This window comes from Mugil cephalus, chromosome 7 (assembly GCF_022458985.1).
Source record: "Mugil cephalus isolate CIBA_MC_2020 chromosome 7, CIBA_Mcephalus_1.1, whole genome shotgun sequence".
Taxonomy (NCBI): domain Eukaryota; kingdom Metazoa; phylum Chordata; class Actinopteri; order Mugiliformes; family Mugilidae; genus Mugil; species Mugil cephalus.
In genome coordinates, this window is record NC_061776.1 from 4,256,417 (window position 1) to 4,833,132 (window position 576,716).

General features: G+C 41.0%; 24 protein-coding genes, 5 non-coding genes and 3 pseudogenes across 41 annotated transcripts in view; 21 read left to right on the top strand and 11 right to left on the bottom strand.

Moving 5' to 3' along the window:
- Positions 1 to 375: 375 nt before the first annotated feature.
- LOC125010633 lies at positions 376 to 13,382 on the bottom strand (annotated as a pseudogene).
- Positions 13,383 to 21,101: 7,719 nt separating this feature from the next.
- Positions 21,102 to 26,855, bottom strand: LOC125011039 (immunoglobulin lambda-1 light chain-like; the record flags this gene model as incomplete). Its single annotated transcript, XM_047590030.1, has 5 exons — positions 26,813 to 26,855; positions 26,419 to 26,735; positions 23,710 to 23,761; positions 21,311 to 21,655; positions 21,102 to 21,178 (listed from the first exon to the last, which is right to left on the bottom strand). Coding segments are annotated over exons 1-5 (834 nt in total), but the record flags the coding sequence as incomplete, so codon positions are not given.
- Positions 26,856 to 48,720: 21,865 nt separating this feature from the next.
- Positions 48,721 to 59,956, bottom strand: LOC125010634 (immunoglobulin lambda-1 light chain-like). The gene is made up of 6 exons (XM_047589396.1): positions 59,914 to 59,956; positions 59,513 to 59,836; positions 52,288 to 52,329; positions 49,928 to 50,272; positions 49,496 to 49,795; positions 48,721 to 48,746 (listed from the first exon to the last, which is right to left on the bottom strand). Exons 1-6 carry the CDS (start codon positions 59,954 to 59,956, stop codon positions 48,721 to 48,723), a joined length of 1,080 nt encoding a protein of 359 aa, XP_047445352.1.
- Positions 59,957 to 65,146: 5,190 nt separating this feature from the next.
- On the top strand, positions 65,147 to 66,564 carry LOC125011024 (zinc finger protein ZFP2-like). The gene is made up of 2 exons (XM_047590015.1): positions 65,147 to 65,425; positions 65,552 to 66,564. Exons 1-2 carry the CDS (start codon positions 65,254 to 65,256, stop codon positions 66,268 to 66,270), a joined length of 891 nt encoding a protein of 296 aa, XP_047445971.1. The 5' UTR covers positions 65,147 to 65,253; the 3' UTR covers positions 66,271 to 66,564.
- A 2,677-nt stretch (positions 66,565 to 69,241) lies between these two features.
- LOC125011004 (zinc finger protein 239-like) lies at positions 69,242 to 71,534 on the top strand. Its single transcript, XM_047589993.1, has 2 exons — positions 69,242 to 69,310; positions 69,635 to 71,534. The coding sequence occupies exons 1-2, from the start codon at positions 69,292 to 69,294 to the stop codon at positions 70,651 to 70,653; spliced, it is 1,038 nt and encodes a 345-aa protein (XP_047445949.1). The 5' UTR covers positions 69,242 to 69,291; the 3' UTR covers positions 70,654 to 71,534.
- Positions 71,535 to 73,130: 1,596 nt separating this feature from the next.
- On the bottom strand, positions 73,131 to 74,651 carry LOC125010982 (zinc finger protein OZF-like). The gene has a single exon (XM_047589960.1). The coding sequence runs from the start codon at positions 74,637 to 74,639 to the stop codon at positions 73,314 to 73,316; it is 1,326 nt and encodes a 441-aa protein (XP_047445916.1). The 5' UTR covers positions 74,640 to 74,651; the 3' UTR covers positions 73,131 to 73,313.
- Positions 74,652 to 77,815: 3,164 nt separating this feature from the next.
- On the top strand, positions 77,816 to 81,142 carry LOC125010971 (zinc finger protein 501-like). Its single transcript, XM_047589946.1, has 2 exons — positions 77,816 to 78,230; positions 79,124 to 81,142. Exons 1-2 carry the CDS (start codon positions 78,059 to 78,061, stop codon positions 80,362 to 80,364), a joined length of 1,413 nt encoding a protein of 470 aa, XP_047445902.1. The 5' UTR covers positions 77,816 to 78,058; the 3' UTR covers positions 80,365 to 81,142.
- Positions 81,143 to 81,777: 635 nt separating this feature from the next.
- Positions 81,778 to 86,583, top strand: LOC125010922 (zinc finger protein ZFP2-like). The gene is made up of 3 exons (XM_047589870.1): positions 81,778 to 82,052; positions 83,433 to 83,531; positions 84,063 to 86,583. Exons 1-3 carry the CDS (start codon positions 81,950 to 81,952, stop codon positions 85,658 to 85,660), a joined length of 1,800 nt encoding a protein of 599 aa, XP_047445826.1. The 5' UTR covers positions 81,778 to 81,949; the 3' UTR covers positions 85,661 to 86,583.
- Positions 86,584 to 87,231: 648 nt separating this feature from the next.
- Positions 87,232 to 92,567, top strand: LOC125010965 (zinc finger protein OZF-like). 2 transcript variants are annotated; one of them, XM_047589936.1, is made up of 3 exons: positions 87,232 to 87,363; positions 89,373 to 89,491; positions 90,125 to 92,567. In XM_047589936.1, the coding sequence occupies exons 2-3, from the start codon at positions 89,434 to 89,436 to the stop codon at positions 91,534 to 91,536; spliced, it is 1,470 nt and encodes a 489-aa protein (XP_047445892.1). In that variant the 5' UTR covers positions 87,232 to 87,363; positions 89,373 to 89,433; the 3' UTR covers positions 91,537 to 92,567. The 2 variants fall into 2 exon arrangements, with proteins under 2 accessions (XP_047445892.1, XP_047445893.1); XM_047589937.1 differs by having other exon boundaries at positions 87,240 to 87,363; positions 89,376 to 89,491.
- Positions 92,568 to 92,858: 291 nt separating this feature from the next.
- Positions 92,859 to 98,332, top strand: LOC125010969 (zinc finger protein OZF-like). Its single transcript, XM_047589943.1, has 3 exons — positions 92,859 to 93,310; positions 95,124 to 95,258; positions 96,693 to 98,332. The coding sequence occupies exons 2-3, from the start codon at positions 95,240 to 95,242 to the stop codon at positions 98,120 to 98,122; spliced, it is 1,449 nt and encodes a 482-aa protein (XP_047445899.1). The 5' UTR covers positions 92,859 to 93,310; positions 95,124 to 95,239; the 3' UTR covers positions 98,123 to 98,332.
- Positions 98,333 to 99,690: 1,358 nt separating this feature from the next.
- On the bottom strand, positions 99,691 to 103,103 carry LOC125010986 (zinc finger protein 391-like). Its single transcript, XM_047589966.1, has 2 exons — positions 103,007 to 103,103; positions 99,691 to 102,093 (listed from the first exon to the last, which is right to left on the bottom strand). The coding sequence occupies exon 2, from the start codon at positions 102,008 to 102,010 to the stop codon at positions 100,712 to 100,714; it is 1,299 nt and encodes a 432-aa protein (XP_047445922.1). The 5' UTR covers positions 102,011 to 102,093; positions 103,007 to 103,103; the 3' UTR covers positions 99,691 to 100,711.
- Positions 103,104 to 105,570: 2,467 nt separating this feature from the next.
- LOC125010980 lies at positions 105,571 to 107,381 on the top strand (annotated as a pseudogene).
- Positions 107,382 to 110,499: 3,118 nt separating this feature from the next.
- On the top strand, positions 110,500 to 120,744 carry LOC125010635. Its single transcript, XM_047589397.1, has 3 exons — positions 110,500 to 112,169; positions 113,431 to 113,452; positions 117,725 to 120,744. Exons 1-3 carry the CDS (start codon positions 110,512 to 110,514, stop codon positions 119,432 to 119,434), a joined length of 3,390 nt encoding a protein of 1,129 aa, XP_047445353.1. The 5' UTR covers positions 110,500 to 110,511; the 3' UTR covers positions 119,435 to 120,744.
- A 3,760-nt stretch (positions 120,745 to 124,504) lies between these two features.
- LOC125010636 lies at positions 124,505 to 132,555 on the top strand. The gene is made up of 4 exons (XM_047589398.1): positions 124,505 to 126,185; positions 127,780 to 127,812; positions 127,913 to 128,354; positions 130,715 to 132,555. The coding sequence occupies exons 1-4, from the start codon at positions 124,525 to 124,527 to the stop codon at positions 132,485 to 132,487; spliced, it is 3,909 nt and encodes a 1,302-aa protein (XP_047445354.1). The 5' UTR covers positions 124,505 to 124,524; the 3' UTR covers positions 132,488 to 132,555.
- Positions 132,556 to 139,585: 7,030 nt separating this feature from the next.
- Positions 139,586 to 149,241, top strand: LOC125010638. The gene is given in 7 exon segments (XM_047589399.1): positions 139,586 to 141,255; positions 141,910 to 142,001; positions 145,102 to 145,277; positions 146,038 to 146,210; positions 147,851 to 147,923; positions 148,007 to 149,174; positions 149,177 to 149,241. Coding segments are annotated over 7 exon segments (3,417 nt in total).
- An 8,271-nt stretch (positions 149,242 to 157,512) lies between these two features.
- Positions 157,513 to 184,891, top strand: zmynd11 (zinc finger, MYND-type containing 11). Of its 5 annotated transcripts, none has more exons than XM_047589885.1 (14): positions 157,513 to 157,648; positions 164,226 to 164,362; positions 167,939 to 168,098; positions 170,529 to 170,552; positions 176,213 to 176,374; positions 177,790 to 177,867; positions 178,386 to 178,478; positions 178,672 to 178,759; positions 180,208 to 180,263; positions 180,375 to 180,452; positions 181,120 to 181,238; positions 181,323 to 181,677; positions 183,267 to 183,341; positions 184,002 to 184,889. In XM_047589885.1, the coding sequence occupies exons 2-14, from the start codon at positions 164,229 to 164,231 to the stop codon at positions 184,293 to 184,295; spliced, it is 1,716 nt and encodes a 571-aa protein (XP_047445841.1). In that variant the 5' UTR covers positions 157,513 to 157,648; positions 164,226 to 164,228; the 3' UTR covers positions 184,296 to 184,889. The 5 variants fall into 5 exon arrangements, with proteins under 5 accessions (XP_047445841.1, XP_047445840.1, XP_047445844.1 ...); XM_047589884.1 differs by having other exon boundaries at positions 181,323 to 181,686; positions 184,002 to 184,886; XM_047589888.1 differs by lacking the exon at positions 170,529 to 170,552 and having other exon boundaries at positions 184,002 to 184,891.
- Positions 184,892 to 192,729: 7,838 nt separating this feature from the next.
- LOC125010882 (disco-interacting protein 2 homolog C) lies at positions 192,730 to 382,004 on the bottom strand. 6 transcript variants are annotated; one of them, XM_047589781.1, is made up of 38 exons: positions 381,750 to 382,004; positions 277,012 to 277,083; positions 266,397 to 266,507; positions 264,840 to 264,965; positions 257,198 to 257,542; positions 244,986 to 245,147; positions 241,147 to 241,266; positions 238,276 to 238,473; positions 231,722 to 231,813; positions 229,761 to 229,871; positions 226,653 to 226,776; positions 223,169 to 223,278; positions 221,387 to 221,489; positions 221,237 to 221,301; positions 221,017 to 221,110; positions 220,729 to 220,848; positions 220,119 to 220,233; positions 218,293 to 218,432; positions 217,785 to 217,921; positions 217,325 to 217,533; positions 215,318 to 215,432; positions 214,491 to 214,692; positions 213,266 to 213,375; positions 206,747 to 206,827; positions 205,585 to 205,708; positions 205,215 to 205,336; positions 204,598 to 204,709; positions 204,337 to 204,446; positions 203,674 to 203,804; positions 202,146 to 202,314; positions 201,855 to 202,025; positions 200,376 to 200,405; positions 198,377 to 198,438; positions 196,009 to 196,066; positions 195,849 to 195,923; positions 194,619 to 194,793; positions 194,404 to 194,527; positions 192,730 to 193,119 (listed from the first exon to the last, which is right to left on the bottom strand). In XM_047589781.1, exons 1-38 carry the CDS (start codon positions 381,826 to 381,828, stop codon positions 192,867 to 192,869), a joined length of 4,857 nt encoding a protein of 1,618 aa, XP_047445737.1. In that variant the 5' UTR covers positions 381,829 to 382,004; the 3' UTR covers positions 192,730 to 192,866. The 6 variants fall into 6 exon arrangements, with proteins under 6 accessions (XP_047445737.1, XP_047445734.1, XP_047445733.1 ...); XM_047589778.1 differs by lacking the exon at positions 381,750 to 382,004 and adding an exon at positions 320,878 to 321,461 and having other exon boundaries at positions 244,986 to 245,126; XM_047589777.1 differs by lacking the exon at positions 381,750 to 382,004 and adding an exon at positions 320,878 to 321,461 and having other exon boundaries at positions 213,275 to 213,375.
- Positions 271,243 to 274,131, bottom strand: LOC125010928 (tripartite motif-containing protein 16-like). Its single transcript, XM_047589880.1, has one exon. It carries the CDS (start codon positions 273,685 to 273,687, stop codon positions 271,936 to 271,938), a length of 1,752 nt encoding a protein of 583 aa, XP_047445836.1. The 5' UTR covers positions 273,688 to 274,131; the 3' UTR covers positions 271,243 to 271,935.
- A 2,934-nt stretch (positions 382,005 to 384,938) lies between the features above and the next one.
- On the bottom strand, positions 384,939 to 440,627 carry larp4b (La ribonucleoprotein 4B). Of its 2 annotated transcripts, none has more exons than XM_047589833.1 (17): positions 439,474 to 440,627; positions 431,952 to 432,085; positions 415,758 to 415,926; positions 410,505 to 410,678; positions 408,858 to 408,936; positions 404,473 to 404,609; positions 402,853 to 402,956; positions 401,000 to 401,110; positions 400,436 to 400,489; positions 398,436 to 398,642; positions 397,287 to 397,393; positions 395,992 to 396,255; positions 395,323 to 395,368; positions 395,000 to 395,176; positions 393,610 to 393,845; positions 392,590 to 392,701; positions 384,939 to 392,228 (listed from the first exon to the last, which is right to left on the bottom strand). In XM_047589833.1, the coding sequence occupies exons 2-17, from the start codon at positions 432,030 to 432,032 to the stop codon at positions 391,875 to 391,877; spliced, it is 2,412 nt and encodes an 803-aa protein (XP_047445789.1). In that variant the 5' UTR covers positions 432,033 to 432,085; positions 439,474 to 440,627; the 3' UTR covers positions 384,939 to 391,874. The 2 variants fall into 2 exon arrangements, with proteins under 2 accessions (XP_047445789.1, XP_047445790.1); XM_047589834.1 differs by having other exon boundaries at positions 395,323 to 395,347; positions 439,474 to 440,626.
- A 1,801-nt stretch (positions 440,628 to 442,428) lies between these two features.
- gtpbp4 (GTP binding protein 4) lies at positions 442,429 to 453,461 on the top strand. The gene is made up of 18 exons (XM_047589400.1): positions 442,429 to 442,491; positions 443,384 to 443,554; positions 443,651 to 443,754; positions 445,058 to 445,194; positions 445,288 to 445,388; positions 445,765 to 445,767; positions 445,799 to 445,840; positions 447,291 to 447,482; positions 447,580 to 447,645; positions 447,753 to 447,842; positions 448,809 to 448,919; positions 449,008 to 449,085; positions 450,024 to 450,075; positions 450,165 to 450,265; positions 450,361 to 450,558; positions 452,345 to 452,410; positions 452,697 to 452,840; positions 452,935 to 453,461. The coding sequence occupies exons 1-18, from the start codon at positions 442,444 to 442,446 to the stop codon at positions 453,085 to 453,087; spliced, it is 1,857 nt and encodes a 618-aa protein (XP_047445356.1). The 5' UTR covers positions 442,429 to 442,443; the 3' UTR covers positions 453,088 to 453,461.
- A 742-nt stretch (positions 453,462 to 454,203) lies between these two features.
- LOC125010962 (WD repeat-containing protein 37) lies at positions 454,204 to 473,076 on the top strand. 2 transcript variants are annotated; one of them, XM_047589932.1, is made up of 14 exons: positions 454,204 to 454,368; positions 456,227 to 456,388; positions 459,437 to 459,533; positions 460,801 to 460,896; positions 460,987 to 461,051; positions 465,855 to 465,990; positions 466,229 to 466,300; positions 466,751 to 466,795; positions 466,917 to 466,993; positions 467,076 to 467,316; positions 467,638 to 467,779; positions 467,930 to 468,064; positions 468,174 to 468,288; positions 470,110 to 473,076. In XM_047589932.1, the coding sequence occupies exons 2-14, from the start codon at positions 456,251 to 456,253 to the stop codon at positions 470,239 to 470,241; spliced, it is 1,491 nt and encodes a 496-aa protein (XP_047445888.1). In that variant the 5' UTR covers positions 454,204 to 454,368; positions 456,227 to 456,250; the 3' UTR covers positions 470,242 to 473,076. The 2 variants fall into 2 exon arrangements, with proteins under 2 accessions (XP_047445888.1, XP_047445889.1); XM_047589933.1 differs by having other exon boundaries at positions 467,079 to 467,316.
- A 1,478-nt stretch (positions 473,077 to 474,554) lies between these two features.
- LOC125010909 (double-stranded RNA-specific editase B2-like) lies at positions 474,555 to 500,492 on the bottom strand. Its single transcript, XM_047589851.1, has 10 exons — positions 500,305 to 500,492; positions 487,271 to 487,357; positions 485,077 to 485,987; positions 480,743 to 480,848; positions 479,855 to 480,023; positions 479,192 to 479,355; positions 478,236 to 478,389; positions 477,969 to 478,150; positions 476,447 to 476,658; positions 474,555 to 475,019 (listed from the first exon to the last, which is right to left on the bottom strand). Exons 1-10 carry the CDS (start codon positions 500,366 to 500,368, stop codon positions 474,870 to 474,872), a joined length of 2,199 nt encoding a protein of 732 aa, XP_047445807.1. The 5' UTR covers positions 500,369 to 500,492; the 3' UTR covers positions 474,555 to 474,869.
- Positions 478,967 to 479,058, bottom strand: trnar-ucu. The gene is given in 2 exon segments: positions 478,967 to 479,002; positions 479,022 to 479,058. It is a non-coding gene; the product is annotated as a tRNA-Arg (tRNA).
- Positions 490,460 to 490,541, top strand: trnas-uga. The gene has a single exon. It is a non-coding gene; the product is annotated as a tRNA-Ser (tRNA).
- On the top strand, positions 492,707 to 492,788 carry trnas-uga. The gene has a single exon. It is a non-coding gene; the product is annotated as a tRNA-Ser (tRNA).
- trnas-uga lies at positions 494,065 to 494,146 on the top strand. The gene has a single exon. It is a non-coding gene; the product is annotated as a tRNA-Ser (tRNA).
- trnas-uga lies at positions 496,134 to 496,215 on the top strand. The gene has a single exon. It is a non-coding gene; the product is annotated as a tRNA-Ser (tRNA).
- Positions 500,493 to 508,661: 8,169 nt separating the features above from the next.
- LOC125010640 (E3 ubiquitin/ISG15 ligase TRIM25-like) lies at positions 508,662 to 517,922 on the top strand. Its single transcript, XM_047589401.1, has 4 exons — positions 508,662 to 510,759; positions 512,470 to 512,608; positions 512,843 to 512,982; positions 515,323 to 517,922. The coding sequence occupies exons 1-4, from the start codon at positions 509,668 to 509,670 to the stop codon at positions 517,066 to 517,068; spliced, it is 3,117 nt and encodes a 1,038-aa protein (XP_047445357.1). The 5' UTR covers positions 508,662 to 509,667; the 3' UTR covers positions 517,069 to 517,922.
- Positions 517,923 to 521,220: 3,298 nt separating this feature from the next.
- On the top strand, positions 521,221 to 523,868 carry LOC125010940 (tripartite motif-containing protein 16-like). Its single transcript, XM_047589899.1, has one exon. It carries the CDS (start codon positions 521,301 to 521,303, stop codon positions 522,966 to 522,968), a length of 1,668 nt encoding a protein of 555 aa, XP_047445855.1. The 5' UTR covers positions 521,221 to 521,300; the 3' UTR covers positions 522,969 to 523,868.
- A 1,761-nt stretch (positions 523,869 to 525,629) lies between these two features.
- Positions 525,630 to 534,933, top strand: LOC125010641 (annotated as a pseudogene).
- Positions 534,179 to 566,205, top strand: LOC125010900 (solute carrier organic anion transporter family member 5A1-like). The gene is made up of 9 exons (XM_047589829.1): positions 534,179 to 535,937; positions 549,404 to 549,536; positions 550,632 to 550,852; positions 551,150 to 551,314; positions 555,156 to 555,354; positions 556,620 to 556,779; positions 557,621 to 557,865; positions 558,753 to 558,817; positions 560,592 to 566,205. The coding sequence occupies exons 1-9, from the start codon at positions 534,977 to 534,979 to the stop codon at positions 561,116 to 561,118; spliced, it is 2,676 nt and encodes an 891-aa protein (XP_047445785.1). The 5' UTR covers positions 534,179 to 534,976; the 3' UTR covers positions 561,119 to 566,205.
- Positions 566,206 to 568,567: 2,362 nt separating this feature from the next.
- Positions 568,568 to 576,716, bottom strand: part of stard3nl (STARD3 N-terminal like) — a 13,118-nt gene continuing 4,969 nt past the window's right edge. The window contains exons 2-9 of the mRNA XM_047590034.1: positions 576,018 to 576,401; positions 574,281 to 574,358; positions 574,111 to 574,188; positions 573,594 to 573,647; positions 572,594 to 572,711; positions 571,630 to 571,728; positions 571,373 to 571,440; positions 568,568 to 569,526 (exon numbers count right to left, since the gene is read on the bottom strand). Coding sequence (XP_047445990.1) covers positions 571,376 to 571,440; positions 571,630 to 571,728; positions 572,594 to 572,711; positions 573,594 to 573,647; positions 574,111 to 574,188; positions 574,281 to 574,358; positions 576,018 to 576,218 — 693 coding nt within the window. The 5' untranslated portion in view covers positions 576,219 to 576,401 and the 3' untranslated portion in view covers positions 568,568 to 569,526; positions 571,373 to 571,375. The remainder of the gene's footprint in view (positions 569,527 to 571,372; positions 571,441 to 571,629; positions 571,729 to 572,593; positions 572,712 to 573,593; positions 573,648 to 574,110; positions 574,189 to 574,280; positions 574,359 to 576,017; positions 576,402 to 576,716) is intronic.

The following is a 576,716-nucleotide window of genomic DNA, read 5'->3' on the forward strand; positions in this document are numbered from 1 at the left end:
CCTCAGGTGGTTCTTCTACCAGCTCTGTTTACCTTCTTCTTCTGCGTCCGTCTTTCTTGGATGTTTTTGTTCCGGGGTCATATACCAGCGTCGTGGTTGTGGCACATGTTCACACACGTTATCCACTTAAAATGAAATGCAAATGGATTTCCAATCATATTATCTTGTGTGTTAATCAGATAGGGAGAACATGTTTCTTAGGCTAATTGGTGACTCTAAAAGTGTGTGAGTGCAAATGGTTGTTTTTTTTGTGTGTTCCTTTCTTGACATGTACAGACTTTACAAGGCTTCCTGGGTGTAGCTTAGGAGTCTTGACACGTGTCTTAGCGTCGCTGCATGTTTTCATGTGTACCTGTTTCTTTTTGACTCTGCCTCTCAATTCATGGTCTCAAGCAGAGTTTGGTTCCCATCTTTCTGCAATACTTGAGTTGGAAGGGTGATATTCCCATGGTTGCATGTGGTGAAGCTATATAGACTTGCAGGAACTCGGTGATACTCGGTGATCTCTTTCAGGACAGAGGACAGTTCTGAGGAAGTAACCCCTATTCCCCTTTTGGCAAACAATGTTCACACCGAGCTTGTGCCAAGGTAAAGGCAAGGGGGACAGGTGTCATCGCTGCACACCTTCTTGGTTTGTCATTGAAACCCTCTCAATGTCCAAGCTCTCACAAGGAGAGGGAACTTCAGCACTGGACAGCTCCCCTGAACCCTTCTCTACTGCCAAGCTCTCACCGGGAGAATCAAATCAAATCAAACTTTATTTATATAGCACCTTTCATGCAATAACAGAAAATGCAACACAAAGTGCTTCACAAATAAAAACCATAAAACATTACAAGAAACAAATCAAGACCATACTCACTCCTTCCCAACCCACTCACACCTCACACCTAAGTGTGGGGTGTCCAACCACCCAGGCTGAAGGGGCCGAAGGGACCCACAGGACGGCGCCCCAGGCGTGGCAGGCCCCCACGAGGAAACACTGGAGAATTAAACTAAGACAGTAAGATGTGGTATGTAAATAAATAAGATGTAAATAAACAAATAAAATAAGTAAATAAAATAAAATAAGCAAGTAAGTACATATATGTAATGTAATGTAATACAAATACAATAAAAGTAAGTAAATAAGTAAGCAAAAAAGAAGAGTGGAATAAAAGTATTAAAATGCATGAAAAACACTAGTAAATAAATAAATAAATAAAATAAAATCATGTAAAAGCCTGATTAAAGAGATGAGTCTTGAGTGCCTTTTTAAAAGTATCAACAGTCTCTGCGGCCCTGAGTCCATCGGGGGCCATAATAACTGAATGCCGCCTCCCTGTGTGTCCTAGATCTAACTTGTGGTCAGTTAAAAGGCCAGTGTCACAGGACCTCAGTGTTGACGAGGGTTGATACCGTAAAAGCAAGTCAGACAGTTAAGAAGGCCCAAGACCATTAAGACATTTACAAACTACTGAAAAACTTCTTCAGCACTGGACAGCTCCTCTGAACCCCTCCGTATGCCAGACATATACACACAAGCAAGCAGCCCCTCCCAGAATAAGCTTTTGTCAAAGATTGAAACCATCTGCTTCAAGTAAACAAGTTAAACTACCATCACCTATTTGTCCAGTTCACAAGATAAAGCAGTTACTCAAAGCAAGAAACTGTCTTTGAACTTGTGACATCCTCTGCAACTTGTGAAGAACAGAGTGACACTAGGAAATAAAAGGAACTGCTGCAAACTTCCATGCAAGCTCATTTGCAGGCTGTCTAATGGGAATCAGTGTCACTTCAGGCGTAGCCAAAACCTTTCCGCCGGGTAAAGTCAAAGTCAATCCATTTGATGGGAAAACAAGGGCAAACTCCCACAGCCACTTCACCCAAAACCAAATCTAATACAGCTAAGACTTACTGCAACAATGCACCAACATCTGTAATGCCAAAGCAGAGAGTGATCTGTTATCAAAGGGTAAAAATCCCTCCAAAATGAAAGGCCTTCAATGGTATTTGAAACTACTTCTGAGCATCAATTTTGTAAATGGAGAGGCTTGGAAACGTCTTGGCAACAATTTTGAATACTTGAATGAGGTAAAAACATTCTGGGAGATAGTATTAAATGTTTTTCACCATTTTCCTTAAGATTGAAAGCTATAATATATCAAAACAAATGATATTATTCACGATATACTTGTCTGTGAAGATACTCTTTAAGTCCATAGAGGAAGTGCATTTTATTCTGTCACATCTCATTATTGACTGTATATCTACTTCATGCTCTATGGTAACCTAAGTGTTGCAGTTCCTCCCTTTGGTAAGTAGAAGGCAGTAAATGTTTAAAATGCTACGTTAAACGTCAACAAAACATGTTTTATATTTATTTTTAATAATGACGGTAATACCAATTTATTCATATTTATTTGGACAGTTTATATATAAAGGAAGAATGGGACATGTGAGCTAGGCTCTGAGAAGCGTTATGTTTTTTGTTTTTATCAGGGTGAGAGGCAACAGAAGCCACTGCTGTTTGTTTGCTCTTTGTCAATTAAAATAAACCACACCAAATTTATATTAGCATTAGCATTAGCATTAGCAGCAGGTCAGAGCATCACTGGAAATTGAACTGTTTGAGAGCTGAACACTGAAAGTTCATGGTCCTCTAACTGACCTGTTAGTGGATAGATCCTAATCACTCATTAATCACAGAGGTGTCTGATCAATAAAATCACATTTAATTAAAGTTGTTATTGTTTATTTCAAACTGTAAAGAGCATCTTTAATCATCAGAACCTCCCTGAATATGTTACCAGGTCATGAGCTTGGACTCACTTCAACTCTGTGTGGGTGGAGGCTCAGAGGAAAAAAGGTTTAGAGTAAACAAGAGAAAGGGAGGGGAGGCAGTGAGTGTGTACAGAAGCAGATATGAATCCGTTCTCAGTGGTTATTAGGACAGAAAACAAACTGCTGACAGCCAATCAGACTTCCTTCCTGCAGCAGACGGGCTGTGTGGGTTTGTGCTCTGCAGCCTCCACACCGTTAGCTGTGGCTTTTCACTTTAATGACAGTTTCAACCACCAGCTCTGGTTAAAGAATCTTTCCAGGAAGCACCTGTGTTCTTCAACTGAGAGACAAGAAACACATTTATTTTCATCATTAAAAATTAGAACCAGTTCTTTTTATGTTAAATTGTTTTTCCAATTAAATGAAACTAATTATTTTATTGTATTGTGTTTAAAATCTTTCATTCTCTCATATTTTTTTCTCTCTGATGAAAGTAAATTTAAAGAAGTTGAACTCTGCCTGCAAAGAGTTTAAATTGATCCAATGAGAAGATTTTCAACTTCTATATGAAACAATGATGCTTCCTGTTCTTTATCATTAATCAGAACCCAACACAAACGTCACTGAACAGAGACACAAACCCACGATATGAACAAGTCATGCTGTTTGTTGTGAAGCAGGCGTCCATGTTGGTTCACCTCAAGTCTCATTATTTCCATGAGTTATAGTTGACAAAAGAGTCTGAATGTCCCAATCAGTTGTAATTCACCATGAGTTCACCTTATTAACCACACTGACCCACATTTCTCATGGAAATTAAATTCAAGCTTCATTTTTTATCAGTGCAGTCTGTGCTTCATTCACAGGGTTCATAGAAATCACATCCAACAGTCACTAATATACGAGCTAAAGTATTTGACTTGCTTTATTAAGACACATGAAAAGAATAAAAATGTGTTTATTGAGTGTGATCCAGTGAAACAAAAGAGCAGCCTGGTGGAGATTGCATTTATTAGAAAGAAGAAACACAAGAGCAGAAGAAACAGCTGGAAACTGATGATGATTCTCATTATTATACAAGTCACAGTTAAAAGTGGAAATAAACTAGACGACTAGAGAATGAACACGTTCTAGGAGCAGATTTCTATGTGAATATATGTGTTTCTATTTACAGGACGACAATCAACACGTGAATGAACAGATACAGATTACAAAGAAGAACATTTCAACAACATTTACTGAAAACTGATGAAAGTGATGAATGAGATGAAGTGATGAGATGTGATGGAGAGAAAAGAGGAGCAGAAAACAGTCAGTCAGCATGTGTGGAGCTGGTGGACGGTCCCTTGTTTGTGAGGCTCGTCAGCAGAGAGAGTCCACAGCAGTACACCAGACTCTTCACTATCAGCACTGTGTACAGCAGACAGAGCAGCTTCACCCTGCACTGAGACTGGAAGGACACTGACAGACACACACACACACACACACACATATGAATTAGTGCAAGTGTCAGATTGATCCTGTAAAGTTGTTCTAGTGTCCTCATTGGACATTAGAGCTGTCCATGCAGAGAGGCAGCAGGTGATCTTACAGTGATGTTGCTGCAGAGCTGCCAGGTCTGCTGGCTCTCTCTCTGGAGGACAGGAGGCTGCTGGAGCTGGAACCCCTGAAACAGAAAAGGAGTCAAATGTTTGGAGCTGCAGTGACAAATGTCAGTCCTCTGCCCCTCTGATCTCTTCGACAGTGTCTCCACATGAAGCTGAACCACTGCTGGACACAGTCACCAAGCCTTCATTACCTTGTAGTGCTTGGGCCTCCACTCTGTCCTCCACTCTTTCTTCCAATGTGTCCTCCACTATGCCTCCCTCGTGCTTGACGGAGCAGATGTATTTATATGTGTACAGATCATCTCTATCCACCAGTCTGATGGAGGCTCTGCGTCCTGACTCTCTGAGCTCCAGCTGATCTCCCTGAGCAGAGGTCAGATCCTCCAGAGAGCCGCCCTTCTTCTGTCTTTTCCAGGAGAACTGACCACAGGAGGAAACATGGATGAGGCCAGACACAGCAGGAGCTCTTCCCCTCCTGGTTGGGTCTGGATGCTGCTGGTAATCACGCTCACCACGGGCTTCACTACCTGCTCATCTGAAGTTTGACAGCACACACACATTGACACAGTCAACAGCAGCTTACAGCACTGGTCTGGATTCAGCCTGATCCTGGAAACTACATGGACTCTGATCACTAAACTACTCATCAATACACAACAAACATCAACCAGCATTAATGTTTCCAGCAGTCTGAGCTACAGTAGCTCGTCTGTTGGATCAGACCACAAGGGTCAATGATCCTCTGCTGCCCATGACCACCCTGTCTCTGGTTCTTGTCCTTCCTTAGACCACTTTTGATAGATACTAATCACTTTAGACCAGGAAAACCCCACAAGAGCTGCAGTTCTGGAGATGCTCTGAACCCAGTCGTCTAACCACTTCAACGGTCATAATGTTATGGCTGATCAGTGTACATATTCAGTATATATTATAACTTTCTTCATGTAAATTTCTGTTTCTAAAATAACTGATGTTACATAAAATAAATAAATGAATCAGAACAGAATACAGTAGTTGATCAATCATCAGTTGTATAATCAAACCTGCTCCCAGTAGAACAAACACACACTGGACAATCACAACACAAACTGGAATATCCTTAATACATTTGGAATAACTTGTGTTTGTATATCCTTGATTCTTTCATATACAATATACATGCATGCATACGTAAATAGGATTTCTATTGGATTAAAATTCTATTATTTGTATTTAATTAACATTTTTTTACTTCTTTATATTTCCTCTGTGCTCTGTCCTCAAACTGTCTACTGCTGCAACGCTGCAAATTTCCCCACGGTGGAATAAATAAAGGATTATTTTATTTTATTTTAATCAAATGACATTATTTGCTCATTTTCAATTTGTTTCAAAGAAGTTAGGAAACATGTCGACTGTTTTTCACTAAGTCGTCTTTTATTAATTAGAATTATTGTAGTTTACAACGTGAAATATTTTCCTATTTAATTCATTTTATTTTATTTTACTTAATTTTATTTTATTTTATTTTATTTTATTTTATTTTATTTTATTTTATTTTATTTTATTTTATTTTATTTTATTTTATTTTATTAATTAGAAAGGCTTTTCAGAATAAGACGTCATCTGTATAGCCACATTTGTTTCTCCAAAACCTCTACATAAGGTTCAGCGTTAATGGTTCGTTCACAAATGTGTAAGTTAATGAAGATCACCAACATTCAACACTGCTTTTTATTTTATGATATTATGAACTGTAGACCATGAAATACACGAATATTATTTGGTCCAAAAGTCTCTCACAGAGTCATGAAGCCTCTCTCCTCCAACACCATTTATTTCTAATTAACCTAATTAGCTGTGAAATTAAATGAAATTAAAGCAACTTCTCCTAAATAGTTTTTATGTCTTTGTAATATTTTCAATAAAATAAAATTAAATAATTTTCAAACCCCTGAATTCTGTTTTCATTTGTACGTTTGTCATTTCAGTGGTTACAACATGTATTGAATATTACACATTTAAGAGCACAGACTTTAATCACTAATAAAACTCATCAATATACAAGTTTGTGTCAGTCATGTTCAAATGTTTAAATACTTTATGCTGATGATAGTAATAAAACATTGTTTGAGTTTATTCTATTTATTCTAACATCACATTCACTGAATGTTTTTATTCTTTTTCTATAAAAACATCATCAATTAAAGACACATTTACATCATATAATATTAACTGACAGAGATTAGATCTGACAAGGTTCTAACTTTCAGAAATGATCCAGTTCAATCGATAGACACTTCAAAACAATCTGAAATAGTTGAACATCAAATATCATCTTGTTTACACAGAATTACTGAGACGATCAAATCCTAAATGTTTGTAACGTCACTAATATTTACAGAAATAAAGAATAACTTTAGTTGTTGAGTGAAATTTCAACATTTTTTCAGAAGTGATTGAGCTTTTCTTATGTAACAATGGCTGCAGGATGAATTCTCTAATAATGAGGAAAAAACTAACATGTAAAGCCTGAAGCAGCACAAACTGACTCTAAACACGTTTCAGCTTCTACAATAAAACAAGTGAAGGAAAAGAAATGTTTGTTCTTACCTGTTACAATGAGTTTAGTTCCAGAGACAAACATACGGTAGTTGTTGGCCCACAGTGAAAAAGACTAATACAAAAACCTGTGTGCCGTTGAGAGAGTCAGCTGAGGTGAAGGAGTCAAAAGAGGAAGTGGGATCATATTTCAGCTCCTTCATGTGTTTCTCTATTGTTCAGATCTACATGACTGTCTCTTCTTCTCTTTTCTTTTCTCCACACTAGCAGCATGGCTCTGATGTTAATGTCAGTGGTTGGTCAGTCCACTACTTTAGTGATGTGTCATCAGCGCCTTAGAGACAGCTCATCCTGATGACGTTATTATCACTAAGGGGGACTTCAGTCAGGGCAGGCTACAGACTCTATTCCCCAAATACTACCAACATGTGGACATGTTGCAAAAATAACACCTTAGATCATGTCCACAGTAACATACGGCTGCATACAGGGCTGCACACTCCCCCCACTTCAGACACTTGGACCACATGTCTTTGTTACTGTACCAGCCTACAGACCAATAAGTTTAATCTCTGGAGCACCCTGCAGGACTGTTTTTCTAGGACAGACTGGGATGTGTTTAAAGCTGCAGCCACAGTGGGAGACTCTTCTGTTAGCACACAGGACTACGCTGAGTATGTGACTGGGTACATCAGCACTTGTGTTTGTTCAATATTGTACACCCACGACCAACCCACAACACAGACAAGACTGAGGAGATGATAATTTCCATGAGGAAGGAGTGGAGCCCTGATCAGCTACTGTTTACACAGGAACTTTGCGTACCTAGGGGTCCACATCATTGAAGACCTCACCTGGACACTGAATACCACACAGCTGGTCAAGAAGGCTCAACAGTTACTCTTATTCTTGAGGACACTGAGGAAGTTCATCATGATGCCTTAGATCCTCAGCAACTTCTACAGCTGCATCGTTCAGAGCATCTTAACAAGCTGCATCACCGTGTTCTACAGCAGCACTAAGGACTGCACACGCCTGCAGTGATGAAGACTGCTGAGAAGATCACCAAGACTCCACAGGAGACTCCACAGGACCACCAAGGACCCCACCCACCCCCCAAACAGACTGTTCACACTCCTACCCTCAGGCCTGATGTGCTGGAGTATGAAATGTAGTGACCTGATGAAGAAGTCCCTTTTCCTCCCTGACATTAAACTAAGTATATATTATAGACAGGAGTCTATAATCATGGACTAAAATCATGGACGAGATCATCTCACACAATGTTTCTGTTTCTGTTCACATTTCAGTTAATTGTGTACACTCATGTCCATTTAGATATTTGCACTAGTCTTTTTCTTTAATCTTTTTATATTCTGTTACTAAGATTTTTATATTGTTAGGTATTTGGGTGGACGACAAAAGAAGAATTTTGTTATAAAGGGAAACATTTATATACTACGGTGGCAACAAGGGCCAAACGGAGGGCAACGACCTAATACGTCTCAGTTCAAGAAAAACAGCTTCAAGTAAAGAAACGATGCAAAATCACAAACTCAAACACACAAACTCAAACGAGGTACAAAAAGCGGAACGTGGTGCAAGCGAAAAAAGTCGTTTACTTATTTGCTCAACTAACTACTATTACTGATTTCATTTCCCATTGTTGTTGTTTTGTTGACTTTGTTATATTTATATTTTTGGTAACACTTTCTATGAAGGTTGTATTTATAATGCCCTATGAATGCACTCATAATGTTTTATAAGGTGTCTATAAAGCATTATAATGGTCATTATTACCATCTATACATATTCACAAGTCGTCATAACCAAATTCATGATGCATTATGACAACTGGTTATGAATGATTATAATTTTAATCTGAATAGTGCATTATAAATATGTCAATATCTGCCTAGTCACTTGTTAATGTTATGATGCATCATAAGTACTTTGCTTTGCTAAATGTGCAGTGATGCATAATGAGTTTTGACTTCGCCTATAGTGCTTTATATCTGTAGCTATAAGTATATGTAATAAAGTTATAATAATGTATACATCTCCCTACAGCACACAGTCATAAACAGCTATGCAATTTCATAAGTGCTATTTGTCAGCGCTAAGTAAAGTGACAAGAATATGACACTATTATTAACAGATATAAGTTACTATGAGTAATTAAAAGGTGCAATGAACTAAGCCCTGAGTCTGGCATCTTTACCCCATATGCACAATGTTAATATCATAGGTGTTATTTGTCAGCTTTAGGTAAATTAGTGCAAATGAGGTGTTGTGGATATAAGACTATTATAAACAAATATGAGGCACAATGAAATGAGAGCCTGGACAGTAAAGACAAAAGGAATGCATTTAGTTCACTTTATTTTCATTTAAACCAACACACAAAATCAGAATGATCATCAATGCTCTGACATTACACAAACACATGAAACACATGAAACAGGCCACAAAAGTGGCACGGCGTGGTCCTAGAGATGTGGCTCTTAAAAGTGCCTTTGGGTTGGTGAGGTGATTCAGGGTCAGAGGTCAGGAGATGGTTTGACAGCAACTACAAGAAGAACAGAGGCAAATCTTTAGTGCTCTAGCTGGGTTTGTTTTTTTATGCAGAAAGGTTTGAATGAAAACACATAAACAGATCACGTTTTTTTGTTTAAAGCAGCCTTATTGAGACATTATGTTACCGCATATCGTGCAGGCAGCGCAGATTATCCGTAGATGGCTTAAGCTAGCTAGACGAAAGTTACCAGACACGGCTAGTTTTAATTCACAAATTAGATCGTTTTCATATTCTTGCGTTTAATGATTGAAACCATTCGAAATCATTGCTTTAATATGTAAACGATGTGCTTCATGTAAGCAAAGTAAGGCATTAGCTCACAAAACACTAGCAGGACAGAGAGACAACCTACCTGTCCTGGAGAGGACTCAGCGGAGAAAGGAAAGAAAAGCCGCTTTACGACTAGTACATACAGTCAATGCTTTACGACAGTGGGAGGAGCTTTTATTAAACTAGCTTTTCATTAAACGGAAGAATATGAAAACGATCTAATTTGTGAATTAAAACTAGCCGTGTCTGGTAACTTTCGTGTAGCTAGCTTAAGCCACCTACGGGTAATCTGCGCTGCCTGCACGATATGCGGTAACATAATGTCTCATTACGCTGCTTTAAACAAAAAAACGTGATCTGCTTGTGTGTTTTCAATCAAACCTTTCTGCATAAAAACAAACCCAGCTAGAGCACTAAAGATTTGCCTCTGTTCTTCTTGTAGTTGCTGTCAAACCATCTCCTGACCTCTGACCCTGAATCACCTCACCAACCCAAAGGCACTTTTAAGAGCCACATCTCTAGGACCACGCCGTGCCACTTTTGTGGCCTGTTTCATGTGTTTCATGTGTTTGTGTAATGTGCTCAGAGCGTTGATAATCATTCTGATTATGTGTGTTGGTTTAAATGGAAATAAAGTGAACTAAATGCATTCCTTTTGTCTTTACTGTCCAGGCTCTCATTTCATTGTGCCTCATATTTGTTTATAATAGTCTTATATCCACAACACCTCATTTGCACTAATTTACCTAAAGCTGACAAATAACACCTATGATATTAACATTGTGCATATGGGGTAAAGATGCCAGACTCAGGACTTAGTTCATTGCACCTTCTAATTACTCATAGTAACTTATATCTGTTAATAATAGTGACATATTCTTGTCACTTTACTTAGCGCTGACAAATAGCACTTATGATATTGCATAGCTGTTTATAACTGTGTGCTGTAGGGAGATGCATACATTATTATAACTTTATTACATATACTTATAACTACAGATATAAAGCACTATAGGTGAAGTCAAAACTCATTATGCATCACTGCACATTTAGCAAAGCAAAGTAGTTATGATGCATCATAACATTAACAAGTGACTAGGCAGATATTGACATATTTATAATGCACTATTCAGATTAAAATTATAATCATTCATAACCAGTTGTCATAGTGCATCATGAAGTTGGTTTATGACGACTTGTGAATATGTATAGATGGTTTATAGACACCTTATAAAACATTATGAGTGCATTCATAGGGCATTATAAATACAACCTTCATAGAAAGTGTTACCATATTTTTGTTACATCATATGCAATTTTGTCAATAATGCAAACCATTGTGAGTTACGGTAATTCAACAACTGCGTAGTTTAACAGATCACTGAAAATCCCCTCGGTTCTGAAGGAATTAAAACAGGTTAAAAAAGGTGCTCATGAATACTGGTAAATTCAGGTAATTCAGACACACACACTCTGTCAGCTGACAGTTAAAACAATTGTAGGGGAGAGTGGGGTAAAGTGAGACATTTTTTACATTTGCTGCCCTCTCAGCGAGCTAAAATGATATGACATGATATATGATATCAGTAAAATGTACACATTTTCCATTAATTCAGGATGTTTCCTATCAATGAAAATGGTCAGAATGTATTCAGGATGAAGGGCAGTGAAAATGTAATTGTTTTTTAAAAAGTGGTCTTGTGTCTCAGTTTACCCCAGCTTCAGGGTAAAGTGAGACACACCAGAGAAATCAAGGGGGTAAAGTGAACCAGCTCGGGTTAAAGTGATCCACTTACTTTTTCCACTCTGAAACCAGCATAACAACACATGTTGTAACATTTAGAAGTGGGGATTGGTCAATTAAGCACTTTTTTCCTAAACACTTGAAAGTAACTCTAAACAAAATCAAATACAAAATAATATAATTCAAAATGTTTTAATTAACATTTAAATGACAGATACAAGTTAGATTAGAACCCAGTCAGAACACAGGACCCTTAGAACCAGCTTGAAAAGCCTGGGACCCACAAAACAGGAAGAACATCCGCTCTCATTCTCTCCAACTAGGCCTACTCTACATTCCAGCCCTGAAGGTTACAGGGAAAGATGAGGAGTTGCTCTCTCTGTGTGGTTCCTCCAGGCCTTTTAGGTTGAGGCAGCTTCTTCACCACATCACTTTTGTAGATGTTCCACATCATTTTCCTTTATAGCAAACATGGGTCTCTCCCACTCTTTCAGGAGGCTTCAGTGCTAACCACAGAGCTGCTGTACAGCAACCTGTAAAAAAAAAATGTAAAAAATAAAAAAAAAATAAAATAATGAATGTGCTCAGAATATTGATAATCATTCTGATTATGTGTGTTGTTTTAAATGAAAATAAAGTGAACTAAATGCATTCATGGGATGTTGTGGCATCAGCCACTCTTTGAATTTTGTCAATCACTGGTTACAGTAATAAAACTGCTGCAAGCTTTTATTTTATTTATGCGCAGGCTGATGTTTAAGTTATAAAAGGTTAAACTAGAGACCAGAAATAACCCGAGATACATATGGAAGTTTATTTTACTACACTTTGTATATGGGAAATATGAGACATAAATAGATTACATGTAAGCAGAGAAGATGAGAGAGAAAGTGATTTACTGAGTATGTGATGATTGTATTTGATGAAGATTAATGTGATGCTGATGACTACAAAATAAATATGATGCATGATGGAAAATTCTCTTTCAGGGCCTGTGTCTGGAGCTAAAGAAGGATGAATGAAAGGAGTGTAAACATACACAATACTAGGAAGGTGGTCATGATGTTATGGCTGATCGATATGGAGCTTTATCTTCATCTGGAACATTTGTCTGAAATCATTCATTATCATGAACTAAATCCTAAAATATCTTTGTGTTCTTTTGCTCTTTGGTTTTGATTGACTTTGTGTTTTTGGTGTTTGTTCTGTTTTTTCATGTTTTTTTTTTTATCAATAATAACATCAATAAATCTGATGACCAATAAATAGTGAGAGCAGGAAAGAAGAATCTCCCTCAGCTCAGTAGTTTGTGACTCTGTCTGAGATGGAGGTGAAATATGTGAACCTGGGCTCTGGTTTACTGCTCTCTTCCTGTCACAAACACTGTTTGACATCTGTTCATCTGTTGGTTTTTGTTCAGGCTGCTCACATCATTTCTCACTGTGGGTAACATAGCAGAAGCAGTAGTAGGAGGCTGAATGATCGACTTTAACTTTCTCTGTTTTCAACTCACAAACGTTCTGATTACACACAGCTGAGAAATTATCTCTCTGAGGATGATTATAATCTTTATCAATTTCACCATCACGTTTATCAATATCAAGAATCACTCTGAAAGTTTCTGTTTCTTTCTTCTGGTACCAGTATATATAGCTACCACACTGGCCAGTTCCTTCACATCTAAAGGAGACTGTTTGACCAACTCTCCTGGTCCATGTTAACTGGTCCTGGGTCAGATCTGCTGCCATGGCAACCAGGGCTGTAGAGACACAGACAGATAGATGAAGGTTAGTGAGACAGTGTTTGTGAAAGGTGGAGTTTGTTGGAAACACTCACCTGAACACAGACAGCACAGAGCAGCAGCTGGGAGGAAAAGCATTTTGTGTGGTGGTGTATCCTCTGGTGAACCTGGGGAGAAGTGGAGCTCTGATGCAGCTGAGGCCCAACAAGGACGAGCTGTGACATGAGACGAGGCCACGTGGTTTCTAGCAGGTCCTCAAAGCTCCCTGCAGCCCCTGCAGCCCACAGATGAGACGGCTGCTGATGATTGACAGCTCAGATCAAGCTGCTGTGTCCTTTTATGGTCTTGATTTGAATCTGACAGCAGATGAAAAACATCTGGGTCACATGATGCAGAAAGACTAAAAAACATTCATGTTCCCACAAACACATTCAGGTTGGTGGTGAATTTAGTAACACAGACTGTTCTCTGTTGTTGAAGAACATTTTAAGAGATGAAACCATCAACAATCCTCCACAGAGCAGGTTTACTGTGTAATATGTAACATCAATGTGCAGCTTTAATATCTCTCAGGACATACAGGAGGAATTTGACAAGTGAAAGCAGAAGATCAAATGTTTGACTTCAACTCCTAAAAGTAGAATCAAAGCTCAGTGACTCTGAGAGATTCTGGTCAGTTAGAAGAGATTTCCTGCTCTGACATGTTTGATAAATACAGACCTGATCCGCTCTGATCATTTTGTTGGTGCCTGAGGCTGAAATGAAGAAGCAAAGAGAAGCAGCGCCACCCTGTGGTGAGTCACTGGAAGTACAAAGGCATCCAGACACAAATGACTCACAGTGGTTCAGTGAAACAGCTCTGAGCTCTGGATGCAGAACATCCACCATGTTCTGGACAAACAGAGTCATTATGGAGCCAGCTGCTTGTTCATTACCACTGTAGCTGTTCACATCTGCAGCTTCACCATTCAAAGAAAAACTCCAATGATGAGTTTGATCAATGAAAGGATGAAAGAAAATGAAAATCTCATCCTCCACAAATCATATCATTCCTCCTTCTTTTCATACTGGATCTCTACTTTCATGATATTCAGCAGATATGTCTGCTGTAATACATGTTCTATGGAGAGAAGAAGGTTCTGTTCCATGTGAAGGTTTTTCAGGGCAGCAGTTAATGACTGAATCCGCAGGAAATAAGTGGTTTAAAACTGGATTAAATTTGGATTTACTACAGTAGACACTCAGGTGTTGGACTTATACCATAGACTGTAAATATACAATCAGTGGTTAGAGGTGATAGCATGAAATGTACTGTCAGTATGTACTTTAAAGATAAAAAGTAACCGCACAGAGAAGTATATCATGAAAATAATACAACAAGGACATTTCAGAGCATCACTGCCACAACAAGAAACAAGAAAAAGGTGTCATATAACATATATAATATTATAATGTGAAAACTGACCCATTTTAGTTTTTCTGATGTTTCATCTCTTCTCTGTTTATATATTTTACCATGAGATAGAGTTACTTGCATGCTTTTGTGAATAAAATAACATAATATATAATCAAATATATCAATGTCATTTTTTTCAATTCCAACAATTTCATCATTGATGATATTTAAAGCATTGAAATGAATTCAAATGTTTAAAAGTCATATTTCTCTTCCTGCCTGATTCTAAACATCTAAAGGACCAGATGTGTTGAGTTCTTCTTAATTATTTTCAACTCCCAGTCCAACCACATTGGCACATAGGCATTCACACATTATACATATATTGACTTACGTCCCTACATACATACATACTAAGCACACATATGGAGAAACAAGTATTTTATACAAACATTGTTACAACACTCCCTAGTTCCAAAAGCATTTCACTTCTCATCTCATCTCATACTACCCCTTAATCCTCACTAGGGTCACGGGGGTTGCTGGAGTTTATCCCAGCTGGCATTGGGTGAGAGGCGGGGTACACCCTGGACAGGTCTCCAGCCTATCGCAGGACTAACACAGAGACAAACAACCATTCACCCCCGACTGTGGAACAGCTGGGGTGCCATCCTTGGGGTTGTCCTTGTCTGCCCAGGGGGGCGCCGTCCCTTGGGTCCCTTCAGCCTGGGTGGTTAGACACTCTGCACCTTGGTGTGGGGGCCTCTCTGCTCGGGTCAGGGTGATCCTTACCGCAACGTCCCTATGGTTAAGGGGCTGGGACCCCTAGACGTGGACGCCCCTGCTTATGTAAAGCACTTTGGGATGCTTTTCACTATGAAAAGTGCTATATAAATAAATAAAGTTTAAAGTTTGAAACAGTGCCTCACTGTTTTACGACCCTTTGCGCTCACATAGTATGCTATGTATACTTTTATCCAGCAGATGTCGCTATATTTAATTGTATCAAATGCTTCGAAACACTGAACCATTTTAACACAATTGCTTCAGATTGATTCAGTGTTTCAGAAAGCTTCAGTTTCTCCATCACTACTTCCACCTGGTGTCCCACTGTGAAGGTCTGGATGAAACAGGGAGTAAATCTTTGGTTCCTTGTCGATATGTTCGTTATTCTGGTGCAGACTTTAAACCGTCGACTGTATAGAGAAGACAACGACACTAATTCGTAGAAAAAAATCTTTCAATAACCACAATGATTTAAATATTGTGTCAGAGTGAATACATTTAGTCTTCACTTCAAAAAAAAAATCCAATATTACATACAGTATATGTATTCTAAGGTAACTGAAACAATCCCATCAAGCTTTGGTACAATGTTGTGGCCTGTTGGGAGATGAGGAGGATGAAAAGGATGGAGCCTGCTGCCCCCAGACGGCTGCCATCTTGGTTCCTTATGAGGTGGATGAGCATCCAGTTGCAGCCAATCACAAGTTAGATGTGGCCCGTTCTCCCAATCACCTCTGGCACAGTCCTATTATTAGATAGGGATTAGAGATAAAGAAAAAACACATCACACATGCAGCACACACGACAGCCCTGTAAAATGACCACAGTCATAACACTATGATTACACTTGGTGGTGAGCGCTCAGTACGTTTACATGCACGGCTTGATTGAGCTTTGCTCAATAATCGACTTTCTGATTGTGGCCCTTGTCCCAGTTTACATGTAACGGAGAATAAACAGGATCATACAATAAATAAGAGTCGTTTATGTGTCAGGCCGGGATTTCAAACAACAACCAGATGGATAATAGTTCAGCTTTTTTAATGTCGTACGTAATGTGTGAATTTCTTATGGTGCAGATAAGATGGCGCTATCCCTCAGGTGGTTCTTCTACCACCTCTGTTTACCTTCTTCTTCTGCGTCCGTCTTTTTCTTGGATGTTTTTGTTCCAGGGTCATATGCCAGCGTTGTGGTTGTGGCACATGTTCACACACATTATCCACTTAAAAGTCTGACTAAGGCGTATACATGCCGGAGAAAATGGATTTCCAATCACATTATCTTGTGTGTTAATCAGATAGGGAGAACATGTTTCTTAGGCTAATTGGTGACTCTAAAAGTGTGTGAGTGCAAATGGTTGTGTTTTTATGTTTGTGTTCCTTTCTTGACATGTACAGAGTTTATAAGGCTTCCTGGGTGTAGCTAAGGATTCTTGGCGTTGGTATATATTGTCATGTGTACCTGTTTCTTTTTGACTCTGCCTCTCAATTCATGTTCTCAAGCAGAGTTTGGTTCCCATCTTTCTGCCATACGTGAGCTGGAAGGGTGATATCCCCATAGTTTCATGTGGTGAAGCTCTATAGACTTGCAGGAACTCAGTGATATGAGCTTGACATGGAGATTTCTCTCTTTGAGCAGTAAGGATACCACACTATTCAGCCTCTATACTTTCCTTATGGATGGTAGATCATGGTCTTGATGTGTTGTACACATTGCTCTTTCAGGAAAGAGGACAGTTCTGAGGAAGTAATGTTTGGGCCAGGCCATTATCTGTTAATGTCATGATGCTCTCAGTTCCCCTTTTGGCCAACAATGTCTACACCACGCTTGTGCCAAGGTAAAGGCAAGGGGGACAGGTGTCATTGGTTCAGTCCTTCTTGTTTTGTCATTGAAACCCTCTTTTTGTCCAAGCTCTCAGAGGGAGAGGTAACTTCAGAACTGGACAGCTCCTCTAAACCCCTCCGTATGCCAGACATATACACACAAGCAAGCAGCCCCTCCCAGAATAATCTTTTGCCAAAGATTGAAACCATCTGCTTCAAGTGAATGAGCTAAACTACCATCACCTGTTTGTCCAGTTCACAAGATTAAGGCAGTTGCTTAAAGCAAGATACTGCCTTTGAACTTGTGACATCCTCTGCAACTTGTGAAGAACAGAGTGGCACTAGGAAATAAAAGGAACTGCTGCAAACTTCCATGCAAGCTCATTTGCTGTCAAGGTTCCATGTCTGTCTGTGTCATGTTCCATGTCTGTCCATGCCATGTTTTGATGTCTTGTTCCATGTTTCTATGTCATGATTGTTTTGTCAAGGTTCCATGTCTGTCCATGTCATGTTGTTTCCTGTTTTATTTTGTTAAGTAGCTGGGTTTCCTGTTTTGTTTCTCCTTGTCTGTTGATTGTTAATTTGTGTCACCTGCATTGATTGTCATCAAGTGTTTCACCTGTGTCTTGTCATCCCTCAGTCCTCATGTGTATATATAGTCCTACCTTTCCCTTTGTTCCTTGTCGCGTCGTTGATGTTACCTTTACGTCTCCATGCCATGATCCATGTTTCCTCGTCCTTGGTCCATGTCACCTTGCCATGTTTGATGATTCTTTTCTATTTTTGGATTTTGGTTTTCCTGCCGTGAGCAGCGCTTTTTGTTAATTATTAAAGACCTTGTTGTTTGAGATCCTGCTTCATCAATAGTCCTGCATCTCGGTCCTCACGTACAAACTCCAACCTCAACTCCCCAACGTGACATTTGCAGGCTGTCTAATGGGAATCAGTGCCACTTCAGGCGTAGCCAAAACCTTTCCACCAGGTAAAGTCAAAGTCAATCCTGTTAATGGGATACAATACAATAACAAGGGCAAACTCCCACAGCCACTTCACCTGAAACCAAATCTAATACAGCAAAGACTTACTGCAACAATACACCAACATCTGTAATGCCAAAACAGAGAGTGATCTGTTATCAAAGGGTAAAACTCCCTCCAAAATGAAAGTCCTTCAATAGTATTTGAAACTACATCTGAGCATCAATTTTGTAAGTGGAGAGGCTTGGAAACGGCTTGGCAACACTTTTGAATACTTGCATGAAGTAAAGCATTCTGGGAAATAGTATTAAATGTTTTTCACCATTTTCCATAAGTTTGAAAGTTATAATTCATCAAAATAAATTATATTATTCATGGTATACTTGTCTGTGCAGATACTCTTTAAGTCCATAGAGGAAGTGCTTTTTATTCTATCACATCTCACTATTGACTGTATATCTACTTTATGCTCTAAGGCAGGGGTGTCAAACTCTTGTTAGTTCAGGGGCCACTTACAGAACATTATGATCTCAAGGGGGCCAGACCTTCAAATAATGACAACTTCAAATGTTTCCCTTTGTTTTAGCACAAAGAAGTACATTATGAAAGCGTTTACATTTAATGAACTGCACTATTACAAAATCTTTTATGAACAACCAGATGTTTCTTAAGAAAAAGAAGTGCAATTTCTGTATGTCTCAATGACAGTGTTGTGTCCACAGCTCTTACTAAAATTGTGTGAAACGTAGGAAAAGCAGTTACTTTAATTGGAAAATTTGCAGTTAATGCACTTTGCAAATTCATCCCGCGGGCCAGATTGGACCCTCTGACGGGCCGCTTTTGGCCCGCGGGCCGCATGTTTGACACCTGTGCCCTAAGGTAACCTAAGTGTTGCAATTCCTGGCGTTGGCCAGTAGAAGGCAGTAAACGTTTAAAATGCTACGTTAAACGTCAACAAAACATGTTTAATGTTAATTTTTTAATAATGACGATAATACCAATTTATTCATATTTATTTGGACAGTTTATATATAAAGGAAGAATAGGACATGTGAGCTAGGCTCTGAGAAAGGTTATGTTTTTTGTTTTTATCAGGGTGAGAGGCAACAGAAGCCACTGTTGTTTGTTTGCTCTTTCTCAATTAAAATAAACCACACCAAATTTATATTAGCATTAGCATTAGCAGCAGGTCAGAGCATCACTGGAAATTGAACTGTTTGAGAGCTGAACACTGAAAGTTCATGATCCTCTAACTGGACCTGTTAGTGGATAAATCCTAATCACTCATTAATCACAGAGATGTCTCATCAATAAAATCACATTTAAGTAACATTGTTATTGTTTATTTCAAACTGTGAAAAGCATCTTTAATCATCAGAACCTCCCTGAACATGTTACCAGGACATGAGCTTGGACTCACTTCAACTCTGTGTGGGTGGAGGCTCAGAGGAAAAAAGGTTTACAGTAAACAAGAGAAAGGGAGGGGAGGCAGTGAGTGTGTACAGAAGCAGATATGAATCTGTTCTCAGTGGTTATTAGGACAGAAAACAAAACTGCTGACAGCCAATCAGACTTCCTTCCTGCAGCAGACGGGCTGTGTGGGTTTGTGCTCTGCAGCCTCCACACCGTTAGCTGTGGCTTTTCACTTTAATGACAGTTTCAACCACCAGCTCTGGTTAAAGAATCTTTCCAGGAAGCACCTGTGTTCTTCAACTGAGAGACAAGAAACACATTTATGTTCATCATTACAAATTAGAACCAGTTCTTTTTTATGTTAAATTGTTTTTCCAATTAAATGAAACTAATTATTTTATTGTTGTGTTTAAAATCTTTCGTCATCTCATGAATTTTTCTCTCTGATGAGTATAACTTTAAAGAAGTTGAACTCTGCCTGCAAAGAGTTTAAATTGAACCAATGAGAAGATTTTCAACTTCTATATGAAACAATGATGCTTCCTGTTCTTTATCATTAATCTGAACCGAACACAAACGTCACTGAGACAGAGACACAAATGTCCCAATCATTTGTAATTCACCATGAGTTCACCTTATTAATCACACTGACCCACATTTCTCATGGAAATTAAATTCAAGCTTCATCTTTTATCAGTGCAGTCTGTGCTTCATTCACAGGGTTCATAGACATCACATCCAACAGTCACTAATATGCGAGCTAAAGTATTTGACTTGCTTTATTAAGACACATGAAAAGAATAAAAATGTGTTTATTGAGTGTGATCCAGTGAAACAAAAGAGCAGCCTGGTGGAGTTTGCATTTATTAGAAAGAAGAAACACAAGAGCAGAAGAAAAAGCTGGAAACTGATGATGATTCAGCTTCATTTTCACTATTATACAAGTCACAGTTAAAAGTGGAAATAAACTAGACGACTAGAGAATGAACATGTCGTAAGAGCAGATTTCTATGTGGATATATGTGTTTCTATTTACAGGACGACAATCAACACGTGAATGAACAGATACAGATTACAAAGAAGAACATTTCAACAACATTTACTGAAGACTGATGAAAGTGATGAAGTGATGAGATGTGATGGAGAGAAAAGAGGAGCAGGAAACAGTCAGTCAGCATGTGTGGAGCTGGTGGACGGTCCCTTGTTTGTGAGGCTCGTCAGCAGAGAGAGTCCACAGCAGTACACCAGACTCTTCACTATCAGCACTGTGTACAGCAGACAGAGCAGCTTCACCCTGCACTGAGACTGGAAGGACACTGACAGACACACACACACACACACACACACACACACACACACACAGATATGAATTAGTGCAAGTGTCAGATTGATCCTGTAAAGTTGTTCTAGTGTCCTCATTGGACATTGGAGCTGTCCATGCAGAGAGGCAGCAGGTGATCTTACAGTGATGTTGCTGCAGAGCTGCCAGGTCTGCTGGCTCTCTCTCTGGAGGACAGGAGGCTGCTGGAGCTGGAACCCCTGAAACAGAAAAGGAGTCAAATGTTTGGAGCTGCAGTGACAAATGTCAGTCCTCTGCTCCTCTGATCTCTTTGACAGCGTCTCCACATGAAGCTGAACCACTGCTGGACACAGTCACCAAGCCTTCATTACCTTGTAGTGCTTGGGCCTCCACTCTGTCCTCCACTCTTTCTTCCAGTGTGTCCTCCACTGTGCCTCCCTCGTGCTTGACGGAGCAGGTGTATTTATACATGTACAGATCATTTCTATCCACCAGTCTGATGGAGGCTCTGTGTCCTGACTCTCTGAGCTCCAGCTGATCTCCCTGGGCAGAGGTCAGATCCTCCAGAGAGCCGCCCTTCTTCTGTCTTTTCCAGGAGAACTGGACCACAGGAGGAAACATGGATGAGGCCAGACACAGCAGGGAGCTCTTCCCCTCCTGGTTGGGTCTGGATGCTGCTGGGTATACGCTCACCACGGGCTTCACTACCTGCTCATCTGAAGTTTGACAGTACACACACATTGACACAGTCAACAGCAGCTTACAGCACTGGTCTGGATTCAGCCTGATCCTGGAAACTACATGGACTCTGATCACTAAAGTACTCCTCAATACACAACAAACATCAACCAGCATTAATGTTTCCAGCAGTCTGAGCTACAGTAGCTCGTCTGTTGGATCGGACCACAAGGGTCAATGATCCTCTGCTGCCCATGACCACCCTGTCTCTGGTTCTTGTCCTTCCTTAGACCACTTTTGATAGATACTGATCACTTTAGACCAGGAAAACCCCACAAGAGCTGCAGTTCTGGAGATGCTCTGAACCCAGTCGTCTAACCACTTCAACGGTCATAATGTTATGGCTGATCAGTGTACATATTCAGTATATATTATACCTTGTCTTCATGTAAATTTCTGTTTCTAAAATAACTGATGTTACATAAAATAAATAAATAAATCAGAACCGAATACAGTAGTTGATCAATCATCAGTTGTATAATCAAACCTGCTCCCTGTAGAACAAACACACACTGGACAATCACAACACAAACTGGAACATCCTTAATACATTTGGAACAACTTGTGTTTGTATATCCTTTATTCTTTCATATATAATATACATACGTAAATAGGATTTCTATTGCATTTAAGTTAATAATTATTTGTATTTATTTAACATTTTTTTACTTCTTTATATTTCCTCTGTGCTCTGTCCTCAAACTGTCTACTGCTGCAACGCTGAAAATTTCCCCACGGTAGAACAAATATTATTTTATTTTATCTTAATCAAATTAAATTATTTCCTCATTTTCAATTTGTTTCAAAGAAGTTAGGAAACATGTCGACTTTGTTTCAGTACGTCGTCTTTTATCAATTAGAGTTATTGTAGTTTACAACGTGAAATATTTTCCTATTTTATTCATTTTATTTTATTTTACTTAATTTTATTTTATTTTATTTTATTTTATTTTATTTTATTTTATTTTATTTTGTTTTATTTTATTAATTAGAAAGGCTTTTCAGAATAAGACGTCATCTCTATAGCCACATTTGTTTCTCCAAAACCTCTACATAAGGTTCAGCATTAATGGTTCGTTCACAAATGTGTAAGTTAATGAAGATCACCAACATTCAACACTGCTTTTTATTTTATGATATTATGAACTGTAGACCATGAAATACACAAATTACTTTCAGCTTCACGTTGAGAAATATTATTTGGTCCAAGAGTCGTTCACAGAGTCATGAAGCCTCTCTCCTCCACCACCATTTATTTCTAATTAACCTAATTAGCTGTGACATTAAATTTAAAGCAACTTATTCTAAATATGTTTCATGTCTTTGTAATATTTTAAATAAAATAAAATTGAATAATTTACAAATTCCTGAATTCTGTTTCCAGTTGTACGTTTGTCATTTCAGTGATTACAACATGTATTGAATATTACACATTTAAGAGCACAGACTTTAATCACTAATAAAACTCATCAATATACAAGTTTGTGTCAGTCATGTTCAAATGTTTAAATACTTTATGCTGATGATAGTAATAAAACATTGTTTGAGTTAATTCTATTTATTCTAACATCACATGCACTTAATGTTTTTATTCTTTTTCTATTAAAACATCATCAATTAAAGACACATTTACATCATATAAATATTAACTGACAGAGATTAGATCTGACAAGGTTCTAACTTTCAGAAATGATCCAGTTCAATCGATAGACTCTTCAGAACAATCTGAAATAGTTGAACATCAAATATCATCTTGTTTACACAGAATTACTGAGACGATCAAATCCTAAATGTTCGTAACGTCACTAATATTTACAGAAATAAAGAATAACTTTAGTTGTTGAGTGAGATTTCAACATGTTTTCAGAAGTGATTGAGCTTTTCTTATGTAACAATGGCCTGGCTGCAGGATGAATTCTCTAATAATGAGGAAAAAACTAACATGTAAAGCCTGAAGCAGCACAAACTGACTTTAAACACGTTTCAGCTTCTACAATAAAACAAGTGAAGGAAAAGAAATGTTTGTTCTTACCTGTTACATACAGTTTAGTTCCAGAGCCAAAGATGAGGTATTCGTTGCCGCTGCTACACAGTGAAAAAGACTAATACAAAAACCTGTGTGCCGTTGAGAGAGTCAGCTGAGGGGAAGGAGTCAAAAGAGGAAGTGGGATCATATTTCAGCTCCTTGATGTGTTTCTCTATTGTTCAGATCTACATGACTGTCTCTACTTCTCTTTTCTTTTCTCCACACTAGCAGCATGGCTCTGATGTTAATGTCAGTGGTTGGTCAGTCCACTACTTTAGTCCTCATGGACTGGATCTGGACTCAAGGACGGATGAGAGGGAACTAGTCAGGAACATGTCTGACCTCAATGAGAAACTGATCATCTGTTGTAATGTTGTAGCTTAATGTTACTGAACGTTGCTAAAGTGTGTTGATACTGTGAAGTTGTGCTAAAGCTAATGATTTATTCCCACTAACTAGCATCAATTTGTCCTGGAGCTGATATCCGTTGGGTTTGTCCTCATCTTTCTGTCACCTGTTCCCTCATCATTTCCTCTCAGTTCCCACGTTCAGCATGTTAAACTGAATGGACAGAGAGAGAGTGAGAACTAAACAGCTGCATCATTTTATTGTGCTGTTTGATGTGTGAAGCACTATAAATACACACAGGGGCAGAGGGAAGAAGAGACACAAGTGAAACTAATGACAACAATCACAGCAGGAGAAACAATAAGAAATCAAGGAAAACACAGGGAGAGAAACACCAAACAGGAATCTCAACAAAATAAAACAGGAAACTCAAACCATGGGACAGACATAATCATGACATTCCTTTTACTTTTTGTTTAGTGTAGAGTGAATGTGGATTTAAGTTAAAATATTTAGTTTTCATATTTCAAAAGCAGCATATAAGGTGTATATCTTTTATTTTAACTGTTGCAGTATTTTAAATATTGCATTTAAAGTTCAGTGTTTGAGTCACTTGAATTTATAGTTTGATGAGAGGAGAGTATTTAAAACATATGCATTTACAGACACCAACCAATTCATTTATTTGTATTTTTTCAGTAAAGATAAAAACTAAATAAGTTGTTGTTAATATGATGAAGCACAACATTTAAAGAGCCCAGGGCTCCACCCATAGTAGTATAACACCAAAACTATATTTAACTGCATGTATTTCTAGCTACATGGGACAGGTGCTACACTGGTGATTGTTTGACTAACTCCATCATCAGATCAACATTTAATTTGTCTCATATTTTGATTTATGACCAAATATCTGTAAAACTAACAACACTCTGACTTTCTGTCTGTTTGGTTTCTCCTGCAAGTTGTTCAGGTTCCTAATAATTTGTTTCTCTGTATGAAGTAAAACTGCTCCGTATTTATTTTTACATCTCTGACATAACAACAGACTCTGGTTCATTAAACAGTCAAAGCTACAAATCAGTCACATTTAGTTTTGAGTAGATTTGTTTGGATCATGAGGTTCTGGTTTTGTTCATTTCTCTGATAATATCAGGGTTCTTCTTGGTTTTACTGAGTTCCTGTTTAGTAACAATTGTTAAACTGATCATTCACAAAAACATTCAACTACCTCAGTAAATGGTGAGTCTATTGATAATGACATCATGACCTTCAAGGGTTTGAGGATTGGGTTCACTGTGATGAAGAAAGAGATTAAATGAAACTAAAATGTGTTTGTTGGTAAAATGGCCGCTGAACTCTGACATTTTGATTGACACCTCAATGAACCAATTCAGAGCTACTATGTCCAGTCAACAGCCTTCAGAAGCCAATGAGAGTCAGCGCTGGAAAGAAGCCCCTCCCCCTTCTTTCATCCACAGACTGAACCAGTTGCAGTCAGTTTAGTGGATGATTGATGTTTCATGAAGCCAATGAGCTGCTCTAAACAACGATATGCTACTTGCTCTCTAATAGAGAATCTGATTATAAAATATAATTCCTCTGAGTGTCACCTTTCAGTGGAGCTCAAGTTATGGCTTTTTTATTCAAAATGTGTCTGAATGGTACAGTTTGGAAACACCTGGTTATACACATAAACTCAGTTTTGTTCATTTTTATATTTTATAGGAAAGACTTTATTCTCTGATAATTTTGTGTTATCCAGATGAGATCTGTCCTCAGTTTCCTCTGAAGGCATCAGATAGCAAAAATAAATATATAAATTCAGGTGAAAAAAGCCGCTTCTTATTTTTGATTGTGTGCCAACTTTGATTCTTCAACAACAAAACCATTTAGAGTGATTCAGACTTTTCTGATAGAAATTTCCGAGTTCAGCTTTCAAAAGAGACCAAGACCATGAATGAGCTCCAAACTATTCATGAACAGCATTCAATTTACTTTTGGTTTGTCCTAAATAGTTGTTTTTCTATGTGATTTAAGTAGCAAGTGATTTACTGAGTATGTGATGATTGTATTTGATGAAGATTAATGTGATGCTGATGGCTACAAAATAAATATGATGCATTGTGATTATTCTGTTAAAATATCAACAACATCAATAAATCTGATGTCAAATAAATAGTGAGAGCAGGAAAGAAGAATCTCCCTCAGCTCAGTAGTTTGTGACTCTGTCTGAGATGGAGGTGAAATATGTGAACCTGGCTCTGGTTTACTGCTCTCTTCCTGTCACAAACACTGTTTTGACATCTGTTCATCTGTTGGTTTTTGTTCAGGCTGCTCACATCATTTCTCACTGTGGGTATCACGTTTATAACAGGAGCAGTAGTAGGAGGCTGAATGATCGACTTTAACTTTCTTTATCTCCAACTCCCAACTGATCTGTTTATACACAGCTGAGAAATCATTTTCCTGAGGATGATTGTATCCTTTATTGATTCCACCATTACTTTTATCTATACGAATAATTAGTTTGAAAGTTTCTGTTTCTTTCTTCTGGTACCAGTATATATAATTATTTACATCACACTGGCCAGTTCCTTCACATCTGAAGGAAACTGTTTGACCAACTCTCCTGGTCAATGTTAACTGGTCCTGGGTCAGATCTGCTGCCATGGCAACCAGGGCTGTAGAGACACAGACAGATAGATGAAGGTTAGTGAGACAGTGTTTGTTAAAGGTGGAGTTTGTTGGAAACACTCACCTGAACACAGACAGCACAGAGCAGCAGCTGGGAGGAAAAGCATTTTGTGTGGTGGTGTATCCTCTGGTGAACCTGGGGAGAAGTGAGCTCTGATGCAGCTGAGGTCCAACAAGGACGAGCTGTGACATGAGACGAGGCCACGTGGTTTCTAGCAGGTCCTCAAAGCTCCCATCAGCCCCTGCAGCCCACAGATGAGACGGCTGCTGATGATTGACAGCTCAGATCAAGCTGCTGTGTCCTTTCATGGTCTTGATTTGAATCTGACAGCAGATGAAAAACATCTGGGTCACATGATGCAGAAAGACTAAGAAACATTCATGTTCCCACAAACACATTCAGGTTGGTGGTGAATTTAGTAACACAGACTGTTCTCTGATGTTGAAGAGATGAGATGAAAATACAAAACTACAAATCCACACAGCTCCTCAACTCTGACTGAACTCTTCAATGTGTTTCACCTCATTCAATAATGGAAGTGAATTTCCAGTGACTTGAATTCTTTTTCCACTCTGTCTTTCTGTCCATTTTCAGCTGAGGTGAAAGTTAATACTCTTCTATTAAAGGACTGTTCTCCTGAAGCACATTCACACTTTGCACATAATCAGTTCAATGACTCTTAAAGGTGACAGTAGGATTATTTCAAATGAGAGGAAAAGATCTTTAAAAGACTTTAAATCATGAAACAATCACTGAAAACTCATGAAACTATACTAATTCATGAATTAGATCAGGGCTGGGCAATTATTTTCTACAGGGGCCACATGAAAAATCTGAGCTGTGTTGGAGGCCGAACCAAACGGAAACTTGAACTCAATTCTCAATATTAAATTTCTCCCGTTGTAAAAAGCAGTAAATTATATATGTTGATAAGCTGCTGCTGGAAATTGGGAGCATAAGAATATTCTGTAAATATTTATTTAAATTTATGAATTTTGGTGTAGGTCGAAGAGGAAAATAAAACACAACGGATCTGTTGTTTTGGATATAACACATCGTAATGTTTGAAACTGTGTCGTCTTTGGAAAGCTTCGGTGCACCATGGAGGGACCGTGTAGATACATGAATTATTTTCTGTATCGCAATAAATCTCAATAAATGTTTAATCGATGGAACGAAGCTGTTTCAATCATCCTTTTCATATAACTAACAATCACAGTTTATAACAGTGCCGTGACGTAAATAATCCATCATGGCTTTTCAAAATAAAAGCAACACAGTCGTATTACACAGCATAAATACTTGTTCATTTGCTTGTGACTGACAGACCGCGGGCCAGACAGGGATGTCCAAAGGGCCGTATGTGGCCCGCGGGCCATAAAATGCCCACGTCTGAATTAGATGATTCGTTTAACGTCTGCTTTAATTTAAAACAAGATGAACTTCTGGTCTTATTTTATTTATTTGACATTTTAAGAGATGAAACCAGTCTATCTCAAGTTTAACACAGAGAGACAAACAACCATTCTCACTCATAACTATGACCAATGTAGAATCACCAATGAACCTTCATGTCTTTGGAGGGTGGGAGGAACCTGGAGAACCTGGAGAGAACCCTCACAGACACAAGGAGAACATGTAAAATCCAAACAGAAAGGTCCCAGTCGGCCGATGGATTCAAACCCTTCTTTCTGTGAGACATCAGTGCTAACCACCACTCCACTGTGCCGTCCCTTTCATGTGTTGTTTTCATGTTTTTTTTTTTCTGTAAAAAACTGTTGAAATATCTGCTAACAACATCAATAGATATGATGTTAAATATGTTCAAACTAGTCTACTCTGTATTTGGACTCTGCTTCATGACCTTCACTACCCTCCCCGTCCGCTCTTTTTGTTGTTGGTTCATGCTTGTTTTGTTTCATGTTTTTTCATTTAGTTTTGTCTATTTTTTATTCTGTTAGGCGACTTTGGGTGACCTGTAAGGTGCCATATAAATAAAATGTATTAATATTATTACAGTTTTTCTCAGTCGCTTTGGTACATTTCTCAAATCATCCTCGACATTTGCAAAACAGTAAGTGCATTTCTCAAAACAATTTGTACAAAAAACAAAACACCATGGATTACCTGCAAAAGCCACTCTCTTGCTCAAAATCCTTAGTTCATCTCTCAAAAGTAAATATTGGTGTCACTGAACATGTCAGTGCCATCAGAATAATAAGTCCTTTCGTCATTGTGTACGGATAAGACAGTCAAATTGCTCAGTCATGTTGTCAGTATAACAGTGTACTCTGGAGGGATGTTCTGATGTAAACTAAGCCTAAAGTTTTGTTGACAATTATTGTAAATTGTAGGTTACACCTTAGTGTATGTGGGAGTTTGATTGCAAGAGACTGGACAAGATTCACATTTATGCTTTTATTGTCTGTACTGTAATTTGTTAAAAGACCATGTCATTGTGATACAGAAAGAAAAGATAGCAATGAATAGCACAAAGGAAAAAAATTACTGTGCAGTCTTCCTACATCTCCTGACGTTCCTGTCTGTTGGGCCACAAATTCTCATCCACATCACAACGAACATCTTCTCTTGCGATGCAGCGTGGAAAGAATCTTTTAGAGTGTCTTATGCAGCCTCTGCAGGAATCTGCTGTGATGTCATCACACGCTGCATCCATGGCAGCCACAAGGGTCATCTGTGTATGTGGCTGGTGATCATATACTTTCCATCTCCACGCTGAGAAAAATTCCTCAATGAAATTAAGGAATGGGGAGGAGGGTGAGAGGAACTCCATCAGCATCCTGTTGTGTGCGCAAACCATTGCCTGATGATGTTGGAGCGATGGAAACTGACAATGTCCTAAACTATCACATACTTTGGCAGGTCATCTCCAATCTGGCCCCTCTCTTCTTCAGGGATGAGATCCCTGTAGAGAGTGTCTAAAAAGGTGACAAGACGCTCTGTATTGTATGGCCCAATAATGGGAACATGTGTTAACACACCATTCTCAGAGATAGCAGCAGCCATGGTTACGTTCCCGCCCTGATGACCTGGTGCATCAACTGTAGCTCTGTGGCCAATGATATTTCAACCACTCCTTCTGCGTTTAGTTCGGTTGAAGCCAGCCTCATCCATGTAGATGAAGCTGTGTGGTCGTTCACTTGCTTCCAGTTCCTTTATACGCTATATCCAGAAGACACAAAACGAGGTTGATGAATTACGTGCATTTTCATTTTGGGCAAGATACAGTTACAACAAATGTATACAGTGCACATGGCATCTTCTTTTCTACAGCCATAGCAAATGTGTAAATGTCACACTTACTGTTCTGTATATCACTATACAACGTTGTACTGTTTACTGTGAGGTACAGTTGCTGCATGCTCATACATGTTTTACCTGGACATACTGGTAGCAGCTCCTTCACTCTTTCACCATTTCTTTCAAATGAAACGGTGTACAGCTGCTTCATATTCATTTGGTGTCTTTTCAGCACCCTGTTGTTGGGACTCAGTCCATTTAAAATGGAGGACAAGCCTGCATGGTTCTCTTTGTTCCCCAGACAAAGAAGGCCTTTGGACTCAACCTCCCAGCAGCCTTCACCTTTTCACACTTAGGTGTGAAACCTGTGTGTGACCCCATTGGTCACTGTATGGCCCAGCCAATCAGCACATTAACCACCATCTTTCCTTCTTGGATGTGACTGGGTAACGTGACTGGGCCTAGTTAGCTTACCTGGTACCTACCTTGACTAAGCATAGAAGACTTTAACCATGCCAGTGTATGGGGTGATTGGCATTTATGAAATACTTGAGCTTTGTTGATTTCATCTATAGTCTACAGTCATTTAACCTGTAACTTTAATTTGTGACCTCGGTGGTGAACAAAGGACACACCTTTGTCCTCCTCCCTCCACATCACATGTGTTTGGCCTTAGAGAACATCTTGGAGACCAGCTGGTTGTAACCCTCTGTCTCAGGACAAAGCAGCCACCCACCATCTTGTCCATTGTCTGAGGTCACACTTCACACCTCACACAGTCACACACACACACACACAATCACACACACACACACACACACACACACACACACACACACACACACACACACACACATAATCATACACTCGCACTAACGTACACACAACCACACGTGTACATAGTGTATGTAGCTCACCTTAGTTTAATGTTTTGTTTTTTCATTTTCTATGTCCAATACACTTCCTTTGAAACTTTGCTAGTCTGTTAATGTTGTGCGAGAGTGAATATGCCAACATCTACGCTGTAGAACTCCTTCAGGTTTGCTACTATTAATAGGCTTCCATTGTTTGTGATTATTAAGTTAATTATTTAACGAGGTTCTGTGTTAATAGTTAGCATACCCACCTTCATGGGACTGATTTTTGGTAAATTGGCTGTCTGGTGCCCCGAGGTCGATTTAAGGTTTATTAAATCCTATTAATATTTTTATAGTAATTATCAATATTTTGATATAGATATTTTACTAATTTGATAGCCAATAACCAGAGTGCACCGTAAATAGCGCCCTCTATGTCAAATAGAGCTCGACATTTATAGTGCATAACCTCGATCAGCACTGTCTGTAGGAGGCAGAGTTCAATCCCCAACATAAATGCTGCTTCCATGAGACGCATCATATTCTCCACATTCTTACGAATATATTTACACCACAGTTGGAGATGGAGATGATAACACTTGTGGACTTTTATGACTGTGCTGGAAAAAACTTCCTTTGACCTTAAAACCTCAGGTAGGTAGGTTACTTTATTCATCCCCAAAGGGAAATTCGGTATATAAATTAGGTTTAGTAACTAGGAGAACCTGGAGAGAACCCACACAGACACAAGGAGAACATGTAAAATCCAAACAGAAAGGTCCAAGTCGGCCGATGGATTCAAACCCTTCTTGCTGTGAGACATCAGTGCTAACCACCACTCCACTGTGCCGTCCCTATTATGTGTTGTTTTTGTTTTTTTCCCCCTTTATTTCTAACTGTTGAAATATCAACAACATCAATAAATATGATGTTAAATATGTAAAAATTGATCTGTTCAAACTGGTCTACTCTGTGTTTGGACTCTGCTTCATGACCTTCACTACCCTCCCTGTCCACTCTTGTTGTTGTTTGTTTCTGATTGTTTTTTTTTTATACATATATTTTATTTTGTTTTGTCAATTTTTTATTTTCTGTTAGGTGACCTTGGGTGACATGAAAGGTGCTAAAAAATAAAATGTATTATTATTATTATTAATATTATTGTTAAATAAATAGTGAGAGCAGGAAAGAAGAATCTCCCTCAGCTCAGTAGTTTGTGACTCTGTCTGAGATGGAGGTGAAATATGTGAACCTGGGCTCTGGTTTACTGCTCTCTTCCTGTCACAAACACTGTTTGACATCTGTTCATCTGTTGGTTTTTGTTCAGGCTGCTCACATCATTTCTCACTGTGGGTATCTCTCTTCACACAGGAGCAGTAGTAGGAGGCTGAATGATCGACTTTAACTTTCTTTATCTCTAACTCCCAACTGTTCTGTTTATTCACAGATGAGAAATCATCTCATCTGCAGCTTTACCATTCAAAGAAAAACTCCAATGATGAGTTTGATCAATGAAAGGAAGAAAGAAAATGAAAATCTCATCCTCCACAAATCATTTCATTCCTCCTTCTTTTCATACTGGATCTCTACTTTCATGATATTTAGCAGATATGTCTGCTGTAATACATGATCTATGGAGAGAAGAAGGTTATGTTCCATGTGAAGGTTTTACAGGGCAGCTGTTAATGGCTGAATCAGCAGAAAAAAGTGGTTTAAAACTGGTTTCAGGATTAAATTTGGATTTACTACAGTAGACAAACAGGTGTTGGACTTATACCATAGACTGTAAATATACAATCAGTGGTTAGAGGTGATAGCATGAAATGTACTGTCAGCATCTACTTTAAAGATAAAAAGTAACCACACAGAGAAGTATATCATGAAAACAACATAACAGGGACATTTCAGAGCATCACTGCCACAACAAGAAACAAGAAAAGGTGTCACTGAAAATGAGTCATGTTTTAATGTGATTTTTATGTTTTAACCTCATGTAACACGTTATAATGTGAAAACTGACCCATTTTAGTTTTTCTGGTGTTTCAGCTCTTCTTTATTTATATATTTTACTATGAGATAGAATGACTTGCATGCTTTTGTAAATAAAATAATATGATATATAATCGAATATATCAATTTCATTGTTTTCAATTCCAACAATTTCATTGTTGATGATATTTAAAGCATTGAAATGAATTCATATGTTTAAAAGTCATATTTCTCTTCCTGCCTGATTCTAAACATCTAAAGGACCAGATGTGTTGAGTTCATCTTAATTATTTTCAACCCCCAGTCCAACCACATTGGCACATAGGCATTCACACATTATACACATATTGACTTACATCCCTACATACATACATACTAAGCACACATATGGAGAAACAAGTATTTTATACAAACATTGTTACAACACTCCCTAGTTCCAAAAGCATTTCACTTCTCATCTCATCTCATACTACCCCTTAATCCTCACTAGGGTCACGGGGGTTGCTGGAGTCTATCCCAGCTGGCATTGGGTGAGAGGCGGGGTACACCCTGGACAGGTCTCCAGTCTATTGCAGGCCTAACATAGAGAGAAACTACCATTCGTCCCCAACTGTGGAACAGCTGGGGTGCCATCCTTGGCGTTGTCCTTGTCCTTGTCTGTCCATGGGGGGCACCGTCCCTTGGGTCCCTTCAGCCTGGGTGGTTAGACACTCTACACCTTGGTGTGGGGGCCTCTCTGCTCGGGTCAGGGTGATCCTTACCGCAACGTCCCTATGGTTAAGGGGCTGGGACCCCTAGGCGTGGACGTCACTGCTTATGTAACGCACTTTGGGATGCTTTTCACTGTGAAAAGTGCTATATAAATAAATGAAGTTTGAAGTTTGAAACAGTGCCTCACTGTTTTACGACCCTTTGCGCTCACATAGTATGCTATGTATACTTTTATCCAGCAGATGTCGCTATATTTAATTGTATCAAATGCTTCGAACCACTGAACCATTTTAACACAATTGCTTCAGATTGATTCAGTGTTTCAGAAAGCTTCGGTTTCTCCATCACTACTTCCGCCTGGTGTCCCACTGTGAAGGTCTGGACTAAACAGGGAGTAAATCTTTGGTTCCTTGTCGATATGTTCGTTATTCTGGTGCAGACTTTAAACCGTCGACTGTATAGAGAAGACAACGACACTAATTTATAGAAAAAAATCTTTCAATAACCACAATGATTTAAATATTGTGTCAGAGTGAATACATTTAGTCTTCAGTTAAAAAAAAATCCAATATTACATACAGTATATGTATTCAAAGGTAACTGAAACAATCCCATCACGCTTTGGTAAAATGTTGTGGCCTGTTGGGAGATAAGGAGGATGAAAAGGATGGAGCCTGCTGCCCCCAGACGGCTGCCATCTTGGTTCCTTATGAGGCGGGTGAGCATCCAGTTGCAGCCAATCACAAGTTAGGTGTGGCCCGTTCTCCCAATCACCTCTGGTACAGTCCTATTATTAGATAGGGATTAGAAATAAAGAAAAAACACAGCACACATGCAGCACACACGACAGCCTGTAAAATGACCACAGTCATAACACTATGAGACTGAGAATAAGCAGGATCATATGATAAACAAGAGTCGTTCATGTGTCAGGCCGGCATTTCAAACAACAACCAGTTGGATAATAGTTCTTCTTTTTTAATGTCGTACACAATGTGTGCATTTCTTATGGTGCAGATAAGATGGCGCTATCCCTCAGGTGGTTCTTCTACCAGCTCTGTTTACCTTCTTCTTCTGTGTCCGTCTTTCTTGGATGGTAAATGCAAGTGGGACAGGTGTCATCGGTGCAGTCCTTCTTGTTTTGTCACTGAAACCCTCTCTATGTCCAAGCTCTCACAGGGAGAGGTAACTTCAGCACTGGACAGCTCCCCTGAATCCCATCTATTGCCAAGCTCTGACTTCAGCACTGGACAGCTCCTCTGAACCCTTCTCTACTGCCAAGCTCTCACAGGGAGAATCAAATCAAATCAAACTTTATTTATATAGCACCTTTCATGCAATAACAGAAAATGCAACACAAAGTGCTTCACGAATAAAAAAACATAAAACATTACAAGAAACAAATCAAGAACATACCCGCTCCTTCCCCACCCACACACACACACACACACTCACACCCATATACAATGTAAGAGCTGTTGAGACATGGCACTGAGGCTTAAGACAAGGAGGACGCTACCTTTAAGGGGCCCGTCCATGCAACCAAAGGAATGCCGCCGCGAGGCTCACCCCGACCTGGGCAGAGAGGTGGGCCCCAGGCTCAGAGGAAAAAAGGTTTACAGAAAACAAGAGAAAGGGAGGGGAGGCAGTGAGTGTGTACAGAAGCAGATATGAATCCGTTCTCAGTGGTTATTAGGACAGAAAACAAACTGCTGACAGCCAATCAGACTTCCTTCCTGCAGCAGACGGGCTGTGTGGGTTTGTGCTCTGCAGCCTCCACACCGTTAGCTGTGGCTTTTCACTTTAATGACAGTTTCAACCACCAGCTCTGGTTAAAGAATCGTTCCAGGAAGCACCTGTGTTCTTCAACTGAGAGACAAGAAACACATTTATGTTCATCATTAAAACTTAGAACCAACTCTTTTTATGTTCAATTGTTTTTCCAATTAAATAAAACTAATTATTTTAATGTTGTGTTTAAAATCTTTCATCCTCTCATGAATTTCTCTCTCTGATGAATATAACTTTAAAGAAGTTGAACTCTGCCTGCAAAGAGTTTAAATTGATCCAATGAGAAGATTTTCAACTTCTATATGAAACAATGATGCTTCCTGTTCTTTATCATTAATCAGAACCCAACACAAACGTCACTGAGACAGAGACACAAACCCACGGTATAAACAAGTCATGCTGTTGTTGTGAAGCAGGCGTCCATGTTGGTTCACCTCAAATCTCATTATTTCCATGAGTTATAGTTGACAAAAGAGTCTGAATGTCCCAATAAGTTGTAATTCACCATGAGTTCACCTTATTAACCACACTGACCCACATTTCTCATGGAAATTAAATCCAAGCTTCATTTTTTATCAGTGCGGTCTGTGCTTCATTCACAGGGTTCATAGACATCACATCCAACAGTCACTAATATACGAGCTAAAGTATTTGACTTGCTTTATTAAGACACATGAAAAGAATAAAAATGTGTTAATTGAGTGTGGTCCAGTGAAACAAAAGAGCAGCCTGGTGGAGTTTGATTTATTAGAAAGAAGAAACACAAGAGCAGAAGAAACAGCTGGAAACTGATGATGATTCAGCTTCATTTTCATTATTATACAAGTCATTGTCACAAGCGAATTGAAAAGAGCTGAATTCTTGGTGTTAAACTAGACATACACTAGTAGAGTTAATTCTACTCTGGGTAGAGTTAATCCATTATAATTAACTCTCAGTTGATAAATATAGGGAAGTTTATTTTTCTACACTTTGTATCTAGAAACTGTGTCAGATACATAAATAGATTGCAAGTTACCCGCACATTTCAAATATCTGGCTTTAGAAAACGAAAAACCATCAAATGGGATTGAAGTGACTCCATACTCTGGGTGTTCTGGAGGAGATTTCATTCAACATTATTAGGGGCACGTGGCAACACACTCTTGGCCAACAGCCCGCAAGAGAGCTACTTTACTTCACTGCCTTGGTGCTGAGGGGCAGAGGATTTTTTTACTTGCTGCCTGATATCCTACAGGTACGAGTTTTGAGGATGCTGTGAGACACTTCTTGCCTAAAGTTAACATCATAGTGGAGCGGCATACTTTCCGATAACACTGGAGAATATTGTTGATCTCCGTGCACTTCCTGTTAAATGTGCATTTGATACAAATACAGACCAAATGGTTCAGGATCAGTTGTTGGAACACCTGCAATGTGACAGAATGGGAGAGAGACTGTTATTAGACCCTGATTTACAGAAAGAAAAGAACTATTGCAGCTACAGCTGCTAATGTACCTGTGGCTCGGACAAGCATTTAGCAAATTCCTTTCAGTGTCCTCCAGCAAAAGTACAGTGTAAATCCTGCAGTAAAAAAGGACATTATGTTAGAGTTTGTCGTTCTGCCCCATCTAATGATGTATATGAAGTACAGTTACCTGACGTCACCATACTGTGCCAACCAGTTCTCATTCCCAAGGCCTAATATGCCGACGATTTGTCACGCCCTAGACGTCTGATACTGCCGCAAAAGGTACCCTTCCACGTCTGTATAAGACGCTCTGGTTTCTCAATTGACTTCAATGTAAACCCGCTCTCAGCGTTAAGAGACGCTTAGAGCAGAGGCTGCAGTCCTCCATTCACTACAATAATAACCCATTCGCGGTTATTGACGGTATGTCATTGAGCACACCCTTTTCGACATGATAAAGCTGCCACGTAAAAACAGTGAAAACACGCCAAAAATAGCATTAATGATTCTATTAATAGCGTATCTCTACTCAAGATATCAACATATAGGTTGGGAATATACCTTTCTGTTTGAAAATGAGTGGATATATGTTTTCTGAACCCTAATATCATCATCCTAACCCTTAAGAAGAATTCAGGAATTACATTTTTTTCCAAGTCACAATACACAACAGCTTGCCGCGCCATATATTTTGTAGTTCTGATGTATTCTCTCTATTATGTAAAATTGTGACTGTGATCTTAGCAAACTTTGCATGGGCTTTAGGGCCTGGGGAGCACAACTGTTTGATCAGATTTCATCTTTGTCATTGGTAAGAGGGTGAAATCAGGTTTTTTCAAGGTTTCAACACTAGTCAATAGCGCCACTTATTAGTTTGCCCTTAGGTATCACAGTAGAGGTCAATAATTTTCCAAAACCGTTGACCCTGTGTCGGTAGCATGTTTTATTGTTGAACAGTAAGCCTTCAAATGTGTCTCAGGTACAAGGTTCAAAGGGCACACCTGAGGAGCAGGACCCGCCCACAACTCTCATACTGACATATGTTACTCCCCAGGTCAAGACCTTTCAAACGATGTCATCACTGTTGTCCTACGACAAAGTTTAATTTTCATCTGGCTCTCAGCCATGGCTGTCTCAGGTGTACATCCAAAGACCTCTTTCTGGGCCAAGCTGGAAATCAGTCAAACATATTTTAGGGGATATTTAGTGATCAAATTTATCCCAAATATTAATTTTTGTCAATATAGTCATACTTATAAATTAGGACCATTTCACAGCTATTTTGCCCCATAAACCAATTCATGTTTCACAGGTCATATTTTCCTATTTACATAATATGGCCATTAAAAAACTCTTTAACCCCTTCCCTTGTCTTAAAGGATTATCTTTGATGATCAAGAATATAAGGGATAAATGTATCAGGATTACGCCCTTCCAAAGGCATGACAACAGTCAAATCAGGTGGCATTTTGTCTTGATTGAGACCACAGCAGAAAGACAAAATGTCTCTTAGCCACTGGCTCAGGGTCATGAAGGCAATGAAGGTCACACGCTTTCCTTGTTCACAACTATTTTATTTGATCAAACAGATGCACAACCAAAATATGCAGCCATACAAACAATGGTAGATAACTAGAAACTGGAGCATCAGAAATGACAATTTTTGAATATATTCAAAATACAGACAAAACTTTGGGGTTCTATGACTGAACAGCCTGTGCATGCTGCCCATACCTTTATAGTTGGTTATAAAATATAGTTACAGTATACATTTTATGTTATAGTAGTATGAATGCAATCCATTTGTTGAATGAACTTCACACTGTTGTAGTGAGGTTGGCATTTTCATTATGCACACAGAAATATATGAGGATCACTTTGCTTTTTCATGTGTACCACAGAACCTTCAAATATTTCCAGTTTACCAGTTTAATGTCATATAGAAATCTGTACAAACCATGATAATGGCTTCATCCCTGATGGATGAAGCCATTTAAGTTGGTCCAGTAATGACTGCAAACACTACAATCAAGACTCACTTATTGTTATTAATCAAATGTATGTTTTGGAAAGCATTTGATGTAGTGACATGTACATAAGTGGCTCATTCCAAAGATTAGTCACACTATCAAAATAGTGTGACTCCTGTTACTGCCTCTCTGCTGTGCAGGACAAAGTGTGTGTGAACTGTAATATCACAGACTCTGTGGATCCAGAGTAGCCAACATATTGTCAATAAGAGAAGGCCTGGCCTCTTTCCACTTCAGCAGGACTCTGTGTTTCTGATCTCCCAGTCAGTAGCAGCCAACTCAGATGACGTCTCACAAGTCACTGCTGCATCCTCTTCTCCATCCTCCAACAACTGAAGGAGCTCCAGGCGAAGCACTAACAGAAAAAAAAAAAAAAAACGCTGCCACAAAGTGAACTAAATACTGTAGGCTTAGGACTGCACAACAGCCTATACACTTCTGCTTAGCTCAACTATAACAACAACTATAAATGTCAACTTAACTTAAATGAAATCACAACATATCAATGTAGGTAAAGTACCTTTTGTCGGGTCGACACTGTCAACATCACAACTAGGTCCTTCACCTGGACATTGATACTGATCAGTTGACACTGAAAAAAAGAGATTGCATATTTACTTACTGAAAATCTTTGGCGAACAAAAGTTGTGAGCATGAATACTGACCATGTGCCAAACCCCTAGTACTTCGAGTGGATGACAGCCTTTGAGGAATAACATCTCCCATCTGTTGCGTTTTTTCCAGTGCACTGGTCTTGTCTGAGGTTCACCCTGTGCCTCATTCTACACAATTAACAAGAAAAAATGCAACACTTAAAATACAGTCCATGATTAAAGCAAAGATTATCAAACATCTTAAGTTAATTTCACAGAAATTGTATGTACACACACACACACACACACACACACACACACACACACACACACACACACACATATATATAAAATCTAAATAATACAGCATTGACTCCCCACAGCAAATTAGACAAGAGTGTTCCCTCTGTAACAACTTCTCCTACATCACTTTTAAAATGAATAATGTTACCTCCAGATCCTGAAGAAGTTTGGCAGCGCCATGAAGCTCTTCCTCCAACTCAAGATCCTCTGAATCACTCACAATTTAAAGAGGAAAGACATTTTGAACTCAGTGACACAAACAAACACATAACGAAAGCAAGGCACATGACATTACAACACTGATAATAACAATGGTGGGGCTATTTGGCTATTTTGCAACTTTCAACTCCTTTAATGTTTGTAATAGATTTAATCCATTATTGGTGCCAAAATAGCACTGCAAGGGAGTTGGCTCAGTCCGCATACAGCACAGTCGGTGTCCGAGACGAAAATCCCATAATACTCTTCTGCATTACATCTTTTATACTCCTAATTTTGGGACACATCCTTTCTCCAACACATCACCATGACTAACCATCACACAATCACTTTTCTCCAATAAGGCTGTTACACTCATGACTTATTAATTAATACTAGATCATTCATTTATTTTCCGTATTTTTCCACTAACTGTGTGTTTGGACATGTCCTGACTTGTCCCCAGGCTTGCTGGCCTTTCGGTTCCCTTTTTTGCCCTGATGCCTGACAGCTGTACCCTGTTTTTCTCATTCTGCTCCTGATTTCACAATCATTAGTTACATCTCTTCAACCATTATTCATTTTACATTCTGTGTATAATATGTATTCACTGAGAATCAACACATTCAATCAAAATTACTTAAAATCATAAAAACAGTGCCTCAGGCGGTAGAGCGGGTCGTCCAATGATCAGACGGTTGGCGGTTCGAATCCCGCTCTGTCCTGGTTACTGTCGTAGTGTCTTTGGGCAAGACACCTTATCCACCTTGCCCCGTATGAATGTGTATGAATGTGGTGGTGGTCGGAGGGGCTGTTCGGCGCACATTGGCAGCCACGCTTCTGTCAGTCTGCCCCAGGGCAGCTGTGGCTACAAAAGTAGCTTACCACCACCACCCGCATTTTGAGATTTTAATATCGGTGGTGTCATCTACATTTACATTTGTATTGCGTGTGTGTGTCCTTTTTTAAAGCATGTCAAGGAAAAGAAAACTCAACATAAGAGTTCTTCAAGGGTATTTAACTGTATAGGCTCAACAATACAGACATTGAATAAAAGGCAATATTTAATGCCAAAGACTTATACACTTTTTTAAAAAGTTATTTTTACTTATTGTTTTCATGTAGCCTATTTGCATGGAAGATGTTTAAATGAGCATCTAGAATCTCAGGTTTTATTGTATTTTCCCCACAGTATTTGGGGGAATAAATAATATGTAATAATTGTGTGAAAGTAAAAGCCTTTTTTTCCTCAATAAAAATGTATCCCTCTGTTCATATGTCATGCATCAACATATTCTTTTCAGGAGACACACAGTAGAGAGGCTGGAGGTTATGGAGGAGGAGGAGAAACTGAGAGAGGCTTGAAATTCACAGGTAAGGTCAATAATAATGGATATGTTAGTCTTGAGATTCATCACTGTAACAAATATTAGTGTAATGATGATCTGAATAACAACCAGTGGACACTAATCTGCTTTTCCAAAGGTTTAAATGTTGCCTTATTTATATCCCCCAGGTATTCTTTGTAGCTTCCTTCTTGTCTTTCATTAGTTACTTTAACCTATAACATTGCAGAATGCATTCAGTTCTTGTACTCTCCTTATGTACTCAGATCTGAGTGAAACATGTAGATTAATGACTTTGTTTTTCTGACTATGATCAGACTATAATCTGACTATGATCATTTGCTTGATCTGCTCTACATAATGTGAAATAATGTATACAAATGTGAGTGTCAATTCAATTCATTTCAATTTTTATTTATATAGCGCCAATAACAATACAAATTGTCTCAAGATGCTTTACAAAAGCCAGCCTGCAACCTCCACAGCAAGCCTGGAGGACGATGGTGGTGAGCAGAACCCATCACCGAAGGCCAGCCGAATAGAAACAGAGAATATAGAGAAAAGAAGAGCAGGAGGAACAAGATAAACAAACTTCTGTCATAGATACATACATCAAGCTGAAGGAAACACGTAGGATCTAATAATATAACAAATAGCTGATGATCTATGAGACAGATTGTGAGTAAAACAGGAATCTTGGGCAGGTTGGTGAATTGTTCATCTAGGTAGGAGTGGATAACTGGAGGAGGACATGAAGACTGGGACAGATGTAGTTTATTGAGCTCCACCTGAGGCACACTGTGTCTCAGGAGAGTGAGACACAGTGGTTAGTAAGATATTAGAGGACGGGCGACAAAGTGGCTCGGTGGTTAGCACTGATGCCTCACAGCTAAATTGACTCTACGTGTGCATGCGAATGGTTGTATGTCTCAGCGTTAGCCCTACGATAGGCTGGCGACTTGTCCAGGTTGTACCCCGCCTCTCGCCCGATGCAAGCTGCGATAGACTCCAGCAACCTCCGAGATCCTAGTGCAGGATTAAGCGGTACGGAACATGAGATGAGATATTAGAGGACAGGAGCCAGAGAAGAAAGAGGAGAGGACATGTCCTAAGTGCATCATCCCCCTGCAGCCTAGGCCTATAGCAGCATAACTAAGGGATGGTTAAGTCCAGCTCTAACTATAAGCTTTGTCAAAAAGTCTTAGTCCTGACCTTAAACGTAAAGACTGTGTCTGCCTCCTGAACCCAAACTGGGAGCTGGTTCCATATGAGAGGAGCCTGATAGCTGAAGGCTCTACCTCCCATTCTACTTTTAGAAACTCTAGGAACCACAAGCAGACCTGCACTTAGAGATCGTAGTGATCTGTTGGGACAGTATGGTACTATGAGGTCTTTCATATATGATGGAGCTAGGCCTTTCAGGGCCTTGTATGTAAGGAGGAGGATTTTAAATTCAATTCTAGATTTTAAAGGGAGCCAATGAAGAGAAGCTAAAACTGAAGTAATATGATCTCTCTTGTTAATTCCTGTCAGTGCCTTGCTGCAGCGTTTTGAATCAATTGGAGGCTTTTTAAAGAGCTACTTGGAGCCAGACAGTAGTGAGTTACAATAATCCAGCATGGAAGACACAAATGCATGAACTAGTTTTTCTGCATCACTCTGAGAAAGCATGTTCCTAATTTTGATGATATTACGAAGGTGAAAGAAAGCAGTCCTGGTCACCTCCTTTATGTGAGAATTAATGGACATATCCTGGTCAAATATAACACCAAGGTTTTTCACAGTAGTACTGGAGGCCAAGGTAATGCCATCCAATGCAACCAGGTGATTAGATAATGAATCTCTGACATGTTTAGAGCCAAATACAATGACTTCTGTTTTGTCTGAGTTTAAAAGTAGAAAATTACAGGTCATACAAGCCTTCATGTCTTTAAGGCATGTTTGGAGTTTAACCAGCTGATTAGTTTCATCTGGTTTCATGGATAAATATGGCTGGGTATCATCTGCGTAGCAATGGAAGTTTACACCATGCTTTCTAATAATATAAGGGAAGCATGTATAATGTTAATAATATTGGTCCTAGCACAGAACCCTGAGGAACTCCATAGCTTACTTTGGTACATATAGAAGAATTGTTGTTTACATGAACAAACTGGAATCTGTCTGACTGATATGATTCAAACCAGTCTGATGCAGTTCCTGTAATCTTTATCACACTTTCAAGTCTCTGTAGTAGAATATAGTAATCAATAGTGTCAAATGCAGCACTGAGATCTAGCAGGACAAGTATAGAGACAAGTCCATGGTCTGAAGCCATGAGGAGATCATTGGTAACTTTAACCAGAGCCGTTTCTGTTCTATGAGCTCTAAGACCTGACTGAAACTCTTTAAACAAACCATTCCCGTTTAAATGATCAACCAACTGATTGACAACAACCCTTACTAAAACTTTACAGATAAAAGGGAGGTTGGAAATTGGCCTTTTTTTTTTGCTAAAACATTTGGGTCAAGAGTGGGTTTTTTAAGTAATGGTTTAATTACAGCAGTTTTAAAAGACTGGGGCACATATCCTGTTAATAAAGATAAGTTTATCTGATTTAATATGGAGGTATTAATTAATGGAAAAACCTCCTTGAGCAACTTAGGTGGGATGGGGTCTAGAAGACAAGTTGATGTTTTAGATGCTGTAATAACTGAAGTGAGCTCAGGAAGATCAATTAGAGAGAAAGAATCCAAATATTGACTCGGTCCTACAGAAGTTTCTAATGCCACTGTACTTACATCTTTGACAGATGGAAGGGTGCTAATTTTATCTCTAATTCCAACAATTTTATCAGAGAAGAAGCTCATGGCCCCTCCACTCAACCATTAGGACCCATAGGCCTCCACTAACAAAAACCTATTACAAGGCCCATGTCCATTCAACTGTTTTGTGACTCTGTCTGAGATGGAGGTGAAATATGTGAACCTGGGCTCTGGTTTACTGCTCTCTTCCTGTCACAAACACTGTTTGACATCTGTTCATCTGTTGGTTTTTGTTCAGGCTGCTCACATCATTTCTCACTGTGGGTATAGTACCCACAGGCGCAGTAGAAGGAGGCTGAATGATCGACTTTAACTTTCTTTATCTCCAGCCCACAAATGTTCTGATTACATGCAGCTGAGAAATCATCTCTCTGGGGATGATGGTAACCTTTATAAATTCTACTGTTGCTTTTATCAAAACGAAGAATCAGTTTGAATGTTTCTGTTTTTTTCTTCTGGTACCAGTATATATAGCCACTACTACACTGGTCAGTTCGTCCACATCTGAAGGAGACTGTTTGACCAACTCTCCTGGTCAATGTTAACTGGTCCTGGGTCAGATCTGCTGCCATGGCAACCAGGGCTGTAGAGACACAGACAGATAGATGAAGGTTAGTGAGACAGTGTTTGTTAAAGGTGGAGTTTGTTGGAAACACTCACCTGAACACAGACAGCACAGAGCAGCAGCTGGGAGGTAAAGCATTTTGTGTGGTGGTGTATCCTCTGGTGAACCTGGGGAGAAGTGGAGCTCTGATGCAGCTGAGGCCCAACAAGGACGAGCTGTGACATGAGACGAGGCCACGTGGTTTCTAGCAGGTCCTCAAAGCTCCCATCAGCCCCTGCAGCCCACAGATGAGACGGCTGCTGATGATTGACAGCTCAGATCAAGCTGCAGTGTCCTTTCATGGTCTTGATTTGAATCTGACAGCAGATGAAAAACATCTGGGTCACATGATGCAGAAAGACTAAGAAACATTCATGTTCCCACAAACACATTCAGGTTGGTTGTGAATTTAGTAACACAGACTGTTCTCTGTTGTTGAAGAGCTGAGATGAAAATACAAAACTACAAATCAACACAGCTCCTCAACTCTGACTGAACTCTTCAATGTGTTTCACTTCATTCAATAATGGAAGTGTTGCAAAGACTTACTGCAACAATACACCAACATCTGTAATGCCAAAGCAGAGAGTGATCTCTTATCAAAGGGTAAAACTCCCTCCAAAATGAAATGCCTTCAATGGTATTTGAAACTACATCTGAGCATCAATTTTGTCAGTGGAGAGGCTTGGAAACGACTTGGCAACCATTTTGAATACTTGAATAAAGTAAAGCATTCTGGGAAATAGTATTAAATGTTTTTCACCATTTTCCATAAGTTTGAAAAACACCGCAATTTCCAAACAAACTTCCTCGAAGGATCACAGGAAAGGGCTCCTAAAGTACAAAGTTTAGTCGCTTCTTATAACCGGAGCTGTATTACAATGGTGAAGTCATGCACAGCCCAAGAGAGCGCTACAACAACAGCATCCCTCCGTGTGTCCTGGATCCTGGCGAAGAAAAAGGGCATTCACAGACTCCCAAACAGTGAAAGAATGCGTGTTGACAGTCGTGGATGAGGTAATAAATGACGAGAAAATAAAAACAAGTGTGACATCTGCAACCAGAAACGTACCCCTGTCAGACACATCAAATATATATAAATTCTTGCTACAGATGTGTTTGAAACACTGCTGGAAGAACTAGAGAAAGCTGATGTCATGTGTGTGGCAGTTGACGCATCCACAGACAGGACCGACACTGCTCGGCTGTGCATATATGTCCGTTTTTTTGACGGCAAATGCTCCGGGAGGGACACACAACAGGCGAGATTGGCTTTGAGAAAATTTCAGCATTTTTTAAAGGCAATGGTCTAGATATGAGGCGTGTGTGTATGCTTGTTATGGATGGGGCTCCATCCATGGGTGGAAAAGTGAATGGCTTGGGAGCACGTTGGTCCGCTGTTGCATCTCAGATGATGTCTTTGCACTGCATTGTGCATCAAACTGTCCTGTGCGCAAAACTGAGCGGTGACCTTAAAACGACAATGGACAGTCTGATGGCTACAATTAACTTCAGCCGCTTGACATCAAGCCTCCAACATCGTTTATTCTGCAAGCTACTGTTAAACATGTCTGCTGAGCACCGCGACCTTCTTTTGCACAATGATGTCAGCTGGTTGTCCAAAGGCAAAGCACTGGAGCGTTTCTGTGATCTAAATGAGGTGATCACAACTTTCCTCCGCAGCACAAAGCTAAAGAAGGCAGAAACACACCTGAATCGCCTTCTGGACTGCGACTTTATGGCTGATGTCTGCTTCCTGAGCGACATATTCAGACATCTGAATGACCCGAATGAGGGACTACAAGGCAGAGACAAAACTGTCATTAATCTTCTGGCGCAGATGCACGCGTTCCAAGTCAAATTGAACCTGTTTGTAACTGACTTGAGCACAGGCAGGATGCAGCACTTTCCAACGCTCTGCAAATGCATCTCATCCCCAGCGCAAATCACAGTTATGATGACAGACTTTATTGCGAAGTTGAAAGAGAACTTTGCCGGCCGATTAGACGGACTTAATCTTCCCACAGAGGTGATGGGATTTGTCGTAGACCCGTTCACTGTTGCTACAGAAGGTGGCTTGTCCACCAGAGCCAAGGAAGTGGTCCCTTCCATCGACGAGGGAAAATTCATACTCGAAGTTGTCGACATGCAGCCAAAGCACAGGAGCTTCGCACTAACGGGCCTGCAAAGTTTTGGAGTGATGTCTACGTTCATCAGTTCCCTAACGCGAAAAAAGTTGCAATCATCGTTCTGAGCCAATTGGCTGAACATACACATGTGAATCAAGCTTTTTGCACATGAATGCAATTAAAAGCAGCTCTCGCAGCGCCCTGACTGACAAAACACTCCAGCAATGCCTTTGGATTGCATTGACATCCTATGTGTGCGTTAATTACTGTTAGCACTTTTGATTGACACTGATATATAGCTATATAAAACAAAATCTTATGGCTAGGCTAATATAATAGGTCCGTGCAATAATAGCAATTTTTTTGTTGTTGTTGTTTTTATATGCACTTTGAGATAGGCCTGGGTCAGACATGACCGAATTGTTTTTGTCTTTTTTTTTTCTTTTTTTTTCAAAAATCTCTTGTTTTTGCACTTTTTGATATGGTATGCTTGTGCCAGATGTGACCAGTGTGTTCGGCCCAGCTTTACTTTGAGGTTTTAAAATGTAGCCCAACTGATTTTTTAATTGAATAGCCCTGCCCTATGGTAACCTAAGTGTTGCAGTTCCTCCCTTTGGTCAGTAGACGGCAGTAAATGTTTAAAATGCTACGTTAAACTTCAACAAAACATGTTTATTTTTAATAATGACGATAATACCAATTTATTCATGTTTATTTGGACAGTTTATATATAAAGGAAGAATGGGACATGTGAGCTAGGCTCTGAGAAGGGTTATGTTTTTTTTTGTTATTAGGGTGAGAGGCAACAGAGGCCACTGCTGTTTGTTTGCTCTTTGTCAATTAAAATAAACCACACCAAATTTATATTAGCATTAGCATTAGCATTAGCAGCAGGTCAGAGCATCACTGGAAATTGATCTTTTTGAGAGCTGAACACTGAAGTTTCATGGTCCTCTAACTGGACCTGTTAGTGGATAAATCCTAATCACTCATTAATCACAGAGGTGTCTGATCAATAAAATCACATTTAATTAACCCTTGTATGCTCTTCACTTTTAGGACCCTCTGGTGTCCCTCAGGTCAAATTGACCCGGGACATATTTCGGGGGTTAAAAATAATTCTAATGTTAAATTTTACTTCATAAACCATTAACATATATTGTCTTCATTTCAATTTCAAATATTTGAGATAACATACATGTTTAATGATTGCAATCAGTCTCTACTAGAGCACAATTAACAATAGAAGCGTGACTGCTCTTTTTGTCATAAGGTAAGCATTGTAGTCAAGTATGTCTTCTGACTTACGGTCCACCCTACTACTTATTGCTCCATCCCTGTGTAGAGTGCTCATGAGCACCACATTTTGTCCTTTTTTTGGTATGTAACATTCAACACTTCAACTCTGTGTGGGTGGAGGCTCAGAGGAAAAAAGGTTTACAGTAAACAAGAGAAAGGGAGGGGAGGCAGTGAGTGTGTACAGAAGCAGATATGAATCTGTTCTCAGTGGTTATTAGGACAGAAAACAAACTGCTGACAGCCAATCAGACTTCCTTCCTGCAGCAGACGGGCTGTGTGGGTTTGTGCTCTGCAGCCTCCACACCGTTAGCTGTGGCTTTTCACTTTAATGACAGTTTCAACCACCAGCTCTGGTTAAAGAATCTTTCCAGGAAGCACCTGTGTTCTTCAACTGAGAGACAAGAAACACATTTAAATTCATCATTAAAACTTAGAACCAGCTCTTTTCATGTTAAATTGTTTTTCCAATTAAATGAATGAATTTCTCCTTTTTGATGAATATAACTTTAAAGAAGTTGAACTCTGCCTGCAAAGTGTTTAAATTGATCCAATGAGAAGATTTTCAACTTCTACATGAAACAATGATGCTTCCTGTTCTTTATCATTAATCAGAACCCAACACAAACGTCACTGAGACAGAGGCACAAACCCACGATATAAACAAGTCATGCTGTTGTTGTGAAGCAGGCGTCCATGTTGGTTCACCTCAAGTCTCATTATTTCCATGGGTTATAGTTGACAAAAGAGTCTGAATGTCCCAATCAGTTGTAATTCACCATGAGTTCACCTTATTAACCACACTGACCCACATTTGTCATGGAAATTAAATTCAAGCTTCATCTTTTATCAGTGCAGTCTGTGCTTCATTCACAGGGTTCATAGACATCACATCCAACAATCACTAATATACGAGCTAAAGTATTTGACTTGCTTTATTAAGACACATAAAAAGAATAAAAATGTGTTAATTGAGTGTGATCCAGTGAAAGAAAAGAGCAGCCTGGTGGAGTTTGCATTTATTAGAAAGAAGAAACACAAGAGCAGAAGAAACAGCTGGAAACTGATGATGATTCAGCTTCATTTTCATTATTATACAAGTCACAGTTAAAAGTGAAAATAAACTAGACGACTAGAGAATGAACATGTCATAAGAGCAGATTTCTATGTGAATATATGTGTTTCTATTTACAGGACGACAATCAACACGTGAATGAACAGATACAGATTACAAAGAAGAACATTTCAACGACATTTACTGAAAACTGATGAAAGTGATGAATGAGATGAAGTGATGAGATGTGATGGAGAGAAAAGAGGAGCAGAAAACAGTCAGTCAGCATGTGTGGAGCTGGTGGACGGTCCCTTGTTTGTGAGGCTCGTCAGCAGAGAGAGTCCACAGCAGTACACCAGACTCTTCACTATCAGCACTGTGTACAGCAGACAGAGCAGCTTCACCCTGCACTGAGACTGGAAGGACACTGACAGACACACACACACACACAGATATGAATTAGTGCAAGTGTCAGATTGATCCTGTAAAGTTGTTCTAGTGTCCTCATTGGACATTGGAGCTGTCCATGCAGAGAAGCAGCAGGTGATCTTACAGTGATGTTGCTGCAGAGCTGCCAGGTCTGCTGGCTCTCTCTCTGGAGGACAGGAGGCTGCTGGAGCTGGAACCCCTGAAACAGAAAAGGAGTCAAATGTTTGGAGCTGCAGTGACAAATGTCAGTCCTCTGCTCCTCTGATCTCTTTGACAGCGTCTCCACATGAAGCTGAACCACTGCTGGACACAGTCACCAAGCCTTCATTACCTTGTAGTGCTTGGGCCTCCACTCTGTCCTCCACTCTTTCTTCCAGTGTGTCATCCACTACGCCTCCCTCATGCTTGACGGAGCAGATGTATTTATATGTGTACAGATCATCTCTATCCACCAGTCTGATGGAGGCTCTGTGTCCTGACTCTCTGAGCTCCAGCTGATCTCCCTGAGCAGAGGTCAGATCCTCCAGAGAGCCGCCCTTCTTCTGTCTTTTCCAGGAGAACTGGACCACAGGAGGAAACATGGATGAGGCCAGACACAGCAGGGAGCTCTTCCCCTCCTGGTTGGGTCTGGATGCTGCTGGGTACACGCTCACCACGGGCTTCACTACCTGCTCATCTGAAGTTTGACAGCACACACACATTGACACAGTCAACAGCAGCTTACAGCACTGGTCTGGATTCAGCCTGATCCTGGAAACTACATGGACTCTGATCACTAAACTACTCATCAATACACAACAAACATCAACCAGCATTAATGTTTCCAGCAGTCTGAGCTACAGTAGCTCGTCTGTTGGATCGGACCACAAGGGTCAATGATCCTCTGCTGCCCATGACCACCCTGTCTCTGGTTCTTGTCCTTCCTTAGACCACTTTTGATAGATACTGATCACTTTAGACCAGGAAAACCCCACAAGAGCTGCAGTTCTGGAGATGCTCTGAACCCAGTCGTCTAACCACTTCAGCGGTCATAATGTTATGGCTGATCAGTGTACATATTCACTATATATTATAACATGTCTTCATGTAAATTTCTGTTTCTAAAATAACTGATGTTACATAAAATAAATGAGAACAAAATACAGTAGTTGATCAATCATCAGTTGTATAATCAAACCTGCTCCCAGTAGAACAAACACACACTGAACAATCACAACACAAACTGGAATATCCTTAATACATTTGGAATAACTTGTGTTTGTATATCTATATCTATATCTATATCTATATATGTATTTATTCTTTCATATATAATATACATACATGCATATGTAAATACGATTTCTATTGCATTTAAGTTAATAATTATTTGTATGTATTTAATGTTTTATTACTTCTTTATATTTTCTCTGTGCTCTGTCCTCAAACTGTCTACTGCTGCAACGCTGCAAATTTCCTCACGGTCGAATAAATAAATGATTATCTTATTTTATCTTAATCAAATGACATTATTTGCTCATTTTCCATTTGTTTCAAAGAAGTTAGGAAACATGTTGACTGTGTTTCAGTACGTTGTCTTTTATCAATTAGAGTTATTGTAGTTTACAAAGTGAAATTTTATTTTATTTATTTTATTTTATTTTATTTTAATTTATTTCATTAATTAGAAAGGCCTTTCAGAATAAGACGTCATCTGTATAGCCACATTTGTTTCTCCAAAACCTCTACATAAGGTTCAGTGTTAATGGTTCATTAACAAATGTGTAAGTTAATGAAGATCACCAACATTCAACACTGCTTTTTATTTTATGATATTATGAACTGTAGACCATGAAATACACAAATTATTATCGAGAAACATTATTTGGTCCAAAAGTCGTTCACAGAGTCATGAAGCCTCTCTCCTCCACCACCATTTATTTCTAATTAACCTAATTAGCTGTGACATGAAATTTAAAACAACTTCTCCTTAATATGTTTCATGTCTTTGTAATATTTTCAATGAAATAAAATTAATTAATTAACAAATCCCTGAGTTCTGTTTCCAGTTGTACGTTTGTCATTTCAGTGATTACAACATGTATTGAATGTTACACATTTAAGAGCACAGACTTTAAACACTAATAAAACTCATCAATATACAAGTTTGTGTCAGTCATGATCAAATGTTTAAATACTTTATGCTGATGATAGTAATAAAACATTGTTTGAGTTAATTCTATTTATTCTAACATCACATTCACTTAATGTTTTTATTCTTTTTCTGTTAAAACATCATCAATTAAAGACACATTTACATCATATAAATATTAACTGACAGAGATTAGATCTGACAAGGTTCTAACTTTCAGAAATGATCCAATACAATCGATAGACACTTCAAAACAATCTGAAATAGTTGAACATCAAATATCATCTTGTTTACACAGAATTACTGAGACGATCAAATCCTAAATGTTTGTAACGTCACTAATATTTACAGAAATAAAGAATAACTTTAGTTGTTGAGTGAGATTTCAACATGTTTTCAGAAGTGATTGAGCTTTTCTTATGTAACAATGGCTGCAGGATGAATTCTCTAATAATGAGGAAAAAAATAACATGTAAAGCCTGAAGCAGCACAAACTGACTTTAAACACGTTTCAGCTTCTACAATAAAACAAGTGAAGGAAAAGAAATGTTTGTTCTTACCTGTTACAATGAGTTTAGTTCCAGAGACAAAGATGAAGTAGCCCCCGCCGCTGCTACACAGTGAAAAAGACTAATACAAAAACCTGTGTGCCGTTGAGAGAGTCAGCTGAGGGGAAGGAGTCAAAAGAGGAAGTGGGATCATATTTCAGCTCCTTGATGTGTTTCTCTATTGTTCAGATCTACATGACTGTCTCTACTTCTCTTTTCTTTTCTCCACACTAGCAGCATGGCTCTGATGTTAATGTCAGTGGTTGGTCAGTCCACTACTTTAGTCCTCATGGACTGGATCTGGACTCAAGGATGGATGATGGATTGACATCAACCTTTCTACACATTCTTGGTCCCCAGAAGATCAAGAACTGATGGATGGATTGTCTTTGAAACTGGTTCAGACGTTCATGTTGAGGATTCACAACACACACACACACACACACACAGTTTCATTGATCAGGAACTCTTGAAACCCATCAAAACCAACTTGTCTGAAACTCAGTGAGTCAGGAAGGTCTGAATGTACTGACCATGCTTTCTATGGAGAGGGAACTAGTCAGGAACATGTCTGACCTCAATGAGAAACTGATCATCTGTTGTAATGTTGTAGCTTAATGTTACTGAACGTTGCTAAAGTGTGTTGATGCTGTGAAGTTGTGCTAAAGCTAATGATTTATTCCCACTAACTAGCATCAATTTATCCTGGAGCTGACATCCGTTGGGTTTCTCCTCATCTTTCTGTCACCTGTTCCCTCATCATTTCCTCTCAGTTCCCACGTTCAGCATGTTAAACTGAATGGACAGAGAGAGAGTGAGAACTAAACAGCTGCATCATTTTATTTTGTTGTTTGATGTTTGAAGCACTATAAATACACACAGGGACAGAGGGATGATGAGACATATGATGACAATCACACCAGAGGCCTGTATCACGAAGTGAGCTCAACTTACCCGGTTTTACTCCAACTTATCCAGCTGAACCTTTCCAGAACAATGACAATCTGGATAAGCGCTATCACGACGCTGGTTATCAACTCACTAAATCAGTCCAGGTTTGTTTTGTTGTGAATCGGTGAACGTGCACGTATAAGGGCGTGTTCCAAGGCAGCAGATCAATCACAATCATGAGGCTGATCCGCCAGCAAAAAGGAGCCAAGACTGATTCTCCTCAAATATGAAGAAGAAAAAGTAAATATCACTCGAAATCTCGAAAGTCAAACACCGTGGCTGAATCGAAGAGACGTCACATGGCATGGCAGAGGATTGCAGATTGTATAAATGAGCACTTTACACGTCAGTGGCTCAATTAGTTTACATTTAACACAGTCAGGAATTCCAACCACTGTGCTGCATAGATGAATCGCGTGTATGACAATTATGTATGCCAAGTTTCTTAGTTTCCTGTCTGTTGTATCTTCTTGTGGTTTTGTCATGTCTGTCCATGTCATGTTGTGTTTCCTGTTTTATTTTGTTAAGTTGTGGATTTCCTGTCTTGTCACCTGTGTTGATTGTCCTCATGCGTCTCACCTGTGTCTTGTCATCCCTGAGCTCTCTTGTGTATATATAGCCCTGCCTTTCCCTTTGTTCCTCGTTGTTTTGTTAATGTCTCCACGCCATGTTTGATGTGTCCACGCTAGGTTTCATGTTTCATGTTTTTCCATGCCATGTCCATGGTTCCTCTTTGATTTTTGTATTTTAGTTTTATTGCCGTAGGCAGCGCCTTTGGTTAATTATTAAATACTTTTAGTTTGAATTCCCTGCCTACCTCATCTATAGTCCTGTATCTGGGTCCTCACCTCCTACACAACCTTGAGAGAGATTTATCATTTACACCACCTCAGAGTTCCTTTTTAAGTCTCCAAACTGGGTTAAATTAACACTACACGGTATGAAAAATTTGTACCTTTTTTTTATTTATAAAGTTTTAATCCCTAAATTTCATATGTAATAATTTAATACAACTTTATAATACGATAACAATTAAAATTATTACATTTTCAAAAACATTTATTGTTATGTTTTTTCGCAAGCAGTCAATTAGAACATAAAAAATAAATGTAGATATAATGAAATAAATTCACAAGCACATCATCATAAGACACATTAAACACAAAATGAACTCTAAAAAGCTCATCAAATGCCCCAAGAGAGCGGTTGGCCTGGCAGGGATCAGACGCTCGTACATGGTGATATAGAAGCTGTCGGTCTTCCTCTTCTGGCGCCCAACGTCTAAGAGGTACGGCTGCTGGCTCTGCTGATTCTGAAGATGCTCTTCCAAACTGCTACAAACTGGGTTTAACACAAAGACTCTGAGAATTAGACACAGGAGAGTCAGAGAAAACAGCGTTAAAGAAGTGACTATTCAAACATCCTAAATTCGACAGTAATTTGTTGCATCCACATTTTACTCACTTTCATATGAGGCAAAGACAGTGACATGACAAATTATTATAAAAATTCTAAATATTAAATTACCTTATGAAAGACTACAAGTCTCTCAACTGAATCAGAGGGGCTGATTTTTGGCTGCTTCATCCTCCTGCGGTGGCAGAAGGAGATAGAACAGTAACAACAGGGAGGTCATCTCTTGGTCAAAGGCTATGGACAAAGAGTCACAAGAATGAAATTAACTGCAAATACAAATACAGATTTTATGGCTTTGCCAAAGCACAACAAGTTTCAATGAAAACTAGAAAGAAAAAGCAAAATTTCAGCGACCAAACATTCCATTGGTGTGTCAAGGAAACACTTCACTGCACCAGTGAAATGAACTTAATAACATAAAAGAGGAAATTTAAAACATAGAACAGACAGACACGATCATGACATTGAGTTTATAGTTTAATAAGAGGAGAGTATTTAAAACAGATGCATTTACAGACACAAACCAATTCATTTATTTGTATTTTCTCAGTAAAGATAAAAACTAAATAAGTTCTTGTTAATATGATGAAGCACAACATTAAAAGAGCCCAGGGCTCCACCCATAGTAGTATAACACCAAAACTATATTTAACTCCATGTATTTCTAGCTACATGGGACAGGTGCTACACTGGTGATTGTTTGACTAACTCCATCATCAGATCAACATTTAATTTGTCTCATATTTTGTTTTATGACCAAATATCTGTAAAACTAACAACACTCTGACTTTCTGTCTGTTTGATTTCTCCTGCAAGTTGTTTAGGTTCCTAATAATTTGTTTCTCTGTATGAAGTAGAACTGCTCCGTATTTACTTTTACATCTCTGACATAACAACAGACTCTGGTTCATTAAACAGTCAAAGCTACAAATCAGTCACATTTAGTTTTGAGTAGATTTGTTTGGATCATGAGGTTCTGGTTTTGTTCATTTCTCTGATAATATCAGGGTTCTTCTTGGTTTTACTGAATTCCTGTTTAGTAACAATTGTTAAACTGATCATTCACAAAAAGATTCAACTACCTCAGTAAATGGTGAGTCTATTGATGATGACATCATGACCTTCAAGGGTTTGAGGATTGGGTTCACTGTGAAAGCTTGAAAGGATGATTAATTCATCAGTTAGGAGATGGCTTGGTTTCCCACGCTGCTTAAGCAGCACAGCCTTGTATGGGAAAGACATACTGGAGCTCCTAGTAAGTAGCCTAACAGAGGAGTTTGAGTGTGTGTAAGACTAGACTGGAGATGACTGGCACAACTGTTCAGGATAGGAACCGCCAACATAACATTATCAAGGTGTCTTCTAAGCGTATTGGACTTCCTGCTCACCACCTGAACACTGTGTACGAGCAGCAGGCTTGTGGCCTGGCTTGTCGAATTCTCAAGGACTAACTCATGCTCCGTTCCCGGCATCTGAGCTGCTGACATCTGGTCGCAGGTTCCGCTGTCCGGCCTGTAAGACCCAGAGGAGGAGAGTAACCTTTGTTCCCAATGTTATTCTCCTCTTGAACTCTACGACGGTTACAGTAACTTAAGTCTTGTGCTACACTCAAGTGCAATATCACATGTCCTCATGTGCAACATTATAATGTCACTTTTCATTTTATCCACCCCTCACTTTATTTATGTGTCATACTTTATCTGCTGTTTTACAGTTTTTTACATATTGGCCTTGATATTATTTCCACAATTCATCTCTCTCTACTGTTACTGGCAGCAGGCCTGCCATTGTACATAATATGCTGCCTTTCCCCACTTTTATGATTTTATTCTTTTTGTTATTTTATTCTCCTGCTCTTATTTTTATGTACCACTCTTCGCCCTCCTAATTGCCCTTCGGAGATAAAGTTTTTTTCTGATCTGATCTGATCTGATAAAACAATGAGGAAGTGGAATCCAAGAGACGCAGTTCAGGAGGCACAGGCTGCCCTCAGGCTTAGGGATATCATGGGGCATATGCAGCAAGGGCAGGGAGGCCTGTGACTGTGTGCAGGGAAACCTCTGTGGAGGAAGGCGTCCACAGCGAAAAAGAGGAAGATGGTAGTGGAAGAAATCCATAGGCAAGAGGAAGCAATGAGATGCACTAAGGCAGTGTCGCAGGCTAAACAAGGACAGTGGGTGAACTGGGAGAGTGTAGAGAAAAGGGAGGTGTCGTGGAGAGAGCTGTGGAGCATGGAGGCTAGTAGGATTAGATTTATGATAGGGGCAGTTAATGATGTGCTGCCATCTTCCCAAAACCTAAACCAGTAGTTAGGGGAGGATGCTGCCTGCCCACTTTGTTCTTGTGTATGTACACTTAGCGTCACAACCAGGTTGTGAAATGCTTAGCAGCTACAATTGAGGAAAAACGGATTGAAGCAAATTCCTCATCTGCTAGAAAGAAGAATAAGCATATTATGTTTGTTCGGGAGGGAGATAGGGCCAGACCAGTGAGAATCAGGCACAGTGTGGGGCAGCTAAGCATGGGCGGAGCCTGGGAGCTGAGGTCTGATTTAAACGGCCGGCTCACCATTCCACAACAGATAGCCATGACCCTCAAAAGACCGGACTTGCTGTTGTGGTCCGAAGTAGAAAAGAAAGTGTACTTTGTTCAACGTACTGTCCCATGGGAAGACAAAGTTGAGGAGGAGAACGAGAGAGATAGATATGCGGAGATAGCATCAGAAGCTGAGCAGCGAGGCTGGAGCGCCCGTGTGCAGCCAGTGGAGGTCAGCTGTTCACAAATGATTATGATTTATCTTCCACCAGTCCTCTTGACTGTGGATAACATGTTGTGATTTAGTTAGCATGGATGCTAGAAAGAGGAACAAAGAGCAGGTATTTCTACAATTGTAGGTTCAACCATCTGCAGTCTATGAAGGACAAACACAGCAGGGACCTCTGGACTGGGTGTGGAGGGAGAGGATGAGAAAGAGGAGGAAGAGCTGGTTGTTTAGTTTGTGTCAGTAATCAAATCAAATCAAACTTTTTTTATACAGCACATTTCATGCAATAACAGAAAATGCAACACAAAGTGCTTCACAAATAAAAAACATAAAACATTACAAGAAACAAATCAAGAACATACCTGCTCCCTCCCCACCCACTCACACACACACACACACACACACACACACACACACACACACACACACACACACACTCACACCCATATACAATGTAAGAGCTGTTGAGACATGGCAGGACACTGAGGCTTAAGACAAGGAGGATGCTAACTTTAGGGGGGGGCCCGTCCATGCGACCAAAGGAATGCCGCCGCGAGGCTCACTGCGACCCGGGCAGAGAGGTGGGCCCCACACCTAAGTGTGGGGTGTCCACCCACCCAGGCCGAAAGGGCCAAAGATACCCACAGGACGGCGCCCCAAGTGTGGCAGGCCCCCACGAGGAAAAACTGGAGAATAAAACTAAGACAGTAAGATGTGGTATGTAAATAAATAAGATGTAAATAAATAAATAAAATAAGTAAATAAAATGAAATAAGCAAGTAAGTAATACAAATATATTATAAAAGTTAGTAAATAAGCAAAAAGAAGAGTGGAATAAAAGTATTAAAATGCATGAAAAACACAAGTAAGTAAATAAATAAATAAATAAATGAAATAAAACCATGTAAATGCCTGATTAAAGAGATGAGTCTTGAGACTCTTTTTAAAAGTATCAACAGTCTCTGCGGCCCTGAGTCCGTCGGGGGCCATAATAACTGAATGCTGCCTCCCCATGTGTCCTAGATCTAACTTGTGGTTGGTTAAAAGGCCGGTGCCAGAGGACCTCAGGGTTCACAAGGGTTGATACCGTAAAAGCAAGTCAGATAGATAAGAAGGCCCAAGACCATTAAGACATTTAAAAACTACTGAAAGAACCTTAAAATCGATCCTGAAACGCACGGGGAACCAATGCAGCGATTTTAAAACTGGTGTAATGTGCTCTCGCCCTCTGGTCCTTGTCAGGACATTAGCAGCTGAATTCTGTAGCAATTGTAAATTGTAAATAGTCTTTTTAGGAAGACCAGAGAACAGAGATTTACAATAATCCAGACAACAGGAGATGAATCAGCATTGAGTTAGAGACTGTCCAAGAGTCTAGAATAACCAGGGTGGACAGAAGACAGCAGAGGACTGATGGTGAACGAGGCTGAGGACAGATCTGGATCAGAGAGACTCTGTGGACAGTAAGAAGACAACCTCAGGACATACAGAGAGTTTGAGAAAGATGATAGAAGATGAGAGTGAAAGTGATTCACTGAGTATGTGATGATTGTATTTGATGAAGATTAATGTGATGCTGATGGCTACAAAATAAATATGATGCATGATGGAAAATTCTCTTTCAGGGCCTGTGTCTGGAGCTAAAGAAGGATGAATGAAAGGAGTGGAAACATACACAATACAAGGAAGGTGGTCATAATGTTATGGCTGATCGATATGGAGCTTCATCTTCATCTGGAACATTTCTCAGAAATCATTCGTTATCATGACTTTTTAAAATATCTTTGTGTTTTCTTGGTCTTTTGTTGAATTTTTATGTTTTGATTGACTTTGTGTTTTTGGTGATTGTTCTTCTCTGTGTTGTTTTCATGTTTTTTTTCTGTTAAAATATCTGTCAACAACATCAATCAATCTGATGTCAAATAAATAGTGAGACCAGAAAAGAAGAATCTCCCTCAGCTCAGTAGTTTGTGACTCTGTCTGAGATGGAGGTGAAATATGTGAACCTGGGCTCTGGTTTACTGCTCTCTTCCTGTCACAAACACTGTTTGACATCTGTTCATCTGTTGGTTTTTTGTTCAGGCTGCTCGCATCATTTCTCACTGTGGGTAACTCTCTTTCCACAGGAGCAATAGTAGGAGGCTGAATGATTGACTTTAACTTTCTTTATCTCCAACTTACAAACGTTCTGAATACACACAGCTGAGAAATCATTTTCCTGAGGATGATTGAAAATTCTACCAATTCGACCATCACTTTTATCAATAATAAGAATCAGTTTGAATGTTTCTGTTTCTTTCTTCTGTAACCACAATACATTATCATCATCACACTGGCCAGTTCCTTCAAATCTGAAGGAGACTGTTTGACCAACTCTCCTGGTCCATGTTAACTGGTCCTGGGTCAGATCTGCTGCCATGGCAACCAGGGCTGTAGAGACACAGACAGATAGATGAAGGTTAGTGAGACAGTGTTTGTTAAAGGTGGAGTTTGTTGGAAACACTCACCTGAACACAGACAGCACAGAGCAGCAGCTGGGAGGAAAAGCATTTTGTGTGGTGGTGTATCCTCTGGTGAACCTGGGGAGAAGTGGAGCTCTGATGCAGCTGAGGCCCAACAAGGACGAGCTGTGACATGAGACGAGGCCACGTGGTTTCTAGCAGGTCCTCAAAGCTCCCATCAGCCCCTGCAGCCCACAGATGAGACGGCTGATGATGATTGACAGCTCAGATCAAGCTGCTGTGTCCTTTCATGGTCTTGATTTGAATCTGACAGCAGATGAAAAACATCTGGGTCACATGATACAGAAAGACTAAAAAAACATTCAGGTTTGTGGTGAATTTAGTAACACAGACTGTTCTCTGTTGTTGAAGAGCATTTTAAGAGATGAAACCATTAAAAATCCTCCACAGAGCAGGTTTACTGTGTAATATGTAACATCAATGTGCAGCTTTAATATCTCTCAGGACATACAGGAGGAATTTGACAAGTGAAAGCAGAAGATCAAATGTTTGACTTCAACTCCTAAAAGTAGAATCAAAGCTCAGTGACTCTGAGAGATTCTGGTCAGTTAGAAGAGATTTCCTGCTCTGACATGTTTGATAAATACAGACCTGATCAGCTCTGATCATTTTGTTGCTGCCTGAGGCTGAAATGAAGAAGGAAAGAGAAGCAGCGCCACCCTGTGGTGAGTCACTGGAAGTACAAAGGCATCCAGACACAAATGACTCACAGTGGTTCAGTTGCAGCTCAACTGCTCTCTCCCGTATAAAAACATAAAACATAACCCTTCTCAGAGCCTAGCTCACATGTCCCATTCTTCCTTTATATATAAACTGTCCAAGTAAACACGAATAATTTAAAAAATAAAAATAAACATGTTTATGTTTTGTTGACGTTTCACGTAGCATTTTAAACATTTACTGCCTTCTACTGCCAAAGGGAGGAACTGCAACACTGCATAAAGTAGATACACAGTCAATAGTTTGATGTGATAGCGTAAAATTCACTTCCTCTATGGACTTAAATAAAGACTAACTGCACAGACAACTATATCATAAATACAATACAACGTGGAAATGTGAATTGAATTGAGAAGATTTCCCGAATTCCAATTCACTTCCAAGAATTTGAATAAAAGTTGAAATCAGTTTGCAAGCAGGAAGTAGAATTCAAATTCAACTTTGAATTCAAGGAAGTAGAATTTAACTTACAACTGGAATTCCATGAAATTCCAGTTGATAATTTTGGCGTATTCCAGAATCATGCTTTACTGTATATTCCATACATGACTGTTTACATATTTCATCCAAATAATTACTTCTATAAATGTCACGTACACATTCTATTTTAATTACAGCAAATGTTTTTCATTGGCAATTAAGAATAAAACTACCATCTATAAATAATAATATAATAATTTCATTTGATGTATTATAACTTTCAAACTTATGGAAAACGGTGAAAAAATATTTAATATTTCCCAGAATGCTTTACTTCATCCAAGTATTCAAAATGGTTGCCAAGCTGTTTCCAAGCCTCTCCATTGATTCATTCATTGAAATTAATTTTATTCTACTTCCTGTAATTCCAATTCAACGTCCTGTTGGAGGTGGAGTAGAGTTCAATTCAAATACAAATTCTTCAAATGAATTATACTGAAATTCCAAGTTTGCAATTTTGCACAAGCCTGAAGTGAGTTATTGTGTGTCATTGTCTGGTAACGGCCATAAAATCTTAGTGAACCTTTCATTTCATTTTGGAGGGACCTTAGATAACAGATCTAGCTGTTTTGGCATTACAGATATTGGTGTATTATTGCAGCAAGTCTTTGTGGAATTAGACTTGTTTTCAGGTGAACTGGCTGTGGGAGTTTGTCCCCGTTTTCCCATTAGGAGAATTGACATTGATTGATTTACCCGGTGGAAAGGTTTTGGCTGCAACTGAAGTGACACTGATTCCCAGACAGTCTGCATATGAGCTTGCATGGAAGTTTTCAGCAGTTCCTTTTACTTCCAGATTCTGGTGTCACTCTGTTCTTCCGAAGTTGCAGAGGATGTCACAAGTTCAAATATAGTTTCTTGCTTTGAGCAACGGCCTTTGGCTTGCAAAAAAAAAAGATGGTGGTGGTTTAGCTCTTTTACTTGAAGCAGATGGTTTCAGTCTTTGACAAAAGACTATTTGGGGAGGAACTGTTTGCTTGTGTGTATATGTCTGGCATACAGAGCTGTCCAGTGCTGAAGTTACCTCCCCTTGGGAGAGCTTGGCAGTAGAGAAGGGTACAGAGGAGCTGTCCAGTGCTGAAGTCAGAGCTTGGACATAGAGAGGGGTACAGAGGAGTTGTCCAGTGCTGAAGTTGCCTCTCCCTGTGAGAGCTTGGACATACATTCAATGACAAAACAAGGACTGCGCCGATGACACCTTTCCTTTTGCTTCTAGCTTGGCACAAGCTCAGTCTGGACATTGTTGGCGATTTGCTTCACGAGCGCTGTGTTTAGCCAAAAGGGCAACCAAATTCAAAGATTCAACTTTATTCTTCATCACTTCCACAATGTTTTAATAAAACAGTACGAAGTGAGGAATACCTCATTGTCCTCTAGTTCCACTCTGTTAAATATATGCAGATATGACACAGTCAATAACTACTTCCAATACAATAGCAGAACACACAAAGAGATATGAACAGGAGATGCACAGGTCACATTGAACTGGATAATTAATGTACACTATTACTGATACGTGTAACTGTACAGGATACCTGCACTACCAGACAACATTTGGACATACTGTACCTTCTCATTGAACTGAATGATAAGGTGTGTCCAAACTTTTGACTGGTAGTGTACAAGTACAGACATTTTATTTTTGTTTGAGTTGTAGTCACATAGAGCCTAGTATAAATATATTATAGGCTGAGAAATTCTCTCTTTTTCTACTTTTAATCTTTAGAGGTGACACTAACAAATTGTAAAAGAAGGATGACATGGTGTTATATGAATCAACTTTCTGTTGTCAGAGACGGATGGATTCAGTGATTAATAGAACTACAAGAGTCTTGAGTCTTGGTGGTAGTGATGCAGACAGTGATCAGCACCAACTGGTATTTTCATCTCATATACAGATTCTAACAATAAGACTATGTCAAGTGGTTGTGTAATAAATATGAGTGTGACGATCCCTCCCCCACTCTGCCCACCTGTTTACCTGTTTAAAATAAATTAATTAATTAAAAAAAATAATAATAATTATACGTTATACAACAGCAACACTTCAACACAGCCATTTTAATGACAGTTGAGTTGGCAACATATAACAGGACATTTTGTACATTTACTACTCTCTACTGGTCACAAGGAGGAACTCCACCATGTAACAATCGTCAAGGTAAAGGTGATACATAAATAAAAATAAATAAATTACGATATGTCTGTGAAGGCTCTCATTCATGCAGGTCATGGTAATCCAAAAGAAGAAAGGCAACTGGACTCGTAGAATTTCTTGAAGACGTTTCGCCACTCATCCAAGTAGGTTCCTCAGTTCTCAGAGACTGGTGGGAAGTTGAGGTTTGAATAGGAAAACTCTGTGGATACAACCCTGAGGGGAGTTCAAGTTCAAGTGGAGACAGACCACTGAGGTGTTCCCTGTTGAGCGGGCTCTTATGTTTTGGGCCATACGTTTGTGGATGGGTTATTTTGTTTCACCAATGTACAATTCTGCATATTCCTCACTGCACTGAGCAACATACATTACATTACTCTGTGTCTATCTGGGTGTTTTGTCTTTGGGGTGGACCAGTTTCTGTCTAAGTGTGTTGCCAGGTTTGAAATAAACTGGAATGTGGTGTTTTCTGAAAATTCTCGTCAGTTTCTTTGATACACCAGCCATGTAGGGGATGACGATGTTCTTCCTCTTGCTGCGCTCCTCTTCCCTGTCCTTTTGGGGATATCTTCTTAAGCCTTTATCAAAGGCGCAGTTGGGGTATCCACTTGTATTGAGGGTTTGTTTGATGTGTTTCCCCTCCTTCTCCCAACCATCCATGGTGCTGGAGGGTTCTGATAACTCCTAGTTTGCGTTCCAGGGGGTGGTGGGAATCAAATAACAAGTGCTGGTCAGTGCGAGTGGGTTTCCTATATACTTCTATGTTGAGGCTTCGGTCTTCTTCACTGTGCACCAGACAGTCCAAGAAGGCCAAACTATCCCTGCTGATGTCACTTGGGTGAACTTGATGTTGTTGTCCACTGCATTGATGTGTTGTGGGAAAGATTCCACCTCCTCTGTCTTGATCTTAACCCAGGTGTCGTCCACATACCTGAACCAGTGGGTGGGGGTGGAACCTGCAAAGGTGTTCAGGGCTCTGGTCTCTACCTCACAGACATAATGAAGCAACATCTAAAGACATAGCTTGGTTTATAAATGGACGTTGACCCAAACATACTTCTTGAGAACAACAACAAAGCTCTCAACTCAACTGAGAAGAAAAGGTCTACAAACCTGACTCAGTTCCTCCAGTTCTGTCAGGAGGAATGAGTTAAAATCACTGCAACTTATTGTTGCTACCTTAAGCATTTGACCCAAGGTAAACTATATAAATGCAGCATTGCCAAATACTAAAAAAGTGTATGTAAACGTCCTCACAGAAACACAGCTGACTCACTCTGAGTGTCAGACACTAATCAGATGGTTGAATAAATTCTTCTTGTGCAATAACTCATATTTTTACTAAGATTGTGCAATAAATCATATAAATCATGTTGACTTTCCTGTTATAAACTTGTACATTTCTTTATACATTTATTGGACTCTGAACTCACCATGTGCAATAATTTCCCACTGTGCAAAGAACACGTGTTAACTTGTACTTGCACATATGTATTGATATTGATATTTTTTACATTGATGCATATTCTTATTCAAATTTCTACTTAATTTACATATTCGTTCTACATAAATTGCTCTTTCTTCTAAACACATTGAGTAGGAGCTGCTGTAATTCTGATTTTTTACACCATTGGCTGTCGTGTATCTGTCAGTGTTAGTAACATCACCATATAGCCTGCATCCGTGTCGCTAAACAAGCACTCAAGTTATTTGAAAACATTTTTAACATGACAGTTTTTTCTTTGATGAACTTTACATCGGGTTATTTTACCCACAAGACCAAACGTTCTTAATACAGATTTCAAAAACGAGACTTTAAAAATATAGCGGAACCAAAAGTTAACCCTCCACCTCTGTCGGAACTTGTATAACGGGACACCAGGCGGAAGTGCTTTGTTTCTTAAAGCCATGCCAGGAGCGTTTTGCGTGTTTGTGTCCCAGATAAATATTTTTACGGTGTCGAAGTAACAATGTCTGGAGCTGAGAGTTTCAGAGAGTTGATCATCGAGCGACTAACTGCTGCTGCTGAAGAAATATTCGGACTTTTTCAAAGAACTGTCGTCCAGTACGAGAAAGAGATCGATCGTCAGCGCAGACTGCTGGATATCACCTGGAAACCCGAGATAGAGTTACACAGAACAGGTGAGTAGAACAAGAATGACCCTTACAATCACTCTGGTTTTTCAAAGAAATTAGCCAAAATTAGAAAGTTACGTTTTCCCATCATCACATTGGTAACCTTTATGTTGTGTCTCTTTGTCCCTGCAGACCTTCCACATAAACATGTCTGCACAGAGGAGGAGGTTCCCACTGAGCAGCAGCTCTGTAACCAGGAGAGGAACTCCAGCCTGGACCAGGAGGAACCAGAACCTCCGCAGGTTAAAGTGGAACACGTTGAACACCGCAGCATTCAGCAGGGAGAATATGCTGCACTGAAGCAGGAGACTGATTACTACATGGTGACTCCTATTGATGAGGAAACGGAGCCCAGTAAACCAGAACCAAACAGTGACCAGCTCCTCTCTCACAACAAACCTGTAGCCGAGAGACCGAATCAGGAAGGAACGAAACATGTGAACTCAGGATCGACTAGAAACGCGGAGCTGAAGCCAAAGAGGAGACGAAACAGAGGCACAAGTCACAGTAACAATGTAGACACCGCTCCCACGTTAGAGAGTTGGCGTGGAGCCGACAGGGGTAAAAAGTATTTAACGTGTGACATTTGCGGAAAAGCCTTTCAATTTGAGTCTGTGTTGAAGATACATTACAGAACCCACACGGGAGAGAAGCCGTATTGCTGTAAAACATGTGGTAAAAGTTTCACGCGATATCACAGTTTGACGTTACACGACAGGATTCACACAGGCGAGAGGCCGTACCATTGCAAAATATGTGGGAGAACTTTCATTCAGTTTGGGAATCTTAATTTGCACATGCGGACTCACGCAAATGGTAGAATGAGATGTCGGCGTCGACAGGATTTGTAGAGGACGGCTTTACGAGCGCCTTTATTTCTAAACTTAAATGTTGTGTAGGAGCCCCAGGGCCGGAGAAGATGAGACATAACCACTCTGTGTTTTAGTGGTGAGAGTTAAAAAGAAAAAGAAAATGTGTGGCTAATAAAACAACTCTTTCACAAAATGTACCAACATGTTTAGAAACTGACAATGTATCAGTGACTTTATTGCATGTCAACATTGTCAAATTGTGTGAGGTTGGTAAACCACCACAAACTGGACTGGAGTATGGAACAAAAGATTAAACTGAAACTCTAAATTTTACTCTTGTTCTGTCTTTTGTCTTGTTTTAGATGAAATAATGGAAAATCACAATGTCCTCCTGAATGACTGACATAGATGATCTTTCTGTGTACTGTGCTTGGTGCATTGAAACATGACCAACGGTTTGACCGATTCTCGGACGAGTGATGACGTTTTCTTCTTTCCAGTCAACTTTCATCTGCTCCCCAACTTGTTTTTGTATATTTTTGGAGTTTGTTGCCTTTTAGGCCAATTAGTGTTTATTGAATATGCTCAGAAGAATTCATGAAAGAGGTAAGAAGAAAAAACAGACCAAGCTGTGATGCATAAATATGTGGCTGCAGCTTTTTGCCTCTTCCACCTGCAGCCTCCTGCTCTCATCCACTTTCCAGCTGAAGTGACTCACCACCGGATGGCGCTGCTTTTTAATGATTTTTCATTTCAGCCTCATCATAAGCATCCTGATGACAAACGGTGTCCATCAGTTTAAGCGCACATCATCGCCTAAAGTGAGACCCACAGAGATTGTTCAGACTGAGTTCAAATATTCAAATAGTCTCAAATTGTTTTAAAGACCCTGCTTTAGGGGAAATAAAAATCAGATCAGAGCAGAAACATTTTCCTCCGGTCACAGGTTTAATAATAAAATCGAGGATGGCTGAGTTCCTTTTAGCTGCTTTAGTTTTAGGTTCCATGTTTCTCTGATATTTGCAGCTCACAGTGAAGTTTTCTTCTTCTCTGTGAATTGATGTAATCAGTGCGTGATGTGTCTCAGCTCTGAGATTTAAACTCAATGAAACTGGACTGAGTCTGACTTCTGTCTCTGGATTCAGCAGCAGCATCAAAGGCTTCAGTCCACAAAGTACAAAAGCTTCACATGCAGAGTTGAAGATTTTACACCAAGAAGACTCTTTAACTTATGACGTGATACAGTTGATAGTTTGTTCAATGACCGGACACACAGGGGTGGAAGACTTCTTACCCAACAGTTTGTGCAACTCTGTTATTCAAGTTAAAGCACATCATTGCACCTTATTAATCCTTTATGAACATTATACATTTCTACTCATGCCTCTGTTCCTTTCCTTCCATTCCTACATTTGTGCTAGTTTTGAAACATTTTTGTACGATTTTTTGCTTCTATTATTTCATTTCATCTTTTATGTGTAACTAAGCTAGTGTTTTTCCTTGTAGATGATTAAAATCTAAGGCAACTGAGTAACTAAATAACACTCATATGAACACTTTAAGTAACGTAACTCAAACTCTTGCATCAAAGAGTGGACGAACAAAAAAAATGGATTCAAGCTTTGTCAAAAAGCATCTGATTCATGAAGCCTACCATTTTTTATTTATTTATTTATTTATTTATTTATTTATTTATCTATTTTGGAGCATTGCTCCTCCTTCCCTTGTAAATCCCGTGTTTAAATCAGTGTTAGAAAGGTTTTTATTATAAATGTTTGCGGTTATTTTCTGTGTACAGCAAAATAAGAAACATATCAAAAGATTTCACTGAGAATATAAGAAGATCCACACCGCCAATAAGAAGAAAAAGAAAGAAGAAGAAGAAGAAGAAAAAAAGTTTACTCCCTGCTTCGCCCGGACCTTCACAGTGTGACACCATGCGGAAGTGATTTTATTTTTATTATGATTTTTTTTTTTTTATTTATTTAAAAAAAAAACGGCCTCGGAGATCGATCGTCAGCGCAGACTGCTGGATATCACCTGGAAACCTGAGATATAGGTGAGTAGAACCAGAATGATCTGAATGAACTAACTAATGAATAGAAACACAGTATAAAGGAGAAACAGAGGAAAGAGACTCAACTTGAAGGTTGATAACATGCTAAGAGGCTAACTAGCACAAATTCTGACAGCTATTTTATTTATCGTCTTTAGACAAAACAAATCGGAGTTATTCTCACTTCAGATCAATGTACTGAAGCTTATATATGAAACAGAATATTCAATCTGAGCTCTAAGCATCTCTCTCCAGAGCTGGATATCAGCCTGCTGTGCTGCCCTTGCTAAGTTATAAAGTTGGATCATATGACAGATAAATAAAAGAGGAAGCACAGCTCGGGTTAAAAAAAAACAAAACAAAACAAAAAAAACATTACACTTTTTCTTTGGTTGGAAGCCGGTGCAGCTGATTTACTGTGTTATTTTGAATTTGGACTCATACACAAGAATGAGTAATTCCAGGAAGTACAATTGTGAACAATTTTTGTTTGCTAAATGCTATGCTATTATAAACAGTACACTATTAAACTTGGAAAGTATTTAGATGAGACTTGTTAAACTTCCTAATCCCTTACTGACTGTGATGGAGGCTGCATAAATATCAGGATGATGTTTATTCTGACTTCACAGGGCTTGTGGTAGGTTTGATATCTACTGAGATCAGACAGCAACGCACATTTTGGAAGACAGTAAGAGATGATGCATTTTAAATGTCCAATACTCATATAACATTTTATCAAATAATATTCTAGTAGATCATTAAAAGGAAAACGTTACACATTCCATCATAGTTTTTATCATCAGATATTAATTTTACCTTGTTGACAAATATTTTTCGTCATTGTCTTCATGAATGAAATTCACACTGCTGCGCACATTTTCCTTTTTGTTGTGTCTCTTTGTTCCTCCAGACGTCCCACAGCAGCAGCAGCAGCACAGGAACCAGGGGATGAACTCCAGTCTGGACGAGGAGGAACCAGAACCATAACTCTCCTCACCGAGATGAGGAAGAAAAAACACGGTTTGAGTTCCTGAGATGAGAAAGAATGATATAAGATTGTACTTTCTACCCCGCTGCTCAAATATAAAATTTAAGAAGAGAACAAACAAACAATTCTATTTGACTAATAAAGCACATGTTCATCTAGTCTGTCTCATATTAGATTGAGCAGGTACGTTTCTGGTTAACATCAGATCACCTGCATGTTTCAAATGATGAGTGTGTGTGAAGTGGGCAAATGATAGTGATCACATAGACACTGATGAACAGGACTCAAGAGTGTTTCGCTCATGTTTCCAGTCATCACATTGGTAACCTTTGTGTTGTGTCTCTTTATCTCTTCAGACCCACAACACATCCAGAAGGAGGAGGTTCTGACTGATCATCATCTCTGTAACCAGGAGAGGAACTCCAGTCTGGACCAGGAGGAACCAGCACCTCCACAGATTAAAGAGGAAGAGGAGGAACCCTGCAGCAGTCAGCATGGAGAGCAGTTTGTTGCTGCTACACCTGAGACCCCAGATCAGGAAGGAAACAAACATCAAGACTCAGGATCAACTACAAATGCAGAGATGAATCCAAAGAAGAGACGCCACAGAAGAAGAGACCCAAATCACAGTAACAATGTTAACAACTCTCCCATTTCAGAGAGTCAGTGGGATTCTGACACAGGTAAAAAGTCTGTAACATGTGACGTCTGTGGAAAAGCCTTCAAGAACAACTCAGAATTGAAGAAGCATCACAGATTTCACACAGGTGAGAAGCCGTACTCTTGTGGAACATGTGGAAAAACCTTCAGTCAAAGTTGTAGTTTAACGGTCCACATGAGAACGCACACAGGTGAGAAGCCGTACCTCTGTAATATCTGTGGGAAGCGCTTTTCAGATTTGTCTGCATTAACAAAGCACATGACAATCCACTCGGGTGAGAAGCCGTATTGTTGCAACTTCTGTGAGAAAACTTTCAGCAACAGTAGTAACTTAAATGTCCACACGAGAACGCACACAGGTGAAAAGTCGTATTCCTGCAAAATGTGTGGGAAAAGTTTCAGTCAAAGTAGTAATTTAAACCTGCACTTAAGGACTCACACGGGCGAGAGACCATATGTTTGCAAAACATGTGGGAAACGATTCATTTCCAGTAAGTATCTGACTTCACACATGAGGACTCACACAGGTGAGAGGCCATTTTGTTGCGAGACGTGTGGTAAGAGTTTCAGGCAAAATAGTGCTTTGATTGTCCACATTAGAACTCACAAAAGTGAGAAGCCGTATTCTTGTGAAATATGTGGAAAATCCTTCAGTCAAAGGGGTAATTTGAACAATCACACGAAAAGGCACACAAGTGAGAAATCATCCTCCTGAAACGTGTGTTGCAAAAACAATCTCTTGGAAGCCGAGCTTTAAAAAAAATGTTGGGTCTTTACTTTTAGTAGCTTTTCTTTTTTCTGGACATTCATATGAAATGATGTTCAATGGGTGCATTGAAAACGATTACACTGAATGATCCATGAGGTGTCCCTGTGTCCTTCTATTAGGTTAGAAATGCTGCTGCTGATGTTTGGTAGCAAGTAAAAAATACCTTTTATTCATATTACAGCCGAGTTATTTATGTGAACATTAAAAGACATTTCAACACCAACAATAATTGATGTCTTAATTAGTGAGTCACCTCACACAAACCGCAGTTGTGTAGTGTTATGTCCGCAAGACTGTGTGACTGGTTTCCTTGGGGAAAAAAAAAATAATCGCACTGTGTACATGATAACAGTCAGGATTCTTGTGAAACATGTGTCACTGAAAAGACAGTCCATTCACGTGAGAAACCATACTATTGAAATACACTGGAAAATTTTCAGTCCTGATTTACATGAGAATTCAGGTGAGGGGCAAAACACTACATACATAAACCCATTTAGAATATCACATATGAAGCCATACCCTTGCTGCAGCTGTAGGAAAAGCCTAAAAAAATAAATAAATAACTGAGAGACCATACCTCTGTGCCACCTGTGAAAAGATTTACAACCTTCTTAGTGCTGGAAAAAAACAAAAACAGCTCAGAAGCTGTGTATACATTCACACAATCATTTGTGAGAGGTGAGTGTCTGGGTCTTTGTAGAATATGAAGAATTTCCATGGAAAGGTTCCCATGAAACTCCAAATGAGAATAACTTTACACTTGAGGCATATCACATGAGTACTCGTGAATCCTTGTGGCAAGAATAAAACATTTAAAGATTCAAGTTGTGTTATTTTCACTTTCATAATATTTTTGTAAAAACGTTCAGAGGTGAACATTGTTGTTCCTTTTCTAGTTCCACTCTTGTACATATATGAAGTGTGACACTATTTCAAAGATGCTTATGTATTGTTTTTTGCAGAGATATCTGTTGTTATAGGGGAGTATTGATTTGCTGGCTTGATGAAGAAAAAAGAAATCTCGAAAAAAAAAAAAACACTCCACTGACCAACATAACAAACCATCAAAGAAGAATTGTCAAAGATTTTATTTATTTATTTATTCTCTGTCCTGTCAAAATGTTGCAGCCATACTGTGAGAGTGAAAGCCTCAAGCCCTGAAACATCAAGTTGATGTGTCCCCTGTGACGCTGTCCGGTGCTGAAGTGACCTCTCCTTGTGTGAGCTCCAGGTGGGGGGTCTTACAGACTCTGGTTTTCCTCCTCTGCTGGTCAAGAGAGGTGAAGAACGGTTAAACTTGGTGTCATGAGGTCTCTCCCTCATGTGAAGCTGATCTAAGGTAATCGGAAGGATCCAATAAATACAGGGAGGAGACATGACTCTGTCTCTCTCTCCAGCAGGAGTCATTGTTTATGTATTTTTTTATTATTTTTTTTTTTTTTGCAGTTCATTAAGTTTGATGGGTTCAGACTTTCTTTTGTTTTTGTTTTTTTTTTTCTGATTAGAGATTAGTTTGTCATGTGTAGGGTTAGAGTGGAGACAACAGATCCTGTGGCCCTTTGTGGGCTTATTTTGACTTGTACTATTGTGGTTAATCTAAAGTTTAAAAGCAACTTTTGCATGTTTGATGACTACGCTATGAACCATCTAAGGTAGCTGTAACACGGTCACATTATTTTTTCTCTGCATATGGACTTACTTTATCAAAATAAATAAAGTGTCATCAGCAATAATAATATAAGAGACAGGACTGTTAAAAATGCATTTGCCAATATTCTGAAAGTGTACATTATATAATTCATTCTTATCAATTGTGAATTGATGCATTATTTCACTTATAATTCACTTAAGAGGCTGGTGACTTGCTAACTGGCATAATAAACATCAACTTGAGTGCAGAGCCGAGGTTGGATCTACAAATGGACACTTAGCCAAGTATACTTCTCAAGAACAAAGCTGAAGCATAGGAACAACCAACACAAAGACCTAATCTGAAAGAAAATGTGTGGACAGAACTGACAGAAGTTTACAAACCTGACTCGATTCCCCCAGTTTTGTCTGCAACTTATTGTTAGAAACTTGTGAAAAATCTGACGCAAGTTAAACTTTTTAAAGGAAGCGTTGCCAAATAAGCTATTAAAATGTATGTAAACTTCTTCATCGTTAGCAGAACATCAGAAACAGAAACACAGCTGACTCCTCCACTGGCTGGTGTGTATCAGTCAGTGTTAGTAAAACCACCATGTAGCCTGCATCTGAATGACTTCACAAAAAAAACAGACAAGTTCTTTGAAAAGAAAACCATGTTTTTCTTCAGGGAAAATGAGAAACTTGAAAATGTGAAAGCAGGTTACCGCTGGTAAGAACGGCTTCTAAAGGATCTTTAATGTTTGCATGAAAGTGAAATAAGCAAACAAAAAGGTCATCAAAATTTTAATCAACAGAAACAGGACGTACATATGAAGCAACAGAGAGGAAGGTTTGTGAATTTTTTTCAAATGTGGGAATACAGGGATTTCATCATAGTGATACATTCTTCTGAACCAATTCTGACATGTATTTTCAAGCTTTGTTTCCCGGATTTTTTTCCCCCCACAGATGTCTCAGGGGGATGACTCCTCGCCCGTGTGAGTCCTCATATGCCTTGTTAAAGTAGTACTTTGACTGAAGGTTTTACCACATGCGGTACAAAAGTGCGGTTTCTCACCCGTGTGAGTCCTCATGTGGAGAGTCAGATACATTCTTCGGCTGAAACTTTTATCACATGTTGTGCAAGGGTACGGCTTCTCACCTGTGTGAGTCCTCATGTGAAATGTTAAAGTGGTACTAAGGCTGAAGGCTTTACCGCACATGTCACAAGAGTGTGGTTTCTCACCTGTGTGAGTCCTCATATGCCTAGTTAAAGCACTACTCTGACTGAAGGTTTTCCCACATGTGTCACAACAATGTGGTTTCTCACCAGTGTGCGTCCTCATGTGGATATCTAAATTTGGTCTTTGACTAAAGGTTTTACCACATATTGTACAAGGATAGGGTTTCTCACCTGTGTGACTCTTCATGTGAATAACTAAATTAGGTCTTTGACTGAAGGCTTTCCCGCACGTTTTGCAAGGATATGGCTTCTCACCTGTGTGACGTCTCATGTGGATATTTAAATTATGGCCTAGACTGAAAGTTTTCCCACATGTTGTGCAAGTATACGGCTTCTCACCTGTGTGAGTCCTCATGTGCTTAGTCAAAATACTACTTTGACTGAAACGTTTTCCACATGTCTTGCAAGAGAACGGCTTTTCACCTGAGTGGATTGTTATATGCTTTCCAAATGATGACGAAGTAGTAAATCGTTTACCGCATATTTCACAAAGGAACGGCCTCTCACCTGTGTGAGACCTGATGTGTGAAATTAAATTACGATGCACCGTGAAACTTTTCCCACATGTTATGCAAGGATACGGCCTCTCACCTGTGTGACTCCTCATGTGGACAGTCAAATTACTGCTACGACCGAAGACTTTGTCGCATATTTTGCAACAATAATTTTCACCTGTGTGGATTCTGTAATGTCTCTTCATATTGGACTTATTCTTAAAGGTTTTTCCACAGACGTCACACATTACAGACTTTTTACCGTCATTAGTATCACACTGACTTTCTGAAATGGGAGAGTTGCCTACATTGATACTGTGGCTTATGTCTCTATGACGTCCCTTCTTTGGATACCGTTTTGCATATCTAGTAGAGTTGTGAGAGATGTCCTGGTCACTGTTTGGTTCTGGTTCACTGTGCTCACTTTCCTCATCAGTAGGAGTCTCCATCAAGGAATCAGTCTCCTGGTTCAATACAAGATGTTCTTCCCACTGAATGCTGCAGAGTTCCTCCTGTTCCTCTTTAATCCGTGGAGATTCTGGTTCCTCCTGTTCCTCTTTCATCTGTGGAGGCTCTGGTTCTTCTGGTTCCTCTGGCTCCTCTTTAATCTGTAGAGGTTCTAGCTCCTCCATTTCCTCTTTTATCAATGGTTCCTCCTCATCCAGACTGGAGTTCCTCTCCTGGTTACAGAGCTGCTGCTCAGTGAGAACCTCCTCCTCTGTGCAGACACAACATGACACATCTGAGCAAACATATACTAATCTGAACCAATAGCGGGGCTCTACAGCAAATGTGACAAATTATCTGCGAGCAATGCAAGCGACTCTTGGGTTCTGACACTCTCGTTAGAAAGGTTCAGTGAACAAAACATTCAAGAAGCATCTTCACTCTTTTAGTTCATCTTCATCTTCACTGTTCATCAGTGTCTATGTGATCACTATCATTTGCCCACTTCACACACACTCATCATTTAAAACATGCAGGTGATCTAATGTTAACCAGATACACACCTGCTCAATCTAATATTAGACAGACTTGATAAACATGTGCTGTATTAGACAATTAGAAGTGTTTGTTGGACTTGTGGAAGCTAAACCACCTCCTTACTGCATGTTTATCTTTATGCATTTCCCTCTAAGAGCATACACTACACTGCAGAGATGAAGAGTCAGCCTCTACTTCACCTTCACAACTCACATATATTCAGAAAACACCAAGTATGAGCCCAAAACCAGAATCATTGTCAGTGTTGCTGCAGCATTTCTCCTGTGTTTGATGTTCAATTTTATAATTAATGATTAAGTTTTCCTTTTCTTTGTAATGCAGCAGGGTAGTAACTACAATCTTATATCATTCTTTCTCATCTCGGGAACACAGACCGTTTTTTTTCTTCCTCATCTCGGAGAGGAGAGTTGGGAGAGAGGAGCTGGTCACTGTTTGGTTCTGGTTCCTCCTGGTCCAGACTGAAGTTCCTCCCCTGGTTCCTGAGCTGCTGGTCAATGACAACCTGCTGCTGTGGGATGTCTGGAGGGATAAAGAAAAAACAAAACAAAACGTAAAACACGTGTATTAGTTTTAATTTCATTAAGGTTTTTAAAAAGGCAACTGGATTTGTAGAGATTTGAGAAGCAGTTTCACGTGAGTAGCTTCTTCAGAAATAAACCATACGAAACTTGCTTGACCAGAAACTGGTGCAACCAATGTCCATTCGTCCCTGTACTCTTTCCCTATATTAAGGGTGCTCTAATGACCTATGACTTATTGAAACCTCTTGAGTATACACTCACTTGCCACATTATTAGGCACACCTGTTCCATTGCTTGTTAACACAAATAGCTAATCAGCCAATCACATGGCTGCAGTTCAGTGCATTCAGGCATGTAGAGGTAATCAAGACAACTTGCTGAAGTTCAAACCGAGTATCAGATTATATTAGGGTTGTACCCATATCGATGCAGCCTGTAACCTGGGTTTAAATTCCTGCTGCATATATTACCTTCATTAAATTAGTCCGAAGTGAGAAAAGTCTGCTAATTTGTCTACAGACGATAAAATAGCTTCCAAAATGTAAGTTGTTAGTTGCAATTTGACTGATAATTGAAAGTTGACAAAAATGCAATGGCTTTTCGCTGACTAAAACTATGACAGATAAAAATACTGAATGCAGTCGAGAGAGAATTACCAATTAGCATTTTAACTTAAAATCAATTATAACAGTGACGACAAGAAGCAAGTCAATTCTTGCAGAAAATCCAAATATAGCAAACGACAGTCCATGCAGCATTAGCCTCTTAGCATGCTGTCAACCTTCTAGCTGAGTCTCTTTCCTCTGTCTTCTCCATACTGTGTGTTTCCATTCATTAATTAGTTCATTCAGACTATTCTAGTTCTACTCACCTATTCTTTGTAACTTTATCACGGGTTTCCAGGTGATATCCTGCAGTCTGCGCTGACGATCGATCTCTTCCTCGGACTGGACGACAGTTCTTTCCAAGAGTCCGAATATTTCTCCTGCAGCAGCAGTTAGCTGTCCATGCCTGTACACAGAAAAAAAAAATCACTTCCGCCTGGTGTCCCACTGTGAAGGTCCGGGCGAAGCAGGGAGTAAACTTATCGTTCCTCCTTCGATATGTTTGTTGTTGTGCTGCGGACTGGGGCAAGGAACCACATATGGTGACTTCTCTACAATTTTTAGATTTAGTTTGCGTCCTTGTTCCTCTCAGTGAAGTTTAGAAGCATGTGGTTTGCATTCAGCCAAGGAATCATTCTCGAGTGAAATCGGCGTCAAACATTGTCCACTGCAGGTAATGGTTATTTAATGTTGTCTGATGTGATAATGTGTATGTTAACAAGTGCCTGAATTATGTTCTAATGGGCGACCTCACCACTTAAGGGCAAGGAACTATAAAAATAAAATCACAAAAGTAAACAGTTTTCTCACAGTTTTCCTACAATAACACTCTACCCAGCTGGCATTCGACTGACATCAACGTTTAAATGAATTCAACATCAAAACAATGTTAAACACCAAATAGTTGAAGTGACTCTCAAAAATACTGAACCATTCTCGAGACCTGCAAATATTTCATGATAATATTTGGGATTGTGTAAAATTGTAAGGCCCAACCCAAATAATTGTAAACACGGGATTTACAAGTTGGTTCTAATGTTAAAAGAAAAATCATCGTAGGGTCCTCTACACAAATCCAAAACATTAATCTATTCAGTCCTTTTTTTGTTGTTTTGGTTTTGTTTGTTTTATGCATCCACTTCTTGTCCACTCTGTGAACCAAGAGTCAAACTGGTCAAGACGGTCAAATCAGACTTTATACACAGGCTGGAGTTACTACTTGAAGTGTTGATATTTAACCCAGTTGCCTTAGACGTAGACTTTGTTCATTCACAATTGAAATTCTGTGTCAGTTAAATCAATTTGTTTTTGCTGAAAACAAACTACAGAGATCCATCTGTGAAAAAAAGTAAAGTTGGAATTGGATTTTGGAACACCAGAATACTAAAATAAACCAGACATCAAAGGAAATGCGCCAGTAGTCACAGGATAAGGGAAGCAAAGGTGGCATATTTTGTAATACACAAAAAGCAAAGGGAAAAAACCTTGAGTGGAAAGCCTGAGAATGTGATTTTTGCAATGTAAAAGATACACATAATCTCAAATAGAAAACTTTTCAGAGGTGTGGGAGTGGCTGGAGAGACAGTTTAACGTGTGCACACTGGTGAATGTGAAAGACTGGAGCAAAATGAAGAAGCTGCTGCAATATCTGCACAACGGAGTATGATTAAATACTAACAGAAATCGTATGGAAACAGCAGAGGGCAGTGATACGCATTGGATGCATCTAGGCTGCCGCAACCAAAACAAGAGGAAGAAGAAGAAGAAGAAGTGGTTTGTGGACTGAGCTGGAAGACGATTGTGTCTTGTCGCCGTGTCCCAGATAAATATTTTTAAGCTGTTGAAGTAACAATGTCTTCATCTGAGAGTTTGAGAGAGTTGATCATCGAGCGACTAACTGCTGCTGCTGAAGAAATATTCGGACTCTTTGAAAGAACTGTCGTCCAGTACGAGCAAGAGATCGATCGTCAGCGCAGACTGCTGGATATCACCTGGAAACCTGAGATAAAGTTGCACAGAATAGGTGAGTAGAACTAGAACAGCCAACGCTACATTGACTGTTGTTTCTAACGATGGGAAAGTCAACAAGCTAATGAGGCAACAAACCGTGTTTTTGCTGTGTTTGGATTTTCTGGGTGAAGTGTCTTGGTTCTCCACTCAGCTGGTGCTAACATAGCCAGTCTGTCTAGCCAATAAGAGAGTCAGAGCTCTTGATATCAAATATCAAACGCCATGTGAAGCCCTGTTTTTTGTACGGGTGTGTGATACATGCAAATTGAAGCTGTGTTGGGATCACTGTTGGTGTAAAGAACGTGCACATGCAGAGTTAGAGAATATTGAGGACAGCAGATTTATTCCAACAGATCTGACTCAATAAAGAGTAGATTCGTCTGTCTAATGTCTAGAAAAGTCCACAGTTCCTGCAGACTATGGTGGTGGTGACGCAGGGCTTCTCTAAGAAACTTATCATCGACTAACGTTTGGTCGACTGTCAGAGTGAGAAGCCCTTGGAGATACTGTAAGTTAACAACAGCTAATTTGACCTCATGTTTATCGTTTGAAGCAACAACGGTCACGATCAACACCAACTTAAAGTCAGAAGCTGCCACCTGAATGTTTCGTTCACTGAACAGTGTCAGAACCCAAGAGTTGCTCACATTGGTGCTCTTAAATATTTAGTCTAAGCACTGACCCTGGACCCTAAACTTAACCACTGACTCTAGACTCTAAACCTCATTGATGTCTCTACACTTTCAACCTAACCACTTACCCAGTGCCCTAAACCTAACCACTGATTCTGGACTTTAAACCTAACCCCTGACCTTTGGCCCTAAACCTAACCACTGACTCAATTGTACTTGGGTTTTCCTGTCCTCACATTAGTAACCTTTATGTTGTGTCTCTTTGTCCCTCCAGACGTCCCACAGCAACATGTCTGCACAGAGGAGGAGGTTCTCACTGAGGACCAGCTCTGTGACCAGGAGAGGAACTCCAGTCTAGAACAGGAGGAACCAGAAACTCCCCAGATTAAAGAGGAATATGAGGAACCAGAACCTCCACAAATTAAAGAGGAACAGGAGGAACTCTCATGCAACATTCAGCAGGAAGAACATCTTGTGCTGAAGCAGGAGACTGATTCCTTTATGGAGACTACTACTGATGAGGAAAGTGAGCACAGTGAACCAGAACCAAACAATGACCAGCTCCTCTGTCACAACTCTGCTATACCTGATAGCCCAGATCAGGTAGCAGGCCAGCATGAAGACTCAGGATCAACTACAAATGCAGGGATGAATCCAAAGAAGAGATGTCACAGAGACACAAGTCACAGTAACGATGTAGACAATTCTCCCATATCAGAGAGTCAGTGTGATACTGACACAGGTAAAAAGTCTAGAACATGTGACATTTGTGGAAAAGTCTTTCAGTATGAGTCTGTATTGAAGATGCATTACAGAACCCACACTGGCGAGAAGCCGCATTGTGGTAAAAGTTTCACACTGCATCATGGTTTGATTTTACACACCAAGACTCACACAGGCGAGAGACCGTATCTTTGTACCTCATCATCTATTAGAAACCATGTAACAATCCAGTCAGGTGATAAGCCGTTCTCTTGCAAGACGTGTGGTAAAACCTTTAGTCAATGTAGTCATTTAACTTGGCACACGAGGACTCATGCAGCTAAGAAGCCGTATTGTTGTGACACATGTGGCAAAATCTTTAGTCGAAGTACTGCTTTAACTAGGCACATGAGGACTCACACAGGTGAGAAGCCATATTCCTGTGACACATGTGGTAAAACCTTCAATCAAAGACCATATTTAATTGTGCACATGAGGAGTCACACAGATGAGAAACCCTATTGTTGCAAAACATGTGGTAAAAACTTCAGGCAAAGGAATCATTTAACTAGGCACATGAGGACTCACACAGGTGAGAGGCCATATTCTTGTGACACATGTGGTAAAACCTTCAATCAAAGACCTCATTTAATTACCCATATGTGGACTCACACAGGTGAGAAGCCGTATTGTTGCAAAATATGCGGGAAACAATTCAATTCAAGTCAGTATTTGACTGTCCACATGAGGACACACACAGGTGAGAATTCGTCATCCTCAGACATCTGTGGGGAAAAATCTCTGGGGAGCTGAGCATGAAAACATCATATCAAACATCTGATCTGAATTAAATGCAAAGTTTTTCTTTCAGACACAATATTCTGCAAAAACAAGCCACTTTGGTGCCGGCGACATGGTGCTTTTACTAACACTGACTGATACACACCAGCTGATGGAGGGAAAAGTCAGCTGTGTTTCAGTTCCTGGTGTTCTGGTATAGACAAAAAGTTGGCATACATTTTGTTAGTTTATTTGGTAACATTTCCTTTAAAAGGTTTAACCTGGGATCAAACATTTTAGGTAGCCTTCCACAAGTCCCTAACAACAAGCTGCAAAAACTTGGAATTTGTGTCATTTTTTTTTTTTTTTTTTTGTCAGAAGGCATCATTAAAATGGAAAGAAATAGTCAATAGATGAATAAACAATGTTTGTAATATAGCAATTACATCTCTTTTGTTTTATTCATGGACCCTACCATTATTTTTCCTTGTAACATTCGAACCAGTTGCTGCTTCTTCCCTTGTAAACCCTGTGTTTAAATCATTGATGTTGTAGAAAGATTTTTACTGTAAATTATTGTCATTCTCTGTACAGTCTGCAACACAATAACAAACATATTTATTGCCGCACTGAATCTGCTATTTTACATTTTTTATATTCATCATATTCACTACTATACAGCAGCAACCGCTCATATTGTTATTTATTGGCAGCAGGCCTGACATTGCTTTTGCCCACTCAAATTTGTGTATTTCTTCTCTATCCCTCCTAATTGTCCCTCAGGGGAAAAATAAAGTCATTCTGATTCTGACATACTGAAGAAGGAATGAAACGTTTACTCACAGTGGGACACCAGGTTTTTGTTTGTTTGTTTTTAAAGGCATGAACTCAGAGTCTTTGAAAGAACTGCTGTCAAGTGATGGGAAGTTCAGCTCTTTTCTGAGAGGCAGCTCTTTCGCACAACACAAAGTGGTCTGTGTGTTGGTAAGACCTTTTGCTTTCGATGTTTAATGAGAAACCTAACAATTGTCTCTTTTTGTGCAGTTACACTGCTACAAAAGCATTACTTATTTTGTATATTATATTTTAAAAAACTCAAGTAGCATCAGTTGCAATAAAACTTTAATTGTGCAAACAAATGAACAAAATCATGCAAATCCACACAAGCAAAATCAGAACCAAAACACCTAATACACAAATGGTATAAATCCGATGCCTCAGTGAGCTTTGAGGGTTTGCATTTACCCAGTACCATAAATGAGCTTTTAGGGTCTGCGTATGGTCTGGTTAAGTTGACGCAGAAGCCTAAATCGCCTTTGAGCGTTATGAAAGATGGTATTAGATACTGTATTATGTGATTTAATTTGTTACTCAGTAAATCACAGCGTCTGCCCCCCTCTGCTTTCACATAATGGTATGATCCTAAGTCCTAAGTCCTGTGTGATTTGGCCACATGACGTGCTCATCAAAACAGAGATCAGCCCCCGTCTTCTCGCGTACCATTGATTAACAAGCAAAAAGGGGGGAAACAATAGTAGGGATGTAGGATTCACTCGATGGGAATTGGTTCTTCTGATTCTCAACCAAGCATCGGCTCTTCGGACCGACACTTTCGCGCATGACACATCACGACTGGGATCCAGTACCGGGGCAGAGATCGATCCTTCAGCGCAGACTGCAGGATATCACCTGGAAACCTGAGATAAAGTTACGCAGAATAGGTGAGTAGAACCAGAATGATCTGAATGAACTGATTAATGAATGGAAACACACAGTATGGAGAAGACACAGAGGAAAGAGGCTCAGCTGGAAGATTGATAACATGCTAAGATGCTAACTAGCACAAATTCTGGCTGCTGTTTTATTTGTCGCCCTTAGACAAAACAGTAATCGGAGTCTCTCTCGCTTTAGACCAATGTAGTGAAGCTTATTACACTTACACATCACTCTCCAGAGTTGGTTATCAGCCTGCTGTGATGTCCTTGCTAAGGTACAAGAGGAAGCCCCGCTCATGATAAAAAAAAGTACAAAACCTCTTTTCTTTGCTTGTTGTGAAGAACAGCATTTATTTTTTATGAAAACACAAATTAAATTATAATGGTTCAGCACATATTCCTGAGATAACTCGCCACTGCCAGTTCATTCCAGAGGACTCATAACCAGACTTAGACAGACTTTAATTACCCACAAGGGAAATTAATTGGGTCACAGTAGCTTAATTGTTACAAAAGGATGAGCAGTTACACAGCTTCACTGTGGGAGCGAAGCCGAATCAGTAACAATTACTCTCTCTCTCTGTTATATTGAATTTGGACTTATATGAAGTAAGGATTTCTCTACTGTACACTATTTTTAACCCTTTGTTTCCACGCTAAGAAATATGATTAATCACGACTAAATAACTTTCATTTTTAATCTATATTGATAGCGTGCACTGCAAACTGAGTATTTTGACATATCATTATAAAAATGTGCACACAATTGTACAGATTCATACAATATAAATACTGAAGCTGATGTATGATGTATATTTTCGAGCTATGGTAATCTGTGTAAAATCTCTGCTATATCTCAAAAAGTACAAAAGCCACAGCCTTAGATATTTGTATATAACTGATGTGTTCACACATGGGCAAATTTGTGTATCTTACAAACCGAATGACGACCAATGGTTAGAAAACAGGTACAAGCATTTTATTGTCTACTACTACTACCACAAAAAAGATCAACAGTGCGGTTCCAGTGCCAGTCAAAGGGTTAATATGTGTCAGTGTGAAGTTGTTAAACTTCATAATCTTTTACTGACAGTGATGGAGGCTGCATAAATATCAGGATGGTGATTCTTTCCACCTAACCTGTAGCCACAAGGCTTCTGGCAGGATGCTAGTTTTGGTCGGCTACTATTAAATGCCTGACATTAGATAAGGTAACACCTCTTATCCAATCACATGACACGGACATGCATTTTGAAGGACAGTCGCCTCGTCAACATCTCATCTTAGTCACCTTCTTTGTCTTTGTTAATGAAATTAACTCAAATGAAACTAATACATGTGTTTTCCTTTTTGTGGTGTCTCTTTGTCCCTGTAAACCATTGACAGCAACTCAGGAACCAGGGATAGGAACTCCAGTCTCGAACAGGAGGAACCAGAACCAAAGAGTGACCAGCTCCTCTCTCACAACTCTCCTCTCCAAGATGAGTAAGAAAAAAAATGGTTTGAGTTCCTGAGATGAGAAAGAATGACATAAAACTGTAGTTACTACCCTGCTGCATCATAAAGAAAGAAAAAGAAAACATAATTGTGAGTTAACATCAAACACAGGACCAACACTGACAATGATTCTGGTTTTGGGCTCATACTTGGTGTTTTCTGAATCAATGTGAGTTGTGAAGGTGAAGTAGAGGCCGACTTTTCATCTCTGTAGTGTAGTGTATGCTTTTAAAGGGAAATGCATGAAGTTAAACATGCAGTAAGGAGGTGGTTTAAATTCCACAGGTCCAACAAACTCTTCTATTGACTGATATAGCACATGTGAGCAGGTATGTATCTGGTTAACATCAGATTACCTGCATGTTTCAGATGATGAGTGCGTGTGAAGTGCGCAAGTGATGTTAAAAGTTTGACCTGTCACCATTGATAACATAGATATTATGTCTATTAGTTTGTGGTCAGTGAGCAGGCCACTTTCTCTATTAGTAACCTTTGTGTTGAATCTCTTTGTCTTTCCAGACCTCCCACAGCAACATATCTACAAGGAGGAGAACGTTTTCACTGAGCAGCAGCTCTGTAACAAGGAGAGGAACTCCAGCCTGGACCAGGAGGAACAACTGCCAGATATGAGAGAGGAACAGGAGGAATCAGAACCTCCACAGATTAAAGTCGAATGGGAGGGTTCAGAACCTGTGCAGATTAAAGAGGAACCAGAAGAACCAGAACTTTCACAGATTAAAGAGGAATATGAGGAACCAGAACCTTCACAGATTAAAGAGGAAGAAGAAGAACTCTGCAGCAGTCAGTGGCCAGAACATCTTATAGTGAAGCAGGAGATTGATTTCTTTATGGAGACTCCTGCTGACGAAGAAAGTGAGCACAGTGAACCAGAACCACACAGTGACCAGCTCGTCTGTCACAACTCTGCTGTAGCTGAGAGTCCAGATCAGGGAGGAAGCAACCATGTAGACTCAGATTCAACTAGAATTTCAGAGCTGAAACCAAAGAAGAGACGTCACAGAGACACAAGCCACAGCAACAATGTAGACAACTCTCCCATATCAGAGAGTCAGTGTGATACTGACACAGGTAAAAAGTACATAACATGTGACGTCTGTGGAAAAGTCTTCAACAAAAAGTCCAATATGAAAAGGCATTACAGAATCCACACTGGTGAGAAGCCATATTGTTGTACAATGTGTGATAAAACCTTCAGACATAGCAGTAATTTGACTGTGCACATGAGGATTCATACAGATGAGAAACCATACCTTTGTAAAACATGTGGTAAAACCTTTAGTGAAAGTGCTGCTTTAGTTATCCACAGGAGCACTCACACAGCTGAGAAGCTGCATTGTTGTAACATATGTGGGAAAAACTTCAGACAAAGTAGTGCTTTAACTAGGCATATGAGAACTCATACAGGTGAGAAGCCACATTGTTGTGACACTTGTGGTAAAGCGTTCAGTCGAAGTTGTGCCTTAACAATCCACATGAGGACGCACGCAGGTGAGAAACCATACCTTTGCAAAATATGTAGTAAAACCTTCACTCAAAGACCTAATTTAATTATCCACATGAGGACTCACACAGATGAGAAGCCGCTTTTTTGTGACACATGTGGTAAAATCTTCAGTCAAAGAGCAAATTTAATTATCCACATGAGAACTCACACAAATGAACAGGCACTTTTTTGTGACACATGTGGTAAAACCTTCATTCAAAGTACTCATTTAAACAAACACATGAGGACTCACACAGGTGAGAAGCCGCATTGTTGTGACACGTGTGGTAAAGCCTTTAGTCAACGTTGTGATTTAACAATTCACATGAGGACTCACACTGGTGAGAAACCGTACCTTTGCAAAACATGCGGCAAAACCTTCAGTCAAAGACAGAATTTAATGGTCCACATGAGGACTCACACAGGTGAGAAGCCGCATTTTTGTGACATTTGTGGTAAAACCTTCAATCAAAGTACTCATTTAACTAAGCACATGAGGACTCACACAGGCGAGAAGCCATATTCTTGTGACACATGTGGTAAAACCTTCATTCAAAGTACTCATTTAAGGAAGCACATGAAGACTCACGCAGGTGACGAGTCGTCATCCTGAAACATCTGTGGGAAACAAATCTCTGAAAAATAACGTGTATGATCAGGTTAATCTTTGTAGCAGATATCTGATTGGATTGTTTTCTGAGATGAGTTGAAACAAAGTTTTTCTTTCAGACACAACATTCAACAAAAATGACCCACTCACATTAAGCATAAAAATATTGAACCTGGACTTTGAAATGATCGAAGGAGACATCTCCCTTGTTTGGGACTACCATCTAACTGACACTTGAGTTTTCAAAAGTATTCATAGAGGGCCACTTTATAACCAGGAACCACAGGACAAGGAGAAGATAAGACAACCAGACTGTGTTTTAATGGCAATAACTGAAAGAACAAAATGATTCTTTAAGAGACTGTTCTACCATGTATAGAAATTGATGTAAATTAATATATCACTGTGATTAAATCCTCTTATTCCCAAATTTGACCAAAAAATCATAATTTGTATCATTTACTCTTGTTTGTCTCTCTGTCTCAAACGCAAACCTTCCTCTCTGTCCCCTCAACTTGAGATAAACCACTCTGGTGCCAGTTATCAACTGAGAACACATCCCTGCAGGGACACTAGTTTCGTTCTCAAGAAATTCTACAAGTCTAGTTGCCTTTATTCGACACCTTTTGGATTCCCATGACCTGGAATTTCAACTCACATCTTAAAATGCATATTTGAATTGTTTAAATGTTTTTTTGTTTGTTTGTTTGTTTGTTTTTTAACCCCAAGTTATAGTCTGCATCGGTTGTTTTGGTGAATTTTGGTGGAAATCCTGTCTTTATTTGTCACAGTCAGTAAGTTCTAGCAACTAAAGTAGTTATGACCCTTTTACTCGCTTTCACCAGCAGCAATTATTCAATTATCAGGGCAACAAGAAAAATGTTTACACTCTGAATATATGACATTTAAAAACTTCACTAAAGAAATAAAATGAAAAGAATGAATTTCTTTCAAATCACTTGTGTGCTTGTTTTTTATGAGGCCACTCAGATGCAGATAAGTAGTAGTTTTACTGACACTGACTGATACCCACCAGCCAATGGAGGAAAAAGTCAGCTGAGTTTCAGTTTCTGGTGTTCTGATAAAGGGGAAGAAATTCACATACACTTAACATTATTAGTTTATTTGGCAGTGTTGCCTTAAAAAAAACTTAGGTCAAATGTTTCACAAGCTTCTAACTATAAGCCTTGACTATATAAGACTATAAGACTTAACAGAATTTTTATGCATGTGTGTGTGTGTGTGTGTGTGTGTGTGCGTTTGTGTGTGCCAAAAAGCATCACCAACTTGGAAAGATTAGATGTAATACTGTATTTACATCTTTCGCATTTCATTCATGGACCCATTCATGGAACATTATTTTCTCTTGTATCATTACAGCCAGATGCTCCCGGCCTTATAATCCCTGTGTCATTGAATTTTTTTTTTATTATTTATTTATTTATTTATTTTACTGTAAACTGTTGTCGTGTAAGTAACAATAACAAACACATCGAAGACGGAACGAAATGTTGACTCCCTGCTTCGTCCGGACCTTCACGGTGGGACACCAGGCGGAAGTGATTTCTTTTTTGTTTTTTGTTTTTTTTAAAAAAAGGCCTCGGACCCTTTGAAAGAACAGTCGTCCAGTACCGAGGTAGAGATTGATCATCATCTCAGACTGCAGGATATCACCTGGAAACCTGAGATAAAGTTACACAGAATACGTGAGTAGAACCAGAATGATCTGAATGAACGAACTAATGAATGGAAACACGGAGTATCGAGGAGACACAGAGGAAAGAGACTCCGCTAAAAAAGGTTGCTAACATGCTAAGAGGCTAACTAGCACAAATTCTGGCTGCTATTTTATTTATCGTCTTCAGACAAAACAGAAATCGGAATCGTTCTCGCTTTAGAACAATGTAGCGAAACTTAAATGAAACACAAATTTGAATCTCAGTCCTTCACGTCTCTCTCCAGAGTTGGATATCCGCCTGCTCTGCTGTGCTGTGCTGTTGCTAAATCTGGGAAGGGTCTCATTCTTCCGGGTCATGCTTTATCCAAAAAGCGTTTAAAAGGTCAACTGGAGTTTTGAGAGGACGTCCTGAAGTAACTTCTTCATTTCTGGGCTGGTGGGAAGTTCTAATAGGAAACTCTATAGGTTTAACACATCAGAAAGTTGATTGTCCCTGTCCTCTTTCCTATGAATGGGTCTCTAACCACCCATTATCAGTCTGAGGCTTCAGTCTCACGGTGTGAATGGTACTGAAACTTCTTAGTGACAGAAGTTAGGACTGCGTTATAAATAGATGGCAGGTGATATCTCAGTCCACCTCCTCTACTTAGAGAAGGTTTTTCCAATCTGACATAGATGACTCCCCGTACTCCTATTTCTGTCCATCTGTCTTCTCTGGGTTGACCCGGGATTTTCAGACCCAGGTCCACCCGCCTTTGTTGCGCTTTCACATCGCCATTAGCAACGAGTCTGACCTTCCGCTGTGAGAACTGCCTGCCTTTCATACGTCATCGCGTCCACAACGTCGTCATTGCACATTTAAGTACAGTACACTGCAGGTAAGCAATGGACAGCATATTGGACAGCATATTTTTTGACGCTTTCAGTTTATTGACGACCCGAAGAATGGACCGATCGAACCCCCGCTCTTTCAAAAGGCTGCTGATACTGGAATAAATCACTGTGTCCTGCACAGAGCCCGATATCTGCCATCGAATCTTATCTTCACTGCTATGATCGTTAAAAAAACTGTGCGATATCTCTATACAAGCTGTATATAAACACAGTCGTGCATGCATTCCCTGATCGGTGCAATTTCACCAACTGGAACTTTATGGGAGTAGACCAAAACTTTGTTTTTGAGCTGGAGCTTCTACCTTGACACAGTCTGACAGACAGATACATCAACGTCTGAGCGAAAAACATTGCTGTTCACATCGAAGCAGAGCCGATAAAATCCCAGGTCGGTTGCGTTTTTTCGCTCGATGTGAAAAGCACTTAAGATTTGTTATCTGCAAAGGAGTGTTCCTTGTCCTTCAGGTGTAGGTGGACCTCTGAATCGTTTAGAATTATAAAACCATTATTTGTCCTGCAATGGGGAAATTTCAGTTTGCAACAGCATACGGGGCAGAAAAGATATCAGATATATCAAATAAGGAGAATTTTAGTCAGAGTAACGTGTTTACATGCACTTAAGTTGTCCAATTAAAATCATATTAAGGCAATAATTTGTTGTTGTTGTTTTTTTTTATTTCAACTTATATAAAATAATGATTTCTTCCAGGATCTACATTTATGAACAACTTTCATTTTCTAAATGCCAATCTATTATACACTCTCCTGTACACTGTTTAAATGTGTCAGGGAAAAGTAAAACGTCGGCAGAGAATAATAACTTCAAGACTTGTTTAACTTCATAATTTGCTTGCGTGATGGAGGCTGCATAATTATGAGGATAATGATTCTTCCCACCTAACTTGTAGCCACAGGGCTTGTGGTAGTTTCTAGTTTTGGTCGGCTAATGTTAAATGCCTGAGATCAGATACGCTAACGTCCCTTATCCAATCACATGACAGGGACGTGCTTCTTGAAAGACATGCATGTCAGCATCTCATCTTAGTCACAGAAAAAATTGTCATTGTCATTGTCTTCGTTAGTGAAATTAAAACCAATACATGTGTTTTTCCTTTTTGTTGTGTCTCTTTTGACATCCCACAGCAGCAGGTTCTCACTGACCAACAGCTCGGGAACCAGGAGAGGAACTCTAGTCTGGACCAGGATGAACCAGAACCAAAGAGTGACCAGCTCCACTCACACAACTCTCCTCTCTGAGATGAGTAAGGAAAAAAATGGTTTGAGTTCCTGAGATGAGAAAGAATGATATAAGATTGTAGTTACTACCCTGCTGCATTACAAGGAAATGGAAAACCTAATAAAATATAAATTTTAATATCAAACACAGGAGACGTGCTACAGCAACGCTGACAATGATTCTGGTTTTGGGCTCATACTTGGTGTTTTCTGAATCAGTGTAGTGTAGTGTTTGCTCTTAGAGGAAAATGCATCAAGTTAAACATGCAGTAAGGAGGTGGTTTAAATTCCACAAGTCCAACAAACACTTCTAATTGTCTAATACAGCACATGTTTATCTAGTCTGTCTAATATTAGATTGAGCAGGTATGTATCTGGTTTACATTAGATTGCCTGCATGTTTCAAATAATAAGTATGTGTGAACTGGGCAAATTATATTATAAATAGATATTATGTCTGTTAGTGTGGGCAGTGAGCAGCCCCGGGAGTTACTGTTAGTTAACAACAGTTGATTTAACCTCATGTTTGCCATTTGAATAAAAAACGGTGACGATCAGCACCAACTAAAATAGGGAAGATGCTACTTCTACTCGAATTTTTACTGATTTTCCTTTCATCACATTAGTAACCTTCATGTTGTGTCTCTTTGTCCCTCCAGACCTCCCACAACAACATGTCTGCACAGAGGAGGAGGTTCCCACTGAGCAGCAGCTCTGTAACCAGGAGAGGAAGTCCAGTCTGGACCAGGAGGAACCAGAACCTCCATTGATAAAAGAGGAATGTGAGGAACAAGAACCTCCACAGATTCAAGAGGACTGGGAGGAACCTGAACTTTCACAGATTAAAGAGGAATATGAGGAACCGGAGTATCCACAGATTAAAGAGGAACAGGAGGAACTCTGCTGCAGTCAGTGGGAAGAACATATTGTACTGAAGCAGGAAAGTGATTCCTCAATGGAGTCTCCTACTGATGAGGAAACTGAGCACAGTGAACCAGAACCAAACAGTGACCAGCTCCTCTCTCACAACGCTTGTGTAGCTGAGACCCCAGATCAGGGAGAAGGCAACCACGTAGACTCTGGATCAACTAAAAAAAATACTGAACTGAAACCAAAGAAGAGACGTTACAGAGTCACAAGTCACAGAAACAATGTAAACAACTCTCCCATGTCAAGGAGTCGGTGTGATACTGACACAGGTAAAAAGTCTTTAACATGTGACGTCTGTGGAAAAGTCTTTAAGCATGAGTCCGTAATGAAGAGGCATTACAGAATCCACACTGGTGAGAAGCCATATTGTTGTACTATGTGCGATAAAACGTTCAGTCATAGTGGTAATTTGACTGTCCACATGAGGAGTCACACAGGTGAAAAACCGTTTCTTTGCTTAACATGTGGCAAAGGTTTCTCGGTACATCGCGCTTTGACTTTACACACTAGAACTCACGCAGGTGAGAAACCGTACCTTTGTAAAATATGCGGTAAAAAATTTACTTCATCTGCATCAGTTACAAAGCATTTGATTATCCACTCGGGTACTAAGCCATTCTCTTGCAAGACATGTGGAAAATGTTTCAATCAAAGTAGTGCTTTGACTATACACATGAGACGTCACACTGGTGAGAAACCGTATTGTTGCCCAACGTGTGGGAAAACCTTCACTCAAAGACCTAATTTAGTTATCCACATGAGGAGTCACACCGGTGAGAAACCGTACCGTTGCAAAACATGTAGTAAAACCTTCAGTCAAAGACCTAATTTACTTATCCACATGAGGACTCACACCGGTGAGAAGCCGCATTGCTGTCCCATGTGCGGTAAAGGCTTCAGTCAAAGTTGTGCTTTAACTAGGCATATGAGGATTCACACAGGTGAGAAACCACATTGCTGTCCCATGTGCGGTAAAGCCTTCAGTCTAAGTAATACTTTAACAATCCACATGAGGACTCACACAGGTGAGAAACCGTACCTTTGCAAAATATGTGGTAAATCCTTCACTCAAAGTCCCAATTTAATTATCCACATGAGGACTCACACGGACGAGGAGCCGCTTTTTTATGACGTGTGGTAAAACCTTCATTCGAAGTACTCAGTAAAGGAAGCACATGAGGACTCACACAGGTGAGGAGTCATCATCCTGAAACATCTGTGGGGAAAAAACGTCTGGGAAGCTGAGCTTGAAAAAAAAAAATAATGTCAGAATTTGTTCAGGTTAATCTTTGTAGCGGACATCCACTCACATTAAGCATAGAACTGTCAAACTTGGACATCAAACCGATGGGTGGAGACATCCACCTAACTGACACTTGAGTTTTCAACAGAATTTGGGGAGGACCACTTTAAGACCAGGAACAACACGAGAAGGAGAAGATAAAACAACCTGACTGTGTTTTAATGGCAAGAACGGAAAGAACAAAATGACTCTTTCAGAGTCTGTAGTACCATGTATAGAAACTGACAATGTATCACTGTGATGAAATCCTCTTATTCCCAAATTTGACATGGATATCATAATTTGTATTATTTACTCTTGTCTGTCTCTCTGTTTCAAACACAACTTGAGATAAACCAGCCAGATGCTAGTTATCAATTATGAACACACTATTGCAGTGACTTAACACTAGTTTCCTTTAAGTCTCATCTCATCTACTACTACCGCTTATCCTCACTAGGGTCGCGGGGGCTGCTGGAGTCTATCCCAGCTGTCATAGGGCGAGAGGTGGGGTCCACCCTGGACAGGTCGCCAGTCTATCGCTGGGCTAACACAGAGACAAACAACCATTCACACACTCACACCTAGGGTCAATTTAGAGTTTGCTTTAAGTTCAACTCATATCTTAATCTGTATGTTTTAATTGTTTAAATGTTTGTTTGTTTGTTACCCCCTGAAAAATAGTCTGGGTCGGCTGTTTTCATGATTTTTGGTGGAGGTCATGTCTTTATGAGTTATAGCAACTAAAGTAGTTATGACCCTTTTACTCGCTTTCACCAGCAGTAATCATTCGATTATCAGGGCAACAAGGAAAATGTTTTCACCCTGAATATATGACATTTAAAAACTTCACTAAAGAAATAAAATGAAAAGAATGAATTTCTTTCAAATCACTTGTGTGCTTGTTTTTTATGAGGCCACTCAGATTTAAGCTACATGGTAATTCAACTAACACTGACTGACACACACCAGTCAGTGGAGGAAAAAGTCAGCTGTGTTTTAGTTTCTGGTGTTCTGATAAAGGTGAAGAAATTTACATACATTTTAATCGTAGCTTCTAACAATAAGACTGAAATAGTTAATAGATAAATAAACAAGGCTCGATGTAATTCATGGACGCTAGCACTATTTTTTTTTATCAGAATCAGAAAAGACTTTATTGCCAATTATATTTAAGGAATTTGCCTCGGTGTTTGTTGCATACAAACATGTAAAAGAAGATAAAATAAATCGTAAACATACACACACTGAAATACACAAAAAATACATACACGTGTCTAGCACAATAACAAAAATATTGAAGAAGGAACAAAAGTTTACTCTGTGCTTCGTCCGGACCTTTATAGTGGGACACAAGGAGGAAGTGTTTTTTTTTAAAGGCCTCGGACTCTTTGAAATAACTCGTAAAATTTAGGAGGATTTTTTTCAACGTAACTGATGTAAAGTTGGATGTAAAGTTCAGGTTACACACTCCGATACAGTAGGTGGCGGCCTGCTCCTGTAAAGACATGGTTGCAACCCGCTAAGAAACGAAGAAGAAGAAGAAGCAGGAACTGTCTTCAGTACGATGCAGAGATCGATCGCAGACTGCTGGATATCACCTGGAAACCTGAGATAAAGTTACACAGAATAGGTGAGTAGAACTACAATGATCTGAATTAACTAACTAATGAATGGAAACACGGAATATGGAGAAGACACAGAGAAAGGAGGCTCAACTAAGAAGATTGCTAACATGCTAAGAGGCTAACTAACACAAATTCTGGCTGCTATTTTATTTATCGTCTTAAGACAAAACAGTAATCGGAATCGTTCTCACTTTAGAACAATGTAGTGAGACGTATATATGAAACGGACATTTGAATCTCAGTTCTTTACATCTCTCTCCAGAGTTGGATATCAGCCTGCTGTGCTCACCTTGCTAAATCTGGGAAGGGTCTCACACTTCCGGGTCATGGTCTAGTCAAAAAAAAAGTTTAAAATGCAACTACACTTTTAGATTTTTGTGGAGGCGTTTCAACCTCATAGCTTCTTCACTTCTAAGTGACTGCTGGGAAATTTGAGGTTTAAATAGGTACCCTGACCTTCCTGGGATAACTTTTTGAGCCTTTAACAAATACCCTGTTAGGATATCACACATGAGTGTTTGTTTGATGTGTTTTTCCTCCTTCTCCATAACATCCAATCTTGTGGGTACAGTCTCGGTTCACTGAAGGGTTCTTATGACCCTTAGTTTGTGTTACAAGGTGGTGGTGGGAATCTCAATTCCTTCTTCCACATGCTCCAGACCTGTTGTGAGGTTTGGGACCTTTCCACAAATTTGGAAACATCCTCCAGAAGGTCCTCAGACAGCTGTGGTGTCATTTTATGGAGACTTTTTTTTCTCATTCTGATTGAAGGTTTCAGGTCAGCTGTTTACATGTGAGGTGATCTATTCTGATCTGATGTTTACACGTACCTCTACTTTTAATCAGAACGGCCGTTTTACGACGGGTGAAAACATCACATGACTGATCTCTCGTCTAATCAACATAGTAGTTGCTATTGTTCTTACACTTTTGTTCACTTTTGCGTGGCCTTTTGTGTTAGCCTGTCTCCAAGGTTTCCAGCGGTTCCGAGATTGCTCCACGCTTCGGTCTATCTCGGCTTCAAATAAGTTTTGATGAACCTTTTTAAACAGTTCAGTATTTCTATTTTTTCTGCCGTCTAAGCGTGCGATGATGTCTTGTTCTTTCAGAGTTGTTATTAAAAACAAGTTGAGGAAATGTCACTCGAACGTCACTGCTCATTAACGTCAAGACAAAGCATATGCAGACAGAATTGAGCCTGACTTCATTCAGATTGAGATTCAGATTCACCGTTTACATGATTTTAGATCGGTAAGAAATATTCTACCCCTGTGAAAAATTTCATTCAGTTTGGGCTTGTTTATTCCGAATAAGGTGTTTTCATGGAGCATTTTCATTGTAAATCAATTGGAATCGGAATATGTGGCTCCATGTAAACCCAGCTACTGTTCGATATCAGATTTGAGAACGTCGATGGTGAAGTGGACCTGCTTCCACTCTTTCATTGAGCAGCTGGGTTTGAGCTTTTTGGAGAATCTGTTCCGCTTAGTGGCCCTTCACTGCGGAGCACAGGTGAAGGCTGGTGAGAATAATCTTGTGTTGCCTGCTTCTCAGGTTGAAACAAAGGTGGTTCCTGTTGTCTGTGAAGGCTCTTTGAAGGTTGGACTGTCATTGCTAAGTTATAAGGTTGATTCATTCATGACAGATAAATGAAAGAGGAAGCATAGCTCAAGTAAAAAAATGCAAAACCCCTTTGCTTGATGTGGAGAAACAGAAATTAATTTTTTAATTTTGATTTACATAAAATAATGATTTCTTCCACTATTTAAACTAATACATATGTCTTTCTTTTTGTTGTGTCTCTTTGACCCCCCACAGCAGTAGATTCTCACTGACCAGCAGCTCAGGAACTCAGGGGAGGAACTCCAGTCTGGACCAGGAGGAACCAGAACCAAAGAGTGACCAGCTCCTCTCTCACAACTCTCCTCTTTGAGATGAGGAAGAAAAAAAATGGTTCGTCTTCCTGACATGAGAAAGAATGATATAAGATTGTAGTCACTACCCTGCTGCATTACAAAGAAGTAGAACATCTAATTATTAAATATAAATTTTAACATCAAACACAGGTGACATGCTGCAGCAACACTGACAATGATTCTGGTTTTGGGCTCATACTTGGTGTTTTCTGAATCAATTTGAAGGTGAAGTAGAGGCCGACTCTTCATCTCTGCAGTGTAGTGTATGCTCTTAGGGGGAAATGCAAAAAGTTAAACATGCAGTAAGGAGGTGGTTTAAGTTCCACAGGTCCAACAAACACTTCTATTTGACCAATATAGCACATGCAGGTATGTAACTGGCTAACGTTAGATTACCTGCATGTTTCAAATAATGAGCTACAGTGGTGGGAAAAACCTTTGGCCACTTCCTGATTTCTCAGTTTTTGCATGTCACCTAAATGTTTTGGATCATCAAACAGATTTAAGTAGTTGTCACAGATAACACAAGTAAACATAAAATGCAATTTATTTATGTGAAGGATTTAATATTAAGGGAAAACAAAGTCCAAACCTACATGATCCTTCGTGAAAAAGTGATTGCCCCCCTAAATTTAATAACTGGTTGAGCCACCATTAGTAGCAACAACTGCAACCCGATGTATGTGATAGCTTGCAAACTTTCTTATGGTGGAGAACACTGACCTTAACTGAGGTAATTGAGGCCTGCAATTCTTTGGATGTTGTTATGGGGTCTTTCGTGGCCTCTTGGATCAGTCGTCGCTGAGCTCTTGGGGTAATTTGGTCCCACTCCTAGGAAAGTTCACTACTGTCCCATGTTTTCACCATTTGTGGACAGTGTCTCTCACTGTGGTTCAATGGAGTCCCAAAACTTTAGAAACGACTTTCTAATCCTTTCCAGATGTATCTTAATTACTTTTGTTCCTCAATTTCTTTGAATCTTGACATGATGACTGGTTTTGGGGATCTTTTGGTCTGCTTCACTTTGCCAGGCAGATCCTATTTAAGTGATTATTTTTTATTATTGAGAACAGGTGTGGCTATTGATCTCAGGTCTGATAGACCACAGTTATATTTTATCAGGGTGTGAAAACACATTTTCACACAGGGCCATGTAGGTTTGGATTTTTTTCCCTTAATAATAAAAACCTTGATTTAAAAATTGCATTTTATGTTCACTTGTGTCACTTTTTGACTTTTATTTAAATTTGTTTGATCTGTATATGTGTAGTGGGCAAATGATAGTTGGAGGTTTGACCTGTCACCTTTGATTACATAGATATTATGTCCATTAGTGTGAACAGTGCTCTTTGAGTCACTTTTACTTAACGACAGCTCCCAAATAGTTATTCAAGATTGTACACTTTAATTTTCATTGGTTTTCCTGTCATCACATTAGTCACTTTTATTATGTGTCTCTTTGTCCCTCCAGACCTCCCACAGCAACATATCTGCACAGAGGGGGAGGTTCTCACTGAGCAGCAGCTCTGTAACCAGGAGAGGAACTCCAGACTGGACCAGGAGGAACCAGAACCTCCACAAATTAAAGAGGAGCCAGAGGAACCAGAACTTTCACAGATTAAAGAGGAATATGAGGAACCAGAGTATCCACAGATTAAAGAGGAACAGGAGGAACTCTGCTGCAGTCAGCATGGAGAGCAGCTTGTAGTGAAGCAAGAGACTGATTCCTTTATGGAAACTCCTAATGATGAGGAAACTGAGCACAGTGAATCAGAACCAAACCATGACCAGCTCCTCTCTCACAACTCTCCTATTTCTGAGAGCCCAGATCAGGAAGGAAGCAACCACATAAACTCAAGATCAACCAGAAATGCAGAGCTGAAACCAAGAGACACAAGCCACAGTAACAATGTAGACAACTCTCCCATGTCAGAGAGTCAGTGTGATACTGACACAGGTAAAAAATCTGTAACATGTCACGACTGTGGAAAAGCCTTTAAGCATGAGTCCCTGATGAAAAGGCATTACAGAATCCACACTGGTGAGAAGCCTTATTGTTGTACTATGTGTGATAAAATGTTCAGTCATAGCGGTAATTTGACTGTCCACATGAGAAGTCACACGGGTGAAAAACCCTATCTTTGCATAACATGTGGCAAAAGTTTCTCGGTTCACCGTGCTTTGATTTTACACACTAGGACTCACGCAGGTGAGAAACCTTACCTTTGTAAAATATGCGGTAAAAAATTTACTTCATCGTCTTCAATTAGAAAGCATTTGATAATCCACTCAGATAATAAGCCATTCTCTTGCGAGACATGTGGAAAATGTTTCAATCAAAGTAGTGCTTTGACTATACACATGAGACGTCACACTGGTGAGAAACCATATTGCTGCCCAACGTGTGGGAAAACCTTCACTCAAAGACCTAATTTAGTTATTCACATGAGGAGTCACACCGGTGAGAAACCATATGCTTGCAAAACATGTGATAAAACCTTCAGTCAAAGACCTAATTTACTTATCCACATGAGGACTCACACAGGTGAGAAACCACATTGTTGTGACACATGTGGGAAAACCTTCAGTCAAAGTTGTGCTTTAACTAGGCATATGAGGACTCACACAGGTGAGAAACCACATTGTTGTGACATGTGCGGTAAAGCCTTCAGCCTAAGTACCACATTAACCATCCACATGAGGACTCACACAGGTGAGAAGCCATACCCTTGCACAACATGTGATAAAAGTTTTAGCCGAAGAATGTATCTGACTCTCCACATGAGGACTCACACAGGCGAGAAGCCACATTTTTGTGACATATGTAGGAAAGGTTTTAGTCAAAGTACTACTTTAACAAGGCATATGAGGATTCACACGGGTGAGGATTCGATGTCCTGAAACATCTGGGACAAAAATCTCTGGGAAGCCGAGCTTTTAGACTGAGTTTTAATGCAAAGAACTGAAAAAACATGACTAATACCCTTTCAGAGCACATTTTTCCAAGCAAAAATCATACAAGCAACAAAGAAAAGTGTTTTCACCTTGAATGTATGACAATAAGAATCTTTGCTAAAAATAAAAAAATAAAACGTTGACTTTTGATTCAAATGCCGTGTGGTTATTGCAGACTACCAGATGGTTTCACTAACACTGACCAACACACATCAGCCAATGCAAGAAAACATCAGCTGTGCTTCGTTTTCTGGTTTTTACATACACTTTATTATGTATCTTTTGACTTGGATCAAATGATTCAGATAGTCCTCCACCACTTCCAACAAGCAGTTTTAGCCCATTTCTCCTCAACTGGAGGAGCTGAGGTTTGCATAGTCCCCTTAGCTGTCATATACTTTTTCAGTTCTGCCCACAAATTTTCTTTTGTGTTCAGGGCAGAGCTTTGTGTAGGTCATTCCTTATACATTATCTTTGTTGTCCTTTACAATTACGGGTGGATTAATGTTCATTTGAAAGGTCCAAACCAAGTTCTCTTCTGCTTAATGTCATCTATTGTCTGAAAACAACTGATGGAAAAACGACTCTTGTCAAAAGGAGAGCTATGCTACTTATAAGAATGAAATACACTCCCTGCCCAAAAAAAAAAAAAAAAAGAAGGTCGCCACCTGGATTTGACTAAGCAAATAGGTCTGAGCCTCATATTGGATAATTGCTGCAAGGGAGATTATCTTTCAGCTGGCAAAAAGTTATTTAATCCCAACTGATGCAATGAGTAGTTTCTCACTTCTTAAGGAACCATGTTGAAAGACGCATCCTGTTGTTGTGGAAATGATGTTTGTCTGAGAAGGATCAAATCATTGACACGCATCAGAGAGAACATCAAGAAGATAGAGGCAGAAACTACTGCAATTAGGTTATCTCTCCGATGCATTATTAAAAATTGGAAGGTAGTGGAGAACCATCATCTGCAAGAAATAAATGTGGTTGGAAAAAAACCCTGACTGATCGTGATTGGCGATCACTCCAACGTTCGAACTCAAAATGAAGAAAAACAACAGTATAACTCAGGGCTTTGTTTAATAGTGGAAGTAAGAGCATTTCCACATGTATAATGCGAAGGGAACTCAAGGGAATGGGACTGAACAGCTGTGTAGCTTTAAGAAAACCTCCAATCAATGAGGCCTTAACAGTCCTTTGTCTTGAACATTTGGTAAGAGACTGAATGTCACTGAATTGTACTGTAATTTGATTGTTTAAGTATTTCATTAATAAATTAAGAGTAACAACGACGGGTGCAAACAGAAACGGTCCCTTTATGACATACGATTTGGTTATTCTTTTTTGTTTTGAAAGTGCAATTTATATTATCCCCTCTAGCCTGATGATTGTTGATGATGCGTTGCTTGTGAGTCCTGTTAAATGTCAACTCAGTATGAATAAAACTCATTTAAACACCACTGAGAGTTGCAGTTACTTCAGCAATGACGTAACTTTAAATGATGACAATAACAATGACTTATTTATGTTTATTTGGACAGTTATTAAATTAATATAAACACTGTTCGTTTCAAACTACAGAAAATCCAGTACTAAAGTTGCACACATTCAATGCCACATTTCAAATGCCTTCTGTCAACCTGCAGGACGGGATTAAAATAATCAAAATAATATCCACATATTGTTCATGGATGCTTAGAGACAGGCATGAGAATACAAACAGGGGCATTAGTGGCAGCGGACGCAGGTGTAACAATGAAACATCCAGTTTAACAAGAAAATATTAACACAAACATATAAACATGATTTATGTCAACCCCCATCCTCTTCTCTGAGAACTCCAACCACGTCTCTTCTTCATATTTCCTGCATAAAATCAGGACACGTCTCACTCTCTGTCTCCTTTTCTCTGCATGATTACAAAAGCGGATGTTTTTTTTTTTGTTTTTTTTCTTTGCAAGAATACGGTTTCTCTTGTGTTTACAGTTGTGGCATCCTTGTGTCTTTGAAACAACTATAAAATCGACTCATGAAATAAATCTGTGAGTAACTCTTCCTGGTTTGTGCCACGGACATCCAACAATACACCAAAGAGTATTTCATAAATCATCCAGAGTACTGCACGCAGGGCAACCCATTTGAAGCCCACTTCAAATTGAATGTGCAGCCCGACACTGGTCAAAACCAGATTCCAGAAACCAACCTTACACAGTTTGACAAGCAGTAAAGTCACTGATACATTGCCAGTTTTTATACATGATAACTACAGTCTCTGGAAGAGTTGTTTTGTTAGCCAAGTTCTTTCAGTTCCCTTCTCCTTGTCCTTGTCCTGCGGCTCCTGTACAACTTTTAGCTTCACAAACTAAAGTGGTCTTAAAGTGGTCCTCTCCAAATCCTGCTGTAAACTCAAGAGTCAGTTAGATGGTCATCCAAGGCAGAAGGAGATGTCTCCTTCCATCTGTTTAACAACCTGAGCTGTTCTGACATTTCTTTCCAAGCTCAGTCTCCAAGAGTATTTTTTTTCCCACGGATTTTTCAGGACGTGGACGTCTCACTTTTGTGAGTCCTCAGGTGCCGGGTCAGATGATTTAGTTGAGTGAAAGTTTTACCACATGTTTCACAAGTAAATGGCTTCTCGCCGGTGTGCGTCCTCATGTGCGGAGTTAAATTATTACTCCGACTGAATCGTTTTCCACACGTTTCACAGCAATATGGCTTCTCGCCTGTGTGGATCCGCATATGTGAAATAAAATTAATACTTTGACCAAAACCTTTGCCACATATTTTGCAAGAATACGGCTTCTCGCCGGTGTGAGTTATCATGTGACGTTTTAACATTGATAAACAAAGGAATCTTTTCCCGCAAGTGCTACAGGTGTGAGGCTTCTCAGTTGTGTGAATAGCAGTATGCCTATTAAGTGTTAATAAGTCTTGAAATCTTTTCCCACAAGATTTACAAGCATACGGCCTCACGTCCGTGTGAGTCCTCATGTGAGAAGTCAGGTTCTCGCTCAGATTGAATTGCTTCCCACATGTTGTGCAACAGTACAGTTTCTCACCTGTGTGGACTGCTGTGTGCTTTGTCAGTGATGAGAAGGCACTAAATCGTTTCCCACACACGTTACAGAGGTATGGCTTCTCCCCCGTGTGAGTTCTTATGTGGATTGTTAAATTGCTACTTTGATTGAAGGTTTTACCGCAGAATTCGCAAAAGTACGGTTTCTCCCCTGTGTGAGTTCTGTAATGTCTATTCACTAGAAACTTGCTTTTAAAGGTTTTTCCACAGACGTCACATGTCAAAGACTTTTTACCTGTGTCAGTATCACACCGACTCCCTGACATGGGAGAGTTGTCAACAATATTACTGTGACTTGTGTCTCCGTGACGTCTCTTCTTTAGATTCAGTTCTGCATCTCTGTTTGGTTCTGGTTCACTTTCCTCATCAGTAGGAGTCTCCATGAAGGAATCAGTCTCCTGCTTCAGTACAAGATGTTCTTCCCACTGAGTGCTGCAGAGTTCCTCCTCTTCCTCTTTAACCTGTGGAAGTTCTGGTTCCCCTTTAATCTGTGGAGATTCTGGCTCCTCCTGTTCCTCTTCCATTTTTTGAGGTCCTGGTTCCTTCTGTTCCTCTTTAATCTGTGCAGGTTCTGGTTCCTCTTTAATCTGTGGAGTTTCTGATTCATCTTGTTCCTCTTTAATGTGTGGAGGCTCTGGTTCCTCCTGTTCCTCTTTAATCTGTGGGGGTTCTGGTTCCTCATATTCCTCTTTCATCATTGAAAGTTCAGTTTCCTCTGGGTCCTCTTTAATTTCTGGAGGTTCTGGTTCCTCCTTCATTTGGGAAGGTTCTGGTTCCTCCTGGTCCAGACTACAGTTCCTCTCCTGATTCCTGAGCTGCTGGTCAGTGAGAACCAGCTGATCTGGAGGGACAAAGAGACACAACAAAAAGCAAAACACATTAATTAGTTTTAATTTCGTTAAATATTCGTCAACCATGTGTAATTAAAACAAAACATTGATGAGCTAAAACTAATATCTGACGATAAAAACTAGGATGAAATGTGAGACAAGACCATTTAAATATTGACATTTAAAATACCTGGTCTCTTCATAAGGACTAACCGTCGTACAAAATGCATATCACTGTCATGTGGTTGGATAAGAGGCGTTAGCCTATCTGATCTCAGACATTTGACAGTGGCCGACCAAAACTATTAATCCTGCCTAAAGGCCTGTGGCTACAAGTTAGGTGGGAAGAATCATCCATCCATCATCCAGATTTTTATGCAGCCTCCACCACAGCCAGTAAGAAGTTATGAAGTTAAGCAAAGTCTTGTTGTGTGTTTTGTGCTACATGAAGTAGTTGCAACATAAGTTGTACAACTTGCAACGCGTATATGTATTTTTCTACGTTTGTTGCCTTTGGCCCAGGTCGTCATTTCAAATGAGAATCTTCTTTGTTTGAGCCATTGTTCTGATTCTGAACATTTGTGTTTATTATAAATTAATCTGGGGATTCAGAAAAAAAAAAAACAAAAAAAAAACAAGCTGATCCAATCTTATAACTTAGCAAGGCGAGCACAGCAGACTGATATCCAACTGTGGAGAGAGATGTAAAGGAGTGAGATTAAAATGTCTGTTTCATACACAAGCTTCGCTACATTGGTCTAAATAGAAAAAAATAGAAAAAAAAAATAGCTGTCAGAATTTGTGCTAGTTAGCTTCTTAGCATGTTATCAACCTTCTTAGCTGAGTCTCTTTCCTCTGTGTCTTCTACAACTGTGTGTTTCCATTCATTGGTTAGTTCATTCAGACCATTGTATTTCTACTCACCTATTCTGTGTGACTTCCAGGTGATATCCAGCAGTCTGAGATGACGGATCGATCTCTTCCTCGTACTGTGCTACAGATCTTTCAAAGAGTCCGAGGCCTTTGAAAAAAAAAATCGCTTCCGCCTGGTGTCCCACTATGAAGGTCCGGAGGAAGTAGGGAGTAGACTTTTCGTTCCTTTTTCGATACGTTTGTTATTGTGCTGACTTTAAACCATCGACAATATACAGAACACAACAACAATTATTTACAGTAAAATAAATAAATAAATAAAAAATCTTTCGGTAGCATCAATAATTTAAACACAGGGTTTACAAGCGAAGAAGGAGCAACCCGTTCTAATGTTACAAGAAAAAATAATGGTAGGGCCCATGAATGAAACCAGAGAGATGTAAATACTAAATTACAAGCCTTTTTTATTTATCTATTAACTATTTCTTTCCATATTAGTGATGCTTTGTGGGCGTCAGACTTTAAACCATAGGTGTCAAACATATGCTATTATGCTAATAGCACCCTGAGTTATTAGAAAAAAGCACATTGTTATTTTTTTTATATTATTATTATTATTATTGGTACTGTGAATTATGATATTAAGGTTAAATGTAAGGTTACTTTATTGTCATTTGCATGTTTACATACGAAAATGATATTTGAACTCTATCAGCAGCATAAATACATTTTTCGTAACTTTGTGTGTTAATACAATTAATACAGTGATAAAAGACATTTACACAATTTTAAAGCAATACCTTCAATAAATACCACATACTCAAAAAAAGAAAATACTGTAGTGCTATATCTATACTATATCTTTATTTTTATTATAACGACAGACAAAATGACAGATGAACCTGAATCTGCAGCTTAATTACAACCGCAAGAGACAAAAAGAATGAAATTTTGTGATGTGACACAAAACTTCAAATGAATGATTCCCTAACGATATTCTTTAAATGCGGATGTGTAAATAAGCAAAACACATCACCTGAAGACAAAGCTATCCTTCATATGTCTGCAGTGAATACATTAGTAGATTAGTTGTGTAATTATTAGAAATCTCGTCGAGCCCTTGATGAGTCTCTGGGTGGAGTTCTGGAAAAGATCCAGTCTGGAGACGTCTTGGATCTTCTGGGAGATAAAGTGAGAGAAACTGATTGGGAAGAATGGCCTGCCTGACCTGGATCAGTGTGATGGTTTGTTGCTGGATGTTTGTGCTTGATCTGGATTGTCCATAACAAACACCTTGTTGGAGCATCAGGCAGCTCATACTGCACCTTAAGTAAAGGTTGGATGTTTGACTTCAGGGTTCATCCAATCATCAAATCTGCACCCATGTCTTGGACACTCTGGTGAAGAGAGGAGCAGAACTGTCAGAGTCTGTCTGGCATCTTACTGTGAGAAACACCTTGAACCTCACTATAAGTCACCTACATTTAAACAACACAAGCTGGTGGATCCCTCCAAGAAGCTCCAGGAGAACATCTGCTCTCATCATGATGAGGTGATGAAGATGTTCTGTCGTACTGATCAGCAGAGTATCTGTTATCTCTGCTCTGTGGATGAACATAAAGGCCACGAAACAGTCTCAGCTGCAGCAGAAAGGACTGAGAGGCAGAGGGAGGTGAAGGTGAGACGACAAAAGATCCAACAGATGATCCAGGACAAGGAGAAAGATGTGAAGCTGCTTCAACAGGAGCTGAAGGCCATCGCTCACTCTGCTGATAAAACAGTGAAGGACAGTAAGGAGATGTTCACTGAGATGATCCGTCTCCTCCAGGAAAGAAGCTCTGATGTGGAGCAGCAGGTCAGATCCCAGCAGGAAACTGAAGAGAGTCGAGTCAAAGAGGTTCAGGAGAAGCTGGAGCAGGAGATCACTGGGCTGAAGAGGGAAGATGCTGAGCTGAAGCAGCTCTCAGACACAGAGGATCACAACCAGTTTCTACACAACTACCCCTCACTGTCACCACTCAGTCAATCTACACATTCATCCACTACAATATCCATCCTTTGAGGAACTTTGAGGATGGGAAAGCAGCTATGACAGAGCTCAGAAAGAAACTAGAGGACATTCAGAGAGAGACAAGGACAAACATCTCACTGACAGTGACTGAAGTGGATGTTTTACTGCCACAATCAGAGCTAATCCAGAGCCTGCTGACACAGTTTTATCACAGATCACAGTTTGTGTCATGGTTTATAAAACATAATAAAACTTGAATGGTGTGTTTGTCTGTTTCTACTTTGAAATAAAAGAAAAAAATGTGGTCTCTTTTTGCTATGTTAGATTTTTGGACAACAGGAAGCTGGAAACACAATCTCTGAACACAGGTTACAGAAGAATTCCACATCAGAGTCTGAACGCCCTCATTCTACTTCCTGCTCTCAGACACAGCTGCTCCACTCTGTCCACGTACTTCCTGGTTCCCTCCCCTTTAGATCTGTATAACTTGTGGAGAAGTGTAAGAGCTGACTGGCCCCATTCACTGTAGAAACACATGACGTTTAGATCAGAGCTAGAATAGCTTAACTTCTAAAAAAAAAGAAACGCACTGAGTCAGTGACACTGAGAGCAGAGATGGCGCAGAAAGGAGTTGAATTGGATCAAGAAAACTTTTCTTGTTCCATCTGTCTGGATCTACTGAAGGATCCGGTGACTATTCCCTGTGGACACAGCTACTGCATGAACTGTATTAAAAGCCACTTTATTGAAGAGGACAAGAAGAAAATCCACAACTGTCCTGATTGCAGACAACTCTTCACATCGAGGCCTGTCCTGGTGAAAAACACCATGTTAGCAGAGTTAGTGGAGCAGCTGAAGAAGACTGGGCTCCAAGCTGCAGCAGAAAGGACTGAGAGGCAGAGAGAGGTGGAGGTGAGACGACAAAACATCCAGCAGATGATCCAGGACAAAGAGAAAGATGTGAAGCTGCTTCAACAGGAGCTGAAGGCCATCGCTCACTCTGCTGATAAAACAGTGAAGGACAGTCAGGAGATCTTCACTGAAATGATCTGTCTCCTCCAGAAAAGCAGCTCTGATATGGAGCAGCAGGTCAGATCCCAGCAGGAAACTGAAGAGAGTCGAGTCAAAGAGGTTCAGGAGAAGCTGGAGCAGGAGATCACTGAGCTGAAGAGGGAAGACGCTGAGCTGAAGCAGCTCTCAGACACAGAGGATCACAACCAGTTTCTACACAACTACCCCTCACTGTCACCACTCAGTCAATCTACACACTCATCCAGCATCAATATCTGTCCTCTGAGGAACTTTGAGGACGTGAAAGCAGCTGTGACAGAGCTCAGAGAAATATTACAGGACCTTCTGAGAGAGACAAGGACAAGCATCTGAGTGACAGTAACTGAAGTGGATGTTTTACTGTCACAACCAGAGCCAAAGACCAGAGATGAATTCTTAAAGTATTCATGTGAAATCACACTGGATCCAAACACAGTACACAGGCATCTGGTACTGACTGAGAAGAACAGAAAAGTAACATTTAAGCATCAACAACAGTCTTATCCTGATCATCCAGACAGATTCATTGATTGTCATCAGGTCCTAAGTAGAGAGAGTCTGACTGGAAGTTGTTACTGGGAGGTGGAGAGGAGAGGATTAGTTGATGTTGCAGTCACATACAAGAATATAAGCAGAGCAAGGGATGAAAGTAGATTTGGACGTAATAATAAATCTTGGACTTTAGACCGTTCCAATTATAGTTCTACATTTGTGTACAACAACATCAAAACTCGTGTCTCAGGTCGTCCTTCCTCCAGAGTAGGAGTGTACCTGGATCACAGAGCAGGTATTCTGTCCTTCTACAGCGTCTCTGAAACCATGACTCTCCTCCACAGAGTCCAGACCACATTCACTCAGCCGCTCTATGCTGGACTTTATGTTTGGGGATCAACTGCTAAGTTGTTTAAAGTGAAGTAGACAGAGGTAACTTCAGGACCAGAGAGTTAAATCCTGTGATTCTCTCCATCAACTTGTTATCTCTCCATGTTTGTTGCTGAGAGTTCATTGTTGTGGTGTTTCTGCTCAGAGATCAGCTGTCAGTCAAACATTATGGCTGCTACCTTGACATGTTTAATAGTTGTTCTCTGGATGTTTCATCACTTTCTTTAGGTGGAGCTCTTTCCTGTGTCTGTTTAGCTGTGGAGGATATCACTGCTCATGATGACTTTTATTTCCATGACAATCTAAACTTGTCTGAGCTCTAAATGTCTGATGAATATTTGTATTGATGTATTTGTGTTGTTGTTGCCTCTTCCACTTCATATCAGAGGAATCAGCAGACCTTCCTCTATCACTGATATGTTGTTGATCATTTTGTACAGAAAGAAATCTATGATAACATTTATATATTATTAACATACATGAGGTACTATGAGGTTTATTCAAACTGTAATTATTATAAAGACTGTTCATAAATTTCCTGGATAAAAGAAGTTGAATCAGTAAATGAATAATTTGATGCGTGAACAACGTGTTGTTTTAAATATTAAATAAAATGTTTTTTTCGTTAAATAGTAATTATTCCCTTTGGTCTTCATTTCAGGATTTCTCTTACAGCTGATCTTGACAATGTCAAATATGAGAGTGAACTTGACACAGTTTTCCTCCTCAAATACCTCAAAGAACACAGTTCATGTTTGTTTGTTTGTTTATTTATTAATTTTTTTTTTACAACTAAATGGTAAAAAGCTAGAAAACTAAACAGAAAGAAGTGATTAGTTTAAGTGACTGTATGTCTGTATACTCTGACCAATATGAAGGCTGCAAACTCTCAGAGAGACTAGAAAAGTTTCCACCTAATGAGAAAAGCCTGCTGTAGGATCACTGTCACATCATTCCAGCAGAATTTCTATAGCTCTGCCTCTGGAGACCCTACAACAGTCTTTGGGACACTTTAACCTCTGACATCCATCTGTAGATGAAGAATGGAGATATCACATTTATGAACGTCCTTCTTCAAGCAGAGACGCCTTTAAGAAGCATAAATAAAGTCAGAAAGCGTTAGTATCTTAAATGGGGTTAAACATTTACTCAAGCCTCTGTGTCTTCACGTTAGATCACTGTAATTCTGCCGTTTCTGAGCCTAGGATCCACTCAGGAGTTTTCAGTGTGTCTTAACTCTGCAGAGCGAGCCTCATTTTGTCAGGTTGCAGGGTTAGTCTCTCCCAAGGGAGATACACCCGGTGCCACAACCAGGTTCTGAAATGCTTAGCAGCTGCAATTGAGGAAAACGGAATCGATCAAATTCCTCAGCTGCTAGAAAGGAGAATAAGCATATTATGTTTGCTCAGGAGGGAGATAAGGCCAGACCAGCGAGACTCAGGCATAATGCAGGGCAGCTAAGTGTAGGCAGAGCCTGGGAGCTGAGGACCGATCTAGATGGGGGCCTGACCGTCCCTCAACAGATAGCCATGACCCTCAAAAGACAGGAGCTCACTGTTAAGCCTTCTTGAGGTGTCGTGGGCCTAACTTAACGAAACATCGGTGAAGGGAGATGCCCACTTGAAAACCCCAATGGTGTGCGGCACACTGCACACTGCCTACTGTTGCTAGTTAGGCTCGTTTGCTGGTGTTTTCTTGTGTGTAACTTCTGATCTTGGCAGAGGGGAGGAAGCATAGTTGCATGTAGTTGCATGTCCCATAATTATTTTTTTTACTTACTGCTGGCGGTTAGGCCAACTAGCTGGTGTGTGATAGAGCTATTGAGACACACTGTGGATAGGCAAAACTTTTTGACATAGGCAGAAGGAAGAGTTGCCTGGTCGAGTGTGGTCACATTCCCATCTCTATTACCTACTGCTGGTGGCTAGGCTAAGTAGCTGGTGTTTTCTAGAGTTTTATTTCTGTAGCTAGGCTAACTGTATCTCGTTTCCGACATAGGCAGAAGGAAGAGATGTCTGGTGGAATGTGGTCACATTCCCATCATCTCTATCACCTACTGCTGCTGGCTAGATTAGTTTGTAGCTGACCACTGGTCTGCTGGTTGGTTGTCCAGTTGGACCTGGCTTCTAAAGGAGTTTTGCCTTAGATCATGGCACAAGGGATTGTAATATCTCACCCTGTGTATTAATGAATAACCTCTGACATCCATCTGTAGATTAAAAATGGAGATGTCACATTTATGGACGCCCTTCTTCAAGCAGAGATGCCTTTAAGAAGCATAAATAAAGTCAGAAAGCTTTAGTCTCTTAAAGGTGGTGAAACATCAATTCAAGCCTCTGTGTCTTCACATTAGATTACTGTAATTCTGCCATGTCTGAGCCTAGGATCCACTCAGGAGTTTTCTGTGTGTCTTAACTCTGCAGGTTGAGCTCTCTCTGAAGAACAGCTGCTTGTTTCGACCAATCAGAGCCCAGTGTTGTTTTGAAGAAAGAATTGTGATGAATAACTTGAAAACTGAAGCTGAATGTGAAGTAAACCTAAGAATAGAATTATGAAAACTCATTAATGCAGCTGATTTACAACTGCACTCTAAAAAATCAACTAACCATGTTCATTTAACACAGAGAGCAAAGACATCAATAAAGTTTCAGTGGAGCTCTTTCTCCACCTGGTGGTTGTATAGATCCTAACAATTTGTTTTGACATAACGGTCTGAAATAAAGTATTAGGCCTTTCAACTTCATTATAGTGAGTTACTAACAATCTATGTTCTAACAAGTTCTAACAATTTTTTTTTTTTTTTTTTTTTTGCAATTTCTTCAATTTTAATGACTTGATGAATTGCTGATTAATCTCTAATTGTTTTCATCATATGTAGTTTGTTTAGTTAGTAAACCTGCAGAGAGTAGGATGTCCTCACAAACTGAGAAACAGGGTAAGAAAGAGACAACATTAGGAGGACACCTAGACACTTGGGACTACTATGAAGGAGACCAGTGAAGGAGGACACCTGTCAAGTTGAATGTTCTGGAGTGGACGAGTCAAAGTCTGGACCTCAATCCAATAGAGGATATGTGGCTGGACTTTTAATGGACTATTCACTCCAGATCCCTCTATTATTGGACAGTATTGAAAAGAAGAATGGAGTGAAATTGGACTGGGACTAACCAACAGAGCTATGATCTCAACCAAAGGTGAAACAACTAAATACCTAAAAAGTCACTTATTTTACCTTCTATATTTTAAGTCAATTGACATTACTTTAAAGATGTCTGTTTCCAAGTTAAAAATAAACAGTTTAGGTTGTTTGTTTTGTTTGTTTTTTTTTTTTGTTTTTTTTTGTTTTTTTGTTACTGATCAATTAGAGAGGAAAACATCACTTCACGACTGTATTCATCATCAGGGTTTGAACGCTCTCATTTTACTTTCTGTTCAGAAACAGCAACTCCACTCTGTGAATATACTTCCTGTTTCCCTCCACTGTATATCTGAACAATATGTGATGAAGAAAGAGGTGACTGGCCCCAGTCGCTGCGGAAACGTGACGTTTACATCAGAGCTCAGTGACTTCCTCCTTCTTAGAAGTGAAAGTATTCTGACACTCAGAGCAGAGATGGCGCAGAAAGGTGTTGAATTGGATCGAGAAACCTTTTCTTGTTCCATCTGTCTAGATTTACTGAAGGATCCGGTGACTATTCCCTGTGGACACAGCTACTGCATGAACTGTATTAAAAGACACTTTGATGAAGAGGACAAGAAGAAAACCCACAGCTGTCCTGAGTGCAGACAACTCTTCCCATCGAGGCCTGTCCTGGTGATAAACGCCATGTTAGCAGCTTTAGTAGAGCAGCTGAAGAAGATTGGACTCCAAGCTGCTCCTGATGATCACTGCTATGCTGGACCTGGAGATGTGGCCTGTGATGTCTGCACTGGAAGAAAACTTAAAGCCTTCAAGTCCTGTTTAGTCTGTCTGGCATCTTACTGTAAGAAACACCTTGAACCTCACTATAAGTCACCTACATTTAAACAACACAAGCTGGTGACTCCCTCCAAGAAGCTCCAGGAGAACATCTGCTCTCGTCATGATGAGGTGATGAAGATGTTCTGTCGTACTGATCAGCAGAGTATCTGTTATCTCTGCTCTGTGGATGAACATAAAGGCCACGACACAGTCTCAGCTGCAGCAGAAAGGACTGAGAGGCAGAGAGAGGTGGAGGTGAGACGACAAAACATCCAGCAGATGATCCAGGACAAAGAGAAAGATGTGAAGTTGCTTCAACAGGAGCTGAAGGCCATCGCTCACTCTGCAGATAAAACAGTGAAGGACAGTCGGGAGATGTTCACTGAGTTGATCCATCTCCTCCAGAAAAGAAGCTCTGATGTGGAGCAGCAGGTCAGATCCCAGCAGGAAACTGAAGAGAGTCGAGTCAAAGAGGTTCAGGAGAAGCTGGAGCAGGAGATCACTGAGCTGAAGAGGGAAGACACTGAGCTGAAGCAGCTCTCAGACACAGAGGATCACAACCAGTTTCTACACAACTACCCCTCACCATCATCACTCAGTCAATCTACACACTCATCCAGCATCAATATCTGTCCTCTGAGGAACTTTGATGACGTGAAAACAGCTGTGACAGAGCTCAGAAAGAAACTAGAGGACATTCTGAGAGAGAAGAGGCCAAACATCTCAGTGTCAGTGACTGAAGTGGATGTTTTACTGCCACAACCAGAGCCAAAGACCAGAGATGAATTCTTAAAGTACTCATGTGAAATCACACTGGATCCAAACACAGCAAACAGACGTCTGGTACTGACTGAGGGAAACAGAAAAGCAACATTTGTTTTTGAACAACAATCTTACTCTGACCATCCAGACAGATTCACTGACCGTCTTCAGGTCCTGAGTAGAGAGAGTCTGACTGGACGTTGTTACTGGGAGGTGGAGTGGAGTGGAAGAGTTGGTGTAGCAGTCACATACAAGAATATCAGCAGAGCAGGGAATGAAAGTGGATTTGGACGTAATGACAAATCTTGGACATTAGATGGTTCCACAGACAGTTCTATATTTTGGTACAACAAGATCCAAACTCCCGTCTGTGCTCGTCCTTCCTCCAGAGTAGGAGTGTACCTGGATCACAGAGCAGGTATTCTGTCTTTCTACAATGTCTCTGAAACCATGACTCTCCTCCACAGAGTCAAGACCACATTTACTCAGCCGCTCTATGCTGGAATCTGGATTTATTGGGGATCAAGTGCTGAGTTCATTAAAGTGAAGTAGACTGACTTCCACTTCATATCAGAGGAATCCACAGATCTTCCTCTATCACTGATATGTTCTTGATCATTTTGTACAGAAATAAATCTATGATTACATTTACATCTATTAGTCTTACAGACTATATATTAACATCTACATATACATGAGGTACTATGAGGTTTATTCAAACTGTAATTATAAGTAAAATTGTTCATTTTTTTCCTGGATTAAAGAAGTTGAGTCTGTAGATGAAATATTTTGATGCATGAGCAATGTGTTGATATGAATTATTCCCTTTGGTCTTCATTTTAGGATTTCTCTTACAGCTGATGGAGAAAATGTAAAATATGAGACTGTACCTCAGACAGTTTTCCTCCTCAAACATCTCAAGCAACATGCAGCATGTTAGTTTATTTATTTATTTTACAACTAAATGCTAAAAAACTGGAAACTAAACACAAAAAATGGGACTAGTTGAAGAGTCAGGGGGTTTTCTTTTCCACAGCATCTTGGTACCAAGGTTCAGTGACTGTATGTGTGTAAACTCTGACCAATTTGAAGGCTTCAAACTCTCAGAGGGACTAGAAAAACAGCACCCTGTTGTAGAATCACTGTCACATCATTCCAGCAGCATTTCTATAGCTCTGCCTCTGGAGACCCTACAGCAGTCTTTGGGACACTTTAACCTCTGATATTAAGCTGTAGTTTAAAAATGGAGATGTCACATATATGGATGTCCTTCGTCAAGCAGAGAAAGAAAAATACATGAGGTCAGCAAGCTTTAGTCTCTTAAAGGTGGTGAAACATTAACTCAAGCCTCTGTGTCTTCATACTAGATTACTGATCTCTGCGTGTGTGTGTGTGTGTGTGTGTGTGTGTGTGTGTGTGGATCTTAGGGTTTTCATGTGAAATCACACTGGATCCAAACACAGCAGACAGATATCTGGTACTGTCTAAGGGAAACCAAAAAGAAAGTAGATTTGGACGTAATGATAAATCTTGGACATTCGATTGTTCCATAGACTGTAAGCTGTTGAAGGCTCAGTGAAGTTTTTACAGGTCAGGTTAATGACTGAAACCTGAAAACTAATCCTCAACACAAGAGGGCGCCTTCATACTGCTGACAGGGACCTAATGGAGAGAATGCACAACACGGTTGGAGCAAAGATCAAATCAAATGTCTAGGAGGACTTGCTGTGGCTTTTACTGGTGTATGTCTCATCCAGCAGCTTTAACCCTTATTTAAAATGTTTAAATTTAAATTGCTCTGATTGTTAGCAATGAGTTCATGTTGATGATAGTGAGTTTAATTTTATTTCAATGTGAACACTTTTCTTTACATCCGTTAATAAATCAATAGTACCTTGGTGCTGTGATGAAAATGAAACACTATAAATATTCATAAATTTTAAAGAATCAACAACTGAACTGCAACAGCAGCTGATCTGGTTCATTCTGGGGATTCTGATTTTCACCAGTGTTGTCACAAATACTTTAGACTACTTAATTAAATATTTTAGAAACAAATCCAACATTAGTGAACTCATTTGATACCTCAGCAGGGGTGCCACTAGGAATTTGGGGCCCCATGAAAAAAATCACATTGACCCCCACCTGCTCATTGTAAAGGCTGAAGGGTCTGTTTGTGTACCATTCATTGATTTGAATTTAAATTCAGACTGGAAAATCAATAAAATGAACATATCAAGACTTTTTTACTGTTGTGAAAATTTTCAAAAAATGACATGTAGAAAATTTAAGGCAACAAAGTGACCTTTTATGGTCACTTGCCCTTATTTGGTAAAGTACAAGAGGTTTATGTTTAAGAAATACAAGAAATAACATAGAAGGTGAAAGTAACATACAACATTAAAACATAACTTTTTGAACATTAGAACATGTGCTAATACAGATACTTGTAAAACTACACAACATAACATTGTTTGAGGTACCGAATGAAGCAGTTACGCTCAGTGTTCATGTCAAGTGGACCCTGCAGACACTGTAGATTACATTTGATGTGATGATGTTGCCTTAACAACTTGGACCCTGGTCTCCATGGCCCAGTGTCTTTGACAGCTCAGCTATTCCCATATAAATGAGGATGACCATTTCTGTCCTTCTGCATGGTGTACAAATAGGTTTGATACACCATATGTCTAATTACTTCAGGGCCAGAGTAACTCATGAAGTACAGAGAAGAGATTTCATGGTAGTCATTTCAATATTAGAAATAAAGATCAAAGTTTTGTTTTAAAACAAATAATGACCTGTTTTTCCATTTCATTGATTGGCCCGTCTGAGATAAAATTCAAATTAATGAATGGTACTCGAACCCTAACTAGTTGTAACCCAGATGCAAATGCAAAATACAGTTTGCTGAACTTTTAGGAGCTGTTTAACGCGGCCTTCATCTTGAGTGTGTCCGAAGTTGTAGCTTGGAGCGAACTGGTGAGTGTTTGTTGTTAGTGTGCGGCGTTAGCATAGCCATCCTCTTGTATTTGCAGTTAGCTTTGCGGCTTAATAGTGGCTAACATTACTTGAAAGTTCAACTTTGATATGAATTTATTAGGCACTTGTCTGTATGCAGTGCAGTAGAGAATGATCATGTGTACACAAAGACTAAACTAATGGTCAGTCCTGTTATACTGACAGACCAGGCGAGTTGTTGGCGAGCTACCAGGGATGTTGAACTACTTGAACTTGAACTACAACCAAGCCTCTACCTCACTGCCGGTCTGGGTAGAAGGCTCCTTGCAGCCTAGAGACTCCTTTTAACCCCACAAGGAACTTTGGTTGTCATTTTGCCCTCCACACCCAAAATCACCATATGGACTATTTCTCATAACCTGGAAGGGTTCTGTATGAGTTTGGGTTGTTTATATTGTGCTTGGGGCAAAATAAACTTATAAATTTAATTGTTAAACATTTCTAATACACTATCATTTATACCACTGTCATTTGTGTGATTTAAGACTTCACGTCCTCTCTGAGTCGGGCTTATATCTTCTGACAACTAGACTAAATCCCTAGATAAAACATTTGGCATATTTGTTATATTTTCCATCATATATGCTGCATTTCTTTATGGCGAGCTAGCCAGGAGGATCAGTTACAGTACTGAATTCACACACGTGGTCAGTAGGTGGACACGCGTGGTCAGTAATACATACATCCGTTGAAGCATCATGCTCGACCAATCTACCCCCATGACCTCAAACTCATCTGCAGGATTTGCTTGAGACTGGTGTAATTCCTAAATCAGAGTCGCCCTTTTTCATAATCCATTGTTGTTATTCATAAAAAGAACAACGATGTTCATCTTTGCATTGACTACAGGAAACTGAATATCCAGGATCCCAATGATTCAGTGTCTTCGATTTGAAATCTGGTTATTACCAGACTGAAATGAATGAAGCAGATTGAAATGAATAAAGCAGACAAGCCTAAGACCTCTCAGATTCTGTGAATTTAACAGAATGCCTCAAGACATTACAAATGCCCCAAGCACCTTTCAACGTGTCATGGAAATGTGCATGGGTGACCTAAACTTGAAATAAGTGCTTTTCTTTGCTGATGATCTGAATATCTTCTCTGACTCCTTAGAAAAGTACCAATGTCGCTTGTTGAGAGTGCTGCAAAAATGTAAGAGTTTGGTCTCAAACTGTTCCCTAATAAGTGTAAATTCTTCCAAACTTCAGTCCATTACTTAGGTCATGTGGGAGTGGAAACCGATCCAGAAAAGATCAATGCCCTAAAATCCTGGCCACATAGGGGTACACTGCTCATAGTTAACTAGCTTATTGTGCTATGAACAACAGGTTAATTCCTGACACTCAAAAATCATAGACGGTGCACACCTTTCTTGCAGAAGATGTCTCACATACTGGAACCATTTTTTGTTTCTCTTCTCTCGCTTTTCTCTCTTTCCAGCATTGTGACTGATGTAGCCATAATAGTAATTTATCATCTCTATTGATCCAGCAACTACGGACTGCTAAGGGTGCTATCGATACGCTAAGGCAGGACCAAACTATTTCATGCAGAATCACATTAATCATGTTCTTTCTTTTTTGAACAATCTTTTGGAATTGTTCTAACTTTTGCTCCAAACATGAGCCACTGGTTGGAGGTAAACTGCTTTGAAGTGAACCTCCTCCTCAGGTCCTTTGAAGACAGCAGCATCTATTCTGGATGGGTTGGACAGGCAGTTTGAAAGAGAAGTGGAGGAGGCCTTGTACGTTAAAGTAGAGAAACCATCAATGAACAGAGGAGGAGGTCTACAACAGAATTTATCTCCTTGTCCAATACTGTCCTATCGAAGTTCTGATGGAAAAAAGTGATATTAACATCCTTGAAGATGAGTGTCTGGAGGCATGTTGGTATTATTTATTATTTCACTAATAAAGACCATGCCTTAAATGATGCAAATAAGTTAATGGTTGACTGGTGTGGAGAGAAATAGGTGCAGGGATGAGAGTTCTTGAAATATAAGATGAAACGGTAAAAAGGGATGGGATGAGAATGGTTAAGGGGATGTGTTGAAAACAGAGCAGAGGATGAATGGGGTTGAAGGGAAGACGTGAAGGAAGAGGAATGTGTGGAGGGATGGTGGTAGAGGAACCCAGGGAGTGAGACTCTGTATGGGAGTCGAAAACTGGAGGTTGAAAACTGAGTTGAACAGAGAGAGAATTAGGACACATCTTTATAGTTAGGTGTGGAAAATAAAATATGGGCCAGAGTATATCCCAAAGTTAAGTTATATAATAATTTGATTTACAGCATGTCCTAAAAATCTAGCATCCCACCAGTTATATCTACAGTAATCTCATTTGATTTAGTGGAGGATTGGTCAATTATGTTGATGCTATTTTTATGAACAAATTGACGTTTGGATGATGTCACCTGGTTCATAAATCGTTAAAACAACACAAGAAATACAGAAAAGACCTTTTAAAATTTATTACATTTATTCACAATGAACATATTTGGACCCAAACTCTTTTCCTAAACCTAACGTATACCAATAGGTTTGCCTTTTCTTCACTTTGAAGGGACTCTACTGCCCCTTTTATAAGTCAACTCAGTTAAACAGTTACTTTGTTGTCTGTACAAGGGTTCACCTTACAAAACCATCACACAGATGATCTCATCTTATACTACAGTGTTTTAAATGACCAATGACTTCAATGCATTTTCAGATTCACATAACCAATACAAGACAAGGAGACGAATGTCAGACACTGATCTTTTTCAAAACAAAAACTCTGCTTCTTTCAGAAGTTACTGAAGTTGTCTTAAGAAAGCTCAATAAAGGCCTTTCAAAGAACTAACACATCACACTCACTCAAAGTCTATCAAGGAAATGAGTTTTTTAGTTTAATGATTTGTACTTTGGTCTGTTTTTATCTCTGTAAGATAAACAGAATATCTTTCCAAGTCATTATGTTGAATTGTTTTATAGTTTATCACCCAGATTCTTTCAGGTCACGCCTCTTCTGAGAAAAAGAGTGTGTTGACGCCTCTCACTTCTTCCTCAAACCCACATTGTTCAACTGTAAAATCTTCAAAGGACATGAGTTGCCAGTCACTGACACTGAGAGCAGAGATGGCACAGAAACGAGTTGAACTGGATCGAGAAAACTTTTGTTGTTCCGTCTGTCTGGATCTACTGAAGGATCCGGTGACTATTCCCTGTGGACACAACTACTGCATGAACTGTATTAAAAGCCACTTTGATGAGGAGGACAAGAAGAAAATCCACAGCTGTCCTGAATGCAGACAACTCTTCCCATCAAGGCCTGTCCTGGTGAAAAACACCATGTTAGCAGAGTTAGTGGAGCAGCTGAAGAAGACTGGACTCCAAGCTGCTCCTGCTGATCACTGCTATGCTGGACCTGAAGATGTGGCCTGTGATTTCTGCACTGGAAGAAAACTGAAAGCCTTCAAATCCTGTTTAATCTGTCTGGCATCTTACTGTGAGAAACACCTTCAGCCTCATTATGATGTAGCTCCTTTAAAGAAACACAAGCTGGTAGATCCCTCCAAGAAGCTCCAGGACAATATCTGCTCTCGTCATGATGAGGTGATGAAGATGTTCTGTCGTACTGATCAGCAGAGTATTTGTTATCTCTGCTCTGTGGATGAACATAAAGGCCACGACACAGTCTCAGCTGCAGCAGAAAGGACTGAGAGGCAGAGAGAGGTGGAGGTGAGACGACAAAACATCCAGCAGATGATCCAGGACAAAGAGAAAGATGTGAAGCTGCTTCAACAGGAGCTGAAGGCCATCGCTCACTCTGTTGATAAAACAGTGAAGGACAGTCAGGAGATGTTCACTGAAATGATCCGTCTCCTCCAGGAAAGAAGCTCTGATGTGGAGCAGCAGGTCAGATCCCAGCAGGAAACTGAAGAGAGTCGAGTCAAAGAGGTTCAGGAGAAGCTGGAGCAGGAGATCACTGAGCTGAAGAGGGAAGACGCTGAGATGAAGCAGCTCTCAGACACAGAGGATCACAACCAGTTTCTACACAACTTCCCCTCACCATCACCACTCAGTCAATCTACACACTCATCCAGCATCAATATCTGTCCTCTGAGGAACTTTGATGACGTGAAAACAGCTGTGACAGAGCTCAGAAAGAAACTAGAGGACATTCTGAGAGAGACAAGGAGAAACATCTCAGTGACACTGACTGAAGTGGATGTTTTACTGCCACAACCAGAGCCAAAGACCAGAGATGAATTCTTAAGTTATTCATGTGAAATCACACTGGATCCAAACACAATACACAAACGTCTGGTACTGACTGGGGGAAACAGAAAATTAACATTTAAGCGTCAACAACAGTCTTATCCTGATCATCCAAACAGATTCTCTGATTGTTATCAGGTCCTGAGTAGACAGAGTCTGACTGGACGTTGTTACTGGGAGGTGGAGTGGAGAGGATTAGGAGCTGGCGTAACAGTCACATACAAGAATATCAGAAGAGCAGGGAAAGAAAGTAGATTTGGACGCAATGACAAATCTTGGTCATTAGATTGTTCCACAGACCGTTCTATATTTTGGTACAACAACATCCAAACTTCTGTCTCAGCTCCTCCTTCCTCCAGAGTAGGAGTGTACCTGGATCACAGAGCAGGTATTCTGTCCTTCTACAGCGTCTCTGAAACCATGACTCTCCTCCACAGAGTCCAGACCACATTCACTCAGCCACTCTATGCTGGACTCAGGATTTATTATTGGTTTGATGGATGCAGTGCTGAGTTGATTAAAATGAAGTAGACAGAGGAGTGGAGCTCTTTCCTGAGTCTGTTTAGCCATGGAGGATATCACTGCTCATAATAACTTTTATTTCCATGACAATCTAAACTTGCCTGAGCTCTAAATGTCTGATGAATATTTGTATTGATGTATTTGTGTTGTTTTCATTGATCAGTTTGGACAGAAAGAAATCTATGATTATAATAATGTGTTTGGTTGTTGTTGCAGTAGAGATTTGTACAAATTCAGTTTCATAAAACTGAATCTGGATCATTATGGTCACTATTGATCAGATTAATAGTTTTTTATCTTTCCCATAACTGAGATTGTTGGTGAAGCAGATTGATTGCGCCGATTTTTAACCAGTTTAATGTGTGAACAAACTGAAGGTTTAAATAATGAACAAAGAGTTTTCACCAGGAGGAATTAAAATATTGACTTCATTGTCTTCATTTCAGGATCTCACTAGAATCTGATGGAGAAAATACAAATTAATGAGAGTATAATTGAGACACTGTCTTCTTCCTGAAACATGTATAGAGTGTATGTTGTATAAATATCAGATCAAACAGACATCCAAATGGTGCTTCTCAGCAAACAAGCTCGTATCATTATTCTATAAAGCACATTTGCTGCAAAGCTTTTTTCTTTTCTTGTCCCATTTAAAATGTGTCTGAAAGGTCTTTACTTCAGCTGAAATCATTCTCCTGGTGTTCTACGGGTGAAGGAATAAGTCCTTTCCTCCTCTGAGCTGATCGTTGTGATCAGATTGAAGTTCATCTGCAGCAACTTGTTTTGCTGACGTTCAAACTGCATAAGACAAAATCAGAGTTAAATGTTTAAATAAAAAGCAGGTTTCAAGTCAATCCTGAAGTTAAAGGTTGAAATCTGAAGAATACTTAAAAATATGCAGAACAGTTACCACATCTGAGATGCAGGCAAATACCTTTTACTATTAAATAATGAAATAAGTAAAAACAGCAGGATTTAACCTGGTCTTCACTGTCAGTGAAGAAATAAACTTTGATTGGCAGGGCACCTCCTCCTCCTGGAATGAATGTGATAATTCACATACTTCCTGGTTCCCTCCCCTTTAGATCTGCACAACATGTGATGAAGTGTAAGAGCTATCTCCCTCTATTTCTTCTGTCTGGCATCTTACTGTGAGAAACACTACACCTACATTTAAACAACACAAGCTGGTTGCTGTTGCTACACAAGTAGGTCACACCAGATAATGAAGAAAAGAGTTCACTTACTTTTGCAACTAGCAGATATGAACAAATTATTTTTCTTGAAAAAATAAATGTTGATATTTGTGTTTCATTTGCTTTACTGGGTTCTTGTTGTCTATTTGGAGAACTTGTGTAAAAAATCTGATGTTTTTTTGTGTAATTTCTGTGCATCATAGGAAATTCTGAGGGGGGCAAACACGTCAGTATAGCATAATAAATTATTACTAATTACTACGTCAATGCTACACAGGCTACACTGCCCCGTATTGCCCCATTGGGGCACAGCCTCCAAAATAAACCAGTTGAATGAATGAGGATTAAACCGATCAGACATAACACTATGACCTCTGACAAATGTAGAGAATAGCACTGACCATTTTGTGACTGAATTCAATGTTCTGGTGGGAAACTTTTGGAATTGGCATTATTTGTTGGAATGATGCCTTGTGGCTTTTTCTACTTTTCTAGTCAAGAGGTTGAAGGTGTCAATGAGGAGATTGGAAGAAGCCCCGACTTGTAATTAAAGTCCCAAACAAAGTTACAGGCTGTGGAGGATTTAATCTATAGCTCCTAACCATTAATGACTGGTGTTTTTAATGTTATACATGTTCCACTTGACTCACATCTTTTCTTGTCTTAACTACAAAATCTTCATTTGTAACACGAGTTTAAGAAAGTAAAGCTGATGTTTGCATTCATTTTTTTTTATTATTATTATTTCATTTACAGCTAAATCTACCAAGAAGCTTTAATTGATGCCATGGTTTTCTATATCCTGCTTTCTATATGCTTTTTTTCTCTCTCAGCCTCATTAACCATTCAGCACGTGTTCTCCATCTTGTCGGCCTCTTGCTCTGTGGCTCTGAGAAGTAATGAGGCCTTGTGAAGCTTTGAACCCTTTTGAACCATTGTATTGAACACTGGTTCAACCTGAAGATTCTTTCATTGAGCACATGGGTGACATCTGCTGGTTGTTTTATCTACTAGTTGGATTTATAGTTACAAATCCCTAATGACACACTGGGCTGAGCTAATATTTGCAGAGTTCAGTGAAGCAATACTGCATTCTCTTCCAGAAGCTTCTAAAGGTCAACACCTGAATAATGATACAAACTGAAATTTGGTTATTGGTATACCTGTGGAAGCCATCATGGGGTGTGTTTCAGATAAGCGCAGTGCAGTCAGACTTCAAGTGGCGCACAGCTGCATCAGCAACAATTTGCTGGATTGCAAAAGGCGAGTGTTTTGAACCTTGGATGCAGCAAATCTGAAAGAGAACTGATGCTTGTACTCCCAATCAATCAATCAAAAAACGTTTTATTGTCACTAGCACAAGTACCAGCGAAATTAGCCATCACCCCGTCCATACATATACAAAACATACATACATTTTGACAAAATGGGGGGTAGACAGGACAGGAAGAAAGGGATGGTAAATAGAGATGCAGAGTCATGTGAGGAGAGGGGAGGATGTGGGGGTACGGGGAGGTGATTGCATATCTGTCCATATATGTGTGTCTGTGTAGGCCTGGAGAGTCACCTGGAGGCCTGGAGAGTCCAGCTCCCCCGAACCCAGGCTTCTCGTCAAAAAAATTGTGTCAATAGCGTTGAGAGACCAGTTTATCAATTCCATGATTTTGTAGTTTGGAGAGCAGTGTGGAGAGATTTTTGAACCTGACACTCTTTGCTCTTGAGGGAGCTCAAATGTGGCAGTTTGAAATGGTGAAACCATTGTTACACACTAGAGTGTTGCTTCATATTTGGTGCAAGTCAATAGAAATTTGTGGTCGGAGCTGTTGTCACTGCATCCCTCTGCTCATACAAGCTCATACAGCATCTCATAAGTACTGTTCCAACCAGTCTCGAACCTCCATTTTGACACTGGGTCCCATTTGCACCTTCATCTGCTGCAATCTTTCCTTTGCTGTGGTACTGTGGTACTTGTTTAAACAAAGTGATCACCTTCCTTGCTCTTAACCTCATGTCATCATGGCCAGGAGTGCGTCAGTCACAAAGTATCTCACCTTATCTTTTATTGCCCATTTCTCCATTAGCTCCCGTTCAATTCCAGAAATATTCTCTGCTGTGTGAGACTTTGTGAAAGGTCGTAACCCCCGAAGGGTGGTGGAGAGTTTACTCTCACTGACATAATGGCATGTCACAGCAAGATATGCATCCATGTTCATGGAGGTCCACATATCGCCCGTGAGGCTTTTCTTCTACATGTAGCTTCTACACCATGGCCTTAACAGCCTGTCTAGAGGGGAGATCGTATGTAGGGTCAAGTTTAGCCACCAATGCACAGTATCCAGAATCAGACACCACAATGAAAGGAGAGTCTTTCACAATGAAGTCAACAAGTGCTTCATCAAGCTCTTGCTTCCTGGCCCCTAAAATAGAAATGAAGATAATATTTACATTAAGAGCTTTCCATGGAAACATATTAGGCTAACAGGGAAAAGATATGTTACCTGAAGGACACGTCATCCTGGTAGCATTACCAGGTTGACGGTATTCATGTTTGGCTCAGTAGTGCCTCAGCACTGATGATGTGTCGTTATTATACATCAGCTGCTGAGGACAGAGCAAACACTGAACACATGAAATCACAGATTTTGATTTATTTTTCTTGTGTTTATTTGTAAACGTTATTGTTTGTTAGACTAAAAAATATGCCTTGGCTGTTTAATGTACCTTATTTAGTCGCACCAATTCAAAATGTTCCCACACTTGAGAACATTTCCTCGATGACTCCATAGCGAGGAAGTCCAAAAGGCAATCAGACAACTCCGTCCAAAAAGACAATCCAACAAGTTTGGACTCTGGCAATGTTTTAAAGCCCATAGAATCAGTCAGCTGATTCAGTCTGAATGAAGCAGTGAAGTGGTTTGAACGTCATCAGTCACCTGTTTTTTCCTGATTTGAAGCAAGCTTTGGCACAGTGCTTCAGAGAAATATCCTGTCGAGTTTGATACGTGCTTCAGAGCCTCTGTGTCAGATGGAACATCACGAGCTCTAATCACCTCACGTCCTCCCTCTCACTGTCACCTGTGCAGGTAATGTGGCAGCCTTTTTTTGCTTCCATTAGAAGCACACATTATGTACGAGATTAAAAAAGCTGAACTGCTATCATCTGGTTGTTGTTTGAAATGCCAGTGTGACACATGAACGACTGTTGTTTATTATATGACGTAACACAACCATCACAAACACTTGCATATAAAGGGTTAAAAGTCAGAAATGAATCAAACCTTTGGCATTTGTGAATAGTATTAATATAAAAAGTATAACAAGTATTAATATATGCCATTTTTTGAGGGTGTTTTTGAAGAGGACAGTTTTGTACTTCAATGGTAACAATGTAACAATTTGGATTACATAGTGTACAAATTGAGTGTTATGGGATTTAAGTTTGAAATATTAAATTTACTATAAAAAAATACACATCTTATATTAATATGAGAGCAAAAAGCAGAATTACCATTAAGAGATCAAAAACAAATAATAAATGAAAAGAACACTTGTCCTTATCTTGACATCAGGGTTAAAGATTAGTTAAAGAAGGATTAAGTCACAGTTTATAAAATGTAATAATACTTGAGTGGCATGTTTGTCTGTTTCTGCTTTGAAACAAAAGCAGAAACAAAAGACTCATCGGAGTCTGAACACCCTCATTCTACTTCCTGCTCTCAGACACAGCAGCTCCACTCTGTCCGCGTACTTCCTGGTTCCCTCCCCTTTAGATCTGTATAACAAGTGGAGAAGTGTAAGAGCTGACTGGCCCCATTCACTGTACAAACACATGACTTTTAGATCAGAGCTCAGAATAGTTTCACTTCTAACAAAGAAACTCAGATTCACTAACACGGAGCAGAGATGGCGCAGAAAGGAGTTGAACTGGATCAAAAAACCTTTTCTTGTTCCGTCTGTCTGGATCTTCTGAAGGATCCGGTGGCTATTCCCTGTGGACACAGCTACTGCATGAACTGTATTGAAAACCACTTTGATGAGGAGGACAAGAAGAAAATTCACAGGTGTCCTGAATGCAGACAACTCTTCCCATCGAGGCCTGTCCTGGTGAAAAACACCATGTTGGCAGTTTTAGTGGAGCAGCTGAAGAAGACTGGACTCCAAGCTGCTCCTGATGATCACTGCTATGCTGGACCTGAAGATGTGGCCTGTGATTTCTGCACTGGAAGAAAACTGAAAGCCTTCAAGTCCTGTTTATTCTGTCTGGCATCTTACTGTGAGAAACACCTTGAACCGCACTATAAGTCACCTACATTTAAACAACACAAGCTGGTGGATCCCTCCAAGAAGCTCCAGGAGAACATCTGCTCTCGTCATGATGAGGTGATGAAGATGTTCTGTCGTACTGATCAGCAGAGTATCTGTTATCTCTGCTCTGTGGAGGAACATAAAGGCCACGACACAGTCTCAGCTGCAGCAGAAAGGACTGAGAGGCAGAGAGAGGTGGAGGTGAGACGACAAAACATCCAGCAGATGATCCAGGACAAAGAGAAAGATGTGAAGCTGCTTCAACAGGAGCTGAAGGCCATCGCTCACTCTGCTGATAAAACAGTGAAGGACAGTCAGGAGATTTCCAGACAGCTTATCCGTCTCCTCCAGGAAAGAAGTTCTGATGTGGAGCAGCAGGTCAGATCCCAGCAGGAAACTGAAGAGGGTCGAGTCAAAGAGTTTCAGAAGAAGCTAGAGCAGGAGATCACTGAGCTGAAGAGGGAAGACGCTGAGCTGAAGCAGCTCTCAGACATAGAGGATCACAACCAGTTTCTACACAACCACCCCTCACTGTCACCACTCAGTCAATCTACACACTCATCCAGCATCAATATCTGTCCTCTGAGGAATGTTGAGGATGTGACAGTAGCTGTGACAGAGCTCAGAAAGAAACTACAGGACATTCTGAGAGAGGCATGGACAAACATCTCACTGACAGTGGCTGAAGTGGACGTTTTACTGCCACAACCAGAGCCAAAGACCAGAGATAAATTCTTAAATTATTCATGTGAAATCACACTGGATCCAAACACAGTACACAGAAATCTGGTACTGTCTGAGGGAAAGAAAAAAGTAACATTTTTTAATCAAAAAAAGAGATATTCAGATCATCCAGAGAGATTTACTGATTGTCGTCAGGTCCTGAGTAGAGAGAGTCTGACTAGACGTTGTTACTGGGAGGTGGAGTGGAGTGTAGGTGGAGTTGGTGTAGCAGTCACATACAAGAATATCAGCAGAGCAGGAAATAAAAGTGGATTTGGATGTAGTGATAAATCTTGGACATTAGACTGTTCCCTGGACAGTTATACATTTTGGCACAACAATATCCAAACTCCCATCTCAGCTCGTCCTTCCTCCAGAGTAGGAGTGTACCTGGATCACAGAGCAGGTATTCTGTCCTTCTACAGCGTCTCTGAAACCATGACTCTCCTCCACAGAGTCCAGACCACATTCACTCAGCCGCTCTATGCTGGACTCTGGATTGGTTTTGGAACTTCTGCCGAGTTCATTAAACTCAAGTAGACAGAGGTAACTTCAGGACCAGAGAGTTAAATCCTGTGTTTCTCTTCATCAACTTGTTTTCTCTCCATGTTTGTTGCTGAATGATCATTGTTGTGGTGTTTCTGCTCAGAGATCAGTTGTCAGTCAAACATCATGGCTGCTACCTTGACATGTTTAATAGTTGTTCTCTGGATGTTTCATCACTTTCTTTAGGTGGAGCTCTTTCCTGTGTCTGTTTAGCCGTGGAGGATATCACTGCTCATGATGACTTTTATTTCTATGACAATCTAAAGTGTCATCGTTGTTGATCAGTTTGTACAGAAAGAAGTCTATGACTACATTTCCGTTCATTGGTTTGGTTGTTGTTGTTGTTAACTTGCAGTAGAGATTTGTAGAAATTCACTTTTATAAAACTGGATTCATCATGGTCACTACTGATCACATGGATTGTTTTTTTTTTTGTTTGTTCTTTCCCATAACTGTGATTCTTGGTGAAGCAAATTGATTTTTTATCCTGGTTAATGTTTGAACAAACTGAAGGTTTGAATATTGAATAAAGTGTTTTCCCTAAGAGGAAATAAATATTGACTTCTGTCTTCATTCCAGGATCTCCCTAGAATCTGAGAGAGAACTGACTGTGGCCTCTAATACTAAATGCTGTTTTCTAACCTCATCACTGAGTCAAGTGGTAAATGGTCCAGTTAAAGCTGCAGTAAACATTCATTGACCACCAGAGGGCAGAAATGTGCTAACCTTCAACTCACTGCATCTTGCACACAGTAAGATGAACACGTGGGCTCTTTCTGACTAACTGAAGAATATTAGAAGGAGTTCTTTTTGTTTTGGATTAGTCTGTTCAGGCTGCTTCGGCTTTCCACTTCAAATGTTTGGTAGATACATAACCTGCTATGACCTATATATGTAATCTGTCTCCAGGAAACCTTTCAAACCTTTTCAATTACAGCAAACAAATGGATGCAAACCCTGTCACCTTTGCTCAGATAAGAATGTGTTTTCTTCCACATAACTTGGTGAAAGAAGGTGAACATGTGAGATCTTCTACATGTCTTCAACATGAGCCTGCAGATGGCCCCTTTGATGTGGAAGACATCGTGCCTAGTTCCTGTGCCGAAAATGCCACGCCCCGATGGCTCAAAGGAAAACAGACCTGTGACACTGACCTCCCACATCATGAAGACCCTGGAGAGACCCATCTTGGAGCATTTCTGACCTGTAGTCAAACCAAATTTGTGCTTTAAACACCATCTGTCTGGCTCTACTGCGTGACAAGTTGGCAATGATGCAGGTGGACTCCCCACGTGGATTATTGACTACCTGACTGGCAGACCACAGTATGTGCGCCTGCAACGCTGTGTGTTGGTCCCTTAAAACCTCCAAATCTGACAAAACGATGTGTTCAGTATGGACCCAGCAGACATTGTTCCATTCGATGAGGCTGCAGACAAAAGGCGAGTCGTTTTATATTACAAATAATACAAAGTCTGTTACACAGATGGGGAGGTTTGACCCTCATGGGTGCCATGGAGGCAGGCCTGCTGACCGGCAGCTTCTGACAGTCTGGTCTTCTAATCATCTGTTCCAATTCCTCAGCATCCTGGTCACTGGTCAGCTAGCCCCAGGACTGTGAGGGTGACCACCACTCCAGTCCCTGCCTCTGCTCCTGTCTCTGCCGTGAGGGCGGCCCCCACTCCAGCTCCTTTGTCTAACTCGAGGGTGACTACAGCTCCAATAACCACCGCTCTGACTCTGGTCTCCATGACAAGGGTGATCCCAGCTACGACTCCTGTCTCCACCACGAGGATGAGCACCACTCCGGCTCCTGTCTCCGCTCCTGTTCCCACCATAAGGGTGGCCACTGGCTCTGCTCCAGTCCCCTCAGCGCAGGTGCCTGCCCCCCTGGTCGTCTCAGCACCATTGCCTGCTCACCGGGTCATCTTAGTGCCAGTCCCGGCTCACGTCTCTGTTCCCAATCCGGCTTCTCCTGCCCACATCTGAACTTCCAAGCTGGCTGCACCTGTTCCCGACTGTCTTACAGAGCAGCCCGCCATGCCTTCTCGGCCTCCCGGTCGTCCTCCAGAGCGGACCGCCACATCTTTTCGGCCTCCCAGTCACCCTCCGGAGCGGCCTGCTACATCTTTTCAGCTTCCCGGTCGCGCTTGAGAACTGTAGAGATTCCCTGGACTTCGTTCATTCGTTTGTTTGACCCCTGATTATTTTGTAACACAATTCTGGATACATAAGACAGCAAGTGAAGAGCGGTTCATTAGTAACTGTGTTTGATTTGAGCCAATAAAACACCAAAAATATCCAAAATAGAAAAGTTTGTGAAAAAGTATGATACAACAACCAATCTGTGATTTAATTACTATTCCAAATATACACAATCACAAACACAAAAGGCCACAAACGTCAGAATACTCTAATATTTTTCAAAACGTTTGACTCTTAAGAAGTCACTGAAGATGAATCAGTGCTGAGACTGAACTCAAGAAAGCTCAGTGAAAGTCTTAAATATTTAACACCACTGCACTCAATGTCTCTTAAACATTTGCAAAAAATTTTCCTTGTCAGCAAACACATTTGTCTGGCATCTTACTGTGAGAAACACTTTTGGCAATTATGTGGCAAAGTGTTTTGCCACATAATTAATGGAACACAAAGGATCTTCTTTAATGACAGCCTTTCACACACAGGACATTTATCAAGTGGAATCCCGCAAGGCTTATCACTTGGGCCTTTGCTCTTTTCCATATTTAAAAATGATCTCCCACTTGCCTGTAGTAAATCTTGAATGGTAATTTATGCAGACGATTTAACACTTTATATACCAGCATCCACAGTGGAGGAAATCACCCCTGTCCTCAATAAAGAGCTGCAAACTGTATTTGAATGGATCACCGACAACAAACTTGTTCTTAACATTTCTAAGACCAAGAGCAATCTTTTTGGGTCAAAACACTTTCTAAGCTCCAGCCCTTGGATGGAATCAATCCTCAAAGTTACTGCTGCTGAGCAAGTACAGGAAACTAAACTGCTGGGTGTAACCATAGATGGGAATTTGTCACGATCAAGGTGTATAGACCTACCGGTGCAAAAGATGGGACATTTCCATAATAAAGAGATGCTCTCCCTTTCTAATAATACTATTGACTCCAATAGTCCTGCAGATTTTTGGTACCATCACAATTAGATTATTGTGTAATGGTGTGGTCTATAACAACAAAAATCAATTTAGGGAAGCTACAGCGTTCTCAGAATATACCAAGTTGTGCTGCCTTTGGTTGTACAATAGAATCTAACATTAATGACATACATGGAAAGCTCAATTAGCTTAAAGTTGATAAAAGGTTAAAAGAATTTCTACTTTCATTTGGAAAACACTGTATAAGCAACTGACACTGAACGTTGATACTCACTCATATCCCACTACACATGCAATTAGTGGTAAATGTGCAATTCCAAGAGCCAAAACAAAGTTCAAACAAAAAGCAGTGCTCTACAAAGCTACAGTAGAATGGAACTCTCTCTCCCCAGTCACAGATCTAAGACCCACAGAAAGGAAGAATAGTTTATGTATAACACATCAGCTAATGGGGATCCCATTAATAAAACTAAGATAACCTTATCCACTGGGATCACACTGTTTTTCCTTGTTATGGACTAGAGTGTGTTGCCAGGAAGATGGATATCTGGAATACCGTACTTAGACTTGTTAACTAATAAAAGGAAACTGAAATGTATTTGAGAAAGACTTAGGAAAATACGGAACCACATCAGGAGCTAATTACTTCATGACTGAATGAATAAATATATGAAAATGGGGAGTAGCATTTAACACAGGCTTCATAGTTTTCAGTTTGTCTTCCTGTTTTATTTTGTAATGTGTTGTTCCTGTGTATATCACTCTGTTTCACTTCCTGCCCATCAGTCTTTGTGTATATAGTCTCGTCTCTTCCTCTGTCTTTGTCAGTTCGTTCACCACCTGTTTTCCATCTTGTTACTCGTCTGTGTTTCCAACATCACTGTAAATCATCTGGTGCCTCCTTACCTCAAGTGTAATTTTTTCATCTTTTAGTGTCTTGGATTCTTCTGGTGACTGTTTTCTTCAGATGGATTATCATTTATTGGACTAATTCTTGGATGAATCTGCGTAAACACAGCAGGGCCTTCTGTGTCTCACGTCTTGTAAGTTTTAATAATGTCTACTTTTTAGTTACACATCATGCAACAGTGTCTTTGTTTCTTACATATGGATCCTCTTTTGAACTACACTCTAACATTAGACTCCATTGTCAATAAGGAAACAAACATTAATTCACATTGTTGCTTGTTGTCTTGGAAAGAATCAAAGCCTGATAAACCACATTCCTCTACATCCACTGTGTCCACATATTTATATGTTGTCTCTCCTTCAGATCTGCAAGTTGACGATGGGTGTGATCAGCCTGTGGTGAAGTGGAAGAGCTGAAAGGCCCCATTCACTGTATAAACACTTGATTTTAAATCACAGCTTAAACTCTTTTAGAAAAGAAAAATCTTGTCTGAGTCACTGACACTGAGAGCAGAGATGGCGCAGAAAGGAGTTGAACTGGATCGAGAAACCTTTTCCTGTTCCATCTGTCTGGATCTACTGAAGGATCCGGTGACTATTCCCTGTGGACACAGCTACTGCATGAACTGTATTAAAAGGCACTTTGATGAAGAGGACAAGAAGAAAATCCACAGCTGTCCTGAGTGCAGAGAACTCTTCCCATTGAGGCCTGTCCTGGTGAAAAACACCATGTTAGCAGTTTTAGTGGAGCAGCTGAAGAAGACTGGACTCCAAGCTGCTCCTGCTGATCACTGCTATGCTGGACCTGAAGATGTGGCATGTGATGTCTGCACTGAAAGAAAACTGAAAGCCTTCAAGTCCTGTTTATTCTGTCTGGCATCTTACTGTGAGAAACACCTTGAACCTCACTATAAGTCACCTACATTTAAACAACACAAGCTGGTGGATCCCTCCAAGAAGCTCCAGGAGAACATCTGCTCTCGTCATGATGAGGTGATGAAGATGTTCTGTCGTACTGATCAGCAGAGTATCTGTTATCTCTGCTCTGTGGATGAACATAAAGGCCACCACACAGTCTCAGCTGCAGCAGAAAGGACTGAGAGGCAGAGAGAGGTGGAGGTGAGACGACAAAACATCCAGCAGATGATCCAGGACAAAGAGAATGATGTGAAGCTGCTTCAACAGGAGCTGAAGACCATCACTCACTCTGCTGATAAAACAGTGAAGGACAGTCAGGAGATGTTCACTGACATGATTCGTCTCCTCCAAAAAAGAAGCTCTGATGTGGAGCAGCAGGTCAGATCCCAGCAGGAAACTGAAGAGAGTCGAGTCAAAGAGGTTAAAGAGAAGCTGCAGCAGGAGATCACTGAGCTGAAGAGGGAAGACGCTGAGCTGAAGCAGCTCTCAAACACAGAGGATCACAACCAGTTTCTACACAACTACCCCTCACCGTCACCACTCAGTCAATCTACACACTCATCCAGCATCAATATCCATCCTCTAAGGAACTTTGATGACGTGAAGGCAGCTGTGACAGAGCTCAGAAAAAAACTAGAGGACATTCTGAGAGAGAAGAGGACAAACATCTCACTGACAGTGACTGAAGTAGATGTTTTACAGCCACAACCAGAGGCAAAAACCAGAGATGAAATCCCAGGTCTTTTATTATGGTCCAAAGGCTCCCAACCAGAGCCAAAGACCAGAGATGAATTCTTAAAGTATTCATGTGAAATCACACTGGATCCAAATACAGTAAACCCAAATCTTGTACTGTCTGAGAGAAACAGAAAAGTAACATTTGTGTTCCAACGACAGTCTTATTCTGATCATCCAGACAGATTCACTGATTGTTCTCAGGTCCTGAGTAGAGAGAGTCTGACTGGATGTTGTTACTGGGAGGTGGCGTGGAGTGGGAAACTTGATGTAGTAGTCACATACAAGAATATCAGCAGATCAGGGGATGAAAGTGGATTTGGACGTAATGACAAATCTTGGGCATTACGTTCTTACAATAACAGTTCTACATTTTGGCACAACAACATCAAAACTCCCATCTCAGCTCCTCCTTCCTCCAGAGTAGGAGTGTACCTGGATCACAGAGCAGGTATTCTGTCCTTCTACAGCGTCTCTGAAACCATGACTCTCCTCCACAGAGTCCAGACCACATTCACTCAGCCGCTCTATGCTGGACTCAGGATTTATTATTGGTTTAATGGATCCAGTGCTGAGTTGATTAAAGTGAAGTAGACAGAGGTAACTTCAGGACCAGACAGTTAAATCCTGTGTTTCTCTTCATCAACTTGTTTTCTCTCCATGTTTGTGGAATCAGCAGACCTTCCTCTATCATTGATATGTTGTTGATCACTTTGTGCAGAAAGAAATCTATGATCACATTTACATTAATGTGTTTGGTTGTTGTTGTTAAGTTGCAGTAGAGATTTGTACTAATTCATAAAACTGGAATCATCATGGTGACTATTGATTTTTTTTTTTTTTTTTTTTTTTTTTTGTCTTTCCAATAATTGAGAGTCTTGGTAAAGCAGATTGATTGTCTTGATTTTTAACCAGTTTAATGTGTGAACAAACTGAAGGTTTAAATAATGAATAAAGAGTTTTCACCAAGAGGAAATAAAATATTGACTTGTGTCTTCATTTCAGGATCTCACTAGAATCTGATGGAGAAAATACAGTGAAATTAATGAGAGTATAATTGAGACACTGTCTTTTTTCCTGAAACATGTATAGAGTTTATGTTGTATAAATATCAGATCAAGCATTCGTCCAAATGGTGCTTCTCAGCAAACAAGCTCATATCATTATTTTATAAAGCACTGACTGATTGCTGTAAACTATTTTCTTTTCCCATCTCGTATAAAATGTGTCTCTGAAAGGTCTTTACTTACTGAAATCAATTATGTGATGTTCTACAAGTGAAGGAATAAGTTCTTTCCTCCTCTTCCGTCCCTCTGCTGGGCTTCCTGTGGCAAGCTGTGTGGAACAAAAGCCCTGATCAAAGCCCTTTTTTATTCACGCAAGTGAAGGGCTTTTAATTTTTTGTCGCTCAAAATATACGTCACAACTGCCGATGCATGACACCCAATGGTCAATCAATCAATCAATCAATCAATCAATCAATCAATCTTTAATTATAGAGCACTTTTCATACATAAAGATGTAACATTAAAATTGCATTACGTTAAAAAAACAAAACCGCCCTACAATTTGATCATCGTACATAAAAGCATATATAAATATATTATTAAATAATATAATAATAAAAGCATAAATCAATAAAAAAGAAGAATAAAAGGTGACTCAATTAAAAGCTAAATTAAAAAGATGGGTCTTGAGCCTGCCCTTAAAAACATAAACATTCTGAGTGGCCCTGATATCTGTTCCACAGGCGTGGGCCGAATAAGAAAAGAGGCTTCACCGTGGGTTTTAGTTGTAACTTTGGGAACAGTTAAAAGGCCAGTACTGGAGGACCTCGGGGCTGATAGAGTAAAAGCAGCTCAGACAGATAACTTAAGTCACTTAAAACTAGTTAAAGAACCTTAAAACCAACCCTGAAATGCACAAGGAGCCAATGCAGTGATTCTAACACTGGTGTAATATGAACCCGAAAGCAGGGTATTACAATAATCTATATGACTAGAAATAAAAACATCCATTAGCACCTCTGTGCTGGCCAGAGAGAGAAACGGGCAAACTCTGGCTATATTCTTAAGATCATAAAGTTCTATTTTTGTCATGTTTCTAATATGTGGAATAAAATCAAGCTTGAAAAGTATGCCCAGATTTTTGACACATTATAATTTTTTTGAAATCTTTCAGTTTTGGTAAAATATTCTCTCTCTTGCCTCCAGGACTAATGATTAAAACCAGTTTTCAGGTTGAGCTGTAAAAAGTTGTCTACCATCCATGACTTTATATCTAAAATACAGTCATCAGGGGACATCAGCTGGCCCAGTGTCATCAGGAAACACGGTGATATAGAGCTGTGTCATCAGCGTAGCTGTGAAAATTGCTGCCTGCCTCTTGATGACGTCCCCAAGTGGAAACATACAAAGATTAAAAAGTAATGGGCCTAAAATTGAACCTTGGGGAACCCTACACTTGATTTTATGGTTCTTGAGGAACAGGTATCCAAACTTACAAAGAAACAATCTGAGAGATAGGAATAAAATCAATTAAGAACAGTAATAAATTGTGTTGATCTACTGCGTCAAAAGCAGCGTTTAGATCCAGTAGCACCAGGACTAAAAGTTCTGTGAGTCCATATTACACTTGAGATCATTCTTCAAAAGGGCCATCTCGGTACTGTGGTTCATCCTAAAACCAGATTGACATTGTTCTAAAATATTCTTTCTGTTTAAAAACTCGGTTAATTGGATATAAACCATTTTTCCTAAAAAAAAATTCTTAAAAATGGTAAGTTGGATACCGGTCTATAGTTATTCAGAATATCAGGATCCAAATTGCTCTTCTTCAGAGTTTTGAAGGCAGTGGAGAAGACACCTGTCTGGGGAGAGCAATTTCTAGTATTCACTTCAAACTCAAAGAACATTTTTAAAAGCGATATGGGAATAGGATCTTAAAGGCAGGTTGTTAGAGTGGTTGTTGGGAGAAAACTTGACCAAGCATTTTACCCTCAATCAGGACAAAATGCTCCAACATTTCCTCGGATAAAAGTAACGATTCTGGTGCCCGTCATGGGTGAAATGGACAACAATAACCCAATACATCACACACACATTGAGAAAAACAGCTTCAAGTACAGAAACTATGCAAAATCACAAACTGAAACATAGGTCTAAACGAAGTACAACGAGGTGCAAACGCAAAAAGGTGCTGCAAAAAACAAAGACGGATGCATCATCATAAAACAGTCTGCAAACCAAGAAACGATCTGCAAACTAGGACTGGGCGTATCAATCTAAATGTCTATAGTATTGATACCAAGTCCAGCATCACTAGATTACTTGTCACAGAATTCATGAAAGTGCAACTTCTCTCAAAGTCTGTGCACGATAGGAGCGTCTCCATCCTCACCTGTAGTAAAAGGTGGATATGGACAGAGTTTGATACTCAAATTCTAACATCGCAGCAGTATCACACAGCTGGAACTGATGCAGTTATTAAAATGCATCGTGTAGTTGACTTCCCAGCTACACAGGAAACTTAACAGGAAAATGAATGAGCCAACATTTCCCTCTCTGTGCAATTTTTAATATTTGTTATTATATTGTTGCTTTTGTTTACTTTTTTCCTCAACTAACTACTATTACTGACTTCATTTTCCATTGTTGTTGTGTTGTTGACATAGCTATATTTATATTTTTGTTACATTGTTCGTACCCTGTGCAATTTTGTCAATAATGCAAACCATTGTGAGTTACTGTATTTCAAAAAACGCGTACTTTAACAGATTGCAGAAGATCCGCTCAGTTCTGAAGGGTAAAAAAAAAAAAAAAAAAAAAAAAGAAGTTTAGAACAAGGCACTCATGGATACTGGTAGATTCAGGTAATTCAGACATAAAATATTAGCCTGTCTTCTATTTTGGCTCTATTTTGGGAATTATTTAAATTTTGTACTGTTGAGTTGTTTAATACTGTAATTAGTTAAAATTAAGTTATAATTACAAAATTACTCAATGATCATGACGTTTCAAGAAAAGTATTGATTTCGTTTCTTTTTGCACCTCGTTTAGACCTGTGTTTGAGTTTGTGATTTTTGCGTTTCTGTACTTGAAGCTGTTTTGTCGAACTGAGACTATTGGGTCGTTGCCATCTGTTTGGGCCTTGTCAGCCACCATAGTGTTGAAAGCAATGTTGTTCTATGATAAAAGAGTGGATCTAATGAAATCAATCTTATTACTGTAGTGGTGTGCAAAGTCCTCACAGAGAGCATTTGTTGGAATCATGGAGGACTTTTTAAAATCAGGGTTAGCTAAAAGATTGATTGTACAGAAGAGAAATTTATGATCATTTTGTCTATCTGAAATGAGTTTGGTGAAATGGGAGGTTCTTGCCTGTTTGATGGCATTATTGTAAGTTTCCTCCATTTCCACTCCGCACTCCTGCAATAACTTTTCATTTTTTTGATTTCTGCATTTCTGCATGGAGGTGTATGTTTGGGTTTTAATGCTTTGATTCCAGATGGAGCCACTGAGGTGAGAGCTGACTTCAATTTACTGTTACAATTGTCAAAAATAAAATCACAGGTTGCAGGTAAAATTGCCGCAGGAGTATTGTGTAAAATCTCAATAAAATTTGCAGCCATTTCGGAGGTAAGATAACGTTTCCTCACTGTTCTCCTGTTGAATAAAACTGGTGACATTAAAAAATACCCAATAGTGGTGTGACACAGCCAGGTCAACAACAGAGGACACACACCAGTGGATAGGCCATGGGTTATGACCAAGTCCATGGTGTGTCCTCTGTTGCGAGTAGGCTGTGTAATGTGTTGCTTAAAATATCCATACAGTTTAAAATATTTAAAAATTTAGTAGTGGTGGGATCTGAATCGTCATCAATGTGTAGATTACAATCACCAGTTATTATGACCTTGTCATATGTAGTATGTATTATTGATAAAAGTTTAGAGAATTCACTGATAACAGAGGTAGGGTGCTTGGGTGGTCTATAAACAGTCATACACAGTATTGGAGGACTGCTAAAAACAAAGGCATGGTGTTCAAATGATGAGTATTTTTTTATGGAAAGTTTCCTTTGTTAAAACAACATTTGAGATTATAGATGCAATTCCACCACTTTCTTTTGCCACTCCTGTTAGAGAATAAATAATAAAAAATTTGCAGGGAAGACTCTGTGAGAACGGCTGCTGGTGGTGTTGCCCACTATTTATTGAACTTTCCAACTATGGTTTGCTGATTCGCCGTTGGAACGGTGATGTCTTTGAAGGTGTGGACTGGAATGCAATCTACCAAGTGGTGGTCTCAAAGGCATATCGTTCTCACGTATTGTCTCTGGCTCATGTCAATACATGAGCTGGAAATCTGGGTATCACAAAGACTTATGACAAAGTCCTTAGACATTTCTTCTGGCCAGAACTCAAGTCTGATGTGGTGCACCATTGTCATTCATGTCATGTGTGTCAGGTAACTGGCAAACCAAACCACGTGGTATCTCCTGCCCCGCTCTGTCCCATACCCGTAATGGGTCAACCATCAAGTGATTGTTGACTGTGTGGGACCTTTACCAAAAACCAAATCCGGTAACCAGTTTCTTCTGACTATTATGTGTGTTCCCACTAGGTTCCCAGAGGCTGTTCTGCTACAGAAGACCACAGGTTCAGTTGTCAGTAAGGCACTCCTGAAATTCAGTTTTGAGTCCCAAAAGGACTGGGATGATGGAGTGCCATTTGTCTTGTTTGATGCTTGAGAGGCTGTGCAGGAGTCACTCGAGTCACTGCTAAACTACTGTTTGGTCATGAGGTTCATGGCCCTTTAAAACTTCTAAAAGAGCAGCTCTCCAGTCCTGAAGGAAAACGGGTGCATAGCATCCCTGTGTATGTCACCTAAACCCAAACCTCAGAGCTCGTCTTCATAGAGCCTGTTCTTTAGCCAAAGACTCTCTGTCCTCTATTCAGGTAAAGAGCAAGCAACACTATGGCCAAAAAACAACTGTCCACTCATTTCAGCCTGGTGACAAAGTTTTGATTCTTTCTCCTATCCCTGGTTGTGCGTTGTCTGCAAAATGTTCTGGTCTTTGTCAGTGACACTAACTTTGTCATTCAGACACCTGACCGTAGATGGCGAAACAGAAGGACATGATTTAAAAGCCCTCCAACTCCTTGGATGTTTCTCTTGCTGCTGCTCTCATGCTTGTTGGACCTTGCTATTTGATAAAGGTTTGTGGTGGGGAGGTGGCGCCTAGATAGGACTGGGGTACCCTATACACTTTGCACTCACATAGTTGACTCTTGTTTTGGCAGTAGTTAATGGGTTGATGCCACCAGTGTAAGTTTTGTTGAAGCACCAAGTGTAGAGAAGATAGGCACGAATTTTTGTTTCTTTTGTTTCACACTCAGAGAGTGGTAAGCCAGGCCTTTTTTTTTGTTATACTTTATTTCATTTGTGCGGCTCAACCCCTAATGGTTCTTCCTTGACCCCCACATTACGCAAAACCTTTACTTTCTCACTTGCCACACATACACCTTGGGTTTTTGCTTTACTGGTCTCTCTTGCGAGCATTAGAGAGGAAAATGACACAGCTGAAGGCTCAGTGAAGGTTTTACTTCTCATACATTATTCGATATTAGATGTACTGTCTTCTCTAGAGCATCAGCCCATTGTGTTACATTAGATAGAACATGCCCACAGTATCAGCAAAAATATAAAAATAAAGCCCGATTTAACATTAATACTATAAAAATTAGACTTGGACTCATCTATAGCTCCTCCAGCAGCTTTAACATTTTGTTTGAAGCGTTTTACTTGCTGTTAGCAGGACGTTCATGTAGAGGACACAGAGATGTGTGTATTCTCATTATAATTGCCTATTTATTGTTGCTCTTTGTGTTTTACTACTGTTTGTGTGAAAGTATCTGCTGTGATCTGTGACTTCTATCTCTGGTGTAGCTTTTGGTGAAACTCCTCCGATAAAGTTGTTATTTTTTTAGAAGGGATTTTTAACTGGCTGTGCCGCTCCTCGTCTTGGAATGTGGCAAAGCCTGACAACCTTCATTCTTCCCTCTGCTCTCTTTCTCTCTCTTTCTCTCTCGTCCCTGACAGAAATGCACAGATCAAATGTTCTGGTAATATTGTCAAAAGCTCAGTTATTTATTCACGTCTTCTTTCATGGAGCATTACATCATGTTTACATGTCTTTCTGTATTTTCTCATAATAATGAATCTAATGACTCACCCACTATGAGTGGAAGGACTCAGCTCAGATCAAACATCACGAGACAAGAGTAGAGTTTAATGATTATATAACTAGTTTCAAGGCAATGATGAAGTTACAAGTTGGAATACTTAAAAAAATGTTGAACAGTCACAAAATCCTTAGTTGCAGGCCATTATAAACTATTAAATAATGAAATAAATAAAAACAAGGAGCAGGATTATGAGGACATAAAAGGATATAAACTGGGCAGCTCCTACTCTTGGAATGAATGTGATAACCCTCATTCTTCTTCCTCCACCACGTCCACGTACTTACTGGTTCCCTCCCCTTCAGATTTAATCAACATGTGAAGAAGTGTAAGAGCTGACTGGCCCCATTTACTGCAGGCAGAAATACGTGATTTAGATCAGATCTCAGACTAGTTTCACTTCTAAGAAAGAGGAATTCACTGAGTCGCTGACACAGAGAGCAGAGATGGCGCAGAAAGGAGTTGAACTGGATCAAGAAACAATCAGCTGTTCCATCTGTCTGGATTTACTGAAGGATCCAGTGACTATTCCCTGTGGACACAGCTACTGCATCAACTGTATTAAAAGACACTTTGATGAAGAGGACAAGAAGAAAATCCACAGCTGTCCTGAATGCAGACAACTCTTCCCATCGAGGCCTGTCCTGGTGAAAAGCACCATGTTAGCAAATTTAGTGGAGCAGCTGAAGAAGACTGGACTCCAAGCTGCTCCTGCTGATCACTGCTATGCTGGACCTGAAGATGTGGCCTGTGATGTCTGCACTGGAAGAAAACTGAAAGCCTTCAAGTCCTGTTTAGTCTGTCTGGCATCTTACTGTGAGAAACACCTTCAATCTCATTATGATGTAGCTCCTTTAAAGAAACACAAGCTGGTAGATCCCTCCAAGAAGCTCCAGGAGAACATCTGCTCTCGTCATGATGAGGTGATGAAGATGTTCTGTCGTACTGATCAGCAGAGTATCTGTTATCTCTGCTCTGTGGAGGAACATAAAGGCCACAACACAGTCTCAGCTGCAGCAGAAAGGACTGAGAGGCAGAGAGAGGTGGAGGTGAGACGACAAAACATCCAGCAGATGATCCAGAACAAAGAGAAAGATGTGAAGCTGCTTCAACAGGAGCTGAAGGCCATCGCTCACTCTGCTGATAAAACAGTGAAGGACAGTCAGAAAATGTTCACTGAGATGATCCGTGTCCTCCAGGAAAGAAGCTCTGATGTGGAGCAGCAGGTCAGATCCCAGCAGGAAACTGAAGAGAGTCGAGTCAAAGATGTTGAGGAGAAGCTGGAGCAGGAGATCACTGAGCTAAAGAGGGAAGACGCTGAGCTGAAGCAACTCTCAGACATAGAGGATCACAACCAGTTTCTACACAACTACCCCTCACTGTCACCACTCAGTCAATCTACACACTCATCCAGCATCAATATCCGTCCTCTGAGGTACTTTGATGACGTGAAAGTAGCTGTGACAGAGCTCAGAAAGAAACTAGAGGACGTTCTGAAAGAGACAAGAACATACAACTCACTGACACTGACTGAAGTGGATGTTTTACTGTCACAACCAGAGCCAAAGACCAGAGATGAATTCTTAAGGTATTCATGTGAAATCACACTGGATCCCAACACAGTGCACAGAAATCTGGTACTGTCTGAGGGAAAGAAAAAAGTAACATTTTTTAATCAAAAAAAGAGATATTCAGATCATCCAGAGAGATTTACTGATTGTCGTCAGGTCCTGAGTAGAGAGAGTCTGACTGGACGTTGTTACTGGGAGGTGGAGTGGAGTGGAAGAGTTGGTGTAGCAGTAACATACAAGAATATCAGTAGAGCAGGTTACAAGAGTAGCTTTGGATACAATGAGAAATCTTGGGCATTAGATTGTTATAAAGACAGTTCTACATTTGAGTACAACAACATCCAAACTTCTGTCACAGGTCGTCCTTCCTCCAGAGTAGGAGTGTACCTGGATCACAGAGCAGGTATTCTGTCCTTCTACAGCGTCTCTGAAACCATGACTCTCCTCCACAAAGTCCAGACCACATTCACTCAGCCGCTCTATGCTGGACTCTGGATTGGTGATTGTTTTATTGTTAGATCAAGTGCTGAGTTGATTAAACTCAAGTAGACAGAGGTAACTTCAGGACCAGAGAGTTAAATCCTGTGTTTGTCTTCATCAACTTGTTTTCTCTTCATGTTTGTTGCTGAGTGTTCATTGTTGTGGTGTTTCTGCTCAGAGATCAGCTGTCAGTCAAACATCATGGCTGCTACCTTGACATGTTTAATAGTTGTTCTCTAGATGTTTCATCACTTTCTTTAGGTGGAGCTCTTTCCTCTGTCTATTTAGCCGTGGAGGATATCACTGCTCGTGATGACTTTTATTTCCATGACAATCTAAACTTGTCTGAGCTCTAAATGTCTGATGAATATTTGTATTGATGTATTTGTGTTGTTGTTGTTTCTCTTCCACTTCATATCAGAGGAATCAGCAGACCTTCCTCTGTCACTGATATGTTGTTGATCACTTTGTACAGAAAGAAATCTATGATCACATTTACATTTATTAGTTTTTCAGACTATATATTCACATACATGAGGTTCTATGAGGTTTATTCAAACTGTAATTATCATGATGAAGGTTGTTCTTTTTTTTCTTGGATTAAAGAAGTTGAATCTGTACATCAAATAATTTGATGCGTGGACAACGTGTTGTTTTAAATATTAAATAAAACATTATTTTCGTTAAATATGAATTATTCCCTTTGGTGTTAATTTCAGGATTTCTCTTACAGCTGATGGAGAAAATGTCAAATATGAGCGTGAACTTGAGACAGTTTTCCTCCTTAAAGACCTCAAAGAACACAGTTCATGTCAGTTTTTTGTTTGTTTGTTTGTTTTTACAAGTAAAGGCTAAAAAAACGTAAAACTAAACAGAAAAAATGTGAGTCAATGGGTTTTCTGCTCCACAGCATCTTGGTATCAAGTTTAAGTGACTGTATGTCTGTAAACTCTGACCAGTATGAAAGCTGTAAACTCTCAGAGGAACTAGAAAAGTTTCCACCTGATGAGAAAAGACAGCAGGCTGTTGTAGAATCACTGACACATCATTCCAGCATCATTTCTATAACTCTGTCTCTGGAGACCCTACTGCAGTCTTTGGGAAAATTTGACCCCTGACATCATCTGTAGATGAAGAATGGAGATGTCACATTTATGGACGTCCTTCTTCAAGCAGAGATGCCTTTAAGAAGCATAAATAAAGTCAGAAAGCTTTAGTCTCTTAAAGGTGGTGAAACATTAATTCGAGCATCTGTGTCTTCACATGAGATTACTGTAATTCTGCCAGGTCCAAGTCTAGGATCCACTCAGGAGTTTTCTGTGTGTCTTAACTCTGCAGGTCGAGCTCTCTCTGAAGAACAGCAACAGTTTCAACCAATCAGAGCCCAGTATTGGTTTGAAGAAAGAATTGTGATCAATAACTTCAAAACTGAAGCTGAATGTGAAGTAAACCGAAGAATAAAATCATGAAAACTCATTAAAGCAGCTCATTTACAGCTGCACTCTATAAAATCAACTAACTAAACAACTCATCGAGGCAACCCCAGGTAGGGCGCCCTTTCCTGCATGTCTCTGCCCCCTCTCTGCCTCCTCATTTCCTGTCCTTCTCCACTTGACTTTCAAATAAAGTCTAAATTGCCTACAAAATATACTTTAAAAAAAATATTTAGCTCATATGTAATAGAGTTGAAGTAGTTTCAAGCTTCACTAAACACATAAAAATGTTGAAGTTGTTCAAATTTCCCCTCATGTGTAACATGGTGCATCAAACATGAGGAAACCACTGAACCAGGTTCAAATGACATTGGAGGGTCAATAAAAAGATCAATAAAAAAGTTGTAACACTGTTTGTAGTTTAGTTTGTTTGAGCTCAGCATAATACGCTGGCAGAGAGTTGTGCTACAATACAACACTTTGACCAATCTATGATTTACTTACAATTCAAAACATACACAATCACAACTAAATAATGTCACAAACGTCAGAACAGTCTGATATTTTTCAAAATGTTTGACTCTTCAGAAGTTACTGAAGATAAATCAGTGCTGAGGCTGAACTCAAGAAAGCTCAGTAAAAGTCTGTAAATATTTAACACTTAATGTCTGTTATAATGTTACATAACATTTCTCCTTGTCAGCAAACACTTTACAGTTCACTTCTTATTTAGAAATTGATTTTGAGTCAAAGTGTCTTCATAAAACTGGTCCAAACTGCAATAAGGAAAATGTTTAGAACTTTATATGCGTACTGTTTTGTACTTTGTGCCGTTTTATGTCTTTAGGGTGAATAAAACTACATTGTTTCATATTTTAAAAGGCAGATTCTTTGAGGTCACTGCACTTCAAAGAAAAAGTGTCTGGAGATGCCTTCCGCTTTTTTTGTCAAAAAGTCTTCAGCGGAAACGAGCTGCCAGTCACTGACACTGAGAGCAGAGATGGCTCAGAAAGGAAGTGAAATGGGTTGACAAACCTTTTCTTGTCTTATCTCTCTGGATCTACTGAAGGATCCGGTGACTATTCCCTGTGGACACAGCTGCTGTGAAGAGGAAAAGAAGAACTTCCATAGCTGTCCTCAGTGCAGACAATTCTTCGCATCGAGGCCTGTCCTGGTGAAAAGCACCATGTTAGCAATTTAAGTGGAGCAGCTGAAGAAGACTGGACTCCAAGCTGCTCCTGCTGATCACTGCTATGCTGGACCTGAAGATGTGGCCTGTGATGCACTGGAAGAAAACTCAAAGCCTTCGAGTCCCGTTTATTCTGTCTGGCATCTTACTGTGAGAAACACCTTGAACCTCACTACAAGTCACCTACATTTAAACAACACAAGCTGGTGGATCCCTCCAAGAAGCTCCAGGAGAACATCTATGCTGGATGTTCGTGCTCTCGTTCGTGCTCTCGTCATGATGAGGTGATGAAGATGTTCTGTCGTACTGATCAGCAGAGTATCTGTTATCTCTGCTCTGTGGATGAACATAAAGGCCACCACACAGTCTCAGCTGCAGCAGAAAGGACTGAGAGGCAGAGAGAGATAGAGGTGAGACGACAAAACATCCAGCAGATGATCCAGGACAAAGAGAAAGATGTGAAGTTGCTTCAACAGGAGCTGAAGGCCATCGCTCACTCTGCTGATAAAACTGTGAACGACAGTCAGGAGATGTTCACTGAGATGATCCGTCTCCTCCAGGAAAGAAGCTCTGATGTGGAGCTGAAGGTCAGATCCCAGCAGGAAACTGAAGAGAGTCGAGTCAAAGAGGTTCAGGAGAAGCTGGAGCAGGAGATCACTGAGCTGAAGATGGAAGATACTGAGCTGAAGCAGCTCTCAGACACAGAGGATCACGACCAGGTTCTACACAACTACCCCTCACCGTCACCACTCAGTCAATCTACACACTCATCCAGCATCAATATCTGTCCTCTGAGGAACTTTGATGACGTGAAAGTAGCTGTGACAGAGCTCAGAAAGAAACTAGAGGACATTCTGAGAGAGACAAGGACAGACATCTCACTGACAGTGACTGAAGTGGATGTTTTATTGGTACAGACAGAGCCAAAGACCAGAGATGAATTCTTAAAGTATTCACGTAAAAACACAAATCCAAAAACAATGGATCCAAAAACAGTAAACCGACCAAGAAAAACAGAAAAGCAACATCAATGTTTCAACAACAGTCCTGTCCTGATCATCCAGACAGATTCATTAATTGTTCTCAGGTCCTGAGTAGAGAGAATCTGACTGGACGTTGATACTGGGAGGTGAAGAGGAGTGGAAGAGTTGGTGTAGCAGTCACATGCAAGAATATCAACAGATCAGGGAATGAAAGTAGATTTGGACGTAATGACAAAATGTGGACATTAGACTGTTCAATAGACAGTTCTAAATTTTGCTTCAACAACATCCAAAATCGTGTCTCAGGTCGTCCTTCCTCCCGAATAGGAGTGTACCTGGATCACAGAGCAGGTATTCTGTCCTTCTACAACGTCTCTAAAACCATGACTCTCCTCTACAGAGTCCAGACCACATTCACCCAGCCGCTCTATGCTGGACTGGCTTCTTGTTTGGGGATCAAGAGGCTTGCCTCATCTCCAGAGGTACCTGCCACATCTCCACATGGCCATATTTGATGGCTGCTACATCTCAGCCACAGTGTGTCATGCAGCCACCTTGGTTGGATATAAGACCTCAACCGCAACCATCCAAGTGTCCAGAGGGGCTAGAGTGGCCACCTGCACAACCATCCACACAAAGAAATCAGCTTGAGCAAACTCTGAAAGTAGAGCCATGTACTGTCCCCCAAAGGGAAGCTCCAGAAGTACATTTGACAGCTTCCAAACGATCTTCCCCAGCTTCTACCTTGGCCGCACAGAAGCCTGCAGAGGATAAAGTATATCAAATTCATCAAATGTTGCGTGCCAACACAGCCAAGAAACCACAGGCCACAATCCAGCTTAAATGTGCCACTGCTGGGAACCAGAATGACGGTCTACTTCAGATCTCTGAGCTGGAGGTTCACAACATTCTGGACAACAAGACAAAAAAGATTTCTTAAAACAAGACAACGCTGTTCTACTAAAAGAGGTAGAAGAGATGAAACTTCTTCTTGCAACTCTCGGCAAACAAGGCTAAAGAAGACATGGCTGTCCTTTTTCGGGAGCTCTGCAAAAAAGACACAATGGATAGAAATGCTTCCCTGCAGGTTCAACAGCTCGAAGAAGCAGTCAAGGCAGAGGAAGAAAAAAGGAAGGCAGCCGAGAGTTGTCTGATTCAAGAGATAGAGGAAACCAGCAGAGCTAAAGCATCACTGGCCATCCTGCAAAAACAGGTGGAAGATCAACATTTGATCAATGTCAGTGGGAGGAGGAAAGACTCAGTTACGTCACCAAGAACCTAGAGACAACATCCACTATGAAGGCGCAGGAGGACTTGGAAAACCAACAAAAACAGTGGAACCAGGAAAAGTTCAACCTCCAGCAGCGTTTGGAGTCTTTGGTGAAGGCCGTTGAGAAGAAGGCGGAGGAGGAAATGTGTTAATGGACACAGTCAAACATCTAGAGCAGCAGTTGGAGGAGGCACAGACGAAAAAAGAAATCTCTAAAGAAGTCATTCCTCGACCTCTTCAAGAGAACTTCAAGGACCTGACCTCTGACCTCTGACCTCTGCCACACACCTGCCACTCCAGCCTCTCCCACTGAAAATCCTTGTTTTTTGTTTTTGTCTTGTTTTGTTTAAAGGGCAGCACGGCAACATTGTGACCAAGGCCATACACGTCACTCTGAATACCCCTACCCCAAGCCCCAATTCTTGTCATTTTGTGTTTGTCTTCTGTTGCTGTGTGAATTTGAGTGTGCATGGTTGTCTGTCCAGAGAGAGTAAAATAGGTTTTTTTTCCAGTATCTTTCTATGTGGCCTGTGTTCATGAGTCCACCATTAGGAGAACACGAGACAACCATGGTGTTGATTGCAGAGTGACAAGGACAAAGCCACTACTCTCAAAAAAAGACCAATTCTGCTTATGTGGACTTTTCTAAATATCTCACCAAAGTAGAATTATTTGACTTAAATGAGAGGCTCATGTCTTGAGATGCAACAATATTCCACCCTGTAAAACATGGGGGTGGTAATGCCCTTGTTTGGGCCTGTTTAGCCGCATCTGGGACAGGACAGCTTGTCATCATTGATGGGTCAATGAATGAGTTGAATCCTAAGAGAATCTGGCTCATGTGGGAAGACATGAACAGACCTTCCTTTATCACTGGTATGTTGTTGGTCACTCTGTTAAAATATCTTCACATTTATTTGTTTGTCACGATCTCTGCAGTTTGACAGATCGTCTTCACGTTGTAATCGTTCACGATTTAATATCGTCATATTGCCCACCCCTAATGTGATGTTTTACTTGTAGCAGTTGAAACTACAATAAAACAAATGTTTTACAGCCGTTTAGTTTGAACTGTGCCCCAAAGAATCACCATCTTTCATGTGTCCCTGTGATCTTAGGAGACATAGTCCCTGTTCAGACCTTGGAATAGACTCTCTATCTCAGTATCAATCAACTCGTCCTTGTAACTTCACCCTGAATGCTCCCACATTCATGTCGCTGTTACAGATGGCTACAGATTAGTCCAATGAAATGTCCTCAAAGGGAGAATAACAACAACAAGCCTGAGTTCAAATGGAGAGAAATCTAGTAACCTGAATAAACAAAGCTAATAAGATTTAGCATTTTTGTATTCTTAATGTTAACGCTAACTGACTTAATTTTGAGGTCAGGGTTGGTGAAATTCTTTCAGTTTTCCAAGTCAGGGTGAAGTTTCAGGGTTACATTTATTACTGGCAACTCAGAAATTCCAACTTTCCAGCTGAAATGGAATGGATCATTAAAATTCTTCTATCCTTTATCCTATTTGACTTGAAAGCAGCGCCTGAACCAGATCAGTATGATTTATGCTCTCTTGCTGACAGTTTTAGCTCAGATCAAAGTTTAAAATTTTAGCAATTCAGTAATAACACTTGAGTGGTGAAATAAAATGAAAAGAATCATGGTCTCTTTTTCTTAAATTACATTTTTAGAGAACAGGAAGCTGAAAACACAATCTCTGAACACAGGTTAAAGAAGAATTCCTCATCAGAGTCTGAACACTCTCATTCTACTTCCTGCTCTCAGACAAAGCAGCTCCACTCTGTCCACGTACTTCCTGGGTTCCTCCCCTTTAGATCTGTATAACATGTGGAGAAGTGTAAGAGCTGACTGGCCCCATTTACTGCGGAAACACATGACTTTTAGATCAGAGCTCAGAATAGTTTCACTTCTAAGAAATAGAAACTCACTGAGTCACTGACACTGAGAGCAGAGATGGCGCAGAAAGGAGGTGAACTGGATCAAGAAACCTTTTCTTGTTCCATTTGTCTGGATTTACTGAAGGATCCGGTGACTATTCCCTGTGGACACAGCTACTGCATGAACTGTATTAAAAACCACTTTGATGAAGAGGACAAGAAGAAAACCCACAGCTGTCCTGAGTGCAGACAACTCTTCCCATCGAGGCCTGTCCTGGTGAAAAACACCATGTTAGCAGCTTTAGTGGAGCAGCTGAAGAAGACTGGACTCCAAGCTGCTCCTGCTGATCACTGCTATGCTGGACCTGAAGATGTGGCCTGTGATTTCTGCACTGGAAGAAAACTGAAAGCCTTCAAGTCCTGTTTAGTCTGTCTGGCATCTTACTGTGAGAAACACCTTGAACCTCACTATAAGTCAACTACATTTAAACAACACAAGCTGGTGGATCCCTCCAAGAAGCTCCAGGAGAACATCTGCTCTCGTCATGATGAGGTGATGAAGATGTTCTGTCGTACTGATCAGCAGAGTATCTGTTATCTCTGCTCTGTGGAGGAACATAAAGGCCACGACATGGTCTCAGCTGCAGCAGAAAGGACTGAGAGGCAGAGAGAGGTGGAGGTGAGACGACAAAACATCCAGCAGATCATCCAGGACAAAGAGAAAGATGTGAAGCTGCTTCAACAGGAGCTGAAGGCCATCGCTCACTCTGCTGATAAAACAGTGAAGGACAGTCGGGAGATGTTCACTGAGATGATCCGTCTCCTCCATGAAAGAAGCTCTGATGTGGAGCAACAGGTCAGATCCCAGCAGGAAACTGAAGAGAGTCGAGTTAAAGAGGTTGAGGAGAAGCTGGAGCAGGAGATCACTGAGCTAAAGAGGGAAGACGCTGAGCTGAAGCAGCTCTCAGACACAGAGGATCACAACCAGATTCTACACAACTACCCCTCACCGTCACCACTCAGTCAATCTACACACTCATCCAGCATCAATATCTGTCCTCTGAGGAACTTTGATGACGTGAAAGCAGCTGTGACAGAGCTTAGAAAAAAACTAAAGGACCTTCTGAGAGAGACGAGGACAAACATCTCACTGACAGTGACTGAAGTAGATGTTTTACTGTCGCAACCAGAGCCAAAGACCAGAGATGAATTCTTAAAGTATTCATGTGAAATCACACTGGATCCAAACACAGTACACAGATATCTGGTACTGTCTGAGGGAAACAGAAAAGTAACATCAGTGTATCAACAACAGTCTTATCCTGATCATCCAGACAGATTCATACATTGTTATCAGGTCCTGAGTAGAGAGAGTCTGACTGGATGTTGTTACTGGGAGGTGGAGAGGAGAGGAAGAGGTGGAATTGGTGTAGCAGTCACATACAAGAATATCAGCAGAGCAGGGAATGAAAGTAGATTTGGACGTAATGACAAATCTTGGACATTAGATTGTTCCAGTTCTACATTTGTGTGCAACAACACCGATACTCCCATCTCAGGTCGTCCTTCCTCCAGAGTAGGAGTGTACCTGGATCACAGAGCAGGTATTCTGTCCTTCTACAATGTCTCTGAAACCATGACTCTCCTCCACAGAGTCCAGACCACATTCACTCAGCCGCTCTATGCTGGACTCTGGACTTATGGTTCTCTTGGTGGTTGGTTAGCTGGATCCAGTGCTGAGTTGATTAAAGTGAAGTAGACAGAGGTAACTTCAGGAGTTAAATCCTGTGTTTCTCTTAATCAACTTGTTTTCTCTCCATGTTTGTTGCTGAGAGTTCATTGTTGTGGTGTTTCTGCTCAGAGATCAGCTGTCAGTCAAACATCATGGCTGCCACCTTGACATGTTTAATAGTTGTCATAAGGGCTGTTCATTCTTTTCCCGGATTAAAGAAGTTGAATCTGTACATGAAGTAATTTGACACGTGAGCAATGTGTTGATTTAAATATTAAATAAAATGCTTTTCCGTTAAATATGAATTATTCCCTTTGGTATTCATTTCTGGAATTTTCTTACAGTTGATGGAGAAAATGTCAAATATGAGAGTGAACCTGAGACAGTTTTCCTCCTCAAACACAGTACATATTTGTTTATTTATTTTTTACAACTAAATGCTAAAATACTGGAAACTAAACAGAAAAAAATTGACTCATTGAAGAGTCAGGGGTTAATCTTCTCCACAGCATCTTGGTATCAAGTTATCAAGTGACTGTATGTCTGTAAACTCTGACCAGTATGAAAGCTGTAAACTCTCAGAGGAACTAGAAAAGTTTCCACCTGATGAGAAAAGTCAGCAGGCTGTTGTAGAATCACTGACACATCATTCCAGCAGCATTTCTGTAGCTCTGCCTCAGGAGACCCTACTGTATCCATCCATCCATCCATCCATCTGTAGATTAAGAATTTAGATGTCACATTTATGGACGTCCTTCTTCAAGCAGAGAAAGAAACATAAATAAGGTCAGAAAGCTTCGGTCTCTTAAAGGTGGTGAAACATCAATTCAAGCCTCTGTGTCTTCACATTAGATTACTGTAATTCTGCCAGGTCCAAGTCTAGGATCCACTCAGGAGTTTTCTGTGTGTCTTAACTCTGCAGGTTGAGCTCTCTCTGAAGAACAGCTGCTTGTTTCGACCAATCAGAGCCCAGTATTGGTTTGAAGAAAGAATTGTTATCAACAACTTGAAAACTGAAGCTGAATGTGAAGTAAACCTAAGAATAGAATCATGAAAACTCATTCATGCAGCTCATTTACAGCTGCACTCAAAAAATCAACTAACCATGTTCATTTAACACAGAGATCCTAGACATCAATAAAGTTTCAGTGGAGCTCTTTCTCCACCTGGTGGTTGTGTAGATCCTAACAATTTGTTCTGAAATAAATGACATAGCAGTTAATTTATGTGCTGATTACAAATGACGATTACAGTGAAGATTTCACAAAAGTTTTTTTTTCTTTCATTTTATGACTTCATAAATGACTGATTAATCTCTAAATGTTTTCATTATCTGCAGTTTGTTTAGTTTCACCTCGTTTTCTTCCTCTAGTGAGACACTTTTTTTAATATGGTCTGTTTCAAAATGATGAATCCTGCCGTACAACACTGGATATAAGATAATAAAGATGAGCGTTTTTTTTTTTTCATGTAACCTTCACTGCAGCATTAAAAGGGCAGAAAAACTTGTACTGACCCTTTAAAATAAAAGAGTAATCTTGTCTGAATAAGCCAATAAATGCTTTTCTACTTCTTTCTTCCCCTCACTGATCATGTAATTGTGGACATGAGAGAAACCGACGTGTGATCGTACAAGAGCTTCGGCTTCACTGAAGATCAGCTGATGATCAGGAGCAGAAGGAGGACGACTAAATACAGGTCACTGGACATAGCCTGGAGTTCAGTTAAATTAGTCATTAAGAAATGGAAAGAACATGCATCCTAGAAAATCTGCAGAGAGTGGGATGTCCTCACAAACTGAGAGACAGGGTAAGAAAGAGACAACATTAGGAGGACACCAAGACACCTAGGATGACTATGAAGGAGACCAGTGAAGACAGACACCTAGACACTTGGGACTACTCTGAAGGAGACAAGCAAGGGAGGACATTGAGATGCCTAGGACTACAATGAAGGGAACAAGTGAAGGAGGACACATGACACCAAGGACTACTATGAAGGAATTAAAAGCTGCAATATCTGAGATGGAAGAGACTCTGGGTGCATCAACTGTTTCATGGGGTTTTCACCACTCAAATCTTTATGTCAGAGGCAAAGCTCATCTTAAACCTGAACTGGAGTTTGTCATGCGGTTTGTTGGAGACTCCAAGTTCAACTGGAGCAAGATTCTTTCTTCTGATGAGTCTAATGAGACTAGACGTTACGTATCTGGTGGGCACAGACCACTGCACATCACCACAAACACACTGTCTGCTCTGTCAAACATGGTGGTGACAGCATCATGCTGTGGAGAAACTTCGCTGTAGCAGGACTTGGGACAGCTCGTAAAGGTACAGGGTAAAATGGATGCATGGCAATGTAGAGAGATTCTAGAGGACACTCTGAATCAGTGTCAAAAAGAACTCAGACCGTGGAGAAGATGCAGTTTGACAATGACAGGAATACATCAACGTCTACACAGACATGATTCAAAGATGACCAGGTTATTGTTCTGGAGTGGATGAGTCAAAGTCTGGACCTCAATCCAATAGAGGATATGTGGCTGGACTTTTAATGGACTGTTCACTCCCGATCCCTCTAACTGGACAGTATTGAAAAGAAGAAGGGAGTGAAATTTGACTGGGACAAATCAACACAGACTTAGAGCTATGATCTCAACCAAAGTTGAAACTGCTAAATATTTATTTTACCTTCTTAATTAACATTACATTGGAGACATCTGTTTCCAAGTTAACAATAAAGAGATTATGATGATTTTTTTCTGTTACTGATCAATTAAAGAGGAAAAACTCCTATGGGGAGAATGTTTTTTATGAACACTGTATTCATCATCAGAGTCTGAATGCTCAATATTTTTTCTGTTCGTGGTTTCCTCCATTTTATATCTGTACAATATGTGGTGAAGTGTAAGAGCTGACTGACCCCATTCACTGCAGAAATACGTGATTTAGATCACGTTTTCTTCGGAGCTCAGACTAGTTTCACTTGTAAGAAAAAGGAAGTAACTGACAACGAGAGCAGAGATGGCGCAGAAAGGAGTTGAACTGGATCGAGAAACCTTTTCTTGTTCCATCTGTCTGGATTTACTGAAGGTTCCGGTGACTATTCCCTGTGGACACAGCTACTGCATGAACTGTATTAAAAGACACTTTGATGGAGAGGACAAGAAGAAAATCCACAGCTGTCCTGAGTGCAGACAACTCTTCACATCGAGGCCTGTCCTGGTGAAAAACACCATGTTAGCAAATTTAGTGGAGCAGCTGAAGAAGACTGGACTCCAACCTGCTCCTGCTGATCACTGCTATGCTGGACCTGAAGATGTGGCCTGTGATGTCTGCACTGGAAGAAAACTGAAAGCCTTCAAGTCCTGTTTAGTCTGTCTGGCATCTTACTGTGAGAAACACCTTCAGCCTCATTATGATGCAGCTCCTTTAAAGGAACACAAGCTGGTGGATCCCTCCAAGAAGCTCCAGGACAATATCTGCTCTCGTCATGATGAGGAGATTTTCTGTCATACTGATCATGATGAACATAAAGGCCATGACACAGTCTCAGCAGAAAGGACTGAGAGACAGAGAGAGGTGGAGGTGAGACGACAAAACATCCAGCAGATCATCCAGGACAAAGAGAAAGATGTGAAGCTGCTTCAACAGGAGCTGAGGGCCATCGCTCTCTCTGCTGATAAAACAGTGAAGGACAGTCAGGGGATCTTCACTGAGATGATCCGTCTCCTCCAGGAAAGAAGCTCTGATGTGGAGTGGCAGGTCAGATCCCAGCAGGAAACTGAAGAGAGTCGAGTCAAAAAGGTTCAGGAGAAGCTGCAGCAGGAGATCACTGCGCTGAAGGGGGAAGACGCTTATCTGAAGCAACTCTTAGACACAGAGGATCACAACCAGTTTCAACGCAACTACTGCTCACCGTCAATACTTAGTCAATCTACACAGTCATCCAGCATCAATATCTGTCCTCTGAGGAACTTTGAGGACATGAAAGCAGCTGTGGCAGAGCTCAGAAAGAAACTAGAGGACATTCTGAGAGAGGCAAGGACAGACATCTCACTGACAGTGACTGAAGTGGATGTTTTATTGTCGCAACCAGAGCCAAAGACCAGAGATGAATTCTTAAAGTATTCATGTAAAAACACACTGGATCCAAAAACAGCAAACAGACAATTGGTACTGTCCAAGAAAAACAGAAAAGCAACATCAGTGTTTCAACAACAGTCTTATTCAGATCATCCAGACAGATTCACTGATTGTTCTCAGGTCCTGAGTAGAGAGAGTCTGACTGGACGATGTTACTGGGAGGTAAAGTGGAGTGGAAGAGTTGGTGTAGCAGTCACATACGAGAACATCAGCAGAGCAGGGAATGAAAGTGGATTTGGATGTAATAACATATCTTGGTCATTAAATTGTTCCAAGGAGAAATATAAATTTGTGCGCAGCAACATCCAGACTCCCATCTCAGGTCCTCCTTCCTCCAGAGTAGGAGTGTACCTGGATCACAGAGCAGGTATTCTGTCCTTCTACAGCGTCTCTGAAACCATGACTCTCCTCCACAGAGTCCAGACCACATTCACTCAGCCGCTCCGTGCTGGACTCTGGATTAGTGGTTCTCTTGGGGGTTGGTTAGCTGGTTCAAGTGCTAAGTTGATTAAAATGAGGTAGACAAAGGTAACTTCAGGACCAGAGAGTTAAATCCTGTGTTTCTCTTCATCAACTTGTTTTCTCTCCATGTTTGTTGCTGAGAGTTCATTGTTGTGGTGTTTCTGCTCAGCGATCAGCTGTCAGTCAAACATTATGGCTGCTACCTTGACATGTTTAATAGTTGTTCTCTGGATGTTTCATCACTTTCTTTAGGTGGAGCTCTTTCCTCTGTCTATTTAGCCGTGGAGGATATCATTGCTCATGATGACTTTTATTTCCATGACAATCTAAACTTGTCTGAGCTCTAAATGTCTGGTGAATATTTGTGTTGATGTATTTGTGTTGTTGTTGTTTCTCTTCCACTTCATATCAGAGGAACCAGCAGACCTTCCTCTATCACTGACATGTTGTTGATCACTTTGTACAGAAAGAAATCTATGATTACATTCACATCGATTCATTTTTATAAACATATACATGAGATACTATGAATTTTATTAAAACTGAAATTATCCTGATGATTGTTTTTTGTTGTCGTTTTTTTCCTGGATATAACAATTTATTTGTTTGTGAGATCGAATGTTGTTTACATTCATGTAAAATAAGGTTTTATAAAACTAATCATCATGATCATTATATTCTTGGTTAAACGGAATGATTGTGTTGATTTTGTCAGATTGTTTTTCTATAATCAGTCAATAAAGATTTTTTGCTCAGATCTTGCGCAGGTTTGCATTTCATTCATGGAACCATCACAGGTAAACTTACTCAAGTTACTTAAGTGTTTTAGGACATTTTGGATGTTTGTTACATAGAAACTCTTCTCTCCCATCTTTGCCATGTTCCCTGAATGCAGCATCAGTGTTTGAGGCTGACGTTTTACACGTCAGGTCAACAACTCAAACATGAAAACTGATCCTCGACACAAGAGGGCGCCTTCATCCTGCTGACAGGAACATAGTGGAGTGAATGGAGTAAGTGCAATGCAAAGTGTCTGATGCAGTGGTGTAAAGCTCAACACCACTGAACTCTGGAGCAATGGAGATGTTCTCTGGAAGGACAAATCACGGGTAGATTTGGGTGATGGACCAATCTGGGTTTGGAGGTTGCCAGGAGAACGGTACTTGTGTGAGTGCATTGTGCCAAACGTGAAGTTTTAGTGGAGGAAGGATTACAGTGTGGGGTTGTTCTTCAGGAGCTGGGCTTGGTCCCTTAGTCACAGTGAAAGGACAACTCCATGCTCCTTTTGGACAACTCCATGCTCCCAACTTTGTGGGAACAGTTTGGCACAATTAAAACTTCACGTTAAGCCTACAATAGCACAATAGCACCTGCACCTGTATCACAATTAAAAACAGTTACCTGATATCTTTAATGGCGAAATATGCAAGCTTATTCTATATCACCTTCATTCTATTCACTTTCAAATTATGGTCAAAATTCAATTCAAAAGTCTGATCAATTCAAGTTAGCTTAATTACGTGAGGCCGCACTGCAGCTTCCCACCACTTGGTGGCAGTGAGGCATCAGCCAGTTGTTTAACACTCAAAAGAAACCAGCTGCAAACTTTAAGTTATGGAGGCATTTCTAAAACAAAGATGAAAATTATGCCAACCCCTTCTAAAAGCCTAAATTTGTGCGCAAGTGCAACCCTGACTTTAAGTTCCGTTTTGTGAATGGAGGTAACGAGGAATAGAGTTGAATGTTGAATGCTAACGCCGTCCAATGAAGCACCGAAGCCTTCAAAACTAAGGCGGCATCTAGAAACCAAACATCCAGTAAGTTTGAAAGCAGGTGGACTTTTTCAAAACAAAAGAAATTGGGTCCAGAGGTCAAAAAAAATGTAAGAACCGCTGGTCCACACCACACTCTTTACTGTATTAATTCTAATAATATTAACGAGCAATCCTACCTGTACACTGGAATTGTGATGGGCTCATGGGCTCCTGGTTGGTGCTGCTGCATCTTGGTTCTGAGGGGCTACAAGACAAAGTTTCCAAGTTTTGTGGTGTTGCATCATCAGATTATTTAAATTATGTAGCGTTAGGTTAATTGACACGTAACTTTACCTCAATTACTACTAAGTTATTATGGCAAGCATGCTCATGCTATAATGATAATACTAAATAACAGTAAGACTAGTTTAATGTTCACTATTTCTGAGTATTTATACATTTTCTGTGCACGGGAGACTGAGGAGAAGGTAAACACAGCTCCATGACTGATGAGGTGATTGGGCTACAAAGCATTTTACAGGCTCATTTAAGATATTTAAAGTAAGTAGATGCTGTGATATTTCAGTGAGGGTCTTTTACATATTGACAGACGTTTGTAATAACATTTATAGGCCCGTTGATGGTGAAAATAAGTGGTTTATTTTAACGTAGCACATCCACCACATAGGGTTACACTGTAGAATCTTCCCTCCTATGTATCTAACATGGCGCCCATGATTTGAGTTGCCAGACTCTCTCTAATATTCGGCTCTGCTACCAGGCGTACTTATTTTATCCGTGTATTTATTTTGTGGTAGGCTGCTAGCACCGTAGCACTTTCCAATTGTGTTTTTATGTATTGTTTGAGTGTATCGTTGTATGGCCTTGTTGTAAAGACCATTTGGTTACTGTAAAGGGGGAAAAAATACAAATAAAATTTGACTGATTTATTAATTGTGTTATTATAGAGCAAAATTTTTTGGGCCTCAAATTTATTTTTGCATTCAAAGACCCTTTTCTTTAGATTGGAAAATATTTTCTTTGTTTGAAGTGAAGTATTTTTTGATTGAACCATAAGAAACAAATCTACCTTCATAGTGGGGTGAGGTGGGCCGGGGAGTAATCTCGCCTAGGGCATCAATTTGGGTAGAGCTGACCCTGCTGGTCTATATTATTCTGTTTTTCTATGTTCTATCTACTTTTTAGTTAAGTACATTCAGCGCCTGTGCTTTCTTACTTTTACTCAGTGCTTTTACCAGAGTATTTTGATACTTAAATACAGTGATTTGACTAGTAATTTGACTGCTGCTTGAGTGTGGCCCTTCTTACATCCGACTTCAGGGGTGCAGTGATCCTTGTTTCACCGCTAGAGATCTCACCACCACCACCACCACCAGCACCTCCTCCTCCTCCTCCTCCTCCTCCTCCATCAGCCCCTCTTCTTGTCTGTGTTTACCTCCCAGCGTAGCAAGCTGGACACAAACCACCATCCACAGCCTCAACTAGCTCGGGAAATACTAATGTGAGCGGCCTCGCCTACAATCCTTCGTGGATTTTTATTTTTTCTGTGTGTTAGTGACACCGTGGCAGAGGTGAGTCTCGTGTTTTGTTTTTTTTTTTCTTTAAATTCTGTCTGAAAAGGGCTCAATGACAACAGCTAGACGGCTAGTTAGCCAGTTAGCCTAGCCGTAGCCTCGTCCCGTGATGGAGGCTTGTGAACATGGCGCCCTCCAAAACAAACCACTCAGTTGCTAGTTTGCTGGGGGTGATTTTTTCCCCCCTTTCTTCTGTGTGGTCGGACAGAGCTTCGTGTGTGCCCCAAAATGCGACTAAGTTGTCGCGGACATTGTGAATCCGTTAGTTTACTAGCCACTCGGCTAAGGGTTAGCTACGTATTAGTTTCCTGGCGTTGCTAACAGAAATTAGCTCGCCACGATAACACGTTTGTCAAACAAAATATGAACTTTACGAGTATTTTCCTGGGTTTATATAATCACACGGTTTATATTACCTTCAAATAAGCCGGTTAACTATATATTTATATTGACAACTAAGTGATTTCATCTTGAAGAGCTTTGATTTTGAACGTTAGCCATCATGCTAGTAACTAAAATTGCCCATGGCCTCCCACAGCTGTCTCTTTGTTGCCACGGCTACAAGTTAAGTCTGGCGTGTTAAATTAAATCATGATACATATTTTTTTAATATATCAATGTCTTAGTGGAGGTGTCTTTGTCATAGAGCGTCTGCTTGTCAGTGTCAAACTGGTTGCTAATTGCGGGCTAGGCTCATGGAAATGCTAACATGTCTAGGCAGCGCTGCCCTCTTTAACCCTTTATAGGACACTCAATGAAATGCTTGGAAATAACAAAATTTCAACCCTGGAGTGTTATTGTAGGACGTCATTTTCACGGAGATAATCAAGGTTAATGAATTTACCATGTAAATGGTTCCTTGCTCTTAAGTGGTAAACGAATTTAAACATGTGCTTAGACCATTAGAACATAAGAGCTGATTCAGGCACATGTCAACCTCCTCACATTGGACAACATTAGGACATTTCTTCACAGTACAGGGAGTCTTAAAAAAGTCAAAAATGTGATAATCCTAACCTAAAGCTTGACAAATCTTAAATACAAGCATATTTTGCATTGTAGGTGTTAAATTACATTTAGTCTTCATTTGAAAGTAATTCTGGGTCACTGATTTTCCTTATTTTTCTTACTGTGTAGGTCTTAAATTTAACCTTAAAAGCCCTTAAATTTCGCTATTTCAAACATGCAGAGACCCTGTTCATGCAGCGTAGGACCTTTAACCCCGATTTGACCTGAGAATGTTTCCTTGATCTTCTCCGATTGGCTGAATGAAAACTATATGCTTCTGAACCTCACTGACCGGACCAGGGACACTATTTAAAATATGTGCTGAATTTACCAGATATTTGTTCCTTACCCCCAAAAAAAGGTTGATCACGCCACAGTCAGGACGTGTCATTTATTAGTCATTTATTAGTAGCCGTGATGCTGAGGAGGAGCCGTCGGGGTTCACAACGAGGCGACGACTGCGATGTTTCTCTTTCTTTGTTTACCACGGGGAGCAAAGAAAACCCTCTCAACCTCTGCCGGCGGCCTTTTAATTAGGCTCTGGTGTCGCACGCCTCCCTAATTGCTTTTGCGCACGTTTCGAACAGTCCGCCTTGTGATAATCTTGTGAGATCGCAGGTGTCAAACGTGCGGCCCACCACAGGGTCTAATTTGACACAGGGAGACCTAAGACATTGTTTATTTACCTCACGTATGGGAAATTTCCTTGTCACAGTGGCGCAGAATTAGACAAGAACAGCACTCTGGAAAAATAGGAATATAGAGACATTCTGAATACAGCAGTGTGGAGTGGTAGTTGTCCCTTTAGCATCCTGCTGGGTCGTATATATGGGGCAGCAGTAGCTTTTTAACCCAGTCAGAACTCTATACACAGGTAAAGGCTGAATGCAACATGCCATTTTCTTCTGATTTCATTGATAAAAGTCTTTTTTTTTTTCAAAACAACAAAAAAAATCAGACGACCTGACAACTTGTTATTTTTTTACTGTGTGCTAACTTTGACCACTCATATGAACTTCTTTAGTCTTGGCTTTTAAAAGAGACTGGGCGGTTTACTTTGGGTATGTGCTAAATAGGTGGTTTTTTTTTTTTGCAAAAATGTCTAAAATTGGTAAAATTTGGCCTGTGTGAAACGTACATAGAAGACTGCAACTTTTCAATGAAAATAAGTGCTATCTCTAAATTTGTCTACTGTTTTAATAAGAGACACCGACAGGATACAACACTGACACCTTGAACTAAACAGCGGCAATGTTCCCAAATTGAACTTATCTTTTGTAAGAAATATTATGCGTATATATATATATATATATGTGGTGCCCGAACTTAAATTAGTTTGACACCCCCTGATCTAGAGTTTGCAGTTTGCAGAGGTGGCTGTGGTTCACACCCACTGCGCTGGACAGGCAACAACGGAGAGAGCTCAGTAGAGCTGCACCAAACATTATCATTTCACTTAGTTGATTCATTTGTTCATTGACTGTTTCTCAAAAGTTCAGCTTAGTTGTTAGTAATTAGTATTGTTTTGTAGAGTGTGATTGTAATTGAAGTTGCATTATCTTGTAGAGCAAGGGTGTCAATTTCATTTTTAGTTTGGTGGCCACATACAGCCCCGAGTTGATCTCAAGCATAAAGACCTATAAATAACGACAACTCTATTTTTTTTTTACATTTGTTTTAGTGCAAAGAAGAAAAAAAGTAAATTAGGAGAAGGTTTTAAAAAAAAAAACGATTTCTTAAAACAAATAAATGCAGTGTGCACATTGCTGTCTGCTGTTTGGTCCAGGGTCTCAGTGTCCTGTCTACGTCCACTAAAACAATGGACAAATTAGGACAAATAAAAATAAATTGCAGTTTTCTACGTGACTCTCATACTTTACAAATTCTGGTGCCGGGCAGATTAGGGCTAAATGTTTGTAACCTGCACACAGAAAGACCCCGTAGCAGGTCAGCACGTTAAACAATGCACAGTTTCTTTAATGTTACACAGTAGTTTGCATTTTCTATAGGTCTATATGTGCAAACAAACTGAATTGGGAAAACAGCACAGGACTTTTAGCAATTTGCATCCGAGTTATTTTCCCAAAAACAGCAGATGAGGACACAGTGACGACTCCCAGACTCCGACCACCAACCAACAATCAGACTGAATTCACTGTAATAGTCTAAATATTGTATAAACAGCTCGGATGCTTCTTGTTCTTTGACAGAATTACAGGTTTTGTGGATAAAATTACTAAGGTCTTTCTAGTTTCTAAAGTATTCCACTGTAACCCACGGATGTGCCCAGTGAAATACAGATCTCCCCATTGGTCACTTAGAACTAAAGTAGCCCCTTCAATTAAATATCTTCAAGAAAATTCAACCAAGTCCTGTTTATCTACCTTTTAGCTTCATTTTTAGATGAACCCTGACCTGGTTGAGTGGGAATTCGTGTTCTCGAGACCTAACTAGAGTTTTTTGTCATATTTAAAATGTGCTTTTCTGTGCGATTTCGTTTTGTTCGAAATGTTTGAATCTATAACATATAGAGGAATCAAGATGGTGATAATGAGCGAGTCTGACATACAACCTTAGCATCACGTGCATCAGGGTGATATTTATGTGCTTATTGCATTTATTCTTGGGTGATTTGATTATATGGACAAAGCAAGAAAAGTGTTTGAGCCTAAACGATGCCTTATACTCTCCACGAGAAAAACGTGGAGACGAACATCACTTCAACATCTGTCGCATCCTCTTCACACACAAAGTGCAGTAAAGCCTTCGTATTAAAATGCGCTGTGGTTAGCGCTTGGCTGGGGTGTATAAAAAGTGACATCTTAAGTTTCACGGAAGCTTAAGAGGAGGACCGCATAAAATTGGATTTGAATTTCTTAAGATATTTAGAATAGGCCAGGCCTCTGCACCACAGAACAGAGTCAACCCAGCATTATTCGCAGCCTTTTGAAGAGTTTTCCTCGTCAAATTCCCTCTGGTATTTTCTGAGCTTCCTTCTTGCACCGTATTTGTTTTGATGTCCACATGGTAAGAAACGAAATAGTCGAGAAGGTATTAAGAAGGTTCCCAACTAAGCATGATATAAAATGAGGTATAAGGCTTATGCGAATGTCAAATACAGGGTGCATAGAGAGGAAGATGTTTAAGAATTTGCTTTCTAGCTTTTGTTTCTGCAGTTATCAAACACGTAGCATGTGAAGGGCACAGCAAATGGAAATCATTTCATGTTGCACCAACAACTCCACTTGTAAAACATCAAGAACTTGTATTCAGGGCATTACTTGGAAGAAAAGTTCCTAAAAATAATTGTGATGTGTATTACGTGTAGTTTTTAAATAGATCACAGCGGGATAAATCTCTTCTGGTCCTTTTGTTAGACTAAGGATGTGATGTTACATTTCTGTTCATATTTGTGTTAAAATTTTAAAGTTTGATTGTTTGGTGTAGTAGTTTTATTCCAGTGTGTTTTGTTTCTTGGTTGTAATCAGAAAACAACAACGCGAGTACAGAATTAAAACCGTTTGAAGCCTTGAAACGGTTTACAGACCTGGGCTCAGCCAACATTTGTTTTGTCTTAGAGACCTTGAACTAAAGGGGAAGTTGCAAGTTTTCCCACTTAGAAAGAGTGGAGAGGTCTGTAGTTTTCATTGTACGTACACTTCAACTGTGAATCACATTGTATGATTTTTAAATAATTAAATCGCATGAAATAAGTATTTGATACAGTAGAAAAATAGAACGTAATATTTGCTACAGAGACCTTTCTCTACAGTTACAGAGGTCAGACGTTTCCTGTAGTTCTTGGCCAGGTTTGCACACACTGCAGCAAACAGTGGTTTTGTCCCGTTCCTCCACACACTTCTTCTCCAGATCTTTCAGGTTTTCAGGGCCGTCGCTGAGCAACACAGCTCCCTCCAAAGGTTTTTCTGTTGGGTTCAGGTCTGGAGACTGGCTAGGCCACTCCAGAACCTTGAAATGCTTCTCACGGAGCCATTCGTTAGTTGGCTCTGGCTGTTTGTTTTGGATCATTGTCCGCCACGAACCATCTCCAGTACCCTCGCTGCCCCAAATCTCTCTGTGTTCCTGGGATGTTGTGCTCATTCTTCTTCTTCTATTTTGGTCTCATCTGGCCACACAACCCGATCCAACCCAACTCCGTGCCTCCTCCTGGATCATCCAGATGGTCACAGGCAAACTTGAGACGGGCCTGGACATGTGTTGGCTTGAGCAGGGAGACGTTGCGCGCGCTGCAGGATTTTAACCCGTGACGCCATGTGCAGCGTTTCTGCAGAGTGTGATACCAGCTCTCCTCAGGTCATTGACCTGGTCCTGCTGTGAAGTTCTAGGCTGATCCCTCACCTTTTATCATGATTATTGAGGTGAAATCTTGCACGGAGCCCGAGTCTGAGGGAGATTGACAGTCATCTCGAGTTTCTTCCATTTTCCAGTTGTTGCCTTCTCACCAAGCTGCTTCCCTATTGTCCTGTTGCGCATCCCAGCCTTGTGCAGGTCTGCAGTTTTGTCCCCAGTGTCTTTGGACGCCTCTTTGGTCTTGTACATGGTGGAGGGGTTGGAGTCTGATTGATTGAGTGTGTGGACAGAAGTCTTTTATACATGTAAGGAGTTCAAATGGGTCCAATTAATACAGGTAAGGAGTGGAGGATAGCAGGGCTTTTTAAAGACAGACAATTCTTCTACTTACTTCATGCAGTAAAATGCAAATTAATCATTTAAAAATCATACAGTGTGATTTTCTGGATTTTTCTCTCGCGGTTGGAGAGAACCTACAAACCTCTCCACTCTCTGTAAGTGGGAAAACTTGGAGGATCTGCAGTGTATAAACTCTTGTTTTCCCAAACTGTAGCTCTGTAGCTGGTGTTGTAGTTGTAGCAGTGCAGCGTAGTCCTCAGGCAACACTTGTAGAAGTGAAATATCTTTAAAGGATGAACAGTTGTGTGCAGGGCTACTGTTGTGAAAGATCTCTCGTAATGAAAGACTCACATTCTTAATTACTAGCTGTTAACAGCTGAGTTTGTACCAACTTAAATTCATCATTCTCTTGCAAAGATCAGACTGTGGGGATGGACCGAGGAGTGTCAGCATCATGCACTTAAGGCTGCGGAGTTGAATTAGTTTGCAGTAAAGTTGGTCCAGTTGTGTGCAGGTCGTAGCAGTTGAAACGCTCAGATTCTGACGCGAGTTGTGTCTTCATACGCCGGCCTGCATACGGTCTGAATATTTGGACGACACAGGTCTTGCGAGGTCATTAGGTATCACATGACTGCGGCACCCATGTGCACAATGTAATGTCTTTAAAGAGGGTCACATGGGTCATCCTCCCTGCTGACCACGGTTTGCTGTGGGATCTGTGCAGTCGGTTGTAAGAAGAAGAACAGCCCGTTATCAGACAGGCTGCTCTGCACAACTCGTGTGTGCTTGTCGCCTTTTAACTTTGGCTGCATGGTTAAATCAGAGGATATGCCTGAATAAAAAAAGTTGAATAGGTTCTGCCTGATATTTAGCGGGTTAACCAGAGGATTAAGGATTCTTCCTTTGTCTCCCACAGTTTATGATGAATAAGGAAATCATGTCACGCGTGGTGAAGAAGAGGCAGGCCGACCCCAAGGTGGTCCAGTATGTGTGGGCGGCCATCGAGGTCATTCGCAACCAGAAACAAATCGCAAACATGGACCGAATCTCCAAGTAAGTTCACTGAAGATGAGACGGACACGGGGGTGGTATAAATCAGCACCAACGACAGCTGTGTCTACCTGTGCAGAGATTTGAATTTGTCTTTGTCTTTGTGCAGAATCTGTAAGCTTTAAAACCTTTATGTTGAAACGGCGATAGTCAGCCGAATGTTAGCCTGTTTATGTTTCCTCAGCCCTGTTCGTATGGGACTAGTTTTATTTTGGGGACCTCTGGTAATTTGTAATCATGTCAGAAGTCGTCTCTTATCTTAATCCAGTGCGAATCGTCCATGTCTGTAATTTGTAAAGTGATAATTACACCACAAATCGCTCACCATGATTCCCATAACACAGACGTCCTCTGATAAAACTAATCCGGTGCAAATCGACATCTCTGTGATTTAGGAGTGTGTTTTTACTCTTTTGAGACTTTTGTTGGCTTTTTGCTTCCTCTTGTCACTGAAGAATTATGAAGGATGTTGAATAAATCACAGTCTGGACAGATGTTAGGGAGCAAAGTGGAGATGTCTCTGACTCATTCACCCATTTAGACCAGGGATGAAATCATTACTCAACCATTAATGTGTTCATCTGTGAAGGTGGAGCTGATTTAAATACCATCAGGCCGTTGGTCACTTCTTCGTCAGGATAAATGGTATCAAATTATAATTTGCAAAGTAATTAAAACCGTGTCTGACGTGCAGTGGAGTGAAAAAGAAAGTAGCAGAGCCATGACACCAGACTGTAAATTAGAGTTAAACACAGAGTTTGTTTATCCCGTGTTGATGCGCCTCATGAAACACAGACGCTGGGCTTCATTTCTGAATCACAGGACGTCCTCAGGTGAAACATATCCCGTGCAAACAGGGCCTTTGAACCAGGCAGCTAAGCGTCTAACAGCTGTGTATCAGGTGATGACCTCAGAAAAATGGCTTCACACCCAAACGTGCCGTCACTGGAACTGGCTCCGTAGCAGACACGGTGGGCTGTTTGGACCTTTTCCTCTGGTTTGCTGTCATTTTGCAAAGTTTGCCGTCCCTTGATAAATACTTTTACAGCCCCGTTAACGGGTCACGCACAAATATCTATTTATTTAATTTGAAATTGTCTTTTTATTTATCCGTCTGCCGATGAACTGACTGTCGGCCGCTCAGCGATCGCGTCCCACCTGCTGCAGAAATCTGGAAGCGCTCTGGGTTCACGACCACCGCCAATTTTCATCGGTTAAGAGAATCTCACGTTGTTCTGGGACGATGCAAATTGGTGTCAGATTATCCACGGTCGTTCGTTTGAGGCCGGCGGACGGGGCGCACACTAAATGAAACACTTGGCACGTCTTTTTCAGCAAGTTGGCGAGCACCTTGGGAGCTGTCCGCCTGCCAAATGAGTGCCGGGTTTATTCATTTATTTATTTATTTTTTGGGGGGGGGGTTGGATGGACCTGTCGTCATGGCAACAGTACGCAGCAGCATGCAGTGGATGGCGACGTCTCTCCCACACACACACAACCTCCACCCTGTCTGGCCACGCTGCAGCTTCATTTCCCTCGTGCAGGCTCTGGCTTTGTGGCCAAACTAAAAAAAAAAAAGGTGATGGGTGGAAGGCAGCGGTGGAAATAATTAACCGCGGGGTCACAGCGGTCCGGCCGCTTCGTATCAATTAGTTAACGATTAACAAATCTCTGTGATAATTTACCGAAAACCTGGAGCATGTTTAACCAAAGAGCAGATCAATAAAATCACACACGTCTCGCTATAAAACGACGCCGTTCGTCAGAACAAAACGGGAGATGAATCAAAAGCACAAAAGATACGAAAGAATTGTCTCTTCCTTTTTTTTGGCTGAATCCTCTAATTGCCTTAGAATATATAATTATAAAGAAAAAGAGCGTCTGGTTGTTTTCTAGCTCTTTAATGTTTTTATTCCTGTGCAGATCTCACACTCAAGGACTCTGAAATGGTTTGGTAATTAGCTGTAATTAGAGCTGAAAGGATCCGTGGATTACACAGTGGACGTGCACGCATGAATTAGAGGCGAACAATTTCCCAAACCTTACACTGTTTATGCAAAAAATAAAACGCTTTCTTCATAGTCCTGTCTTTTCAGATGTGAACATGTGTTGATTTTAGCTCGTCTTCTGTGATAGTACAGACAAGAAGAATATGTATCGTGTTTTACTTTGTTTTTTTTTAATCATTTTGTCACATTTTATTGATAAACCACCCCTGTTTAACCAGTTTAAGCAGTTTAACCAATTCAGTTTCCATCTTTAAATTATAAAATTTACATCGTAACATTTAATATTAGTTGTCATTATTATTTTTACTATTTCAAAGTATTTTAAAGTCGTTTGTTTGGAGTTAGTACACGTTCTACTAGCTTCATAAATTTACTCTCCATCTTTCTGACAACAGTGACTTTAATGAAAAGGACGCTGGCCTGGATGATGCCTTCACAAAAACTCCGTACAGATTAACTCAGTGGAGAAAAAAATATATTCGTCACCGTTTGCTTAACATTAAAATATGTGCAGCAGCTATTTAGTTTTATTTACATCTCATTTTTCTCAAGTTGTCTTGAATGCAGCATCAGCTGCTGCTGGATCTCAACCAAGTTTACCAAGAAACACCCGACGTCTGAGCGGCCAGTGATGTTAGTTTAGAGAGGGAAAGCTGCGTTACTCTCCTTCCATAGTTAGATGAACACAATTAAGTGCTTGAACCTGAAAATTTTGCGCATTTTTTAACTTGTCTGCTGCACTTTGGAGGAGGATCGTGGCTGATGGTTAAAGCTGTGAATGGTTTCTCTTTTTATCCGTGGTCAGAGACCGGTCGGGCTTTAGAAGTCTAATTAATCCTGTTTGCCTTGTATTCACCTCACAGACACGGTGTAAGCGTCTCCTGTGTTGCTCAGGAGTAAACACAGACTCTCACCTGCTTCCCCACTGACACACAGTCTGTTTGTTGGCCGGCTGCCACAGCGGAGGAGGGTTCACTGTCACTCTGCAGGCGGCTGCACGAATCAACCTGGGATTTCATTTAGAGATGGTTTCACATGATGCACGTGTCTTTACTTCAGTCCATCTCTTCCTTCTGGGTTGTAAAAAGTCTGAAATTTGATAATCTCAATCTTAAATATTTTGCATTGTAGGTTTTAAATTGCATTTAGTCAAGTCTTCGTTTGCAGAATGAGCGCCTCTGGTGATAGTTGAATGATACATTTTGTTGTTTTGAAAGTAATTCTGGGTTTCTGGGTCTTAAATTTGACCCCTAATAGTCCTAAAAAGTCTCGTTCAAACCTGTCGTCATACTTTTTAAATCCAGTTAGCTTTCAGGCCTGTCGCTGCTCCCCGGGTTGAGGCTTTTGTCGTGTTTATGGACTAATCTCGTTGCACAATCTTAACAAGAGTCCAGTGAGGATTTCAAACGAGGATGCAGGAAATGGCACATGTTGACAGTAAAATAAATGTGTACAGATATTAAAGCCGCGTCCAGCCTTGATTTCTTTAAATTTTTTTACGCGTTCACCTTTGGCCGCTCTCAGCTGGACCGCCTTTCTCATTTAAACGTGTCCACTCCCACCTGCGCAGGTACCTGAGCCGTGTGTTTGGCATGCACCCGAAGGAGACGGCCAGACAGCTGAGCCTGGCAGTGAAGGACGGCCTGGTGGTAGAGACCCTGACGGTCGGCTGCAAGGGCTCCAAGGCCGGCATCGAGCAGGAGGGTTACTGGCTGCCCGGGGATGAGATGGTAAGTCCCGGAAAAACACTGTCAGGTCCACAATCAGCAACACTGAATACATTTCATGGTATTAGTTCTGTGTCAGTAGCTACAAAATGTTCTTTCGTTTCTGTTTATGTTCAGTATTTACATACTTTAATATTAGAGAATGCTGCTGGTGCCCGTGTACACATTGCGAGCAACGCATTTTAAGAATTTATAGGAAATACAGTGGTTTAAAAATGTATTTTATCTTATAGTATAAAAAAAAAACAGCTATCAAAGTGGTTGCTGATCGAATGCATTAACAGTAAATACAGAGAGAGACCAGGAAAAATGTGGATTATCAGATCAAATTAAAGACAATTGGACTCAACAATGATCCATATGAACTAGTGTGGGTTTAGAAAAGTGGATTAGTTTAGGTTAGTTTTAGATCATTTCAGTCATAATAAACGTAGCTAAATAAAAGATGCTAACACTAAGAGCTTTACTGAGAAGTAACGATACTGTAGCGTTAAAAGGATGAATGAGGAGTGATCACAAATAATCAGTTTATTGTTTTATTCTTATTTATTGAAATAGTTACTATTGTCCGTAACTACATCAAAACAACAACATCCACAAACTTATCTGACAGCCCTCCAGTAACTTAAAGAGTAACTTAAGGTTTGACTTCATCTAAAAATACTAAATGTGAACCACAACACCAGGTTTCTGAGTCTGGATTCCAGCTGTTTCTTCTAATGCAGTGATACATTTACTTCTCTTTTCTTTGGCAGATTATCTGTAAAAATATAAAATATATCTCTGACTGCTTTTCAAATCTGTTGGTTTAGCTTTTCCCCATTGTTTTAAATTAATTCTACAGTTAGATGCTATTAAAGCCTGTGATTCAAACTAATGCTGCTAATCTCCATCATCAACCGTCACTTTTTGCCGCTCGGTGGCCGTAACCATGGAGACCTCATCCAGCTGTGACGTCACGTACATGTCCTCTATATGAATAAATGTTTTCCTCCTGTCCTATTACTCACATTGATGTGTTTGAGGAAGTCAAGCTTAAAAAAACTAAATAGAGCAAAATAGCAACATTCATCATATTTGTCTCGACTGAAACACTTAAAAAAAAAAAGCCAATATTTAACTTAATCCTGATATTCCAATCGTAGAGATCTTCCTCTCAGCATTCATCTGGTCCCAGGGTCAGTGTGAAGACACTTCAGATACACTAACTTTGTTTCCTTTAAGGGATAATAAATAAATCATTTAATAATGTGTTTTTGTTATTATATGAAGGCAGAACAGATGTAACTCTGCTGTCCTGTGAAATGAAAGTTTTTTCACAATTAAAAAAAATGTAATAAAGTAAATAGAACACCAAATTAAATTAAAATAAATTAAAAGATGCCGATATGAAGAAATGAGTGATACACGATGCTGCCACTCATGAGTCAAGTTGCTCGCAGTGTGAACGCGGCGTCACAGCGTGAACACGTTACATGTAGCTATTATCATTAATTCTTATTATTTTTACCCTCAGGAATGAAACCTCTGCGCTCACATAAACGCACTGTTCAACAGTTTTTTCTTTTGTTGAGCCGCGCCCGTCGTCTCGTTAATATTCTTTTCCCGTGAAGTCCTTGTTTTTAAGTTAACGTATCAGTTTGAAAGGAACAGTTGAGTGTAGCGGTGCGTTGCCTCCGCGGCGGCTGTGTCGGCTGTAGCTGAGGAGAGTCCGTGGCGTTTAGTGGTTTACTCTGCAGGTGGAATTAACAGGTATCTGGCGGCGGCTGTAATCCCGCTGCTGTCTGCACCGTGACAGTGTTATTGTCACGCTCTGCTCGTATGTCAGACGACACCACGACAGCGATAGGGGAGGGAATCGAAAACCGGCCACGACTCCTTTGATTTCTCTCAAAAATGCGCGACGGAAACCGGGATTTAAGTCGACGGTATAATCTCATAACGGATTGGAAATTAGCCTGTTACCCTGCAGACGACAGTGTTTAATAGCAGTAATTTAACATTTTAAGGAGATGATGTGGCCTCTGTGGCTACAGAGAAATGTTTAGGTCCTTTTATTATCATTGGCCTCATTGTTTTTGATTGATTCCCGTCCCTGAACAGCATTAGTGACGAATGAGCAAGAAATATAATAATAATAACATTAAAAAACATAAATTACACAGTTAATATTTTAGTTTGAAAAACTTAAAACTGCGAATATGAACAAAAGTAAATATTTGCATTGCAGGTTATATGTTGTAACTACAGCTACAGGCCAGAGGAGGATTTTCATAATGTTGTGTGTCTGTATGAACTGTCACAGAATATTTTTATGACTGGGACAGAAAAGGGGGGGGGGGGGGGCACGGACCCTAGTGTTGAGTGGAGCCCGGACCCAATTTTAGTAACATAACATTTAAACACAACTCTCTGAATCACTTGCAATCACAGGAGCCGAAAGCGGAGGGAAGCAAGGTAAGGGCTGCATTTTATTTTAAAAAAATCCAAAGGTCTTAATTTGATCCTTTCATGCCCCCCCCCCCACTCCTCACTCCCCTCCTCTCCTTCTTCTCCCTCCTTCTCCTCCCTCCTCTCTCCACTAACATCATCATTCTGTGAGAAATCGGTTCTGCCACCTGCAGTGCAGTCAGGGATTTGAGTGAATCTTTTTAAGCAGACATCTAAACAGCATTCAGTGTCTTCTGGTTGGTGTAAATAAAAAAAAATAAATAAAAAAAAAAATGACAGACTGTATAAAAACGAGAGTGACAGCAGTGAGTAAATCCAGTCTGTGTAATATTTCACTTGCTGCACCTTTTTCATGAATTTGTCACACAAAGCGAAACCTGAAAACTGATCTGGGTTAAAAAACTCACAGCCAGAAGCTTCGTGCTGTCGTTCAGTCGAGCTGCAAAAAGCTTCATTAAAGTCCGTCTCAGCGCTGCCACGTTCCACGTGGGCCGAGATTTCTTGTGCTCTTGACGAAAGCTGTGCTCGCTACTCATCTACAGGTGTGCGGTTTGCTTGATCACAAACTCAAAAGTCTCGTCCTGTGCAGCTCAAAGCTGCGTCCAGGCCGGAGGCGGCTGTAAAATTTTTAGCTTGATGAGCAAAGAAGTGTTTTGCTGAATTTAAATCTGACGTTTTAACGCTTTAAAACAACAAGCAATGCTAGCATAGCCGCAGGTTGGTAGCAAGCATTTGTGAGTTTGTAGTTTTTTGGTTTTTTGCTAGCTGTAGTTTTTCCTTGAGGACAGTGTGTTCTGCTGTGGTCTTAACTTCTGTCTGGCATGCTTTTCTTTCCTTATTCCTCTTTTAATTGATGAACCGGTGGAGGTGGAGGTGGGCGGTGGGACGCCGGGTCACTGTGGTTTGTTTGTGCGGTCGTGCTCTTTAGTCTTTAGTCTTTCGCCTGCTGCTGGCAAAGGTTCGTTCAGGTTATCGGCCTCGGTCTGAACGTGGAGCAGCTACTAGATGGAGGCCAGCTTTCCCTCCACAGGTGCCTGGATTCAATCCCGCTGGCATGTCCCGTGTCCTTAGACTGACCTCGGGATTATTTGCTCCTCAAACATAAAAGCCGCCGCACTCAGTCGTGGCTTTTAAAGAGGACACAACCAAGTTCTTTAAAACACGTTTCACTAAAACCACTTCCAGCCACGTTGGATTAAATCCAGGTTTCCCCAGACTGATCACAACACCCTTCTATATTCAGTCTTTAACGTGAATATTTAAAAAAATATTGACTAATTTGCATCTCTGCAGTAAATGATGCATGATTTTATTTAATCTTATTAATACTTTGACAGTGTTCTGCCTCCTTTGTGATGACACTTTTGGTGCGTTGTATTTATCGTGGAGGGTAGAAGTTTCCTTCGGGAACGATGTCACATCCAAGTTAACGGCGTTGGAGTTACACAAGTCGGAAAATTAGATGTAAACGTCCATGAAAGCTCTCGCCTTGTCCCAATATAACTTAGGGGCAACTTGGCGTGTTCGGTATTGACACTTTTGAGATATTAACTAATATTATTGCTATAATGTTAAACTAAATTTAGGCGAATACAAATTACACAAATTGTAAATGAGCAGATCACTTGAACCAACTCGTGGGTTTTTTACTAGAATTGTTACCAGCGATGAAATGTACACGACCTCATGAGGCACCAAACGAAAATATTCAAATATCTTTAGAGTTTAATTTAAGTGTAGTGGTTTTCCATGTTTTGGTTTTACCAGGCTAATTGTTTTTAGCCGTCGTTAGCGCGACATGGGCTTGTAGTTCCCATATAACACATGAAAAACTTAAATTACACTGTAACAGCTTTTCAACATGTGTATGTGGAAAAATACTGTCTGTAAAACCAACTTAATGCAACAAAAACTAATCAGAAATGATGATAAATGAAATTCCAGTTTGGAAACTAACTGACCGACTGAGTAGAAATGAAACACACAATTTTTGTTGGTGCTTTGTTGAGGGCGCTGCAGGTTTGCAGTGATGCAATGATGCTGTTTCATGAGTTTGTGTAAACAGCTGTTAGTAGCTTTATTGATCACCAGATTTTCCATAGAGCTCAGATCACAAACAGTTCTTAAAGCATTTACCCCTGAGGGGACGAATAGGAAGGATTGTATTTTCTACAGTAAATATTTATCATATTTAATCATGTGGCTGTTTACCAGCTGAGTTAAACCTCTGAACAGGAACAAGTGGCGCGTTTAAAGAAGTTCCTTTGACATCGGATCCGGCCAGTGTTGGACTTTATAGTCGACCATGTGCATTAGTGTGATCAATAACTTTCAGCCACTGTAGCTGTGAGTTAAATTGCTTAAATTTCTGAAAACGTAAACCACGATACCCGACCTCACCCCGTGTCCTGACGTGACCCTGACAGGGCAGAGCTGTTAACCAAAGTAGGAAAGACGTCTCCAAGCTGCTGCCGTCCAAGCTCCTGCCTTTGTTGGCAGCTTTTAGTCAGGGCACATTTCTCCCCTCCAAAAAAAAAAAAAAAAAAAAAGAGAAAGAGAAAGAATTTGAACCCCAAAACGGTTTATCTCATTTTATTTGGAAACCTTTTCTCTTTTGGCTCGTGATACTTGCAGGTGAATTCGAGGTTCGGTACCTAATTCACTTTGGCTTAAACGCAGACGACATGTCCTCGGCTGGGACGGCTCCAGCTTTTTGAAGTCAGCCACTTGTCTTTCATCAGAGTGTCCCAACAATAGCGAAGAGACCCTTGACAGTCGGCAGAACGCGAGGACCATCTCTGGGTTTTTCAAGTGTTTGTGTGGGTGAAGAGTCTATTCCGCTGCACAAAAAAAAAAAAAAGTCCTCCGAGGAATCTGTAGATGGGTTTATCTGAGCACATTCACGAGTAGCTCGTCTTTTACTCTGAACCCTGAGGGAGTAAATCCACTTGAAGTTAAGCTTCTTTTTGGGCCCATTTTATTCCCAGATGAACTTTGCGAGTGTGATCCTGAATAAACGCTTCGTGTTTCAGGCATGTGATGCAAATACAACATGTAAATTGGTTGTTAGCGACTAGTTCTGTTGGCGTCATAGAAAGCAACTGCATTCAAATCCAAGGTCTCATGTTTATACTAAAACTTTTTTGTTCAGTTCTTGAACGTTGATCTGCTGCAGCCTCTTCAAACTCGTTTCTGTCTCTGCCCTTAGACACATGTGTCCCTATGACCAACAATGTATATCACAGTATTTTTCATGCATAATCACATGTTTACAGCATTTTCTACTGGTTGAGAGAGGAATTAATGCAGTAGATTGACTAAGGATGAACTATTTTTCTGTGATGATGAGTAAATATTGCAGAATAATCAAACACTAGTAGTAAGACAGGTTTGCATGTCCCCGTGTTGGCACTGATGTGGACATCTGGGGACATTTAGCACTCGGAGACGTTATCAAGCCGTCAAGATGAAATGAAGACGCATCTATTTTGACATATTTATTCCTGTTTAAACATATTTAAACTTTTATGGCTGTAATGTCAAGAGCAACGCGACCGGCTACCGTAATAATCGTAGTCCGTGCGCAGTATTTTTCTCCTCATTCATAAAAAGCTAATATTTGGGACATCTTCAGGGACAGATTTAGCTGGAGGACAGGTCGTCCAAAACAGGGACCATCCTCAAAAACTGGGGACATCTGGTCACCCTAAGAAAACCCAAACAACCTAAACGGACGGAAGTCGTCTCATGTTCTGCTGCTTCGTTCCAGTTTTGTGTGATTAAATACACTGTTACTCTAGTATATTAAAAATTCATATCATAATGTAAAAAAAAACCTGTATTCAGTATGAACCGATGCGCCGCCCTACGTCCCTCCATATGGTCTGGTTTCTACTCCAGGTTTCCTCCTGTTAAAGGGGAGTTGTCTGGTGCCTTCATGTTTGCTCGGAGGTTTCAGATTGGACTTTGTAAAGCGTCTTGTAACAATTTGTATAGTTGTTGACGATACAAATTGTTGTTCTTGGCCTTTCTTGGTGCGAAGTTTGGAGAATTGGTAATAAAAATGTCTGAATAAAAGGTTTAAACCAAATATCATTGTTAGTTTTGAGTTGATGATGATTCATGGGGGAAAATATCTGTAGCTACTCCATGAAAATAGAAAGTTGAGGGTTTTTATTGTGTTGTCGGGCTGTCGGATCGATATGTGATTGATTTTCTCAACATTTGAAGAAGCTGGAGTCAGATTTTCTGACCCTTTTGTAGATATTTCAGTTGGTCAAACAGTTTCTGAATTGATTTCATCAGCCAGTTCTAGTGTGAGGTTGATATGTTACATGTTATATTTAATGAGCCCTGGGTGAACCCTGGATTTCAGAGTGCGCCGTGGTTCCTGATCAGAGTCATTGCTGTTGCTGCAACGCTGCCAGCGTGAATGTCAGAGCTGTCCTCGCTGCGTTTGTCCTCATGGCTATTTATGGCTGTGTTTGGACTAGTTTCACCCCCTACACATCCGACTGAGCCACTCAAACCCAAGTCACTTTAAATCTGCTGATGACTGAGGTTATTTAGGAAGACGTGTCCCCAGGAGGACGACGAGCGTTCAGCGTCAGAAACCAAATTGTTGGGGAATCCTTTGTCAACCTTGATAGAAAGACGTATTTACAAGCTGAATCTGGTGTAACTCTACACCACATCCATCCACGCTCAAGGACACAATCCAGAAAGACTCTCAAGTGTTTTTTTTTTTTTCTGTTTTTGGTCCAAGCTTTTATTGAGCTGCACTCAGTCACGACTCTCCTGCTCTCCCCTACTGAGTCTGTCCAGACTGTGAGTGGGAGGAGTTGGATTCTTGAATAGGTGAATTTCTTCCCGTCTCGGCTTCCCTCACTTCAACGTCTTAATGGGAAAAAAAAAAAAGGAAACCGAGGAATATGTTTTCTTTAACTAGCTACCATCCACTGATGTGTAAAGGCTGCGTTACGGGCCGTTACTGGTGCTTGTTATTGCTTAATATTACACCATAATATTCACACGCATGTCAAATTATTAAGTCTGTAGCTCAGGGAATATGAATATATTATATAAAAGTAGGAAAACATGATGAAACCCTGCACAAAATTGAGGATTTATTGGAAGACGGCTCAAATTTCTGTGATAAACACGGTGCTACTAGAAGTGGACCGTGGGCGTCTCCTGGGATTTTTTTTCCTTGCTTTGTTTGCACTGAGGTTAATTCCTGGGAAATTGTGTATGTTTGAGGTTGTTGCTTTAATGCATGCAGGACAAAGTGTGTCTAGATACTAGATGCTGCATCGTATCCTCTCATTTAGGATTATTCTGACACTGTGTGCGCTCAAGCGTAATGCAGTGTGTTGGTATTTTCTGGATTTTTTGAAGAATTAAAGTGAAGTAATTTTAACCAGGGACTTGTTGTGTCTTCTGTTATTTGAAAGGAAAAAAAAAAATGTCAAATTCAGAACAAAAAAAAAAAAAATTGAGCCAAAGGAATCCGTGTTTCCAGCCCAGTAACGATAACGACAGGTGTGTTCAGAGCTGAGCGCCAGGGTTTAATCACGGATGGAGAGAACAGTTTCCTCCCCTGCTGTGGTCGGCAGGTTGGAGGGGGGGGTCATCCGAACTTGTTGTGTGCTGTGTGTTCGCTGCAGGACTGGGAGGCGGAGAGCCACGACTGGTACTGCTTCGAGTGTCACCTACCGGGCGACGTCCTCGCCTGCGACAACTGCTTCCGGGTCTACCATCTCAAATGTCTGTCGGAAGAGTTCAAGCCCAGAGACGGAGGGTCCCACTGGCAGTGTGTGGTCTGCAGGGTAGGTGGTCCAACCTGGGAGTGTGTGTCCTAAAAACAAATAAAATCAGAATAACAGAATAATCAAATAGAGGGTTTGCTGTTAGTTTGCATTAGGGACGTCCAAGTTTTCTGACTAAAGTAATGTTTAGTCATGTGATTATTCTTCTTCTCGCAGTATTTTTTATTAATTTAACTGATGTTTTTGAGCTTTTTAATGAAATGTTTACATCCACTAAACTTATTAATGGTGGAGGGAACAGGAAACAAAACAAAAGAATCTAAAAGGCGTTGAAAAAAGGCGACTGGACGCGGAGAATTTCATGAAAATTTGGGGATATTCAAGAAATTCTGCAAGTCCAGTTGCCTTCATTCAGTGTCCTTTGGATGACCAGACCTGGACGACTGAGAACGTTAACGGACTAAACAAGAGGCAAAATATTTTGTCATCATAGAAGGAAAAATGTCCCTTTACATCTCAAGAAAAAGGAGAATAATTGTTACACCCGGATGAAAGATTTGGTGCCATAAAAATATCCTGTGTGTTTCAAATGATGAGCTGTTTTTCTGACGTATTGAAAGATGAAGTGTCTCAATTTTTATTTTTTTATTTTATGTTTATGTATTTTACTTACAATGAAAACAACGTAAATAGGAAATATTGGCAGTAATGTACAAAAAAGTGTATTTTTTGAATTTATCCCCACAAAACAGAATAAAGAGTAGCTGTAAAAATCTAAATCATCTTCTTCTTCTTCTGGGATTCACCCGACTGACATTAAAACAAAAGGCTTAGACTTAGACTTAAATGATCCACGAGGGAAATTACTTTGTCGCCGTAGCTTCATTGCACATAAAAGTAACGCTCATAAAAACCATGAGAAAGATCGAATGAAATAAGACTTAGATCAGTATTAGATAAGTTTTATCTAGTGCAATAAAATAAACAGCGGAATCAAAAAAAATTACAGAATTAGCATCGTGAACAAACATAAAAAAAGTAGCTGTGAAAACGGTGTCCAAGGTGATGCGGTTGCTTAGCAACAGTGGCATCGCATCGTGTCGGGTGGAGTTTCCTTGTCCCTGTCGCTGAGGGAAGTAAACACTCGTTTTAAAGCTGCACGATGGCCTGAAGGAAAAACTTAAAATAAGTGACTGAAGATGAGGCTGAAGCTGAAGCTCAGTCAGACTCTTATTATTTCTGTATCAGCCTCCTGATACCGATCGCTACAGAACTTCCTTCACTCCTTCCTCCATCCAGCTGTAAAACAGCCACTTCCACCGAGCAGTTTCCCTCGTGGGTCATTAAAGTTTTTATTTGAACAGTAACACATGATGAATTTCCTTCTCTCTTCTCCCCACGTCATCCCTCCTTCCTTCCTTCCTTCCTTCCTTCATTCCTTCTTCCTTCCTTCCTTCCTTCCTTCCTTCCTTCAGGGAAGTAAAAAGAAGAACCTGAACAAACAGGAGATGTGTAAATACCTGCGCTTCATCGTCCAGCGTATGAAGGAGAGGGTGAGTATTTATTTTCCTCCAGCTGGATGAATGTGTTGTACTAAAATTAAAATGTTCATCCATTCTTTAGACTCTTTAATATCACTGTTAACCTATAATGCATTTTGTTTAACTTGTACCATGTTGACCTCACCCACTCTTCTTCTTCTTCTCATTTATTAATAAATCGATTCAACATAAAACTTTTATTTGTTTCAGTCGGTCTTGAATCCTTCTCCCCTCAGTCTGTGGCCGCTGCTTTGTTCTCTGCATACAACAATAATAATAATAATAACCTCCCTCCTCTTGTTATTGTGCGAAAATATCCCCTTCACTCGCCTCTAATTATACCACACCTCCTCTGTCTTTCCATCCATTACATCTCCATCTCCTCTGTCCTTTCCCTCGCATTAAAACTCAAATTAAATCTCCACCTCCCTCATCCCCTGCTCTGTTCCTCTTTTAGAGGCGTATTAAATTTCTTCCTCTCTCCTGTTTTGCTGTTAAATCACGATCCCTCCTCTCTCTCTGCGCTGCAGGCGGTGGACCTGAACAAAAAAGGCAAAGACACTAAACATCCCATGTACAAACGTCTGATCCACACGGCGCTGGACGTCTCCAACATCCAGGAGGTAAACGGACGTTTTCATCCACACACACATGTTGTTTCAGAGTAATGTGTCTGGTGATGGATTCATTTGGTCCAGAGAAGATGTTGTTCTTTTCTCCATCACCACATAAATCTCACCCAAACCATGTGATTGGCGGATCTTTGTGTTAATAACCAATACTTTTTTCTTTTTTTTTCCCATATTTTCCTCTCAGAACCTGACTGAAGGAAAGTATAAGAACTTCGAGGAGTTCAAAGCAGACGCTCAGCTGATTGTTCACAACACGGCCATCTTGTATGGAGGTGGGTCAGTGTTTCAAGAGCTTTGAAAATGCTTCCTGTGCGTTTGGCAACACGTTAACCTGTGGTTCATTTAACAAAAAGACAGAAAATGTTCAGTGGTGTTTAACACAAACTTAAAGTCGAGACACTTCAGGTGAATAGGATAAAACATTTTAATTAATGGATGTCACCATGAAACTTCTTCACTTCATTACTTACATAAATATAATGATTTTTAAGTTTTCTGTGAATTTATACTTAAATATGAAAATGAGAAGTTATCTACTTAAATATGCACTAATTTGCAAATATTTCATTTTGTTTACATATTAGATTTCCAGGTAGTTACAGGATCTCTTTTTATCGCTCCATAAATCACAAAATACTGTCAACATGTTTTTAGAAGTAAAATGTTCTATAAATCAGGCTCTGAATGATTTATGAAACATCTCCTCTGTAAATACCTGCAGGATGTAGTTATAGGAATAAATCTGTAAAGTCTGTTACTGAAGTGAAGATTTCTGCCTCGGAGTATAAAGAAAAACTCATTTTTATAGATTAACGTGGTAAAATCTTGTGTATTTTTATTGGAAACCACTATGAACCAAAACCAAATCTACTCAAATCCTTCAAAACACATCATATAATCATATCAACATATATAATATCAGAATATCAGATTAAATTTTCAGTAAGTTCATCCAAGTATGAAACATGAATGATGTTCTAATGCTGATTGTCACCGCCAACTTACGTCCGGATGAACTCAGACGAGTCTGACTTCTCTTCTCCTCTCCTTCATCTGTCTTTTCTTTGTTTTTTCTCGATAATTTGAGCTGTAATTTTCTTCTTAAAGAAGTAAACACAACATTTTTAAATGTCCCTCTCAGATAAACACAGACTAGAGGCAGAACATCTGGTCACATGACACGTTTGAACCAATCACGTTGTCAGAAATCGACATGAACCAATGAGAGTGAAAGTTTAGCTTCAGATCAGCCTTTCTGCTTTCATGATTGGTTGCCAATACAAAGGATGTGACCATATTTGGACCAGACAGACTTTTGTAGGAGATAACGAGCTTCACAACAGTAGCTCATATGTCGGGGAAGAGACTTAAAATTTAGAGGAGATTAGAGACGCAAGACAAACAAAGTAGTGTAGTGGAATAAACACATAAATGTGCGTTTTGACTGTTTTTTTTAAACTAGTTTGATAGAAAACATGTTAATGAAGCAAAATAGCAAAAAATCTCAAAACCTTTCCTTATGTTAGTGAGCATCCAAACCAAATCCACCACCTGAAATCACCAAAAACCACACAGGCTGTTACTGCTGCTGCTCTTCTCGCTCTCCAGCTCCCACTCTCTTCCACTGACTTCATACTGACTTTGATTAAACCAAAGTAAAAGCCTCTTTTTTTCTTTTAAATTAAGGCTTTAACACGGTTTTCCTTTCACTTTGTTGCAGTTCAAAGCGACCAGGCGGAGATCGCACAGCTGCTCTTCAGCGACACATGCCACGAGGTACCGAGGTTTAATGTTTCACTCTAACATGCAGAAAAGTTCAGGAGCTTATTAATAGTCGTCTCCTCAGCTCAGATTTGTTCCTCTAATCCGTTCACTTGGTTCTTCCAGCTGAACGAGCTGTTGTTATGTAAGAACTGTTTCTACCTGTCCAACGCTCGGCCCGACAACTGGTTCTGTTATCCCTGCGTGAGTATGAACACACACTTTTATCTCACAAATTCTTCTACACAAGTTTGGAAGATTATAGAATTCGGTTTTTATAAATTTCCAGGTCTGGAAAAGTATCGGGAAAAAAATTAACACTGTTCACAGTTCTAAAACATGAAATCATGAATGTCTAAGAAGAAAAAATAAGTGGATCAGGTTTAATCTTAATTTATTGGTCTTTATTTGTTGTATCTGGAGATGTCACAGCATTTATATTCAGAATAATGATAATGATTTACATGATACACAACTATTTACTCAAATGCCAGAACGAGAAGTCTGGAAAAAGTATAGAGTCCTGAAATTTCAAATTTGATTTGTTTTAGCAACAGAAGAACTTTTAATTTGTGAAAATATTTGTATTTATAGAAGTTGAAAAATGTGATTTTAATCCCATTCATTTAATTTAATGAAAGTAGTAATTAAAATACATAGTAGACTTAGACTTTATTTGTCGTTTAGATTTCAATCAAAATGAAATTTTGGTGCAATGACTCAGATCACAGTAGGAACACTAATGAATATGAATTTAAAAACTTTAAAAAAAGATTTTAAATATATTTCACAGTACAGAATAAACTGTGCTCGTATCTGGATGTTTGTTCGTCTCCTAATATGTTTTCTTCTTGGTGTGTTTCCTCGACAGAGCCCCAGCCACGACCTGGTCTGGGCCAAGATGAAGGGTTTTGGCTACTGGCCAGCGAAGGTCCTCCAGAGGGAGGACAACCAGGTGGACGTCCGCTTCTTTGGACACCAGCACCAGAGGTGAGCACGGCTGCAACAAAGGCAATGCAGCGTAGTTCACGTGGTTCAGGTTCTGAAGTGCCCCCTTTTCTTTGTGGCCCCCAGAGCGTGGATCCCGTCGGACAACATCCAGGACATCAAGGTGAGCGTCCAGCAGCTGCAGGTGAAGCGCAGCAACGGCTGGAAAAAGGCGTGCGAGGAGCTGGAGGTTTACCAGCGCTTCGTGAGGGAGGGACGCTTCTGGAAGACGAAGCAGGAGGAAGGCAGCCCGCCTCACCAACCCAGCCCGAACCAGAACCAGAGCCAGAACCAGACCCAGAGCCAGAACCAGACCCAGAGTCAGAGTCAGAATCAGAGTCAGAGCCAGAGCCAGCGGCAGGACGAGGGCAGCGGGAGGACGGACAGACTGGAGAGGACGGACGAGGCCGAGTCCAGCATCTCGTCCACCAGCAACGAGCAGGTTCGCCATGTAAGTGGAGCCACTTATTCTCTGGTTTCACTTCTTTCTTTCTTTCATTCTCTTTCCCCGTCTCTGCTCGTCTTATTTTCATACATTCATTATCGGCATCTGATAGTAAAACTGATTAACTCGACGTTTCTAGGTTTAATATAACTGTTCACGGCCACAGTTGATTTATAGTCACTTGTCAAATCCTCACGGTTCAAATCCAAATTAAATCCACTCAACTTACAGAAATACATGTAGCATTTTATATTAAGGCTGTTGGTCAGTTGTTTTACTGCTAGAGCTGCACAGTTAATCAAATATTAATCATCATCATGATTTTATCTGCCACGATTAAATGAACCTGATCGTCGGTGGTATTTGTTTTTAAAATGCTCTGCTCTATCAGTTTATCAGCCGTCCACCAGGGGGCGAACTCAATAACGAGCGAGTGCACCTTGCAGCTACTTCCTTCAGAAGGGTCTATGTCTGGATTGTGTCGCTCCACAGTGTAACACAACTAATCTGTTCAGTCACCTAAAAAAAACATCACAAACCAAAGTACGAGGATGAGCATGTAGGCTAAAGCTAACTCTGCTTCACTAAATCCACGTCCAACAACCCAGACAAACATCTGTGTAAATTTTATTTTTCATTAAGTATTTATTCTAATTTAAAGTTTCATTTTTTATTTTGAACTGTTTGAATATTGTTTGTTTAAAAGTTTTCTCTAACATGATGAATAATCATAATTATAAATTATAATATTGATCACAATAATCATAATTATCATTTTGCCTTAGTTACATTATAAAAACCACAGCATCAGTGGATACGAATGGTCTGGTTTTATCCAGTCACAGTTTCAGATTGACATAAATATCTCATCTGATTGGTTATTCTGAACCAGGGCAAGTTCAATTTAACAATTTAAAAAACTCACTATGTCTCAAAAAGTCCCATGATGCATCTGTTTGGCTGCAGCCTGGAGTGATGATGCTGCAGTTATTATGAATGAGTGAAACTAGTTATAGACACCAAACCTGTTTATTTGTGCTTTAAAATCAAGATATTTACTGACAGTAACTACCTTAAAAGATCAAGATGTCTGGTCTGCTCAGTGGAACATACATTTTTCCTTGTGCGTTAAAATCTGCTACAGAAAGAAAAAACAAATGTCTGAAAAGTGAAATGAAGAAAAGAATTCAACTTTCTCAGCTTCATTTTTTTAGTCTAAATACAAACTTGAATCCAAACTACTTCAAACTCGCTCCAGCAACGTTAAACCCACAGGTTAGAGCTGATTTATTACTTTAATACAGTGATTAGCGCCATCTGGTGCCTGAACTGCAGCATCGAGTATCATCTTCCAGGTTGTTGGGATTAAAACATAAATCATGACACTTGAAGTGAAAACCATATATTTTTTATTTATTCATTTAAATCTTAATTTCCTTCCATAGGTTGACAGCTGTTGGTTCTGAATGCTAATACTAACGTGATTTAAGATTCAACAAAGTCCAATTTATGATGTTATTTTAAAAGTACAGTTTTCATATTGTTTGACATTGTGCTGTTGTTTCTTTGTGTGTTTGTGTCTCCAGCTCAAAGGCAGCCAGGAGCCCAAGGCGAAGAAAAGCCGTCGGACTCAGATGGTCGACCTGAAAGAAGAAGCCAGTGTAAGTTCTGTTTTCAAATCAGCTGCTGAATGATGGTTAATCTAAACCAGTGTTTCCCAACTCTCCTTGAGCCGTGGCAAATATTTTACATTAGAAGAAAAAATAAAGGTTTATTATCTACCTTCTGCCATCTAGAAGAAGAAGATTTAATGGTTCTGCCTGTCACTGTACGTCTCTGGCATAGACGAACAAAGACTAATTATTCGCAGTAAATAAACGAGTAAGATTTCACACCTGATGATCTCTCACGACTCTTAAAATCTCAGAACTTAAGCGTCAGGTGTCTGTTTAATTCACCGCCCTCATGTAACCTTAGCAGACAAATACATTTATATCAAAAACCTTTTTCTGCATCAAGAAATCACACACACACACCTTAAAATAGCTGCTAAGCTCAATAACACAAAAACAAACATTTTATTCGTAGGCCCTGTAACCGGGGAAACGGCTGATTTTGACACTAAAAATGACAAATCTGACCATTTTCCTCCTAAATTAAAGCCTAATGTTACATGTTGGATGATTTTATTGTGCCTTGGCTGACAGATCAATAAACGTCGTTATAATGGAAGTCAATGGGACCCTAATGTTTCCTGATGTTAAAATGAAAAAGCGCTTTTCTGCTCCGCCCGCGTCCTGTAAACACCGTGTTCCCAGCAGGACCCAGAGCCGGAGATGGAGGCTGTGAGCTCCAGCCAGGAGATCCCCGTGTCGTCGGCGCCCCAGCAGCCGGAGAAGCAGTCGGTGTCCACGCAGACCAAGAAGGCGAACGGGGCTCCGCCGCGCACGCTGCACCGCGGCACCCAGACCACCACGGACGGCGCCTGCCAGAACATGTGCCACGAGAAGTACACCAAGGTCTTCAACGACGTCAAGGAGATGATGAAGGCCGACAACAAAAGGGAGACGGAGCGCGTCGTCAGAGAAGCTCTGGAGAAGGTGGGTTTCACGTGAATTCAGCTTAAGTATCATCACACATGTTCAGGTGTTTGATCGCGATTACAAAAGAAAAAACAACTTGTTGATGTGGGTAATTAACTGGGTTTACATGGAGATAAATATTCCAGTTAGTGGGAATAAACAGGCTCAAACAGAACGACGTCTCTTCAGTTTCTCAGGCCAGAAACTGAATGAATCTGAATGAAGTCAGGCTCAGTCTGGACCTTAATGCTCAGTGCAGAACCTGTTTTTAATACCAACTCTGAAAGAACTAGATGTTGTCGTGGAAAAAATAGAAACATCAAACTGCTTAAAAAGGTCGATCAGAAATTAACCGAAGCGCGAAACACGTTCAGAAGCTGAACACATTCAAGACTAAACAACACATCAGCTAAAGTCGACCCCACACACTTTCTGAATCAAGCTGTCGATTTAATAATTAAACTGTAAAAACAATAGTAACAAGAGTCAGTCTGTAAAACACGTTCACGTTAAAGTAGAGGTTCATGTAAACACCAGACTGGAGCCGATCAGCTGTGTTCACCTGTCTGATGACGTGGTTTTTGGTTTTGGTTTGGGTTTTAAAGACGCCGCGGTGTCTCCGTGTCTCCGTGTCTCCGTGTCTCTGTCCCTTCAGCTCCGTTAGGATGGAGGAAGAACTTCAGTGCCGTCAGCTAAAGCGTGCCCTTTCGATCAGGCCGAAGATGAATGAACTGAGAAGTCAGTCAGTCTGTGAGGAGAACTGTATACACTTGAAAGAGCTAGGTTGAGGTGAAAAGACTGAGACACATCAGACTGCCTTAAACGATAGAACAGTGGTTGAGTTCGCAACACTGTTTTGTCCGTGAACAACTTCCCGTGTTCTGACAACACACGATAGAAGAAGCTCGACCCACACTGACCACTGTTGAATGGTGTGATGTTATCATCTGTAAAAACATATTAACAGAGCTGGAGCTGGTAAAGTTATAAGTAGGTCCTGAAAAACAGACTACTACGTCACAACGTGATTAGCGTTTTGAGTTCGAGTTTACAACGTACTTCTGTTCTTCTTGTCCGTGATACATCACGGTTAAAAACGTACAGACCGATCACAACACTGCCGCACATAGATTAAATGTCGTGTGTGTGAGTATTACACTGTTACTAGTTTAAGCTGTACTGCTAACTATTAATTACATACTTTTCTTACTTATTACTCATTACTACTTATCATACTTACTTAGTATTACTATGTATTTATTTACATACTTTACTTAGCACTTATTTAATTTACATACGCTTAGTACTTACACTTACTTTTACTTACTTCTTACTATTACATTATCCATGATATACACTTACTTACTATTAATACTGACATACTTTGCTATTACTTACACTATTACTATTTCTTACGTATTTTCTTACTATATACATTATGTTACTTTTCGACACTTATTAATTACATACTTGCTTAGGTACTTACACATTTACATATTTACTTACTTACTTTATTTACTTACTTATTGATTTACTTATTACTTACTTTATTAACTTACATACTATGCACTTACATACTTACTTACAGTTTTATTTACATATTTACGCACTTATGTACTTACTTGCGCGCTTACTTAATTACATACTTGCTTAGGTACTTACACATTTACATATTTACTTACTTACCTATTAACTTACTGACATACTTTTGCTCTTACTTATGTACTTACTTTTCTATTTACTTACATACTTACTTACGTATTTTCTTATGTATTTATTTACATATTTACGCACTTACTTAATTACATACTTGCTTAGGTACTTACACATTTACATATTTACCTATTTACTTACTCACGTATTGATTTACACACTTACTTACCTATTAACTTACTGACATACTTATGGTCTTACTTATGTACTTACTTACATGCTTACCTACGTATTTATTTACATATTTACGCACTTATGAACTTGCTTGCACGCTTACTTAATTACATATTTGCTTAGGTACTTACACATTTACATATTTACCTATTTACTTACTCACATATTGACTTACGCACTTACTTACTGACATATTTATGCTCTTACTTATGTACTTACTTGCATATTTACTTACATGCTTAAATACTTACTTAAAAACAAGACCCCGTGAAATTTACTGGATTTAAAAACCTTTTCATTTTTTAAAGCCCAGAAACGTAGCGTCTTTGATAACCTGACAGAGCCACTGTTAAGATACTCCTGATACCATCATACTCTCAGTACTCTCAGTACTCTCAGTACTCACAGTACTCACAGTACTCCCAGTACTGGTCATGTTGTACTGACGGTGGTTTGTCTGGTTCCCAGTGTTATAACTGTGAGGAGGAGGCCATGTATCACTGCTGCTGGAACACCTCGTACTGCTCCATCAAGTGTCAGCAGGAGCACTGGCACGCCGACCACAAACGCACCTGCCGCAGGAAGAGATGAACAAGCCCCGCCCCCTCTGACTGCAACCTGCACGCCATTGGCTCCTCCTCCTCCTCCTCCTCCTCCTCCTCCTCCTCCCGTCAGTCTCTCTCTCTCCTCCCTCCTGCTTCTTCTTGCCTCCCTGAAAACTTTGTGGACCCGATGTTTTTTTTTGTTTTTTTTTTCTGCGTGACGAGCGATTTGTTCCAGTTTTTTTATTTCTCTATTATTTAATGTACGCGTTGCATTGATTTTCCTTTTTTTTTTTTTTTTTCTTCCTCTCTTCCCCCTGAATCGTGAACAGGTTGCTTCGAGAGCATGACTTTCTGTGGGGTTTTTTCCTTCTTTTCCTTTTACTGAAGTGCTAATTTTGTGTCGGAGAATGTGTTATTTAAGTGCGTAGGAACAGATGAGCATTAACTGAAAACCTTTTATTACCTGGATTTTTAAAACAAATAATTTTTCTTACTGTAAATGCGACACACACACACACGGACACACACACACACACCGTCGACCTTTCACACATAACGTAACTATCGCAGCAATGACCTGGCTCTGCTTTCATAGAGACAACCTATTTTAAAAAAAAGAACAAACGAAAAAAAAAAAAAGCGTAACATGTTGAACTGTGACGACGAGGCTTCGCGTATTTTTTATTATCATTATTTTTTTTCTCATGAGTCTATTGTGGTGTTTGGCACCTTTTTATCATTTCTACCTAGAATCTTAATTCTCCTAAAGTCACTTATTGGGAACAGGGTCAAAACGTCGGCCTTAAAAGACGCCGACAAAGGAAATCTTCCATTTATTATTATTATTATTGATATAATTAATATAATTATGCACATTTTGGGGATTTTTTTCTTTTTTCTTTTTTTTTTAAAAAAAAAAAACGTTTTTAAGAGTCATGAATAGGACATAAATTTTTAATTTGTACTAAATTGGGGGATTGTATAGAAAACTTTCCTGAGCTGGATCTTAGAGAGGTTCCATGATTTGATTTTTTTTTTTTATTTTGCAACGTTGCCAAATAATGTCTCACATTTTGTTGAACCTTCCTGAGAAAACGTCTCCTCCCTCCTCCTAAAAAAAAAAAAAAAAAATGATGTATATTTTTCAGAGCGTCGTCGGTGTCATTTTTCTAGTGATGCACATGAGATTCTTTCCTCTCGTTTTCTTTTTTTTTTTAAAGCTGTGAGACTCTTTCACTGCGTTCGCTGTCGTCCGTGGTCAGTGCCTGTTTATGTTCTCATCCTCTTTTCTCTGAGTGAGGCTGCATGCGCGTTCGTAGTTTTCATCCATCACCGTGAAATTATCCTGAAAAATGAAATAAATGAATAAATGGCAGAAGGTCGCTGGTGACACATGGCGGCACATGGACCAATATCCAACATTATGCAAATGTGAATGATCAGATCATAGTTTTTCTCTGCCCCGCTCTGGACGTCGATGCTCGATGAATATGGTGCTTGGAGTCGTTGTTTTTTGGCAATGAAATTGCCATTTTTTTGTTTTTTTGTTTGTTTTGGAGAAGTTTTCAGCATCTCTGTAAAGACGCCTTTTCTTGATACGAGGAGAATAAATTGCGGTGGATTCTCTGATAGTGGAACAGACCTCAGCTCAGCTAAACTCCACTTTTTTTTGATATTTTGGTAGATATGAGTAACAGTTTCTACTTTTATTACCAATTAATTTGCTCGGTTTAGGATTTCGTGCACCAGGAAGAGAAATTAAAACCAAATCTCACGGTTCAAAGGTCACAAATATTTTTTACACGGTTGAGAATAAGTGAGATGTGGAATAGCTTAAAAAAAAATCTTAACTTAATCTCAAATGGTTTTTATTGTGAAATGAGTTTCATGAACTTAAAAAAAAACTCGTCGTCCACTATGAGAGAATCTCACCTTCGTCCCAGATTTCATCTCTAACCTCAGTCTTCGTCTGAAAACCCATTTAAGTGTATCACTTTAAGATGTAACATGTTATTTGTACATGGCCTCCCTCCTCCCGCTCACTGTGCTGCAGATCATATTATTATTATCATCATCATTTCAAGTTCTCGTTGTGTTTTTATTTTTTCTTATCACACTTGTCCTCTTGCAGGCTCCTAAAGGTCATCATTGCACTACATGTAAATAAAACGTCCCCTTGTCAAATATCCCCTCGTCCATGGTGTATGTACAGATGACTGTTAGTTCTAGTTTTGTACAATGTACAACCGTTACCGTCGTGTCATTATCAGGTTTTTATTTTTTTTTATTTTTTATTACACACATGCACCGACCGTCACGACACCAGTGAACATTTCAGAAGTGTGTTGCTTTTAAACCGATCGAGGAAATGAAATGTTTTTTTTTTTTTTCCCAGAAATCTGCATTTTATGTTACACATGAGACCTGCAGCTTTTTTCTTCTATTTTTTTTATTTTTTTTTTAAATATCTGTATTTGTCCATCCAGCCTGTGAAGGTTTCAGTGTGATTTCTTTTTTTTTTCTCGTCCTGTAAAACTTGTTGATGTCATTCCAGTTTGTATTTTCTGGTTTTTTAAAGTGCATGAGTAAATGGTGTGAGTGTATCTGCAGCTCTTTTTTTTTCTTTTTCTCCCCCTCCCTCCTCCCTCCTCTCCACACCATGTAAACAGAAAAAGACGTAGTTGCACTCCCTCAGAGTTACGCAATATGACAATGACTATTTTCGTTTTTTTTCTCTCGAGCTGATTTCGGATTGAAAAGGTGAGTAAACGGATCAGACGTTCGGCCCCGTTGGCGTCACTGCTCTTATTCCATCATGATACTGTGTAAACATCCTCCTGTACTTACAGTACTTTGAACTGGAATAAAGTCAGTGTGAAGGTTGTTTTTGTTCTCGACTACTGTAGCTCATGTCATTCTCTTCTGTCCATATGTAAACTATTAATCGTGGCTTAACATTTTTCTATGCTCCTGACTTTTTCTTTTGTTTTTTTTTTTTGTTTTTGTTTTTTGACACTTTAGCTAGCAATATGTATATAAATATATTCTATGTGCTAACATGGAGGAAATAAATGTATCAACAAGTCCTTGCGGTTCCACGTCATCGGTTATTTCTGCTTTTATTTGTCCAGATTTTGAGATTTCTGCCTACGTTTAACAAGGTTTCTTTTCCGGAAAGCAGTATTTCACTGCGTTCCTACGTCACCTCCGATGACTGACGTATCGAAAGTATCGATATTTCAATTTGAGGATCGGTTTCTTTAACAGCGGCGAAGAAAAACCATCTGAAGACGAAACAAAAGTAATTTGAGAAAACTGTCGTCTGGTCTGTCACATATTCAGTTTTATGGTTGGTTTCTGGGGAAATAAACTAAATAAGACGTGTAAATGATGCCTCCACTCCTACTATATATATATATATTTAAATGTGTCCAACATAAACTACATTATTCTGACTAATTCACCTGAGATGAAAGATGACAAATCTGCACATTAACCAAGAAAACTACATTAACCAGCAACTTATATTAAGCAGTTTATTCTGCTGCTCATGGGACGAGGAATGGAGTCGTGAACTGTGTTATATGTTATAAAAATAACAATAAAAAGACAAACATTCGTTATTTTATTGTCAAAATTGTTGAAATATTTATTTAACTGAAAGACTTTGTCAACTCAAATAAGACATTTTTATTTTTAAAACCTTAAAAAAAACAAGGGACATACAATTTTGCTGATAAAATAAAGAGAAACAAACGGTGAAGAAAGAAAGTGCTTATTTTTCTTTTCAACAACAACAACAACAAAAAATAATAATAATAAAAAAAATCCTCACGTGAAACTTGAACATTCTCCTTCTCCAAAGAGTTAAAGGGTCTCTGGTTAAAAACGCCTTTTTTTTTTTTTATTCCTGTCGTGACATCAATGTATGAGCCCTGATTGATCGGTCCATGTAAAAATATGAAGGACTTCTCATTTTGATATTTACAGTTTACAGCGGCCGTTCGTCTTTTCTGCCGCTGGGGGGGACGCTCCGAAGGTTTTTATGGGTTTTCCCAGCTGAGACGACTTAAAACTAAACAGGCTGCAGCGCTGTTTGAAGAGAGGAGTTTTATTCCGGTAAACAGAGTCATTAAAGTTTAAATTTAAAACAAATGTGCTTGTGTGAAGAGCTGTGATCCAAACCCTGTAAAAACAAACCGGGCGTAATTCCGCTTATCGCCACTAGAGGCCAGCAAATGTCTATTAATGGGCCACAGGAGATACTTCATTAATTTATGCCTTAATTTAACATTAGTTTTAGCACAAATTGGGATCTGGACTTTATGGGAAATGCATTGAGATGTTAAGAGATTTAAAAATAGAATATAATTTGGTTTTGTAGTTAAAAATATGTTTCTTTTTTTTACTCTTGTCACAGCGAGAAAAGGTTTTCATTCTTAGCTGCAGTGGGAAAGTTCCAGTATATACAGTATTAAATGGTTAATTGAATTTGAACATTTACAACCTGAGACCCAACCATTTGTTTGGGATTCATCTTAATTTCTTTAAGGTAATTTTCTTTAAGATAAGATTTTTAGGTATTTGAAGTATAAAAACATCATCTTTGAACTGGAAGTGGATTTTTGAAAATAAAAAATATGTGGACACGAATTATTTCACTGTATATCACAATATTTAATCTGTAATTGTTTAGCTAGCTGTCAGTCTTCTTTATTGCCTTTGTTAGCAGTTTTTTTTTGTTGTTGTTGCAAAATGTCGCCTCCAACTGTTCATAAGTAGAACAGCAAGAATGAGACGATCTGGATTCAGACAAAAGTTATCTATAAGAAATATTGCTCCACAGCTACTAGAGGTTTGAACTTCACAGTGATGTTTTAGATAATATTTAAAATTACAATACAGTTTCTACATAAAATTATCGATTTACTGCTGATAATTTACTTAAGCCCCGCCCCCCAAACCATCTGATTGGCTCAGACCAAGTGTCTCGCATCCAGGCTAGAAATTAAAAAAATTAAAGATCACAAATGTCCAATTTTTGGAAGAGAAAAATCTCTGTTAATCTGGTGAAACTAAACCCCAAATCGGACCCTTGCATCAAAACTCTTCACACCAAAGTCTGGAATAAAACTCCTCAAGTCAAACGGCATCGAGCTGCTTCATGTCCAGGTTCAATCCTCGACTCATCTTCAATATAATCTATAATCATAAATCTCTGTCTTCCATAATATGCTTGATGAAAGTGTCTCGCTCCAGATATTACACCGCTTTTTTTAAAATTTTTTATATTAGCAAATATTCAAGAGCAAAACATTCTTGAACGTCATATACTCCCTAGAAGAGAAACAAAATAAATTAAGTCAGTTTCTTTTTGTACATACTTACATGATATGAACTTATTGTGTCGTGTTGCTTCGCTAACCGGAAGCCGGTTTAACTTCTACGGAAAGATAAACGGAGTTAAAGGCTGCAGCTGTTTGAAAGTTAGCAAACGGACTCCCCCCCCCCCCCGCTGAGACGGGGGGGCGGTGAGTTTGGAAATAAAAAAAGAAAAAAAAGAAAAAGAAAGAGGCTCCCACGAAACAAACGTACCTCATCGTAAAATGTTGCTTCCCTCAGACCCCGCCCTCGTATCAAAACATATCTCGCACTTTGTAATGGTTGATATCGTAAAAACGCAAAATATCATCACTATTATCATTATTATTATTTCTCAAAAAAATAGCCTAATCTTTTTTATTTTATGTTTTTTTTTTTTTTTCTGGAGGACATGTTAAAAAAAAAGAAGCAAAAACTTAACAGGATAAAATCGAGCTCACGCGTGGTTTTAAGAGAATCTTTGCTACGTTAGCGATTGTCCTTTTCTGCCTCCTGGGTAAATGATTGCCACTTTTCGGGGTAAACATTCAGCACAAATAAGGGAAAGTCTTTCACCCTGGAAGGAGGGAGAAGGTCGCGGAAACATCCTGAACACTAGGAACCAAAAACTCGAACAAGCGCCGCCTGAGAGACAAAATTCAGGGCAAAAAAAAAAAAAAACAAAAAAAGTGGACGATGTCCTCTCGTTGTCCCATAAACCCCGCCTCTTTCGTTCTCAGGACTCGAACGTCATTGCAGCTTTCTTCTTTCATCCACCTCTCTCTCCCTGTCCGTCCACCACCAGGGGGCGCTACATGTTGTAAGCCACGTAGATGGGGTCCAGCTGGTCGGCCAGGAAGCCGTCGCGCAGGTGCATCCGCTGCTTCTCGCCGCGGGAGTTGATGGGGATGACGCCGATGTCGACCACCACCACCACGCCCACGATCAGGTAGTGCTCCTCCAGCACCACGTTGGTGACCAGGGGCACCAGGTCCAGGGCCTCCTGCTCCGAGCCGTCCAGCTCCACCACCACCACCAGAAGGTTGGTCCACGTGAACACGGCGCTGGAAGCACAGGAGGAGGAGAAGAAGAAGAAGAAGGAGAAGAAGAAGAAGAAGAAGAAGAAGAAGAAGCGACGCATCAGTCTTGTTCTTGTCTATAATCTGCTGTGCTAATTGTGCGTTTAGAAGTTTTGAGAACACAAAGACACTGGGATCACGTCTGTAGCTGAAAACCAAGAACATCTTGGTCACTGATTCTCACACTGTGTGTATATTATAAAATAAACTTTAATTTCTTTAAGTTACGTACACTTGCAGATGATTGTTATTGGAGTACAGGTCTGGTAACATTCAGATTTACATTTATCAGGAAGTCTTTTACTGCTTCACGTCATCCACCTGTTCAACTCCTCACCTGTATGTGTCAGATTATACTTTATTTATGTATTTATCGTCATTTATTGTCACATTTGCACGTGGTAAGTAAACATCATTGAGATGTTAACTTATATTTTTTTTATTACTAGATATTTTATTTTTTACTGATATTTTACTCGATTTTAATTATATATATTTAATATATTTTTTTTACATATTATATTTTTTATTTCACTGGATTTTACTTATATTGGATTTTTATTTTGTTACTAGATTAAAATTTTATTTTATTTTACTCGATTTTAATTATATTGTGTTTTTATTTTATTTTACTCGGTTTTAAGTATTTTTTTTGTTTTATGTTACTAGATTAAAATTCTATTTTATTTTTATTTTATTTCACTCAATCTTAATTATATATATATTTGTATTTCTAGATTTTTAATTATATTGTATTTTTATTTTACTAGATTAAAGTTCTATTTTATTTTTATTTTACGTTACTAGATTTTAATTATATTTTATTTTTTATTTTATCTTAATAGATTTTTACTGATTTTATTTTATTAAATCTAAATCTAAAACTATCTTTCTCTGGGTTTCAATAAAGGGCATTTTTGTTCAGCACTATATTGAATTGTACATTTCTCCAACCAGTCAGAGACATTTAAACTAATCCAAGTCCACGTCTCCCAGATGACGTCTCCTGTCCGTCACTGATCTGATTGACCCGGGACATCTTTGTAGGAGCTCAATCAGTTTCCACCTTTACACTTTTTAGGCGGAGGACTGAAGCGTGAAGGGATCTGTCTATTAACATCCCAGCTACCAACTCTTCTAAGGCTGGATTTAAAAGAATAAATAAATAATTCAAACTGAGACCTGATCTCTATGTTTGATTGTCTGCCATTCATCACTGTAGATGATATTAGCGTTGACCTGTTAAATCTGGATGTTAGCGTTACTCACCACTCTGTGATGCTCTTGTGCGTCCTGATGACGGAGGTCTCGATGTCGATGGGGTGGTAACGCATCCCTCTGAGCTCCATGGCTTCCTCCAGCGCTCCGACCACGTACAGGGCGTCGTGACGCTCTGCGATCACACAAAAACACGTTTAAACGTCTGAACGTTTGAACCAACTAGAAGCCGTCCTCACTGTGACACCCAGACAGGACGCCCTCACCGCCGCTGGCGTCCGTCAGCTCGGTCCTCCGGAGGAAGCCCAGGTATCCGGTCCGGGCCCAGATGGTCTGCGTGTCTCCGAAGCTGAGTCTGGAGTTGAAATGGTCCGACTGCAGCGCCTCGTCCCCGTAGACGGTGAAGTAACCGCTGGCGTTGTGGCCACTGTGAACCCAGATCTACCAACACAGCGACAGCAGCGTTTTAAAGATCCACGTGGTTCAGTGTAAAAGGTCAAGACATGTGGTGGTTACATCACAGCTGCACAACAGTGTGCTTTTTTTTTTTTTATCTATATTCAGCTGTAAATATTTGAAACTGTAGTTCCTCATGTGGCCACTTGAGGCTCCAAAAACAAACCTTCACGTTAAAATGTTCAACTTTACAGCCTGGTTCTCATTATTGAAGACAACTGTATTTATGGTTGTTTTAAATAAATGTTAATCATATTATTGTAATTTATTAACGCTTCCTTTATTTATTATGTATATATATTTACTTCTACGTTTCTTGTAGATTTGTTCTTTATGCAAATTTTGCACATTTTTGCAATTTACTACTTTATTTTATCTTACTAGATTTTTAATTATATTTCATTTTTACTTTATTTGTATTTTATTTTACTAGATTTCTACTTATTTTATATCTTTATTTTATTTTACTAGGTTTTTACTTTTATTTTACTTTATTTTACTAAATTTTCATTTATATTTTATTTTTATTTTGTTAATAGATCTTTAAATAGTTTTAATTTTTTATCTTATTTGACAAGATTTTTACTTTTATTTTATTTTACTAGATCTTCACTTGTATATGTATTTATTTTTTTTACTGAATTTTTGCTTATGTTTTATTTTTATTTAATGTTACTAGATTTTTACTTTTTTATTTTACTAGATCTTCACTCATATTGTATTTGTTTTAGTTTTTTTTTTTTACAGAGTTTTTGCTTATGTTTTATTTTAATTTCATGTTACTATATTTATTTTTTTGTATATGCATCTACACTACTGTGACCAAGCAGTTTCCCTTGAGGATGAATAAAGTCTCAGTCTAATAAAGTCTATGAAGCACAGACATTAAAAGTTCCTCTAATGTATATTTGAACCAGACCCATTAGACCTCAATGTTAAAACTTTACAGCAGTAATAAAACTGTTCACAGACTTAAAGCTGATTAAGTTAAAATCCATCTTCCATGCGCCGTCAAAGGACTAAAGTGAGCTGAGACAAACCTCCCCCAGATGTGACTCTCCCATTGGTCCCTTGGTCTCTGGGTTGGCGATGATGATCCGGACCCCGGGCAGGATCTGAACTCACAGAGAAAGAAAAGACGAATAAGAAAAAAAAACATTCAATAAAAATATAATAAATTAAAAAAAAAAAAAAGCTCACCTTCCCCGACTCCATCAGAGGCAAACTGTGAGGCGACCCCCTCTCCACCAGCCTGACCCTGCAGGGTGAGGAGGTAATTAGTTTTACATCATAACTCACAATCAGGACCACAGGATCTTTATATTACAACCATCAACTATTAAAAGCTATTTTAGTGGACTTACTTTCCAAACTATCATAATTCATTTGAGGATTTAATTGCCATGAATTAAAGTTTGACCGAGGCCTCGGAAGAAGAACGACAGAAGCAGGTTTGAGCGACTACAAAACAGAAACATGGAGAGTGTGTGTCTGTTTAAATCAACAGTGGCTGTGTGTAATCATGCACGCTGACACGTCTATTTAAACACAGCGGGACCGAAGGACTCGTCTGGACGGAGATCAGCTCTTCACCATAATGATCGTCTGGATCTGGGAACAGGAAACGACGACGTCTGGGAAACTTTGGGGACGGTAACAACTCCTGACAAGTTTAAATTTCCATTTTACGGAGCGTGCCGTGGGGCCCAGGGGTTCTGGGTGTTGTGCGTTTGATCCCGCTGGACCACTTTGTCGGGATATATTTGAATAAATCTTGTTATCGTGGAGTTGTTGTCCATCCCCCGCCGCCTAGAAACTGACAGCGTTGAACCACCTTAAGACAGAAAACGTGACACCGATGCTGAGGCCCTGGGGCGGGGTTGGTTTGCAAACTGCTGGCTGGTTCATTAAGTCAGACTTACGTCCTCTGAAAGCAAAACTCTGGCAAAATAAATTGTGGAGTTGCTATTCGCGGTGTTACCCAGCGTGAAATGTGACTCAGCCTGGGTCTGATGGGTTTTAAAATGCGTGGTTCTCAGACTGGAAGCGGAGCAGCTGTCAGGGCGTCGAGCTGAATAAAAACATCACATTGTCTTTGAGAAACTTTCAGCTTCTCATTATATTCATACTTTTTTTTTTTTTTTACCGTCAGCCCGTAGCGAAAAACTCCCCATCGAGCACTTTATTTATTCTGTTTGCCGAGCTGCTCTCATTTGCAAACATCCTGCTGCTTCGCATTCACAAACTTCTCTGGAGCGGCCCAGCAGAGGGCTGCACCAGGACCGAGATCCCACGAGACCAAACGCTGGATTTATCCACGAAGAACAGATTTAGTGTCTGAACTAATAAAAGAAGGTTGATGTTAGGACATTCAAGCATTTACTGCTCATTTAAAGACATACGGTGGCCACATCGCAGCTGCAGAATAGCGTGATTTTCAGCAGTAAATATTTGAAACTGTAGTTCCTCATGTGGCCACTTGAGGCTCCAAAAACAAACCTTCACGTTAAAATGTCCAACTTTATGTTATTGAAGACAACTGTACCTTATTAATCCTTAATTCCTCTCTTTACAATACACATATATATTTACTTCTGTCTCTGTTTCTTGTACATTTTTTATATGAAAATTTTGCACATTTTTGTTATGATTTTACTGGATTTTTAACATAAATTAGCAAAAGAAGGTTGATATTAGTGAATCCAAGCAATCATATGCATTTACCGCTCATGTCTGGAGATTCCTAATTCATCATAAATTAACAACATTACTAAGAATCATCCTCTGGGACCATGAACATCTCTATCCAATAACGCTCAACATTTCAGCCGACCAATCAGAGACTTAATTTGAGGAATTATTCGATTAGCAATTTAACCTTTTAATTCAGTTTCAATTTATACAAAAACAATTGTAGATCAAATTCTAACTCTAAATTACAAAATTTTACTATTTTTAAATCCTTGGTTTGCAGTTAGGACACATTCTCCTAACTTCAGAAATGTACTCTCCGTCTTTCTGACAACAGTGAAATTTCAAAGTTCCGATCCTGAAGTTAAAGATGAGAAGCTGCATCACTCTCATTCCATTGGTACTGACTCAAAAGATTTATTTTTTAACTAAATGATCTTTTTGTTTAGTTTTGTTTTTAATTGCAATCAAATGTGGAACAGCTCGTCTAAAGTGGCGCAAAAGCAAGTAGAGCTCCCCCAAGTGGCTGGAGGCTGCAGTATAGGTCACAAGCTCCACCTCCTTCGTGTTAGTGGGCGGGACTGAGGCCAAATTAAAACACGAAAATACACGTAAACGGTAAGTGGTGAAGGTAGAGCAGAGCGCAGTATTAATTAAACGGAAATGCGAGTGAGTCTAGAGGAAGTGTGGGCGGGGCACTGATATTGTGGCTCCGCCCTCAGACTGTACTGGTCAGACTCTGGCTCCAAAGTGCAGTGATCCTGTGCACACTTTAGTAGTGTGATTTGTAGCATCACTGGAAAACAATAAATACTAGTTGTTCATCTTTTTGACGTTTTCCATTCGGGAAAAACACAAAATGAAAAAGTGAACTCACCGGTCGTGTCGCAGCGCCCTCATGTCGACAAACACAGTTGTGGGGTCGGGTCCCGAGGTGCCCTGAGGAATACCACAAGGAATGAGGAATACCACAAAAACTAAAAACTAACAACTACATCTACTACTACCAGGCTGCAGTGGATGCTACAGCAAGGAAGGGAAAAGCTTTAGGTTTGAGACTGAGCTGGGAACCCAAACTTCTACTAATGTGGTGAGTGGTGGGATGAATTTTTTTGATTAAGAAATAAATAAATTAATTAATAAATAAATAAAACAAAAAGTATAATTAAACAAAAATACCCAAAGATTTAGAGGGAGCAGACCAGATAAATAATATTGTCATGCAATCAAAAAGTCTAAATCAGAGGATTTGAAAGAGGAAAGAAGAGAGGGGGAAGTGATGGTGGTGATGAGTGATTACATCCTGAACGTTGTCTTTTATTAAAGTTCTGCGTCGGCTTCATAAACACAAGATGAAGAAAAATAATCAAGAAAGAGAAAAAGAAAGAGATGAAGGACCCCTGGCTCCGACCTCTCTCTTCCTCCACCATCCCTCCATCATCCCACAATTAAACATTTGCAGGGGGGAGGGGGGGACACACAGCGGCATGCTGGGAGTCGTAGGCCCACACACCTGAATGCAATCATCTCAACAACGCTGTGATTCCAGGCTGTGTCCGTGTCACGTTATAACTCATTTGGTTGAAACCAAAGGTGAAAAACATGCAAATTAATCTTTTTATGCAGAACTTTAAGCCTTAAATACGGAAGAGGATTAGGGCCACTGGAAAAAGATTTTAGAGCGAATGATTTTTTTTTTTCTGACTTCAAATTTGGAATTTGACTTTTTTCTCAGTGACTTTAATCTAGAATTCTGAGGGAAAAAAAGTCAGAATTCTGACTTTAATTTCAAAATTCTGAAAAATCTCAGAATTCTGATGTTAATTTCAAAATTCTGAAAAAAGTCAGAATTCTGACTTTAATCTCAGAATTCAGAGATAAAAGTCAGAATTCTGACTTTAATTTCAAAATTCTGAAAAATCTCAGAATTCTGACTTTAATTTCAAAATTCTAAAAAATCTCAGAATTCTGATGTTAATTTCAAAATTCTGAAAAAATGCAGAATTCCGACTTTAATCTCAGAATTCAGAGATAAAAGTCATAATCCTGACTTTAATTTCAAAATTCTGAAAAATCTCAGAATTCTGACTTTAATTTCAAAATTCTAAAAAATCACAGAATTCTGATGTTAATTTCAAAATTCTGGAAAAAAAGTCAGAATTCCGACTTTAATCTCAGAATTCAGAGATAAAAGTCAGAATTCTGACTTTAATTGCAAAATTCTAAAAAATCAGAATTTGATGTAATTCAATCTGAAAGTCAGAATTCGACTTCAGATAACAAACAATTTTCACTTAAACTATTTTATTTCTAATCCTCTTCCATACTAAAGAAAAGTGAGACAGGTTTTGATTCAGCCCCGTTCAGCTCCAAAACTGTTCATACCAGACTGTAAACCTGTTTAATTCTGCTGAACATTTAACACGGAGGTCTATGGTGATTGACTCACTGTCAGAGCCAGCCTCTACTGGTCGTTGGAGGAACTGCAGCTTCCTTTTTTACAAAAATAGTTTCTGAGAATTTCTGGTCTCATCATTTTTTTTTTGCCAAGGTGATAAACAGCAAATACTACAGTACCCATGAGCCTCAGTAATTCTTTCTATTGACGTAAAGCCAGTCTGGTTAGAGCGCTAGCGAATTGACCATTTTCATTCATTAATTCCAAAATGTCTGAATGGGTCAAAACACTTGTATATTTACAACTGTCCCAACAGTTCAGCGCCGTCTCCTTAAAGCTGCTCCCTTTCACCAAGAAGCAAGAATTTAAGTGGATTCGTCTTTAATGTAAAACCAACTGATTGATGAGTGGTGTGTTGACAAGCGGTGGGGTGGAGGTGGTTGTTGGGCGAGGGGGGAGGTCGATGGTGGTTCCCTACCTGGTCGGCAAGCTTTCCCAGCCTGTGAGGCTACAGCAGCAGAGAGGGGACGGACGAGGAGGAGGAGGAAGAGGAGGAGGAGTAAAGTAAAAGGGCAGAGGAGGAAGTAAAGAAGGAGGGAGGGTGGAGACAAAACCCGGTATGAGATATGTGGGTGGGGTTATGCATAAAACAAGGAGGGAAGAAAAATGTCAAAATGGAAAACTCAAAAAGACAAAACAAGCCATTCAGCCAAATGTTAGTCTGGTTATTTAAAGCTGCTACAAAGTGTTAAAGGGCTATTAACACACACAGTTAGAAATGTAACTGATATTTAAAAGACTAGATTTTCTTTATTTTATTAAAAACTGACTCTTTCATTCATCCTCAACAGTTCCTGAACATTGCGATATAAAACTGGGGAAATCGTAGGAGAAACGTAACAGCAATGATCTGCTTGAAATGGGAGGATGGAGCTGAACCTGAGGGACATTCAAAAGAAGAGACGAATGTCTCAGGAACTGATCTGGATGAGAAATGGTAGAGGTGAAGAAATGACCGCGGCTTTGATGTCTGTTCCTGGATCAGTGCCCCGTTAACGTTAAGCTGCAAATGAACAAACTCTCACGAGTCGTGCACATCAAACAATGCTGTGACCTGTATTTGCAGCCATGTGGTTCTAAACCATAGACTGTATAAAGACGGACGGTGGAAAAGCTCCTCTGGAGTGAAGCCAAAGCAAGTAGAGCTCCCCCTGGTGGCTGGAGGCTGCAGTATAGATCATATAAGCTCCACCTCCTCAATGTTAGTGGGCGGGAACAAACCATTGAAATACACGGCAACAATGGTTTCTGTCATTTTAGGTAGTTAATATAATGTTGACAAATGTGTAATTTTTTTCTGGAAAAGTTCAGTTTTAGTTATTTGATGCTATAGAAGCAGGATGTGACATAATGGCGACCACCAGTTGCCATGCCAACTGCTCCGTGAAGAGGTCCCATGGGACTGTGAGACTTGAAAAAAAATCATTATTCAAATGAGTACAGTGTATAATGCAACATTTCCTTGTAAGTGGTGGAGGTAGAGCAGAGTGGAGTATTAATTAAATGAAAAGAAGAGTGAGTCTGGAGGGCGTGTGGGCGGGGCATCATTGTCATGGCTCCACCCTCTGACCGTACCGATCAGATTCTGGCTCCAAAGTTTCAAGATGGCGCCACCCGTATCCCTGGGATAATAGCATCAATTTCACCAATGCAAGGAAGAGGGGATGCATCGTCCATATTTATATACAGTCTTAGCTCAGAACAGATCATTTTGCATCATTTCACGCTGGCATCCACACAGCAGAGGGCGCCACAGGAAAAGGCTTAGAAAGCTTTTTACTATAATTCACGACATTCCTTGTTCTTTGGAACAAAAGCTGCTAGTTTCCAAGATGTCGGTGCCACCAGCCGCCATGTCACACCAAGAAAGGACTGAAAGCGAGGAGCTGGGACTGACCTGCAGGCAGATGGCCAGGTTGACCCTGCAGCCGAAGGAGGTGCTGACGGCTCGAGGGTGGAGACCCAGATCCTTGAAGAGTTTGGAGAAAGACTGTGTGAGGGATATCCTGGGACGCTCCTCCGCTACGACCACACAGGTCCTCACCCGGGACAAGTCCACTCCTCGGGCCTGAGGGAACAAGACGGATGGAGACCGAAGCTCAGAATCATTGATTTTCGAGGGGCGTCCAGTTTGATGAATTGTTTGTTTGTTTTTACTAGATAGCACCACCCCTCCACCCCTGCTGACCTTCAGCGAGTCGGTCTGCAGCCCGAGGCCTTTGGTGCAGAGCTCCATGACGCTGTAGGAGCAGAAAGTGTCTCGGACTTTGTACTGACTGACGGCTGACAGCCAGAGGGACGGGTTCACTTCCAGCTCGGACGGAGGGATCAGGATGGACTGGTGACCTGAGTACACGCTGCAGAGGGACGAGCACGAAGCATAGGTCATGCATTATGCAGATGATGTATTATTTTCATTAATTGATTGATTGACAGTTTTATTAATCAGAATTCCTCCTGAAATTTGTCTTGCATCCAAGACACTTGCTTGTCAGTAACAAAAGAACACAACATGACATCAGACAAACATCATACAGATAATGGACATTTCACATGCTGTGTTCACTAGCTCCAACCTCATTTAAGAGCAATATAGGGCTGGGAAAACCAATATTCCATTGAGCTGTGTTGGTTGTTTTTATTTTAGACCCCAATTTCTGGGGACAGTCCCCATTTTGGATGACCTGTCCCCCAGTTAGAGCTGTCCCCAAAAATGTCCCCAATTTTATCTTCTTTAGCTTATGAATGAGTAAAAAAAAATGTTGCGCGCAGACTACAGTTATTACGGTAGCTGGTCACGCTGCTATTGACATTACAGACATAGCAGTTTAAATGTATTTAAATATGAATAAATATGTCAAAAGAAATTAAACTGTAATTGTCCTCATTTATTCATTTCATCTTGATAACATTTAATTCTTTTTTTTTTTTCATCTTTGAGCTGTAAACGTCCCCAGATTTCCACATCAGCAGTCAGTGCTAACACGGGGCCATGCAATCCTGTTTTACTGCTAGTGTGGGATTATTCTACAATATTTACTCATCATCACAGTAAAATAGTCCATCGTTAGTCAATCTACTGCATTAATTCCTCTCTCAACAAGTAGAAAATGTTGTGAACACGTGATTATGCATGAAAAAAAATACTGTAATACATCATTGTTTTAGCACATTCAAGCTCTTATATATTCTGGAATCCAGCTTGACTTCCATCGCCCACAGAATATTTATTGGTTTTGTTGCTCAGATATATTAGAAACAGCACAATTATTAAAATGCAAAAAACTAAAGAGAATTTGCACTTTGAGAAGCTGGAAAGGCGAAGAAGTTTAAATATAAAAGCAGGTCACCAATTAAGAATTAGTTTATCTATTTTCATCAACTGTAAAACTCTAACAAAGTAGCACATTTAAGAAATATCTTTGTAGTTTTAGTTTTTTTTTGGGGGGCAAAAATCTTAATTCTTAAAGCACAGTTCAACAGGAGGTCCGTGACCCCTTGGGGATCTGTGAAGGAACTGCAGGGGGGTTACAAAATCTTTGGTTGATTAGACATTTTTCACAAATATATAATGTATATATCTGTGTATGTATATATAATAATGTATACTTATAAATATGTATGGTTTTCCTACATGATCTCTACATCAGATCGGAGTCCTTGGCCCTTGAAGACCCCTGCACTTAAGTATTACACATTTTTGGTGTGTGTCTGACCTGCAAAGGCACCAGAGGACGAAGCCCAGGCCACAGTACGGGTCCAGGCAGATGGCGACCTCTCTGGACGGGTAAAGCTCACACTGCAGCTTGATGGAGCGGCAGAAGGCACTGGTGGCTGTGTGAGACATCTGCAGCAGTCGGAAAAGAAAACAGGATTTTCTTTTTTTTTTAGGTCACCAGTGTTAAGGATAAGCACGAGCCTCGCTCCCTGCTAGAGATTAAACGTGATTAATTCTACAAAATCTCGCTGATTTGCATAACGCAACCCTGGGTGTAGCTCTGACCGGCGCGTCGTCTGTTGTACATTCCTTTCACATTCCAGCGTTGACTAATGCGCTCATTAAGCTCACTGGTTAAACATAATGGACGGGAGATTTGGCAGAACATGAGAAAATGTGCTGGCCTCGTTTCCTGCTGCCCTGCACTTCCTGTTTGAGCACGCGTTCCCAAAAGTGTTCATTAACAAAGCTTTTTTTGTTTTGTTTTAATGGGAATCCTGATGCAACCTGACACATGGACGGTCGCAGGTGGCGTGATGACTGTCTGAATTAATATTTTGTGGCGTACAACACAACGGCCAACAGTGGAGACTCATTTCACAACCCTCTCGCTAGCTGCTGTAGCCTGGACCAAGCAACCAGAATGTGTTTGTGTGTTTACCTTGACTCCAGCGAGCATGCCCGTGGTGGAGACACTGAAGTCCAGGTAGGCCAGAGTGTCTGGGTTGGACGGCTTATAGAGCAGAGGAGGCTTCTTCTTTGGCAAATCGTCTAAAAAAAAAAGAAAAGAAAAAAAGCCGTCACATCAGTGTTGATTCAACACACAGAACACAGCTTTACCTCCATCATGTTTCTATCCGTCCTTATTCCAGCCGGAATAGAGAAACCAGCACATCAACAGTTTATCATATGATCTCTGTACCTGTGTCCATGACAGGAGGCCAGGTCCGGACGTCCACGGCCGCCGACGCCTCCTTGGACCTCAGCAGTTTAGAGATGAGCTGTGTGGTCATGACACACACCGACCGGCTCACCTGCACCCGAAGAAGAAGAAGAAGAAGAAGAAGCTTAATTTATGGAGTCCTCACATGTGACGTCTGGTCGCACAATATGAAAAAAAAAACAGCCACTTTTTTGTTTCTAACAGTTTTATTTTTTGTTTTTCGAGGCAGAAAATGAAAACAGACCCGTTTCTAAAGTTGTGTTTATCCATTCTCAGCCCTGATAAAGAAAAACGTCATGATTTTCCATTTTAGTATTTGAATTTTAAAATCAAATAACCGCTCATTTTTCTGAACGGAAAATCCAGGTCTCAGCAGAGCCAGTGAGGATCCAGTTAACGTGTTTACAAGCTCTTATCTCTTGTTTAGAAAGTCAATAAAATTTGAATAAAACCACGACGTTCGCGGCTCCAGACCGACTTCCCGGCCCTCGTCACAGAAATACGTACACTTCAATGCATCCGTTTCTTCTCTTTAACGGCTACGTGGCCGTTGATAAACTCTCGTATTCGCGCTGGTAAAGGACTTTGTTTCTTACCTCCACGATCATCTTGACGGTGGGCAGCGTGGTGGCGATGTTCTGGGGGTGGGGCGGCCGCACGGTGATGGGCACACAGCCGGCGTAAAGGCAGCCGTAAAACGCCACGATGAGGTCGACGCCTGGAGGACAGGGAGGAAAGGAGGGGTGAGATGGGGGAGGAAGACGCGAGGGAAACGAGGGACAAGGAGGTTTGAAGGCAAAGGGACAGTAACACCAGATACTTGATGAAAATAAACAATCATGACTTATATTTTTGAGATTTTGAGTGTTCAGTTTTTGCACACTAAGCTTTCATTCCACCCTGTTCACACGTCGTATAAACACATGGCACCACTTCAGATCTGAGTCCGGGTTCATCAGCTGTTACCTGGAGGGTAGACGAGTGCGACGTGGTCTCCGTCCTGCAGGTGGCCCCGTTCCCCCAGCATGCCGGCGATCTTCTCCGCCCTCTTATGCAGCTGGACGCAAGTCAGAGAGCTGGCTATCGTACCCTGGAGGGAGGACGTCACACACACACACACACACACACACACACACACACACACACACACAGATGATTGACACATTGTGGATCAGCTCATGTCATGTCATATTTTCCGATGCAGCATCTCGGGGCTGAACAGCTGTAAACAAACCGGCGGATCGTATTGGCATTATGCAAACTAGCGGCGCAATTTACTCTGCACTGCACAGGGGGAGTGAGTGTGTGTGTGTGTGTGTGTGTGTGTGTGTCTGTGTGTGTGTGTGTGTGTGTGTGTGTTTTTAAAATTTTACAATGTCTTTTTTTTTTGTCCTTTTTCATGACTTTTATTGAATCAAACTCAGTTCATCAAACAAACTTTCACGGCCCACACATGTCAGAACTTATACGATTATGTTATAAACTTTATCTCAGTTCATTTATTCATTTAACACAAGAGAAGGTGCCACAAAAACTAGCTTCATGTCGTATGAGCAGCATTTACCAGTTACAACCAGATCCTAGTTTGGGTTGAGGAGACCTCTCTACTGTTATTCTATTCTATTCTATTCTATTCTATTCTATTCTATTCTAATCTATATGCTATGCTATGCTATGCTAATCTAATCTAAATGATTCTATTCTATTCTATTCTATTCTATTCTATTCTATTCTATTCTATTCTATGAGTTTTGGTCTCAACACACAGAGTTTTGTATAAACATATAATAAATTATTCTATTCTATTCTATTCTATTCTAATCTAATCTAATCTATATGCTATGCTAATCTAATCTAATCTAATCTAAATTATTCTATTCCACTCTTTTCTGTTCTATTCTTATCTCTGTTATTCTATTCTATTCTATTCTATTCTATTCTATTCTATTCTATTCTATTCTATTCTATTCTATTCTATTCTATGAGTTTTGGTCTCAACACACAGAGTTTTGTATAAACGTAAAATAAAGTAAAATAAATTAAATAAAGGTCCTATTCTAACCAGGCAGTTGACTCAGACGGTGGATGGTGCGTTTAAGTGCCATCGGTGAGTTGTAAGCTCGGGTACCTTGGAGTTGAGGAGGGTGTAGAGGACGTGGTCTGGAGTGGTCTGGGCTCTCCACTGTAACACCTCAGACAGGAAGAGGAACTGGAGGACAAACCAGAGAGAATAACCATTAGATATTCACATTTATATTAACGACATCAACAACATCACATCGTCCACGTGTTGCAGTTTAAACGTCTACAATTACTTCACTGTGTTAAAGGAACCTCTCCCTCATAACTTATATAAGAAATTCTTGTGGCATTTTAACAGCGACTCTGACACTTTAAAATATTTCACATCATTTGACACTGAACACTGACGAAGAAGAAAACTCCAGTGAGATGCAACTTTCAGGAATTAACTTAATTTGTTAAGAAAGGAAAGGAATGACGAGGGTCACATTAATAAAAGCAGGACGTTTACACTTCACACCCAAACACACACAAAGAGGTGAGTTAGAGATGACAACAAATGTTTGTTTCTGCATCTGCTGCTGAGTGTGAGTCAACCCTGTTACACTCTGTTCAGTTTTATTTATTTTATTCCTGGTGTGTGAGTTTGAGCCTCTGGGCCGATGAGGATTCATCTCCAAACAAAGAGAAAAGTGTGGGAGGGTTCAGGGCCACAACTCAACAGTAATTATTTATAAAAGATATTTAGTTTATTTTCAGATAAAAGTGAAAGAGAATTTATTTCACTTTGCTTATTTATTAATTAATACGTGCTAGATCAGCTTTGAGTTTTTATTTTTAAATTTAAAGCAAGTAATTTTTGATCTAATCTCCATTTTTTATTTTACTCAAAGTGTATATATTTATGATTTAGAAATCTTTTTAAACTAAAACGTTCTTGTCATTTCGGTGTTAATTTAAATCATAATAAAAATTTATTATTTCCCTTCATTAGATATTTAATCTTCAGTATATCTTTGTCAATTTTGTGATATTTATGCATAAATCGGAGTACAATTAAGATTTTACTGAAAAAACATCAGTTGTTATTTGATCCAGTTATTAGCTGTGTCATAAGTTGATCTATTCTTCTTAGTTTTCTTTGGTAGAAGCAGTTGAAGTTTAATTTAACATTTTTTCGAGAAGCGCACTTCAACATCAACAATGTTCGTATTTACTTCCAATATAATGTCATGTATTCATGGAATTAAGCTTCTCAAAGCTTTCAAACTTTCATGACCAGTGTTCTTTATGAGCTTCAATCAATTATCAGATCTCAATTTAATTTATTTTAAAACATCTTTATACTGTATTAGTAAAGTATTCAAGTCCGTATTTTTAGATTTTTTACAGTCAAAGCATTATTTTTGAAATAGATTGTTGTTCTTTTTTTTATTTTCATATTATGTTCATATATTTTTTTAATTTTTTATTTGTTTTGAACTAATTTGATTATTAGTTCAATTTAAAATGATAAATTTTGTTAAAGTCTTTTAATAAGTAATGTTTGCTAAGTTTATTTTATAATTTAATTGATATTGTTTTAATTCTGTATTTGATCACTTCTTTGCAAATTGGATGTTATTCAGAACGTACAGAAAATGAAGATTTATATTAATAACTATTTTTTTGTTAAAGGTTGCATGCAATATTTTAATATTTAGTATTTCTTTATTTCCACTTAACAGTAATTAATTTTTCTTATTTTATAATTTAATTAAGATATTTATTTTTTAATTAAGTTTTATTAAAATATTTTTGTTTTGTTAGATACAACTTTTTAATCTAATAAATAAATATTTTTGTTCGATTTAATTTACTTCTTTCTTGTTTTTTATATTTGACAATATTAATTTCTGGCTATGTTTATTCTATTGTATTTTACAATCTCTTAATTTTTGGTTATAAATTTTAGTTCATTTTGTTATATTTTATGAAAATTTTTTTTTTAATTCAATTTATTTAAATTTTAAGTAGATTTATATTAATTTTTTCATCTGATCTTCTATTAATTTTTAATGTTTCTAAGGTTAATCACTTTAAAATTAATCTTACTCATTAATGATTATTTTAATTTTTAAATTTTGTCGTTACACTATACTTATGTATCGAATTTTAATTAATTTCATTTTATATTCATATATTCTATTCTATCTAATCTTCTACTAAATTATCTTAATCTTTTGTAACATCTTAGTCTATTTTACAGTGCAGTACTAATATTTAGTCTACGAGATACTATCACTTAGTATAAGGTAACTGTAATAAAGTCAAGTGAGTTTTTCGCTCATACAGACTCCATTAACTCTCCTTAAAGAATTAAGGCTTATGAGTTAAGACAATACTACACAGTAGATCAGTTGTTTCTGCATTGCTGCGAATCAGACTGTACTGTATTACTCTGATGAATCATTCACAAGGGGAGTTCGGCACAACTAACAGCAGTATTTCCCTGTTTCGCATACTCAAGACTGAGTACAAAGTTCGATATGTTTTGAGAAGATTTAAGCATCAGATGTCGGTCATTATGTTGACCACTCAACACGGAATCACAGAATTAACTATTCGAATGATTCGTCACTTAGCAATGTTACATTCTTTTCGTATGCTACGTGAAATCAACACATGTTTATGTGACTAGTTAGGTACTATTACCATGTTCACTTATAATTGATATATCAATGACACAGTGTGTTAGAAAAAACATAATTATAATTATAACTAGTCTGTATTATCTTGTCTATGAGCGTTAGAATCTGAAGACACGCTGATTATTGATCGCAGCGTACATACGTGTCCTTTTTGTATAATTAGCGATATCCGTAGCATCGGTAGGATAATCCGTTTCACACCGTCTCAAGTCATAGTATTCTGTACGGAATCGGGAACTGGGTCTCCCCATACTGAAGGAGACTACCTTGTGAAATTTCAGACTTTTATGAACTTCTGGTGGCTGTCATAATTTCACGGCTGCAATAACCCACAGTCCTAGGTTTCCTCTCTTAGTCTAAGATCTTTACGAGCTGTCTATGCATTGTGATTCCGGCTGACTTAATGCATATTTACGTTAGACGCACTGATCTCAGATTGTTACATAAGTTCAAGGTCAATTTGCAGTGTCTGAGTGATGGAAGCTACTTGATACAGTCTTCACCTTAATGTCTAAATAAACTATACTTCAGTCATGATATGTGTACTCATGTTTCTTCTTGTGTTAACTTTAAGTTGATTGTTGTTTGTATACTGGTTGATGACATCTATTACCAGATTAATAATAAATTCTAGTCTGTTCTTACGATTCCCTTAGGGTGTATTTAAGCATGACCATGTTCTATATCGATACGCGAGAGACGCAAACTACTCATTGCGAGGTTATGGCATGACACCAATGATCATCCTGTACTCACGTTGCAGCATTGTGATAAGATTTGTGTTGGACATACCGGCTCATAAAGGAAGTTCAATTTGAAAAGTTAACGTCTTCTGTTCATGAAGTTTTAGGTGATTAACGTCCTACGCATTCCTAATACCCAGCAGACTACTTGAAGAATCTCATGATTCAGGACCCTGCCCGAGGGAAAATTTCCTGACTTGGTACTTTGAATCGGTCAATATTTGAATGTAGAGTTTTAGATATGGAATAGTTGTATCCAGGTGACTGCGTTGAGATCTCAGGATCGCGACCGACTGATGAAGCTGCGCATGACTAAGTCTCCATTGAGCCAGGGCGAAATTGAAACTGCTGTTAATGCCCGAGTTATCAGCTGCAGATCTGTGCTCACAGCCAGAGGCCAGATAACACTCTGTCAGCACGGAGAGAGCTTCGAACAAGCCTGTTGCAGAGGAGCGTTTGATAGGTAAATTTTGTAGTCTCATCTGTGACACACTGAAGTCTGCAGGTCCGCTCTGTCTCCCCCGTCGCTATCAGACGAGACTATCGCTTCGCTGAAACCCAACACGGCAACAACAGCGCCTGGCAGGGGCCACATCGCTGACATTTAATTCAATTTGATTTTATTTAGATAGCGTCAGTAACTATTCAAGTCGTCTTAAGGGGCTTTGCAGAAACCGGAGCCTTAAAAACCCGACGGTGACAAAGACAAAAACTCCCACTTAACAGGAAGGAATGTTGAGGAGAACCCGGATCTTACGGGGACAGCGGTCCGGTCGAGGTCCACCGGGTAGAGACAGAAGAAGACAGAGGACAAGCAAAGACCAATGACCCTTCTATCAATGATCAGGTAGAGGCCTGAACTAGTCACTAAATGGGTGTATTTAGACCAGAGGAACTTATTCATCGTTCCAGTAACTGTGTTGTTGTGTCCACGCTGCAGAGAATGGAGATTAAATGATGGTTTAATGGTTTCTTTATACCTAGAATTAGCTAAGTGGTTCAGGTGATGCCAAATTACAACATTAATCTTTAAAAAAGCACCAAACCACCACCAAACAGGACAAAGACACTTTATACTCGGACTGGCTCGTGCTAGATAGATACCCTCAATAAAGAGATATAGATTCAGTATCTGTGCAGAACGTGTAGGTTGATTATGGAGAACAAAGCAGGATGTGTTTGTAATCGGGGGAAGCACTGATTAATCCTGTTTGAGCGAACTTTGGTTGCATGTTGGAGGTTTAATCAAGACATAATTCTTGAATGTTTAACATGTTACAGTTAAACTAGATAAATATAGAGAGTGCAAGTTTTTCCTTCACCCCGGGAGAGAAGCAGTGGATCCTGTGATCGGAGAGTTTGAGCACTGACCCCAGAGCTCAAACATCTCCGGCAAATAAATGTTATTAGAAGAGCAACCGGAGAAGACGCTCAAAGAAAATCACATTTCATCGTACGTGATTACACAGAAGACATTTCAATAAACAAGAGGGACCCAACAGTCTGAAGAGTAAGAGGAGCTCATTCACACGGAGGGCGTGGTTTTCCTCAGGTGATGGATAAATGAGCACGAACAGGAGACGAAGGCGTGAATCGATGAAGATGATGATGATGATCAGAGGCAGCAAAAGAAGCAAAAGGTAGAGATTTAGAGAGAGCAAATCCTACGTCACTAACCTTAACCTAACCCTAGTCTGACCCTAACTCTAGTTTAACCTAACCCTAGCTTAACCCTAACCCTGACCTAACCTAACCCTAGCTTAACCCTAACCCTACCATAACCCTAACCCTAGCATAACCCTAACCCTAGCCCTAGTCTGACCCTAACCCTAGCATAACCCTAATCCTGGGATAACCCTAACCCTGGTTTAATCTAAACCCTAGGTTTAGGTTAAACCCTACTTTAACCTAAACCCTAGTCTGAGAACTCTCCATCTGGGTTTCATTACATCTTTCAACCAATACAGAGGAACAACTACCTCTGCATGCTAGTTTCGATTTGCCTGGAACATCTTCGCAGGAGACAGAAGCCCGTCTATTGCAGTATATTCTAAGTCTGGCTCATTGGGTGAAACTAATAGAGACGACCAAACTGAACATTTGCTGAGAGTCTGTATCTAGGGTCATAGCTTTAAGGGAGCTTTAATGTCAAACCGCTCTGTCACAAAGCTTTCATTTGGTTTAAAAAAAAAATAAAATAAAGAAAATATGTTGCATTTAAATCAGAAGATGAGGTAGAAACAAGAAGTGCAAAAACAAAGATACAACATGAAGGTCAATGAAGATATGCAGCCACCATCTTTCTCCTTTTGGACTGAACGCTACACATGCCTATGGTCTGCGCCTATGACTGGTCGGCGTCTGCCTTTTGGACCCTGAAGTCCTTTTTTCAAACACCGTTCACCGTGCAAACAATCAGACGAGCAGCGAGTTGGTTGCTGTTATTTGTCTCCTCTCATCAGACCACGGTGGACGCTGCAGCTGATGACTATATCAGTGGGAGAGAAGATACTAAACCCAAACCTGGCAGTAACAAACACCACCTCCCGCTCGCTATCACTTTTCATCTCCCATTTCTTCTCAAACTATTCTTTGGTTTCCCTCCTCTCTGTGTTTTTTCTTATCAGGCTGAATAGAAAGCTTCACAAATCGATTAGATCCAGCTTTACGTTCCAGGAAAAGAGTGAAAACACGAAATCCTTCTGCCATCGCTGTTTTAGGACCAAGTCTCAATGATCTTTTTAGCATCAGAGAGTGGTGGTTAGCAGCTGGAACTGGTGAAGACGCCAATAAATGAATAATTTATCGCCATTTGAATTATAAAACCCTTCAATAAAATGTCACATTTACACGTTACCACATTTCTACTACAACACTTCTGTACAAATTCTGCTGATGTGCAAAATGATTTGATGCAATCGACTGTAACTATAATAAAAAGAGTAGCTGCAGAACTACACTTAACTTTGAAAAGGATTCTCAGAGGTAGTTTTATACGTAAAACACCAGGTCTTGACGTTTCAGCTGCATTCAATCAATAAGAAGCGATCCAAATGAATAATAGATGAGCGACGCGTGAAATGGCTCCAAATGAAATGTATGTGTGGTGTTTTTTCAGGATGATGATGACGATGATGATGATGGCGATGAAGGAGAAAACCAGCAGACCCCTCCCTCCCCCATCACACACACCTTCCTTGCCTGGTCATTGTCTTCGATCTGACCCAGATCTCTGCCGCTGGCCTGAGCGATCCTCTTCCCCGACACCAGGTTCCCGACCATCACAGACGCAGGACCGATCTCTGGAGGAAGAGGAAGAGGAAGAGAAGAGATGAGATGTCTTCTGTATGAAACTGAGTCAGGATTATGCTCCAAAGATCTGCCGGACCAATCAGATCATTTCTGTGGTGATGGACGTGGAAATACTGGAGACATCATCATCATTTTTAAGGTCCACCACCATGCTAGCTGTTGTTTAAGCCTGGAAGTCAGAAGAACTTCTCAGACAGTTTGTCTGGAGTCTTTTCGTTGGGAACTGATTGTGTAAAGTGACCAGATTTGAGTTTGTGAAAAAGACACGAGAGGACGTTTTGAGGCTCTAGTAGAACAAAATCCCAGACAAGCTCGAAATTGTTTTAAAGTTTGAGTCGGACACATTTTTAGGTCTCAAAGAGAAGTTGCCTAGATTATGTTCAGGCAAAGATCTGCCTGGCCAATCAGACCCTTGGGGGCGGGGCTTTATGTGATGATGGACAGAAGAGTAACAGTAGTTGTTCACGTCAGCTGAGGGCATTTTTTTATTTTATTTTTGTGAGAATAGAGAACACCAACGACCAAAGCAAAATGGATCGTTGGTTGTCCTGGAGCAGCGTTGCCAGACGTACGATAATTCGATAATTATCACATTTGTACAATAATATGGTCCCTTAAATATTAGCAAACACAAACTGTGCTGTTAGTTTATTTAAAGGTAAAACTGCATTATAAGCTCCACTGTATGACCCGTGGTGATGTTTTACAGTAGCAGATGGTCCTGAGCTTCGTCAGATCTGGTATGTACGATCATTTTCCTCAAAATATGTTAATTTTAAGCTTCTGATGTGATAATTTCTCATTTCCAATCTGGCATCACTGTTCTGGTGTCTCTCCATTGGAAACTGATTCAACTCCTGCAAAGATCTGAAGGGCCAATCAGATCGTTTGGGGGTGGAGCTTAATTTGGTGATGGACAGAAGAATAACGCTAGTCGTATACGTCATGTGAGGAGCTAAATTACTCTACAATGAAATTATTATAGGAAAACCAATTGTGTGCATTTTTTTTCAGGCTAGCATGGGGCACTAACTAGTAGCAGACAATGACTGTATAATATGTGAACTGAAGCTTTTCTTTACTGTAACTTTAGTGTCATCCGTACCTGGCTGTTTCTGTCGCGGTTTGGGCAGGTTGGTGACGCAGGTGTGTGGACACATGAGCACGTTGCAGGGGTGCAGCGCCCCCTCCAGGAAGAGCTGCTTGGTCTCTGACAGGTGGATGCCACCCAGGGGAGTCTTGGGCAGAGTGTTGGAGGGCACCAGAGCCAGGCAGTACACCCCCACCTGGTGGATACCGTCTATCGCCTGGGAAGTCGGAGGAGATGGGCGTTACTAACGAGCTGCAGTAGCCCCGTACTCGGATTATGTGCATTTATGTGTCTTTATTCTGAGTCAGTAAATCAGATGAGCTGAATGGAAAAGCAGTCGCAGTCGTTTCATGGACGTGGTTTTACTGCAGCCTTAAAAATCCAGACGGCTTTTATTGCTACACCACAGTCGCCACGACGGCTTAGAGAGACTTGGACGTCAAGTGTGAACTCAGTATGAATGTACAGACGAGAGTCACACGACGTATGTGTGTGTTTGTGTGTGTTTGTGTCACTTCATAAAGTGTTAAAACGTGTCTGTCTGGTTTTATTTAGAGCCTTCCTGATTGTCAGCAAAACCCATGAAAAGACCAAAACCAACAATGTGTTTGTCTGTGATTTCAATACTTTAACACTTCTCCAACCAGCCTGTCTCTCCTGGGGACTATTTTCAGCGGCGGATTAATCCACATCTGATGCAGAGGAAAAAAAAGGCAACAGTGCTTCAAGACGATTTGGATCCACAGGCAACTCTCGCCATCGAGATCTCATTCGTCACTGGAAGAACATCCACTTATATACGAGTGTCCTTAAGTATGTTATCCGCTGTGTGGGTGCACTACCTGCAGGACTCTGCTCATCCACTGGAAGCTGTCCTCCTCGGTCGAGTCCGGCCGCTGCTCGGCCACCACAACGATCCTCTCATCGTGAAGCACGGTGATAGAGAACACTGCTATCCTGCGAAGCACAATGAGCCAGAAGGCGACACGTGAAGCTGAATTTCATCTGAACCCTCACCAAACAAGAACAGTAGAGAAGATCACCGGCTGGCTACGTCAAGGAGGGAAAGAAACATCAGTAAAGAACCTCCTCAGCCTGTGTAGACGCTACAGTGCTGCCACATCACCAACCACCAGACTCAGGAACGGTTTCTTTTTCCTACAGCCATCATCAAACTGAATAAACTGTAAATTACTGGTTTACTACTGCAGAAGCTGCACCGTAAAGTCTATTTAAAGACGTCCTTGTGGAGGAAAGTTGGAGTCTGGAGTCTCTCCATAGGGAACTGATTCTGCTCCTGCAAAGATCAGCCACGTCCACTCAGATCATTTGGTTTGGTTTCATGTAGTGATGCACAGAAGAGGAGCAGCAGCATCTGAACTTGTTTGCTTTGACTAATGAGCTCATTAAGAACAATGGTTACAACGAAGGCTTTAGCAGCACGTGAGAAAAGATGCTGGCCTCGTTTGCTTCCTGTTTGTGTCCATCTGATTAGTGTTGTTCGTTAACAAGGCTTTTGTTTTACAGGAATCCCTATGCAACATGACACACATGGACAAAAGCAGGTGGCGCGATGATTGGAGAAGTAAGGAACAACAGCCAACAGAGGAGATTCGTTTTACATCCGTGTAGTGAAGGGACGTCAAACTCATTTTAGTTCGGGGGCCACATACGAATCAATTTCATCTGAAGTGGGCCATAACAGTAACATAATAACCTATAAACAAAGATAACTCCAGATTTTTTCCATCTGTTTTAGTGCAAAGAAGAACAAATAAATTAGCATCCTAGCCTTTTTGACACTGGTGATTTTGTATTTTAGTCTAAAATTTAGGAGCTGGAAGGCTCCACTCATGTCAATAATATGATCAACCAATCAGTCTTCATTAAGTACATATTAAAACATGAATGGCTCAAAAACATAACTATGCTAGCTGCTGAACTAGCCTGGATGCCAGAACTACCCCATTCGCCAAATTGTTCATGCTCTCGTGAAGACTGAACAGCAAAATGCCTTAATGTCTCATTCCTTGTTGCTGTGAGAGGTTGTAGGACCTAAATCTACATGATGCAGAGGTTTTTCTTTTCTGTGTTGGTTAAAACACGCTCCCTAATGACATCCAGATGTTGTGGCTACGATGGTCTATTGTTACCCACGTAGCTCTATTGTTTTGTGAGAATGTCCTTTTCTTTTTACGTTGAGCTGCATCTAATAACTTTGTTTGGATAAACATCTACAGTGGCAACAAATAAAGAGTCAGGTTTTAACTGGTTGTTTTTACTTCAGGACAGTTTTGAATGAGGGGCTTGAACATGGGGAGCGGGCAAGTGAGTGGTTGTGGCTAAGGAGGAAAGCTAGCTGGGGTGCATGCTAAAGTTAAGGCTAGCCGAGTAGTGTTAGTAGTTGTGACGTGTCTGAGCCACGGGTAGGAGGTTGTTGTTTTATATATAGATTGATTTTGTGTCATTATTGTGTGGGTCGTCCCTCTAACTGAACTGGGATCTCCTCATCCCGCCCCTTGAGGTGTTGTGGGTCTAACTTAATGAAACCTCGGTGAAGGGAGGTGCCCACTTGAAAACCGCAATGATGTGCTGCCTACTGTTGCTGGCTAGGCTAGTTAGCTGGTGTCTTCTTGTTGGTTGCTAGCTGCTAGGTGACTGGTAGTCGGTTTTCAGCTGGACTGGGCTTCTAAATGTGTTTTTCCTGGGATCTTGGCACAAGATCTCATCCCGAGTAATAATGAATTGGGACTTCTGCACCTACTGCATCACCGGAGAAATCAACCGTCTTATCAAAGCCGTTTCACTGACGTAGCACGGGGCAGGAACACGGCGACGGAAACACTCACCTGCCCCTGTAGACGAACTTCATGGGCTCCACAGCCAGAGCCGTGGCAACGATGTCGTCGGCGTTGTGCCGCCGTCCGCCGACCACCATCAGCCCGTCCATCTTCCCGGCAACGAAGATCAGACCGGCGGGACCGATGAATCCCAGCAGGCCGGTCCTGGTGAAGGGGAACTCGCTGATGGGCGTCCCGTTGTTGGACACGGGAAAGACCTGGGAAAATAAATACATACGTTTGAAAAAATACAGGAGGTGGTTGTAGTATATGGTCCACCTCCAGGGTTCGCCTAAAGGTGTTAGGCTAATGGTTATTGACTAGTTGTTAGTTGTTAAGTGCTAGCTGTAAAAATACCAGCATAAATAAACCTAAATGTAAGGGAAGACCTGTGACAGCGGTGATCACTTCTTGACATCAACACATCGATATAGAACAACATACAACAATGTTTTTTTTACAGTCTCACCTCAAAGGTGTTCTTGGTCATGCCGGTCAGGCCGTAATAGGAGGTTCCCGTGGCGACCGTGCATACGCAGAGCTCTCCGATCTCGTCGGTCTTACAGAGCTGAGGAACTCCTTCAGGCCTCACCGCACACATCAAAGCTGAAGAACGAGAGACGAACACAAGGAACCGCTTATAACGCACGACGCTCTAAAAACACGAGTCAGACTCAATCAGTCACAGCCTTTACAGCGGTCCAAACTTCTTTCCCGTTGGAAGAAAATTGACTTTGCTAATCTACTTATAGCAGATGATGAACAAACACCATCAATAAAGTCAAATGTTATTTATGACACTAATAGTCGTCTGGATGAACAGACAGTGACTGATCAGAGACGTAGGGGAATACTTTTTGGAGACAAATGCATCTTCTCATCCAACGCGCCAATAATAGCAAACAAATAAATACCAAACAAGTCCTTTGACTAATAGGCAAACGTAGGCATAATGGAAAGTTTCTCAGCTTTCTGACCTCCGGGCATCACGGAGCCGACGTCCTGCAGCGTGAGGACCGACAGCTTCTCCTCCGAGTCGACCCGGATCACGCCGTGGCTCAGGCCCTGCATGGAGAGAACGCCGCGACCCGGAGGGGTGGTGCCCTCCTCCAGCGGCCTGCAGGAAAGGAGAAGAAGAAGAAGAAGAAGAAGAAGAAGAAGAAGAAGAAGAAGAAGAAGAATCATCAGTCAGCGTTGATCTGCTTTAACCTGGTTTATTACAGGCAGGATGTCCTTGTAGGAGGCTCTCACTGAAAAAGTGGAAAAGAAATGTGCAGTGTCAGCGTTTTTACAAGCCCAGAAGATATTGGAGAAGGGGAACTTGTTCAACTTTTAGAAATATTTGCAGGAAGATCTCACTTTCACTTGCGGAAAGTGGAGGAGAATTTGCCTCCGTTTCCTCCGTTTCCTGGGGTGGCCCGGACACTGCCTTAAAACGAGATTATTGTTTTTTTTATTGTGTTTTTATTTATTTGTTTTTATTTCTCCCTCTTCGCTTTTGGCTTTTTGGGTCCTAAGATTTTAGGGCAACCTTTGTGGCAAGACATTTCTCTGAGGAAGAAGAAAGATTTTTGTGAAATGAGCACTTCTTAAAATGTTCATTTTCTAAGATTTTGTGGTTTTTCCAAAGATTTTCACAATTAATTTTAAGAAAACTAGGACAGTTTTTGGTTATTTTTCAAAAAAAAAAAAAAAAAAAAAAAACATTCAAAAAGCATTATTTTACGCTTGTGAATGTTATTTAAAAAAAGTTCACCTGAGAAACTGTAATGTCTTGTAGGACATTTACAGAACAATTTAGAAACAATAAAGGGCAGTGATTGGTTGAAAGAATCTCCAGGTGAGTGCAGACATGTTTATTTTTTCTCTGTATCAGCTGAAACACGCCCTTTAATAACATCTAAATGTAAAGCTACTACACTCATATTCTGTTAAAAGTGTAGCATGGCTGGAAAGTCACTGTATTTTTGGACAGTTAAGTGAAATTAGGGGGAAGAGGGAGAGTGTTGTTCCTCCCCCGGGTGTTACCAGGCAATTTAAGAGTTAATTAAGTTTATACTGAAGGTAAAGATTAGAGGCTGGAGCTGCCGAGTGTCAACCGGGTTATATCCATGTGTGCGAGCCAGTTTTAAAGCTGCTCTTCTAAAAATAAAGCGAGTTCATTACGGCCCCGCCCGATGAGGCGAAGTGCCTTTTATTAGCTCGCTGGCTTTTATAGTGTCATCACAGCTGGAGTGAACACGGTGAACTCCAGAGTGGATGATGAAAGAAGTGGAAGAGAGGTTGGAAGCTTGGTGTCTAAACACGCTCAAAACTGTAAAGTCAGCAACTTTAATCGATTTAAAAAATGGTTAAACTGTAAAAAAAATCACTGGGATGTGAAGGTGATGGAAGTTTTTACCTTGTAACTGGCGTCTACTGCCAATAACAAGTAAATAGAGCACCATCAATCGGGAAGGATTTTTTTAGGGTGAACACAGGGTCATGCAAACCTGTTTTACTACTAGTGTGGGATTATTCTACAATATTTACTCATCATCACAGTAAAATAGTCCATCCTTAGTCAGTCTACTACATTAACTCCTCTCTCAACCAGTATAAAATGTTGTGAACACGTACACATGCATGAAAATATATGAATTTTTGAACATCTTTGTGACTCCAGTCACGTGAGCTTCTGATAAACCGTGACCCAGATAACTGAGAAGGATGATTCTGCCTTTTGTGGTGAATATGTTTTGTCTCCATATGCCTGAAGGAACTGGACGATTAATGCGACATAAAGCCTGATTGTTGAGAGTACCTCCGTATGGCGACAGTCAGGGCCTCGGGGGAGCTGGCACACGGGCAGATGACCTCCGGCTTCAAGCCTTTCGTCTGGAAGACGTTGAGGAAGGCGTCGCAGGACGAGATCGACCCTGAGAGAGAAGACAGTCAGCGCCAAGCGGCTCATCGCGGCTTTGCTGGTCACAGCAGCTCAGGATATTCTCAACTTCACTACAGCACCATATTCAGGACAAAGTTTAGAGAGTCTCTGACTAACGATGGGATGTCAGAGTACGAATCGTTGGGGAAAACCGGATCGAGACAGATTCCTGCAACTACAGGTACATCTCTAGACAAAAAGGCGTTGAATAAAGGCACCTGGACTTGTAGAGTTCTTCAGAACTGAACTGAACTGAAGAAACGTCTTCAAGAAATTCTACAAGTCCAATTGCCTTTATTCAACGTCTTTTGGATTAACATGACCTGGATGACTGAGAACTTCACAGACATACGTCTCTAGACTCCCTACCACTCTCTACAATTAAAGACTTGTTTAAAAACGTCTTCAAGAAGTTTGAGGTTCTTGTTTCAGCTTCATTTCACAACCTGAGAATCTTCACAGACACAAGTTCAGAGAGTTTTCTTACAGGGATTCGAACCGTCGGCCACCACCAACATGCGTAGGGAGCTCAGGTTGACGTCCCGCTGGTCCCGATGGGCCACCAGAGCCCAGTGCATGTCCCTGGACTTCACACAGGCCACCTTAGCTGCACGCAAAGGAAACATCACACGCATTCTCCGTAAAAGACTAAAACTTAGTCACAGGATTTGAATTAAGTCTGGAGCTTTTGACTTCAGTCGCAATGTAAAACATCCGAGTACGTTTCTCACAGCGGGTTCTTATTTTAGATCCGATCTGGTTCGGTTAAAGTTACCTTTGTACTGGCAGACCTTCTGGATCCAGGACAGAGGGTTGACCTTCATGAGGGCGTAGGGGATACTGATGACGTGCATCATGTTCATCACACTCTGAAACACAGACCGAGGAATTAAAATAGAAACAAACTACTTTTTTTATTTAACTTTGCAGGTATAAACAGAGTCGGCCAGATGAACTAGTTTGGGATAATTGTTGCGTTTTGTATTTTTTCTTACCGTCAGGACGGCGTGCCACAGTCCTACGTCCTTCTTGAAGTCTAATACATTCACTATGGTCTCAGCTGGAGGACGAGAGACAAACAGAGAGACGGACTTTAACGTGGTTTCCGTCACCGTCGTCCAAGGCTAAAGGTGAAAGTCTGTTACCTTCCGTGTACGAGCAGGACTGCGTGAGGGCCTGGCAGTGCGTGAGCATCGCTATCCTCATCACGGTCACACCGAGGACGCTGCCGTCTTTACACGTCTTATACTGGACACACAGAGACGGAGAGGGTGAGGACGTGGACGCCGGTGCTCCATTAATAATCACAATTTAAAAAAAACTCAGTCAGAGCAGACGTCTCTGGTAGTGATTATCGATCCCAAAGATTTCCTTTCTAATCCGATACCGAGTAAAATTCAGGCTGGTATCGGCGTTACCGATCCGATATCGATACTTTGTGCAGATAGACTCTAATGTGTCTGGCAGTAGTGGATTTCAAATCATAGCTTCTTAAAAAATGAGTAATTTACAGTATATTGAGGTAGTAGCCTCATTCACTATATAGTCGATCTAATACAAAAACAGAAAAACCAAACAGAGACACAATCATACAAAATATGTGAAAATGGTGTTTCAGACACTACTCCCTGACTATTGGAATAAATCCGTGCTCTCTGAGCACGTTTGCTCCACATGGGGTAAAAACATCGAGTTTCCAGGAAGGACAGAAACATGGAGGTAGAAACTAAGATGAAGCTGTGGAAAAAAAATTAAAGCTGTTGCTTAGAAATGATTGCACGATACACGTAAATGAAAATTAGGGTGTAGATGTTCCAGTGTCCTGAGGAATGAGCTTCAGCTGTAACCTGCCTCTGCACCAACTTAATGCATAGTTCCTCACCGTGAGCAGAGGACGCACACTTGCTAACAGAACTTTGGAAAAAAGGTAGAAAAGATGCATAAATTAGGTCAATAACAATAAACTGACCCGCGGATTCTACACCTTCTTCACAAACCAACTGGACTCAAACAAGTTCAACTTCTTCTTCTTCTTGGATTTTCAGCAGATTTAAAGTGCCACAGTGTTCAAAGCCAATTTATAGAGTCCATGTCATTCAGAGACCTTTTTTTGCTGATTGTAACTATGATATTAGGAAACAAAGCATTTGGATTATTCATCTATCAATAAAGGGTAGATAAAGTAAGTCTGTACTAGAATATTCTGTTTATGTTTATTCTTACTTCTTAATTCGTTTATGATTATTTAGTTTGGTCTTTACATGTTCAAACTAAACTAAACTAAAACTATTTTATTATATCTCAGGTGATATTAGATGTCGGTCATCAACATGAATGTTTTCAAGGCTGGAAGTATCTGTAGAAATATTGACTGTGGATTCAACGTTAGTTAACGAGATATTTTTTTGAAAATGTCTGAAAAACTCAGGCCCTTAACCTGAGGAACTGACACTATGTGCTTCTATTATGAACAACGCTGAGACATCTCCTTTCAAAATACACCAGCGCTGAAAAAAATAAATTCTTTGAGCCAAAGAAAAAACAGCTCTGTGGTAATTTCGTCCGTCTGGACCGTCGGGATGAGGCTTTGGTTAAAAACAAAAGGTCGCTTTTCAATCATCCGCCTTCTTGATCATTTTCCTTTCAGCCTTTTTTCAATCCGCTGTGCAATCAAGGAGGACATTTCACCTTGCTGCCGGTGCAATTACCGCCCAGGGACGTCAGGTAAATTCAAATCAATCAGACGGGGCGATAGCATTGACCGGCAGAGACGCACAGCAGCAGCAGCAGCAGCATCCTCTCAGCTATTCTAATCCCAGAGACAACAAGCACCATCGATTTCATGACTGGATGGAAATGTTTCGGGGCCCCAGAGAAGATTCGTTGAGATGTTTGTGTTTGAGTGAGTGTGTGTGTGTGTTTTCTACCTCGATGTAGGCGGTGTCCTGGTTGGCATCCTTAATATGAGGGAACCAGTCTCGGGGCGGTTTGGAGAGGTGTTTGGACTCTGCGACGAACCACAGCAACTTGGGCCAGCCTGAGGGGCGCAGGCAAACAACACAACATCCAGTAAGAATCCTGGGTGAGAAACCTCAGAAGAAGTGTGCCCTTCCTGTTTTACATGCAGAACCTGATTCAGAAAACAGAGAAATCTTTGGGCATGGACGGACACCAGCGGTCGGTCTATAGAAAAATAATGATCTGTGCATGGATTCTTTAGGCATTTGCAGATAAAAGGTCTAAAACCAAATATTTTCTGGGCAAAATCGAAATTTCACACTGCCTGCATGAAAAAAATAAATGATTAAAAAAGTGATTAAAAACTTGCTTTTTGTCAATTGATTCAGATAAAGGCAGTGATTCATATTCTCCCTGGACTGCTGCTCTCATTAATATGGATGAAAAGTTTAGTCTGAATGAGGCTCATTTACACAGGAACACATTAAATCTCTACGGATCATGAAAAAAAAAGGTTTAAACACATAAATCGTTCACTCTCTTTGAGATGATGCTACTGTGCAAACGTATATTTACAAGAAACAGGAGGTGCAGTGTTGCTATGGATACCACAACGATCACCGAATAACTCATCCTCCTGCAGAACTCAACATCATCACATAATTATCAGATCCTTTCTCTTACATGTATTAGACTTAAATTTGTGACTTTAGTGACTTGTATCATTTTTTGGAATCATTCTCTTGCTCAGTGAGGTGTGGACACGGATATTAAACCAATAAAACATAAAATCAGGGACGGTAGGTACGAGTATGACAGGACTTGGGTGGAGAATTCAAAAAGGGAAACCAGTGTGTTTCAAATTCATAGAGTTGCACGTTTCTAATCTATAAAGGTGCATGTTTTCAATCTATAGAATTCGGGTCTATAGAGCTGCATGTTTCTGATCTATAGAGCTGCATGTTTTTAATCTATTGAGCTGCATATTTCTGATCTGTAGAGCTGCATGTTTCTAATTTATAGAGCTGCATGTTTCTGATCTATAGAGCTGCATGTTTTTAATATATAAAACTGCATGTTTCTGATCTATAGAGCTGCATGTTTCTGATCTAGAGCTGCATGTTTCTGATCTGTAGAGCTGCATGTTTCTGATCTGTAGAGCTGCATGTTTCTGATCTATAGAGCCACATGTTTCAGATCTTTAGAGCTGCGTGTTTCTGATCTACAGAGCTGCATGTTTCTAATTTACAGAGCTGCATGTTTCTGATCTGTAGAGCTGCATGTTTCTGATCTATAGGGCTGCATGTTTCTGATCTTTAGAGCTGCATGTTTTTAATATACAGAGCTGCATGTTTCTAATTTACAGAGCTGCATGTTTCTGATCTGTAGAGCTGCATGTTTCTGATCTATAGAGCTGCTTGTTTCTGATCTATAGAGCTGCATGTTTCTGATCTATAGGGCTGCATGTTTCTGATCTTTAGAGCTGCATGTTTCTAATCTATAGAGCTGCATGTTTCTGATCTATGGAGCTGCATGTTTTTAATATATAGAGCTGCATGTTTCTGATCTATGGAGCTGCATGTTTTTAATATATAGAGCTGCTGGTTTCTGATCTATAGAGCTGCATGTTTCTGATCTGCAGAGCTGCATGTTTCTAATTTACAGAGCTGCATGTTTCTGATCTATGGAGCTGCATGTTTTTAATATATAGAGCTGCTGGTTCCTGATCTATAGAGCTGCATGTTTCTGATCTGCAGAGCTGCATGTTTCTGATCTGTAGAGCTGCATGTTTCTGGTCTATAGAGCTGCATGTTTCTGATCTATAGAGCTGCATGTTTCTAATTTATAGAGCTGCATAGTTCTAATCTATAGAGTTGCATGTTTCTGATCTGTAGAGCTGCATGTTTCTGGTCTATAGAGCTGCATGTTTCTGATCTATAGAGCTGCATGTTTCTAATTTATAGAGCTGCATAGTTCTAATCTATAGAGCTGCATGTTTCTGATCTGTAGAGCTGAATGTTTCCAAACTACTCTGTGGTCCTGAATCCAGACTCCTCCGGCTGTTTATGATACCTCTTTTTTTCAGACATTATCGGAGCAAACTCAATTGAAACTAAACATTTCTCAAGTGAACATTTTAAATGTATCGATCACGTTTATATCATACATAGATGCTGCATGTTTCAGACTGTAAACTAGAACAACTTAGCTACTATTGACGCTATCTAAATAAAATTAAACTGAACTCAGCTCAGTGTTTTAATGTCATCCAATGAGACTACATGTGATGTTTGCGTGTTACTTGGTCAAGTGGAAACATGTTTAATCTATACCATACTGTATGTTTTCCTTCCACTGTTCTCACACAAGACACACGAGATCATGTTTTGTTCTGCTGGCTGAAACACAAGTGATAAAATCCTGCGGGCTGTTAATGTCTGAACTGAAGCTGCTGTTGCTGCCGGGCAGCGAGACAGAAGAAACAATCATCCACGTGAATGAGAGCAGCTTAAAACCTGCTGATCAATACGAGGAGCACTCTGCATTAATGAGCCGCACACACACACACACACAGACACACACACTCTCTCCTAAATCCACGCTGAGTGAGGAGCAATAAATCTGATGGCATCATGTTGCTATTTATACGTCCATTACTGCAGAGCAAACAGTGGTTATTCATCACTGGGAGATTCTCTCTTTCTGCTCAATGTCTCTATTCTCCGTCTATCACTCGTCTCCTCCCATCCCTTCCTTTTTCTCTCCTCCGTCTCGTCAGTTGTTTTTCTATCGATTTGCATTACCACTCCACCGACTCGTCTTTCTGTTTCCCACCCCCCTCCTCTCTCCATCATCTTGTCATGCATTACTCAGTCCAGCTGTCTGCTGCCATCAGTCTGTTCATTCATCCGACTACTGAAGAAAAAAAAAAAAAAACCTGTGAAACAAGAAGAAGACGGCCGGAGGCGCGACTTGTCAACGGGCGAGACAGGCAGGCAACCGCTTAGGGCCTGAGGACGGGAGCGAGAGGGGACGCTCCCCCCCGAGAGCTGACAGAGATGGAAATGTGCAAAGTTGTCAATGACTGTGGGTCTCCTCCCGAAGGAGCCCCCCCCCGCCCGTCTGACTCGACTCTGCAGACTCAATCCAGTTACATGTCATGTTCATGAACTGAGAAGTAAAAGGGAAGAAGTCGTCTCTGTGCAGTAGCTGCTGTAGGACTGTGTGTCACCAGGGGGAGCTGTATGTTTTCATTTCGCCGTACTCTGAATTATTCAGCGAGTATCAGTACAGCGAGTTCTCTCTGTCATGTTTTTTAAATCTGTGTGTGTGTTTTTTTGAGGAAATCTATAATGAGAATTCACATTTGTGATTGATTTGATACTCTTTTCTCTCTAATACTGGGATATATTTATGATAACTGCACAGATGACAGGACGCCACGTGTCTGACCTTTGAACTGTGGGATCTCTCCGGTGGGACCCTTGGGTAACCCTTTATGGCAGGCGTCGCTGGTCAGAGCCACCGTCACTCCGCAGCTCCCCAACAGAAACCCGATCTGCTGACTGCCGGCGTCCTGCAGAGAAAGAGAGAGGTCTAATGTGATCAGTGAACTCTAATCGATGGAGAAGAGCTTCCCGGTCCAGCTCAGCTCAGCTCAGTCTGTGCAGGTGGAGCGTCACGTGACCATACACTGTGAATAAAGATGGAGGGCGGAAGCTGTGAAGTGAAGCCAAAGCAAGTAGAGCTACCCCTGGTGGCCGGAGGCTGCAGTGTAGGTCTCCTCCGTGTTAGTGGGCGGGACTTGAGACAAACTAAAAACACTAAACTAATTTCAAAATTTCGTAATTATGTAGTTAATTGATTTGGTGATGTTAACGTCTTTTTGGGATACAATTCGTTTTAGTTCTGTTATTTGACGCTATAGAAACAGGATGTGACATAATGGTGACTTCCAGTTGCCATGACAACCGCAACATAAAATGGTCCCGTGGGACTGTGAGAGTTAAATAAATAAAAAATAAGTACAGTGAGTAATCCAAAGTGGCACCACTCATATCCTCCCCCTAAAAAATAGTGTCAGTTTGGCCAATGGAAGGAAGTGGAGATGTGGTGTCCATATTTATATACAGTCTATGGACAAAACTCTCCAACAACTGCTATGTCCAAACCTGATCAAATAACTACTACGTGACTCAGTCTAATCTCGTCAAACACGCCTCCACAAATCTGTTAAACACACACAACTCTGGCTCAGCGTCAACACCATTTGCTTTTGTCCAACGTCGACGGAATCGATCCATGATTTCTTGAATAAACATGTTAAACTCTGACGTGTAAAAACCTTCCCTGTGGATTCAGGTGAAATATATTTGCAGATTGAATATGTATAACCTGCATCCTCACAGCATTTAACTCCTAATTTTTTTATTTTTTATTAATTATTGACTCAAGTTATCCAGAGACACGTATTAGTTCTCATATTATGAAAGTTTCGAAAACCGTGGCGTAGAGACGCAGAGCGTGTGTAGACATATTAATTCCACCGTGGTTCAGCAGTTTTCATCTAAATGTAAATTCTGGCCAATAATCAAGTAAACATGAATATGAAAACGGTGTTTTCATTCATTCCTGTTGTGCTCGGTGAGAGAAATCTGACTCTGCAGCCAGGTGCCATTTAAAGGCAGCAGAGAAAGACGACAGCACCATGATGGGAAACCACATGGGAAAACATGACGGACATGTGACATTTCTGTTGGTTTGATTCTGAAGTCTCAACGCTCCACGCAGATATGATGCTTTTGTCTTTGCGTCACAGGCTTCACGAATTAATTACATCAACAATTATCTGTTCTGTCAGGATTTCAGTAGAGAGCTCAGGGAACAAGACACGAGTATTTCTCCATTAATTACAATAATAATGTAATCACATCCTCTTCTTTTAAAGGAACACCACCAACATCATGACCTACCTATTTGTTTTCTTACACAAATTCTTATCTTTTCATTAGAAACTCAATTAAATTTCTGTTGAACGCCTACTTTTTCTAAACCAAAAATTCTCAGGAGGAATTGATAAGCAGAACTGATAATGGCATCGGTAATAATAAAATCTAATCGATGCACATCCCTAGTCATCACTTTTCATCCCATCCTCCAGAGTCCGTAGCTCAGAATCAAACTTGTCAAATCAGAACAACGTGCTTGACCTTTATAAACGCCCCATTTTTCAGACTTTCAGGCTAATGGATCCATTTATTCTGAGCTCATGTCTCATATCAGGTGAACACATTTCCAAGAAACTTCTTTCCGGTCGTCTTATTCGACTGTAGACGTTCAGTGTTGCCAATAAAGCTGGGGTAAAATTCTAATCATTTAAAATGGAAACGCCCCATCCTTCATCATCCCAACGTTAGTTTTCTTATTTCCACACTTTCTAATGCACAAACTGATTATGTACGTTCATTTATTCATGCATGACCTCATGTCTTTTTTTATATCCTTGGTTATGCTAAGCTTTAGTTATGGAAATTATCAAAAGAAAACTGGTCTTAAAAATATTCCCAGGCCTGAAATTCACGACCGACTGTGAGTCTCACATCATCTCCCCCTGACAGTGAACAGCTTCGGTCCAAACTGTGACTCAAACAAACCTACAACCACAGCAGAAGTAGACAAGTTTCCTCAGAGACATGTGGTTCTGGTTAGAGCTCGGCAAAGCTCCGCGTCCCCTGACTCATGTCTTTACGAGAAGAGTTATCTCTGCTGACTGGTGTTAATTCAGGCTGTACTGTAACTCACTAATGCTGCAGAAACAAAGAACAAAAAAAAAAAACTAAACAAAATATTCAGCTGAGAAAAAAATCTGTCTCCTTCTGAGTTTAGAGAACTAAAAAACAAAATAAACGACCTTGTGTTTTATCGTTAACTTCTTTAAAGACACTTGTTTCCTTTTCAAATCACTGACCACTGCATCGCTAGAGATCTGCAGCTTCCGGAAACACATCTTCAGTTTTTGATGAGTGTACAACAAACTGAAAAAAACAAAAAAACATAAAAAAACACCTGATATTCAGCTCACTTTGTAGAATATAGACAGACAGACAAGTATGAACCCAAGCTACTTCCTCCAGGAATGCAGTTTGATCTGAAATGACCACTTGAGGCATTCTCCTCCATGTTAAAATACGGGAATGCTGAAAGTAGAGCTCCCCCTGGTGGCTGGTGGAGGCTGCAGTATAGGTCATAAGCTCCACCCCCTTTATGTTAGCGGATGAGGTACTACAGTGCACCTCAAAACGTTTTTTTTCAACATGGTTTCTGTCACTTTAGGTAGTTAATATAATTCTGATGAATATCTATGAGTTGGATGAGTTTTGCATTAGTTCATTATTAAATGCTATAGAAACACGATTAAACATAATGGACCTGGGACCTCTTGTATCATTTTTAATTGAACAAAACATTTCTCAACATATGACTGACGTCTGCGAGGCTTCGTCCTGTTTTTAAATGTTTTTAGCTCTAATCTACGGGAAGTTCTAGTTGGTGATCACTTACCTTCCTGGTTAGTGGTACTTCTATCGGCACAGGCACGATCTCGGCCAGCAGGCAGCCGTAAAACGCCGTTATGAAGGCAGCGGGGTCGTTGTTAGGGAAAACCAGTGCCACCTACAGGTGGGAGGATATATTACACTTGAGTTAAAGCAAAAAATAAAATAAAATAAAATAAAATAAAATAAAATAAAAAAGAAACAAGCATTTTCATGTAAATATTTGTAGTCAATATTTCACTATTTCAGCACAATTCAAGTTATTATTACATCGTATCTGTTTAAATATCGTATCTTCAAACCCAAAACATATCAACACAATAACATTTTACAGAACGAGTCAGAAAAAAAAAAACTTTTGCAACTAACACCCGCGGGGTGCTATGGTTCGTTCCATTTCTACTCAGAAGTCGGAATTTCCAATTTCCAAGTGTGAATTTCCAACGGGAACGTCGCCCCGAAGTCGTATGTTCTACTCAGAAAGTCGTAGAGACGTCACTACCCCTGAGTTGACTTTCCAAGATGGCCGCCCCGTGTGTAAACAGTAATTATAAGCTCCTGTAATATTCCGTTTATCAGCCCTTCTGATTAGGTTTTGTTACATTAAATTGGTCGTACAGAAAGTACGTTTTCCACATACATATGGTGAAATTTAAGTTTTTCATGTGTTATATGGGAACTACAAGCCCATGTCGCGCTAAAAACGGCTACAACCAAAACAGAGCCAGACTCCATAGTAGGAAATGCATGAGCAAAAACATCAGTTGATTCAAGTTAAATAGCCTACATTTAGCTTAACATTATAGCAATAATATAAGTTAATATCAAGATTTAAAAAAAATTAAAAAAAACTTTCACTCTGCACTCAAAAAATGTAAATACTGAACACGCCAAGTTTCCACCAAGTTAAATATTCATGGAGGCGGCCATCTTGTTTTTTGGACTAATTTGGAATGCTAATAACTTGCTAGGTGTGACGTCCGCCCTCAGATGTAAATGAAACACATCATTAGTGACCACAGCTGTGGAAAACGTGGCAAAGCATTGTTGCCAAAATTCACATTTTGAGCTTGAACAAATGATTCTAGTATTTATTTAGTATTCTAGTATGATTCTTCTTTATTTTGACGTTTGACCACAAAACAAATACTCTCGCCACTCTAAACAGATTCAAAGAGCTTTTACATCAGCACAGTCTTTGTGGGGCATCGTCTCAGGAACCCATAGACACCACAAACGCTCATCTGTGACATATTTTCTGTCAAGACGATTTCTCTCCACACTGCACATAAACCACAAATCGACATCTTGGATCCAGCTCAGCTCCAGATGCATGTTGTGATGATAACGGGGCTCGGCTCAGCGTTAATAGCTTCCAGATCCAGATAGTATGTAGGTGCACCTGAACGTGAATGTTTGTGGAATAATAACACTTCCTTCTGTCAGCAGCTCCTTCAAAACTGAAAAGAACTGGTTTGTATTGTCATCAAGAAGGGAAAAAAAAGAAGGAGAAGAAGTTGTGTTTTCATGTACTGAAGGAAGGAAAGAAGGAAGGAATAAGGAAGGAAGGAAAGAAGGAGGGAGGAAAGGAAGGAAGGAAAGAAGGAAGGAAGGACTATGCATGCGTCCTCTTTAAATCATTGAGTAATGGTGGGATGCAAAGGGATTTTATTTTTGTCCAGAACTCCAGAGAGGTGACGTCAGTGAACCTCTGCTCTGTTCTGTGACTTTTAAATAACAAATTAAAAATGGATGTTTGTGCCGTACAGAAGATCAAGAACAGAGTTCAGACTGGTAGAGGTTCAGTTAACTCTTTCAGGTCTGTCTCTGACATTTCTAATTCATTTAAGGCTCATGTCTCTTTCCGAGTACAGTACAACAAATGACCAATGTCACTGTTGCCCACACTTTGAAAAATGCAAGAAAACAAATGTAAACGTTGACCAGCTCACGGTTAAAGACACTCACCCGGTCTCCAGGCTTGACCAGCGGTTCTTGTTTGGTTCCCAGTTTGTGCAGCAGGTTGTAGGCCACCTTCACACTTCTGGACCACAGTTTACCTGCAAGCAGATCCAACGATTTGTCATGAAGAACTACTCACACAGAGACTTGAAGCAGATAAAAATGTTGGATGTGACCAGAAACTGGAAATAATTATCATTTTTTTTGGGAGAGTTTTATCTGACAAGAGAATCATGAATACCCACAGATACACCAGCTTCAAACCATGCAACAAACCAAACGCACCTCATGACTGTGGTGTAACTGGATCCATGTGCAGAGATACTTTACACTCAATAGACAAAACCACAGCACATGAGAGGAAGTCCACACTGGCAGAGAATTACACAGGCAGCTTCAAAAGCTTTTATTTTACAGAAGGTGTTAAAAAAAATCTCCCAGTTCATATAAAGTCATTAAATATTATCAACTCTATCCGATCGGTTTCATTTTCTCCACCCGGCCGGAGTCAGCTCTGTTCATTATTGCCGTAACGCACAACAATAGAATCAATTTCCTTCCCACTTCTTTTTTTTTTTCTTCTTCCTAATTCAGACTGACAGAGATAATATGCATGGGCATTCCAGCGTGAAATCCGTGTTGTGTTTTTTGGCTAAATTAGTTTTTTTTCTTTTTTCTTCCTGGCGTCTTTTTTCAGCATTAATGAATTGGAGTAAATGAGAGCTTTGGGATCCCTGGAGGAAAATAGACAATTAAAAAGTGAGTCAGCTGCAAACAACAGGTATGACAACAGTTCAGAAACATTATTAGAACCAGGTGTCTTTAAGGATCTTGTTTAGATCTCATAAGTGATGCCAAGAAAGGTCACGATACCTGCACCAACTCTGCCTAGCAGCTGCTTGCAGGCTTTTATTTGGTGTTCGTCCAGCCAGCTAACACTTCAGCTCTACTTGGATCTAGATCTAGATCTACTCTGGACCATAGACTGTATATAAATATGGACAACACGTCCCCACTTCCTTTCACTGGCAAAACTGACGCTATATTCACGGGATAACGGCACTTTACGGAGCAGTTTGCATGGCAACTGGTGGTCACCATTACAATTCTGACGTGTATTTTTGAGCTTTAACATGGAAGAGGCGGAGCTTATGACATACACTGCAGCCTTCAACCACCAGGGGGAGCTCTACTTGATTTGGCTTCACTTTTGGGGAGCAGCTCCACCGTCCATATTTATAGAGTCTATGATTTGGACACAAACAGTTTATATTTGGATGTGCAGCAGAAAGAAAAGTCGTATTTCTTTCCACTCAATAAATTAACTGATCGGGAGGAGTTGTCAGTCTTGTGATTGGGTAAACCTTTAATAAAACTGTTGATGTGTTGTTTTCTCTCTGGTCCGGGATGGACACAAACATGGAGTTAGAAAAACAAAAGATGAACCAAGCTGGAATCTATGCAACATTAGAGGCATCTTGGTCGTCGTCTTCTTTCATGTACACTCACCTGCCACTTTATTAGGTACACCTGTTCAACTGCTTGTTAGCACAAAAAGCTAATCAGCCAATCACACGGCTGTAATTCAATGGATTTAAGCATGTGGAGTTCAAACCGAGCATCAGAATGGGGAAGAAAGGGGATTTAAGAGACTTTGAACGTGGTATGGTTGTTGAAAACTGATGATCTACTGGGATTTTCACACACAACCATCTCTAGGGTTTACAGAGAATGTTCCCAAAAAGAGGAAACATCCAGTGAGCGGCGGTAGCGTCTACGAAACGGAACTGAATGTTGATTCTGTCTGGTGGCTGATATGGCGGCATACAGTGAGGCCAACGGACAAAAACAGTGAAGCTGAGGCTAATGAACTGAGAGTCACTATAAAGAGTCACTTGATCTGCCGACGACTCTCCGTGGTGTTTTTCACGTGAAAACATCTAGAAACAGGTTCTATCCTGGGCCGGACGGCCTCGTGACGCTGATTCATTAGAAGCAGCTGCCACATAGATGACTAATGCAAACACAACATAAATGTTTCCACAGCATCTGGTCCTGCTCACAGTCAGTCAGAGCTCGACAACACTTCATCCGTGTCACGTCCTAAAGACGCTTTATTAAAAAGAGAAAGAAGAAGAACTTCGGCTCCACGCTAACGTGACTGGACCCGCTCTGTTAAAAGTAGTTCAAACTGGGTCAGTCATTGATTTGGTAACTTTTAGTACTTCGGCTTTTCCTCTTCCGACCTTTGTGTCACTACCAGCAGATGAATTACCCTTGAGGGACTTGTGATTAAGCAAAAAAAAACATCCTAACTGCAGGAATGAAGCCCCTGAGAGCCGTGGACTGTGGGAGAAGGAACAATAGATCTTGGCCTGCGAGTTTCTGTCACAATCAGAGGAGAGGAGTCCTGCAGGCATGAGAGCATCTCCCCTGCTGAAGAACAGATGAGCCCAAATCAGAGATCTGCAGCTCCAGATGTAATCAGAGTTTCTGTGCAGAGGCATGCTTTGAGTTTTATTTATTTATTTATTTTTAGGATGAGGTAACCGAATGCACTGAAGAAAGAACCGAGCAGCAGCTTTTAGTCGCCTGCACCCAAGAGAAGGAGGACGAAACGATCCAATCGTGTAAAATACGAGTGATCAACACATGTTTAACGTTCAGGAAAATAAAAAGTATGTACAGAAGTAACGTACGACGATCAGGCATAACATTATGACACTTGGTCAGTTTGGGATCTAGTGAATTTGGAGGCCGGGGCAACACCTTGTGCTGTTCTTCATGTTTTTTGAGTTGTTCCTAAAGTGTTTCGCTGCTGCCATCAAGAGTGTCATTGCTATGGAGTGGGGGGAGGGGCTGGTCTGGTCCAGGTGGGTGCTACATGTCACACAAATGAGTCCCAGTGGAACACTGAATTATCATAAGATGGTTTAAATGTTCTTCATGTCTGTCAGTGGTCATAATGTTGTGGCTGATCTGTCTAGTAAATTGCTGGGGTGGAGGAATTGCAGTTTAGAGAAGACACTTCAAACAAGGACTCAAAGACAATCAAGAGAAATCAAAAGATGGATAACGTGATTATTTCCTGGTGAATAACATCAGCTGTTAGAGAAACTCTTCCCTTCTTTTATTGTTATGAAGTGAAATGTGTTTTTTCCCTCCTGCCTGTAATGTGGGGTTATCTGCAGTGCAGCGTGGTGAGGGTTGAGTTTAAGGACGGCGGGGGAATTGTGCATCGTGAATTCTCTCTGTTCTGGTGCAGTGTGTGTGTGTGGAGGGGAGGGGGGGGATACAAAACACGTTTGTCCTCGTTGGCGAACATCAAAGGGGGGAGACAGGAATGAAGGATAAAGGCAGGAGGAGACAGAGAGGGACGAAGGCTGAGATAGGACTGGGGGCTATGACCAAAAATGTATATCACAGTATTTTTCTGAATTCTGACAGTATCACGGTATATTTTTATTTCTTGCATAATCATGTGTTCACAGCCTTTTCTACTGGTTGAGAGAGGACTTAATGCAGTATATTGACTAAGGATGGACTATTCTACTGTAATGATGAGTAAATACTGTAGAATAATCCCACACTAGTAGTAAAACAGGTTTGCATGGCCCCGTGTTGGCACTGACTGCTGATGGGAACATTTACAGCTTGGAGACAATAAATAAAGAATTAAATGTTATCAAGATGAAGTGAAGAAACATTTATTTTGACAAATTTATTCATATTCAAACATGTTTAAACTGCTACGTCTGTAACGTGAACAGCAATGGGGCCAGCTACCGTAATAATTGTAGTCTGCGCGCAACATTTTTTTATCATTCATAAAAACACTAAACTTGGGGAAAGATTGGGCACATGTCTTCTTGTTCCGCCCATTGACTGTTTATATGGACAAACCCATTGTGACATCACCCATTGGATTCTGAGCCTCTTAAAGGAAGTCCGAAGTGGGCGGAGCCTGCGGTTGCCATGTTGGATCTATGGGGATTTGCGCCGTTTTGGAGCCTCAAGTGGCCACTCGATGAACTGCAGTTAGTTTTTTGGACTTCATCAGTCAGACCTGAAGGTTCTTGATTCTGTTGCTTCATTTTTCTGACCTTTACATCTTCACCACCTCTCACAGTGACACAGTCGCACCATGTGAGCTTAGACGTGCTACACTGAAAACAGTCTGGTCTGAAACAGTGTGTCATCAAATAATAATAATAACAAAAAGTGAGTATTCCCGTATGACCTGGTGTAGCATCCAGCCCTGGGCTGAGATTTAGATTCATCACGTCACACAAACACAGAGTCTCACCGTGTTCCCGTCTCTGGACTCCTGAGGGCTGGCTGAGGACGTTTCACAGTCTGATGAACGCTCACATCACATCATCATCATCATCATCATCATCATCATCATCATCATCATCATCAGCATCATCATCATCATCTCACTCCTCACTCACACACTCTTCACGTCTATTTGGAGGAGGCTGATGACGCTGCCTATTCATTCCCCTCAAATCAAACAAATCAAACCTCCCATATTTCACATGGAAGCGTCACTAAACGAACCTCAGCCCTGCAAAAATTCAGCTCATTAACATATTCAGTTTTTCTTTTTATTCTTATGCTTCTTTCTTTGAGTATTTTCCATCTTTCCTTTCTTCTCTGTTGTTGTTTATGTTTATATAGATATTAATGTAATGTATATTATATCTTGTATATTTAAATAGACGTTTATATAGAATAAATGATAAAGACTTTCATGTTTGAAATGTTCCACATAATTCACCTTATACATTTCTTTTAGATTTGACAGCTTTTAGATTTGACAATTCATTTATTTATGATGATGCTTTAGATTTGGACGTACAGGGTTAGAGGAGAGACGCCAGGTCCTGCAGAACAAAAGCTGGAATAAAAATCTGATTTGGATTTTTAAATCCAAAAACATCAAGTCTTTTGTCCCTACACAGGCAACGTAAAGAAATGTCAAAGTTAACCTGTGTTGCCCGTAGTTCGCTGATGTCGGTTTGTTGTGCCCTAGCTTTTAGCCGTTAGCCGTTAGCCGTTAGCCTTTAGCCTTTAGCCGTTAGCCGTTAGCCATTAGCCTTTAGGATCCGTTCTGTCCTGACTGACCTCATTTTGATCTACTCTCAGGTCTGTCTAGAGTGGACCGATCATTTACCCGACGACGATGACGTTCTAAATTACTTCACAGCGTTTAACTTAAACAGACTTTATTTGTCATTTAGATTTACATCAAAATGAGGTTTTGGTTGAATGGCTCAGAGCACAGCAGGAACACTGCCGCATTAAACTGGATAAATTACCAATATCTAGATTTAGCTTCATCAGATCCAACTACAAGAAGAGCGAGTGTTCACTCGAGCTCCTCATGACTTTAACTTTAGATAAAAATAAACTACTGAACTTGTTCTGTTTGTTCTGTCATTCCTCAAATGTCCAAAACTTTGGAATCCAACTTTAAGAAGTGAAACCTCAGCAGTGAATAGACACACATATGGAAGCGTAAATAAGAAAGTACGGAGTGAAAACTTCAAATGAACCTCAGGACCTTCAGAGACTGCAGCGACTGGAAGCCACTCAGGAAACGCTCAAAACGAAATCACTCATTTTTAAAAACAACACAAAGAAGAAACTTTCCCTCCCTCCGTCGCTTCTTTAAAGCATCTTTTTTTCGTCTTTCCACACTCGGCTAATGTGCTTAGCGTTCTGTCTGGCTGCCATTAAGGGAATTATGTTCACACAGCGGGCGCTAAACATTGTTTGGTGCTTCAGTTAATCAGCTTGGGAAAGCCACCATATGTGCTGGAAAAAAAGGGGGATGCAGCACAGAGGAAAACACTCTTTTATTCATATAACAGAGGAGACATTTAGAGGCGACAGTCAGCTCAGGACTGGATGGTTAAGATGCTGGAGCTGAGAGTCGTTTGGTGAATTCTGCGATGCATAAAAGTTAGTGTGAAATAACAAAAAATATCTTTCTGTTTAAAAATACTAATGTTTTCCTCTTTGCTACCTCCCGTTACCCGTTTATATTTGAAAATACATCAAAAACATGAAAGTTGACTGCACGGCTCAATATATAATTACAGGACTTTTTGAGTTTAACATATTTTATCACATTTTGTCCGTTTTCAGGCCTAAAACCAACATGGCCACCTGTAACCAATCACCACATGGCGTTTTTACAAAAAAAGATTCTTCTAAATATTATATATACAAATTGGGAAAATTAAGTTATTCATAAACATATTGTAGTAACACTGTTTGACACTGGATTCAACACACAATGAATGAGCTCATTTTACCATTGTTGAGCTAATTAGAAGCTGTTTTTTATTAAATATGGACGGTTATTTTGTGACCTTTTGGTCAGATCTAGTCATTTCTTATTAATAAGTGATTGTTTCCATAATAAATAATTATGGATTTTGTTTTTTTACTTTTAATACAAATGTGTGCAAGATATATCCCATGGACTGCAACTCAATGACATATTGACCTTTAGAATAAACCTTCGGTGTCTCCGTAGGGTGACTCACCGTAGGTGAGGACGTAGAGCGGCTTCCCGTTGGTGTCCATGGTGGTGAGGCAGGGGGCCTTGGGGGAGATGGTGCCCCACCTCTGCAGGGCCGCCTCCAGGGACGGGGGCCAGTTGGTCACCACGCCCAGCTGCTCGCCCCGCATGGCCGCCATCTGGGCCCCCTCAGCCTTGGGCTGGTTGGGATCTGGCTGCTGGACTGAAGGAGGACGAGAGGAAACAGAATTCAAACTTTCACGCAGATTCGTCTCGAAGGGAAAACTCTCGTGTGTCACATTAATCTGAACCATCTGTGGGAATTAATGAATTACAGGCCGCAAGAGCTGTGATTGGTCCATTTGGTAGTAGCACTTTTCCTATTTAGTGTTTACAGCTGCTTCTCCATCTCCACAATCTCTGAATCGATTGTTTGGGATTAATAAAGACAAGACACGTGGAGGAAACTGAGGAGGTTCGTAGATACAAACATTTGTACGAGTCGTCTTTGGTGAAATTCCGTGAAAGTTCCAGTCGCCACTGGTGAGGGTGATGCAGGAAGTAGAAACAAAAATGAACCCGACTGGCAAAAAAAGTTTTTGCACAGCGTACAAGACTGACGAGTGAACAACTATAGATGACTCTGACTGACGTAGGCTACATGCGTAGGCTACATGCGTAGGTTACATGCGTAGGCTACGGCGTCTACGTCCTGTAGTACCGTAAATGAGCCTTTATAAAGCTTTATCTTGAGCAACCAGCAGATGGTCTGAACCCACAGAGCTCTGATCTCCACATCAAGGAATAGCAGCATTCTTCTTCTTCCACTAATCTGATTTAAATGCAGAAGCTTCTGATTTACTGCACATTATTTTCGAGGTTAACTGAGGATTAAAAACTGTTTATTGATTTTTGAGAGCAGCCTTCACTTTCCCACCTCGTGCCGATGTGCCTTAATAAAAGAGTACATCATTTTTTTTTTTTTCAGACCAGCAGCCTTGGAGCTGAGAGACACAGAGAATGTACGGAGGTCAGGATGTGCTGAAAAAAAAAACAACAACAACGTTTTCCTTCACGTTTCACAAGGAGGATCTCAAAAAAGATGGCAAACAGTAGCAGTAGCCAGCTATGTCAGTAAATTACTGAACATATTTAAAAAAAAATTAACTATTTGTGAAGATTCATTCAGTGGAAACAGGTCGGTGTGGAGAAGAGAGCCTCAGATAGGCGACACAAACTTTGTTGGCTTTGGTATTTTAAGAAAAACATATATAACGTCAGGCCAAAAAACGTCTGTCTGATTCGTCTGCTGATTATTGACAAAAACATAAAAAGCGACACGTCTTTACTTCACGGAACAATTCTTAATGCGATGAAAACGAATTATATATGAAATAAAAAGAGCATTTCTGTCAGTGACTAACGATACTGTCCTCTAATTGTGAGCTAACGTTGTTCGACAGTCGTTTCAGAATGATGCGAGCGGAATAACACGGGAATCACTCAAAGAGCTTCTGATCGAGAAAAAACACAGTGGTGATGAATTTTAAAGACCGAGTCTTTCCAACATTTGCCATTCAGGCTTAAATTATGAATTAACTTCTGGCTCAGCAGCGTTTGATACTGAAAACAGAAGGAAATATTCATCAGTCAGACGCTGCTTTGTCGCCGCACACTTCAGGGAACGAGGGCTGGTGATGGTGATTTGCGTGCGTGGGTTTGTTTGACGGCTGCACATGCTGAGGAAAATAATTTAATATTCGCTGCCGCTCAAAGTAAAGTCCTCAGCATGAGAAGAAGAACAGCATTGAAATACAGTCGGGGAGGAGAAAATCGTCCGAGTGGAAACGAGCTTTCAGCAAATTCCTATTGGCTCTTTGGATCTTCAGAAGACTTGGACCAATCACAGGTCACTACAGAGAAAAGGTTATTGGCTGTTTTGCAAATGAGAGTTTGACAATTGGTGTCTTTTATTTCAACATCCGCCCCATATGGTCACACTGTACGATCTTCCCTACGATGCATCTAACATGGCGCCAATGATTTGAGTTGGTCAGACAGTGGATTTTACATGTTCTCCTTCGGTATTAGTAAAGTTCTTATCTTCTCAAATGTTTTTCATAGTAGCTACACGTGAATAACTGCTGCTGCAGTTTGCTGCTGGATGTTGCATTGTTTTTTTCATGACTGACCACACAGATCGGTCACATTAGTGGAGCCTAAGTACAAAACAAAACATTGATTTGGCTTTTTTTTTTTTTTTTTGCAACTGAAAACCATCAGCTGCAGCTGGCAGCACTGCTGGGTGTTCAGGTCAGGCCCAGAAGTGATGAGAACATCTGTGCTAGGCAACCGTTGCCGTCAAGAGGTTTACCAAGCTAACGACCAGGTAATGTGATGTAGGAGCAGAGGTAATTCTAGAGTCTGTCGAGGCCCGAGGCAAAAATCCCCACTAGACAACAGCGCTGAGTGTGCACAGTTCTTCCTACTGTCAGTGAAAAGCCCAAGCAGCCGTCTGCTTTCACCCATCGATGAGGGAATTCATTTACCATCCACCTCCATCACTGTGAACCCTGAGCTTTTTGAAAATGTCATTAATGGGGGCACTGTTTATATGGACTATTTTACTTAACATTTAAATATACGCTACCAGTCAAACGTTTGGAAACACCTTCTCATGGGATGGTGTGTCCATTACTTGATGCTGTAGTATTGTTGCTGCTGCTAACTCATGTTAATGTTTACAGAGGTAGTTAAAGCCTTGAATCAGTGGCCTTACAAGGCGGCGAGGCTACTAAGAAAACAGTGATGGTCAGCATGAAGAAAAACATTTCCAAAAAGATGCAAAGCAGATCAAATCTCTCAAACAGTTTTCAGACTCAAAAGAAGTCCTCACCCTCCAGAAGCTCCTCAAAGTCGTCGACGAAGAACTCTCTGAGCGGCGGGCGCTTGGGTCTCTTCAGAGTGTTGACGAGCTGCTGTATTTTGGCTGAAACTCTGCTGCTGACTGGAACACCTGCAGAGCACAAACACACATTTCAGTCCGAGCTGCGGGCGAGACTTTCTGACTGTGCTTTCTTTCACAGGTGCACAGGTGAAGTAGCTCCACACAGAAGTGTATCACGGCGTTTCGTCTGCGACGCAGAAAAAGACATCGCAGAGTTTTTAAATCCGACTTTAAAATGGCCTCAAGTGGAGCAATCAGCTCAGCCGCCGCTGAACATGACACTCGTGGGGGAGAAAAATGGCAGATACGAGGCGAAGGGTGTGTTCAGATTGCTCTCTCATTAAGTCTGATCTTAAACACAAGTGTCTCTGAGTGCGGAGCTTCAAGACGGAGGAGTAGAAGTCAGAGGCTTCTTTTTGTTCGTCACTTTTCTTCACAGTTTGTTTTTTTTTTATCTCTAACCTATGGAAGCCCTAAGCGGCCATGAATTCATACATATGATCTCTGTTTTCCCATGATAACGAGTTCATTTTCTTAAGATAACGAGTTAATTATCTCATTGTCTCAGAAAAACGAGCTCCATTTTCACGAGATAACAAGATTAATCGGGAGATGATAAATTTCTCCAGAAATGTGAAGCACAAAACAGAGCAAAACGTCAGACCTTTTACGTTATTATTTTACTATATTATCGTGTTAAGGGCATATATCAGTCAGTATGATGGAACTCTCTCGGATTAAATATATCAAACATATAACAAGATAAATATTTTTGTTATCTTGAGAAAACGGAGCTCGTTTTCCCAAGATAACAAGATGAATAACTCTTGAGAAAACAGAGGAAATTAACTCACTATTACGGGAAAACAGGAAAATAATATGTGAATGCATGGCCGCTCAGGGCTTCCGTACTATTCAGCCTTTTGTTTAGCAACTTGGAGGGAAACTTGTTATTTATCTGGTTATCTTGAGAAAACAGAGCGCGTTTACCTGAGATAACGAGATAAATAACTCACAGGAAATGAACTCACTATTACATGGACGCATGGCGGCTTTGGGCTTCCGTACCATTCAGTCTTGCATTAAAGAACTTGAAGCGAAACTTGGTGGGTGAATAAAAACAAAAGAAAAACCTGGACTGTTTTTTTTTTTTTTTTTTTTCCAATTTATTTTATTTTACCGGGAAGAATATTTGAATTCACATCATTTGCCATTTCTGTCGGCATCTAATCTGTACTGTAGCCGATATACAAATGATTTTCCTTTGCTTGTCCTTGTCTTGTCTCCATATGAATTTCATTGAGTAGCGGGTTTTGACGGATAGAAGAAAAGAAAGAAAACTCCTCTGCACACTGTTGTAGTTGTAACCAAATTCAAGTCTGTGGAGCTCAGATGACGTTTATGACTACGTCTTCTATCAGTCCCAACATAAACGCCACTTGAATGAATGGATTAGACCGAGAAGTTGTTGCAGAAGCATAATCAGTTCTCAATTGAGTGACTCCAGACAAAGGGTGTTACTCAAAATGCGTTCTCCTTTGTTCTTGTGAAACGTCATGAGTCGCTGTTTCAATTCACACCACCATCCATTTCACCAAGGGCATGTTGGGAGGTAATCTGTATGCATTTCGTTATCCATCACAATGAACATCCTCCATCCTCCCTTCCTTCAGAGTCCGTACTTCAGAATCGAACTTGTCAAATACAGACGTGAGCGGAGGAAGTTCAGGCTCGTCTTCCAGGCTAATGCCTCTGTACAGTTACACATCAATCTAAAAATTCTCCAGGACAGCTTCACAGAAAAACAGTGTACGCAAGTGGGAATACTCTGAGGTGGATGGAGATTTTTAAATGTGCATCCACTTACATATGCATCACAGCACCCTCTGACATGTGCTTTGCATTCGGTCTGAACACCATTTAATATAAAAAGAAGTCAAATCGAGCAGAAATGAGACGAATCTACTTGAATATTCTTCAGATGTGAAGCAGGAGACTGTGCTTCACCAGTCAGAGACAAGATCCCGAAACCAAGCAGCATTTACTAAAATACTGCTCTATTTCAAAATGATACGAGAAAAAATATATTTACAGCATTTTTCAATGTTGCTTCTGTATGTGATCAGAAATAATAAAAATGCACTTTTCATACATGCACATTAGCAAATTAGAAATGTCATGCTTCATGTCAACAGTTGTAGTAAAATGTAATGAGAATGTAAAATGTAAAATGAGAAAAGATCTCCACAGAAAGTAGTAGAAGGAGTAACCAAAGGGAAATCCTCCACAAATCAGTCACTGAATCCTCAAACATCCAAAGACAAACAGTTCTTGATAATACTTTGTTTGACTAAAGCTCATCTCAGAGAAAAAGTGGTACACTGCCTGCTGTAAGCGACACAATAAAAAGGCTTCTAATTCCTGGTGAATCCTCTCAGCTTTGCTGCATCGCTTTCAGCCAAACATCACAATGAGCTCCCATCTGTAAATCCTGGCATCTGGTCCATCAAGCTGCTTCAACGTCTCCATCCACGGCGGCATCGTTGTCTGATGAACAGCTCCGTCTGCTGCAGCCTCACGGGCCTCCAGAGAAGAAATTATCAAACTATGAACCAGCAAACTGGAGTCCTCTGACATCTGAGAGGATGCTGGATTCATCTTTTCCAAAAACCAAATCTAAATCTGACCCATAAATAATTACTTAGTTCATGACGTTTCATGACGTTTGTTGTTAAGCGTGAATGCGAAAACTTCCTAACCCTAATCCTAACCCTAGGACTAAAACTGCATACGATGCTGTAATGTGGAAACAACACCCAACCACAAACCACTGGAGCAGCTGAAGAAGAAGAGTTGCGTTTTAAGTCATCAAACTACATCTGTTGTCCTGGTCTCATCAACCTGCCCAGTCTTCATGGCCTGCAGTTATCCACTCCTACCTGGATCTCCTTTGATCCAGTCCGATGTAAGTATCTATGACAGAAGTTTGTTTATCCCGTTTCTCCTGCTGTTTTCTTCTCTCTCTGTTCTGTCTCTACGGCCTCAGGCAGTTTTCTCTTGCCGCCATCGCCTTCGTACTGCTCAGGAGGATTCAGGACGGTTTTTGTAAAGCGTCTTCAGACAAATGTGGACTGAAAGATCAGTGTTCACACCTGGATGATATCACGGTCTGAGCAGGACCATAGATGCTTTGAATACTGCTATCTGCTACTATGAAGAGTTATCTCCTGTCAGATGTAGACCGTATGTACCAGCTGGTTGTCAGTTTTAGTCTTTGTGGCACATTCAAGTGAAACGTTTTGGTCCTTTTTGGTATTACATCAGAGTCCTCTGTCTCTTTACGTTATCCAAACTGACTCCATGTTTGGCTTCATTGTTCACCTCTTCAGTATCAGATTCTATCTTCTCTGTTTCTACCCGGCTGGCCTTGAGCAGATGGGTTCCTCCATATGAGCTGGGTTCTGCTTAAGGTCTCTTTCTGTTAAAGGGAGTTTTTCCTTCCCATTGTCGCCTTCATGCTGCTCTGGAGGTTTCAGGCCAGATTTCGTAAAGCGTCTTGAGACACTTTGTATCGTTATTGACACTATATAAATAAACTGAATTGAATATAAATCTATCTACCTGAAACAGTCCGATGCCCTGCTTCGTATCGGTAGGTCAGTTATCTTTTATAACCTTAAAAAAAAACTCCTATAGTTCCAGTTTTAATAGGAAATGTTAGAGCCTAAAGAGGCATATTTCATGTTAAAATATAAACTTTCAAGTTCTAATTTTTTCCTCATACTCACCGTCTCCGGTCTCCATCAGCTCGGCGTTGCCGTACTTGGGCGTCTGTCTCTGGGTGGCGGTGCCGGCGCCTGGGGCCCTCTCCACCTGGATCCCGTCAGTGGACGTGGCGTTGGCGGTGCTGTTGGTGTAGCCGGTGACATCTGGAGGGGCAGAGTGGTTCTCTGGGATGTGAGAAAATGAGGGGGGAATCGAGGAATGAAGGAAGGCCTGGTTAGTACCCACCCTTACCTCCCACCCCCAAACCCTCACACACATCCTGCTGTTAAAACTTTATCAAATCACAACCAGTCAGATGTGGGTTGATCATGTAGTCAGTTCAAATTGACAGTTTGTTGAGGCACCATTGTATCTCAACTTTACATAAACGCTTACACTATCAGGTTGTGTAGAAAGCTGAAAACAGTTGATGTGTCGGCTGAATGGTTACGCAAATTCAAAAATTTACAACTTGAATCCACCAGCACCTGAACTCCCTCTAGAGTCCTGCAGCCGTTCCTCACTGATCGCCTCCACAAACGTCACATTTCAAAACCACCCTCCCACCTCCACCACCACCACTGCCACCACCGCCACCTTTCTCTGAAGAATTAAATACCTCCATTTCCCTCAACACCCACGCCTCAACGTTTAATTTTTCAGGCCGTTTCTCACCATATTTTGTGCCTCGTCCAGATACTGTTTCAACCTGCCTGCTGTGCCTGGCGTTTCAAAGCTGCCATCATGCTTCAAATTCTTCACATTTACCTCTTTCATGAGGCCTGGGCTGCGGTTTAACGACATCAAACAGTGTTTACTGGTTTGCCCGGAGGATTCTAAAACTCTGAGTGGTGGGAGCGTGAAATGATGCGAGGAGAAGGATGTGCGAAGAGTCTCAACAGGGACGCGTTTAGGTAAAGCCTCATGTGTCATTTACATTTCCTTTGCGTTCAGTCTGAATGCTTACTGCTGTTTAATCCAAAGGCTCCAAGTAAATACCTCCAGTCTTTAGCTGACGCCGACTTTGCATCATGTGTATCATTTGCATTGGGTTACTGCTGCATTAGCGTTTTTAGCATGTTAAGGTTGATCTTATATTTGCAGGTTACAGGGTTGCTAGAGATCTTTACGGTCCATAATGTCTGACATTTAGTGCTTTGGACATTTGAGAAACTCATTCCGGTCGCAGCTTAATCGATCCCTTGAGGTCAGAGGTCAGAGGTAGAACACATCTATAGAGTTCATGGGGATTAGAAATACTCTGGACATCAGCAAAGTGGGCATGTAAAATCAACCCCCATCTACAGACCCATCTTTCCCTTTATCAAGTCGTCTGATGTTGTAATGCATGCATGCATGCTGTAATTTCCAGATTATGTGTCCAATTATGCATGGAACCAAACGTAAGGAGGATCTTCCGTGCTGTGTTATATAAAGGATGTGGCTCCTTCCTCAACATATAAAATACCCTCAGAGAGAAATGGAGAATGAGTATGGCAGAAGGCTGAAGAAATGCACAGCGAGAGAAATAAAACAAGTGGAGCTGATTTATATCAAAGTGCTGAGCCAAAGCCAGCGAGAGACAAACACCGAGTTCTTTCTCCAGACATGGACTGCATATCAACACTGCAGCTCGCAGCTCAGGCATGCTAATTACTGTAGCACGCTGTACGTTCTGTCTCTGCAACATCTGGCCTGTCTGCTTGAGCCACCCTGAACTAGACGTGCAACCCTCCGAGGCCATGTGCTGTTTATCTGTCTGGGAATATGTCTGCCCTGCTGCTGGGCTAGCACACGCCTCCAGGGAGCTCTTCAGATCGTCTTGATGATCACGTGAGATGGGGACGGATGCATCAAGTCTGTTTGAGAACGTCTGCTAGATGAGGTGGGCTGAGGTCCCTGCACTCCCTGTCTAGGAGTGTCTCAAGCCTACTTCATGGTTAAAGCATGCTTAGGCTCCACGATTACATTAAAACCTCCATCGACACTGTCTTTTTAGATTTCATACAACTCTGATGATCAAATATTTCTGTGAAGGTTCTCAGTCATCCAGGGGTTTCCAAACAAACAAGCTTCTTGAAGACGTTTCATCCAAATCTTCAGTTCTAAAAGACTGGTGGAGAGTTGAGGTTTAAACAGGAACATCTGTCAGAAGCTAACATGACTAGCGTCTGTTAGCAATCAGATATTTACCTGTAGTTGGATCCCGTTTCCCTTCCCCAGTTCCCATTATCAGTCAGAGACTCCAGGCTCCAGGTGTGAACAGAGGTGAAACTTCTTGGGCAAACTCTTTTGGGTACTTCTTTTACTCCTCTTTCAACCCTTACTGCTTCTCATTCTAAAATGTGGAGCTCGTTTTCTTCGATAGAGTCTCCTTTGTCCTCCAGGTGTAGGTGCAACAACTGAATCTTGGGCTGAGGACTTGTCTTTTCCTTTGAGCCATGCATTTCTATATTGGTGGTTTTCTTTAACCCAGTGGACAATTCTGTATATTCTCCTCCAACCAAAAGGTAAGTATTTGCTTGCTAACAGACTCCTAATCACCCAACTCTCCACCAGTATTTTAGAACTGAAGAAGCTACTTGGATTAAATATCTTCAAGAAGCTCTACATGTCCGGATGTCTTTCTTTCAGCTTTGTTTTTTGGAAACCCTGATGATGAAGTCCCTATAATTGCCCAGGGAAATAGACTCAACACAACAGGAAGATGCCTCCGTAAGGAATCAGTGTCTTTTCCAAAATGAACGACACCCACAAAGTTATTGTTGCTCCCTGACGGTTTAACTGTTAGTCCTCAGAGACCGCTGACTTTCCCCCCCATCATATATACAGCACTGACAAAAAGACCGAGCTACTGTGAAATCCCAACGGGCCTCATCCACACGACAGCCGCCTTAATTACATTGAATATGGGAACAGATCCAAAGCAGCGTTAATGGATTCAGAGGTTTTTTTTTTCTGTCTTTCTGACAGTGACAAACGTTTGATTAAAGGTCTGTTCTTAAACATTTTGAACATTGAGCGAACTCAGGAACTGAGAGAGCCACTTAAATAAATGAGAGTATGTTCTCCAGGCATCACGTTGGTTGATGACTGTGGAACAGGCGCGCTGTACTTCTCAAAATGTGGAGTTTGATGAGTCCATCTTCTCGAAGCCTTCTTAACGAATGGCAGTCAGTAAGAACAAGTGGTTAATGTTCTTTGCTAGTGAAGCAGATTTTAAGAATACTGCATAAAATTACAAACAAAAAGGAGAAGAGGAAGCAGGCAGACAGCCTACGTTCCTCTACCATCTGCTTTCTGGCATGCTTTTAAAGCCAGTTTGAAAGCAGATCGCTTATGGCTGAGCAAACAACTAAAAACATGCTGCATAATTAGCAAAATCAATAAAACAACGCTACAGAGAAGAACCTTGAAAAGAGAGAAGCTGCTTTTCTAGCCTCTTTCAAAGCATTGTTGATTATCCTCATCAACAATTTGCACTTTAAAAAGCTGTGAGCGCCAGCTTTTTATTTATTATTTAGTTTGTTTTCTTTTCTTTTGTCATCCACACAAACACACGGCGTTCATGCATCTACAACAACAGCTCAATGCTATTCCCGTCAAGGTTAGCATTTGAAAATCTTCCTCTTCATACATTTATCTAGCGAGGGGACAACCGACGAAGGGCCACGACTTGAACAGCAAGCATATGACGGAGGGACACAGGAGGGAAAAATTATAAGGGAAAAATACGACATCCCCGCTTGAGCCAAGGGATGGCGGGAGGCCGACCCAGATTCTGGGCTCTCCGCCAGCCATGCTCCGATCTCCAACTTACCGGAGCGTCGAGGCCCAGAGTTTCCATTCTCTACCAGACCAGCTGGCACTGCCCCCCTCCTCCTCCTCCTCAAGGAGAGGTGGGTTAAAAGGCCTGCATGTGAGGAACAAGAAGGAAGGAGGAACTTGAAAAAGAGTCTCGCCTCTGGATTCCTGTATTGAGTCCTGTATGACTGGGTGATATGAAGATCCACCATAATGTGGAATGCCCTTCAACCGGGGGTCCACGGACCGGTGCTGCAGGGGGGTCACCAACTTTGGTTGATCAGATATTTTTTATGTATTTTTATTTTTTTTTTAATTTGTCTTTAAATACACTTTATTAACATGAATCCAACATATTTTATTAAATGGATAAATGGAGGCAGGGGAATAAATGCTTGAACCTGTGTATTATTGGAATAGCTTAGAATGCAAAATGATTATGTATACAGTGGGGGAAATAAGTATTTGATCCCCTGCTGAATTTGTAAGTTTGCCCACTTCCATAGAAATGATCAGACTCTGGTTTTTATGGTTGTTTACTGGTTATGGGTATAGACAGAATATCAGTCGAAAATGCATAAAAAACACACAATCTAAAAGTTATAAATTGTTATGTATTTTATTAAGGGAAATAAGTATTTGATCCCCAACAATTCACTTAGAATTCAGGCTCCTACAGATTGGCTGGTGCGCATGTGGCACACAGCTAATCTCAGTCAACTAATTACCAATACTCCTGATCTTAACTCGTCATGTATATAAAGCACACCTGCTCTAAGAATCAGTTTCTTACATTCCAACTTCTACAGCACCATGGGCAAGACCAAAGAGCTGTCAAAAGATGTCAGGGACAAGATTGTAGACCTGCACAAGGCTGGTATAGGTTACAAAACCATCAGCAAAAGGCTTGGTGAGAAGGTGACAACTATTGGTGCCATTATTCGCAAGTGGAAGACCCATAAAAGGACCATCAACTGTCCTCGGTCTGGAGCTCCCCGCAAAATCTCGCCTCATGGAGTGAGGATGATGATGAGAAAGGTGAGGGAGCAGCCTAAAACAACACGGCAGGAGCTTGTTAATGATCTGGAAGCAGTTGGGACCTCCGTCACCAAGAAAACAGTTGGCAACACACTGCGCCGTTATGGATTGAACTCTTGCAGTGCCCGCAAGGTCCCCCTGCTCAAGAAGGCACATGTACAGGCCCGCCTTAAGTTTGCCAGTGAACATCTAAATGACTCAGAAGGCTTGGGAGAAAGTGCTGTGGTCTGACGAAACCAAAGTTGAGCTATTTGGCATTAACTCGACCCGCCGTGTTTGGAGGATGAAAAAACGTGAGTATGACCCAAAGAACACCATACCCACGGTTAAGCATGGAGGTGGAAACATCATGTTTTGGGGCTGTTTTTCAGCAAAGGGTACAGGGCAACTTCACCGCATTATGGGGCCAATGAATGCAGCCATGTACTGTAACTTCTTGGACAAAAACCTTCTTTCCTCAGCAAGAACACTGAAGATGCCTCGTGGGTGGGTTTTCCAACATGACAATGACCCAAAACATACTGCCAGGACAACAAAGGAGTGGCTCAAGAAGAAGCATATTAAGGTCATGGAGTGGCCTAGTCAGTCTCCAGACCTTAACCCGATCGAAAACCTGTGGAGGGAGCTGAAGCTCCGAGTTTCCAAGAGGCAGCCAAGAAACTTGAAGGATTTAGAGACTGTCTGTAAAGATGAATGGGCCAAAATCCCTCCTGTGCTGTGTGCAAACCTGGTGACCAACTACAAGAAACGTCTCATCGCTGTGCTTGCCAACAAAGGTTTCTCTACAAAGTACTGACTTGTGTTGTGCTTGGGGATCAAATACTTATTTCCCTTAATAAAATACATAACAATTTATAACTTTTAGATTGTGTGTTTTTTATGCATTTTCGACTGATATTCTGTCTATACCCATAACCAGTAAACAACCATAAAAACCAGAGTCTGATCATTTCTATGGAAGTGGGCAAACTTACAAATTCAGCAGGGGATCAAATACTTATTTCCCCCACTGTATTTATAATTTGCACTCAGCCGAGGTAATATAGTTTAATATAGAACCCATATACAGTAGCAGGTGGGCAGTCCCTATTTAATCTCTCCATCACTTTGGGGGTTCTTGGCCTGGTGTGGATGCTGGAGTTTTAAAGGGTTTGGCAGCATGTCAGGACTCTCTCCTGGGTATCACCTTCAATGAGTGACCAAGGAAGACGACTTCCTCAATTGTTATTAAAGTGGTGCAACATGAAAGAAAAACTGGACGACCTTTCTAAGAGACAAAACATGTCCGTAAATGGACATTGGACTTCCAGACGTCAATAGCACAGCTAGGTGCACACAGGGTATCCCAGCCACCCCCTTAATCCATATATCGTACTGCTTCCTTCTGGTCACCGGTACAGGTCAATAAACTGGAAAAAAGTTAAATTTAGCAAAAGTTTCATTCCACATGCAACAACACAGCTGAACAAATCATGAAAAACAGGTGGAAAAAGAGGAATTGTTATGGGAAGGTAAGTCACACGTGTTTATTTTTGTTTTGTGAATGATGTGTTGTATTCTCATGGCTATCTTTCCACCTAAGAAACGAAGCTTAATGGATTTCCGGTTAAATTGAAAGGTGACAGAACTTGAAGAGTTTCTTGAAGACGCTTCATCCAAGTAGATTCTTCAGTTCTGACTGGCTGGTGGGGAGCTGGTCTTTAAATGGGAACATCTGTGGGTGTTGACCCATCACATCAGAAACTCTCATGACTGTGGTCTGACAATGACCAGATACCCTCCTGTACCTGGACATCACGAGAGATGAGCAACACCTACAGATGATTTCAGTTCAACCACAACTCCCCAACAGTATTTTGGCAACAAGAGAAACTACTTGGATGAAACATCTTCAGGAAACTCAAAAAAGTTGTTTCACAAAGTTTATTTGGCTATTTTGTCCAAATTAGCCTGAGAGCCCCTTTATTGGGAACTGATCATGCTCCAACAAGGACATGCTGGACCAATCAAATCCTGGGATGCTTCATGTGATAATAGAAAGGAGAGAAACATTAGTCGTCCATTCAACCATCGCCCTGATTGGCTGAAGGACCATCCAATTAAAATTTTCTCTGTATCGACTGAAACACAACTCACGATGAAATGTCAGTGGATTGGTATCAGATTCATGTTTAAGTTATCACAGCATCAACATTAAGACGGCGCTGTGCAGAAGTACAATGAGCCGAGAGCTTTATCTGTTTTAGTGCTTTTCATCACGCCTCTAAAGTAGTTTTAGTAATCACAGCAGCAGCAGCAGCAGCAGCAGCATAAACAAGCATTTAGAGCCGTTATCTGGAACAAAACAAGTACCCAGTGACACAAGCACAGTTTGCTCCACTGAACCGAATCCCTGCCCCGAGTCAGACATAACAACCAGATTGTCTACAATGATTCCGTGAAGACCCCGGAGGAAAATGTGGACGGATGAAAGAAGCGGCGACAAATTAGGGAGATACGAGGGAATAAAACAGGCAAGAAGAGCTGGGTCTGATAAGAGCTGAGCAAATAAAAACGAGGCTGGGATAGATCTGTACGCAAAACCATCTCCCTTAAGTGTTCACGTTCACACACACACACACACAAACACAACACCGAGGCATGGGCTGCTTTAGCCTCGAGCCAGGAAATGAGAAACAGAGCTGCATCCCACACGTGTGTGCTCTGCTGAGGATTTCCTCTGTGACAAACATGAACTCAGTAACACACACACAAAAAAAAAAAAGAAAAAGAAAGAAACATCAGCGGGCTCATTTAAACTTTATGCCAGCTGGAAAAGACAAAAAAAACGAAAAGAAAAACAGCATGATGTGATGTAATGGAAATTTGTAACCATCAGTTCAGTGTGAAACTGTCTGTCAACATCACAGAAACATGCGTAAACATTTCAGAGACAAGCTCATCAGAAGAACATCAGTGGAGCTTCACAGATGGAACCACCATCACCAACTGGTCCACCATCTTTGAGGGATGCCATAACCTACACACACAGCCTACGCCAACACGAGCCATTTATACTTGTGCGCTCATCATCAGCTGTAAACACTAGCTGTGTTTTTTTTTGCCTGTCAGGTATATTTTTGTTTCTACTTCCTGTTTCATTTTCAACGATGGCGACTGAACCTTTTGCCTAAATCTAGTTGTACAAATGTTTATCTCTGAACTTCCTCAGTTAACCTTTCCTCTATGTGTTTCATCTTTACTGATACAAAACAATCAGTGGTGGAGGTGGACGTGAGGCTGAGGCGTTAGGGTTGGTGTAGGATCGGGGCTGTTGCCGTAGCTATGGCATCAAATTGATGCAGAAGCCTAAAGTGGCTTTAAATGTTATGTTTTGGGTTCGGTGCTGCAGTTCACATTCAGTGACATAGACCTTTCAAAGGTATAATGACCTCACACACACTAACACAACCACCAAGGAGCGACTTAATAAGAATAAACGAATGGTAAAGAAATGTTTGGGGCAGAAGGGACTTTGCTGGAATAATGGTCAAAAATGTCTGCAAACCATCACTGATGGACTGTGGACTAAGACGGAAATTAAATTGCATGCCATTACTTCTCCTAGAGAGACAATAGCTGATTCTGATGTGAAGGGTGTGCTAACGTTTTCCTCAGAGGAGCATTTTTGGTGAATGAATGACCTTCGTCAAGTACAACACCTTCCTCTGTAGTCACGGTTTGAAATGTTGGCTCGTCCAAATATGTCAAAAACGTTTCCACAGAATGAACCAATTTTTCACATGACTTCATTCCACGTTTGGGAGGTGAGGCTGTTGTGTCAGATTGGCGCTAAGTTTCATCTACTGACGAGTTCCCCAGAGCTGAAGAACAAACCACGAGGTTCCGTCAGGTTTCTGTTTCTAATCGTTCGCTATATTTGCAAAACAACAACCAAACAAAAGAACTTGAGTGTTGTTTTAACCCTTTCACTGCCATAGTAACCACACGGTTGATCCTTTTTGTAGTAGTAGCAGTTGCAGACGATAAAATGCTTAATTTCTCATTTTGTACCTGTTTTCTAAACATTAATAGTCATTCAATTTGTAAGATATGCAAATTTGCATTACACATTATATATGCAAAGATATATGCTTTGATATTCATATTGTATGAATATGTACAATCGCTACTAAAACAGATTAAAAATGAACAATATTTAATCGTATTTCTTGGTGCTGAAGTCAAAGGATTAAGCAAGAACTAAAACTGTTGCTGTTTGCAAAAGTACTTTAATGCTAGTTATATGTAGATGCATGTGTGCATATTTTAAATGATTGACCTACATGTTAATCCTCCAGCCTCCACCTTGACACCTCCACACTAAGACCATTTTAACAATTTTCCTTTTTTGAACCAGACTTTAAAGAAAGGTCTCGTCTGTCGAGGCCTGCACGCTTTCAGCAGCTGCTCTCTTGGAAACATCCTTCTGACTTTGCTAATTTGAGGCAGCAGGGAACAGCGGCGCTGGGGAGTCGGTGGGAACGCGCCAAAACAAACAAGCCAGAAAAACCCAACACACAACCTCTGCTCTCCAATCTGAGGAGCTGGATGCCGGCTGGGCGGGAGCTCCCCGTGACTGTCCGAGCATTATCTTCAGAGCTGGAGACCAACAGAGCCAGCATGAAAACAAACCTGCCTCTGCCAGAGTGTTCAGTCACGACTGCGCCTCAGCAAACGGCTCTGTGGCGTCAGCAGGACACTTTCACCCTTCATGTGTTTGCCGTGTGTTTTGAACAGGTGTTGAAGGTAACGTCCACCCTGCTGTCGTGCAGGAAAATGATAAAACATCCAAGTCGGCCCATTTTGTTAATATATTTTTATGTTTTGTCTAAAAATCCGTGACGTAGAGTCACTGTCTTCCATAAACCGCATTTAAACCAGTATGAACCCTAGTGGACAAATAGCTGATACTTTTATTGAAAAGTTGCAGTTAATGTCTTCTATGTCATTTTCACGTCTTGAAAATTCATCACACAGGCCGGATCAGACCCTCCTCTGTTTGGCCCGGTTTTGGTCCCTGCACAGTACGTTTGAAATGAATGTTGGCTCCTATTTGACTAACTCATTGCCAAAATTTTATTGTTTCTCAATTTCTGATGTTAAAAGGTTTGTTGCTGTGACCAGACCACTTAAATCACTCCCAATAATGTGTGCTAGAATATCAATTACATTAAAGAAAAGCTATTTCTGAGTAAAAACTAAAGGATTAAATGTTCCTTAACCAGTTACGTAAACTGTCTCACTTAAATTAATTAATAATAGATTAATAACTTTCTTCGAAATTCATTGCTGTATCTGAATATGTGCATTGTAACAAAGCTAAAAGAAGAATTATTTTTCCTGTTTTTAAAAAAGGTTTCATGTTCAAAGGAAAGGACTGACCAAATACATCTTCAGTTTCTCTTGTTGCTTTGGCAAAAATAAACTGACAATAAACTTCAAACCGTAGATCGACAGATTGATTTGCAACTTGTGTAGACAGCAACTAAAAATAATTATAATAATAATAAAAGCCTGCCTCTAAACACAGACGCCTGGTCTTCAGAGTATCACAAAGAATAACTGTGAGAACACACTGTTATGTGTCATAAAAATCCAATGACATCCCAAAAGTACTAAGTGTCCTGGCGCAAGAAGAAACAAACTGCAGAAGAAATGAGAGGCAGCATCTGTGAGCAAGAACCTTTAGAAGCAAGACGGAAAAACAATATATCAGCAGAAGTTTTCATACAGGAAGCAGAGACTCTGTTAAATCTGCATTTAAACACCGTACACAAGGATACGACCCTCACAACTGAGCACACTTTACCATCCAGCATCACCACTTCACTAATAAACTTCAAAGACTCAACTGTAAGCCCACCCAGATACTTACTTACTGTACACACACACACACACTTGTTTTATGGGAAGCCTTCCAGCTGCCAACTAAGTTTACCTACGACTAAGAACAAACCGGAGGATAGTTGCTTTATTTGCAGACCAGTACAGACAAGCTTTGAAGTTCATCTGGAGCTCGTTCTTCTCAATCCAAGAACTCAGGAACCTTCAGCGAGATCTAGAGGTAAATCCATGTCTACCACAACACATGGGTTTCTTAAGGAAACTAGGAGCAGACTACTCTAGTGGGAGGTTTAACACCTTCTGATGACTCACCTCCTAAATATCATACATTGCTTCTGAGCATCAACCACCTCCTGATGATCTTTCACACCCGTTGGACCTTCTAACCATCTACTGACCTTTAATGCTCTGAATCTAAACTGATGCTTCAGGCTTAACCTAATATTTAGTCTTCAGGTACAATATGAACTATCCAACACTCTCAAGTTCAGAGAAGGCTTTAGGTTGTCTGGAACTAGACGTTTGGCTTTGGATCATGGTATCTGTGTTTTGTTAAAGGGTTTTGGACTTCGCTGTTTCTGGACATGGCAAAGGAACTTTCTAAAGTCTTAGCTTTCCTGGATTTTGCATCCACTATTGGCTACGGGCCCCATGAGTTATTTAAGTGTGTTTGGGCATTTTATTTATCTTTGTTGCCAATTTCCTGAATTGATTCAAGTCTGATTCAGTCCAATTTGATTCAATTTCAGTTTTGCTTTATTTTCCCACTCGTGGTTTTACCTCTACCTGGCACATCTTGCATATGGCTTGGCTTTTTTTTTTTTGTCCAGATGTTCTCGGTTTCTCACTCTTTTTAAATCCAAAATGCTGCCACACATCATTCATCAGACCTGACGGTGCTCTCAAGAGTTGTAGCTTCTGTCAGGTTTTTGGATCTCGATCATATTTTTGCGAGACCAGTGGCACAAAACCAGTCTCACAAGAACGCAGCGAGATTTCTAACAACAGGATGCAGGAAATGGTGGATATTTAAAAGAAAATAGATCCAAGATGGATCTGATTTGGTAAAAAACCCAGGCCTACTGCTGGTGTCTGCACTTGCGCTGGCTTCGCATGCTTAGGAGTGGGCCCACCTTTCTCATGGATGTGGGCTGTTTAGATTTCTATTTGAAGTTGGCTTGGGATGTCGGGAAGTTGCAAATGTCTAGATTTGGTCTTTGCAAAACGAGTAAATATTTTGTTAACAATGTTAGTATTTGGGTAAGGCTCTCCAGATTTTAAGGTGTTTAGATTGGGTTTAAGAGGAGCTGGCTCAGTGTGTCTACATCCAACTAAGGGTCTTCTGCAAGGTGGATGATTACAAGCTGCCTTTACTCTGATTCGTCCAAAACCATCAAGAATTTACTTGCTTAAGGCCTCTTTAGTTTACTAAAGGTGCCTTATTGGGTGTCAGGACGTTTTTAAAGGTATGTGATCTAGGATGCACGGATTGAGTGGAAGCCCTTACCTGTCTTGCGGTGGCGGTGATGATGGTGGTGGCGGAGGTGGTGCTGGGCGGAGATGTGGACGTGCTGGGCCAGTACGTCCGCCAACCTGCCCCCGGCTGCCCCGCTGCCCCCGCTGCGAGTGGAGGACGAAGAGGAGGACGCCGTGGAGGACGTGGTGGTGGTGGTGGTGGAGGAGGTGCCGTGGATCGCCCGGCTGATCCAGTGCTCCATGCTGATGCTCCCCTCGCGGCTGGACGAGGTGCCGCCGCCTCCACCGCCTCCGTCCTCCTCTTCGCCGTCTCCTCCTCCTTCTTCGTCGCCGTCGCCGTCCCCTTGACCCTCACCCTCCGAGCCCGAGGAGGTGTCTGAGGAGGAAAATACGGAAATGAATGACAAATATACAGTGTTACACCCCACAGATATGTGATGTAGGCTTATTTTACTCAATAAATGTTTCCGTTGATGTTTTGAGTGATTTTTATGCAGAAATGTACAAAATTCTGATGGGTGCAAAAATACTGGCACTCTATATCGTTCTACGGAAGCCCTAAGCGACCATGCATGCAGACATATTATTTCTTCCGTTTTCCCGTGATAACGAGCTTTTTCGAGATCTCGAGTTATTTATCTCGTTACCGTGGAAAAACGAGCTCCGTTTTCTGGAGATAACAAGTTATTTATCTCGTTATTTCAGGAAAACAAAGCTTTGTTTTCTTTAGATCTCCAGAAATGTAATCGTTATCTAGCAAACAGCACAAAACAAACAGCTCACCTTAGAATAGACATATTACATTAGGCTATTATTTTACTAAGTTATAGAGTGAAGGGCATCCATCAGTCACCATGACGGAATTCTCTCGAATAAAATAAAAATATATTAAAAAAAATATACCAGATATAATAATTTGAGATAAATAACTCGTTATCAACTCGTTGCTCCATTAACAAGATAAATAGTCTTGAGAAAACAGAGGAAGTTAACTCATTATCACGGGAAAATGCAAAAAAAAAAAATAAATCATATGTGAAAGCATTAGGGCTTCCATACAATTCAGTCTTCTGTCAGACTTGAAGGGAAACTTGTTATTTATCTCCAGAAAATGGAGGCAATTAACTCGTTATCACAGGAAAAAGGAGAAAAAATAAATAATTATACGTGAACGCATGGCCACTTAAGGCTTCCTTACGTTTCTGTATAAAGCTAAAGGATTTAAATCAAATCTAAACAAGAGATTTTTTTTAATTGAAACAATCCTGATAATTGCTGTATTTATACGGTAGGTATGTATGTCTCAGTTTATTATCTGTACACAGAAAGGATTCAGCTCCCATCAGTTTAAACTGGCTGGAGGGAAAGAACGGAGTAAAATTAGTTTTCGAAATCTAAAGTATGTCTGTGTGTGTGTTTGTGTGCATGAGTTTAGCATGTGATTTCCATAATGCCCACGGCATTAAGAGACCGATGGTGCTGATATGAATAACAACAGACGCTGACCCAGTTCTCACACACACACACACACACACACACACACACACACACACACACACACACACACACACACACACACACACACACACACACATGAACACACACACACACACACACATGAACACACAGGTGCTCAGTGTGAAAAATAATTGAGCGACTAATGAGGAAAGTCCAACATTCGCCAAACAAACATCCAGATATTTTTCTCAGAGTGAATCAGACCTGAACGGAGAGCGAGTGCTGGATTTAAATAAGGTCATATTTTTGGTATCAGGATATGACGCTCAGTTGTCAGAGTCGTGCTTGAATGAAGCTGCTTCGGACACGTTCAGATAAATAATATGACGCTGGTCTTAATTCTAAAGGTGACACTTGAAAAGTGGCACTTGAACGCAACACAAGGACTGCAGTCAGTGGCCAGCCAGCAAGAGAGGTAAAAACTCTTCCTACAAAGCAGGTGGCGCTAGTCAGGATTCAGAATAGTGATATTCCATTTGAAACAGAGAGCAGCAGCACCTTCTAAATGGGTCATTGAAATATGACTTTCCCAGCTCAGGTAGAAGCAAATAATATGGATGCCAAAAAAAAAAAAAGATTTGTTCATAAGTTTAACCCTCAGGTATCTGTTTAATTTACTAACCTCTTGAAACCTTAGCAGACAAAAACGTCCATGTCTAAAACTTTTTTCTGGTTTGTTTTCTGCATAAATCACTTCAGAACTTCACAAAACTCACATATGGCTTTGAATACACACACATATACACAGACACACACCTCATAATAGTTGCTAAGGTTAATAACACAAGCACAAAAATGAACGAAATACCAAACATTTTATCCATAGGCCCTATAACGGGGAAATTACTGGTCAGTTTTGTCCTAAATTAAACCCTAATATTCCAGAATGAATTATTTTGTTGCGTCATGGCTGAAAGATCAAAAATGTACTTATAATGGAAGTCAATGGGATATTTGTGTCCGCTAAGGTTACAAGAGGGGAGTAAAAAAAAAAAGTCATTGTTCTCTTGACTTATTAGATTTGATTTTTTTCAAAATTTGTGTAAACTTTGTTACAATATATTGTGCCATATGCTCTAACTCAGTCAAAATTAAGAGGAAATTTTTACCCAAATGGACAAAAATGTTTGTCTGAGGGTTAATTCACAAAAACATTCAACTATCAACGATCAGCAATTCAGTTTTCAATTCAAGCTTCTTGTTTGTCAGGTAGCACCGTTCAAAATGCCAAAGGGAATGGACGCGGTCCCAGCATGTCAACCCCCGTGGTTCTTTGCTGACGTGCTTGATTGGCAAATCTGTGTCTCGTTATCAGCGGGAGCCAGTGGAGACTCCCAGCGATGAAACACAAACATGTTGACACATCCGAGACGCCGCCAGGTGACCCGGGAACCTCACGAAGAAAGTGAAACACCGACGTTAACTGGGTCTTTAAAAAGATATTTTATGATGTGGAGAAAAAAAAAAGTCACATCATCCCGGCACGATACAACACGCGACTCTGCAACGTGTCCTTGAATGAACCTCGGTGGCACACAGGGGTACGTTCAAGTGTGTGTGTGTGTGTCACTACTTTCACAGCTCCCTCAGGACATGTGCTTTCTAAATCTGAAAGATGGACTGCATGCGTCTTTGTGGCGTGCGTGTGCGACTCCACGCTGTTTGTTTGCTTTGCTTTGAGCAAAATGCCAAAAACACTTAAAAATCATGTGAGCACGAGGACAAACACTGTTTCTTCACAGTGCACGTAGGACCATCTAGTGTTGTTTTGTGTTGCATGCGTAGTAAAAGGATTTCGTGAAAGCTTCACAGATTGGATTTCGTTGGCTGCGTGTGTGACTGTGAACGTCATACTTATAAAACACACATGGAGCTCGTAGTCTCGGCTGCATCGATCCCTCGGCGTCGCAAGGGTTGAACAAAGCAACAAAAACCCAGTTTAGAGTTCGAAAATAAAGCAGCTGCACGGTTGCACTGGGCGACGCGTTCCTTCATCACCGTGTCTCTGCTGCTCCAAACACTCGCTGCAGCTTTAAATGTGCATGAATCCACGTCTCAGATCTGCCCCCAGCAAGTTCACCGTTCCCTCCGCGGTGCGTGTGTGTGTGTAACATTTGATTAAAAACTACAATCCCCAGGAATTTACTTAAAACGAACTCGAGACACTTTGAAAGATCCATGTCTTCTGCAGGAAGCCGAGGGGAAAGGCAGAGCTAGGAAAAGCAGAAAGGAACCGAGAGCAGGACTTTAATTAGATTTGTTGACAGGAAAGAAACTATCGAGCAGAATGAGACCCAGACTTTCTTGACAAATCTTTTATCGGTTTTCCTTGTCTTCCTGCAAGACCTTTTCAGTTCTTGTTGCTTCACAAAATACTGATGAACACCAAAGTCAAGAGGTTATATGCACTAATCAGCCACAAGATTTTGACCACTGACAGGAACAGGTTCTGCTGGGAAACTTTTAGACCTGGCATTCATTTGTGTGGATGTTACTTAGATATGTAGCACCCACCTAGACCAGACCAGACACCCCCACCCCACAGCAATAACACTCCACTCACAACTTTTACTGTCCTTTGTGCACATGACTGGAAAGTAAAAATGAAGAATGAGTGAGAGAATACACCCGTTCACAGTTTGTAAACAGTGTGATGCTTTTTGAGGGGCGGGGCTTAGCTGGAGGCAAAATATCTCAAACACTAGCCTGTAAACGCCAGTTAGCATATTTCAGCCGTTCTGTTTTGGCAACACACTCACTCAGCAAGACTGTAAGTGTTATTTTAAAAAGTTGACTCTGACTGATGGGACTATATTCATCGACCCCTACACTCTCACTCACTGGATGGACGATTTGACCAAAGGACACAGAGGGGACGAAGTCTGGTCTGTCTTTATCAAGTGAAGCCTCTCCAACAAAGATATTACAAGAAGTAAGTGGAACCACTGTGGAGGGGAACGTAGTAAATGAAACTTCTGCTTGGACACTCCTGAAACACACAACTAATGTTGAGTTAGCTAGCGGTTAGCATTACCATGAACATGCAGCAAGAATCATCCAAATAATGACTAACTTAATGTGATTTCAATGACAGTTTAGTCTGAACCATAACGTTATCCAGGCTGAAACTGATGATGCATTGCATATTAATCTGGCCTGAAATGAAATGTGCATGTTGTTGTTGATTGTCTCACTCCAAACATTTCTCTTAATTGCCACAGCCAAAAGAAAGTTGTCTACGACTGGCGGTGGCTGGTATGTGATAAAACTTCAGGTTAATGCTTTTGATATTTCGATTTTGGCACCAAAAAACACAACAAGTTGAAAGTGACAGTGTTCACCCTCAAGCTTCCCTCTGTTTTGCCTCCAGCTAACGCCCTGACGTGATGTAGGCCATGAAGGGGTCTATAAGGGAAGATGGAAGAAGGAAATGAAGAAGAGAAGCTCGATGGAGAGGAGTGGATGGTGCTGTGGAGAACTGAATGAGCTACTTGGATGAAACTCCCACCTTTGCACCTTTTTGTTTGGCTGTAGCACGACCTAGAAAACTCAGAACCTTCACAGACATAGCGCAAGAAGAAAGAGCGGTGAAGCAGAGGAAACGTTGCAGTCCTCTGTGAATTTGTTGGGATGATCATGATGGAATAATGGATCACGGGGGAGCAGTGTTAATACATTCTGCTTTAATTGCTCCAATAGGACACTTCTCATTTCGTTCTTCGCTCTCTGCACAGTTCATCAATTTGTTGTTGGTCGAAATCCTGCTTAGTTCAGTGACACTGTGTGAAGCTCGACCCCGAGGCCACGCGGATAATGGCCTCATTAACGCCCTCATTAAACGACACCAGCGCCATAAAGACACGGATGACTGCCGCCGCCGCCGCCGCCGCCAACCACAGATCCTGCTTCACACGCAACAGGGATGAAAACAACGGATCGAAAGCATCTGGTCCACAGTCGATGTCCATCTTATGCATTTACTGGCTAATGTTGTTTAGAGAGGTCAGGAGGGGATGAAACTTGTTGAGTCACGATACAAAAGGGAATCCTGGGGTTTTCTTCAAAAAACTGTAAAATATAAAAGTAAAGTCCTTCACTGTGGAATCTCTCCTGCATCAAGGTTTGATCTGAGAGTGTTCTCATGTAAGTGTCCTATAAGTGATGATTAAAAAATGTGGATATGTGAATAAGATAAAACTTTAAGGTTATTATTGTAGTCGTGTGGAACCCACAGCAAGGCTTTATAAAGTCGCATGTGAGCCTCATGTCAGGCTCAGCTGTGTGCAGCTTTGTGGTTGCAGCATCCAGAACGAGGACAATCTGTTCGCAATGATGATGAAAAAAAGAGATAGAGGCAACGGTTAACGCTTCTTTCAAGTTGTTAGAAGTGTCATTAATTCGTAAATAATGAGATGAGACATGCTTAGGAGGGACGAACACCTCGAGGCCGACTCTCAGATGATCACAGGCGGATCATCATCATCATCATGCAGGAGAAGCGCAGCATAATGTTTGCTATGTTTTCAGCTTTTTTTTTTTTTCCAGACATTTCTGAGGGCAATTTTCGAACCCCAAATTAGTTCAAAATGTTTACATGACAGATTTGGAGAGGTCACCAACACATTCAGAAATGATGTTGATAGACTCATTAAATGATCAGAAATGTGAAACCATTTTACTCTCTTAGCCCTAAATGAATAAGGTCTATTTAAGCTCTGGTGTTGTAAAGCAGGCCTGGTTAATGATGGCATGAAATAATTCAAAACTTTCTCTGGTGGTCAGAAAATCTGTCAAGAACTGCAAAATAACTTCTCTCAAGTCTATTGTTGTGTTTGTTGTGTGAATTTGCAGACATCTATTTACCAAACAGCTGCTGTTTCATTCCCAAAACCTGCTTGCATCACCAAAGCAGCCAGTGCAGCAAGGTCGATAAAATAGTTCCACTTTTCTTGCAGCATCGATGGCCTAAAGTGACACCGGTCGTCATCCAGCATTTACAGAGGAGACTGACGTGTCACTCAGGGAAGGCTCATCCCAATCAATCACCGACCGCTGTCACTTACACACATCGATTCTGCAACTATTCGCCTGTTACAGCAGCTTTGATCAGTTTGAAGAGTTTTTCTCCTTTGTGATTAACAAAACAGGCTCTTAAAAACCAATATACACTTCAAAGGTTGAGCCTAAACAGGCTCTGTATTTCACAGATGAGCGTGGAAGCTGCCAGATGATGTGACAGAAATAATGTGAGTTAGCGTTAGCCTAACCCTCTGTGACTGGCTGATCAGAAGAACAAATGCACAACATGCACTTGTTCCTGAACAAAAGTCCAAAGATCACACAGATGGAACTTCTTAATTTACATCTACATCTCATCTGAAGATTCAAATGCAAAAATATTTCCACAACAGCTTGATGATTTGGAATGAATAAAGTGTAAACCAACTCACGACCAGCATGATTCATGATATGAAAGATCTGTATGACAGTTTGTAACTTTCCTAGCTTCATAGCCTCCCAGCTAGCAATAGCTCTCCCAAACCTCTTAGTCTCTTAGCAAATAGTAGCTCTTCTTAGTCTCCTAGCTAATACTAGCTCTTCTTAGCCTTTTAGCAAATAGTAGCTCTTCTTAGCTTCCCAGCTAATAGTAGCTCTTCATAGCTTCTCAGCAAATAGTAGCTCTTCTTAGCTTCCTAGCTACTACTAGCTCTTCTTAGCCTTTTAGCAAATAGTAGCTCTTCTTAGCTTCCTAGCCTTCCAGCTAAAAGTTGCTCTTCCTAACCTCCTAGCCTCTCAGCTAATAGTATCTCTTCCGAACAGCTAATATTAGCTGTTCCTAGCCTCCTAGCCTCCCATCTAATAGTAACTCTTCCTAACTTCCTAGCCTCCCAGCTAATAGTACCTCTTCCTAGCCTCCCAGCTAATAGTAGCCCTTCCTAAATTCCTAGCTTCTCAGCTAATAGTAGCTCCTCCTAGCTAACAGTAGCTCTGCCTAGCTTCTTAGCCAGCTAAAAGTAGTACTTGCCCTTTTCCCTTTTGAACGACACATACAGACTGCTGCCATCTGTTGGAATGAGGAGGTATTTTACTTCAGATGCAGAACGTTATGTACCAGCTGACCATTTCAAATGTGTATGTTTTTTTTTTTTCCTTACCTGGAGGCGTGTAGGCGTCCATGGAGGACTGGACCACCAGCGACCGTCGCTTCGAAGGCATCGGCACCGCCATCTTTCTTTCTTTGTGCTTTGCCAGGGCTGCCTGCACGGCCTCTGTGTGCACATCTGGGGACACACATGCACTCATTTATCAGTATCAACAATCTAATAGTGCGATAAAGTAATCACAAGTTCTTCTGATTTAGTTTATGTAGCCAATAATAGCACGATACTACTTGAGTGTGTCGTTGTGGTGATTTTACAGAGCGATCCTTCCACCTACATAGAGCCTGGGCGACCAAATAACTGAAGACAGGGGTTAATGTTTCAGGATATCCAGTGCAAACATTGGAGTAGAAGCAGCTATAATGGAATTAGACCCAGTCCATCCAGCCGAAGTACCAACGGCGAGTGGGCGAGGAGTAAAACAGCAGCGTGGCTATCAGCTGGCCTCTGTATTCATGCTGCACTGTTCTTTTAACAATGAGCGCTGTGTTCCCATTGACTCACATTCACTTTACGTACACAAACATTCCCAGCTTGACAGCGGCTCCCGGGAGGCCCCGCGGTTTCTGACTGCGTAAGGTTCAGGGAGTGTCGGCGAAGACGTTTTTGTAAACGAGTGTTTCCAAAAGCGAGATAAAGAGCTGGGACACAGACACAGCTGGGTTTGTTTGAACGGCGTCCATTGCCGGCAGAAGGCAAACACAACGGCCGACGATACCGAGGCGACCGGCCACTGACCCGATAATGACATAAGTAAGACATTAGTCTGAATGAATGGGGCTCTCAGACGCACGTTTGTTTGGGTTGTGTAGGAGAACGGAGGTAATTTAAATCTCAAGTGCACATTTATTGTGTCAAGGCTGACATCTCAAGTGTGAATGCAGTGTGTGAAAGTGAGGGTGTGGATTTTAAAGGTGCAATGGTTCAATTTTACTCGGTTAAAATGCACATACTGTTCACAATCTGTATATAACATATGATATATTCAAACTCTATATTGCACATGGTTAATTATGTATACTATGCTCCCACTGTCCCACTCTCAACCATGTGCACATTATCCACATAATGTATCCTGTATATTCCCTACAAAACACAATTGTACACACTTCTCCAACTGTGTAGATACTGTAGGTCTGAACACCCCTCAGCTCTCGAGCTATCACCTCTGTACATACCTGCACTTTCTGTAAATAACACCCTCTTTGCACCTCTGGTTTGATGCTATCAGTATTTAATTAGCTCTGCACCAATACTCTGCAAAATGACAATAGTCAGTCTAATCTAATCTAATCTAATCTAATCTAATCTAATCTAATCCTAAAAGGATTTTTTCCAGGATGTATTTTGAGTCTTATCAAACATATAACAAATTAAACTCTCCTGTACCTTGGGAGTATAATAATAATAATAATAAAAGCTGTGTTTTCGTTGCAGTGATCTTGTGTTGGAAAGGAAGTGATTCACTCTGGGCACCTTGGGTTCAAATATCACACTGGCCCTTTTCTAACAGGACTAATGCTGATTTTTATAAGTGAATATGCTTCTTACCTGATCGGTAACGTTCGTCTCTGGAGCCAGAAGACCGCCGGCGGTGGTAGCGGGACGACGAGGACGGGGTGACCGGTGTTCTCTTCTCCTGGCCCATGGCTGGATCCATTCCTTGGGGAAAAGGATTCAGATTTCATTTTCATGCTGACGTGTCGTAAATCAACCGACACGTTTCCTGTTCTGAAGGTTAAAATGTAGGCTCCTCATTAAAATAAAGACATCATCACTCCGGACATCTAAAAGATTTTGGAGTCTCTGCTCCAGCTGTGGCCTGACGTGATAAATTTTGGGTAAATCTCACCAACCAACCGGCTCCACAAAAGAACAAACTGGAAAGAGCGGGAGACTGGACTTTAAGGTTAGAATGAAGTTAATGTTAGAGACATAGTCGGTTAATTTCTGCAGTCTTACAAGTTTTATATTGTTATAGCTTTTTTTGTCAGAAGTAAAATGACCTTGGATTTAACGATAGCAACTGGCTTCAGCAGATTTTTTATGTTTTAAAGTTGTTTCAAAATACTTGATTCAAATTAATTTCAAGTTAATATCTGCAAATGACTGATGTAAAGTAAGCAGAGATGTGTTTTTTCCTCTACGTAACATTAGCTGGTATTGACGCTAACACTGGTTAGCCGTTAGCTAACACCGTTACCAAGGGGTTTTATCTGTACGTCGGCCATGCACTGCTAAAAACACTATGTTCCATCTACTTTACTCGTAAAAGTGAGTTGAAAAACCTACTTTTATGAGTAAAGTCAACTTGTAAAAGTAAGATGACATCATCTGCAAAAAGTAAATTGACTTTACTAACAGAATTAGTGTTGTACCAACAAAGACTGCTCTTGTTTGATGCAAAGAGTTGCCTTACTTTTTTTAAAGTATTTTGAACATCGTATTTTTATCAGTGTGTCTGTGTCAGGCTTCATCCTGCTGCCATCAAGGTGTCAGTGCTACTGCTGGCCCAGGTGGGTGCTACATGTCTAAGTAACATCCACATGAATGAATGAACCATGAATTGTCACAAGATGGCTTTAATGTTATTCTCCTGTCAGTGGTCATAATCTTGTGGCTGATTGGTGTACATGGCCACTATTCTGCTATTCAGCTATTTTAGAATGCAGTTGTCCAAAATACAGTTATACGTGGGTGTGGAGTTGGTCTCAATTTAACCACCAACTGATCTTGTGATAGAATCAAACCAAGCCAAAGAGCGTGACTCAGCGAGTCGTCGCAAACAAGTAACACAACGCACACGCTGCAGGAAATCACACTTCCGTTCAGGAAATTCAATTTTGTTTTGGAAACAGCAGCAATTAGTTCATCCCAATACAGTTTTCGGTCATTGCATTTCAAATGTAAACGCTGAATAAAGTTCAGATTACTCAAGTAAAACCTGTTAAATTGTCAAAAAACAATTAAATTAAACCCTAAAAAGTAAATGTGGCTTTGTGAAACTTTTAATTTTTTTATTTTTTTATCAGACCAGCCTTCAAATAGACACAGTCTCCTGTGAGGATGCAGAGAAAACGAGCTCCCTCCACAGCAATCGATAAGTCTGATGATAATAACTGCCCTGTTACCGACAGCGGCGGCCGCCGAGCTACGACCATCCGTCTCCGCTTCACACTTCCACCCTCGTCTGTCTTCATTAGGGCTCTCAGGGAGCCGCCGTGGCTCGGGAGAAAAGACAGCTAAAAGTTGATTAGTCGACCATTTAACGACCACCAGCCAGCGCAGGGATAGAAGACGGGTCTGGGAAATACCTCACTTTACGCTTTCCTCTGGGGAGTCTGGATGGATGGATTCCCCTTCTCCACACTCCGTCTGATTTCTCTTCTCTCAACTCAACTCACCTCCTTGAGCAAACACACTGCTCCAAACAGTTAGTTTCACTGACTATAGCACAATGCTGCCAAATCTCATTGTTTCTGAGGATTTAACTAATTTATTAAAACCTACAAAATATTTAATTGGAATAAAAGGTCAGTAAAAAGATAAAATAAAATTAAAACACCAGACACAGGACCAAGCAGTAAAACCAAACAAGTAAATTGATCAAGAAGTCATTGTGTTCCAGGCTCATTTAAGGCATATGTCTTCAACAGGGGGTGGTGACCCCTAGGGGTCTGAGGAGGTACTGCAGGGGGAGTCACAAAATCTTTGGTTGATTAGACATTTTTTATACTTTTTTTTTTTTTAATTTTCCATTTTTTCCCCAACTGAGACAACTTCCCAAAGTGAAACCGTTTCTTTCTCCACATCGCTTTGAGATTTTAATCCATACTTTTATCACAACATGTTTAGATTATTGCGATGTACTTCATGTCGGGCTTAGCCAGACATCACTTTCCTGACTTTCAACTGGAACCAAAAGACAAGAACACGTTACCCCAGTTTTGGCTGAACTTCACTGGCTTCACTTCTGGATTCATTTTAAAATTCTTTTATTTGTTTTTAAATGTGTTCATGGCATAAATACAAACTTTGGAACGACCTGCCTTTGCATATGAGGCAGGCCGACTCACTTCTTCTGTTTTTAACATTCATTATTACACAGGATGAGATGTTACAATGCCTTCCGCCAAGATCTGAGGCAAAACACGTTTAGAAGCCCAGTCCAACAGAAATACAACCAGCAGGCTAGCAGTCAGCTAGCAGCTAGCAACCAACAAGAAGACAGCAGCTGACTAGCCTAGCCACCAGCAGTAGGTAAGAAGTGATGGGATATGCGACTACCACTAGCTACCACTAGCAAATCCTCTCTTAATACTCATTTCTCTTTGGTTTTTAACTCAGTTTCAGATGTTGGCTCATATTGTTTTTATTGTTCGATGGCTTCTTACGTTTTTTTATTGTTTGTTTCATGAGTCTTTTTTTATCTGTCCTAATGTATGTGTACAGCACTTTGACCAACCACGTTGTTTTAAAAGTGTTTTATAAATAAAGATTCACTGATTATCGTTTTGTTTTCTCTGTTGTGTTCTTGCATCTGTTGTAGCTGCAGTTGTGAGTTAAAACTTCACTTTTATGTGCACTGCTTCCTAATTGCCCTTTGGGGATAAATAAAGTTTTTTTCTGATTCTGCTAGCTTGTTTAACTAAAATGCACCTTATAATGATGTAAAATAAATTTACAGATAAAGAGATTTCCAGTTTCAGTAAATGTATTAGTGTAGAAGATTACTACAATAACAATAACAACAACAACAACAACAACAACAACAAAATGGTTTCCCGTTCCATAAAATCTTTGCCAATATTATATGTTCTGGGAACTCTTGAATTTTCTCTCTAGTTTAACGTCTCAGCTGTTCTTGGAGCATGATGTCAGGTCTGTAGTGGTGTGTTCAATGATCAAAGGCATCGAGGGAAAAGTCAACAAAGGCCTAAATTAATCATTAAAAAAGTTGACATTACGCGGCTCACAGCTCGTTCTGAATAAGAGATGAACGAAGTGTGAACCACTGAACAGTGATGAGAGACGGCAATTAGAAAAGGCTTGATTCGAATGATGAATGAGTTCATTTTCAGTTTTCTTTTTTTTTTCTTTTTTTTCTTTTTTAACGAACACACCGTGAGTTGTAAACACGACAGATTGATGAGCAGCTCGTATGGGTTCAGGCACTCGGCGCTAGTCAGCGTCACGCTCACAGCGACTCAATATCTGGTTTTGAGGAACGTGTTGGCGTCTGATGTCGCCTTGACACAAGCAGACGTGCCAGAATTACACCAACTGGGAATAAAACTGTCAAAAAAAAAATAAAAAAAAATCTTATTTAACCTTCTGAGACCCCACGTCCTCATATGGGGACATTAAGTTTTAGGTTTGTTGCAGCTTATTCTGCTTCATTTAGACCTGTTGTCGTCATAAGGAGACACTTTTGTCTGACATGTACTGGTAGTGAAGGGTCAGTTTATTCTTATTAACTTTAACTGTTTGATATGACATGAAAAGAAAAATAGAGTTCGGTCATTCTGTTATTTTGTTCTGTATTTGAAGAGTCAATACCAATTATGCCAACAAAAATTAAGCAGCTCACATCCTTTTGAAACTATTTTATTGTTAATTTGACACCATGTGTTTATTTAAGTGTTACATATAACTATTTTCTTGGAGCATACACCAGGGTGTACAAAGCTGGTGCACAACAACTCTCCAATTAAACGCTGAAGGTTTAACAATGAAGCAGCTTCAGAGATTCAATTCTGACTCCATTCTACAAAACACTGTTTTGATAATTTGTGCACCATTTGTTTACGTCGGTGACATTTTTCTGTGCAACGAAACGTGACAACAAACTGCAGGTTGGATCGAAACTTCCCAAAAGCTGATACAACTAAAACGTGTGTGCAGATTTATGGGTTACACGAGACAAAAACTCTCATGTTTCCAAAGGAAAGTCGGAGTAAACACGTTCTCATCTGTCGGCCTGATTTATTTAGTTTAACTGTGAAACTGTGAGTGCATCAAAAACCCAGATAAATATTTACACATTAACCTCTGGTTTTACTCTGGGTAATACTCTTATTCCAACCATCGCACTAAAAAATAACTCAATAAGATCTTAATCTTAAAAAATAAAAGGTGAATTCATCAGCTGCTGGATGCAGTTTGTCCAAAAACAGCCAACCACAAAAACAATCAAGAGAGTGATAAATATATCTAGAGAGCCACATGGGTCGTGGGAAGTGAATAATCAGATGATCTTATTTTACTTTCCGCATATTTTGCAATTTTGGGATATTGGCAAAGGCAAAACATCAGTCCGACAAGCTTCGTCTGTGTTTACTGGCAAAATCCGAAATATGTGAGAAGGTCCACACGTCACACTTGTACAACACTCTTATCCTGTTAGATAAGAGTGACGAGTCAGTGTGAGTTAGTCACAGAGGAGCTGAGCCTTTGTTATCAACACTGTATGGTATGTGGTCGAATTCACAAAACACAAAACACAGTGCTGCAAAAAATCCAAATATATTTTCCAGGTAATTTAACACAATTTCACAATTATAAGTTAGTGACAAATAATAACTTCCACTTTACTGCTTTTTTTTTTTTTTTTTTTTTAAGCACAAAAAATGTTTGCACAAATAATTTAACAGATATGGAGAAATATTTCTCTAAATATACACATACATGGTTTTAAGAGGAGTCTATAATTTGAAATTATGAAATTATGAGTTTACAATAACAACTGAGACTTGTCTTGTCTTTGAGACCTGTTTTGTCCTTTTTACAGATTCGTTTGCACAATAATCTGTTTTGTATCAGTAATTTGTCTTGTATATTTTGTTCATTCTTCCAAATTTGATACTGTCTTTTTTTGTTTGTTGTATATATTTCTTACCTAAAGTCAACTTCCCATACGTCGGATGAATAAACGCTGTCTTATGTCTTATGGAGGTATTCGAAAATTTTATTCAGCAAATAATCTGGAAAAAAATATTTAATTAAATGTCCTTCACTATCAGAAGTGTCCTCTAGACGTCTAGTTACTTGACAGTATTCCACTTCCTGTTTATTAGGTCCAGTCCTTCGCCTACTTGAGTTTGCACACCTCTGCAACGGCGCCTTCTGAAAGCCAGAGTCCAACGTGGAGCGGCTGAGTGAATGTGGTCTGGACTCTGTGGAGGAGAGTCATGGTTTCAGAGACGCTGTAGAAGGACAGAGAACCTGCGCCGTGATCCAGGTAGACACCCACTTTAGAGGACCACGTCCCCGGGATGGTAGTTTTAGTGTTGTTGTGCAGGAACTCGCAACTATTTTGGAAACAATCCAAAGCCCAAGACTTGTCATTCTGTCCAAACATGCATTCGCTGAAGTTCCCAGATCTGCCGATGGCCTTGTATGCAACTGCTATCAAAACCCCTCTCCCGCTTCTTTCCACCTCCAGGTAGCAACGTCCCGTCATGCTCTCTGCGCTCAGGACCTGCCAGGAATACACAAACCTGTCTGGATGGACGGGATAATTCTGTTCTTCTTTCATGTAGGTTACTCTTCTGTTCTCCTTTGACACCAAAACGTGTGGGTTTGCGGTGTTCGGATCCAGGGTGATGCGAAAGGCGAAATGCAAGAAGTCAGCTCTTATCTCTGGTTCCGCTTTTGTGTTTGGTGGTAAAACATTAGCTTCAGTTGTCACTGAGATCTTTGCATATTCTTCACTAAGAACCTCCTGCAGCCTGTCTCCGGCGTTCGACGCGGCCAGCGACACCTTCTCAAAGTGCCGTTGGCGGTGGACTCTGGCACAGGGTTGGTCTTTAGAGTCGCTGAGACGTGACAGTGAGCGATAGTTTAACAGAAAATGTGCGTGATCCTCTGAGTGTGAAAGCTTTGCCAGATCTGCATCTTTCCTCTTAAGCTCGGCAATCTCCTGCTCCACCTTCTCCCGAGCACGTCTGAAGCGACCCGCTTCGCCCCTCTGCTGAGATTTAATCTTCTCCTTCATGTCCGAGAGTCTCTTCTCAATCACACAAATGAGCTGCGTGAAGATCTTTTCAGTGTTCTTTACAGCATTTTCAGCAGAGAAATTGACTGAGTGTTCCTCCTGTTGAAGCAGCTTCACATCTTTCTCCTTGTTCTGGATCATCTGCTGGATCGTCTGGCGAGTCGCCTCGAGTTCTTTCTGCTTCTTAGCCCTTTCTCCTACGGTTGAGACTTTGTCGTGGCCTTTATGTTCATCTTTGGAGCAGAGGTAGCAGATGCAGCACTGATCAGTGCGACAGAACATCTTCATCACCTCTTGATGACGAGAGCAGATGTTCTCCTGGAGCTTCGCAGATGGTTCCACCAGCCTGTGCTTCATTAAAGGAGCTACGTCATAGTGAGGCTGAATGTGTTCCTCACAGTATGAAGCAAAACACTGCAGACAGGACCTGAAGGCTTTCAGCTTTCTCCCTTTGCAGACGTCACAGGCCACATCTTCAGGTCCAGCATAGCGGTTTTTACCAGGAGCAGCTTGGAGTCCAGTCTTGTTCAGCTCCTCAACTACAACTGCTATCATGTAGTTTTTCGACAGGACAGGCCTCGATGCGAAGAGTCGTCTGCACTCGGGACAGCTGTAGACCTTTTTGCGCTCTTCTTTATCCAAGTGGCTGTTTATACAGTTCCTGCAGTAGCTGTGTCCACAGGGAATAGTCACCGGATCGTTCAGTAGATCCAGACAGATCGAGCAGCAGAATTTGGATCGTTCCAGTTGAACTCCTTGTGCCATGTTGCTTTCTGTTGAGAGCCGGCGACTGACAACAGAGAATAAACTTATATGAGAGGCAGAGCTTTTCAGGCTTTGCTTCATTCCAGGAAGAGGAGTGGCTCGGAAGTGGTATGCCGCTCAGGGTTCCTGTAAAGTCTGGATCTTCCAGGTAAGAGATGTGAAGATTCATTCCAGAGCACGACGGTGTTTTTTCATGACGCATTAAACGGTGGTTCCTGTAAAGTCTGGATCTTTCAGGTATGAGGTGTCACGATTCATTCCAGAGCATGACGGTGTTTTTTCATGACGCGTTAAAACTTTAGCCTGAAGGCTGAGCTGCCAGTTTACCAGTTAACCAAAATGATTGATTTTTCTAGGCACACACTTATAAGAGATCACGCAGATTTCAGGGAATAACAGTTTGTCCTTGAAATTTAAAAGTTTAGGATGGTTAGGATGGGCCCTGGATGCCTCACACTGTTTCAACCTACAGGACTGAAGTGGAGGGTTTTCCTGGGAGCAGGATGTCTTGGTTAAGAGACAAGGACCTGATCTTATTGGGTACATATCCAATTTTGTTAACCTTGACATTCCAACAGCGCTTCCTCACTTATTCCCAAATTTGGACTCAGTGAAGCCACTAATTCCCAAAACAAAGTCCTTGGTGGAAGGTTGGTCTGTCATCTTGTATAATTTTAAGACATAAATGTCAAAGTGTCCTTGGATTTTGTCTTTGCCCCCATCTAAATGGAGATCCACATTTACAAGGTGAGATCTTTTTTGATGATTCACGTTATCAAATCGATGAAGGTAACGCCAAAAATGAAGCTGCAAGATGGTGGCAAGAATTAAAATACCTAAACAAAACCAACGGCAGGAAATATGCTAGGCATTAACTGTGGATTATCTAGCTGACATTAAACAGATGCTGTGCTGCATCTCCTGATACCAAAGTCCTTTCTTAGTAAACTAATCCTTTTATTGCAGTGGGAAACTTCCAGGCAAAAATCCAGGTTACGGGGGTAAAACTGTACATGCTTTGGCCAAACTGTATCAGCCTGACTGTGCACCAGGCACGGTGGATTAGCAGAGCCTTAGCGCTGATATAAATCACAGGGGAGGAAAGTGTCTGACCGGTGTTTGTGTGTTGCATGTGTAGCAGAGAGTAATGTGTTGATACAAGAGAGAGAGGGTCTGAATTTGGGAGAAATGTGCATTTTATACGTCTACATATACTGTATATGTGTGTGTTACTAGTTCATGGTAATGCAAAAAAAAACAGTGCATTACGGGAATGAACAGGACTGTTTGTGTGTTCTTGCAGAATACTAAGGTTGTGGGGACACTTTTTGAGGGTTAAAACATGTCAAGACTGGGTTTTAGAGAAAAGGGTGCAATTACAATGGAAGGTCCTCACACATATAGAAGGTTTGTGAGTGTGTGTACAACTTGTGTTTTCGGGGCTTGGATGTCTGGAGACAAAAATTCTTCAAAGTCCTCAACATTTAAGAAAGGAAGTTTAAGGTCTTTGGTCTGTGGTTGGGCTGTTTAAGAAAGTTGAATTCGTAGTAAGTTTTCTGGAAACTTGCATCAGTGTAAGACCCCCGTAGTTTACTAGGAACGACCCCCTCTTCACTGAACCTGGATGTAGATACCAAACATTTTCTCCATCCCACACCCCTCATTCCTTCCCATAATGTACATCCTGACATTCTCCCCCCGCACACACCACACACACTAGTGTATTCCAGTAATAGCTCTGTCAGTGCCAGATCGTCTGCCGGTCTCCAGTGACGCTCCAGTCCCATCCTCAGCAGTCTGCCTCCAAAGGTCTTACAGCAAAATGGACTTTTAGACAGTTTGTGGTCTGACACTAACAACTTCACTGATGATGATTTATTGAATGTCGAAAGAGCGAAAGTCTCTGTTTCAGTTTCCTTCTTGGAAGAAAACCAAAACTCTAATAGTCCATGTTGGACTGAACAAAAACATCTAAATAAATAAACAGATACAACTGAAGCAAAGCAGCTCCAGACCCTGGCAGGGCCCTTCATTAAATCAGAGACCACCGACTGCTTCCCAAGAGTATCCCAACCGCCCCCTTCACTGAGGCCTTTTCACTGGTTCAACTTCCTTCACACGCAGCAGAGGCAAAGGAAAACAAATGCACTTAGCCAAAGTTGCTGTTTTTTCTATTGTCAATGGTACACTTAGGATCAGGACACACAAACAACAGTTGAAACTGAAAGAATAAAGTCAAGAATCCATATTTGAGACCATTTGTCCTAATCCACCCTGATCACTTGTCTATGTAACCCGGCTAGCTCAGTCGGTGTCAGCATGAGACTCTCAGGGTTGTGAGTGCGAGCCCTACCTTAGGTATAAAGCATTTTCATTATGACTGTGCTGCCCACAAAAAGTACTTAATCCCCAACCCACGTCGTCAACATGCATCTTGTAGGATCCAATCATAGATGATGCCCACTGGAAAGTTAAAGAAATAGAGGTAGACCTAGAAGTGGTAGTCAAAATTATTTTTTTTTCTTGACCCGAATCACTTCTCAATGCATGCTGACCTGAGCGATTAGATACCTGTGATCCAATCCTCCAAGATGCATGTTGATGTCAGGCTAGAGTCTCACATTAAAGTGGAACTACTTGGTGAAGACCTTTAAAATACCACTGATGTTTGATCACCTTGACGTATCCCAGCGTAATCATATTTTACAGTGTGACCCATGTGTATTCATTGAACAGTTTGGGCATTGGTAGACCTGCACTTGGGGAGCGGATTGGGGATTAGGTGCTTGTTGTGGGCAGCACAGCCATAATGAAAATGCTTAACGCCCAACGTGGGGCTCAAACCCACGACCCTGAGATTAAGCAACCGACTGAGCTCGCCGGGCTAAACAGAGAAGCAATCAGGGTGGATTAGGACAAACAGGACTTTCTTTAACTTTCCAGTGGGCATCACCTATGATTGGATCCTTCAAGATTGACGTCAGGCTGGAGTCTCACATTAAAATGGAACTAGTTGCTGGGGAAGACCTTTAAAATACCCAGATGATAATATTGTGACCCATGTGTGTTCATTGAACAGTTTGGGCAGTGGTAGACCTCCACTTGGGGAGCGGATTGGGGACTAGGTGCTGTGTTTCTGGCCTCTTGCTAAAACCACCAAAGCAGTTGGTCTTCACTAACAGGAATGATGCCGATGGTGTTTGCATTTTAAATGAGACCAGATCATTGGCGTTGTCCACATATGATCTGGTGACCCGGGATGCACGATAACACTGTGTCTGTTTGACTTGGTTCCAGTTTTGTCTCACAAAAATTAAACAAATCATCAGAAAACTGCAGAGGATGTTTTTAATCACCTCTTAATCTTAATATTTCATGGACAGAGAAAATGAATGAAAAGGTCACCTGGTGTTTGAGGGAAGAAGGCTCCAATCAGCTTGGACCGCTTCTTCTCATAGCCCTTCTGTGTGATATCACCTGCCAGAGAAAGAGAGAAAGAGAAACATTTACTTTCTTCATTCCTTCATAAACAGCTTTAGTGCGTGAGGAGTATTTTTTGTGTGTATGGATAGAAGTACAGTATTACGACGACCAAAAAAATTACAGAGAAACAACAAAGTTGCACAAAAATGCAAGCACTGAGAGAGACAAGCAGTTGGACTAATCCCATGTTGTTGAGTCATGTCCTTAACCGACACCAGATGGTGCAGTGTGGATGTATGTGCCAGACCATGTGCACAAATCCGGAGCCCAGAGCTCTGCAGGTGCACTTAATTCACCTTTCACGGTGCGACAAACCTTCTTAAAACCTGCTGACCGATCTCCCCGAGTGATAAATCAAGTCTAGCTGAGGTACCATCAGCAGATTTCCACACAGCACATCTGAATCCAATAGCTCTGTTAGAAATTATTCCTGGCATTGGTTGTTGTAATCTCTGGGGAATACCAGGCGGCGGCAGGAGGCGGGGATTTAGAACTGAGGGCCAGAGATTTTTTTTTTTTTTTTTTAAATCACTGAATGAAGAGACGCTGGGAAACCTACAACAAGCTGGACTCCAAGTAAAGTGACACAGGCCCCAAAGGCCTTTTCTTTGATGGCAAAACAAAGCAAGAACCAAAACTGTCCTGGTGTTTGTGAATGGTCAAGGCTACCAACCTGAGTCACCACGTAAAAAATGAATGGAAGCGTTGAGTGACCACAGGTTTTCTGGAGTCAGAAATGTTTATCAGGACTGAATCCAGTCATTCATTTAGTGTGCATAAGGTTTGACATTTCATGTTTTTCATTTTCATTTTAATTTGGATGTTGTCGCATGGCCAGGAAAATACAGGATGAAGCCTAAATGTGCATTTTTAATCAGTCAAATGATACGTGATGAGCTGTGGACTAACCTCGCACAATGACTGGAGGGACCGAGTCAAATAATCTGTTAATAAAATAAATGCCTGGCTGAGATACGCCCGAGGCGGACCACTTCTGAGTGACGCTAAACCCGCAGCGGATTAGTCGAACACGGTGAAAGCTGTCGACTGCGGCCGACTTGACAAATCCTTCTTAAACACATAAACATGTGTCCAACCGGCTCGGAGCAGGCGACCGACCGCGGGCGAGGAGGACGTCATCTGTGACGAGTGCATCCGGCAGAATGGAGGCGAGACACATGGTAACAATCAGAGTCTCTGGTAGGGGATCCGTCCACCCCCGTGGAGAGACGAGAGGAACTGGCAAGCGCTTTTGGTTTGAAGAGGGAAAAAGGAGACGTGGCCGGAGGGCAGACTGACCTTCTCTTTTTTAGACTCTGCCTCGTTGTAGTGACACACAAACACTCAGCTGCCCAGCTTTTGATTTAATTAGGATGTTTATGTGGAAAGAGGAGTCCAGGTGAAATGAACGTGTCACTCAGGGAGACGATTCTGTTAGACACTGAGTTAGCGACGACCATCCAATCAGACAGAGAGGCGAGGCGTCAGTCAAGCTGTCACTCACGGAGACATGCTGTCAATCAACCTGGCGAGAGGCTACTGTATGGACCACAACACAGATCAGATATACAGGCCACATCCATAAAGGCCCTCCATATGAAATGCATCCTGACAGGTGTCGTTAACAAAGACAAAGGTTATCCATCCTCCATCCTCTCCGGAGGATGGAGGATGATGAGGATCTTTTAATAAAGACGGAGGGAGGAGGCATGAATCAGGCTCTTCTGCTCACCGCCTCTTTCCCTCTGTCTGGCGGCTTGTCTCATTCATTACAAAATGTGTCCTGGCTGTGATGTTGCCACGGGCCACCGCCAGCGGGTCAGGATGTAACACTTCGCCTCCTCCAAACACACACACACACACACACTTGTGATCTGCGATGGTGCATCCGTTCACATAATGCATTCCTTAGCTCCTAACCACGGCCACATCCTACTTGTTTCCTCTAAAACCAAGGGACCATCAAAAAGTTTAAAGGACAAAGTGAATGAGGAAAAAAGACCCGACGACTTCCATAGAAGCCGACCACAAGTGTCCATCTTTAAGTAGAGGAGTGAAACATAGACTGTAAATAAATATGGACGGAGGAAAATATCCTCTCACATGAAGCCTAAGCTAGTGGAGCTCCCCCTGGTGGCTGGAGGCTGCAGTGCAGGTCGTACGCTCCACCCCCTCTATGTTAGCGGATGGGCGTTGGGTCAAACTGAAACACTTAAAACATAATTTTAAGTAGTAATTATAATGTTGATGCATGTTCATGTGTCCATTCTTTCATAATAATTTTCGTTTTAGTTCGTTACTTGATGCGACTACCAGTTGCCATGCCAACCGCCCCATAAAAACGTCACCGGTTATTTATTGAATTTTATCTATTCATTTTATGTTTTTTAGTCTGAATTTTAACTGAGTTTCACTTTTTTAAGTTTAGTCTCGTTATTAATTGAATTTTATTTTATCATGTTAGTGTGACTTTTAACTAATTTTAACTTATTTTATTATTTTCTACCTTTTTAGTGGCTTTTAATTGAGTTGTATTAATTTTTATCCCTTGGGTAATTACTGAACTATAATTTACACAGTTATTTTTATCTCTCTCTCTTAAATCTACATGTGTTTGTTTGTTTTGTTCTGTTTTTTTTTTTTTTTTTGTAAAGCACTGTAGGCTGCATCTTTGGTATGAAAATGCTCTGATTGTGACTGACTGATTGTTATAATAATCCACTGAGCCCCTAATGATGCTGTTTACTTGTATACAGAGCAGGAAACTGAGATCAGATCTCAAAGAGCTGCACGAGACACATTTTAATGCAGGAGGTGAATAAAAAGGAAAAAAAACACAATGCGGCAAGAAGCAGCGAGCTCGAGTTCACAAAGTTCTCCGCTCCATGTATGGTGCACATCCAGCTCAGTGCCTCTGACTGTAGTGTGAAATATGCATGCTGCAGCCAGATGACAGCCACACAGACTCTCTATAAGCTGCCTATGACTTATTGACTATAACACGTACACATATACTGCAGGCCACGCCCCCCGTGACTCTCAGCGTTGATGCCGTACAGATCCCTCCATTCATGCTCTCACACAGCAGAGAGTGTATGGGCGGGGCCAGACGTCGCTATGGCAACTGATAGGGTAATGACAACGCGTTATGCAACGGCTCGAACTTTACGTAAATGTCCACGATGCCACAGGGCTGACCTCTACAGCGGAGACAAGGCACACATAAACCAGTTACGGGACATGACCAAAAGTATGTGGACACACCTAATTTTGTTAAGTTTTATTAGGAGGAAACTTTTAAACACCCTTGTCTAGTTTTTGGCCCCAGTCCTGTTTCAAAACCACACAAAGGCAGCTCCTTGAAGAAATAGTTTACCTAGTCTGATGGGACTCTTGAAAACATCTCAGCTCACTGTGCGCAAAGTGGAGCAGATCCCTGCAGCCCGGGGTTCAACATCTGGCGACCAGACGCCCGAGGAGCAGCGCAGGCCCAAGGAATGAGATCTGTTACGGTGTCCAAATACTTTTGCTCTTACATTCTGTTTCAGGGGGCTGCAGAGAACGACTTTTCTCCGACGGTGAAAGGATGTGTGCGCAGAAACGGCGAGCCGAGCCTCCATGACCATATACAGTATGAGAAAGAGACAGAGAGGAGGCAAGAACAGAGAGAGAGTGAGAGGGAGGCCGAGGGGACGAAGACGGAGGGAGGGGATGGAGAGGACGCAGAGACACGAGGGACGGGAGGCAGCGGCGTGGAGAAAGAAAACGGGCAAATAACAGGAAAGAGGGAGCAGGGGAAGGAACGGCACTGACAAAAAAGAAACACAGGGAGGAAGAGGGGAGGAGGAGGTGGTGGGGGAGAGGGGGGAGAGGGGGGAGGGGAGGGGGAGGGCTGCATCTATCTAGCACCTAAAAAGGAAACAGTTGATTTTATTGTTTCCACGCTCATTCGCCGCAGACAAAGAGACGGGAGGAGATATGAAGGAGGGCGAGGAGGTGTCTCATGTAAGAACAAACTAGAATATTGGAAAAGATAATAAAGTTATATCAACAATAAATCTACTGGATGTAGTGAAGCAGCTTCACCTGCTCCATAAATTACATCCAAATTTACTGCTTCATGTTTTTTCCACTTCCCGTTTATGTTGCACCTTCCTCCTCGTGCCTTTAGTCAACTTATAACATCAACACATTTCAATCCCTCCCATATATTTATTTATAAATACATTCATTTTCACGACACAACACATCCTGTTCTTCTTCCTTTTTGCCGTTCCTCAGTTTTCTTTTACTTGCAGCGATTCACTACGTTGAAATTCATATTTTCATTTAGCAAAAGCATCTTAATTCATTTTAAGTCCAGATGTTAAGTCCTTTCTAATACACCAAGACTCACAATAGCCTCGTTTTACACGTATTCATTTTAAACTATATGAGGTACATTATTAAGGCAGTGACCGGGATCCGTGGACCCCTAGTGGTCCACGGTGTAACTGCAAGGAGCCCACGAAAATAAAATATCCTTTAAAATAAATGACATGACATTTATAGAAATGGGATCATTTTATTCAAATGTGACTGAGTCTGACTCTGAGAACTACAGAGCGTATTTTTTTCTCTAATTACATCTGGTTTTTATTAAGAGATCTTGTTCCTGGTTTCATTGTTCAAAGTTATGATGCGTGATGCTGTTAATAACTTAACACAATCTGCATCCAGTTTAAACGAAGAGGCCCCGACTGCTTCAGTGGACATACGCCATTTACTTCTTAATGATGCTCTTATTGTGAAACATCTGTAGGAAGGTGTCAACATGTTCAGGTTAGCGAGTTTAAAGGGGAAGCTGAATGTTGGTGTCAATCAAATTAATGAGTCAGAAAACACCAATGTTCTATGTCTGTGTTATTGTCTCTGTACTATGGTGCAAATGAATAAAAACACTTTGGGTGTCTATCGTTCTCGGCTTTACTCCCTGACCGAGCTCTGTTCCAGTTCATCGTCTGAAGTACAGTTCAAACACGGGCCGGATTAGAACACTTGGCGGGCCTCTTTTGGTCCACGGGCCTTATGTTTGATGATTTAGATGGTCGTAAACCACCTAGTGCGACGTATTTTGTCATGCTGGTGTCCAGACTTCAGTAAAAGTAGAAGTACTTGAGTAGACGTTGAAGTGTTCTTTAACCACCACTGTACTTGAGTGTTGCAATTAGTTCATTTAAAGATTTACTACTCAAGTACTGAAAGTAAAAGTACAAGTAGCTAGTGTCTGACCAAACCGCCTCAACCATACTAGGCTGTTGAAAAACCTCGTTTCCATGGTAACGGTTGCTAGGACCGTTACCATGACTGTGACTGGACAATGACTGTTTGGGGGCAGGGTTTTGCGAAAGGTCAATTGTAACAAATAACGATGCAGCTCATAAAAAATGTATCAGAGTAAAAGTATTAAACACATCAAACTCAATATGTAGAGAAGTCAAAGTGGAAGTAGGAGGAAAACTAATACTCCAGTAGTGAAGTACTTTGTTACAATACATCTCTGGTGGTGTAAGAGAAGATTTAAAATCCACCGTCCATGAACCAAATATCATAACCAGACGTCCAGTGACAGTGGAGACGTTTCTCCTCTAACTCAGGAGGCGGAGCTGAAGAAGCCACTGGGAGGAGTCGCTGAAACATCTTCAGGAAAACCAGACCAGACCAGACGCCTTCGCTTCCTTCAACTTTGTTTTTAGACGCAGCACGAGACGGACCCACAAACATCCATCAGCCCCTTTACATAAATACAGCCATAAACCACACGGTCGTGAAACGATATCGACCGAGAGGATGAAAGAAAGCACGCGCCTTTAAACGGTCGGCCGTAAAGTGGGACGACATCTTAAAAGACGTAAATCTACGTCAGACTCTCGGAGCTCAGGAAGTCGGGGTCAGTGCGAGTTGTTTTTGGCCGGTGGAGCCGCTCGCTCTTTAAAAACCAAGGCAGAGACAGTCACGACACAAACTTCAACATATTCTATGTTTAGAACATCTCCATGTGAAGCCTTGTTCTATTCTCCTTTTTTTTTTTTATTAGTTTTTTAATCTCTCTGCTTCCTGCACACATTATTTTATCTCATCTAAGAAGAGTCCAGAGACTTTAGTTTTGCTATGAAAGCTATGAAAGTGTCTTTTAGTGTATTCCTTCCCTCAGGGGAGTACCAGGGGTACGCCGATCAGGCATAACATTATGACCACCTCTCCAGAACAGTTGTGACTCATTAAAGAATCGACGTGGGCCTTCTGAGGGTCTCCTGTGGATCATCCCACAGATACTTGATCAGTTTGGGATCCAGTGGATTCAGAGGCCAGATCGACTCATTATACAAATAAGTAAAATAACTGGAGACTCTTGATGTTATTTGTGGCTTCAAAAAACTTTTTCTGTGAAACTAATGTTGGCAAGTTGTTTTAAAATAACTTTATTCCAAATTAAATTCAAGCTAATGTTTGCAAATGACAGCAATTTAAAGTAAACAGAGATGTGCTTTTTCCCCCTCTACGTAACATTAACTTACGGAGCTAGAACCGGTTAGCCGTTAGCTAACGCCCGGTTAGCCGTTAGCTAACGCCATCAGCAATGGGTTTTAGCTGTAAGTCGGTCATGCACTGATAAAAATATGGTGCTTCTTCCATCTACTTAAAAAACTTTTTGACTTACAAAAGAAAAGTGAGTTGAAAAACTTTTACTTTTGCGAGTAAAGTCAACCTGCAAAAATCAATTGACTCTAGTTAAATAATTAATGTTGTATCAACAAAGACTACTCTTCTTTGGTCCACGGGATGAAATGATGCAAAAAGCTGCCTTGCTTTTTTTTAAGTAGATGGAGCATCATATCTGTGCCAGGCTGCTGCCATCAAGGAGTGTCATTGCTACGGGGCTGGGGGTGTCTGGTCTGGTCTAGGTAGGTGCTAAGTATCTAAAATATCATCCACGTGAATGAATCCAGGTCCAAAAAGTTCCCCAGCAGAACAATTAATTATCACGTTGAGATGTTGTTCACATCTCCTCGTCAGTGGTCATAATGTTGTGGCTGGTCTGTGGATACGAAACAAGACTCAGCAGCTGAATCTGCAAAACGCACACATTCATTTCACGAAATGGTGCAAACACATGGTTACCGTTGGGTGACGAGTTCAGGTCAGATTGAAGTCAGAGCTCTGCACGTATGGAAACACACAGTTGACCCTAAAGGAAACGCCCAAGTACCCCCCCCTCCCCCCAGGGGGGTGAGGCCGACGACATGAACACACACACAGTTGGAGGGAGCAGGTGTTTACAGTGACAACACGCTGAGTCAGGCCCGACACTCTCCTCCATGCAGGTAGAAAACACACACAGAGGAAGAAGCTCCTGTTTGTCACCACACACTGAAGCTTTGCGTTACATGGTTTTGAATTTCAGCGCAGTCAGCTGATTCACCGCGCTGACACAACAAGCTCCTGCAGAAACGTTGAGAAGTGGCCGTTTGATTCCAGAGAGGAGGACGTGATGACGTAGCCCCGTCGGTTTTTCCTTCTCCTCACAAACAGACAAACATCTACAGTTTCCTCCTGCGTCTGACGTACGACCCCACAGAGGATCATGAAACCGTTTCCTATTAAACACATTTAAGTCAGATTTCGCTATAAAATGATTTATGGCCACGGTGTCGCACGGTGTCGGAAAAAACGGGTCTAACTGTGCTGGCTCCGGTTCCACTGAAACCTGGTTGTGGGTCTTTGTGGAAAGTCTCAGTTTACGGTTCGACCGCATGAAACGAGTGAGGAAATGAAGGCGCTTCATTAGAGCAGCCACTTCAGTGGAGCACAGATTGATTTGAGTTAATAAATGATAGTAAAGGAACCAGATGGACACGGGTTAATGGTTAAACGCCGACCGGTGCTTCTACTGTACTACTCTCCCTCGTGTTCTCCTGAAGCTACAGCTGCTTTTTCTTCTTAGGCCACGTACACACGTACGAAAACGTTGCAGAACTGCATCTAGTGGTAGAAAGGCTGTAGTAAATACCCCAGACCTATGTGTGGCGCTGTTTCTGCTGGAGACCTTATCCAAAAAACTGGAGAAAGAGAGGCGGCACGTCAACCCTGCACAATGTACACAATCTTACAGTCCAGATTACCGTCCGTAATCCTTTTAAACTCATGGTAGTGGTGGGTTTATATTGGACGTAGCCGACCAACAAGGGTCAATATCTGCTGCAGCACAACCTGTAATCCACCATTTATGTTGTTGTTGTATGAAACAATTATTTTTTTCGATTCTGACAAACTGTATTATCACATTGGACCTAAAACTACACTAAAACCATAAAATTTGAGTAGGAAAATTGCAATTTTTGACTGTGAAAACCACAAACATGTTTAAGCAACGATTTTTTACTTAGAATGCAAATCTATAAAGTGTAACTTTCAAAGGCTTATGTAGAAATTTCGCAAACAACAAAGCTATTCATAGCTATTACCATTAAAATGCAGGGAATGCATCACACATTTCTGTACAACTATTTACAACCATTTACAATACAATAAAAAACCAGGTGCAACAATAAGTAATAAAGTCTAAAAGTCTCAAATCTCTGTCTCTGTGCCTGCAGTCGCTCCATAGACTGAATGTAGCGTCACTCCCACAACTTTTCCGTCTTCCTTAGCAACCATTGACACATCATTTCCTGATTGGTTGATGAGATGCATTTGTGCAGAAACAGTTAAAAGTAAAATGCTAGCAGGTGGAGATCGCTAGCTAGTGTTTTGCTTTTCTCCCATGTACCAGACACGCACCAACATGATGGCAATATTCAGGAAAAAGTGTGGCGTAAGTTACGTATGATATGTCTAGTTTTACTTGGCCTATCAACACAATTTAAAAACTGGTGTTTAGGTTGAAGTCATCATTTTCTACAAATGTTGAGACGGAGACTCGGTGACGCTGCGTCTTGCTGCTACATCGTCTTAAATTGGTCGCGTGATTCGGTTTAAGTTCGCCATAAACCACAACCACGTCAATGTAGAGTCAGAACACCTTCGTCCTCTTTTGTTTCAACATCAAAACACACAAACAACAAAAAAACAATGAAGAAGACGACTACTACTTATTTTTTGGTTGGCTAGCGTCAATGCTGCCAAAAAGCTAAGACGAATAAATCATCACTCAATGCTACCAACAACAAAATGACTGAACAGAATCTGTGGAGTCCACTCAGACAAAAGCTGCACCAACGCTGCAACATTTAAAAGAAGAGAAAAGTGTCCTGGAGACAAATCTTCCAGAGCGGGTTAGTTTAGTTTATGACCAGAACATTTCTGGAGCAGAGAACACAAGGTACGAGCTCCTCTCTCCACACTACGTTAACTCTGACTGAAAGACAGATTCATTGGACTGAATCCAGTCGACTTTAGGAAGCGACGGGGGGAGGACGCTTAAGACATTTAAGATTAGATCAGGGCTGAATATTAAAAGATGGTAATCAGATCTGGGGCAGACAAAGCTTGTCCTCAGAGGAACCTCGATCACACTGATGCTTCTGCCGCCGACACAACATCAACTCAGACGTCTTCCTAATTCCTCGCTATGATTTAAGTTCAATGTTCATTTAAGCTCCAGCTCCAACACAGATAGTACCCATGATGCCCTGCTGCTGCTGCTACCACCACCACCGGTATGAACCAGGTTACATTACTGCTGCTGTCTGAAGATCAACTACACAAACAGGACAAACCAAGGTCCATTTAAAAAGTTTGCTTCAGGAGAAAAAAGACAAACAGTGAAGCGAAAAGAACCGTGAGGCATTTCTCCAATTAGGCTAATTACATTAAGAAAATCAGCTCCCACACACACACACACACAGACACACACAGACACACACTCGCCCCTAAAACCACTGCAGAGGAGGCTTGTTACTCACCGAGCATACCAGGCAGCAGGAATAAAACACTGACACAGCACTCAAACTCAGCTTCATGCTCCTCTCAGACGAGCCACCGTCCTCGCCTGTGATCCTTCTGTGTGTGAAAACACTGGTTGCTTATTCCCCTTTGGCAGGAAACACACACACACACACACACACACACACACACACACACACACACACAAACACGCACACACTCAATTAACGCGCACACTCAAAGACAAGCAGCTTATTAGTTTCAAAGAGGAGCAGGTCGACCTCCTCTGCACAGACAAAGGGCTGAAAGGTGTCTGCTGACATTAAGCTACTGATGCTAGCTTTGTTGTTAACACACACACACACACACACGCACACACACACACTCTGCAGAAGTGGATTGGCAGGAGATTGCTTCACTGTGTACCTTCCACTTACAGCCAAGGCAAAAAAAATAAAAATAAACAGCTTTACACCTGAGTTCAGTATCTGCATGTTTGTATAAAAAACACAACCCCCCTCCCCTCCTGTGAGTTGGTACGGTCCAACCTGCCTCAACACGCTGCCCGGCGACATCAGCAAAACCAAACAAATTGGTTTGTTTGTCGGCGGACTTCACAGTGAGGTGAGGAAGAGGACTCACAAACACAAACACACACATCCCTACGGGGTTGTCCTCATATCCCCGGCCTCCTTCCTCTTCTTCTTCTTCTTCTTCTTCTTCTTCTTCTTCTTCTCTCCTTCGAGATGCGTTATTCCCACCTCTAGTGGTTACCGTGACAATAACTGCCAACAAAACAGGACGCAATGTGGCAAGAAATTAATATTAATGTGTCACTGTGAATATATTCACAGATATTTACTGAAACATTTATGGTTACACTATAAAACGGCCAGATCTCCTTTTTTGTTTTGGTTTTCACTATAGGACACACCAGGTACTAATGGTGCGTGCCATTTACCTCGGAGCGTGGGATTCAGCACTGGGAATGACGTCACATCCAAGTTATCTGCGTTCCAGTTACAGAAGTCAGAAAAATTCCAACTCGGAAGCCGGAAATTCCAACTTCTGAGTATAAATGGAACGCACCAAAACTACACTGCTGGAGTGTTGAAGTCCAGTGAAGGCAACTGAACTTGTTGAGTTTCTTGAAGACATTTCATCCAAGTCTTCAGGTCTAAAAGACCTAGTAAAAACCACTATCTGCAGAGGACACGGATCATTCATTCATGCATTCATTCATTTTCTGTTACTGCTAGTCCTCTGGAGACTCATGGGGTGGTACTGGAGCCTATCCCAGTTTTCATTGTATCAATGAAGATAGGGTACATTCTGGACAGGTCTGTCATCTAGCAAAGAGAGGACCAGCGTAGAATCACCAATGAACCTAAAGAGCATGTGAGGCATCAGTGTCAACCACCACCAGACCTCCTCACGGATCTTGGACCTTGGATCTGTCTTGTAAAAAATAAAAATAGAAAAGGAAGGTTGTGGAAGAAATAGACAAAGATTTTCCCCAGAGAAGGATCCACTATGGATGAAAGGCTGCCACCAAGAGGAACTTCCTCATCAAAAGACGTCTCTAAGACATGTGTTTGACAGCTGATGTCTGAAGTGGAAAACAAAAAATTGCCAGGATCAAGAATCTAACTGCTCGTGAAAACTCGTATTTGGTGCAAACACAACCTCGTTCCTTCAAACATGTTCCTTGAATTTCTCTCAGCTCAGAGGAACATATCTACATATTCCCACGCTCAAAAAGACAAAGGCTCAGCCTGCATGTTTTCTAAAAGTGGACATTATCGCGGCTAATTATCCACGCGCCGCCATTCTCAACATGCCTCTAGACCACTAGAAAATCCAAACATTTCCCAGATTCAAAGCTCCGAAGCTCAGGGGAACTCGACCATACAAATGAGATCATTCTGGAGCAAAACAAAACCCTCCGGAGTGATTTCACTTCCTGCAGAAGAAGTGAAAACAGAGACAGAAAAAGATACATGGGTGGTCGAGATAGACAGTCGGAGGTTTATGTTTGTTCATCTCTCGTGACCCGAGAGGCCGGAGGTTTTTCTCACGATGGCGAGATTCAACAACAAACTGACCTACATGTCTGAGGGAAAGTCCCCGTCTTCTGGGTGGACGTCTTGTGACTGGAGCGGACCGAGTGGAGGATTCGGGTCACGGATCGTGAAGCCGATCAGCCGAAGCCGAGTGTCATGTGTCGGTTTGCAGCGGATTACAGCATCGCTTCGATTAAAAACACATTTCAGCGACTACTTTGACGAGGCTTTTGCCAGACTGGAGCATGACTTCAACAGAGGGTTACATCCTCTGCAATCATCATGGGAATTCTGTGAATGTCTTATCTGAACATGACTAGAGATGGGATTTAAGACTCTTGGATGTTGTGGATCTGTTACTGAAAAGAACTGTCTCATTTTCATATTTATGTGTATTTAAGATGTCAGCCTGGGGGCAACTTATATTATCCTCAAAATAAGCACGGTGGAAGGGAAGATTTGGATCAGACTCATAAAAACTCAGATATCCCACCAATACATGTTCTCTCTGAGTCTATCAGATGCTTTATTTGTCAGGTGAGAAATTCAGTAGACATCTTTGCTCTGACCAGGAATTAAACACTACACGTGTAGTTCGTTTTAAAGAGTCGGTCTTATGTTCAGTTCGTTTGTGAATGTCACAACTCCAATCAGACCCAAAGAATGCCTCGACACATGCAGAACAAACACTCTGAACAAACTTCAGTCCATCATGAGTGTACCTTAAAGAGGTGAGGTGCATCCTGGTCAAGTAAAGCCACATAAAACACTTCCACTTCAGGCTTGCTTAATCCGTCCGGAAGAGGAAGTTTTAAGGCACCGTGCAATTTGCCGGGAGGATTTTGTGTCCAGATTTGGTTTAAATTTGATTACAAAGTCCGACCACCTCCGTGCGCGGCGTCTGATCTGATCACAGGGGGTTTTTCTGCCTTGCATTAACATACACTCTTCCTTATCCAGATAACATACCGAAAGATACAGAACAAACAGACGACATCCTGCAGCCGGTAACATAAAATCCTGGCGACTGTGCAATCAGAGCTAATCATGTGTGCGCTGTATTTTCATATCTTAAGTCAGAGAAGCCGAGGGACACGAGGCGTTTCAGATGATATGTGAGAGCGTGCGTCTGTGTCTGTGTGTCGCCAGCAAACCAGGATCATGCACCCAGTAAAAAAAAAAAAAAAAAAAGAAAAGAAAAAAGTGCCTACAAAAGAGAGTCCCGAAATAGAACAGGATAACCTTTGATACTCAACACCGCTGAGGTCCTGCCGTATCGACACACCGAGGCTGCACCTGTGCTGCAAGTAGAGCTGGCTGTCAGTCAGATGATATTTACCTTGAGGGCTGAGACGGCGACAGTTAGACTTCTGACAAACACATAAATCACACAAACAAACTCTTCGCGACTGTATCTCACTTACATCTGCACTGGCGGTTTATCCAGAGGAAAATGACTCAATCGGCACGACAACATGCTAACCCGCCTTAACCGAACATGACCTTTGACCTCCGTTTGAAGAAAGTGGGTCAAGTGAAAATTACACGTAATAACGGTCTCATTTAAGGACCTAAAAATGTTCCTTTTAGTGCCTTTTTTTTAAAAAAAAAACCTGCGTCACTCGTCAGACTAGACTAAATACACCTTTTTATAAACAATACCTATAATATACATAATAACAACTGGAGTAATTTACAATGCAAGACAAAATGGAGCCAAAAAAACCATCCCGAGGAGGCTCCTGAGAGTCTAGTTCAGCCTCTGCATGAACCAGTCGCGCCTACTCAGCCTCAAATGGACCATAGATCCATGGAGCTGTGGTCCTGCTAAGAGACTTACAGGAAGCAGTTTGGAGAAACCAATGAGCAAAAACTGCAACATAAAAAAGTTGTAAGGATGGAAGAAGTGCTTAAATTCTGTTCCTCAAAAAAAAACTTCCCCCTTGACCTCCATTTGAAACAAGCAACACAATAACGGCCTCATTTCAGGACCTACAAATGTTCCTTTTGGGGGAGTGGGTTGAAATCCGGCGGCTCAAGATAAAAGATCATCTCTTCCTTCCTTTTCTTAAGCCTAAATGATGTCAATTAATCTCCAAATCCATCATCAACCACATCCAAGACGAAGCAAGGAACCACCGGAAAGCTTCCGAGGTAAAAGAAGGATCGGAGCTAGAACCCAATACAAGCTGGCACGTGAAAAAAAACAAACACATGATGCACCCCATCGCAGGGAAGATCTGACAGAGATCACTTCAATGCAGCGTCGATATCCTGCAAAGTGCAGCGTTATCAGGGGAGCTGGTGCATTTCACACGCCTTCGAACAAAAGCTGCTGGGGGAGAAAGAAAATGGGGATTTAATGCCCTGTTAGACTGTTAGGTTTAGGAGAGAGAGGGCGAGAGGCAGCCTTATCAAACCCAGCTAAAAGCTACTTAGAAGGAGCCCACAGAAGTGACCACCCAGACCTGAAATAGACGCACATTTCCCAAATTGCACCATGTGTGAACGGAGGCCAGGCCAGACTCACCTCTGGCTCATTTAGAAGAACACGACGCCGCTTCAGTCGCAGCAATTTTCTGCCAACGGACCAAAACGCTGGGTTTATTACGCCTTATAAAATGTCGACGTCTTGCCAAGTCTTTCTGATTGGACGTAGGAGGTTGCTGTTTTGGTCGACATTCTCTGGAAAGGTTTCTGCCTCGGGCCTGTTTGTTTTTATTCCTCTCTGTCAGGAGAATAACCGTTCTGTAAGACAAGAGTGTAACGGACTTCTCTTGGAGTTGTTTTGAGTGAACCTGGGACAGCATGGCTCTACTGACGAGGGTTTACTACAGGTGCTGCAATTTCTCCATTGTGAGACAAATAAAGGTTTTTCTATTCTATTCTAACAAGTCAAAAATAGAGGATGAAAAGAAAAACATATTGACCAAAATATCTAACAGCTTTTTGTCAGTTTAAGGGCTACAATGATGTATCTGTGACACTTTAGCTCCATTAAACTCAGTCAATGTTACTTGCAACTGTTAAGAAGTTCTGCACAAAACTGACATTTTGTTTTATAGTAAAAGGAAAGAAGTTTTCTCTTGATGTGGGATGCAGGGGCTACACCTAGACGACACAAACAGGGTATTTGATGGCTGAATGAAGAAAGAACGGCTCCACACCAACACATCTGTGAAGTTTCTCAGTCATCAAAGTCAAGGTTTGTCCAAAAAGGCAACTAGACTTAGAAATGAAGTAGCTACTCGGATGAAACGTCTTCTCAAAAAACTCTAAGGGCTGTTGGAAGTTGAGGTCTGAATAGGAAACTCTGTGAATAAAAAACAATCAGAAGGGTCCGGCTTCAAGCTGTGAATAAGGTTGAAGCTTCTTGCGGACAGAAGTTAAGACTGTATCGTCAATAGACGGCAGATTACATCTCAGTCCACCTCAGTTCCTTTACTCCTCTTTCAAACCATCTGACTTCTCTGGCTAAGATTTGGACGATCATATCTCCAAAGGAGCGTCCTTTGTCTTTCAGGTGGAAGTGGACCCTGAATCATCTCCTGATGTTGCGTTTCTGAATGAGTTGTTAGGTTTCCCCAACGTACGAGTCTGTATGTTCCTCACTGCACTGAACAACTCCTCTGTTTCTGCCTGGGTGTTTTGTCTTGAACAACGCGGTACGACCACTTAGCTTATCTTGTTTTAGCATTTGACACCCGGTGAAAAAAAGTTCCTGCCTACACTGACCACAGAAGAGGACGACACCCGGTGCACAACGCGGTGAATTGCGCGACCTCACAAACCAAGAAGCCGCCTTCCAGGCCAACAAAGTGGTGAGCAAACACACCCGGGGAGAGACCGCACAACAACAAAAAGAGCCAGAAATAAACTAGACTTTTACTCAAAGTGACTGTGAGTGAGCGTGATGTCTTTGGGTGTGACGTCAGTGCTGGCGGCTTGTTCCTGCTCGTGGATTCCTGAGTTTGGCTTTGAGGTAAAGCACTGAAAAGATTTGGACCGGAGTGAGAATGTGCACTCAACTACCTAAGAGAAAATCTTCTCTGGGCAAAACACTGGCTTGGTTTGGCAGACGTATTGACAGCTGTTGTTGTACTAGGCAGCTCCCATGCAGACACGCACAATGTGGAGGTGAGATATAAGGTTAGGGCTCCATGAAATGCTGCAGTATCCTAACAAACACTATGCAAAGCAATCAATAGCTGCCTGCTCCTGTGCACCTACTGTACATCCCATCAATAACAGTCCTGCACGCACAACAAAAAGAAAAGGCTTCCTCTTTAATTCAATTACATCCGCCAGCTGCAATCTGCAGAAAAGGAGGAGGAAGTGGTGACCCGACCTGGACTATGGCTCTTGGAGGAGCTGACTGTGATCTCGGGAGGGGGTGTGGGGGGGATTGAACGGCTGAGCAGCTGCGTTAGCCAGGAAACGTAGCACAGAGCTCCAGCCGTCATTCCCTCGTGGGTGTAAGAGTACGACGCTTTGTGAGTGTTGCTTTTATTCCAGTTGTGGCAGAATTACAAATTAACCTTTTGGTTTTAATTCCCTTTATGATTCTGGTCTCAAAGCGCCAAGTCACATCCTAAACATCTACCTACGTCCGTGAAAACCATTTGTAGCCACGCGCTCGTCAGTGTGGCTCACTGTAAAAACATCACGATGAGTCCGAGCCTCCTCCGTTAACCTTTCCTGGACGGGGTCCATCCAGATCCAAAACAATCGATTGGAAAAAAAATTGCAGTAGATGGAGAATCAGTCAAAAATACTCAAGCGGAAACACGTGACTACCAAGCGGACCAATCACAGCTCTCTAGTTTAATTTCTGGGGGAATGATCAATGTTGTCGATCATCACAAGGTTCCACACAAAGAAACAGGAACTTTTAGCCTCAGGAGCTGGTTTCAAGGAACGTTAATGTTCCTTTAAACTGTTGGTTTTCTGCATTTATATTATGGGAGGTTCGGAAAATTTGTCCACTATACATCAGCCAGGTGGCGCTGTTACCATTACAAATGGATGAACTTCCTAATATGGAATCATGGTGACTGTAAACAGAAATACAGTACAGCACGAGTTTTAATAGGGTTTGCCTCTGCAGAACTTTCCAAAATAACCAAGGTTAGCCAAGTTGTCCAAAGCGAGAAGACCTCACGGTTTTTCCATAAGCTCTTTGATGTTGCTTCTACCTTACATTTAATGGCTACTGACATCAGTAGACCAGCTAGAGAGCTGACTGCAGACCAGCAGCATGTGAACAACACAGGTGAAGATGTGGTTTCAACCTCTGATGAAAACATGTGGCAGTCAGGTGGATAACAGTTCAGGAACCAGGAGTTTCTGGGTCCTCGTGTCTGGAAGCGGTCAGAGAACCTGGGTGGGGTCGGAGACTATTGAGACTCTCTGCAGCCACCGTCCCTTAACGGATCCTTTGGACAATAAACAGAAAGCGTTGCGCTGCAGCAGACGGATGTAGAGGGCGTCGCTGGAAAAGAACACGTGTGCCCAGTTAGCTCTCACTGAATAAATAAAGCCACAGGTTAAAAGCGATCGTAAGCCCCTCCAGAGCCGGGCTTAGAAGTAGGAGCTCGCGTGGGGATTTTATTTTTTTTTTTTCCTCTCAGTTCTGGATTAAATCACTGGCCACAATCACAGCTGACCAGGATCTCGCATCCTGCAGATTATATTATCCACACACCGTCTCGGTCAAATCCTCGCACACTATTAGCTTTTCACACCCAGATCTTACTTATGAGCGGCTCCTCCTGAATGCTCATGGGAATTAAAGTATCTCCAGCCAGAAATCACAGGACCAGTGCCACGCTGTTCGGCTGCCAAATGGCATTCTGGGTAGTAACGTGAGCCATGAGGCTGCAGCCGCTGGTCAGCCTGAGACATCTGGGCTTTGCCTCTCGCTGCAGCGAGTTATTAAAGCTAGAAGTAGAATAGATTTGACAAGCTGCTGCTTAGGTTTCACCCTCAGCCTTTGTCTTTTACCTCTGCAGGAAACAAATGACATGAAGTAAAATGATCTGCAGAAGAAAAAAAAGGACCAAAAGCTTAGCTTAGCTTTACAAAAGCATTTTATACTGTATACTGAGCCAATTTTCAATCAGACTGAGCTGTAACAGATTCAGCTTTTGTAAAATGTTAATCCTCTTATATTACTCACTATATCTAGATTCATATTAGAGTTTAAAATTTGCTTTCAACAACAATAACAATGACGTGAGTTCTCTGTACAAGTAAAACATCTGAAGAGCTGCCTACACGTTAGTACGATGTGAACTATTGGAATGCAATATGCCTCGTGTATCCAGATCAATCAGAACTGATCCGACCAGAGGGAATTTTCAATCCTATTGAACAGGAAAATCTGACCAACATACAGTCTACGAGGCAAAACTAGTCGGCCAGAGGGTTGGATTTGCAAAAATGACACAAGACAAGCAATCCTCCAAAGAAAGAAACTGCTGTTCCTCATTTGTTTTAGCAAGAGAAGCAAGAAGACAGCAAAGTTCCCAAATTGCACATATATTTTTTTAAAGGATTAAATGTTAACATTCTCCTGATTTACGTCTTTGCCCTAAAACAAATGGAACAAATATGGCCCCCGAACTAAAACGAGTGGAAACTGTTGATGTGCTGGTTTCTCTCTGGTTGGAGTGAATCTGATCTCTTTGACCATGTCTGCTCCACGTGGGGTAAAAACATCATGAGACCAGTTTCCAGGAGGTAGAAAAACAAAAGATGAACCAAAGCTGGAACCAGTGTGGATTCGTCTAAACCTCACTGCAGCTCACAGGCTCTGTTCTGAGTGATGTTTTTAGAGCATGGATCATTTATGTCCCACGTCTTCATTTTCCAGCTGACTGAAAGCACTGACTCCGTATTATGTTTCCTTAACAAAATGCATCTGGTAAGATTTAATATTAATTTACAGGTTAATAACAGACAGACGATCAAACTTCTCCTCTAAAGTGAAGCCAAAGCAAGTAGAGCTCCCCCTGGTGTCTGGCTGCAGTACAGGTCATAAGCTCCGCCCCCTCCATGTTAGCGGATGGGACTTGGGGCGAAATAAAACCTTTTTCAAGGATGGTTTCAGTCATTTTAGGTAGTTAATATAATGTTGATGCATGTTCAAGTGTCATTTTTTTTTTTAGATAAATTTCTTTTTATCCAGACTCTGACTTAAAAGTCACAAGACGACATTGCCTATGTCACTGCCAATAGCGTCACTAGCATCACAAGGAAGTGGCAAGATGAATATCGGCTAAAAAGGGGCCATGTAAACCTATTTTTACTACTAGTGTGGGATTATTCTACAATATTTACTCATCATCACAGTAAAATAGTCCAATCTACTGCATTAATTCCTCTCTCAACCAGTAGAAAACGTTGTGAACACCTGTTTGTAGATGCAGGGCTTAAAGTATTCTGGCACCGCGCCATTAAAAATACAACAGATCAACGTGTTGATGTGGGATATTGTCAATGGAGCGAGAATAACCAGCTTTCCCTCTGTAAACTAGCATCACCCGCCAATCAGAAGTAGGAGGGTTTGGATAATCCAGCTGCGACTGATGCTGCGTTCAGGACAACTTGGGGAAAAAATGAGCTCTGAGTTGTCAAACTGAGAAATTACAGCTTCCAAAATAAAAATAAATAGCTGCTGCACATATTTTAATGTTAACGTGAAGACTATGATACTGGATGTTCTCCCCAGAAAAACGTTCAGGCTCAGGATTAGTTTTTTATGGAACATACGGTCAGAATTTTTTTTAAAAATACCGTGATCTACATTTCTAGCCCTACAGTCTATGGTTAATGATAATAAACTTTTCTCGCACTGACATTGATTTATAGTGCAGAATAAGAAGGACGTTTTATTGGCCTGATCTTAGGAGGTATGAGGGTTCACGTTCATAACCTCAAGCAGATGCCACAGACGTTGTCTCCTTATGAGCCTGAAGTTCCCACAACCTGCTGGTCATTCCAGCTGACAGACGCCTGTGCACCTTTCCTTCCTCTCTCCTCTTTCCCTCCAGGACCAAACTGCTCCTGAAGACCCATCTACCCACCTAGATTCCCATGTGCTGCCGTGGATGTAGCTGCAGCCCTGCTTCGTGAGGCGCGCGCGTTGCCTCGTCGCTCCACCCAGGAGGAAATACCAGCGTGTGCTGCTAAAACAATGTGGTTTTAATCTGAGCACAGAGAGAGAGAGAGCGGCCCTTTAAAAGCAGCTCTCGGTCTCTCAGGAGTTTTCCTGCACCAGGAGACGCTTTCAATCCTGACGATTAATCAACCTCCTGTTTCTGATCATCATCTCCCTGCCTACGCCTGCAGCTCTCACAACGGACAAATGTATGGACGCGTGTTTAAATGCTGGGACATTTAAATACTTTAAATTCTGGACTCAGTGTGAAGGACATTAAAGAGTAGAACTGATACCTTACCGTGTCCTTTCCTGCCGTTTTATTTTCGTCTCGTGTTGAATAACTGTCTGCCGGAGACGCCACGCTGACCTCCCCGAAGCCAGACAAGAGTCTTAGGGCTTTAGTTTAATAATCATAGTTTTATTTCCCTCCTTTCACCACAGGATGACAGCACCGGCGCTCCATCCATCACCATTTTACTTTCAAAAACGTTTCTATAAACACGAATCACAATACAACACCCATCAGCACGTCCACCTTCACGGCCCGGGCTGAGAGAGAAGAAAAACACCGTCATTTCCTACAGCGCTGACCAGATTTAAAGCCGTGCGGCAGCAGAAATGTGAAATCCAAGGGCGTAGCTGCTAAAAGAGCCTGATGCGACCACAGGAACTGGGCGTGAAACGCTGCAAAAGCTCTGATTTACTGAAAACGGGGGTCTGGCTGCAGGGTGGAGGAGATCTGAGGTGAAATAATGGGTTTCTTGTAGACTCTGCAGGGACGTAGCATTAGCATTAGCACCGGCTGTTAGCGTGATATATAAATATTGGATATTAAAAGTGCTGGAGACTGAAACATGTTGTGGAGTAGAAAGTTTCAGGGTCAAACTGCTGCAGTTCCACATATGAAAAGTGAAGCTGCACTAAAAAATAAAGTCAGTGAAGAAAGTATTAGGGGTTGTCGGGGCCGTGGCTGTGATCTAATCATCACCACGGCAGAAAAATCAACAGGGTCCAAGTGATTGTTAATGGAACATGTCGACGTGATGCTTCAGTCTGACACCCAGCGCTGGTGGCTGGTTGCGGTGTGTCGATAGGACTATAAATCAAAGTGGAGACGGGTTTTGTCGGCGCTCCTCTGATGCGGTGAAGCGTCAACGATCGTGTTTGGTTCAGCGGTTTATTTTCAGCAGATGACGACAAAACCTCAACGAGTGTTTGAGCAACGCGCCCGCGCTCGGCTCGGTTCAGAGTGTGATAAAGTAAAACCACTTTCTGAAGGCACCAGCGCCAACCGCCACGACGCAACCATGTCGCCTGTAAACACCTGAGACCCTGCGTCCTCATATGGGGATGTTGAGTTTTAGGTGTGTAGGTGTAAGAACATGATAGCGGACATTAAAGTGGATTCATTCTGCAGCCGATCATAAAACCTCATCACATTTTACAGTTTAAACTTCTTTTTTTTTTCTAGTTTCTAGTTTGATATTACAGGCAAATTCTATCAGAACTATCAGCAAGTTCTTGCTAATTAGTAAGAACTCGATTGAAGACATTATTCATTATTTGCAATTCTGCTTTTGCACAGAAATGTTCAGACATGAGAATTAACATATTTTGTTGCATATTGGTAACTTTATTATGATACTGAGTGAAATAATCCACACATGAGGACGTCATTTTCTTCCAAAATCTACTTCCTGTTCAAAGACGATGCTCTTTATAGTTCGTAGGTTCGACAATCCCTAAAAGTGATTAGCAAACAAAAGCTCATGTCTCAGGGGGTAAAGCACAAGAGGAAGAGTAACAGCAACATTCTGGCATAGAGTTGAATAATTTTAACAGCCCAACGAATAATTAGCAATGAGCACGTTGTGCAAAGACAAAAGAAGCTCGAGAGTTAATTGATTTGAAGGAAAAAACGAGATGTGAATAAGCAAAGATATTTCCAGCTTACATTTGTCTGTGCAAGATTAATATGAGAAGATGATGATGAATTTGCAATTCATTAATACACAGGACGAGATGTTACGATCCCTTGTGCTTGTGTGTTTTGAGACAAAACTCCTTTAGACGCCCAGTCCAACTGGAAAACCAACCAGCAGATCAGCGGTCAGCTACTAACTAGCCTAGAACTAGCCTAGCCTAGCCTAGCCTAGCCTAGCCAGCAGCAGTAGGTAATAGAGGTGATGGGACATTCAACTACACTTCAACCAACACCTCTCCCTTCTGCTAAGATCAGAAATGATGCAATTTAAGGTGAGACACTACAGGTGAACAGGGTCCAATGTTTAACTAATGGATATCACCATGAAACAGTTGGTTACTTATATAAATACAATCAAGGTTTCTGTGAATTTATATTTAAACATGCGCTAATTTGCAAAAATTTCCAGAACAGAAATCTGAATAATGGTTAAAGTGGGGTTCAAAATTAGTTTAGAAAGTCGACTTTTAGCAAATTTAGGAGAGAAACTAGAGGCACAACACAGACAAAGTGTAGTTAAAAGTAATTAGTTTGATAGGAGACACGTTAATGAAGCAAAATAGCAAAAAAAAATCTCTGACCAGTGGGTGAAAAAAGTGTGTTTTTGCTGCCATGTGGCGCCTTAAAAAGTTTAAATCTCTGCAGCTTTTTATCAGCTAAAATCAGATTTAGGTTCTAAATCCAGGTTCCAGGTTCTCTGGACAAAACTCCAAATCACCAGCTCCTAATTCAAGAGAAATCGTGGCAACGTTGTTCTAAAAACAAAAACAAATGGATGAACCGGTTAATGAAGACACAAACCAATCATAATCAGCTGTTGCAATGGCTGAGGACGTGGATGTGTACATGCTGCTCTGCTCTGAAAGCGGCTACAAGTCTGGAACTAATTAAGACAAATACTCCAGAAAGTCCAACATAGTTTGAATGTTTAAGGACTTACAGCATAATAAGTTGTACAAAATAAAGGCTCGTCCCATTCTTTCTTTTTTCCTGTAATTTCACCACATTAATAACAACAACGTCATCCTGCAAACATGCATTCCTGAGATTGGACCCTGGCGACGATGCCGGGGGCCCAGAAGCCTCAGGTATCTATGCCTTAGTAATACACACACACACACACACACACACACACACACACACAGCTGGTGCTTAACCACCTCTAGTGACCCCAATCGTTCCAGCTGTGCAGATTGAGTTTCCACAGCATCTGTGCCGGCCACATGTGTGTATCTAACATGGCTAATATGGCTAATCCCTGGACACACACACACACACACACACACACACACACACACACACACACACACACACACACTCTCAGTCGGACCACGGGTGGTTGCATCTGCAGTGGTGGGCGAATATCAACAAACCAAATCCCTGTTTGACCTGCTAACAGAGAAGCTGTTGACTCATCGGATGAAATGCTCAAATTTTAAGATATTTAAAAACATTCTGCAGTTACCGCTGAGACGTATTGATCTGAATCCTGTACACAACGCAGCTTAAAGATTTAACAAACCACTCAAGACTTTATTCACACTTTCAAGCCCTGAAAATAGACAGAGACGCCAATGAAAGATATGGAAATGAAATATTATACTTGTGTATTTGTTTAGTGAAGAAAATGAAACATTTGTACAGATCTGTTTCCAGTATCTGCTGTGAAATCCTGACTAAATATTTCCAGTAACTGCTGATCTGTGTTGAATTTTAGCTCTGTTCTGTTTTGGACAGACAGTTGTGTCTTCGTCCATCACTCCGTGGTTGTTGTGTTGATGATGCAGATCGATACTGAAATACCGATACCTCCGATACTAGCTCTTTATGCTCTGAAATCAATTCTCAAATCAAAATATCGATACTTGCGATACTTCAGTCATTGGAGGTAACTAAACTACTGAGTTGTGGCAACACAACAAACCTTGTGAAACACAAACTCAGGTTAAACCACAACACAGAATATGAGGCATTTATGATGAGGACAGAAGAGGAGAGAACAGAGTCACAATTAAGATGTTTTCATTTCATAGTAGCTCTTAATAGTTAAACAATAATATATTTTAATGGATTTCAAACTCTTTAGAGATGGTTTTGTAACTTTTTTATTTCCAGCCTGATGAGCGACAACAACTCTTCCAGAAACGTGTGTTGTGAAGAATCAGCCTGAGACAAATCCTGGTTTATTAACTTATTAATTAACTAAACCAGGAAGTGAACGACACCCGAGTCTGGAAATAAATTCTTAGGCCTCCACTTACTTTTGCAACTCACAGATACACAACATTGGCTCATTTTCACGAATAAGCAAATCCACAAGTATATTATTTCAGTTTCATTCATTCGATTGGTTTCAGTTGATCTACATTCATTAAAATCCGCTGATTTCTGGACTGATTTTTATGCTTTTAAGCTTGACTTTATCGGAGAAATTCTGTTTTCAGTCTATTCTGACTCATGAAACCCTTTCAAATAGACCCCAAGCTTTACTAGTCCATCTTATGACTTATATGAATTCATGTTATATTTTGCTACTTTCCAAAAAACAAAGATTTCGAATTTTATTTATTTTTATTTATTTTGCTGCTAATTACTGTTAAAAATCCCATAAAAAGAGGAAGATGACCACAGAGCACAGACAGAGAGCGTATCAGAGGAGTTAACGGCCAGTTTTCATCCAGTCCTGTGAGTAACTAATCAATTCTGGCCAGTGTGAACTAAATTTAGCTCCAGTCAGACTGTAACATTTTTTAAAACGAGCCTGTGCTTCCTCCAAACGTAAAACAGGAAATCAAAAATCTTTTAGTGCGATTTCAAACTGATGTTAAAACTATATGGTCACAGAGCTTCCGGGTGACGAAATCCTTCTCCCTGTGTTCCTCTGTGAACTGAACACAAATGTGCTTATTTCCACAGGTTTAGTTTTCCCTGGAGCAGACAGACAGACAGACAGACAGACAGACAGTGTGTCACCTTCTCAGCGCTCATTTACATTTAGATTAGCCCATTAAGACCCATAAACCACCACCAGCACCATCACAACCCGTCTCCTCACATTCTCATTTGCCTAAAAATAAGGTAAAACATAATAAAAGTCCAGGCGGATGATTTGGGTATTTGTTGAAGACCTAGGTCCTAAAATTAAATAATAATTCACCACAAAAAAAAACAGATGTTAGGATGAGAGGGAGGAGCTGGGGACAGGAAAAACCGTAACCGCTGGTTGAGGCCTCGTATCTGTTCGGTTACTCGAAAAGACTAGAAAATAATCACTCACACAGTATTTTAGAGGAAAAGTCGTTGGGTTTAGCTGTTTCCAAATTCTTCGTAGCCACATGAAGACATTTCTGCCTCAGCGTGGTTCAAGTATCTCAAGTATTTAAGTTCCCATTCACACAAACACTTCAGAAAGAAACCCCCCTTGGGGAATCTGCACTGATGAGGCATAACATTATGACCACCTTCCTAATGCTTGTTGGACAAATTCCTTCTTGTGCAACAACACATGTTCAGTCTCTTGTCATGTATTTGTACATATTTCTTTACATATTTGTTGGACTCTGGGCACGACAATCAGAACACATGTTCACTTGTACATATATTTCCTACTTGTTCTACATATTCTTATGGCCTACATTGCTCTGCAATAAATAAAAGCTGCAATGAAGTGATTCTGGTTGTGAATATTGTGTAGGTCTCCCTTGTCAGAGAATGGACATGGGTCTCCTGAGGACGTCCTGGGGGTTGAGGGGAGGGGCCTCCTCTGTGGATCATCCCACAGATACTGGATCAGTTTCGGATCTAGTGGTCTAGGAGGGTCCTGCCAGTGGTCATAATGTTGTGGCTGATCTAGTAAACTAGACAGGGCCGGTTAGTTTTTTTTGTGCACAGATCCAGTACTATGCTGTTAAAATAAGACACAGCCCCCCGGGGATCGATTGGCTCAGTCTGCACTGCTTGTCCACAAATAAAGATTGATTTGTTGTTTGTGCAAAACCAGTTTCCAGGTCATGAAACGGTCTCAGCAAGGCCCCACTGAAAGGTTGCGTTTTCGAGCACGCCGCCATTTCACAAATAAATCGCATGCAAAGATGCGATAAGTAAAACGAGTGTTTCCACGAGAGTCGTCCCGTCGAGAGGCTTTTTTTTTTTAATCCATATGTGTAATTGATTTCCTGCGAGTGGCCTAAAACGACTCCTGAGAGAAAAGGTTATTCTAGCGTTCATGAAATAAATATCAGATGTGCTCGCTGATAGGGGTTATGTAAGCACTCGCACTCAGGAGATGGTTTAAAGCCTCGGCCGTCAACCTGAGGGATCCGACTCGGTATCTAGCAAAGCAAACAGAGCTCCGTGTCTCCGGCTCCCTCGGGGTGAGACGGAGGAGGGACGGCGTGAAAACTGAAAACAGACCCCGGGCGGCTCCAGGAAAACGACCTAAAAAGCCTGAGGCAGGAATTAAAGCCAGAAAGAAGCGGGAGAAAAAGAGGCTTGAGGATGAGCTGTGAGGTCCGGTCAGTTTAACCCGCTGGGAGAAAGGCTGGTTGGCGACATTAGTCATTTCATGGAGGGAAACTTAAATCCACCGTTTTTCGTGAGGAGCCTCAATTCTACAAACTAAAATCACAAAGAAGGATTTAGGTAAAGGAGCCAATGTTTACACACAGTCTGATTCCAAACATGACTTCATAGAGCGTTTCACAACGCCATTCATTAGGAGTGCTTCCCACCGGGTCTCTGACAAATGAAGGAGATGCACGCTTGGTGAGGTATGACTTCTTGTGAAATGCTAACAAATCAAGCAAGATGAAATCTCAGCTAAGCTGCTTTCTGTGCTTCTAACGGCTTCGTTAGTTCTGATGTTTAAACTTCTCATCAAGAGTTGAGTTCTGGACGATTACTCCGTTGGGGTTTTGTTACATTTTTCTTGTTTTACATCAAGTTTCGTGCTTTCATTTACTTTCCTGTGTCACCTTGAAAGGCTCCATGTACCTGAGTGTAATATATATATATATATAGAGAGAGAGAGAGAGTATGCACTGACATCATTGTCACCCAAGGCCACGCCCCCTAAGTGGCAGAAACATGGTGAAATGTATCAGTAAATACAGAGAGACCAGGAAAAATGTGGATTATCAGATCAAACTAAGGACAATTAGACTCAACAATGATCCATAGGAACTAGTGTGGATTTAGAAAAGTGGATTAGCCTCAGTTTCAGTTAGTTTTGGTTAATTTCAGTTCTCAAAAATGTAGCTAAATAAAAGATGCTAATGCTAAGAGCTTTACTGAGAAGTAACGTTAGCCATATAATACTGTAGCATTAAATGATGACGAGGAGTCAGTTCAAATCAGTTGGTCAATAAACAACAGTTCTTCACATTTTTTTTATTAATTTTACAATTTAGACGCTATTAAAGCCTATGATTCAAACTAACGCTGCTAATCTCCATGTTCAACTTTAACGACTCAGTGACGTAACCATGGAGACTTCACTTCCTCTGATGTCACGTACAGTACATACCCTCTGTACTGTGAACGCTGCGTCCTCCAACCAATCAGAGGCTGTAAATTACTTCGACGCCACGTCTCTCAGATGACGTGTGTGACTCTTCTGTACATCACCACATGAAGCTTCACTTCAAATGATTTGATTGGAGACTCACGTGTATTTTAGTGTTTTAGTTCTGCTAAAGTCCCGCCCACCACCATGAAGGGGGTGGAGCCTATGACCTATACTGCCAGCCTCCAGCCACCAGGGGGAGCTCTACTTGTTGCTATGGTCTGAAGTAGCGTTAACGGGGAAAATGCTTCAGAACAGTAAAACGTAGCACTGGAGCTGAACATTTTTCCATCTTCAAGCCTCGAAAATTCAAATTAAATCTGTCAGTTCATTCATTTATTTATTTTATTTAATCGTTTACCTGCTACATGCACTTTAAACTCTTAACATACACAGAGAAAGTAAGAGTTTGCTTTAAAGTTTCCCAATGTGCACGAGTTTTGTTTTTTTTTTTTTTGTTTTTTACTCTATGTGCTGCCCCTCGGGGACAAATAAAGTTTTCTTGAGCTGAATTGAATTTACAGTAAAGCCTTTCTTTGTGCACGAGAGAAATGAAATCACTGTCCTTGTCTGCTCTGCCTCTAATGCCATATTTGTAGAGCAGCACAAGGAGGAGGAGGAGGAGGAGGAGGAGGAGGAGGGGGGAGACGAAGAGTGGCTCAGATTTCATTACATTCTCTACATGAGTAAAATGCCTGGGAGGCTCCTGCCTGCTTCCCTCCCTGCTCCCTGCTGAGTGTGTGTTTGTACGTGCACTCTTTCTTTTCTATTTTTTTTTTCTCCTGCTCTCTCATACATAAAAAAATAAATAAATAATAAATCCTGCTCTCTGCCTCTGAGATTTGGGGTTTCTAAAATGGATTCGTCCCACAGGGTCGCTGGCGGCTGCTCCTATGAGCCGGTGCTGCACCGACTGATAGAGAGACGGCGAGAAAATAATAATAAAGAAGAAGAAGCAGAAGAAGAAGAAGAAGAAGGGGAGGCAGAGAATGTTTGAGGCTCTGTAACACATTTGGGAAGATATTTACACTCATTTGTTTGCTTTGTTTTCTTTCCATGATGAACTGCTGCTATATTGAGCATCTTCTGGCGGAGAAGCTCATGTAACATTCATGCCAATAAACACTAATAGATTGAAGTCACTGGAGATGGAAGAGGGGTGATAGTAACACAAACACACCACTCTCCACCTTAACAACCAGCCCACGGTTCTGTCTCATGCTCGGACAAAGAATGGGAGCGAACGGATGGAGGTGAAAAGAAGTTGTGATGCGTTCACAACCACAACCACAACAACAACAACATGTTCCAGTATCATCAACCAAACCCAGACACGATGAGACACACGGCTGCAAACTGATTCCATCTGGGGCTGGGGGGGGTGATCTACTGCTCGCACACCAGAGGAGGAAAAAGAATTAGAAGAAGATTTAGAAGATAAATTACAAGAAGAACAAGAAGAAGGAGGAGGGGGAGAAGATTTTTTTCTCCGTTTAATTCAGTTTCAACTCATACAAAAACAACTTTAAATCATCTTCTAACTCTAAATTGTAAAATTTGCCTCATAACATTTAATATTAGTTATTTATTAGGACACATTCTGGCTTCATAGATTTACTCTCCATCTTTCCAACAACAGTGACTTCAGTAAATAAAATAATAATAATAATAAAAATATGCTGACTTATATGATGCCTTCATGGACACTCGGATATTCTATATTCCAACTCAGATATTTCAAACTTCCCATATCATAGCGTTCACGTTACAGGTTAATTAGAAGGAGAGAAAATAAGTTTGGTTTATTGTCACCGTTTGATGAACATCAGCTATTTATTTTTATTTTTGGAAGCAGTCATTTCTGAATTTGACAACTCAGAGCTTATTTTTCCCAAGTTGTTATGATTGCATCTGCATGAATGCGTCTGGATCTCAAACAAGTTTTCCAAGATCCACCTCCACCCAACCCGAGATGAAGTCGAACCTGACAATATCCAACATCAGCAATTTTTTATTTTTTTGTAAATGTTACTTTACTTTAAGCCCTGGATATTGTACATGTAGGGAGACACACGCAACACTGGTTAAAAAAATATATAAGTGAAAAGTGATGGTGAGCTCAGAGCAGACAGGTCTTGGTGCATCCCCTGTGATCAGGATGGGAACCTGCCAAGAACAACACAACCAGAAATAAATAAAAAACACAGCTTGTTCCAAAATATGGACCATCTCCTCAAGTCATGATGCACACAACAACCAGCTGTTCATGGCTCTGAAACAACAGTGGGCAGAGATCTGTTTAAGAGACAGCAGCTCTTATAATATTCTACTTTGGGGGTTTTAGTGCATATGAAGAAACTGAGATTGGACACTTTAGTGGTGGATGTATGTGATGTGTAAGATGTAAAGGCATAAAAAACAAACTATGTGCATGACAAGACTACACTAAATAAATAAAGTGTTTTTGTGTTGAGTATGATTTTTTTTTGTTTTTTTCTTCAGACAAAAACGAAGCCCATGCAAGGAAAGACACGTTTCTACAACTGTTACTTTATCTTCTTATCAAACGTAGCAGAACCAGTTCAAAGACAACAGGCGTCATGGTTTACGGTCGGACTTATACTTAGCCCCCAGTTACCTGAGCTCACAGCTCAGCTGTGCTTTCTGAATAACAACAACCGAATTAACGCAGCGCTACCGTTACGTGACAAGCCTCTGTAACGGGACACTGGGGTTTATTTGCTGAGCCTGCAGGGCGACACGCCCAGAACGGGCCCAGATTTACCTGGAAAACCGGTCGGCGCTTCAAACTCTGGATCAGCGAACGTGATGACAGACGCAATGAATCAGACCTGACACGACAAATATTAACACGGATTCAACAGCTTTTACAACATGTAAGTTCAGAACACTGCGCCGCGGGACACTGTTTCAGACCGGACCGTTTTTAATGTAGCGCTTCTAAAAACACATGGTGCGACTGCGTCACTGTGACGGGTAGTGAAGATGGAAAGGTCAGAAAAATGAACGAGAAGACGAAAAAGGTGCCGCTTTTTATGAATGAGAAGAAAAATATTGCACGCAAACTAGAGTTATTACGGTAGCCGGCCGCGCTGCTATTGATGTTACAGACATAGCAGTTTTAAATATGTTTAAAATTAATCTTGTTTCTTTATTTCATCTTGATTGGGATAATTTTCTGATATTTACTCATCAGTAAAATAGTCCATCCTTAGTGAATCTACTGCATTAATTCCTCTCTCAACCAGTAGGAAATCAAAGACCTGTAGAGTTTCTTGAAGGGTCTAAAAGGCCGGTGGTGGAGAAGAGTCCGTCTGGGGTTTACTGAAAACATCTGTGGGTGTTGCTTATCAGAAACTCACACGACTTGGGTCAATTAACAACCCGATACTCATCTTTAATTGGAGGAAATTAGTTTTGATCCAATCCTCTGTGCCCCCGTCACCGGACAGAGACTCCTGACTCAAGGTGTGATCGTGGAGAAACTTCTTGGGAACAGATGTTGAGAGCGAGTTGTAAACGGATGATAAATGATGTTTCAGTCCAGCTCCTCTGTTCAAAGAGGGGTTTTCCACTTCTACACAGATGGCCTTCCTTTACTCTGCCTTTCACGCCATCTGTCTTCTCTAAAATGTGGACGCTGTAGTCTTCAGAAGATTGTCCAGTTGCTTCTGTTTCTACTTATTTGTTTTTTTTTGATATACTGTGACCTGATGGACTGAGAACCTTGACGGACATCAAAACCATTGTTTGACTATAAAATATGGATGAATCATCCATGACGTTCACCGAGAAGCAGCGTCTGAGGCCGTCTCCACACTCTAAGAAAGGATTCATGGTTTATAGCTCATAGCTTTTTCTGCACAAAAACCCTTTGTTATGTGTATACATCTAAATGAGTTGATAATTTAACACTAAATGAAAATAAATAAAGTGGTCAATAATACATGACTTTTCATTCATTCAGTTAGCAGCACAGCTGACTTAAATTAGTTATAGCAATAACAAAAAGGTAACAATTTGCATGAACATTTTGAGTGGAATAAAAGGAAAAGAAATAAATTTAGTAAGTTTAGTAAAACTAGCAGGAGTTTTCTCTGATAAAAGGGGCGACAGCAGCTCAGGAGGTAGAGTAGACGTCCAGTGGATAAAGAGCTACTTATCCGGTAGAACACAGAGAATATTTTATAGTTGCAGTTTGTCCGACAAAAAAACATGTACAATCTGGAGTACCACAAGGAAGTTGTCTTGGGCCGTTATTGTTCACAATATTTACAAATGACTTGCTGTTGGTTTCTGGAAGGGGCCAGTATAGCCACGTACGCAGATGATTCAACATTATACATGTCGGTGTTGATTGTGAAAGATTTGTCTTTGGCTCTAAACAAAGAGTTACAACAAGTAGCAGAAAAAAAACCCCAAAAACAATAGACTAGGATTAAAGAGTGATGCATTCCCTGCATTTTAATGGAAATAGTTATAAATATCTTTGTTGTATGCTAAATTTATTCACAAGCTTTTGAAATTTACACTTAAGATTTACATTCTAAGTTATAAAAATGGTTTCTGGTTTTCACAGTGAAGAATCCTGGGATTTTATGGTTTTAGTGTGGCTTTTAGGTCTAATGTAGTTATACAGTTTGTCAAAATGAAAAAAACGACACGGATGAGGTTGTGCTATAAAGAGTGAAACCAAACAAGGTTATAAGGTTATAAAGGTAAAACCAACAGCAGTCAAAAACGGACTATTATACTGTGGACCTCAGATAAAATATAATTAAATCAAATTAATTAGCTATCAGAGTAATTAGCTATACAGGCTGTAAGCATGTTTATATGCATTGTTAAGTTAGTCTTTGTTAACATGACGTCTCTGCACATCTGGAGAACTGGGCTAAAGCTGAGGAAGTCTCATTGTTATCATCGCTGCCAGCGTCTCCATTTCTGTGTTTTCGGGTTTTTAGTTTGCAGACAGTTACAACTTTAACTACATATTCGGGCACTTCATTCATTTTCTTTGGCGAAAAGTCCTTTAGTCTGCTACTGAAAAATGTATTTTGAGCTCCACATGAATGACGACCCAGGTGTGTGAAAACAGGATGCTGGAAAAAAAAAAAAAAAAAAAAAAAAGGGGGCAGAGGGGAACTGAGAAGCCAGACCAGTCAGGACGCAGACATCCTGAGGAGATACAAACCAAACACACACACTTGTGCATCAAGGTGATGACATGTTAGCGTGGAGAAACACACACTAACACACACATCCTTGTACTTCTATCTTAGTGAGGACACTCATTGGCATAATGCACCTTAACCATAACCATAACCTAATTGTAACCCTTCCCCTAAAACTGAGATTTAACCTTCGAAACGGTGAAGACTGAGCAAAATGTCCTCACTTTCCACAAATGTCCTCAACCTGATGGTATAAAACTCAAACTGGTTCTCAGACAGATATCTGTACCAGCACACACACGAGCCTCAGACCTCTTCACTGTCACTTAACTCCGAGGGTAAATGCTACTCCAACAGCTCTAACAATAGGCCTACAGTTCCCATAATCCCACAGGGAGACAGACAGCTTCGGAGCGGCCTCTCATTTCACACGGAGGCATAAAAACTTTTATTTTGGCATCCTGTGGTTCAGACGGCAACAAACCGGCCCCCGAGCATCAAATTAAAAAGCAACCGCCGCCTGTTTTAGAGCGGGGCCGGAACATTTTCACAAACACGCTTTACGAGGATCATGAGCAGCCTGTGACTGGACACCTTATTATTACCGGTGGATTTATCACAACGTGCTCCTTCTCTCCTCGCTCTGCCTCTTATCAGATTTCTGCCGCTCTGGTGTCACAGCCTTCTCCATTGTCGGCTGATTAATGTCGGTGGCTTTAAACTGAAAACAGGAGATTGCGTTTGTAATTTTAAACTTTCTGCCGTACAATTAAATATAAAAATAAAAAGGTGAAAAAAGAAAGCGCTCGTGCATAAATAAGGATTGTGACGTGCTGTTAGACATCAACCAATAGACTGTTTAACACATCGAACATAGAAACTTTAATTAATCTCATGATATTACTAAAGTCAATATGAAATAATATGAGCACGTTCTGGATGATACAGACTCTTGAGTTTTTCAGGAAGCAGTAACCAGCAACTCCACGGCTGAAAGATGAAGCCAACAAAACTTTAGTTCCTGTAAAACTCAAAAAGCAGCAAAAAATTCCACCAAACAGCCACAACATTATGACCACTGACAGGAGAAGTCGATAACATTTAAACCATCTTGAGACAATTCACTGTTCTGCTGGGAAACTTTTAGACCTGGTATCATTCATGAGGATGTTACTAAGACATGTAGCACCCACCTAGACCAGGCCAGACTAGACCAGACCAGACCAGACACCCCATAGCAATGACACTCATTGATAACACCAGCTACAGCTTTAGGACCAACTCAAAAAAGAAAAAGACAAAAACATGAAGAACAGCACAAGGTGTTGACCTGGCCTCCAAATCCACAAGATCCCAAACTGATCAAGTATCTGTGGGATGATCCACTACAGAGGCCCCTCCCCTCAAAGTCCCCCCCCCCCACAACTAACAACATCCTGTTTCCAGACACCACAGGACACCCTCAGAAGATCCATGTGCGTTCTCTGATGAGTCACCACAAGGAAAACCTACACAATCGGTGTGAATTCCCGTAGAGCTCCTTAGTAAAATGTCAATTTCTGAAGCATAAATAATCATGTTTACAGTCTGGTACAAGAACAGCTTTGGTGTCTAGAGCCTATTTTTGTTCCATTGTTGTCGACTGCATAGAGGAGAATATTTATATATTCATCCGCCTGAATAAGAAGTCATCTGTTCTATTTAGTCTTTGGCCATTTTCTGGTTGGCTGGGGGTTGGTTGGTTAGTCAGGCTCCAGCTCTTTGAGACCTTACGGAGTGTTAACACCATCACTTCAAGCTGAATTCCTTCAAGAACAAAAGTGGAGATGGAGGATGGAAACAGTGAAACGTATTAGTGGAGATTCCCAAGATATTCTGTGTTAGATTTAGCTCTAGTGTTTAGTCCCACATTTGTTCAAGAAATGTTAAACATGCAGACAGAAACAGAGAATACAAGCAGCTGCATTACACTGTTTAATCTTCGCATTAAATATTAAAAGCTGAGGAACGTTGGAGTTAGAAGCAGCGAGAGCACGAGAGCTTTCTGAGCCCAGAGAAAGTTTCCAGTCCATAAAGACGAGTTTAGACTTCATTAAAACAGTGTGTGGTACACGAGAGGCGTTACGACTGCTGAGGAATGCAAACTCACACAAAGGCCTGTGGAGAAACTGTCACGACCTACGTGTAATTTGCGATTCTGCGCCCTCGCTAACACGGCTTTGTGAAGTAAACTGCAATAAAGATCATATGTTAGCGTTCGTCCGATCAGCTGGACATCCCGGTGTCCCTGCAGCCCTGAACTCACTTACAAATCACAGTTTTGTGACGAGACACAGTGTGACTTGGTTTGGGTTTGTGGTTTGTGTATCGCCCAGGTTAGTTTACATACATCGTCACGCTTACAATGACAACACAAAGTCAGGCCCGCTTTATCAAAACACTCAGCGGAGGCTGGAAACGGGGGAGAAAAAGACCGATGGGTGTTTTGTTGACCCATCAATCCACCTCAACCGGCTCCTTCCATAAACTGTTTAAAGAGGGACGGAGGAACGGCTCCTCAGAACTGAAGCTAAAGAGAGGAGAGCTCCCCCTGGTGGCCGGAGGCTACATTGTAGGTCATGAACTACTCCTCCTACTCTTTAATGGGCTGAAACCAGTGTGTCAAACGTCAAATTATTATTATTTTTTTTTGTTTCAAGGATGGTTTCTGTCTTTTAAGGCCGTTAATATAATGTTGAAAAATTGCCAATGTTTTGGAATAGTTTCATTTTCGTTTGTTATGTGATGCCACAGAACAGGGTGTGTCATAATCGCCATGACAACCACTCCATAAGTGTTTCCATGGGACTCTGACAGTTGTGAAAAATAATATATATATATATTGGAGGTAGAGCAGAGCGTGGTATTAATTAAGGGCATCAATATCACAGCTCTGGTACTGATCAGACTGTGACTATGATGGTGCCGCCCCATAACTCCGGGAAAATAGCTTCAGTTTGGCCTCCTCCAGGGCCTCGTGGTTACGAGGCCACTAGGGAGCTTATTGCCCCTATAACAAAATATATGGTGTTGTAAATTCACAAACACGACGTGCAAATTAAACAGCAATATAGTTAATGCTCTGTAGTAAGACACTGGAGGGTTTTTTTTTCCCCGATCAGCAACACATCTTCATTCGTTTCTGTTCATCTCTGTTAAACTGTTAAAAATCTGTTACATTTCATGGTATTAGGGACACAAAGTTAGCCTTTCTTTAACAAAACAATCACTGGAAATGTGGAAAAAGACAGAGTCCATCTGTGTTAGTCAGGTGTTTTGTTGACCCATCCATCCACCTCAGGCTCCTCCTCCAGAGACACGTGATTATATGGCCAACTAGGGAGCTTATTTCCCCCCTCGAACAAAAACATATTAAATCTTGGGCGGAGACGGACACCGCACACTGTTAACTCACGACTAAAACTAATGTTTGTACAGTCGCTGCTCTGGGAGCTACTGCACAAATTTCAAAACCAGTTCAAAATCGAGTTTCCGAAACGAACCTTTAAAAAATCGCTGCCAACAAAAACGCACACAGGACATTCGGTCTTGTAAAATATCGCGCGGATGAGTGGTTTTACATGCTAGACCCGGAAAGGCGTTAAGAGCCCCAGTCGAGCCTCAGCTCGAAGGAAGATCCATCACTCTGTGAAAAAACAAACAGCTTCACGCTGCTATCGCACCACTTCATCTGCAGCCTAGCAGATCCAGGGCTGCCACTCGGTGTGTAGTCGAACATGGGAGATCCTGTGTGAGCTGGTGTAGGGGTGCGGAACAGGCAGGCGTGGGAAAATCTGTTCTTACAGCTCAACCCAGTCACAAACCACCAGAGACAGAGACGATTTTACTTTCTGTTCAGAAACAGACAACGCTTTAGCTTCATTTATTTTGGATAAACAGGCTCATAAACTCTCCGTACTGCACAGGTGCAGAAACGATTTTTTTTATTTTTGTCTTCGTAATGAGCACGCTGCACTTGCAAGAGCTCGAAACCAAATCTAGCTGTGTTGATGACATTTCTTGTAATCTATTACTTCAATTTAAATTGAAAATCGTACTTTGCAGCTTCGTCGCAGTTATTTGTTCTCCTTTTATTGGAGGAGTTTCTCTGAACAGGAACATTATTTTGACTTGTAATGTAATTTACAGAGCTTCTAAGTCGTGACATTCTGTGCAAAGTTATCCCCCCTCCGCCCCCCTCCCGACCGGAAAGCAATATTTTGGAGTTTGATAAGCCTCGCTGCCGTTCTGCTCCAATAAAGACACTTTAAATCCAACTGTCGAAGTAGAAGAACAGCACAAACTGTTTTTATTAGTTCCCGAAAACCAAACTGTTCGGCATTACGACAGTGATGGTGGTATTCCCTGCCCTCTCAGCATATCTGAAACCAGACCTAAAGGGGTTTGACCCCCCCACCTCCCTCCCTCCACCCCTGTGAGACACAGCAAATCGGTGTTCGGCTCCGTCAGCAGATTTGTTGCAGGATTCGAAGGGAGGAAAACGATCCGTGGCAGAGGTAAACCAAGAGAAAACTCTGCATTGTTCTGCTCTAATTCCTGCATCGCGTTACATTGATCCATTACGCTTCTTCAACAAATCCCTTCAACTCTTAAACATGGGAACAGGTGTACTTGTTTGACTTGGAAGACACCACTGGAGACGATACCTCACACTCCAACGGTTCAAGAGTGATTACTATAAAAAAAAAATAAAAAAAGTCTATCTGCGCCTGTTCAAACAAATACCTAAAGAATGCAGCGCTCAGCAGCTGCTATCAGGAGTTGAGCTTCATCTAAGTGTGAATGCACAAAAAAACAATGTTGATAATGAATAAAAGACAATAACAGATGGCCTGGAGCATTATGGGAACGGAAAGGTACATTAATGAGCTCGTATCAAGGCTGCCTGACACAGAAAACTGAAGCTAGACTGCAATGATGAGCAGTACCATCAGGTAAGACAGCATCCAGGAGTGTTAGCTCCAATACAGCATTCATAGTCACAGATACAGATACAGATACAGATACGTCTAATTGATGTCAAAGCGCTACCAGCAACCAAGGCCGTCTGGGTCTGGACCAATAAGCTGCACTAGAACACACACAAATTGCTAAAGATGGCGACCAGTGGTCTCGTTTCATGGGCTCATGGGTCATGAAGGTGAGAAGCTGCACAAAGCAGCCTGACTAGGATCTCACGGCCCCTTAAATATCTGGAAACACAACATGGAGCCTATGCTGTTGGGAGCTATGCCTGGGGAAGCATTTATACCAGTGCACTGGTGAGTTCCAGTGCCTATAATAGAAACTCAACAACTCGTGTTGAAATTGTTGTAAATGAATGTGGGTAAAGATTTCCTGAGAACACAGAAAATCTTTGTACGGAAGCCCTAATACATCCATACATATTATTTCCTCCGTGATAACGAGTTCATTTCCTCTGTTTTCTCAAGATCTCGAGTTATTTATCTCATTATCTGGGGAAAACGAAGCTTTGTGTTCTCAAGATCTCAATTGTTACCTATCTAGGGAAGCCCTAAGCGGCCATGTGTTCACATATTTTCTTTTTTTTTCTCTGTTTTCCTGTGATAATGACTTAATTTCCTCTGTTTTCTTGTGATCTCAAGTTATTTATCTCACTATGTCGGGAAAACAAAGCTTTGTTTTGTTGAGATCTCCAGAAACATGATCATTGTCTATCTACGGAAGCCCTAAGCAGCCATGCTTACATCCATACATATAACGAGTTCATTTCCTATGTTTTCTCGAGATCTCGAAATTGTTATTATAATTATCTCGAGTTAGATAATGAGATAATTAACTTGAAGAAAACAGAGGAAATAATATGTATGAAATCATGGCGGCTTAGGGCTTCCGTAGGATAGATAGTTTGCAGAATGTCCAGATGATGAGACACGTGAACAAGGAAATAGATTTAGAACCAATCACAGCCATGTTACATTTCCACAATGATGATGATTGAAATTTGAAACATGAATTTGTGCCCTGACATTGATTCTGAAACAGCCTTGCTCTCGGTTTCTCGATCAGCAGAAGGACAAGAAAACCTTTTCACCTCAACTGCTCAGCTGCAGATTCTAAACCTTTCCGCTCACAGTTGTGAGGCAGTAGATACGTACGGTCACATCTGTCAACCTGAAATGGCATTTTTAACCTACGTTTACACATTTACATCCACGAAACAAGATCAACAAATGACTCAGTAAAAATGTCTCTGCCTGACACAATATTTACACTTCACCCATCAGCAAGCGGCGAGAGCGAGAGGTCCGGGCGTCGATGCGTTTCAGAACCAGAGGGAGGTTTTTATATGATCAGAGGGCGCTTTGATGCAGAAATACTGAAATCTAAAGTCTTTTGGAAAAGGGCACAGACGAGAAGTCAGACGGCGATTCTCTGGTGTCTGAAACTCGTCGGGAATGAAATGAGAATGCACTGTCTGGCTTTATCCCGTGTCCTCATCTGCCCTCACAGCTTAGCATCCCCTCTGCTCGTCCTCATCATCTCTAATTACACTCTCTCATTTAACCGTCACAGCATTAAGAGTTCACTCGGTAGGGACGCCGTCCCCGGCAGCTCCACTGCACCCAAATCCATGATGAGCCTTGACTCAGTCTGAGTCTAGAAGACGTGTGTGTGATATATATATATACTGAAAAATATCTCATTAAACTCAACGAAAATAAAAAAAAAAACCTTCAGCTATGCCTATTAGTCTCTATGAAAAGGCACTGGATGCATTAGGGTGTTAACTGCACACATCGGTCATTACACAGTGATGTGGAGATAAATCACAAGTTCTACTGCCAGGCATTATAAGAACAACACAAACAGTGAACTCTTCTCCTAAAAGCAGCATTATTAGAAGGTTAGTTTAAATGATACATGCACAGAAAGGACCTGTTTCCTTTAGAATATTAAGCAAAATGCAAATGAAAAGGTCAGTGAGCAGAGCTGAGGTGGATTTTTTCTGCAGAATCCATCCCTGGTTCCCACATCTCAACCTGTTTTCCTCCTTAGGCTGAGAGCAGTGTGATACAGCAAAAAGCTGCAGACAGATACTCCTGCTGCATTATGATGGGGGAGGTTAGCCTTGCTAGCTGTCATTAGCAAACTAAATCTGTCTAAATCTAAAGCCGTGCGCAATCAGGAGGGAATAAAGTGAGACATAAAAGATCAATTTAGGACGCCCCAGGCATGGTCAAATGCTAAAGGTCGCTCTGAAGAAAACGCCTGAAAGTTGAAATCCACATCAGAAGAATGTGCTCGGATCACTCCTTCAGGTGCAAAGTATTGTCCTCATGTGGGGGTGAGGTGTCAATTAAAATGCATTAGTAGTGTGGAATATTGTAGCTAAACCCTAGCTTGACGGTCTTTTTTATTCTCCATTAGCTATGCTAGCACACATTTGCTAGGCTCAAATAGCCATTTAGCGTGTAGCCCAGGGATGAACAGTATTATGAATGCAACATACACCCAAATGGTTTTGCCAAGAGGTAACAATATGATCTGCACAAGTACAAAGTACAGAAGACCACAACTCCCGTTGGTTGTACGTGTTTGAGTTACAAGCTAATAGCAAACTGCTTCCTAGCTTTCAAAAGTTAACAAACCTGGAAAGTTCCTAAAGCACTGGGCAACTTTGTTTTATAAAAATCAAATGGTTGCAGGCTGGTTTTTGTGAAGCATCTTGAGACGCTATATAAATAAAACTGAATTGAATTGGAATGAGGAAAACTAAATTGGACTTCAAAATTCCCATGAAAATGTCTAGTTAAGCCCGGTCCACTCTGATTGGTTGATGGCCTGAGCAGGCTCCGCCCACGCGAGGTGTAGGTGGTTGCGCTGCTGGTGAGGGGGTGGTAACACAAGGGGGTGGGATGGAGAGGAACATTCGAGGAACCGTGTCATTGGACGTGAGATTGGTATATGCCCTCTAGTGCAGAATGAGTCATCAACATAACAGCGTAGCTATTCTTGTTCCTGAAGACTTGAATCATGAATGCTGGTGTATAAACGGATATTTAATCTGGCCACCGGTTTATCAAGCAAGAGAGCTTCGAGACATGTCTGGTGACCACACGTGTGACGCTAATCCTGAAATCAGTGGCTCCACAAGCTACACTATTAGCCTAGCTTATCTGTTGTGAAGCTAAGCGGTGGCTGCCGTTCCCTCTCGGCCAGATAACGAACCCTGAGGAGGGGGAGGAGGAGGAGGAGGAGGCCAGGGGTGAAGGTGTTATCATGGGAGGAGGACGCCTCCTTTCAACAGGGAGCTGTACCCTTCTCTCCTCCAAACTGCTAGCACTCTGTCACACCAGAGAAGATTAGCGCTGCAGCGCTGAAGCCAATAGAGATAAGACAGAGTGCTTGAGATAGGGCACACAGTCAGGATTACAGCCATACGTCCACAAATAATAAGACTGCACTCATCTGAATGAACCTGGAGAGTTTAGGCAACACTACCCATCCCGTCCTTAGCTGTCCCGCCTCCCTGAACTCGTTGCCATGTTGAACTAATGTTGATCATAACAGCAGCAACAACCCCGGACCACCTCGCTGAAAGACAGATGGGGGTAAGAACCAGAGACGGTGGAGGGGGAGGTCGGTTGTGTTCCCCCGGCGTGGTTTCTCCCTCGGCAGGTGGTCCTCTGAAGGGAATGCGATGACAGACTGACAGAGGAACTTGTGCTATGCTGACAATGCAGCGCTCTGCTTACCACGGTAAAACACCGTCGCTCACCTCCAGGAACAGCTGTGCCTGTTTTCCTGACTACAGCTCTGGCCAAATGTGAAGGAAACAAACTAGAACAATCGTGTCACTGGTATCAGAAGGACAAGGCCAGTGGAAAAAGGAACTACTTTGTGTTTTCACAACGACTTCTTAGCAGAGTGAGGGTTCTGAATCCCCAAAGATGATTCAAAAAGGTCAAAGGAGAAGGAGATGAGTTTCTAATGAGTGGTTGATCTCAAGTCGTTGTGTGTTACGAGACACTTTCTATCTGCTTCGAAGTCCTCGTTTGCAACAAATATGCCGCATTTTATGGTTTTAATTCCCATTTTGGAGTAACTCACAGCAGTGGTATGGAGAGGAACATTTGAGAAGTCATTTCATTGGACGTATGATGAGTCACCAACATTATTAAATTCTTTACCAGGTCGTGAAAAATGCTAAAAAGCCGTTATCTTATCACATAAAAACATTACAGTGGGTTTAATGGAACTTTAATTATAATGTATAATATAATAACAACAGCTGAGCCATTCTTGTGCCTACAAGAAAATCCTGAAGAGTTGAGATATGAAATGTTTGCGTATATATGAATCTTAAATCTGGCCTGTGGTTTATTTGCTTCGGGAATGTCTGGTGACCTCAGGTGTGATAAATCAAAGAGGTCAAAAGAGCAGATAAGGCTCTAAGTGTTTTCTGGTTTATCTCAAATCTTTGACTTTCACTTCCTCAAGGCTCTTTGGAAACCTGTCTTGTTTACATTCCTGTTTGCAAGCGAACGTGCTGCCAGATTCGATGGCGCGTTACGAAAAAAAAAGGGGGGAGAAAAAGTAATTCCCTGCAGTTTTTATGCCTATTTTCAATTTGCAGTGGAAATGTTGACGTTTCTGTAAAAGCAAAATGCAAAACACTGCGTTGGAAAATCCCAACCTACGTGAATCTTCCGCTTCAATGGAGTTACGGGAAACATCAGGTATGTGTGCGCCAATGCAGAAACCAAGAGTTTTCCTCAAGGTAATGAATGAAACAAACAGAAACACTGCATTTCTAAATTCTCTGCTTCACTGGTTCCACAAGAAACCAACTCCGAACAGACACTGGAATGAATTCACGTTTTCTTTGGAAGATTATTTTTGCTGCTTTTTATGGGACAATTAACTAGGGGTAGACGGTTTGAAATTTAAATTGTGGACATGAGTGGACTACTTGCGTGTTTGGAAACATGGCTCAAGCAAACATAATCAGTGGTTAACATCAGCAGCTTAATGGAGCTATGCTCGAAAATTGAACATTCTGAAGAGAAAATCGGATAACGGACGTGAACATGTCCTCCTCCTCACACTAGGTGGCGATATACGTCATATACCTATACATCATAAGGTTCAGCTTTTTTAATCTCCTACGTAATGTGTGTGCTACTTATGGTGCAGGTAAGATGGCGCTATCCCTCAGACGGTTCTTCTACCAGCTCTGTTTACCTTCTTCTTCTTCTGCGACCGGCTTTCTTGGATGTTTTTGCTCCGCGGTCGTACGCCAGCCCAGGCTGGTGTTAGCAAGTTAACCTCCTGAGACCCAGCATTTATTTGGAATGCATCTTAATTTCTTCAAGATAAGATTAAGATCTGTAGGTATTTGGGATTAGTGGGACCTAAGGAGTATAAAGATAAGCATAACATTTGAACTGGATGTAGTTTTTGAAAGAAAATTATGTGGAAACAAGGATAATTTCACGGTTTATTACAATTTAAGTCACCAATGTGTAACCAAAATATAAAAGGAGTAAGAATTAGTTACAGTTGCATGGCATATCAAACTAGAAAAGTCAAGTCAGAGTAGCCAGAGTAACGTGTTTACATGCACTTTAACTGTCCAGTTAAAGTCGGATTAAGGCAATCATTTGCATGTAAACATACTGAATGAGATATTGGAAAAAAAGCTGCTCTTTAATCCAGTGGTCAAAAACTCTATAGACTACCTTTCAAATTTTACAATCCTCCTCCCACCACAGGTAGCAGTGATTCAGTCAGTTTACAGGAAGGTTTACCAGGTACAGACTGAACCGCTGCAAAACAGAAAACACAAAAGAGCAACAGATTCTACTCACTCTTTGAGGATTCCTTATATTCCTGCCGTAAATCTGTCAATCCATAGGATGTGGACCACTCCAGCTCCTCCCTGTCCCTTCCTGCCTCAACAACGTCCCCGTCAGAGTGTCCTACCAGACGACCAGCCAGCCTTTTCGTCTCCATGAATCTTTCATGCCGTCTGAAAGAGCACTAACACGCGCTGGAACAAATCCCGTCGACAGACCCTTCCCCTCCTCCTGCCGGGGAAACGGGTTCATCTCCACACCACGGGGACCTCTCACCACTCTCCCTCCCCGTCTCTCCGTCTCTCTGACAGTCTGACCTACTGCGACGCTTCCTCCTCTGTCTTCTGTGTCTCTACCTTTCTGTTGCTGCCTCTTTCATCCTTTATTTGATCTCCAGGGTATTCCCTTTTCTCTGCCTCTGTACGGCTGACCTCAATATGTGACAGGGAAGCTCCACGCCCATCCAGACCACACACAGGACACAATGCAGGGCTCACATGCACTTGTTTTTTTGTGTCTAACACAGCAAGGTACGTGTTAAAAATAAAAACACCGAAAGAAATTCAAATATGGGGCTTCATTTGGCTACGAGCATTCAGACCATAATATTTGTTTATTTTTCTAGTTATAGCTAAAATGGTTCATTCACACATTTTCCCAATTGGTAAGAAATCGTGACGTGCAAATAAACCAACGTGACTCTAAACATGACCCAAAAAGTCCGCACTACAGCCGAGGAAGTCCACACTTGTGAAATCAGGCGTCGGCTGAAAGAAGTCAGCCCAGACCACACGCAGCCTTTAAGAGCTCTTATCAGCGACTCTCAGTTCGCGAATGTGTGACAGGACGAGACAGCGGCTGAAAGTGTGCGAGGCTCGTGTGTTTGTCCCGTCCTGTCTTCCAGCCGCTACTTTAATAACTTTAATCACGTCTTCCGAAGTACGCACTGTTCTGTTACACCTTCTGCGTAGATAGCGCAGATAAAACACACGGGCTTCGCGGTTGTCAGAAACGTGAACAAATCACGAAAATAAAAGTGGAAAATACTTTGAAGAGAAGACTGCATTTCCCACAAACCCACATGTCAAACAGAGACTGAAAAATGTCACCCCTTTTTATGCAAAGGTTTATATATATTATAAAGGACTTATAATTAAAATATTATCTTATTACTTTATATCATTACCAGTATTTAGAACACCTGCTAAAATAACTCCGTACAATATTTTTATTAATCGTTTATAAGTTATACAGATACGATGAATGATTCATTATCAACTATTTAACTCTTTTATGATTAGAAAGTGGCACCACATAAACTTTCTATTCCGCTAACAGGTTTGTTAGTTAATCCAGGAGTCAGAGCTCCCTCTTTCTCACAAACAAAGATTGTTCAAATGTTAATAACTGGTGCTTTTCAAGAAGCTAATCGATGAATTAACTAATTACATTAGCTTCATTCGTACACTAAAAGTCAAAAGTTTGGACACACCTTCTCACTGAATTGAATGAGATCATGTGTCCAAACTTTTGACTAGTATAGACCTCTTAACACTTTGTAAACAGTGTGATGTTTCGTGAGGGGCGGAGCTTAGCTGGAGGCAAAACATCTCCAACACTGTAGCCTGTAAACGACTGTTTTTGGCTGGAATGGACGAGGAAAACACATGACTCCCCGAATGTTATTTTAAAAAGTTGACTCCGACCCCTACACTCCCACTCACTGGATGGACGATTTGACCAAATGAGGACACAGAGGGGACGAAGTCTGGTCTGTCTTTATCAAGTGAAGCCTCTCCAACAAAGATATTACAAGAAGTAAGTGGAACCACTGTGGGAGGGGAACGCAGTAAATGCAACTTCTGCTTCGACACCAATGAAACACACAACTAACATTGAGTTAGCTAGTGGTTAGCATTAGCATTAACATGTAACAAGAATCCCCCAAATAATGACTAACTTAACATAATTTATTCTAACCCATAACGTTATCCAGGCTGAAACTGATGATGCATATTACATATTAATGTTATCTGATATCTGAAGTGTGTGTTTGCCTCCAGCTTCCCTCTGTTTTGCCTCCAGCTAACGTTGTGATGTCACAGTGACGTAGGCCATGAAGCGCTCTACATATGTTCCACTTACAAAACTCCACCCTCTCATTGGTTCTAATAAATCAAGTGGCAGCGTTTTATCATTAGCTGCTAATATATTTTAGCTAACGTGCATGTCTTTTCCAACATTAGCCAGAAACCAGCGCGTTGTTTGTTAAAGGTTTTCTCCGTCTCTCGCTGACTGACCTCCAGACTGTCTGCAGGGCTGCTGTCTCTGTAGGATGTCTGGTCTGACGTCCTGAGACACGAGAAAAAAAAAAAAACGCTCCCAAGAAACAGGCGGCGCGCTCCGTCTCCATAATTCAGGTGTATGAATTAGAGCTGCTGCATTATTTAACCGTGGCACAGTTGCCGTGGCCACTCTCCCCCGCTGATCCAAATCTGTCACTTCACCTCGCTCTGCGCTCGGGGTGACAGGGCCCTTCTGGCCGGACACACACACACACACACACACACACACACACACACACACACACACACACACACCAACCTAGTGCTTGAAATGTCCCCGAGCAGAAATATGTTTCACTCTGCAGAAAAACTCACCGAGACGCATTTTTGGCCACACACCTCCTGGCAGGGTCCTTCTATTGAATTTATTTTACTTCAAAACATTAAAACCAGCTCTGTTTCCAAGTTATTATTTTGAACCGTATCACACCGGCTCATACACCGATCAACCATAACATTATAACCCCTGACAGTAGAAGTAAATAACATTTAAACCATCTGGTGACAATTCAGTGTTCTGCTGGGAAACTTTTGGACCTGGTGTTCATTCATGTGGATGTTACTTAGACATGTAGCCCCCACTTAGACCAGACCAGACCAGACACCCCTACCCCATAGCAATGATACGTCTTGATGGGAGCAGCCATCCAAAGCAGGATCAACTCCATAAACATGAAGAAGGTGTTGACCTGGCCTCCAAATTCACCAGATCCCAAACTGATCAAGTATCTGTGGGTCACCTAAAGGGAGACCTACACCATATTAGGAAGGTGGTCATAATGTTACGCCTGGTCGGTGTATTGTACCGTTCCGTATCCCACCTTCTCGTATCACATCTCGTCTCCTCCTCAAAATAATCCCGACGTCTTCTGAGGGAAACAGAGCCTCCCTTCAGTTCACCCGAGGTTAGGGCTCGCCGGTGAATTAGTGGATCCCAGTTGCTCTTAAACAATGTTTCTCTGGCGTTTCCTGTGTTTAGGTTGGCCAACGGATCACTTTCCCTCCCCCCCTCACTCGCTCTCTTTCATTTCCTTTGGCATTCCCTCCTCTCCTATTTTCGTCTTATTTAAACTCCCTATGATACCACTCCCTTTGATTTATTTTCCTCTCTCTAAGGTTCTCACTTATTCTTCACCTTGTTCTCCATGCTGCTCCCCCCTCTCTCCTCACACTTACTCACTTTGCGCTATCCCCTCTCTTCAGTGTGTATTGTGGCCATTTATGGGCAGCATGCTCGGAGCTGAATCTCCTTCAAGCAGACCAACACTGAGGCAACATTTCCCTGGATTATTTAAGGTGGATGGGAGTTCCTGCTGGTTCGGTCACTGAAGAGCAGCAGAGCCTGATCTGACCCTCAAACCCTTAAAACTAAACAGAAGACAAACAAGTGACAGCCCTTAACATGCAGAATTCAAAGAATGATCATTTCCAGGCCTAGAATATTTAGATAAAATGTTTCACATGCTAATCTAACTTTAGCCGTCTCCATAAACGTGGTATGCTGCTCCTTTCTTTGGCCAAAGTTTATAAAAGTCCTTGCAGTATCCTTGTGGTTTTGTGGTTCCAAGATGAATTCTGCATAATCACAAAGTCCTGTTCTGCCGTTTTACCATATTTCTGTATCCAATTTTCCTTTCTGCCTTCTGCCGTCAAGTGAAGTCCAAACCAAAATAAGTACTCGGACCGTGATTTTCTTTATGGGTCAAAGGTTGTCGTGGGCGTAGAGACCGTTTTTAAAACTCTCTGACCTGAGGAAGATTGACTCACTGTGTGCAGACGTCGGCCTTGCACCTGCCACGTGCATTTATTTAAACTTTATCTTAAATATTAATGATATGTTAATGACATTTTGTCGTTTGACTAGCGGTGGCACACACACCGCTAAGATAACGCTGGTAGGAGTTGTTTAACACCTCATTTACAGTCTATCAGGCCACAGTTAGGAGGCATGTGTTGTTGACAGCATGCAATAAATAATGCAAAGATTTTGCCACAAGCATATGTTTCTAGTGTGCATGAGTGAAAGGAAGGATACAGTATATTCTGATAGGTAGCCAAACATGTGCTGTACACTATCTATGTGCAGAATAGCCCCTGGCATTGTAACTGGAGCGTTTCTGCAGGAAGGGAGACTTTCAGAAATGAGTTCTGCATCAACAATCAGCCACTATTTTAGGGTGACTCTCAATCTTCATGTTCAGGCTATCGAGAATCCGCACAGGCTCCTTATTTTTCTTTTCCAAACCTGGGAAATGGATTCAAAAAGGTGCGGTTCCAATCACCGAAAAATCCGGATCCTGTCGTCCTAAACATGCAAGACTTATGCAGTTGCAAATACAAGTCAAGATGACACAAAGTGTTTCCGCTTTAATATTTCTGGCTGCTTCTTGATTTTCACAATTTTCAGTTGGTTGTTTTGAATCAATAAAGACGGAACACGTGGAGAAAAGGTTTACTGAGGAGGTTTGGAAATTTAGAAACTTTGCATTGCAGTTTAGTTTTTTCGATGCTACTTTCAAGAGCAACTGGGACCCGTTAAAGCTGATGGATACCTGCGATCAACGCTTGTTGTCCTGGTAATCTGTCTATTTCCTCACCATTAATTGCTTCTTTAGACCGTAATCCTTTGTCTGACCTTTCTTGGGCTCTTCCTATATTCTACCGTTGTAATCAGAAAAGCCCAGATGAACAAATCGATCTTGTGGGGTTCAGGAAGGAAAATACTGATCATCCCAACAGGACGTTGCTACTTTCCTTATCACAACCGAGAGCTCACGTGAAGAGAAGCACATTTCACTTGTCCTGACCACCAGAGACAGAAAACTCACCACACTCCTAGTTGCTGTACCCAGTCGACATGGTGGCTCCTCTCTTCAGCTCTGGCAAACAATCAATGCTCATCAAAATAAAACGCCTTTCAAGCAAGAGTGCATCAATGGCTGCTAAACCTTGGTAAACAGTGAGACACGGAGAGATTTACACAGAGAGCTGTAAAGCTTAGACAGTATTGTCTGAATTATATTGAATGTGTCAATCGTCCATTAATGGGAAAAAGTCCTGTGTACCTACTTTAAAAGATGACGCCTGTGAAGTTTCAAGGAACAAACACAACTGGATCTGTTGGTTTTCTTGACGATGTTTCATTCCAAGTCAGTATTTCGGTGATTTGGGGTTTGATCTACGGGTGTTGTCGATCAGAAACTCACATGACCTGTTAACAACCAGATACTCACACATATGCTTGTGTCAGGAGGTGAGAAGAAAGAGCGAGAACACATCAGAACATGTGGATGTCTAAACTGGGCTTTTGTCAAAAGCACAAAAAGAAACCCAAGAACTGAGAGAGAGGAGGCTCCTACGTGGCTGGAATATCAGAGAAACCTCAAACCCAATAACACAACAAGGCAGAAAGATGTTTTTCCCAAACACAAAACAACAGTCACACAAAAAACTATGACTTTTACTTAGTTCAGTTCAGTGAATATCACACAGTCTTATACACAACAACCCGTTTATAAATGCATGGATCAACACATCAGAGACGGCTCCTAAAGCTCAAAAATATGTCCACTTACACCTGAAGGACAAACGACACTCCGTAGAGGACAACAACGTCCACATCTTAAGCTTGTTACGTACTCATCTGCAAGCAAAACAATTGTTTTTGTTCTCAAGGTGAGTCACAGTGAAAGTTTGTTCTGGCAGGCTGTTTATTTATCACACCATTCATTCAGCCTGCACCCACACACAGTATGATCACTACCCAGGAGAGACTAGCGGTCACACTGTGAATATTAGCACCAGAGTAGCCGCTAGCGTTTCCGACCAATGACAGAACAGCAACCAGACACCACACGAGAAAAAAGCTTCTCCCGGATCTGTCAAGAACAAGTTGCGATAACTCGCAAATAAGGTCTGCAAGAACAAAATGACGTCATTCTGTTCTGGAGCGAAAACTAATCTTCTCGCTGCTAGTGGAGCATGTAACAGCCTTTAGCTGTTTCCAATACAGTTTCTTCAAAAAATAAAAGTGATATTTCTGAAAGTCCAATTGCTCTTTGTACGTGTTTCCATTGAAAGGTGTTTTGCAAATGAGCTGTAACTCTCGTAAAGTCTCGTCTCGTGATTTCCCGTAATCCTCTCAAATTCTCACGACGCTAGACTTTGAGGAAGATGGACTTTAAATGAACTGGTCACATGACTTCCCGTGTCATCTCTGGTGATGCCGGTGATGGGTATATGTCAAAACGCACTTCTTCGTTAAACTTTCATGTCGATACGTCTGAAAAACCACCTCAGGAGAGCGTAAAAATGCTTTAGCGCAAAAAGCTTTTCCAGGAGTAATGGAAATGCACCAAATGTCAAACTGGAAAGTCCTTGTCTGAAGAGGGGAGGTGAACGGAGGTGTAATCTGACACAGTCTGAACATCTTTCCCCAAGATGGTTCACCCCAGGTGAGGCTGGAGTCTCCAGACATTAATGGGTCATTAGAGTCCATCATAGGGGGAGGAAAACTGACCTGGATTAAAACAGTCCAGTCATAGAATGTTTCAGGTCTGCACAACCACAGATGCTCCTATCCAGGGAAGACTCGGATTCAAACTAAAAAACCAACAAATCCAGTTGTTCTAGTTTCAGATTCACATTTTCTACTTTACATTGTTTGCTGCACTGATGCAAACACAGTAACCAACCGAGAACCAACTCGTCTCCTGACGGTCAGTCGCACTAAAACTTTGCCACTCCACCGTCGTCCACCTTTCACAGATGAAGAGGGTGAAACGGAAGAGGATCGATACCTTTCACCAGGACTCATCCCATTAGTCCATTCTCTGGACATAGCACCAGCCAGTCAGCTACTCTGCCCTGATTTACTCAGCTGATTAAGAAGGTCCAGTTCTGACTTCTGATACGAAGCTGGTCCTTTTTTAAACATGAAACATCGTCACTTAATCCATTATTAACACATAAATCCGTGAAGCCTTAGCTAATATCCATGTTCCGCAGTCTGAGGATGAATTAAAACGTCAAATTTCTTATTTTATGTCATCGCCGACTGCAGCAAAAGGTCTTTCCACTGCAACGCTGCACTAATGCCATCACTGCCGCTCAGAGGGAAGCTGAATACACAAGGACCAGTTGTAATTAAGTCTAATGTCTCGGGGCTCCTCTCACCTGCTGCCTCGCTAAGCACTGCTGACACTCACTCTGGCTCACCAATACTTCATTATAGCCTAAGTGAAAAATAATCAATAGCAGCTAGCAGAGCAGACAAGTCTGTACGGCCTCCGTCTGGATTCTCCGTCAGGCATCAATCACCGACTAGAAGATCTGGAGGAAAAAGAGCTGAGCAGCAGCAAAGCAAAGTGCTGCAGGGCGCTGATAGGAGCAGCCGACGGCTTTTGTGATGACATTAACAAAAGATGATCTTTATGTAAGATGAGAATGTTAAAAAAAAAAAAAAAGAAATGACGCTGAGCACTTAAACTGATCCTTTATGAAGCAGCGATAACATCATAAATCTCCATCTGACACCATAATATCTGCAAGGTGGAGGCAGGAGGATAAAGCAAAACCAAAATAATAATAATAATAATGTGCATTTTTAATAAAGGACAAAGAACTGTTGGGATTAGTGCTTCAGAGAGAGAAATAAAAAGAGCAAATGGCTAACAAATGCTCTCAGCCGGAGCAGGTATTATATTCCAGGTCACATCTGAGCCCGGACAACAGTTAATCTCCTGCATTTGAACTCTACAAGTGGCTGAAAGAGCGACTCCACTGAGTCAACACGCCATATGTGACTCTTCAACGAGCACAAATGCAAACAGAAGCCAAACACCTGGCTCCCCTATTGTACTGGCCGGCCCCGCTCGTCGTTTTATAGCTTTATTTTTCCTGGTCTGGTTGTAGCTGTGAGCGAAACAGACCAAAGAGCACAGACTGTGAAATATGAATCAGGAAACTGGGCGAGTGAAGCAGCCAACGGTGGAAAAAAAATCATATATGTGTGTGTGTGTGTGTGTGTGTGTGATCAAGATTGGGAGGTATTTAAGCATAAGCTACATACACTGCCAACATGAACTAATCCTAACCCTAAGAATCACAGATTCACAATGAGCTCCATACACGTTGCTGCTGAAGGTGATTACATTGAGTCCTCTAAGGGTTTACGAGCACATCTCTGGTAGCCTCAACACTAAAGCTCAAGAAACTCGCTGCCGGGCTCTGACTTTTAAAAATAAATCTGGCTTTGAGAATTACTAACAACAGCTTGGTCTGATTCAGTAGCTAAGTCATGGATTTGTTGAGGTGATGTTTCCTGATTTAGAAAAAAAAAAAAAAAAAAGTTTGTAAGCTAATAGATGAAATCAATCAGAACATAAAAAAAAAACGTCCTAGTTTGGGGTAAAGATGTTTTCACACCTGATATTTTGTCTGACTCAGGGAACAGTTGATACACTATTATTAAAATGTCGCATTTAGCCTTGGTTCAGTTCGTGTTGATAATTGAGACAAAGCCCTGACACGCCCTTAACACCACGTTCAGTTGTGTAATTAGTCAGTATTATCTCCCATACGGCGAATGCCAGGGTCTACTTTACTCCACCATCGTCTCATACTGAATTGGAAATAGTTGTGCATGTTTCCAAAGTGCTTCTGTAAAAGTCTGTGCTCTTGATGTTTAGACCATGAAGATTTTAAATTATTTAAAGAGAGTCGCGCAAAACCCAAATGAAATGACGTAACCTGGCCTAGCTTAACTTTAAGTTTACGAGCGCTAGCTAACTAGCAAAGTTGGACTGAAAGTCTTCTGTTTACTATAAATTGGATTTATTCGCTTGTACTTTATTTAATCTTACACGGATTTGTCCATAAAAAGCCACATCGGAACAGCATTCTGTTTGGTATTTTTGTGAATGCTATTTGGCGTTTATCCATGTTATTACGGTAATTTAAAAAGGAAACTGATTAAAAAAAAAGCATGCTCTTATTCTGCCATATACTGTACAGATAGATTTTAATAGTTGGGATACCAGGGTCTCATGAAATTTCATGGGAAAATTTGGATTTCGGGGAAATTGGGACATAATCAAATTGTAGATGAAGCATGAGCCATGGCTGCCATCCTTTGCTGTTCAGTGGATGTTGTTCTGGTCTGTGGGTGACGTGTGTTCACAGGAAGCGATTGAAATCTTGGTTAATTTACCCCCAAATGGGCCGAGGTTATAAATCATCCTGGTTTGGGAATGAAAGCAGCCTAACATAAGACACTGTCAACGGGTCTGGTTGTTGGATAGCTCCCAGTATTATCTTAAATTAAGACAGTCACAGAGGTTTTAAAAAAATAAATAAATAAATAAATCTCTTCTGGCCAATGGGAAATATAAACACTGGTATAAAAACTGGACCCTGTAGCACAAACAGGGTTAAAAATAGTCAACTAGCTTCTAATCCATGAATCAGAATCACAGCGTATACTGTGCATGTGTGGCTTTCTGAGTAAACGTACATGCAGGATACAGACTACACACAACGGTGAAGTACAACATTATAAAGCAGCCAGCTCTTTCTTTTGAGAGGTGAATATCTCCCTGTATTGATCTCATCACAAAGCCGCTGGAAAACAAGGTCTTTATTAAACCTCCACTGACAGGACAGGAACCAGACCCTCCCTGCCCTTTTGTCGGCGGGAGAATAAGTCTCTTGGCTGATGATACCCTCCTTTCTCATTTTTAAAGACCGTGGTCACGGATGGACGGGTTAGCAAGCGGAGCACAATGAGCCGTTTTGTTTCCCATACAGAGTTTATTGTGTCCTTCCTGGTCCCGGCGGGGATTAAAAGAAGCCACCCCCCCTCCAGCGAGGTTACAGGAGTAGAACATTACCGGATAGATCAGGACTGAGGTAAAGGTGAGGAGGGTGGGGGCAGCTAACAAAGTAGAAAGAAAAAGAGAGTAAACGAAGAAGAGTCTCTGCCAACCTCAGCAACAATTTCTAAGACACCTTCCCTACGTTTTACAAACGTTCACACTGTTACTGTACCTGCAACATGTTTGCTGTGCAGGTATTTTATTTCTATTTAAGGGGTTATTGTTGTTTAATCTACATTTATAAGGCTCATATTTGAGAAATACTGTATGAGGAAAAGTATTTCAGTGGGAAAACTATGAGAAAAACCAAGCACCAAACAGTATTTCTGCATAAAAAAATAAAAAAATAACTTCATCAGCAGATTTTCCTCAAGAGAGCGCAACTAAACAAACGAAAAGTAAAATATCATAAGCGTGGATATGTTTATTCAGGAACATGAGCCGTTCCATATCTGTGAGGTGCAGTTAGGGCTGTGTAAGTGGAAATACTTGTACTGCACCACTGTACTCGCAAAAACAGACGAATCCCCCTGGAAATAAGCTTTTAAAAGAGAAACTCCAGAACCTTTTCCTGATAAAATTATAAATGACCACCTCTTCGATTGGGATAAATAACTTATATTCTTGTAAAAATAAATGAATAAAGATGAGATCTCACTTGAAAACTGCTACCAGGAATGAACTAGAAACACTCGTCTGCAAAGGGAGCTGGTAAATGGGGAAGATTTAGACTTTTTAAAGTTCTATGTGATTAAATGCTGCCTTAAACACACACACACACACACACAAAAACATTCAGTCGCATCAAAACGTTTTTTTAGAGGCAGAGTTTGGTTAGAAAACGAGTAAACTGAGAATGATGAGCTGTGAGATGTTACCCTTCTTCATTCAGAAACTTTTATCTCTGTATGACATCAACACATACCACATAAGTGTATTTATGTATAAATTTATTAATTTAACCTCCTCCATCTCTTAAAGCGTCATCTTCACTGGTGATCTTCAAAGACCAAATGAAAAAGCACTGAATCAGTCACTTTGCACAGAAAAAGAAAAATTAAAGATCATAGCTGCGTTAGACGAGGAGGCCGGTAAAAGTCACATCTTGTCACTCATTCATAAAACGCTCAGAGGTAAAGCAGAGATTAAATCTCACCAGGAGACACGTGCATGATTGTATTTCTTCACCTTGGACAGCGGGTGAATCAGTGAATGAATGGATGAGTAATAGACCTCTGCTCATGTACAGTACGTTGAGTGTGATACGATACAGTGCACGGCGTATTATGACGAGGACAAAGCCGGTTTGGTTTTTTTAGCAGGGGAGGATCGTGGGTTCGCTGGGTTCAGAGCTGCCGTTCACCTGCCCTCTCTGCACTTCTGCAACACTTGGATAATAATTCCACCAGACTTGAGGAAAAAACTGAGCCAGACATCAGCGCAGACTCTCCAGGTATAAATAAAACAGACAAGCCGCAAGGACGACTGAAATAATGACAGAAGAGGACTTCTCACTGGTCAGGTGCTGGAGAAATCATCCACTTCCTCAGGTTTCTGACTCGTTCTGAAAGCAGCTCCCAGAGCCTCACAGCCACTCAGCTGTGATGTGAAGTAACACGATCGAACCTCTTCACTTTCCAACATAATTACCTGAGCCGACACTGAGGCCTCCGACTTTTTTTTTCTTTCTGAGGCCACACTTAAACCATGCTAATCCAGATTAACGACCGGTCGGGTCGGGGCTTTTTCTTCTTCGCGGTCATTCGCAGTGATGGAAATCACATTAACACAAAAGCTTTGTTCGGCCGTGAAATTGTAGTTTGTTCCTTAAATGCTAAAAATGAGTCAATTCAGCCGAGATACATAAAGAGTTCACGCTCCTGATTGGAGATTACAACGGCAAGTTTATCGGGATGGATGTCGAGTTATGTCACGCTGATGGAGGCCAAGACGGAAAATAATACAATAAGCGAATGATTCATAGATTAAACAAATAACAGACAGTCTATTTACAGCCCTCCATATAAATGGTGCACAGGGAATTTCGAGTATTCCCCAAACTTGGAGCGCGAACTAAGCAAACAAAGATGAAATCACAAGAAAATGATGTGCAGTCAGAGACTGATGTTAATGCTGACTGATGTAACGTCTGTGAGACGATTCAGCCGTTTTTACAATGATCTGTTCAGATCGGGATCAGATAAGTCTCATCCTTCCTGGTTAATCGTTTCAGTCCCTGTAGCGTCTGATTGACTGACTCAAACTTGTTGCCGCGGGCCTCTCTGGAGGTTCGGGGGTTTACGGTTTAACATTTCTGACATTTTGTTTATACGAGACTGACTGATACTCAATATTAAAAGATGGAGATCAGATGGAGAAAACCAGTTACAAACCTGTCAGTCTGAGAAAATTGATGAGTTTCACTTTCAGGTTCTATAAAAGCAGCAATCATTCATTTTCATACGTGTCAGGGCTAATTTGCTTCCAAATATCAGTATTTTTTTCATATTCATATGAATTTTGTAATATACCGTCATAACAGTGTATTTTTTTTTTGTTTGTTTGTTTCAGACCTGACCATTTTCAATGTAGCGCTTCTAAACACATATAGTGTGACTGTGTCACTGTGAGGTGTGGTGAAGATGGAAAGGTCCAAAAACTATAGCAGCAAAACGAGAAGACAGTGCCACCACGGTTGTTTTTTGTTTTTTTAGGGTGACCAGACGTCCACGATTTTTGGATGTTTTGGATCTGACCTGTGTCCCGGCCCCATTTTTAGCTTTTTATAAATGAGGGGCAAAAAAATGTTGCACACAGACTACAAGTATCACGGTAGTCGGTTGTAGTCAGTCCACTGCATTAATTCATCTCTCAACTAATAGACCAATAGTTGTGAACACCTGATTAGTTAATGACTGATTAAAAAAAAATAAATAAATAAAAAATTGTCTCTGTAGCTGATCGAGGGTCAAATTTCTTCAGGATTTAGTCAGTTGGAGGTGACGTGGGTTATGCAGGGAGATGATGGACCATCAGGACTAACACAACATGCACCATAAACAAAAATATCCAAATAAAGTTGTCCAGCTGCAGAATTTTGTGAGACTTGCGTTCAAAATGACTACGGAATTGGTTTCGCGGAGGTCGCGCATTGGGTTCACGCATCCAATCACAGCCCCGTGAACATGGCTTTGACCGGCTGATGTCAGTTTCCACAGCAGCTGGTTCTCCAGCAGCTGAGCCACATTTGTGCTCTTACACAACAAGACAAGAGAGACTCTCAAGACACCCTATAAACCAGCTGACCCCAGTCCAAAAATGGCTAGTCTGCAACAGGGAAAAGAACCATTCCTGAAATACTGAAGTCCACTTGGCACCGCGACGCCGCGGGCCAAAGATAGCCCTGGAGCGCAGACTTGGAACCCACTTGGATTTCATTTTTGGGTGGAGGGGAAAATCTGAGAAAAATCTGAATCCAAATAAACACGCGTGAACTCGTGTCGGTGACGTCGTCGACAGCTTCTGCACGGCTGCGCTCTCCGTGGAGATTTATGAACATTAAACGCAGCTACGAGCGGCGGCGCATCAATCACACGACCAACCGAGGCCGCATTAATTAAAAGTGCGTATTTGAAATAAATTATTGCTGCTCTGGGTCACAGCGTCACCCGTATAGCGCACACACAGGGGCCACTGGAGAGGGAATTAACACCGAGTTAATTATGACACACTGATACGCGTGTTTCCTGGACGGGGTGAAGGGAATCAACAAAGTGCACAAAGACCGTTATGAAAAATCCCTCGAGCTTTTTCTCTGGTGCATATTAACTGCAAGTTTCTCTGGTAGCCTTTATGTGCTTGTTATTTGTTTTTTTTAACCCTTTATTAACCCGACAGATGCAAAAAAACTGTACAGCAACATTCATGTGGATGAATGAAACCTTCAGTTCTAATCATCAGACCATCATGAATGTGGAAAAACAAGAAGGTGAGGAAGAGAAGCGAGGCTGCGTCGCGTATCCAGGCAACAGTTTGTCTTCCAGGTACATGTCTGCACATCCCAGTTTCTTCATTAGCTTATTTCAACCCATAGCTGTATCGCTAAGTGACCTGCAGCCTATGGAAGCTGGTATTTATGATGAGGGAGGGATGTGGGATGTGACCGGGATGGACGTTCAACTTTCCAAACCATTACTGAAATAATCCTGCAGTGATTTGGTCGCAGCTTTAGGCTCCATAGAAACAAACTGCTCCTCTCTGCAGCCAACACACATGTCCCGGTGCAAACAGGTCAGCTGGCCGGCGTTAAGCGTTAGGGCCGGGGGGTGTGACCAAAACTGTATATCACGGTATTTTTCAAAATTCAGGCGGTATCACAGTATATTACGGTATTTCTTTTTTTTTTTAATGCAAAATCACATGTTTACAACATATTCTACTGGTTGAGAGAGGAATTAATGCACTAGATTGACTAAGGACGGACTATTTTACTGTGATGATGAGTAAATATTGTAGAATAATCCCACACTAGTAGTGAAACAGGTTTGCATGGCCCCGTGTTAGCACTGACTGATGATGAGGAAATCTGGGGACATTTACAGCTTTGAGATAAATAATAATAATTTTATTCTCATTCATAAAAATTTTCAGGGACAGCTTTAGCCAGGAGGACAAGTCATCCAACATGGAGACTGTCCCCAGAGATCGGGGACGTCTGTTTCGCCCTAATCTACCGGAGGATGCGGCTGCTTTCTCCTGACACATCCTGGTCGTACTCAGGTTCATGGTCAAACTTCAGGTGGTGGAACGACTCCTGAAACCGTTATGAGAAATATTTCTTCACTTTAGGGCAAAACCGATCCACGACACAACTGTAAGTTTAAATCTGATCGTAACGAGAGATTCCAGACCAACTTTCCACTTCAAAAAAAGAAGATTTGAGAAGTTGGCCTCCAGGTTTTATAAAGCTGCTAAAACCAGGTACAACGTCGACACGTCCATCAGGTTTGGTTCTTTTACAAATATTTCTTCTCTTTCATCAGCTTGCATGGTCATGTTCTTCTCTTCAGAATTCTCCGGCGCTTTGGGATTAATTCTATCTCATGAGAACATCTTCTCATCTCATCTCATCTCGTCGTTGGACTATAAACCCAGTGTGTGCTGCTCAGATCTTTGGCCGTGAGACCGATCTCTCTCTTCCCGCGGCTTCTGGGCAGAACAGCGAGTCGGCTCTGACGAATCGCTGAGTCACATGTTTCCGTCTCTGCCAGCGTCCGGAGCGTCGCCAGAACCCCGCAGCTACGAACCGTCAGGAGTCCTGTGCCACGAATCCACCGAGCGTGTTTGTGACTGCGCGCTTGTTCTTTTTTTGGGTAATCGCTGCTTGGCGTCCGGCTCGGACGACAGATTGATGCAAGCGGCCGGTCGGTTCACCTCATCGGTCGTTCAGTCGTCAAGGACGATGAGGCCGGTTGATGTTCAGCCCGTCCAAGGTTTTAATTCACAAGATTAAGACCCAATCTGTGTAAAAATTATTTTATAATAGAGTGTTTTTACAGTTTCCATAACGTATTTTCGCTCATTTGCTGTTTGAATCTGGTTTAAATCCTTGTAGACGTTGATGTTAATTTTGAAACTTGTATTTTGTATATACAGGACTTGTGCATTATTAATACACACTGTTTTTCAGTCTCGTCCTTGTTGCGGCCTCCATTGTGAGTCTGAAAACAATCTGTGTGTCTTTACCGGTTAACTTAATTCAGAAAAGAAAACCGGGATGATCCCTGACGCAGGAACATCTGCTCTCCTTCTTATTACTTATGATCTTTCTATTACCGGGTCAGTTGGAACGGAGAGAGAGACGGAAATTTCCCCGCGGCTGGATTTCATTCAAGCTGTTTTATTTAGGGAGCTTTAAGCCCTCAGCTGACCATGTACACCTTATTTAGGGATGATGTGCGTTGCTATGGATACCAACCAGTTCAATTACAGCCAGGACGTCGAGCAGCTGCAGCAGGTTTATGTGGTTTGGACGAGTTGTTGTAGAGTCCGCGCCGGCGTTGGCTCTCTCAGCCCAATTTAGTGACACATTTATTCCAAATTGTCTGAAGACGCCTGACGGGAGCCAGAGCCTGAAGCCGCCAGAGCAAACTCTGAGAAAACAAAACTGCCTTTCGACAGGAGGAAGCCTTGAGGAGCTCAAACGGGAGGACCCATCTGTGCTGCCAGGAAGCTGTTTGTGCATTGAGATGTACAGCACGTGATTGTTGTTCTGATACCACTGGGGGAGCTTTTGTTCTTTAGCATGGCGCTAACAGCTAACTCCATGCTTCACGCGTGCTCTCTGTGCCGTGCAGAGTCTGAACGTCTTCAGGAACTTCTCCTTCTGGGTCAGATTCTGGTTCAACCTGGTGACGTTGAACGACGGCGTCTCTAACAGCCGTAGTCACAAACCCACACTAAACATTAGCGCATGGTGACGCCAGAAAAAGCCGCGTCCTCTCCCCTGGAGTGGGCGTGGCCAGACACAGCTCATTAACATTTAAAGGTACAGACACAGAAGAAGCCTGTTATAGTAGAACTCACTAGAGACACTTTTTGACTGGTTGAAATTCAGGACAAAGGCTTAATTTGGGGAAATACACGTTGAAAACAATGATGTTGGACCTCAGACACGTCTTTGACATTGTTAAAAAAAATTTATAATATGGGACCTTTAAATGTGCACTACTGCGTCTCTTCTGTGTTGCTGCTGCTTTTTAATAACATTTTTTTATTGATTTCTTTCCACTTTTTAACTGTTCTTGATAATCTCTTGTATTGTATTTGACTTTTAGCATGCCCTTTATCACCTGGCTGGAGGCTACCGCTGGAAATTAGCTTAATTAGCTACAGCTGCTTCATTTACCGGCACTTTGTACAGTCGATTAATATAAACTGCCCACGTCACTATTAAAGGAAATTAATAAGATGCTATACGGTGGTAGCACATGTAAAGATGTATGGATAGCAAAAAAAAATAAAATGTTCATTGCATCATGGGAATCTGTCCAAACTGTGATTTGTATTTGTATTTAGAAGAGGAAGACATCATACATGTCCATGCGTGAGGCCTCAGAGGTGCCTGCATCTGCAACAAAACGGGAGAAGCGGCAGAAAAAAGGAAATCGCTCGACTGCGTTTCCTTTGATCCCAATAAAACTTTCCAGTCCCTGAAGTAAAACACTGAGATCAGTAGAGTCGAATGCAGCACAAAGATCCAATAGAGGCACCACGACGCTCTGAGTTTAATCTAGATAACAGCTTCAATCTCTGGTCAAGATCCAAAACGATCAGTTTAGAACCAGTTAACGAACCAATCGTTCATAGTGGATTAAACACACACACACACACACACACACACACACACACACACACTGTAGTTAAACTGCTGAGTTGAAGTGTGTGTGTGCTGATATCAGAGAGGAGGAATGTTTCTGCCATGTGGGATTAGTGTGTCACCCTCACACATCTATTAATAACCGCACACAGCATTTAGCCTCCGTGTGTGTGTGTGTGTGTGTGTATACACACGTGTTTGTGTGTGTGTGTATGTGTTCACAGCTAACTGCTCATATGTTTCTGCATACGACTACAACTACAACTGGACCAGAGGTTACTACTACAGCTACAACGTGTTCAACCTCTGGATCATGGAAAGTCTTGCACACACACATACACACACACACACACACACATACACACACACACACACACACACACAGACAGACACACACACACACACCACCAAAAAAATAAAAAATAAATAAAACAAAAACATAAGCTCTTTTACAGAGAAACATAATTACGTAAGAAATTAAGCAGCTGAAAATGTGCACATGATTCTTTTCCCTTCACTGACTGTGTCCCCGACCAACAACTGCAATGTCACACAGACACACACACACAGACACACACACACAGACACACACACACACACACACACACACACACACACAGACACACACACACACACACTAGATCAGCTATGTGATCCGATTCACCTCTGGACACACACTGCAAAGTCAGACTGTGAGAACTCGTTCAGTGACAGTTTTTTTTTTTTTTTTTGGTATTTTTCCGTTTAGGATGATGCAAGATGACAAACTGAGAAAGAAATAGAAGAAGAGAAAAAAAAGCTGAAAGATAAAAAAAAAGGACGGAGCAGAAGGAAGTAAAAAAAAAAAAAGAGGAAGGATGTCGGATGAGAAAAGGGATAAAATTAAGACGGAAAAGGGAAATGAGATGCAGGAAGTGAAAAGAAAATGTGATGAGGATAATGAGATGGATGAGAGGGAAAAGGAAGGAAGGAAGAAATAGAGGAGAGAGGGGGCAGAGAAACAACAGGACGATGGATTGAAGTTTAAAAAGGAGGATGAGAGGATTTAGGAGTCGTTCTGTCCGGCGCTTTCTGGGTTAAACCGATGATTATTACACAGCAGCACAAGTCACAGCTGATTAAACACACGCTGACGTTTAAAGCGCCTGTAAACAGCCGTGAACGAGGGATGAAGGCGGACGCTCGGCTGGAGGAGCGTGAGAGGGGGTTAATCGCCGCCTCATCAATTAACAGCGAAGATAATTAGGTCAAAGTGACGACGAGCTGCAGAGGAGGCGAAATAAATAAATAATCATGTGTCCACGCTGGGGGCTGAGCGGCGCTAATCGTCCTAATTTGATTTATTTGATATTTCAGTGTAGAAACAATTTTAGAGTCACAAAAACAAATCCACAGCTTCACATTCTCCACGTGGCTTCGCTTTCTGAATCTAAATCCCTAAAAAAAAGGGCTAAAATACATATCACAGGATTTTTTTTTCAACGTTTTCTACCGGCTGAGAGGAATTAATGCAGTAGATTGTAGAAATATTGCAGAATAATCCCACACTAGTGGGCTGCTGATGTGGAAACCTGGGGATTTACCAGCATTAGTGTCGTTCTGGTTCCCGGGATCAGTGCCCGTCCCTGGTGTTTGTGATAGATCAGATTAGATTCGATACATTTCAGTGCTGATTAACATTTAATGAAGGTATGTGCTTATGTTTTAACTTTCTCTCCGTGTGCAGCGAGGTCTTTTTATTCATTCGAGGCTCCGTATGAACCTTGAAGATGAAAGCAACCGTGAGGTGGAAGAAATATTCAGTCAGGCCGACACATCCTTGACCTCATCTCCATCATCTAACCGGCCGCTGCTTAATTGCCCAGATTCACCGGGTCAACGACGCCGTTGACCTACCAGAGGAGAGCGTTGACCCTCACGCCCCTCCCTCACTCCTCCCTCACCCTTCCCTCACCCCCCACCAGGGGTTCAGCTCATCCTCTAAAAGCTTCCCATGTCTGTATGAGTGTGGGATTTACATAAACACCGATGGTTCGGTTTTATTCTCTCAAAAGAGCAACAAAGAGCCTCACAGTGTTTTATGGGATCAGTATTGTGACATAATCTCACACGACAAAAAAAAAAAAAAACAAGACAAGATAAAGTAAATACGTCCTGGACAGATTCAGATTTTAAAAAGATCCTTCACATCCTTCTCAAAACCTTCCAAGTGTCACTTATGCAGCAGGAGAACACATTTAAAAAAGAAATGTGTTTGAGAAACCATATATATCTACATATATACACAGTTTTTATATTTTATACTAGGCTAGGCTAGTTAGCTGGTGTCTTGTTGTTGGTTCCTAGCTGCTAGCTGATTGCTAACCTGCTGGTTTTGTTTTCAGTTGGACTGAGCTTCAACATGTGTTTTGTCTGGGAACTTTGAAAAAGGGACTGTTCATTGTTATAGATGAATAGAAAGAAGATCCAAACTAACAACTCTATGGTTTCAGAAATGCAAATGAGGAAAATATTCCAAAGAAGCTGTATATATGACCAAAAGAACGCTCCTAAAACCTGGATCATGGCGCATATCCCACATGTATTCATCATAATATTCAGTCAATCAGGAGAAAAAGTCCTACAAAGTCCTTACAAATATATAATTATTAGAGGTGGGTATTGGCAAGGACTTGACGATACGATACACATCACGATACTCGAGTCACGATACGATACATTATTGCGATATAATGATACTGCGATATATTGCAATATTCCACATCGAGAAATTTTAAATGCAGCTTTAAGCACAAATTGTATATATGTACATCAAATGACAGTGATAATTCTTTGGACAAGTTGAGTCAAAAAACAATATTAATCCAAATGATCTATTTCCAATTTATTGCACTTGTACAGAAAAGTGGTGGTGGAGGTGGAAGTCGTTCACGATCGGCCCAAAACATGACTTTTTCTGTTTCTTTTAAATTCGATGTTAAAACATTGAAAATCAGTATCGTATAGGAAGCAATATATATCGTGATATATTTTCCGCCATCCCTATATAAAATGGAGTACGCTGTCAAGTTTGGCCTGTTTGGTCAGGAAGAAAATGATCGAATAAGAAGAAAAAAAGATACAATTTGTGAATTTAAAAGGAGGAGAAAATGACGATAAAGCAGAAAAGACAAGAATAAAATGCAGATGAAAGAGCAGTGATGCGATAAAGAAACACAACAAACTCAAGTTAAAGCTTTAAAACACCAAAGACTAGAACGTCAGCTCCAGACCAGCGCTGCCTGTTCCCTTCAGTTCACATTTGCATCAAACCCTCCGCTCGTCGGTGCATCACGTACTCTATGCAAATCATTTCCAGGCAAAAAAAAAGTTGTGAGAAGCTTTCTGAAGCTTTCTGGTTCTTGGAGCCGGGACATAAGAGACGTGGACGAACCGCCACGAAGCGACAGCAGTTCTGGTAAATGCTCGGAACAACAGCTGGCGCTGGTCCAGCCTACGGGACGGGCGCCGATTGGAAAATCGCTCCTAATTGTCAAATTCAATCAAGGACTAACAAACCGTATTATGGAGGTTAAAGACCTCGACAGCTCCAGTTAAACTCAGCCAGAAGAGACGCAGCCAGAGAGGAACAGTCGGGGTTTGTCTGGTTCAAATTGTCTGTACTACACTGCTGTGTTATCCATTTAAAGCCTGCGTTCACTCAGGGAAAAGTCGACCGAACACTATTAATGTCGGTATTATTTGATCAACGAAAGCTCTACCAGATCAGATCGAAGGCCTTTTTTGCCATTTAATGGAGTTAAGTTATGAGGCCGCGACCCCTACAAGCCCCTTTAATCGAGCTCTCGAAGGAAACTTCTACCACTTTTTAAACAAACAACGGTGCCACGTTGTGTTTGCAGCACAAAAAAGGTCTCGTCTTGGGTTCTATTCCCACTCCGGCCAGCTGTGTCCACTGGCATCCGCTGAGCCGCTTCCCTCGCTCACTGAAAGTTATTTTGGACGAGAGCATCAGCTGGAAGCCTAAAATATAAATGAAGCACCAATCGAGCTTGTGTTCCACGTCACCTCCTCTGGAATACTGGAGCGCTTAAAGTGAAACTGCACCCGGCCACAGAAACATGTCGACGGCGAGTTTAACAAGTGCAACTGCATCAATTATATAACCCAGACTCTCCACGGGGTTCATGTCGGCGTGGATAGTTGTCTCTTCTCTGGCTTCAGAAGTTGACTAAGATGATGACACAGTGAAATGAAGCAATCTTCAGCCATTTTTGGGTTTATACACAAACAAATTCACGTTGCCTCGGAAAGTCCAGCAAAAAACAAAGCATTTAAGTGGTAACATCAGCTGTAGGGTGCGAGAACGTCGTTGCCAGGCAACTGTTGGCGCCTAGCAGCCAGCGAAGCTAACGTGTTAGCAAGCTAACGCACTGGTAATTTAATGTAGGGGATGTAAAGGTGCAATGAAAGGATGAGGCTGTTGGGAAGAGCAGCATTTTCCCACGACATATGATACAGTTATGAGAAAAATAAACATGAATAGGTTGTAAAAGTTTCTAAATAAGTTGCAAAGTTTACGGGAAATTTCCACTGTCAAGGCTGTGAGCTATTCATATGGACGTCTCTTATAAACAACCTCATTTCAAGACAACAATACGTCGCAGGAGGGTGTTTTAACAGGTGAGTTAAGGTTTCCTGGATTGCAGAGTTTAAGCAGTGTCTGAACATCGTCTTTTGCAAAATTCACTAAAATTTCAGAATTCTCTCTTTAATCTTAAACATATATATATATATATATATATATATATATACTGTACATTTATTTAAATCTGAAAATGATTCCAAAATTCTGTTTTAAATGTCTTCATTAATGCTTTTACTTTTCAAAATCTCAAAATTCTGACTTTCACTTAAAAATCGTAAAATTGGTTACTAATAGTAATAGTAACCGCAGGTTCTATGAGTAGCAGCGTAGTACTTTTATCATCAATTGTGAGATTTATATCTCATGCTTTTTTTTTTCTTTTTTTTTTACGTGAGGACCAAATACAAGTCTTCCTTCAGCAGTGAGTGTATTCAGTGTGTCGGAGATCAGGGAGCTCAGAGCAAAGGTCAAGTCTCAGGAGCCTTAAAAAAAGAGACCAATGAGCTGAGCTTCATAACAGTGGGGGGGTGAGGTCGGGGGTCAAATACACACCAGCTACATCTTGAACATCAAAATCAAACAGTCGGTTAGTTCAAAATACTTTTAAGTAAGAGGAGAAGGGGACATTTCTTTTGTTAAATGACACTGGTGCACCCACGCACCACATTTAAACAAGCGTCCTAAAGAAAGCCCGTGGGGGTCATGGGAAGCAGCAGAGTGGGGGCAAAATAAACCTCCAACAGCTGGTCCCACATACACATCTCACAGGATGGAGATTAATGTACGATATACTCACTGCATGGTGGAAAAACAGCGGTAATGCATTTTAACATGACTCAACACCTCGGCCTGTTTCACACACACACACACACACAACCAGCTGTGTTTGTTACACTTTATTAATCTGGTTTCTTCTCTGCGTGAGTCTCAAGAACCGACAAAAGAACATTTAAAATCCATTAATACGTTCTTCGATCGCGTTTCCATCCAAGTACAAAAAAAAAAAAAAGGAAGAATATAAATGTGACAGGAAGTGCTGTACTTTCTGGAGAGCTGTTACTGCTCGTTGATTCCCTTTAGCAGCAAAGTGAAGAAAAGCAAGTTGGAATTCTTAGGTACAAATGGACTAACTTCACGGATCAGCCATAACATTATGACCATTATGACAGGAGACCTTAATAACATTGAGCATCTTCTGACAATTCATTGTTCCACTGGGGAAACTTTTGGACCTGGCATTCATTAATGTGGATGTTACTTAGACACTGATGTTACAGTGACATTCATTGATGGCAGCAGACCCCCCCCCCCCCAAACTGTTTAGGAAAAACAGAAAAAAGCATAAACATCAAGAACGTCACAAGGCGCAAGGTGTTGACCTGGCCTCCAGATTCACTAGATCCCAAACTCATCAACTAACAACATCCTGTTTCCAGACGCCACAGGACACACAAGATAAAAGATGTCCATTCTCTGATGAGTCACAACTGTTTTGGAGGAACAAAGGAGACCTACACAACATCAGGAAGGTGGTCATAATGTTGTGGCTGATCAGTGATCAGCTAATTTCGTTCCACGATCGGAGGACAATTGTGTGGAACAGTTGTCGGGCCACACACACACACACACAGCAGACAGCGCTGTTCGTGGTTCTGAAACAGCAGCAGAGATCCACTGTTTTTCAGACGACAGCTGTTGGAATATTCGGCTGCAGCCACGACCACGTTTGTTATCACAGGGCGTGAAACTCAGATCGGACCCCGTGTGCACGTCGTGGAGAAACACTTTAACGGCAGGCGTGAACCCGCGCAGTTAAAGCTGGACAAACATTTTTTAAAGCCGCTTTCCCTGGAAGGGGACCTACGCATGGCAGCAGCGCCTCATTAGCATGTTTTAACTCCACACAGATCCCCCCCAACAAACAGATGCAGAAAATACATGAAACAAAAGCAGCCGCCTCTGGTCTGTGGCCGGGTCTGTTCTCAGCGGATGGATTAGCTAAATGACGGAGTATGAGATGAGATCACAAGGCCGGCAACAGTTGGTGAGAATACAGCTCTCTTTGTGCATCTTGCAGAGCTGGAGTGTATCTATGGCTACCTCATCAACACACCACACCACAGACACACACAGTGGGCATTGTCTATCACGTGGCACGCAGGAAACACACACACAGACTTTGAACCTGACGTACTGGGAAACAAACAGAGCGTCAATGACACACACACACTTTGCACAAATGTCCTCACTCCAATTGTGTCCTCAGAGAGATGGCTGTAAAAGAGCGCGCACACACACACACAAACTGTCTAATCCATCTTTGTGAGGACATGCCATTTGCTTAATGTATTCCAAAATCCTTTACCACCTCAACTGAAGCTTTGTTTTTGTGGTCGCACGTCACTTCTACCTCGTAACCCAACGTACGCCTCCCCAGAAACGTAACTACACCGGCCTGAAATTAATTAACTACCATCGTCCAACGTCCCCTCTATGTCTCATTAATCATTTTACTTTGGAGGCCACATTCAGGCCAGTTTGATCTAAAGTGGGCCGGACCAGTAACATAACAGCATATTAATCTACAAGAAACGACAACAGATTTTGATTTAGTGCAAATAATAACAGGTTCATTAGGAGAATGTTTGCATTTATTGAACTATCCTCCAGAAATTGATGTCTGCTGTTTAGTCCTGGGTCTCAGTGTTGTGTTCTGTCCACTTCTCTGACTAAAACAATGGACAAATTCATGGATGGGACGTATGTAATTTTTGCACTTTGCAAATTCCTGCAGCCGGCCGGATTAGACCCTCCGGTGATCCGCTTTGTCCCAGCGGGCCATATGTTTGACACCAGTGACATAGACTGTATATAAATATGGACGATGCATCTCCACTTCCTTCCTTGCAGTGGCCAAACTGACGCTATTTTCCCCGGGATAAGGGAGCCGCCATCTTGCCACCAGTTTGCAGCCAGAATCAGTACAGTCTGAGGGCGGAGCCACGGTATCGATGCCCCGCCCACACTTCCTCTAGGTTCACTCGCGTTTTCTTTAATTAAGACTACGCTCTGCTCTATCTCCACCAGTTACAAGGAAATGTTGGATTATACTTAACTACCTGAAATGACAGAAACATCCTTGAAAAATGTATTTTTCGTGCATTTTAGTGCTTTAGTTTGGCTCAAGTCCCGCCCACTAACATGGAGGAGGGGGAGCTTACGACCTATACTGCAGCCTCGGGCCACCAGGGGGAGCTCTACTTGCTTTTGCTTCACTTTGGAGGAGCTGTTCTCCACTTCATCTTTACAGAGTCTACGATTGATCCACGTTTATTAACTCAACAAAGACGACTAGACGACCATGTGGCGTCGGCTTGACTGGTTTTAACGCACCAAAAAAAGTTGTGGGTCCCCACAACGTTAGTGTCCAATGAAGACTTTCCTCCCAAAACTTACTGAAAACAAGACCACACACACACACACACACATTGCAGTTGATGGCATTCCAGTCATGTGAACAGCAGCGCTGGCGCTCAGACCCTCAGCTGTGCCTGAAGGTCACCACCAACACACTCAAACACAGAAACACAACTCCTCCTGCAGAACACAAAGGAAGGCACACACTCACAGTCGGCTTCATTAGCGTTACTGTGACGCCGTTCGTGTTTTATCGCTTCACATTTACTGCTCCAGTTCGAGGGCTGAACACCGGCTGAAACAGGCCATTGTGTGGCGCAGCTCCAGGACACAAACTAAAGTCGGGGTAAAACTGGACTTTTGTTGTGTGTCATGCACACATTTGACTGCAGCCTTTTGTTTTTATGCTCATGTTCTGTTGTGCGTTTGTTGATCTGTTTCGTGGCATCTTTAGACCAGGAATCTCATCTAACGTCTTTGCTTGAATATGGAATTACATTCAAATGCTTCTACCCAAAAACCTTTTTAAAAAGGCGACTGGACCTGTTGAGTTTTGAGAAGATGTTTCATCTGAGCAGCTTCATCAGTTCTAAGGAACCGGTGGGAAGTTTGAGGTTTAAATAGGAAACTCTGTGGGTATAATCCATCAGGAACTTGCTTGACTTGTTTCTGTAAACGACCAGAAACTGGTGCAACTAATGTCCATTAACAGCGGCCGTTAACGTCTTTCTCAAAACTCTTTAAAAACTTTTTAAACGCTTTGTGGATAAACCAAGACCTGGACGACTGAAGCCAACACCACGTCAGAACACAGCAAAGGACCGATTCAGGCCACGCTGGATAAAACGAAATGTTTATAATACATAGAATCATTAAGAAAGAGATCAAGTTTGAGGTGATTTACTCCATTGATAGATTTCTTGTTAAATTGGTGTGTGATTAAAGCCTGGGAGTGTCCACACACAAATCAAATCACAAGGAAACCCTCCATCAATCAGTCCCATCCATCACAGCTGGAGCTCCGAGCTGCATGTTATCGTCTCATTTTTATTCATAAGCGCCCGGGCATTCAGCCTGAATAGATGATGACAGAATTAAAGCGCTCAGAAGAAGACGACTACACCACGTCAATAAGAGCCTCATTCACGGCCTCGGAAAGGTCGTCCATCCCGGCGCCTGGAACCAGACTCTCGAGGGTCAGACCGGGGAGGATGCGCGATAATTCAGAAATAAAAGACGAGGGCTGAAAATAGCCTGAGTGGAGTCGAAGCGAACGAGGCAGCGAGGAGAAGAGGAGCGGGTCGTCACTGTGATATCACCAGAGACGAAATGATTCGTAAAGGATATAAAAGCATCGCACAATCATCAATAAAACTGTCTCATGTAACCGGCTGAGTTGTTTTATTTTTTTTAAAAAGAGATGTGATGTAAACCAGACCTAAGATCATTTAGCTCAATGGAAAACTAAAGGCCCAGTGATACTGGGTGTAGTTGAAATCCATGATAAATCAGACTGGGTTTTGAAAAGTGTTAATCTACTGTTTAAAAGTAAGGAGTCCTTACCAGGCGTCTTTAAAACGATCGGACTGATATCAGGTTCAACTTCAGCCTGATCTTATTTAATTATTTATTTTAGGTCATAAACCAAAAACATGTCTCTGTAGTGGCAAAACTTCTTCTTCCTCTTCTATTTTAAGGTTAGCGTCAAAGTTACCAAAATACCGAGCGTCAACCTCCAGGTCTGAGGGATTAAGTGATGAAGCCCCTGCAGTTCATCAAGTGGCCACTTGAGGCTCCAAAAAGGAGCAAACCCCCATAGACCCTCAACTTTACAGCATCATTAAACATGTTCACAGCCTGGTACAAAAACCATTTAGGTCTCAATAGTTTAGTCCACTATTCGTGAAAACTGTACGGGGGGTGAATTCTTTTCTAATCGTTTTTGTTCCAGCTTTGATTGACAGGTGTTAGCCTAAGCTAACAGCTAAGGGAGAGTCTGGTGGGCGGGTCCATCCGTGACCATATTTGGAGCATCCACCTGTGGGCGGAGCAAAGCTCATCCAACAGAATGCGATGGCTGACGTCATGAAGGATTTTACCACAGTATAAACAGTCAATGACATTAGACAGGAGTCAAGGTACAAGCTGCGCTTCTTGACAGAACTATTTAATGAACTTGAATGCGAGGAAGAGCAGGAAAAGTCTTTATGAACCTACTTAATGTTAAACTATCGGGGGCACAAAATCTCAAATGGTTCAATGAAACCAAACTTTACTGAGTCAAAAACGCTGAGAGATGCAAGAAAAAAGCTGAAAGTGTTTCCAAGACGTTCAAAGACAGGTATGAATTCATTAACAAAGAATAATCAGGCAACACCTACAGATGTTGACCCCACCAGTCATTTAGAAGTGGAAACATCTCCAAGAAACTGAAACTAACCAAGACCTGGATGAGTTTAGGACTCTCCAGTATTTCTTTCTATTTTTTTTTATTGAAATTTTTCCAGTTTAATGTCTGATCTGACCAAGTAAACCACCACTGGGAAACCATCATAGTCACCATCTTTGTCTGATTTAACACGTGAACACACTTTCTTCACATTCTTTCTTCCTAAAATGGAAATCAAATATTCTTCAGAGATTTTTTCCCAGAAATGTGAGTCACTTGTTTGTCCAGTTCATCTCAAACCAGCTCCATGGGGTTAAAGTCTAGACTCCATGTTGTTTGGACTAAAGTTTTGGGTCATTATCTGCAGGATGAAGCTCTGACCAACCAGAGGATACTGATGCTATTGTAAAACTTTTGACCGGTAGTGTATAACTATATGCATGTAAAAAAAAAAAAAAAAGCTGCCGAGTTCCAGCTCTGACATATTTCTTCCATTTTTCCTCTGGAAATAATTCCTGACGTTCTCTTCGTCCTCTCATGAACAAAAGCAGCTCTGTCCCGTCCTCAGTCGACCACACAAGGTTTCTTTTATCGCGGCGCAGCCACAGGAGCTCGGCACAATGAGCATGAGATCGAGGAACGGCTGGACAGGAACACAATGAAAGGATAAAAGGTCCGTCTCGCTCCCAGAGAGCTGCTCCTAAACCCCCGAAGCCTCGTTCTGGGTTCGGTTTTTTTAACGGTGGACCACAGCTATGTCCAACTTTCCATCAGAGGCAGCGACAAGGAGTTTGTTTCTGTTTGAGAGACGGGACGAGTCCACAGCACATGACCGCATTCCTGAGGGTGAGAGGGTGGAGAGGGGAGGAAGAGGGGAGGAAGAGGGGAGGAAGAGGGGAGGGGAAGAACGAGGAAGTAGCCCGAGTGTGAGGACCAGGAGAAGAAGTAAGGAGAGAGGATGAAAGAAAGAGGGATGTGATGAAACAAGAGGAAGTGGAAGATAAAAGAAAGCTGATAAAGTGAGGATGAGAGACGGGTGAGTAAATGTGAGGAAAGAGAGGGAAGACAAATGAAAGGCAAAAAGAGGTGAGAGAAGACAGAGGTGAAAGAGAATTGAGGCAAATATAGGAAAAAATAGATGAAACAGTGAGAATGAAAGAGGAGAGGAAAAAAAAGGAAAAGAGCTGAAGAGAGAAGAAACGGGAAGTAAAAGATGAAAAGGGAAGAAATGAAAGGATGGGAAAGAAAGACGTGAGAGAGAGGGAAGAGGAGGACATGCAAAGAGTCTAAGGAAAAACAGCTGAAAGAGGAGACACAGCTGAGACTACAGCTCCCAGAATGCACTGCACACTCGTTCCAGCTGCAACTAAGCCACAGATGTGAAGACCTTTAGGGAAACAGAAAAAAAGCCTCTAGACCTGAACTTTAATCTCCATGGCAACCAGCTACAAGCAGTCCTACGTAGTGTTTTTTTTTTTTTTTTTTTTTTGACAACTTCTTCAGCTTATCAAAAGTGCAGTAGGACCAGAAACCAGATTTAATACACCGACCTGAGCGGGAACTGTTTCCAGGGAGGTTAAATTAAATCTGTGTCTACGTGGACCCAAAATGTGAATTTAAATTTTTTCAGACAAAAAAACTGAAAATGTTACACAACTTCATTGGGAACTGACGTCAGTATGTGAAGATGAAGTACTGAGCAGCACCAGAGAGGAGGTCTGGGTGGATTGACGGGCATTTAACGAGCCAGCGTGACTGAAATCATTCTGATAAAAACTTTCAACTTATATGTTTATATACAGACACTAAATGAAATCATCTTAAATCTCTGCTGCTGTGTAGCATCAAATCTGCTGGAAATGAAACAGAAGAAGAAGAAGAAGTTTTCCTGGTTTCCCACCAGTCCCTTAGAACTGAAGAAGCTACTCAGATGAGAGTTGCCTTTTTTAATCTCTTTCTGGATACACCACCACCCGGACAGACATATTTAAACGGCCGTTAAGTAAAATATTCAGATGAGATATGCACGAGTTTACCTGCTCTCAAAACATCTGTCAGAATAGAACATCTCTGACAAAGTGTTTCTGCAGCTCTGAAACGTCACATCTGACTAAAACATGATCTTAGTTTATCTTGGAGACGATGATCAACACGTCTCTACGTTGCTCAGAAACAGTGGATTCGTTCCAACCAGCAGATCCGGTGTTTACACAGTTATTCGGGGGGGTTTACACCACCCCGATAACATCTGATTAAAAGTCCGTCTGATCAGCTCAGCGTGTTCGGATTGAGATGTTTACACGAGGCGTTTGAGTTTCAGGGGTAAATTCCAGCTTGTTGCATTTATTTCCACTTAAAAAAAAAAAGAAGAATCGCATGCTCCCTCCTGTCTGCAGAATAAACCGCTGAAAGCCGTTAAACCGACACATTCCTCCCTCCGTTTGATCTGCGCTCTCTCTTTCTCTCTCTCTCCACTTGTTCTTAATCAACCGCCCGTTGTTGGAGTCTTTCAAACAGACGCTCGACTGTTCTGCCGCCCGAGTCGAGCGCTGCAGCTGACGGAGGGGAGGACATCACATGGCTGCACGCTCGGCCCGGTGGCACTGAAGAGCCCCCCCACCCTCACCCCTTCACCCCCCCAGTCCAGGCAGCCGAGTGTCACGGTCCGTCTGCTGACGTTAGCGGGGCAAATATGAATGAGTGCGTTCATGTCAGAAGTATGAAAGACACATGACGGAGAGAACACGCCAGCCTGGTTTCATGCCGAAGCGTTTATCTGGGGAGAAAATCGATTCAAGACTGTACGCTCAGGAAAAAAAAATGTGATTAATGTGATTAAACTGCAGTTAGAGGAGAGATGACAGTAGCAAATTAGGCCACGCCCCCATTTGGGTGAAAACAAACCACTAGCGGTAAACACGATTTTGTGTTGCTAGCGATTGTCGGGTGGAAAGCGGGTGAAATGGGTAACGTCTGTCAGAAAGACATTTAAATAATATATAATATACATATATACATTTAAATAATGTCGATAGAAAACGTTCAAAAAAACAGAAAAAAACAAAAAAATATGTAGCCAACTGACGGAGAAATGGTTGAACGAGCCCAATTAGCGGTCGGAGTCGTCACACCAGGACATTTACTCCGTTAGCTCAATGAATCTCCAGGTAATATATGACATAATCATTCCATAATGTTAAATGATTTATTGATTCTGGCGTAAATACAGCATGAAGCTTATTAGCCAACGCTAAGCTAAACTTTGTGTTGACGTCACTCTGTGTCACTACTTTGACTTTTCAACATGAATTTAGATTTTTTATTTTTTTTAACATTGTAACTAACAACTCTGACAACTGGCGTTAGCTAATGTTAGCATCATAATTTAAATTGATTGCAAGTGTTTGCAGCACGTACACATATCGACCATCAGGGTCTCAAGTCTTTCCGTCTTTGTCCTACTGTTTAACGGCCTGAAGCCATGAATTTCTTCAGGTTTGTCCCTCTGTCATGAGGGGAGCAGAGAAAATCTAAAAGTTTTATCTTTTAAATTGTTCAAAGAACAATAGACGACGCAGCAACTTCTGCTTCGTTTTGACCCGTAAGGGGGCGTGGCCTTTTCAGTGATGACACACAGGTACCTGGATATGAACCCAGATGTTTGGCATCTATCTATGAATATTAGCTACGATTAATGAGGTTGGCAGGACTATTGCTCCCACAGGGACTCGGCCTCTGACCTCCACAGGGGAGGGGTAACATGAGTCGCCCCAGGGAGCTGTTAAAAGTACTGAAGTAGGCGGGGGGGGGGGGTCATCAGGCGGTGAGCCCGGTCGCCCGCCGGGCCAGCGTGACAGTCATAAGACGTGTGTGCATGAAAGAGTCGAGAGAAACTGTGACGGCAGCAAAATGAGAAATTAGACAGAGACGGTGCAAAGCTGCTTTTCTTTACAGAAGAAGACGTGAAAACGTTTTTTTCCATTTCAGTGATGAGCAGCACAAACAAAAGTTTTCTAAGAAAACACGATACGTTTTTCAGATTTATGTCCCATTTTTATGCAAATACGAGAAACTCTCAAATCTCACAAATGCATCATAAATGTGACATTTGTTCTTAGGAGCAATTGTACAAGTTATATTTAGTATTTTGTTAGTGAACGTAGTGAAATGAAAGAATTTATTTATTTACGAGGTTTAAAGCCTGAAAGGATCATCTGTTATAGTATTATCTGAGTTATGGATCCCCTGAGTTCTGTTTTTTTGAAAAGAAAAATACAAATTAGATCCACTAAGATGTCACAGACCCAGAGAGGCAACATCTGTACGTCGCTCAAACTATCGACAATAATTCATGACGGGTTTAAAGAGGATGAGGCTGTTCTCAGTATAATCTCAGTTTCTTAAAAAAGAAATAATAATAGTCCAATTGTTCCAACAGTGGATGGAGTAAAATATGGATGGAGTCAGCTGCTGGGACTCTTCAAGTGAATCAAAGAGCCGCTCTCTATCAGAAAAACAGCATCTGTGGGTTTAGACGAGGTTCAGACATTCATTGGAATGAAAAGTAGCACAGCAGAGCCGGAGCAGAGGCAAACCAGTGAGCCGTGACACTTTGAACCAACACACAGACTCTAAATAACGTTCAAAGACCCGACACCATCACCGTTAAATCAGACACTGGGATTCTGTGGCGTCATCTGAGTGAGAATTGACTAAAACTCACCTTGTAATTAAATCCCAAATGGTGGAAAACAATCTAAATTACCCATCATCATGGCCATCTTTGGGAAATACAACGTTTTGTTGGACTAAGTAGTTGTGAAGTCGCCGGTCGGCCGTCACAGAGCATGTGTGGCCCTCGTTTTGTCCCTCGGCACAAATCGAACCCCTGTCTGTGCCTTTTCAGACGACTGAACTGAGGCGGTGATGGTCTGTTCAGTTTGGTGAACCAATGCACGACCAAGAGAAATGGAAGCGACGGACGTCAGCAGACAACTTTCCCCCTTTCAGTCTCGTCAGTATTTAAATATAAACTATATACACTGATCTATGATTTAGATTTCATGCATTTAGCTGAAGCTTTTGTCCCAACTGCTCTTTTCATCTGTGATTGCTCCATCGGTGCGACCAGAACGTGCTAAAAAAGAAAAAAGGCAACGAAATCTCTGAAGATAAACTGGTAGATGGTCTCCTGTCCTACCTACACCTCAGTAATCAGCCACTCTATCATTATTACTTCCTCAACAGCTATTTGAACATCAGACTAACAACACACAGTCTCTACAGATACATGGCGTCTATTTGTCATCCTGATTATCTAACCTGCAGTTTGGACATGGCTACTTACTCCAAAAAAAACATGAATTCAGGAGAAAACGTTACATTAAAGCTCATGTTTGAGGCTGAAGGTTTGTATTCGTGTAAAGAAATGTAAGGGAATTAAACGTATAGATGGCAAATTGTTGAATATTAGATCGACAAGATTGTATTGTCCTTGTATTTCTAGGAAATGGTATAATATGGATATAATATATCATGTAAGCTCAGGAAGGCATTTTTTTTTGGCCTGTGATGCTTTAAAATTAAGGAAAATCTGATTAATATGTAACGTTAATGTCTTTTACGTGAATTCAGGTTAAAGAGAGAAAGAAAAAACATAATTTTCAGGCACAATCACATCAAGTGGCCAAACCCCAGGTTCGTACCCGCTCTTCTACGCTTTGAGTTTGGATGTCAACGTTCACGGCCAAATGCTGACAACGAAACTGCAACAAGCCACAAGTCGTTTCCAATGTAAGTCAACGATAAGAAGCGCTGGCAAAGTGTGACGGACGTATCACGAGCGGCTTTACCTCATCAATGAACTCCTCACTACTCTGCAGCTGAACTGTATCATCCAATCAGACGGAGCTGCCGGTTGCGTAACGGCGGTTTAATCCACAGTTAGAGATCAGCTGGCCTCAGTCAGGCATCGTGTCTGGGCTCCGTCCAATAAGCAGCTCTAACTGGGTTTCTAGACCAAGGCTTTGGCAACCTGCTGCCAAGATCCGCCGAGAGCCGATCCCTCACCACGCTCAGTGTAATCATTATGCAATCACCTCTGTCATTCTTTATTCAGGTCCTCGGTTTAATCTCTTCCTCTTTGTCCTCATGAGAGTTTGTGCACTGTAGATGTCTGCAGATAGCTTCTGTTCAACCGTAATAATTGTGGAACAGGATGAGGCGAGGAGAAAACTGTGGAGAGTATCAGGCTTCATCTGGTCCACAATTGCCCCCTCAATGACCCCTAATGACCTAAAACTGTTTTCTCTGGATTTATTCTCAGATTTATGTTTTTTGGACCAAATTAGGTTCACAAGTTATCAGGTACAATGTTCACAGTCATAGTTTTCTGATGCGTGATCAAAGCGCACAACTACTGCAAATCTGCAGATTCTCTGGAGGAAAATAGAGAAACTAAAAGCAATGTGATGACAACATTGTCAAATCAGCTTCAGCCCTTTCTAACATGAACCAAAACCACGTCCGTGTAGCATCAAAACTTCTTCTTCTTCTTCTGTTTTAATGGTGGTTGATGAGCATCAGAGCTGCCAAACATCCCAAAAGAAGAAGAAGAAAAAAGAATGAGATCACATGACTAAACATGTCTGCTGTGTGGAAGAACTTTACTCTGGAAATGAAGTGGTTGGTAAACAACTGAATGTGGATGCTTGGTGAGGTGGTTTTAGGAGATCATCATTCAATACGACCAACTTGATTCAACACCGAGTCCAGTCAGATAAAGGCTGATCCCAAAAAACACAAACAAACACTGAACGCTGCGTTTAAATGAAAAGACAAGTTGCCTGGAGACTTATTAAATAACCAAGACATCGAAACTCAACAAGTTGCACCAATGACAAGAGAATAAACCTTTGGTGACACAAACTGGGCGGGTACCAAATTAATCTCAGCTTTAAATAGATGACCAATAGGTTGATACAGTTGACTTAAGGATACATCATCCACAGAGTTGGTCTTCTACCACCAAGTTCATCTTGCCGATGGTGGGATTGGAGCTTGGGTTGAACCTAGATGGAATATCACTGTTGTTGACCATAATCACCTTTTCAAATCCAGAGCAGTTACGGTAAGAAGAGCCAACTCCATCCACACACAAGCAAGACTTTTACGTTCGTCTAGTTTTTAATAACTGTCAACCACAAAGAGGTGGACGCCAAGCTGTTTGCTTTATACGCAGAGAGTTTACCTGTCAAAGTCTTTAAGATGATTAAACTCCTTTTCCAGACGTATAAAAATCCTTTACAGACTTCCCTCCTCCTTCACAAACTGTGATCCTTACGTCATAGTCGAGGCTAAAATGTGAATGTAAAAAGGGGGTGACAGTGGTGGCGGTGGTGGAGGCTTTAAAGTGAACCTGTCCCCGCCCGTGAGGACACCCACCGCCGCCTCCATGTGCTGCATCCGCACCTCGTTCCTCTTCCAGGCTGAGACAGAAGGGTGGAACATACGGACCCTCTTTGAGCCGTGAGCCGAGAGAAAAGGGTTCACGGGAGGTGATTGTATGAGGACGAGCACGGGGAGAAAATAAACAAATAAAAGCAGAGAACCTTGGCGAGAGATCGTCGCCAACTGTCTAAGCTACTTAACACGACAGGAAAAGAGTCAGGGAGGCTGCTTCAATAAGACTTAAGTCACTGCATTTTCTCTTTATGTCAGAAAAAAAAAGTTAAGAGAAACGTAATGTGGAAAACGGATGTGAAATTCCAAAATATACCGGATCAGAACGCGCTCCCACGAGTCAGCAAAAGCAAAGGAACTAACCCAGTTTCGATTTAGCAGAATTTTACATATTGCCATTTCTGATGCTTTAATTACTAATCTACAGTAAAGCTGGAAGAAACTGGCAACAAATTGGTGCCTGAACTGAATTCACGTGATGATTAGTACAGCCATGTGACTGGTTGTGACCTAACTGTACAATACGCAGAACAATAAGACACAAACACACTGCACAGCTTCATGCCTAATGTTGCTGACAGCAAAACGTCAAACGGTGCAGGACTCACACCCGACCCGAACGCCGGCCAAAGTATCTGTAATCGCCCACCAAGCGGCCGCTGATACATTCAGAGATGAGTCAGAAGGACAGACGTTGGGAGAAGAGAGACTGTGGTCAATAAGCGACCGAGCAAGAGTTCTGTTCTCTAAAAAGAACTGAGGTTCCCACCGAAAAGGAAAGTCGGGATTGACGGTCAAAATCACAAAAGTCAGGCGCAAGTAACAAATTTTTCATCAAGACGAATCCAAAGAACCAAAATATCCTTTAGAAAAGCAACTGCATCATGTCTTTTTTGGAGGAGGAGGTCGGGGTGGATCGTCGGGTGTGCAAAACGCTGATCAGAATATCGGTGGTTCTGCTGCTGTGGAGCGTCAACCACCGAACAAGAAGACTTCACTGACAATGATTCAGTAGAAAAGTAAGATAAATGTCTCCAGGTTTTGCTGTCCACATGGATTCCAGCTATTTTCAAAAACTCCTTCTGGTCGAGGTGGTTACATGAGGCATTTTATTTTTTATTGGAATACTAGTGTCCGTGTAAACACAGCAAGTTTTTTATTTCCTAAACTCAACCACAAAGGTGACCGATCCAAAAAAACATCACTTCAGGGATGTGAGACGACACCAGCAGCACAGTTTTCTGTCCAGGTTGAACCAAATAAGACTTGACCAGCCATGATTTTTTTTTTTTTTGTTTCCCCTCCCACTCTGTTGCAACTGAGACGATGATACTTAATAAATTATCGATTTTTAGATGGCATATCAGTAACATATGGTACAAGGGCAGCAGGAAGTCACATCCAGCACCAAAGGGCGACGTACAGCAGGCTACACATGATTCGATCATGGCCCTGACTTCCATCCAAAGCCTCAACAACCGCCATCTGCTCAGGAGGATTTTCCACATTTGGTATTAAAAAGGAAAAAAAAAAAAAAGGAGGGTAAGTTTCACTGCTTAAATAAGACGAAGGCCTGTCTCAGCCGTGGAAACGTGAAGCGTTTCTGCGTCTGGATGGCGGACGCCGACCTTGAGGCAATAATGCAAAGCACAGAGCTGCAGTCCGCTGCGTCAGGAACATTAAATATTTAGCGAAACGTGGCTGGATTGAGACATGGTTTAAAAAAAAAAAAGGGAAAATGTTGAATAGCAAAAGAGATGAAGATGTAGGAGAGGCCGGAGTTATAAATAATTAGCTCAGATTTTTTAATTTCTAAAAGGAAAGAAATGGATTTCTGAGAAATCTTCGCCCCACAGCTGCTGCTGCTGCTGCTGGTTTCTGAATGAGAGAGGATAAAAAAAAAATAAGAGACGATATGAGTCACATGGGGTCGACTGATGTGAAGGAGGAAGATGTGGGAGGAGGGAGGCAGGAAGACGAAGGCGGCGAGAAAAAAGGAAACGCTGAGGAGAAAAAGACACAGAGACAGAGCAGAGGTTTAATTGAGATGTTAAGGGAGGGTTTACGTATTAAAGGCCACCAGAAGGAGCCGCAGACCCTCTGCCGACCTTTGTAAAGGTCAGCTATCGACTCTAGATCCAAAACCACCGAGTCTAATTAGATAAAAGCCAGATAAACAGAAGCTCACCTATCAATGAGGGACATATCGAAAAGCTTTAATCACCAAAACGTCTAATTGCACCACCAGAAATATACGTTTGGAGGCATTAACCTCGAAAGCACGAGGTTTAAAACTTCTAATTGGGTAAAGAACGACTACAGCCATGTTTGCCATTAGAGGAACAGACCGGAGCATTTCACTCTCAGGCAGAATAAACACGGTAAACATGGTGCTCTTACATCCACTCCCCGCAGTTTATGAGGAGCGTCCAGTTAATATAAAGCAAACATCTGGACGTCTTAAACACAGATGAAGTCGAAACCAAATGTTCATGAGTCATAAAGAAAAACAAAGAGTTGTTGCATAAAAAAAACCTCTTTAAGCAAACGTCTTCCAACCACTGACTGTTTATAAAGATGGACGAACGCTCCATGACGTTTCCTGAAAAGTGTCTTTTAAGCTCAGTGTGGTTATCATGGCCGTCGCCATCTTGGTTTCGCCTGACTCGAACCCAAATCTCACATAACCCAAAAATGGTCAAAGAGGTGGAGCGTTAGTGGAGCTGAGGAGGACGAGTATCAACCAGTGAATGTTTATACTACGGACAAACCCATCGTGACGTCACGCGTTGGATTCTGAACCTCGTAAATGAAGCCCAAAGTGGGCGGAGCCTGCCGTCGCCATGTTGGCCGAGCTTTACTCCGCCCACACTCGGAAACTCCAAATATGGACACGTTGAGACCCAGCTCTCCACAACCTGTCACTCAAAGCGGAAACGCCCTTAATTACGCAAAATTTTATATCTTAATAAAAACTAAATGAATGAGTCAGAAAGAAATTCACGCCCAGTACAGCCGCCATAAATAGTGAAGTAAACTATTGGGACCAAAATTGTTTTTTGTACCAGGCTATAAACATGTTTAATAATAATAATAATATAAAGTTTGGCTTTTTAACAAGGGGTCTATGGGAATTTGTTCATTTTTGGAGCCTCATGTGGCCACTGGATTTGAACCTGTGAGGACATAAACCTGTCACTCAAAGAGGCCACGCCCCTTAATAATAATTTAAAAATGTGAGTTCTGTGTAAACTTTCCAAATTGAAAAATTAGCAATTAGCAACCAGAACCGGTTTTGTATCCAACTGTAAACGTGTTTATTTGTGATCATATAGTCCTGATATAAACTATTATTCTGACTTATCCTTTAGTTACACTGAGCTCATGTCCTCTAATTTCTTCTGTATTACTACCCACACAATGCTGTAGTAATACTGTGTAGTAGTGTCCTTGTGTGTCCCTCTGAGATTATTTTTGTCACATTCAAACTAAACTTGGTTCCCCGTCTTCACTTTAGATTCAGTTCTGGACACATCTGGCAGCTAAATCAAGTCATCTCCCCTCACGACATCCATCCACCCTGATTTCCTTTTCATCAGTTAAGTTGTTTTATAAATGTTCCACTTTTTGTTGAATCCTTGTCTATAAAGTGTCTTTAAATTGCAACAAGCCGCGTGTGTCGAGCGTACGTTCACCGCTTTGTCTCTTCAGAGCAAACACAGAAACCCTGAAGCCGCCGTGAGCTGTCGATGCGTTTTTGTCCTGCATTACGTTCAGCACGCAAGCTTCGTCGTCTGCAGCGTGTCAGCCGACCGCTAGCGCTTTAATCCTCTCATCTGCCTGGCAGCTCAGGACATCCTGGATTTACACAAATGCCTCCTGTGTGAGCGCACACACCAACACTCTCTCTTGTGTGCGTGTTTACATATCACTGCATTCCTATGACTACTTTCTCCAAACCAGGGATTAAAAAGATCTTTATTTAAGTTTGTTTCCTCAAACAAGAACTCTGCTCCAATATGACAACATATACTTTAATAATTGAATAAACCGGGCTACTCCAGACTAAAACTCCCATCTGTGGAAAAATGTGCACATTGAGTTTAACCTCACAGCAATCAAACAGTGTTGAAGTAGCTGATGATCCACGCTTTAAATTATTATCCTACTTATTTCGCTTTTCCTGTTCACAAAATGTTTGACGTTCGAGTTTTAACACTTTAACAATGCTGCTATGCAACTGTTGGCATCTAGAAGCAACCGAAGATAAAACTTTAACGAGTAAACCAGCGAGTAGCTCAAAGCTGGAGAAGTAAAAAGCAATCAAATTAAAATATAAAAACTCCATTTCTGGAAGAAACTCATGAACTTACGGGAAAAAAGTTCCACTTACGAGGTTGCGACTACCACAAGAGGGCGCCGTTTATATGGAGAGATTACAGAGAGTCTGGCCAACGAGGTAATGGACCATCTGATCTGTCCCTCTATGCTGATTGGTCCTGAGCTGGTCACATGTTTCATAGGCGCCATGTTGGATACATCTAACCAATATTCACCCATAGAGGTAAATATCAATGTCTCTCTGTGACGTTTGTTAAGATTTTAAATCGGAAAGTAGGAAGTCATAGCATCGTTAACGTGAATCTTGATCTCAAAAACACCACTTTACAAATGAATGAAGTTTGAAGTTAACCTAGCCTTATGCTAACCTCATGCTAGCTAGTTATCTAGACTAAAGGAAAAAATAGCAGCTAGCGTCATATATACTGTGAAACCCATGTTGTTCATGTAATTTATGTCCATGTAGACACATTTAATTGACACGTAACTTTACCTCGGTTACTACTGAGTTATTACAGCTAGCGTGCTAATGCTATAATGCTAATGCTAATGCTAATGATATTACTAAGTAACAGTAGTGTAATTGACAGTATTTCTGAGTATTTATAATTTTTCTGAGTAATTTTAAACATTTTAAGGGTGATGGATGAATACAGGAGTCTGAGGAGAAGGTAAACAAGACATTTATATCAACATAGCACGTCCGCCCGATAGGGTTACACTGTAGAATCTAACCTCTGATGTAGCAAACATGGCGCCGGTGATTGCAGGTGGACAGACTCTCTCTAATATACGGCTCTGGGACGTATGGACAGGAAAGTATTTCAGGTGAGAAACCTTTTGCAGCAATATCAGGTATTATATCCAAAGAAAAAAGTCATGAAACCTTGCAAGCATAACGTTAAATTGCATCACTTTCATTATGAAACACTCTGACTGTCTGCTGCTCAATTTGGCAAAACTGCAATGTCTGCCTCAGTTTTTTTGAGGCAGATTTCTATTTCTATTAGTTGTCCTTTGGAATCCTTCTTCAGTTTAGTTCGTCTCCTCTTTGGATCGTTGAACATCTCTTGCAGCCAGAGAACCTGAACCTAGAGTCTGTGGACTGTAAACAAAACCTGAACCTCTGGTAGAAACTCTATTAAACATTTTTCCACTTGCAGTAAGTGCAAATGTCTGGATAATAAATGAACTAAACATTACAATCTGTCTAAAAAGGCTGTGGAAGACGAACAGATCAACAGTCCTGTCAGAATGTGTTTACATGCCGGCCATATAAACAGTATGCGGCCGCTGTAACGGCGTCCTCCGTGTGTTTATAGATTTTCTCTTTGGTTTCTCATCACAAACCAAAGTGACCCGAGCTTCACAAATCCTCTCACGAGGCCGCAAATCCACCTCCGAGCTTGGACGGCCTCGGAGCTGCTTCAGGTTTCAGGCCACCGCCTTTAAACCTCTCACTCGTCTTTCTATTCCCGTCCATCCCCGTCACCTCCGCTCTGGGTTCCTATTTATTTGTCCCTCTCTTTACCAGCATGGATCGTCTCTGTCTTTTATTCTACCGCTCCAGTCGCTTTTTAATGGCAATTGCTTTTGTGTTCATGTCTTTAAGACACTTTATCACGTGTTCATACCTGTGAGTTGTTAAAGTCAGTGACTCCATGTTTCCAGTATCTGCTGTGAGCTCTCTGTAAATAAATGTTTATGGTCACTGCTGATCTGTTGGAGGAATTTGATCCGTTTCCTCAGAACAGAACCAGTTCAGCTCCGAACTTTGACCTGTTCCTAACATTTGTCTTGTTCTTCTTTAGTTTAGCTCATTGTCTTCCTCCATGATCCTAGTTTCTCGTCACATTCAGCTCATGGACTCATGGTCCATCAGTGATGAGTAGATGCAGCAGAACAGGTCCAAACCAGGACATTAGCGCCCCCATGTTTCATGGAGGTTCTGATGCTGGAATGCAGTGTTGGTTCATCTCCAAACATTTAAACCAAACTATTCTACTCTGGTCTCATCTGTCCACTAAACATTGTCTCAAATGTTCTTTGTGGACAGAGAGCAGTGTCTTTGGTTGTTGAGTGGATTCATCAACATTAGCACTCCCACTATGATGGAGTGATGTTTGTTGGCGTAAACAACATGAAAGCATGGATCCATCCTGCCTTGTATCAACGGTTCAGGCTGGTGGTGGTGGTGTAATGGTGGGGGGGTCATGGTTTAAATGCCACAGTCTACCTGAGTATTGTTGCTGACCATGTCCATCCCTTTATGACCACAGTGTAACCATCTTCTGACGGCTACTTCCAGCAGGATAATGCACCATGTCACAAAACTCATATCATCTTAAACTGGTTTCTCCTGTACTCCAATGGCCTCCACAGTCACCAGATCTCAATCCAATAGATAGAACCTTTGGGATGTGGTGGAACGGGAGATTCTCATCATAGATGTGCAGCCGACAAATCTGCAGCAACTGTGTGATGCTGTCATGTCAATATGGACCAAGATCTCTGAGGAATGACACCAAGAATTAAGGCCTAAACTTTTACTAGCAAGGTGTACCTAATAAAGTGGCCAGTGAGCGTAGTTCATAGTTGATGGAATTTAACTTATTTGTTTACATTTTTTCATTCAGTTAGCTGTTTAGATGAACGCTGGCTGCACGTTTTGGCTCTGATCACTGGATAAGACGATGGCCTGATAAACAAGAGAGTCTCTACGCTGACAGTGTCAGGGCTCACACAATGTTTTCACTCAGTCAGACAAACACAAACCCCCCTACACACTGTTTTGTCTGGGAGACACATACATACATGTATATATATATATATATATAAATCTGGAGCCAACCTGAGCAGCATGTTAATGTCCCTGAAGCAGAGAGTGAGGGGGGGCGATTGTCTGGATGAGACGCTATCAGACAGAAACACGACGGCTGCAGATAAACGGAATAAAAACACAACACAGACAGAAAAGCTCCCACCACGCACAGATCGCACTCGGCCAAACTCTTAGATAACACCGACAAACATCGGCCAAAAAGCAGACTGGAGCGGAGCCACGATGAGGCCGAACGTGGCAGAGCATCGTAGGTTTGATCACTGATGCAGAGACGCCTCCTCCTCCTCCTCCTCCCCAGCCCCGTCGTAGCGTAGATATCACCGCGTGTCAGCCAAGTGTCAGACATTCAGTTTGGTAAATGTGCCAGAGGAACAAAAATACGGGGCCGTTCAGTTTCGCAACGTTTTCAGGCGTTCGTCCAGAATGTGTCACCGTTGAGTTTGAGACGGGATGAGTGGATGTTTGGGTAAATATTACAGAGGTTAGAAAATGTTTCGGCACCCCTGTCAAAGCAGAGCAGAGTCTTAAATCATGAAGCTGTGACCACCAGTGTATTCAGTGTCACTGCACGGGTTACAGGATGTAAAATATGAGCACAGTTTTGGACCTAGTTGACTTATTTTGACATGTAAATTGTCGCAAAATCATAATAAAAATCACACAGAACAACAACCTTTCCTCATAACTGTCACTTCCTATAAATATGAGAGCATCTACGTTGGAACCACCGTTCTCAGTAAACTTTAGCAATTTTTTTTGTGATGAACATTGATGGATAAGGGCAAAACAATTGAAAAACTGCACTTCCTCAAACGTCCACTAGAGGATGGAGTCAATCCACACTGAGCTTCCACGTTAAAAAGTAAAAACTTAAAAATAAACATGTTTGTAGACTTTTATAGGCCAATGTGACCATTTTGGATTTGTTTCGGTTTTTGTTTTGGGTGGAGGCAGGCGCTGCCAAGATGGCGGCTGGAGAGCTAGTCGTCACTTTGTAAATCTACTAAGTGGGAAGAAGACAACGAATTTTACGCATCCGATGAAGATCCACATTTAGCTTTTAGCTCACTGTTTTGAATGTGTCTGTGTCTGACGTTTCTCTTTCCATCACAAACATATTTGTGTCAAACCACAGACAGAGTTGGCTGGTGAGTAAGTTGAAGGAGGAGGAGACCAAAACGGAGATAAAAAAGACGGCAAAGAAATGTTTTATTTTTCTGTTTTCTGTAGACTAGTTTAAAAACAAAAAAAAGCTCTTTGATGCAGATTAAATGATTTAAGTCGCCATCTTTTGGTTCCCACTCATGTCGCCTTGTTTTATGAAACCAGATTACGTGATGCTTTCATGATGTCAGGATTAACTGGCTCCAAAACCAGCAGATGACGAGTCACGGAAAATTGCTCAACAGAGTTGAAAACATGTGAACGCAACCACAACTAAACTGCTTCACAGTCACAAATAATCGTTTAAAGTCTCCTTGTCATTCAGAGACATATTTCAGGGGATTGTTGTTTTTGTGTTTTTTTTAATTCATCATTTGCAGCAGTTTGTCTCCTCGTTTCTTTTCTTTGTGTAATTTTCATTTCAAGGTTGTAATCTTGAAATCTCTCTGCGCCGAGAACCACTGACACCTTTTTACCGTTGACGGCTCCTGAGCAGAGAGTGAAGCTGATTTGCATTTTCATGCTGTTGACTGAGCTCCGTGACCAGGGGGCGGATTTATCTCGGCGTAATCAACACCGCCACCGCCAACAAAGAGAAACAGTCTCGGGAAGATTACGGCGTCATGAAAACGCTGCAGGTTTTCAGTTGAGACGAAGAAGAAGAGCGGCGGCGGTGTGGTGTCGGGGAAACTCTCTGAACTGAAAGGTCACGAGTTCGACTGCAGGACGTCGCCGTTAAAGAGAAAGAAGAACTCAACCTGCTCAAATCTCTGGATTCAAATGTAAATTAAAATGTAAAACGCGAAAGAGGAACTGGTTAGTGGAACGCGACACCTTTCCCAGCTCCAGGTGTGAGATAAGAAGAGGCCCTGTAAATACCTGGATCTGGTTTTCAGACTGAACGGACCGAGGAGGGATTTTTTAAAACCATTTTCTTGATCTTATAACATTTTATGTGGAGATTTGTCCACTTTAATGTCCTCTGTGTCTTTCTCTTTCAACTGTGCCACTAAAGTAGAAAATATTAAAAACTTTGGATAAAAACTCACACACGGACTTAGTTTCAGTCAGCTGCGTTTGAATCATCGTTAATAATATTAATAATAATATATATATAGTAAAATGAATCTGACAGCAGGTTTCACATACTTCAGAAACTCACAGATATAATGTAATGTAATAACGACTCATTTTCCTGAACAAATAAACTAATTTTTTTGTTTCATTAATTATTTTATCAGTTAAATAATATTCTTGACTGTAACTAATAATTACAATCATGAATAAACATATACAAGGATCAGCTGACTCTCGTAAAGTTTTTACTTTTATTTTCTTTCATGCACCTGTTTTTACATCTGCAGATTTTCACATTTTTGTGAAGAACTTTGTAAAGTTGTTTTGCAAAATGCTGCAGAAATAAATATTATTATTATTAGAATATAATAATTTCCAATAAAACACTGTTATTTTGGATGAACTGTGACACTTTGTCCGTTTTAATAACAGCTTTTACTCCAAGAACCACGTCCTCGTATTTAAAAAGTTGCACATTTTGGCCTCCGTGTCACCAGGAAGCGCAGCGTCGCCAGTGAATCGTTATGAGACGGTGGGAAAAAGCTGCAGCACTGAAGCGAAGGGCCTGGTGAGTGGCAGCCGTTCAGTGCAGAGCGCCTCAGCTTCTGACCCCTAAAAAAAAGGGGGGAAACCTTCTTGACCTGCTTCATCTGTCAACGTGCACACGTCCTGTCTAAATGCACAGAGGAAAAGGGAGTGTGAGTGGGGGGGTGTCAGCGTCTTTCCTCACTGAAGTGATTATCCGAGTCCGGTTAACTGGGTCGTGATGGAGATGGATGATTCGCCGCTAACGCACAAGAGGCGAAAGCTTCCAGCTCTGGTCGGATGCTGCGCTCCACGCGGGGGCTGGATTAGATCATTTGCTCCTTTCAGTCTAAAAACAAAACTCCGTATCCTCTACTTGGCAAAGCGAACCTCACCCACGCCCCCCAATTTGCTCATCAATGGAGTCAGATGACCCGCCCCCTCGTTGTGCAATCCCCAGAAATCTTCTGACTTCTCCTGCGCCGCTTCAAATGAGCCTTTGAGACGAGTGGCTTGTGTTACACAGGCCCCGTTTGGTTTGTTTTCATACATAACCAGGCAACTGGTGGGGGTGGGGGGTGGGGGGGGCTCCTTATTAAGCCCCACTGCGTTTAACGCGTTAGCCGGGACTGGAGTGCGCTGCTTAGAGTAAATGTGTCCACATGTTTAGCTCAGACGCTTGTGTGACCAGTGAACTCGACGTTGCGAAGCTCTCAGAAAGTTACACAACGGCGGCCTGCTTTAATACGAGGCATTAGCTCACGCTAAAGCTAAGAGATCCAGCTGATCAAGCTGCGGTTTCTGCGGCTTCATCTGTCGACCCCTTGACTCACTCGTTTGTAAGTTTAACGCCGGTGCTGGGAAATAAAATCATTTTTACTGCAGAAACCAAACACTGAGAATAACTGGAGCAGATGTGGAATATAAAAAAGGTCCACACACACACACACACACACACAAACACACACACAGACACACACAGGCGTACAATAAAAAGCAACTGGGTGAAACTAGTACAGTGAATGTTGTCGACGCATCCTGAACAACAGTCACAACAACAGCAGGTATGAGAGAAAGTGACGTATTCATTATTAACCAACAGTTTAACCTTAAACTTAAGAACATTATACAACTGGATGAAATAAATAACAAAGAGAAACGAGAAGATCGTCACTAAATCTAATAAAAAAACAAAAAAATGCAACCAACTGCAGCGTCTTTTTGGGACTTGAAGTAAAAATCCTGCCACACGGCCGACATCACTCCTGCTCCACGCTAATTTATTAGCACCTTAGCACGCGCTGCTGCTTAGAAGAGCTGCGTATGTCGGAGATATTAGATATAGGCCAATACTATAATTCAATACTAAGTCTTTGTTTGATATCGGGCCGATATCCAAAGCCAATATCGGATCGGGAGACCCCTAGTGGATGGATCATCATGAGACCATTATATATATAGACAATATATATAGAGACAATAATATCCCACTTGTTAATGAGAATAAAAATGTCTCAGGTAACTGACTGAAAACAGAGGAACATGTTGGAATAAATCCGTTCTCTCTGAGCATGTGGACTAAAAACCTCATGAGAGGAGTTTCCAGGAGGAACAGAAACATGGAGGCAGAAAAACAACCAGTGTTTGAAAAGAGGAACCAAGCTGGGATCCATGTGGAGACATCTCTTCTTCTTCTTTCATATCTGGTTTTCATGTCGGTGGGCGTGCAAACACCTCGAATATTATTTTATTTCATTTATTCCAACCTGCCGTTGAAACAAGCGCTTGAAAAGATGAACCGAGCTGGAACCCAACGTCTCGGTTTGTCACCTTCCACTCTCTCACCTCTCTCACCTCTCTCAGACTCAGAGGGAAGCGACCACGGTGGGAGAGGTGAGGCGAGAGGCCTTTCTGTTTGTCATGTACAGAGGCTATTTTATTTACATGTCCAATAAAAGAACAGCACCATCTGGAGCACTGTAAACCTGCGACGAGCGGCCACAGCCACATTTGGCTGCGCTCCAGACTTCCCCAACTGCCACCGTCCTGTCGTTTACAGTGGAGGCGACGTGGTTTGTATACAAAGAGGGAGGAGGAAAAATCTGAAGACTGCACCTCCTGCACCAGTTTGACAAGAAGCCGACAAAGTCTCCACCTGTAGGCCGAGAGCAAAGCAACGGCTCGGACTCTTTTTTTTTTTTTTTTGTCTGATTTCCAGATTCCTGTAGTTCAGCTGCAGCGTTTGACTTCATGCCATCGTGCTGCGGTTCACTGAATGAGAACATAATCAGTTCAAGCAGTTTATTTCCATTCTGCTTTGTTGGACGGTTTCTGTGTTTAGTTGTGAGGCACCTGGGTTGAGCTGAAGGAGAGGAATTTCAGTTTGACGTTGTTTCTAGACCTGGGTATAGCAGAATAAAATCACACCAGTCCAACTGATTAAAACACACAGGTAATGTGTTGTGTGTGTGTGTGTGTGGAGCATAGACTGTATATAAATATGGACCATGTGTCCCCTCTTCCTTACATTGGCCAAACTGACGCTGTTTTCCTGGGGATACGGGCGCCACCAAGATGAAACTTTGGAGCCAGACTCTGTCGTTTTAGTTTAATTAACAGTACGTTCTGCTCTGTTGGACTACACACTGTAGTTCAGTGTTTATTATTATGTCACATCCTGTTTCTACTGCATCAAATAACAAACTAAAACAAAAAAAAATCATTAACATTATATTAACCACCTAAAATGACTGAAACCATCCTTGAAAAACATATATTTGACGTGTATTTTAGTTCCACTCAAGTCCCGCCCACTAACGTGGAGGAGGTGGAGCTTATATGACCTATACTGCAGCCTCCAGCCACCAGGGGGAGCTCTACTTGCTTTGGCTTCACTTTAGAGGAGCTGTTCCATCTTTATTTACAGTCTGTGGTTTGTATATTCTGGGGAAAAAAACAAAAAAAACTAACTGAAACTGAGACTAATCCACTTTTCCAAATAAGGGGGTGCTCTGGGACGAAGCCGTTGGAGCTGTGTTGATAAATCACCAAACTGTCATACTTCAGTTTACTGTGTATTTTCCCTGTGTTGAAACCAGGATATAAATATCAGGAGAACTGATTTCTGGTCACATGTCAATGTTTGTGGACCATTTGTTATTTTTGGTAGTTTCTATGGATCATTGTTGACTTCTTATTTTGTTCTGATGATCCACATTTTTCCTGTATTTACTGATACATTTTCCCACTCAGGGAGCTTTTCCAGATCCAATTCAGTATCAATTCCTTCCAGTGTCTAAATAATTTTATTTAAAACTAAAGTCGTCACTGGTTCCAGAGATCTCTGGTGTCTGGTATTTTAACACGTCTTTCCTCTGTTGTCATATATATATTTGTCTTCCTAATTAACATTTTATGATTGTGTATCTAATCATTCAAATCGAGGTCTGTTTGCATCAGAAAATGCGCAGGTCGCTCCATCTTCCTCCATTAGTCTGAACTGTGGAAACAGCTGGAATTATTGGGGACTTTTCAGGCTGAGTAATGCCCGACCTGCTGCAGCACAGCCTCCTTTACGCGCTGTGTTTTGGAAGGTTCTCCGGTGAAATGTTGTCCACGTAGTGCTGCAGCTAATCTGCCAGGCAGCTCTTTTCCTGGCAGGCTCTTTTGGATCCGCTCAAAAGTTTATCACCCCGACATACCGAGAGACAAACGAGCAGCCAAAACCTCCAACTGCCCGGCTCTCAGCTCCAGCAGCCCGTGGCTTTGTTAACGTTCACAGTACAATGCCTCTCTTATCCGTCCTCGCCTCTTACTCTGTTTTTTTTTCTTCTTCTTCTTCACCCCCTTCTCTTGTCTCTGAAAGGCAAAAGGCGCTCTAATCTTAAAAGTGGTTTAAACCAGTTTGGAGAATGTTTTCAAGGATGAGGGCAATTTTAGTCAGATTCCAGGGATAAGAGGAGTTTTTTCTAAAAAATGTTGTGACACAGATGGAATTCATCACTCGTACTCGCTGTGTGCAGCCCGGCCTGCCTCCTCCTGTGACCCAGAGAGCTGCCTGCTTTAAACTATCTGCGGCTCGGTTTGATCTTTTCGCCGTGGCAGCAGGTAACTGTGGAGACCTCTGCCATACGTGCTTGTCAGCGCACTAAGGGGGGGGGGCGGTAAGTCAGGATATTTACGAGCAATTAGCCAAAAACCACCACGTAACACGTGTCTGCAGGAGCGGTTGATGAATACCAGCGACCGAGGTGTTTTTCTAGATCTTCTGGGACAAGTCAAGTATCAGATATTCAATATTCAAACATTTATGGCTTAGTTTCCTTTATATGTTGTTATGTATTGTTGTTTTTGTTTTTGTTCCTGCTCACATGTGCCTTAAATTGTGAATCTGAAATCCTCACATTTTAAGTCAAATGACAATTAAAGCGCACAAAGCTTCTTCTAAACAGAATTCAGCTGGGAACATTACCAGCTGGAAGAGGAACATATGTTTTCTGGTGGAGACCAAGATAGAGCAACAAGAAGAGTCGCAGTAGCGAAAGGTGAAACCTACATAAAGCGTAGCATCTAGCAGCTAAAGAGAAACGAGATGAATCTGGTGGAGACCAAACCAGAGTAATGGACAGAGACGCTATTCTACATCTGCTGGATGTAGCTGCCGAATGTTTGGTAACGTTTACTTTTTTTTGTGGTGGAGACCAAAATGGAGAACTAAGAAGATACGTAGTAACCAGAGACACATCTCCAAAAGGAAGTTAAAGATGCTTTTGATGGTTGTCCTAAAAAACATTTTCTCTGGAGGAGACCAAAACAAGAACAATAACAAGAGTCATTGTTGATGAACAACTACAAATGATTGGTGATGCTATTCTGTGTCCGTGCAACAATAAGTAACAATAAAACAGAATATTTGTTTGGCTAACGTTACTTCTCAGTAACGATCTTCTTAGCGTTAGCATCTTTTATTAAGCTACATTTATCATAATCCACTTTTCTAAGCCGTTGGAGCTGTGTACCAAAAGGTCATACTTAAGTATATTGTGTTGTAATTTCCCAGCGTTGAAATCACGTCTATATAAATGGTCACATGTCAGCGTTTATGGACCATTTGTTATTTGGTAGTTCGGATGGATCATTGTTGAGTGACCTCCACAGTCGTAGTAGCCAGTCCAAACATTCGGTAACATGTCATAAGGCACAGAAATATGTACCTTCACTCTCTGCATCCTTGAAAAAACGGCTTTGAGTCTGACATTTAACAGTTAAAGAAAGGTGGAGACCAAAATGGAGCATTAAGAAGAGACGTAGTAGACAGAGACGTAATATAAAATGGTGACCGTCCAGGAAACCCGAGAAACGTGAAGCTGGAGGAGACCAAAACGGAACTATAACCAAAGTCATAGTAGATACACAACTACAAATGGTTGCTAATGCTATTCTGTGTCTGTGCTGTATGTCCAATCATTGGGTAACATTTCATGAGATACACAAATATGTCAAAGTTCACTCTCTGCAACCTTGAGAAACCTGCTTCGAAAGAGAAACAAAATGGGGCAATAAGAAGAGTCGTCGAGACACAGCTCACAGTAAAAGTTATTATTCTGCCTTTGCTTGATGTCAGTTTTACAGCTGCTCGGTTGAAACCACAGACAGATAACGAGATATTATCAGACCATCACAGTTATCGGTTCTAGTCTTTAAGGAGCCTTAAAGGTGTCACGTTTTGTGGCTTGATTAAAACTTTAACAACAAATAACAACACGAGTTTTCAACACACACATGAAAGAAACGGATCTTTTTGTCTCAGCTAGTTGCTCCTAAACGGTCACCTGAGTGTTTATGGTAGGAGCTGCACAGACCTGTTGATCTCTATCACACCGTTAACTGTAGGGCTTCTTTTTTTTTTTACGGTGTCATGTTACTGTTTACACAAAGAGAGCAGAGACTGTGTTAGAGAGTTAGTATCCTGCTCAGTCACACTTGAACGTCCTACACCAGCTGTTTGTTTAAGTTGCCGTCAGCGTAAAGCCACAAAACATCAGAAATAAGCTCTCACACCTGTTTCCACAACACTGCTATATATCAAAGACTTTTCCTGCATTAGTGGATGAGTCACCGTGTTTGAAGAGGAGTGTTTCAGAAGCTCTAAATCCGACTTTTCTGGACGTGATCCTCGTCCCAGTTTACATGCAACGGAGAAAATCCAATAACTGACGGGAACTTGTCCTCCTCCTCCACACTAGGTGGCGATATGTGTCTTGTCAGCGGGTTAAATCGGCCCCCTTCCTGGTTGACCTATTACGTCACATAATAAAGTCGTTCATGCGTCAGACTGGCATCTAAACAACAACAAGATGGATAATAGTTCAGCTTTTTAATGTGCTCACTACTTCTGGTGCAGATAAGATGGCGCTATCCCTCAGGTGGTTCTTCTATCAGCTCTGTTTACCTTCTTCTTCTTCTTCTGTGACCGGTGTAGGTAACAGATCTGCTCAACTGAGTAACTGGTGCTTGCAGGTGACGTCAGGTGCTCGTTTGTTGGTGACGTCGTGTTTTATAATTGGTTGGACAACAGGAAGAAGTGGAAGAGAGGTTAGCAGGTTTAGCGATTAGTGGTTGTTGTCGAAGCAGAGCAACTTAGTGGTTTTGTTTTGTCCTTTTTGCGCCTATTATGCAAATGAACGGACTGAGCTCAATTGATGTGGTATCTACAAGTCCAATAAAATGGATTTCCATTCACATTATCTGGGTGTCTTAAGCTAGCTTACGGTATTTGAATTACCGTAAGCTATTTGAATGTGTGGCTGAAAATTAGGAGGTTGCGCTTTCTGAAAAAAAAAAGCTGCCATTACGGTAATGATGATGCACCACTGCTGTCAGCAGGAAACTAAGAGTTTGTTGGTAAAAATTGAGTTAGTTAAACCCTTGAGATGTCACGAAAAGCACAACTTCTCAGTGTTCAGCCAGACTTTGCATTTTGTCAATGTGCAAACCACTGTGAGTTAGGGGTAATTGGAAAACCACATGCTTTTAAAGGGTTAACTCGATAAGGAGAACTCTGATTTTAGTTGGAAGTTAAGTTGTCCAGTTAAAGTCGGATTAAGGCAATAATTAATTTTTTTCACGTGCATGTAAACGTACTGAGAGTTCACCTGCAGAAACGGACACGTTCAATGAGGCGGGGAAAGAAACATCAAACACAAAGGTTTATTTTCTTCTTTTCGGCCCAGATATGATTAAACACCCGTGAAGCAGGTGCATTAAAGAGCTCACGAAACACCACAAAGACGCACAAATAACAAGTGAAAGAAAAATCCAACCACATCAATCACCCGGGGGAACTCTGCATCTCGTTCCTCTGCAGAGATCTAATAAAGCTCCACAGTTTAAACGGATTAAGAGTCTCATTGTGCTTCTACAATATAAAAAATAAATAAATAAAAAAAGGCCTGAAGCAACCGCCGCCGGGCCCCTCCCTCGTAGTGCCGCTGGAGCAACAGTGTCACCCTCTGGGATCATTAACCACGACCCAACAGTGAACCTGATAACAAACTAACCGGAAAGTCTTTAAACAAGCAGCATCTGGACCCGGAGCCGGGGGCAATTAGCCTCCATCGGAGGCACGGTTCGAGGTGAGCGTGGGTCAAAGCCGACGCTAAGGATGGAGAGCGGGATTGAGGATTGTTATTTGTGTTTCCCGGCGAGACGGGAAGAAAGGGCGAGAAGAGGGGCTGTTGCTTTTTCTTCTTTGCCCCCTCGCGGCGCCTCGGCTTCAACGACAAGAGGCAAGAAGAAGAAGAAGAAGAAGAAGAGAGGGGCTGAAAGTGCCGGTCTGAAAGCAGCTTAATGATGCAATCTGGCAGAAACAACCCCTCAAACACACACACACACACACACACACACACTCCTCCCTGTCACTTCTCCAAATCCCCCCGACCCCCCCACTCCAACCCACCCACCCACCCACCCGGCCCGATCCAGAGATGACATCACCTCCCAGAGAAGCAGCAGCATGGCGGGGGAACAGTTGCAGATCTGCACGCGGTCGTTGGACATTTTTTCCGACAGCAGTTACGTTGCTTCAAGCTGTCAGAGAGTGACTTCATCCACTTTAACTCCTGAGGATGATATAACATCCACAACCTGCTCGTCCACACTTAACCAGGCTCTCGCACCAATACTTTGTGGAGACAAGGTTGTGTATTGTTGGTCTATGGGAGAACTTAAAGAAGAATTTTTTATTTTTTTTTTTTTAGCCTGGAATCCAAAGATACAAACATTTTTTTGCAGAGAGCTGATCTGGAGTTTCCCACAAATTGAATAAAGTAAAACCCCCTAATTAGGATACTAAATTACCATAATAACGTGACAAATAGCTGCGGCCTGTGCAGTTCAAGTACATGAACGTCTTACAGACCCCTTCACAGTCTGTAAACAGTGTGATGTTTTTTAGGGGGCGGGGCTTAGCTGGAGGCAAAACATCTCAAACAACGTTGCCTGTAAACGCCGGTTAGCATGTTTCAACGGACTTGTTTTGGCAAGAATGGACGAGGAAAACGTATATTTTATAGAATATACTAATACATTCACTCTCGTTTGATCAACTCTATTTAAATAATTTTCCATTATCTCCAGGATCTAAAAGTCGAGAGCACAAACATGAGGTTTTAAAAAAGTGGCCGTGACGTGATCTGTTTACTGGAAGACTACGAAGCATCATTGTGATTAACAAATTTAATTTTACTTGTCATGGGCTGTTAATTTATTTAGTTTATCTTAATTTGGGCTCACAGTCCGCCTCCTTAACAACAGGTAAGAACCCAGACGTTGATGGAAATTAGCGACACCAGTTTTTTGGTTCTTACAGAAACAAGTCAACCAAGTTTCTGATGGGTTTTACCCACAGAGTTTCCTTTTTAAACCTTCCCACCGGTCTCTCGTGAATAAAGAAGCTACTCGGATGAAATGTTTTCGAGGAACTCTGCGAGTCCAGCTGTCTTTCTTTAAGCACCTTTTGAAGCTGCATTCATTCAAGCCGCTATAGACGACGGATCAGCAGCTACCGGAAATATTCAGTTGACAAATGATTCATTCTCTCGTTTCATTGCCCTCTCTTTGTCTATTTTCAGGACTTGTGTGAAAATCGATTGACTTTTTAAGTCATTTCTACGCTGAATTTCTGAAGGCTGCCGGGAATTTATAGTTTCCCCGCCTTAGACAAAGCCTGAGAATGCCAGCAAACACATTCACAGAAAAACACACAACTCAAAATAAACAATCAGCTGGAACTATCCCACAAATCTACTCCTCAAATAATCACCACAGTCTGGGAACTGTAAACTCATCACTTGTTGATTCTGGATGAATGTTCAACTTTTTTTTTTTATTACCATCACCGCCCTCTCGCTGAGGCCAATTAGGTGATTGAGAGTCTTTTTTGCATCGGTAGCTGCTGAGCTTTGAGGCCCTGCTCACTGGGTTAATGCTGATTGGTTTTTCCAAAGCGCCTGAACAAGCAAGACGGATGTTTCGTGGTCCATGAAGATCTCAGTTCGTAAAAGTATTGACGACAAAGAGCGGTGGTGATTTAATTCAACAGGGCGCTTTCCATCTCAGACTGAAAGGGATCCTGGTTTGTTTACGTGAAGTAAGACGTAGTAGTTTATATTTAGTCCATAGAGACGTCATTAAAGTTCATCAATGGAGAATTAAAGGTGGAGACAAACTGGAATTATCCTTCAAAACTGGCTACGTTCACATGGTTAAACACCAGGAGCGAGACCAAGGACCGGATCAATGATAGAGGAAGTGTCAAGGGTTCCACCCGGATATCTGATATACACCGACCTGCCATAACATTATGACCACTGACAGGATAAGTTAATGACAAACCGGACAAACCATCTTGTGACAATTAAATGTTCTGAAGAAACTTTTGGACCTGGGATTCATTCGTGTGGATGTTACTTAGACATGTAGCACCCAACTAGACCAGACCAGGCCCCTCCACCGCCCCACACAGGTGTGGTGTTGACCTGGCCTCCATGTTCACTAGATCCCAAACTGAAGCATCTGTGGGACGACCCCCACTAATAACATCCTGTTTCCAGACACCACAGGACGACCTCAGAAGGCCCAAGTCTATTCACTGATGAGCCAGAACAGCTTTGGAGACGTAGACAATATTAGGAAGGTGGTTTCAATGTTTTAAAGGCCACAGTTACTTCTTGTGACCAGTCTCTCCTGATTGAGGTGGTTTATTCTGACTATCAGAGGAACGTGATGTAGTAGCTCCTCCTGGATGTCAAACCCTAACCCTAACCCTAACCTTAAACCTAACCGTAACCCTGAGCGCCTACCGAGAGCTGACAAGCTGAAGCCGGGTGTGGAAACACTCTCCCCGTCCACCCCGCTGACATTTCCAGCCCTCACATTTGTTGCGCCGTGAGCCTGACAGCAAGGACGGATGAATATTTATGCGGCCGCGAGAGATGCCACCCGACTCAAGGACGGATGACAGCTGATGACAAACATGTGGACTGACTGCAGCGAGGAAGAGAAGGAGGAGGAGGAGGAGGACGCTTATCGCTCAACCTCACCGTGTGTTTATGCTTAAATTCCCAGCTTTATTAATCCAGGAAAGGTTGACGTGCTCTGATAAACCACTTTATCCTATGCATGTGAATAATTTAACTCCTATAGCGGCCACATCCACATCCACCAAGTATTTCATAAAGAAGAGGAAGAAGAAGGAGAAAGTGTGCTCAGGGACAAGAAAAATCTGCAGAGAGATGATTTGCATTGAGCCGAAAAAGTGTTTGTGGATAAAGGCGACGTTAGCCCTCTGGGGAATCCACACCGCCACCGCGGCTGCTGCTGCTGCTGCTGCTGCTGCTTGAAGAGAAAAGAAAACATCACATTCACTTAGTTTTTCCTTCCTGGAAAGGATCGCTTGTACACGTTCTTCTGTGAGCTCACATAGTTTTTTAGTTTTACGACCCCATAGGCTTTCAAAACTTTGCACATTTTCCTTCAGCCCAGACGTTTTTTTCCAGCTGCAGCGTCAGAGTGTTTGTTCAGCTCGAGAGGCCGACCGTCACCTAACCCCGGTCCTGTTTACGCCGACACCGAGCCTCCGAGATGAAGAGGCGATCCTCAGCGCTAGAGATTTACACCGAGCCAAACACGAGGCGGCGTCCCCGCCGAGTGAAAGCAGAACCAGCCTCCATCCTCCTCCGTCCCCACAGGTCGTAATCTCCCAGGGAGGAGGAGAGAAAATAACGTCTCCATGGCAACCGGCGGTGGAAAGGTGAGACGTTACGATGCAGGAGAGGAAACCCGCATTCATCTTCAAACTCTGCAAGCAGCAGCTTTTTAGGTTCCGCTTTCCAGCTTTTTAGGTTTTTAGGTTTAGGAACAAAGCAAACGTTGGAGCTTATTGTCCTGCAGCGAAAAGAGTTTCTGTGGATGTGAAAAGCGAATAAATGAAAGAAATAAACAGCAAAGGAGAACTTATCCTGTGTGGAATATCTCACAGATACTTGATCAGTTTGGGATCTAGTGAATTTGGAGGTCGGGTCAACACCTGGTGATGCTGCATCCTGCAGGGGACCCACTCATGTCATTGCATGAGTGGGTCTATATTTGGGGTTCTAGCTCTTTGGTCTAAGTAACATCCACACGATTGAATCCAGGTCCAAAAGTTTCCCAGCAGAACTTTGAATTTTCTGAAGATGCTCGATGTTATTCAGGTCTCCTGTCAGTGGTCATAATGTTGTGGCTCATTGGTGTGCATGTGATCAGATCATGAACTCATGTCTCTGATAATCACAGGTTAAATGCACAACATCCACCTGAAGCTTCTGCGTCTCATTATCTTTCTTTAAAGCTCCTGGAGCACAGATTTAGCATCGCGTCGCTTTGATAAGAGCAAAGTTCATTTATGCAGATTATCGTCTGAACGTCAGAGTAATCAGTGAGCCAGCGATCACATCGTTTCCCGAACGTGAGCGAGGAAGCGGCGTCGGCCTCGTAAACACAATCAGAGGCGCGGTAATCAGAGTCAGTTGGTTCCCGGCTCACATCCAAAGGTCGGGCCGCACCCGCTCCACCGCCGCCATCGCCTCCAAACCAGCGGCTTCTTCAACCGACTGGAAACTTTACCCCGGATCTGATTTTATGCCCTGAAACCGAAACGGATCGTCCACATTTGGTCAGAGGAAACTGTTCTCAGTCACAGCCGCTCAGACTCTGTCCCGACCAAGGTTAATGATTGATTAACGATTACTTGATGTTCACACGCAAACTCGACTCTTCAGAAACGATAATCTGCTTTTATGACGCTGCTGGTCTTCAGTTAATCCACCTGTTATTTACATAGAAGCTCTGTTGTTGAATCTGTGCTTTAGGAGCTTTAAAGAAATAAAAGACGTCATTTTGAGTCCAGACCATAGGTCTTCATCAGGGGTTTGTGGAGACACTGCAGGGGGTAACAAAGGGGGGTTACAAAAGAGGTTTAACCGTACGTACTGACAGAAATCACAAAAATCTACATCAGCACCAGAACAGCAACAGCAGCAAAGGCCGGCCGAGGTTATCCTGGTGTGTGTGTGTGTGTGTGTGTGTGGGTGTGTAATCTGTAGCGTGTTGAGGTGGACAGCTTGTTATCTGGGCTCAACTACGGAGCTTAATATTCAAGCCAGCAGCCAGATTAGTTCAGGGCAACCTGTCGACCTGCAGCATCGACGCTGAACCGAGAGACGACGAACGTGTGCGTCTACGGATCCACGAGGACCAGATCCAGAACGAATCTACGCCCTCGAAGTCACGATATTTCAAATCCTGCCGCTGACCAGAGGCAGCGGGTCGTAAATAACCGACTGTGGACGTCTGTGAAGGTAGAAGTTCATCATCATTCAGTTCTACCAACTAGGTTCAACACACAAAGTAAAAAGGCTGCAAACAACACAAACAAACACTGAGCGTTTTAAAAGAGGAGAAAAGTTTCCTGGAGACAAATCTTCCACAGAGGGTCAGGGAGTTTATGACCAGAACATTTCTGGAGTGGAACAACTTAGCACTCAAGGTCAAAACATTTATTTATTTATTTATTTTTTCCAATGTTCGGGCTCTTCACTCTGGGACAAGTGTCCCCCCCTATGCCCCTATGGTAACCATGGAGACGACAGGGTTAGGCCACAGCAAGGAAACGAAACTAAAACACACAACAGAACATCCGGGTTTGACGGAGTTGATGACGAGACACGTTTCAACCAAAAGAAAAGAATAAAAACACGCAGATGTTCCTCCAACCAGTCAGAGACGTTTAGTGCAACGTCTTCTGTCCGTCACCACATTAACCTCCTGACACCTGAGCGATGCACTTTAATGTCTCCAAGGTTTTTGGGACGAGTACAACCTAAGCACTGTAAAAACTAAGCATCACCTTTGAACAGGAAGAAAAAAAAACTACGTCCTCATATATGGACATGGGTATTATGTCACTGTATATAATAAAAAAGTCACCAACAAGTAACAAAATACAAAAAATGCAAATAATGAAGTCCTAGTGTCCTCAAACGAGTATTTGCAAATTAGTGAAGTTATAGCTCGTTAGTATTGATGGAATTTGTTTATGTTTGTGAAACTAGAAAAGTTTCCACTGTAAAAGTTGACGAGGTTTTAGAGACTTGTGCTCATGTTTTTTTTTACACCGACTAGTGTCTAGTTAAGAGGAATTAACAAACATGTGCTGCCACAATAAACCCTAACGTCCCCATATGAGGACGCCGGGTCTCAGGAGGCTAAGCCCCGCCCCCAAACGATCCGATCGACTGGCTCTGCAGGTCAGCGTCAGTCCAGCAGGTCGGGAGGCCTTCAGAGGGCATTCTGGGAAACGTAGGAACCCGCGAGCAGCAGCAGCAGCAGCAGCAGCTCTGACGACGCCCACGAGCCGATAAGTGGAGGAGGAGGAGGAGGAGGAGGAGGAGGAGGAGGACGGATGATGATGCGTGGAAATTGAAAAATGAGGTCAAAGTCTGCGGGATGCGTGGAGCTTTACATTCACAGCATCAGCTGAGCGTGGAAATAATGCAGCGTTCTGCGTCTGACCCCGTTCCCCCCAACGTTAAAACATTTTAAAGGAATCTGTGTCACCTTTTCTCCCCCACCTCCTCCCCCTCCATCACTGCTGCAGTTTGAACCTCCTTCTTTTCCTTTCTTTCTTTCTTTCTTTCTTTCTTTCTTTCTTTCTTTCTTTCTTTCTTTCTTTCTGTCTCCATACATGGCTGAGTCCTGCAGAGCCGACTACCAACGAGACGCAGGCGAAAACACTCCTCGCTGAAACATGACACTGTGATACTCTCCAGGCTGAGAGTGAGTCTGCAGCAATGTGACATATCAATCTGAAGAAGACGAAGAAGAAGAGGAGGAGGAGGAGGAGGGGGAGGAGGGAGCTAATGAGGGAATCAATACGGTGGCTGCGTTTCAGCATCTTGCAAAAATAAATAAATAAATAAAAAGTAGAAAGGAGCTGGGGACATAAAGGGAATCATTGAGCTGCTGCACGGCCGCGGTGTGTCATGTGAAAAGTAGTGGAACAGCTGTGCACGCCGCCTGCACACACACAAGGGAGGGAGGGAGGGGGGAGGCTAAGGGGAGGAGGTGGGGGGGGGGGTTTCCAACAAACTTCCAACCGACCAGAACCAAACACAAAGCTCTGGACTGTCCCCGTCCAAACTCCTCAGAGACTCCGCGTGAACACATCTGAGTCTGGAGCAGCTGCTCGTAGCAAAAAAGAAATAAATGAATAAATAAATCTCAGCTTCAAGGCTTCAAGGCATTAACTTTTCCTCTGACGGACGCTCGGCTTTATTTTCTTTTTTGCATATATGTGCACAGGTGTCAAACGTACAGAGGAGCATTAACTGCATGTTTCTCCAATAAAAACCAACGGGCGCCCGAAGCTTTTCACACAGTTTCAACACAGAGAACCAAAAGAACCAAAGAGGAATAGCATTGTTTTTCTGAAGTCATGTCCCGTTGCTCTTCACATGTCTGCATGTGTGACCTGAAATGAGTTTGACGCCTCAGTTCTGGTCTCAGTTTGGCTTTAAAATCACTTTTTGATATAAAACCTGAGATGACAGCTGCTATTTTCCAACGATAAGGACAGGAAAGGTCTTAATTTGTCCAATAATAATAATAATAATAATGATAATAATAAAAACTGTGGACCCATGTCTCTCCACATCCTCTGCATCTGAATCACAGCAGCCAGTCTGTGCACGTGCATGTATGTGTGCGCGTGCACGTGTGTGCATGTGTTAATAAATGTGGACTTGAACTTGTGGCAGCAGCAGCAGCAGCAGCACCAGAGCCGGGCACAGCCGCCGAGCTCGGCGCCGGAACACAAGCACTCACCCTCGGATAACTCCAGCTCCAGCTCGGCCAGTTTGGCCCGAACCTCCGCAGGAAGCGGCACCGGGTCCCGGTCCGCCATTCCGCCCTCAGAACCCGACTTTAAGTGTCTGTTTCCCGGCTCTTTCCGTCTGTTTTTTCCCCCTTCTCCAGGCTTCTTCTCCGCGGAACCTCCAAGAAAAAAATATATCCAAAGTGTGTGAATCGGGACTGAGCGTCGCTCTCTGTGTGCGGCAGCGGCGCTGACTGGGAGCTCCGCAAAAAAAAAAAAAAAAAAAAAAAAAAAAAAGAAAAAGTCAGATACAAACACGAGCCGCGGCGGAGGGGCCGCTTCCGGTGGACTTACTTTCTAAATAAAAGTCTATAAAATTACAAACAAAATATATCTATATCTATATCTATATCTATATATATACAAAAAAGTGAAAATGTCAAACAATATATATCATAATAGTAATAATAATAATAATATTCATCTAATTAATTAATTGTATTTATTAAAAAAATGTCAATTTCTTTTTTAGATTTATTTCCTAATTCTTGTAAATATATTATATTTTTTTCCATTTTTTTATTTATTTATTTTTTTTTTTAAATTATTACGTATGGTGCAGAGTGCCTGTACATTGATGCTGCAACTGTGAAATTTTCCAATTTGGGATAAATAAATTATCTATCTATCTATTATAGCTTATATTTGTATATTATTAACATCTTTTTGCATATTTCACTGATACACTTCAAACTTTTTACCTCAATACTTTTATTTGTACCCATGTAGTTCATCAAAAGTATCATAAAGCGTCTATATGTCCATCTATCTTTTTTTGTTTAAAAAAGTAACATTCAAATCAAATTTAATCACAATAAATTTTATTTTAATGTAGATTTATGACCAGATAAATAACAACATGCATTTTTCTTCCTCTCTTTACAAACATAAATTTAAACTTTTGGAGGAAAAGAGGAAAAATACAGAACGAACTACAAAAATTAAGTAAAATAAAATAAATGATAGTTTGTCCTAAAATTAAAAGGATTTTTTCCAAAAAAAAGAACAATCTTGATTCCGAAAGAACTTAAGCAGAAGCAGGTTTTATTTTGTAAATGTAAATACTTTATTACTTCCGGCTTCGTATTAATTGTCGCGAGCTTTACTCACATCAGGTACAAATTCACCGTGGATGAAAACAAACAAAAGAAAAATCCAAGAACCGAAGACACGCGTCGATCGATCAGAGTCGTCTTTTCCACAATAAAGTTTCTTTAATTGAATAAATAAAATAATGAAATGACAAATGACACCTGCAAAAACTGATAAACAAACCGATAGAGGGCGCCAGTCAACATTAATCCATCCATAATATAAAAAAAGATTTAATAACCTATATATAAAACATTTTAAAACGAGAAAACTGAATAAATATAAATACAATGTAATAAAATAAAAAATTAGAAAATCCAATGAACACAAATTTATGTAATAAAATAAACTTTAATACATTACAAAATAATTAAAATTAAAACACAAAATATGACCATTAATCAAATGATAATAAAATAAATAAAATTCAACATAATAATATTCTGTTTTTAATAAGTTATCGGGATCCATAAACACTTCAGACTTTCGTAGAAGATGAATCTTTCCAGACACATGATGGTTCATTAGTTTGTTTAGCTCTGGCCTCTAAACTTGATTAAAATAAATCTTACATTCTCATTCTGGATCATTTACAAACCATTCAGGGGTGATTTCTAAGCAGAGAGAGGAATGTAAACTAGTTCCTGTTATGTTTTTTTAATGTATTCAATTATTTGACAAGAAAAGGGCTGAATATTTCCATCTGTATCCCAAAGACCTGACAACCTGCTAAAAACTTCATCTTCATCATCATCATGAGTAGAGACGGCGCTGGTGAAACACCTGTTCACGTGCTGCCACCTTGTGGCTGTTCGCCGCACATCGTTTTACGTGAAGTTCAGAGACTCGGTAGAAAACACCGACGATAAACAGGCTTTTAGATCCGGTCCAGAGCTTCAGGCAGGTGGTCATAATGATGTGGCTGAATTCAGAGGAGACGAGAAGAATGAAGCTGAAATCACATCATCATCATCATCATCATCATCATCACATCTGGACTCATTAACAACATCTGGAGTCTGGGAAGAAGAAGAGAAACGGACAAAAAAGAAAAGACAAAAGAAAGAAGACAGAAAAGAACAAAAGAGCCAAGAAAAAAGAAAACTAGATAGAAAGATGGAAAATGATGAAGAAAAAGACAGAGGAGGAGAAATAAAAGACAGAGAAAGAAGAGTAAGAAAAAAAGGAAGAGGAAAGAGAGAAAGAACCATAAAGAAGAGAGAAACGGACTAAAAACAGAAAGAGTCAAAAATGAAGGGAGAGATGGAGGAAAAAAAGAGTCAGAAAGACAAAAAATAGAGGAAGATAATAGAGGGAAAGAGAAGAAGAAAGACAGAATGAAAGGAAAGAGGGGGATGGAATAAATGGACAGGAGAGAAAGAAAGAGAAAATGAAAACAGCTAAAAAAAAGGAAAAGAGAGAGGACAAAAAAAGATGGAAAATTAAGAAAAAGACAAAGAGGAGAAGAAATAAAAGAGAAAGAAGAGTAAGAAATAAAGGAGGAAAGAGAGAAAGAACAATAAAGAAGAGAGAAAAAGACAGAAAGAAAGAATGAGTAAAGAGAGACGGAGGAAAAAAGACAGAACGAAGACAAAAAATAGAGGAAGAAGAGACAGAAATAATGGAGGGAAAGACAAAGAATAAAACGAAAAGGTAGAGATCACAAAGGAAAGAAAGATACAAAAAAGAGAAACAAAAAGAGATGAAAAAAGACTTCAAAATAATGGAGGGAGAGATGGAGGAAGAAAAAAGAGGAAAGACGAGCGACAGAAAAAGAAAACAGCTGAATGAAGAGACAGAAAAAAGAAAAATAATCAGAAATAAAGAGGGAAAGAGAAGAAAGAAAAGAGAAAAGAAAGAAACAGCGTCGGAAAATAAATGATATAAAGACAGAACAGTTACAAAAAAGACAAAGAACAAGAGATAAAAGAATCAGAATGAATTGAAAGAAAGATGAATGATGAGAGAAAAAGAAAGACAGAAAAGTAGAGAAAAAAGAAAGAGTAGGATGATTATGTGTGTTGTGATGAACAGACGACAGCAGAGCGTCAGCAGTGCCTAAACTTTATTTTTCAGTAAGCTACATTTTTTTTTCTCCAAATTAGACAGTTTTACATCATGACACAAGAGTAACTTAAATTATCTAGAGCCGACACGTACGCTTGATTCCAGTCCTGATGGAAGAGACCCAGAAAAAACATCAAAAAAAAAAAAAATACGAAACAAAACGAGAGAAGAAGAAGAAGAAGCCCTCTTGATCAAAACCTCCAATTCCACATCTGTTAAAGGAGTCGTTAGGCAAAAAGTCACAAGTCCGAACCCCAACGACTGGAATGGGGGGGAAGGAGGGGGGAGGAGTTTGGAGGAAGGGGGGGAGGAGTTTGGAGGGAGGGGGAGGAGTTTGGGGGGGGGTCGCCGATTGTCCACAGCCGCTAGCGTAGCCCGGTCAGCAGAGGGTGTTAATGAGTTAAACCACAGTGAGTTGATAGAGTCTCGTTCCAGTCAAGTTTGTGTGCATTACATCAAAAATAAAAACAATAACCACAAGGGGGCAGACTTTTACGACAAGATGCGCAAAAAAAAAAAAAAAAAAAAAAAAAGAACAATGGCACTGACATCCGACAGGCTGATATGAGGAGTGACGCTCCGTGCAGAAGTCCATGAGGAAAACAAGCTTTTATTTAAAAAAAACAAACAAAAAAAAAATTTGAGTTAAGAGGCGTGCAGAGCTCGTGGCAGTTGCTCCTCCCACTTTTTTTTTATTCTCCGCCCCCTTTCCCAGAGCGGTACCATCCAAGTCCGAAGGTACGCCGCCGTTTGTCTTTGTGGAAGGAGAAGATCTGGGTGGTTTTATTTTTATTTTATTCCACACATGCACACGATCGGGTTTTTGTAAATTTGCCCCCGACAAAAAAAAAAAAAAAAAGTCAGGAAGACGCCTCGAAAAACCTCCGGCAAAAGAAGAAAGAAAAACCCTTTAGCTAGGTACGCTAGCAAGATACGACCTCTCCCCACGAGTCAGTTCACGGGACTTCTAGTTACGACTTCAAATCAAAATAACAATAACAATAACAATAAAAAACAAAAAAGATGCGTTCTGTTTTTGTTATGTACAGAGTCAAGACAAACATAAACAAACAGGTTGAATTAATGGCACAGTTACTGGTTAGAACGCAAACATGTGATCAAACAGACGCCAACATCTGGACCGGATGTGCCAGAGGTTCCAGTTTGAGTCCGACCCCACAAAATAATAATAATAATAATAATAATAAAATAAAACAAAAAATAAACATTTGTACATTTATTTCTCAGGAGACGAAGCAGGTCGACATGAAACATTGAGCGGGTTTCAACAGGTTTTTTCTTTCTTTTTTTTTTTTTTTTTGGCTGATGATTGGGTGGAGGAGGAGAAACCATCTCAGCTGCCACAGTCGTGGTTAAAAGAAAACAAACAAAAACAAAATCAATACAATCAAAGAGGCCTGAGATCCTCGGGAGCAGGCAGCCAGAGATAATCTCCCACCTCCGTCAGAGCTTCATCGATCGTGGGCGTCACCCGTCAGGTCGCCGAGGACAAAAAAAAAAAAGGGGGCAAAACTGGGGGCGTGTCCATCGAGCGTCGCTCTCGAGTTTCTATTTATTTATTTATTTATTTATTTAGTTTGAAGAGCGCTTGCAGCAGGAGGCGGTAAACTTTTTCCATCCATACGCTCAAAGAAGAAGAAAACATCTGAACACTTATATGTAAACTCAAAATCTACTCAGGTTACGTTTTCCCAAATCCACCAGAGGCCACGCCCACAGGTCCCGATTGTGGCGCGAGACACCTGCATGGCTAATATCCGTCTACCTGTAGCAACGGTGACACAGGAAGTCGGAACTTGACAGGCAGGAACCCTTCGCTCGGTGGCCAGCAGATCCAATCAGAACGCTAAAAGCTAAAGGGTCAGTCACTGAGCTGGACAAGGCTAACCATTTCCACCCGCTTCCAGTCTCTGTCCTAAGCTAAGCTAAGCTAAGCTAAGCTAACTGTCTCCTGCCAGATACGGGGTATCAATCCTATCCAACTCATTGATCCATAGTGTGTACCAACAAAAAAAAAACTTGTCACATTGTAAAACTTTGGTTTGATTTAACCATCTTCTGAAAGTTTGGCATCTAGAAGGAGCTAAGCTAAGCTAAGCTAACTGCCTCCTGTTATCGATCCCATCCAATCCTCTGACTGACCAACAACAAAGGGTCTGAGCTTCACCGAGTACCAAAACAAGTCAATGTCCCACAGTGTGGGTTCTCACATCTAGTTGGATTTTACCGTTTTCTTAAACTTTAGCATCTAGAAACAATTCTCTCTAAAAGCTTTGGAGTCATTCAAGTTGTAGATAATGAATTTCAAACTAAATGTTTATGAAACACACAGACTGGAAACTGGTGAAAGGTTCAGTAGATTGTACCAACATTAGCACAGTTACCTGTAGACTGTTATTGGAGGTTAGCAACGTGGGGCTACCGTTTGTCTACCACAGCAACAAGTGTTCTTGCTAAGCTAAGCTAACTGCCTCCTGCCAGCCAACCAACTCACTGATCCATGGTCTGTACAAACAAAGACATTGAGTTTTCAAACCTGTCGCATTGTCATGCCTTAGTTGGATTTAACAATTTCCTGAAAGTTTGGCATCTCGAAGGAGCTAAGCTAGGCTAGGCTAAGCTAAGCTAAGCGCCTCCTGCCAGATGTGAGGTATCGATCCAATCCACTGATCCGCGGCTGCAGACCTATTCTGAAAGTCAGTTAGAAGGAGTTATTGTATGTGTCTGCTGAAAACCAACCAGAAGCTAAGCTAAGCTAAGCTAAGCACCTCCTGTCAGATATGAGTATCGATCCCATCTCTCTCAGAAACAGAGAAAAATCTTGTTTATCTTCAAATATGGACAGAAAACTGAGGGGAAAAAAATCTTAAGTCATTTTAACATTTTAACCAGAGCGTTAAATCGAGCGTTAAATAGAATAATTTTTTTTTTTTATTCTATTATAGATATTATAATAATAGTCATGCTGCCCAGCCCATGTGGACACAATGCAGTTTGATTATATACTGTCAGGGTACAATCGATGCTTAATATTAGTGTTGAAGACCAACCTGACGTTATCCCGCAATGCCTTTAAATTTTTGTCGTTAATTTAACGGTAGCAGTTTAACAGAATGCACCTAGCATGAGCGAAGAGTAAATATATATATCGGAGATGTAGTGCTCTTGTTTTTTTTTTCCTTCCCTTTCTTTGACTTCTTTTTTTTATAAAATAATAACGTTAAAGAAGAGGACGCTGATGGACACTCAGCTTTGTGAGATGCTTGTCTTTCCCAATTGTGCACAACGAGCGGGGGAGGGGAGGGGGCGGGGCAAGCGGAGGGGAGGGGCGGGGCCATGACCACACCTGAGCACACAGGTGTAACGGTCGTCAAAAAAATTTACTAAAAATGGAATGAAAGACGACAAAAAAAAAACAAAAAAAAACAAATACAATCAGACAAACTGCCCACGCTGCAGAGTGGAACAGAGTTTAAATTCACCCAAAACAAAACAAAAAAATATTAACAATAAAATTATAATAAAAAAAAGTTAAAGAAACATTTTCCAAAAAAAAAAGCACAACAACAACAGATTTTTTTTCTCCATATCCTACATCCAGCTCGATAGCGACATTATAGTTAACAAGGATCAATATAATTTTTTTTGTTTTATAATCATTTTAAGGTACCTCTTATATTTTTCTGAATATTTACAACTGTACAAGCAAAAGCACACACTTCAAAGTGCACATATTTAATACAGTATTGACTAGTTTTGCATTTACACGGTTTATATTTCTCCCTCCCGGAACCAAAAAACAAAAAAACAAAACGAGAACCTGAAACTATTTAACAAAAACAGAAACGATTCTTTCTCGTACATTTTACAAAAAAAAAAAAAAGGGAAGGAAAGAATAAGCTGCGAGATTTGTACTCTCTGTCTCTCGTGACGTCTGGTAGATATACATATACATATATGTGTATATATATATATTCAACGCTACTTTGACATTTCGGGGAATTATTTATTTTTTTTGGAAAAGAAATAAACTCTATGCTTGTCCTGTATAAAAGTTTAAGGCAAATTCATTTTTCAAGTTTAAATAAAATTCAAGTTTCTCAAACACTGGATGGATTTTTTTTTTCTTTTTTTTTTAAACATTTTATAGAGACCTCGATGCATCTCTAACGATTTTTCTTCTCCCAAAAAACAAAACAAAATAAAAAAAATAACTGAACCGATATTTCTCATGGAATAAACAGCACTGGTTTATAAATAAGTGGATATGGTGCATTTTCAACTTTTTTTCCCCCATTTCCACCGATGAGAAACAAACAAAAAAAAAGAACAATCATCAAACCCATCCAAGTGCATCTCAGTCCTTCAACAAACAAAACAAAAAAATATAGAGATTTTTTTATTCATTTATTTTTTTAAACCAAACTCAAGCTGTAGCGTCCAAATCAAAAGCAGCTCTTTTTGTTGTTGTTGTTGTTGTTGTTGTTTTGAATGAAACTTTCCCTTCTCCCGACGGATCCTGTTTTCTCTTAGCGGGATTACCCAGAATGCTTTGCGTTGCAGGAAGACTTGGGCAAAAGACATGCAAGGTCCCACGTTGTGTGTGTTTTATCTCCCCCCCGCTCACCAGTGGTTTCTCTTTTGTTTTTTTGCATCTGAAGAGGCCGCGGCCAATGAGCAGGAGAGGGAAGCCGGTTTTAATTTTGGATATTTTTTTTTTTTAGTTCTATTTTAACTTTTGCGAAAGCGGAAACATTTGGTTGGTTGGTTATCTGACGAAGTGGCTGCTACAGTAGACAGAGCTCCCAACCAAACTAAACTCGAACCAGCTTCCCTCGCCTTCCTGCTACTTTACTACAGGGAAAATCAAAAACGTTTCCCGCGCTGCTCTGCCTCAAAATACTAAAATACCACAGACTTCGAGGCGAGTGAAGGTTGTTTCCTCGTCCTTTGTGCTTTTGAATTTAACTTCCCGTCTCTTAATACGCGTTTTTTTTTTTATCCCGGGAGTGAAGTAGCAAGAGAGAAGAGCCGCGTCGCTTCGGCCGACCAAAGAGCGCAAAAGGAAACCAGGAGAAAAAACTACAAAGATGGCGGACAGCCAACAAGCCGACAGGAGGATGGCGGCGAAGGCTCGACGAAGAGGGCGGATTTTAACATGACGGCTTTTCCCTGATCGCTCTCAGAAAAACCAAACCAACAAACGAACAGAGAACAAAACATCTGCTTGTTAACACGTTTAAACGTCTGATGAAGGATGTTTTGGTTCTCGCCAGGAATCTCTTCTTCTTCTTCTTCTTCTTCTTCTTCTTGTCACACTTCCAACGTCACAAACAAAAAAAAAAAACAAACAAACCCTCAACTGGTTCAACCATTAAAAATATTCCTCTCAACTTTATCACTTTCCAAACTCAGGCCGCGTTCGCGCTCCGTCCTTTCAGGGAAATTATCGCCGATGTGAAACCGAACCGCTGCACCATCGGTACGAACGCTTCAAAAAAACAAAAAAACAGAAAAGAATTCAACATTAGCAAAAAAAAGAAAACTATGTCAACCCCTTCCCTCCCTCCCTCCCTCCCTTCGACTTCTTCAAGGATTTAATTCCCTTTTTTCGCTTCGGTTACGTCGATTCCGATAAAATTTGCAGGTCCGAGGAAACAGTGCAAATAAAGTTCTGCAGATGCGAGTCAAGTATTTTTTCTACGGTTTCAGTAACAGATTCTTCCAGGATGTGTGACGTTTAGCACCAGAGCTAAAGCAGAGGGAGCTGTAGGAGTAGGAGTGTTCTTATTTTTAGCTTTTTGGCAGGAAACCATCGTCTTAATTAACCGAGCAACTTAAATGTGGCTAGTGTTAATCTCCTCCTCCTCCTCCTGCCTTTTTTTTTTTTAATTTGTCAGCCTAAAAAGTACTTCCTTCGTCCGTCCCTCCCACAGCTGATAATAATATTCCACAGTTTAATAGCAAACCAGAGGACTAAAGAGCTGCAGCAGCTCCCCCTCCCCTTTGCAAAAAAAAAAAAAACAAAACAAAACATAAATTCAACTTCCTGCCGATGAGTCGAACATCTTCAGCACCTTATTTACTTCCAGACATTTCCAACAGAGTCCTAACCGGTCGGTCTAGAAGCAAAAAAAAAACAAACAAACGAAGGAGATTATGCCCTTATCCGTCCAATCCCGTCTCGTTAGCTTAGTCAGCAACAACAAAACAGCAGAGGGAGGGGGGAAATAAAAAAAAATCTGCAAACGTAGCTGAACAGACGTCGTCTAGTGTAAATAAATCGGAAAAAAATGAAGATAAATCAGAGGCCACCAAAAAAAAAAAGAAAGTTTAGATTCAGATGCAAATTTAACCTTCTAATTATAATGATTTCAACATGGAGCCTCTTTTACACTCGCTTTCCCATCATCCTTTTGGGCTGGGGAGGCTGGTGGGGGGGGGTTTGAACAATGCCCTGCTGCTTCACACACACACACACACACACACACACACACACACTCACAACACTAATTAAACCCCACAAGGCCCCGTTTTGACAGGATGAATAAATCTCAGTGTCGTCTGTGTCGACTCAATGGTCGACTTGTAACGCAAACAAAGAGAAAAGGGGGAAATGAAAATTTAATAAAAAATAAAAAAAAATTTAAAAAAAAAAGCAAATAAATAGAAATAAAAAGGGTGACACGGTGCTCTACATGCACGGTAAAGTGCTTTTTGTCTGCAAGCCCTGATCCAGAAGAAGAAGAAGGCGCCGTCCTCTATGCTTGTTTGCGACTGGTGGTTCTGGGATATAAGTATCGAGTAGCCCTGACTTATATATATTCATTTATTTTTTTTTTAATTCTTTAAATCTGTGGAGCGTAGTGGGAGGTGGTGGGGGGGGGGCGAGGACTCTACTGCGGGGACTTGGGGGGGGTGTGGTGGGGATCTTTGCTGCTGGGGGTTTTCCCTGCTGGGTGCGGGTGCGGGTGCGGGTGCGGGGGGGGCGGCGGCGAGCCCCATCGCCCGGCCGGCCTCCGGGCCTCCTTCGGGGGTCTGCCCGGGGGGGCGGGTCTGGAGGACGGGTGGTGTGTCTCTCGGGGTTTGGCCTCGCCCCCTGCAGGGGCGGAGCCGTCGGGGCACTTCCTGTCCTCGCCTGTGGCGGCGGCTGGCTTGGCTTCCTTGGGGGGCGGGGGCTGCTGCTGCTGCGATGACGGGGCGTCCTTCACCCGCTGGCAGATCTCAGCGTAGGAGGGTTTCCTCAGCTCCTAGTGGGAGGGAGAGGGGGGGGGGCAAAAAATAAAAAAAATAAGTACCGTAGCTCCTCTAATAGAGGCGCACGACAGTTTTTTTAATTTCACACATGCTTTACTTTTCAGGAAACAAACCACTTCCTCCTGGAGCCCCGTCATGACAGAAGAGGAAGCTAAAAAACACTTTTTATTTCCAGGAGGAGGAGGAGGAAGAAATTAAGACACAATCAATAAGAACCAGGGGCGAATTAAGGCACAATTAATCCATGTTCGCGGCCGAACGATCGATCTGGCTGTGATTGAGGCGTCTGGGAGCGAGTGAACATTAAGAAGATTCAGGAAACAAAAAAGAAGAAGGGATTAAATCGATACTGACCGTGGCGGCTCCGTTGACTTGCACCGATTTGCTGGCGGTGGAGAGAGTTCCCGGAACTCGCTCCACAGAAAGCTGCACCTCCTTCGACTTCGCCTCCGTCGCCTTCACCTCCCTGGAAATAACCAGACGGGAGACGACACATTTTGAACACTCGCTAGATGTGAGACACAGTGATAGAAAACGCTGAGATTTACACAGAAAATAATCTGGTGGCTCAGAGTTTGGTTTCAGACTCTGATGATGGTACTTTCTAGACAATAACCTCGAACCTGAGAAGAGCCAGCGAAGGAGCCACATCCTCCGGTAAATTAAGGGGACCAGACGTCCCTGGTTTCTGGGGACGGTCTCCGTTTTGGACGACCTGTCCCCCCCCCCCCGGCTAAAGCTGTCCCTGAAAATGTCCCCAAATTTAGCTTTTTATGAATAATATATATATTAAAAAAAAGGTTGCGCGCAGACCACAGGTATTACGGTAAATGGTCACACTGATTATGACATCACAGATGTAGCCGTTTAAATATGTTTAAACATGAATAAAACTGTATTTCTTTAAAATCTCTGAGCTGTAAATGTTTAAGTTGATATCTGGTCAGTTTATGGTAAATTAAAACTTTGCATTCAGTGGAATTAGCTCATTCCACATGAGGAGCAAGGAAAGCGATGGACAGATAGGACAAAATACATTTTTCATTTTCAACTTCCTACTTAAACCTGTAGTTAAGCAGCTTATTTGACCATAACTGATCATCTTAGAGCTCTAAAGACAGATGGAGTCAAACGTATGGATCTGAATTAGAACATTTAATATTTAATATTTAATAAACAGAACAGGCGCCTGGTGGAAACACATTGAGTTTGAATTAAGAAGGTTTATTTAAACCTGTACATAATGATCCATGACCTGGACCAGTCACGACTCCAGAGCTGGCAAATTTTAATCCCAGTCGACGTCGCTGCGTCTCTAATATTCTTGAACTTTGTGTTTAGAGGGAAAGGAAACACAGCGGGTTTGGTTCTTACGTTGCAGGGATGGAGGGGGCGGGACTGTGTGTTGGGCCGGCGGTGACAGCAGCGGCAGCGGCGGCGGCGGCGGCGGCGGTGGTGGTCGGGGTCAGCGTCGGGGTGGACGTCGGGGTCGGGGTGGTCGGCGAGGGCTGAAAGCTCGGGGGCATCGGGGAGGAGGAGGACCGGAGGGGCTCTTTGGGGCCCGCTGGGGACAAAGCTCCTGCTCCACTACTGGAGTCAACACTGACGTTCTGCAGGAGAACAAAGAGACGATGGTGAAGACTTTTACTTAACATACAAGTGCCTGTAAGAGGTTTTTATGCATGTGCTGCCATCAAAGAGTGTTTTGCTATGGGGGTGTCTGGTCTGGTCTGGTCTAGGTGGGTCCAAAAGATTCCCAGTAGAACAATGAATCACTGAAACACCAGTGAGATTTGCTACAAAAGTGTCAGAATAAAGATTATGTTACTATATATATAAATTTCTGTTCTCGCTTAAAACAAAAAAACATTATTTAGAGTAAAAAACAACCCTGATATGTGGTTTCAAAGCTCAATTCAAATTTGAATTAGTAATGTAAGATCTGAACTGTGCAAAAGTAGATGGTAAAAAGGTGAATCTGGACTATTTTAGAGATGTTTTAGCCCATTTATGTCCAGAAGGAAACACAAATTGTGCCTTTTTTGTCACATTTTGGCACCATATGTAAAATGAGGCCTTCGGAGAAACTCAAAGGAGAATATCTTAACAACCGATTGGTCAATTTTAATGATTGACACCTCTATCGACCAATCAGAGTCCAGAGAATTGAATGTCATACTCAAATTTGCCGTAGCAACCACCAATGACGATCCAGGGCGAAGTAAATACAAAGATCGCATATGGTCAGCGACGCTACACTCCGACCTAAAAGCCTCGTCCTTTTTATGTAAACAAACGGGAGCTTCCTGATTCATTTCAAACTGACGCAGAGTCAAAGGAGAAGCCCTTAGCAGCGTTTTTTTGGAGCTGGAGCTAAGACAAACTTAAATTATTTTGCAAATGTTATTTTCGCGACCCTTTGGCTTCTAGCTCTCTGAGTTTTTGTTCGCACAGCGAAGAGACCGACATCGTTGTAATCAGCAGGATCTCGCTCGTTTGTGAGTCTTTCTTGAAGTGGTGAGGTCAGTAGAAGCACTAAGTGAAATGGTCGCCGTATTCGTGTTTTGGTGGCATTCCCATACAATTGCTTGGAATTTTATTTGTGTTTCGCTTACGTGGCTTTTAGACGAGTTCCTCCCCGTCATTTTGGTGTATTATATGTTCAGAATGGAGCACGCTATCACGCATTTAGACTTGGGTCGAAGAGGTTAAATGTTATTAACTCCTCCTGTCAGTGGTCGTAATGTTTTGGCTGTGCTCCTACCCGTTCCTTGGAGGAGGAGTTCCCGACCACCACGCTGCTGGCTAGCCGGTTGTCGAAGGCGTCGTCGGACTTGAGCTGGCCGGCTGCACCGGGCAGGGGGGGGAAGCTGGAGAGGCCCAGCTCGAAGCTCGGAGACGGGGGTTTGGGGGGAGGAGGCGGCGACTGAGGCGTCACTCTCTGCAACAAACACAGAGTCAAGAACCGAACTCGGAAAAAAAACAAGAACAAAAACAAGCAGAAACAAAAAAAAAAAACAGAACTCACCGTGGAGACAGAGTTAAATTAATTTAATAACGAGAAAAAAAAAAAAAAAAAGTACTTACTGTAAACTTTTCATCCCTCTTTTTCCTAGAAGCAGAAATATTTTTCCTTTAAGAAAGAGAACATCTCAATTTACAAACATCCGTTCTATCTGTAACAACGGCTTAACCCTACACAGTTTACATGACACCATAACATCAAAAAAAAAGCACATTTAAATGACTGCGCTTTCTCCATTAGACTAGAAGAAGGAAATTGCGACCACCCCCTGCAGTACCTCGATGGAGCATCTAGGGGTCCACAGAGCTACATAGTGAGGCACATATTGAGAAATAACTCTCATTACATTGGTCATCAACAAGTTGTTTTATTATGGCAGATTGTTTTGCAAAAAAAATATAACTATTAGGACGTAACCAAACTAAACTGAATGCTGGTTCATGAACATTTTAGAACTGGTCTCTCTTGAAAGTCAAGACTCTGACGTTTCTATCACAAAGGTCAGAATCTCTCTAAGTGGTTTTGTTCTTGAGTAATCAAAGTTGGCAAACAGTTAAAAAAAAAAAGAGGTTGTTGAGTTGTTGGTTGACTCTTATCATGACTTTTATCAATGAAATCAGACATAAATTACATGTGCAACACAACTGGTGTGCAGAGCTCTGATTGGTTCAAAAAGCTGCTGCTGTTTCCACAGAATATTTTAAGCCCTGGGATGTAGAGTAGGTTCCTACCTTCCACGTCCGATGCCCAGGGAGTAGTCTGCGGCCGTGGGCTCCGCCACCCGCCCCGTCCCCGTGGGGTCCCTGCGGGGGAAGGTGGCGGTGGAGGGTAACCTCGTTCTGGGCTGGCTGGCGGGGAGTCGTGTTGGGGGGCTGCTGCGGACCCCGTTCAGCCTCTCGCTGGGGAAGGTGGGGAAGAGGCTGGGGTTGTCCAGGAGCCCGGCGCTGCGGTCCGTCGTGGGGATGGTCGGCCTCAAGTGAGGTTTGCTGTGATTCCTGCAGGAAAAGAAGCAATAAATACTGATTCGTTCCTGAGGACTCAAAAAAAAACAGTCAAAATGCACATTTATGTGTTTATTTCACTACACTTTGTTTGTCTTGCGCCCCTAATTTACTCTAAATTTGAAGTCATCTTTCTACTTTGAGCCTCGTCTCTTCCCCGACATATGAGCTACTGTTGTGAAGCTCTGTTTCTCCTGCAGAAGTCTGTCCCGTCCAAATATGGTCACATCCTTTGTACTGGCAACCAATCATGAAAGCAGAAAGGCTGATCTGAAGCTAAACCTTCACTCTTATTGGTTGGTGTTGATTTCTGACAACGTGATTGGTTCAATAGAGTCATGTGACCAGATATTCGGCCTCTAGTTTGTGTTTATCTGAGAGGGAAATTTAAAAATGCCGTGTTTACTTCTTTAAGAAGAAAATTACAGCTCAAATTATCAAGAAAAAACAAAGAAAAGACAGATGAAGGAGAGGAGAAGAGAAGTCAGACTCGTCTGAGTTCATCCGGACGTAAACTGTCTTCGGTAAAAGGAGACGATCACTTGATATTTTGATATTATATGATGTGTTTCGAAGGATTTGAGTAGATTTGGTTTTGGTTCATAGAGGTTTCAAATAAAAATAAACAAGATTTTACAATTTAAAACTTTAAAATGAGTTTTCTTCATACTCTGAGGCAGAAATCTCCACTTCAGTAACAGACTTTACAGATTTATTCCTAACTATATTTTGCAGGTATTTACAGAGGAGATGTTTAATATATCATTCAGAGTCTGATTTACAGAACATTTTACTTCTAAAAACAGGTCTGTTGACAGTACTTTGTGATTTATGGAGCGATAAAAAGAAATATCCAAAATTCCCTCTGTAACTACCTGGAAATCTAATATGTTAACAAAATGAAACAAGAATTTTGATCTGCAATGTCGCCATTATTCAAATCTTTGTCCTGCATGCAAATTAGTGCATATTTAAGTAGATAACTCCTCCTTTGCATATTTAAATCTAAATTCACAGGTACGAACCTGTTCCTGGGTGAGTAGTGTCTGACGGTGAGAGGCGACGTCGCTGGTTTGAAACTGTGCGATGTGGTAAATCCGTTGATGAACTGGTTGTTGTGAAATGGAGTAACCTGGGAATAAAAAAGAAGAACAGGTTCAGTCGGACGCTAAGAGGAAGTCGACACATTTTTTATTTTAAATGTACCTTAGAAGGGCTGTTCTAACATATTTCCTTTTACCTTTCTCTGATTTTTGGACAGAATATTTCTGTTTGCTAATTAATGATAATTCATTTTACACTCTTTTACGACTCTTCCCAACATCTCAGCTGCTTTTTTTTCATGCATAATAAGGTGTTTACAACATTTTCTACCAGTTGAGGGAGGAATTAACGCAGTAGATCGACTAAAGATGGACAAAAAGTGACGTGTGGATCGATACTGAAACACCGATACTTCCGATACCAGGTCTTTATGCTCTAAAATCGATTCTTAAATCAAAATTATCGATACTTTTGATACTTCAGTCATTGGAGGTGATGTAGGAGACACAGTGGAAAGTAACTAAACTATTGAGTTGTGGCAACACAACAAATGTTGTGAAACACCTCAGGTTAAACCACAACGCAGAATACGAGGCCTAGATAAGATGCAAGTTTTCATTTTACAGTAGTTCTTAATAGTTAAACAATTATTTATTTTAATGGGGCCATTATTTTATTTATGTGAAGTGTCTGAAACAGTATTTTATTATATTATATTTTGTATGATTGTTTTTTTCTGTTGTATTAGCTCGGCTAGATAGTAAATGACGCCACTACCTCAATATACTTCAGTGTTTAATATAAATAAATAAATTACTCTGATATCTTGTGTTCTTTTTTAAGCTATGATTTGAAATACGCTACTTTTTATTTATTTTTTAGGTTTGCCAGACACATTAGAGTGTATTTACACAAAGTATCGGCATCAGTATCACTGATATCAGCCGGAATTTTACTCGGTATCGGATTAGAATGGAAAAAAAACTATAAATTTAATAAAGTGTGTGTCCGTAATTAACCTCTAAATGAAAGAAACCATCTCCACATGTTGTGATTTCAAACATTTCTCATCCACATGCAGGTTGAGTTGTGCACAGACACAGCCTCACGTCTTTCAGCCTCGTCCTCACCAGCGTGTGGTCGATGAAGCTGTGCGTGGTCGACCAGGCCTGCGGCGTGATGAGGCTGTATAAGGGGAACTGCTGCTGGGGGCTGTAAACCGGCGGGATGTAGTAGGACGTGTAGCGCTGCTGGGCGTACGGGTTCACCTCCACCGGCCGGTAACCGTTCTTTGGCATGAAAGTGTTGATGGCGATCGCCTTCGCCTTTATTCTCGCCTGGCGGAGAAAGACGGAGATCATCATCGACGAGGAAGAAAACGTGTCTAAAAGTCCTTTTTAAAAACAGCAGTAATGACTGAATACACCTAAAACAAACAGGGAAATAATTTAATTTACATAAGAGGTGAATGACAAGAATAACAATAAGAAGTGTGCATGTATGATGCTACTTTATTTATTTAATAATTTATATTTTCACCTGAATTTGATCCCTGAGACTCAGGATTTGTTTGGAATTCATCTCAATTAAGATTAGATTTAGAGCTGTAGGTATTTGGGATCAGTCGGACCCAAGAAGTATAAAAGAATAAGCATCATCTTTGAACTGGAAGAAACTATTATTTATTCACTATATTTTACAATTTAAGTCACCAATGTGCAACCAAAATATAAATGACTCATAAATATGTTTATTTTATTTTTACTTTTTTATTCCTTTTTTTTAAATTTGTTTTTTCTTTCTTTTCTTTCTTTTTTTCCCCTTTTAGAAGAAAAAACGGAAAAAAAGGGGGAAAAGGAAAAAAGAAAAAAAGGGAAAAAAAGAAAGAAAAAAAAGGGAAAAAAGGAAAAAAGAAAGAAAAAAAGGGAAAAAAGAAAAAAATATATGTTTATTTTAATGGAAAAGCAGAATAAGAAATTATGAAATCCCAACGTCCTCATACGTGTACCGGTGAATTTGTTAAATTTTCATGTCATGTCAAACTAGAAAAGTTAACAGGAATAAATAAATAAGTGTATCGACCTTTCACTACCAGTACATGGAAGACAAAAGTGTCTCCTTATGAGGACACTGGGTCTAGATGAAGCAGGATAAGAAGCTGCAACAAACCTAAAACGTAACGACCCCGTATGAGGACGCTGGGTCTCAGGAGGTTAAAAACATTTAGCAGAGCACGTGCAAAGCATATGAGCCAATACAGTCAAAATAATAGAAGGGAAACATCATATGAATAATATTTGGAGTAAATAAGTAATAAATAAATAAAAAATCTGAGCTAATTATTTAATTAATCTGAAGAATTATTCGAATGAGTAATTTAACCATTTAATACAGTTTCAATTTATTTAAAACAACTGTAGATCATATTCTAACTCTAAACTGTAAAATTTACATCCTAACATTTAATATTAGTTGTTGTTATTAGTATTATTATAAAGTCCTTTGTTTGTAGTTCTCCAAGCTTGACAGTGACTACAAAGAAGAAAAGTCATCTTAGATGATGTCTTCATGACAACTCGGAAATTTCTGACTTATGATATCATAGCATTCACGGTACAGGTTAACTCAGAGGAGAAGATGAAAATAAGTTTGATTTATTGTCACTGTTTCCTGAACATTAAAATATTAAAATATGAGCAGCAGCTGTTTATTTGTAAAAAGCAGTCATTTCCAAATTTGACAACTCTGAACTCATTTTCCCCAAGTTGTCTTGAATGCAGCACGAGCTGCAGCTGGAATACTTAAAGCCCAGAGGAGTGTGAAAAATGTAAATGAATATATATGCATACAAGTGCAGCTTTCAGACATAAGTGAAACTATCCGTCAAACTCTTCACCCTGTTCCTCACTAACGAAAATTCATTTTTTTTTCTGCTTTGCCACAAACACAAAAACTAACTGAGACTTAAAAACACAAAAAAATATTTAAGAAAAAAGAGTCCTGGCAAAGAACAAACCATTTAGTCTCAGGTTTGTAGCATAAGTATAAGTTAAATTTAGATTCTTTCCTGTTCTAATAAATGAATGAGCAAATAAATAAATCAGTTTTAAATCGATATAATGTGCGATACCTTAATTGGCTTCCCTTGGAAGGTCTTCACTTCCTCACGGAGATACTGATATGCCTGGAAGAGAAGGAACAGGACACGTCATTAGAGAACGAGTTCAACGTCGTAAGCAACGAAAACACAACTAACTGACTACAGGGTAAATATGCAGGAGCCTTAAACTTCATTTCTACACCTTTTTAAGACTTTATCCAACACTTTCTCAACATTTGTCAATAATTTCTCAATAATTTTAACCATTTACATCAAGATAAAAATACAATTTACGAACGCACCCACAGTCGTCCAATTTTTAAGTTATTGGTTCATCTTTGTTTTTTAATAAATGAATAAATTCACACGCTTTTCCAATGTTTTTGGACTTTACCTCAAAAATGCCTTCAAACTTCAAACTACGACCTCATAAAGTCCTGATAAGACTTTTTAACGCTTTTAAAGGGTCTTAAATGAACTGAATTATCAAATTTAAATACTTTTCCAGACGCCGCTGGTGATCATCTGGTTATTGTAGGTAGGTGGGAAATATTTAGGGAGGAAAGTTGAACATTTGAGGATCTGATGTGTTACCTGCTGTGCATCTGCTTCTGATTCGAAGGTGATGAACCAGTTGTCGTTGTAGGCAAATTCACAGTTGATGAACTTGGGTAAGTTGTCGCCTTTAAAAAGGGACTCGACCTCCTGTAAAAACGAAAAAACAAGGACGGGACGTCAAAAAACATGTCTGACTGTGAATAAACATGGACGGAGGAAGTGGAGCCAAAGCGAGTAGAGCTCCCCCTGGTGGCTGGAGGCAGCAGTGTAGGTCATAAACTCCGCCTCCTACATCTTAGTGGGCGGGACTTAGGCCGAAATAAATCGCTAAAATACACGTCAAATAAATTTGTGTCACAGATGGTTTCTGTAATTTTAATTTGTTCATTCTTTGGATAATAAATTAAACCGGAGACAACTACTAAATATTGTTTAACCAAATATTCAATTAATAAAACAAACAGAGCTGTAGACGCCTGATGAATCATGTTGATAAAAACTGTTTTACAGCCGAGCTAAAGGTTAATTATCGTGTCAGAGTCCTGCTGTAAATAATTTAGTCGGACCTCTGTAGTTTATGGGGTCGATAAATCAAAGTATGAGTCACATGCTGGTGTGGGTTGAAAATAAAAAGTGAGTTTTACGTCAGTGGTCTCAGATAAAGCTGTCAGACTTTTATTTATTAGGCCATCTAACGTTAAACGCCTTTGATGCACCTTTATTTTGTTTCATGTGTAATTTTTTTTTTCTTTTGTAGATTTGTCTCCATGACGGAAGTGACTCTGAGATTTTGTTTTTATTTTTTTTTTGCACCCGATTTATTTCTGCAGTAAAGACGTAAACTTCAGAATGTCCTGCAAACACTGCTCCTCTCAAAACACCTTTAAATCCTCTTTGAAAACCCATGAGATGCTTTTAATGCTTAACTGCTCCACAACGTTCATCACAGCTGCTCTCGCACTTATTTTATTTAATGTTTTATTCAATGTGTACTTTCGTTTTTAATCTTGGGTCTGTAAAGCGTCTTTAAAAGTTCTATAAATATAATAATAATAATAATAATAATAATGATAATGATTATTATTATCATTATTATTATTATTATTATTATTATTATTATCAACAGATGTGATACTAACAGGCCACAAAACTTTGTTAGGAATAATGTCAACGAGTGAATCTTGCCTGTAGGACATGAGTCATATCACTATTTGGCCCTGGAATTATTATGAGGCACGTTTCAATCAACGTAGAGGAAAAAAAATAGTCCTAAAACCAGTCAGAGCCTTTCAGTAGTAAACTAAAAGAAAGAAAACTCCCGAAAAGTAAAAAGTAAGAAAGAGAAACGAGTAACAAAAAGGAACAAGTCATGAGAGTAACAGAGTAACGAGCAACAACAACAAGTGAAAAACTAATGGAAAGTAATATAAAGTAAAGAGCAACAAAAAAGTAACGAAAACTAACAAAAAGTAACAGAAACATAACAAAGTAACGAGTAACTGAGAGTAACTGAGAGTAACAAAGTAACAAGTAATGGAAAGCAACAAAAGAAACAAGTAACAAAAGGTAACGAGTAATGAAAAAGTAACAAGCAGTGAAAAGTGACAAAAAGTAACGAGTAACGTCAAGTAATGAGAATCCAGAAAGTAACAAAAAGTCTGTTTTGTGTCATAATTAATTAAAGTCCACACTGACTGATTTTCCTCTCTGTAGTAGCAGTAAATCTTTTCCTGCATCAGTGTAACTTCAGACTGTGAACAAACACCGAGCAGGAAACGTGAACAGACCATGAAGGCAAAGCGTCGCTGCACATACGTCCTGCTTGTCACCATGAAACAATCCTAATAATTACTGTTGTGTGAGAATGAAACGTGTCTCTGAGCACTGACCTCTATGGGCGTGCTCTCTGGCACCTCTCTGAGGATCACGATGCAGCGGTTCTGATTGGGCCGCACCTTCTCGCCCTTCTCATCCACCTGGACCAACGGCAAAGCTGGAGGAACAACAGGGAAATATCAACAGACGACCACGAGTAAAAAGGTCCAGGATTAGAGACGACAACGACTAAAAACAGCTTCATATCAAACACCTCAAAGCGTTTACACGGCTCATAATGTCTTTTCATCACTGGCTTTGTTTACATCCACTAATAAACATTAGATCAGATTAAACCTTTAATAATCTAAACATTCGCTCCTAATAACCACGTCAACACTTGATCTGCTGGTTTCTCCATTCAAGCTGGAGTCGTCTTCTTCTACTGAATCAATTCAGCGTTGTCAATAAAAAGTCGGTGTCTTATTCACAGAAGAAGAACAACTTTTCCAAAAAGTGGAATCTGACAGATTTTCCTTTTTTTTTTCTTTTTAATAAACACAAACCACGTTACGTCTGAGACAAAAGTGTCTGTGGACGTGTTTGAATACGTTTCCCCACTCGTGGCAGCGCCCACGTTAATCCAGTCTAAATAACAGCCTCTGATCTAATTGCAGATGAGTGTTGGGTCATTAACGGCTCCAGTCGCGCTACATTCAGGTGGAAACCAACACTCCTCACACCGTTCGTTTACAGCTGAACGAGCTACGTGGATGAAACGTTTTTAAAGACACAATAAGATCAGATGAACTTATTTTGGCCTCGTTACTGAACGGACATCGTCTCTTTCTCGTTATGACGATAAATGAAGTTCATCATCACTTCTTAGAGCGTTAATAGGTTTCAGTTTTAACTCCATGTTAATCATGCACATTATTGCACTTATTATCCTTCCTACATATGTAATAAATATTTACTTCTGTCGCCATTTCTTGCAATTGTTACAAAATTTTTACTTTTATTTTATCTCAATTTTTCTAGATTTTTACTTCATATTTATTTTATTTTATATTTATTTTATTTTACTAGATTTTTATTTTATATTTATTTTATTTTACTAGATTTCCACATTTTATTTAAGTTAATTTGTATGAATTTGCATTCTATTTAATTTTATCTTTCTTTTTACTTGCGTTTCTCAGGAATTTATCTGCAACAGATTTTCCTTGTGGATGAATAAAGTAACCGCTGCATCTCACTCTGGTTCTTTTTCTCTTAAATAAAAAGCTCTTTCAACACTGTCAGAATAAAAGTCTTCAAACATAACACGAGTCCCAACAGCAGCACAATAAAGTTACACTTTGTTTACGGTAATGGATCCACTTTTAAATCTTCACAGTGCACTGGTCACTGAGCCATAAAATAAAAGCACCGCTCGGAGCCTGATAGGATTAATTTAAGCAGTAAATTGAGTATGTGTTCAAATCAAACACAAGCAGGTAAGACTCTGCTGGATGCACTTTAACAAGCCCCCCCGGGAAATCAAGCTCCAACCACATGCTGATAAAAATAAATCACTGCCTCTGGTAGGTTTCCTCCGGCCGTGCGGCCTCTCGCTGCAGGTTGAGCTGCCGGCAGAAAGCGGTGACGTGAGCTCATAAAAAAAAAAAAAGGAAAAGCAAACACACACTCACATCGTAATATATCTACGATCAGCTCGACGTCGGTGCTCAGCTTCTTGACGTGGTCCAGGTTGGCCACCGTCACTATTGGCACATATTGGTCGCTGTCCATTTGGGAGATGAGGTACATGTCACTGGCCAGATTCTCCCTGGAAACAAACACACGAGAGGAGGAAAATGAAAAGGTTGTAAGGTGATACTTCCAGCTCAGAATGACTAAATGTGGCCTTTAAACTGAGAGGCCGTGAAATGTGACCTTTAGCGCGCCGCTCTGGTTACCGCCGGCAACAATCACACCTGTCCTCACCTTTGACTACATCTCATCAACCCGTGAACCTCTAGGTCGGGGATTACTAAAGTGTGGCGCGTGCACCCCTGTTCGTAATTTGCAAGGTAAAAATTAATAAAAAAAAACAATCCCATGTGAATCAGTCTCTGTGATTTACGAGTTTTTACTTTTATTTGATTCACAGCTTTTTTTCTGCCTCGTCACATTTCAGAATTATGACAGATGTGCTGCAAATCAAAGTTTGGACCAGACTGTGTCAGATATGAAGGTAACTCTAGGGTTGGGCATTAATGTGTTCATTGTATGGAGGTAACCCTAGGGTTAGGCATTAATGTGTTCATTGTATGACAGTAACCCTAGGGTTAGGCATTAATGTGTTCATTGTATGGAGGTAACCCTAGGGTTAGGCATTAATGTGTTCATTGTATGGAGGTAACCCTAGGGTTAGGCATTAATGTGTTCATTGGTAAATTTGGAGCTGATTTAAACACTAACCGGTATCAACGATAGATTTTTTTTATAGAACGTAAGTTTGTTCATGCCGTAAGTAAGTGGTGTAGCGGTTAGCGAAAGGTAACGAAACGTAAAGAGTAACAAAAAAGCAAAATGAAAAAGTAATGAAAAGCAACAAAACGTAACAAACACATAGCAAGTAATGAAAACGTATTGAAAGGTAACTAAAAAGTAACAAAGGGTAACAAGTAACGAAAAAGTAACAAGAATGAAAAAGTAACGAAATGTAACGAGTAACAAAAAGTAACAAATAACGGAAAAGTAACAACAAAAAGCTACAAAAAGTAACAAGTAACGAAAAAGTAACGAGTAATGAAAAAGTAAAAAGTAATGAAAAACTAACAAGTAATGGACAAGTAATGAAAAGTAACAAAAAGTCACGAGTATCAAAAAACAGTAACGAGTAACTGGGCGAGAGTTCAGAGACTTCACCCCAATTTTGTTGCAGAAGTTTCCAGAAATGTGTGTCACTTGTTTGTAGGAAGCTTTGCTTTCAATCTTCTGTCTAGTTCATCTCAAACCAGCTGAGGTAGTTCTGGTAGAACTTGGACTAAAGTTTGAGTCATTATCTGTAGGATGAAGCTCTGACCAACTATACCAGAGGAAACTGATGCTGTTGTAAAACTTTTGACCAGTAGTGTGTGTGTGTGTTCCAGTCATTTGAACATGATTAACCTTTAATATGGCTACGAAAAGGCTTGTTGAGTTTTTATTGTTTGTTTTAAAGCTTTGGGATTGAAGGTGCGTCAGCTCGGTCGGGACATAGAAAATACTGTGGGAACCGCTGCTCTAGGTCTGTTTTCTCTAAGGAATGCAGTGTAGGTGTCCCCGTCCTTTGAAGAGCCAACCGTCCCCTCCTTCTACTTTCTATCTGCACTCATTCCTGGTACTTCAGCTATAGTTTTGTAGACAGGAAAGTGAAACTTAAGTAAATGACTTGTTCCAAATTTGATGAACTCAGGAACAAAAACAAAAAAAACAGCATAAAAATAGAGAAGTTGACTTTGGTGAGGCCTTGATTGGCTCCAGACCAGCAGCTCCAGACATTCACAGTATGAAATACGTCTTTCATCCAGACCACGCCCGACGCCCACGGACAGAGGCAGAGGGAGACAAAGAGACGGATGCCTGAAGGCACAATGGCGGCATACACGCCATTATTGATTTAAATCATTCGATTTCAGTATCGATTCGTCCGCACGATGCCACGAGAAAACGTTTAATCCCCTTTAGATCTGGGATATGGTTTGTTTTGGTTCACCAGTAACACAAAAAGATATTCAGTTCACTCTCACATGAGAATTGTTTTGCATGTTTTCTCAAAAAATAAAAGAAAGAAAGAAAAAAAAACATAATTGATGAATTTTCCAAAACAAGGATCTAAGGAAAAAACCGGAGCACTAATTCATTGCATCTGGGAAAAAAGCAATTTAAGAAGTTGTGGGACGTTCTGGGAGGGACATACCAAAGTCCACAAGATTATGTTTATTGGGAGACAAGACACAAACTCAGAATGGATTAACGCCGTGATAAAGACTCATATGAGCTTCTGATCAATAGCAGGACTTAAAGGACAAAAAAAAACTTATATATATATATATATGAACAGTAGATTATATTCTAACTCTAAATTACATACTTACATCCTAGCATTTAAATACTTATTAGTATTATTTTTTTACCAAAAGTCCTTTGTTTGTTTGTCTTAGCTTCATAAATGAACTTATTTGTGTACAGGAACTCGGAAAATTCACAATTTCAATATCATCGTGTTCACGTTACCGCACTGTACGCACAGTAAGTGTGATTTTATTTCTTGTTATGGGTTGTTTTGTAGTTTAGTTGTTGCTGTTTGTGTCATTTTGTTGTGCGGTGTGTTTTGTGTACTGCAGCGTAAGGATAATCGTGTTGGGTGTGGACTCCTCAGCCGAAGCTAATGGAGATCCACATAAATGAAATGAAGGAAGGTAGGTCGATAGTGACCCAGTGTATTTAAAACTTGTTTTGTTTGTTACTTATTTGCATATTTTAGTTAAACATGAAGGAAAATCCACTTCGCCACTGGATGAAATTTGAGAAGCTGGTCACACGGCCGAAGCTAAACGAGGTCTTATTGTGTCTTAACATTTCATCAAATCCAAAAACAACTGACAACAAATGGATTTGACATTGTTCTCGTTAACGTTTTCTGGTCCTTTGAGCTTATTACACAGTTCTCCAGCGTTCACCATCATCGTGAATCTGGATTCAACACATCAACACTTGCCTCATCTAGTGGTGGCTGGAAAGGTAACACAGATAACACAGCTATCTTGTGGAGAAGATTAGCTTGAGAGAAGATGATTTTATAGTTTATCCCACAGTGGAGAAGTTTGCAGTGAGTAGTAACTTGGGAGTTACATGGTTGCACATACAGTCATAGAGGAATTATAGATATATTTATGGATTCTTTAATGTGCACAGAAGAAGAATTTGATGAAAAACAGGTTAAATAATTTGGCCAGAGGTTTCACTGGATGCATATTCCCTCCTATAGCGATAATGAGTCGTATCTTCCTGCCAGATTCCATTTTTAAGAGGCAAAACCACAATTTGGTGCACTTTTAATTTTTCAAACATCCAAACATTCACGTTGGTACCAATTTTCCCAAAACCTTAGAATAATATGAGTGGTTTTAAACTGTGTGATGAGGTCAGTGGAACATTCTGTGCATGGTATTATTTATATCAGGGTGTTTTTCTATTGTCTAATCCAGGAGTCTTCAATGTTTTTTTCAGGCCAAGGACCCAAAAACTGATGGACAGGTTAAGTAGGGACCCTCTACCTACTATACGTGTTCTATTTATAAATAACGAGCTGCACCGTTAGCTTCTCTTCTCTTCTGATTGGCTCAGTAGCGATAGGGGCGGGGCCTACTGTGTACAGGACGCTCAGATTGACAGGTCTGGGCTCGTGTGGCGCTTCGTTGAGACAGTTCCTGTATCACTGAATGAGTGAAGTGAAAGATAACGTCTTCTGCCTCCATTTATTAGTATTTTATTGCTAAAATATGTTGGATTCATGTTAATGTGGGAAATTTTTAATTAGGGAAAATTTAAAAAATAATATAAAAAATATCTAATCAACCAAAGATTTTGCAACCTCCCGGCAGAACCTCCACAAATTAAATCAGACATAATAACAACCACAATGTCACTAACTTAGTAGAAATCTATTCTCTGATGTCTTACCCGTCCACAGAGACGAGGAACATGCAGATATCTAGTTTATCCTGAATATGTCTTTAAAGCATTAGCTGAACCTGCCAGTACCTCGGAGCTTAAGAGCTGCCAGCAATGAGATAAGTTGGACGTGTCAAACTATGTGGAAAAATGTGTCATTTGTGCTCGTTATGTGAAGGAAAATGACACATCCACCCTCCGAAGAAATCGACCAGTAATTACAGATAATGACTGATGACAGCGCAGCTTTACACAATTGATTCTTCACCATTTGGTTCGCTGGGTTTTTTAAGCAAACAGCCATTAGCTGAAAGCCCTTTTTTCTTTTTTACTGCTCCCGTGAAAAGTTTCTGACGTAATGAGGTCGTCTCACCTTGAAAGACAGAACTCCAGGGTCTTCTTCAGGTGCTCCCTCAAGCCCTCCTGGGGGTTCTCGGGCTGAGCATCGCTGCCTGGTGAGAGAACTGGTAGAATTAAGAGCAACGTCGGTGGCAAAAAAATTTAAAAAAAAAAAAAGAAAAACACATTCTGACCAATGAAATGGGAAACAAACAGATGATTGGTTTATTTAGACACAAAAGGGAGTTTATCAGAAACTCAACTGGAGTAATTTGGCTGTGAAGTGGTAATTTTTTCTTTAAGTAAAAGATGCAAAAGTTCAGCAATTAAAGCAGAAATCCACCACTGTAAAAAACGAAAAAATATATACTTCCCAAAAATCGATGGAAATCAATGGAAATCGATGGAAATCGAATTCCCTAATGTCTCCATTTCCCGGCCTCCAGGGAACAGGCAGAGCTCAGGATTATCTTTAAAATGTTCCTAAACATGAAGTTGGCGCCATGTGCAGAGTTGACCATTTTTAGAAACTACCAGACCCTCAAATAAACAGGAGAAAGTTTAAGGATAATATTGCCTGTGCATCCTTATTAGCACGTTACCATTTGGCCCCAAACGTTATACTTTGACTTGGTGAAAATGAAGTATAATCCAGTGACAATGCTTCTTCTCTGCATGTTCTTATCTCCCGTGTACTTATTTATTTGTTTATCTTATGGTAATAAGAAAGGATGTGTATTATTTCTCATTTGCACTGATCTGTAACAAGAATACGTTTGCCTGTCATATCTAAAAAAAATAAAATAAATTCGCTTGCTTTTAATAATAACATTTGTCTGAGAACTGGCCCTCCCTTTGTGGCCGTGTTGTCATGTTGTTTGTCCCCCGTCCCTTCGAGGTAAAAGCCACTTTAAAGATAAATGCCTTGTCACAGATAAGGGTCTGGTAGAGGCCAATGAAATTTTAATGCCGTGATAAATAAAACATGGAACAACAAGCAGATCTTAAGCAGCCACTCAAAAAGAAATTTGGCTGCGTGAGGATTTTGATCCCGTCGGTGAGAAGTGAACTGATAAATAAAGAGGAAAATGGTCATTTAATGTTCAGCTGCTAAACAGAACAAGCTGGAACACACTGCTTCTTTTAATATGTAGTAAGATTCATAAAAAAAACAATAAATCACTGCGTTCTTCTTCTTCTTATTATTATTCTTATTATCATTAATAAAAAACAAAGCAGCTGGTTATAACACTGTGTCCTGGTACAAAACTCTCCAGGTGTTAATTAAAACCAACCCACACCCCATGTGACCAATTAAACCGTCCCCATCACACAGTTTAAAGCCAACCTACATCTCACATGTAGCATGTAGCATGTAGCATGTAGCGAGTATTAGCATGCCTCGCTGACTCCGTCACATGTGTTCACATAAGTGATATTTTATGGATTCTATATTTTACAGTGGAACAATTTGAAAAACCGGTTAAATTCACTGGTCTTGCCTCCTATAGTGGTAATAAGAGCCAGATTCCCTTCCAAGAGGCACATTTGAAAACACTAGTTTGTTTTTTTCCACATGCACAAATACCCAAGTCGGCCTGGTGCTAATTTTTAGAAAAACCTCTTTGAATAATATGCAATAAATAATTTGGAGAAACGAGCCTTCGCCCGCTGAACCCACCTGTGTGGCCCGGCTGCCCCGTCTCGGGGTACTCTGTGTAGGCTGGCTCGGAGCCCTCCAGGGCGACGGGGGCCACGGGGGCCGGCTCGGCCAGCATCACTGGCACCGGGGGCGGCTCATCGGGGTCGGTTAGTAGGGGCTCCTTGTAGGCCTTGTCTTCACTGGCTTCATAGCCTGCGGCAACGAAGAAGGAACGATGTCAGGAGATGTTAAAACTGTCCGAGTAACCTGCTCCGACAGAAAAGCACCGTTAACACTTCGCTAAGGTTTTATCTCACTTTTGAAACGGTGCTGGTGTTTAAAGAATGGAAATTAATTCGTCCAAAAACTGTGCTTTTTTTTGTGATGTACAAGTTGAACAGAATATTAATTCAAAGAATATACATTCGTTAATTCCTTGTGCCAAGATCCCAAAACACATTTAGAAACCAACCAGCAGGCTAACAGTCAGCTACCAACTAGCAACCAACAACAAGACACCAGCTAACTAGCCTAGCCCACAGCAGGCTAACAGTCAGCTACCAACTAGCAACCAACTACAAGACACCAGCTAACTAGCCTAGCCAACAGCAGGCTAACAGTCAGCTACCAACTAGCAACCAACTACAAGACACCAGCTAACTAGCCTAGCCAACAGCAGGCTAACAGTCAGCTACCAACTAGCAACCAACTACAAGACACCAGCTAACTAGCCTAGCCAACAGCAGGCTAGCAGTCAGCTACCAACTAGCAGCCAACAACAAGAAGACACCAGCTAACTAGCCTAGCCAACAGCAGGCTAGCAGTCAGCTACCAACTAGCAACCAACAACAAGACACCAGCTAACTAGCCTAGCCAACAGCAGGCTAGCAGTCAGCTACCAACTAGCAACCAACTACAAGACACCAGCTAACTAGCCTAGCCAACAGCAGGCTAGCAGTCAGCTACCAACTATCAACCAACAACAAGACACCAGCTAACTAGCCTAGCCAACAGCAGGCTAGCAGTCAGCTACCAACTAGCAGCCAACAACAACAAGACACCAGCTAACTAGCCTAGCCAACAGCAGGCTAGCAGTCAGCTACAACTAGCACCACTACAGACACAGCTAACTGCCTAGCAACGAGGTAGGTCAGTACAATATAACAAACGAACACCAGCTAACTAGCCTAGCCTGACAGTCGGCGTAGCAGTCACACCAATAGACTACAAAGTAGACAGCTATACTAGACCAACAGCAGGTTTTTAAAGTCATTTGACCACTAGCAACCAATACAAGACACAGATATCTAGCCTAGTCCACAGAGGCACAGTCAGCTACAACTAAAAACCCAACTAAAAACACAGCTACATAGCCTAGGCAACACAAGGCTGCAGTCAGCTACCAACTACAACTAAACAAACCCAGCTAACTAGCCTACCAACTGCAGGTGCAGTCAGACTAGCAACTACAACAAACACAACATCACAGATAAGCATTAGCCAACGCATGGCTGCAGTCAGACCAACTTCGCAACCAACTCAAGACTCAGTTTAACTAGCCTAGCCATATTCCAGGTTTGCAGTCACTACCAACTAGCAACCAACTACAGCACCAGCTACTTAGCTAGCACGCGGCTAGCAGTTACAACTCAACCTACACAAGACACAGCAATAAGCCTAGCCAAAGCAGGTTAGCGTAGGCTACAACTAGCAACCAACAACAAGACACCAGCTAACTAGCCTAGCCAACAGCAGGCTAGCAGTCAGCTACCAACTAGCAGCCAACAACAACAAGACACCAGCTAACTAGCCTAGCCAACAGCAGCAGGTAAGAAGTGACGGGACACGCAACTACACTTCAACCAACACTTCCCCCCCTCTAAGATGGGAAGTAAAAGACTAGACGACACCAGCTAACTAGCGTAGCCAATGGCAGTAGGTGGTATGCGTCACATCAATTGGGTTTTCAAGTGGGCGATAAGAAAACAGTGCCTTTTTTATTTTTAAGGCATTTTGCGACGTGCAAGTTTAACAGAATATTAATTTAAAGCACATAAATACAACAGAGACTAAAAAATACTACACTAGACGCTAGAGATGCTAAAGATGCTACATTTCTGGGCTTATAATAAAATGCTGTGCGTCGTCAGATGTTTAGTCAAATTCCAGGCGTTGCCTCCGTTGTTGCAGGTTGACCAGTCTTGACTGTCAAAACTTTTGAGTAGGAATGGGCAGCGATAAGATTACATGATGTCAAGATTCTTCTCCTTTCATTTTATTCCGGTTTGCAAACAACTTTTAGGTGCATTACTGCCGCCTTCTGGGCGGGGACGTAAACATTCCTCACGAAAAAGTATCGATAAAGGGAATCGATAAGCGTGAAGGCTGATGATACCGATGAATTGAACCAGTTGGAACCGATCCCTACTTTTGATAAACATCTGGCCTTGAAGATTCACTTCCATCCATGCAGGTGACAAACTGTGTAGCGTTGGCACAGCGATAGAGCTAACGGGCTAAGCTAATTAAAAAATTCACAGAAATTTTTATCCCCTCTCTCTTTTTGAGCTTATATTCTCACAAAAAAAAAAAGAAAAAAACATTTTGACGGATAAAACCACTGGCAATAAACTCAAATTATCAACTAAGCGTAATGTGTCTGCTCGTCAATGAAACTCAACACTTTCTGAATACGTCTCCATAAAAAAAAAATAAAAAAGGAATCGTATCTTTTAAGCGATACGAAAGCTTTTAATGTGAATTCTCTGAGCGCAGCGATCAAACGACGACCGCTGCAGAGTAACATTATACTGAATGAAAACCAGCACAAAATGTAGATGTAGGGATGTAGGAAACGTTGAGTCATCGTCAAATCAAAACGGGAACAGATCAGAACGCATGGGACACGTCTCGGCGAAGCACCAAATTATTCCAAAACAGGAAACTGTAACTGAAGCCCGTCCGCTATTAAGGAAGAACCGGTCGTTTAAGATTTGAAATCTCATTTAAACGGTTAAAAAAAAAAAAGCCGGTGGCTCCGTTTCTGTGACGCACGAGTTATTTTAAACATATCTCCAGTCACAAAGATGAGCTGCAACAGAATCAACCGATACGAAATGTAAGAAAACTCTCTGGGAAGACAAAATACACCGATCAGGCGTAAAATTATGACCACCTTCCGAATATTGTGAGGGTCTCCTCTGTGTCTCATCAGAGAATGGAAACAGGATGTTGTTAGTTGAGGGGGGAGTGGGGGGGCTTTGGGTCCTATGGGCTGAGGGGGAGGGGCTTAATCAGTTTGGGATCTAGTGAATTTGGTGCCAGGTCAACATCTTATCCTGTTCTTTATGTTTTTTTTTGTTTGTTTTTTTTGAGTTGTTCCTAAACTGTTTTTGGTGCCATTAAGGAAGAGCTGCTGCTATATGGTCGGGGGGGGGGGGGGGGGGGGGGCTGGTCTGATCTAATCTAGGTTGGTGCTACATGTCTAAGTAACATCCACATGAATGAAAACCAGAAAAGCTTCCCAGCAGAACAATAAACAAATTATCACAAGACGGTCGATGTTTCTAACTTCTCCTGTCAGTGGTCATAATGTTGTGGCTGATGCGTGTGAGTCAACATGAGATGGAGAAACTAGAGGTGAATTACCCTCCACGAATGCTCCAGCTAGTATTAAATCTCGTGGAGTGAATCTCCTGTAAATGTCCTCGTGGACGGAGGAGGAGACGGAGACGGTTTCGAGGACGACGTCTCGGACTAATCACACATTCCCGTTTCAGCACCAAACCCCCGTCGCTCCGTGAACCGGCTAAACTCGGCCGGGCACATTAACGTGAGCGATCACGGTCATTTGTGACGAGCGGGGGGACGGAGGCCGGGGCGGGAATATTCATAGCTTCCTGCTAAATTAAGTATGAATGATTGAAGAGGCGTCTCCAACGCGAGGAGGGAGGTGGAGGTTTGTTCCTTCAACGCTTCAGCGTCGAATGAGCAGTCAACTCACCGACACTGTTTATCTGCCACATTTATTTAATTCTTACAACAAACATTTTGTCTTAAAGTCAACTCCTCCAACCTCAACTAGTTTAACTCCACGGCTCTTAAACTCTGCAGGAGTTTGATCAGTTCCCAGCGGAAAGAAGATCTAATGTTCACCACAGAATATCTGACGGTTTCAAGGGAGAGGATGTGCTTATATTTGTTTAGTTTTAAGAATATTTTATTCATTGCACGTGGAAAATGTGCATTTTAATTAATCAAATCTGAATTTGATTCCATTTCACTTTCCTTTAGATTTGATAATGATCCTTTGAGATTAATTTGAAAACAATTTCACTCAACACATGATCAATTTAAGACGACGTAGCAGCAACACACAGCGTCACTGAGGCTCCGTTTCAACTTTTGTAGAAAACTTCAAACTAAAAAAAAGTTTTTAAGTTTTTGTGTTGATGGGTCAAATAAAACTTGACTTATTATAAATAATTTACCCAAACACCCTGTTTCCTATTGGCGGAAAAATGCATCTAATCAACGAATCAGGAAGTCAGGACACTATATTCAGTCTATGGAGTCACTGCAGCCAGAGAGAAAGAAACCAGAGATCTCGGTCTGTTAGATATTATTATATTATTTAGACTGTTTCACCTGATAGTTTTGTAAATGGTTGTAAATAGTTGTACAAAAATGTGTGAAGCATTTTAATGGAAATCGTTATAAATAGTTTTGTTGTTTGATAATTTTGTTCATAGGTTTTTGAAATTTACACATTAGATTTTCATTCTTAGTTATAAACATCATTGGTTAAACATGTTTGTGGTTTTCACAGTGAAAATGTAACTGTCTACGGGTTGTAGTTTATTTGGTTTAGGTTCGATGTGTTAGATAGGTGAGGTTGTGCTGAAGAATGAACCAACAGGCACAGTATAACGAATTTAGATTCAGATTTAAGTCTTCAGGTATTTTGGTATTCAGTATTTCCTTTTTGTCAGCAGTTTCAAATCCAATCATTTTTCAGGTCCGTTCATTTCAATAGTACATTTAAACAAACAGCCTCAGTTCACTAAAAAGCTGCACAGGCAAATAATAATTATAAATAAATCATATCCACATTAATATAAAACCATGTAAATAAGAGCTAAAACCAGCAATAAAACTTTCTGTCATGATTTGGATCAACATCACACACGGAAAAACCTCAAACCACAATTCTCCGTAACGAGAGAATATTTAAAAAGAAAACACTTTCGTTCTTTAAACCCAACCCAACGCTGTGCGACGGGTTCGTCTGACCTTCGGGGCCGGGGTCGGCCGAGCTATCGCAGCCTTCCTTCCATGGCTGCAGGGCAGCGGTTGTGGTGGTGGTGGTGGTGGTGTCGGCAGTTCCGCTGGGGTCCAGGCTAAACATGTGGTTGGCCCATGCTTTCGCATTGGGGTTGAGGTCTGAAACCTTGGCGGATTCCTACGAACACAGAACACAAAAACACAAACTCTGGTCAGCGGCGTCGGTGTCGGCCAAACGCAGCGTCAGCGCACTGGTTTCAGGACAAAGCAAAGACAATTATTTAACAAGATTAAGGAGAAAAAAGACATGATGTGGCTCCAGATGAAAGTCAAGAGCAAAGAATTGGACAAGATCATCTAACTGTGCGTTTTAAAGCAAATATACACTCACTGGCCACTTTATTAGTGAAATTTAATCCATTCTTATACAACAATCCTCCACTAAATCCTCCTTCATGAGTGTTGTAATGTTCAGTTCATGTTGAAATGACCTCATTAAAGTGTTTCTGAGCCCAGAAACATGAAATACAACGTATGAGTACGACAAACCAAAGCCTCCAAACGCTCAACCTTCATGAAGCTGACATTTAGTGTCATAATGAACCTAATTAACTGTCAGGCTGGTGAAACTTATATTTCCTCATTTATTTTTATCTAAAATAATAATATCAGGAGATCGGTGACTGATTTAAAAATGGAGAAACGCCGATTTATTCGACGACACGATGTAAAACCCGCACGAACACAACGTACGTTCGTGTGTTTTAGGTAATTCTGTTTCAAAACGTGTCTACAACCAGTCACAAAAAGGTTCTACAAGCACCTTTTATCCAGACGGTTCAATAAAAGCCAGACGGCATTCAGCGAGATAAATCCAGACCAGAGCGGAAATCATTACGGTTCGTCTTTTATAGAATTAAAAGCCCACACAGGCCTTTAATTATTCGCCTTTACTTTCGCTTTTCACCTCTGTGAATGCGAAACGGATTTGTTTGCCGTGTAAAACGAGGTGACGTCGGTGTGAGTCGGGGGGAAACCGGACAGAAGCGTCGTGTGACACATGTGCTTTAACATTAACTCATTAACTCACACAGGGTCGCGTTACGTTCAAACCCTTTCGAAAAGCCAATAAAAAGCCCAAACTCAGGACCTGAGACGCTGGTAATTTCCTCTCTGTTTAGCACATGTGCTCATGTACGTGAGGTTCTCGCTGCATCTGGCAAATAAACACAGTTCACATTAGAGGGTTTTTGGTTTTCAGCAGGAGTGGGAAGTTTTCGGACACTAAATACAGACAAAACACTGAACAAATCCTTAAAACAAATTCATAAAAATTGATTGGTTCCATAAAAATACAAGAAAAAAATGAGCATTGTGTGATTTTGGTTCCAGTGAAGCACGAACGAAGGCTTTGATTTTTATTACTAGTCTAAATGTTTGTTGCCGTTGGCTTCGTGTTTGGATAAAACCATTTTAAAGTTGGTCGGTTTAAACCAGGACACTAACACGATGGTTTATCTAGTTTTTGTTCAGTTTTCAACACATTCTCTCTGTTATTTGCTGATTTTGATACAACAATGTTGAGAACTGACATATTAAAGTTGTCGTTGTTGGTTTTCCTGTAAATAATAAGCAAAATAAATATAATTAGTGTTTGTTCGTGTCTAATGAAGCCACGGCCTCTGAACCACAAATATTTCGTGATGATATTTGTGTAAAACTTTAAGGGTTCAGTTTTCTTTGTAGCAGATATTAGACTAGTTTAGTAAAACTCGGTAGCTACTGTTTATTATTTGTTTAATTCTCACTTTATCTGTATTTTGCATCACATCATTTATCATCTGTCCACTTCCTCCAGCATAAATTATGTTATGGTTCCTGTTTACTTCCTTTTAAAGCACAAATCCATCTGTACCTATGGTCTCACCTACACACAGGTTTCATCTGTAAATATCGTCCATCAGTCAGAACAGACGTCATGATACTTGAATCACGATACGATGCGTTATCGCGATATTACGATATGATGCAATATTCTACATAGTTCACTGAGAAATTTTAAGCGCAGATTAAAATACAAGTTGTGTATATGTACATTAGATAAACATTGAGTCATAAAACAATATTAATCCAAATTATCCATTTCCATGATAACTTCTTTAAAGCCAATGATCAATTACGTAATTATCCAACCTGAACATCTCTGAAGCTCCGCCCCCTTCCCCTCCATTACTGTTTTTGTTGCACTTTAATGCATCTTAAAATGTACCAAATAAATTAAACAAAATGAAAATGTCCAAATAAGTGCACTTGGACCGAAAAAGTGTTGGTGGAGCAGACGTCTTTCACAGTCGGGACAAAACATGACTTTTTCTCCTTTAAAACCGATATTTGCTGATTTTTTTTTTTGCTTTCGAGCATTTGAAGCTGGCTAGCGTTTTGCTTTTCGCCGTTTCTCCCGTTCACCAACAAGACGGCAACATTCAGGAGAAAGGTTGGCGTAAATTATTTCCATTACGTCCTATTTGTCAACACAATTTAAAAATTGGTCTATAGGATAAAGTTCTCACTTTCTACTAAAGCTGACATGGAGATGCAGTGACGCCGCGTCTCGCTGCTATGTCGTCTTAAACTGGTCATGTGATTTGGACGCACTGTCGACTCCCGAGGGTTGAGACGTTCAAAGTCAATATTGTATCGGAGGAAAAGAATATCACGACGTGACGCCATATCGATATTTTTTCCCACCATATGCTATAAAACCAACCTGCACCACACCACTTATATACCACACTACTCATGTTACACGCACTTCTGGTTAGATACTAAGCTGCATTTCATTGCTCTGCATCTAAACATCTGTAATAACAATAAAGTTGAGTCCAACCTATTTTTAAACCTGAGGATATATCTGCCAAAAAGACGAACAGACAATTCTGCAAAATCTCTTCTTCTGAACCATCTGACTTGTTTCTCTACTCACTGGATCAAAGCAGTAGCTGAGCATGCACGTCTCACAGGCCAACAGGCTGCAGCCCAGAGCCGTGGTCAGAGCCAGCGTTTCGTTGAACTCCGGGGGCACGGCGGGCCAAGCGCTGCCCCCCGGTGGAGGCACAAGGCTCCACTGCATCAAATCCATGACTAAAGTCCGAGTACGTCCACGGGCAGAAAGCGGAGCATCGTCCCTCCTCTCCTCAAAGTAAAAAACCTGGGCTATTCCATCCTCGCCCGCCCTCCTCTGATCCGACCCGCTGGGCTGATTCGAGGAATCTGATGACGGCGCCGAGGCTCCGCTGCCCTCGTGGGCTCGGCTGACGTCGCGGACGCTGACTGGCTGCCTCGCTCCCGTTACACGCTCGTCTCTGCTTTTGTTTTGTCGCTGTTGCACTTCTGAGTCATTCTCCAGGAAAAAAAAAATATAAATAAATAAAACGGCGGAGCTGTGCAGGGGGAGTGATGGAGTTGCACACCTGAGCTCAAATGAAGCCCGCTCCAGTGAGGCTAAAAAAAAAATCAAAAAAAAAAAACCCAGAGGGCTCTGCTCAAATTAAATCAACCCTCCTGAGTCTTGGTTTTAATAGATTATTCTGAGCTGACGGAAAAAAAAAGGGAAGAGGAAAAAGCCGGGGAAACCGGTTTAACTCGAGAAGAAGCCTAAAGAGACACGAGACCGGAGGAGGAGAAAAAAAGGAGACGGCGGCGCTCCTGGGTCATATTTCCCAAACAAGGCACTAGGACATCATTCAGGTTGTGTGCAGCCACACAAACACAAAAACACACACACACTCCGGTCTATGCTAATAATCCAGCCCTGCACCAAGGTAAAAACCTCCCACTCCCGTCCAAAACGGCTGCCATAGAAACAGCAGCCTCCAACATCACCGGATGTTTACATGGCTTTGACCTTTCGAGAAAAAAAAAAAAACAAAAAAGTGAAATGTCCCTTTCCATTCACAGGAGCAGGAGCAGGAGGAGGAGGAGGAGGAGGAGGAGGAGGAGGAGGAGGAGGAGGAAAAGGTTGGCTGCTTCCTCCACGGAGGTCGTCTTTGAGGAAGCGAGAGGACGTGATTCACGGTGAGCGAGTTACCGGCGGCGTGGTCGGAGGGCAGCAGACGGCGCCGGGCGTACGGCTCGTAAATGATGAGAGGGGCGACTTGAACGCCCTTCGAGGGAAGCAAACAAACACAGAAAAATCTGGATTCATCCGCCCGCAGAGGCTCGTCTTTCACCCGTGACACAACGTGAAGAGACACTCGGCCGGACGAGGCAAACGTGTCACAGCGTCTTTGTTCCTCGTCAAAGTTCACGCCTTCCAGGCGAATCCCTCTCAGGGGAAACGAGAAGAAACGATCAAATCATCTCTGTGAGGGGTCGATTTATCCTGAAGCTAAACTAATAAACAGGACTTCCACTATTAAACCTTTAAACTGCACAATTAATCAACTTTTAAACATGATCATTAGTTCAGCTGCCACGATTAAACAATATATTTACGTTTGAAATGCTGCACATCTAATCAAACGGTTTCTCAACCAGGAGTCAGCCGACCACCAGGGGGCGATCACGTGGTTAAGGCTTCATTAAGCTGCCTAAAGACTGACTCGAAAGGGATCGATTTCAAACTTAAAAACAGTGTTGGGCCATTATTTATCATTATTTAACATAAATAACTTGAATGAATCGTGTGTCGTCCTGCAGAGAGTCACCATTCATGCTCACATTAACATTAACAGTTAAGTCCATGAGAGAGGAAACACATCAGGCCTCAGCAGATCAACATGTTAGAACCCACAACCTTCATTTACACTTTTGCACTCGTCAGTCAGTTTCAATTTTTGCCTAATTTAAGTTTTGTTTGTACTTCCTGTTCCACTTTCAACTACGGCGACCGAAACTTTCGCCGCAATTTCGTCAAAGTCGAGTCGTACAAATGTTTGCATCTCCAAACCTCCTGGGTTAATCTTTCCTCCATCTTTATTGATTCCTAAACAATAGATTTGAAAATTGCGGAAACGGAGAAGCAGCTGGAAATACTAAAGCCAACAATTTGACCCAGAAGTCTAAACGGCCTATAAGAGCAAAATCTACCTGCTTTATTCTCTACGTCTATATGAACCAGAAAGACCCGTTACCATCTGCTCTGGACTCCAAGGCTCTGACCACTGTCCATCCATCCATCCATCCATCCATCCAACCATCCAACCATCCAACCAAACTGGAGGAACATCTAAAAATAACCAGGGCTGCCTTCTCTCACCTGCGTAGCATCGTCAAATTTAGCAACATCCCGTCTCAGAGTGATGCTGAAAAACTAGTTCATGCATTTGTGTCTTCCAGGCTGGATTATTATAACTCATTACTGTCTGACTCCAAATACTCTTTAAAAAGCCTCCAATTGATTCAAAACGCTGCAGCAAGAGCACTGACAGGAATCAGCCAGAGAGATCATATTACTCCAGTATTAGCTTCTCTTCACTGACTCCCTTTAAAATCTAGAATTAAATTTAAAATCCTCCTCCTTACACAGAAACCCTTAAAGTCCCAGCTCTGTTGCATCTTAAAGACCTCATAGAACCATACTGTCCCAACAGATCACTACGATCTCTAAGTGCAGGTCTGATTGTGGTTCCTAGTTCCTAGTTTCTAAAAGTAGAATGGGAGGTAGAGCCTTCAGCTATCAGGCTCCTCTCCTATGGATCCAGCTCCTAGTTTGGGTTCAGGAGGCAGAAACCGTCTCTACGTGTAAGGTCAGGCTTAAGACTTTCCTTTTAGACAAAGCTTATAGTTAGGACTGGACTTAACCATCCCTTAGTTATGCTGCTATAGGCCTAGGCTGCAGGGGGACGATGCACTGGGAAACTATCCAATTTCACTTAATTGGTCAGATAATTATTATTTTTTTGCTGCAAATAACTAGTCTTGGTTCGTCTATGCAGCGACGTCTAGTGAGAGGCAGAATGATAATTAACCCGTCTATCTACCTCTTCATTGAACAACACAATGATGCTTGGAGTGAGACGGCGGCGATAGCGATGGATAAATAATGGAAAAGATCATCCAAACTGGATCCAGGAGAAAGTTCTGAACCAGACGTCCCAAGGTCCTCGTATGAGCGGTGGTCAGAAGAAAGCAAAAAAAAAAAATAAATAAAGCTCAATCAAGGGATTTATTGAGGGAAAACACCAAGATGAATGAGAGAGCTCCCAAAGTAGGCTCAAGAAATGAAACCACCTGCCTGGAAAATCATCAGCACAAATGAGACGTTCGGCAATGACACTTTCAAAGAACCAGCCTGAGTGCTTCTCTCTGGAGAATCTGCACAGCAACTGGATGAATCTACAACTACCAGTGGACATCAGCAGCTTTTGGTCCTGAACTGAACAGTAGTAAACTGAAAGTAGATCATCATTATTTATACTTTTTCTGACATTTTTTCTTTTGGTGGCATGTCGTGAGATTTCTCTAATATTCTCCAACTGCTGCCTCTTCATGATTGTGACCAGAGCACAGATCTTCCACATGACCTCGTGTGAAACAAATAAAGTAAAGAGCCTGCGCTCGGTAACAAAGCAGAATTACTAGCTGAACACCAGCCCGGCTGATCTTTAGCAGCTACAGAGGGCGAGACTTCAAACTGAAAAACCAAGCGTCCTCCTGATCACTTATATCCGTACGTCCCGGCTTTTAGACCTGACATTTCCAGAAAAGATGCCCGACCCGATCGCAGTCGGCATCCGACCGTTCTCTGCGTCGTCTGTGACTGATTGGATTTTTGATACGCGGCGCTATAAATAGGTCATGTTCAATTTCTGATGTGTCTCTAACGCATATGTCCGAGGCATATGGCGTTTGGCTCCGTGTCTTTGGGTGAACGCATGCGTGTGAATAAGGGATGAGGTGGAAAACACATGGCTTTTGTGTTACTGTTACACCAGAGAAGTAAATCTGTGTTTAACTGGATCTTGATGAAAAGCGAAGTCGCTGGTTAACTGTGATGTGATTTCTTCTTTCACCGTTTTAAGCTCTTCTGGGCGCTATTAGTTAAATGAGGTGTTTTGAATATTCCGTAATTAATTATTGTGCCATTTTAATCATGTTGCACAGTCAGGCAGAAACGAGTGTGCAGCACTGAGCAGCGGGCGCCTCCGTTTCTAAATGCGGAGTTAAATATCTGACGACTTGCATGTGGGTTGAAGATGTAGTTTTTACTTAAAGCAGCTGTTGACTTTCAGTCCTTTGAGACCTGAAGTAAAACTTATCTTTGTTAACTTATTTGATTTGGGAACAATTGAGCGTTTATGTGTTATTTAAGGAGACATTATGATAGAATAGGATGATGGTTGTGGCTGTTGCGTTGGTATGAAGATGGCATGTTGTGTGTTTGTTGCATGTTGTGCGTATGGCAACATATTTGCCGACGATATTCATGTTTTTTTGTGTAGATTTAGTTTTTCTTTATAACTGCCTACGAGCCATTGCTTATGTGTTTGTATACTTGTTTATATTTTGATATGTTTGTGTCTTTATACTGTACATGTGTTAATATTCATAAGTGCATTGGTTGTATGTATTTTTATTTGGCATGGACCTCAGGGGGATTAGCAGTCGCCTATGGCAACAGCGAACGGGATCCAAATAAATAAACTAAACTCCAGTAAACTAAACGTTTTGTTGACTTCATGACTAAAAAAATAATTAAGGGTGAGGGTTAAAAGGTTCCTTCTCAGGGAATCATCCTGACTTGTGTTCGTTCCACCATGGAAGCACCATTTTTGGTTTTCCTGGTGGCTTTTTCCCACTATGAATTATAATGAGACCTACAGCCTGAAGCATGAGCCCAATGGACGCCGTCGTTTGTCCCGTTCCTTCTCGCCTCCAATCTTCTTTCCAATCTCGAGCATGTGTGAACGGCGGTGGAAAAAGACGTGAGGGGCCTTTCCGTTTCCTAATTTCAGAGGTCTCAGGGAAAAATAACCCTTACTTTGCCCGAAGGCCATCCGCTTCACTGTTTGCCCATTTCCTCAGCTCCACATTCTTTCCTATTTGAAGAGGCTGATTGAACATCGTGAGGGAAGCGTGAACACACAATATACCCTGTGCTTTGTTAGGACCCAGCTCCACGTCCACAACACAAAGTGGAGACAGAGTTACATAAATAAATGGTTGATTTTGCTAATTATATTTAGAAAAAGGCAACAAAGGAGCAACAGGTGTGAGCTTCTGCTGCCGAGATTATAGCCATGAATGAACCAAAGATGTTTGCGCTGCTGCTACAAGGTCAGAGCAGCAGCACAGGGACCAAACAATATGGTTCAGACACTTAGTCAGTTCTGCTTCAACAGACACAAGGAAATCACAGCTTCAGCTAAAGACACTAGTTTAAGCACCAGTTTGATTTCAAGCACGAAGAAGCGACATTTTCAAAGACACCTACGCAAGAATGATTTGATAATGTCAAATAAAAGTGAAACTGATCTTCAAACCAAGCCAAGAAGATTGTGGCTACTACACCTTAAGCAGAGTTCCTGCCTCTTCCTCTTATCAAAGAACCACAAACCTAAGGCCCTGTTCAGAACTTCCATCATGGACGTGTTGAGATTTGACAGATCTGATTCTGATCCTCATGTGGAGACGGTCTAGGTCACATTTGACCTTATTCCTTTAACAGCGTGACGTCACAGGGAGTCCTGGGTCACATTAAAGACCACCTACTGGACAGGGATGCTCCTACGTCAGCAGATTCATTCATTCATTCATTAAAAAACTACCACATGATAAATAAATCTAAGTGAGAATTAACTACAGATGGAAGCATTCTTTCTTTGTCTTTATTCACCTTTATTACCTGAGATTACGCTGCGTTTATAAACTTCCAGGGTTGAGATTAATAAACAGCGTATAAAACATCGCTGTTCTCGGTTCTGGAGCAGTGGTAGAGATCCATCAGAGACATAAGCTGTTAAAATATCCCACTTCAGCCCTAAATGATGTCAGTGTTTATCATTATTTGACTACAGAGCTTGAAACTGTGATGGGACCTGGGGGGGAAAAAAAGCATCCAGATTCACGACATCTCTCTGCGATCGTGGCGGATGTGCCGTCTGTCCTCGTTACCACCGAAGGTTTACGGGTTCTGTGGCACGAAGCCCGTGTAATACCCGACCCCCGGCGACGACCACATTTAGCCCCTGGCACATCCTGGTTACGAGTAGCGCATGTGCTGCCGTCAATCAAAGCTGCAGCGTTCGTGCGGCGGAAGCAACAAGGCCGCGCGAATAAACCGGAGAGGGGATAGCGTGAAGGATTACCTGCACAGGGAGGTCTGCTAAAGGAAAACCACACACATATAATCACCTTAGCATGAGAAGCACCACCCCAACCCCCACCCACCCATCCACCCTCGTAGGACACTTTAAACCCTGGGATGTTTTTTGCTCCATTTTCATTTCCTGAATGCAGAAGCTACTGGCACAGTCCCTGCACGTCTGAGCTCAAAATACCACTTTAGCTTCTTTCTAGGAAACATCCGGGTACTCGCAAATAACCAGACGCTTTTTTTGTGTCTGAGACAACTTTACAGAAAATATAAATAAAGAAAATATAAAAAAAACAGCAAATATAAGCTGTAGGATGTTCAATCTTACATGGGTTTTCTAATTTTGGACTAGAAATCGCAGGGATGCAAACAGGAAGTAGTAGTGAATAGGAGCCATGAATAGTTACAGTAATTATCTTTTTTTTTAAACATTTTTGTAAACAGATGCATGGACGTCCGTCTTATTTCAGACCAGGTGATACGTCTATAATGAACACACGGTCATTAACAGACCTTAGCGTGTCAGAGTTACTTGAGAGGTCACATGGCAAACGCTCACTCGCCAATTCATTAGGCACGGTTGTGAAAAAATGAATGCATTAAGATATAACAGCCCTGCAATAAATCTGGTCGTGGTGAAGGTTATAGTATTCTGTGTTTGTTAGATAACCTGGAGCTGAAACGAACGTCCGGATGAATTATAACGTTTCTGACGCAGTTTCAGCCACTGAACGTCAGACCGGTCATAAAGGAGGATTTAGTGCAGGGCTGACGTATTAGAACGCACTGGTTTTCACAAGTGTACGTGATAAACCGGCCAGCGAGTGCAAAGCCACATTTGCAAAGAAGATACAACGATGCAAAGCAGGGATGTCCCGGTCAAGCTTAAATGCCACAGAGTTCCTCCTGAGGTTTTTCCCTCGTCTTCCCCTGGAGTCGCCTGGATCCAGTCCAATAAATCTTTCTTTAAGTCAAAGTTAATGTAGCGTTGAGAGAGGAGCTCATACTCTGTGTGCTCTACTCCAGAAATGTTAAGTTCATCCAACGCTGCCATGAACTCCCAAAAAATCTTGTGACATACGCAACGTGAAGCGAGGAATTCTGAAAAAACGTAAACCAGCAGTAAGCAACCAGATACCACCCGAGGAAAAAGTTCTGCACGCGTCAACAACAAGTTGCGAGAACTTCCCAAACGACGGCTAAAAGCAAAATGACGTCATTTTGTTCTCAATCAGCCCTCGTTGAACAAATTTCTCGCCTCTCGTAGAGAACATAACAGACTTAACCTTCTCTGGAAGCTTTTCTCTTCTGTTAAAAGCAGCGTTCAGTGTTTGTAGTTATTTGGCTGCAGCCTTCGCCTGAACCGACTCTTTTTGTTGGTGTTGAATCCACTTATCACTGGCACTGAATGACGATCTCCTACTACCTCCTCACATTGACAAATTTCACTCTGACTGACCTCATTTTCCAGGTTAAAGTTCTTCCACATAGCAGACATGTTTAGTCACGTGATGCTTTTTCTTCTTCTTCGATTATTGGCAGCTTTGACGCTAACCAGCCGCCATTAAAGCTGAAGACGAAGACGTTTTGACAGCACACGGACATAGACCTAAAACAAATAACTACCAGGTAAAGGCTGTTACGTTTTTACTAATGTTTTATGTCTTTTAATTTATCTTGTATTTATGCCTTGTGCAAGTTATTATGTTTTTTATTTATTCATGCTTTATAAATAATGTTGGATTGGAGTGAAGCACGATACGGATCCAATAATGAAACAAAACAAAAAAAAATAGGTCCTGATCGATCCAGGACTGATTGGAACAATCCTTGTGCAAAGTGGCAATAGCTTCGTTCTTCCATAGATGAATTTACCAGGTCAATACTTCAGCTGAAAACACTGAGACAATGACTTCTGACCATGTCGACTCTGTTCAGATCAAATGACATTGGGTATTTATTAAACTGGCTTCCTCTGCCACATCAGTTCCTCAACTAACTACTGACTGTTTATACTACGGACAAACCCACCGTGACGTCTCCCACTGGATTCTGAACTTCAAAAATGAAGCCCGAAGTGGGCGGAGCCCGTCGTCACCATGTTGGACATAGGGGGCGTATAGGGGCGGAGCTAAAGCACGGCTCATTCAAAGTGGGAACTCCCTCAATTGTGCAGAATTTTAAACCGTAAAGAAACATAAATAAATGAGTTAGAAAAAACAAATTCAACCTCCGTACGGTCGTCATGAATATTGAAATAAACTGAGACCGAATACCCGAAAGTTGGGCTTTACAACATGGGGGTCTATGGGGATTTGGAGTCAGCCTCAAGTGGCCACTCGATGAACTGCAGTTTTTGCATTTCTGCACGATGTTCATGGCTCAGACCTGGAGGTTCTGGCACAGTTTTAGGTTAAATTCCTGTCAGTATTGTTTAATGCATGTTAATAATCTTAATAAACAAGTCTGCACACAAAGCAGTCGGTGTTCCAGCCTGGATTTACGAGCCGGTAGGTTTCCGGGTCGTTTTCCACATTCTCCAGTTAAATCCACTTAGGTTGAGCTGTTTGCGTGAGCCCAACTTCTGAGTGATGATGTTTCCAAAAATAGTTTTTTTTCGATTGACTTGGGTCTGATTCATCCCCACAGTGACCTTTTTAACAAGCGTTTCAAACACACCCACCGCAAACGGGGAAGACAGATTAACGTAGAAGATGCTTCCCGTGGTTCGGAGCCATTAATGATCTGAAGCCACACAGCGAGACGTGGAAGTCGTCACCGTGCGTTTTATCTTTCCCAACGAAGCGAACAAACAGCGGCTTTAACAGCTCCTTCATCAGTTCATCTGTGGGGCCTCCTATTGTGTCTAGAAATGTGTCACAATAAGTGGCAAAACACGAATTTCTCAAACAACACTGGATAAAACCACTGACCAGACCATTATCTACTTCTACTCCATTTCACATTGAGCAATTCACACTGTGATATCTTGCCAGAACTCACAGGCTGTGGGTTTTTTGTATTTGTTTTTGTATCCGTCCAAAGTGAATCATCACATACCTCATAGTGTATGTTTTGCCTTGTCGAGCGAACTCGGACCACGTTAATCCCCCCCAAAAAGTACGCTTAAACCGTTCACCATAGAGCCAAAAAAAAAGAAAAAGTAAAACCTTCTCTTGCTCACTGCACTCGTACGTTGTTTCGCAGACGACATGCAATTAACTTGAGCTGCTACCCTCGTATTAAGAGGGAACGCGCTAATAAAAAGGAGGCTCTGCTCCGTTTGGAGGTAATTCTCTGTCTCACTTACAACAGCAGAAGGGAAATGTTTTGAACACTTGAGGGCAGACAATTAGACAATTAATTGCGTAGAAATAGTCGAGATTAGTTGTTAATTAAGAACGAACGGCGGTTGGGGAGTTAGAGTTTTCTTTTGAGGTTTCATTTTAAACAGGGACTAGGTGTCTGTACGTTTAGTTTTTATTTTGTTTTACTTATTTCTTTGGTTTAATCAAAAGCTTTCGTCCAGTCTAATAAACCTTCACTGAAAAGCCGTTTACATCTGGCTCTGTGTAGAACTTGCCAGCAGGTGTCTCACTTTTTGGATTCGAATCATTTGCTTACTTGTCTGGACTGGTACGCCTTGCCGGTGAGTAGCTGCAGACTAGCATTGTTGGTGTTTAAATATCATATGAATGAGTATATATTTCATTCATTAATTCTGGGTTTTGTGTTTATGTTTGCATTACAGGTTTACAACCTAATCAACGTCACTATATTACTTTCTAATTAACTCCGCTAACGAGCTGGCTAACGTGGGCTAGCAGCTACCAAGCGTGTGGATGCTTGTTGTACATGTGAACGTAATAAAATCATAAAAGTGACTGGAGTTGTATCCGCCGTACCTGTCCTGATAACCCTTCCAGAGGGGAGTTTATTAAACTATAGCAGGTAACTTGATAAAATTCTGGACACTCCGATTGGTCGGAGGACAATCCAGTATGGGTGGGAATAAATATCGATAGGGCAATATATCGCAATATTTTATCTTCCGGTATCAATTTTGAAAGAAAAAGTCATATTTTGGGCCGATCACCAGCACGTTTTCTGTTTGGCTCAATTTGTCCAATTAATTATCACTGACGTACAAATATACAACGTGTATTTTAAACTATGTAGAATATACAGAATACCATAATATCGCGATAACGTATCGTATCGTGACTCGAGTATCGTGATACGTATCGTATCGTGAAATCGTTACAAATACCCACCCCTGGTAAATGTGTTAGACCGGGGAGGGATACGTTTGTTCCTGTGTGCAGATCGTTACATGTTCTTGAACCTGTGCTTATTGTTACGCCCTGAAGGAGGCGCAAGCCCAAACGCATCGGTGTTTTCTTTTACTTTTTCAAACCCATTCTTTTTTTTTTTTATGCATGATTTTTCTATTTTCCTTCAGTCATTAGTTCCCTTTCCAGTGCACCATTGGTTCGAGGGACACCAGGTAGTTTGAATCGCCTCTGAACTATTTAGTCTGGGAGAACTTTGTTCATTAAACACTTGGTTTTGTTTCCTAAGAGCTGAGCTTTTGTTGGTATAGACACACTTAGGATTGGGGGGTCGTTGCTTCCTGGTATGTTTAGATTTTGGTCAAGGAGTTAGAGTTTTCTTTTGAGGTTTCATTTTCAACGAGTCTGTATGTTTAGTTTCGTTTCTTTCCGAGAGTCATCACCACCCTGAACATGCAACGATCAACGTACCAACTACACTGATGCTGCCATTACGTTCATAATACTATAATACTAAGTAGTAGTAGCATTTTAACTTTAGCTTTCGATGTAAATACTATCTTCTTTTCACTACTTTGTATTTACTTGTGTTTTTTTTTGCAGTGAAAAGGAGAAGCTCTCCCATCTCATACACTGTATAATGACAATAAAGGTCATTCTAATTTCTCTAATTTCTTTAAATTTAAAACCCTTTGTCCCGCCTTAGTGCTGGTGGTATAAAAAGTCAATTCCATCTGGCTCTGATTGGTTGTTGGACTATCCAGGTGTGTGCAGAGGTATTTATTTTCCTTGTATCAGCTGAAACACGCAACATAATTAAATCAAAATATGATGTTATGGCCAAGCAGACTAGACGAAATCAGCAATTTGACGGCGCATATTTCTTTAGTTTTCGTTTTTTTTGTTTTTTTTTGGTAGCATTATTAGTTGCAGACACAAAATTAAACCAGATCTATCAGAAACTCAAAGAGCAACAAATCTGCAGAAACATGCACCGAAGAACCCAAGATGTACGGCTCTGTTTTCTAAAGTCTGGCCTTCGCGCTCCGACAACAAACTAAATGTCACGGCTGTGATCGATAGGAAGGACGGTTACAGGCTGGAGAGGAAACACAAAAAAAAAAAAAAAAGAAGAAGAGAGAGAGAGAGAAATAAAAACAGGTCATGGTTATTCGGTTACAGGAGGTGCCTCTTTTCTCTCCGGGTCCCGATTCTTTTCTGAGGACTTGTCTATTATAGGAACACAATCAGTGTGGGACATCAGTCAACAGCAGCTGTGAGATGGAGCGACGCTAGTTTAGCTGAACTGGCTTCATCCACATCACAAAGATGGAACAAAAGTATTATTATTTTATTGATATTTTAATCATACTCCTCAATGTATTCACACCAATCAGCCACAACATTACGACCGCTGACAGGGGGAAGTGAATGACATTTAAAACCATCTTGTGATAATTCACTGTTCTGCTGGGAAACGTTTGGAGATTCATTCAGCTGCATTATATATTTTTTAAAACAACGATTTAAAACAAATCCCACATCGAAATAACTAAATGAATAACACAAATGAACAAAATCATAAGCATGTGTTCCAAGTTTTGGATTTTCTTGGTATTTCTGAGGGATGCACGACAGCGACGTACGACTTTGATTAAGTGAACTCAGAACTAGATTACACCCTCTGCTTTTTAAAAGTGGCGCCGCAATTAATTTTTCACGTTGGTTGATTGTAATCGTTGCACATTTGTAAAGATTTTTAACGGTCTCGCGATGCATCGTTACGTCTTTAGTAAAAAACTGAACCAGACTTTTTTTTTTAATGCACTAACATGGGAATCGACCCCAAAAAATACATATCAATCAGGCCCCACTGTTTACTTTCTTCTTCTTCTTGACCAGTCGAGTTTAACTCCAGTTAAGGCGTATACACTCACTTGCCACTTTATTAGGTACACCTGTTCCATTGCTTGTTAACACAAACAGCTAATCAGCCAATCACATGGCTGCAATTCAACGCATTTATTCATGTAGAGGTGATCAAGACAACTTGCTGAAGTTCAAACCGAGCATCAGAATGAAGAAGAAAGAAGATTCAAGTGACTTTGAACGTGGTAGAAGAAGAAGGAGAATGGACAGACTGGTTGGAGATGATAGAAAAGCAACAATAACTCAAATAACAATCCAACCAAGGAATGAAGAATACCATCTCTGATCACACTCCTGTACAGGTTTTTATATATATTTTACATTGATGTGTTTATTCTCATTGTAATTTCCTACTTGTTCTTGTTGCCTACACTGCTCTTTGTTCTGAACACTGGGACACTTTGAGTAGGAGCTGCTGTAGTGAAGAGTAATTTCTCCTAGTGATCAATAAAGTGATTCGTTTACATGTAAACGTACTGAGTGACAGGAGCCATGGTAACCACACCTGGATTTTATCAGCATATAAAAAGGTGTAAAAGAAAAAGAAGCACCCAGTAAATATGATGAAGGGTTGAATCAGCCAACAAACTCCACAAACTGGTTTTAAATGAAAAAAAAAAAAAAAAGCAGAAATGGTTTTAAAGGGAACGTGGAGGTAAAACTCACCAAATGAGAGTTCTCTTTTGCCTCTTGTACTTGCTGCACCTGTGGTTCAGCTACAACTTTCGTGTCCTGGTCAGAAGTCATGAGCCGTCTGCTTCTTGGCTCCTCAGGGAGAAGTCTCTGCGTCACCAAGGAAGCTACAGGAGGGTGGACGGGTTAGAGGGGACGGGGGACGGGGACAGGGGGGACAAACCAGTTAGATTCGAGAATGGACCAAACGTCAGAGAAGAACTTTAACCCAAAACCGAAAAGCATATGATTAAATATCTCATATTATTAAAGGTCAAATGTGTCTGTTCTGCTTAAATATAATGTGTTTAATTAAATATTATTAATGTTTGAAGATGTAACATTGGTTGGATGTTCAGAAAACAAAAAAAAAATCGCTGGAGATCTGTTCATGTAGACGTCAAATCGACTTTCAATGCATTTACACCGATCAGCCACAACATTACGACCACTGTCATGAGACGTAAACAACATCGATCATCTTGACACAATTCGGTTGTTCTGCTGGGAAACTTTTGGACGTGGCGTTCATTCATGTACAATGTAGAAATGAAACGCACCATAAACAAATTCAGAAATCTTGAAATCTTTAAAATCTTATGTCTGAATTTTTCCTTTTTCACCACTGCAGCGTCATCTTAATAATTATTCTATTGACGTGCGTTCCTATTATTCTCACCCAGCTCAATTACAACCTTTCTGACGCCGTTTCCCAGTTTTCACAAAGATAAATTAATTATTTATCCATCATCGTCGGCTGCAGCTGACGACGCAGAGACAACAACTTTTGGACGTGTCGGTTAAAACCAGTCAAATCTGGCTTCCTGTTTACCGCCATTCAACATCCAGCTGAATTACGCAGCCATGAAGGACGACACGGAGCAGGACTGTTGTATTAAAACGCCTTTTCTTTCACTCGTGTGACGAGCATCTTGATTAAAGTGGTTTAGTTTAATAGAAATGAGTTGGAAAATGTCAGAAGTGAAGAAAACCTTTGTCCTAATCTCACATTTGAGACGTCGTGAATGTTTTTCCTTCCACAAAAAAATAGGATTTACAGCAGGATTGTTGCATTAGTTGTCACTTGTGTACCTAATGAAGTGGCCAGTGAGGATAAAAATAGAGCGGCGCCGCTATTATTCTGACAAAATTCTTGGTTTAATTGCACCTGCAGGCTACAGGCGAAGCAGAGGGACATCACTTTAGACACATTGAACAATGCGTCAGCTGCAGACGGGCTGGGAAACTTGGTTAGACTGGTTTGACGAACTTTAAAAAGAAAAATCTTTCTGGGAACAACCGAACAAACCGCCTCAGCTAATCTCCAAATCTACTCGGCAACCCAGGTCTCGGAGGTGGGCAGAGACGAGATGAGATGAGATGTTTGGGTTTGTTTATGGTCGGCGGAGACGCGAGCACACGAGCAGCGATTGGTCCAACTTTAGACGTTTACATCCAGGGAGAAAAGTTGATTTTCTGTCACAGTTTTTCATTTTAACATCAAAAATATGCACATTGAGTTTCCTGAGGACGCTGTTGATAGTTTTACTGTAAAAAGACGTCCTCAGGCTGTGGAGTCTGGACAAAACTCGCCTTCAAAGCAAATAAAAACAATAATTTAACGATAGTTAAAGCCCGAAGTTGAAAACCGACGTAGTGAAAGTCAGAAAAATACGACGTCACCGTGAGAAAAAGTTTTTAAGTCATTAATAAATCTCTTAATAATCTTCTTCATTAAGTCAACATTGTGGTTTTCTGAACAGGAAGTGGGGAACGGTTGCCATGGAGCTGGCGTCACCCTGCGCTGATAATCACAACATCGCCGCCATATTGGCAGGAAAGTGTGCTCCTCTAATGAGAAACTAACTAATTAACCTGTTGTGGCCCAGGATGTCAGAACGGTCGGGAACAAGCAAAGCGGAAATCTTTTTAAAGGATTCCTAACGCAAGATGGGAGATTCGGAAGCAATAAAAGGAGAAAACGCAGCGGTGAGATCCCTCAAGAAACGGGTTTGACTTGTGATCACTTTCTATCATCTATCCAACATCTTCCAAGCTCAATGTCTGGTTTATCTACAGGGTCTCTGCAGATTTCAACAGGTCAAATTTAAGACTTTTTAAGACTTTTTTTTAAGACTTTTGGCCAGAAGGAGATCTGGAATTACTGGCAAAATATCTGAATTTATTCACAGTTCTGTCACATTGGAAAACAAGATGCTTAACCCAACTTAAAAACAAAAGAAGCCTCTCTATTTATGAACTAATATTTGTTCTTACCTCGGCAACTACAGCTTTAAAAGTATAACTAGCGTTATTATACGACAACAGCTTAACATCAAGGACAACATTCAGCTCACAGTCTGAGCAGTCAACCTGTTAGCTCGTTAGTAAGTGTTGTATTAGCACAACTTGGCCAAAGAAAACTCAAGCGATGCTGTTGGGTTCCACCAACTTATCTACACCGCTATGCTCCCCGCTAACACACCGCGGCGCGCCCACTAGCATACTAGCTACTAGCTATTAGCTAGCTGGTTGTGCTCGATACATTCTGACCGGGCTGCACCTTAGGTACGTATTTAACACATTTCATGAGATTTTAAGATAATTTTAGACATTTTAAGGCCTTAAATTCAAATGATTGGGTTTTAGGCTTTTTAAGACGCAGCGGTTTCCCTGTATTTAGCACGTTTTTAACACAATGTCCGACAGATTTCTTTTCATACAGGCTACTGTTTAGAACTCGGATTATAAAATGATGCCGTTATGACAAAGAGACGTTGTTTTTTAGCCGAATGGACCCGTCCAGGGTCTTGTATGTTTTCAGTGACTCCAGAGTAGGACGAAGGAAATTTAATGAGGTAGTTCTATATATCCAGACACTGCAGGTCAGGAACATCGTCCCCGCCGGCTGTTTTAATGCTAAAAAAAATAAATAAATAAATAATCTGGGGCGTGATAAGACTCGATATGTTGAGTTCTGCCTCGTACTCGTCATTTTGCATCCGATTAAAATGCAGCAAACTTTGACGGCCTGAAATCAGCGGTGGCGCTGTTAATTTTTCCTCAAGGTTTTCATGCCAAATATGGCGGCGTCAACAAAAAAGTCACGTGACAAACAGAGCGTTATTGGAGTACCTGATACAGTTGGATATGACATAAAAACACAGCTACACACTGCAAGTCCGATCTGCTGTAGTCACTTGTTTGAAAACTACATCCCTGTATCGTCAAAACTGCCAGAAGAAGAAGAAGAATCATGTAACTAAACTGCTGCGTGGAAGAACTTTCCTCTGGAAAATGAATCCAGACAAATCCAGAGAAATTGGTAAATTATAAAACCCCTAAACAGAATCCATGGAGTCCACTCAGGTCAAAGGCTGCACCCACTGAACACTGAACGTCTCAAAGAAGAAGAGAAAAGTTTCCTGGAGACAAATCTTCCAGAGAGCGTTGGGGAGTTTATGACCAGAACATTTCTGGAGTAGAGAAAACAAGGTACGAGCTTCCCTCTCCACACTACATCAACATTTACTGGGCTGAATCCAGTCGACTCTATAGGAGAAGACAGGTAAAGACTTTAGGAGGCTACAGGGGGAGGAAGTCAGGAATATTTAAATGTAGGATGGCTGCTGCTGCTGCTGCTGCTGCATATTAAAAGATCTGTCTTTCTGTTGGGAGCTGATTCTGCTCCTGCAAAGATCTGCGGATCCATTCGAATCATTTAAGGCGACTAGAAGGAGTTTAATTAGTTCACGACAAAGTGTCTCTGATTGGATGGAGGACTATTTATTTATTTATTTTCCTCGGTAACATGGAGCAAATATTGATCCAAAGTGAGTCACCGTCGTTTGAAAACACTCAACACGACCGAGAAAAATGTTAGTAAAGACACAACGACAATGGTCATGACCCTGTGTAGGTTACATGGATATAAAACTATTATTACTTATGTGCAGATTGATACTGAAACATCGATACCTTGTACATCAGATATTTATACTAGAGATAGACCGATATGGATTTTTTAGGGTCGATACCGATACGTGAGCCGATATTTGAAGGTGCTTTTCCTCCCTCTATTCAAATGATAAAAATGATACAAAAACAAACATTTATTGAAGTCAAAGAATATTTAGTGTAGGATCATTGGGTATATCGATACTTTTGATACTTCAGCATTCGAGGTAACTAAGCTACACCACTTTTTTTTATGTTTACCTGACACATTAGAGTGTATTTACACAAAGTATCGGCATCACTGATCCCAGCCGGTCATTATCGGATAAGAAAGGAAATCAGCGGCATCAAACATCACTAGTTAATGTGTTTAGTCTTTATTTAACATTTCTCTTCCTGTTTTTTCATGTTCGTACACGACGGACGTTATTGTTATTCTGAGGGCTTTTTTTTTTTTTTTTTTTTTTTTTTTTAGGTCCTGTTCTCCTGCTGGTCGGCGGCTTCTACAACATCTGACCCCGAAAACATCCCTGGAAAACGCTTTCCCGTCTCTTTCTGTCCCCGCTGGTTTGTAAGCGCAGCGATAATCCGCCCCAACAATCGGACGCCTGTCTCTTGACACGGGCTCTCGTTGTGTTTGCATACAAAGCAGAAAAGAAAAGAAAAGAGAGACAGAGAGAGAGGGAGAATGGCCTTGCTGTAAAGCTGACGGCCTTTGATCCACATGCGGAGACGTGCCACCGCCGGTTCTGGTCGGCCATGATAAAAAAAACACTCCGGGATGAACTTGTTTTGAGTTTATTCAATGTAAATGATCGTGGTTCGTGTGTAAACTTCAAAAAGCATCCAGAGTCTAGATCCCCACTTGTGGATTTCCATCTTATCAATAAGAAAATGTTTAGAAAGTCTGCAGCAAAAGCTTTCACAAACGTGTCCTCAAGTGAGTGTGACTTGTGAATTTGTTAAATTTTCATCTAGGAAAGTTTATAAGAATAAATAAACAACTGTATTGACCCTTAGGTATGAATACATGACGGACAAAAGTGTCTTATGAGGACAAGAGGTGTAAATGAAGCAGAATTAGCTGCAACATATTGTCCCCGTATGAGGACGTCAGGTCTCAGAGGATTAATGAACATAGAAGTAGGGATTGTTACCAATACTCTGTATCATAACGTACTGATGTTAACGGTCATAACGCAGATTTCTGTGCTTCGTTTTAATTAACTCCATTACTGTGCCGGACGCTACACATGACATCACGTCCATTTTTTTTTTCGCCTGGATGGATGGATGGAAGTGAACCTTCAAAATGCCCTAATGCCAAACGTTAATGTCAAACGTTTTGGCTGGACTTCACCTCTTAAGATGCAGACTGAGCAAACTGCAACGAGGGAGGCAACACCTGGAATTAGATTAAACATCCCGACGACGCACGGCGTTTTTAAAAGCTGAGAAATGTAGAGTCTTAGACGGGTGCTAGCGGAGTTAGCAGCATCCCTGAAGAGGAGAGTCCCAGTCCCACGTTAGCCAGAAAAAACTGCTGAAAGTTTAAAGCTGCTGGATGTTTTAATTGATTGAAAGTAGCTACTGTAAAAAACTGTGATTTTTTTTGGTTTGTTCTCTGTATTTCTGCTGGTTTTGATACACTGTTGTTTTTTTATTATGATAATTATAACAGCTTGTTGTGAATTTTTGATTTATATTGGTTAATTTATTTCTTGGTCGTGGTTGTGTTTATATCATTTCAATTAATATTCAGCTTCAACTTGCACGTCACAAAAAGCACCAGTTTGTCTCCGGTATCGGCGAGACCTTAACGATAACCACCCCTACACATACAACCACACTCAAGAGTCTTGATTTGCATCCGACGCCGACACCAGCGGGTGAATCACAAGACTCCCGATGTATTTTGACCCGACACGTGTCATAAAACCAACCACGGACCCAGGTCCAAAGACATTTGCACGAGCAGTGAGTCAATCAAAATGTCTAGACAAGGCCTGAACCAAAACACCACCCTCCTCCTCCTCCTCCTCCTCCTCCTCCTTTTCTTTCTCTTTTCTCTGCTGGCTTGTTTCCACCCTGCCTGATCACAATAGTTGATTTATGACCCAAATGTTGCTCCAAATTAAGCCTGACGTTCAACCCCACCGGTGGATATAAAACAAAACTATTTATAGTCGGTGGGTTACAGCTGGTGGAGGATGGTCACAAGGCATCATCTCATGTGTGTGTGTGTGTGTACCCCCCCCCCCCCCCCTCCCACTTTCCTCTCCTCCTCCCCCCCTGTGGAGGGAGGGGGTCGAGGAGTCGACCCAACACAGGTTAGCAGGCAATCGGAGGTGGTTGTTTGGGTTTCCAAAATCTTCTACAACAACTTCCACCAAAGACGCAATGCAGGTGGATTTAGAAGCTGACACACTGCAGCTCACACATGCCCCCCACCCACCACCACCACCACCACCCCCCCTCCACCACCATGCCACACCAACCAGGGCACATCCAGCGACACTCCTCCTGTCCCCGGGCAATAGCTGAATGTGGCTAACAAAAACAAAACACCAAGGAGCTGCCGGGGCTGAACTGCCTCTACTTATGCATAATTTAAGATTTATAATTTATGCTACTACGCGGGGCGCTGTGTTTTAGTTTCCACTTCCTGCTTCACTTTCTGTTTTGGCAGCTGAAACTTTTGCTAAGAATGAGTCCTACAAGTGCCTGTGTCTCCAAACCTCCTCTTACCGATTCTTTATCGATCCAAAACAATCAATTACAAAATTGCGGAGATGCGAGAAACCATTGGAAATATTAAACTGGAAACAAGCTACTAGCAAAGCGCACCAATCGTAAGTATAAATTACGCGTAAATATGCGTTGCAGTGACGCTCAGCACAAGAGCTGCCATTGGTCCACTTGGTAGTAGCATGTTTAGCATTTTCGGCTGCTTCTCCATCCTCATGATTTTCAATTTATTTGTTTTGGATCAATAAAGAATCGAAAACGTTAACTGTGAGGAGGGTCGGAAGATACAGACGTTTATATTATTCGTATCGACTTGCGAAAGTTTGAGTCGCCATCGTTGAAAGCGAAGCAAGAGGTTGAAACAAAAACTAACACCGACTAGTGTTTGGGTGGTGTTGTTACACACAGCGAACCAGAGTGATGAGGATTTACAATGTCTCACATGGGTGGAGGGTTCCTGCATAGCTCTGCCCAGTAGTAAAAAAAAAAAAAAATTACGCATTACATTTCTGGGGAGGCGCACGTCGGCTACGGCGCCAGGGGTCTGCGCCGTCACTTTAGCGCAGAAGCATAAATCACGCATTAACTGGCCTTGCAGGAGCAGGAGCAGCGTCCAGTGAAAGATGGCGTGGATTTCGCGGATCCCCACCACCCCCCCTCCTACAAATCGTTTTGAATCAAGCTAATGTTTAGTTAGCAACTTGAGCTAACTTTTTTTTTTTGACAGCGTCCGCCCTTTAGTGGTGGTGTCTCCTGCTACGGAGCTAACATCTGCCTGGAAATAAGAAGCCGAAACAGTTTCCGTACTCACCTGTCAACTCTCTCACTGCACGGCAATGCTGTGGAGGAGGTGGTGGTGGTGGTGGTGGTAGTATCTGGTGATGGTGGTGGTGGTGGTGGTGGAGGAGGACTGAGGCCTTGAACTGGCTTCCAGGCTCAAATACGCAAGGTGTTAGCACGCAGGCTAAATCGAGCTAACAAACAACCGGCTTACCGCGAACAGTCTTCGGATATCATGGGGGGAAAAAACAGCCACGGACAGTCGCAAATGGCAAAGGAAAAACAACGACGCCACCACCTTAAACACCGACTGCCAAATTAAAATAAAAAAAAAAATAAAAATAAACGGGCTCCCCCGGCCGACACTGCAAGCTAGTTAGCTCAGAGCCAGCTAGGAGGCTAGCTCGCCTATCAACTTTGTGCCCTCGGTAAATCTGGAGTCTCAAAAAGCGGAGCTACGTCCTCGCAAGTCGACGGGAAGCGAAAAGCAACCGAGAAACCCTGAAACCGGGGGAATGGACGGGTTTCGAGTGTTTTCTTCTTTTTTTTTTCCAAATCGATCAGAGACACTCGTTTACTGCTAAAGATGAGAGGGGGGATTTAGGAATGGAGAAGTCGGCGTTTCCTTCCTTTCCCTTTCGTGTGCAGCGCAGAGATCGTCTATGTCGGTGCGGATGAGTCGCCGAATCAGAAAAGGTTGTCAGCGATGACCCCTTAGATTTATGCGTAATTTATGCTTCTGCGCTAAAGTGACGCGCAGAGCCGCTGCGTAGCCAACGTCCACTTCTCTAAAAAATGTAACTAGAAGCAGAGCTGCTGTTGGTTGTTGCGCATTTTTTCCGATTTAGTATTTTAAAATTGATTGTTTTACGTCTGGCTTGCGCTCAGCGCTGTGTCTTTTTTTTTTGCCAGTTGGGTTAATTTTTGTTTCTACTTCCTGCTTCACTTTCAACAATGGCGGCTGAAACTTTTCCCCAAAATTACGGCAAATACGAGTGATACAAATATCTGTATCCCCCAAAATTCTTCAGTTAACCTTATCGATTCTTCATTGATCAAAAACAATCAATTTGGAAAGAAGCATCCGGAAATACTAAATTGGAATAAATAAATAATGTTCTAGTAAAATTATATTAACATAGTAATATTATATTTACACATCAAACACCACAAAAATATCGTATATAATTTTAAATAATATAATTACACAAAAGATTTTTTTATACTAACCAGCTTGCATTTTTTACAGGTTATCGTTGTTCTTAACAAAAGTTGAATAAAAAAAGAAAGAAAGAAATGTGCATATCTCAATATATTCTTGCATAAAGTACTTGAGTAAAACCATCACTAAAAGCTGTTTCTTTTACTTTGACCAAACAAATGAATATACTCTCATTAAAACTGTTGAAGTTGATTCAAAACATTTGCAAGAGGAAGAAATAGCATTATTCATTACTAAGACATTATTATTATTACATTAAATGCATAATTTCAGGTTAAACTATGAAAAATACCACTGAGATGCATAGAATGGGTCATTTTAAACATATGAAAAAGAAGTAAACAATATTAAACATGCCTGTGAGTAATTTTAACCAGGATTTAATCACTGTATATATCATTAAACGCCAAAGATTTTATTTTATACTTCCTTAAAAGTCATTTATGAACTGTATGTACACCAGTTTAGAAAATTTCTCAGGAAGAGGGATAATTAAATGATATAATACTGAGATAATATGTTCTTTTATTTGATTATTTTTTTATGAGATGACAATGTGAATGTGAAAAGTATCACTTATTTGAGTATTATCAACTGATTCTGCAAGATTGAGCTAAATCTCATTGTTTTAATGTTATCGTTTTGTTCAAAGCAAAAATGTATATCACACAGAAGACAGATGCACTGACCAACTAGACCATTTAATAGTTTAAACAACTCAATGAAAAGAAATATTTCCAGATAGTTTGCAGGCTGAGACCAAAAAATGAGCTAAAAGAGTCAATTATTTCAAGCTAGCAAAGAACACAAGTCGTAGTCAAAGGCAATTTTGCTCTATAGAAACTAGATTTGTAAATAATCTGTTTGCTAATAAGTTCTGAACAGATACTGGCTCTAAATGTGTCGCAGACTCTCTATAGCAAAACAAATTCTCGACCGAGAAGATGTAAACACGAGTTGCTCTTGGAGGTGGCGGAGTGAAACCTCCTGTTTTTTCTCTGTCTGGTGTGGAGCTGTCACACAGAAGCTGCAGGGCCCGCCCCTCCTCCTCTTTATCCCGCCCTCTTACGAGAACTGTATTCTGATTGGTTCAGCCTGGCGGGTGTGGGTGCGGCCTAAATAGAAACGGACGCTGCTGATTGGCTGGTTCCCCATCGGCGCGGACCACAACAAATATGGTGTTTCCCTTCTTGTTGTTTTTAATGGCGGATGTGTACGGTAGTCATTACAAGGGAAATAATATAGTGAATAATAAATAAATATTAACTATTATTATTATTATTTGAAAATAAATGAATTAATATGATAAAATGTTGGAATTAAATGAAAAGACATAAGGCATTGTTTATTTATCCCATATATGTGAAATTTCCTTGACAGAGTAGATTAGACTGAATTAAAAAATACAGTATAAACAAAAATCAATAACAAATTGTAAAGAATATCATTCAGTATGTGGAGAAGATTTCTTTAAAATGACAAAAAAAACACTGTGACTGTTTGTGCACAGCATAGTGAGGAATCAATAAAGTAAAATTCCGAAAAATCTAATTAGTTTGGATGAGAAAAGAACGAGTTCAGTTCAAGTATATAAAAAATAATAAAGTAATAAAATATTTTTTATTTTTTTCCTGTTGCAGTTCTCCCCTCCGGACGCCAGGGGGCGATGAGCAGAAACACGCACTCCTGCTGTTTTCAACCGAGTCTCTTCCGGTCGTGGAGGAAGTCCGAGTTTTCTTTTCCCCGTGCCGTCAGAGGACCACAACGTGTCCCGTCAAGATGGCACTTTATAATTTCAAGAAGATTATGGTGGTTCCCACCGCAAAGGTGAGTTTTACTCCTCGTTTTTACAGCTTTTTTAAAGAAGGTTTTTACGGGTCTCGCCGCTGTTGCTGGGAGACGAGGATAGAAGGTAGAATGAGAAAATAAAAAAAACAACATGGTGGGAATGTGGCTGAGAGGAAAACACGTGTTGTAGGGCTATAAAGAGACAGAACGAGTTTGGAAGAAAAGCAGAGAGAAAACGGGACATTTTTCACCGCGAGTCTGTTAAGTTATGATCTTAAAAGTCATGTTACAAAGTGTCTTTTTTTTGTCGGAAGCCCACATGCCTCCTACACCAAACTCCGTTCAAAAATGTGCAAATTTAACGTTGAACATTTTTGTTCCCTTCTTTCTATGTACAGTTGAATCTGATCATTTTTAGCATACATCTACCATCACATAACAAAACACCCGTTTATTAATTAATTAAATTATTTATTTATTTACGTAGCGCAACAGTGTGTGTCCTTTTAAATACCACGTTGTAGCTGCGATCCCTGTCAATCAAGTCATAAAAATAGTCTTGGGGGGGTGCTGCCTCTATAATGTGTATGCCGAATTTATAAGAACACTTAGATTGTGTGTGGAAATGATACAGATTTTAATTTTAAATTCATTACTTTGTCTAACAACTGATTGTCATTAAAATAAAGAGTTTGTCAGTGAAGTTTGGCAGGACTACGGGTAAACTTATGACATGAGCCTTTTCTGAGCTCGTGTACAGGATAATGGTAAATGTATGTGAGTAAATGGCAAATCTAGTGCATGCTGCAGTATTCAGCATTGTTGTAAGACACACAAACATGAAAGGTTGTCATTTAAACTTAAACTTATTTAGGATGTTTGTTATTTGTGTGCATGGCTGACCTGCATCCCGTTTTTTTTCTCCCTGCAGGAATTCATCGACATCACTTTATCCAAAACTCAAAGGAAGACGCCCACGGTGGTGCACAAGCATTACCAGATTCACCGGATCCGACACTTTTACATGCGGAAGGTGAAGTTCACCCAGCAGAACTACCACGACCGGCTCACGCAGATCCTCACCGACTTCCCCAAACTCGACGTACGTGCCTGCGATTGGATCAACACTCTTATTCTAGACGTCGCGTCTTGGTCCAGTTTGTGATTTTAAATTTTTTTTTTTTGCGTTTCTCCTCAGGATATCCATCCATTCTATGCTGATCTGATGAACGTGCTGTACGACAAGGACCATTACAAGCTGGCCTTAGGACAAATAAACATCGCCAAGAACCTGATCGACAAGTGAGTTGGTCTGAAAATTGTTTTCCTGTGACATGTCTTTGTGTGTGTTTAAATAACACTTAAAGCAGTGGAAATATGGCAAGTTTTATTTTCTTACTGTCATGGTACCTGTGAGTCGGAGGGATATACCAGGCAGCGAGTTCAACATTATGTCCTCAAAGTTGACATTAGAAGAGACTTTGACAAGGACCAAACTATGTCGGTTAGACGTCTGGGTCAGAACATCTCTCAAACTGGTTGGTCCAGGAAGGAGAAGAACCACAGACTAAAGATCAATGAGTCTGATTCAGCTCAGACTGAAGAAGAAGTTGATGCTGGTTCCAATAAAAAGGACTCGGAGCCACTCAATGGGCCACAGTTTGATGAAAGCTTCTACACTGGACACGTGAGGACCAGAACGGGACCACGGAGACATGGAAGAAGAACATTGTTCTGGTCTGAATCAATTACCAGCAGGAAGAAGGCAAACCACCAGAGACAGTGTTCACTCATTCATGTGGATCAGTCATGTTCCTCGGTGGCAGTGACCGTCTCTCTCTACCACAAAGCATCAATGGTTCAGGAACAACAAAGACGGGTTCAAGCCTCCAAATCCTCTAGATTTTAATCCAGTCCAGCATCTGTGAGGATGAACTGGACAAAAAAAAGCCTCCATCTCTCATCTAGCTAACGTCTTGATGCCTGATACCACAGAAAACCTTCAGGACCTCAACTGGTCAGGTCTGTTTTAGTGGGAAAAGAAGGATCTGAACTAATGATGGTCTGGTCAGGACGGTACTACTTTTTACGGCTGATACCTTTTTTTTTTATAGATAATGGCTGATACATGCTGCCAGTTTTTGTGACACGATATTTGGAGCCGATACTGCTTTTTCTACCTCAATTTACATGATGAAAATGACACAATGATAACAAATGTTTCAAGTCGAGGGGTTAAAGTATTCTGCTACTGTGTTGCAATTTAAAAAAAATCAACATTTAGAGAAAAACAACTTGTTGGTGCAGGATATTTTCAGGTTAATTGAGTTCATCTACCAATGGAACGAGAGTAACGCTGCTCACCAGCCAATCAGAAGTAGGGTGGGAGTGATGCTGCATTCATGACAACTTGGGGAAAAAAATGAGCTCCGAGTTGTCGATACATATGAGGCAAAACAAAACGAGTTCAAGGTGTTGACTCTGTGTTGTAAACGTGTGATCATGCTTGAACACCACGCAGCCCTGGACTGATTTGTCTTCCTGCTTTAGAAAAGTCCATAATGAAAACCTAGACTTAAAGCTTTTTGTTGCTCTCTCGCTGCAGCGTGGCCAAGGACTATGTGCGTCTGATGAAGTACGGAGATTCTCTGTACCGGTGCAAACAGCTGAAGAGGGCGGCTCTGGGTCGCATGTGCACCATCCTGAAGCGACAGAAGTCCAGTCTGGAGTATCTGGAACAAGGTGACGACATGCGTCTGCTCTGTTAAGATGTTTTTTTATTTATTTTTTTAAATAAACCTTTGGGATGTTAACCTCGTCCCCCGTCGTCCTCAGTGCGCCAACATCTGTCCCGTCTGCCGAGCATCGACCCGAACACCCGGACCCTGCTTCTGTGTGGTTACCCCAACGTGGGCAAGTCCAGCTTCATCAACAAGGTACAAATAATTCAACCGAAATCAGACACGTAAATCTTCATAGATTAGATCAGAGAAGAGGAGGATGAAGTCCTTCCTTCCATTTATAATCAATAGAACACAGTCACTCTGTATATAAACCAATACTTGTATATTGTTTATTCTACTTTATCTTTTTACACAGTCCACTTACTTTTCTGCACAAAATAAAGGGTTTTCCGTTCTATTCAAAGGACAAAAAGAAGAAATAAACGGAAAAACTATTTAATAACCAGCAAATATAATGTTTTTTAACATTTTTTTTCTGAACAGAGCAATATATCTGTATATCTGTACAGTGTTTATATCCTGGTAGCGTCTTCTCTAACCTGTAGTAACTGGTTCTCGTCCTCGTCAGGTGACCAGACGTGTACGCGCGTACTTCAACCTAGTCTGGTTCTGGTCACATGGATACAGAGATACTGCGCTGGCAGGTAACACGCAGCCGCTCGCCTCAATAAAACCGTCAGGGATGAAGTTTGTGATGTTAACCTGAAGTTTAGGCTTCTGTGTTAAGTTTTTTCAACAGAAATGTAACGAGACGCTAGTACAACAGCTGTGATTGGTTCACTTAGTAGTAGCGTGTTTCTGCTATAGAGGGGTATGCACGTGATGTCACTCTGCTGTAAGTCTCCCCCTGATGAAAAAATGTGAATGTATCAGTAATACAAAGACCGGAAATGTGGATTATTCAGATCAATTAAGCATTGGGTTCACATGATACATACGAGCTTGTATGGGATTTAGAAAAGTTGGATTAGCCTCGTTTCAGTTAGTTTTAGATCATTTCAGTTATGATAAATGTAGCTAAATAAAAGAGCTAACGCTAGAGCTTTAAATGTGAAGTACGATACTGTAGCGTTAAAAGGACGACGATGGATTCAAAATGATTCATTCTAAATGATTTCTGTTTGGATAACTAGTAAATACGAACATCCACAACTTATCTGACAGCCCTCCAGAACGTAACTTAAAAAGTAACTTAAGGTCAAAAAATGCAGCATAAATTAATATTATCTGACACTAAATGTGAACCACAACACCAGGTTTCTGTGTCTGGATTCCAGCTGTTTCTTCATAATGCAATGATCCATTTACTTCTCTGTTCTTTGGCAGATTTCTGTAAAAATATAAAATATATCTCTGACTGCTTTTCAGATCTGTTCGTTCACCTTTTATTAAAATAATGTTACAGTTTAGATGCTATTAAACCCTATGATTCAAGCTAATGCTGCTAATCTCCATGTTCAACTGTCACTTTTTGCCACTCGGTGGCCGTAACCATGGAGACGTCTGCCAGCTGTGACGTCACGTTCATACCCTCTGTTGTGCTTCCAGCTGCTTCTCCATCTCCGCAATTTTCAAATAGATCGTTTTGGATCAGTAAAGACTCAGAAAGGTTAGGGTGCGGCAAAAAATTCAGTTGAAAGTGAAGCAGGAAGTAGAAACAAAAATGAGCCCGACTGGTCCCGGTACTATTAAAGAGGCGGAGACGGACGCCTAATGTGGTTCTGATTGGCTCCGGCGTCATAATGATAGAAACTCCAGACTTTTCCCCCAACGACGGATTTGTGGGCCGTGGAAATGTTCGTCATTTGTGTGTTTGGGAATTTTGGGTGGAGTGGGATTGAGACAAAGATGAGGAAAAACGAACGAATGGAAGTCATTAAAAAAAATGCATCAAGGTTTGAAGACTCATTGTCGAGTCTTTTTAAGTTTCAAACTTTAATTTATCTTTTTGTTTGTGCCTCTTAAATTCACTAAACATCCTAAACTCATACATGAAGGTTTTGTCTCATACGTGCTGTTCACTGACCGTCACTAGAAGCCAGGACCGAGTTGTGCGTCCTGTGTTTTGACGCCGTTGTCGCTCCGTGTGTGCAGGTGGTGGACACGCCCGGTATCCTGGACCACCCTCTGGAGGAGAGGAACACCATCGAGATGCAGGCCATCACGGCGCTGGCTCACCTCAGGGCGGCCGTCCTCTACGTCATGGACCCGTCGGAGCAGTGCGGCCACACCCTGGACGAACAGCTGGAGCTCTTCAACAACATCCGGCCGCTGTTCGCCAACAAGGTCTGAATCACCGTCTCCGATTGTGTCTGAATGCACAGAGCCAGAGTTTGTTGTTTTACTGACGGGTTTAAATCTGCCGCCGTCCGTCTCCCTGCAGCCGCTCATCGTTGTCGCCAACAAATGCGACGTGAAGAAGGTCAGCGAGCTCTCCGAGGAGAACCAGGTGAGAGGGAGTTACTGGGTTTAGGGATCAGATCCTGGAGGAGCAGCTTTTAAGTTTCTGTCATATCCGACGTCTTCACCTCACGGTTGTTGTGTGTTCGTTGCCAGAAAATCTTTGCAGACCTCACCGCCGAGGGAATCCCCGTCATCGAGACCAGCACCCTGACGGAGGAGGGGGTGATGCAGGTTAAAACCGAGGTGAGGCGCAGCAAGTAGAGCTCCCCCTGGTGGCTGGAGGCTGCAGTGTAGGTCATATAAGCTCCACCTCCTCCACGTTAGTGGGCGGGACTAAAAAACACCAAATTATTTTCACAAAAAAAAATTCTAGGATGGTTTCTGTTCTTGAGGTAGTTTATATAATGTTGATGCATGTTTAAGAGTCCATTTTTTTTGGATAAGTTTCCTTATTATTTGTTGCTATAGTAACAGGGTGTGGCATAAAGGCGACCAGCAGTTGCCGTGCCATAAAGGCGACCAGCAGTTGCCGTGCCATAAAGGCGACCAGCAGTTGCCGTGCCAATCGCTCTGTAAAGTTATCCCGTGGGACTGTGAGAAACACTTTTTAAAAACAGGTGCAGTGTATAATTCAACATTTCTAAGCGGTGGAGGTGGAGCAGAGTGTAGTATTAACTAAAAACTGGGCGGGGCATCAATATTGTGGCCCCGCCCTCGGACCCAGACTCTGGCTCCGCCCATATCCCCGGGAAAATAGTGTCAGTTTTACCAACCTTAACCTGGAACGTCAACGCTGTGATATCAGAAGTCTGAAATTTCTAAGTTTTCCTGAACGCATCATCTGAGGCGGCGTTTTTTTATTGAAGTCTTCGTGTTTTTGGAAAGATGGAGAGTAAATTTATGAAGCTAGCGGGACTTAAAAATAGTAAAAAAATAATAATAATAGGCTGTAAATTTTGTAGTTTAGAGTTAGAATAAGATCTGCAGTTGTTTTTGTATGAATTGAAACAGAAACTGGTTAAATTACTATTAGAATAATTCCTCAAATTAATTATCATGACCCACCTGGAAAAAAAAAATGGATTGGCTGTAAATCTACTCGACTTTCCTTCACAGTGAGAAATATAGAAAAGCAGAAAACTGCTACACGTGTTTGTCCTTCCTCCTGAGCCCTTTTATTTTTTCTTTTATTATCCTGGTGGTTCTCAGGCCTGCGACCAGCTCCTCGCTCATCGCGTCAACACCAAGATGAAGGGCAAGAAGGTCCACGATGTCCTCAACCGGCTTCACCTGGCCATGCCGGCCAAGAGAGACCAGAAGGTGAACGACAGCGTTTAGAAGCTATGAGCCAAGTTACCTTCTTATTTCAGCTGATATTTATTATAATTTTTAATTTAATCCGTTCCAGGAGAGGCCTCCGTTCATCCCAGAGGGAGCCTTGATGCGGAGGAAAGCCATGGAGGTGGACACACCCAAACGTAAACTGGTACGTGGAAGCAAATGTCAACACTTTTTAAGTCTAGAATTATCCCACATGTTGCTGCAGGAAAGTACATGTATGTTCGTCTAGATTGGCCCAGTTTTTTAGAATAATGCATTTCAGTAAAATAGGAGTTGCTGTGAAGACAGATCCTGTTTTGTTTTGTTTAATAGGAACTAAGAGATTTAAAGTTGAGGTTTTATTATGTTTGGGCCGTGTTTTTACCTCCTTCAGTGACGTCCTACCTCATTCAAAACACGTCTTAATCCGATGGTTGTGACTCCACTGCTGTAGAAACCATCAACTTCATACGGATACACAACAAAACAGGACACTTCACTTAGAATAATTCAGAAAGTCTCTCTCAAGCACCACATGTTTCCATTCCCTCTGAAACTACTTAAAACCTAAATATCTCAATAAAAAACCGGTAATGGAAACGCCTACGTTTCTAAAAAAAACACTTTTACTTTCTCATGAGGTGGTTTTTCCAGACCTATCGATATGAAAGTTTATCTCGAGAGTGAAATGGAAAAACACCTTTTTTCTTATTTCCCCGTCAGAGGGTCACGTGACCAGTTCATGTGAAATCCGTCTTCCTCAAAGTGACGAGAATTTAAAAGAACTGTGGGATGTCCAGGGTTCCTACACGAGCAAAATATTCCCGTTTCAAAGAATGTTACCACTGTTCAAATTTCTAAAACATCAAATTATGAATAGTCAGTCTGGGGTGTGAGCTACCTCCCTACGAATGGACGTTAAATTAACTAAGGCAGATTTATTTGACTCCGGCGACGCATGACGACTGAAACATGATGAAAGATAAGAGTTGAGAGACAAACATACAGTACAATAATATTAAAACATAAGTCAGCAATAAGGTATTTGTTGTCGTCTGTCTGTGTGTCTTCATATTAAAATATTTCACGGTGTCCGTCTAACAGGAGAGAGATCTGGAGATGGAGCTCGGTGACGACTACATCCTGGACCTACAGAGTAAGAACTGGTTTCCTGTAATAAAGCTGCTGCTGCTGCTGAAGGTGAACGACGTTCCAACGCTGCTGCTGCTGTTTTTCTTTCCTAAGAATACTGGGACCTGATGAACGAGGAGGAGAAGCACGATAAGATCCCCGAGGTCTGGGAGGGCCACAACATCGCAGATTACATCGACCCCGACATCATGAAGGTGAGCGTCTGCTGCGCCTCGGGAAACCTTTCAGGAAGCTTAAAGGGCTCGTTTTTTGACCCGTCTCGTCCTCCCCCTCCCCTCCCCGTCCACAGAAACTGGAGGACCTGGAGAAGGAGGAGGAGCTGAAGGAGCGAGCCGGGGAGTACGACTCGGACGACGAGAGCGAGGACGAGGAGATGCAGGAGATCCGCGTCCTGGCCAAGCAGATCCGCGAGAAGAAGCAGCTGATGGTGGCCGAGTCGAAGGAGAAGGACGTGCACGGGCCTCGTATGCCCAGGACCGCCACCAAGGTGAGTGCAGTCAGCTACTAGCAGTTAGCTGCTAGCTAGCAACCAACAAGGAGACGCCAACTAACTAGCCTAGCCAACAGTAGGAGGCAGTGTTCTGCACATCATTCGGGTTTTCAAGTGGGCACCTCCCTTCACCAGTGTTTAGTCAAGTTAAGAGAAGAAGAAGACTTTATTTGGGAAAATACGGGACAATGCACATTAATTATAAACAGTACAAAATCCATGTAAATGTGCCAGATTATAGCCCGGAGGCTAGTTTCCATCTGCAGCCCCATCGGCTGGTTGGATGAAAAGAACAATGTGACAAATGTAGAATTAATAAAAGAGATAAAAAGGTTAGATTTTAAATATCTTTCATCCAGATTTTATTTTATTTTTTTATAGCAACTTCCCTCCAGTCTACAAAAACTGTTTCCGTTTGCAAAAACTCTCACAAATTCATCCATGTCCAGGTTGTTTATGTTATTTGGGAGAAACCTGCAGCAACTACACAGCCAGAATCCGCCTCGGCTCATTTGCATAATAACAGTGATTGGATGTTTACTGGAGGCAGATGAGACGAAACTGTATCTTCTCCCTTTTCCGCTGCTGCAGTTACTTTTGTCAACTTGTGATATATATTTATTTTGTGGGTTTCCTTAAATGTGCTTTCTCAACTTCTAAAAATTTGATTTGTGGGCGAAAGAGAAATAGATTTCTGATTTCCTCGTCTTCTCCCGTAGAGTCGACTGGATCCAGTCCAATAAATCTTTCCTTAAGTCAGAGTTAATGTTGTGTTTGGACAAATTTATTTTTTATTAGGTTTAAGGACAATATGCACATACATTAAACAGTGTGAAAGACACGATTAGACGTGTGCATCAGATGAAGCTTAAAGCTCATTTCCATCTTTAGTCTGAAAGTAAAAATACAAAACAATGCCTTTATTTTCCAGAGTAAAGTTCGTCCACACGTTGAGTCGAATGTTTTTCGGTTCCTCTTTTTCTTCCTCTTCTTGGATGTTTGGCAGCTTTATTTATTTATTTATTTATTTATTTATGTATTTAATAGTCTATTATTGTGGTCCAAGTATTCACACTTCAAACATAAAACATTATACAGTAAGATATAATTAGACTTCGTCCCCTCTGTGTCCTTTGGTCAAATCGTCCATCCAGTGAGTTACAGTGTCGGGGTCAGTGAATAAAGTCCCATCAGTCAGAGTCAACTTTTTAAAAATAACGGTTTCAGGGAGAGAGTGTATTAGTATATTCTCTAAAATATACGTTTTCCTCGTCCATTCTTGCCAAAACAGTCCATTAAAAAATGCTAACCTGTGTTTACGAGCTACGATGTTTGAGATGTTTTGCCTCCAGCTAAGCTCCGCCCCCATTGTTTATAAATGTGAAGGGGTGAATAGATCTGGTGTTGGTGGGTTTTAGACGTAATAACAGATTATCAGGTTTTACTAATGTGCCATGTGTTAAACAAAAAAATGTCACCAGGCTACATCCCAGAAACCATTAAAACTAAATGTAATAAAATAAACACATTCTCTGCTCTTTAATTAAACGGCCTCTAAAGTCCATATTCCATCCATTTGTTTTCTGCTGCAGGTCAAAGGTTAAATATCACTTAACGATATTAATAATGTCAATAAATTCCAGTCCTTTGTAAATCTAGACCGCTCCAGCTCTCCTGGTTGTTATTGATTTCTTTTAATATATTATCTGGTGAGGTAATGCTTTTGTTTTTTTTTGTTTGTTTTTTTATTAAACCTGCCTCTCGTGTTTTTAAATGTGCACAGGTTGAAAGGAAGAAGCTGGAGAAGGAGATGGGAAGCCTCGGGCTGGACATGAACGACAAAGACGACGTAAGTTCTTCGACTAAATCTGAATTTAAATACAAGCAGCCAAAAAATACATATACATGACTGTATATTCCTGTTATTATTCCTGAATATTTGACAGTAACGGATATATTTCCTCTTTTATGTCCCAGTCAGCTGATATAAAGCAGGAAAATAGTCTTTATTCATTTCCAACTTGATTGAATGTTACTAAGGAGTCAATCAAACACTCAGTTTGATTAGTTTATTCTCTAGTTACGGGGCCACGTGTTGACATTTATGATCGTATTTGACGTTTTTTTATTTCCAGAGCCACTACGCGCAGCAGGCCAGACGCTCCCGCAGCGTCACTAAGAAACGCAAACGCGAAGCCTCAGCTCCTCCGACCTCCAGGACCCGCAGCCAGAGCGCCTCCCGTCCACCGCGAGACCAGTCCGGCTTACGAGACCCGAAGGTGTGTGAGACGCCCGCCTCTAAATTACGTTTCATTACCTTTTCGTTTACTGAAAACTCACTGGATCTGTTCGGGTTTGTTTTTTGCTCCTCAGATGATAAAGAAGACGAAGCTGATGATGAAGAGCTCCCAGAAGGGCATGAACCGCCAGGGCAGGAAGGGCGAGGCCGACAGACACGTGTACGACCTCAAACCCAAACACCTCCTGGCCGGGAAGAGGAAGTCGGGAACCACGGATCGCAGATAAAACTGCTTTTTTTTTTTTTCTGGACTGTTGAGACGTGGATGGAAGGAGAAAAACAAACAACTCTGCTGGAGATGCTCTGTTTAAAATGGTCACTAATTATATTAATAGTGAGTCTTTTATTTGTCAGAATAGAACAGTATAAAAAAAACAGAGACTGTCGACCTGAATTAACCCTGTCAGATATTATTCAGTTGTTTAACTGATATGTATTCACATTTACCTCTTGGCAGCAGCAGAAAAGTGAACTTTTATGCCTTACACGGCTCAGGAAAAGCTGGGCTTACTTTGGATAAAGTGATGATGATGTTTCCTTTAAGTCTTCTCTTGAGAAACATGGACCAGGGAGATACAAATAAATGTACACCTGAACTCAACTTCTTAATATGTGTGTGATTTTCTGTCTGCATTTAAATCATTAGCTAGCACTAACTAATTTTAAAAGATTTAATTGCCAGTATGTAATCATCGTCAAGAAAGCGCAAACATCAAGTTTTCCGAATGGAGTTTGGTGTGAAGCGATTTCAGCTTTTATTGCAAAATGAGGTGCAAGAAAGAACTGTTTTTCTTTCGAAATTTAAATTATTACCTGGTTTTTAATAGCCGATTTTTAAAGAACCTGCTCATTTATATGCAGACTTTTTTTAAAAAAAGATGTGGTAATCTTAAAGTTGAGAAAGGAAAAAAAAAATCTTTTAGTGTGACTATGTCTTGAGTTTAAAACAATGCCTGGTTTTTAATACGTCCGTTTTTTTTAGGAATATTTTATTTATACTAGGAACATTTTTTAGAAATAGATTTAATTGCTTGTATGTGGTGACCATCAAAAAGGACAAAAAATACGTTTTTTTTTAATGGAGTCTGGCGTGAAGCTTTTCATGCTTTTATTGCGAAATGAGGTAAAAGAAAACTGACATTATGTCTTAAGGTTAAATCATTGCCTCTTTTGTGATGACTTTTTAGGAATATTTTATTTATACGAGGGGTTTTAAAAAAATAGATTTAGTTTCCTGTATGTGATAATCGTCAAAGAAGTTAAAAAACAGAGTTTTTTGAATGGAGTTTGGCGTGAAGCTATTCCAAAGCTTTTATTGCGAAAATCCTCGGTCCTCGGGCCGGAATTGGCTTCGTTATCTTTTCCTCGGTGCCCGTTAACTGTCAACACGGATTTGTATTGAGACAAAACCTGCTCGGCTTTCTCATAAACCGAAGAAGATGGTGGAAAGAGACGTGTTTCCCTCAATCATCCCGGAATAAAGCTCTGTATTTGTGGACTTTTTACCGGTAAGTTCCGTTTGTGCCGTTAGCCTATTAGCATGCTAACGGTAGCTTTTTTTTTTCTCCCCCGTTTAACAAGGCTAACACCGCAGCTAATGCTAATGTACAACCATAGACATGTAATTCGTGTCTGTTTTCTCTTATTCATTTCATTTTCTTTTTTTTTTTTTAATTTCTGGAACTAATGTCGTTTTAGTTGTAGCTTCATGTTCAGCAAGAGGAACTAACACCCAGTCAGGGTCACGTATGACAGCTAAGGCTAATCTTAATGTCCTATTATTATTATTTTTAATGAATATTAACGCAAAACAGATGTACAGAATAACAGAAATGGGAAGACACCTGGTGTATTTATAGGCTCAGCCCTTAGAGACCTACTTATGTCAGCTCAAGGGCGAATGTAACTCAGCTGAAGGCAGCTTAAAGATGTCATTACTGGGATATGAACATCCACAACAAACCACGACCCCTGCACGTTTTTTATGTGGAAATCACAATAAGATTCATGTCAAGGTGATATTTATTTATTTCCTGATTAGTTTCAACCCCCCCTGTAAAAATAAGGCTGATCAGAGGTTTACAGCTTGTTGACATTCATCAGAGAATTCACTGTAGGAGAGAAAATACTAGAATTGGATATTTTTTTTAAATAAAGATTGGAAAATGGCCTCCAATGAATATATTAATGTCTAAAGACGACATATGTGAGAGTATTTCACTAAATCAATGCAACAAAAGCATAAAAGATACATAAACAAAGTGTAAACAAAGCTAGAGACACGTGGTTTCACTGTATTTATAATTACAGAAAGGTTAAAACCTTCTAGGCAGAGATTGAGAATCCTAAAAAAGATATTTTAGTGGATCCATAGTTATTACTGTTGTCTCCATTCACAATTGGCAACCAGGTCAAACTATTCAGGGGAAATAACAGGTCAAAGGCAACTTCATAATCTTGCATGTATGAATAACAATGTCGTTAATTTGCTTGCAGCATTGTTTTTTAAAAAAAAAGTAAGTGGGTGACAGTGAAAAGCCGCAATTTTATGTCTCGAGCATAAATTATTGGTCGGTTTTGAACCTGCCGAATTTTTAGGAATATCTTTGTTTATATACACGGAAAACACAATTTTAAAAGGTTTAATTGCTTGTGTATGGTAATAGTCAAGAAAGTTAAAAAATACAAGATTTTGAATGGAGTTTGGCGTGAAGAGATTTCAGTTTTTTTATATCACTGGTTGGTTTGTAACATAGTAAAAGTGAGTATTCGCCAGTTATCATAATGTATACGTTTATAACGCATTAAATCAATATTTATTCACCATTAAAATAACCAAAAAATGATTCCTCTCCAATAGGAATGATTGTAAAAATGAACGATTTATGTTTTTGACCGATTTAATAAAATAAGCAACACACTTTTAGTTTAGTTTAGATGAAAGTATCACTTAATCTAAAAAAAGGAACTGAAAAAATAATCCCTAAACTTAATATCAAAATGTTTAATAAGCAGCTTAAGCAGTAGAGGACGTGATGATTTATTTTGTCTCTTTAGCTACATAAATATTTACAGTTAAAAGTTCCTCTGTGTAGTTTAAAAGTTTCAGCTTCGTCCAAGAAAATACTGACTGTAGACGAGAGAAACAGGAAGAGGACCTTCTCGTATCCCCTTGTGTTTTTCTCCTTAAACTTCCAGCGTTTATCACGAGCAAACACTCGGTCTCACACTCATTCACCGAGTCACTTAATAAACCAAAGCCGCCTTCTGTTTCCCCACCGAGCTGGAAGGATTCAGATCAGGGGTTCAGATCAGTTCTTCACCTTCGGGGTCGCGCCCCCCTTTTCTTCTTTGGTGGTTTTCCAGATTTGGTGAGGTGTGGACGGCAGGATGCCCGTGGAGAGCTCGAGCAGCGCGGCCTCGCGTCAGGCCAAGCAGAAGAGGAAGTCCCACAGCCTGTCCATCCGCCGGACCAACAGCACCGAGCAGGAGCGCTCGGGCCTGCAGAGGGACATGCTGGAGGGACAGGTGAGGACACATCGCACCAAAAAGACCCACAGCTAGCCAGCTAGCCAGCCAGCTAGCCAGCTAGCTTCACCTCCCTCTAATTCCAGCCGCTCGGCGCTGCCAGCGCCCGTAAGCTGTGTAGTTGTAAGCCTAAGCCAATTAGGCTTTAATGCAACCATTTAGAGAACATGAAATGGCCCCGATTACTTTAATTCAGTAGTTAAAACAGACGGATTTAATGTTTTTTTTTAATGCACCTCACTCACATGGATTGTTTGAGTTGATTTAGTGCAGATTAAATAAGTGTTAACTGTCTAAAAGGAGAAGAAGTCAAAGAATAAAGAAGTGTCTTCACACTCAGAGGTGTTTTCACGTGAAATATTTAAAACCTTTGAACGTTTTCCGAGTATCATGCAGGGAGGGAGGGAGGCTGGGATTTGGAGTCTTTGACTCATTTCAGCATGAGTCAAGCTTCTCCAGCCGGCGTGGCCCACGTCTGCTGAATTAAATTTAAAAACATCGCTTTATTTCACCTGGTGTTAGTCGGCGTTAATGTAACGGCCTCGCTCAGAACAGACGAGCAAAACTTCTTCTTCTTCTGTTTTATTTCCTGCAGATTTGAGGCTCCACAGCAGCAGAACCAGCCTGTAAATAAAGTTCTAGTTCTGAGTGACGTTACCATGTAAAACCGGATATTTTTATGTCGACTCAGTAGAAAAAGTGAAATCAGCAGCGGTTCAGCCTCTTAAAGGAAGCTCCCACTACTGACTACTTCAATAGTAAAAAAAAAACCTCTAAATATTCAAAATGAAAATAAATGTGCTGCGATTGTTGTGTCTAAACCTCCGTCCCTGTGCGGGTTTTATGAGCTCAGACCAGTTCAGGATTTTAAAAAAAAACCTGTTGCCAGCGCCCTTTTTCTTTTTCTTTTTTCTTTTTTCTTTTTTTTACCCAAAAAAAAACGTGGCGTAATCCCTTCCTCATGACTTTTTGTTTTTCACTCCGGCCCCTGTTGGTCCCAGTCCTCTGATAACCTGGAGTCCTTCATGAGGATGGAGGTAAGTCTTCAGGTGTCTTAGCGAGTCGTGGTTCAGTTAATAGTTTTTAGATCTGCTAGATTTAGTCGTGTAGGTTTTGGTGCCGTATAGTTTTTATTAGTGTCGAGAGGGTGGAAATATTATTTACTTAATGCTCCAGTGAAGGTGGATCAGCGATGGCTACGTGATTACTTCTCCTGTCAAGACGTACACAGATGAGCCGTAACATTATGACCGACCGGCCTAGTGGACAATAGGGCTGAGACGGTTAAAGCTGATGTTTGCTTCTACTTATTCTGGCCTGATATCAGGACAGATCTGAGTTACACACCTCATAATATCTGCTAAGCTCAATAACACAAGCACAAAAATGATTTCATTCATAGGCCCTGTAATGTGGAAACGGTGACTTCCAGTAGTCGAACTGCATTTAAACGGTTAAAACTCCTCAAAATGTTCCAATTTTCAGTAGTTTTGTAAAAGCGCTGACGTTTTTTAAGAGATTTATGCAGAAAAAGTCTGAAAAGGTTTTTCTAGAATTGTTTGAACGTGGACGTTTTTGTCCGCTAACATTACGAGAGGGTGGTAAATTAAAAGGAAGGCTGAGGGTTAAGCCTGTAATATAACGGTCAGAGCGAGTCCTTCTTCATGCATCCGTCTATAAATGTCATTCCTTCACGTCCTCCATTGCTGCAGCGTTTTTATTCCTGTGCGTTTATCCCGGCACCTGCTCCGTGGCCTCTCGGCTCCTGAATGGTAGCAGCACACACGACTCATTTCTTTTTTCTTTTACTAAAAAAATAGCTGCGAGCGCTGAGGAACAAAGAGGCTCCGCACACTGAGCTGGATAAAAGCTTTGAGCTCTGACGGACTCATCACATGGAGACTTGAACTGTGTTTAATAGCGTAATGGAGGCGTGCGACTTGTATTTTTTCCTCCGTGATACCTTACAGTACTGCACTGTACTGCACTGTACTGTATTGTACTGTACTGTACTGTACTGTACTTTACTGCACTTTACTGTACTGTACTGTGCTGCACTGTACTACACTGTACTGCACTGTACTGTGCTGCACTGCACTGTACTGCACTGCATTGTACTGCACTGTACTGCACTGTACTGTACTGTACTTTACTGCACTTTACTGTACTGTGCTGCACTGTACTTTACTGCACTTTACTGTACTGTACTGTGCTGCACTGTACTACACTGTACTACACTGTACTGCACTGTACTGTACTGTACTGTACTGCACTGTACTACACTGTACTGTACTGTACTGTGCTGCAATGTACTGCACTGCACTGTACTGCACTGCACTGCATTGTACTGCACTGTACTGCACTGCACTGTACTTTACTGTACTGTACTGTATTGTACTTTACTGTACTGCACTGCACTGTACTTTACTTTACTTTACTGTACTGCACTGCACTGCACTGCACTGTACTTATTATTCTTATTGTATACGTACTGCTGCATGTACGCACTGTACTTATGTATGTACTGCACTGCACTGCACTGTACTTTACTGTACTGTACTGTATTGTACTTTACTGTACTGCACTGCACTGCACTGCACTGCACTGCACTGTACTACACTGTACTTTACTTTACTGTACTGTATTGTACTTTACTGTACTGTACTGCACTGCACTGCAGGGACATTTGTGCTCCAAATATCTGGTGCTTCTTTTCCTATAAAAACATATTCAGGCCTTAAAAAGGCGCCGTCTCTTCCCCTGTTCTCTGCACTGACTCTTTCCTTCTATTAATACTTTTATTCATTTTGTCCTGTTTTACTTTGAAAAAAAGGAGTTCACTCTCATTTACTTCCTCCAGGTTTATTGTGTGATACGAGACGTTTCTTGTACTTTGTTGCAGGAATAAAGGCTTTGCAGTGTGAAGACTTGCTGCGTAGGAATTTGCATTTACTCCAAACGTCATTATCACTGGTTTTGTTGTGTTGTAAAGTCTGAGCCTCAGCATGTTTACTGGTGGTTTAATATTCTCCTTCCTCCTGTTTGCAGGACTCGAAGCTGCCGCTGTCTCTGAGGAGCAACCTGCTGGACCTGTTCAGTCAGATCGAGCGGGAGTTTGAAAACCTCTACATAGAAAACCTGGAACGTGAGTCTGCACCGAGGCAGGAGCTCATCCTGCTGCGTGAATCAGAGACAAGCACTCACATGTCAGACTCGTGTTCCTGTTTCGTTCACACTCGTCAGGTCGGACTCTGAAGTGCAGGCAGCGTGAGCTCCTTCCTCCTTTTTAGATCAGGTTGCATCACACACTTAAGCAAACGTTCCAGATGTTCTTCTCTCGAAATGTCAGACGTGCACACAGACAAATAGCAGCAGAGACGGTCTAATCTGTCTAATCTGAATTTGTAAAGATGACAACAACAACTTTTCATGCTTCGTCCACGTTTTTAGTCAGAGTCACAGACGTAACACGACGCTGAGACACAGGACTGAACAGTAGATGGCAGCAGTGCTATGAGATTACACTTAATTTCACTAACATTTCAGGTTGTTCATCAAATGCAAATGTTTCCATAATTTACTTTGCACTAGAACCAAGGGAATGATTTTCAGTTTTTATTATTTATAAGTTATTACGCTGTGTTTATGGTCACGGCCACTGTCTCCGTGTCCTTGTAAACTCCAGTAATGATTCCCACAAGATTTCTGCTTTGTTTTGTTTATACTGTCTTAATAAAAAATATACTACTTGTTAAAAACAATTAATAGAGTTTATGAAATGCACATAGAATAAGAGCGTTTTTTTGTTTGTTTGTTTTTGTTGAGTCCGTTAAATGACCTCCATTTAATGTTCAGTGTATTTATACATGAATACTAAACATAAGCTGTTGAGACGTGGTTTTCTATATTACATATACATGTGATACTGAATAAAGTCTTGGCAGATTTAACAGTAGCTCTAATAGCTGCCTCTTATAAAGTTAAGCTAGTTCACTTTACGTCTGGAGTCGTTTGGACAAACGATCTTAAACTAATTTTAAATCTCTATCGTCTAAAAACCAAGAGCACAAACTCTGGGTTGTAAACAGCCGCGGTAACATTTTTATTAGTTAATAACACAAATAACGTCTCATGCAACTTTATAACAAAAACGCAACATTTTTTGAAACATGCAAAAATATTGTCGATTTGTTATGAGCAAATTAAACTGACTACATGGATGTTTCTCCTTTTCCTCTTAAATCTTTTAAAATGCTTCTCTAACCATTAAACACAAAGCTCACTGTCTTATATTAATTAAATAAATGTAGTTTGGCAGAGATTTCTACTAACAGCCTGAAGTCAGGTGTTTACAAATGCAGTAAATATATTAAAACATAATGTGTAAAATAGATAAAACGTGTTTCTTTCAGTGCGCAGAGAAATCGAGACGCTGAACGATCGCTTGACTGGAGAGGGGCAGACGTTCGAAGGGACCGACTTGGCTAAAGGAGCCCTGAAGACAAAAGGTGAGTCCATGGATTCGTTCACGTTTTTAAAGTTCAGATGGATGCAGATCTGTTTTTATAATCATTTTATTCCACTAATTTAATTTACAGCCAGTCACAGCACCAGTCAGCTGTCTCAGAAACTGAAGACGACCTACAAGGCTTCCACAAGCAAGGTAATAAAAAAAAATAATGGTTTATTATATTATAAACTCATTAGACAGTTCATTAGGGAAACAAATGAAAACCTGCTCAATCGTCAGTTGTTTGAAACAAATGCTGGATATGATGAACGTCTGGAAGATGAGATTTAGAGCAGGACTCTTATTATTTACTAGTATGACTGGTTTTTAAACGTCTCTTTTCTCATTCAAACCCCGGATCCAGTTTCAATCACTAAAATGCTGCTGGTTTTTGTTTAAACGTGTGAAATTTCCCGCGTCTCATGAGTCTTGTTCCTCACAAGAAATCTAGTGAGACTGAGAAAAAGGTCGAGATTCACTCCAACTCTGGAAGAAGAGCGAGAAACTAAAGGGAAAATATTAAGGAAACACCACAAATGTTTGGTGGCGGTGACAACAACAAGTTGATAATGTGACAAACAGTGTTAATGTTAATGTCAGTTTGACTCCAGCAATTTAAACATCCATAAAAAAATGTGTCGGATGCTTTATGTTTGTCTCCACATCCCTCATTTACATCCATTATATTGTCCATTGTCTGATTTGTCTGTATGATGTTTGTCTGATGTCGTATTGTGTCGTGTTCTTTTGTTTTGTTTTTTTGTTGTCAATCATTACCTGTTGTATGTGACTGTGGAGGAATATGCAGATCACTCTAAAATTAACCTTAAATTGCAAGGAGTTATGTTTAAGTGGCTTTATATCATTTCTCAGTACGTGTTCTTATCTATAACATTTAACAATTAAAGTATTATTAGAATAATACATTATATCGGGGCCAGTGTTTATGTCCCCATTAAACTAGAAAAGTCATTAAATATGACGCAAAAAAAAAAGGTGTTAATCATTTATTTAGAGACTTTGAATGAGATCATATTATTTTTTTTCTTATTTCATTCATTGATTAAAAAAAACAACCCTTTTAGCTTAAATTAAAACACAACAACACAATAAGCAGCAAAATGATGATAGTAATAAAATAAAATAGGCTAAGATGCAATTCCATCATTGAAACTAACATGTTTCATTATATTATCCTCAACAACAAACCCCAAAGATAAAACGGTTTGTTTTGAAGCTCACTTGTTTCTAAATGAGAAGTGATACTCAGGTCATTAATGAACCTGATGAACTAGATAAAATAAGTTTAATAGAACTAAAGAAAGGTGAAAAACCAAAGCGAGTAAATGTGAGAAGGTCCGATCGTCTCGTCGCTCGTCAGAGTGAGATCAGATGGTTTGTGAATGTTTTCTTTTCACCCTCTTGCTCGTAGCCACGTTCAAATTCTTGCCACGCCAGAGTTGGCGGATCCCGCAACTTCAGCGTAACCAGCGTTGCTGAGTTGTGGGGTGGAGACTCATGGGTAAATTGTTGATCTCTCCCCCCTCCCCTCCCTCCCCCTTTGTGTGCCAATATGCATGAACAGCCCAGCCAGGGGGTCGACCCTCCCTCCCCAAGAGACTTGGTCATTCAAATGTAGGATCTTGATCTCTTTTTTTTTTCCCTGCGTGAGATAAAACAACATTTATTTTTTATTGTCTCACTAACGGTGCTTTTATTTTTTTATTTATTTAAGTTGCAATCGGTTGAGTTTTGGGTTTTAAAGCTTCTCCTTGGCGTTCACATAATGGTACACGCTGGAGACGTCTTCAACGCGTCTTTAACACGAAGCAGCTTATAAAAAAAATGCTTTTTGTGCCTTAAGGACAACGAGCATTCGGCGGCTGCTTCAGGGCAACGCTTCACTTTGTGCGGAAAAGGAGCTCGGCCACATCAGATTAAGCTTTTTAAAAACATTTCTTTCAGATTGTTCACTGAAATTTTTGTGAATTGCTAGAAAATAACCTAATAAACCTACTTCCTACACCTTCCTCTGAGGGAGACGGTCTCTACGGTTACATGGACACTATTTTTCCACCAATAATCAATCATTCATTGTAGCTCTGCCATAAACCACAACCACATCACATTTGACCTGTAGGGGTCAAAACGTCTTCGTCTTCTTTTGTTTTAATGACGGTTGGCGAAGAAGAACCAAACTGTTGTGTGACTAAACATGTCAGCTGTGTGGAAGACGTTTACTCTGGAAAGTGAAGTCGGTCTCACAGAAATTAGCAGATTATTTGGTGATTATCTGCATGGCAACAGAATTACAGCTCACTAGATGTAAACGTTTGAGTTGGAAATGAAGTTCAGTTTTAAGTCAAGTCAACTTTATTGTCAGTTCTGACAAATGTGCAACACAATACAGGATTGAAATTACCTTCTTCAGAGGCCTGTGGTGCTGCAACTAAACACAAAAATTGTAAACAAAATGTGCAAACGTTGAGAATATATCGAATATATCCAATAATATATCAAATATACAATATCAAAAATACTTCCTGTATATACAAAGTAGACTAAAAGGTGACTTAGCGCTAGACAATTTCAACCATTTCAAACAAATACTGTCCATGTAAACGCAGCCATTGTCTCCTGATCAGGACTGTGTGTTAATGTGTGTTAATTTGCTTGGACTCGTAGTCGTACCTGTAAAGTACTCAAGGCTGAGCAGATGTTACTGATTCATTGATGGTTGAAAAAACAAAAAGCTAAGTGCTGATATGGCCGTGGCCGAACGCACACTGACGCTACAAACTGTAGAACATGAGATTCACTGCTCAGCACACGACTTAAAGCTTTTTTCTGCAACGCTTCGCGTTTCCCTCAAACATCCTAGCTGCCATTTTAAAAATATCGACCCTTTGCACGTGACGTCACGTTCCACTAGCGCGATACACGAACGCCATGACGGGCGGCGGAACAACAGCGGACGTCAAACGGTTCCAACGGTTTCAGTTTTCTGACTATGATGGACCAAGAAATTACAAATAATGCAGGCGCTGTTTTACTCCATAGCTGTAGCACCATGAAATGTTAGCTAGATGGCAAGAGTGTGATGGCTTCCTAGGGGAAACAGGTTAAAGCATATACAGCTAGTTAGCCCTTCATATTTATTCATATTTAAACTGCTATGTCTGCAATGTCAAAAGACTGGCCACAGTAATAGCTGTAGTCTGCATTTTTTTTCTCATTCATAAAATGCTAATATCGGGGACATTTTCGGGGACGGCTTTAGCCTGGGGGACAGGTCGTCCAAAATTCGGGACTGGTCATTTTATATTATGAGATACATCCTCCTGCCATTAGCATTTGGTTAGCCAACCAGCTAAAAAGAACTGATTAGCATCTTTTATATGTCCATACCACCGACATGGTGTTATGAACATATTGGTTCAGATCATGAGGACTGAACTTGGGCAGAGTGGACGATTAGTGAGGTCCGTATCCAGGTATGGGTCGGTAGCTAACCCTGCTATCGCCATCTTCTCCAACTATCACTCTTTGTGCCGTCCTACAAGGTGGCTCACAACATTATTCTGAATATTGGTTGCCGTAGCTTAAATTTAAAATAGAACAGCTACTCATCCGTCACAATACTTGCTTTGTTTTTGTTGTTGGCTTTAGAGTTTCCCGGTCTATCTACCACTTCCTGCCGTCCATCATGGCGCCGTCTCCTTCGTCACGTGATAATTATGACGTGTTTTCAAAGGGTCAATAACCTGTTGCCTCAGGCCACGTCCACACGATCCAAAACATTGTTTTTTACTCGGGTTTTCCTTGGCGTCGTTTTGAGAATCTAGTTGTAGAAAGGCTGCAGGACATATCCTAGGTCTATCCAAGTCAATCTGGATCCGTCGTGATGTTTGGTCTCAACGTGCAAGACTTAACGTGGTTTCACCCAGAAACTGTGTGGATGTGGCCTCAGTTCCACATCTTCACCACTGAATATAAATGAACCAGACGATGCTGCTGCTGCTGCTGCTGCTGCTAACGCTAATGCTAATGCTTAGCAGTGGTGTTTTATCACTTTATCATCACAAGCGTTTTGTTTCAACAGGGTTTTTATTGTCGGGTGAATGACGCTGTTCTTTATGCTCTCCTTCCTCCCTTCCAGTTGGAACTTGTTTAGTGGTCTGTGTCCAAAACGAACCTCGAGTCCTGTTTGTATCATCCCCATCTTTAATGTAAACACTTTGACCAAACCTTGTGTTTTTTTAAAAAAAAAAAAAAAAGAACTACTGATGATGTGTCTCACCGTAACGTTGACCCAAGTCTTATTTTTTCAATCTTTCGGTTGCGGTTTTGCATTGACAGTACTGATACAGATCCCAGATCTGGGTTGATGCCGTTTGTTTTGAATCTCTTGAAGTAATTTGACTTCGTGCTTTGAATTAACGTTAATTGGTCCCTGTTGGAATGACTCCATTACCGATACAGAGGAGTAAAAACCTCTGCATCACCTGGAGATTCCTAAAACCAATCAGAGCCATTACGTGAGCCTAAAGCCCCGCTCCCAAGGGATCTGATTGGCCCGGCAGATCTTTGCTGGAGCAGAATCAGTTCCCAAACATAGAAACTTCAGGCGACTTCAACCCAGGACTGATATGACTAATGCTGTCTTCAACCAACCAAAGCTTCGTAGCTTCCCTGGCGAACTACAAGGACCCCGCTGACCCGCTTTCCTCCCCCGGTCAGACCAGGGCTCCTACACAGGTCTCGGGGAAAAAAAAGCAAACTGGATCATGAAAACGACTGGACAATAGGTGTGTTGATAAGTTTAGATTCCCGTTGGCCTCAAAGGCGCCACCGCAGTGATTCAGTCCTGAGACGAGTGTGGAAGCTCTGGCCGCGACGCCGCTGGGATTTTTACCGGTGCTCTGCGTTAACGCTGCTTTCATGTGTCGGTGTCAGATCGTGTCTAGTTTCAAAGCGACCACGTCCAGAGCCGTGTGCCAGCTGGTCAGGGAGTACGTGGGACACAGGGACGGCATCTGGGACCTCAGCGTCTCCAGGACTCAACCCGTGGTGCTCGGCACAGCCTCTGCAGGTACTTTTTTCATCCTGTTAGGAGATAATATGCATCTTGTGTCGTTTGTAAAGGTTGAAAAGGTTTTCACTTTGAATCTGCTGTCAGATCCAATTTCCCTTTTCATATTTCACGGTTGTTCGTTCATTTTATGCTAAAAAAACGGGAACAGCTGAAAGATGAAAACTGACTAAAAGATTTGTCCTAGGATGCAAAAAAAAAAAAAAACATTGTATATGTCGATGATGTTTTCCAACAGATCACAGTGCGATGTTGTGGAGCATTGAGACGGGAAAGTGCCTCCTCAAATACATGGGCCATCAAGGATCAGGTAGAAACTTATAACTTATTCATAGTGGTTGATAAAAGTGTTGGTTGCCTAAAATATGCATATATATATAGTCAGTAATGAATATCTCAAAAAATGTTTGGATTAGGTCTCGTAAATCAGAATCAGACAACTTGTTAACAATTGTTCCTTAGATATTTTCTACATTTCTGCATTAATAAAGTGTATGTTATTAGTCTCTTGAAGACGTTTCGTCCAGATTTCCAGCTCTGAAGCTCTGACGGAGGAGTTGGGGCTTAAAAAGCCCGGAGATGATTTGATTTGGTTTTTGATTTCATTAAAGTACCCCCATTAGCTGGTGCCATAGCAACCAGCCAGTCCTCAACGCCGTCCACACAAAAAGCGTGTTGGATGAAATGAAAGCTCAAGGTTATCTGACGGCGTGCGTCAGTGGTGTCTGCTGTGTCAAATAAACCTTCTGATCCTCCGCAGTCAACTCCATCAAGTTCCACCCAACCGAGCAGATGGCTCTGACAGGTAACCGTTCAAGACCACCGCGTCTTTACGTCAAGTTATTTCAACTTATTTACTGCAGGAATAGATAAAAAACGTTCTGCAGACTCTAACCAACGTTTTAAAACCTTCCTCCACGTTAAAGCGTCCGGAGACCAGACCGCTCACATCTGGAGGTACATGGTGCAGCTGCCGACTCCTCAGCCCGTCGCCGACGTCAGCGTAAGAACGAGCTTCTGTTCACCGTCGGTTGCTTGAGGCCGTTTTCTCTCTTATAAAGCGAACTCTTCCCCGCCCACGGCAGCAGACGCCCTGCGGCGACGACGACGTGGACTTCTCGGACAAGGACGAGGCGGACGGCGAGGTGGAGGGGCCCAACGACTGCCCGTCGGTCCGCGTGGCGACCACGACTCTACGCAGCCACCAGGGGGTGGTGATCGCCGCCGACTGGCTGGTCGGGGGCAAGCAGGTGGTGACGGCGTCCTGGGACCGGGCGGCCAATTTATACGACGTGGAGACCTCAGAGCTGGTCCACTCGCTCACTGGTAGGAAGATCGTGTTAAATGATGAACTCCAATCAGGCATAACATTATGACCACCTTACTAGTATTTTGTAGCGCTGTGGTTTCCATCGACTTCATCACTTAGACTCACACTGAAATCATTTAACCAGACGTCTGTCTGTGGTTGAACCAATGTTTCCACTGACTGTTACATATCTGCTCACGTGACACTTTAGCCAAATCTTATTTCATTTAGTTTTATTCTTATGTCTGTGTCTCGTTCATGTGTCTCTCTTTTTTCTTACGTCCTTGGCCAAATGAGTTTCCAAAGCCGTCTTTCTTTGTGTCCTCGTGTGTTTTCAGGCCACGACCAGGAGCTGACCCACTGCTGCACACACCCCACCCAACGTCTGGTGGTCACCTCGTCCAGAGACACCACCTTCAGGCTGTGGGACTTCAGAGACCCGTCCATCCACTCGGTCAACGTGTTCCAGGGACACACCGAGTCAGTGCGACACACACAGTGTTAATACGTTACTGTCCTCACGATCCAACAAACATCTAGCGTTTGTAGAAAAAGCTGCAGATTTAATTGAACATTAGCTGTAAAAGATGCAGTGAGTTGTCACCATTGAACAAACCGTCCCCCCTCCAGCACGGTGACGTCCGCTGTCTTCACGGTGGGGGACAACGTGGTGTCCGGCAGCGACGACCGAACCGTCAAAGTGTGGGACTTGAAGAACATGAGGTCGCCCATAGCAACCATCCGCACCGACTCTGCCGTCAACAGGTTTGTAAGACGTTAAAAAAAAAACGAAACAAACGTGTCCGGTTACAGTCACGTAGGGGACATGGGGACATGGGGACGTAGGGACTGAGAGGATGTGGTGTCTGTTCAGGATCAGCGTGTCGGTGAACCAGAGAATCGTCGCTCTTCCTCACGACAATCGGCAGGTCCGACTGTTCGACATGGCCGGCGTCAGACTGGCCCGACTCCCGCGGAGCAACAGACAGGTCAGTGTTTGGGACGGACGCTGAATGATGCTCTGAAAAAAAAAGCTCTTCAAACTAAACATCATTTGAACTATTTTTCCTTTTTATTTATTTTGAAAACTTAGTGGTAGTTCTGATTTTGATGTTTCAACTTCAAATCCCATAATGCTCCACTTTTACACCGTGTGACATAAATCATTAGTTTTTACCATTAAGAGACAAAAGTGTCATTTTCACCCTAAAAATAGCGTATGTTAATATTCTTTTCTACTTTTTTTTAATTAATCTTTTAATCCACTTCAATATTAATCATAAATACCAAAAGTTTGATTCATTTCTCACCTTTAACCTTTTTTATGTCAGTGTTTGTGTCGGCATCGAAATGTTTTCAGAAAAAAAACACAAAAATTTAAATATTTATGTAATAATATATGTAATCAAAATGCAAAGTGTATTTTTCTTGGGGGGTTATTTGAGCCTTGGACATGATAATGATCAGTAGCAGCATTGATTTTGATGGGTTTTTATTTTTTTGTAGGGTCCAATTCAAAAAATCTCTCCCATTAAAACTCATTGAAACTGCAGCTGCACTTTGGCTTTTTTCATAAAAGATACAGATGGAAAACCCTCAATTACACACACACATGCAAACACAGACACACACACACACACACAGACACACACATTCACACACACACACAGACACACTCACACACACACACAGACAAAGACACACAGACACACACACATTCACACACACACACACACACACACACACACACAGACACACACACACACACACACACACACACACACACAGACACACACACAGACAAAGACACACAGACACACACATTCACACACACACAGACACACACACACAGACAAAGACACACAGACACACACACATTCACACACACACACAGACACACACACACAGACAAAGACACACAGACACACACACATTCACACACACACACAACACACACATTCACACACACACACACACACACACACACACAGACACACTCACACACACAGACACACACAGACACACATTCACATACACACATTCACACACACAGACACACACAGACACACACATTCACACACACACACACACACAGACACACACACACACACACACACAGACACACACAGACACACACATTCACACACACACAGACAAACACACAGACACACACACGGACACACACACACAGACACACACATTCACACACACACACACACACACACAGACACACACACACACAGACACACACACACAGACACACACACGAACACACACACACACAACACACACACAGACACACACAGACACACACATTCATATACACACAGACACACACACGGACACACACACACAGACACACACAGACACACACATTCACACACACACAGACCCAAACACACAGACACACACAGGACACACACGACACAACACAAACACATTCACAACAACACACACAGACACAGACGACACTTACACCAGACACACACACACAGACACACACACGAACACACACACACACAGACACACACACAGACACACACACACAGGCTCTGTGGCGCGTTGGACTTCTAGTCAAAGACATGAGACGTCATTCAAAGGTTGTGGGTTCGAGTCCCACCAGAGTCGCTCTTTAGCTTCTTGAACACGTGAATGTTGCTCCTTCATGGCAGCGCACACACAAAAACACACACAAAAACATTTCAAAAAACATAGTTGTGACGTCCTTTCAAAGCCTCTAGATCCCAAACTGACTTAGCGTGAATGAACTCTTTGTATTTAACGCTGCCGTGTTTCCTCCTGTGCTTCAGGGTCACCGGCGCATGGTTTGCTGCTCGGCCTGGTGTGAAGACAACACCACCTGTAACCTGTTCACCTGCGGCTTCGACCGCCAGGCCATCGGCTGGAACATCAACATCCCCGCCCTCCTGCAGGAGAAGTGACCTCCTCCTCCTCCTCCTCCTCCTCCTCACAGTGAAGTAGAACCAAACCCACCGGTCGGGTTAGAAGGCGGCTCTGGGGAAATGTCGTTTTTTTTGGTCTTTTTCGTTTAGTTCAGTTTGAAAACAGCGGGACTAGAACCGAGCGGCCGTCTTTTATCCTCCAGGAGGTTTTAAATGATCTGTGAGATCCTGTGAGATAAAGGAACTCAGCTGGAAAAAACGTCCCGCTCCCCTAAATCCACCGCCGCCAACATCCACCGAGCAGATCGTAGATAAACGCCGTGAGCCACTGAGACGTAACACAAAAAAAAAAATACGCTTTTAAATGAGTTTCACACATATCTGCTCGAAAAGCTGCAAATCTAATCTGTGAAACTAACAGCGACACGTTAATGCTGCTTTCTGCCGCTAATTCCTTCTTTTCTCTGTAAGTTCACATCAGGATGTTTTAACTTCGTCTTTCACTCAGACGCAGAACGGAGGAAAAGTTTGACCCCAATCAAAACCACTTGTGCATCATTTATTCAACACAACGCAGCACAACGTTATTTTGAGCTAACGCCGCTCGTATCACATCCCGTATATGTTTTATTTATTTATTTTATAGTCGTTTCCACTAACGAGAATCTTTAAAAGGAGTTTTTCTGCTACTCTGATCCAGAAACCAGGTTTTTACAGAGGTTTAATGTTTAATACATCGTTCAGAGCCTGATTTATAGAACATTTTACTTCTAAAAACACTTCCTCTGTAAAAACCTGGAACGAAACAAGAATTTTAGCCATTATTCACATTTCTGTTGTGGAAATTTATGCAAATTAGTGCATAATTTAAGTACATTATTTTCATTATGGGGCGTTTTTCCAACCGGAAACAGAAAAATAAATCCCTTTACACACAAACCAGAGACATTTCGTTGGCAACAAATTAATCTCCAACTCGTTTCTCTTCTGTTTGTGGCCTCGTTAGGCTCCGCCCCCAAATTCATCATAGAAAAAGAATTAAAAAAAAAAAAGCTCTGTCCGGCTTCCAGGTTAAAAATAAAACACCACTCGTGTCGATGAATGTGTCTGAAATGTTCGGGTTGTGTCTGATGACCAGTGTGTGTGTGTGTGTGTGTGTGTGTGTCCGTGCGGTGACGTGGGTTCAGTTTGTGTCGTGTTGTGTTTTTAAAAACACAAACACGTTTCCTGTTCGGACGCTTTGTCGCAGCAACGAGATTCTCTCAACGAATCTGTCCACACGTCATGATTGTAAAACCTCGGTCCCGTTTTATCGCAGTGCCCTTTAGTCGTTAGTGTGTGAACACTGTTGTGGGGGTTGTGTATGTGTGTGTGTGTGTGTTATGGTACTTAAAGAAAACAAAAAAATAATAATCTGTTGAGGAGTTATCGTGGTGCGTTCGCTGTCACTTGCTCTGCTTTTCCACTGCCACTAAAACACTTAGCCAAAGCTGCATTTAAGGGAGTGTGTGTGTGTGTGTGTGTGTGTGTGTGTGTGTGTGTGTGTGTTGAGGTCTTCTCTGGTGCGACGGTTCAGTCTAAATAATTAAAACTGTTAAATGTTGTAATGGGTTCGAGTTCGAGCCGCGGTGAACGAGCACAGCTCATCATGGACACTGTTCGTCTGGCTTTAGATTCGTGGCGCGTTCACTGCGTTGTTGTTGTTGTTGCTGTTGTTGCTGTTGTTGTCGCTGTTGTCGCTGTTGTTCACCGCTACTTTACGGCTGCCTTTTGCTTTTCTAACGAACGAAGCCTTAGAAAAACCACGTCTGCTGAGAACTAGTAGATCTCAGCGGGAGTAAAGACGTCACCAGGCACCACCTCCTCCTTTAAAACCGTAACATTTGTACGATATAAATTGTAATATATATATATGTATAGTATATTTCAGCTGCAGCAGTTTATTATTAGCCTTTATAACATGTTTTTTTGTTTCATGTAAATCCATTTTATCGCTTCGTGACGGGTGACGCTTGTTTGGACGTTCGACATAAAATTCATTCTCTCATTTATTCCAGCGATGGCAAGAAGCAAAAAATGACCAGACGAGGTTTTAATTCTCAAATCCCAGATGATTTATTTAATAATCAGACATTTCTTTACATTTATATTTATGAATTTTGCAAATTTGGAGCGTCGTAGTTTTTTTTTGGAACAGTTTTTTTCTGTTGTTTTCTGTTTTTTTTCCATCTGATTGGCTCATTAGCTTCGTGAACCAGAGCCACACTTCCTGTTTCCAATTTTGGACCACGGATGAAGACTACTGCCCCCTGCTGGTCTGGAGAGGTGCTTCCTCTCCCCCAGGTGAACTCAGCTTCTCGTACCTTTTAAACCCGTTACCGTCAAATTTAACATTTTCACCATTTACCACAAACCTTTTATCGGTTTCTTACACTCCATCGTCCTTTTACCTGAAATCCTTTTGAACTTATAAGCACAAGCAGCCGTCTCTGGTTTAAATGAGAAGTTTGTCCACCTGTGTGTGTGTGTTAATGACTGTGAATGTCGAACCTTCACCCCGTAACGTTTTCTTTGCAGACATTTTTTTTTTTTTTTCCTACCAACACTGAGCCACTTTCTTACCACGTTCATAAGTCGCCAGTTAAAACCGAAGCTTCGGTCGCACTCGTTCAGAACCAGATCTCGTCGTCTTTGTCGAAGCCTCGTAAAAAACTGTGGCTCCTCGGTGTTAACAGTGTTTTGTGTGGTTGATGTAAAACGACAAACGTCACAGCTCAGTTCTAAAAGAAACGTTGTGGATTTTTTTAGCTGTGTAACGAGGAAACGAGCACAAGATCCGCTTGTGGAATTAAAATAAACCATTTGCTGTTTGAACATTTAGCTTCTCGTCTGGTTTTTGCACGAAAACATTGTGTAAAAAATGTTGTAGAAAAGAAGAATACTTTTAATAATGTTACATGAACCTGATCTAAGATGTGAAACCTTTTAAAATGCAAAAATACAACACAAACACAAATAGAATCATTTATTTCTGATGATTAAAAATAGTCATGACCAATATAGAATACATACAGTCTGCACACCTAATAATAATTATAACAATAATAATAATAATAATAAACATCAAGAAACACAGTCTTTGGAATATTTGTAATCGCATTATTTTTTAAAGGGAGACGTGTAGATGGGAAAAAACGATTTAAACACACAACAAAATTGGTTATAAACAATCGTGTCCCATCTCCATCCTGTAGTGAACAGCACCTTCCTCTAGGTGGCAGCGTCAGCATCTGTCTTAAACTCACCGACAGTGACTGGGACACAACACAATTAAACACATGAAACGCAAATAAACAAAACAAAATTGTGTATTTGGGACATGAATATGAACATTGTGGGGCCTCAAGTTAAACCTTTATTCAGATTCAGGGTTAAAGTTATGTTTATTTGATAAAACACAGAATAATCAGTGTTAGGAAACAGACAAGAAACATTAACATAATAGTATCATTAAGAACAAACAATGATAAAACAAGAGAAAGAAGAAAAAACGGCCACATTTACACATGTGAGCGTCGTTGTTGTGACACTTTTGGTTGAGTTTATGTTTGTTTTACCGTCTTTGTGAGGACCTCGGAGTGGGTGCTGCTTTATGAGGACACAGTCGACCCGTGGGTTAAGACTTCAGAGTTCAGGGTGTCGGGTTGTGTGGGTTATTTTAAGAACGCAAAAACACACAAACTTGTACATGAAAAATAAAATAAGACAATAGATCGAACTGAATTATGATTGTTTAGCTAATGCTAACGACGCTAGAGGCAGAGAAAGACGACCTGTGACCTCCTTCATATTTTAGACTAATGGTAACTAAGTCCTAATTACATTGTCTACATATTTGTGTAGAGGTTTGTCAACGAATATAACTTATAAACTAGCGTCTATTAAAAGATGTTATCTACATTTTTCCTCTCTGTAATTTTATAAAACTTCTGAAGGGACTGAGAAGTGGAGATGGAGAAACACGACTCAACAAAAAGGCACCGTATAACTCGTTGAGTCGGTCGTATCTTTGCTGACTTTTTCAGAATTGGTTGAAGATTAATGGTAATAAATTATAAATTTGTCATAAAAGGGTTTTTAACTCGTTATTTTTTTTAATATGCCAGAAAAATGTAGATATTCCCAATAAATTTGTGTGTTTATTCAAGTGTTTGCATTCGTAACGTTTGATCACCATGTTGCTAACTTGCTAAATTTGCCTCGCAAACCGACTTAAAACTGATGCTGCCACTTAAAATGCTACTTTACTAAGTAGTAATCACCTTATTAGCGCTCAGTCCACACTACTAGCTCAACTTGTAGAAAATATTTTTGAAGGTTCTCCAATCATCTAGCTGAGAGATTACAGTTACATGAGTGTTAGCTAGCCTGCTAAGTTAGCATTAGTTAGAACTTTTTTGACGACTAAAGCTAATAAATAGTTCAGGCTCAGAATTCTACTCCAGTTTTTGCCTAAATGTCCTCGTCTGTCCAGCGTCTCTACTGACCCGGTGTCTCATATGAGACGGATGAAACTGAAATTTCCCAATTTGCACGACATTAAATAAAAACAAAAAACGAGAAAGACACGAGCTCGACTCTAGCCCTTCATGTTCAGCCACCGTCGCTCAGTTCTTTGGAGGGTTCCTGAGCCACGTTCCTAGACCTCGACCCTGCAGAGCGGCGCTGAACTGCTGCATCGCCCTCTGGTAGCGCCCGGCCGCCATCTTGAAACCCGAGTACGTCCCTGTGGTGGAGTCCGCGCCCAAAACGTTCAACTGGGGGAAGAAGGACAGAAATACACGACTGTTTGAGGACACGTCTGGAGACATCGTACTTTTCTCACAGTGTGAACGACATTTGTACTTCAGGCTAAAAATAACTCGTCAATCAGCCCCCGAGGGGAAAAAAATGACACCTGTCCCGTGAAAAATGGACAGGAGACATTTTGACTCGTCAATGCGGGAAGAGTCCAGGTGTGACTAACAACGTTAGCAGAAGTTTCATAAAGGTCGAGCAGGAAGAGGCATGTCGAAAGAAGCATCGGTCACACATGTCAGTCTATGAGTCTATGAAACCGTCCAGAAAATGGACATGTTTGTAGTTTTGTTGCTCGATAATTACACGTGAAGGTGAGGATGGTATTTTAAGAAAACGCCTTGTCTGGCACATCCATCGCAATAATCAGTGCAAAATACTCTTAATTTAGCAATTTCAGTGTCAGTAAATGTGCTTTTATGTACTACACAGAATAACGGATGAACCTATGATGGAAAAAAAAAATTTTCAGCTTTGAATTGAGTTTTCTTATAGTTAAAGATTACGGTGTTTATCAGTTTTAATAATATTTGTCACCAGAGGGTAGTGTCAACACGTTCAGAAGGACAGGTGTCCTTCATTTAACACGACATATTCATCAATGTGGAGAGAAACCAGATCAGATAAAATATGATAAATATTTCATATTTAGGGCAAAATTAGCCTAAAAGTTTTGACCAAATAAAAAAACATCAAAATGACACTTTAATGGTAAAATAGTTCTGAAACTTAAAGAAAATATGTCATTAAAACAAAATCCACACAAAAATAGCCCATAAAATCCTTTAAAATGTATTTTTCAGCCATATTTTGCACTGATAATGTAATTCTGGGCGGAATCCCACTAAACTAGATTAAATAACATGAGACGAAGCCAAAACACCAGGAAATTTGACAAAATGGAAAGAAATTCACTTGGATATTTTAAGCAAAAACTAAACTAAAGCAACACTTCAATGGTAAAACACTTCTAAAACTGAGACAAAGGTCATCGGATAATAGACAAAGTATCTAGTTTTAGTTGATTTTTCACTGATAATGTAATTCTGGGCAGAATCCAGGCAAATAAACATTTAATAAAACTGAAACAACCTGAAAACCTGACAAAACAATTGTCATTTGGCAACATTAGCCTTAAAACTAGACAAAATAAAAGCTTCACTTAGAAACTTTAACCAGAAAATCAAACAAAATGTCTTTTTAATGGAAAAGAAAATGTGGCATTTAGGACAAAAAATGGACAAAAATCCTTTCTTACGCTAAAACAACCTGGAGGTGTCACTAAATGGTTCACATTAAAGGCACAATCAGCCTTTAAAGTAGTCCAGGTGTATTTTACTAGGAGGAAACGGGAAGCAGCGAGTCTCCTCCTGGTTTCCTGACTCACCTGCTGCTGCAGCCTCAGCCACATGCTGAACATGGAGCGTCTGCAGAGCCGGGACGGCGTCCCACAGTCCGTCCTCCCACAGTCCGTCCTCCCACAGTCCGTCCTCCTCCCCGTGGACGTGCTGACCTCCTCCAGGCCTCCGTCGCCACGGCTCCAGTTCACGCTGACGCCGGGCGCCTTCCCAGCCGGCCGGACCTCCCTGCTGCTCAGACCTGTCCATGTTATCACATGTCAGTGTCCACAATGAGCTTTTTCACTAATTATGTCATTTGGGGCCAAATTCAGACAAATGAAATAAAAAAAAACTGTTAATGAGGAGAATACAACCTGGAAATCTGACAAAATGGTTCATATTTAGGGCAAAATTAGCCTTAAAACTAGACAAAATAAAAGTTCCACTTGGAAATTTTAACTGGAAACTAAACAACATGACACTTAAATGGTAAAATAGTTATTAAAGTGGGACAAAAACATGTCATTAAAGACAAAATCCACTCAAAAATCTTTTTTTCCCCTGTCTTTTTCACTAATTATGTCATTTGGGGCCAAATTCAGACAAATGAAATCAAAAAAACTGTTAATGAAGAGAAAACAACCTGGAAATCTGACAAAATGGTTCATATTTAGGGCAAAATTAGCCTTAAATCTAGATAAAATAAAAGTTCCACTTGGAAATTTTAACCAATTAGCTATTAAACTAGGAGAAAAATCCACTCAAACATACCCCAAAAATATTTTAAGATCTATTATTTTTCACTAACAACCTGGAAATTTGACAAAATGGTTCATATTTAGTGCAAAATTAGCCTTAAAACTAGACAAAATAAAAGTTCCACTCGGAAATTTTAACTGGAAATTAAACAACATGACACTTAAATGGTAAAATAGTTATTAAAGTGGGACAAAAACATGTCAATAAAGACAAAATCCACTCAAAAATAGCCCCAAATTTTTATTTTTTTTTCCTGTCTTTTTCACTAATTATGTAATTTGGAGCTGAATCCAGACAAATGATTCTTAATTAACATAAAAAACCTTGAAATTTTACGAAATAGTCCATATTTTGAACAAGACAACAAAAAAATTTTTTAAAGAATTTTCAAGGCCAAAATTTGCTCCAAAAGACAAAGATTTAGCCAAAAGCTGCACAAACGTACACTTTTAAAAGCTTCCTCTGTCTGAAACGAAGACAATAACAAAATACCCTCCTATTATTACTATTACCTAGTTTTGGTTGTAGTTCACTAACTGTGTAATTTTGTCATGTTAGTATTATATTATTTCTTGAATGGAGACAAAAATATGCACTTAACCATAATCAAACTAAGATAACTTGACACAATAAAGGTTTCACTTGGAAACTTTAACCAGAAACACAATAAATTGACACTAAAATGGTAAAATGAGACAAAAATATGTCGAAAAACCCGACAAAACGACAAATTTGAAGCTTAAAAGCGTCTGAACCGGAGCCAAAGACACGTGATTAAAGACAGAAATTGAACCTAAAAAGTCGACGTACAGCCGAGCAGCAGCGGCCGCCGCCGGTAGGGGGGGGGCAGGTGCTGGACGGGCGCGAGCCGGCGAGTCATGGCTCTGGTCAGGTGACCCGTGTGGCTGAGCGTTCCCACCGTCAGGCTGTGCAGGTAGACGGGCTCCACCAGGTGAGACAGGAGAGCCCCCTGGAGACCCACCACGCTCCACCTGCAGGAAGGAAACCCCGACAGACGTGAGTCATCCACCCTCACATCCACCTCCCGTGGACCTGTTCACACCTGTCCGGCCTCACTTTGACATTTTGTCGGTGCAGGACATGCTGGCGGGACGTTCGCTCGGCCTCGCTCCAGGACGTTTCTGATTGGTTCTCTGAGTCGGGACGGGGAGGGTTCCCTCGCCCCCGTTCACCTTCATCCTGAGGTGACATCGAAACCTCCGGCTGGGATCTAATAGGAGAACAGAGACAGAAACTCTGGAAATTATCAATTATTAACTGTTATTGTTCAATACTTTGTTTTTATTCTGTATTACTGGTTAAAGATCACACAGATTAAGCGAAAATACCCACAAAAGTGTATGTTTAAAGGCTTTTTATGTCTGAAATAGAGACTAAAACCTCTCGTTAAACCTAGTTTTAGTTGTAGCAGAATCCGTCCAAACTGGATCAAGTAACATTAGATGAAGCTCAAACACCCTGTAACCTCGACCAAATAAAAGGCAGAAATTCACAAAAACAACATTTCAATGGGAAATTTGAACCAAAAACTCGACAAAATTACACATTTAAAGTTTAGAAATGTCTGAACTGGAGTCATACATGAGGGAGGTGATCCATAAATTAATTATTTTAGAAACAAAACTCCATAACCGAACCCTGAATTCTTTACTTTTGTTATTTTTTTAATTATCATTTAGTTAAAGGAGAGATTATTGTGTGATTACTAATGAACAGACATCATTTATGATGGTTTTTCCTTTTCCAGCTTTGGATTTCAACTTCATTAAAATTACCCATCCAAAGCTCGACTCTGGTGGGACTCGAACCCACAACCTTTGAATGACATCTCAAGTCTTTGACTAGAAGTCCAATGCGCTATCCATTGCGCCACAGAGCCAGGTGACAAAGATCAAATGTGTCTCAGACGATGTCAGATGTGTCTCGTACACATTCGGTCTGAGATCAGATCCCTCATATACGTCCTAATTGTGTTCACATGGTCTGAACCGAGGCCTCTGTGTTTGTCTCACATGCTGCTGCTGTGGTCTCGTAGGGACAGTTGAGTCGAGCGTCTCCACACGGCGACGAGCTGACGTACATGTGGAAGAGGACGTCGTCCTGCAGCCGGAAGCTGCTGCTGCCGCAGGATCTGTTTGGCACGAAGATGGATCGTTCTCCGTCGTCCGCCGGTTTACTTCAGAGAGGAAAGAAACACAATGACACCGAATGCACCGACACAGACACTTCAGCATGTCATCAAATCAAAGAATTATAATTTGGCAAATGACACTTTAAGGACAGAAAAATACCCCCAAGCTTTAGCTAATTGTTAGCCTAGCTTGCATGCTAGCATGCTGGAAGATTGTGGGGGGAAATGGAAAAAAAATGGAAGCAATATTTATAAATATATGTTGCTTCCTTAAATGAGAGATAAAGTAATAAAAATAACATTTAAAGCTAAAGTAATTGGTTATTTAGATAATATTCAACATAACGAACAATGACAAATGATCATTTTCAAGAGCAAAATCTTGCAGAAATCCAAAAACCCAACTCTTAACAGCAAAATACATCTGAAAAATCGACAAATTAATGACAGACGCTGTTGACAAACTAAACTCAATCCTCTTAAAGTTAATAAACTCCTGTTTTTGAGGTTGAATCCATCATTTAATTTGGCCTATGGTCTGTACCAGAGCAGCAGCTCCAGCTGACTGTACAGGAACCGAACCAGCGCCCTCCGGCTGACGACCTCGGCGTGGCAGTCTCCTAGTGTACAGCCCCGGTCGCTCACGTTGTCCGAGTCCAGACACTTGGTCCCCGTGGCCAGAGACACGACCTGGGCTGATCGGAGGTCAAATCCTGGAGGGAGAGGAGGGAAAAAAAAATCAAATCTATGCTTAATTAATGGTTTTAATGGTCATCCTCACAGGTTTATAGCTGGGAAGTAGATGGAGTCAGTTGCTAAGCTTCAAAAACTGCCCTATATCTGAATTCTCAACTGAAAATGATGCATTTTATGCCTGAAATGGACATGAAAACCTCTCATTAAACCCTGTTTTAATCGTAAATGTGGGCAGAATCCGTCCAAACTGGATCAAGTAACGTTAGATGAAGCTCAAACACCCTGTAACCTCGACCAAATAAAAGGAGATCACTTGGAAGATGTCACTAGTATTATCAGTAGTAAGTATTTAAGTAGCTATCTTTAGCCTCAGCTCCACTCACGCTCCACCTCTTAGATTATTCTTGAATTAGGTGGCCCTGCAAGATAGTGATCCCCATAGAAACTACACTGAGCTTCAAAAACCACCCTATATCTGAATTCTAAACTGCCCGAGAAATGTAGAGAATAACAGTTTGCAAGGACAACGTTTACCTCCAGAACACAAAAGCTAAACACAGATTAAGCCAAAAGACCAAAAAAAGTGTAGGTTTAAAGGCTTTTTATGTCCAAAAGTGAGTTAGGTGGCCCTGCCAAGATGGCGACACCTGTAGACGCCACACTGAGCTTCAAAAACCGCCCTATAACTGAATTTTTCGTATTTGACGGGAATGAATCCCTCCGTCGTGTACTTCACCTCTGGTCATGACGATCCCGGCCAGGACCTTGTGACGTGAGGAACGTCCGTCCGTCAGCTCCCAGTATTTTTCTCTCACCAGCTGATAAACGGACTCTGAGAAGAACTGCAAGAAAGAAGAGGAAGAGTTGAGGATGCACCAGGAACTCCATCTTTTCTTACTCTGTCCTTCTCTTTCTCTCTTTCTTTCTTTGTCATGAACATTATTTAGACCCCTAGTGGTCCGTGGTGTAATTTGGTTGTAAACAGGAAGTAGCTAGCTAGTTGCTAATAGAGGCTTCAAGTCCAGAACGAAGTGACTCAGGAACGGGTTCTTCTTCAGCTTTGGTCCACGTGACCATTTGATCTTTGTTGGATTTATTTTACTGTGCTGTGACATCACCTCTGTGCTTCAGTTTTGTTCTCATGAATGTTGTTAATGCTCCCACAGTTTCCCTGCAAAGTTGGTTGGAGAAACTTTGTGCTGCTTCATGTTGAAGCTACATTTAAACCCGAGACCGACACTGTGACTCGTGAAAACACACATTCACCTGGACCACAAAGACGGACTGCAAAATAAAATAATAATAATAATAAAAATAGACAGTCTGAGAGTTTTCTCCCTGTACACCGGCTCAGTCTGTGGAAGAAGAGATGTCCCACTCCTGTTTGTCATGTCTCATTATGACGGCTGCCACTGTCATGACAGATGTCAGGATGGGATAGGAGCAGTTTCTCCCTCTACATATATGTAGTGTTACCACAGTTACCTTGAAAAAAGTAATCAGATAACTGATTACTCCTTTAAAAAGCAACTGTACTGACTATTTATTTTAAAAGTAACTAAGCTAGGTTAAAAGTTATGTTATTAGTTACTTTCAGTAGCTGGGTTTGTTTTGTTTGTTTGTTTGTTTGTTTTTTATCAAAAATGCAGCATTTCCTCTCCAATATACTCGACCAACTTCTTCAGCTCTCCTCAACTTACTTAACTTATGACTTTTAACCCGTCAAAGCCTGAACGTGTCGCTTGTGATGCGTTAAAGCACGCGGGTTTTGATTTACCGTAACTCACAGCTGTTTGCTCTATTGACAACATTCAAAGTGTGGCTGCACACTGGGAAGTTGTGCTTTTGTCTGGAAGACCTTTGTGACGTCTCAAGGGTGTAACTAACTTTGTTTTTACCAATACATTCCTCCAAACAGCTCTCTCTTCCTGGGTCTCCACAGTCTGGTCTAGGTGGGTGCTACATGTCACATAAATGAATCCCAGGACCAAACGTTTCCCAGCAGAACACTGAATTGTCTCAAGATGATTTAAATGGTATTTCCTTCTCCTGTCGGTGGTTCTAATGTTTTGGCTGATCGGTGTATATGCACAATGTTCTTGTAGTAGTTTTAAAAAGTATTAAAAATCCTGAAATGTTCAAAGTCACAAAGTGGCTTCTGATTGGTGCTAAATTCATCTTCAAGCATGTTCAAAATATGTGAACCTTTTTAATACCTTAAAAATACCTCTTCTTCCACTGAGCTTTTTTTTTTCACCCACTCCACGTTTTCTGGGTGACGGTGGCACAAGGTCGTGTGTAATGACTGTGTTAAACAATTATCTGTGGGATTATTATGCTCTTCACACCGCCTTCCCGCTCCACCTCTATCTCCTTGGTCTGCTGCCGCTCCTCCTTCGTCTCTAATGTGCTGTAATAATGTTCATTAATGCGTCACGCCGCCTGACAGACAGCTCTTATTGAAGGGAAGGAGGCGAGGGGTTGATGCTAAATGATGACTTAAAAAAAAAAAATAATAATAATTTTCCAAGCTCCTGGAAATTGTTCACTTAGGTTTTTGCCGTATCAGCCTGCAGCCTGAAAAATGTTTTCGTAAATCCCTGTTTTCTGTCTCTGTTGCATCTGAATGTCGGTGGATTTCTCTCATCAAATCAATCCTCCCTGCGGGGGTTTAATAAACCGAGGACATGTCTGTCTTTCTCCATCATCCTTTGCATATTTGACCCACGGTTCAATCCCCCCACCCACCTCTCCTAGCGACAAATCCTCTTGTATTCATAAAGCGCGACAGCGAAAGACGCCGAGGACAATTCTCCGCGGCTCTGGGACATAATGAAGCTGTTAAGATGCTGCAGACGAGCGTGCAGGACACCATCCAGATCTCGGGCCTCAGGACACGACGATGGCCGTGCTGATGCGCGGCACACTCCATTTGGTCAGCACCTCAGAAGCCATTTATCCAGACTGTTTAGTCGAGGCTAAATGAGAGATGAGGTGCAAATTCAGAGCTACCACTTAAATTTGTCTTTAAGGTGTGAAGGGCACAAAGTGAACCGGTGGTGATGAGTCACCGCTCTAATCCTCTAAAATGCTGATTGAACATCTTTTCTGCAACGTGCATGCTACATATGCCATATGAGGGCTACTGTATATATGTATGACAATCACAATTTAACACTCATAAAAATAAGAGCAATCAAAACAAAGTACTTTTCTTTTAGTAATTGCTGCGCTTGAGGTCAGTTTGTTTCCCGTTTTGCTCTTTTACATCTAATTAAATTTAATTTTATGTAGACAACAATTCAAATTGTCTGTGGATTCCTGAAGCCTGTAGCCTCCAGAGCTAGCACTAAGCTAGAAACAGCTCCCATATAACGAGAAGAAACCTTGATGTGGGACCATTGACTGTTTATACTATGGACAAACCCATTGTGACGTCACCCGTTGGATTCAGAACATCAAAAAAGAAGCCTAAAGTGGGCGGAGACTGCATTCGCCATTTTGGATGAGCTTTACTCCGCCCACACTCGGATACTTCCAATAAGGACATTTGGGGTCGTGTCGGACGTTGGGACCCGCCCACAACACTCTTTGCTACCTGTTAGCTCAGGCTACCACCTGTTACTCAAAAGCAGGAACACCCTTAATTATGCAGAATTTTAAACTTTAATAAAATATAAACAAAGTAAACTAATTACACCAAAAAACATTTTTTGTACCAGGCTGTAAACATGTTTAATAATGATGTAAAATTGGGCTTTTTGTTTCCTTTTGGAGCCTCAAGTGGCCACTTGATGAACTGCATTTTTTTTTTTTTGTACGAGGTTGCCGCTTGGGGAGGACCTATCGGCTTGAGGCCAACTGGGTAGAGACATGTAACTAATGCTAACATGCTATAGTAGCACATGAATGTATGGATACAGAGAAAGAATAAATTAGAGGACAGGTGTTCACTGAACCATGTTAAGACCTGGAGCAGTGACTAGTTGGTGGTTGTAGCTGGTTTCACAGGACAGTGGCCTGGTGGTGGTTCAGGTCACCTGATCCCCTCTTTGTTTAATGAAGTATGGACATGTTTGTCTTTCTCTGTTATCCTTTTCATATTTGACTCACATTTCAATTGTGCATTAGAAGTTCTTTCTCAGTCTCTCCCTGAGCTCCCAGAGTTAACCCCAATTCTCTTGTATTCTTAAAATTTGAAAGAAAAAAAAAAAAAAAAGACGCAGGTGGCAATACATGGTGTGTTTGAGATGTAATGAAGTTGTTCAGATGCAGCAGAAGGCCGTGCGGGACACCATCCAGCTCCCAGACCATAATAACAATTCAAATTATAGACACTCCAGAGCTAACCCTAAGGCAACAGCGGCAAAGAAACAAGAAGAAACCACAAGGAGCTTAAAAGGGAGCAACCATCTGCTCGAGGCCAACCAGATAGAGACATGTAACTAATTACATGCTATACTGTAGTAGCACACAAATGCATATGTACATGGAGAGAAGAATTGGAGGATAGGTGCTCATTGCATCATGGAAAATCCCCGGCAGCCTCGACCTATAGCTGCAGCCAGTTGGTGGTTGTAGCTGGAGAGGGTCCTGATTGTGATTCAGGATCATTTGTGTTTAATAAAGTATGGACATGTCTTTCTCCCTTATCCTTTTTTCAAATGTGCATTAGAAGTTCTTTCTCAGTCTCCTCCTTCAGCTCCCCAGAGTCAACCCAAGGCCTCAAATCTACTTTCTATTCATAAAATTATGACAGCAAAAGACGCAGGGGAGAATTCTTTGTGGCTTTGAGACGTAATGAAGTCATTCAGATGCAAACAGAAGCCGTGCAATACACCATCCAGCTCTCAATAACAATTCTGATGCTTAACACAACAAAGAGACTATAAACTCCAGATCAAGGTGACAATGGCAAAGAAAAAATGTATTCTAAGACAAAAAGCAACAGTTCAAACTACAAAGACACTTTAATCTTACAACACATAGTTTCAAATCTCGGTTTTAAGTGTAAGTGACGTTTAAAACTCCATATACAGAGTAGGGTTAGTTTGATACAAGAGTACTCACCTGAGGTAGCTGATTTTTGGCCCTGCCGCCCTGGAGGCCCATCACCTTCCTCTCTGGTCCCAGACTTACGTTGTAAAGAGACTGAAGGGCGGCCGTAGCGGCATGGACCTTGGCCAGTCTTTTACTGTGACCACACCCTTCAAAGACCCTCCCCTCCAGCCTCACCACCATAACAAAACTCCTCGTCGGCCTGCCATGAACTCGCTCCGTCAGACACATGTACCTGAGCCCCGGCCGGAGCTCATTGAGCAACGCCACAGGACTCAGGCGCTCCAGAAGTGAGGTGCTGCCGGCTCGTCTTCTGGGATCCTTGAAGTCCAACATGAGTCGAACGAGTCGTTTGTGATTGTAAATGCTGGAGAAGACCTCCTTTCTCGCCGTGCTGCAGTGCAGGAGATCAAAGTTTTCGACGCATTCTTTGAGGAATGTGTCCGAGATGTCGAGTTTATCGGCGGTAAAATCTTTGGGGGCGCTGGGGAAACTCCGCATGGCGGCATGAGCCTGTGAGGCGTTTGGGAACTGGATGAATGACTGGAGAGCCAGCTCTGCGGCCCTCATCTTAGCCTGTTTTTTTGTCGGCCCTCGGCCCTCGAAGTGGATGCCGTTCACTTCCACGCCTACAGAGAACACCGGAGCATGGAGCGGGCCAGTCTTTGACATGATCTCGTACTGGAGACCTGGTCGTAACTCATTCAGCTGCACCAGGGCGTTCTTCTGAGTCACAGCCCAGGCTGCTCTTTTGCAAGTCAAGTGACTTTGGTAGAGCGCTCGTTCTTTACCGTCGACCAGCGGCTGCTTCCTCTTCAGGGCTCTTCTTGGTCCGTGTCTGGGGAAAGTTGTGAAAAAGGTCGATGGGTGGTACTTTTGAAGATGATTGTCCTGATTTTCTTTCACTTCCAAACTGCTAGTACCTGTAGAGAACAAAGACATGATGGGGATTGAGAAAATTAACATAAAGGATTTATGCAAGAACAAGAGCTTGTTTTAATTGCAGTAGCAAAGTTTATAGGCATGCTAGCAGTCCAGTGACACTGTACTATTCTCATTAGCATGCTAGCAATACCTGAGGTTTAAAGGAAAGGGTTTTAGTTTTACAGATATTTAGACATAAAATCCTGTAATCCTACACCTCCTTGCATGTCCACATTTTCATAAGTGAAAGGTTTCTGTAAGATTTAGGAGTTGAGACATGTGATGGAGGTGATTGTTTGCTAAACTGCTAAACTAGCAGGTGCCAAGCAGAGATCTTCTCACAACATACGACTGATATTAACACCAACAAGGGAGACACCAAGAATGAAAACTAACAACAACTAAGAAATAATCCTAACCTGGTGGCTAGACTGACATTTTTAGTTTTTGACTAGACCAGACTTTGGAACAACTGTATAAAAACGGTTTAGCAGTTATTGCAAAGACACCATTGCACTTTGGGAATCACTGCTGGTCTATATTGTAGCTCATGGGGTCAAACTCATTTGAGTTCAGGGGCCATATGCAGTCCAACTTTATCTCAATTTGGGCCGTATTAGTAACATAACAGCATAATAACCTATAAACAACAACGACTTTCCTTTTACAAAATATATCATGAACAACCTAAAATTTCTTAAAGAAATTAAGTGTTAATTCAGCACATTGCACAGACCTACTGTTTAGTGTTTGGGTCTCAGTGTGGTGTTATGTCTGCAGCTTTGACTGAAACAGCCCAAATCTTAGTGACAATTACATTGACATTTTTTTGTAATTTTTGCAATTTGCAAACTCAACCGTCCGGTCAGATTGGACCCTCCGTTGGCTCATATGTTTGACATCCGTGCCATCAATGATCCTTTTTGTTTCAGCTCTTTTACACAGACATGCTTGTTTGATACAGTCTTAAATATATTACCAGTCTTCCACTCGTGGATTTTGCTGTTATATTAATGATGGTATGTTGATGTCTGTGTATGTTTGTGTACACGCTAGTGGACGCTTGAATTTTGAATTTACTCTTCTTCTTCTATCCTTCTATATTTTATGGACACGTTAAACTAACTATTCATCTTTGTTAAGTCAACGATCACTGTGAAATGGGCTCATCCATTTATTAATGTCCAACCAAGACCATGGCTAACAATCTATTTAAATGTGTTAAAGGAGTTTTAAAAAAAAAGAAAAAAAAGAAAGAAAACATGGTTGGAAAAATATTTACTTGAATTGTCTGCATCCTCGGCTGACGATGCTCCAGCATCCCAGGGTTTTATGGGCCCAATGAGGGTTGAACCTGTGTCGCTCCGTCCTGAAAAAACAGCATAAAAAAACTCATGAAATCCTTGAGCATTTTCACACCTTTAAGCCAAGCCCATGTCTTTGTATTTCCAACCATAGACATGATGAAGTGAATAGCGCTAAGCACATCTGTGGAGATAGTCCAAATGTAATGCATGAGGCCAAGGAGGCCATTAGAGTTCCCACCAAAAGAACAAAACAAACAAACAGAGGGGTGGCTAAGAGGCAGCCGGGGTAATTGAAAGGCGTCAGTGATAAGGAACTGAGGCTTTCAGACAAGACGCGTCAAGGGGTTTAAAGTGAATGGGAAGCTTTGTCTTATTAACCTAGTCACGCCTGTTTTCTGGAGCGACCACAATCACCTTTCATTAGATCTCCAAAGATTGGGTGAGGGGTTTGAAGGTTTCATGAAAACCAATGCTCTTAGTGTGATTGCTTTTTTTTCAACTTTTTATTCTTGGTCAAACCACTCCTCTCCAGATTTGTTGGGATTTTGAAATAAGGCTTGGTTCAAGGATTTCTGTCAAAAACATTTAAAGGAAAAACATTCAGGAAATCTACTTTGTAGCTTCTCAGAATAAAGTGGGAAACGATAAGAGAGACATTACTGGAGAAAACTGGTGGAAATGATCAGTTTAAAGCTTTAATTTAGGGTAACGGACATAACGGACATAATATGAGTGACTTCAATTATTAGAAGCGTAACATCACTAACTCAGAAACAAACACATATATTTTTTTATTTCATTTAACAAAAGAACATGGTGTAGACCAACTCATCTCCAGCTTGCAAACTTTACATCATGTTCATGTTAGACATCCTATTGCACAAAGTTTGTTCTAAAAACTTCTAATTCTTAAAATCGTGCTCCTTTTTTCACCCTCTTTTCTCCAGATCAATTTATCTTCCACATCCTTTTGATTTTGGAATTTGTCTTCAGGAAACGCCCTGCAGAGCCTGACTGCTCTAATAGATCACCTGCTGATCCCCGCCAGCGCCCAGAACCAGTGACCCCATTCATTCCTGTTAAATTCATCCGACACCCTTCAGCTTTTTGCTCAGAATAGCTTGGTAGTGGTAAAGTGTGCGCCACACAGAGGTGTACAAACTGCTCTGGTTACTGTGTTCTTTATAAAATATTATAAATAAATCATATAGAGTACAAGAGATCACCATTATTATAAGAGACATACTGGTTAAGAGTCTTAGTCATATCTAAAACAGAAAAAGATGTTTCATCCAGGCAGCTTCTTCAGATCTAAATAAACTGGATGAGGTTTTTATTTTCCTATGGAACATCTGTGGGTGGTGCCCACCTGAAAGTCACATGACTAGGGTCTGTTTACAACCAGGTGCTCCCCTGAATTAGGATGTCATTCAGATTAACGTGGTTGGAGTCCCCAAAGAGTTCCACGTCTCATTCACACTTTGAATCCAGACTTTCTGGCCAATTATGGGTCAGAAAAACTAAAAGGACGATACAACCCAGGTTAATGTAAACTGCACCGTCTATATCAGTGATTGAGCATCTAATAGGAGTTGTTGAATTTGTGATCCAAATGGTCCAAATCCTCTGGTCAGGAGTCAGTTAACAACCTCACCAAACTTGCCATGATAACAGAGAGAAGGAGGCTGCACATCAACTATTTGATAAAGTTATTAGACCTTTAGTTTCAGTACACAGAGAAGGCTTCTTCAGAGAAACACTGCATTTAGTTTTTTTCCAACAGTATCCAACCTTACAACAATTTTGATGGTGCTGATTTCTATAGGCTATACATATCTGCAGTATTGATAGGCTCATGTGTTTACGTTCTGCTCTGTTTATTAGTTGACATTGTTGCTGTGGTTGTAGAGTATGTTCTTTTGTTCTTGATGTCAGTGAATGCACCATGCGGGAGACCGAAGTTTTTTTAGAGCTGAGTTTGTGAGAGTTGCATATTAGAAGAGTCCAACTGATGGTGTTTGTGAGGTCGGCGTGGGCAAAGGCTGAGAGTAGCCCCGTGTTCAAGCTTCAGAAAACTTGAAGAAAAGCCTCTGTAGCGTTCATTGTTGCAAAGCATTCATTTCCACTGTGTTTTTATGTCTGATGTCATCAACTAGTCAACGCTGACTTCACTTTCACCACATGTAAGTCGACTTTAAAAAATAGTTGATCAATTCCTAGCATCTAGTCGGATGTTCAAAACAAACAAAAAACTCCCTACCAGTTAGTTAGAAGCAACTTGAATGAAATGTCTTAAGTACAACAACTCTAATTTCAGTTTCACCAATTTTTAAAGCAGTGAATGGCTAAAAATACATAAATGATTCTGTATTCTGAATTTTCTAACTTCCTGCTCATTTATTTAATGACCGGTGATGGTGTCCAGTGAATCTGTCGGGATCCTCAGTGCAAACTAAAAGTCTTCAGAATAGTGAAGAGCGCAGACTAAACTATTCTGCATTAACCTTGTGCCTTGCCGTTATATTAGGCGTGCTATGCCATTAAGTGTTGGGCTGATATGAACGAGGGCCGCGAGATGAGATGCAAACGTAATGATGTGAGGCCCGAGCTTCTGAAGACAGGTGGAGGTGTTTTAATGAGCTGCATCATCATCAACAGCTAATGGGGCCATTTATTGTAGGGACCAAACAAAAAGAAAAAAAGACAAACGTAATAATTGTTTGTGCTTTGTTGTCTAATCCCATCGTCTTCCCACACTCGATGCTAACGTAGCATTTCATTAACTCACAGGCATTTGTGTTGATTTTGGACTTTAAGTGAAGGCTAACCAGGTTGTGACTTGACAAGATATTTATATATAACAGTTCGGTGTTCTGCTAGGAAACTTTCAGACTTGGTATTGATTCATGTGGATGTTCCTTAGACATGTTCCACCCACCTAGACCAGACCAGACACCCCCACCTGATAGCAATGACACTCCTTGATGGCAGTAGCCATGCACAGCAGGATGCAGACACAGACACAAAAACACTTACGAAACAACTAAAAAAAAACAAAAAACAGATGAAGAACAGCACAGGGTGTTAACCTGGCCTCCAAATTCACTCCATCCCAAACTAAACAGGTATCTGTCGGACAATCCACAGAGACTTGTTCTTTCACAGCTGTGATGGCCGAGTGGTTAAGGCGTTGGATTTGAAATCCAATGGGGTTTCCCCGCGTAGGTTCAAACCCTACTCACAGCGTTTGAAGTCTTTTTCTACAACTCACAATTGCACACTCATTGGTTTGTAGGTGCTCAGCAATTAGCCGTTGTGGCTCAACACTGTGAAATCAACAAATGACTCAAGGCTCTGTTGTGAGTTTTAAGAGCTTCATGTCCATGCATCTGGAAACAATTACATGTGATGCAAGAGTTCAAATAAAGCAATATGCACTAGAGTTATAGAGAAATCCAATGAGGTTTCCCCATGTAGAGTTTGAACCCTGCTCACAGCGTTTAAAGTCTCTAACAGTCAAATATTAATTTAAACGTAACAACAATGTCAACTGTGTCTCGTATGATCAGCAAACTGATCTGTGCAGTGGTATTATGCATTAACGTCTGCAAGTAGGACTGTGCTTCCCTTTTCTGAATGTTAAAGACTTCTCTAGCAAAGTCTTTGATAGAAAAAGCTTCAGGAACAACCAAAAAAACACGGCACAAGGTGTTGACCTGGCCTCCAAATCCACTAGATCCCAAACTGATCAAGTATCTGTGGGGTGATCCACAGAGGACCCTCCCCTCAACCCACTGGACCCAAAGTGGCCTACAGATACCTTATGAATTTAGAGGTCTGAAAGTAACTATTAATTGTAATAAACATAGCATTAGTTTACAATTTGTATTTTGTCACATTGTTTGAATTTGCAGCCAGTGGGCATTTATTTACGATGGTTACACTTACTTGGGGCTGAACTGAGAAGAAGGTATTTATCAAACCTTAGAAGCAGAGTTTCTCCATCCAGCCGCTGCTAATGAACCTTATTTAATAGAATAATGAAATTAGGCATGGCAGCAGGGGGGGAGAGAGAAGCACCCGCTCACTGTCCGGTGTGTGCGTGCGGTCTGACAGCTGTGGATAATCTCATTTGCTGAGCATAATTAATGGCAAGTGGCTTCATTTACTTGTACTGTGGACTGTCTTTCCTCAAGGGCAAAGGAATGCGGAAACTTTTTGTATTCGCTTCTCATTCGACGACCGCCTGTATTGTTGTTTACATCTTTTACATTCTGGTGTAGCCTCAAAACTTGTCTGGGAAAACTACAACTAAATCTACTGCTCTGGCGTCGGGGAAACTTCCTCTGGTGTTAAACAACTAGCTTTGATGACATCTCTCCATCTGCTTCATGAAGTTTTTACCTGGAAATGGGTGAAGGAGCTCCCAGAGGTGTTGAACATTCATTGGCCTTCACTCTGTGGTCCAATTCATCCCAACCTATCGCGGTGCTCCATCACCTTTATTGGTTAAATAGCACTTACAAAGCCTGGAGGTGTACTTGGGCACAAACAAATGGGATGGCGTGTCCCTGCAGAATACTGAGGTAAGTTGAGTTTTAAACAAATCATCAACAGTGTCTAAAATCTAAAATCTAAAAAGTGTTTTGGTTCGTTTAACACATTATTTTTACTCCTACGTAGACCCACAGAGTGACTGAGGTGTGGAAGGACTTGAAATACATTTGCACCAGTCTGGAAACTGCTCCAACAAGGAGACCCCTAATATATCCCCAAGATATACAAGGTAATAAAAGTTTCTCAAAGTCTCAAAGTGACTCTTTTTTTCACACTCAAGATATTACTCTTCCACAGCAGTGCTGGCCAAGTGGTTGAGGCGTTGGACTTGAAATCCTATGGGGTCTCCCTGCATAAGTTTGAACTCTGCTCACGGTGTTTAAAGTCTGACAAAACTCTTTGTACAACTCACTGCACACTCATTGGTTTGTCAACGATTAGCCGTGGCACCTAAACCCCTACAGGTGGCTCAACACTGTCCCACTCTGAAATCAAACAGCCATTCTGTTATGGAGGTTTATCTGCATGCATATGGAAACATCAATACTCAAGATGTGAATGTATTCTCTCGCAAAATTTTGCTGCCTGCTCATTCTTATTAAGCACTATTTTCAGACTTAACCGGTTGAGCTGTGATAGCTGAATGTCCAACTATGGTGAGCGGACACTGCTTTTCCTGAAATCTTTTCTTTGCACTTCAACAGAAATGACAGAAGATGAAGTAGAAGGTACGTGGGAGGCAAAAGGACCAAGAGTTCCCGGTCTCAGATGTGATGCTAAAGCGCAGATCAAGCATCATGCAGAGAGATAAAGATGTTTCAACAACAACTCAGTGACTCAGCAAGGCTCCCAAGGCTGTGATGGCCGAGTGGTTAAGGCGTTGGACTTGAAATCCAATGGGGTTTCCCCGCGCAGGTTCAAACCCTGCTCACAGCGTTGGAGTCATATGTGTGTCTTTTACAACAATACCAGCACTGTGTCATGACATCATCAAATTGAACTTTGTGCAGCTGCATTATTAACGTCTGCAAGTCATGAGGACCTGCTCTTCCTGTCACTGAATATTAAAGACTTCTTTAGCAACATTTTTGAAATAAAAAAAAAAATAACAAGTCATCGTCCTTTTTTTTATTCAGCTTCTTGCGACGACGTATCACCCCACTCAATTCACTGATTTTCTGAAAACAATGGCCTTCACATTTCTTAAATAGTTTTAAGAGTTGATACATGGTTTATGGTTTATTTTTATCACTATGGAACCGCTTCTATAATGTTTGGTGATCTCACATCCTGTTTCTATAGTGTCAAATAACTAAAATGACACTTGAATATGAATCAGTATTATTTCAACTACCTAAAATGACAGAAACCATCCCTGGAAGAAGAAAAAAAAACATAATTTGTATTTTAGTGTTTTAGTTTGGCCCCAATTCCTGCCCTCTAACATGGAGTGGGTGGAGCTTATGACCTATACTTCACACCAGGGGGAGCTCTACTTGCTTTCCCTCCGATTTTTAGGACTTGTTATACTGTGTATGGTCTACAGGCATCCAGCTAAAACATGCCATCTCTAAGCTCTAATATGTTGCAGTAAATTAGAATTCATTACATTGCAATAAATGACACGTATTATCTAATTTATAACAGCGGCAGTCTGTGGTTTTACCTCAGGTCTAAATTTAGTTTAGTGCATCAAGTCACACTCAAAACCTAAACATCTGCCTTCAAATCAAACAGGCAGCGAGGTCATTATTTGCAAATGAGTGATGAAATGATTGCCTGAAACATATGGTGATGTGCAATGAAACAGCAACGGGAGATAATAACAGTGACAGTGATAATCTATGGCAGGCTGTTGACTGCTCACGACGGCCTCGCTTCAACTTTTAATGCCCTGCCTGCTGCTTCGTTGTCGCTTTATCTGCTTGAAAGATTAGCTTTCATTTAGCTCCGAACTCATTCTGTTACTTTTAATTTTGATTAGACATGAACTACAAATCGTTAACCACAACAAAGGTCTATATGAGACAAAAGAGACCAATATGTGAGCCTAAAAGCCTGTAGATGTAATTTTTGGTTTGGATTTCAGGAGAATATCTTCCATAGGACTTTTTATTTCATTAAACAGGATTGCTTGATTCTGCGGGTTTAAATGTAAACCTGAGCGTTGAGAAATTTGGTATTGGTAGAGAGAAAAAGAAGAAAGAAAGCAGCTACGATGGCCGAGTGGTTAAGGCGTTGGACTTGAAATCCAATGGGGTTTCCCCGCGCAAGTTCGAACCCTGCTTGCAGCGAGCTTTATCCTTATAAGACATGTTTTTCAAAATGTGTCGGACTGGGACAGTGGACAGGATCTCTGAGGACCCACAGTTTGAAAGTTGTGTCTCTGTCTCTTGTTATCTGCAGTATTCTGTCAGCATCTGGTCATGTCCTAAAAGTCTGGGCTTTAGAAATTGAAACTGAAGAGCCTTCTGATCAGACCAATCAGGCCTCTTTGATGCTAGGAGGAGCTACTATTAGCAGGGAGTCCTGGAACGCTAGTATTAGCTGGGAGGCTAGAAAGAACTGCAATTAGTCATTAGTCTATGAAGACCTAAGCCTAAGCTGGGAGGCTAGGAAAAAACTATTATTATCCGGGAGGCTAGGAAGAACTACCATTAGCTGGAAGGCTAGGAAGAACTACTATTATCTGGGAGGCTAGGAAGAACTATTATTACCTGGAGGTCTAGGAAGAGCTACTATTACCTGGGAGGCTAGGAAGTGCTACTGTTAGGTAGGAGGCTAAGAAAAGCTACTCTTTGCTGGAGGTCTAGGAAGAGCTACCATTACTTGGGAAGCAAGGAAAAACTACCATTTGCTGGGAGGCTTGTAAGAGCTACCATTAGCTGGGATGCTAGGAAGGAGGCTATGAAGAGCAGGGATTCACAAATTGAAGAGCCTTCTGATTAGTCAAATAATTTTGGATGTCTTTGGATTGATATTAATGAACATATCCACGGAAATATGAGAGATTATAACCATATGGCTAATTGCCCTCTTGTATCCCATTGGCAGGTGAATATAAATAAAAAATAAAATAAAATTAACATAATACCATAACTGGACAAAAACATACAAAAAAGAAAAACAAGCATGCAACATGCAGCTACAAATAGTGCATGGACACAGACAAAAGCTGGGCGACCAAGGCATGCTACCAAGTATTTTCATAGAAATCACTTGAACTTCCGGATTCAGCTCCAACAAATTTAATGTAAACCAGTAGCAACACTTCTTGTCTGAACTGCAGAGGAAACGGGAGTCCTAAACCCTTACAGAGTTAGTGCCACGCTTTACCCCGCCGAACGTCCCCGCAATTAAGTTAAATGGGCGCACAAACCATATTGCTAATGTCTCCATGAAGCCGGGGCTCCAGAGATGTGTGGCGATGGCAGAATCCATCAGTGAAATTGCGCACTGACATGCCCCACTAAGTTTGAATGCACGACGGAGCTCGCTTATCCAAAAAGCCTCCAGTATACAGACAACGTCCAAATGCCTCTGACGTGCCGTGAGAAAAACCAACGCCGCCGACACCAGCTGTTTGTTCCATGTGGATAGAGTCGTAATCCGGGCTGAAAGCAGGACAATCAAATCATTTCTCCAACCAGACGTTACAGCCAACGACTGACAGTTTGTCGGTTTGACTGAAAAAAAGACAACAGAAGGGGAATTTTATGAAGACAAGTGGACGTTTTGTTTTATTTTATTTTTTTTATATAATGAAAAAGCTCATACCACAGCTTGATGTAGGCATCTGTATGCAAAGAACAATCCTTATTAGCAAAGTAATTTCATTATGTGCTCAGTCTGCTTGGTGATAAATAAGCTCATATTAAGCTGATTTTCAGTTAAATCTAAATGATGTGCCAATGAATCCAAAGAGGCGAACACACCACAAAGACTACAGCCAACAACCCGATGATCCAAACGTTCTGCACCTGAGAGGAAATAGTTTTTGATAGCAGCAGGGGGCAGTAGTCTGGAATCTTCAATCAAAAGGAAACAGGAAATCTCTTTTTTATACAGTTAACCTGAGATTTTATAAATTTGGTGTTAGGTACAACGTGTGGGACAGGACATGATAGGACAAAAAGCTGCTATTAGCTGGGAGGCTGGGAAGAGCTACTATTAACTGGGAGGCTAAAAGGCTAGGGAAGGCTGCTAACGGCTGGGAGAACAGGAAGAACAAGAAATTTGGTTTTAGTTGGGTCTGTAGAGAGAAGCAAAAGCACGTGAGCAGCTGCGATGGCCGAGTGGTTAAGGCGTTGGATTTGAAATCCAATGGGGTTTCCCCGCGCAGGTTCGAACCCTGCTTGCAGCGAAGTTTATCTTTATAAACACAAGTTTTTTCAAAATGTGTCACACTGGGACAGTGGACAGGGTCTCTGAGGACCCACAGCTTGAAAGTTGTGTCTCTGGACAAGGTAACCAAAACACTTTGGTTGGTATCTGCAGTATTCTGTCAGCTTCTGGTCATGTCCTAAAAGTCAGGGCTTTAGAAATTGGAGAGCCTTCTGATCAGGCCTATTATAGTCTAGGAAGAACTACTATTAGCTGGAAGGCTAGGAAGAACTACTGTTAGCTGTGAGGCTAGGAAGAACTTCTGTTAGCTGTGAGGCTAGGAGGAGCTAAGCTGGGAGGATAGGAGGAACTACTATTAGCTGGGAGGCTAGGAGGAGATAAGCTGGGAGGCTCGGAAGAACTACTGTTAGCTGGGAGGCTAGGAAGAATCACTATTAGCTGGGAGACTAGGAGGAGCTAAACTTGGAGGATAGGAAGAACTACTATTAGCTGTGAGGCTAGGAGGAGCTAAGCTGGGAGGCTAGGAAGAACTATTGTTAACTGGGAGGCTAGGAAGAACTATTACTAGTTTGGAGGCTAGGAAGAGCTAAGCTGGGAGGTTAGGAAAGCCTAGTATTAGCTGGAGGTCTATGAAGAGCTAGCTGAGAGGCTAAAAAGCTAGGAAAGGCCGCTGTTAGCTGGTGGGCTAGGAAGAGCTACTATTAACTGGAACTCTAAAAAGATAGGAAAGGCTACTATTAGCTGGGAGGCTAAAAAGCTAGGAAGAGGTACTCTTAGCTGGGAGGCTAAAAAGTTAGAACAAAAAAAATGAAAAATTAAGAGCTAACTCATAAACTTTATTTGATCATTAATGATGGTTTGTTATTGGTTTGCTGACCACCAATCAGAGGGGGTCTACCATTTTTCCTAACTGTCTACGTGACTAATGCTAAACTGGGTTAGACACGAAATAGCCATGCTGGGCTCCATACCCATGGAAAAATATTAAAAACTTGCATTAGTGGAGTCTAGCGTTAACATGGAGGCGAGACAGCTACCGTTAGCAACAATGCTAATGGTCTAAAAGTGTTTTAATGCTTATTTCCTCTTCTGTACCAAAATGTGTCCACTGAATACATTCCATGAAGAAAGAACAGCTTCCATGAAGGTCTGAGGATCTTCTTCGCTGTTTTGTGGGTTCAGCCTTCCTGCTGCCTCAAAAAACTTGTTTTCTCGTCAACACTGTTGAATTACTCAAGAGCTCAGCTGTCACATGACGCGATCTTCCCTCCTGCCGTGCGTTCACAGAGCTCCATTGTAAACGGAGACTGAAAAAGATGTCACCTTCTGTTTCTAAAAATGCCAGCTGGCGTTCAAATGTGCAGCTCATTGTTGGGTACCATGAAGCATTAGCCCACAACAGTCGGATTTGAAGAGGAGGGGAAGGGGGGTCTGCGTTGAGTAATGACTTTCTGGAAGCATTTATTTTACAAAGAAGACGTGATTTCACTCAGTGATGCACACACACACAAAAAAAAGGTCATTAATGAAAGTGGAACATGCTTAGCGCACTTTGAATAACCATTGGACTTAATACCAGAGCCATCAAGGAGTAATCTGCGGCATTTACAGAGGATTAACATGCAGAGAACAATGACAGCTTAATCCTAAAAGGCTGACCTGTTGCCCAGACGACTGTAATTATGATTACAAGAGCCGGTATGGTGATGAGATGTTACATGTATGCGCATACATACAGAAAACAACGTGTAGCATACGCAGCAGTCACCACCAGCTGAGCCTCTGATCTGCTCGTATTTGAAATATCTAAATATATAAATCTTTATATTCTCTCATGAAGTCCTACTCCATAAATATTTAAACATCAACAGATTGCATCAGACCATATATCCTAATGACTTCGCTGATCCTCTGTATTTTCATTTCCTAAAACTACCGGATGGGTCGCCGTAAAACTTGGCACAGAAACAACATCCTCGCTGTGGAATGAATCATAATGGTTCTGTGTGTGATTATTCTCAGTCATCCAGGTCACAGTGGTCCACCTACACCTAAAGAACAAGGGATATTCTTTTGAAGAGAGCACGTTTGAGCCAGAAAAGACAGAACCAAACCAAAACCTTTCACACTTTCTGGTGAATTTCTGGTCATGGAGCGTGAAGCAGATTGGTCTGTGCAGGTTGATCTGAATAAATATCCTCTAACTCAGGTGTCGGACAAAAAAACATGAGTTCTTCACTCAGTTTTAGACCCAATATATTTGGTTGCTCTTAACCAAACTATCAAAGTTTCACTTTGCACCAACACAAGGTGGAAATCAAGACGCAAAGGAACAAACCAGTGATACAAATCCAGCCAGGAAACATGTCAGAAGAACAGGAGATGTTGTCCAGAAGGATGATCTTTCCTCTCAATTACATCTTAATTCACCCGTAATTCACAAATGCTTGCTGCTAAAAGTCGCACACCTTATTTTGTGACTTCCGCTGGCAAAGACTTGCAAGACAACGTCAGTTCATGACCAAATTCTGCTTCTCTTCTCTTGCAATGAAGAGGAAAAAGTTTTCTTTTCCAAACATGTTGGTAAACCCCTGATATATTTAGATTTAGATAATTAGATATATTTTAGTAGAAAAATGTTAAACAAATGATGAAAAGGATATTTCTGCCTCCCACACAAAACAAAAATACTATCACAATATCACATAAATCACAATGACGTTTTCCCAAGACACAGTTAATCTGAAATAAAAGAGTCATAATATTAATAGACTCCTCATATAACCCCTTCAACCTTTGGTGGACGCTAGCTGAGCTTTAATTATTCAAAATGTTGAACTATCTTTTTTTTGCTGTGTCTGAATGTTTGCGTTTAAAAAACTAAATGGAACCAAAAACAACAACAAAAAAAAAGATGAATGTAAGTCAGCATGATCGATTTAAATTTGAGTTATTTATATAAACAGGGAAAATAAAGTTTTAACCTCCTGAGACCTGAGCTTTTTACATGGATTATTTCACTGTATAATACAATAAAGTCACCAGTGTGTAACAAATTATAGAGGTTTTCACTGTGCATCATCAATCAAGAGGTGGCCATGTTGGAGGCACTCTGTAAGGTAAAGAAAGCGCACGGACTTAGCGAACGCCGCTAATTAGCAAGTGCTCGTTTGAGGATGTGGGGTTTTCATTGTTTGCAATTATTGTTTAGCAAACAGTGATAATTAACACTTGCTAATTAGCGACGCTGTAGCTGTAATAATCATAAATAAACAAGTTTCAACCGTAGAATGTGACAAGGTTTTGTATCTTGTCCACTTTTGTCTTTAGCACTTTTGTCGCTATCCTGTCAAAGCGACAACGTCTGCCCACTGACCTGTCCTCTGTCCTACGACCTGTCCGCATCCTCATATGTGGACATTAAGTTTCAGGTTTGTGGCAGCCACTTATTTTTTCTTTGCTTCATTTAAACTTTTATACTAGTTGGTCTAAAAACATGATTCATTCTACAGTCGATAACGTGTTAAAAACGAACAAGTTACAAAACCTCATCAAATTTTACAGTTTAAACTTCTTTTTTTATGCTTATTAACTTTTCTAGTTTAATATCACAGGCAAATTCAACCGACAATAACGAGCTATAATTTCGCTAATTAGCAAGAACTCAATTTAGGACACTGAGAATTAATTATTTGCAAACATTTTTTTAAAATTTTTTTTTACCAAAAACTACTTCCTGTTCAAAGACGATGCTTAGTTTTTATACTTGTTATAAATTTAAAATGCATACTAAACTACAACTCAGGTCCCAGTAGGATAAATTATTTGGACCAAATCTTTACTTTCTTTTTCTTCTCGTAATCAAGAGGGAAAATGGGTTTCATTTTTTTTCAGGGTTTCTATCCAAACACAAGAAGCAAATGGTTTTGATTTGCTCACAGATTTAATCCCAGATGAACGTAATTTGGTAGAAAAAGTGTTGCACAAGTCGTTCTGAATGATTTTTCTGCCTCCGAAACACAACAACAACAACAGCAACATAAAGCAAAACAGAACAGAGTTATAAATTAATATGTGGTAGTAAAGTGACCACAGCTTCTGGACTAACCTTTGCACCTCCTCCTCCTCTTCCTCTTGCACTTTCCTTTCGCGTCACAGTCCACCAGCTCCATCAGATTTTCTTTTACTCGTTTCTATTTAGATTTAGAATTTTTTTTTTCCACCTCCAGTAGTTCGTCCTCTGCTGCTGCTTCGTCTCAGCTCTCAGCGCAGCTCTGCAGCGTGAAGCCCCGCACAGCGAAAGACTCAGTCACCACCCCCCCACCTCCACCTCCTGCTCGGTGCCGGCTTTAGGAGGCAGGAGTCTGTGACATCATGAGAGGAGGAGGAAGAGCTTCGTCTCAGGCTCTGGTTCAAAGAGACGAAACCTCTCCAGCAACAGTTTGGATCCCATGAAAAAACCAGCGAGCAAAGATTTAACAGAAACCACCAAAGACCTGGAGGATCATCAGAGAGCTGGAGAGGCAACACACAGAAAACAAATTAAATAATAAATCAGGCCAAACTAATAAAAGATTCTGTAAATTATTATTATTAATGTCATTAATGTCACACAAGACCATTAAGAGAAAATGAGACAAGACAAAAGACAAGACCAACACAAAGAGAAGACGAGAGAAGACAAGACAAGATGAGATAAGACAAGTTTAGATAAGACAAGACAAGAGACAAGTTATGGAAGGACAAAACAGGAGAAGACGAGAGAAGACAAGACAGTAAAGAAAGGACAAGACAAGTTATGGAAGGACAAGACAGGAGAAGACGAGAGAAGACAAGACAAGACAGTAAAGAAAGGACAAGACGAGTTAAGAGAAGACAAGACGAGACAAGAGAAGATGAGACGAGAGAAGACAAGCCAAGTTAAGGAAGGACAAGGCAGGAGAGAGGCAAGAAGAGAGAAGACAAGATGAGACAACACAAGAAAGGACAAGACAAGTTTACACCAAATTCATATCGATGTGATTCGTTCAATGTGTAAGAGAAGACAAGACACAAGACAAGTTGAGAGAAGAAAAGAGACAAGAAAAGTTATGGAAGGACAAGACAGGAGAAGACAAGAGAAGACAAGACACAAGACAAGACACTTTGATACAATGTAAAGCAGTCAGTGTACAGCTCAGTGTAAATTTGCTGTCCCTTCAGAATAACTCAGGCATCAATGTCTAAACCACCGGCAACTAAAGTGAGTTCACCTCTGAATGGAAATGTTTCCCTCCCCAGTGTAACGTGACTTGTTACTGACAACTCTGTGAGGATCTGAGAAAAAAAGAACTGCTGCTTTACGTGAGGACGTCCTCAGGCTGTAAAGAGACGGTCAACAGAACAGGTTCTACTCAGAACGGACCTCGCCACAGTCGACCAAACACGTCACAAAGGGCGTCTTTTGAAAACAGACGTGGGAGTAAATGTTTGTGACAGAATTTTGATAAACGTATTTCAACACAGCATCCAAGGTTCTTTCAAAAAGTATTGATGCTTCACCACACGTTGGTGTTTTTGGTCTTCTGGAATGTATACCTGATACTCTGCTGAAGAACCGGAGGTTATAGCCTCCAATATATATAATACATAACCTCTGTAATAGCTAAACGTCATCTCCTTCTAAACTGTGAAAATCCACCACAGCGTCTTTTTAATAGTAGAGAAAATTAGATATTCAAAAAGGGCAAACATGAACAAATTCTACAACACATGGCATTTTTTTCTTCTCCTCTTAATTTGTTTTTATTTTATTTATCCTTGTGTTTGCGTGTGTCACTATTTTGTTCATAAAAATATGCAAATCTTGATTTGATGACGTATACAAACATGTTTGTGTACATGTCAGAGCTCCGTAACTGAACAAGATTTAAGGCAGTGCTGGAAAACACACTAAATATCGACACTTTTGACACAGTTTGGACATTTTCACTCAGGTGTGTTCTCACTTTTGTTGCCAGCGGTTTAAACATTAATGTCTTTGTATATTTATTAAAATGTGACGTGTGTACTCACTTTTGTGAGATACTGTATGTTGAAATTATAAAAAAACAAAACATCAGAACACTGTAAAGTAAATACAGTAAAGTGGAAACCATGAAAAGAACTGTTGTTAATGACAGATCTGCAGACCCTCTGCTCCATGTCAGACTCTTCTACTACTCTGCATCATAATACCTGCTTTACATAATCTTCTTCTCACCTGTGCTTCCAATTAACAGAGGCTCTTTAATCCCTGCCAGTCACATCTGAGCCAACACTCTGTCATAGCCTCATTTCTTCCCTTCCTCCCATTTCTCTGTTTTATTTATTTATTTATTTTATCCCCTTGGTCTGCAGGTTCCCAGTGACTGACTTCCTCATCAGAGGATTAACGCGAGGCCCTGCCTCTTTGTTCGTCTCCAGGTGTCGGGACTCTGGGGTTTTAAACGTCTCGTGTAGTGTGACTCTGAGAGCATGTAGCCGTACCTTGATTCGACTTTAACGTGGAGGATTATTCTAATTTGTTTTACTCGGGAAGTGTCGGGGATTTGACTGAAAATCGACCACATGCATGTTCACCGGTGACGCATGAGCAGAGCGGCTAAAAATGAAAGACGACAGGTTGTGAGTTATTATTATTTTGAGTTATTAAATGTTGCTGTGATATCTGAGGTGACCTGTTCAGTTGGTACATCCATCATGTTAATATAGCAAAATAAAGAAACATCTATTTGTCAAAATGAGAAAAGGATGATTTGCATGTAGGGGTGGGCGATAATGGGAAGGTTGATCCGATACCAAGTAAATACAGGACTAGTATTGCTGATACTGATACTTTTTCTTGAAATGTCTTGAAAATTTCAATTTAAAGGCATCAGATGACGGATTGCATTTAATTTTTTTTTTAATTATTCAGCTCGGGTAGCAATACCACCAGTAACCACTAGATGGCTGTATAGTCCTACAACCAAACGATCTGATTGGACCATCAGTTCCCAGAGAGACCTCAGAAAAACTTTTGGTCACAAACATTTTGGGAGCCGATATAAGTTTCTGTTAATAATTATTAAACAAAATAATCATCTAGAGAAGCTACTGAACAATTTTCCAAATTAACTTTCTGTTTCATGCTTCGTCCACCCCAGTATAATGCAACAGAAAGTCACGAGACGTTAATGAGTATCTATAATAATTACTTTTACATCCTTCTTCCTTCCTATACCTTGTGAAAATGACGTCTCACGCAGCTTATGTCACAGCTTTATTAGACGTTTACTTCAGATATTCTGAGCTACATCACCTCTAAAAGCATGAAGCACTAATACGTCTCAAACTTTTAAACTTTTCGCGACTCCTGCAGAGATGAACCTGCAGCTTCCTGACAGCGAAACATCATCACGTTCGAATGATAAAAAAACACGCGTAGCTGTCGTCTCCAGACTTCCGAGCCGAGGCTATTACTGCGTCTGATGAAAAACACATACATCGTACTGTATTTCAGCCTCTGGCTAAGACCCCGCGGGGGCGGTAGTGGAGATGAAGTGCTCTCCGAAATGAGTTCGACGTCGCAGCAAATAGGCCACAGCAGCCTCCCCCCTGGCCAAACATTACACTGTACATTAGATGCATGTCGGCGTTCCTCTGTAAAGAGACGCTGCAGGAACCCCAGGGCCGTTTACTCTCTGCAGGGCTGAGGATTCGACTACGTGTGCAGGATAAACAGAAGCGTATTGTTGTGTCATCTTTGGAAAGTCGTCATATTACAGAATTAGGATATTTACGTTCCTCCGCCTGTCTCCTCAATTCCTTCCTGCATCAAAGGACAACAATTCATTTGCTTAGTTTTATTACGTGCGTGAATTTGCTAGGTTTCAATGCCTTAACAACAAACAAACAACAACAACAAAACAAAAACAAGATCCTATTTAGGTCATACCCAAAGTAAATTGAATTAATATTTTGGAGCTTATGCATGGTATTGGTCTCTTTTAAAAAATGAAGATCACTTTATTGATCCCCACAGGAAAACTATTTTGTCCAAGCGTCCCGAAATAATTAAGAACATATATGAATCAGACATAAGAATAAGGGTCAAAATAAATTAAAGCCAAGACTCAGAAGTTTCTGTCGCAAAAGTCAGAATCACTCTAAGTGGTACTGTATTCAAGACGAGTGATTAAAGTTGGCACACAGTTAAAAAATAAGAAGTTGTTGGTGTACTCAATTAGCTGAATGAAAGGTGAGAACAAAAGCCAATCAGAGACAAGGAAGGGAAGTGAGGTAAAAGAAGTGACATCATTGAAGATGATATGTAATTGAGAAAACGAAAAAAAATAAGGACATCAACTACAGCGACTATAAAACGGCTTTTCAAAAATCTTATTCTTAAAGTTGAACTCCAAAAAAATCTAGATTTTGTCGGTACAGCTTTGTGTTTTATAGAGAGCATGACGTCACTGCCGCGCGGGGCCACGCCCCCTTGCGTGGCAAAAACATGGTGAAACATAGCAGTAAAGACAGAGAGACCGGGAAAAATATGGATTATTAGATCAAGGACAATAGGACTCGACAGTGATCCATACTTGGTTCAAATAACCAATGCCTCATTTTCAGTTCGGTCATTTCAGTACATACCTGACAATAAAGGTGAACAACAACACCAGGTTTCTGTGCCTAGATTCCAGTTGTTGCTTCTAATGCAGCGATCCATTTACTTCTCTTCTCTTTGGCTGGAGATATCTGTGAAAATAATTAATTATTATTATTTTTTTTTACAATTTAGACGCTATTAAAGCCTATGATTCAAACTCATGCTGCTAATCTCCATGTTCAACGTCACTTTTTGCCACTCGGTGGCAGTAACCATGGAGACATCACTGACTGTGACGTCACGTACATACCCTCTATATGTTTTATTTGAAAAACAAAACAAAAACTGAGGCCGTACTAGCTCACAAACTAAGCTTAGCTAATGTCTGAGGGCATTTTTGGTAGTGGTGTCAGAAAATTTCCTATAAATCAATGTGAAAAGTAGTGAACATGCGATGCTCACGCAATGGGATGGATATCCCATCATGCATTGCGCCCATAGCGGCACAGCCGTTAATGGCCGTTAGCGGCTGTTAGTGAGTCACATATTTAGATTTCTTTATTTCATGGACACCATGAGCTGATTTGTTTAGAAAACCATCACTTTTTAGTAATGTGTAAATTATAATGGGATAACTAGGGGAGCCGCGGCGCTCTGACGCGTAATGATGCGACAGTAGTGACGTCATTAACCGCGCGTCCAACGAAGACCTAACTTAAAGACGTAACTCCCTTAATTTTTTGCATTTTTCTGTTTTAATTCTACTCCACTACATTGTCTGTTACTGATGTGTGTGTGGTACGATAAGTTTTACTATTTTACTGCGGGCGACGCACACTTGAGTGAAGTGGCGGGGAGTTTCATTTCTGAGCGATCCCACCGTGATTAAGTCGATTAGATTTCATGAATATTCTAAAACGGTGAAGCGAGTCGCTGATTAAATATATTAGCTGCTGGTTTCCCCCCTTCCTGACAGACTGACAGATCCTATCTCGTCTCCCGAGTGGTTTTACTGTACGATACCGCGCTCCAGTAACAACCGACTGTGTGCTAATCAGCTACACAACTGTCATTCTGATGAAGTTTATTTTTAGACCCTGTGTGTTGAGTTTTGACTGATTTTTGCCTTATTTTTTTTAAACCCAGGTCACGTGTAGGTCACAGCAACACATGTGGCTTCATCCTCCCAAAGAGACAAAGACTTCCGGCTAAATACTACAATACCCTACGTGCACTGAGTGAGTTTTTAATCTTGTTGAAATGCTTCTATACAACGGGGAATTTATTTGGTTAAAGGCAACGTGGTGCGAGGATATGTCTATTTTCTGGTGGGAGTGACTTTACGCAGTTTGCGTCGAACTGAAATATAACTAGAAATGATAAAATGTTGGCAATATTAATCTCCATCTTCGTTTTGGTTATTTCGTATCAGGAGGTTGTTCGTTGGTCAATAAAACGTGATCAGCTGTTATAAATTGGAAAACCCCCAAAAAACTGGATAAATTACATATAAAACCATAAAAGCACACAAGGCATCTGTCTGGTTTGTCAAATGTGATGTAATTAAATGCTGAAAAGTTGACCTGAAGAAACGTGAAACACTGGCGACACCAAGTGGCAGCGACAACCAACTGTATGAAAGTCATGCTCTGAATTAATAGAAGTAAATAACCAAGAATGATACATATATATATATATATATATATAGAGATATATATATATATATATATATATATATATATATATATATATATATATATATATATATATATAGAGAGAGAGAGAGAGAGAGATATATATGTATATATATATATATATATAGAGAGAGAGAGAGAGATATATATATGTATATATATATAACATTATATTATATACATATCATTAGAAATTGTACTTGGATGTAATTCTTTTTGCCTCATGACCCTGACAGAATAAGGAAAACTATTCACGAGCTGGAGTCTCCTGATTGCATTTTCATGTGTATTCATGTAGTTTATTCTCATGAACACGTAGTTATTTATCTTATATTCTTCTTTCTTCCATGTATTTTGGTCATTATTTATTTTATAGTTGGTTCTAAATAACTCATTTTATTTATTACTCGTATAGCTCCCTTTTTTAGTTTAATTATGGAATCTAAAATTGATTTGTAAACAGTTCCCCAAAGCTCTACACAGCATTTCATGTATGGCATTATATGGTATATAGTAGATAGAAGGTTTTCTTAGTTAATAAATGTTTTGTTTTAGAGAGAATGACAATTGACCTAGATCATTTTTGTTTTATGTTTTCTATATGTGCTTTTTTGTCTCTTTCTTGGATGAACGCACGTCTTCAATTATAGTACTTATGGAAAACAACTTGAACGGCCATAAATTTCTGCAGAGTAAAGTTTGTGTGGAGTCTTTCCCTTGAATAATATGGAGAACACTTTCTTGTAACTGCATTTTACTGATTTTTCCCAAATCAGCATTACAAAGTTCTATTTTGTCACAAAAAAATAGAAAGGAAAAATAAGACTTTAAAAATATGACAAACACAATAACAAGAAAATACAGAAATACAATAAAAACGTTGAATTAATTCTCAATTAAAACCAGGAGAGGCTCTTGGATAAACTTATGCCTCTAAGTGGTTAACCCGAAACGTTTTTGGTTTTGATGCTATGACTGAATTCACAACTCTCACAATTTCAACAAAGCCAGACACACGTAAGCTCAACATTTATTTATTTATTTGTCAACCTGTTGAATTGGATATAAACATGGAAAAACACAGCATTGCATGTTTTTGCCTAAAAGTTGTGAGTCTTCTTCGTATAAGATGAACTTCTTCCCTATCACCTCCACCCAGACACTTTGATAAGATATCTTCGCATGAGCAGCTGGAGCGTAGAACGAATTAGATCAAATACCTTTCAGACATTTCCAGTTAAAAAGGAACATCTAGGTCAGTGGTTCCCAACCTTTTCCAACCCAGGGCCCACTTTTAAGTCTCAAACTTTTCCGCGGCCCACCTCCGACCCCTAATATACAGAGGCCGTATAACGCATTGGTGTAAAGCCTTTAGGATACATTTGTTGAAGTTTATCTCTGATGGTTGCATTTTATTTCACTTTGTACTTTTATCCCAACACTCTTTACTCCTCTATATTCATTTTTAATTCTGTTGCTTTGCAGACAACGAGTTTAAACTGTTCAATAAATAAAACCATAAAAGCAAGTAAAAGAAAAAGCCCTGTTGCAGATACAATATTATAATTAAATTTACAGTGCAGTATGATAGTAGCAGTAACATACTGAATGCAGCCTACTCATATTAAATACTTAAAAGGCTCACATCACATAATGAACATTAATGCATTCATTCATTTCCTGTACTGCCTTTTCCTCTGGAACGTCATTCACACTCACACTTATGGTCAATTTAGAATCACCAATGAACCAATAAGCATGTCTCTGGATGGTGGGTGGGAAGCTGGAGTAACTACATCTGACCCAGTCTTCATGTCCTCCTCCAGGTGTCCACTCCTACCTAGATGAACAATTCACGAACCTGCCCATGATTCCTGTTATACTCTCAAATGTGTTATATTACTAGACCCTACATGTTTCCTTCAGCTTGATATTTGTATCTATGACAGAAGTTTGTTTATCTTGTTTCTCCTGTTCTTCTTCTCTCTCTATCTTCTCTGTTTCTATCTGACTGGCCTTCGGCAGATGGGTCCCTCCATATGAGCTGGGTTCTGCTCAAGGTTTCTTCCTGTTAAAAGGGAGTTTTTCCTGCCACCGTCGCCCTCAGGCGATCTGGAGGTTGCAGGCTGGTTTTTGTGAAGCGTCTTGAGACAATTTGTATTGTTATGGGCGCTATGTAAATAAAATTGAATTGAACTGAACTGGTCGGCCAGTGGATTCAAACCCAGAACCTTCTCACTGTGAGTCCTCAGTTTGGTGCTAACCAACTGAGGACTAAATTAATTTATTCAAGTGATCATTTCTAATAGTGGTCACTGCTGTTGAGCAGGTGGTCTTTAATGGGGCCCAGGACTCATTGTGTGTTCACACTAACCAAAGGAATGAGGTCAGATGTGTCCCAGACCACCTCCAAATGTGGACTGAGACCAGATAGGGGTTCACACCTGGACTTAAAGCTGGACTCTTGTAATTGGATGTTAATGGAAGATCTGAAGAGGGCCTTGGACAAGGAAACTTCTCATGGAGTGCTCTTAACTTGCCGGAATACTGGGCGTCTTAGGGTGTCCAGGCCTTTTTTGCGTCGCAGCGCTCTGTTGGTTTGGTCTAGGTTTGTTTTTACACCCCCAGTATTAACATTGTCCCGTTTCACTCCGTGAACACAAGTTCATAGTAAAGGTTTCCAAATACAAATGCCACACTTGCCTCCAGACATTTACCTGCTTAACTCATGACGAATGAATGACTGAAACAACTTTTGAGTCGAGAGTTGCTGAGAACAGTTTCTACACTTTTCCTCCAGTTTGGATGATAACAATTAAAGCTAGAGTTCTGCATTATTATATAATTACAACTAAATGGAATTGTTTTTTCTTTGGAGGTCTCAAATGTGCAGCTATTGATGGTAGAAAATACTAATTTACTGATCTTGATTCATCCGGTCAAAGGAAGCCCAAAAGAGTTCCTCATCTTTAGTTTCATTCTTGGGCCACCAGTAACCCTGATAACCCTGTCTCACACACGGTTCGCAGTTCAGCTAGAGGAAGAGTGCATGTTTCATCTGATAAGGTTTAATCTTTCTGAGAACTGAGCATCAGGCTGCTGCTGAGAGGAGGTGAAGGACTAGGCTGTCCAGTTGTATCAGTTTCTCCTCCTCAGGTAAACAAGCATGGAGAGCTTTGGGATGAAATTACAAAGTCTGCTGAAGAAAACTGAAACTCTTTTCAGTTTTTTTAGATTTAGAGGTGAAACGGCTCAGAAAGAAGTTGAGCTGAATCGAGAAACCTTTTCTTGTTCCATCTGTCTGGATCTACTGAAGGATCCGGTGACTATTCCCTGTGGACACAGCTACTGCAAGAACTGTATTAAAAGCCACTTTGATGAAGAGGACAAGAAGAAAACCCACAGCTGTCCTGACTGCAGACAACTCTTCACATCGAGGCCTGTCCTGGTGAAAAACACCATGTTAGCAGAGTTAGTGGAGCAGCTGGAGAAGAAGGGATTCCAAGCTGCCCCTGATGATCACTGCTATGCTGAACCTGAAGATGTGGCCTGTGATTTCTGCACTGGAAGAAAACTGAAAGCCTTCAAGTCCTGTTTATTCTGTCTGGCATCTTACTGTGAGAAACACCTTGAACCTCACTATAAGTCACCTACATTTAAACAACACAAGCTGGTGGATCCCTCGAAGAAGCTCCAGGAGAACATCTGCTCTCATCATGGTGAGGTGATGAAGATGTTCTGTCGTACTGATCAGCAGAGTATCTGTTATCTCTGCCCTGTGGATGAACATAAAGGCCACGACACAGTCTCAGCTGCAGCAGAAAGGACTGAGAGGCAGAGAGAGGTGGAGGTGAGACGACAAAACATCCAGCAGATGATCCAGGACAAAGAGAAAGATGTGAAGCTGCTTCAACAGGAGCTGAAGGCTGTCGCTCACTCTGCTGATAAAACAGTGAAGGACAGTCAGGAGATGTTCACTGAGATGATCCGTCTCCTCCAGGAAAGAAGCTCTGATGTGGAGCAGCAGGTCAGATCCCAGCAGGAAACTGAAGAGAGTCGAGTCAAAGAGGTTCAGGAGAAGCTGCAGCAGGAGATCACTGAGCTGAAGATGGAAGACGCTGAGCTGAAACAACTCTCAGACACAGAGGATCACAACCAGTTTCTACACAACTACCCCTCACTGTCACCACTCAGTCAATCTACACCTCCATCCAGCATCATATCTGTCTCTGAGTACTTTGAGGACGTGAAAACAGCTGTGACAGAGCTCAGAAAGAACTACAGGACATTCTGAGAGAGAAAGGACAAACATCTCACTGACAGTGACTGAAGTGGATGTTTTACTGCCACAACCAGAGCCAAAGACCAGAGATGAATTCTTAAAGTATTCATGTGAAATCACACTGGATCCAAACACAGCACACAAGAAGCTGGTACTGTCTGAGGGAAACAGAAAAGCAACAATCTTGGCCAACAATCTCTCTTATTCAGATCATCCAGATAGATTCACTGCCAGTGGTCAGGTCCTGAGTAGAGAGAGTCTGACTGGATGTTGTTACTGGGAGGTGGAGAAAGGAGTGGAGGGAATTTCAGTAGGCAGTTGCATACAAAGATAATAATTCGGAAAAAAAAATTTGGAGAAAATAACAAGTCTTGGGCATTGGTTTTTACAAGAGTCGTCTAAAATTTCAGACATAACAAAATCCAAACTCTGTCTCAGGTCCTCCTCTTCCAGAGTAGGAGTGTACCTGGATCACAGAGCAGGTATTCTGTCCTTCTACAGCATCTCTGAAACCATGACTCTCCTCCACAGAGTCCAGACCACATTCACTCAGCCGCTCTATGCTGGACTCTGGATCAACGGCCCGGTTGGAAACTCTGCTAAGATGCGTCAGCTGAAGTAAAAATTCCTGAAAAGTAAATGCATTTTGACTGGAGCTGTTCTGATTAAAGTCTCTACTGATCTTGTAAGTGAACTTAACGACTCGTAGATATTATGTCCATAATCCTTTCACTTCCTCCTTCTTTCTGATGCTGAAAATAGCTTTTTAGCTTTTTTTCTGTCAATATTATCTCATCCTTTCATTTCTCACCACTGCGATGGAAAAGAGTTTTTGTGTGAATGCTGAAATTTAGGCACATTTATCATATTTCAAACTGCAAATTACCACCGTCACCACACAGGCAAAGTCTAATTTACTAAGTAAAGTCACAATACTCTGTTTTCTTATTTACACTAGATCAAAAACACTGGAAAGTTTTGTACTTCATCTGAAATGTTTTAATTACAATACATATGCACATATTCTTCTGCTTTATATATATATATATTTTGGGTAGATTTTTCATGTTTTATAATATACATTTATTCAATTTCTGTGTGTTTTGTATGGGCTTTATGTAGAATGAATGAAAAAAGATGAATAAAGTTTCTATTTTCCAACTCTCTGGTTCTTGAACTTTATTTCAGCAGAAAAGTAATGTAAGCCAAAATGAAACCTAAGATGTGCTGGGTTGGACTCGAAACACTGAGTTCATGTCTTTCCCTATCACCTCTTTGCAGACATATTGATGAGATATCTGCCAATGAGCAGCTCGTGCTTAGAACCAATTAGATCCAAACTCAATTACAGCAGAAAGCTGAAAGTCGCCATGTTCACATCAGTGATGACTGAAATGTTGACTTTATGTGCAAACACTGTGATATTTACTTAATTTAGTCTGAATCCTTAAGTGGTGGAAAGCAGTAAAGTACATTTATTCAAGTATAATTCTGATGCCTTTACTTGCATTTTATTTATTCCACCATAATGTGGAGAGGAACATTGTACAGTTTAGTCCCGTGTTCATGGACCACAGACCTATGACCCTGACCTCCCATATTATGAAGACCCTGGAGAGACTCATCTTGGAGCAGCTCCAGCCTGTAGGCAAGCCACATTTGGACCTCATATAGTTCGCCTGTCAGCCCCAACTTGGAGTTGAGGATGCTATCATCTTCCTGCTCAACCACATCTACACCTACCTGGATAAGACGGAGAGCACTGTGAGAGTCATGTTTTTCGACTTCTCCAGTGCTTTCAACACCATCCGTCCGGCTCTACTGGGTGAGAAGTTGACAGCAGTGGAGGTGGACTCCTCGATTGTGTTGTAGATTTTTGACAACCTGACTGGCAGACCACAGTATGTGCGCCTGCAATGCTGTGTGTATGATAGGGTGGCCAGCAACATGGGCCCACAGGGGACTGTCCTCCCTCCTTTTCTCTTCACCCTCTCAACCACGGACTTCAAACACTGCTCAGAGACCTGTCATCTCCAGAACTTTTCTTATAACTCTGCAGTGGTTGGATGTATCAGCAAGGGTGATGAGGTGGAGTACAGGGCTATTGTGGACAACTTTGTCACATTGTGCAAGCAGAATCATCTACAGCTCAGTGTGACAAAGACAAGGGAACTGGTGGTGGACCTGAGGAGGACCAAGGTGCTAGTGACACCTGTCAATGTGGGGTCAATGTGGACATTGTTGAGGACTAGCAGTAACTGGGAGTTCACGCTGACAATAAGCTGAACTGGGGGAAGAACACTGACACCCTGTACAGGAAGGAAGGGCCAGAGTATATTTTCTGAGGTGAGACCAGACTGATTTCACCATGATGCAGGACAGAGGCACAGGAAATCATTCTGGCCTGTGGACATCAACCTGTACAACTCCTCACTGTGTCAGACACTAATCGGTTGGTTGGATAAATTCCTTCTTGTGCAATAACCCATATTTTTTTTTACTGAGATTGTGTAATAACTCTTTCACTTTCTTGTTCTTTTCTTGTCATAAACTTGTACATATTTCTTTATATATTTATTGGACTCTGGACTCACCATGTGCAATAATTTTCCGCTGTGTAATACCCCATATTCAATCAAAACACATGTTCACTTGTACTCGTGTGTGTGTGTGTGTGTGTGTGTTTGATATGTTTATTCTTATTCTAATTGTCTATTTATTCTACATATTCTTATTGCCTGCATTGCTCTTTCTTCTGAACCCTGGTACACTTAAAGTAGGAGCTACCGTAACGAAAAGTAATTTCTCCTTGGGATCAATAAAGTAATTGTGATTCTGATGTGGTCTTTCGAGTTTTGGGTTATTTTCTGCAGTATGTTTTTAAAAATATGTAAAGTGAAAAAAAACGTGCACCATCGGTTAAAGCTTGTTAAGATTTGTGAGGGTTATTGACATGAACACAGCTAATGGGTGAGATGACCCTGCCTTTACTGGGTTGTTGTTGGTGTCTAAAGCCTGTGTTTACTTACACGCTTGTAGGTGAAGGTGGGTGGGGCCGCAGTGCAATGGAGAACACCTATGCAGCTGTTGCATCCTTAAAAAGGTTGGCCTTTATTATACAACACCCCACACAACATTCCTCACACACCCACATTTGCGTTACTGACGTCACAGACGATCACAGTTCGTTGTCATATTGTGGAACTATTTTGTCTTTGTCTGTTATTTTTCCATGAGTTTTAACTTAAGCCCTAAGAAAAACAAACCATTTTAATATGAAAGGTTGCCAGAATACCAGGATACCAAGGATGGACAATGCCAATTAGAGAAGAAAGAAAGCAAAGTTTTTAAAATAGAGTTGCTTTATTTAAATGCACTGATATGGAGGTTTTGGGGGAAGAGGCGGAAAAAAAATGGTTAAGATCCCTAAGCTGGGATTGGTAGTAACTAAATTAGCTACAGGACAAAAACAGCAGTGGCCCCCAGAGCTCCGCCTATTAGTACAAAAGAAACAAAAATATTAACGGGTCTTGACATGAATAAGCACCACTACAAGGCTGTTGAACAATGTTACCTACGTTCAAGTACAATAGTACTAATGGGAGCCAACACCATAGTCTTTGTCCTAGTCCTTACATACATCTTCTGATGCTACTGTTCAGTTGCTCTACCTTCAGGTCAACCCCCTGAACACTCTGGGACTCATGTCCTGCCTCTGGACCAATCTGCTGACCTCTCTAAAACCTATGTTCTACCCCCTAGCCAACCATTTTCTCTCTCTTACTTATTGGTTACCTATGCTCTGCCTTTGGGGCAACCCCCTGAATTCTCTGGAACTCATGCTTTGCCTTCAGGCTGAACTTCTCAATGTTGTACAAATGTTTTTTCAATGTTTTTCAAAATACCTGCTTCCCTTTGGGTATCTGTTTTCATGAGTTGTGACTCATGTAACAGACTTTTTACAGAATCCTGGGCCTTTCGCCTTGATCCACAAGGTTCATAGTATACACCTCCCCTATTATTTCATAAGCTACTGCACTAATTCTCAGGGCTCCATCCACAGTAAGACAAGCCTTGCATGTACAAATACAGGGGGTATGCCCAGAAGCGAAGCAGCTCCAGCGTACAACAACCCAGCTAACCTGTCCATGTGAGGATACCAGATGGTGGCACTGTCAGTGTTTCAGTATAACTTCATTGCAGTGCATATTTTTTCTAGTGGAGCCAGAGTGTGGAGCAACTATGATACGTTTGAGTGGGCCATAGAGACATGGGAATATCTTTTTGTTGCATCTGGAAAAATAAATGTGTGAAGCCAAAAACCAATTGACAGTAAAATATTTCAGTGTTTCCAAGGATGTGTGGACCTTTAACTGAGGTGTATCTGTAAATGACGAACAGTGTTTTAATATAGTGCGCACCTTGTTTTGGAATGTGGGAGATCTTGATAATCCTTATTCTTCTTCCGGCCATCATACACAACAGCTCCACCCTGTCAACGTACTTCCTGGTTCCCTCCCCTTTAGATCTGACATTTAGATCAGAGCTCAGACTAGTGTCACTTCTAAGAAAGAGAAACTCACTGAATCACTGACACTGAGAGCTGAAATGGCGCAGAGAGGAGTTGAGCTGGATGAAGAAACAATCAGCTGTTCCATCTGTCTGGATTTACTGAAGGATCCGGTGACTATTCCCTGTGGACACAGCTACTGCAAGAACTGTATTAAAGGCCACTTTGATGAACAGGATGCAAAGCAAGTCATTCACAGCTGCCCTCAGTGCAGACAACTCTTCACATCGAGGCCTGTCCTGGTGAAAAGCACTATGTTGGCAAATGTAGTGGAGAAGCTAGAGAAGACTGGACTCCAAGCTGCTCCTGATGATCACTGCTATGCTGGACCTGAAGATGTGGCCTGTGATTTCTGCACTGGAAGAAAACTGAAAGCCTTCAAGTCCTGTTTATTCTGTCTAGTATCTTACTGTGAGAAACACCTTCAGCCTCATTATGATGTAGCTCCTTTAAAGAAACACAAGCTGGTGGATCCCTCCAAGAAGCTCCAGGAGAACATCTGTTCTCGTCATGATGAGGTGATGAAGATGTTCTGTCGTACTGATCAGCAGAGTATCTGTTATCTCTGCTCTGTGGATGAACATAAAGGCCATGACATAGTCTCAGCTGCAGCAGAAAGGACAGAGAGGCAGAGAGAGGTGGACGTGAGACGACAAAACATCCAGCAGATGATCCAGGACAAAGAGAAAGATGTGAAGCTGCTTCAACAGGAGCTGAAGGCCATCGCTCACTCTGCTGATAAAACAGTGAAGGACAGTCAGGAGATCTTCACTGAGATGATCCGTCTCCTCCAGGAAAGAAGCTCTGATGTGGAGCAGCAGGTCAGATCCCAGCAGGAAACTGAAGAGAGTGGAGTGAAAGAGGTTCAGGAGAAGCTGCAGCAGGAGATCACTGAGCTGAAGATGGAAGACGCTGAGCTGAAGCAACTCTCAGACACAGAGGATCACAACCAGTTTCTACACAACTACCCCTCACTGTCACCACTTAGTCAATCTACACACTCATCCAGCATCAATATCTGTCCTCTGAGAAACTTTGAGGACGTGAAAGCAGCTGTGATAGAGCTCAGAAAGAAACTAGAGGACATTCTGAGAGAGACAAGGACAAACATCTCACTGACAGTGACTGAAGTGGATGTTTTACTGCCACAACCAGAGCCAAAGACCAGAGATGAATTCTTAAAGTATTCATGTGAAATCACACTGGATCAAAACACAGCACACAAGAAGCTGGTACTGTCTGAGAGAAACAGAAAAGTAACAGTCATGATGATGGAACTGGCTTATCCTGATCATCCAGATAGATTCACTGCCAATGGTCAGGTCCTGAGTAGAGAAAGTCTGACTGGACGTTGTTACTGGGAGGTGGAGAAAGGAGTGGGAGGAATTTCAGTGGCAGTTGCATACAAAGATAATAATTCGGAAAATGAAAAATTTGGAGAAAATGACAAGTCTTGGGCATTGGGTTTTTACAAGAGTCGTTACAATTTCAGACATAACAACATCCAAACTCCTGTCTCAGGTCCTCCTTCTTCCAGAGTAGGAGTGTACCTGGATCACAGAGCAGGTATTCTGTCCTTCTACAGCATCTCTGAAACCATGACTCTCCTCCACAGAGTCCAGACCACATTCACTCAGCCGCTCTATGCTGGACTCTGGATCAACGGCCCGGTTGGAAACACTGCTAAACTGGGTGAGCTTGAACAGAAGATATGAAGAATACCCGATCTGAGTCTGTACAGCTGGAAATAACTTTAACACACTGAATTGTGCAATATGATGTTAAATCATCAGCACGGCAACTGCAGAAAAAATGGAGAAAGTGAACTCAGGACCTTTGCTGAAGGAATTAAGTTAATATCATTCCTGATTGTCAAAGAGAAAAGTCTAATTTGTGCTGAGATTCTGTATATGTTCAATGGTAAGATGTTAAATTTGAATAATCTTTAGATCTGTGTTTAGTCTGACTTCCATCTTCATCATCTTCATTTGCAGACATTGTGTCGTCAACTAGAGGTCGGCCTTCACAAAGATGTTATTCTATCCTACATTGCATTATTCTATCTGTAAATTCACTACTGGGGCAGTGATGAAGAACATACTTTGTGTTATTTTGGTAAAATAATAAAATGTATAAAATAATATGATAAAATAAATTAGATGTTTATTTCAAGCGTCCACAAACTTTTGGCAGATTTAGAAGTTTGCAGCATTAATTGTTTTTCCACTAACAAAATATGTAAATTAACTCAAATTGCAAATTTAATTCCTATAGTCCTTTGATTTTAATTTCTTGATATTTTGTGATGCTAATATGTAAATGCTGAATTCTAGGCACATTTATCATATTTCAAACAGTAAATTAGACGCTGCCTGTGTGGTGGTGGTGGTAATTTGTAAAGTTAAATCACAAACTCAAGAACTAATGGTTGGACAATGTAGTTTGTTTGTAAAGATTTAAAAATAGTTTTTCCTATTGATACTCTGTTTTCTTAATTACATTGGATCAAAAAGTTTTGTAATTTATCTGCCCCAGATTATGAAATGTTTTAATAACTATACAAATGCACATATTCTTCTGCTTTAAATATATATATTTTTTGGAGATAATGATTTATAATATACATTTATTAAATTTCTGTGTGAAAAGATAAATAAAGTTTCTATTTTCCAGCCCTCTCTGGTTCTTGAAATTTATTTAAGCAGGCAACAGATTTTGTAAGTGTTGTAAGCTAAAATGAAACCTACTATATGCTGGGTGTGATTCTGTCTAATTAGATCCAAATTATCTCAATTATAGCAGGAAGCTGAAAGTCGCCATGTCCACAGCTGTGATGATTGAAACGTTGCCTTTATATGGAAACACCATATTCTTTTCATATTTTTATCAGGGGCAGTAAAGTGATTTATTCAAGTATAATTCTGATATATCTTCACCATGATTTGAAGAGTAACATTGTACTGTTTAGTCCCATGTCCATATCCTTTTTTTTTTTTTTTTTGCTTTGTACTTCCTATTTTAATTTGAAAAGTTGACTAATCACATTTCTTCTTCCTCTTGGCTTTACTTGATGTCCTTGTGGTTTTTCAGGCCTGTATGACCATTAGCTTTTCCCTAGTGTCACCCGTGTCTTGGTTCACTTTCCTACTTTCATTTTCTAAAATCCCTTCAATACCAACTTGCCACACATGGACACAGCAGACACAGACTTTGTTTATGAAGCCTTTGTCAAGTGTTGTCCTGGTGATCCATACTGTGCTTCACACCTGTACCCTGGCTGGCCCAGGACCCTCTCATGAACCTATCTTTCCACCCCTGATGAACTAGCAACCTACTACAACAATAGTGTTAAAACATTCTCAATTCTCTTGCTCCAGTCAAAACACGGTCTGTTTCCTTCTCCTTCCCTGCCCCCTGGTATACCCCTCATCTCCACTCAATGAAAGCTAAATGCCGCCAACTTGAAAGACTAGAAAAAAAAAACTAGACCAACCATTCACAAAAAAATGTACATAACTCACATATTACATTACAAGGACTCAATTACTCAAGCCAAAACTAACTACTCCTCCGGTCTAATCATCTCCAATGAAGGAAATATCAAATTACTGTTCACACTGCTCAAAAAAACTTTCCGATCACCCAACTCCTTACCTCCCCACCTGTAGTCAACCGACACCTGTAACTCCTTAATGCAGTTTTTTATAGATAACATTTCCAGCATCCACCCAACAGTTATACTCAAGTCCACGTCCTCTCTCCTCACTTGCACTTCCTCTCCCCTCGTCTTCACCTCTACAGCACTGTCAGCAATTTTCCAGTTTCCAAATTCCTGATGACTTTCAAATCACTGACCTCATCCGCAGATCAAGACCCTCCACCTCTCATCTTGACCCCATCCACACCACTCAGGTCAATTCATGCCTCTCCTCTGCGCTTCCCCTCATATCTGCCATCATTTACTCATTACTCAACAATGGAACTGTTCAGTCATGCCTCAAAACTGCAGCCATCTCCCCAAAAATGAAAAAATCTGGCTCTGATCCTAACAATTATAATAATCTCCGCCCCATCTCCAATTTACCTTTCATATCCAAAATCCTTGAGAAAGTAGTCGCCACTTAACACAAAACTCCCTCTACGACCCTTTCCGGTCTGGTTTCCGCCCCCACTACACCACCGAAACTGGCCTCCTAATAATTACGTACAACCTCCTTATTGCAGCTGGCTGCAGTTCACTCTCCATCCTCATCCTGCTTGACCTTGGTGCAGCCTTTGACACTATCTCCCACTCCATCCTCCTCAGTAGACTCTCCTCTCCCCTCTCTTTATCATTTGTCTCCTCCCTCTGGGCACTATTTTTAATAAGTTTAAGAGTCACTACCACTGATATGCTGATGACACCCAGCTCTACCTCTGTAGTAAACCCAATTCCACACTCCCACGCATCTCCCTTGCCACCTGCTTTTCAGAAATCAAATCCTGGGTCACCTCCAACTTCATGAAATTTAACAGTGATAAAACTATTCTAACAGGCTCGTCGCTTCCCGTCTTGATTACTGTAACTCTTTCCTCTTTGGACTCTCTCCTCGCAAGTCCCTCCAAAAGCTCTGACTGGTCCATAACTCTGCTGCACGAATCATCACCAAAACCCCTTCTACCCCTATATCACCCCCATCTTACAGCAACTTCACTGGTTCCCGGTCACACAAAGAGTTCAATTCAAAATCCCCCAGTACACCTTCAAAGCTATTCACAACCTCCACCTCATTGTCCCCCCTGTTCAGCTCTGTAGCAGAGCTTTCAGCCCCTCTCTGTCCCCCGACCACCCCCCTGAACGGTCTGGGACTCATGCTTTGCCTTCAAGCTGAACCTCTGAACTTTGTTTTGTTTTTTTAATGTACATTATGGCTTTAAATGTCTCTGAGTCTTGGAGTATCCGGCTCCACAAGTAAGGCAATCCCTACGTGTCTTGATAACCATACCAGAATCGACTTCAACCGTACTTCTATACAGATACAGGGCGTATGTCCAGAAGTGAAGCAGCTCCAGTATACAACAACCCGGCTAAATTGTGCATGTGAGGAATCCAGAAGATGGTGGCACTGTCCTTGTGTAACCTCATTACTATGCATATTTCTTCTAGTGTGTCATGATTTTATCTGTCCCATGTTTTGAGTTTCCTGTTTTATTTTGCTAAGTTTGTTTCCTGTTTGGTGTTACTCTCCGTGTTTTTTGTTGTTGTTGTTGTCGTTTTTATTGCCTTATTGCGTTGTGTGCTTCACCCTCATTAGTTTTACCTGTGTCTCATCATCCCTCAGCCTATGTGTGTGTATGTGTAGCCCTGCCTTCCCTTTGTTCACTGTCATGTCTTTTTTGTCTCCATGGTCTCGTCTCCATGTTTAGTTTCCATGTTTCCAGCCCCTAGTCATGCTTTTCACTATCATGCGACGTTTTTGGCCTCAAGCCACGTCTCTTGTGTCCTTGAATACCTGCCATTCACAGCGCCATTTGTTAATAAATAACTTTTGTTTGCACCCTGACCTCATCCTTTACTGTCCTGCATCTGGGTCTTACTGTTATATTTACCCTCCCTGACACAGTGGAGTCAGTGTGTGAAGCAACTGTGGAGACATTTGAGAGGGCTACAGAGACATGGGGATATCTATTGTCATTTAGCTGTGGTTGCATCAGAAAAAAAGAAATAGATCTGTGAAGCCATGATTCCAATAAGCCTCATTCTACTTCTTGCTCTCAGACACAGCAGCTCCACCCTGTCCACGTACTTCCTGGTTCCCTCCCCTTTAGATCTGTATAACATGTGGAGAAGTGTAAGAGCTGACTGGCCCCATTCACTTTACAAACACATGACTTTTAGATCAGAGCTCGGAATAGTTTCACTTCCAAGGAAGAGAAACTCACCGAGTCACTGACATTGAGAGCTGAGATGGCGGAGAAAGGAGTTGAACTGGATCAAGATACCTTTTCTTGTTCCATCTGTCTGGATCTACTGAAGGATCCGGTGACTATTCCCTGTGGACACAGCTACTGCATGAACTGTATTAAAAGACACTTTGACGAAGAGGATGCAAAGCAACACAACCACAGCTGTCCTGAGTGCAGACAACTCTTCCCTTCGAGGCCTGTCCTGGTGAAAAACACCTTGTTAGCAGCTTTAGTGGAGCAGCTGAAGAAGACTGGACTCCAAGCTGCTCCTGATGATCACTGCTATGCTGGACCTGAAGATGTGGCCTGTGATTTCTGCACTGGAAGAAAACTGAAAGCCATCAAGTCCTGTTTAGTTTGTCTGGCATCTTACTGTGAGAAACACCTTCAGCCTCATTATGATGTAGCTCCTTTAAAGAAACACAAGCTGGTAGATCCCTCCAAGAAGCTCCAGGAGAACATCTGCTCTCGTCATGATGAGGTGATGAAGATGTTCTGTCGTACTGATCAGCAGAGTATCTGTTATCTCTGCTCTGTGGATGAACATAAAGGCCACGACACAGTCTCAGCTGCAGCCGAAAGGACTGAGAGGCAGAGAGAGGTGGAGGTAAGACGACAAAACATCCAGCAGAGAATTCAGGACAGAGAGAACGATGTGAAGCTGCTTCAACAGGAGCTGAAGGCCATCGCTCACTCTGCTGATAAAACAGTGAAGGACAGTCAGGAGATGTTCACTGAGATGATCCGTCTCCTCCAGGAAAGAAGCTCTGATGTGGAGCTGAAGGTCAGATCCCAGCAGGAAACTGAAGAGAGTCGAGTCAAAGAGGTTGAGGAGAAGCTGGAGCAGGAGATCACTGAGCTGAAGAGGGAAGACGCTGAGCTGAAGCAGCTCTCAGACACAGAGGATCACAACCAGTTTCTACACAACTACCCTTCGCCTACACATCACACTCAAGTGACACACTTTCTCCCTATCCACTCTTTTCATCTGCAGTACTTTGATGGAGTGAAAGTGGCTGTCTCTAAGACCAGTGATCGAGTGCAGGATGTTCTAAATGAAGAACTGACAAACATCTCGCTGAAAGTGACTGAAGTGGATGTTTTACTTTCACAGCAGCCAAAGACCAGAGATGATTTCTTAAAGTATTCATGTAAAATCACACTGGATCCAAACACAGCACACAAGAAGCTGGTGCTGTCTGAAGGAAACAGAAAAGCAACACTCTTGATGATGGAACAGTCTTATCCTGATCATCCAGACAGATTCACTGCCAGTGGTCAGGTCCTGAGTAGAGAGAGTCTGAGAGGACGTTGTTACTGGGAGGTGGAGAAAGGAGAGGGAGGAATTTCAGTCGTGGTTGCATACAAAGATAATAACTCAGTAAATGAAAGATTTGGAGAAAATAACAAGTCTTGGGCATTTGATTTTTACAAAAATCGTTACAATTTCAGATATAACAAAATCCAAAATCCCATCCCAGGTCGTCCTTCCTCCAGATTAGGAGTGTACCTGGATCACAGAGCAGGTATTCTGTCCTTCTACAGCATCTCTGAAACCATGACTCACCTCGCCAAAGCCAAGATCACATTCTCTCAGCCGCTCTATGCTGGACTTTTGCTGAATGGTCCGACTGGAAACACTGCTGAGCTGGGTTTGCTTGTAGAGTAGATATATATGATTCCCTGGTCTGAGTCTGTACAGATGAAAATAAGTTTCACACACTGAATTGTGCAGTTGACTGTTAAATGGAGGAAGTGAACTCAGGGAATTTACTGAAGGAATTAATATCAATATCATTCCTGATTGTCAAAGAAGAAAAGTCTAATTTGTGCTGAGATTCTTCATATGCTTAACGTTAAGGTTTTAAATCTGATGTCTCTGACTTCCATCTTCATCATCTTCATTTGCAGACTTTGTGTTGTCCACTAGAGGTCGGTCTTCACAAATATGTTATTCTACCCTACATTGCTTTATTTTCTCAGTTCTGACAAATTATCTGCCTTATTTTGGCTAAATAATATCGTAATGTAATATGTTTCTTGCAAGTGTCCACAAACTTTTGGGAGATTTAGTAATAGAAATGTGCAGTATTTTCCACTAACAACATGTGTAAATTAACTCAAATCAAGAAGTGCAGATCTAATTCCTATAGACCTTTGATTTTTTTTTTTTTTTTAACTTTAAACACGATGCATATTATGAATTTATTTTACTGTTAATTTTATATCATATTTCGGTTTGGTGTTACATGTCTAATAGATGCACATCTTATATCTGTTGCCTGAGTTGATGCATGTATAAAATTTATTGTTTTATTTTAAGATGTTTTAATGGGATATTTTTGCACTGCTATTATCTGAAAGCTGAATATGAGACGTAATTATGCTGTGAATGATTACAACTTTACTTAAATGACAAACTGTGAGCATGGGAGTTTTTTTTTAATTACAATGCAATGCACATATCCATCTGTTTAATTTACTGATATATTTTCAGTTTGATGACTTGTTTTTAGATATTCATTAATATATTTCTGTGATCTGAAGAAGAAATAGATAAATAAAGTCTCCAAACCAAATGCATTTCTAGTGTTTTCTCTCCATTAGTATTAGTGGATGAGATTTTGGATATGAATATTTAAAGGGTAACTAGTCTCCTCGTAGTGTGTGTGTGTGTGTGTGTGTGTGTGTGTGTATTATAGATAGATAGATAGATAGATAGATAGATAGATAGATAGATAGATAGATAGATAGATAGATAGATAGATAGATAGATAGATAGATAGATAGATAGATAGATAGATAGATAGATAGATAGATAGATAGATAGAGTAACCTCAACTTCCCACGAGTCTCTCAGGACTGAAGAAGCTACTCAGATGAGTGGCAAAATGGCTCCAAGAAATTCTACAAGTCCAGTTGCCTTTATTGAACGCCTTTTGGATTACCATGACCTGGATGACTGACAACCTTCATGGACATCATGTTTTTCGATTTCTCCAGTGCTTTTTTGCCACCATTCAGCCATTTCTGGTGAGTGGGAAGTTGCTCAGGATGGGTGTCAACTCCTCTACTGTCTCCTGGATTGCTGATTACTTGTCTGCCAGGCTCCAGTTTGTGTGACTTTGGGGCTCCCTGTCAGATACCATTGTCAGTAATGTGGTTGCACCACAAGGCACTGTTTTATTTCCTTTCCTGTTCACTCTTTACACATCTGATTTCTGATACAGCTCTTCTTCTGCCACCTGCAGAAGTTCTCTGATGACTCTGTGGTACAGACGGTGGTAGGGTGTATCAGAGAAGGACAGGCGGTGGAATATATGACACCACTGATCACTGACTTTTTGGAGTGGTCCCAGGCAAACCGCCTACTCCTGAATGTAAGCAAGACCAAGGAGCTGGTCATTGATTTCAGGAGGAACAGGACACCAGTGGAGCCCATCTCATCCAGGGACAGAGGTGGAAGTAGGATCAAGAAATTGATCCATGGACAGGCTGATTGGTAGGGAGTTAGAGTCGTTTTATCAGTGAGGGAAAAGAGGACTCTGGATAAATTGCTCTCCATTATTGGACAATCCATCCCAACCACTACTGAGGCAGAGAAGCTCATTCTCCATATGATTGATTCAGCTCTGCTGCCATAGTGAGCGCTGTAGAACATCTTTTATAACCCTTTCACATCAAAAATACTGGGTTGACACAGGATTTTCAGACCTGGGTTGACCCACCTTTGATGTGCTTTCACATTGCACAGTCCTGGGTCTGACCTCCAGCTGTGAGAACTGCATGCCTGTTTTTTCTTGATTTGCGACTCATGTGACTGACTTTTTTCAGGAAGCCAGTTCCTTAGTGGAATTTGCCTGTGAGTACTTACAAGCTTCATTGTATGGGCCTACCCCTGAAATGCATGATGTGGGGAGAGAGTCAACACCTGCCATGACCACGCAGGAAACTCATGCAAGACAGAAGGAACAAGGTCTATGCACCATTGCACATGTACTCGAGCTTAAGACTCAACTAGAGTCTACCCCACAGTCAGTGCGAGCAGAGAAAGATTCAACCACACATTTATGCATATGCTGGAAACATTAGAGCTTCACCTGTATCACCCAAAGTCCCAGTGGCGTGAGTACATTGATGCCATTACACACCTAAAATGTTTCGTAGACAACAAAAATGTCACGATTCTGTGTCTGTCGTTTACCTGTAAACATGTTGAGTTTCCCGTTTTGTTTTGTTATGTGCCTTGGTTTCCTATTTTATGTTACTTCCTGTGTGTTTCCCCTCTGGATTGCTCAATGGTTTCTCACTGTGGGTTGCCCTAATTTGTTTCACCTGTTTCTCTTTTCCTTGGGTCCTCTCATGTATATATAGCCCTGCCTTTCCCATTCTTCCCATCCCATTGTTTTGTCCCCATGTTTCCATCACCCATGCCATGCTTTTTGTCTCCATGTTCTAGTTTAATGTTTTTGTCATCTAGCCATGTTTCTCGCGAAACCTTGTGTTTGAACCCTGGGCCTCATCGCTTTCGTCCTGCACTTGGGCCCAGCTGTGAAACCTACCTACCTGACAACAAAAAACTAGAGAAACACGCACAAAAAAACAGCAACAAAACAAACAGTCAAAAAAAAAGGTGATAAAATAATATAGTGTTTCCAAGGGCAGAGGGACCTTTGACTGAGGTGTAACTATCAATGAGGAAGCAATGTTTCAAGTAGGTTGCTCAATGTTTTGGAATGTCGTAAAGCCTAATAAGCCTCACTCTTCCTGCCCTTACACGCCTCCATTCTGCCAATGTATTTCTTGGTTCCCTCCCCTTTAGATTAGAGCTCAGAGATTCACTTCTAAGAAATAGAAACTCACGGAGTCGCTGACACTGAAAGCAGAGATGGCGGAGAAAGGAGTTGAACTGGACCAAGAAACCTTTTCTTGTTCCGTCTGTCTGGATCTACTGAAGGATCCGGTGACTATTCCCTGTGGACACAACTACTGCATGAATTGTATTAAAAGCCACTTTGATACAGAGGATGAAAAAGAAATCTACAGCTGCCCTCAGTGCAGACAACTCTTCACATCGAGGCCTGTCTTGATAAAAAACACCATGTTAGCAGTTTTAGTGGAGCAGCTGAAGAAGATTGGACTCCAAGCTGCTCCTGCTGATCACTGCTATGCTGGACCTGAAGATGTGGCCTGTGATTTCTGCACTGGAAGAAAACTGAAAGCCTTCAAGTCCTGTTTAGTCTGCCTGGCATCTTACTGTGAGAAACACCTTCAGCCTCATTATGATGTAGCTCCTTTAAAGAAACACAAGCTAGTGGATCCCTCCGAGAAGCTCCAGGAGAACATCTGCTCTCGTCATGATGAGGCGATGAATATGTTCTGTCGAACTGATCAGCAGAGTATCTGTTATCTCTGCCCTGTGGATGAACATGAAGGCCACGACACAGTCTCAGCTGCAGCAGAAAGGACTGAGAGGCAGAGAGAGGTGGAGGTGAGACGACAAAACATCCAGCAGAGAATTCAGGACAAAGAGAAAGACATGGAGCTGCTTCAACAGGAGCTGAAGGCCATCACTCAATCTGCTGATAAAACAGTGAAGGACAGTCAGGAGATCTTCACTGAGATGATCCGTCTCCTCCAGGAAAGAAGCTCTGATGTGGAGCAGCAGGTCAGATCCCAGCAGGAAACTGAAGAGAGTCGAGTCAAAGAGGTTCAGGAGAAGCTGGAGCAGGAGATCACTGGGCTGAAGAGGGAAGATGCTGAGCTGAAGCAGCTCACAGACATAGAGGATCACAACCAGTTTCTACACAACTACCCCTCGCCTACATATCACCCTGAGGTGACACACTTTCTCCCTATCCACCCTTTTCCCCTGCAGTACTTTGATGGAGTGAAAGTGGCTGTCTCTAAGACCAGTGATCGAGTGCAGGATTTTCTAAATGTAGAACTGACAAACATCTCACGGACAGTGGCTAAAGTGGATGTTTTACTGCCACAACCAGAGCCAAAGACCAGAGATGAATTCTTAAAGTATTCGTGTGAAATCACTCTGGATCCGAACACATTAAATGAAAGGTTGTGGCTATCTGAAGACAACAGAGAAGTAACAGTCATGATGTGGGAACAGTTCTATCCGGATCATCCAGACAGATTCACCGGATATTGGCAGGTCCTGAGTAGAGAGAGTCTGACTGGACGTTGTTACTGGGAGGTGGAGAAAGGAGAGGCAGGAATTTCAGTGGGTTGCATACAAAGATAATAATTCCGTTAATGAAAAATTTGGAGAAAATGACAAGTCTTGGGCATTAGATTTTTACAAGAGTCGTTACAATTTCAGACATAAAAAAATACAAACTTCTGTCTCAGGTCCTCGTTCCTCCAGAGTAGGAGTGTACCTGGATCACAGAGCAGGTATTCTGTCCTTCTACAGCGTCTCTGAAACCATGACTCTCCTCCACAGAGTCCAGACCACATTCACTCAGCCGCTCTATGCTGGACTTTTGCTCAACGGTCCGGATGGAAACACTGCTGAAGCTGGGTGAGCTTGAACAGTGTGGTCTGAGTCTGTTCAGCTGGACAAAACGTTAACACACTGAATTGTGCAGTAGACGGTTAAATCATCAGCATGTCAGCTGATGGAAAAATGGAGGCAGTGAACTCAGGGAATTTACTGAAGGATTAAGTCAATATCATTCATGATTGTCAAGAAGAAAAGTCTAATTTGTGCTGAGATTCTTCATATGCTTAATGGTAAGGTTTTAAATTTAATGTCTCTGACTTCCATCTTCATCATCTTCATTAGCAGACATTGTGTTGTCCACTAGAGGTCGATCTTTACAAATATGTTATTCTATCCTACATTGTTTTTATTTTCTCAGTTCTGACGATTATATCTGCCTTGTTTTGGCTAAATAATATGATAATGTAATATGTTTCTTGCAAGTGTCCACACACGGAATTTAGAAATAGAAATGTGCAGTATTATTTTTTTTCCACTAACAAAATGTGTAAATGAACTCAAATCATCCAGTGCAGATCTTATTCCTATAGTCCTTTGTTTGTTCTTTTTAACTTTCAAACACAATGCATATTATGACTTTATTTTACTGTTAATTTTATATCGTATTTTGCTTATGTCATGAATAAAAGTTCATTGTTTACATGTCTAACAGATGCACATCCTACTTCTGTTGCCCAAGATGATGCATCTCTAAATTTTGCTTTATTTTAAGATGTTTTAATGGGATATTTTTGCACTGCTATTATCTGAAAGCTGAATATGAGACGTAATTATGCTGTGAATGATTACAACTTTACTTAAATGACAAACTGTGAGCATGGGAGTTTTTTATCCATCCATAATTTACTGATATATTTTCAGTTTGATGACTTGTTTTTAGATATTAATATATTTCTGTGATCTGAAGAAGAAATAGATAAATAAAGTCTCCAAACCAAATGCATTTCGGTTGTTTTCTCTCCATTAGTATTAGTGGATGAGATTTTGGATATGAATATTTAAAGGGTAACTAGTCTCCTGGTAGTCATTATTATTATTATTTAATTTAGCTTGTGATTATTACCTCCGCTTTAGTAGTTAGCATGTAGCCTTTTTCCTAGAGTTTATGTAAGCATGTCGACAGCAGTGGACAGCAACATCGTTTTGACCAGGGAGGACATGAGCAGGATAGTCTGGCCTTTTTGGACTGTTTGGAGCATGTTGAAGAAGACCAAGCCTCAACATTGAAGTATACAGGAAAGACGAGTACCGCAGGAGGAAGAACATCACCATCCCCTACATAGCTGGTGTATCGGAGAAACTAAGAAGAATCTTCGGAAAACGCCGTGTCCCAGTTTATTTGAGACCTGGCAACACACTTAGACAAAAACTGGTCCACCCCAAAGACAAAACACTCAGACAAAAACAGAGTAATGTAGTGTATGCTGTTCAGTGTAGTGAGGAATGTACACACTTGTACATTGGAGAAACAAAACAAACCATCCACAAGCACATGGCCCAACACAGGAGAGCCAGCTCATCAAGGAACGACTCAACAGTCCACCTCCACCTGATGGACAAAGGACACTCCTTTGAAGATAACAACGTTAAAGCCCTGGCCAAAGAGGACAGATGGTTTGAGAGGGGAGTAAAGGAAGCCATCTATGTCAAAATGGAAAAACCTTCTCTAAACAGAGGAGGTGGACTGAGATTCAGTTTAGATCTATTTACAAATTCAGTTTTGACTTCTATCCCAAAGAAGTTTCAACAACATTCACACCTTGAGACTGGAGGCTCCCACTAACAATAGCCTCGTTAGAGCTCATTCAATGTTTCTCGTTGCTATCTGCTGTCAGCACCATCTAGTTGATGATTGTGAGAGACAAACTAGAGGGGACTACCAGCTGTCCGAATGGATCCTGGACTACCTCAGAAACCGACCTCACTTTGTGAAAGCCAGGAACTGTGTGTCTGACCTGCTCACCGGGAACACGGATGCCCTACAGGAGACTGCCTTGGCCCCTTTCTTTTCACGCTCCACACAGCAGACTTCAGATACAATGCCCACTAATGTGTGTTCTGCAGAAGTTCTCAAATGACTCTGTGGTTGTTGGCCTCATCAGAGACGATGACGACGCAAAGTACATATAACTTTGTGGACTGGCGTCAACGAAACCACCTACTGATAAATGCTGGGGAAACCAAGGAGATGGTGGTGGATTTTTGATGATGCCGTTCTACCTGGGTGTTCATCTCAACAACAAGATAGACTGGACTTACCACACTTAAGCACTCTACAAGAAGGGACAGAGCAGGCTCTACCTTCTGAGGAGACTTAGATCTTTTGGAGTGAAGGATGAGCTCCTAAAGACCTTCTATGACTCTGTAGTGGCATCAGTCATTCGGTATGCCGTAGTCTGCCTGGCATGGCCAAGACCAATAGCATCACAGACAGGGTAAGGTCAACAGGAAGCCCAGCTCCATCTTGGGCTGCTGCATGGTTTCGGTGAGGGAGGTGGGTGACAGGAGAGTCCTGACTAAACTGTCCTCCATGCTGAACAAAGAAACCACCCCCTGCAGGCTGACCTGACAACACTCAGTACGTTTACATGAATGTGAAAAAAAAAAAACAAATTATTGCTTTAATCTAACTTTAACTGGACAACTTAATTGCATGTAAACATGTTACTCCGACTAAAATCAGAGTTCTCCTTTTCAGATTAAGACGCCCAGATGATGTGATTGGGAATCAATTTTCTCCACATGTATACACTTAATTGGACTTAAACTAGGTATTAACGCATGTGTGCATGCTCCACAACATTTTTACACTTACAAGGTTCATTACTTTTACCATTCAATATGTACTGTGAACAACTCTGTGCAGTGTCTGACAATTATCGGTGCAATTCAATACTTTTTGTATGCATGCCAATACTGGTATTTTTTATTATATTTTATCTATTATTTATCTTTCAGACAGCCCACTCTTTATTCTTGTTATTTTTGGCCCATATGTATTCTGTTGTAACACGCAATTTCTCCATTGCAGGACAAATAAAGGCTTTCTAATTCTAACTGTAATCCTACTTCCTGCTCTCAGACACAGCAGCTCCACTCTGTCCACGTACTTCCTGGTTCCCTCCCCTTTAGATCTGTATAACATGTGGAGAAGTGTAAGAGCTGACTGGCCCCATTCACTAGACAAACACATGACTTTTAGATCAGAGCTAAGAATAGTTTCACTTCTAAGAAAGAGAAACTCACTGAGTCACTGACACTGAGAGCAGAGATGGCTCAGAAAGGAGTTGAACTGGATCGAGAAGCAATCAGCTGTTCCATCTGTCTGGATCTACTGAAGGATCCGGTGACTATTCCCTGTGGACACAGCTACTGCATGAACTGTATTAAAAGACACTTTGATGGAGAGGACAAGAAGAAACAAACCCACAGCTGTCCTGAGTGCAGACAACTCTTCCCATCGAGGCCTATCCTGGTGAAAAGCACCATGTTGGCAGTTTTAGTGGAGCAGCTGAAGAAGACTGAACTCCAAGTTGCTCCTGCTGATCACTGCTATGCTGGACCTGAAGATGTGACCTGTGATGTCTGTACTGGAAGAAAACTGAAAGCCTTCAAGTCCTGTTTATTCTGTCTGGCATCTTACTATGAGAAACACCTTCAGTCTCATTATGATGTAGCTCCTTTAAAGAAACACAAGCTGGTGGATCCCTCCAAGAAGCTCCAGGAGAACATCTGCTCTCGTCATGATGAGGTGATGAAGATGTTCTGTCGTACTGATCAGCAGATTATCTGTTATCTCTGCCCTGTGGATGAACATAAAGGCCACGACACAGTCTCAGCTGCAGCAGAAAGGACTGAGAGGCAGAGAGAGGTGGAGGTGAGACGACAAAACATCCAGCAGATGATCCAGGAAAAAGAGAAAGATGTGAAGCTGCTACAACAGGAGCTGAAGGCCATCGCTCACTCTGCTGATAAAACAGTGAAGGACAGTCAGGAGACGTTCACTGAGATGATCCGTCTCCTCCAGGAAAGAAGCTCTGATGTGGAGCAGCAGGTCAGATCCCAGCAAGGAAACTGAAGAGAGTCGAGTCAAAGAGGTTCAGAAGAAGCTGGAGCAGGAGATCACTGAGCTGAAGAGGGAAGACGCTGAGCTGAAGCAGCTCTCAGACACAGAGGATCACAACCAGTTTCTACAAAACTACCCTTCGCCTACACATCACACTCAAGTGACACACTTTCTCCCTATCCATCCCTTTTCCCTGCAGTACTTTGATGGAGTGAAAGTGGCTGTCTCTAAGACCAGTGATCGAGTGCAGGATGTTCTAAATGAAGAACTGACAAACATCTTGCTGAAAGTGACTGAAGTGGATGTTTTACTGCCACAACCAGAGCCAAAGACCAGAGATGAATTCTTGAAGTATTCATGTAAAATCACACTGGATCCAAACACAGCACACAAGAAGCTGGTACTGACTGAGGGAAACAGAAAAGTAACAGTCTTGAGGATGGAACAGTCTTATCCGGATCATCCAGACAGATTCACTGCCAGTGGTCAGGTCCTGAGTAGAGAGAGTCTGAGGGGATGTTGTTACTGGGAGGTGGAGAAAGGAGAGGCAGGAGTTTCAGTAGTGGTTGCATACAAAGACAATAATTTGGTCAAAAAAATATTTGGAGAAAATGACAAGTCTTGGGCATTAGATTTTTACAAGACTCGTTACAATTTCAGGCATAATAAAATCCAAACTCCTGTCTCAGGTCCTCGTTCCTCCAGATTAGGAGTTTACCTGGATCACAGAGCAGGTATTCTGTCCTTCTACAGCGTCTCTGAAACCATGACTCTCCTCCACAGAGTCCAGACCACATTCACTCAGCCACTCTATGCTGGACTTTTGCTCAACGGCCCGGATGGAAACACTGCTAAACTGGGTGAGCTTGAACAGTAGATTATCAAAGAGAAAAGTCTAATTTGTGCTGAGATTCTTTATATGTTTAATGGTAATGTGTTAAATCTGAATCATTTTTAGATGAATGTCCTATCTGACTTCCATCTTCATCATCTTCATTTGCAGACATTGTGTTGTCCACTAGAGGTCGGTCTTTACAAAGATGCTATTCTACCCTACATTGCGTTATTCTCGCTGTAAATTCTGTTCTGACGAATATGTCTTGTCTTATTTTGACTAAATAATATCGTGAAAAAAAAAGTTGATGTTTATTTCAAATCTCCACAAAGTTTTGGCAGATTTAGAAATATTTCCTAACAAAATGTGTGAATGAACTCAAATTATGTAGCGCATATTTAGTTCCTGTTATCATTTTATTTCTTTTTAACTTCCAAACATGATACCTATCATGAATTTATTTTACTGTTAATTTTTATATCATATTTCGATTATGTCATGAATAAGAGTTCATTGTTTACATGTCTAACAGATGCACATCTTACGTCTGTTGCCCAAGTTGATGCATCTATAAATTTTGTTTTATTTTAAGATGTTTTAATGGGATATTTTTGCACTACTATTATCTGAAAGCTGAATATGAGACATAATTATGCTATGAAATATTACAACTTTACTAAAATGACAAACTGAGCATGAAAAAGGTGCAGGATACTAACCTTTGTGTCATATATATAATTACAATGCAAATGCACATATCCTTCTGATTCATTTATTGATATATTTGCAGTTTGATTCGATATATATATTAATATATTTCTGTGATCTTATGAAGAATACATAGATAAATAAGGTCTCTAAACCAAAAGCGTTTCCGGTGTTTTCTCTAAGTTAGTAAATGAGATTTCGGATATGAATATTTAAAGGGTAACTCATCTCCTCATAGTCATCATTATAATTGTTTTTATCATTATTATTCCATTTAGCTTGTTATTATTACCTCCGCTTTAGCAGTTAGCATGTAGCCTTTTCCCTAGAGTTTATGTTAGCGTGCTGACTATTTAAGTAAGTCCAGTTAACGAGACAATTAAGTTCAGGCATAATTTAATGAAGGCCGAATTAATCGTTAGACAGCACCAACTCAGACACATGTATAAATTTAACAATTTTCACGTGAGCTACGTTAACGTATGTAGAACAACCTTAAAAATGTATAAAAAGTCAACGGGATTCCGCGACACTTTCTTCTTTGTTCTTAATTTTAGATTTTAGACGTCACGTTGTTATTATTGGAGTTATTATTTTAAAAGTGGTTTCATCTTTGATTTTGGGTTTAAAGCATGCACTAAAGCAAGTGTTTTTTGACATATTTCTAAATGCATCGTGAGGAGCAGTTTTTATTTTGAAGCGGTCACTTCCGGGTTCGCGGTGTCTTCTGCAGCTTGACGCAGTTGTTTTGAAAACAGCGACAGAGAAGCAGCTGAGCAGCACTGCAGTAAATCTGCAGCTCTCCCTCTCGTTTCTTCTCCCTCGTTCTTCCCTCGACGACTCCTTCTCTTCTCTTCTTTCCCTATTTTTTATTATTATTATTATTATTATTGTTATTATTTTTTTTTGTCACCCCTATGCTCCTCTGCAGGAATTTACGGAGAGAATATAATCTGGATGACAGCCTCGGAGGACAGCTGGTGCTGCTGATAACATTGGAGCCGGGGGTTGCCCTTGACTCGGAGAAGAGTTAATAAATGGGGGCATGATCGTAGAGAAAGGAATGACATTGTGAGTGTGTGATCTTCGGTGGCAGGGCTTTCAGGGATGCGGCGCTGGCTCTCCGGAGTCACTTCATCTCTGCCGGCCGCTGAGGGAGGCATCTGCAGGGAGTCCTGGCCCTGGAGCTCGGCTGATCGAGCTGAGGAGGCCTGAGCGGTCTCCACCTCCGGATTAGATGGTGGCAGAAGGCGAGTGTGCATGACCAGATAAACAGACCCATTGGCTGTCCTGCCTTTGCTGCAGATAAGCAGAAGCTGCATTTCCTCCCTTTGGTTGTCATTGTTGCTTTGTCTTTGGGCCTGTTTGGGCACCACACACTATTTGTGGGAGTACATGTACCGATTAATAATAAATGTAATGGGCAGTAGCCCCTGAATTGATAATGCCCTTGGACTGGACAGGCATCTTTTTCTAAAAAATAAAAGTAAAAATAAATAAATATACAAAAAATAAAAAAATACAATACAGTGGGTTTGTTTGGGGATAATGGCGGACCACGAGGAAGCGGAGTTGTCCGAGTCCCTTCGGAAGGAGGATGGGTTTTCCAGCGAGCTGGAGGAGCCAGGCACAAACTTCAAGTCTAAAAGTTTGCCTGTGTTAAACGAAGCAACGCCTCAAGAGAAAACCCTACTGGCTAGCTCTGTGCAGATGTCCATAACGGCGGAAGAGAGCACGGAATTCATTCAGCTCCCGGCCAAGACCGAGTCCTTCCAGGCTGAGTCGCCGACGAGAACAAATTACCTGCCAAAACCGGGCAAGTCTGCGCTGAACAGGCCGAGCTCGTACATGGAGAACACGGAGATCCGTAGGAGTAAAAACGTGGCGAGGAGGAAGCCGCCGGGGTTTTTTGCTTCCAGGCTAGCTCAGCTCCGTCTGCCCACCAGGAAGTACCTGAGCGTGATCTTGCAGGACTCCCGCTGCTTCTTGTTCTGCATGTGCTACCTGACGTTCATCCAGTCCCTCATGGTGTCCGGCTACCTCAGCAGCGTCATCACTACCATAGAGAAGAGGTACAGCTTGAGGAGCTCGGAATCGGGCCTGCTTGTTAGCTGTTTCGACATCGGCAGCCTCGTGGTGGTCGTCTTCATCAGCTACTTTGGTGGGCGGGGCCAGAGGCCTCGGTGGCTGGCGGTGGGAGGGGTTTTCATCGCGGTGGGCGCCGCCCTCTTCTCCTTACCTCACTTCATCTCTCCGGCCTACCAGATCCAGGAGGTCAACTCGTCCTTGGCCAACGAGGGCCTGTGCATGAACAGCAACGGCAGTGGCAGGGACCGTGTCGACATCACTTCCTGTCCTAGAGACCAGGAGGGCAATGAGCACAACCTTTACGTGGCACTGTTCATCATCGCTCAGATCCTGGTGGGCATGGGATCCACGCCCATCTACACACTGGGACCCACCTACCTGGACGACAACGTCAAGAAGGAGAACGCCTCGCTCTATCTAGGTAAGAGTTTGTCGAAACCATTATTCATACCAGTGTTTCAGCATTTCTTACTATCTGGTTTAAATATGCAGGCGGTTCTGCTGGTGTTTGTACAGTTATGTCACTTTGGAGGCATTGTCAAGAGAAGAAGAACGGGGTGGAGTTTTGGTTAGCAAGATTTGACAAAGTTGAATATGGTGAAGATGGTGAAGATACCCAGCGCACAGTTTGCTCACTTTGGTAAAATAAGTAGCATTGAAACCCACTGATTACCTTCATTCATTGGGAAATCTGTTGATTGACCAAACTGTGGTTTGTACCAATAGTCGTCCAAACCGAAAGAGTTTGGACAACAAAGAGCAAAATTAACACAAAGTTGGATGAAGATGTTCAAGATACTCGACGCACCAACAAATGAGGAATGCTAGTTCCTTCAAGCCAGAACCACATCAGTTCAGCCCAGACGTCTTGGGGTTAGCTAATGGAACTATGCCAAATAAACAGGGTTACAACTCACTGATTATTTTCATGCAGTGGTTAATCTATTAGATATTTTCTTGATTGACCAGAAAGTCATTTGTACCAATAGTTGTACAAATCAAAATGGTTGTCAAGATTAAACAAATTCAGGCGAGTTCGTGTGATATATCTCATGTGAGAAAGTTTCTGCAAATTGTCACGATGAAGAGCAACACCATTAACTGATTAACTTGAATGCAGGTTGTACCAATAATAGTCCAAACCAGGAATACTGGTTCCTTCAAGCCAGATCCACATCCGTTCAGCTGAGACATCTCAGGGTTAGCTAATCGAACAGCTAACTAAGCTAATTCAAATAAAAGGCGTATTTCATAAAGAGTGCAACTCACAGAGTATTTTAATTCATTAATTAACACAAAGTTGGAGTGCAAACGGGAATGCTGGTAATTTCAAGTCAGAAACACATTACTTCAGCTCAGACATCTTGTGGTTAGCCGATTGGCTAAAACTATGCTATGCTAAATAAGGAGGATTGCAAATCACTGATTATTTTCATCATTATTATTGTTAGTTTATTGAATTGGGACAATGCACATTAATCAACATTGATGCGTTAGCCATCAGTGTAAATCAGTGAGTCGGCACAAATGCTATTTTTTTTAGCTGTAGTCCCAGAGCAGGTACACAACACTCATGTTCAGACTTCAGAATAACAATCACATAATAGACAATTACACAACCAGGCATAGATAGACAATGTCAAAACAAACCAAAAATGACACAGACGGACAGTATGGAAACAAACAATATTAAGACAAAGCATTTCATGCACAATTGTATGTTTAAAAAAAAATGATTGGACCAAGAACTCTGAGAGTATGTATCAGATTAAGAAAATCATTTAGGTCATTTGAGTACATGTCTGATTTACTTTTAACCAATCGACACGTCTTCATGTTCCGTATCAACGTGTTGCCTCAGTCCTCAATCCGTAGGATCTGGATCTTGCCACATTTTTTTTTTCTTCTAATATTCAGCTTTTTAGGTTAATAAGTTCAACCTCATAGTCCACTTCATCCCAAAGGTGTTGGGTTGGTTAGAGGTTACGCCAGTTCAGCCTAGACTGTTAAGACTCTCCCCAAATCCCCCAAATTTGGAAGCGTTGTCTAGCACTTGCCAGTTCATTAGGCACACCACTGCAAACAAATTCTTTCTACTCAGTCCTGCACTAGATCTTAGCTTCATGACTGTTGTAATATTGAGTTGACGTTGAAACAGCGTCAGGATTCAACTGGAGGATGTATTAAATGATGAAACTCTTATACTAGAAGGTTTTCACTAGTGTAGCTAATGAATGATTCTTTGAATGCTTCTCTGACACTCCGTAAACCCTTTTTGCCTCTTTTAGCTCACAATTTCTTCAAATGTTAGTGGTGGAGAAAGTAGAATTGCTCTTTGTACGTAGGTGTTTAGCAAAAGAGCCGTGACTCTCCTAAAGTCTTGTCTTGACTTCACTTTGAGGAAGATTGACTTCAAATGAACTGGTCACACGACCCCCTGCGTCATCTCTGGTGATGGAAAATTGTAGAGAAGGTGTTTCCATTGCACTTCAGTGATACACTTTTACATGGATATGTCTGAAAAACCACCTCATGAGAGCGTAAACGTGTTGTAGCTTTAGATATTTGAGAGGTTTTTAGAAATGTAAGTATTTCCATCTCCAGTTTTTCTAGTTGGAATGGAAACGCAGTGTATGACTTCACAATCAGTTTTCCCCTCTATTTGTATTTTTATTTTCCTGTGCCCCCTAGTTGTCAAAAATCACTCACTCACTTGGCAAAACATTACTAGTGAAAACTGATGCACTGTAACAACCCTGCAATAAATCCTCCATCTATGTCCAGTTGATATTGAAGCGGTGTCAGATTGACCTGGATGATCGTCTGATCGTCTAAACTTTGGTCGACCAAACTACAGAGCTGACCAGTGCTGGTCTAAGTTAGAAAACGGTGTCACAGAGTTCCTTTTGTCCCCACAAAGACCTGTTAAACTTGTCGGAAACTTGCTCCAGAAAGTTCTCGCCCCAGTAGCCTTAAACAAGGTAAAGCCTAATAACGCCAGCAAGTGAGAGCTGGGTTATGAAAGAGCACAAGGGAAATGTAGGGAAGAGGGGAAGGTCTTATGTGCATTCCTGTCGTTGGTGGGATGGGGAGGGGGGGTCCCCTCACAGAGGCCTGGCAAGGGTCTGAGCTCTTTGTTCTTTCTTTTTTTTTTTTAAACCACCAGGGCAGCAAAAATGGGCTCCAGTGTGTGGAACAGTTGGATGGTGCTACAGTGTCACCTAGATTGTGACTGTAGCATGAAAGTGTAAAAATTGACCCGGTGGTTTTATTCCAATTCTTATAAAACTCCTATATCTAGTCACCGAATGTGCAAATCTTTGTGGACACCTAAATATCATGCCTGTATGTGATTATTGAGCAACGTGCTCCACTGTCAACTTATCCTCTGTTTTATTCTTAAAGTCCCTGTAAATCCTACTTCGTTCAGACTAACTGAATCATTACTAATTTAGAGTTTTTCCTGCACAGAAGTGTGAAGGAGATATTTTGGTTTGCTCTAGCTGCTGGTCGGGTAAGTAACCAAAAAGCTTTTGTCTGGCAAGTCCCACTTGACCAGTAACCGCTGGTATTCAGACGCTCTTGTGACTGGTGAATGAAAGCGTTTGTTTCCAGTTTACGCTCGGCCACGATAGGACGGCACAGGGCCGGAGCAAAACATGTTGGGTTAATGGCAGATGACAGCTTCTCCACTCACTGGAATGAGGTCAATGTTTTTATTCAGTCCCTTCTGTCTCAGGCCGGTAGATGTTTTAGTCTGAACCTGCTGCTCTCTGTAAAAGACCAATTTGACTTTTATAGTGTCCACTTTTCTTGTTGGTTTACTTTGGTGTTTCATTTTGTGGCAACATAGTTTGAATCATATACATAGTCCAAATCTTATCTTGGACATCTTGGAATTCTGATTCCAGAGGTTAAATCAAACAAAAATATGACGTTTAAATGCCCTTTACATTTTTTATATTTATTTCCTAGCTTCTCAGCTAACAGAAGCTCTTCCTGGCCTCCTCGCCTCTCGGACAATGTTAGGTCTTCCTAGCCCTGCAGACTCTCAACTAATACTCTTCCTAACCTCCCAGCTAATAGTAGCTCTTCCTATTCTCTCCCGCAACAGTCGTTCTTTGTAGCCTCCAGATAATAGTAGCCCTTCCTAGCCTCCCAGCTGACAGTAGCTCTTCTTAGCCCCCCAGCTAGCAGTTGCTGTACCTAGGATCTCGGCTAATGGTAGCTCTCCCTATCATCCTAGCCTCTCGGCTAACAGTTGCTCTTCCTCACATCTCAGCTCTTCCAAAATAGTTGTCACTTAGTTTTTTACAGATTTTCTGCAAATTCTGAACATTTCATTCGGTTACATAACAGCTAAAACCGGCTATTATGCAGCTATTATGTTTGAGCAAGTGACTTTTAAAATCTTTACTCTCTAATTTGCTTTAAATGTCAACTGGTTGTTTTTTTAAAAAAAAAAATGGCACATGAAGTAATTTAGGTCATTTGCTTGGAGACTTGATGTTCTCCCTCTCTTCTGCACAACTTGAGTCTGATAATGGCCCTGAACTCTGCACAAAGGGCTGACTGTATACACGTACGCCTCTTATGTGATATAGCCTATTTAGTTCATTATGTCCGTGAGCAGAGACAGATGACGTCTTTTAGTGAATCTGAAGCTGTGGATTCAGCTGGACGGACACCTAGACAGACCACTGTATTCATTAAGCCCACTGCAGATGCTTCAAAAATTGACTGAAGCTTCACGAAAGTGATGGATTTCCTGGCACAGACCAACGTTAAACTCACAGAAATCAATCGCTGCCATTTGCTTGGTAATCCTTTTTCAGATCTAAGGTGTCTTCTGGTTTCTCCCTCTTCTGTTAATGGAGATAAAAGGCCAATAGGGGATTTAAAGCAGAGTTTCTAGTAAATCTTAAATCAGATGGTCATGTCCACCGGGAACAGAGCCAGCACAGGAGCAGCAGAAACACAATTCAGCATTTTTTAATTTTTTTTTTTATAAGGACTGCCTTGTATATTGAAAACCAGGAATGTGCTGCTGGCTCTAGGTCGGTGTTACTACTGGTAATTTGTTATTGGTGATAATACTATTTCCTACTACCAGAAAAACCAAGAAGTTGAAGCTGAAAATATCATCAGTGGGCAAATATTAAACGGCGTGTGTGGATGGAGATGGCCCTTCTTCTTTTTGAAAAGAAGACACCATCAATGCCGCCGCTGATCCTTTTGGGTTGGTGGGATGAGTTTCTCATGGTATAAACCCACTTAGTGTTGCGAAAACTACGTCTAGCTCCATTTCATTAATATCACACGGTCTCTCGTTGCTACATCGCGGAATAAAAACCACAGAATAAAAACCCAGGGTGTGTGGGTGTGATAAACATGGCGATAAATCCGTACATGCAATACAATGCACAATAAATGAATAAATTAAGGCACATTTGAAAATGCTACAGAGATGAAGTTGCTACCAGATGCTACAGTGTTCTATATTGTGTTCACCATATGACGTTAAACATGGTTTCAGACATTCGATGTGGGCAAAACTTGACCCAGTTTCTTAAAACTCTGACCTACCTTAAACCCGACAGTAAAACCAGACAAGCTCTTAGTTTCGTCCTTACCCCACTGTTTTTGTACCACTATGGTTTTCAGAAAACATTCTGGTCTGGTTTTGGCGCTGCTTCGCGTTAGCCTACATATGAGATCATGCCCGACGGCATAGCAGGCATCCATTAGAATAATTCAGTACAATATTGCTTTGTAACCCCGATAAGAGACGCTCTGTTTGGCTGCCATGCGAGGCAAAGGGCCCCGCTGCAGCCGCCTGAAATTTTAATTTGCTAGCTCAGAGATGCAATATGGTCCTTGCTGGGTGTTAGCTTGCTGCAGGGCCACGCAAGTAGGACGAGGATGACTACGTACTACATCTTCTTTACGCCTGTAACCTGACAATGCATGCTAAGTACTATTAATAGTGGCTATAGTGAACGAGATAGCGAGGATTTCAAGGCCAGCCAAGTTTGTCGAGCATCTTTCAACAACAAAGGCTATTCACAGGGTTTGATGTGAGGCTTAGATGCATTAAGAAATAATAAAAAAGAGTAACACAATGCAAAAAACAAAATAAACAATACACATTTGGGGGCGCGGGGAAACTTATCGTCCATTATTTTCTAGCATTATTAAGTTATAGTTGTATTATTTAATCTCCTGAGACCTCACACGGGCACGTTAAGTTTTAGGTTTGTAGCAGCTTCTTATTCTGCTTCATTTAGTCCTCATAAGTAGACACTTTAGTCCGCCATCTAGTGGTAGCAAAGCATCAATACACTAGTTGGGGTAAAAACATGATAGCATGAATTTCAGCGGATTCTCGGCACAAAAGTGGACAAGAATCAAAAACTTCATAAAATTTTCTATGATTGAAATTTGTTTATTTACGTTTATTAGCTTTTCTTGTTTGACATGACGCACAAATTAAATAAATTCACATACTATTTTTATTGTTTTCCTTGCTCTATAGCAAAATCACAATATCTGAAGTGTTCTTAAATATTTGCTCACCGTAATAACGAAGTGTCTAAAAAGTTAGCTTCCTGTTAATGCCTCTGTTGTAGCATGCTAACTTAGTGGCGTATGTAGGTCAGTTGAAGAATTTTTGTGGTTGGTCGGTATTATTAGTTTACCACTTTGTTTTGTTATCAGTGTCAAGCTGTACTGTTTGGTGTTGCACTTCAGTGGGATTAAAAGATTGTCATCAGGGGTTTGCATTAATACCAGGCAGGGCTTTTAAAAGCAGAGGGAGACAGACAGCGCAAAGCAAACGCTAAGCATTGACTGGAAAGCCACAAACTAGGTGGTAGTCTAAAACAGTGTGCGGTCTGGTCTCCTACTGCCCTGTTTCTGTATTTTAAAATGTTGTTTGTTTGCGTTTTCAAGTGAAAAAAAACTTTTACTGTGGTTTTTGCCGTATCACCAAGGGGGCCTTACACATTTTGTTATAATCTATAAATAAGAATAGAAATGGCGATTCACTCTTTCATAAACTACAATGCGCAACTGTGTTTGATTAAACAATAATAATGATAATAGCCCTAACCCTAGGTTCGCTAATTTAAAATTCTAATGGACATCCCAAGCTGGGAATAGCCAGACTAAGTTCTCATCAGAATGAATTTTTATTGGTGTTACATAATTTATATTTTTTTCACCTTGTTTACTTGTGGTTTATTTAAGCTGATGAAAAACATTTCCTGCAACTCTGAACATAATCGATTTTACAGATCAGAAAGAAAGGTGTAGTTAATATAAGAAGGCATAATGGGAAGTGTGAGATCAAGTTACTGCAACTTAATGTATACTAGTGAATAATACTTAGAGTACCTGCAGTTTGCAACAGCATACATAGGGGCAGAAAACTATACAAAAGACTGTATAAAAGATAAATAATAAGATAAAAGAGAATAGAATAAGATACAGTAAGTATTGAATTGCACAGATAAAGATTGCCGGATATTGCACAGTCGTACACTTGAGATATCACTGTCTGTCGCTTCAATTTCAACCCGTCGTTTTTTTTCGTGGGGCTGCCGTTTTAAATCTCTGGAGAATCCTTTCAATCACCCGTTGGTTTTAGTCGTCACATTGTCCAGCTGTGTCAGCAGCCAGTTGAACACTGACTAGATGAGAGGCAGCTACACAGATTTTCACTCTGACGCTGGCAAGCCCATTGGGAAGTTGTAACGAGACGACAACGCTGTGTCGGCAGTTTGCCATGACAACACCGCCGTCCCGTAACATTTCATTTCATTGTGTACCCCGTCCCCCTGCCCTCGTCCCAGCCTGGGTCTGTCTCCGACGTCACGTGTCCCCTCGCTCAGCAGTTACTTCGACTGTCGGTTGGTGGGACAAAAAGAAAAAGTGCAGCTGCAGTGCAGTAGGTCATGAATAAACCCGACGGGTAGCTGGCAAACAACAAAAAAAAAAAGCGTCAAATTAAACCGGGCAGCTCCGGTCCTGATTTATGTTTTTGATTTGTCCTAAGTGGATCGAAAGCTTACGAGCATCATTTTGAAACTCCTAAAACTCTTAAAAACACACAGTAATTTCCAAATTACATTTTATTTTTTGCTCACATGGCTTTTTCTCTAATCTACAGCCGCCACCGGGCTCTCTTTTAGAGCCTTGCTGTGATTTATGTCGTTGGCCCAGCAGCTCAGAACTCCTGTATTCAGTGTTGTAGAGTAATTGTTGGCGTCTCTGTGCTCTCATTATGTGTGTTACACACAGTAGGGAACCCTGCTGAGAGTTTTATAGCATATTAGCGCATTCTTACGGTATAATGCGCAGCTACCAACAAGCAAACAAATAAAAAACGCCGCCTCTCAACTGTGTGCTCACATAGAAAGGGTAAAGATAATCAGCTACCTTCTCACTTTGAGAGCCGGCGATGCAGTCAAAGTCTTAAACCAGACCAGACCAGACCAGACCACACTGCTCGGCTCAGTGTAAAACGAGGAGAATATTGAAGACACGCTGTGTAACTTCAGGGATCAGGATATTCTGTTTATATTGACATGGGATTACTTTTACCTGGGTCAACCTGTGATTCAGATATTACCTCCCTCCCCTACGTCTGTGTTTCATGTGGAGCATTCACACTGGATAAATAAACTCTGTGTTTTACTCTTACTCACTATCCATAATTATGTCTTTGCTACTTTCTACTTTCTTCTTCAAAGATGGGGTCAAATCACCCATTTCGAGTAAGTCCCAAGTCATTTGGGCCTTTTCTGGGCAAGTCAATTCAAGTTAGGTCACATTATTACAGTCTTACCTGCAGAATCCGGTGTTAATCCAACCTGTTTAAAAAGTATGACAGTAAAGGGTTGATCGATAGTTGAATCTCAGATCGAGGAGGAACATTGCGCTTTTCGTCCTGGGCGTGGAACCAAGGACCAGCTCTTCACCCTCGCTAGGATGCTGGAGGGGAAACGGGAGTTTGCCCAACCAGTCCACATGTGTTTTGTGGATTTGGAGAAGACTTACGACCATGTCCCCAGAGGCATCCTGTAGGGGGCGCTCCGGGAGTATGGGGTGGATGTCCTGGTGACAGTTGGACTCTGTCAGGGCTGCCCTTTGTCACCGGTTCTGTTTATAACTTTCACGGACAGAATCGCTAGCTGTAGCCTGGTGGTGTCGAGCTCGGTGATCAGAGAATCACGTCCCTGCTTTTTGCGGATGATGTGGTCCTCTCAGCTTCATCGAACTACGACCTCCTCTCTTGTTGGGGCGGTTCACAGCCGAGTGTGAAGCGACTGGAATGAAGATCAGCACCTCCAAGTCCGAGGCCATGATCCTCAGTCGGAAAAGGGTGGATTAACGACTCCGGGTTGGGGAGGACTTTGCAAATAGTTTGCAAATTCTAATGGATAATAAAAATGAGAAATTACGTACAACCTGTCGGTATTTAAATGAGCTCCACCTTCACCGATGAATAGATTAATGCTTGATTTAATGATTTCATCCATCTAATATCTGAATGGGTCAGAGACATCTCTGCTTTACACCCTAAAATCTGACGAGACTTTGAATTACAGCGTCATAATTCTTAAGAGACAAGAGACAGAAATAGTAAAAAGACACTCTCACAGAGATGCTGATTCACACTGGTTTAGATTTATCACGCGACCTCTGTGTTACCAGAAATAGGGTTCAGGTGATTTGCGGCATCATTTTTGCTTTACAAATTATGGACACGGACGATTCGCACGAAATTAAGATCAGAGACGACCGCTGACATTATTACAAATTACTGGAAGTCCCCAAATAAAAATAGTTCCTGGTGTCTGAGTATGTTGTAGAAGACGAGGCACAAAACTCTGACGTACTAGTTTTACTCCAACCCATTCATCTCTTGTAGTCATGGCTGACCACGATTTAACCTGCTGCTCTGTGCATGTTCCCACAAGTGAAGCAGAAATATTCAAAGTACTTGTTTTTGTTGTTTGTTTGGTTGACAATAAAAACAAGTCAATAGATGTTTAGGTGAAGGAAAGCAGGAAGTCCTCTCTGGTGTAATGGTATTCCTCATTCCAATAACATATGAATAATGTAGCTGCTGATTAATTGCCATTAAGTAGGACCTCCAGCTGTTAGCGTTAGCTTCACTGAAGAGTGTTGTGATGGAGACCTTGGTGTTTTTATTCTGTGATATTTGGGGTAAAGTTCAGACAGTAATCGGCCTGGAGACTGGAGATTGCAGAGCAGAAATGGACTGGACCAATGAGGCTAAACGTCGCTTTGCCTCGCATCATCCTCCGTCTTTGTCTCTTCCTGTGTCCTCTCTCATCTCCGTCCACATTCAGTGTTTTTGTCTCTCTTTTCTTACTTTTCTAGTTGTGTGCTGTATATTCACAAATTTAATTTACCCAGACCCAGAATGTGCATCTGTCGTATTGTTCAGTGTAGCTTATTTTATCTTTGTCCTCTATTTTGGTTGCATTGGCTCCTCAGTGAGCATTTGCATTGAGCAGCCGCAACATTAAAACCACCAACCGGTGAAGCGAATAACGCCGGTGATCTGATTACGAGGTGATGTTCTTCTGGGAAACCTGGGCGGGTGCTTTGATATTTTCCAGCACCTGACCAGACACCGATCTGATCTGATCGTGTTCAGATTGCATGCATTGGCCAGCTGCCTAAATTATATGATGATGAGGTAATCAGTGTTATTTTCTGGCTGATTCCTGATTGCAGACCAGTAATTAAATGCTGTGAGGTGTTTGTCAACTTCAAATAGTTAAGTATGTTTTTGCTGCTTATTGGTGAACAAACGTCTCAGATTCGCTGATACTTCCAACATCATTGTCTTTTTCATCCCAGCCGCTCGCTCGTCTCCCTGGTCTAGCCATCTTTTATCTCTCTGCTGCTGGTCCGCATCAGGTTGCGTAACGTGGCTGCCGGCCCAGCTGAGGGCTTTCCCTCTTCTCTGGCTCCGTAAGGGATTATCCACTGGGTACCCTTAGAAAGCCCAAGCCCTCAATCCTATCCCTTCGTCTTATCATCCTGGACTCTGGCTGCTCCACTCAGATGATGTAATGGTTGAGTGGAGAGATGCGACAAAGCCTCTGAAAATATGCTTCTGTGAAGATGCTCTGCAGCAGATGAGTAACTGCTCTGCTCATGCTGCTGCTGGTATTTCTGTATGAATCAATGGACAAGGGTTTCTGAGAATGAGGAAAGGGTGATGACTTTCTGAATTTAAGAGTTCGATATACACTACCGGTCAAAATTTTTACAACACCCCAATATTTCTTATTTTTTTTAATAATGTAGTTTAATGTCTCATTTTACTCTAAAACGAAAGCATAGATCAAATAAACAAGTGAAGTTTTCACTCTTCTTTTCTGTCCAGTTCATCGCAAACTTGCTCCATGGGGTTAAAGTCTAGAGACTGGGCCATGGTCCACTCCATCTTGTTTTTATCTTGAGGTAGTTCTGGTGTAGCTTGGACTAAAGTTTTGGGTCATTATCTCGTAGCATGATATACCAGAGGAACCTGATGCAGTTGTAAAACTTTTGACCGTTAGTGTAGGGATGGGAATCGATAAGATTTTATTGATACTGCTTATGGATCTGATTCTTTATCGATTCTTTCTCAATTCCTCCTATGAATTTTTGGTTTATAAAAAGTAGCCGTTTGTGCTTTCATGTAAACAACTGAGTTTCTAAACAAGAGTTAAGAGCTTGTGTAAGAAAACAAATAGGAAATTGATTATTAGAATCTCACTGACACTGCTCTGCTGACTTGTTGACCAGAGATTGTCGAACACATGTCCCTCTGGGTATTTAATGCCATGTGCTGTCTACAAATGCTTCATCATGTTGGTGGTGTTGTCAACCTTTCTTGAAATTACGGTGCTGCATAAGTTGTTACAGTCCCATTCTGGTGAAGTGAAGCCACCGTTTCTGTCTCTTTTAAAGGACCATCCCTGGTCCGATATCTTGTTTATCCTTTCGGGATAAAACCTACACTACATATATGCACATTTTTATTTGCAAATATTTGTGATGGGTGAACAAAGGCTGCATGCCCTAGCTCAAAACTAAACGCCTCAAAATTCAGCCGCTAAATGACGTTTATAAATCTTTAAATCTTCCATGGAGTAGTTTTATCCAAAAAACAAACTGAAACAAAGACAACTGGACTGTCAACTAGCTGTCTAATAACGACCAGATACTTACCTCTAACTGGAGAAGACTGTCTTGATCTTGTTTTCCTTCCCTAGGGTTAGGGTTTGGGTTAGTTCCAGATGGCAACACCCACAAATGCTCCTGTTTAACACCCCTGAATTGTTATTGATGCTATATAAATACAGTTGAGTTGAACCGAACTGAAGACTTGGATGAAACGTCTTCAGGAAACTCTCCAAACCCAGTTATCCTTTCTTTCAGCTTGTTTTTTTTGGACATACCACGATCTGGATGACTAAGAACCTTCACAGACAATTTTCTCGGGACACATTAAAAGTGACACAGCAGACATTAAAGTTAAGTAATTTCTCAAGTGTAAATGAGAAGAAAAGAAAGTGTGCATATAAATGAGATAGATCTGTCATAAATCTGAATTACACTCGTAAAATATACTAATCTTCCGTATGGGACGTTTTTCTCCCTCTGAGTTCCCAGCCCTCTGTCGGTTAGATTAGTCCAGGTCCTGGCCCAGCTTTGAGTTTTTAAGTCACGCCACAGGATTTTTTTTTGTTTCCCTTCAACTCCTGCCAAGGAATTAAAGATGTTAATTCCCTCTAATTGGAGAAATCTTATTCTCAGCCTCAAGCGAATTCCTTATTGCCCGGTCATATGATCTGCACACATGATCCACACACATGGCCTTTTGTACACCGCTCTTAGTGCTGGATTAGTTTCGGTTTTGAAGCGTTACATAAGGCCTGGGGTTGAGCAAATGTCGCTGAATTTGGATAATTGAGTAACTTTAAAACAGAGACTTGGGTTTTACTATTATCACCAGCAGTCGGGGTGAAGTGTGTATCGTAAAATGTTAATACATCCCGTTTGTTTAATTATAAATATTGTTGTTGTGTGTTATATATTATGACTACATTTGTTAATATGTAGCTCTGATTATTGCTACTTATTCCTGGATTGTTTGAGATTCACAAGGTCTAGATTAAATTCAATATGAATTCAGTTTTGAAACAATTTTACTTGGTTATGAAATAAATGATCACAAAACTGATTTTTAGTTCCAGAGATTTGTGGCATTTCCACATACTTCACTCTAGTGTCTCATCTTTCACGAGTCTGTGCTTTTGTGCAGCTCTTCTCTGTCGTCATTCTTTCTTAATCCAATCAGTTCTCAGATTTGGACCTTCTGTCATGTGTTGGTTAGATCTCCCTCACACGTGGACTAATTCCACAGTGAGATTTCTCACAGGAGGATTTTATAAATCGATATTGGATATTTAAAGTCAGAAAGACTGATTTTAGCCTCTTGCTTAAACAAGTGTTTGAAAAGAAGAACGAAGCTGAAATCCAAATGTTGAGGAGCTGAGGACAATAACGTTAAAAAAAACTTCTTCTTCTGTTTTATTTATTTTACCACTTTGTTGATGAAGTAAATATATATAAATATATTCTGATAAATGTTTTGGCGGCGTTTAAACACATTTATCAGATCGTTTTGTGTCGTGTACGTGTAAACAGTGAAGTAGTAAATGTGAGCACTGGGATGATGAATTTGTTTAACCATTTCCAAATATGTGAATCTCATTTTCATGCTTTTACGCCCCCCAGTGGCCAAAACGTTCTTGGCACCTCTTTAAAGTGTGTCATCTTTCCTCTCCTCCTCAGCCATCATGTATGTGATGGGAGCACTGGGCCCAGCGGCTGGTTACCTGCTGGGGGGGGTCCTAATCGGCTTTTACGTGGACCCCAAGACTGTTGTCAACATCGACCAGAGCGACCCTCGCTTCATTGGCAACTGGTGAGACCAATTTACTTGTCTAATAATAGTTTATTTTTTTATTTTTGTTAGAACTAGAGTACTACGTGTGTTTCAGTACCCAAAGTTACACATTTCAGATTTCAGCTGGAAACCACTTGGGATGGTACTAAAACCGTAAACCTGATTACACCACAAAAACTACATCCAGTTAGCACGGTACTTACAGTCTGTAGTCGGTGGGAGGCTAGGAAGAGCTACTATAAGCTGGGTGACTAGGAAGAGCTAGGAGGCCATGAAGAGCTACTGTTAACTGGGAGGCTAGGAAGAGGTATATGCTGGGAGGCTAGGAAGGGCTACTATTAGCTGGGAGGCTAGGAAGGGCTACTATATGCTGGGTGACTAGGAAGAGCTAGGAGGCTATGAAGAGCTACTGTTAGATGGTAGAATAGTAAGAGGTATATGCTGGGAGGCTAGGAAGGGCTACTATTAGCTGGGAGGCTAGGAAGGACTACTATATGCTGGTAGGCTAGGAAGAGCTACTATTAGCTACGAGGCTAGAATAAGCTACTATTTCCTGTTAGGATAGGAAGAGCTACTATTAGCTGGGGGTCTAGGAAGAGCAAATATTAGCTGGGAGACTGTAAAGTGCTACTGTTAGCTGAGGGGCTCATCACATCGTCACACTTCCTTATTGTCCGTCTGACACAGCAAAAAGCCAATAATGTTTGAGCTTAAACTTTGACGAGATGAGAAAATTAGTGTTATTAAGCACAATCATGAAATTACACTGCCTGGTCAGAAAACTTTACAAACCCAGCTGTATGTTTGCTCTTTAAGTCAGAATCGTCTGAAAAGCGAGATATGGTTAGTCATCCATTTACAGCTCTCAGTGATGCCATCCTCTAACCGACAGCATAACCAGTGACTCACCAGCAAACAGCCTTGTGCTTCCTGCATAAATTATAGGTGATGATAGCGGGAAGAAGATGGAGGGGTGCACAGGTTTACTTATTTATTCACATGCACAATAATGATGCACCACTGAAATGATACCAGATTGACTCTTAGAGAGACGACTGAAGAGTCTCAAGTATTTCCAGCGTCTTTATTTTGAATCCTCCCTGATGTGTCTAGGTGGAGCGGGTTCCTGCTGTGCGCCGTGGCCATGCTGCTCGTCATCTTCCCCATGTTCACTTTCCCCAAGAAGCTGCCTCCCCGACACAAGAAGAAGAAGAGGAGGAAAAAGCTGAGCCTGGACGACCTTTCCAGTGACGACGACGTGCTCAAGGAGAAGAGCAACAACAGCAAGAGCCAGACGGTCACCTCGTCCATGGGCTTCGGCAAGGACATAAAAGGTACCGGGAAACGTCTGGAGCCCATTTGGTCAACAGCTGAGGGACTGTTGCAGTACATGGGATATATACTGTATCTAAAAGTAAAAAAACTGTATGTAATGTAATAAATGTAATGTAATTTCTGTTAAATATGATCACATCTTTACAAAATCCAGTTGAGATATTTATTTTTTAGCAAGATATCAGATCTGTGTCCGAGAAATCACTTTCAGTTAAGTTACCCATGACGAACACTGGAGTTAGCTAGCAGCAGCAGCTAAACAAACTAAAACCAAACTTTTCTTGGTCCTCTCCCAGACCTGCCCAAAGCTGCTGTGAGGATCCTCAGCAACGTGACCTTCCTGTTCGTCAGCCTGTCCTACACGGCGGAAAGCGCCATCGTCACCGCTTTCATCACCTTCATCCCCAAGTTCATCGAGTCTCAGTTTGGGATCCCGGCCTCCAGCGCTAGCATCTACACCGGTGAGACAGGGCGTTTAGATTTACCTTCTTTAATAGCCTGCAGGAGAAACGAATGGTGACAATGCACCAGACCTTGCGCCAACATCAGCCTTGGTATCAGAAGTACACATCTAGGTCGCGGTTGACTGATCTGATTTCAGACCACGTTTGACCTAATTCCTTTGATAGTGTGAACACACAATGAGTCCTGTGTCACGTTGAAGGCCAACGAAGGCCAACGACTCAACACGAGTTCAGTGTGAGTATTTGATTCTGTCATTAAATGACAGATTATTGAATTATTGATTGTTGCCGTAGCCTCTGCGTCAACTTAAGTATTAACCACCTAGAAGCCTCATGGCTACTTCACATGTCACACGGATGAGCTCATGACTTTTATTTGGAAAAAAATATGTCTGCAGAAATAACCTTTACAGAAACAACAAACAAGATGAAACTAGATCCTGCCTGTTTTCATTCTTGGGCCCTTAAGTAGTTGTACGACTCTGATAGAGCACTGATTTTGCACTGAAGTGTTTTATAATTAAATGTTTTAGTTTTAATTAACCTAAATAAGGTGTTGTTGTGAGAGTCTTTTTAGTCCATATCAGTGCTGCTACCACATCCAGTAACCTGGCAGAAAGTAAAACATCAGGTTTGGAGCTGAAAACCATGCAGGACTACTTGTTTCCCACAAAGAAAAACGGTCGGGAATTAATAAAGGAGTGGACCAAGAAATATAAACTATTAAGTCTGTTACCAGGTCTCAGACTGCTGAGGGCAGACGGTGCAGAGACCGAACGGTTCAGACAGACCAGAACACTCATACAACACCCAGGACTTTAATTTCTTCCACTTCATCGCTGGTTCATCATGTGCCTGTTTTTATCCTGGGAGGCGGTCAGCCAAGCACACATTAATAATAAAGAAACTGCTGGTCTTCAAGTGAAGGGGGCACCTGGGACCCTGGAGCACAAAGAGCATCACACATAGAACATTAAGGAACACACACACACACTCAGTAATGCTCTGCATAATCATAGCGCACCGAAGCACATACCTGTACATGCTTAAACAAGAATATACACAGGTCAGGCATAATATTATGACCACTGTCAGGAACATTTTGGACCTTGGCCTTTATGTGGGTGTTACTTAGACATGTAGCACCCACCTAGACCAGACCAGACACCCCCACCCCATAGCAATGACACTCCTTGATGGCAGCAGACACAATATTATGTAGGTTTTCCTTGTGCCTCCAAAACAGTTGTGACTGAGACATGGACCTTCTGAGGGTGTCCTGCCATATCTGGTAACAGGATGTTGTTAGTCCTAGTCCTATGGGTTGAGATTGATTTGCCTGTCAGTGGTCATAATGTTGTGGCTGAATCTCCTTTGTCACAGCTGATTATGGGGTGGTTTTAATCCCACAGCGGACTAACTCACCTATATTTTGTAGAGGTCGAGCTGTGCAGCAGTACCGTTTTGTAAATGTAACGCTGGCATTTTGGCATTAATTTCAGAAATTACATCTTGGAAGACATTTGTCATGAGAAATGTTTCCCCCTGTTGAGTTGCATAACTGTCTCGGCTGTAGGTGGAGTGGGCTGTGATTAATACTGTCACTCATACACATATTTCCATATCACACCACGGTCCAGTGAGAGAAGTCAGGCTATTTCTAGGGATCCTGCTCAAGGATTTGTGGTGGTCCCAGGACCCCAGTGTTGGTCTCTGTGGAGTTTGACTGCGGTTTTCCGTCTGAGTGGGTTGACTTTATCAGATTGGTGAAGTGTTTTTGTGTCTGTTGTTTAGTATTTCATCATGGGCTGCACCGTTCAGCCACAACATTATGACCCAATATTGTGTAGGTCCTCCTTGTGTCTCCAAAACAGTTGTGACTCATCAGAGAACGGACATGGACCTAGTGGGGGCAGGGAGCTTTGAAATGGATCATTATAATACCGAATAGATACAAATGTTTTCTGCTTGATTAATATATTCTCTCATAAACAGCTGAACTGTAGCTGACTTATAAAAACTGCTGTGTGCTGAACTTTAGAAAGGATGATTGGAGTAAACCACAGCATCCTGTGGAAAGTTTTGACAAGACGTTCTTCTGTTTTTTGCTTTATCTGACAGTTATCGCTTCTGATGTATTGTTAAGGGCAGGAAGTTCAACAACATAAATACAGTGGGATCACATGCGTGTGTTTACATGCACAGCTTAATGGTGCTATGCTCAAAATTCGACTTTTTTAGACGATGGGAACATGTCCTCCTCCTCCTCCACACTAGGTGGCGATATGTGTCTTGTCACGGGTTAATAAGGCCCCCTTTGTGTTTGACTTTTACGTCAAATAATGAAACAACTGGAGTCATTCACGCGGACAACAACCAGATCTGTAATAGTTCAGCTTTTTTAATCCCGTACGTAATGTGTGCGCTACTTATGTTGCAGGTAAGATGGCGCTATCCCTCAGGTGGTTCTTCTACCGGCTCTGTTTACCTTCTTCTTCTTCTCTAACTGACTTTCTTGGATGTTTTTTTTTTTCTGGGGTCATTTGCCAGAGTAGCGGTTGTGGAGCATGTGCACACGTGTTATCCAGTTAAAGTCTGATTAAGGTGTATACATGCCAGGGGAAATCGATTTCCAATCCCATTATCTGGGTGTTTTAATCGGATAAGGTGAACACTAATTTTAGTCAGAGTAACGCGTTTACATGCACTTAAGTTGTCCAGTTAAAGTCGGATTAAGGCAATACATTTTTTCTTTTCGGGTGCATGTAAACGTACTGAGTGATGTCCATTCCAAATTACAGAATGATCGTCCTGTGTCTTTCTGTCCTTCAGAGTCTGTAATTCATATTCTGAACCACTAACTAAGCAAGTCAGAAGTTCATGTACTTTGTCTTGCTTACAAATCTTGTCTGGGACTGGGTTTAGAGAGAAAAATATCAGTTTAAGTTCCTCCTTAAATGTGTAATTTAACCTGATTCTAGAGTCAGGCAGGGTTTAGAAGCTCCTATTATCCAATTGTTTGAAATATTTCAATGGAAATTAATTGAGATCACAGTCACACTCTCCCCACAAGGCTTTAGGCTTTTGACTTTTATTTTTTGCTCCTGTACTGAGGAATACTTCACTCGTTTGGCTGCAAGGTCACAAAAAAATCTGAAATACTGCACTTTTTACAAAGTGCTTCACAGCAATCTGCTATTTTAAAGACAGGCACATAAAACAAATTAATAAAGGCAGAACTAATTAAAAGCAAATCAATCGAAATACAGTTTGGAACTTAATTAGAACTAGTAATTAAAGGCTCTTTGTCTTAATCTGTGGTCTTCAAAAGAGATCACAGACAAGTTATTACTTAAATTGCATTGTCATAGGGATAAAATAAAACACTGAATCTTAGCTTTAAAGTTACATTAATGCACCTCCACAAGAAACAATGGAAGGCCAACCCAAAAAGTTGACTCAGTCAGAGTGAACTTTTTAAAATAACACTCAAGGTCTCTGGGAGTGAGTGTTTTAGTATCTCCTGCAAAGTATACGTTTTCCTTGTCCATTCTTGCAAAAACAGTCCATTGAATTATGCTAACCGGCGTTTACAAGCTACAGTGTTTGACTTGTTTTGCCTCCAGCTAAGCCCCGCCCCCAAAAATATCACTGTTTATAAACTGAGGCAGAAGAACATTTTTTCTGCTGCTAAACTCCCCTGTTTCTACACTGGTGAAGTGACTTCATCAGATAAAGAAGCTGGAAGAGTTGGCGAAAGTTTGGATATTTCATCCTGTTCAGCTCCTCAACTCCAGCTCAAATCCCGTCATTTCTAAACATCCTTGTCCTTCCCCAGGTGTGATAATCGTGCCCAGCGCTGGCGTGGGCATCGTTCTGGGCGGCTACATCATCAAGAAGCTGAAGCTGGGAGCTCGCGAGTCCGCCAAGCTGGCCATGATCTGCAGCGGCGTCTCTCTGCTCTGCTTCTCCACGCTGTTCATCGTGGGCTGCGAGAGCATCAACCTCGGAGGAATCAACATCCCGTACACCACCGGGTGAGGAACTGGGAGGCTGGAGTTCTCACAGATTAGAGAGAGATCACGTGGTGGTGGTGGTGGTGCGTTCAATGCCCTGTGATTCATCACGACAGTAGTTTGTAAAAGTTTGAGAGAATAATATTGGAGATGTGTGATATAGCCCCGATTTCAAACTTTTCATACCACAAAGTTCTCAAACTAATGAATTTATTTATTAATTTTGTTTAATTTATGTATTATTTTCCTGAAGTAGTTGCTTAAACCTTTGAAGAACCATTAAAATCTTCACTCAGTCATAATCAGGATCAGTGTTGCCACAGTTACCTTGAAAAAGTAATGTGATTACTGATCACTCCTTTAAAAGGTATCTTAGTTACTTTACTGATTACTTGACTTTAAAATTAACTAAATTAGATTACAAGTTTTTATTAAAAAGGCAGCATTTTCTCTTCAACTTACAGCCCGACTAACTTCTTTTGCTTCTTCTTCGTTTTTTATTTGGCAAGAAGGAGAAGAGGTTGTGACACTACAAGGAGCTGGTTTTGGTTTATTATGGCAGTGCTGATATAAATACCTACAAACACAAATCAGCATATATCATCATCATCATACCAACCATCATCCAGAGTGTCAGTGTTTCAGTCAGAGGCGGTCGTTTGTTGACTCCATCTCGTCCTTTGTCGTGTTAAGTAGACAGTGGTAGTTTTTTTTTTTTAATCGTCCCATCTGTGGCTGATGTCAGAGAGGAAGCACGTGTCGGGATCGGTGCAGGATAACGAGCCAGTAAACGGAGGCGTTTTCTTTTGGACAGAACGTCCCTGAGAGCGATTACATGGCAACCATGGAAAATGTCCAAGGACAGCTTGGCAGCGGAGAAGATCTTTGGCCAACAGCCCTCTGTTTTTTTTTTTTTCCCTCTCATGTTCCTCCCTCTGGTCATTACTTCCCCTCTATCTTTTTTTGTCTCTTTTCTTTCCTTTCTGCTACTTGTGTTTGTTTATCTCTTCTTAATCTGTTCCATTATCCTTCCATCTTGTGTCCACATCTGTCTGTCTTCCTTTCATTCATCTATTCCTCTCTGGACTTTGCCCATTTCCTCTTCTGTTGCACATCTCTTTATTTCCCGTCCTCCTCACTCTTCCTCAAGTTCTTCACTTCTTTTTCCATCCTTTTATTTCTCGTTCAGCCTCGTAGTTTGAAAACAAACCAGACGTCATCTTCCAAAACCAGAAATCGCTCCTTCCAAATGTTTTAATATCTGAATATCTTTCTTCCCTCTCCAGACCTACGCTCACTATGACCCAGAGGAACCTGACCGGAGGTTGTAACGTCAACTGCGGCTGTAAAATCCACGAGTACGCTCCGGTCTGTGGATCTGACGGCATCACGTACTTCAACCCCTGCCTGGCCGGCTGCAGCAGCGTGGCCAACGACAGCACCGGGGTAAGAGACCGTGGACTCTTCTTCTTCTTCTTTGACAGGAAGAGGAAGAAGACACTACAGGGATGGGGTTTTTGTTTTTGAGACCAGAAATAATAAAATAACTACAAGAGATTGGTTTTGGCTGCAGCCTGATATCGATCAAGACGTCCTGAGTACGAGAACTTCTACTTTTCTCAGTCAGTTTTTACACTTCAGGGTGAAATGATTCACTACGATCCGTCTTCAGATTCTTCTTGCGTTCCTCAGCCTCACAGCTGCATCTCTTCCTGGTTTCAGAAACCACTAGGTGGGCGGAGCTTAACATTAAAATGAAATTAAAATATTAATTGCACATCAGTAAATTTGTGGCATTCTGTTGTAAAAGGGACCTTCAGACTCAGCCCTGACCTTCCTCTTCTTCTTCTTCTTCCTCTTCTTTATTATTTTCTTTGTCCTCTTCATCTTTGTATTCCTCCTCTTCTTATTCATAATCTTCTTCCCCTTCTTCATCATCTTCTTGTTTGTCTATTCATTTTTTAAAATATTTAATCATTGTATTATTTTTATTATTATTATTATTATTTCATTATTTTTATTATTATCGTTATTATTATTATTATCATTATTTTTTATTATTATTGTCTTGGTCAGTTTGTGTGCCTCTTCTTGTCTGACTCTTTATATCATGTGTTGTCTGGTGGGTCGCGGTGTCTGTGTTAACAAACACAAATGCGTATTCATTTATAAAACTTTAGTTCAACTAATAATTCTGATGATGTCAAATGCTGTCAGTCCACTTGATGCTGGTCTCACTTGGACTAATATGATGTCTCAGACTAAAGCTTAATCCCCCCCCGTCCAGATCCGTAACTACTCGGACTGCGCCTGCGTCCAGAGCCGACAGGTCATCACGCCGCCGTCCAGCGGTCAGGGCGGCAACCAGCTGCAGCTCGTCATCGTCAAGACCTACCTGAACGAGAACGGCTACGCCGTGTCGGGGAAGTGCGACCGCACCTGCAGCACCCTCATCCCCTTCCTCATCTTCCTCTTTATCGTCACGCTCATCACCGCCTGCGCCCAGCCCTCCGCCATCATCGTCACCCTCAGGTATCTGGAGGGAACTGTTTCACCGGGAGAGCTTCTAAAATCACCTCCACGTGGTTCTTTACAGCCCAGTGTCCATTTAGTTTAAAGGTTCAAGAAACTTCTCACAGGATAAAACAGACAAATGTTAGTTTTAGATTAGAAATCACAAACATTTTACACGTTTTATTTTTGTCCAGCTTTTCAAGCCCTTTTCTGTTTTACAGAAATCCCCCCGGTTTTAATAAGTTATTTCTATCTTGATAGATGGATAGGTAGGTAGGTAGAAATCAGTCAGTGTTGTTATTATTTGTATATTCTTTCAAATTTGATACTGTCTGTTTATAGTTATTTGTATATATTTTGGCCTAATTCTGCACTACTGTTTTCCATACGTGGGATAAATTTAAAATAAACTTAAACAATGTCTTATTTTCTATATAATGATATAAAATATGGGGCTAATAGGATATATAAATGTAAGTGTACAATATAGACACACGTTAGATAGGTAGGTATATGTAAATAAATGTCTGATATATATGAATATATAGAGGTGAGTATATGAATATATAAGAAATATAACATGCAGTATGTAAAACTTGTGAAACATGTAATTTCATAACAAATTTGAAATGTTTGATAAGAGATATTTGAGCTTGTGCAGAGTGCAGCTACATTTCTAATTTATTTATTTAAATTAAGAACCATCATTTACTCTGCCTCTTAAAATACAGAAAACTTCAAAAAGTACTCTCACATGCAGCTAATTACTCTCCGCTCGCTCTCTACTAAACCAGAAAGAGTTTACTGTGAGAATACTCAAGAATGTGGCCCAAAATTAACCTTAAATGAGGCGGTGAAGTTAATCTTGTCATATTAGAAGTTAAATGTTGTTGTTGTCGTTGCAGGTCTGTAGCGGAGCAGGAGAGGCCGTTCGCTCTGGGAATGCAGTTTGTTCTCCTCAGGACTCTCGGTGAGCAAACATATATATATAAAAAAAACATTTAAAAAGGCAGATTATTAGTGGTAGATCTTTAAAAAACAAACAAGCATCAGCTAAATGCGGCGGTCGTAAATGTGCAGCGCATCTTCTGACTGCTGACCTGCCATTAGCTGATGAGACGTGGTTTATTAGATGTCACAGTTTCCCTGAATAAGGAGCCAGGAGGTAAATTAGATTTGATGAATGGGAAACTGAGAAAGCTGCTGTCGGTCTGAATTAGTCTGAGGATGGTTGGAAACATGAACCCAGTAGACAGAGAGGGATGGAGGGGAGTGAAAGGTTTGATTCTACAGGTTTTCATTTAAATCTGATTTCATTCCTCCTTCCTCTTCATCCCCGTCTTCCCCTTGGCCCTTGAAACGAAGAGTGGATGGGGCTAAAACGCTAAAGAAACAAGACGCTACTCGGTTATCGTTTGGGTTATCATCCCTTGCCGCTAGCTGGCTGTTATGTCAACGGACAAGTGTCACGGTGCGGAGTTATCTGTGTACCAGTTACAGAAGTCTGAAAACAAGATGGCCGCCTCCATGAGAGCTCTCGCCTTATTCAAAACTTTTAATTGTTTAATTTAAATGTAGAAAAAAAGTTTTACCAGGCTATTGTTTTTAGCTGTTGTTAGCGTGACAAGGGCTTGTAGTTCCCATATAACACATGAAAAACTTAACTTACACTGTAACAGCATTTCAACATGTGTATGTGGTAAAATACTGTCTGTCCGACAGACTTAAGGCAACAAAAACTAATCAGAAGAACTAATAAACGGAATATTACAGGAGCTTCTAATTACTGTTTACACACGGGGCGGCCATCTTGGAAACTCAGCCTGGGGGTTAGTGAGGATTTTCTGAGAAGAAAATACAACATCGGGGGTTGTTGAAGTTTGAAATTCCAACTCGGAAATGATGACTTCTGAGTAGAAGTGGAATGCACCATCATAAACAACCACAAAAAGGCCACACATACATTGATGTGAGCCATCACTGGTTTACGTGAGGGATGCTGGGAAATTTCTCGTAGCCCTTTGTTTCAAGTGTGGTCCCTGATAATCTGTCACTCAGTTTTTTGCACTTCCACATGTGCTTCATCACTCAGACCTGGAGGTTACTGCTTGGTAGTCACATATGTCATCACTTCTTACCTGCTGCTGTCCGCTAGGCTAGTTAGCTGGTGTCTTCTCGCTTGTTGCTAGCTGGTAGTAGCCTGCTGGACAGATTTTTTTTCCAGTTGGACTCGATTTCCAAATGTGTCTTGCCCCGAAATTTGGTGTAAGGGTGAAGTGTTGGTTGACATATAGTCGCACGTCCCATCACTTTTTACCTGCTGCTATTGGCTGGGCTAATTTGCTAATTTGCTTTTGCAAATTCTATGATGGAAACTTGTTTATTTATGCTTATTAGCTTGATATGATGCACAAATTTAACAAATTTTGCCAACAGTAACGAGCCAAAACGCCACTAATAAACAAGACGTTTTAGATTTTGTCACTCACTGGTGACTTTATTGTAATATACAGTAAAACAATCCCTGTGTCCACATATGAGGACGTAGTTTATTTTTAAAAAACAACTTCCCGTTCGAAAGTGATGCCTAATTTTTAAACATCTTGGATCCTGCTAATCCCGAATACCTTGGAGAAATTAAAAATGTAGTACAAATAAATCAACCCCCCAAATGGTTTGTAACATCTCATCGTGTGTAATAATGAATGTTATCTACTTCTTCTTCTTCCCCCTCCTCCTCTCAGCCTACATCCCGACCCCCATCTACTTCGGCGCCGTCATCGACACCACCTGCATGTTGTGGCAGCAGGACTGCGGCGTCCACGGCTCGTGTTGGGAGTACGACGTCACCTCGCTGCGGTTCGTCTACTTCGGCCTCGCCGCCAGCCTCAAGTTCCTCGGCTTCCTCTTCATCTTCCTCACCTGGTACTCCATCAAGTACAAGGAGGAGCGGGTGGAGCGCTGGCTGAAGCGCCACCTGTCGCCCGCCGACACCGTGGGCAGCCTGGTTTGCCACCCGGGCGGCCACAAGGGCCACGCCCGCACCCGCTCCTGCCCCGTCAACATCCCGCGCACCGACCCGGCCGCGCTGCCCGCCAACGGCCCGCTGCGCGCCGGCCCCCTCAACCGCGGCGTCAGCACCCAGAGTTGCCCCGGCAACGAGCTAAAAGCAATAACTCCTCCTCCTCCACCGCCTCCTCCTCCTCCATCTTCTTCGGTGGGTTCCCCCGCCCCGGCTCGGTCCCTGGAACACGTTTCAGTCCGGGTCTGATCGAGGCCGGATTTCTAAGTTTAGTCGGCATCACTGAGAGGGGGGAGGGGAGGGAGGGATGGAGGGGTTGTTTATTCCGACCGGACCCTGAGACCAGTACCAGACATGAATAAATAAAAAAAACAAAAAAAAAAACAAATCAAATCTGCCAGGGTGGTGGAAACGTCAGTGAGTGGACGAAGCTTTGGATGGAGGACAGTTCATCACCCCCCCCCCAACCCCCCCACCTCCCCTCCCCTCGCCCCACCCTCTCCCTCCCTCCCTCCCCCCCCACCTCGGCAGTATGTGCCTTCTGTCTCCACCGTCCTCACATGGACACAACAAAACACACAGGAGGAGGAAAAGAGTCCCTGAACGGATACCTCAGCATCACCGGTCCTCCTCCTCCTCCTCCTCCTGCTCCTCCTCCTCCTCACGGCTCTGTGATTCTTCTTCTTCTCCTTCCTCTTCTCGTCTTTCCTCTCCGTCTCCTCCTCCTCCTCCTCCTCCTGCTTCTTCTGTTCTTTCTTTCATTTCTTCACCGTGGTGTGAACACGTTTCTCTTCTCTACATATCGCCGCTCTCTCTCTCTCTTTCTCTCTTAAAAAAAAATAAACAACAACAACAACACAAAGGCAACAAAAAACCAAACCTAAGGAAATGTGATACATTCAGATGAAGTGTTAGGAACTGGAAACCGATGGCATGGTGCTACGTGTAAAAAAAAAATAATGTGTAGAGTCCTTTTCTTTTCTTTTTCCTGTTCTTTTTGGTCGTATTATTAGTTTGTTTTTACGGTTGAAAACACTTGAAAGAAGAACCAGACTGGACCACAGGTCACCTCCTCCTCCTCCTCCTCCTCCTGACACAATCACTCGTAGTGTCACAGCTGGAAGTCGGATTATTCGGGTTTGCCAGTTCCATACAACACATCCGTACATCCGACTGATAAGTGGCTTAACCTCAAAATGCATTTTTCTCCCAGACGAGTCTTCAAGAATCCTCGGAAAAAAATAAATAAATAAATAAAAATAACGGACATTTGTCCTCAGATAAAGGAGTAGTTGACCACGCTGTAGCGTCGTATTCTCTCCCTACGCTCCTCCTTATTTAATGGTAACGGTCATCTGGTCTGAAACAAGAAGATTAGCAGCAAAAAAAAAAAAAAGAAAAGAAAAATGAGCTAAATCCCTGGTGCCGTGCAGCAGATGCGTCAATCGGAATTTATTATTCTGTTCACGCCTTGTTTCACCCCAAACCCAAACAGTCACATGACCAGAAACTTAAATTGTTAATTTGGTGGCTCAGGTGGCTCAATGAAGAGTATTCACCAGTGACTACAGGTAAACATAAAGATGGTTACTGTCATTGTAGCAGAGCAACAACAAAATTGGTGTGAAATAAACAGGAGACTTCAAAATAAAACACAACAACTGACGATAATTAGTGCAACAATCAGTCAGTAAATATTAATCCCATTAATAGCATTCAATTCATTTATAACCTGCCTCTAAAAGTGAGTTTACTACAAAATAAATTAGAATTTTTGAGCAGCAGGAGTTTTCTGCAATATTTTAGTTTATTTTTAATAATTGGATGACATGGCCGAGGTTTGATCAGATTATGTAATTATTCACTTGGAATTTATTTTATTTTTTAAATTATTTTTATGGAACACAAAACAAGTGTCAATTCCCCCCTCCAAAATAAATAAATAAAATAAAAAAATTATAATAATAATTCAAAAAAATCAGGACGATAGAAAGTATTCACCAATGGTGAATCTGCCTCTAAACATTTTGTTTATTTCTCCATTAGTTGACCATAAAAACCCATTATTCCTAACTAGTATCAGAGTTGTGATCAGCCCTCTGGCGACACCTGTTGGCTGGATGAGGAACAGCAGCCTGGTCCTGGTTATATCCTGGTAACATTTAGTAAATAATGCCAATATATAATAAAACAAACACCTCTGTGTCTATTGGATCATCCTCCAACCAATTAGACCATTTTACTGTGAAGCAACTCAACTCCCACACACACACAAATGACACGCATTTTTCCCAAATTAACAGTAAAATAACAAAAGCAAATGATAATTACTAATAACTGTGTCATATTCATGTGCACCAATCAGCCACAACATTATGACCACTGACAGGAGAAGTTAACAACATTTAAACCATCTTCTGACAATTCAGTGTTCTGCTGGGACATGTAGCACCCACCTAGACCAGATCAGACACCCCCACCCCATAGCAATGACACTCCTTGGCCTCCAAATTCACTAGATCCTCCCTGAGACCCTGCGTCCTCATATGTGGACATTGAGTTTTGCAAATTCTACAGTTGAAACTCGTTTATTTATGCTTATTGGTTTGATATGATGCAAAAATTAAACAAATTCTGTCAACAGTAACGAGCAACGACGCCACTAATTAGCAAGAAGTTTGAGATTTTGTCACTCACTGGTGACTTTATTGTAATATAAAGCAAAATAATCCCTGTGTCCACATATGAGGACGTAGTTTATTTTTCAAAAACAACTTCCCGTTCGAAGGTGATGCTTAATTTTCATACATCTTGGTTCCTGCTAATCCCGAATACCTTGGAGAAATTAAAAATGTATCACAAATAAATCAACCCTCATTACGTAATCTCCTGCAACAGAATAGAATAATCCCAGGTGTCTTGAAAGGTTTTTTGTGTTGACCTGGCCTCCAGATTCACTTGATCTGTTCTATCCGAATGATTTCATTTGATTTCACTGGTGCACCTCATGAAGTGAGATTGTAGTTCCTTATTTTAAGGCAGATTTAGACGTTTAAAGCGTGAAGATTTATTTCCATCTATACGTAGAGATGAGGTGCACTGTGTTTTCTAGTATTTGTAAATGTCCTCAAAGCCGCCTTAAGTGATATCAAAAGTCATGTTCGGTTGAGGAAAACTCGGTCGTCGTCTGTTTGGAGACGACTCAAGGTGAAAAAGAGAAACATTCGCTGAGGTTTTGAAGCTTTTAAATTACTTTGGTGATGGTGAACGTCCACGCAGACAGAGTGGAGCTCACGTCGGATGCAATAAAAATCCATTTCGGGGTCACGTTTAGGGGAGAGAACAACACAGTAGAGACAGTAGAGTAGAGTCACAACACATTCCATCTTCATGTACAGGATTTAAAAAAAAAAAATAATAATAATCACAACCGTGTCAAATCTCATCGCTTCTTAAACTGCCGTTTGGTTTCTGTCCGTCGCCACAAACCGAGAGGATGAAAGTTTAGATTTAGACGCGTCCCCTTTTAGCCATGGGGACTATTTGTCACGGCGGATGTTGTTTTGTCGCCAAAGTGTGTGCTTTTATATAGTTAATTGTGCTTTGGATACATAATACTTGTCAGAGAGATGTTTATGGGAATTCTTGACTGTAAGACTCTTGACACGTGGTCACATTCAAAGGTTTGAAAAACAAGAAAAATGCTGAGATGGGCCAACACACAGGAACGTTCCTAGCATGTAGCTGCAGCCGAAACAACAAAAACTGGAATTTAGTAGTTTTCTGTACAGATGAAACGTCTCCACTTCCTCCCATCGCTCAGAGCGGAGGCTAGATTCCTGGAGACACGGGCGCCGCCATTTTTTTTCTGTACTGTCTTGACAGTAAAGCCACGTTATCTATGACACGCCCACACTTCCTCTAGACTCACTGCTGATTGGTTTGGCCTTTTTTTTCTTCTTTTTTTTTTTTAAAGGGGAAATGAAGCACTCAATCAAGTTCCGCGCTTAGCAACAATATATAACACTACTGACAAATGTTAGCATATAATGTGCTTTTGTAGGGCGCCGCCATCTTTCCGTACTGTGGCCAGTGATGTCATGGGGTTGGTGGTTCCCATGAAAGATAGATAGCGGAAGTTTTAGTCAGATATATGTAGCGTGGACTTGTTTTATATTTGAACGTTTGGCTACAGCTAGCTTAGCTTACCTGCTACTAACTTTCCGTGAAAGCATCGCCACTTGCAACATGTCCACGTCCCGGTGTATAATATAATGTGGACAGTAGAGGACAGACTGTGGATTAAATGGAGTCTGAAACAACTCCCTAAACCACGGCTCAAAATCATAACCAATAGGATTTATACTGGACTCAGTATGTCTTTCCATTTCATCCTCGTCCATTTTCAACAGCGTGCAGAGGGATCCAGCCAACTCTGTGACGTATTTTGTTATGTCATTTCAAAATGGTGACTCCCTAGGTGGAAATGACGAAAAAAAATAAACATCTTAAATTTTATTTCGGGTATAGTTTGCGGTACAAGGACCAACAAATATAAAGTTGTGACTCGTCAATAAAACTGCAAAGGTCCCTCATGGAAGGGGCGGGGCTTATATGACATACTGCAGCCAGCAGCCACCAGGGGGAGCTCTACTTGCTTTGGCTTCACTTTAGAGGAGATGTCATGACGTTTTTCTTTTTAATTTTTTTTTTTTTTTTTAGTCTATGGCACTGACGACTCACAGCGAGAAGGTTTTGCTTGAGTTTTTACCACATTTTCCAAAGCATTCAACGAGCCTCCCCTCAAAAGACCCATACAGGTTTTATTACCTGCTAAGCTAATGCACTAAATTCAGTCAATTTAACCTTAAAGAAATATCAGGATTTCTGGATATTTGTTTTTTTCACAGGTCTGAAGAAGTATTTTAGACAAGAGTGCATAACAGAAATGGAGAAATAAATAAATATTTCATCCTCCTGTTTGTGATTCCTGCCGTTCATCGCTTTATGTCCTCCTCTGCTCCTTGTCCCGTGGACGGAGGCTGGTTTCTGGTTTCACCAAGTCCAGACTGACCACAGACTTGATTGTGGATCTGTATGAGCTCCTTGAGGCAGATGTAGGTTAGCGGTTTTATCACCTTCTCTTCTTTCATTCTTTTTTTTTTTTTTTTTAAAGCAGTATTGTATTTATTTTAAATCAACAGTGTTTCCGACGGACTGATGAGAGGCAACATGTAGATTTGTGGACACACTGTTTACAGATGCCTTGGATACTTGACTTCTGACAGTAAAAATGTGAAAAAAAATAAAATAAAATAAAACTTACAGAAACTGTGGTTTGTGGGTCGTACCTGTCACATGTTTGCAGAAAAAAAATATTTGGTTTTGAGGATGAAAATTATCATCGTTTTCATTTAACTGTACAAGCAGCTGGTTGTCTAAGTCTGAATATGAAGCAGTGAGGATATAATAATATAAATGTGTATGCAGTGATTAAATACACTAGTTTCTGCTTCTAATTTGTTTTAAATTAGACGCTTTCATGCACCTATAGCCTTTTTGAAACTGGTCAAGATTACCGACTTAATGGATTAGTGGATTAAACGGTCATCCAACGGGTTTCCAGACGAGCGGCTTTGAAGCTCAGCGTGGCGTCTCTGGCCGCCACCATCTTGGCAGAGCCTGACTCAAGACTCTTGACTCCTGGCTAAATCAAAAGTAGTCAAAGAGATGAAGGGCGAATGCAGTGGTAGCCTTTAATTATGCATAACTTTCAGCCTTGGTACAATTTAAATTCTATTCGTGCTGTAAAGCAGGACAGCTTTTTTTATATGTTTTATGTTTATTTTTAGTCTTTAGTCCACCAATATGTTCACTTTCTGCATTGTGGGATGAATAAAGGCATATTTTATCTTATAACATAGAAGTCTATGGGCGTTGAGCCACTGCCTCAAGTGGACATTAGAGGAACTGCAGATTTTGGCACTTTTGTTTAATTGTCTTTTACTGCAACTAATAATTATTATTTTCACAGCTGATACAATTCTTGAAACTATTGACCCTTTATAGGGCACTCATTGTGAATTCATTTGTAAATTTAACATTTTTTATTTTAGGACATTAGAAGACTTTATTATTTGTTTATTTATGTTTTATTTTCATGAAGAAAATCAACATTAATGAATTTACCACATATGGTTCCTTGCTCTTAAGTGGCAAACAAATGTAAACATGTGTTTAGATCATTAGAACATAAGAGCTGATTCAGACCCTTGTCAGCATTATCACATTGGACATCAGGACACTTGTTCTTTGTGGTTCGTAATAAATCAGTTCAGCTCAGAGTTCATTCAGAGGTAGACCTTGTAGACCACATTAGACCCTGATTAGACCTGAGAATGTTTCCTTTATCTTCTTGGATGAATGAAAACCACATGTAGGCACACAATTTAAAATATATGCTGAAGTTACCAAATATGGTTCCTTGCCCCATTAAGGGTTAAATGAAAAGGAAAGTCAACTAATGATTACATTTACTCAAATCATTATCAACTCCTTAGCATTTGTAGTTTGATCTAAATGGTTTGTATAGAAATATTGTCATTTTGTGAAGGAATAGAAGCCGACACATGAAGATATAAACATGAACCCTGTGCGGCGTCCACCATGTTTCCTCAAGGCCGGTTTTGCATCTCAGTGTGACGTCCCTGGCGGCCACCATCTTGGCGGTACCCGAGTACAGTTAAATCACACCCATTTCAAAGATTGTAAAAAAGGTGGTGAGGACCCCCATCTGTAACTCAGCGAGACCACACCCTTGATTATATATAACTTTAAACTTTGAAATAAATTAAAACAGATGAATTATATTAAAATTTTCCAATGTACAGTTGTTCTAAAAGACGAAATCAAAATCACCAAAAGAAATGTAAACGTGTTTATTTCTGCTGTAAAATTGATAATTAAATGGGGATCGACTCAGTTTTGGAGTCAGCCTCTAGTGGCCATTTGAGGAACGGCAGCACATTTGATAAACATTTGTCCTTTTATGCGTATATTCCAAAAAAATAAATTTAGATTTTTATCACAGACTTCACACTTTTTGTATAGTAGTTCACGATTTAATAGCAATGAGACAGATTTGAATTGTTTCAGTTCATCCAGTAAATACTTTAATTAATTTCCAATTGATTTAACCTCCCGAGACCTAAACATTTGTTTGAAATGCGTCTTAATTTCTTTAAAATAAGATCAAAATCTTTAGGCATTTGGGATTAGTAGGACCTAAGATGTATAAAAAAAATTAAGCACAATATCTGAACTGGGTGCAGGTTTTGAAAATAATTAAGTGAACACAGGGATCGTTTCACTGTATATTACAATTTTACATTTATTTTAATTCAAAAGCAGAATTTGAAACAATGAAATCCCAACGTCCTCAAACGAGAACTTGTGAATTTGTCAAATTTTCATGTCATATCAAACTATAAAAGTTACTAAGCATAAACAAACAAGTGTATTGACCCTTCACTACCAGTAGATGGCAGAAAAAAAAGTGTCTCCTTATGAGGACAACAGCACAATAATAATGTCCCCTCATGAGGACGCCGGGTCTCAGGAGGTTTAATATTAACCCCTTTAGGTCTGAGCAGAATTTAGACGACATGAACTAAACTAAAAGAGAATAAAAGACACATAAAAGTTTCACATTTCATTTTAATGTTTCTATTTTACAGACGGGCATCCCATAAAAACAGAAGCACTGGATGCACAGCATGCGTTAAGATATGTACACTTACATTTCAACTTTTTTCTCCTAGTCACAGCAGCTTTATTCAGTTTCCATCTCACTCAGTGCAGTAAACCTTCACATGTCGACGCTGCAGATTAATGGATCGCCTTATTTGTTTGTTTGTTTTTTTTTTTGGAAGCAGACATAATTGTTTTTATATTTCTACATTTTTTTCCATGCAAGGTGTTGTAGTGATATTTTAAGACTTGTCTCCTTTGCTACACACTGGTCCATACGGTCGATACTGGCCGGAAAAATAACCAAACACTTTTTACTTTTCTTTCTTAATGAGGAGTCTACGGAGCTTATTATTATTAATATTATTATTATCATTTTACTTTACAGTGACTTCAAACCCAAGTATATGCAAATGATCAACAATTAAAAAAATAGTAAACATGGTGGACATATAACACATTAACACCCTGGAAAAAGACTGAAACAGAAGTGTGTGTGTGAAACTTGGCCGGATACTGAAAAGGGCTCCAACTATTACACATCAGAGAGTTCAAGTGATTTGTTTTTTCTTCTACACATAATTAAAAAAAAACAAAAAACAACAATGAACATGAATTCTCTTAAAAGGTTCATCCAGAGTTATTTAAATGTAGAAAAACAAAACTCCTAAAATCATGACACTGATATTGCTTTTTAAGAAGCGGCACTTAAATCCAGACTGGAGGCTGATTTTCGACAGAAGAGGTTTCATTTGTGGATGTGAAAGTACAAATACTTCATTTGGACAAATTAAAACAAACAAACAAACAAAAAAAAAAAAATACAAAAACTAAAATGGCAGAAAGTGTAAGGCAGAATTTTTCTTCGGTAGCACAGGAGCAAATATTCAGCTTTAGATGTGGAGACACTGAGAAGAAGAAGAACAAAAAAGAAGAAAAAAAAGGTTAAATTAGGCTTTTAATTAGAGTACAGGCCCTGATCCAACCTGGGGTTTAGCACCAAATCAAAAATCAAAATCAGACCCCATACGAAACTTCTTTTTAAAACAGGAGAGGAACTGTGGGACATATCTTGCATACGTTTTTATTCAAAGTAAAAAAAATAATGTTTTTATGTTACTTATGATGATTTGTCTTTAAAAAAATTACTTATTATAGAATCAATCACTCATTAATAGAAAATGACTAGATATCATTAAAAAATATCAATTTAATAACAACCACCTTCTAATTAGTTTAAACAATAATAAAATGAGCTCATTCAAAATTTGTTCCAATTGTGTCTTTTTTGTTAAGTTGAGGCAACATAGCAAATTTTATGTGGAAAAAAACAAATTATTTATTTATGTGTAACCTAGAAATCACTTTCAGCTAAGTTACTCATAACAAACACATTAATTCCACCTCTCAAGGAAGTGTGTTAAATCCAGATCACATGACTGAGGTTTGTTCTTCCTCCTCTTCCTTAGTTATTTAACCCTCAGGCAACCTGACGGACATTTTTGTGCATTTGGGCAAAATTTTCCTCTTCATTTTGGCTGTGTTAGTGCATATGGCACTTTTTTTTTTTTTTTTTTTTTTTTTCTTGCAACAAAGTCAGAAATGATGGTATAAATTTAGAAAGTCACAGCTGAGAGATTAAAAAAAATGTGGTTATAATGGAAGTAAATGGGACATTTTTGTCCACTAGGGTTAAAAGAAAAAACTAATAATCCAATCAGGACAATATTTTAGAGAATCTTGGTCATATCCAAGACTGATCTTAAAAAAAAAATGCCCCAGCCACCGAACATTAGTTTTATTGAATATATATATATATGTATATATATTTTCATAAAAACACTGATTTCAAATAATCAAACTGACATTAAGAGGGTTAAAATCCCTCAAAATGATTGAATGTTTAGTAGTTTTGTAAAGTGATGAAGTGGTTTAAGAGATTTATGCAGTTTTTTTGGACATGGACGTTTTTGTCCACTAAGGTTTACAAGAGTAAATTAAAAAGATGCCGGAGGGTTAATATAAAATAGTGTGTGAGTCAAGTGTCAATTTATCACATGTCAACACTACAATATATTTATAAATAACTTTCAATTGACTCAGTTATTTAGAAGAATCGGAAAAATTCGTAAAAATGCCACGTGGTGATTGGTTTCAAAAAGTCCCGCATGTATATATTGACCCAGCTACGATCTGAGAGGTTGGTGCAAATTTGTTGTAAAAAAAAAAAAAAAAAATTGATGGAAAAATAGACGTGTAAATTTAAAAATGTGCATCTCATTTTGTTTATAAACGAATGGTTTGTGAAGCTATTTATCGAGAGCTACAAATGTGGTAGGTTAGACATTTATAAGGATTATTTGCTTCTACCTGAGCCTGTTCAGTCTCTGTAATTTACATATTTATACTGAATATCTGTACTTATTGTACTACAGTTGAATAAAAATACTAATATTACTACAAAGTGGCTCTGCTGCTATGGAGCCGTGGATCTGCAGGAAACAGAACAGAACAAGAAGAGGTTTTTATTGACGACGCTGAATTGATTGAGAAGACGACCGAGACGTCTCCATCGTCGTCGTCCCTCCTGGAAACTCCTCACCTGATGTTTTTAGTGGAGCAGATACGCTCCAGAGTTTACGAGACAAGACGAAACCTCTCTCTGATCGGCTCAGTCTGTCCTGACCTGATGGTGCGATGACCTGATCACTAGAGGAAGTGCGTCTCCATGGAAACACATCCAGCCAGTCTCACCTGTTAAGTCACCTGCTGAATGAGGCCTTTCTCAGGATCGTGTTTGTCGTCCAGTTCCTCGTCAGAGTCTGAACACGAGAGACAGAGAGAGAGAAATAAATCCGTGTGAAGAGTTGGAGGTGGTTAGCATTAGCTTAGCGTTACAACTTAGTGACTTAGCATACATGTAAATGTTAACAGGAGCTCAGTGGAGCTGGATGAGTCACATCTAGAGTCAAACGTTTTTTATGTGCCCCCCCCCCAGGAAACTGACTGACCCGCCAAAGACTCCGGTGGAGAGTAGAACGGTCCGTCAGATAAAGGACCCGGACCCACCAGAGGAGCTCGCTCTGTGGCGTCCATGATGGACTGATATCCTGAAACACACAACGTTAAAAATTATTTCTATGAGCAGCTCCCTTCAGTGTCTCTAGAACCTGAAACATAGAAGGAATAAAGAGGAACAGCTCCTCTAAAGTGAAGCCAAAACAAGTACAGCTCCCCCTGGTGGCTGGAGGCTGCAGAACAGGTCATAAGCTCCACCCCCTCCATGTTAGTGGGCGGGACTTGTAAAATAAAACACTAAAATACACATAATTTTTCTCCAAGGATGATTAATACAATGTTGATGAATGTTAAAATTATTTTGGATAGTTTCGTGTTAGTTATGCAACGCTATAGAAACAGGATGTGATATTCCGATCACCACAAGTTGCCATGCCAACGGCTCAGTGAATAAATAAATAAATAAATAAATAAATAAATAAGAACAGCGTATAATTTAACATTTCCTCATAAATGGTAGAGCAGATTATTAATGAAATAAAAAAATGAGGACCCATTGTCCATATTTATATACAGTCTATGCACTGGACCCATGAGAGGAGGAGGGGGGACTGGCGGCCTCTAGTGGACATTAGAGGATCTGCAGTTTCAAGTAATTTAACTTGTTTAACGCCTTAAAACGTGGATATCTGAAATAGACTTAACAATATAATAATTATAAATCATATTTCAACAGAACTTTTAATTAAATGTTGTGCAATATACATAAAATAAGGCTTAAAAAAAATATTACATAAATAGATTTTGATCTCGACTTTAAAGATCTGAGGCAAGTTTGACCGATTTAAGATGAGTCTCCATCTCAACCAAGTAAAACCACCATTTTCCTTTTAACATCTGTGACATACAGATATTACTTATCATAATAATAAACCAGATTTTTTTCGTTGTACTCACTATTTTCGTCTACGGCCTCCTGAGGCAGGACCTTGAAGTCCAGCAGCCACGTTTCTATCCAGGCCAACAGGAAGGAGATGATGGGCAGCAGGTACCCGAAGGCCCCCTGAGACAGCAGCTACACACACACAGACACACACACACAGACACACACACACAGACACACACAGACACACACAGAAACACACACAGAGACACACACACACACAGACACACAGAAACACACACAGAAACACACAGACACACACAGACACACACACAGACACACATAGACACACACAGAGACACACACACACACAGAAACACACAGACACACACACACAGACACACACAGACACACACACACACACACACACACACACACACAGAAACACACAGACACACACAGACACACACAGACACACACAGACACACACACAGACACACACACAGACACACAGACACAGTTTAGGCTGGGATTAGATCTCGTACTCAGACAAATGTTCAGTGATTCAACTGAAGGATGGAGTTTGTGGTTAACACTGAACAGATTATTATTATCATTTTACCCCTATTTCTGCTTTTTTTTAAAAAAAATTATTTATTCCTCACTCCTTTTGGGACATGTAGAGGACAGAATATTTAGTTCGTAATTTATTTATTTTCTCATTTACTGTTATGTATGTTTCTTGTGTCCATTCCTATGTGGTTATTTTTGTTTGTTTTGGTTTGTTTTTTTTATACATTTGAAACAAACTAAACCAATGAAAAACTAAAAAACTATTTTTTACGTATTTATTTATCCAGCTGTGAAGCATTTTATTTGGTTAACAATTTGTCTTCATATAAAACGACTCAAATCTTCTATATTTCTACTTACAGCCTCGTTATAATAACAATTTATATTTCTTTTATTTTGTCATTTTCCCTCCCTCATTGGTGGCGATCGTAGTGTTGCAATAAAATGAGGATAATAAAAAAAATAAAATAAAATTGTTTCCTTCTTTAAAACCACTCTTACCTTAGACAAAATGACTTTGGCTATCAGGAACGCACAACTGACTGCAGTGGTGATCTGGACAAACACAAAACACATCATCATCATCATCATCATCACAGACTCTGATCAGCCACAACATTAAAACCACCAACCAGTTGAGGATCTTACACTGATGTCTTAGTGTCTGAAGTGGATGTTACTTTAAATAAGTGTTCTTTAAATAGAATAGAATAGACATTATTTGTCCCTCAGTTTGCAACAGTAAACATTGTGCAGAGAAGTAGCAAAAATAAAGAGCAGACTGTAAAAAGATTAAAAACAGAAACAGAAACAGAATAAACAATATACAAGTATTGGCACATATATATACGAAGTAGTGAAATTGCAACAGAAATTGTAACACAAAGTATTGCACGACAAACCGTTAGCGTTCAATTGCAAAACAGATACTTCAGCCGAATATTGTGCAATAAGTAAGCAGCAATGAACTGCAACAAAAAGCAGCAGGAGTGTAACATAAAGTATGTTCTAGACTTACCGCGATGGCCCACCAGTGACGGAGCTTACAGACGGCGTAGGCCAGGATGAGGGCGGCGAACCTGAAAACAGCCAGGAGCTGAGGGAGGAGAGGATGTCATTTACAGAACAACTAAGATAGAATAATACAACAATAACAATAACAATAATAATAATAATAACGTGACGTACAAAGATGTCGAAGAAGGAGGCGTGGTAGTCATAATGCAGGACTTCTTTTTCCAGCTGATTCTGAATGCCACCGTTCACCTGCCCGACACAAACAAGTCAAACAAGATCATTAATTACCTCATCAGCAGACGAATTTAAATTACTTAACTTTACGTACGGTAAACTGTGGATCATATTCTAACTCTAAATTACAGAATTTACATCCTAACATTTATTATTAGTTATTATTATTATTTTTGCTACGACTTTCAGTCCTTTGTTTGTAGTTAGGAGACATTCTTCCAGCTTCATACATTTACTCTCCATCTTAGATGATGCGTTCATGAAATCTCGGAAATTCTATAATGCAACTCGGAAATTTCAGACTCGACATCTCAGAGGAGAAAAAATAAGTTTGGCTCATTGTCACCGTTTGCTGAAAATTAAAATATGTGCAGCAGATTTTATATTTTTGGAAGCAGTAATTTCTGAGTTTGACAACTCAGAGCTCATTTTTCCCCAAGTTGTCCTGAAGGCAGCATCAGCTGGATCTCAGCTTTCCAAGACCCACCCCCACCTCCACTCCCACCCTACTACTGATTGGTTAGTGATGTTAGTTTGGGAGGAAGCGCTGAGTTTTATTGGTAACTGAACTCAACTGACTGCTTGATCCTGACAACATCTCACATCAGCAAGTGTTTTTGATCCTCATCTTAATCCCCAAAAATTGCTATATAAAAAAAAAAAAGCGGATTAATATTTTTTTCTGTTTTTTTTTTTTTCTGCATAAAATCTCTTAAACCACTTTACACTTTACAAAACTAAGCTTTGTTACTTGAAGTCACTGTTGTTTTTACAAAAAAAAAAAATGAGCTATCGTCCATAAAACTAATATTGGGTGACTGGGACATCATCATTATTATTATTATTATTATTGTTATTTTTAGATTAGTTTTGGGTATGACCAAGATTATCTAAAATATTGACTTTATTGCATTATTAGTTTTTGTGTAGCGTCAGATTTAAAATTTAAAAGTGTCCCATTGACTTCCATTATATTTACATTTTTTTAATCTCTCAGCCAAGACACAATAAAATCATTCATTCTGCAATATTAGGGTTTTATTTAGGACAAAACTGGCCAAATTTGCCATGTTTAGTGTTCAACACTAAAATCCGCCATTTCCACATTATAGGGCCTATAAATAAAATATTCATTCGTTATTGAGCTATTATGAGGTGTTTTCTCTCAGCCATGACACAGTAAAAATCATTCATTCTCATTCATATTAGGGTTTCACTTATTTTCTGGGATTTTCATTATGACCCTTTTTCCATTGAGCAGAAACATCTTCATCTGGCCCCTCGATTGTCAAAGGAATGAAATGACCAGACAACCAAGCTTCAAACAGTTTGTGACAGGACTCCAACCAGGTGCGTAAACTCACTAACTGCTGGGTTTTTCACACAGTCAAATCAACAGGAAAATTTTGGCACAAATGAACAAAAATGTGCCTAAAGTTGAGGGTTAATCGCGGTGAAACGCCACATGCCGGATATCCCGAATACTGTCAGATCACTTTAAGCCCTGTATCCAGGTACAAAGTCGATCCACTCCTCCCCCCTGACCCACATCTGTCCGGCCTCGTGAGGCACTTTGTCACCGTGGTTAATGGTTAGCAGAACCTGAACTTGTGACTAAACCGATAAACTAATTAAAAAAACTCATAAAAAACCTCGAAGACGGACGCGACTTACGTTGAGCTCTATGATCCAGAGCAAGGTGATGAACAAGAGGTCGAAGGTGACGAAGAGGCAGAAGGTCCTCCTCACGTCTGAGATGCACTTCTTCTCTCCGGCTTCGTACGACTCCACCCTCACGGAGACCGCCGCGGCGTTGATGGGCCCGGACCCCCTGGCCGCCCGCGAGTCGACGCTGCCGCTGCACGCGCTGTCCATCGTTGGCCACGCTCGCCGCTCGCCGCCCGCCCCCTCCCAACCCCACAGGACGGGACTGGCCCGGCCCACTGGTCAGTGTTCGGAAGGTGGACTTTGAAAGTCAAAGGCGGTGGGACATGGGAGCAGGAAGCCCGGGCTGGTCTGGTTCGACTCAGGCTGTGTGGACGAACTGCATCACTGCACCTGGATGAAGGAAACGTCCAGATCTGCATTAATTTAGATTATCTTTGACGTCCTTCTTTAAAGTTGGGATGTGCCAATCGATGCTAAATTTATAAAAACGATCCGAGTCAGAATCAGGCTTAAGCCAAGTCTGATCTTCTGTAGTTATTTATTTAACCTCCTGAGACCCAAGCACTTTAAGATTAAGATTTTAAGATTAAGAGTAGGACTTAAGAAGTATAAAAAAAATAAGCATCGTATTTGAACTGGATGTAGGTTTATGGACACAGGGATTATTTCACTGTATATTACAATTTAAATCACCAATTTAAGTCC

Coding starts and splice junctions, on each gene's coding strand:
- LOC125011024 (XM_047590015.1), top strand. CDS start 65,254: ATGTCTGGAGCTGAGAGTTTCAGAGAGTTGATCATCGAGCGACTAACT. Junction 65,426..65,551: donor GATAGAGTTACACAGAACAG/GTGAGTAGAACA, acceptor TTGTCCCTGCAG/ACCTTCCACATAAACATGTC.
- LOC125010965 (XM_047589936.1), top strand. CDS start 89,434: ATGAACCAGAACCAAAGAGTGACCAGCTCCACTCACACAACTCTCCTC. Junction 89,492..90,124: donor AACTCTCCTCTCTGAGATGA/GTAAGGAAAAAA, acceptor TTGTCCCTCCAG/ACCTCCCACAACAACATGTC.
- LOC125010922 (XM_047589870.1), top strand. CDS start 81,950: ATGACACATCACGACTGGGATCCAGTACCGGGGCAGAGATCGATCCTT. Junction 82,053..83,432: donor GATAAAGTTACGCAGAATAG/GTGAGTAGAACC, acceptor AACCATTGACAG/CAACTCAGGAACCAGGGATA. Junction 83,532..84,062: donor AACTCTCCTCTCCAAGATGA/GTAAGAAAAAAA, acceptor TTGTCTTTCCAG/ACCTCCCACAGCAACATATC.
- LOC125010940 (XM_047589899.1), top strand. CDS start 521,301: ATGGCGGAGAAAGGAGTTGAACTGGATCAAGATACCTTTTCTTGTTCC.
- LOC125010636 (XM_047589398.1), top strand. CDS start 124,525: ATGGCGCAGAAAGGAGTTGAACTGGATCAAAAAACCTTTTCTTGTTCC. Junction 126,186..127,779: donor GCCGAGTTCATTAAACTCAA/GTAGACAGAGGT, acceptor CCAATTCCTCAG/CATCCTGGTCACTGGTCAGC. Junction 128,355..130,714: donor CCCGGTCGCGCTTGAGAACT/GTAGAGATTCCC, acceptor AAACTCTTTTAG/AAAAGAAAAATCTTGTCTGA.
- LOC125010635 (XM_047589397.1), top strand. CDS start 110,512: ATGGCGCAGAAAGGTGTTGAATTGGATCGAGAAACCTTTTCTTGTTCC. Junction 112,170..113,430: donor GCTGAGTTCATTAAAGTGAA/GTAGACTGACTT, acceptor TCTGATTGTTAG/CAATGAGTTCATGTTGATGA. Junction 113,453..117,724: donor ATGAGTTCATGTTGATGATA/GTGAGTTTAATT, acceptor AAATCTTCAAAG/GACATGAGTTGCCAGTCACT.
- LOC125010640 (XM_047589401.1), top strand. CDS start 509,668: ATGGAGAGCTTTGGGATGAAATTACAAAGTCTGCTGAAGAAAACTGAA. Junction 510,760..512,469: donor TTGAGGACGTGAAAACAGCT/GTGACAGAGCTC, acceptor TTCGCCTGTCAG/CCCCAACTTGGAGTTGAGGA. Junction 512,983..515,322: donor TGGACCTGAGGAGGACCAAG/GTGCTAGTGACA, acceptor TCTGACATTTAG/ATCAGAGCTCAGACTAGTGT.
- LOC125010900 (XM_047589829.1), top strand. CDS start 534,977: ATGGCGGACCACGAGGAAGCGGAGTTGTCCGAGTCCCTTCGGAAGGAG. Junction 535,938..549,403: donor GAACGCCTCGCTCTATCTAG/GTAAGAGTTTGT, acceptor TCTCCTCCTCAG/CCATCATGTATGTGATGGGA. Junction 557,866..558,752: donor GCCATCATCGTCACCCTCAG/GTATCTGGAGGG, acceptor TTGTCGTTGCAG/GTCTGTAGCGGAGCAGGAGA.
- LOC125010962 (XM_047589932.1), top strand. CDS start 456,251: ATGCCCGTGGAGAGCTCGAGCAGCGCGGCCTCGCGTCAGGCCAAGCAG. Junction 456,389..459,436: donor GGGACATGCTGGAGGGACAG/GTGAGGACACAT, acceptor TCCTGTTTGCAG/GACTCGAAGCTGCCGCTGTC. Junction 468,065..468,173: donor ACCGACTCTGCCGTCAACAG/GTTTGTAAGACG, acceptor GTGTCTGTTCAG/GATCAGCGTGTCGGTGAACC.
- LOC125010634 (XM_047589396.1), bottom strand. CDS start 59,956: ATGCTTTTCCTCCCAGCTGCTGCTCTGTGCTGTCTGTGTTCAG. Junction 52,330..59,512: donor CTGTGGAAAGAGAGTTACCC/ACAGTGAGAAAT, acceptor GCAGCGGCGGGG/GCTACTTCATCTTTGTCTCT. Junction 50,273..52,287: donor AACTAAACTCATTGTAACAG/GTAAGAACAAAC, acceptor GTCAAACTTCAG/ATGAGCAGGTAGTGAAGCCC.
- LOC125010982 (XM_047589960.1), bottom strand. CDS start 74,639: ATGAAAGAGGAACAGGAGGAACCAGAATCTCCACGGATTAAAGAGGAA.
- LOC125010928 (XM_047589880.1), bottom strand. CDS start 273,687: ATGAAGCAAAGCCTGAAAAGCTCTGCCTCTCATATAAGTTTATTCTCT.
- LOC125010882 (XM_047589776.1), bottom strand. CDS start 321,022: ATGGAGACGAAAAGGCTGGCTGGTCGTCTGGTAGGACACTCTGACGGG. Junction 223,279..226,652: donor AGAGATCCCACAGTTCAAAG/GTCAGACACGTG, acceptor TGCGCCCCTCAG/GCTGGCCCAAGTTGCTGTGG. Junction 215,433..217,324: donor AAGTTCGTCTACAGGGGCAG/GTGAGTGTTTCC, acceptor TGTGCTTCGCAG/GATAGCAGTGTTCTCTATCA.
- LOC125010971 (XM_047589946.1), top strand. CDS start 78,059: ATGTCTTCATCTGAGAGTTTGAGAGAGTTGATCATCGAGCGACTAACT. Junction 78,231..79,123: donor GATAAAGTTGCACAGAATAG/GTGAGTAGAACT, acceptor TTGTCCCTCCAG/ACGTCCCACAGCAACATGTC.
- LOC125010909 (XM_047589851.1), bottom strand. CDS start 500,368: ATGGAGCTGGTGGACTGTGACGCGAAAGGAAAGTGCAAGAGGAAGAGG. Junction 485,988..487,270: donor CGAGGATGCAGACAATTCAA/GTAAATATTTTT, acceptor TGTTCTCTACAG/GTACTAGCAGTTTGGAAGTG. Junction 476,659..477,968: donor GCGGCCGCTGCTGCTCGGCT/GTACGTCGACTT, acceptor TAACATGGACAG/GTCTGAGCAGCAGGGAGGTC.
- gtpbp4 (XM_047589400.1), top strand. CDS start 442,444: ATGGCACTTTATAATTTCAAGAAGATTATGGTGGTTCCCACCGCAAAG. Junction 450,076..450,164: donor CTACATCCTGGACCTACAGA/GTAAGAACTGGT, acceptor TTCTTTCCTAAG/AATACTGGGACCTGATGAAC. Junction 452,841..452,934: donor CCGGCTTACGAGACCCGAAG/GTGTGTGAGACG, acceptor TTTGCTCCTCAG/ATGATAAAGAAGACGAAGCT.
- larp4b (XM_047589833.1), bottom strand. CDS start 432,032: ATGACTTCTGACCAGGACACGAAAGTTGTAGCTGAACCACAGGTGCAG. Junction 402,957..404,472: donor GATCGTAGATATATTACGAT/GTGAGTGTGTGT, acceptor TTGTTCCTCCAG/CTTTGCCGTTGGTCCAGGTG. Junction 401,111..402,852: donor CAGAGAGCACGCCCATAGAG/GTCAGTGCTCAG, acceptor TCGTTTTTACAG/GAGGTCGAGTCCCTTTTTAA.
- LOC125010986 (XM_047589966.1), bottom strand. CDS start 102,010: ATGAAGGAGGAACCAGAACCTCCAGAAATTAAAGAGGACCCAGAGGAA.
- zmynd11 (XM_047589884.1), top strand. CDS start 164,229: ATGATGAATAAGGAAATCATGTCACGCGTGGTGAAGAAGAGGCAGGCC. Junction 164,363..167,938: donor AACATGGACCGAATCTCCAA/GTAAGTTCACTG, acceptor CCACCTGCGCAG/GTACCTGAGCCGTGTGTTTG. Junction 178,760..180,207: donor CACGGCCATCTTGTATGGAG/GTGGGTCAGTGT, acceptor ACTTTGTTGCAG/TTCAAAGCGACCAGGCGGAG.